Here is a 505,271-nt window from a genome sequence, read left to right on the forward strand (position 1 = left end):
ACATTAATATCCATCTCAGCAAACAATTCCAAAAGTCATGCTAGTATATGGCATGACCTTGTACCACCAAAGTGTAAATACAAGGAAACATAAGAACTTTAATGACAAAAGCAGCACTTGGGAATGTCACCATGTTTATCCTGGTGTCAGCACTTCTATAGGAGATCACTTGCTTTCTTTTTTTTAATTATAATTGGGTTTTAAACACTTCCTCAGTTCTGCATCTTGAAATTTTGGTGCCAGCTCAGCAGAAACTTCCCTTAGAAAAATATCTGGAAAGTCAAATCTGTTCTGAATATTGAGTAAAGCACAGTTATTTAAACCCTTTAAAGCAGTCTTGTTCTGATAAACAATCACGGGACCTCCTTGTTCAAGGAGGCTGCTCTCTGATATGGCCGCTCACTTAAATGCTAAAAGTAAACTTTTGCTTTCCTATACCTCCTGGAATTGATGCATCTAAGAGGATGAAGATTTGTTTCTATTGCTACTTTGTACAACAGCAGAGTTACTCCATTTTCTTTACCTCCATTTGTAGGGTCTCCCTGAAGGCACTGGGGTTGCATAGGTCTAGAGGGCTAAAGAGTCTAGCCTTCAGAAATCTTGTTCTTGCCAACAACATATGAAAATGTATTTGATGTTTTTTCCTGACCTGCCACTTGATAAAAGATATTTTAAGATGTAAAGTGAGTGTATGTGTTATAGAAAATCAGTAGGCTAAGCAAATAAAGCACCAACAATATTAATTTAGAGCAGAATTATTCTTCAAAGGTTTTTTGTTCTGCATCACTGTAACAGTAAAATAAATTAACTGTACATATTAGTGTTAAAATGTTTATATTCTGGGACTGCAGATTTCTCTGCAATATGGCTTAATTTTTTTCAAATTAGAAGTTCAAAATTCCTGGAAATGTATATATCAAACAAAGATAGTGAATTTGCAGAATTTGCAAGAGTTCAGGATGCTGAGAAAAGAGCATTTTTGAAATCTGGCCATTGATGTCACATGAGATCTGAGATTTCAAAAATTAGGCCCTGAATTTTTTGTTTCAGCTTTCAAAGGAATTATTTGCCTAAAGATGAAGAGAAACAGCTAGGGAGATTTATAGAAGCACCTAAACATTGGTTGTTAGTCAATGACAATTAAGCATATATGCTAGTCGGATGCTTCTGCAAATCATACTGGATGTCCAGCTGCATATTTAAAAATAGGAAACATTTATAAATCAATTCATTTGAAGCTACAACCTCTCATAAACCATATCAGCTATCTGGCATCTCAGTATGGAGGGATGGATTGCTTTCAGCCTGGATCCTTATTTTTGAGATGTACTTTACCCGTGTGATGGACCAATGAAACACAGAGGGACAAACCACAACTGAAGCATCAGTTATGATGTCACTAGTTACTAAATTTCTATACCTTTTGGATTGATTCATTCCCCCCCCCCCCCGGACAAATTATATGTTATTTACCATCACATTCTGGAAAACATATGAAAATATATTTCTCCTAAGGGATAGTACATGAGCTACAATAACCTTTCATATGTCACGGAAATATCGTGAAGTATTTTGAGATGTTTTCTCCACCGAGATTTTTATATTCATGTAGAGCCTGGTAAAAATGACAGTGATTTGCAATTAATTTCCCCATAATATAGAAAGGACTTTTTCCTGTTTCACTTACAGCTTACTCATGTGTTGTCTAATATAGACTTGCTAGGAATATACAGGGAGATGGCACATGTTTTGCTTGGAACAGATGAAAACTTGGATCTAAAATGAGAAGTGTGTTTTGTGAGTTGTTAGTGATGACATATGGGCATGACAAATTCAGGACAGATTGTCATTTAACACCACCAAGAACCTTACCCTTCAAAGAAGGCTGGATTTGACCCTGACTGGTTACATCACTGCTTGCACTCATGGCTTTGTGTCCAGGAGGAATTGTTTCAACTTCCTTGGCATTGTGACAAATTCATGAGATCACATATGTCATTTAAAAGAATTATTTTGATGACCTCTATACTGCTGCAAGTGATACTATGTACTTCTTTCTGCTCAATTGTATCTACCTGTGTACAGCACACAGCATGCACACAGAGACAGTGACGAGGAAGAGGAGAGCCCAAGATTCTCATTGCTCTGTGATACTGAGGCTTGCATGAGCAATTCCAACACGGAACACCCTGATGCTGACATCTGATTCCCCAGTATTTCGTTTCCAGTTTTGTGTGGTATAAATCAAGTGAGAGCCACTCTGCCTTGACACTGCCAAATGACGAAAGGAAACCTCCCACAGGCAATGTTACGATCACTCTTATTGGCAGCTTAGAAATGCTGATTAGAAGAAAGGTATTAGGCGTTAGCTGCAAATCTGAAACTTTCTGCTTGATAGACAGTCACCTGTAGGTGACTATGCATTAATAATGGGAGAGATGGCTGCTTTCCATGTAGCTGCTTTCTGGCTTGTAATCAGCTCCTTATTATCTTACCAGCCTAAGCAAACTTCCAGAGACAGCTGTGCTGACCTTTACTCCAGAGTGACATGAAGAAGGGCTATCAAAAGAAAGGGAAAAAAAAAGAGATCGGTAATAAGTCAGTTACTATTCTGCTCCTCAGACAAAGGAGCTTAGAGAGAGATGAGCAGAGTTATGCGAGTCATCCAGCTGCCAGAGAAGGAGACAGAGCAATCATTTGAGTGTCTGAGCATGCATGGGATACCTGACTCCATGCAACGGCGCATTTTGCTTGCACATGAGACTAGTCCTAAGTGATGTTCTCAATTTCCATATTAATTCAAGGACTGCAGCCAAAGGTAAAAAACCCAAAGTCTCCAGGGAAGGGAAACAAATCGCTTTGACTTCTGAAGGAAATCAATATTAGATGGTGCATTGATTAAAGTGTGGAAACCCATGGATCAGTTCCAGATTCTGTGTGAAGAGATCCCTTAGGAATTCTTAGAATAGATCTTCATTATATTCAGTTTAGAAACATTTCAAGCAGGAGACAAAGTTAAGCTGGACAATTCTGCCAGTAGCTTGTCTTTTGGCTTAGAAACCAAAATATATTTTAGTATAATTTAAAACAGTCTGTGAAACCTGTGAACTCTGCCAGCAAAAACACCACTCTGCCTACACCATCTCCTACCTGAGAAAATAATGAGTGAAAGAACAAACCTCAAAAGTGAAAAAGTCCCTTTTCCCAATGAAAGGTTACAAGGCACTTGTATACCAGATGATAGGAGATTTTATATAAAATGAGATACAAGAAGACCATCTTCAATTACATTCTAATTTACAAAGCTGGATCCTAGAAGACCACTCTGGGGCCTTATGAAATAATGTGAAATTAGACACAAATTCACGGGTTACAGGAATATGAACTGTAAGGAGACAGAAGACACTGGATTTTCACAAGGGTGTGTAGTGATAGGACAAGGGGGAATGGCTCTAAACTAAAAGAGGGCAGATTTAGACTAGATATTAGGAAGAAATTCTTCACCATGAGGGTGGTGAAACACTGGAACAGGCTGCCCAGAGAAGCTGTGACTGCCCCCTCCCTGGCAGTGTTCAAGGCCAGGCTGGATGGAGCTCTGAGCAACGTGGTCTGGTGGAAGATGTCCCTGCTCATGGCAGGGAGGTTGGAACCGGATGATCTTTAAGGTCCCTTCCAGCCCTCACCATTCTATGATTCTATGATTGGTTTCACCACTCTTAGTAAAAGGACATTCTTTTCTGGTTCCAGCTGTGCCAGTGCAAGATACTGCCACCCTCAATCTAATCTTCGCTGCAAATCATCAGATTTCCTGTGGTAGAAATTATGCTGCCTCAGGTCTGCTGCCAGAGCTCCTCATGTGACTTTTCCTTAACCTGCATCAGTCTAAATGAGGCACATTAGTTGAGATGGTTCAACAGCACATTTTTCACTAAGCCATCTAAGTGTGAATAAAATGGGTCAGGGAGCACATGCACAAGAAGTCCTGCTGGCAGGTTTGAGGAGACTGTTGCCTTGAGAACGGGAGTGGTACGTAGGTGCTGGGGGCTGCTGGACTTTTGACAGCTTTCCAGAACTGTTTGCAAAGTGAACCTCACATCTCGCCCTTCTTCAGTTACCTCTTGAGTCTTGTGTCTTTCGGTTTCATTGAAATCTTAACGCTTTAGGCAGTCAGGAAAGTTAAGCCTGATGGTGGAGAAAGAAAACCAGAGAAGAGCAAAAAAAAATTAAAGACTGTAATAAAATCTTTCTTTGTCCAGTCCCACACTCAAGGATTGCAGCTGCTCCCATTTAATTAAAAATTAACACTAAAATACCTCTTTTATAAAGATAGTGTTGGTTTCAGAAATCAGTGAACAAACCAAGTTTTCAAGAATGTTCCAAACCTTTAAAGAGCCAGTAAAATCCGTATCATCATCATGACACATGGTTTCATAATTAAACACTTATTAAGTTATTAGGTTTTAACCTAAAAGCACAGATACACACTCACAAAGTCAAAAAGCAGATAGATATCCACGCCACACTCCATTTACACAAAAGTGTGGTTAAAAAAGGAGCAAGTCACCATCTGCTGAACCATCTGCTTCATCCAAGTCCTGTTCTTCATTTATGATCACTGGGATAGGAGCTTCGACAGGAAAAAATGCTCAGCATCATCAGAATCCCCAAATAAATATTTAATACCTTCTAAAACCACTCTCAGTTTAGTCACGATAGTGGTTTCAGGGCAAAATTTTGGCTCAGGACGCAGATTTGACTTAGCTGGCTACACACTTGAGGATTGAGGACGTGTTTTAAACAGCACTTCGAGTGCTATCGAGATGATCTGAGGGGTTCTGCTGTTTCTTCCGTAATACCTGCCGTGGGATGAGTAGACTGTAACCTTGGCAGAGCGCCATTATGTGAAAAAAACGTATTGTTTGAGCCTGGGGGTTTGTGGCCATTTGCAAAAATAGTGAGTCTTTCCTGTTGATCCTGCTGTGTTTTTGGTTTAAAAAGGAAAAGAAGTGAGACTTCAAAGCCAGATATTTCTTTCCATATAACCTTGCAACTACACAATTTTTTGCTACATAATAACAACTTTTTTAATCTAAGCCTGCCTTAATGTTTAGCCTACCAAAGTATTTGGCACTCCAAAATAAGTTACTTTCCCACTCTTCTCCTAAAATAAGCCTTCTGTGGAAGAACTGCCTCTCTGAACGTGATGTGAGCACAGAAGAGTAGAAGTTTCCTTTGACAGTCAAATATTTCTTCATTGGTTCAGTCTTGTCTGTATCTTAGAAGCCTACCAAGGCAGGCAGAAGGCCAGGCTTTGTATTTTTATGGATTGAGAACACCTGCGTGTCTAAGGGATAGCTGTACACCTGTGTGACTTACTGTGCAAGCAGCAGAAGGTGGAGCAGACAGCTATTCCAGGACCTTTCTCTGGAAACAGTTTGGTGGACCTTTAATGCAAAGTAGGCCTGTTTGATGCTGCCCAGCATGGTGCCCTCCCTAATTCCCAGATGTAGATGCTACTACAGTGGTCACATTTTAGTGGAGGTGGGAATAGGCATCATAAAGGGTGTGGGACTGTGGTGGCAGAGAGATGTATTTTTGTTAGTGTCTCTGAAAGTTACCACTCCTAGCTCTGCGCTTCACCTCCGTTGGACTTTACTACAGTAAATTAGCAAAATGGGTCGAATGAGCATTGCATATCTGCTCCAATACAAAGCAGATGCGTTAGTTTAAAAATCCCAGTCCAAACCTCTCTGCTTTGACACCCCATGCTACCTGAGCTGCAATGGGGCACCTGGGCACAGCAGAGACGCTTCCCACTGCCCATAGTTACGATGCTCTGTACAGCCTTTCTTTTCCTGTCCAAACTGTGTTTTCTTCACTGTACAATTTTTCCATTTAGTTTAACTAAACCTATCTTGCCTTCAAACACTGAAGAAGAGAAAACATAAAAAAACCCTAAATAAAAAAAATGTCCCCTTCTCCTCAAACTCTTATTCTTCCTTTTGACCTTTCTTTTTCTGAGTCCATTTGAATGGATGCTCCCAACAGGGATTAACTGCAACAGCCTATCAGCTCAGTTACCATTTTGCCATGTAAATTAGCGTATTTGTTATGGGATTGAAAATGATATTTGAACAAAAGGAAACCTTGGGTGCTTTCACCAGGATCACCAGGTGCAACTCTGCACTCAAGCAGGTGCAGTTTAGGGTAAAGTGGCCATAAAGCTTTCACACTTTGACTTTTGTCTTCAGCTAGTGGCCTGGTTTCATGGCACAAAGCCATCTAACAGAGGTTGCTCTGGTACATCATGGGCTGGCAAAGCACCAAAGGGATATTCTTGCAGAAAAGGATACACTGTGGCGGACAGGCATTTCCCTGAGCATTTTTCGAGGACAGGAGCTAGGGGGCGGCCAGTAATGTGCTGCCTCTTTGTCACTCTCCCACCTCAAATGCCCCCTTTCTAAGAAGAAATTCCCAGGCACAACAGTGTTTTGGTAAGTTTTGTCCCTAGAGTGGCAGAACGGAGCTAGAAAGGGTCATTAACTCAGTGGCCTTTATTTTCCAGTGTTTTGTAAGCTGCTCCCTAGAGCTGCGAGGCAAAGATAATGTGGTTGGAAGCCTTTTATAGTCATATTTCATAAACATAATACATGCTTAAAGCATAAACTAATAGATTTTAAGTTCATGCTAATAATCTTCAGTACAAAAGGAATTAATTTGCATAACTGTGTTAGCCATTGTTTATATAAACGTTGTACAAATTTATCATACACCCCCAGTCTTGAGGAATGAACTATAATAGCGATTACTGCTGAGCAATTCTCAAGGTACTTACTTAGTAGAAAGACAATCAAGACCTAAAATGAGCAAAATGTTGTATTTAGAGGGGGAGCCCAGAGCAGCGTGCTCATTTCAAACAGGAAGGGTGAATGCTGATTGCAGCTAGTAGCCAAAGCCGGCTCACTTGCCACAGCAAAATGATTTAGTGCTTCCATTAGAAGTTCCACAAAGCTTGAAAGCAAGACTGAGAAAACTGGCGTAGAGCTGTGCACTGGTGTAGGAAAAATACAGCTCTGCTTTGAGTGTAGGAACCTGCAGAGGTAATGATAAGTGGATAATGGACAGGATTAGCACAAAAACTCACTGCCCCACTGGTACAGTTCAGAGACATGGTTTATTCCTCTCTTGAAGGAGAGGGAAGGCATCCAGGAAAATATACCTCAGCTGGAGAAGGTACATCCAAAAAGAGATTATGGGGCTTACTATGACTGTCCTTTCTTAAGGGTGAAATTCTGCAGCAGCAAAAATATGTTAACTTACTGTTCACTCCTGTGGTGACTGGGACATTTGGGATCCTTTTCTGCTGAAACATGAATGTGACTGGAAATGGGATATTTACCTTTTCGTGCTGAAACAAAATTCATATATTTTTTGCTTCACAGCACATAGGGTTGCCTGATTCAGCACCATTTTAGTGAAAAAGAGGTAGGACTGTCATAATGAGGGATATTAAGGCCAGAAATATGGACCATACTCCTCTCTGGCTCTTTAAATCCCCAACAGAAAAAGCAAACATGATCCATATTTCCAGATCATTTGGTAACTGTCTCTCTCAGTCTTGGCTTCTTGTGAAAGCGTATTACATTGCCCAGCCAAGAGGGCTGCACATACCCTAGTGTCTGTACTTCATTTATACGGAGGATAAGGATAATAAGGGTATTTGGAGGCAGTAGTTTAGGGGAGCAGCTCTTCTGAAAGCTATGCATTTGGCAGCATTTTCAGAAGAGCATGAATCTGCGTAACTCCATTTTATCCTCCCTCGTGCATATTTCCAAAGACACGGCAATATACAGCTCTCCGGGTAACCAGCGTTTTCACAGGTTCATCACTGCTTGCTTGATACATCACGAAGTGCCCTCATAGTCAAATGCCATCAAAATAAATTAATGCCATTGTACTCTAAAATTAGATATTTAAGAATGTTGACTTTGCACACCAAAGATTTTTTTACTGCTGGTTTTCCAGATTACAGCTCATTTTTGCTAGTCACAAAAACAAAGTTTTGCTGAAGAGTCACAGCTGAAGGACAGGGAGCTGACTGCTGTTCCAATTTTCGCTTTTCCACCAGATTTGCTTCCCGAATTTAAGGCATTTTGTTTTGCATTGGCAATAAAGAGGTCCCAAAGGTATCAGAAGTAGCACTGTCTGGCCTGTAGCATTGCCATTACCTACAATAATGATGAAAAAGTCTGAGTCAGGTTCACTGGCAACACCTAAACACTGCAGCGTAGCTACATTTAGCTGGGGTGAAGGGAAGAAAAAATACATTTAGATGAAGTTCAAATTGCATTCCTTCTGCAAAGTAAGAGGAGATTAAACCTGTTTCTCTAAAGCTTCATCACGTTGTTAGGAATGTAATAAATAATTACTTATCTTTTAACCAATCCCATTTCAGAGCTGATTTCTCCACGAGGAGTCTTAATTTTGAAAAGTAAGGTCCCTTGTGAAGATTAAAATAAACATTTTAACTAAGTCATTAGGAAAAAATTTCTGCTTCCTTTTCACATTTATTCAACTGCTACATTCATTAATTTTTGAAAATTCTGGTTGTAAAGATCATAGGTCTTGGTGGAACTAAAGACTAAAGAACTTTATGGTGTGCTGCACCCCATCATAAATCATGCCAGGCTATGTGGCCAACCTCATTTTCAATCATTAGCAAAAATTATATTGCTTCCTATATGATGAAACTATTTAACAAAATTCAAAATCCTATGCCACCAATCCTGCAAATTTGTCATCATTTGAACTAGGAGGATCCTTACGTAAAAGGCCTGTTTCCTTTACTTTTCAAATATAACCTAGCAGAGGGCTTGAACTGGATGACTCAGGAAGTTCTTACTGTCTCTAACTGCTGTGGTTCTATTTAGCAACTGCCTTACAATGGAAGTATAGACGCAGCCTGTAGAAAGTTTTCAAACTCACAGCAGAAAAGGGAATAAACTCATCATTTTAAAAATCTGAAAATTAAAATTTATTGGGTTGATTTTGCCCGATTTTCTCAAGAACAAATGATTGAATAACATAGCATGAAAGGAATGGATTTTAGGTTTTGTGCTCTCTATGGAAAACGTGTGAATAGCCCTAACGCCTGTCTTCTGCACTGAAAAATCAGGATCAGCTCAGCATTAGAGGTAGAGATGTTAAAAAATATTTTAATAATTTTTTGTTGAAAAATACCTGTTTATCAAAACAGAGATCATATCAATAGAGACCTGCTGGAAGCTGCTGGGCTTTGCAAAAGTTTTTCTGGATGATTTCTTGCAAAGCCCCAGCTTCTCAGATGATGCTGGTGTGAAGGCTATGCTTGCAGGCTACCTTTGCATTCCAGGTAACCTGGGGACTAGGCACATTTCAGCATTTCTCTGGAGTTCCTTAGTTCTGGAGTCCTAATTCAGAAGGTTAGGCTTGGTGATGCCACTGTTGTGAGATTTCCAGTTTCCATCGGACTCCACCCATTTTCAGGATGAGAGCTGCTTGTTACAGATTTCCACAGAATGCAGCTGTACCAGACCCGGAGCTCAGGCAGGATCCACAAACACTACTGGAATAGCTGACTGCAGTTACTTCACTTGTCAGTGAAATGTAGACAGCTGTGGGTGAGATCTAGCAGCACACAACACTGCGTAGCAGATAAAGGAAGAGTTGATCCAAGTGAAACTGCCAAGAGAATTCAAGAAACAGTCCTACTGCACAAGGGATCAGCTTTGTCTATCCTTGCAAGAAATGTTATTGAATCCTTATTGATTTTTAAATAAACTGTGCTTTGGTGTATACTAGGCGTACTAACTTCACTAAGATATCAGAATCCCATACCTGTACCCTTACAGAAAGTTTCTTGGTGTCTTTGCTGGTGATAAACTGTCCAGATCTAGTCTAAGAAAGACAAATTCTTCCTGCACTGATGCAGGATGTATTTTTATTAGTTAACTCCAAAGCTGCAGTTGGCTATGGCCCCAGAATTACTGGTCTGTAAAAGCTGTAATGTAGTTAGGAATTGAGCATTTTTGCTTCCTGCTGCTTCCTTTTTTCATGTTGCAATCAACTGTATGACAGTGGTGCTTTAAGAAATCCTTGCAGAGGCCACTGTTAGAATATTTCAGTTCTGTCAAATGTCATGCTTGTAAAACACTCAAACTCTGTCCTTTCAGTTGATTACACAGTTGCTACCAAGAGATGATTATGGATGTGAAGTCCATAAGTCTCAGTGCAGGCTCTTCAAGTTCTTCAAGTTTTCTTGGAGTTCTCAATCCAAATACTAGCCATGCATGCCACTCTCAATTTGAGAAGGCTCAAAGATTTCACAAATGACAGTGGCATGATTCAGACTACTTTCTTTAAACCTTTCTGCTTATTGACATTATAGTAAATGCCGAGTGTCAGAGGACCTGCCTTTTTCAATCCTGACTTATTGCTGCTGTTATCTATCACTGTTACTGAACTACAGCAGTACCTAGATCCCAACGTGAGATCAGGGTTTTAGAGCTCAAAGTAAAATACACAGAAAGCCAGAGAAAAAGTCTTTACTCTGATAAATAGTTTAAGTAGACAAAACCAAAATGGGATAAAAATCAAATATAGATACCCAGAAATTTGGAGCAACTTGCCTAGGATTACAAAGCAAGAGTGGCAAAGCAGGAAATTGAGCCAGTGCTTCTGAGCAGCTACATTATGCTCCAATAATAATTTTATCACTTTCTTATTATGACATGACTGGCATTTCCCGTTTAACAGACAGTCAAAAGAGACTGTTTAACAGAAACTCCCAATACAGTTGAGAAGTATTTCATAATAGCTGTCTCTAACTGGCAAAAAAGTTTTTTAACGTCCTAATCATTAAATGCACAGAGGAGTTATAGATATAGGAGGTAAAACAGAAAGAAAAGGGAAGGGAAGGCACAAATCTGTTTTGCAGAATTACAGTACATTACAAAGACCATATATGAACTACTCACACAGAAAAATAATAAATCTCACAGCATCTGCCTTCAACTCCTGGATGCTGCTGAACTGCAGTGATAGAGGGGGTTTATCTTTTATATCTTTAATTTCTAGTGATGCTGATCACCTCCTCTCTTCCTTCGTCCCTGGTGATTCTTTCAATTAATAGCTTTGAAATGTTCCTTTCCTGCAGAGACTACATCTTTCCATGAATTTTCCCATAGTATTTACATTGTATGTGACACTAGCAGAGATCACAAGCGAAGCCTGGAATTCCAAGTACGAAGTCTCCTTACGCTAATATCTCTTAACAGTACTCCTGCAACAAAAGGGCCATAAAGAAGGGGAGATTTGCTGAAGTGTCAGCACAAGGACTCCTCTTTTGCCTGCAGAGGACGGGAACAGACTGTTTGCAGTGACACAGGCCATACTGTGGCCATACTCCACTGTGCTGCGTGTTTCCTCCATCTCCTGAGGCCCACAAGGATCCTGGGATAGAGAACGAAATTGCTGCTCCTGCAGATCAGATCAGTACATGCCAGAGACCGAGCAGATTCCCCATTCTTTTCAGAGCAAGGGCATGTAAAGGATGCCTGGATTCCAGGCTTTCCTTCTGCCCTTCGCTTGCATAAGATCTCAGGGGTGAGATCACTTCTGCAACAGTAATTCCACTGACTTCTATGGATTCATTTCTGCTTTCAAGTGAAAACTGGGTCTAAGAACTCAGATTTGATAGAAAAGTGTCCTAAAATATTCTAGTAGGCCAACCCTGCAGTCCCTGGCACTGTTTGTGATATAAATTTGCATGAGCATACAAAAGCGGATTTAGAAGTTATTAGTTAGATTTTGAGCCTAAATGTAAAACATCTGATTTAACATTACACATTCCCATGAGTTTTGTTTGTTTGTTTTTATATGCATAAGCAAAATTCAGTGATTGCCTGTTAACATATTATTCAAAAAACATAAAAATCAATTAAAATAATTTTCTACAATTCACTCATAGCCAAATGCTGACACAGTTTAAACTGGCTTGCTACCTCCCTCAAGAGCAGTGGAAAAATCAAGCTAAACATCAATATGGATTTAGCCACTTTAAGAAAAAACTTCAAGTGTTTTTCCTCCCACATTACAAAGTAACTGAAGAGCAATAAATAATTAAAAAGATTGGTCAGCTTTTAAATAAGCTTTGCTCATGCTTGCTCTAGATCAAACAAAGCTATTGTGATAATTTAAATAAAATCAATTCTATTTTTAGAAGATTTAGTCCAACTGAATGTAGCTGTTAATTAAGGAAATAGCAGTTCTAGCACTTGCTTTTTCTTGTATTTTCTCACGGGCAAAGAATACCCAATTTCTTACAGCCCAGGCTCTGCAGACCTTCCCGGTATGAAAAAAGTATCTGTGGCTTGCAAATTCCTGTCGCTACAGCTGCAAAGGAACCTGCTGGCAGGATAAACCACGGGGTATATCAGAGTCCACACAGGCCTCACATTTTCATGCAGATAACTCTGCATTTCCCAAAGATTCTCATAATTTCTGTAGAATGTGACACTCCCTGGAGTTTGTAGCTTGTGTTACCCCTTCCTTCATGGATTAAGAGCATCCTCTCTCATTCACCTCTTCCCTGATGGACAGGGGATCTATCTGCTCCAGTCACAGCAGAATTGAGGCCTGTGAAGTAGGTGTGATGTGGTAAAGACTAAGCCAGGACTCAGATTTCAAGATTAAGACCTATTTGTTACCGTTGATAGGGCATGCTTTGTTCCCCCTTTTTTTAGGGAGATGTATCCTAAAAAGCACTGAACTTTCCACTGGTCCTACATTCAAAAGCCAGTGAGAGCCTATTATTAAGTTGGAATTAAAATTCAGTAAGGAAATACTTTTCATGACTTGATTGATTATTTTAAGTAGCAAGTAACTTATTTCAACAATCAAGAGAAATTAAAAGGTTAGAACAGAATGGCTGATTTTTAAAGGCATTTTGTTAACAACAGGAGTTAAGCACTTCTGTATCTTTATAAATCTGCCCCACAGTGTACTTCCTACTAATAAATGAACTAAAATAATATTAATTTGTGTTGGAAATGGGGATCGGTGCTATGTTTGCAGGACCAGCAGGTCCCAGGTGGGGAGTCAGGCTGCAACGGAGACAACTTGTTTCCGCAGAGGAGAGCTGCTTCTTCTCCCAGCTGCTGCTCCGCTCAGCTGCACTGTAGACCCATCCTCATCTCAGAGCTGTCTCACTGTTTCCCCCCCTACTTCAAGCACTCCTTAATTTCCACTATTTTTCTGTCTCAGGCTAATGTTTGGGAGAAGGTTTTTATGCAGACATCCTTTATTTATTGCCCTATGTGCCCCACAGGACGTTTGCCTCAGCACACTGTTCTCTTGTACCCGACGTATGTCCCAGTCATTTCCATCTTTCCTGATGAAAGATGAAGTACTACTGAGCAGTGACAAAACTTTGTATGCCTAATAAACTCAGTTAATATCTCAGATTTTTCCAGGTCATTAACTCTTTAGTTGTTTATTTACTTAAAAAAACCCAGTCAAAGAAATTCCACAGCATGATGAAGTTCATTCCCAAAACAGCTTCACATGAGCAGAGGCACTGTTAGAGGATCAGCCATGAGGCAGCTAATGTTCAGCCCTGTAGAATGTCATTAAAAAGTCATAAATATTCCATGCAATTTTCTAACTCAAACTCCACCAGAATTTTACATCAGACCAACTTATACACTGAGACTGTATATTAGTTAGCATGAATTAGTCTTTATGTTTTCTGTTGTCTGCCTGACTATGAGTCTTCCTGTCCCTGGACTGTGATTTGCACCTATATACCCAAGCTGGCAGGGTGCCTCACCCTCGGCTGAGGGCTTTATTGTTACATCTGCAGTACTTCTGACATCTGAAGCTATCATTTCACATTAATGAACAGCGCTGCTTAAGGCTGCTTGAGCAGGATTTACCCCATCTTTAACGCCCATCTGCACCTGCTTGTGCCAGCTCAGGTATTTTTGCAGTTGCACAATAGGGAACCTGTGTGTGGGGAGGTGATTTTTCATTTCCCCGCCGTGTTTCGCCATGTAGCCAAAAATGCGGGGATTCTGATGCTGGTGCAGGAACAAATTGCCAAGGGCAAATCATATCCACTGAAGAAGCACATGTGGGAAGACAGTCTCTGATATTCTGAACTTTCCTACTTGTTTTGTTTGTTGTTTTTTTATCCTGGTTGTTATAGCTAAATGTGATTTCATAGATTGCCAGAGATCCTTGGCAGGTTTTTGATTCCGGCTAAAAACATCATGTTTTTCCCTATGAATTATATTTATCCAGATCCCTACTTGTTATAAATCCTTGTCACTTGCTGCATATCAATGAAGCAATAACAATATGCAACAAGTTAATAAATGCCCCCCTTAATGTCAAAGGCAAGGAGAGATTTAAGCAACAGCTTATCTTTAGCTGCATGCTTATTCATGAAAGGCAATAGGACTGAAGAACATGTGTAGGTGTTTTGCTAAAGCATGGCTCAATGGAAAGTCAGAGCTGAGCTTCCTCTGTCAAAACTATCTGAAGTAAATTATACAGATTAAATTGCAGTACGAGAGCTTAGGCAGAACCTGTAAAAAAAGCAAGCAGCTAAATACCACGTTATGGGTTTTCATCTTTTTTACAGTGTGGAATTAGCTTAACCCATTTCCGTGCTTTTGGTAGAATACTCACTGAACAATCCCATTAGAGAAACAGAAATTGAATGGGCAGCCAATCATAAAAATAATTGCTCAACCTTTATCCTTTCCAGCTGATTTTTGAGAATCTGAACTCAAGAGCCCTCCTTATGCTAAGCATGAATTGATTTGTCTAAAATTGAATTAATTTAATTTGGGAACAGTCATGTTTGAAGGCAAAATGTTGCTTGACCAAAATTTATTATTTTTATCTCTGATTTCTGTGTAAATGCAATCAAAAAATGAAATACCTGTTTTTTGAGAATGATTATGTCTACATATTGGACTGCTACTTTTTTATAACACCAGCAGCAGGAGCAGACTGTTTGCTACAAAGACATTTAGACCAGCAGCTTTAATATGAAAACAAACACAGAAGTCCCGGAGCTCTATTTTCTCCTCAGATACTGGGTAAGATGCATAACCTGTCTGTATTTGATTTTGACAGAATAGGAAGAAATATACTTACAAGCCCAGCTCACAGCTATATTTTCACATATGTTATTAGTTTAGAAGTTTGTAAAAAAGAATTTTACTAAGACCAAAAGCTCTAATTTGAAAGGCTCCAAAATATAAACCACATGCAGATACATTAATAGTATAGAGGCTATTTGTAAGCTGACCCTACACATCAGAAAACATCACAAGATTATCTAGGTCTTTTCTAAGGTGTCCCATTATATAAAACAGCAGTACAAGTGTTAAAAGGAGGAAGCTGATATGAATTTATCTACAAGACCACAGATGTGCCAGTTAGTGTTTTTCTGTTAGGTAAGATTGCTAAACTCTGCAAGATAACAGTGAAATGATATGATTCTAAAGCCACTGTTCGGGCAACTTTTATAGTTAAATTAACAGACCCCAAATCATAGGAGGGCTAAGAACTTGTTGTTTCCACCACTTGCACTAGAAAACTGAGGATGCTTAGCAACTTAGAATTGAAGTCTGAGTCTGGCCAGAGAAGGATTGTAGAACTACACCGCATATTAACATGTAGCTGTAGCATGTAATTTCTTTTTAAATCATAGGCAAACAGAAATATGCAAAGAACTGCATTTCTTGTGCCTTTTAACCTTTCAGTCAGCTGTGATCATTTCCCCCGATTTGCACTACAGCAGCACTGAGGATCCCAATACTGAAGCCCCACTGCCTGATGGTTTGTACAGACACACTCATTTCTGTCCTGCCTGCATCTTCTGTGGTTGTTCGGATGCACAGTAAGTGCATGCAAAGTTGTGTCTTTCTTATTTGATAGCATTGTGAATCTACCTTTCATGTGAAAAGACAGCATGGAAAAGCATTTCTCGCACTGTAGATCACAAACTCTTTGGGTGTCCAGAAAAACATCAAGGTATTGACACTATCCAAAAAGGAATTAACTCTCTTTAATTGCTGACAGCATAGTCTAGCTCACTGCTGGTACAGTTACTAGTGCTAAAGGCAATTAAAGTTAGTCAGCTGGTCAGTGGGTAGTACAAAAAAGACACTTGCCAGATACACAGGAGGAAAGGGTTACATAAAGATTCATGAGCTAAACATTCTGCTTGCAAATCTTTGAGCCATCCTTGTGTAAGCTTTCTCAGCAGCTAGACAGAATGAAGTTTCCAAAGGGAGAGCTGCTCCCAAGGGGATTCACAAAATACTTGTTGTATACATCCTGTATTGATTAATCCTTCCTCTGTAGTAAATGTTTAAACTCCTTGGGCCAATTCTGTCTCTTTATTCATGGTTTGGACAGCATTTTGCAGGAGGTTTGTTCTATTAGAAACAGTAACTGGCACGTCCATTCACTTTTTCTTAGGTCACTGTACACTTGGAAGCCTTAACTATTTTAGTTATTCTTCATTACCATGCAAAGGAAGTAGGCCTTCTTCAAGAAAGAATTGTACCCCGAAGCAGGAATATAAAATGGGTAAAGATTAACAGACAGGTTCTAATTCTTACTGAAATGATCAGACGCAATTAATTCTTGCAACTGTTAATCAAGCCAGCAATAAATAATTATTTAAATCAATGGAACCTATGCACACATTTTGAATACTTTACTGACAGAGGGTGAACTAAGAACCTGGAAAAATATTTTGCTAGTTTGTGGCCTTATTGGATACTAAATAAAACCCCTTAGTACGTGTCTCATTTGTTCAGAATTAGATACAGAAGATTTTAGAATCAGCAAACTCCTTAAGACACAAGAAGAGTTCTCTTTTCAAGTCTAGTTAAAGTACATATGTGTACATCAAGCTCTTTCCTATTCCCTGCTAGCTTTTAGTCTTTTTAATGAACTCTTCACTAATTGGGAAAGGTCCTTTCCAATTTGTGACATGTTTTTGGATTGCTCAACAGATCTAATTATCATTAAGTCACTTTATCTCTGAATCAAGCATTTTTCTGTTCCTGCTATCTTCCAGAATTTAATGAATTAGTGCTTATTAATGCCTCCAGGCCATTATTAAAGTTTGCCCTTTAATCTGGAAGTTTGAATTGATGGTCCTCTGACTCTAAAAACCCATTGTGAACTCAGGGGAGTGAATGGGAGAGAAGGAAGGATGGTGCCCCTGGAAAACTAGTAATAATGCACAGAAAGGAAGCAAATTGCTGAACAGCAATCCCATCACTAAGCTGACCTGCAGACTGATGTAGTGTTTGAGGGGAAGGTGACTTTTACACCTCCCGTTCAAGACTGCAGTAGGTATCTCAGACTCCAGAATGGAAGCCCTGCCCTTCCGAGCATCATTCACAGACCCTAGCCAAAACCACTGAGCCTGCAGCGCTATGTGATCCTGGAAGGAGATTCTGGATCAGCTTTTACAAATACACATAAGTAGCCACAGAACGGAAATCTGCAGTGCAGAACAAGTTGTGCAAAATTCGGTAACTACCATCTCTATGTACAAACTCATAACTTATTTATTAGTTTACTGGCTCACTCTTAGCTAGCTGTTTACAGACAAAACAACCTGTGGCACACACAGGAGGCAGTCTGACGTGGCGCAGAAGATAATCAGATAGCCAGATAAATAATATGTAGAACACTGAGTATCTGAAGACAGGTTCAGTGAACGCTCCTTTGTTGGCCAAGTATGAATGAACAACAAATAATTCAACCCAATGACCCTCACCAAACAACACATGGTGTTTTTTATTTGCAAAACCTGAAAATCATCCTATTCTATTCTCAGTTCACTGGCTCTTGTGTTCCTTTTTGCCTTAGAGAGCACAGAAAACATTATGCTTCTGTCTGAAAAAGCTATAAAGCGGAACTGGGAAAAGAAAGCAATAGTGAATGAGAAGAGGTGTTTTATAGAGACCGTTTCGTCCACCATTTTTTTGTTTTTGCTTTTAGTCACAGTCTGTGTCCCAGCAGATAATAATGCTAAAAGCTGGATGGCACGCACGCACACACAAGTCTGACATACTAAAGACAATTCAAGGAGCAGAGACTCCCTGCTGAGCTCTGAACAGCCACATCTGTCTCACTGTCTCGGTCCTTTGGGCTTTTTCCTTCTCTCTCAGCATTTATTTCCTCCCTTTGTACCCATCACTTTGCATGAACACAGAAAGTCCTTCTCTTCCACAAAATGGCTCAGACAGCTGCCTGGCTAGAGTTGAAAGAAACTTGTATTACAGGAGCCGGAGGAATGACAGAGCTTGCATCAAGAGCAAAACGTGCTACCCAAGTGTAGTCATGGCCACTGGCCTGGGCCAGCCTGAGCCAACATACTACATACTGTGGCCTATTTGAGTCTCAAGTGGGCATGTTAAAATTAAGCTGACTGATATCTTACTTCACCACATACTTCAGCAGATGAACTGGGCTGTTGAAATGGGGCATTTTACCATCCCCTTCAGTCCACAGACTGTGCCCACACTGCCTCGAGGTAAGCAGAGTAAATGCCAATCTGTCCTACGTATTACAAGGTAAAATCTTGATGACAGACAAACTACTTGCTGTGGCTTTTACTGTACATCAGCTACTTCCTAGCTGCTTCTTTTGTTCAAATTTGGCTGAAGCTCCATCCACAAAGAAAGTTTGAAAATGTACTTGGAAAAATGCCTCTCCTCTCCCAGAGCCATGCCGACTGCTGGCAGTTTTTGTGATTTGACTGAAGAACAACCCAAAGCTCACAAAAGTGAAGGCTAAACTCTCAAAGCTGTTATTTTTACATTTCATAATTCTTGCACAATTTTCAGGGTTCCCAAATGGCTGGCAGACATTTTCAACATCTGGTGTTGGCAACACTGCATATTGCTGTAGCTGAGCTCACATGAGCTGGATCCTGCTCAATTTAAAGGAAGCTGATTTCAAAGCACATCCAGTAAAGCGTTCGTCGAGAGATTGACTTTCATGACTTCCCTGATAAAAGACAGTCTTCACAATCAGGCCAAAACTAAACATTTTATTTTAATTGGCTTTGAAAGTGATAGCAACTTACCAAGACTTAATATTCAGAAGGAAAGGGAATTCAATGGGAGAACAGCTGGGGGAAAGTGTGAAAGTGGATGACTGACTAGTTTAGTTTGACTATTTCTCCTTGAGGCAAAGGAATGTGAAGCAAGAGAAAGGATCATTTAGACACATTACAAAATACAAAAAAAGGGCAGTTAAAAATTAATAATCTCTTCAATAGTTCCTATCATTGATTCTAAACTTTTCTGTCTAAACAGAAAAACCTTTGTGAGCTCCCAATCCTTATAGGCTTATGTCTTTTCATATACAGCAAGATATTGGAATTTAAAATGCTGTATTACTTAGGTCCTAAAATCTTGGCTATTTATTCATTTTAATTACTTTCAGAACCAGCTTTTGACTTGCAACAAATGAGATAGCTGGCGTGTTAGAATGACACTGCAATGTTCCATTACTGCCATTTTGTGCTAAAACAGGAGTCAGTCATGGCATGCTGCAATATTCCCACTATTTTTAAAATGAGCAAAAATATATTTCGGCAGTTTTTATAATAGATTGAAAGACTCTTTCCAGCTCTGCTCAATATGATTTTAGATATTTCCTCTGGCTCTGAAGAGACGCTTTTATAAGGAAACAAAAGATAATTTACAGCAAAAGACTTCTTTCTTTGTCTGTACTATTGCTTGGTTTGCTTGATGCATGGGGCAAAATGCAAGTTTTAGACATATTGCGAGGTCTTAATGTCACACAATCAAATATTGGTTAGTATCAAAGAGCTATAGAGCTGAAACCAGCAGAAAAAAGAAGGAAACTAGGCATCCTTTTATAAATTTTCAGAACCCCTTCACACAGACTATATCTGTGGATTAAGCATACAATGCAGACTGCAGGTATCCTTGGTTTGGGGTACTTGGCACTGCTCTGGACATGTAAAGGTGCCCTGTAGTCAGGTTAGCCACCTGCAGCAGAGTCGTTTGTCAGGTGGACTGAACCCATAGCAACTCAGCAACCAACAAAAATTCTTGCAGCTGGTCAAGGGACCTAGCCAAAAACAAGGGGGCATGGGGGAAATTACTATTGCTTTCATGTCTCTGTGTTTCCTGTCTCTCCAGTTGCTGTACCGGCATCTTACAGTCCCTTGCACTTTAAAAAATGACTGCAGCTGTTGTGCTACTATAACTTGTCTACAAGCTCAGACCCCTTTAGATAAGCACACAAGTGACTATTTTCAAGTAACTTTTCCAAATGTGCCTACACATTTTCCATGAATTATAATGACTTTTACAGAAACAGATTCACGGATAGAGTCTGCAACTAAAATAGAACTGTACAAATAATTTACTGTGGTAGTTTAAATGAAGTATTATACTTTTTTATAATTGCGAATCACTTTAGAAGAGATTGTTAGTTTCTTGAACATTCCCCAGACAACTTTCACAAATAATTCTTGATATGCAACTGCACTTTCTTGGGAGATGCTCAATATTCAGTCCAATGTGAATTACTTGGAAATTCCAATCATACAAAATAGATCTTTGTATTCTAATGAATGAAATTCTAAACTAAGGTTTTGGTACCATATTTTATCAATTTAAAACTTACATTCTCTCTAGTCCCTTTTAATATTTGTTTTATACTTGCTGCTTCTGTTAGGGAAATAATTTCTTAGAATATCTATGAAAATGGAGCATAAGAAATATAAGCATTGTTGAAAGAAGTGGATTAACAATTCAATTCTGTATTTATGGTTGCAGTTTCACAATGTTCATTTAATTTAGGATAAATTTTACTAATATGGCACAAATGTGAGGGTTGTCCTAAGTTATTTCTTTATGCAGAACCTAGAATATTGTCCTTGTAGTTATTAATTGTACAACAACATTCACAGGTTCTCAGAAAGCACAGACTTCAAGAAGAGAAGATACAAGAGGACACACATGCAGTATCACAGATGGAAGTCAGTGTTTGCAGTGCTGGGAGGCATAGATGGATTGCCCTGCCCTTGGAGGAAGTCATCTTTTTTGTATAGACACTGCCCGACTTGACTTTTATCGTGTCTCAGCAATCACTCCAAAGGACAGAACTGGCTTTCCTGAAAGGGCATCACCTGGCATTTGCAGTATCTCCCTGGGGCAGAGCACAGCAAGGGCTTACCTCGCAGGACTATTTGAAGAGCCAACAATTCATTAATTATTTAGTACTGTGAAGACAGAACTGTTATGTTAGTGCTTAATGTTTCTTACAACTTTTTTAATGATTATTTGTTCCACCTCCACCTCTGCAGCACCTCATGTCTAGCAGAGGAATGCACCTGTGGGAGAGGCTCCAGGGCACAGGGTTATTAAGAGTCTTACACTGTATTCAGCTTTCAGGGCGTATGACGCAGCTGCCATTTGTGGCTACATTTGGACAGTTTGCCTCTCTCATCATCTGTTTATTATTGCTGCAACTTGACTATAACAGTGTGTAGGCCTCTTGAATTAAAAAAAAAAAAAATTATTTGTGCTCAGATAAACCAAGCACAATAGGCATAAAGAGAATATGCATCTGGATGTTGATGTGGGAAATTGACATTTAGTTTGATTTTGCTATAGCTTTAGTTTAATTTTGTTATATAGCTTTGCAGCTATGTTAAGGTAAGAGTTAACCACTGACATTTAGTTTAGTTCTGTTCTCTGTAACCTTGCTAACAAGGACTGCTGTGAGCTCAAACACTGCTCACCAGGACTGTTGTGAGCTCAAATGTAGCTAACGAGGACTGCTTGCGAGACAAACAAAGAGAAACAAGGACTGATAAGGACTGATAACCAGAACTTTGTTGGCTGTAAGAAGCAACTCTCTAGCTGAAACTGTTTCTGTGGTTTGGGACTCAGCCAACACAGACAACTCAGGAATTTTTGAGCCAAAGGTGAAAGCACACAGCAAGGAAGACTACGAGCCTTCATCCAGAAGACCCCCACAGACGACCACCAGACGACACTGCGCAAACGCTAAAGAGGGTCGGAGTATGATAATGAATTCCTAGAAATAATTATAATAATCACGCCTATTCCTAGAAATAATTACAATAGTCCATCCTACTTAGATAAACTTTGTAATAAATAGGTGCATCCTTTGTGACTTGGTGTGCAAATTAGGAGGAGCAATCCCCCTTGCACTCGGCGCCACAATAAACATACCTGCTTTATAACTCTTTGTGAGTTGTGGAGTTTGTTTCCACATGTCAATGTGAAGTCTTTTCACAGCAAACCCGTTTCTGAAGTCAATGAGCCAGGCTGGAGCTCTTCCTAATTTTCAGAAAAGTCCTGACATGTCCCTAGTGGATGACTATTGAAGAACAAGGCTCAGGAAATGGGCCTGTCTTAACTCCCATGAAGATCCAAGGGAGTGGAATGTGTACAAATCAAGTCCCGTGAGAAAAACCTGTCCTCCTGGACTCATCTTCCCAATCCAACACATACTCCAAGAGCACAGCTATGTCTTCCATCCACATAAAAAGGTTTTACCACCTCATGAAAAAAGGTAAAGCTATCCCTGCCACCCCTCCACCGAGATCTTCCATGGCTCTGACAAGTAGTATCCCAGGAGCACATCTGCCTTGGGAACATACTACCCAGAATGCCAGGAAAGGGGACATAACCTAGAAGGGCATTCTTTTTCCAGGGTACCCTTGGCATTGTTAAAACACAATGTCTCCTTACCTGCTTCTGCTCCCAAAGTTCCTCATTCACCTTCCGTCTAATCTTAAATATTCAAACTGAGATATATAAACTACATTAAATTTAAACCCTGTGCTCTTCTGTGCTGACTAGGTGTTCTGCCCCTCACAGCCCTGTAGGCAGACAGGCGCTGGATGTGGATCCCAGGAAAGGCTTACATGGTTTCAAGATTTTGAGTGCAGGGAACTTTTCCATATTCTGTACTGTGCAAGGGAAGCTGTATGTGGCAGGTCATCTCCGCACCTGAAGACCTGGATACAGAAAGGCATCCAAGAAAAAAAAAGCCTTGGCTAAGGATTTGAGCCATTAGCTTTCAAGTAGCAACAGAATAAGCTGTACGATGGGGCTTTTTAATCATGGTGAAAAGGTCTTCAAGCATTTAGAAACCACTGATAAATGCACTTTCTGGATTTCCATACAGCTTCCATTTTTCACTGACAATGCATCTTAAGCTGGCAAAGCTTTGTGTATTTGGTAGCTTTTTTGCATTTAGTGCATTTATCAGTTGTTTTGAGTTTCAATATGATTAGCTGAACAAATTCCTTAGGCAATCTTACAATTAGGTTATATGAGGATTAAAAAAAATTTATAGGATAACTGAAAAGGACAATCTTCAATATAGAGCAACAATCTTCAATATAGTGCAATAATCTTCAATATAGAGCAATAATCTCCATCAGAAGTATAAATGGAGGAGCCATGGTGACACTGAGGATGAAGTCCAGATGTAGTCCAAGACCATTATTCTGACCAACTTCAACCTAAGCATCACAGTAGAGAGACTTAGGAGAAAGAAAACGAGATCGTAGGGTGGGAGTGGGATAAATCATTCTAACTTAGGAAGCATCAGAGAGGTAGGGCTGATGGAGGGATTGTGCACACCCCTACCAGTTCCATCACAACTCAAAGCAGACCTCACTGGGTGGTGGAACGAGAGGGTTACAGCACTCAGCCTTTCAGTTATTTCTGTAACTTGGGTGGAGTAGCAAGGAATGCTGCTTTAAGGAGGCATAGCTATACAATGCCTCTCTGATGGGTCATATTTCCAAAGCAACTGACTGATACCACCTCTAGCTCATCCCCAGTCTAGGCTCTGTACCAGTAACACGTCTTTCCATCCATTGCCTTTCTCATTCAAAGCCACTAACTAATTCCTTTTCCTTTCTCATTTTTAGCACTTCGTTCCTTGTCCTTTTCCTCCCTTCTTCTCCCTTTTCCATGTCCAAATAGGATCTCTTTTTCCTCCAGTTTCTTCAAAATGTGCTTAAAGTGCTTGCTTGTGCTTCAGTTATTTTAGACTACATTTTTTAACACCAAAACCTATCAATCACAGAATTGCCAGTTCCTGAGTAGATGTGTCCTAGGGTGTGTAAAAATATATGCATAAAATCCCTGTCTGTTCACCAAGCATATGCACCCATGGGCAGGACATCACTGTGTGGTGTGGTATGGCAGATCGATGAGGAGCTGTTTTGTAAAAGAAACCTTTCCACAGCATAGATCTGTATCCAACCTTCCTGCAGACCACCTGCTTTTTCATGCCTGAGGCATCAGAACTATCATCCAATCCAATTTAACTCCAAAACCACTGGACTGTCATACAGGGTGAAGGACATGTTGGCACAGGCCATAGCAGGCCGCAGCCTTTCTAGTGCCAATACCTGTCAATGAGATGACCAGCTGGGGGTCAGGGAGGAGGATGGAGACTGAAGCACTGGTCAGTCAATGAGGGAGCTACAGGAGATGGTGAGCTTGGAGTGGGCAGGAAAGGAACAAAGGACAACAACTCTGCAGTGTGTGAGTCTGATTTCTTCTTTATGCAAACCACAAATCATCACACCATGCTATTCCAGGCCCTTGGTTACAAGAAAAGTGTACTGTTCTATAGCTTAGTTACACCATTTTCATTTAAAGATGGTTTATGGAAATTAGCAATGATTTTGAGACCAATTTCTGCTTCAGCCCCTCTGGCATTCATTGGCAAAGGCCTCTAGTGCTCTCAGAGAGTTTTGCAAATGCAGCATTGAAGCTTTTGTACCTCCTGTCACTGGTTATCACAGCTCTGTGGGATTACTTTTTTGCAAATGGAAAGTAAGGAGCTGGATTCTGTTTACCTCTCCAGTGCTATAATGCCACAAATTCAGAATGGCTTCAGCCTTGAGCATGGCCACAGGCAGCACGTTGGAGACCTCAGTTTTACTGCTTTTCCACAAGCAAAAATTAACCCCATCTTTCTTGAAGAATATTAAGTAAAGAATAGAGAGAACTGACAAATATTTTTTGTAAGGAGCAAGGACTGCAGATAGTATGAAGCCAGAGGACTTAGCTTAAACTAGGGAAGGTGAGGAAATGGTAACAGAGAGAAGGGAAACAGAAAGGAAAGAGGAAAAAAGAGTTTGGGGAATGCAGCCATTGCTATGCTAGCTAGCACAGAACAAGTGTTTCATCTATCTTACACAGCAGATGAAGGCAGTAGAGACAGTAGGGAGCAGCAAGATGAAAGAGGCAGACTTGGCAGGGAGATGTCTGTACACTGAGGTATGGAACTGGCTGAAAAAAGTTGAGCCTGGACCCCTCTGGAGTCGGAGTTGTTGCTCTCTGCTCGTCCTCACACCCTGTTCTTGTACAATGGCAGGGTTGAGTGAATAAAGGGTTAAAACAGGGGCTGCATCATTCAGAGCCCCTGCACATTAAAGGGCTCCTGTGCTCCGTAAGCAGTCTTTCCTGGAAAAGGAAAGCAAGCTAAGCTTTAAATCAAAAGACTTGAAAGAAACTGAATTCTTATATTTTGAAAACAGCAGAACAAAACATTTCAATTATTCTCCAGAAAATAATCCGCTTCTTCTGTTGTCAGTAATTATATTAAAACATAACGATACTAAAAATAAATTTTTTTGTGAGTAAACTTTGTGTAATGTCATCCAGCTTTATCTGGCACCTGTTACTGTAGGGCTCAAGAAATGAGATGTCAGTATATACCAGCAAATACTGAACAGAGAAGATTCAATAAAAAATCTATAACCTCAAATTGTAGTGCATAGAAGAGGAAGCTAAAAAAGACTGCCTATTACTATCTGCACTGGAATTCTCAGAAGAGCCTGAGAAAACACACACACTTCCAGAAAAGTGAGGGTTAAAACTCCCCCTGATTACAGAGGTTTATTAATGGGCCCAGACAGGAGACAAACAGGAAAGTAAAGGAAGATAACCTAATGGTGAATAGAAAGCCCTATTAGCAGACCCCAAAAGAGATTTTCCACACATGGAAGGAGAAGAAACAAAGCCGGAGCTGCATACATGTTAAGCGTGCAGTGGCTGTGGCACATCTGAACACCTTTCTTGGACAGCTACTTTCCGCCATGGGATGAAACCCCACGTAGGGTTCAGTAGCCCCCCAAATGTTTTCTCAGAGTAATACAGTTCATGACAGTCGCTGCGTATCTACCAAACAGACTAGAGCCTATGCTCAGATTTAACAGCTAGCCTTCAAAGGCAGGTAACCAAACTGATGAGAACACAACCGACAAAATTGTACTCCAAAATATGAAGTACAAAACCGATACCTGTAGCAGAACAGTGCCCCGTATCAAAGCAGTCACACCTGGCATATGTAGTTGGTTTAGGGTAAATGAAAATTCATTCTACGCAGCAATGATTCATTAAAAGAATACATGTACACAATATCTCCTAACCACTTGTTATTAATATGTACTTATAGTGATGTTATCAATATGGTTTTGAATTTTATATTCTTCTGGCTAAAACTCTGAAGAAAGATTATGTTCATGAAGAGCTTAACAGAGCTGCAACTTCAAAATAACTTTTTAGGCATTCTTTTTGTGGCACAAGTTTAAAGGCTGCTGGATAAAAAAATACAGAATACAGACAGTTTAGTAAGATACAGCAAATAAATAATAGTTGCTTAGCATAGAAGATGACTGCTTTTCCTCTCTTAAACATGCTGGCCAAATGCAGAAAAGTAAACCCTAAGGAGAGTGGGTCATAGTTAATTTGTCTGTCAATGGAGAATATTAAATGATGAAATCACATTTTCACCTCCATAAAAAAATGCAGGAAGAATATTTACTTTGCATGTATCAATAACACATATTATTGTTCTATTTTAACATTTCTTTTCCTCAGACCACCTCCAGGAAGGTTTCCATAGAAACCTAAGAAGAAAAGCAAAGAGGAACATAATTTTGCTCAGAATATATTGATTTCAAATACCACTGCACCTACACCAGCAATGTGTCTTCTGCACGCAATTTTATCAGCTGAAAATCTAAGTGTTACGGTTGATTAAAATAGCAATTTAGAATTAGCACAGTTATCAAAAACACTGTTTGCAGTTCAGTCTATCACCTACCCAAGTTATAGCACTGTAGAACATCAAAGATGAACAATTTTTTAAGCAACAGTAACGAGCTCTATCAAGATGAAAACTGCTTTGGAACAGCTACAGTACTCCATTCTCTCTCTTCTTCCCTGGTGCTGATTTAAGGTGTTATAGATAATATATTAAATCTTTGAACAGGCTTCAGATATGAATCTCTTCAATTTTTTAAACTGCCTTGTACTGGTGATTAACATAATGATTTCTCCAGAGAGTCTGACCTCTGTTCCTTCAGAGGGATGTGACTTGGCCACTTGCTGAGGATGATGCAAAGTCGCTGATAGCACTGGGCCACATGCTTTTTGCAACTTTAATGTCTTGATTTCTTTCCTTGGGCTTTTATTTACTGCACATTTTTGGGTTTTTTTTTCCCTCTCACATTTTACAATCTTTTCACCAAAGCTAGAAAACAAGGAAAAGTAAAGAAATCACCACATTTTAAACAATTCCCAAAGGCTTCAGGGATGCAGCCTCCTTCCTGCAGGCAGTTACTTATTACTGTTGTTCAACTCTGACTCATTTATCCATGCCTGAAACCATTTCAGAAGAACCAGTCCAACAACAGCTGACTATTGTATTCTGAGAAGAAGCCTCATGCTGAGATGCCTGGAAGATTATACGTCTGAGCTTACAGGAACACATAGGTAGCTTCCCTCAGAGACCTCATTCTCTTTTCTCCGGGAAGCTGCAAATTAGCAAACCCTTTTAGGATTCCAATTTCGGTACAATTTCTTCCTGCTTACAGAGAGCTGAAACTTGATGACCTCTCACACTGTTTATCCTAAATGCCAGTTGTTGGAAGTCAAAGCTGTCTCAGTGGCATGAATGTAGCTTTTACCTTTATGCAGTTCTAGCTTTGCTATTCACAACAACAGAATATGAATAAACCTGTTGCAATACTAGGCTAAAAGAATGAATTACTTGAGTTTTGTTGCCTGGGATCCATTATTTCCGCTGCCTTACTAGTTCTGGATGAGAGAGTACTATGTGTGCAAATACAGCTACACACACTTTACAGACAGATTGGGTGAAGATGAAATTATATGTTCCCTTTTTATTTCAGGGTGATCAGTAAAGATGACCTGTGAAATGAGGCTTTTGCTCTTGGTTTATTTTTTAATTTTTTTAGGGATGGCAGAATTTTTCCCATTCTGCTTTAATAAAAAGCTTTTTTTTTCAGGACATCCGAAGGATGACAGAACCCTCCCTGAAAACCAGTCACAAGGAACTAAACCTTCTCCCCCTTCTGTACTCACAAACAGCAAGATACAGGTAACAATACAGAACAAACAGCAACATAATAAGCCACAGCACCATTTCTTGGGGACTTTGAAGCTTGATTTCTAAACTATAACCCCATTCTAAGATCATATACCACATTGCTTTCATAGTGGACCAGTTTCAGATTTCCTGTGTATGTTTATTTTTAGGTCAGGTCTGCTAATGAGCTCAAAGTAAGTGAAAAAAAATCCCCGTGATGAAATGATGTAACAAGTGTGAGCTCTGAATTTGTGCCCAACAATGGTTAACAATGTTGGCACATGAATGACGGCCAGAGCAGGCCAAATTTCTGTTCCTGCCATTTTAAAAAAAGAAACACATTGGCCTATCTTTCTTCATTCTCCGATAGTGAAATGTAAAAATAGAACTATGCACTCTGGAGGGCTCCAAGGGCTCCTTTCATTAATGTGAAAAATCCATCATTTATAGCTCTGCAGCATGAATAGGTTTGGAAGACATTTAATCACTAGTGAAAATGCCACAACTCCAACCCCACTCCTGCAGTATATATAGCTCACAGCTCTTCATCCAGGCTTGCTGGGAACTGCTGAAGTGTTCCATATATTCCCCATAGTGAATGGCAAAGGAATATGTAGTGAGAACTGCTAGTCCAAAATACAACTTACACTGAAAATACATAAATAATAATCTCAAAGGTTAGGTAAATTCTATTGGTTGCTTTCTAAATATAATATGTTTTGCCTAAGTACTTTCCAATGAGGATCAAATCACATCTTTGATCTCTGTCACACTTCTTGGCATGATACGTGGCAAATGGGAAAGGAGCTATGAGATGATCAATCTTGGTATTACAGACAGAGAGGCTTGTATCCCAGGGACTAATCTGTATTAAACTTCAGACCTTTCCACAACCAGATCTGAAGGTTCTGGGTAGTTTTCTGCTTTCCAGTTACATGCTAAGGAAGATCGGTAAGGTTTTGCTGTGAAAACTGCCTGATTTGAAATGGTCCATATGTTACCAGAGGGAGTATAATTAAAATAATCTACCTTTTTGTCTGGATACACACATACAGGGATTTACTTTTGTTATAACACAGTATAGATTCCTAAAATGTTTCCAAGAGTCTACTGTCTCTTTACAGTGCAATTTAGAGGGAGATCTAGATGCTACTGAGATCTGTGTGATTCTCCTGATTTTCAGTAGTTTCTCAGTTCAAAGCCACAACAGACTCTCAAAACCTGCTTCCTTTTAACAATGTTTTTATTAAAATCAAAGTTCTTTTTTAAAGAACAATATCACTGAAATGGTAGGTATTGATTTAGAAAATCTTACTGGTGATATGAAAGTGTGCTTCTTAAAACTGAAAGAGAGCACAATAGTTAGGGGCAAATATTTAAAGTAATGGGCAACATCTCCTATTCTGTAACTCCACAAGTCTTCAACTGATTGCATAAAGCAAAAGAATGCAGCATAGAGAATGGAAAAAAAAACCCTAAAATGTGTGGCAGGATTGAAAAGGCTATCCTGGATCATTAAATCCAAATCTCACATAACCCCATGCTGTTTTAAAGACAGAGACTCATTTTCCAGGCTTTCCATTTCGACGACACCGAGGAAGGAACATTGTGGTGCCTCATTCAGAGCTTTTTCAGATTTGACAATATATCAACCCACCCTTAGACCCCCAGCACTAAATCAGAAACACTGTCAGCATATGAGAAACAGAGGATGTGGTTTAACCTCTTAATGCCAAAAATCAGTCCAAAAAAAATTGTCTAGCTGCTGTTGCATTGGTAGTCTCCATGTTGGCTCTGGTATTACCTGTCTGTGGCACTCCAGCTTCATGCAGATCAGGTACCAACTGTCTTTTCAGCCACCGGCATGCAAGCAGAAACCCTGCATCAGCTCAATGCGGTGTGCTAGTATTAATTTGGTAGAAAAATGCCTATATATGATTTTGACCTAGTTTGCCCTGTTGCACTGCTCCTTGTATTAATAATTGCCACCTTGATTTCAGATGCAGAAAATGGGCACAGGTACTGGCTGATACACTTTCTGCCCATCTTCTTTCCCCATGTTTATGCAGTGCAGGGAACTTGAGAATGGAAGGTGCCCTTTGCTGGCAGCTCCACACTTGCAAGGTGGAACAACACAATGACCGCAGGTGTGTCTTTACGCACATCCATTTAAAGAAGCACAAATACATCATCTGCAATATACATAATTCAGACCATTTGCAGCTGAGTTTTCACTGACTTCATCAAGGGAGGAAGACAGCATGTTCCACAGGGTGTATTAGAAGTCTGAAAAATCTAGAGGTAAGCATAACGAAGAAAGAATCTCACTGAATCTGACAGTCATTCATCCCTTTGTTGGCCCTTTCCTATCTCCCAGATATGTCAAGGACATTCAGGAAAAGAAGCTGAACTGACCAAAAGATGTCAATTTAAGGCCAATTATGTAGATCAGTGCTCCTAAATGGATGGACTTTCACTCAGAAATAAAGGTGGCATAACTTGGTTTCATTAATTCACTTCAAAGTGAATTAAATGAAAGCAAATTGACGCTATTTAAATTCTGACTGCATGTACATAAAACAATTTAATATGCTTTCAGTAATATATTTCAAATCCAAATTCATTTGGGTTAATTTTATTGAACATCCCTGAGTAGACAAGACAAGATATAATCCAGCTTTAAACATCTGTCCTGGGATTGTTGGATTTGTTCATTCTCTTCTTTTTCATCTGCTTTCTTTTACATATCTGCCATTGCTATTTGAATTTCAAGAGAAGTGTCCCACAGGGTGCTGTGAGTTTTTTGCTTTCAGAAAGAACCATCTGGAGAAAACCAGCAATATTGCCAACACTAGCATTAAAATTGTGAGTCAGGCATTAAAAAAATCAGGAGATTTATTTAAAAGTGTGAATCTTTCCCCCACAAATAATGTATTTACATTTTTTAGCATGTCTCTGATATTTTAGATGTACGCCAGCCACGTTTTCAAACTGCAGTACAGAAAAAGCTGGCTTGCCTACATAACCACCGGACTGCAAAAGCCACAGTTTTAATAAAGCTACCAAATATCAGGGGAGATACAGAGTCCTGAGAATTTAAATTCTAAAATGTCAGGACCTGTGTCAGTACTGGAACTGTTTATGCTATGGATCAATTAAAATGAACCTGTTCAGCAGGAGACAGACAAGATAGAGACTGCTGAGTTTGAACCTTGGCACTTGTTTAGTTCAGATCCCAGTACAGAAATGGCCCATTTTCTCCTTATTGCTTGCATAAAGCTGAAGTCCTACTTGCTAGGAGAGGATGTAAATGAAATGTAATCTTTGGGTTTTTTACTGAAGTCTGATCAAGTAACCTTGACCTACTATGCGCACATACCAAACTTGTCTTTCTGTCTGGTATCTAAATTTTCTCCAAATACCTATTATAAAGAGGTGTTTTGATCAAGTTTTGACTTAGAAGCTTTTACTTGTTAAAACCAGTTCAGAAATACATGTGCTTCTTTTAAGTTACAGACAATGTTAGTGGTGGTAAGCTTATCTTCTTTTAGTCATAGAAACTTCACAGTATCAAGTGTTTTGCAGCTGGGTCAACCAGGCCAGGGATGCCCTAAAGGGACTGTGCAAAAGGTAACAATTGCTGCCTAAAGCTGTAGGATTTTAATCAAAACCAAACTTTAAAAGTTCATGAAAAGAGAAGAATATTTCTAACTTGTAATCTGCTTCCTTCAACAGATGTTAGTTCACTCTGTGCATTCACAGATGATGTAGTTGAAGCTTGAGTAGCGTAGTGGAAATGTCAATTCACAGGACCTAAGCTCAGAGCTAGAGTTACAGACTTGTAGGGTTTGGGTAAAGCAGGGATTCTAGGGATCAAGAATCAAACTGTGACTCTTGGTCCAAAGCACCTGGAAGCGAGGCAGCTCCTACAGGTTTACTGACACAGATGATGAGGATTGATGCAAACCTCCAGAGGAACCTTCCGACAGGGATCTCTCCCAGCCCTCCAGCACAGGACCTGAGCTTTTCCTCAGGTGATGCAGGGGCGGAAGAATGGACAGAAGAGCTCCTTTCTGCACGTCTACATTTTCTGCACATATGACAGCACTGAACCTCAAGCCCCCTCATCAATACAGATGGGATGGAGAGTCAAAGGGATTTTTTTTCTCCAGCCCCACTCAAAATAATTAACTTTTCCTGCCTTGTGCTTGCTGAATGTTTTAGCAGCCGCTCAGTGTTTGGCACTGCATGGGAGCTTTCTACTACATACGACACAAGTTATAAGAATAATTACTGACCTGCATGCTGGGATACTTGATGAAGGACATGTCTACTTCTATTTTTTTTTTTTTGGAGGCATATACCACAGACAAAGAGTATTAATTATGAAGTAGCTCCCTGGAGAAATGGAAATTACTTGAGGAGTAAGAATGTTTCTCTGTCCAGGCCATGTCCCACTGGGATGCAATTTGTTTTCCTTTTACATCACTCACATCTTTTTTCCTACACCATCGCTCCTGTATTTTACTGACTTTTCATAACAACCCTCAGTACATAAGGCTCAGTGAACTCCACATCCGTTCTTCACTGGACAGCTACAAAATGCAGTAAAAATAATTGTGTGGTGTATTTAAAGATATTATCACAGCTGAGGGTTGCAAACATGCTTTATTTACTGTGAGTCAGGTCAGAATTTTAAGCCAGACATATAATCCTTCTTTTCCCCTGAATGATTGAGTATACTGCAAACACAGTAACATCTCTTGTGTTTCTATCAGATTCTTTTTGCAGGAAGGCTTTGATTTCAAGATGAACGTTTCTAATACATTACATAAGGGCAAATGAAGGGAAAGCATGTCAAACTTCATTATAACTACTAAACACAGCTTTACTGAGCAGAGTTCCCTATCTACAAGATTGCTTCATGACTATTATAGGTTGGAGTGATCAGGCAACTATTTGTCCTCCAGGCCAGCAATCCTACATGTACTTTGTTTCTATAATCCAAAATGGCCTGATATCTAGGTAAGCAGTGGGGTGTATTATAAAATTCTGAGGTTTCTTCAAATTCATGGTTCCCATGACCTCCATGACAAAAAAGCAGTGTAAACCTCATACTAAATCAGTATTTACTCAGGGCATCTCAAAGACAGACTAGGTATTGTAAGTACAAGTGCCGGACTTTAGCACATAGCTGTTCACACTTCTCTTTCAGTCATTCCTGGGACACATCCCCTGAGTCGAGGCATTCTACTGAGAATCTTTGCCAATATGAAAATATAGCCATCTGGGAACACATTTAAAAAAAAACAATCAAACAAAAATCCAGCAGTTATAATGGCCATTTACACATAGGACTATATTGTCCTAAGGTCTCAAAAGACAAAATAACTATGTCCTGACAAAAGCACCACATACTACCTCTGTAGCTTTTTCCTCTAGTTTTGAACATACAGTTGAGTTGTTTCCTGTCCTAAACTGCCGTGTGCTATCACAGTGCACACTTCAGCGATTGCTGTGTTCTGCTGCAGCAGAGAATGAAATCATCCCAGATGGTATGCAAGGATATATTTGTTTATGATGTGACTCATATTTTGGAACCAGATAAATATGATTTTTTTTTTAATAGGCCATATATTGATGTGGTACATCAAACAATTGTGGAGCAAGTTCTGCACTCTCTCTTGTGTGGGTTGTAGAAGTAGCACCAGACTGAGGGCTCTACCACTGACACTATTGTACCTCTAAATCCTGCTCTATGGGAAGGTGTAACCTGAGTGGCCAGCTGCTCAGAAGCCTTGCTCCATGCTATTTACTGAAAGCGAGAGCTGAGAAGTCCGTCCCATAAACGCTGTGCCAAAGCACAGAACAAATTATTTGATTCAAGCTTTGGCTTATACCCTACTTAGAACTCAGCCCCAAATTGGTCTAGTCTTTTAGGATCCTTGAAGAGGAAAAGTAAATTATATGCAATGTAATTAAAGTGAATACAGTCTAGTATTTAAGATCAAATATTCAGGAATACATATTAACATGTGTGAGGGAACTGAAGGTGAATTATTCTCCAGAGCTAATTGAAGAGCTTCCTCTAAAGGAAAGGAAACCTGTTTTGATACTTTATTTTGCTAATGAGATGCAACATAAAATGACTTCCTAGTTATTATGCTGAAATATGTCATGCATATTCAAAAACTATCTCTCAGGAACTGAAACAATTTAGACAAGATGAGTTACTGAATACATGAAAGGAATTGACTTCATGATCCAGCTAATGATTAGATAGGCTCAACTGTTAAAAATAATGACTGAACAAAAAAAAAATGTACATTCACATTAACTGTAACCACTAAAAGTTACTGTGGGCTTGCAAGCTGAATAGCAATTTAATTTTATTTCAACTGTTTGCTTTTCATTTGTCTTAAACCCAAGAGTCAATTTACGTTCTTTGCATGTGTGAAAACTCAATATTAGGTTTTCTGGAGTTGTCTTATGACTAAAGTATTGTCAAATATTCTTTAAGGTAGTGCAAAAGTGCTTTAACTGTCCAAGGATTTTGACACTATAAGGGTCAAAATTTAAGCCAAACATCAGAAAAAAATACTGTCCAAATGGCATCTGCTTAACACAACTACACAGTACCTTCCTGCCATTACTAAAGATTTTATCTAGCTCAAAGTAGAGCTGCCCAGTACTATGTTAGGGTACACAGTAGAACAAGCTTTCAAACTAAAATCGGTAAGTTCTTCACAGAGTTGCAATTAATTGTAAACCAGTGGTGACTGTTAACAGTATCTTCACAGCTCTTAATGTTTTTCAGCATCTTTCATGAGCAAAAGGTAAGTTAATGTACCCAGGAAAATCTCCAGAATCTGCACCCAGATATGAACGTTTGATTCCTTACCATTTTCTGTGAAGTAGACTAAAATTTGGTTGAGTCAAAAGAATTTACAATACATCAAACACAGAATGGAAGTAATAACCAGAACCTTGAAAGGCTGGAATCATTGTTCTGTAGAAACAATGCACTGCTGGATCCAAACAGGTTATGAGATCCCGCACCTAACCTAGAGGCAAGTTGTACTTATTCCCTCCTTTATAGTGGCGTTGCAAGACCAGTGCTTGAGAACGACATGATTTCCCCTCACTGGCTCCAGTGAACCCTTTGGACAAAGGGTATGATTGTGTAATATCTTTGTTCAAAGTTTAACTAAAAATGCACAGCACCCACACCATCAGGAAGGTGCCACTGAGCAGAGAGGATGAGACCTGTAGCTGGTCCGTGCTGCTGCACCCTGGGCCAGGCTGAACTTGCTGGTGGCAGAGGAAGTCCTCCATCCCCGAGCACAACCGATTACAATAAACCCTGCACACTCTGGCACCGGCTGAGGAATGGTCTGTCAACAATGTACTCCTGAAGCGGTGGGCAGAAGGCAGGATGTACTCCAAGATGCTCAAAGGCTGTCCAACACAGGACTTTTAACTTCTGCTGCTGACAGATTTTGACCTTCAGAGTAAGACTGCAAGGAAAGGGACAGGGAGTCTGATTCATTTTCAGGCTCTATATTAAATCTGTCTCACCCAGGATATCCAATCCCTCTCTGTTTACAGAATTAATATCTGGTTTATTATCTTCTAATAGAATATTTAGGTAATTGGGAGTTTGTATATTTTTCATGTGATCTCAAGGCTGTGACTAACTCAAGGGCCTGTCACCCACCCTTCCCCTAGCACCCCACCCCCATCCCTTGGAGTCACTGGGGCTGTAAGTGGCCACAGGTTTACTCCTACACAGAATCAGCTGCAGTATTAGGGCCTGAAATTCTATGCATCACAACAAAAAAAACCCACAACAAAACAACAAACAGGGAGGAAAGCAAAGCCTTCATGAAAGCATTTTTGAAAAACTTTTGGTATACTCAGTACACTTCATGCGTACTCACTGTGAGGAGGCAGAGGGAGAGGGTAGCAGTGCTTGACCGGGACAGGGAGAAACAGGCAAGTTGGAGTGAAAGATGTTTTAAGCAAAGTTTAGAAAGGACATTTAGAAGCACCTAGCCCCTAGGTAAAGAACGGCAAAATGCTTTCACTCCAGCTTTCCTAATCAAGTTAGACAGATTTGCTGGGTATATAGTATTTCCTGCTTGAGGAAACTGGTAATTGCCCAGTTTTCAATGGCAGTAACCTGCTACTGTGCTGACTAGGCCAGTTTAAACATAGAATTCACTCACAGCAGCTTCGAGCTCCCAGAAAAGTAGAGAAATTTATTTAGATTCCAATCTGCTTTTGTAAGGAAAGCTTAAAAAAATCTATAATTTAAAATTAAGTTACTAAGCCAACACTCCGTCTCTAAACTGACACTTCACCGTGCTGGGGTATCCTGTGAATTGCAATACCTGGAGCTGATGCAGCTAAAAGGATGTACAAAATGACAGAAACAGCCATTTGAAAGCCTACAGAAATACATGGGGCATCCACAACTTCTCTGGGCAACCTAGCCACACTGGATGGTTTAATGTTTCATAAATACAATGCAGGCTTGTGCTGCTCGTTACTCTGAGGAATGCAAACAACAAAATGAAACTATATGAGAATACAGCTCATTTGTGAAAGATGGTGCAATGAAAGGTGCACAAAATCAACTCCCACATGGAAAGTCTGTGACAGAAACTCTTGTGCTAGGATGGTGCAAGCCAGAACAAATCTGATGGCAATACAGCCGCTTTAGCAGACAAACTTGGTAACTTCAACACCTTTATGTGGCTCTGCTCAAAGTCTGAAATGTGTCACACCGAACTGCAGCATTCAGCTTTATTATCTGATATTCACACTGAATTCTCACTGAGCAGAGATGTTTGTTATGTAATAGAACACTGTCATCCTCAATGTGTAGCATATTTATGGTGTCTCAGAGGCTAAATGAATTTACTGCTAACATGCAAACAAAAATCTAACCCCCTGCATTGTAAGCTCAATGCTGGAGATTCAGAATAGAGCTCATTCACCTGCAGCTGCATCATTATTACCATGATACCACACACACAAAAAATGGGAATGTGTTATTTGGTCAATTAAGTAAATATATCTAATTAACAGCCACAAATAGCTGACCTATTGACTAAAACAATGCTATTATCTCCCTACAGTCAACTCGTCTTTTTCTTTCCTTGCATTTCAGTACTGTCTTTTACATTGAAAATATCTTTTGCTGACAGAAACCTCCATTTTTTTCCCATGAAGAGCCTTTGTAATCAAAAAGAACAAGTAACCACTCAAGAAAAGATATGAGACTTCTAAAATATTAAACCTGTATTTCTCACGTCCGTATGTTTTGAAAGCTAGCTGGTTCTGCATCCTGAAGACGAAATGTTTTAATTGAAAATTTCCTGAGGTTTATAAACAGCTTCTTCATTCAATCCACATATCTCATTACCAGCATTTATTAATATAGGATACAACAGAATATAAGAAGTTTGGAAGTGGTGGCCTTGCTAAAGTTGAACTGAGCAGAAAACTGATATTCTCAGCTGGTAGAGAATGTGCAATAAAAATATAAAACTAGGGGGAATTCATTTTGACAGTGGAAGGAAAGTATATTTATTGAAATACAGTGCTATCAGAATCTGCTTTTTTTCTTTAGAGTTGCTCATAACTCAGACTAGTTCATATTACACCATTAGTGCATAAAAGCTTGTTTGCTCTCAGTAGCAAAAATTGGAAATATTTTTCAAGAACAATTACTGCAAGGCAATCTCTGCGCATTCAACACAACTGGCTGTGCAGACTAAACTGAAACTACTGTCCAGAAAGTTACTCTGATTAGCACAGACTTTTTATTAACAGGTAAATATGATAAATAAATATTAACAGGTTAGTGTAATACAGTTTGAGCAAATAAAGAATCAAAGTATGATCTCATTATCTCTCTCAGTTATTCCCTACTTTTAGCGGAAAACAGTTTTGACTCTTTCCCTAGCAGCTTGCTTTCCTTTTTCTTTTTTTGCTGTGGCTATTCAACAAATACAGAAACATTGGCAAATCCACATAGAAAGATGAAAACTAACACCAAGACTCAGTATTTTTCACATGATTCCTTGCCCACCTTTTGCCCTCCCGCATAGCAGGAGAATAGCAATCTGGTGTTGGCCCCTTTCCCATTTATGAAGATCAAGTAGCCCACATACAGGGAAGTAATGGGGCTTCCTACTGTTCCTTAGTCACTTACATGGAAGAGAAGTGTAAAGGCTCATGGCCGAGTACAGCTCTTACATGACAAAGCACTTTCTCTGTTCATTTGAGTCATTCCTTTCTACTCTGCTCATAACCCTGCTTATTTCTCAGCTACCTCAATGAATAAAATCCATGTCAGTGAGTACCAAGCTCCAGAACACTACCCAGGGAGTACCTTTGCTGGGGACAATCCACCTTCAGCTTCACTAGCACAGAGTTTCAAAGATCAGCAGAGATGGACTTGATTCCAAACTTCAGGAAGAAGCCTTACAGTTTGCTATTTGGGAATGTGGTCCCAAGTCCCTAGGTGCTTTTAAGAAATAGAAAAAAAAATAAAAGCCCAGAGGATTGTATGTCCTGGACAGGTTAGATACTTCCTAGATAGAAAGCCATGAGAAAAGAGGTGAACTATTTCACTCTCAGCATTCTGGAAAAAAGGCTTACTAGCACTGATGCCAAGGTTACAGCCCTGATGGACCTGAAGGTGGTGGGAATTAGAAAGTATACAGTGACTTTCAACTTGAAATGCTGAAAACAGAGAGGCAGATATTCAGTCCGTAGTCCTATGACTTCATGTTAAGTCAACTGAAATCAATCTACGCCATGTAGGATGATTCAAGCAACATCACTAGCAGATCTGATACTTGAGAAGACTATGAGCTTCAAATCACTTCACAAGATAAGTCTGATATGAAAAGCCAGTTAGAGAACTGGATTTAGGATTGTAGCTTAAATGCAGCATTTCTGTAAAGAGACACACACTTATCAACCTAACTATTCGGACATCAGGAAGTGGTACTCTCTGGTTTCAGAAAATATACATAACTTATTATGCAGCTAACCAGCATTGTGGTCACTGGTACTTACGAACACCTCATATCCCAAAAGGTAGTTTAGTTGGTCTGAATTCAGTTCAGAAAGAAGCCAAGGAAGAGAAAATTGACCACAAATAACAGGTATGATATTAGTTATCTCCCCAGACTTGAGAAGATAGTTACATTTAAAAAAAAACTTCTGGAAAATACATTTTGTGGAAATCATACTGGGGACTATTTTAAAGCAATTTATCAGGATGACATAAATGCGTGATACAATTTTAGTTTACTTATTCTGGATGTCCACTTTCATGTGGATTGAACCTTCTAAACATGAAAGCCTTAACTGACTGATCTATAGAAAGTAAAACATAGCAGGCATTCTAAGTCAAAGATTTTGCAGAATTTGGCTACCGATATTAAGATAATTTAATGATATTTCAGAAAAGTGTAAAAAAAAAGGCTTTGACAACATATCAGAATATACTTGAAATATATACTGGGTATTTGACTGAGCTCCATTCACTCCTTAGAACTGTGACAATTTCTACTTCTGATAACTGAGATCTTAAAATAACACTGAGAGATTTGGAAGCCCTCACTGGACTGGGATGGAGGAGGTCTCCAGACTCAGCTGTCCCACTCAATACCTGACTACAATCAGTTATTTGTCCACTCCAACCTTTCTATTTTCTTACACAGTTTTCTCTATACATTTGTCTATCTTGAGGCTCCAGTCTCAGCTCTGGCTTTTAAATCTATTCTAATAAATATATTTAACAAAAATGCAGTAAATCAAAGGAATCAAATGTAGCCAAAGGTGTACATAAACTAAGCAGAAAAGCTATCAGAAACAGACTAATAAACCCATGTAAATATATGATGGTCATCACAGAGCAGGTATTTTATATGTTTGGTGTGTTGCATTTCAAAAGCAGAAATAGGTTTTGTGTCAAGTCATGAAAATTTATATAAAAATACCAGTCAAACCTTTCCTTCCCTTGGATCTATCTATCCTCAAACTGTTCATCCCAGTATTTTCTCTCTGCACATTATGAATAGCTACTACTTTCTGCTGCAATACTAAGTGGAATCTTATTATAGACATATAAACAGAAATTAAAACAGAAGATACACAATCAGACTGCTCATATGTATTTCCCATAGCCCTTTTAGGAAATAAGGACAGAGGATATTCTTGACTGAAATTCATTATCCCAAAAGGCTGGTTTCAAATTTTAGCTTTAAAAGGATCATGAGTTTCTACACCACAACAGCAAGAGCCTTGGTCAAAATCCTCCACATTGTCACTCCACCAACATCAGCGTAGGGACAATAGCGCTGGGTTTGGCTCTGCGCACTGTCACCACCAGAACGGCAGAAACAATACATGTTGCCAGATGGGTGGCACTTTCTAAGTTTTCAGGACCAACCTACCAGAACCCTGAAAAAATTATTACATCTTTAGATTAAAAAAGAAAGATAACACACATTTCCCCTCCCCTGCAATTTCTCTACAGCCCTCTAAATGAATTGGTTTAAAATGTGGATAAATATATCAATGATAAATAAGGTAATTAACTTTGAAAACAGAACTCTACAGAAGCAGCTGAGTTACTGAACACAGTGGATTGGCTGAGTTTTTCGCAACTCTAAAATGAGATGTGCAAGTTGAAAGAATGAAAGACTTTCCCTCCTCCAGATGGTAAGCTGCCTAGGCAGTAATTGATTTTAATCACAGATTCCTGACAATATTCTTTGCCTAGGAAGGGCTCAGTAGCTGCTGATGTCTGAAGCTGAAAGAATATGGTGCCTATTTTCAGTCATTTTATGGTTCAGTTCCCAACAATCACAGTGAACTTTCAGTAGCATAGCTTACAACATTATTATCCTCTCCTGTTCTGTACTTCACTGCTTAGTTTCAATTGTAGGTGCACTTTAAACTGAATTTCCTAGAACGCCATCTATCTTTTCCAAGCCACTGACTGAGCCATCAGTTTATAGATATATATTACCTAATCCACTTGGTTTAGCAGGTTACAGTATCATGTTTTCTATTCACTCATGTGTAAGATGTAACCAAAGCTCCTTGACCCCAATTTTTATAAACTGTCTTCAGTATTCTTGCCAAGAAATGTCACCGAAGTTCAACCCAGTCTATTTAATTCCACTATCAATTTAAAGTGAGCACAGTTAAATGCATTTCTCTCTACACTCCCATCTTTCCCAATTGGCTTGTGGAAGAATCACGTCCAGTAATTTTTAATGATATCAGAACATCTATTTTTCATCTTCATGTAAGTATTCCTGGTCACCCCACAAAGTATGTGAGACAGTCACCCACCCATTTACAATAAATATAGGAGTCTTCATATTTTCTTCCTTTCATGTTGCTTTTAACTGGTTATTGCATCCCATAAAACTTGAAAGCTTTGTGTATTTTTTAATACAGCAATACTGTATTGCCTCTGAAAACAGTAACAGAATTCCAAGGACTTCAGTCAATGCAAGTGCTTGAGTCCCTTGGGTTTCAGATTACTTCCCTAACCATGAAATATTGAAGAGCATTCTCTGATGAAACCCTTCAGAAATTACTAGAAACGAGTCCTAACGATGTCCCTTTTGACAAACTGCTTTAAGAGAGTAAATGATCACAATCAACCCATGATATTCTGCCCTGTTGTATTTCTTACCAGTCAAAAGAGAAACAGATTAAATTCCTTACACTACCTCAGCATCTCAAGTAAGATCATCTGTACTTCAGAAAGAAGAAATCTGAAATAGATTCACTACCAGGCCTTTGTGGAGGGCTTGAACCAGCTCAAATTCAAATAATTTTATTTTTAAAATAGATTCAAGTATTCCCAAGGAAGAAATGCTCAGATGTACACAGGAAACAAAAATACCAGAAGCTTGCTAACCTTCACAGAACAATTTCTCTTGTTTGGGCTTTACAGATGCTACAGCAAAACAGAAGAGTTAAGTACATAATGTACTTGAAACAATCACATACTTTATTATATTTAGCACTAGAAAAAATGTAACTGCACCACAGGCATCTCTGAAATTAAATACCATGTACAGTCCCTTCATTTGGTTGATATACTAATGGCATATTGTATGTAGCCACAGATGTTCTTTATTGGGTTGTGCTGAAACCAATCTAATTTTGTGAGATAAATGAGGTGTTCTGATTTAAGGACTTCATTTCCCAGCATAACAAAAACATCAAAAAAAGTGAAGCCTCTTACCACTCAGAGTTCAGATAGATAAGCTCATTTCTCTGTTGTGGCTTCTTCCTTTTAGACCTGAATTTCAGAAAGGTGTATATGAAGGTAACATCCATCAGCTATTTTGGACATGCCTGGAAAACAGAAAAAGATAAAACAGACTTCTAAGATAGATTAACTTAAATATTAATTATGCAAAATATTGCTTTAATATCAGTGACAAGATATTGGGCGGAGGATCAGCATTAAAGAATGAACAAGGACAGTTACTGACAGAATTTTTTAAACTGAGTCTAAGTAGCTTTGGTACTGTGATATGGGATAGAGTGCAAGATCACGTATGTCCTGACTTGACAAGGTGCTAAATTTCAAAGCCATCTGATGGTGTATTTGACCTGAGCTGGTGGCTTCCATGCAGTTCTCAGTCAGCTGATGTCCTCGTCTTACCCACAGGCACTATCCAGCAGCCTCAGCTGAGGGATAAATATGAGAGAGAACTACAACATCCTGTCCTTATATAGAAGTAGCAGAAAATTTTTCTGCTGTTGAGAAAGAATTGAAAGTTTTGGAGTCCATATTTGGCACCTTTAAATAGCAAGAACACTATTTTGTTGAAGGATATGGAAAGATTCTGTGCTGGTTTTCCAAAGACGTGCCCACACTCTCTGATGCAAGACAGCTCTGAACAAATTTGTTCTAGCACTGGAAACAGCACAGCTCTGTTTGCAGAGGGATCCCTTGGCTCGTTATCCCTACTCAGGAGGAGATTAGAAAAGTTCAGATGGTGTGCTGCTCCCATACATCTACTATTGTCAAGACTACCTCTGTGAGCACTTCTTGCTGAAACACAAAGGCAACCAATTTCACACACCAAATAAACGGGGGTGGAGAGCGGGTACGATATATCTAAGTCATGTAATGTCAGCCTCTCCTTGCTGCTTTAAGGTCTGCAGCATTTCTCAGGTTGCCACAGCACTTTGGCTGTGCCATTACAAGTCACTACTGGCATAGGCTGCATCCTTGCGCACCTCAAACGCCCCAAAGCATCTTTGCCATATCCTGCCTGCTGCCTTTGCAATACCCCTGCTGTAGGGTCTTCCCTACCTGAGCATTTACGGCCCATATATGTCATGATTTTAACATGGAAACAAAGGTCTGGTCAAAGTATCACCCTGGATTATGTTAAATAGGAGCTATTTTTCCTAATGAGTAGCACAAGCTGGCAATATTTCCTATAACGATTATAGTAATTAAATAAGGAGTTTTAACAGTAATGTAAACTAATATTTTTATTAAAACAAATTAGTAAGACAGTGATTAAAAATCTCATGACTACAAGAGCAATACAGACTGTGACTCTAACACAGACTAAAGTATATTCTCCTTTATGATGAGTAATAAAGCACTGAAATGCTCTCACCCTGAAGAGCAGAAAAAGCAGTTCAGATTTTAACATTCTAGAAAGCACGTGAGCTATTAGTCCTTGCAGGCAATTACATACAATACAAAGAACTTTCTCAGACAAAATAACGTTTTCTTTTTTCATGGTGCAAACTATGAAAATTTGCATTTTATTACTACATTTTTTTTGTTGTAGTGCCTGTAGGCACCACACAAACCTGGGGCCCTATTGTGCTGACAATGTGCAAACACATGATGACAGTTACTTCCCCCAAATGCAAAAAAGGGTGAGAAGATCGTACTATTCTTCTAATTTGCTAGTAAGCAGAAGTACAGGGGATAAAAGTGATTTGCTTAAACCATACACAGTTTTTGGCAGAGACAGGAGCCAAGCCCCGCTCTCCCTAGAACCAACTCTAGTACCAGGACTGGAAAAAGCCCCTTTTCCCTCTAAGGGGCTCATCACACCCTGTCTTTGGGAGGAAGCAAATACAAGCGATTCTTTGCCGAACTGGAGCTTAATGGCTTGTCACTGTGGTCAGGAAATTCAATGCCAAATGCCTGTGAGTTTTTAGTGATTCACTGGCATACCCAGATCCCACACACATAAGAGGTGCTTGATTAGTCTGCCGTCTCACTGGAAGTTGGACAAAGTAGAATTCAAACATCCTTCACTACTTCATTAATGAAATAAATGTATCTTCTAACAGAAGAGAAGTCCTTCAGTGTTCTGGATCTACATTTTACAATCATATATACTCTGTAGCTTGTCTGCACTAAAAAGAATCCTTTCGATCAATGCTCTGGCAATGAAATGGCACTCCCCCGAATACAGTTCTCAGCCAGGTTGCAGTATAAATGATACTTATTAGATACTGCATATATTGGGACTAATTGTCTCCAAGGTAGCAAGGAATAAAAGCCTTTCAGATAACACATTACTGTCTAGCCTCCTCTGTAATACATTTCAATATAAGCAACAGGGCTTCTTTCCTCCCCTTCCCTTATTTCCCTTTGCATAAAGACCCTGTTAGGTGAAATGTGAAAACTGTATCACTTACAAACTGGGAGACTGAGACAAAGGAAACCAAGGTATCTGACCAAGATTATGCTTTCTCTTAGTGTCACAGCTGGCACTGGAAATCAGGAATCCACAGATTCTAACTGATTACTGGTTCATCAAGCTATGTCCTTTCTATCGACGTCCAGATGGTATGTCAGTGGTTTATTCTACAAAAAGATTTACTGGAAGCCTTAATGGCATTTCACTCTTCCTCATTAAGATTACCCAGTGAGGAATAAGCCCCTTAGTGTGTGGGTCAGAAATGACCATAGTCACACAGATCCCCCTCCGTCTGTCTGGGTGGCATTCACTTCTGCCCCATTCACTAACAAGAAACAGACAAGATCTACAAAATTAGTAACTGAGTCCTGGGAGCCCTTTTGCAAACACAGCTTAGCGCTGTGGGCTATGCGATACTTCCACACCCTCCTGACCCAGGTTGCTACTGAGGACTGGTTATGTTACTAGCAGAAGAACCTATTTGGAATTACAACATTTTGAGACTTAAAATAAAATATACGGCTCTACCTTTGCTTTTTCCCTATTTCCTGGTCAGCTACAAAGCTTACTGAAATTTTTGACAGTCAATATTTGCAATTTAAATAGAAAGCAATCAAAATATGAACTTTTTTTTTCACCAAGACAAAACACTACCATGGTGTATAAAGAAAAAAATATTTTGGTTGACAAAAAGAAAATTTCAGCCCATGCAAGAACATGGGTCTCTCTCCCTTGCACTGCAAAAGGAGTAGCCATAGGTTACTTGTTTATAGTCATCATAATCAGGACTATGAAGATTCATGAGAAAAAAAGAGCAATATCAATCCAAAGAGAGGAATTTTATGAGATTGGTTAGACAAGACACTGAGGACAAGTGGAGATTTTTTACTTTATCAGACTACTATGAGAACAACATATTTTTTTTGACAACACAAGAAGTAGAAAGCAACAACGCTATTAATAATTGCATCAGTACCCAGACACATTGCAGATGTTCCCAGAAGTTAGGGCACAAAGCACGTCAGCCTGAGAGAAAATTGAATTTGTTTGGGAAGTTCTTATGCAACTACTGACTTTGACCATAGACATTATTTCAAAGCACTGTCTTCATCTCCAGCATTGTTTCCAGCTGTGTTTAAACAAATCTGATTTCATTTGTCATCATCTGCAGCTGTATTTCTCTTCTTTTTTGGTTTCTTTTGAAAGCAGTTCACTATGATAAATTGAAAGAAAATGCAGCTTCATTCCAAGGGTTTTTCATTTTTTTTCCCTGCTTTGATGGTCACTGATGACAGACACATATTATAAAAAAGAAACTGAGACTGCAATTATACTAAAGATGCATTAGTTTAATATATACAAGGACTCATAGATCTGCCCTTAAATCACAGTATATCAATGTCAGGGCACTGATCGACTCTAGTCCTCTCTGCTCATAGGAATGCTGTATTGGTCCAGTGTTGCCTTCTGTAGCATTCATATACAGAATACAAGAAAATCTGTACATCAAAACAAGAAAATTCCCCCCCACACACACCAAAGGCTCCACTAAACAGGCAGGATGAGAGAATAAAAGTACGCCACCGCATGTTAATGATGTTTAGAAAATGTTTGGAGAAGAGAGGAGGGGAGGGGCAAGACAGCAGTTATTCATTGATGTGCCATCTCTGCCATGCCCTCTCGTTCACTCACGTGCATCCACTCATACGCACTCACAGCACTTAGGGAAGAAGTGGGGGGCGGGGAGAAGAAAAATAGGAGGGGCTGCACAGAAAGCTAAGCTAAAAATAAAAATTCTTTATGAACCCAGATTACAATGCCTGTTTTTCCAAGATACGTCAAAATCTTGGAGATAAAAAGAGAAGTGAGAAATTCACCCTCTGTACATCATAACTGCTAGCAGGGGCCTGTAGTGACACAGACCCCAGCTTCATTTGTAGATACCACTGAAAACCTGGATTAAGCTGCATATTGTCCTAGGACATAATGTGACCAGCTTCACAGAGATCAATGTCTTCTCTACAGATGCCTGCTCAACAGTTGCGAAATCAATCAGCTAAGCCCCAACAACTGCCAGAGGAGCAACCAAGGGCGTGCAGTCCTAATACTAAATTTAAACAGAGATTCAGAGATTACAGCACCTATTTCCCCAGCAAAGTGTTTCTGCATCAGACTGTAGGGACTGCCATTCAGAGCTGCTGCCACAAATGCCAGGGAAGAGGAGATCTCACTTGGTTTGTGTGGATTGTCATATCTAAACAGCACAAGGCTTTTCCCTGGTATGTATCCCTCTTTATTTTGTGAAATATCTTCATAGCATCTGACCTAGGCACAGAAGAGCTAAGTGCACTCAGTGCACAGAATGCCTTCATCTCTGGTGAAAACATTTAACACTCGACTTCCTTTTATGCTGGAATATTCCAAAATGCACCAATACACACAGGCTGCACAGTTACTGCTGAAGTCCTTTGATAAATACCCATACATAAAAAAAAATAATATTTTTATAGTTGCTGATGGGCTTTTAGTGAAAGTCAGAACGGAAGGGAAAATACCCAGCTATGTCATGCAGAGGTCTGCTTTGGAGCTGATTTTGCTTTCTGAGAGCTGAGGGAGAAGGAAGGAAGAGAGTAAGGGAAATCCCCACGATTTCAGCTGGGTGAAATTCATTCTTTCAGAAATGCAGAAAACCTTGGTTCTTCCATAAAGCAGCTTTTTGCAAATGCTGTAAAGTCCAGAGCACAGCGTCGAGGAAGGCTGTTACTCAGTCCTTAGCTCCTTCTTTCAGGGCTTGGGAACAGGTGCTGTACTCGTGGGTTTGACCTCGGCAGCTGCCATGCACTGGTTACAGTGAGTGGTAAACCCGTGTCTTCCTAAGGCTTTTTGGATTCTCTGACAGTTGAAGATATGAGATACAGAGATGACCATCTGCACGCTGCACTGCAGGAAGATACATGCAGGGAGGACACCCTTTTTTGTTCTAATACTCTTCAATCTGTTGTGAGAGTTACTTCTGATTAATTGAGTTAAACAATCTGGTGTGATTTTCTGTTCTTATAAGTTAATGAAGTTTTCAGTTATCTTCCTCATCAGCATGCAAATTTAACTCCAACATGATTTAGGGAAGAAAGAAAAACAGGCAGTAAAGAGGGTGCTGGGCTCTCTATGCACCACAATTTCAAGCTCAGTCAGTTACTTCGTGTCCTGTCTTTGCAGAGACATGTCTGGATGCAGCATGTGTGAGATGCTGAGTGCCCATCTGACCTCTCTGCTGAGTCAATGAGTGGGGGAATCTAGGATCAGTGAGGTTCTCTGGATGAGGTATTTGAGAGCTGGGACAAATTCCCAAAGTTCATGTTACAAGGGACTCTGAACACTTTTTATCCACTAATTGCCTGGGTAGAATTCAAATGAGTGATGAAATATGTCTGTGTTTTTAAATCCAATTAGAAATTTATATTCACAGCCTTCAATTTCCCATCAAGAACCTACAATACATTTCAAAGTCGTATGTTTAAGTGCGTCGTTCAAGAAAGCGTACACAGGAAACAAATTAATAACAATATATCCTTATGATATATTGATGCTTATGGGTCCCTTCCAACTTGAGATATTCTATGTTTCTACAATATATGTAGGTCACACTTGTAAATACCAAAGCACATGAGAAAAACAAGCTCTCTGCATATTTCTCCACAAACAAATCCAGTAATCGGAGCTTTTTTGCACCTACCAGAAAATCACAGCACAGAAAAACTGGAACGAACAGAAACAAATGGGTACATGGTAGGTGGTGTCTCCCCACATTAAACAGACGGCTTGGCATTCAGTCCTCTATAAGCAAGAACAGCGTCCCCTGTGTCAGCAGCGGTATGGAAAGAAACACTACAGAATGGGATGTTCTTATGTCTCAAAGAAAAAAAGATGAGAAGAAGCACTAGAAAGGGAAAAACAGCTACTCAAAATGCTCTGCTCCTTTGTAATGTAGTAATTTCTGTTCCTCCTGCATAACCTCTCAGATTGCAGCAGACAGTATTTGAGGAGGTTGGGTTAGTATACAGTGATGCTAAACAGTATTCTCTGCCTTGAGCAAGGATTTTAATAAACAAACAAAATGAGGATAAGAACATCCTGAAGATAAAAAGAAAAAACAAACAACAACACCCATAATACATAACAGAGAGAGAGAGAAAATAGCTAGGGATAAAAGAGAAGGAAGGTATGACTGGATTACAAATTAAAATTAAACATTTTTGGGTTTGGTTGCCTGTTTCTTACTAATTACAAGAAAAAATGTTAGAGGATGAAGGAAATTACTATTTCACAGTGCAGATTTAGGACTTTTTTCCTGAATTTTAAACTCTAGAGGAAAATAAACTAGCAAAACTGATATGAGATAATAAAATCATTCTTCAAATTTCATTCCTTTTATTAGCTTTTCATCAGCAATGTGTGCAAGACTTTTAGATAGTTAATGATCTTTTGCCTGACTGCAAATTCACAATCAACCATAAAAAGGCCACTGTATTTTATATGCTGTATAATCTTTCACTGAGTTTAATATTTTTATGATGTACATTGTACAGATATGTCTACAAGATAGACCTCATTTAGAAAATGGATTAAATAACTGCACAGTCCTAGCATTCAAGGCATGCTATCAGTAAAAAAGTTTAAAGAGGAGATAATATTTACAGTGAACTATTTCTTCGCCTTTGAAGTGGAAAGTGAAGTATTCTGTAACTAAATGAGAAATGACTCATTTTCAGAACACAAATCAGTGTTTTAACTGAATTGAATTAATTGACATTTGGTATCTTAAGGGGTAGACTGTTTGCAATTTTTCAGGAATATCTAAGTCTGAATGCATTGTTCATAAAATGAAAGTTCATAAAAGTGGGGAAAATAATAACAATATTCTTCCTTACTGGTCAATCTTTCTTGCAAAAGTTGCTTCCAAGAAATATATAGCTCCCACGCTAATGAACACGATCATTCACAGTGAAGCTCAGGGGCCTACAGCAACCCTATGTGAACCCAAATCGCGAATAAACCCATCTCATACATGGAAGTAACACAAAGCTCTCTCTACTAAAATAGAGTCATCAATAGAAAGGGAAATAAGTTTTTAGTAAGGAGAACTCTTTTTCTTAGTCCTGAAATGGATGAAGAGTTTGGCTTTGAGTTCCACACTGTAAAGAAACTTGGATCATCTGGGTATTCTGTACACCTCTACAGAAGCAACATGGGACAGGATTCTGATCCAATTAAAAGTACTGGCAAAAATTTCTATAATTTTAATGGAGAAAGGCTTTTACTTAGCATATCCACTTTGTTTTTTTTTTAATGTGTGTTTTTATAGATTAAAAATATACTGTTGCAAATACAGTTCTAATTTACTCCTGTGATTCCAGCAGGATGAGTCTGAAACTGCAGTATTAGAACTTAGATAACATGTTCTATTATATATAATAATGTGTAATATATAATAATAACAATTTCCAAAGCAGGAGAATATTATCTGTTGACTGGGGACAGAGCTAAGAAGTCATACAGGAATATTTTCTCTCACAGCCTCTCTCACGATCAGCTCAAACCAAAAGCTTGATGCTACTGTTCTTACAGAGCAGCCACATCCTTTCCCTCCAGTGAAAGATTTCTGAAATACAAATAGAATTTTCAGGCTTAAAGGACAATACTGTCCTTTGGAATAATCCTCTTCTGAAAACCTTTCACTTTCTGTTAGCACAGTTAACTCCACTAAACAATTTTGCTCTACCAGCTGAAGTCTAAATACTTTGAAGATTATCTTACTGCGCTGTATTTCTACAAGACCTGACTCAGGAAGATACTTAGTCGCATACCTGATTTTACTTGCTAGGGTAATTCCCCTGCAATCAGGTTCCTCATATACTTAAAATATGGCATTGGCTCAAGAATAATTTCATTTTCTTAGTTGATTTTTCAGTGTAAACAGATTTGCATTTTCATGTAGCCCTTTTCTTGTTCTGACACTTTTGAATTTGACTGTGTCCATAATAAACTTCCTGTTCATTTTGACAACATCATTACCAAATTAACTAGTTCATGGGCTGCTTCAGTCTGAATCTGATATATTTTTAATGCATTACATCCCTTCATCTCTTATAAATACCATCTTCTACAGTCATAACTAGTTTTTTAATAAATGCCTCTGGCAAGTAGTATGTTAGAGTCCTCCAGCTAGTGATCAAAATATCCCCTACTGAAAAAATCCCTTGGCCTGGTCTTTACTGAATCCTTTCTCAGGTTTCAGAAATTGAAACTGCGGAGCCTCTCAGAGCTCAACAGGGAGGAAATGAGAGTAGTTTTAAGACTATTCCTGGGCTGTCCTCTGGCTATTATTATTTGGACTTGTCTGAGAGTCTACCTAAAGCTACAGTAAATACTTCGCACAGCATAGCTTGAATCACTGCAACACTGTACTCTGCCTTACCTAGTAGCGATATCTCATCTTAAATCATCACAGAATCTGGCTATTATTAACTAGAGAGTTGTTTCTCCTTTCTGTAACTCAGGACACATACAACATCTTTCCTTTATACCTAAGTCAGGCTTTCTTTCGAATCGTACTTAAATATTTTGTGTACAGGCGTGGCTTCAGTGTATTTATTTTCCTTCACTTATATATTCCAGCTCTCTTTCTTTGTGCCTTTAACTAGTCAATCATTTAATTTAATTTGCAAAAACACCTGGGGACAGAATTTGCAAGAAACAAATTTAGAGTACAAGGAATTACATTCTTCTGGTTTTTATTTTTAGTTTTCACTGTTTTGGAAATTAGTTTGATGTTAATTCACTGGAAGTGAAGCTTGTTTAGTTTATTCATTGGCAATTCTCAGTAGAAACTTCAGGATTTCTGTAGCCAGACCTATTAATCTGGAAGTACCTTCTCTATTTTTAATGATCTGCTTTTGCTTTTAGCACACTGCTATCAGGACCTGAAGATGTTATCTGGGCATGTTTGAAAACATAACTTTCTACTGAAAGGTTCATCTGCTCATTTATTTTTTGCCTTGAAGCTCTCATCAAAGGTAGATGACAGACTGTTTTTCCAGATACCTGTTCTAAATCTTTTGAAGAGGCTTATTTATGTCATTATTACAGTATAAATGATTGTATTGATATTAATTAGGTTTTACCATTTGCATCCTTTCCACCTCTTATGACAGGAATTTAAATGCATGCAACTGTCAATTTTTCTCAGTTCCAAGAACTAAAAGAAGGTTACTTTAAGAACCTTCATAATGGAAATTTCACTGCACTTGAAAGGCATTTAGAAGTCTGGTTTGTGAGTCTGCATTTTTTGAGGATGGCATTGAAATACCTTGAAAGCTGGTGGGCTATAAAATCGGCTTCTCAGCTCCGCTTGTAGGTATATTTCTACCTGAGGCTCTGGAAGCAGCAGGCTGTAAGCAACTGCTGAGTGAAGACAGACGGTGGCTCTCCCACACCTCCCACAATGAGCAGCCTGGGATCATCTTCCTCCATTTGCCTGACCCCTACGCAGCCTTAGGTCCGTTCCAGCAGCTGCCACCTTCCGGTCCTTTGCACATTGGAAGAGCAAGCGTTTCTGTGGTAGCGGGCCCATCTACAGGTACCTCTCCTGTATTCATGCACACTTTTATTGGTTTGCCCCAATAAGTAAGTTTTTAATTCTTTTCATTTAATCTTCTACCCCTAAAATCTACGGCAAAAGATTAGTGACTTACTTTTCATTCCATTCATGTGAAATCCAGAAAAGGCAGATAGCTTTGCCCATTTCTAGCAACAGGGAGAGAGTGCATAGGCACCGCGCACAGTCATCTACCTGATTGCGGCACAGATTATCACAGTTGTAATCACTGAGTCCAGGTTTTAGGAGAAATCAATTACGGCTGAGATCAGTTTTTCAAGTGTTCAGCAATCTTCCAATGTAATATTTTTTACAAAACTACACTAAGAGCTTGGCACACTAAGTACACAAGGTGTTTTAGCCCACTTTCTTTAACCAGAAATATATTTTCTGGTATTAATTACTATTTGCTTATGCTTTGGTATACTAATCCTATCAAGAGTTGAAGATACAATTTAGGGTTTGTTTTCACATTTGTTAGTACCAAGTCTGTGCACTGGTGATCCATTTCCCATGACACAAGGTGCCTGAGGTAGTTATTAGTGTGGAAAAGGAACCCACCATTTCTTTGCATGACAGGGAAAAATGGATGATTAAAATTTAGACAGGTTTGTGGTCCACCCAATTTGAATGGTTTTGTTCTGTGACATGGTAAAGCTTGAAAATATTATACAGCTTGGGGAAGCTATCCACAGTGTAGTAATTGCAGTTCTATGCTTGCTTTATGTTTACACATTATTATCTGACTGCCCATTTAGGAGAAATAATTAGAACTTAACTAACTATAAATAAGACAGATTTGTTCTTTCTGGCAAATTCCTTAATGCAACTGATTACCCTTGGCAGAAAAGCTACCATGGCATGAACCTCTTAAATAAAACCTGCACAATGATCTTTCCATCTGTCTAACTACCATAATTAAAGACATCAGCAGTGAAGAGAATGAGAGCTTTAAGTTTGATTCTCAAGCATGGATAGCATCTATCATTAATTTGACAGACAGGCCTGTTTGCCTTCATTTCACCATTTTTATCTTATTTCCTGCTAGTAAAAGGAGACCCATAAGGGACCAACAAGTCTGACAGAAGCATTCTGCTTTCAGCTACATCAGCAGAACTTTGAATGACTCCATTCAGAAAAGCAAAATTTTATTGCAGGCAAATCTAGAGGTTTTTAGTGAAATATATGCCTGCGGGAGACATGAGGCAAATAAATATATTCTTTTTATATGACATAAGAGTATAAATTAGTTCTGTCTGGTTTCAGACTATATTGGGCCAATGCAGAGAAACCTGCTGGTATAGAAACTTAAAGCAAGTGAAGTTTCTAGGGCTATCACCCCAATTGGGATAATTTGTCACAGGCCTACTGAAATCAAAATTGACCTATGACAACTTGCTCCAGTTGCAGATCTACCCACTCACATATTTCATTGAACAACTTTTGGCCTGGTCATGCTCTTGCTGAAGTTTCAAATCTACTTTCTGAAGTGATTGTGTTCATTCACGTAATATGTTCTCTCCTTGCCCTGCCTTCTCTCTCTTACATGTGTCTTGTCACAGATGAAGCAAAAAGGTAGAGAAACTGTTCTGCTATTGTAATCCATCACATCAGGAAATATTTGATGCCCTGAGTCAAGAGAAGCAAAAAAGATTCTTCTTCGTAACAGAATCCACTGGGTCCTGGCTGAGGTTCAGATTACACAGATCACCTAGTCTCTATTAAAAGCATAAATATAATTGTTTCATAAAATGCCAATACTGCTAAGATACTGGAATTTGAAACTAAAATTATGCATATAAATAACTAATTTAGAAATTTTGTCATTTTTATTCATACACAGCCAGTATTATGAAGATTTAAGTAAACAACTGCCTCAAAATGTGTTTGATTTGATAACTCCAGAGACTAGAATGTGAGATCAGATATTAGTTAATAAAATATCTATGAAGCACATACACTTCTGGAAAGAGAAGTAGTCTGAGGGCAGAAGTTCTGTATTCGAGCATCATGTCAGCAGGTTAGTAAGGAAGGGTCCTATGGGACAGCACTGCCTCCTGGGGTTTGGATCTAACACAGAACAGCCTTTCCCTGTTGGTACGAGTTGGCTTGAAGCAGGCTGTCGCATGCCAGTTTTGCCTACCCTCCTGCAGATGCTCTCAGCCCCTGCTGTCGGTTAGCTCTGCCAACGGCGTACCTCCCACAGCCATGAAGCAGGCGAGTGCAGTCACTGTAAGTGTTATGGGTTGCAAAAGATGGCAGTTCGGATCCTGCTCAAAAACACGCAGCTGAGAACTGGCAAACTGATCTTCAGCCTACAGAAAATCTCACACAGGGAAACCTTTTCTCATTGGATGTGACCTGTCATTTACAGGGAGTTTTTAACCTAAATTACCTCATTCAATGCATAAATGGAAGGAAAGTGAACATGTAGGCATGCAATAAGTGTTTCATTTTTCTTTCCTCGCTCAGGCGGATAGGTAACATCTGCCTCAGAACGACCTTATAGGTAGTGGAGCAAGATATTTATGTGCAATAATATAGACAAAAATTATCTGTGCAGGTGTTCTCAAGTCACAGAGTCTTTGTTCTCAATTTTCTTTCTCTGTCAGATGTATGTTATTCCAGTGAATGAAATGCAGTTGATCTCAACTGGAAAGCAAATAATTAATTTGGAAACAATAACGAACAAATCCATTAAGTACAGAATTCTCATTTATATTTTGTTTCCTTTATATTTTTGGAGGGCTTCAGACTGGATAATACCCAAGTCAAACTGCAATAGTTTCCTTATGTCAGAGATTAAAGATTGGTTTCCTCCTCTCCACCAAACTATTTTTTACTTATCCTTGTGCAGACCACTGAGCCCCTCATACCTGCAACAGTTTCATAAATATAAATTATACTGCAGCATTTTCATCCTAATTAGAGCGCTTCAAAACAGATAAACTGCAAACATGAGGAGAATCAGGGAGAGGGGGGAGTACATAGTAGAAAAAAGTTCCTAAGCAGAGAGCAGAAATATAAAGATAGAACATGCACGTAGCAGAAAACAGAAAGCCAGTCTTCAGGTTCCGTGGGTAAATCCAAAGGAAACTGCAGTGATCCTCCAAACATCTCCATTTGGGTATGTGTCAGCGCTTTCCCACACAAGCCTTGTGCTCCTTTCTCAGTTCTGGCAAAATTGTTCCAAAACCTCCAAGATTTTGTATCTCTGTTCTCCTCCAACTTCCTCCATTCTTTAGCCCAAGCCCAAGCCAAGATGTGTGGCTGAGGCACACCTACCCTGCCCCTCCTGGCTTCTCCATCCGAATAAGCTGCTCAGTGGGATAGAGAAGGGCAGGGAAGTCAGAGAACTTCATCAGGTTCAACCCTTAGTTTCAACAGCAGCATCTGGCAGCTAGAGCTGCACCTCCTCCAAGAACCACAACCAGTTGCTTAGGGAATGCTCCCCGCCACTGCCCCATGCTCAAAGGGGTAAAGTCCAGCAACATCAACAGAAGTCCTTCCTGAAGGCTCCAGCTGCATCATGGTCTCTCCCAGTCTCGGTAACATGCCCAGGGAACAACCTGTCTGCGTAAGCCTAGCATGTCCTCATCATGTCCAGCTTTTTTCTTAATGTACTCTGATCCGTGATTAAAGGCACTCCCTTTCTGAAGTGTTGTTAAGCTTGATTTCCACATGTGAAATGTAGATGGGTTGGCTTGGCCATCGCTACACTGCCTCCTCCTTCCATGTACTGACCCACACAAAGTCAGTCCCTGTGTAGCATCTACGCACACTGCAGAGCCACTTAATGCTGCAACAGTTCCGAAATCCTTAGCCACATCCCAAGAATGTCAAGGCAAAGAATTATGGTTATAATTTTATTCAATTAACTTGTGGTTCTGAGCCGTCAGGTTAGACTGTGTTCACACTCTCAGTGTTTTGAATGATACCATGAAGGCTTCAACTTGTTTCTTTATTAAATGAAAATGGACTGTCTTTGAATCACCTGACATCAGTGTTTGGGGCTTCAACTAAACAAACATCCACTAGGATGTTGAGAAGCTTTTGTTGTTTTCTAATATCAGAATAAAACTGTGATCCCAGCAATGCCTAGCAAGTTTCTCTATGAATAGAAAATAAAGCTGTTAAATACAATATTGCAACTAAAAGTGCAGGTGGGCTAACCACATAAGAAAAGAGGCCCACAGATGCTCAGGTAATTGATGTATACTGGAAATTATTGTAGCAATGCTTATTTTTCAGTTATTAAAGGAAGAAAACTCCTGGGCCATTCTTCTAGTGCTCTGCTAAAAAAACTATTTTTCATTGTAAACAACTCTATCACAAATTCTTTTGAAATGAAACTACATTAACTTCAAAATTAAATGAAGAGTAAAATATGGTATAAGGCATATATTGTCTAGAAGAAGCAAGAAAGGACAAGACTAATCCAAGCAGCCCCTTACTAGAATCTTAGTCTTCCAGTTGCCTATTAAAATTAAAGCTCAACCATAAAGTAGGGCACCAGTCTGTTTTCACACATACAAGTGTACAAATACCTCACACTTTAATAGCCTTCTTAAAAAAACAGCACCATCTTGAGACAGGAATTGATATGTATGGGACCGAAACATGTTTCTAGAAATAAAAAAAAAAGATGTGATAAAACAGTCCAGTTCATGTCTGATGGGAATACGATTTAGAGCCAGGTTTCAGCATGTTGGATAAATTATAACTTTGCTACTCTTTGCTGCAGAGACCAAGCATAGGAAGAATTCTGGTTTTGCAGATAACAATTTACACAGGGCATTAAATTCTCTTTTAACACCCACTGTTATAACATCACCAAGTACAAGTACACATTGGTGTCCTGGGCCTCTTCAGTTAAGCTGGCAATATAGAACAAAGAATATTTAGGATACAGTTTCAATACCAGGAAATAAAGCAGTCAGCGTTGATGCATACATTTCCAAAGCTGAAAGGACAAGACTTCAGTCTAAAGCTATAAATTATTCATAGCATATTCTGACACATTGGGGAAGAAACCTGAATATTCATATGCCACACAACTGGTGAAGTCCCTATAAATTTGGGAAATGACGAGATTGTGGAAACTTTCCTTATTTTCTTTATACAGGCCTTATGGGACAAGCTGTGCCACAGTGGATTTCACTGATACAAGACATGCAATCAGAGCAGATGAATCTGTGGAAGACTTGAGCCCTGAATCAGAGTTCCTGCTTTTTGAAGCAATTTGCCCCAGAACAACTGGGGCAATTTGAGAACTGTATTCTGAAATCACAGACACTCATAAAAGATTACCAATCATACTGCACTAATTTCTAATCAGTTTGGAAGTTGTTTTCACAATGCGTCCATATTCAATAATACAAACATCTGACCTATGATTCTCTGTTGCCACAGATCTTCTTTATAACTAGACACAATGAGTGCAAAGCATAACTACTCAAATTTAGTGTCAAGTTCCATCTATTGTGTATTAATAAAATTGACTACTTAATGTCCTTGATAATAAAGAACGTAAGCGTCCAACGATTACATCTCAATAAAACAAAATAACTACTTCTGTAACATCAGTAAAAATTTTTACAGATGAAGTATGTTACAGCACTGGCCAGGCAGTATGAAATCAAGACTGCAATGTTCTTTCTCCTTTTAAAAAATCATTTGATTTAACCAGTTAGTGTCCTTGTTACCAACACATTCTGGACAGATGCCATATATATACTTATGCCCTGAAGTTTGATGTCCATGACTAGAAAAAAGTCCTCTGCCACTTCCCTTGCCTTTTTTATACTCTTTCTATACAACCAGCAAAAGCTGACTGGCAGCTTTTAATCTGCCTGACACATACTACTATGATCTGGACATAAGTATTCAGGATGCATCCAAAATACAGACACATTGTGCTTTTGTGTTCTTTTTCAGAGATAAGTTGACCCCAAACCAGTTTTGATACAGCTAGAAGAGTGAAAATCAAAATGGACACAGCGTTTAGAGGGCCCAGTTTACTCTGTAGGTTCTTTGGAAGTCCTGTTCTTCCAAGTGTCAGCGGACAGGAGTGGCAGAAAAGCTTCAGAGAATGAAATACCTGAGTGAGGATGCGGTGTCCACGTGGTACAGTGATAAGGGTCTACATAAGCCATATAGAAAAAGAACAGTCTTCTTATTAAAGTACAGCTTGGAGCCTAAGCACCCATGAACTTCTGTCTCTCCCACAAAATTCCTGTGTGATCTTGGGCATCTACTTTAAATTTTGTGCCTCCGTTACCCACTAAAATGGAGTCAGTGCTTCCTTTCCCCATCTTCTCTCCATCTATCTTGAACACTAAATAATTAAGACATTGACTTACAACACCTCATCCAAATGTGCCCTGTTCTTGTCTGGGGTATCTAGGAAGGACAAAATCCTCTGCTATTAATACTTAAATACTAATGATTAATAGTATGAAGAGTGCTTAGATTCTGCCTGCACTTAATCTTCAATTTCCCCACTGCGATAGTATTACTTTTTTATTTCTCATGATGTGTAATGAAGCATAAATTAGCTTTGACAGTCCAGTGCCTCTTGACATACAGTGCCAGGAGAGCAGAAAGGACTATTGATCTAAACAGCTGATAGTGGGCACCCCTCTATAAATCACCTGGGTAAGATTAAATGACGTGAAGAATAAACTGATGTCAGCTGATTGTTGTTGCAAAGAGTTATTTTCAGGAGACTGTTCCCCACAGTGGGATTCACTAATTCAAAACAATGGGGGAGCAAGTTAAAGGGACTGAGTGTATGGCTTAGGTTTATGGTTAAGACAATCAAAGATGCTCTAAAAGTTGAGGCATGTAATTTCTGTGAATGTTAATGGAAAACAACAGTTTAGAGTTTCTAAGTAGCTTTTAAAGAGCTCAGCCCCGTAAAAGATATTGTTTTCTAATGAAAAGATTTTTCAGAGCTCCTATTTTTTGCTTAAACTCCTGAAAGGAGTTGCTGTTTTTTCAGAACTGGCTGTGAGGTTGTGGTCATGCTTTGGGCATATCTGGGTACAACCTCAGCAAGTTGAAACAACAACTCCTGCTGTGCTTCCATACATATTACTACCCGTGTCATCTCTGTAACTTGCCAGTAATTGCAGAACATAAGAATCTTACTCATCTAGCTGCTTATTGGCTTTAGAAGTTGCTGTTCACTCTTTCATAGGAAAAAAATACTATTTTATTTATGTTATAAGGTAAATACCGTTCATCACTAAGGCCATCCAGATTCTGTTGGGGTAAAAGCATAAGAAACAGCTATCACACACACTCTCAGCTGTTGAACTGAACTGTAGCTCTGAATAACAGTGTATGTGTTAAGTAAGGTAATCCTTTGCCCTCAGACAGCACCTTACAGGCTTTATTCACGACTCCAGCTACTCACCGATACAAGAAAGTAAAATTATCTTAAATTAAACATGACAAACTGAGGCACAGAAATCTAAGGCCAGTCTAAGTCTAAGAGCCTGGGTGTGACAACACAATGTCTTTGGCAGCAACAGCAGCATAAAATATTCCTGCCTTGAGTCAGCCAGTGCTGCTTTTTCCTTCCCATTGCAGCCTACCCATCCCCTTATTTGTGCCACTTATCATTAACTGAAGTACTGAGATCAGAGCTAGATGTTTCCTAACAACATTTATCATATATTCATGAGTATTGTTAATGATTTGCAGCAATTTTGCCACATATATTGGTGTCTTTGAATGCAGACCGCCAGAGCTACAAATACATCAGATTCAAACTATGTGAACTGTCTAACTCTGCCGACCATCACCTGTGTCTGACACTGATCATACAGGTTGCGTGAATGTCATATACCTGGTGTGAGCTGAGAGATATGACTCTCCCACATAGCTTGAAACAGCTTTAGACTAGTGCTAAACTACCCTTTTATCACTGTGAAAAATAAGTAGGATTCGGACATCTACTTCAGGGTGAAATTAATTATGCCCTAAACTGCCATGCCTGTACTAGTTCAGTCTTCACTGGGAGTTAGGATCACTGTTTCAGGTGAATGGACTCACTTGAATTTCATGCTGAATGTCTTCTCCGAGATCACACAGCAGCAAATCAGTGACAGAGCTGGGAACGGAACATCAATTTCTTGACCCTTGGCATGATGCCTTTGGTGCTGGATATTACTTCCCTGCTTTCGAAACTCATGCAGAACAAATTTTAACTTAGTGTTATTAGTAATACTTTTTATACTCAATTTGTAAGTCTCTCTCCCTTTTCCTTCTTTGCCCTTCCTCTGTTGGGAGGGTGAGAGTTAATAGAGAGCATCTGTCACTCAGTTTATTGACGCCCTGTTTTTAACCCATGACATCCATGGATACAAAATAAAGCAAAAGTAGTGGAAAAAAAAAAGCCCACACTGAAAAGTCATGTTTGTAACATTGACTTCTCATTACTGCATACATAATTCCCACTGACATGAACCGTAACGTGGCATTTCAGTCTAGTGTACTGGGTATTATGTTGCTTAAGGAGTGGAAGCACATAGTCCCTGTGAACCTGCCTCGGGTGGATTTAAATTACTCTCTGCTCTTTCAAAGTGACAGTTTCTGATCTCTGATTTCCATTAGTTACTAAGCTACTAAAACCAAGCATATTGTACACAGGTAAACAGTTATTGTATACATCTGGGTCACTAGCCAGATTGTAATGCAACCTGCCGTTGATGATAATGCCCACTGTGTTCCTCCACATACATATCTACTGGCTGCAGCAGTTCAGCCTTATTTAGATGTTCTGATATTCAGCTTCAGAAACGCAAAATAGGATATGGACACTGCTCTGGTGAAAGAAATCAATCCTAAAACTCTGCAAGATTTCCCCATACAGAAAAGTTCTTGGAAAGCTTAGAGCTATTCAGCATTTCATAATATTCCCATCCTTTCTTGGACATCTGTCTTTGCTTCAGTGTACACGGTTAGGTATAAGGAAATGCAGGCGGGACATTGCCCAGGAGGAAGTTACAAACAACAGAAAGTCTCTCTGATGACAAAGAAAGATGCATAAAATAGAGTCGGTTTTGACTTGCATTTCTATGCAACTACTATTTCTATTTCAACTACATACATCCATGCCCATTTCACGCTCCTTAAGCCAAGACAGCAGGAGCAATCTTTTTGCCTCGACACCTGAACCGCAGTGTGAACACATCCACAGAGAACGTGTAATAGCTATAAAACAGAGTGAAAGGATAAAAAGTTCATATTCCAGTCGGTTCCCTACAGATCCAGTAACAGATGAAATACACAGACTGACAAAGAGAGCGAAAGCACTAAGCAGTTTCTCCTTGTGTAACAGCATCCTTTCTACAAGTCTGTATAGCAATATAACCTTTTAATTGCTGTAATGATAATCACAACTTGTTTACAAAATAGTGATCCCTCTTTAATCATTCTGTATTTCTCCTACATCGTACTGCATATTGAAATGTTGCAGGCTTTTAAAAATAGATCTTGCTTATATAATACCAGGCACGTGTGAAGCGAACATGAAATAGAAGCCTTAACTCTACAGCAGGTCACACAAAGAAATATCTGTACGATTCCTCCATGGCTGCAAGCAACACTGTCCTCACTGAAAAGTTTTTTTCCAATTCATTCTCAAAGTTCAGTTTATTTAATCTTAATAAAAGTGCATAATGCACTGCTCCAAAGGAATCATCACATACCTTAGCATAGAATACTGTCAGCAAATAGCTCATTTCTTAAGAAGATCATACCTACACCGCTCACTTGAACCAGTTCTTCATCTTGAGATATAAAAAACACTGACATTATGGAAACAATTGCATACATTCATTAGTCTTATGTTACTGAACTGTGACTGAACTAGGCATAGTGAGGGCTCACTGGAAATCCTCGCAAGGTGGAGGCCTGAACTGGGGTGTGACATCTCAGCAGGCATCGGGACTGCAGCCTAGGAAATGCTGGAGAGGCTGTGAGGGTCACAGTCCCTATGGACGTCAATTTTATAAGGAAGACTAATAGACAGGCTCCAGTGGCAAAATGTAAAGTGTTAGGCAGGAAACAGAAGATAAGGAATCTCGATTGTAGGAGTCCCTGAAATGCTCCCAGTACCTCAGGTGGGGACAAACATGAAAGAAAAATCTTTACGTAGAGAGGGGAAAATGGTGGGAAGGAGGACATTTCAGATTCAGCGAGGGAGTTTACACAGGACAAATTTGACATTACCTAAACAAGATGGGAACCAGGCTGCTGGTGACAGAAAACCTTTTAAACTTTGGTATTCTAGAAAGCTGGAGCAAAAGAGCACATGGTTTGCATTGTTCTGCCTTTTGGGATGAAGTCATGGGAACACTGCGTCTTTCAAACACAGCATGGAAAACATTCGGCAAAAGTTTAACAGAAAATTACAAAGACTAGAATGCATATCTTTAAATGAAAATATTGATATAAAAGGCACAGGAGAAACTTGTAGGAGACAATTAGTGAGATACTGTAAAATCAGTAAACTATAATGGAAAACCAAGTAGAAAAAAATTATTGTACCATAACTTAAAGAAAACTCAGTTTCAGATAAGAGTGAAATGTTAACCATATCAAAAAACAAGACAGAATCCCTGTAGATTGAAACTCCAAGGTCAAATGGGAAAAGTACAGCACTAAGACTGTATGCTGAAAGGCTATGAGAGCAGGAAATATTATCTAAATGTAGAACACAATGATAGACATGATGTCACGACTAAATATCTAGACATCACTGACAACCACTTCCTTGATTAGCTCCTCACAATTCTTTGGATGAAAAGCAATTCTTGGCTCGATTCTGAGCACCATATAGCACTGGCTTGTGATGTCCTTGTAGGATCACAGGAATTAAATAGGCAAACTACTCCACCAAGAAAGACGAGCCGTGCACCAATGCCCATGCAACCAAGGCATTCTCAGTCTGTCTGTGTCCAAGCCGGGTGAGGTTTCCTATCAAAGAGGAATTCAAAGAGCCCCCCAAACACAAAGCAACTAGGGCATTGTCATGGATATGCAACTATATGAAGTTAGTTCCCTGAATTTGGTAGCATTTCAGATTATTTTGCCCATGTATAAATAGAGAAGCCACAAGCAGCGAATCCAGGCACACATCCTCCTCCCATAAACTCAAGATGTATCACATCAAAAGCATGGCTTCTAAAAATGGTAATTTTGTGTAAAAGAAACAATAAACTGCACTGTGGCACATTTGCTTGCTAAAAATGACAAAAAGCTACAGGATGCCAACGGAGAGTTTAACTGATTGCCTAACCAGTTCCCCTTGCTGTTCAAGATGTGCTACTTTTTTGCACTAGTACTCATTGAAAACATCACATGATTATTTAATGGCATTGAATATTCCTTTATACATACAGCATGCACACACACAAAGAGACAAACACAAGTACAGACTGTTATTCCACAGTGCGATGCAGCTAATTTGAACTTGTTCTTGGTGAGGCTCAAAAATCTAACATGTTTTCAAATTAGGCTCTTGAGGTTTGAGCATGCTCTCATTAGAGGCATTAACGAAACTCTCGGTGATTTTACCAAGACCCAGGATTTAGTCCTTAGGAAGATAAGAAAACTTAACATTAAGTGTGCAATCTTCTTAAAAGATATTGTCACTATTCATTGATTTTCAGAACCAGAATCTCAAAAGTGGTTGGATCATTTGTTACGATAAGTTCTGCTGATGCCTCAGGCTTTTCTGAGTTTCTTTTTACTTGATTTTCTTGTCTGGTAGAGAGATAAATGCTCAATGAACAAGGCAGTTTTAAAGTAATTTTCTTTCATTTTAATTTACAGGTTTTTGTAAGATTGCAGTTGCTGTGTGTAATTTCTAAAAACACAATAATTTGCATACATTAAGAAGGTATGTGTGTGCAGTATGTCATTACTTCTGTCTCCTGCGTAGCTTTCCTGTATGAAAAGATTCTGGTTCAGAATTATGAAAAATAACATCTATAAATGCTGTAGAGAAATTAAATTAACAATACTTGGCAATTATTTCTTCTCTTGAAACATTAATAACTGGGACTTGTTCAGAACCTGTCTAATTCTGTGTATAAGTGAAGACCCACTGGAGCCAGAAAATATGTTGTAAATTTTAACTCCATTTAACTGACAAAGAAACTAAGAATTGGAAAGTTTAAGAGACTTGCTACAGTTTTTCAAACTTTGCCTGCATTCAGAAAAATTTAGGCTTTTTAGAAGTCCTGAAACCCATGTATCAAGTTCTTTTTGTCACAAAAAAGAGCTAGTGAGTACTGAGGAGTTTTAAAGTCCTGCCAGTGCCGAGTCTCCTAATGCACAGCTATTGCATGTTCCGGACTACATGTGAGAATCTATTTTTTGCATATTAACTTGTGAGAAAAAATAATGAAGTAAATTGGATTTATGCAAGGATTTATTACATCAAATAAAGGGTTGAAGGTAAATCAGAAATTTAGAAGAGAACAGTAATTATAACCAGTGACATATATATCCACTATAAACTGGAAAAAATACTAGCCAAATGCATTTCTGTGTAGCTCACATCTCTGTATATGATGCTTTATGGCTTGGCTGGCAATGCCTCTGAGTTTAGTAGAGGGCAATTCTTTCATGGTGCTTTAACACTGCAACACCAAGATGAACAGCAGTCCAGAGCAGCTTCAGTTATAACCACGGCAATAGTTAACTTTATCTTCATTTTGCAAGCTCTATTCTTTTGGCCCCCCTTATAAACAAAGGTGTCTATTGCCTTGAAGTCATATTTTTTTAACCTGAGCGATGAGAATTATTCAGAATTTTTCAAATTAAATCTCTCTAATGCCTTATAAAAGAACACTGAAACTTTCTTTCACGGTTCCACTGGAAATTTCTTGCCTAACATTCATCTCAGGTTGTTATTTTCATGACTGCATCAGACTGATGGCTCAGAGTAATCGTGCATGTCAAAAATTGCAGTTCGCTGCTTCCTCCTCCTGTCATTTTCAAATAATAACTCTCTGGCTTTAATCGTATATGTTTATATTTAAATAGTTGTAGGCTTCATGCAGGAATTATCAAATGAGGTTCTCTAGCTTGTGTTAAACAGGATGTTGGATTTCTCATGCCTCCTGGCTTGAAAAGCTAATCCTATAAACCCATATAACTCCGGGCCTTAGTCAATCTCTAACAGTTGATTAGGAGGGGACTTGCCTTGATCAAGTTATTCCATAATTAGCCCCAGCAATGTTGCTTGGCCCCTTTGCTAAAGCATCTAGTACAGCATTTTCAGAGTCACTATACTGGATTAATATTAATATTGATAGCAACAACATTTGCACTTTCTTGAATGTCTTGGTCATGACACAGGATGGTTTGAATTTGTATGCTTCTGCAGAAACAAGTAAACACTGAGGCAGACCAGAAAATAGACTTGCTCTTAGGAGCTTAACCATTTAAAGTAACATCTCTGCTATTGTGTTAATCACATCCTTCACAGAGCGAAGGACTATGAAACCTACTGGAATTTTCATACTAATGTGATCCAGACTTAGTTTCTTTCCAGTTTTTGTTTAGTTCAGAGCCTTCATACTATTAGCTGTATTTACTTATGATCGCTTTTCAGCTGTGCTTTCTCGTGTTTCTTTACGTGATTCTGTTTTTCACTCTGGTGCATCTCCAATTCTTTTTCCTGGCTTTCATGGTGGAACTCTTCTTTCATCTCTCTTTGTTCTATTTGCTTGATATAAAAGGTCTAGCACTTAGATTTGTTTTTCTACTTCTCTTACCACAGAGCAGGATCTTCCCATTAATTACATTCACTCTTCTGCAATTTTAGTCTTTGTTTTGGTTTGAACAACTGTCTAACTTTTAGTTACTTAGAAAAGTCCTTTTTACTTTACAATAATAAAAATCTTCTTGTATTTGCTTTTTAGAAAGCGTCTCTATACTACTGTATATCTTAGAGGAATGTATACGAAGCCTTCAAGGTTCAACATTTCAGAAACCTTGCGGACACATGTCATTCCTGATTCCTTCCCCTGATTATGTTCAAGAGAAACCCCCAAAAGAAAGATTTGCTGTTCTATGCAATGGAAAACTAGATCAACTAAAACTATTGGCTTTTATCTTCATTAATTTAACATCTACTTCATATCTATTTTCTGTGCCCCTGCACTGTAAGAAAGAGAGTAATATAAGAACGCTACTAAGCTCCCACATAATTAATTATTGGTTTTTTGGCTAGAGCTGTACCAAAGTCACTTACCTTTTTGATTTAATCTGCCTTTCCCACCCTATTTTTTATTACTTATTTCCTTAGCAGGCCAATTAGAACCCCACCATGCCAAGCCGTGGACTGCGCACTGAGCTATAGCCACGTGCCTACCAGGACTCACCCCTTTGCAGCACAAAATCAGAGAAACAAACAAGACAGCTCCCGATCTCATCACCAAACTCTAATGTACTTTCTGCCTGGAACACACAAAGAGCTATTTCAGATATCAACTCTGAGGCTGTGAGGTATAAAGAGCAAGCTTGCCTATGACTGAAATGGCTGTCATAGAGGTTCTTGATAATTAAGCCTATTACCATTCACCAGCACATCCAGACAGCTCCCTGCAACTTTCCTGCACTCCAAGGCGACCTTCTGTTTCAGCTTTTAGAGTTTCTCGTGCCAGCTTCCCCAACAGCGAGAAGAGCAGTGCCCTGGCTCTGTGTTACGTGGTTGAGATAAAACAGGACAAGCAGCTGTAGGTGAGGACTGGTCTGCAAATCAATCACATCACTTTACAGGCCCATTTCCCTGTACAACACTGCTCATCTCTAACAGTAGCCAACATACACTCAAGAAAACCGCCCTCAAGAACCCTCCCTCCAGTCAGATGGCAGCACCTGCCAAGGGTCTTGTAGGTGCAAGGAGCTGGCTGTTCACAGCTTCAGGTGGGAGACGGTGAAATCTCTAAATGTCTCCCATAATCAAATATTTCAAATGCAGCAAGGACAGAAGAACAACTTTTGCTATGGAATATTCTGAGACATTCTGATGGAAAAATACCTGACTCCTCTCTAAAATGCTGCTCTGCTAAAGGAATGTGGAACACCATTTTCTAGTTCTCTATAGGCAGATGACCTCTTTATTACTTCTTACGCATTGCACCATTAGTCAGCTCTGCTCTTTCTAATTCTAACACTCAGCGAAGAGTTCTGCAGACTCCTGCTAATTGTTGAAAAAAATTTTACAGCGCTGAAAATTATTTCTGGATCATTGCAATTGCCTGTCACTATGAGTAAAGACATTACCTGGAAGTACTTTTCATGGAACAAAGCAGTTAGTATGGTCTTGTATGAGGAAAGAAGTACAGGGAATTTGCTGGCAATATTCTTAAAGCTATTGTTGTAAAACTTGCATAGGGAACTTCTACATGAAAAAGAGCATCTCTCCACTGTTACATGCTTTCAAAATCATCAGATGCTAAGGGGTATGTGCAGTACTTTGTGAGTACCAAACAATTATGGGAAATGCTGCTGGCATATCCTCCTGTCAAGATTTAATAGGGTAGATTTGTCTATAAATAATGTGCTAAAGTTTGTCACAAAAAATATCATTATTTCCAGTGCCAATCACTCTCTTTCTTTCCTTTACCCTTTCTCTCCTCTTTTTATGTACATATATATAGATAGATATACACCCAGAGATGACACTCTGCTACACATGGAATACCTGTCACCAGTCTTTGACGATAAGTATATGAAGTGCCAGTTGGATGTACCAGAATAATAACATGTGCACTGCTAAAAGTTTCTTTCTGGTGCAGAAAATGATAAATAAAAGGATGCATGTGGAGATCACTTGAGTTAACTAAGACAGATAGATTAGACGTTACTGACACAGTAGGCAGCCAAATTCATACTGTTAAGAGCTGGTGTGTTATTTTTCTAAAATACAGAGAAATAAGCAGTGGAGACACAGAAGTGACACATGAAAGACTATCACAGCAGTGTCTCTGCAGCTCTGTGCCTCCTGGGACCACTCACAGGCTGGAACTCAGAGCTGGACTTGGAAGAACAAGCTGGATTTACTATAGTGAAGAGATTATCCAAGTAATCAATGATGTTTTTCTCACAATCGTACTATAACCTCATCTTGAAAATATTTATTACCTGTAGCATTATACAGTAGCATGGGAAGAATAAAGTGGTTAATGTGACTACTCAAAGAAGTAAGTAGTGTAGTTGGTACACATGGGCAGGATCAGGTGCATCCTTAGGTTATATGAAATATTTACAGGATAGGAGTCTCTGAATTTCATTTTGAAGTTGCAATAAAAAATGCCAGTTCCATGGGGAATGTTGGTCTTTGTAAAGAAAAAAGAGAAAATCCTCAGAATACAACATGGTTTTATTTTTGAGACAAAATTTTAAAATTAAAATTCCTGAATTGTATGACTTCATTTGGCCAGACATTGGAACAGGCTGCCCAGGGAAGTTGTGGAGTCACCATCCGTGGAGGGTTCAAAAAAATGTGTAGATGTGGCACTTTTGGGATGTGGTTTAGTAGACAGGGTGGTTTTGGGGTGACAGTTGGACTTGATGATCTTAGAGGTCTTTTCCAACCTATGAATCTATGATTCAATGATTTTGAATACAAATTTCTCATGATTCTGCTCTCACATAAGATTGACCTGTCAGAGATTATTTTATAAAGTTTATTTCTTAGTTTGTAAAATACTACAAAACAAAATCACAAATAAGACTTATAAAAAATATTTGAACTAAACATATTAACTTCTCTTTCTCATCCCCATGTCACCTTAGGATCACCAAACTCTAAATTCCTGGTGGGAATTTTCATTAACAACAGTTCAAAACAATATTTTACTCTCTGGAAAAATGTTTACTCAATGCATTGAATCAGTGAAATGCATTTCATCAAGGCAGCAGTAAAAAGAAAAAAAGTTTTATGACAGTGATACTCAGTACTAGGCAGAAGACCATCACAGAGCATGTGAACTTCCACATCACACAGAAATTCATTAATTTTACTGATAGACTCCAAGTAGACAGAAGCCGAACTTTGTTCTTTGTCAGCTTTTTTTGTATTTTTCTCATTCCCTTCTTTCTAATTGTTTCTAGTTTTTGCCAAATCCTGCCTAACTGTTTGTACCATATTTTTACATTTTTTTGAAACAAATTTTGTAGCAGCTTTTCCTTTAGGAGTTTAGACTCTAAAGTTGAATGACGAATAATGCATTACAGTTCGTTAGGTAATCTTGATCCTGCAGTTGATATTTGTCAATGCATTTCCTGCTCTCTTTTTACAGCATGGTTACTCATGCTTTATTTTTATCATTTATTATTTACAAAGTGCCATGTGTTCCTCACTCTTCACAAAACAGCGAATGTTCCAGATCCCTGCCCAGAAGAGCTTACGATTCATGAACAAACAGATGTGGACTTTTCTGCTTTGAATCCTTCTTGAATGTTACACCACAGAACAACCAGTAGAAATGCTAACAGACCATCCCAGTCCACTGCTGGCCAAATAAGCCCAAGACAACACTGAGGCCTCATTTGTTGTCATAAAGGCCTTTCCATTTCCTTTCCATGATTTCCATTCCATTATTTCGGCACAGTGGAGGTGATGTTTACATCACAATTTAGTACACATGTATAATGTGTGCTTAGATGCTGATCTGTCCTTATAGCTGTTCAGTGAAATCTGAATAAAGAACTTGACAAGTAACTACAACACAAAGCTGCACTGCAGAGCGCGATGTCTAATTTCTCTTGCTCTTTTAAGGTGAAATTCACCAGCACACACTGGATATCCGGTTTAAAGGATATAACTGATAGACCTATAAATGAAACTTGTTCATTCAATCCATGTCTGAGTGCCAGAGACATATCATTAAATTCCCGTCACTGGCCTTTTTTGCTGTTCTCTGGTGTGCCAATGAAATGCCTGAAAAAGTCACTAAGATGCAGAACTGAACTTTGATTTTTCATCATTCTTTTTACATCGGTTGATGAACAGTTCATCCTGTGACAACAGAAGGTAAAACCATTACCGGGTTTCTAAACTGTCCTGTCCTTTGTATAAGCATTTCAGGCTTTCAACAACCTTGAATTTTGTAACTTCTCAGAGATGTTACACTGCTGAGAAAACACAATGTGCTTGAAGTTCTTAACATTAAAACAGACAAACAAGTGATTCTTGTTAAATACTGTTACAGTCATGATCATCTAGGACGATAAGCAGAGCTGGCTTTTTTATCAGACCAAGTAGGATAGCTGTGAAAACTAGAGGGGCTTTCAGGTATGTGAACCTTTCTTCAGGTCTGAAATAGCAGTTAACTCTAAAGCCAAACACCAGTTATGAACGAGTGAATTTGACACACACCAGGTCTTCTGAGAGAGGGAGTTTCTAGTTTATAAAACATGCAGGTGTTACCAGCATGAGGGAAAGTTCCCAATCTTCCTCTGTAAACCATTTATTTCCAGATATCGTGCAATTGTGCCCTTCTTTCTTTCTAAAGAAAGAATTAATCTTCTTTCTAAAACAACCAGTCGTGACCCTCATGATCTGTTCATATCCCTTGTTAAGTTGCACAGTACTCCATGAGGCCACATCACTGACTTACATAACCACATTATTGTATTTTCCTTATTATTCTCAGACTGTATGTATCAGTGTCAGCTTTGCTTTGTGACTGAAGCAGTACATTGTGGCACCTTGTAGCAGAATCCCTTGAAGATGTGAATTTTTTGCAGCACGCTAGTACAATGAATAAAGCTGAAATACAGACAAAAAAAGAAAAAGGAGTTCAGCTATGAGAAGAAATTAACTTTGTGAATGTGTTTTGGCTACAGAGGAGGTCCAAGGTTGGAGGAAAAGTCCTGTTCTGGAAATACAGAAAGTACAGGATATAGTCTCTTCTTCTCAATTCTGTTCTTCCCTTTGCAGCTAAGATTTAAAATGGTGAGGGAAATACAAGCTGGTGGAGGAATAAATGCAATTGACTTGAACCAGCATCTAAATTCAGCTCTGTTCATCCTCTGTTAGGTTTCTGGTTGAACCAAGAAAAGTAACTCTGGTTTGAGGTAAGGCGTATTTCTTCTGCCAGTCCTCAGGCTTTGTATTTGGGGGCATGACAAAGCCAGAAACTTTTCCCTTTAGCTTAGGAGACTTAGTTATAGATCAGAAACCCATTAAGCTAACTAAGTACAAAAAACAAAGGAAAAAAAAAGGCCTCAGGAGGTAATGATCCAGATTCAACCTATTTCTATTCATGTGTTTACAGTAACCAGGAAACAGCTCACCATCATCTATTTCTAATAACAGCTCATTTCCTGGGGATGGTCAAGTGAGAATTGGTTGTAATTACTGACTCAGGAAGTGATTACTCACTGCCCTGGCCTAAAGAAACAGCTTCAGCCATACCCAAGATGTTTAGGTATTTCTGGGCTAAAATAAGCATTCTTCTGACTCCCTTTGGAAATTGCAAATCGTATTTTGAGAGCGCTGTTTTACAGAAATGACAAATGATCTTACATTTTGGAGAGAAGACTTCAAAGTCGGAATTATTAGTACTTCAAAGTTTCGTCTCCAAGTCATTTAACTTTCCTCTGAGATTCAGTACATTCCTCTGTCAAATGAAGATGATGATGATAACCTATATCATCATGATATTTCAAGCCTAAATTCATTACAACTTATAAATTTTTTTGCAGTGCTTAGGAGAAAGACGTTACAGAAACTGAAAGTATTTTTGCTACACTAATTAGCTGAAGAGTGAGACCTTTAAAGAACTGTAGTTCATATTTTGGAGGGATTACAGGTGGTTTTAAACTGTAAATATTTTGAAGTCTGAACACATTTTATTTGATTGACTGCAACTGGAACACATATGAAAGCATACTGAATGCATGGTGCCAATACCGCTCCCAAAATCATTGGCTTAGCTGGCCTTAGTGCTCCACCTTTACCCTTGAAATTATACAGCCATACTGGGAAGGAGTAATTCAGATGTTGCCTTTTGTCCTAAGGGAGTGCTGTGAAAATTAACATGTAGATTATAAATAGGAATCATGACTAGAGCTTCATAGCTTGACAGCTCACAATAACTGCTCAACAGGTTAGAGCAGAAATAAAGGATAAGTAGGGGAGCCGACGGGAGCACTGAGTGCATGGGAAGGAGCTAGAATTAAGGTGGGTAGAACGTAACCATTTAAATTGGAATTTAGACAAGACAGCAGAGCTAACATGCCAGTAATGTCAGAAAACTGAGGTGCAGGTAAAGTAGATATTTTGATCACTATTAACTCACGTCACAGTTCTTGTAGGGTGATAGCAGTGTGTTACCATGCAAAGAATTGTGAAGTTTTAATTGAACATACTAAGGTCTCTATCCATCACTGGAGCAAAGGCTTCAATATTATACAGTCTAAGTGCATTTTCTGAATCCTTAACAGAAACACCACTCAGTTTTGGAACCAAAGTTTGTATAAACAGTGCTGAAGCAGCAATTTGCTTGCTTTGATTTATGAAGAACCCAGACTGGAACACCAGCATCCCAGACTCAGCTGCTGGAAGGACTTACAGCACATCACAAAGAGATACCCTGTGTGTCACCGGCTGAGCAGCTACACGCTAAGCAGTGTTTCGCTGGCAAATGGAAACAGCAGACAAGCAATAATGCAGATTCAGTTGGAAATCACTCCATACTTCAGAGAAGGACCAGAGTTTTGAGAGTTTCCAAGGTAGAGAGAGAAAGACAAGACACAAACTTTTCTCCAAAGTGTCTCCATTTATGAGTTTGGTTATAGAGCAAAGCAGGATGATATGCAGTAAGTCAAATAAAGTGGGTAAAGGGGAATGCATTAAAAAATTAAGCTGTTGCCTCCTCCTTGGCCCTATCAAGTAGTTCTTTTGCCAAAGTACAAATTCTCTGCATGCCCTCCAGCTTCCAAACGTCAGCAATGTTTTTGCTCTTCATCAGCCAGACACTTCCTAAGTTAATTATTTTGCCATGAATTTGTCTAACCAAACTTCCCAGCATGCACTGCATCTTCCTCCTTGTCTCATGAAACAGGGACCTCACATGCTACCTATATTATCCCTTGTATGTACGCAAATGCGTATGTCTACTACACATGATATCTTAATCACTGGTACTTGCTGGAGAAAAGTTTCAACATCTGCTGTATCTTAATTATAGCATCTCAAGGGACACCAGCTGACTTTCACATTAGTTAGCAAAGCCTTTCCTATTAGGAATTCTTTGGAGGCCAAATCATTCATCTTCACGTTGCCACAACACAGCAGGTGAAATACTCCGATGCAGCAAAGCAGCATAAGATCTATTTGCCTTCCAAGCCCTTCATGTAGGATTTACTTACTAAGCCTACGACAGAGGAGGTAAATACCTTGCTGCAAAAAGGCGGATTCCACCTTGAAAGAGGTGGAGTTGTTCAGTAAGGAGAAGGCCTTTGCCAGGTATAAACTATCACAACTCTGTTGTCATGGAGCTATGAGAATTTATCCCTGCTGAGGATCTGCTCCAGGATTTTGCAGCTTTTATTGCTGTGTATGTATTGTAGTAGTGAAAGGTTGTCTATTGTGATGCAAGTAAGTGTAACACAGTGATTTGTTTGTATTTATAATACAGTGGTTTTATACCTGACTGTTACTCACTCTTTATTTTTTCTAATTACATCTGCTCTTGCTACTATCTGAATCTGAAATCCCCCATTAAGATGAATTGTTAGTAACAGCCTTTATCACTGTCTACTGGCCCTGGGACACGTGCACCTAATTATGTGCACACATCTCTGCCCCAGTTCACAGCTGAGAAAACAGAAGTAAGGAGACTGTGTTAGTGACAATTTTAAAGAGAAACGCTGCTAGGACAAGATTAGATGATGCAAGTTCCTGGTCCAAGTCCTGTGTTTCCAGGACCAGATAACACTCCCTGACAAAGCAAGTTTCTTTTTGAAAATGGTGCAAAGATTATTATAGAGAATCGATAATTCACCTTGAAAGAGAACAAAAAGTGAATAATGAAAACTTGTAACGTAACAACAGTTAGGAATAAGACTTTTTAAAGTGTTCTCCTTTAAATATTTATTTTTATGCTGTATTCATTTACACAGCTCCACAGAATCACTTTCATGTAATTGTTTGTCATGAGTAGGCTCATTTTGGGGGATGAGATTTGCAAATGCCCCAAGAGATCTCTGAGCGCAAATCTCATGTCTTTCTGTGAGATTTGTGTTATTGTATCACTCATGTTTACTTTGAAAATCACCTGTCCTGAATCAAGTGGGGGGTTTATACTGCTTTTGGCAATAGGGACAGAGTTAGTCCAACTGGCCCAAAGCCAAAGTAAAAATAATTTTCCTTTCCACCCTGCATTAGAATCTTATACTATCACATGGAGATGAAAGAAACCCTAAAACAAAATTGGACTACCTGATACTGACAAACTAGAAGCCAGCTTTCAAAGAATCAGTTTATCAAAAGATAGACTTCAGAGCCCAGCCGTGCGCTTTAATCTCTTGTTTCACAAGTATGAAAACACAGACATTTTTCACATAGGCGCAAGATGTAATTGATTATTCTTTTCCTATCTCAGCCTGTTAAACTGATGATTACTGCTGATATTCTAGATCACAGGATGTGCATTCTTTAAAGAACTTTAAAATCTACAGTGAACTTTTCATTCTGTCTATGTCAAAGCATCCCAGTTGCTTTTGTCTCTGTTACCATCAACATATCCAAATATTTTAAGACAGCTATTTTGCTACTAACTGAAGAAAAGATAAAATGCATTTTTCCCCTCGGTGCAGTCAAAATGAATACCTCTGTTACGAGTATGCTTAGAACCATTAAACCATGAGCCTGAAACACAGGTTATTTGTGAACGACAGAAAAGCCAAAAGGAAAGATGCAGCAGAAGTTGTTTGTGGCAGACTAGTCTTACATGCTGAGTCTCACATTTAAAAAAATTTCACTATTTAGAAGTTACTTCCTTGCTATTAATCATGTCTAGCTACTTCTATAAGAGCAGAAGAAAAGATGAACTGAAGCTGGTATACTAACAAAACTTGTGACCCTGCAGCTTTTCCCTTGGCAGGTGTCCATCACAGCTTCCCCCCCTGCCTGTGCTGGAATCAAATGGGGATCTGTTCTCTTATCAGCTAGGTGGTGTACATACTTCTCTGCATGGCTGCCTTTCTTGCTGTGAAATGCTGTAAAATACAGAGGTCGTTGTGCTGGCTCTCCACATGACACTATATCAAGCATAAAGAATGTCGAATGACTTAAGCAGTGACATTGAATCACTCAGGGACTGGCCCAGTTGGACTGAAAAATATTCAGGCATCTGAGCAAGGACATAAGGATTTGGCCTACTGAGCTGGTGGGACAGACACATGTTCAGGATCCCACAAAGCCAGGTCTCAGAACAGTCTTTCCTTGTGTGCCCTCTTTTCAGTGGTAAGCATTTTCTATGTATCAGCAACCAATTCCTGATCCATGTGACAGGAACTTTTTAAGCCACACAGATGTTTCAGCCAAAAAAAAACCCCACCAAAACACAAAGAATGAATCATCATTAACAAAAAATATTCTTACAGGTTGAAACTGAGCACGCACTATGAAAAATCAACATCTGAAACACAAAACTCCTGCTCAGCACAAAAAAGTAATGACTTTGGGAGCCAGTGCAGCCTAGGAACGCCAAAAGCTGTAATGAAAAAAGGTTTGATGGCTCTAAGGGCACTGAGCAAAGCAAATTCTCCATCCTATGTGGGGTGTATGTGGGAGATTAGCCCTGACTTCGCAGAAGAGCCCTCCCAGAGTAACATCAACTGTCTAGAGGAAAGGGACTGAGGTTCGGGTTGGCCACATGTAGGTTTTTAATGCTGCTGCTGCTGCGCTCGCACAACAAGTACAGCTTTATAACTGCTTCTGGGCAAGGTGTACAGATGGGGAAAAAAGCTTCCTTTAATCTCCACACTGAGCATGAAAGCAGGATTCACACACACACGTCCGTGTAAAGAAACATATATCTAAGAAATCCCAGCCTTTCTCTTATTTAGTAGGAAGTCGTATGGTATAAAGCATAACACACGGCAGCTTGGGAATCAGTTAAGAGTGGTACTATCCTAACTTCTGCCAGTGTCCTGCTAGGTAGTCTTGAGTAAATAAATTAAGAAATTATAAAACCAGTAATTACAACAATCAATTGTTTGTTCCCATAACACAACTATAGGTCCAATCTAAATCAATTCCTACTTGAAGCAGAATACATTTTTCAGAAGAAAACAAGGAATCTTGATTTTAAAAACTCCAGAGAATCCACAATGACCCTTTAAGAACAATTTCAATGGTTTATTACCTTTAATATAAAAATATGCACCTAGAGTCTACTGTTGCCTAACTTCCAACTTCCCACCATTTTATTTTTTTATAACTGCTATATTGAAAAGTTTTCCAGTATCATATTCTGTGCTTTCTATAGATACAGGCTGGGAGAAATGATCTTTGCTTAAACCAAACAGGTTCAAGCTTCTGAGTATCTTGAGTCTATCTGCACAGAATGTCCAATCCATTAACCATTCTCTAAGCCTTCACCAACTCTTTATTTCTTTTTGAAACATGAATCTGAATCTTCACACGTACTCAGATATTTAGGACGTTATCACATCACTACTGACACAGAAGTAGCATAACTTCATGATTTCTGTTTGAAGGTTCTCTTTAGGCCATCTTTAGGCTGTTGGCCACTGTGTGACAGTGAAATCCTACATTCAGCCAATTATCTGTCACAATCTCCCAAAAACTTTTCAGTCATTATATCTAGGATAGAGTCATTCATCCTGCAAATGTAAGCTAAATTATTTGATCATATATATGAAAAAATACATATATAAAACAAATATATTTATGTATATATTACCTTCAGTTTCACTGAAGCATATATGATTTATGGATCACTTGATGAGCTAACTTTATTTCCAAAGGCTCACACTTTATTCCATCTACATAAATTTACCACTAACAATTTTTCCAATATTGTTTTGGTCATTAAAAGAAATCGGAAATAGAGCATAGTCCAACAATTCCTGAGGGATTCTATTAGATAATGATTTCCACTTTGCATATTAAGACTACCAGATAAGCAGTTTTGGGTCCTTTTAATGTGTAGCCCAGCTGAATTTGCATTATTCTAATTTCTTAATCAAAGGTTGTACGGTACGATGACAAATGCTCTGAGAAACGCCATTGCATCAGCACTACAACACTCATCAGCCAAACCTCATATATCATAAGCAAGCTATTGAGTTAGTCTGACAAGATATATTTTCCATAAACCAAAGAGAACTGCCATAAATTACATTATTGCTGATTATTACTTTACTAATAATGTCCCATATCAGTCTTCCATTATTTTGCCAGGGATTGGCACCAGGCTGAAAGGCCTGTAATTACTAAGCCATGCCATTTAAAAATCTGGCACGGTATTTGCCTTCCCAGTGCTGTATCAATTAATAAAAACCAACATTAACAATCCAGAGACATTCTTAAGCGGTTCCTTGAATACTCCCTGATGAACGTTATTGGAACTGCTGATCATAAAATGTCTTAACTTGAACAGTAGCTGTTTAACAACCTCCACATTTAGTGATGAAATGAAAATAATTTCCCAATCCCTATCTCTGCCCGTACAAAATGCAGATAACAGCACTTACTCCCCAAATCCTTGAGATCAGTAGTTTAAAAACAATTCATAAGAGCCAGGTATTTGAGGTTTTTAACTCCTCTGGATTGCAGTGCCTCTCTAGTGACTAAGAATATTCATACTTCAACAAAAATCCTTCTTTCTTTTGTACTGAATAGGATCTGAGGTACAAAGCATTCTTGTACCTTTTTCATGCTGGCTACCCAGAATTTATGCAGCAACATTAAACCTTTCACTGCCAGAAAATCCCTTATGTAACTCTGTGGAGCCACTCTAAATGGATGCTTCGCTGAATCCAGTAAATTCTCAAGGTCTGTCAAGTCCAACAAATAGTGAAGCAGTTAATACGGTAAGAGGAATATGTGTTGTCTATTTCATCAGTAATCACAAGTGCATAAAATCGGATTAAAATGCAAAAATTTTCACTTTGAGAGCTGTAAAGCACTTTTGTACTCAAGGAAAAATGATCAGAAGAAAACCCCTGCAAATCATCCTTTCATTTGAGGTCCAGCATGTTTTAGGTACTGGTACTATGTAAACATTTTTAGCAATATTAAACCATTTAAACCAGATTTTCATTAACTCTGTAAGCAAGTATTCTACATAAGTGATTTTTCCTAACTTCAAAGTAAACTGATATGTTTACACTGCACTCACTGATGTAATGGCAATGCAGTGCAGACATACCAAAACTAGCTTTAAATCAAAGCCTGCTTGGATACTGGCACCCATCTGGCCACAGACATCAGGAGCTTGGAGTAGGTAAATGCCTGCATATTTATGCAGCTTCTAAAACACATTTTGGAATCCCCAGTGAGCTACATGTTGTTAAAATATTACAAGTATCTGAAAAAAACCCTAGATTTAAATTACCTAAGATGGTCAGCTGTGATCAGAAGTCTAACAGACCTAACACCAGTGACAGGAATACAGAGTCTTGAAAGTATTTAGGCAAGTCAGTTGTTTTTAGAGTAATTACACCTAATTAAATTCACCTTCAAATATTCTGAGCATAAATTGAAGCAGTCTCAGAAGCATTAAACAGGACTTGTGAACAGGTACAAACATAGTGCTTAGCATTAAAAGTAGGGGATAGAAAGGCTAGAAATCTTACTTCTAATTACAGCAGAAATACTATAACAATTAATCAAACAAACAATTTCAGTATCTAGAAGACGATGAGAGGATGAGTAACCAGCAATGCAGACTGTTTTCTCTGTATAATAGGGTAACAGGAATTACAGACAGGCAAAAAAGACTAGGTATTTTTAATAAGAACTTTATGATATTATCATAAACAGCTGGGGGGAACATGGTCTAGAAAATAGTGACACTATTAGATGGCTGCTCAGCTCTACTCAGAAAACAGTTATTGATGATTCATTGTCAAACTAGAGGGTTTTCCCAAGGGGCATTTCATAGAACAGCATATAATTCAGTATTCTGATTAATGATTTGGCTAAAGGAATAGAAGGCGTATTTGTGAAATTTGCAGGCAACGCAAAGCTGGAAAAGTCTGTGAGAACAAGACAAGGATGTGATCAGAATTCAAAAACGTCTAGATAAAGTGGAGAAATGGTTTTGAATAAGTAGAATACAAGTCTGTAAGTACAGTGACAAAAATCTACAGTTACGTAGGACCAATCAACCACAAAAAAACACAGTGGGTAAGTAAATGATTCAGGAATACCACCGAAGGTAACAGCAGATCACAAGCTGAACGTGACTCAACAGCATCATGGTGTTGCAACACCATACGGGGCGACATATGAACAGAAATACCCTGTGTAACATGCATGAAGAAATTCTTCTGCTCTGCTGAAAAAAGTAGACTGGAGTACTTGTCCAGTTTTGGACATTACTGAGGTAAACTGGTCTAAGGAAAATAATAAGAAAGATGCTCAAGATCTGGAAAACTCAACCTATATGACAAGGTTTAAGGAACTGGGGTTGCTTAATCTAGAAAAGTGAAAATTGAGGGAGATGGAATAATTTTCTTGAAATGCATACAAAGCAGCTACAAAGGGAAGGGGAATACATCCTTCTCCACATCAATTTTGTAAAGCAAAAAGAAAAAAGGGCATAAAGTTCAGCAATGCATGTTTAAGTAAGGTCAAAAATAAAAACTTTCAAATACCCGGATAGTTAAAGTGCTACAGCTAATTATCCTGGGGGTTACGGGCTTTCCACCTTCTGAGACTTTCAATAAGAGCTTGCAGAATCAACCCTAATACATTTATTACACACTGCAATGACAGTAACTGCAGTAGAGGTGTACGCTTGGAGATTCTAAACCTTCCATAAAACTTTTTTGTACTTGATAAATGACCAATGGTAAGTTTACAAGTCTGCAACCCTTACGCAGATGAGGCTTTTATCCACACACTTTGGTTCAATGGAGACAGTCAAAAGTTTGTGTTTACTTCAGCAGAAGCATGCCAGGGTCCAAATCCAGGAAAACTTCAGAGCATTGGCCATTTGGCCACTGAAATGTAGTTTTCCCAGAATCTGCAATCAGGTGCATGGGGAAAGTGGAGAGATGTACTTTCTCCTCCTTTCTTTGTCTAAATAGACAGAAGATCCTTTCTGTATAAGGCATTTCTGTGTGGAGAACAGTGTTACTACACATCAAAAACAGCCCCTCTGCAAACAAAGAAAATCTGCTCTGCTAAGAAATTGAATATTTGTCTGGATAAACAACAGTAACTATGGTGCTAACAAATACATCCACAGTGGATGAAGGCAGGACAGATCTCCTAGCAGGCCATTTCCTGTTCTTGTGGCATGGGTGACATGTTAATAGATAACCGTGACTTGTGTCCTCCCTCCAACAGGCCACACGTTGCAGCAGGAGCTGCTGCTGAACTCCACACAAGTGTATGCGAAAAGCCTACTCAGAGCCCACCTTTCCCAAGGAAGTTACAATTTCTCCACAGTGCTTGTTTCAGATACAGGCGTGAGCGGCACAGGCTGTGTAGTAGGAGTACCCTTGCCCCATCGCATACCACCACCTGTACAACGTGTGCGACGGTGCTGACGGGGACGCGGCTGGACTGCTCCCCTCTCTGCCCCTCAAGTCACCATATATATAAAATGGTGGTACCAACAATGGGCGTGCTATACGTAAATTAGGGTAACAACAGAAGCTTCAACTGAAATAGGAGTGCGAGTTTGTAATTGAGCTGGTCGTGATCTGGAATAATGCAGTATTTTTCTTCATTCTGTTGACGAGTTCTAGGCTGGTATTTACTGACAGACACAAAGTTACAGGTGAATAAAACAGGTACAACTCCAACATAACGAAGAATTACCTTGTTAGTATTCTACTCAGGCTATTCACAATCTAATTGCTATTTGTTAATATGACTTGTGGTTTCTATGTTGAGTCTTGTTAATTGTTTTATATGCATCATTAGCAAAACGTTTAGTTTTTTAAAATTAATTTAGGATTGTGTGTTGCTCAAATTTAATATTCATTGAAGTATGTAAAGCACCTCAAATACCTCCTTTACATTCATTCCCTAAACACACATAAATGTTAACATATAAAAGCAATGTGTAAATACACATAATATAATTCGCGCTTTCATTGATGTGTGGTTGTACTGTTTGTACTTTACAACTGCAGCTAGAAAACAAAGCATAATTAGAATCTGTCAGAACTAACAATATTATAAATCCTGAACTGTGTTATTAATAAGATTTAAGACTATTAATACATTAATAACTGAATTTAATTTTCACAGTTTCTGCACCTCACTTGAGTCTAAGAATAAGCTAGGTTATTTTTGGTAGTTAATTTTAATCAGCTCCATGTTTTCACAAATTATGCCGATTATTTTCAGTTAGCAGGAAATATTATTCATGAAAATATTTATTGGTATTTATGTTTGTAAAGATCTTTTTCTTAATAAACTGCAGGTGTTAGGCCTAACTGAGCCCAAAGAGTTCCCATGTATGCAAATTACTTATTATCTCCATGGTTACATGAGCTAATAGACTGATGTTTTATAGAAGGTTTATGCACCAGAACATTCATCTACTACTGAACAAAGCAGCCAGTCTGTGTCCTTATGACCAAGTATATGCTATCATTGAACACTGGCAACACAATCTGTTGTCACTCATGAGAAACACCAAGCAATTCAGAGGGATCTGCGGAGAACAGGAGAGTGCTGGAGACGACAACCTGCCGTGCACGCAGAGGTCCAAGTTCCCCAGGGTCCTCTCTCCAAGTCTTGCTTCTGAAGCTGCGGGAATACGGCGCATCACGCCTGCCTCCGACACCACTAATCACCACCCGCAATTCGCATTTAAAACTTCCGTCGAACACACTGTTTCACACAACTTACAGGCACAGAAACTTATTTTCCTTGAAGTTACCTATTCCTTGAAGTTACCTATTGGCCACCTTCAGAAAAACGTCCCTGTTAAGGAAGAGCACTTAACTACATGTTTCACGTTGAGCATATATTCACTTTGCTGACTTGGAATGTGCAGGTCTGCTTATTGTTGCATGATTTCCCCAGTAAAAATCACGACTTGCCCTTGCTGTGTGATTTCTTGGCATAGAAATCGCAGACTTTGCCATTCCAATCACTTTGTTAATGAAGAACACTGTGATAACTGTTACTAACTTGGAGCCCACGTGGGGTGTTTTGTGCAGTCTCAGAGTCAGTGGTTTAGAACTACGTGTTAAATTCGCAGGATGACGTAAACATCAGTAAGCCTAAAGGAATTAAATATTTACTGCTATTGCAAATCAACAGGCCTCCCAGTGAGAGCTAAATGTCAGGGGTTTGACAGTAACTAGGCAGCTGCCACGTTCTCCAAAAACACCTTGTGCTCTTCCGTATTGCTGAAAATGCCCCTGTGCTCCCATCACTGTCTCCAGGCTTTCCAATAATCCTAACTGCCCCAGAAATGTATTTGAAAACAAATTCTGAGCACTTATTTGTAAAATAAAGGATTTCTATTTGACTTTTGCAAAATTTCCCCTGGCAATTTAATATTAATTAAAATCTGTTGAGCCATATGGTGACTTTTGTTTTTCTTAACAAACATTAAGATTTTCATATTTTCTACCATGATTTTTCCCATTTTTGCCATAACAAACAACAAATCTTAGAGAGCTCACAGCACACAGACTTCACTGGTTCAAACACTAACGCAGCCACACAGTCAGACCAAAAGGGACCACACTGGAAACAATGTTTTTAAAGCATTTTAGGCAAGTGAACCTTGGGCAATTAAACATGCCCTGTAACAAAGCAGACCTTCACATTCACAAATAGAGCAAAGTCACAAACAACATGGGTCCTGGCACTCACCTTTTTCTAAGCTGCAAAGAACTCGCCTTTGTATTTATATTTACATTACAGAATTGCACATTAATGATTTCTGTCTCACCCACCATCGCACATTTTTGAAACTGTACTATAACTAAGCAATAAATATCATGCACGTATTCCAGATTAGAACTAGATGGAGAGAGAAATAATCTTGCTGAAGCTTCTTCCAGTGAAGAGCTAGAGGAAAGGCCCAGTTTGCGCTTGTGGAAGCACAGCACTGCATGTGTATGTGAGTGTGGCTTGCATGGAAAGATATTTAAAGAACAGCTCCTTCAGAAGAAACCGCTGCGATCCATCTATCTGTGCGTACATCTCGCTCCCTCTCTCCACTGCACTGACTGCTGCTTTGCCAGCCTTCTTACTGACTGGTGCCAAGTGATTTACCCCCTGCTAAGGAAAAAGGTAAAAGCTGGATCTACCTGCATTTACTGGAGCTGCCAGATCCTGCCAAAATGTGGCATCAGTATGCCATCACATCAGCAAATAGCAAAACAAATGCACCTGCTTCTGATGCATGAAGAAAAATGCCTATTCCAACACACACTATACTACAACATCTCATATCTAGCATTTGAACTTGCAAATTCTACCAATGGTTGTCCCTCACCCACAAATAACATGGCATGAATAATCATTCCTAATTAACAATTCTACTATAAGCGTAGTTCCTTCTACTCTGTAGGACAAATTTAAATCATAATGCGTATACTTAGATTTAGAAAAAAAAGATACTGCTGCATACTGGTGTTGACAAATTTACCCCAGCTTTGCCCGGGAGAAAAACAAAAGAGCCATGTACTTAAAAATCAACAACAAAAAAGAAATTTTCACGTGCCTTAAAAACATTCAGCTACTATAGAAAACTTGCAGACTAATCCAGGAAAGGATAATCTGGATCTACTGTAGCCAGAGTGAAAAAGCTCACCTTCATGATTACTAAAAGCTTAAGAATCTAATACATCTCTGTTCAACAAACAGCAAATTCACCAAGGCTCCACGTTTAAACAGGACTTGCTTTTTTTCATCTAGACCTTAGTTGTCTTCTAAATTAAACCCAAAGGCAGCCAGATATTTATATCTGCAAAATCCATACTACATATTTTATACTTTAGGTGAAACCATACTAATCCAAATCTGATATTTTTATCTATGTAAGTGCAGTCACCTTTTGTATTACACAGTGGAGTTTTACAGTAAGATACGTCTAACATGTATGGACAATGCCAAAGAAGTATTTTAAGCTCATCAGCTCTTAATTGAGGTTTTCAAAGCGGCTTAAGGGATTTAGACAAAAAAATACTCAATTCTTATTTCCTTTTATCAAAAAAATACATGGCTAAACTCTTAGGCTGTTCTGAAAATCTCAGTGAGCCGGATACATATTCATTGGATATAAGAGAACTGTCACTTTTGCTATCTATCTAAAAGATAACGCTCTCAAGCTTAAGTAAAAAAATAATTGGCTAGATTTTGCTTGTGCCATCACTGACGACATTACGAACTCAAAAAGGACCTGTTTTCTGCAAACCCCTGACATTTTAGCTGAATAGGAACACTTCAAAAGGGCATATTTAGTCAGACGAAACGAGAGCTGTGATAATACGAGTGTGCTGGTTTTAGGAATGAGAAAACTATTTTGCATTGCTCCAGTACTAGAACACGCTTAAGGGTGGATTGCTGTGGTCAATCAAAAGCATCATAAATTATGTTCTGTGTAGTTTAATAGTAAGACCTGAGAGCTCAGAGCCAAGAAATTATACAATCTAGCACATTCCAGGTGCTGGATGTTTTCTGTGCTACTGAATATAGATACACTGGGTGGGACAGAAATTTGCAATGAAATTGAAGCAGCTGCTCTTTTTTGCAGATTAGACGTTCACTGCTTGAGGTAGGGGAGAGGAGAGAAAAGCCCCATCCAAGATGATGCAGGTGTTGCTCGCGGGATTTAGCAGGCCTGTCGTGCCAGTTTACAAGGTCAGAATTTAGCACGTACGGGCTATTGCCAGGTTTTTTCTATATGACGGTATCTTTGCTAGGTGTTGAAAACCGCTACCAAGCAATACTACCGCGCCAGAACGCGAGTCCCCCGATGTTTCCCGTGAGCGGTGGCAGCTCACGATTGCTCACACAGAGCGCAAGGCCGGGCCTGGCCCAAGCATACCCAACACCCAGTCTCATTCCGGCCGCAGCCTGCGCGTCCCTCCCGCTCCGCGGCGCCGAGCGCTCCCAGGGGGCGCGGCCGGGCCGGCGGCCGCAGGGCGCTGGGGCAGGGCAGGGCAGGCGCGGCCCACCCCGGGCTCCGAGCGGACCATCCCGGGAGCGCGGAGGCTCCGCGGGCCGCGGCCGGGTTCTGCCGCGTGCCGGCTCCGGGACGCGTTGCCGTTACGCTTATTAATTTTATTTCTTGATTTATTCTATTTCCCCTGCCCGGTGCCGCGGGCGGGGGAGCGCGGGTGCCCCGGGACGCGGCACGCCCCCGCCCGGCGACCGCGGGGCTCCGCGCGTGCCCGGATGCCGCGCGCTCCCGCTGCGGCCGGAGGGCGGGGGGGGAGGGAGGGAGGAGGGGCAGGGGGAGGGCCGCCGGGGCCGGGGCCGCCGGGCGGGCAGGCCGGGCCGGCTGGCAGCGGGACGAGGCGCGGCCCGGCAGCGGGCGGCCCCGCTCCGCCCCGCGGCGCTCCCCGCCCGGCGGCCCCGCCGCCCGGGTCCGGCCCACCTCCCGCCGGCACCCCGCGAGGGACGGAGCGGCTGCCGTGCGGTCTGCAGCACCGCAGCGAGCGCGGAGAGGGAAAGAGCGGAGGGGAGCGCGCAGCCCGCAGCGCCGGGTTACGGGCGGCAGTAGCGGAGCTTCCAGGACAAACCGCAGCTTTGGCAAAACAAAAAAAAAGCAACGCTCTTTCAGGGTTAGGCTTTTTTCCTTTTTTTTTTTTTTGTTTTTCCCCCCTTTCTTTCTTTCTTGCAGCCGAGCGCCCAGGAGCGGTGCCCCCGCCCAGCGCCCAGGCAGCCCGCCGGCCTGCGGGGCAGCGGGACCGGGCGGGCAGGATGTACCAGGGCCACATGCAGGTAAGCCGGGCAGGGGACGCCCCGCCGCGGCGCGGTCCGGTGGAGTTGGCGGGGTTGAGCGGAGGGGAGGTGGCCCCTTGGCACCGTGCAACAAGTGAGCTGGTGCAGCCTGGTCGTGGCTCGCCAGCTCGAGGCGGAGGGGAACGGCTTGCGTCGGGGCTAGCTCGGCTCGAGGGGGAGGATGGAAAAGGGGTTCTGCCAACTTTGTCACCAGGTGAAGTGTCGGGCGTGTTTATTCATTTGTTATGCCTGCTTGTTCAAACAGATTCGAGGGGGCGTTCCGGGGCAAACGTTGGTATGGCATGCGTTAAGTGACACATGTCTCCTACCATCCTCTTGATGCATCTCTTCCTGTATGTCAAGTGAAGGGCAAACAAAAAGGGAAAAGACAGAGCGCTTGCTTTGCAAAATCTGCCAAGATTTCATGCCCCGCTAAAGCCGTTGATTTGCACAGTGTGGTGTTCAAAGGTGTTGGGCTTCTATTCTTCCCTCCCAACACAGGATGAGGGTTGGTTTTGCTAAGCCCCGGGATGACTTTGTAGAATGAATTCAAACACATGTCTAAGTGACTTCAACATTTTAGGCAGAAATCTTGTCTCGTGATCCTATCGATCCATATCACCAGAGCAGACAGTGCCTCTCCCCGATAAGAACATACTAGTGCCTTGGACGTGATGACTTTAACCTTGACTCCTGCCCTCCTTCACATGGCTCTTCCTTGGAAAGCCAAGTCTGTTTTGAAGGGGGAGGAAATGCCAAAGTGGAGTAAAGGTTTACACTGATCTCCCAAATTAATTTCATTGCGTTTGGACCCAATCTGGGTTTGTGTTCATTGCCAGGAATGATCAAATGCTTTCATCACGTACCGTGGCACCAGCCTTGCGTGCAGTGTTGCTAGTACTAAGGCTGTTCACAGAGAAACTGCAGCTTTACTGAGTGTAAGCTGACCGCTTCTGCTTGGTATGATTCTGCACAGCATTTAAAAATCTCCTGAAGGGTCGTCAGGGACATTAAACTTAAGTCAATGTCAAACACGGGGCTGTGTACAATATAGGTGAGTGAAGTGAGGACTCTGATTCAGCACTCTGTTTTCCAGAACTGAATGATACCAGTTACTCTTCCGTGTTTGCGTTATCTGATCTCAACAATGATAAATAATGTGCCATAATATTGCTTGTGATAGGAGAGGAAACAGGTTTTAACGAGAACTGTAATCAATGGAAGGAGTATACATATTACTACTTATTTCCGCTAATAAGGTTAAAGTATGCATTGTGTTACAGTAACACAAAAACAATTCTGTAACTAATGATATTGAATTAGGCATTGCCAAATAGGTATTTATACCCTTAAGAAAGCAGTTCTTTGCTATGAGAAATAGATTGCAAGGTTTCAGCCAACGTACAACACTTTTTAAAAGGAAATGTAATGCAATATTAAGGTGTCTGGCACCATTGTAAATCTTCTGAGTCCTTAAAAGGTTGAAATCAAATTTGCAATAGAAAAATCAGGTCAAAACATGCAAATATGTTGTTACTGATGTCCTTTAAATTTTTTCTTTCAAAATATGTTTATTTTTCTAGCTCAAATGTAATCAAATTCTCACCACATTATCTTAAAGGGTTTGCTGAATTCAAAATACTGTTCGTACTAAGTACATTTGTCATTGTTAGAAATAAAAACCCACCCGAGTTCATCAACCAAACTTTTTAGTATATTTTTGTCCAAACAGGAAGCCTTAATGTTTTTCATATAACACCTAAAACAGCCTAAAGCATTAGAAGAGATTTTAACGTTTACTATATGCTTAATTACAGCCTTTAAGCGAGTCAGGCAAAGACAATAAAGAGCTCAATTCTTTGCAATGAAATGATCTACTGCAATGTTTATTAAACCATGTTGGAACACTATCTATCAAAGTTGCCATACAAGTACAGTATCAAACCGCATGCTAACAGCACTTCCTAAGCATTACGGGTCCTTGCTAAATATCTCCAAGACTTCTGGTAAGACTTTGACTAACTTAGGAGAAGTATTCGCAATTACCTGCCAGTCTAAGATAACGTGAACCATAAAACCATCCAAACTTGTGTGGATTCAGTCAGGCACCTGAGTCAATACCTGGACTCCAAAACAAAAACAATCTTGTTTTTAAAGACATTGAGCACTCACAGAGCTTCCGCTTCTTTAACTGAAATTGGAGTGTTTAGCTGGTCCCTACCTGGGTACTTAAGCATCCAACTTTATACATCCAAATGCAAAAGGATGTGCCAATATGTAATGCCTGATCCTACAGTCTTTAAGGCAAAATCTCTTCTGAAGTTACTGTGATCAAATGTAGGATCCGATTTAGAATGGCAGTCATCATTTCCCTTTTTCCTAGTGTTTTGCTCTCAGATGTCAATTTAAAATTTGCAGAAATAATAGTCCTTAGCTCAATTACTTTAAAAGGTGTTTATAGAGCCGATGTTTTACTAATAACCTGCTGTAACTCAGCTAATTCTTGGAAGGCTTCTGACAGGTGAGAACATTAACAACTGTAACAGTGTAATAAGGCGTAGTTACAGAGACTGAGAATTTACCTGTCTTCAATAGGCATCAAGCATTATCAGCTTCAGTGGGGAATTTCAGACTAAGGTCAGTAGAGTCTGCAAGCGCAGATGAAATATACTTTGTATTTAAGCACTGCTGAAGTCCAGCAAGCACCTAAAGTCCTTTACTACATCAGTCCATAATATGTGTATCTCTTCTTAATTTTTACTTTGTAGTATAGATTGGTTTTTATTTTTTCTGAATCACAAAAAATCATGTAGTTTATTCCAATGACCTAGGTTTGGATTTCCCTCTTTCTGTTTACACAGAAATACGAGAGAGGTCCTAAGCTAAAATTCTAGAGTCAGTAAAAAAAAAAAAGGGAAAAAAAAATCTGAACAGAAGGTATGTTACTGGTTCAACCACTGTCTTTACATTTCCAGGTACCTTTCTATAGGGCCAGCTTTTGTGTTACTTGTGTACCACATGCTTTCTCGTAAAATACCAGGAGAAAGGCAGAGTGGCCTTCTGCAAAGCCAGCACCACAAACAGAAATAGGATGCAGAGAAGTACAGTGCCACAGGAGCTGTTTCAAAGCTGTTTCACTATCATAATAAGCACAAGCATTTGATTTAGCTGTATTTACCAGCCTGTTCCATTTACACATAACTGTCTGAATCATGACAGGGACTGGCATATGTTCAAATGCACGTAGCTACCTCCTGAAGCCTGGGCCTTTAAGATGGGGCTTTTGCATGAGAAAGAGAACTTCAGGTGAGATGCACAGACTGTTTGCCTACAAACATGCAACTTCAGTTATGTACAAAGTCCTGTTTAATTCATTAAACTTAGGCTCTGACAGGACAAATCTGATGGTTACAGCAGCACACCCTGGGCTCACACAGATATGGCAGAAGAACCGAGTCTAAATGGTGAACTGTACAGGTGTGAGAGAGTATTTCTCTCTTAGGACAATGTGTGCAACCCAGTGTGTGCTGTTTTCCATCTTCTTTAAGGAAACAGTAGCAGGGCAGATGGAAGCAGAACATGAGCTGAGTTCATCCCACAGTCACTGTTCTAAAACGTCTATCATTTTAACAACCAACAAGAAGATGTTTTAAAATTCTTACAGTATATTATATACCTGGTACCGGTCCCTCCCACTGACTTATGAGAGTTCTATAAATGGATAGAGGGTAAATTACAATCATAGAATGGGATTTTCAGTAGCATTTGGCTTCCTAGGAAATTCAAAATAAATGCTTTCAAATGCTATGTATATAGTCAGCTTTCTCCAGCACAAATGCCTGAACAGAAGTGCCTCGCCAAATGTTGCATGGGATTTTATGTATGGCAGTGTTATGTTTTGAGATGGCTTAATTTAGACAAAGCATAAATCTTGACCACACATGGCTATCAGAGTTCCTCTGGCACTTATTCGCAAGAACAGGCTTTTTGGTCGCAATGCCTTGGCCAAGTTCCAGATCAGACTGCCACTCTCCTAAACTTTTAATTGCATAGGCAGTCAACTTCCCACCCTTAATTTTTGCGTTGTGTTCAGTATTATTTAAGATATTTACCATTCTACCATTGTCATTTCATATTTACATGAAATGATTCATATTAATCATTCACATTTCAGTAAGATTTCAGTCGTAAAACACATACCTATGTGATCGTAGCGGGTCTACAGAAAAATAACTATGTACACATGAAAATTCTTGCAAGATGAAACCTCAAGGGCTTCACGTGTTTTACTGGGCCTGAAAAGTGTAGCTAAATATTTTAGAAGTTATAAAAAACGTTTTTGCACTGATTTCCCAGCACTTAAGACACAGCTAACTCACTGGGAGAAGTGAAGCAGAACTGTCACAAGATTAGCTGCAGATGCAAGGACCATCTTTGTTTATTTGGTAACTGTGATAGTGTTGGCTACACTGACACCTAAAATAAATAAAACCCAAGCTATTAATCAATTATTAATAAAAAAGTAATCCTTCAGCTATGCATTTTGTACATGAATAAAACAGCCCACAAAGAATATGCACAACATAAAATTGAATTCAAGGCTAAACTGAATCTTTGCTCAGCTGTTGAGATCAACATAAACTTAATAACTTTGAGCTACAAAATTCTAAAAATCTGGGTGCATAGCTGGAATGCTAACTGATCCCTAGTGATGTTGATGAATCATAACTCCTAGCCTAGCTGAAATTGCGTTATGATAAACTGATAATTTTTCATTATTACAAGCCTTTTCTAAAAGTACTCACAATACTAGGGCAGTGTTTATGGTGGCATGTTTTCCCTTTTGTCTTGATATTTTCCAGTTATTCACTAGGAGCTTTTCAAGTTTTGAACAGCAGATTATGAGCTGCTTATAAATGAAACAAGCTAAAAATAATGAGCTCGCTTTCATTGAAAGAAGTTCATTCAAAGAAAGTAGGTGATAATACTGCTTTTGCCTAAGACGTGTACTGAAACTGTATGAATTGCAAGTATTTGTAATGTCAGTATGGAGAAGCGTTCCTTGAAGCTGTTAGGCAGTTTTACAAGAACCTAGCAGAAAATCTTGCAAAAGCTCAGAAACTCTTGGCACACAGTGTATTTTTGCTGGATGCAAATTAAGAGGAACTCTTACTAACTAAATAAGGATCCATCTCTCTATTCTAGAATTAAATTCATTCAAAACATAGAAAAACAACAGTCCCTAGCACTGCCATTTTTTTATGTAAATATGTTAGTCTAAACCCAGGATATAGCTTTCACAGAAGAGGCACTGTTTACTCGATAAATTATTCTGTATTTTTTTGAAATCTGCCACTATAGTCACAATGTATGACAGCACAATGCAGTTGCTAGTTCTTTAAACTACACATCTAGAAATACGGATTTTACCTCCAGCTTCAGCGCATAGCTTCAGCAAGCCCAGTCACATTTCCATGCATCCATTTTGTCCCACCTACGCTGTCTGCTCCGATTACCTAGCACATACACTAAGCTTGAAGAGCAGTTACTTTTCTTTTTTAAATCATGTTTTCAAATATACTAAAATGCACCTGCACAACTACTAAACCCAAGGATTGATGATCAACAGCAAATACAGAGAGAGTCTCTTTTTGTAGCTCTCCTTAGCCTGTACTTGTTTGAAAGTTTAGGCTTACTCACCTTTCAAAAGTAATTACTTTAATAAGGCCCACTGTTAATATATCAGAAAAAGAAAAAGGCGGGCCAGCAGTCTCAGAATGGAAGAATGTAGATGAAACTTGCAACTGCTATGCAAAGGAGGAGGCCGAAGAGTTGGAAAAAAGTCCACAAGCTAGGTCAGGATGAAATATCCAAGTAGGACAAGGTGCATGAAAAGATAGGAAAGATAAGATAACCATTTACATAAATTTAGAGTCCGCTTTAGAAAATGCAGTCTCATAAACATTCATCTGTAGAAAATAATTCTGAATTTATAATAATCTTGTTTCTAAACAAGCTGATTCTCCAGAAACTTAAAAAAAAAAGGGGGTTGATGTCTAAACAATAGTCTGTTTAAAACCATCTATGTAGTTTGATTTGCTACCCTTTTTGCAATAGTTAGAAATGAAAATGGTCAAAACATTGGAATAGTACTTAGAATGAATCTGACCACCTTTTTTTTCTTACATACTCGGAAATGTAATCAAGATACAGGAAGTATCTACTAGTTGTTTGTATCACAAAATGTAAGTTTGCACAGTCTATTTCAGAAATAGCTGATACTGCAAAACTGTGAGAAATCAGGCATCATGACATGTAAACTTGGAGGTGACTTTCTGTTGTTATACATTTTTATCATTGTCCAGTAACATTACTAACAAAATGCCTAAAGATCATAAAGACCATATTCAGCAAATTCTTCTACCAGGTTACAATTATTATGAACAGTATGATATTTCATTGCTTCCTTCTCAGGCTTTTGAAATTCTGAGTCACTGGGACATGAGTTTCACTTCCAATGGTTTATTTGCATGTAAATAAATTAAATATTAAAATATCAAGTAATTGAAACTTAACTGTACTGGATGGAAAAAAACTCATGTCTCATGAGGTTACCTATCCCCATGAATAGAAAACACAACCCAAAGTTTAACATTAGCCCCTGAATGTGATTTTTCCAGTTTGCACGATTAGTCACATGTCTCAACATTACTGAAGTTCCTCCCAAACATTTTTAACTTCTGTTGGGCTGGCATAATAGATGTGAGCCCCAAGTTTCCTCCTTCCACTTCTCCATGGCCTATCAAAACACTCAGACAGATTTGCCAGTGTTTCTTCTCTCACTCTGTCCTATTTGTTCATTTTCTCCTCCTTATCTGGGTTCAAAGGCTTTCCTGAGATGTTTTTCCTCCTACCACATTTGCACTGCAGTTTCATTTATGCTGCCCATGTCATGACCACATGCTACATGCAGCAGGGTCTGGGTCACCTCTCAGCACACTTGCTCACAAGGCAAAAATGGTCCACAGTGAAATTCACTGCCAGAAGTAGAAAGACGCAAACAGATAGGTGAGGACTTTACTAACAGCAAAACTCACTGCTCACAAACTAAATCTAGAGTAGAAGACAACAGGGGACCACCAAGAAAAGGAAAGTAGCTGGCTTTAAAAGAGTAACTTGAGTTTTTGCCTACAGCCACTACAACACGTATGTAGGGTAAACCAATGTCAGTGAACTGTTTTCTCACGTGCTTATCTGCGTTGGCAATTGCTATAGAAAAATAACCACACTACAGTCTTTGTGACTTTCTCTGTAAAATACGGAAACACTCTACTGCCTCATGTCCCCTTCCTTAGAGCAGTCTACTATCTTCTGGTAACTTACCACTCTCAACTTCATGTCAATTCCTTAAAACATCTCTTGTCCTAATATGGATGCTGAATATAATACAAGTTACATGAATACAAACGTCTTTGGACAGCATTTTTCAATTAAGATACAAAATAACAGCTATACATTTAGAATCTGTCAGTATAATAACAAAAAGATATGTGATAACGAAAGTACTGTGCAATGAATTCAGACAAACAATCTTTCTTGATTCCATTAAGACTTTGTCTTCTGTTGTGAGATACATAAAAGAAATTCAAATACTTTTATCCACTGATGTTTAGAAATGACAACTTCAGAATGATTTTGACATGCGTTTATTTTAGGACCAGTCAAAATTTTCTTTGTTTTTTTTTTTTTTGTGTTTTTTTTTTTCCTTAGATCAATCGTTTGCTTTACAGACTAGTTTTCAAAAGCTGAAGAAACAAATTTTAAAATTTGCCTGACCAACATTAAAGCCAACTGTATCTATCTTTACGTGAATGAATGTAAGTGGAAATTATACTGATGTAAATAAGAGAATAATTTGGCTTCCAAGCCTTTTTCATGTTAATCCCCATCTTCCTAATGTCACCAGTTGGGTTCCAAAGTTACTGTGTAAAGTAGGGAATACAGCACGTCCTGAGTAGGGGCAGAAAAGCTGTTACAAATTGTATTTTCTAAGTCAACATTTTCTAACTGGTACGTGTATCAAGAAAAAGGTTCAGGACCTCTTACTCACTGTTCATTACAAGTCAATTGAGAGATAATGCTTGCCTGTTTAAGCCTATACTGTAATATAGAGATCTGTTTCTCAATAAGTAACACTGAATGTTAGAGTTTAAGTTCACACAATTTATCAAGGTCAAGTTTGCTAATATTAGTGTAGGAATAAGCAAAGACTACAATAAATAGAAGCTTTTTGAGTATTTTTGAGTATCATGTAAAACTGAAAATATCACATTTTGATGGGATAGTAGTCTGTCAGAGCTTTTTAAAATCCAAGGGAACATCCTCTAATAGGAAGACCTGAAAAAAAGTCAGTATCTGGTATTTTACAGAGAAGAACAGATTAATATTATTTATGTAAAGTAGAAGGATGGCCTTAGTCTTCACTAAGGCCTCAGACACTATTGTCATAGAAGTAATGACAGAAATGTCATAGAAGTGATTAATGAAATAATAACAAGTGTAGCTTGTCATGTGTCACATCAAAGTGACAAGTTATTTCTGCTGTCATTTGCTGAAGTTTAACAAGGAATATAATTTTCCAGTTACACGCTTCAGATGTGGACGAGTTTTTCTATCTTTTGCTGATGTCATCTAACACTCCTTCCAAGAACAAGGACAATTTTAAGAAGGCTTTGAAAAAGGCATACAAGGAAGAATGTTAGATAAAAAAAGGAGGAAAATGATGATGCACAACAGAGAAAAATAGGCAAAGGAATGGAAACTAGGAAGGGAGTGCTGTTATTCTTGTGAACAGTAGAAAATATTGTTAATATCACCACTGTACTTAATCCAGGTAATGTAGACAATGTGGCAAGGTAGATAAAAATGGGAGGGATGCATAGGCTTGCCTGAACCTGTGCAACAAACCAAAAGAATCTGAATTATTAGTAAACATCTGGACACAACATGGAAACAGTGAATGAGCACTTATCCCTGGAGCACCCACAAGAAAAGATTATGTGTTGTTCAGGAAAGGCAGAAAACCAAATGTGTTGGTCACATTAGGAACATGGATCCCAAGAAAGCACAGGAAAATTTTGTAAGAAGCTTCAGAGCTAACATTTTCAATTATTTACATGTTAAGACTAAGCCAAGAACACCCAAGGAATGGAGATAAAGTGCTCCTCAAAGGCAGAAGGAAAAAGTGCAAGTTGCCGAAAGTAAAGCTTATTTAGATCTTGGAAGTATAGTAAAAGAAGTCTTGAAAGTTTTTCAGTTACATGATTAAGAAGGGGAGGGGGGGAAGCAAAACGTGCTCAAAGTGGCATTCATATTATGGATAACCTAATTTATGGTGCAAACCTAAAATGGTTATGAGTGTATGAATGCTGCAGTTGTTACAGATGTGTGAAGCAAAAGCTCATGCAGAGATACACTTTATAATCTCTATCCCAAACTGCTGATGGAACTGGTATACAAAATCGAAGACTTGGTAGCAAATATTTAGTAGTCTAGTTATGAATCTGGACCTGGTGTCATATGACAGGACACTACAAAACATGTCAAGATTTAAGATAAGTAAATGAAAAATGGTAATACGACTAACAGATGCACACAAGGCTATCCATAATATGCAAGGTTTTAGGGGACAGACTTTAAGGAAAATTAAACACTCACAGAAAAATGGAAACAGTGCTATTTGAATTTATCAAGAGAAGATAATGTCAGGCTGACTTGACAGCACTTTCTCTTATCATAACTGGGTTTTTAGGCAAGGGAGATGTAACTGACTTGATCTATATGATCTTTGGTAAGCATTTGTTATGGTGCCACAAAAGAAATTATTAGTGAAACTAGAAAAAATAATGTAAAGAGGGCAAGAAACTCATTCATGGGGAAACAATAAATAGAGCATTAAAGGATGGACTGTCAGACTGAGGAAAGTTTAACGGGGAAGGTCTTCGTGGATGGCTGTTGGAACTGATGGCTGATGTTCCATCCATAAATGTACCAGAAACAGGAAGATGTTGATTAGTCAGTGCTGGGAAACATCATCAGTACTGATGAGTTTCAGGTTACTATTGAACTTCAACATACAAATACAACTGAATTTAACAGCACGATATGCTGTTGAACATCAATTAAAAAATGTCTACCCTAAGCTGTAAACTATCATTTAGAAATTATTAAGAAGACAGACTTGCACATACAAGATGACTATAAGCCATCAATATGATACATCCATAAAAAAGACAGATGCAGTTCTAGTTTTAGAAGATTTTTTCCAGAATAGTCAGGAAAATATCGATGCCACTAGCAAATTTTCAACTGACAATCTTGTACAGGTCTGGTCAAGAAGAGAGGCATGGAAACGGGTCCAAAGAAGGATGATCAAGCAGAAGGGAAAGTCTATCTATGAGAAGATACCAAAAGATTTTGGCTTATTTTGTTGAGCAAAGTGACGGCTCAGCAGCAGCATAATCACAACATGTAAATGCATCAGGGAGATAAACACCAGATATGGAAAAACCCAAATTAGCTAAGGACACAACTGGCATGGGAACAAATGGATATTAACCGGCTGTGAATAAATTTGGGTTGGAAATTAGAAGAAGGTTTCTCATCATTAGACCAATGAAGATTTCCAATAGCCTTTCAACTGGAATAGTGGAGGCAAAAAACCCCAATTACTTTAAAGATGAAACACAGTCAATTTATGAAAGACTTTGGATGACATGTTGACTGTGACTGTTCAGAAGACTGAACTTCAGTAATCCAGCAACAACACCCTCCTTGTCTTCTGAAATTTCTCTGACTTAGCAGAAACAAACCCAGACTCTTGGTCAGTAAGACCAAAATCCTCAACTTCAGGAACTCAAAAGTCTTCCTGTTATGGCTGTGGAGGGCTCGATTGTCTTCACAGCTTCAGTAAGCTTCTGCTGAGAGCTACAGAGGCACTGACAAATTAGTCTCACTTCTCCTCCCATTGCCTCGTGCAAAACATCGTTCTGACTACTTATAGAGCTGAGCTTTACAGTTTGAATACTCTGCCAGCTTCCTTATCGAGTCTCCCACTCAGCTGAACTGATAGTTTTGCTACACATAAAACCTTAATAGTCAGAGGAAATGTATTTCCCCCATACAGCTAAACTCAATGGTTCATGCTAGAAACACTGAAGCTTTTCCCCATTTGTATTCACGTTCCCACAAGCAGGCACTGAGGGTTTGAAATCACCAGCTGTGTTAACACTGTGTAACAGTAAGCTTAAATTTATTTTAGTAACGGCTGAAGTGTGTGTGTATGAGGATCTAAACCAGAACCCAGCAGAACCTGTAGGGATATTTTCCCTGACCTCAGCAGAGCCAGGATACAGCTTTTTCTCCATATTACAGCAATCTCACTTTTCTCTCCTGAGCTCCAAAAATAAAAGCAACGGTCATTATTTAGAGCACATGCTCTTAAATAAGAGAACTCAGTGCTCTGTTTTGCAGCCCTAGTCAGGAAAATCTACGGAATTCACTTTGGACTATTCTCTTTGAAGGGTCATAAAGCCTTATGTCTTATGACTTAGACTATGACTTAGAGTCGGTCCTATGTCCCTTCTAGTAGAATGAGTCAGAAAATTATTTCTGGGTTAAGTCAGGCTCATAAAACTACTTCAGGATCCGATTGCTGGTGTTCCTGTCCCATGTCAGGTCATGATGGCTGTGACTTGCATCCCTCAATGTATCGGGCAGGCAGATGTCCACGAACGCTCCCTCACAACTTAATAACATCATTATAAGCCTTAGAGCTCTCTTTTGCTAGCAGTTGCTGTGCTGCAGTTTCCAAATAGGTGAGATCGCTATGCAAAAGCATATTGCTAAGTTTACCGAGCAAGGAAATAGGATGATCATTTGATGAGTTAAGTACTTTTTCCTGCCAGTACACAAAAAATTAATGCTTATTTCCAGCGTGTTTTATAGTTGTCAGAGTAACAAAATTTCACAGTGTTTTCCTCAAGTAGTCACTGACGAGTATCAGAAATAAAATTTCAAATAAAATTCCAAATGATTAACTTAGACTCATTAATCATCACAGAAAAAACTGTACATTCAGGTTGTTACATATATATTCTGTGTATTTGCTAAGCACCAAGCAAAGTAATTTTATGTGAATTTACAAATGAGAGTATTTGCTATTCCTTTTTGCACACAAACTTCGCTGAAGTTCCATCCTGTGTAAGTGTCATTTGCAGAATTAGGGAGCAGAAGGATCACGTTTCTGAAGTGGCCAACCAGACATGATAGACACAGACTGGAAAGACTACATATGGCAAGACAAAGTTTGTAAAATGGCTAAGATGTATGTACATAGGTGTGCCCACTGGACAACTGCAACTGGCTGAAGAATTGCAAATGTAAAACTTGGGAATAATAAGGTTTTTACTGAATTTTGCACAGCTCTTCTAACAAAGAAAGAGTATGCTTGCCTTACACTAATTCAGAATCAATCAACATTTTTTTTCACCTCTGATGAGTTGAATGCCTGCATGGTGCTTTCGATATATCACTGGCGACAGGCATTCTTTGATTTCTAGTCTTTCTTGCTAAATCATCAGTTCTAAAAATTAAAATACTACCTAGCATTCAGCAGACAAGAAAGTAGTTGCTTCAGCTGCATAATCTTTTGGACAGTGGTCAGCAAGGAGTGCAAAAGAAACACATTTATGCTCATCTACAAGTGGAAACTTAGCACTGTTAGTTCTTTCACTATGACATTTATATAACAAATTCTGGTTTATGTTTTAATTTGAAACCACTGAGATGATGGCTGGACTATCATTCCCACTTCAACTGACAGTACATACCTATCTAAGGCCTGCTAATACTTTACAGAATACTCTTAAGTTTACTAGTCAGAGACCATTATGCATCTATATTTTTTCATGGTTTTTTTTTATTCTTTATAACTGACATTTCATGAAAAGCAACAGAATAGCTGTTTAAGAGTTTGTCTACACTTGTCATTTGTTTCTTCTCAAATAATGAAATAATTTTCATAAAGGACAAAATGAATATATTACAGGCATTAAATAAACTCTGCTCTGACTTATATTTACAGGCTCTCACTAAAGAACAGGGGAAACAGTTATTTAGTGTATCTGGTTACCATTTGTTTCCTTCCAGTTTTAGTTTTGGGCATTCCATCAGAATTTGTGTTTATAAGCAGTAAAATAATTTCTGAAATATGAGAAGCGCAATTTCAAACCAGGAAATTCATAGTAGATTTCTGTCCTATGTCACCTTCTTACTGATACTTATTACTGGCAGAGTATCATGGCACCACGTACTCATGTACTGAAAGATTCATTTAAAAAGGTGCTACTCTATGTTCATCTACTCCCCCATCCAGTGAAATCCCGAAATCCTGGTTCCAGTAAAATCAATTACAAAGATACTGTTAATTTCAGTGCAATCAAGATTTGGCTTAGAATCTTTCACAGTAGGACGCATTGTTCCCCGCCTCAAAGTAGTCTTAAAAGGGCTATCTTCTTTCTTTGAACACAGAGAAATAACTATTATAGAAGTAAGCTAAAGTCTGCTTTGGGGATTTGTACCTGTTTTCACTCCATTTGTATCTGGTACATTTCCTACTTTCCGCAGAAACAATTGAAGGATTCAAATACCGATTGTACAATTTGAAGGGTTTTAAATATGATCTATTCTGTCTATAAGAAAGGCAGGTTCCATTATTGTTAGATCTTTTCTTCCAGTAGGTTAGATGAGAAAAGCACTCAATCTACTATGCAATTTTTGTGAAACTTGTTTTCTGACTGGATTTGAAAAAGGCAACACTTGGCTCAGATCCGGGGAGAAAGAGAAGTTCAAAGACCTAGTTTAATCAGCTGTGGGGGGGCACAAAGGGCCTCCCTTACCTGACAGTTCAGTGTGTGGGAAGGGCACTGGCAGGACAGTTACAACAACTGAAGTCCGTTTCCCCAGCAAAGATGAGATTCTCCCAACTGTGCATGTGCCAGGTCTTAAGTCCTTCACTGGAATCGCACAGGATCTTACCTGCTGGTTACAATTCATTCACACTAGACCAAACCCAAATGGACTGTATTTTTATTTAAATGCAAGTTCTGACCGATAACTTTCTGGATCCACATGCACAATGAAGTAACCTCCAATGGTTACAGCAGCACTACAGGGGGATCTGGGGTTAAGTTCCTGCTTTGCTGTTGCCACAGATTTTCTACATGCACTTGGACCAGGCACTTACTGTTTATGTGCCTCTGTTCTCCATCGGTAAGACAGGAATAAAAGCACTTCCATCCTCACAGCGTACTATCCAGGTGTATTAAAATATATACAAGTGCATGTTCACACAGTTATGGAGACCACTTTTGTTTCCAATTCCTAAGCTGATTTTTTTATTCTGATAAAAATGAAAATTCATCTTAAAAGTAACCTTTAGATTTGAATCCAAACTTTTTGTCAGATTTCACACAGAAAGGATAGTGTAACAGCACGCTACAGGATTCAGTGCACTTCACATGACTGAATTGGTAGGGGAGTTAGAAGATACATAGAGATAATGGAATTCCACATGTAAGAGGGCTCACTTCAAAACATGGAAACGTGGCTGAGCAGATTTAACTCTTCCTTCTGGGATATTGCTGATAAGACATGGATAGAACAATGGTTTGTGTAAGAGGAGAGAAGCAGAGGAGTACTACAGTAACTGAGAACCATAAGTGGATAAGTAAAAATAACAAAGGAACTCTGAAGCAGAATCCGGTCAGGAGCATCCTGCCCTGTAACAGCTCACAGCACTGGGCACGCAAGTCACACCATGGAAGTGGGGACAGGAAGGCAGGGTCGAACCCCCAGCCACGGTGGTGAGGAGGAGGAAAATCTCCTTCTGAACCAGGCTCAGTACCCGAGCGAGGTGTCAGAGCTTTAAGAGTGGAGCTGGTTGAACACAGTTTAGCAGATAGCACAGGAAGCCCCTGTGATTTTACCCATTGGTGCTGTGAAACTAGAACAAATTTTTTTCACCAGTGTGTCCCAGTCTAATCCCAGCTATGTCTGGCTAATCGACTGTAATGCGCTTCATTCAATGCATTAGTTCATAATTGTTGTGTACTCAAAATCTGTAATAAACGGTAATAAAAGAGGTATGACAAATGTAATGACGCTATGAGCTCAGTCTTGATTTCCACAAATCAGTTTGGTGCATTGGGACACACTAACAAACGATATAATCTTCAGGAGCAAGCCAACATTGCTGACTTTGGTTAGAAAGTCTTCTTTACCTGTCACTTACAGTGAAACATTATTCGGTTTCTCCATTTTTCACATACAATGCAGAAAAAATAACAATGTAGTGTAATAGATACACCTAGTATTTTTCTAAACCAAGATGATTTGGTCTCAGGGTGGCTTTCTAAGGCTAATAACGCATAATACGATAATTGTAAGAGGACAAGGAACAGACTTGTATTGAGCAATGGGATGCAAAAAAATAACTACTGTACTGATAACATTTTCAAAGTGGCTTTTCAAGATACAGAGTTGTGAAAAGGTATGAGGTGAAAGAGTTTATTAAAAACATTAGAACCATTTTCAATAATTCTCAGAAGAGAGCCATGAACAACAGAGCACACCACCTGGAGCATGGAAGGGTTCCTAACACGGTAATTAGCAGGCTACCTGAAATTTTGAGGCACAGAATGAGATAACGTCTCAAAGACTGTCTGATACCTGATGAAAGAGTTAAGGCCCTCAGAAATAGACATTTTCTAGACAATTACAATATTTTAGTTTCCACAACTAAATCCAGATGAAATACTTCAGTGAACACTGGAATTTAATATTAACACCTGTATAATACCTGGAACACCTCCTTGGCCATGTGATTCTTAGTTTGTTACAGTGTCAAAAAGCAGCCATGAGAGTGGGCCAGCCAGTTAAGACAGCTATGAGACACACAGCCCCAGCCGTTCGATCACTTCTACGGGAGAAGGAACATGCAAAAGGTGTCCTCAATATCACTGTGGTCTTCAGCTGTCTGACATTCTGTCTCTGCAGAATCAGACTGCACCTTCATAACTGGTATGAATCTTAGTCTGCCCCATGGGTAGAGGGCAACATATATGTTCACTTCCACCCTCATTTCTTAAGCTATGCTAGGAAAAACAGTTTCAACAAAAACAGCTGCTAAGGGCCATAGCTTTTGCTTTAAGTAGTTCTGAGGTTTGAATGTAGCTCTTTGTCATAAAATTATGTGAGCTGTAGGCTACTGCTTGTAGAATCCCAGACCAGCTCTCCAGGGAAGATTGCCAACCTCTCAAAAAACTTAATAAGGAGAGATAAGATACTTGGATCTCAATTCCCTGGGGATTCTTGTTTAGGAGGAGGGAGGAGTCCTGAGTCATATTCCCTTTGTACACTGCGCTGCCTTTAGAGCTATTACTACTAATGATCATAACAAAAATTATCTGTAGTGGATCTTAGAGATGGAAAATAAAATAAAATCAGACAGGTCTTGAGTTGAATGGAACAGACCACTGCAAGTTGCTGAGCTATACCCCGCTTCTAACATCGGCAGAGACCCTTTTAATTCAAGGGATGATACAGATGTAATTAGAAGAGAACCTGATGCAAGCTATTAGAAATAACAGCTAAATAACATAATGTCATGGATTAATATTGAGAAGCTATTTAGCAATAAAAGAAAAAATTATTTTTAATCAAATGCTGAAATACAGAACATGCTGAAAACATCCAGAAATCATTAAACCAAATCAATTTAAGAGAAAGCTACATATTTTTTTAGAAAAAAAGAAAGAACAGAGGGCACTGCTGCTGGCTAGGCATTTGTTAATTTTTCATGTGAATTTATTGCATATGTAAGTGATTGAATTAGTAGCACTGACAGGAATCCAGGCACAGTAAAAGCTTCCTGATACTGACACAGCACTGCTCAAGCTGTACAGTCCTGACCATTAGCAATACCGCTATTGAAGCCCGGAGACTTTCTCTCAAGCAGAGTCTGCAGAGCACACTGGAAGTGGACAGAGCGAGAGGTATTGTTTCTGCAATGTAAACTCGCAGATGTTCATAACAAAGACTAGGATGAGACCACTACACTTTTTTAGATTAATGACCTCATTTGGACTCTGATGCCAGGCTCCAGGGAAGAAAGCCCAGTGCAAGCTAGTATCATGCTACCAAAATACTGCAAGGTAAGTTTTGGGGGAAAAAGTGTTAAGAGGATTTTGTATTTTGTGGTAAAGAGACTAAATGCAAAAGGGATTCAGAAACAGCCAGCTTGCAGAAGAGACTATAAGGTACAGAAATCAGAATGATTTCGCACCTTTGAGAAAAGAGGGTTATTTCCAGACGCTCAGAGGCTGAGCAGTGAAATCTGCATCTTCTATCACAGAGCGATAGATTGCTTCAAAACAGTGAGGCTTTGAGAGCAAACTAGGGGAATGTAAATTGCATATCTAATAATTTAAGCATGCAAGTCTATTGCCAGATATTACCATCTAAAAGGAATATAGGTATCATAGCTACTATGAAGTCCTTAGGGAGGCTCATAACTTTTTGGGAACCCTTTCCTCCTTCCCTGCAACGTATTAACCTTTTGACCATGTCGGTGCTTGGAACTATGTAAAATCGTACACATGGACAGTAATAGTTGGGGAGCGGGAGAAACAAAACCGTGCAAAAACATCAGGGATGCAGGATGTTGTGTGAATTCTGTACAAAAACCTCATCTCCAAGAATAGATACAGATCTTAAAAAAAAGTAGTATTTCAAGTAGTATTTCAGATGCATTACGAATGTGCAGATGAGCAGGCATGGGGAAACATTTCACTGCTGTCTTATAAACTTTATAAACTATATTCCTGTAGTGTCAGATTGCGACAACTTGCAAGAATGTAATATGAGCTTTTACTGAAAGTAATGCTGCTGGATTTACTGGTGCTGCTAATGGAGTCAGATTTTTCTTGGAGTGAGGGTGACATAAACCAGCCCTCAGTCACCACTTCCTGTTTACTGCTTGTGGTTTATTCTCTAGAGCAGGCACGTATTTCTCTTGCTTGAAACTTCTGCTTGTTACAAAAACGTAATTGCTTACTATTTTCCTTTTCACACCATTCATCCACATGGAAGGCATTTCTTTTTAACTGAATCATTTTACATGTAGAAGAGTGAAAGAATTACTGTTCTCCAATAGCAGAGTGGTAGAGCTTCATTTAATGCCTTCTTTTTTGGTAGGTCTAGACAGTCTCTTCTAAAATTCTATTTAGATATCATTTGTAATTAATTTGAACAGTTTTAGTCCCTTAGCAAAGTTACTTCAATGTTTTCCTTGTTTACTGAAAGTTACTGCAGTGCTGCAAGCAAGATATTTCGTTTGATGAACTTCCATGTGGGTTGATCTCAAAGTAGAGAGGACAAAACACAAAAGATCCCCAAATTAAGTTCTAATCCAATTTAACAGCAGCTGTGAGGGAAATGAGGAAATATTAGTTACTCTAGAACCTCAGTCCCATGGTAACATGAAAAATGAAGCTAGTCATCCAGAAATTTTAAGTAGTTTAAGTTTTCATCTATATATAACTGTTCCGTGAGCAACTACAGACAAAACCAGGCAGAAGCTGCCATTGCACAATGACATTGTGCCAGTGACAAGATTCATGAGCTAGGACTGAGATACACATTACAAATAAACATACGCTGAGGTGCACGACTAATAGTAAAATTAGCAAATGTTTTTTGACGTTTGGACCACACCTGAAATTACAAAAAGTGTTCTAATACACTGACAGATTTTGAGGCTAGAAGGATCCATTTGTTGTCATCTCATATGAATTGTAACATAATACAGGTGGATGAACTTCACCATTTGTTTGATCTTCAGGATCACAGTTTGAATGAGAACAGCATATACTCTGGAAAAGCATCTGGTTTAAGTTTAAAGACTTACAGCAGTGGGAAATCTTGCTCAAGATACTTCAGCAGTGATCCCTCAGACTGTTCAAAGTATTCCTAGGGATTATTAGCAACATATTATAACATTTCTTTCATACACATCCATTAGAGACTATCCTACAAGAATGCAATAAAGCAAATAATAGTTTTAGAATTCCCAGGTAAGCTAATTACAATGAGAAGGTTTGAAATTATATTTACAGGCATGTACAGTGCACCTAACTCGGTCAGGACCTGCGTAAATAAGGACACAAAAGAATCAGTTAAAAGTCCCTATCTTCTTGTTCTCAAAACAGCATTTCTGTTCACTTACAGTGGACAAAAGTGGCAGTTGTAGCAGTTAGAGGAATAACCCTCAAGGCAGCAGCAGCCTCTTGCTATATATGGCAAAAAATGATCTTACAGTGTAAATGTTTCTGTTGTCTTTGGAGGACTGAGGATTTCACCTCTAGTCTTGTGGGAGGGAATTGTGATCAACTTTTAGAAAATGGCTGGGTCAAGAAAAAGGAAGGCTGCTTTGTAGAATGAACTTAAAATCTACTTGCATGTATATGTCAGGAGTGTGTATTCCTGTATATTATAGTAAGCAAAAAGTAGTCTACCTACTCTGAGGTATTTTAATTATACATCTATTTTAGAATTTTCTCTGAAAGTTCCTGGCAATGAGAGTTTTTACAGTCCAATTGAGAGACTAGGGAGTGACAGTCTCTAAGCCTGAGAACAATTCCCACTAACAATAATCTGGACAAGGCTATAGATAAAGAACTCCTCTCCTCCTTGTACATGGAAAGGAAACAAGGCTATTCAATCAGTTGCAAAAAATGGAAGAAGCATTTTTACCCACACTCAGAATGAAAGCAAAAGACAAAGGAGTTTGAACTTGTCAGTAAAACAAATAGGTTAGCATATGTCCTGATTAGGGAAGAAGAATAATCAATATTTAAAGACACAAAACAGACTACAGTTGGAGACAATCCTCTCATCAAGAGAATGCTAGAAGCCAAGAAAAGACCAGAGGAAAGCTGAAAGGGGAAATTGCATTGTACTGGTAATCAAGGTTAGAATAACACAGGTTGGAATAGCAAATGCATTGACTCTACTACAAACGGCTCACTTCCCTATTCAGTGGAAAGGGGAGCTATAACATGCAGTACCCCCACACGCCCACTGCTTGTCATTTATGAGAACCAAGCCAATACTACCAGCGCTTCCATGTTTTCCAGTTATGTTCACTGGATTCATTTCTGTCCTGTTCAGTCCAGGAAGACACTAATTTCTTGTATTAATTCCCTTCTCCCCATCTATTAACGTAAATAGTAGTAATTTCTCTGCAACTAATACAAAAATGAAGTGCACTGATTTGGAAATGTACTGTGTACAAGTGGAATAGAGGAGTGACCTTGCCTGCAAAACACATTACAGAATCACAGAATCACAGAATAGTAGGGGTTGGAAGGGACCTCTGTGGGTCATCTAGTCCAACCCCCCTGCCGAAGCAGGGTCACCTACAGTAGGCTGCACAGGACCGCGTCCAGGCGGGTCTTGAATATCTCCAGAGAAGGAGACTCCACAACCTCCCTGGGCAGCCTGTTCCAGCGCTCCGTCACCCTCAGAGAGAAGAAGTTCCTCCTCATGTTCAGACGGAACTTCCTGTGCCTCAGTTTGTGCCCATTGCCCCTTGTCCTGTCACTGGGCACCACTGAAAAGAGCTTGGCCCCATCCTCCTGACACCCACCCTTCAGATATTTGTAGGCATTTATAAGGTCCCCTCGCAGCCTTCTCTTCTTCAGGCTGAACAAGCCCAGTTCCCTCAACCTCTCCTCGTAGTGGAGATGCTCCAGTCCCCTCACCATCCTTGTAGCCCTCCGCTGGACTCTCTCCAGTAGCTCTTCATCCTTCTTGAACTGGGGAGCCCAGAACTGGACACAGTACTCCAGATGAGGCCTCACCAGGGCAGTGTAGAGGGGAAGGAGAACCTCCCCTGTCCTGCTGGCCACACTCTTCTTGATGCACCCCAGTCATTACTAACTGTTTGAACATTTACCTGAACGAGTCACTTAGGAAATATTAAATTACAGAAGCTTGTATATTTTGGACAGTCTGATATTTAATTTCTTTCACAGAAATTATTCAATATCATTAATTCAAACCAAAATACATCTACCATGTGTTTTTTAATGCTGGATTAGGACTGAAGGGATGTTTTCACTATTCCCGCATGAGAATACAAAGGCAAAAAATTCCCTCTGTAGGGACTCGGTAGATGAACTACCTTGTTTATGAAGTAAAGCCTACTTGTTTTATTTAGAACAGTCTCGGCAGACCTCAGGTAGTGCAATGAATCTCTACCTAAATGCTGTCAGCCTTACATAGCTAAAGCAGCTCCTTACCTTGAATTTCTAACATTTTGACCAATTATTTTTTTCTCTCCTAAGTACTTTAATTGTATTTATCCAGCTGCAGATGTTGATACGTAATAATTCACTGCCAAGATTACGCGCCTGTACCTTTCCCTTGCAGCTGTATTTACTCAAAACAAAGCTATTGAAATAAGCCTTAATCAAGACACGTCATTCTACCACAGTGTGTGTGTGCAAGCCTGCTCGGATCCCTTCACCTGGGAACACATCCGCGGTGCCTCAGACTAGCAGGGCAGTTAACTGGCAGGGCAAACCGGGTTTATGGTGATGGGCACCAGTGTCCTATTTAGCTGATTTGAAAGTCACCTGGGTCCCCAGGTACTCAGCATTGTTTCTTCCGTGCCTGTTGAGTGGCTGTCTGGCAGCGGAGGGAGGACCTCCTGGCAGCCCGGGCCTCCGCGGGCCTGCTCGCGCAGCCTGTGCCACCCTTTCTCCCAGGTGGTTCCACAGAGGCACCACAAACGCCTCTGATTGGTTCAGAGGGGCCAGATGCTGCCCTGATTGGTTCAGCTGTTGGTAGGGCCACTGGGGAGCCGGCTGGAACTGGCCACGACCAGCACAGGGCGGCTGTGGCCTCCTCCCACAGCAGCCAGCCCCGCGCTGCCAGAGCCTGGCCAGTGACACCCGACGTGTGGAGATGGACGCCGAGCCCTGTGCTTTGGCAGCACAGCTCTTCCCGGCGTAACGTTCTGCCGACCAAGCAATGCAGGCGCAAGTCTGTGTCCTGCACGGCGATTGCTTGGAGCAGACACCGTCACCGCGGGTGGTGGCGAGCGCTTCCCTGGCTGCGGTGCCGTGTAGAGAACAGTGTCAGCTGTGAGCTGGAAATACCCGGGGAAAGACATCGCTTTCTTTTTTAAAGGCTACTTTATTAAAATTAGGGGTTAAATTCCAGTGAAAACTATTGGAAATGGAATTGTTAAAAGATAAAATAATTAAAAGCTTTATCAATAACTAGAGAGCGAAGAGTCTTGCTTACCTGAGGCCGATATCTCCTGAATACTATCCAACAGTATTATTTAAATAACATTTTGGCAATCCAGCATCTGAAGTTATACTGAGGAGTTTTCACAGAAACTGACTGTGATACATTAATAACACAGGATCTGAGGGACTTGCAGTTCCCCCATATGTCAGACGTGTGGGATTCGGCCACGCTACCCCATATAACTCCATTAAAGCTAACTTCATATCAGTGCATAGGAGTTAACAAGCTGCAGTCGTGCTTTCAGAAAAGGAGGAGATCCCTTTACTGAGTAATGGTACATGTTCTTTTAACAACTTTTACGCCCCTTTCACTCCATCACCTCCCACAAAAAATAGCGTTTGAAGTGCTTTCTGCATGAAGAGTGACTATGAGCTGAGGTTAATTCAGTGCCTAAGATTTACCAATACATCAACAGTGACAATGCAGTGGAAAGAAACAACAAAAGTCCAAGGTCTCCAAGAAAATAGCTTGAACATCCTACCATGAGACAGAATCTTTTATCTTTTGACTTGAAATTGTGCATCCTGTATATTTTATGCTCTAAGCACTAAAAATAAAAAAATATAATGGGTAGACGTCAAAAGTAAGACAACCATTTTTAAAAACCTGTGAACACTTAACAGTAAACTTTTTGCCAATACACAGTTGTGGGAACCTTCTGGTAGCCAGCATCGATCCACACATCCGAGTCTGTGACAACAAGCAGGCAAGGCCAATTCTGCAGTTTGTGCTGCAGAGGCTGTACCATTCTGTAAAACTTCTTAAAATAAAGCTCTATATGCTTTATCACTACAGCAATCTGAAGTTCAAGTGTCTTGAACAATTTCTCATTTTATGTAAAGTATGAAATGTACTTAAAAATCAAGCTTTCCTGTAAAACTATCATTTACCACCCAATTACTGCAGAAGATAATACGAGCCTTGTAAGAAATAAAGCTGTTTGTACGAGATTATGCGGGACCTCTTCCAAACAGTATACTTTTGAACATATCCAGCTCTATAGCCATCTTTACTTGAAAAAGCTGGTTTTAACTATGTGACTACTAATCTCAAATGGTAGATTTAAGAATGAACTATATAAATCAATCAAAATCTGATTCCACATGAGTTTTAGATCACTTGTATACACAAGAAATACAGAATTGAACTTTTCTAAATAGGCAACTTGTATAACTTGTACTTCAGGCAGAGAAATTCAGGATAGGACAGAATCATTTGGAAGGTCACGGAAAGAGACTGCAAGAAAATTTCCATTCTGACTTCCTACCAGACTTATAATGAAAAAATATTTTCTGGTATTGTGAAAATTGGTAGAACTGTAACCTCTACATAATAAAAGCACTCTTGTCCCCAGAAAATCGATAGCTATGTCTTCATTAGATCTAATCACTAAGGCTAAAATTCAAAACGCATTTTGGCAAAACAAGATTTTATTTATATATGTATTTTTATACTCATAACCAGAAAAATCAAATTAAAGGAGACATAAGAGTTAAATGCAAAGCTGCCAGTAAACACCAGGATATCACCTCCAAAGGAATTCTAAAAATTCTTGTGCTGTGTGTATGGATGTTCATATTTTCTTATTAACCCCTCTGTCTTGAATATGAACCTTAGTGCCATGCTGGAAATCATCCCGTTACAGACCACAGAGTTAGCAAATCAGCAATAAATATTTCACACCAATAGTTATTGGTATGTTGTCAGCCCTGTACGTACCAAAGACCTTTTGTTAGGATTCCAATGTATTTGAAAATTGCCAGCGCTCTGGACGATATTACTGGACATATGGTTCAATGTGCCTATAGATACAGTACTCTGTTTTCTGAGGTTCTCTGTGCCTCAGTTTCTCTCTTTACAAAAATACTTTAGGGACAGTACCAAACTACCTTACAGAGATCTATCATGTGGTTAAATTCACTGATGATTTTTGAGTGTTTCTATTTGCCTGGATAAAAATGAAACAGGGAAATCGTACTGGAAAAAGTATTGGCAAATAAGGTGTTCTAAACTAAGGTAAAAAACATACTAGCTTCCCAAAAGGCACGCAGGAGAAAAAGGGGCTATCCTTCTCTTATATGCAAAGCACAGATATATTTTCCTTATATATGTTTGTAATTAAAGTTAGAATAAGACTCCACATAGCTGCAAATGAAATCTCTATCACTTTTTCCCATTTTTATGTCATCATTTACAACGATTTTCTGGCCTATCATGAAACCTTTTATCTGAGAATTGCATTTCTCAACTCCATTCTCTGCCTTCCAAACCTACACAAAATGCAGAAGTTACCTGCCGCATTTCTTTATTAGAAGCCTTTCTATCATGACAAGGTTAACTACTACACTTAACACATACATATGAAAATGAGATCAAGACAAAGCCCTAAATAACCTGGTCAGTGTAGAATCATGCTCAGAAAATCATTCAGACCCGCCACCACACATTTTGTCCGTCACGGTCCTATTGTAAATATGTAATCCCTTTAGCATTGCATTTAAATACCATGCCATTTTAATGTACAGCGAAGTTGCAGACTGCTTCATGTCAGGTTTTTGTTTAATATAATCTGGGTCTTGAAACAGTGGGAATTGTTAATTAATATAGCAAGTTATTTATTTTTGAGGCATAGGATAGGAAATACGAAATCCTGCACTGTTGAAAATTATTCTGCACAACCATAGCCCAAGCCCAAGAAGAACATATATACATACACTAAGAAAAATCTATTGTTTCAGCACATCCACAGGGTTGTGTGGGAAAACAGCTCAACCTGTTAAGAAACAGCTCACATCAGCACTTCCCGCAGTATGACCTAGCTACTTCATCTTACTGAGCTTCGGCCTGTTTTACTGGCTGGCAGCAGTGAGCAAAGAGATACTGAGAGAGAAAAACAAAATTAAAGTTGGGGTGAGACATTAGCTTAAAAAAGCTGCAAAGGGAATCTCTTTTATTTAACTCTCTGTTTCTCCCAGACTTGCAGGCACCCACCAGTGAACTGCAAAAACCTGCTCATTTTCCACACATGCACGCAAGAAAAATTAAGTTGCATAGGACATAGTGTCTTTAAAAAAATACACGGGGAATCTAGAATCTAGATTCTAACTAATAAGAAAATTATTGCAAAACTTCACCATAGCTGATAGATTCACAGACACAGAACCTGGATACACGAAAATGTGGTCTCTCCAAGTTTTTTTGGGACTCAGGCCCTTGGATAATGAGAAGAAACCCCTCACTGGTTCTGTTGTATGTGTGTTATAAATATGAGTTTTCAGTGCCTTTAATTCTTCCATTTTTACCAGTATCCCCAAAATGATTTTTAAAAACATGACAAATATGCATTAAATACACATAGCATTTTATTCACATGCAGGCAGAGATGTGCAGGTGTGACAGCGGTCAGAGAGCTCTGCCTTAACATGCTCATTGGAGGGTGAATGGCAGCAGTGGGAGCCCAGTTCTGGTTAGACACTGGTATGCAGTTACCCAACCACACTGAGGCTGCTGTAGAGACAAGTGTTGTACTGTTTCTTACATACATAGTGGCTTTATTGGTATAGTATCTTAAACAATTGTCACGTATTTCCAGAATGTAATTGGAAATGGGGGCAGTAGTTTTACCTGCATCTTCTAAATGGTAAAATGTAAAGAAAGAAGTCATTTTTCAAATGCCTGTGGCAGACTGGAAGTGAAAACAAAGCAGAATTTGTATACCTAAATTTCAGTATCTAAATTAGTTCCCTAGGCACCTTTGAAATCAGCAGGCTCCCCATGAGGGCAAATGCAGTCTGTCCCCCTTACTGAATTAGATAAGTGCCTAATGCTGGATTGTATGAGTAGCCATCCACCGACTCCAGAATCCCACTCAATAATGCCACCTTTTTTCTTCTTTTTGTTCCTCCCCTCTTCCAAGAGTCAGCGCCTGAAGCAAACGTGGCATCTGCAATTCCAGCAAGCCCATGCCATATGTGTATGTAGCTGATCTACAGAAAACTCCTCCTTCTGCAGTCCCCCATGAAGCAACACAATTTGTCTGACACAAATCCGTGCTTATAGAGCACAACTAGAACACAAGCCAACTTGCAGGCAGCAATTTTAATCAAATAAACAAGTTACATTTTCTGTTGCAAATCTGAACTTTGATGCCTCCTTCATTCTGATGCTCCAGCATAATGCAATTGTACCAGATATGTTTATGAAACACGTTGTCTGTCTGCTTTAAAATTGGTTCAAACACACACACAAAAAAAAAGTCATGAAGAATAATCCTGAGCTGTGAGCAGAGGAAGCAGCATAACATGCAGCTTTTTTCCAATTCTCACATCTAGGAATGTAGCCTCAAAGAACTTTCATGTTTCATTTTTCAAAATATAGCTTCTTTTTAAAATAATAACTCATATGTTGCTAACAACCTACAGACACAAAGTCTGAGAAATTAAGCTAAATGCTGTTACCCTACAGGTTATGTTTATGCTAGCAGAAGGCCAGGGAAAGTTCCTGGGCCATGGGCTGTGATCATCTCTACTGTTAGATTGCCGTAACAGTCCCTGACGTGCTTTTGGCCCATGTTAACTTGCAATCTTCAGGAGCTGGCAGAGGACAGTGACCACTTCCAGGGGCAATCGGGTTGCAGAGTGCCTTCACGGGAGGGTGAGAGTTTGGTGGTATGGATGTCAGTTGTTCTATGCCAGTTAGGTTCAACGAGGAATGGACCTGGGTACGTTTAACTTCTTAGTACAGATGTAACCAGAGGAACTAAGGAACCCTCAGTTTCTTCCACTGCAGAGTAAGTCCAAACAACACGTACTCCATGAGAGGAATCACTTTTGGCTCCAAATACTTATACCTCTTTCCTACTTCAAACTGTTCTGCTCTCAGCAGAAACACAGACTTCACACGCTGGTTTTGTATGGACTGATTCCAGCAATACAGCACATACAACTTTTAAGTGTGAAAGAGACCATTATTATCACATAGTCTAATCTCCAGTAATGCAAACCAAAGAATATGACTCTGATTCCTCAGTCGAGTCCAAGAGACTGTGTTCAGAATACATCTTTTAAAAAGCCAATCTTGACAGAAAGACAAGAGACCGACAAGCTACTGCATTCCTCAGTGCATTCACAGTTAAACAGGATGCAGCAGTTCACTTCAAATGCACACAGCTGGTGCATTTTCAGCACTGTTACCTGCTTTCTCTAATTAGTTTTTCCCAATTGAAACCCAGCACTAACTGTGTGGTAATAATGACTTAGGAAGAAGCTAGGCATAGCCAAGAGAGAGATAAGGCATTTTGCTTTAAAATCTCCAAGTTGAAAACATATTAATAGAAATTATAGTATGCTCATCATGCAAAAATATGCAGAATTATCTGAAAATGAGCAGTCAGCAAAGGGCAGGTAGACTGTGCTGATGTCTCTGGGCGATATGTACATTTTGCTATCTTAGCCATTTTCAGCAGTTTCTTTTGTCAAAAAAAAAAAAATGATGCTTTCTGAAAAAAACCATAGGCAATCTAATGCTTGTTGCACATTTGCAGCTAAGAATTTGTCTGGCATACCTGTCCTGCTGACCAGGATACAGTGAGGGTTTATTCCCTACATAATTCTCATCTGGAAAGCACTGATACTATGTGAACATTGGAGGTTTAAGACAATGAATGTTTACAAAAAGAGTATCTGTAGTAGACTATGTTTATAAAGAGTGATTGTACGTGTCTAAATACTTGCCTAAATTACACCAGTCAACTAAAGACACTTGTTCTTACTAGTCAGCATTAGCTTATCCTTTAAAGGCAACTTGGAAACCTGGACTTGGTGCTTTTCTTACTAGTCAGCATTAGCTTACCCTTCCTGTGCCCAAGTCCTGTTCTAAAGGCTTGTAGCAGACAAACACTTTGAGATTGTTTCCTTGCAAGACTGAATCTTACTCTCAATGAATAGATAATCCTAACATCAACCATCATCTTCTAAAATAAAACAACGAACAAAGCAAACAAACAGCTGTACAAGGGGTCCAATCTAATTTAACACTGTAAGGAACATCACTACTTTCAAAGCTATTCCTGCCAAACTGTCTTCCCTACTGATGGAAGTGGTTGGATTCTTTCAGTGCCAGCAGCATGAGGTAATAGAACTACTCTAGCAGGGAGCATGACATCAGATCTGTCATTGCAAGCCAGAAAATCCATCAAATTGAGACTCAAACAGTCATTTACTACAGATTTTTGAGTTGCGTATTTAATATTTGTGCAAACTCTTCATTATATTGTACTGGACCATGTACAAGTGAAAATCTGTGCAAAGACAACATCTCCTAAGCAGCTAAAAAAGTCCTAAATACTTAAAGGAACACTTACGTCGACTTTGGTCATAAGATCAACTTCAGTATACAGCTGCTTTTGAGACCCCCAGGAGCAAAAGGCTGCGTGAACCCAAGGGGCTATCACTCTTGTTACAGTCTAGATGGGCATATAGTGCTCCAGGTCTTCGGAATCACAATCAGTGATCTGCTTGAGGTCCCGAGGAGTACGAGTCCAATACTAGGACACAACCAGTTGTGTAGTCCTAAAACTAGAGGAATCTTTGCATACGAAAAAGGAATTTGGATGGTTCACTGTAGGGAGCACTGCTGTGCAGCAACTCAGTGTGGGCACAAGTAGCTGGGTACAGAGTTTGAAACAAGTGGGTGCTACAAGCTAAGCTCAAAATTTTTCCATTGATTAGAAGCATGTAAGCAAGTTCAGATGCACTGTTTTATAAAGAACAAGAGAAAAGCAAAGGAAAGCCCTTTCCCTGTTTGTTCTCCCCAGTGTCCTTAAGGAAGGTTGGCTAGATACATACAAACGCAATCACCTAACTGCGGTTTCTCAGTTACAGTTTCCTTTCCACCACAATTCACTGGCAGATGTCTAAATTGGAAGAACAGTACAAACCCAATTGCCTTCCAAATTGGTCTGCTTGGCACAGCAATAAAAAATCTCAGATGCCACATTGTTATTCATCCTAGCCCTTACACAAATATTTCCACTGCGAGCTTCACTCTTTTATAAAAGTCACAAATGCCATAATTGGTATCAGCTCATGACATAGGAGTGGATCAAAATCTGTATTATTTGTTCATTTGTTTTTGATCAGAATTCACTTCTGGGAAAGCAAAAAAGAAAGATAAAAGAAAGAAAATTCACTTTGATCAGGACTTACTTTGCATAATTTTGATTACAGGACTGCATTGGTATTTGCAAACTGCAGCAGTGGTATCTGACTTACACCTTACCATCCTAAGTAATACATAAAATAAAATAAGCACAAAATTAAAATCTCCTTAACTCTTGGAGTTTTAAGAGTATTTGGGATATGGGTAATGTTTAACTAACAATTTCTCCATTGGAGGAGTTATTACATTGATTTTATTATTCCTGTCATGTTCTGCCTGTTTAATTGGATAATAACTGCAGTCATATTATTGCCTTGTAAATACGTACAAGCACCTAACAGTGTTTGTGCAAAGAACTCCATACACCTTGCTGGTTAAATGGGAACATTATATTTTGAATGTGCAGCAAACGGTGGCAAGTTGTGTCGTGAGTGCTAATCACAGAGGAATGAGCAGAATAGAAGGTGAATTAATAACTCTAGTATCTGACCATTGAATCAATTCTGCTGATAGCACAAGTGAGGACTAATGCTTTAGTAGCACAAGGTCTCCTCCTGACTTCCCTTACAGTCCCTACTGATGCTCCATCTTTTTCTTTCTTTCCTTGTGCCTGTTGGATTAAAATAATAGGGAACAGAGAGGAACGAGTTATTTGAGTACAGGCATTGATAGTTCAGGCTTTCCCCTCCATACAGTGTGCCTCTATGTATTTCACAACACAACAGGTTTCCAGGTCGCGTGCCAGGGGAGAAAAGGCAAGCGCAGCTTTTTGCTTCCTAAACTGGCAGAATTCACAGAAAACAGGGAGCAAAAGTACAGTGACCTCAGACTTCAGTCCAGTTGCTTATTATGGGTCAGATTCAAATCTGAAATCAGTCAAAATTCTCTACAACTCTACTGATTTATGTAGCTTATGATTAACATCAAGAAGAGTTTATAAACATTTCTTTTCCTGCCATGTCCTAGACTCTGAAGACAAGTGGGTGCAACCCAGGACAGCACTTCATTTACCACTGTTTACAATGAACTTAAGCACAATGTTAGACCAATATCACTGAAAGCTCTCACAGAGGAGTTAGCAGTTATTACCCTTTTTCAGTTATTCATTATCAGTTATTACCCTTTTTCTCATATATATATATATATTTAGGGAAAAATTTCTCCTCCTACTGTACACCGAGGTAGATTTAAAAGAAGAACAGGTGCTGCTGACACCATCTCAACTTATGTTTTTTCCCAGTAAGCTCATTCTACTTCACAAAAGTCTGAATCCTGCCAGAGAAAACTGAAAACTTAGATCAGTCATCAAACACTAATGTAAATGATTGGTTCTGACGCTAGTAAAGGCATGTTGTTTTCCCTCCAGGTTGCCTGCTTTTCACATAGGCAAGCAAGATTAAAGACATAAGACCACTTTTCATGTGGGGAGGCGATAGCCTGCCTGCTCAGAGTGGTTTGATTATCTTAGAACACGTGCAAAGAAAAAAAAGCACAAGCAACTTCCTGAATCAGGTTGTTTTGTAAGAGGTTTTTGTCTTTTAGTTGGAATATTGTTCAGGGAAACAATGTTTCAGTATCTTTTTTAAGGATAAGAGAAGGTATGTCTGTAAATTTATACCAATCAAGTGACTTCAATGGTCAATTCAAAATGAAAATCAGAAACAGTCCTCATTTGTCAATTTAAATCCTGACTACCTACACTCAAGTTGTACCTCCTATAGATACGAGTTCTTAAGTACCAACTAGTGAAGGAAAAGTAAGAATTTCAGAAGCTGGAACACCACTTGTAAGCATGCTAGTCTGTCTGTATCTCACAGTCAACACAAAATCTCTGGAGAACATGACAACCTATAATAAGAAAAATATACTAGAGAGGTTAAACAAAAAAAATCTTCTAACAGATATTTTGCCAATTATCTGACAACATCATTAGATGGGCATCTCTCTCACTTCACCAGGCAATGTACGACCCCAAAGAAATTTCAGGTCTCAGTTCTATGAAGTACTTCACAGTTCCTGGTGGTTAAGAGCATCCTCAGTACCGTACTGGACTCGTATTCACTATGGTATCACAGAAGTACTTTGATTTCAAATAATGGAAACTAAATCAACTGTGGGAGACAAACCATTTCAATGACTGATATCACTTTTGACATTCTATTAGAAGGTTCCACTGAAGTTAAGAAGCTGACTCAGTGAAGAGGAAAAAAAAATTAAAATTGTGAACTCATTATTTCTTTTCCATACAAATTAGAATCAGCAGTAATAAGTTACTTTGCTGCAAGAGAGTCTTGCATTTGTAAGATTATAACCACATCTCAGAATCCTACATCTTCAGATAAGGATTGAAAGGTTAGAGAAATATGAATATTTTCATTACATTGTATTAACAAATTCAAAGGAATAATGCCTTACTAACCACAGGAGTATGAGTGAGTCAACGCATCATTAAGAGATGTTTGCTCAAAACACTCAAGCATACACTAAAGAAGTGTGTTTCTCATCTCTTTACCTGCTGTGCATTTCATTTATTTCTAGCAACACCAAAGTGTCCAGTTCAAATCACGCATAAAAGGAAATACATCTCTGCTATCAGGTGGCGCATGAAATTGTGCTGTTCTAAGCACAAGTTACACTCTTCAGAAAGGAATCACTGAGAAGTAAACAATTTACCGTACCACTTGGCATGGCTCTTGGATTCAATGTCTGTACATAAGTCTTTTATGCAAAATCAGAAAAGTTGCATTCTACAAAAATTTCAGATCCTCATCTGTCACGTAATTTTCTTCCTAGCAGCTGTCTCCCAGGAAAAACACTGCTGAGCACATACTTAGCCAGATTCTTAAGGTGTTTTACATGGTGTGCTTGAGAATCTTCCACAAAAACAACCCAGTTTATTTTTAGATTCCCTTAACTTTATTTATTGATTTAGGAGGATATGAAGAATGGGCATAAGCAAAGAGAGTTTTGTAAAAATGGTATCTTTTATTAGATTAGCTGATACAGCTTGAAAAAGCAAGCATGCTTTTGGGCACAAGATAGCTTCTTCAGCAAAAACCAACTCAATACAGGCAATTTGAATTTAATCTCATATTGATGACAATGCTATTACGAAATAACTGTGGAACTGAGTAAGAAGAGGGAGTATGCTGAAGGTTTCTTTATTTGAAATTTTGAACTTCCACATGAAGCCAAATGAAATGTCTTGGTCAAGATTATGGGGAAAAAACGTACACAATTTCTTCTAACCCCCTCTTCCTTTCCCTCCCATGCTCATCACTGCTCAGAAACCTGGCTCTTACTGTTGCTGCTAATCTTCACTCTTACAAAAGCAATAGTTATTCAAAAGTTTCTGTAAAATGGTAAAGATACTATTGTCAGTAGTGTTCCACACTTACTAGATACATAAAAGAAATGGTGAAATGTCATCGTTTTTACACAGTCTTGTTCATCTCTCAGTTCCTGTTAGAAAAAGGCTATGGAAACAGAATGTGGGAGATATCCAAGCATGGATTGCTAGCACGACTGTGACAGACTGAGAAACAAAGTGCAGTGAATAAAAGGCCATCGTGTAGCTTCGCTAGTTAAGGTTCTAACAATAACAGAGAACTTGCATTAAAAATGAAGAGGAGAGGGAGCCAAACAACACTAGAGAGAAAGCGCTATCGCCAGCAGGTAAATGGTCAGGAAAGAAATAAAGGCAGACTGCCTGAATGCTAAGATGTTTAAGAAAGACCTATAAATTGAGGAGAGTAGAGAAAGTACCAGACAGCAGTCCCACTAATAAGTAGAGACAAGCCTCCGCGGTGATTCCTGGCAAAGCCACTGATAACTTACAATTAGATTTTTCCACAGCAAAACATAACTGCACAACTAAGCAAAATACATGATTTTTTTTATAAGCAGCAGTAAAACAAGTCAGCAGCGTCAGTCAAAATTATCCTAATTAATTTGCAGCTAATTAAATGTGAAAGTCCTGAAGAACCAGGCATTTATTAGATGAACTACACCAAACAAGTCAAGTGCAGCACTGATTATTGCACCAGCACAACATTTTTACTTGTCTCCATCAAGTACAACACTTAGCTTTCTTTTAATTCCTTCTGACTGTTGCTAGAAAACTCCTTCCCGAGAGCAGGACGATGAAAGCAGCATTCAGACAGAAAAAGGTTAGAGGCTTTGCACCCTATCTCAGAAAGATCATCCTAAGCACACAAAGCTGCAGAAAAGAAAATGATGCAGTTGGAAGAAGAAATGGTCCAATGAGGCATCAAAGCTGACATCTGTAGGACTGTGTGGGAGAAATGTGGAGAGTGTCACTGTGTACAGAGGATGACACTGTTTTTCTTTCCATCCTGTCCAGGCTTGAGATTCCATCAATGTTCATTAATAGACAATATTTCTATTCAGTATTCATTAAGCAGCAAATTAATAGGGAGAAAAGTTCTGGCTCGTTTTATTCCTATCTCTTGTATTAGCGAGCTGCAAAAACCTCAGACAAGTTATTTATCACCTTGTAATAAGACACTGCCTAAAACACCGAGGGAGAAGGCAGTGATTTCAAGTGCCTCTAGAGGCTACTAAGGAAAAAAGAATAACATTGCCTCTAGATTGGAATACAGAGGCAGGTTCACTCAGCTCCGACAGAATCAGACATATGTGCAATAAAACAGTATCAGAAATGGATATGGCCACACTTCCTAGACCTCATAGCAGCCTTCCAGTGCCTAAAGGGGACCTACAAGAAAGCTGGAGAGGGACTTTTCACAAGGGCATGTAGTGACAGGACAAGGGGTGATGGCTTTAAATTGAAAGAGGCTAGATTTAGATTAGGTATAAGAAATAAATTCTTCACTATGAGGGTGGTGAGGCACTGGTACAGGTTGCGCAGAGAAGCTGTGGCTGCCCCCTCCCTGGCAGCGTTCAAGGCCAGGTTGGATGGGGCTTCGAGCAACCTGGTCTAGTGGAAGGTGTCCCTGCCCATGGCAGGGGGTTTGGAATGAGATGATCTGTAAGGTCCCTTCCAACCCAAACTGTTCTATGATTCTTTGCCCTCACTGTCATACGCGTACTGGGATTAATTGTATGGGGATTAAAGTTTGCCAGTGAGCTGAAAGAAACAAAGGATATTTCTATACATCCTCTGCTTTTGTACTTTTACTTCTCTATGTTTTGAGTTATCCCATCTGTAAAACAGGACCAAAATAGTTCTTTACTATACCTGCAAGCGTTGCTGTGGCTTTGCAGCTCAAGTACTGTAAAGTGCTGCTTAACAAAGAAGACAGAAGTCATGGCTCTTTATTCACTGCCTTTCATCCTACAGTACTGCACTTTGCTAACCTAGCTGGCATGATCTTCTTTAGTAAGCAGTTTCATTTGTGTTTTGACATATGCTTTTCAAATTGCATCATTAAAAACACAGCTTGTCTTTTCCATGTGCTATTGGCAGACAATTTTATCATTTCAGCAACCATTTTATTTTATTATTGTGAATATTCTGAAAATCCTTGTGAAAACAAAAAATGCTTCAAGCTGAAATACAGACAGAAGAAATGAAATCTTTGCAAAACACTCGCTCATTAGGATTCTTATCTTTCCATCAAGCACCTGGTTAGGGCAGCACAAGCACAGAGGTACCACGGTGATGAATTGGGTATCATCTAACTCACAAGTATTGCACTGTCTCCCGAAAACTATAGCTCAAGCTGGGCCCCAAGCACCTGGGGTGAGCGCGCACCCGAAATCAGCATTCACAGTCATTAGCAGCTGGAGCAGGAGCTGCTAAATAAATCCAAGGCTTGGAAAAGACTGATCTGGCTTATTTCTGGGCTACAGAAACCCATTCATTAGGTCCCTTATCAGGAATCTGATACCCAGCACTTTGCTGTTAAGAAACTGAGACGGCCTAACTCCTCCCTCCCAAAATGCAGAAAATGGAGGAGCAGCAGTGCCCTCTCCAGCATGCAGCACTTACTCTGGCTCCAGAAAAGATGTAATCCGTTCTAGAATATATCTGAGGAATCCAAAACAAGGTCTTCAAGGTGTCCCCAAACCACCAGATGTAGGACAATCTGCTATATTAATGGCATTTTCTTTCCTTCCTGCTGAATTTGCTCCACTGTGCACAGAATTGATTAAATATTCATGCAATAGTAGAAAAGGGATAAAAGCAAACTTGGATATAGCCCAGCAGCCAAAGTAGTCATGGTAGAAAAAAAAAACACCTGAGTTTTAGCCTTTTTTTTTCTGATCACTTGAAAATAAATAATGAAATGTTCACCAGCGCAAGGATCTGAAACTCAGGGTATTCCCCCCTCAGTTTTCCCCACCACTAGGCTTTCTCTACATAGATAAACATAGGCTTTCTCCAGCCCACTGAAAAATATTCATTCCACATAAATTAGAGTTGCTTTGACAAAAAAGTAGTAAGAATGGCTTCCAGCTACCCCAAGATATCCTACAGTTTGACATTTGAATACTCTGATGGGGTGAGAAAGCTTAAATAATTTTGAGAAACAGAAAGAATGGGACACAAGACTATTATTCTAACTGTGGCATTACTGGGTGAAAGCAGAGAAGGATGGTAGAGTTCTGTGGGCTTGGCATGGTCTGAGAAGGCCTGCCAGATTTTGCCGAGCAGGCAAAATGTACATAATAACACTTATTTCATGAATCTTACAGATGCAGGCTGAGACAGTTCAGTACTATCAAGATGGAGATGTCCAGAAGCAAAACTTTAGGTAGTTGACAAACTGCAAGATAATTAATTTTGATGTAAGGACCCCCTTCCCCCACCAAAAAACCCTCCAAAACACACAGAGAGCTTTTTCCTCATTTGGAAATTCTTTGGGCAAGACAGTATTTGATTAGGGTAATTAAATTTAGGAGTTATGTGGCCAGAGTAGAAATTTTGTATCTAAAAATATGCCTGCCTAATGGAAATCATCGCAACAAGAGAAAGGCAGTGCACAGAAAAGGACCTAAAATAACCTCTCCATTGTATCAGACTACGTGAAGCGCCAAGATATAGGGACCATCTTGCTGTAAAGCCATGTAACGGGAGGAGATCTCACAAGCACTGAGTCCTCCTGGGCCTATTCCTCACTTTTCCTCAAGGATGGGATTTTTTTAACCTTCAATTAACAATAAAAGAATTCTGGAGCTTTTTAGCACAAAGAGCGTGTGTCACACGATGTATGACACATACAATACACGTGGGCAAGCACAGAAAAAATAAAAGCCAGGTAACATATATATTCTTGGGGTCTAGGCTGAAATGTTAAGAGGTGGGTACTAACACCTGAGACTAACTGAAATACAGCTGTACTAGGGAGAAGGAAATCACCTCCCTCGGCACTACATGCTATATGTTTTACACTCTGAACTTTACTATAGTATTAATTGCACTCGTTTGTGAGTGTTAACATACAAAATGCAGAATAAAATCACTTAGGCAATTCAGTCCAAGTAATTAGCTATTTTACATCCTTTCTATTGTAAAATAATCCGGTCTCTCATTTTAAGACTTGGAAAACCATTGACTGTCTATTTAGTGATAATACATTAATAATTGTGCAATGTTCCAAACAGTTTCAATAGATGACGTCATGTCCGCAGAAGAGCTTATTAGCAAAAGAACAGATCTGAGAGGCAAATCAGTGAGAATTTAATTATGCTAAAATAGATGCTATGCCATTCACTGAGCTGTCTATTCACAACATTCAATAAAATGTAACTCGAATGCAATTTGTTACACACAAATGTCACTTCCTCGGTCACATAATCTGCGTAAGTTGCCCCTTTCCTGTATACATGCTCCTGGCTGAATAAACAAAAGGACTACATACAATGAATTCCAGTTAACTTCAACCCAAGCGACTGTGTACCACAAAAAGGAGCTTTTCTCCATACATTTCTTTCTCAGTGTTATTGCATGATTTTCCATTTTCACCAATTTGCTTTTGGGTCTCATTCTGCTCTTTTTTAAACAGCTAGCACTTAGAGTCACACGATTATATCTAAAATTCTCTTTTTATTTTGGAAATATGTTTCTAGATTTTATGGCTGTTGAGAGAAACTTTAAAATGTAAAGACTTAACAAGACAGAAAGCAAGTAAAATAATTGCCAATTTTATTTTTACTGTCTCATCATTTTTAATGGATTGGCTCATATTTTCTAAAGGATTCAGAAACTCTTGACTTTCATTGCCACATTAGGACAACACTGAATCTAAACATGACATTTTCTTTTCAGAGAGCAAATCTTCAAAAGGCGTAGACCTGCAAGTAGGACAAGTTCAAGAATTTGAGAGTATAAAACTCCTCAGTCTGGAAGTACTTGTGTGTGCGAAGTGAGCTGTACACATATTCATAGAATGCTGACGTATACATAAAAAACAATTTTTTAGAAGAAAAAAAAGATCAGTCATGTTTTAGCTGATTTGATTTGACTGCTCTTGGAAGTATGGGTAACACACTAAAAAATACAGAACTTATTTTCTTTTGAAAACAAAGGTGCAAATGTCTTTAAATTTAGTGACTGAAGAGAGAGTTGCTAATGCAGCAAAATATTTTGATGATGAGAATATTCATTAAAACCTGACTGGTGCCAAGTAAGTCTAAGTAATAATGAGATGAAAAAATCTCTTCTGGTCTTTTTCACTGTAAGATGGGCTTTTCCACATCCACATCTCTCTCAGCTGAAAATTGCCTCCATACAGGTGAATACAGCTACAGCACCATTTCATTCTTGCCATGACACCACAGGAAAGATTAATCAGGTTGCTTCTTCCCTCCCAAGAATTGCCTAGGTTCATTTTTTTCCTCTGATCTCTCCTAACCCTGAATTCCAACACTGAAAAGCATGTTACAGTAAGCAGCCGTTCTATACTTAACTCAGAAATATTCAGATCTGAATCGCTATTCTAGGCTTTTCTGTGGCTTCTCTCAGCGGTTCCAACAGTATTTGGCTTCGAAAGATGTCTCAGTATACATTGAGCTAGGGAGATGTCTAGGGACTGATTATTACTAGCATGCTATAGATATTTTTTCCTATTCAGCCTGTTGAGTTTATCTTAATAACCTGGAAGACTGTAAAAGATTAGCTACATAAACTAATTAGCTGTTACCAAATCCGCCTTCTAAATAGGGATCTGCTTCTTATTGAAAGCTGAAAGAAGCAGGTGACTTCTGGTTTCTTTAAGCATGCTAATTTATACTGGGCTTTAATCCAGAAAGTTCTTTTAAGGTCTCCCCTCTTTCTTGTGATAGGTGCACATAAGGCAAGACATCCCTTGTTGAAGGGGACAGGAACACTGACAAACACAAATTACTATGCTGGGGAAAGTTGTATCAGATATTGTAATACAGGAAACATGAATGTTCAGATTTTTATTTAATGTACAGAACATCTTTGTCTCCATGACTTCGCACACTGTTTCTTAGTGGAGGCTGAGCACAGATAAGTTGGTATGGGTTTTGGATATTTCTTTTTAAATATTTGTCAGCCTTTAAAGTGTCTTCTCATAATCACCTACTGACTTTCAGCTTCAATCTGTGTTTTCCTGACCCTGCTACTGAACCAGGATCCAAAGCTTCCAGCCTCTACCCTGCTTGAAGTCCCATCCAGCTGCAAACATGTGCATGTGCACAGCAGACATCTCCATCTCCAGGACAAGGGGCAGCGGGCACAAACTGAAGCACAGGAAGTTCCATCTGAACATGAGGAAGAACTTGTTTATTCTGAGGGTGATGGATCACTGGAACAGGCTGCCCAGAGGGGCTGTGAAGTCTCCTTCTCTGGAGATATTCAAAACCCACCTGGACGTGGTCCCGTGCAGCCTGCTGTAGGTGACCCTGCTTTGGCAGGGGGGTTGAACTAGATGACCCACAGAGGTCCCTTCCAACCCCGACCATTCTGTGATTCTGCAATTCCTTTAGGACTGCCTTTTTTGTTCTTCTCTAGTCTTTTGCTGAAATTAATAGCCAGTCTTAATGCGAATGGAAAAGACAATATCAGAGTCAAGCTTTTCTACATCAATTGAGGTCAACAGACAGCTTTAATTAGGATTGGAAATACACACATTTTCTCTTTTGTGGCCAGACTATTCTCTCAGTTTCAATGGAATAACTCCACCAACCTAAGTCCTTGTGGACAATCCTGTATGACCAAAGCTTGCACTATATGCATTAAGAGAATTCACATAATCATTTAGCTGAACATTAATGTAAATTAGAAAGTTGGTGTATTTTTTTTTTTAGCAGAATGGATAGGTTTCAGTATGTAGACTCAGTTGGCTTAGGAGAATAAACTCTGCAACTGTGGAAAATATGTATTCCTGCTATGCTTTCTCCAATTTAATAGTGTGTAGTCTCAGCAATTTCTTGTCCTTTTTGGGAAAAACTGTATAGACTCAGTGTATTGTAATCTACTGTGAATTCAGCATCTGTTTATGATATTATCAACAGGAAAAGTTGTTTCTTTTCATCATCTGCAGATGCAATTATAACAGCAAGGCCTGCAAAAAGAGATGTTTAAGACTACCAAAAAACCTAGAACAAAATGTTACTTTTGTCATAAAAAAGATCCATTGGGTTCTTCTCTTCAGAACATTTTAGCTTGAGCAGAAATATCATGCAACTATAATACTTTGCACCTTTGTCTCACCTTCCATCTGAGCCTCTCAATTCACTTCCAAACATAACTGGATAAAGTATTCCAACAGAGAGAAGCATTCTGCAAAATGCAAAATCAGAAGACCCCAGAGGTCACATGTAGACACTGAGCTCTGCATATCTACCACTATTACACACAGATATGCTAGCACTCTACATACAAAACAGAAGTTGAAACTTTTGAATGCTAACATGCCCATTTTTCAAAGTAAGCATGAGAGTATATGAAGATTTTGACCTGCTAATCACAATAAGATCTAGGAATTTGAGGGGAAGTTTCAATGCACAGTTCAGGGAGGGTTCACAGCCATATTCCCCGCAGAGAAAAAAAGTGCAGTCCCACGCTCAAAGACTTTAGGTAAATTTGTCGAAAGTACCTGTATAATTAAGGACACTATGGGCTTAGATACAGTAAATTGCCATGAGTTAGTTAACCACCAGACGATAAGGATTCACGCTGCTACCTGCACCAAATGAAAGTCAACTCAAGTTATGTTAACCTTCTCCATCAATTTCACAGAATCCCATAGTTGCTGATACTGGCAGGACCCTCTAGAGATCATCAAGTCCAATCCACTGCTCAGAGAATAGTTAACTAAAGCAAGTTGCCAAGGACCACATCCATTGGGATTTTGAAAATCTCCAAGGATGGAGCGTTCACAACCTCTCTAGGCAACCAGTTCCAGTATTCAATCACCCTTTTAGTAAAATTGCTCTTTCTTATGTTTAAATGGTATTTCCTGCATCTGTTTGTGGCTGTTGCCTCTTGTCCTTTCACTAAGAACAATTGAGAAGAGTCTGTCTCGGTCTTCTTTACTTTTCCTATCAGGGATTTATACACATTGACAAAATCCCAGGCTAAATAATCTCAGCTCTCTCAGACCACCCCTCTTAATTTAAGATGCTCCAGACTCTTCATCTTCATTGCCCTTCACTAGACTCGCTCCAGTGCATTGATGTCTGTCTTGTACTGGGGAGCCCAGGACCGGACACAGCACTCCAGGTACAGAGTAGAGGGAAAGAAACACCTTCCTCAATCTGCTGGATATGATTTTCTTAATGCATCACAGGAGGCTGTTGAACTTCTTTACCACAAGTGCACATTGCTGGCTTATGTTCAATTTGGTGTCCACCAGGAACCTCCAGGCCCTTTTCTGCCAAGTTGCTTTCCAGCTGGTTGGCCCCTAGCCTGTACCGGTGCAGCGGATTATTCCTCCTCAGGTGCAGGACTTTGCAGCTCCCTTTGCTGAAGTCATGAGATTCATGTCAGCCCATTTGTCCAGCCTCTTGAGGTCCCGCTGAACGGCAGCACAACCATTTGGCAAACTAGCCACTCTTTCCAATTTTGTATCTGAAATCTTGCTGGGCGCACTGTGGTCCATCAACCAGGTCATTTATGAAGGCGTTTAATACTGATCCAATATTGACCCCTGGGGTAGATGAGCAGACACACAGTATTTTCCTACTGTTGAAGGAATTTATTTCTGTCTGAGCCTTAGTCCCACTTCATTAAGTGCCTAAAGATGACACTTTGCAGGATTTGCAGAGTCACCAAGCAGATTAGGTCCCCAACTTCCTTTAGGATCGGCAACCTAACCTTTGAAGATTCTTTGAAAATACTACTGGACCCCTATCTACATCTTTTGGCAACCAAAAACTTGGCAAAAATCTAACAGGAATCATGTTTTAAATGAAACTCCAGCTCCTAAAAAGAGTGTCACATTTGATATTTTTATTCTTACATTGTAAATGGGCCATTAGTCATCACTGTTCTCTTAGCGGTGACAAATTGAAACAATAAGAATCTGGGCAAAGTTTCACCAAAACATTGTAGCTGAGCCAGGAGCTGAACCTAGTCATGTTGATTTAAGCATCATCCCTTTCATAATTAAGTTGTGGTAGAATGGCTGAAGATATATGAAAGTTATGCAGAAGGAACGTGTATATCCATTCTCATTACAAATAAAGGACAAGTTGGTTTTGATTGAAATAATGTTTCTACTTTATTGTAGGACTCCTCCTTGCTGTTAATCTTCTCCAACTCTGCCCTTCTGCCTCGTGTTTCTCATAACAACATTTATGTCTAGTTCACAAGTCTGCTACAAGCCGGAGTAGGAGGCTGACAGAAGGAGCAATCAGAAGGTGGGCAGCAAAGCAGGAAACATTTGCTTTGTTTTTCACTTGCTTGGTGCTGAGCTGATATGGTTCCAGCTAGGAAGTCCAGATGAAACAAGACATCTGAGGCAGTACAGAGGGCAAGTAACTGAAGGACACACTTTAAAGAAGTGAACTGGTGGAAATTCTTGTGTGCAAGACAGGTGACTGTTGTACACCTCCAGCTTATGCAATCTAAGTAGGTCCTAAGATAGTTTTTCTATCGCTAATTAAAACTACCCAAAATTCTACTGCCAGTTTTCAGTGGGATGATTCTGCAAAGATGAGTAAGTGTGAAGTTACAGGAAGCAGTGTGGTTTCTGATCAGCTGGCGGTTAGTTACTCCCAAAGATAGATGATTTACTGGAGAAGACTTCATCTAATTTCTGGTCTCAGAGTAGTGGTCCAGTTTAGATAACAAACTGTATAAAGGGATTAAATTTTACGTAATGGTAGTAGAGGCTAGGGTTTAAGTAACCATTTATTGCCAAGGAACAAATGAGTCAGGGCCAAAATCTGATCCAGAATGTCCAAGTGACTATAGAGCCATCCAGACAGCAGTAGTAACATACAAAACAGAGAAAAAATACCACCATTACCATTACTTTTTTTTTTGGTCTACTGCATATTGTTGCTTTATTCAGTAAAACTTAGCCCACACCAATGGTTTTCTGCCTGTGGCCCACAGACAGGGAAAATTCACAATTAAGGAAAATTCACAGATAATATCTAGGGAGACTGAGAAATGCAATTAACAAAAGAATTGTCACAGTTGCTAGGCCTAAATTCCCTCTGCAAATGTTCATACCTCCACTGGAAGCATACAAGGGTCTACAAGTGGAAAAGATCCAAAAATAGTGCCCACACAAAGAACAATTTAATCGATTAGAAACTGAGCTTATGAACTGGAGAAAATATTCAAACCCCTGCTCTGTCACGCACTTATGTGGTCCTTAGCAAGTCAATCACTCTGTTCCCAAATCTCTACCTGCAAAACAGGGCACGCACATCCTTTATCTCTTCAGATCCTTGTGAGAATAGCATTAAAGATGTGCACTTCAAAAGGATTACTGTCAATAGGTGTCACTAGGTGTAGGAAAATCTGCCGATTGAATTATTTCGGAAACATTCATAAAAGAAGCTACTTGTAATTATCAGTGGATTAACTGGCTTTACCACACTGTGGAAGAAGGAATGTTAGAAACAGCATCCACTATGTAGTCATTTGTGAGGCAGCTATGAATAAATGGAAGATTTCTTGCGAAAAAAACCCGAAAAACAGAAGTCAAAAGTATCCCTCCACTGTCATATATGAGATTAATCACAGGATAAAATCAGTCACTCTGCATTCCACTGCTCAAACTATTCTATTAAACCAAAGAGCCTACAGGAAGCAAGAGAAAATCAATCAGTAGTTTGAAATGATTTGGGATATGCTCAGTCACAGCATAAAAGAGATTTCATTTTGCACTTGCGAGGAAGAAAGTACTTATATAAGAATTTGTTGTTTCACCTTTTCTAGATACTAAAGAATGACATTAAAATGCCTCCCATAACTATTTAGAAGTTCAAAGACAGTCAAAGCTTCCAGTATTTTAAACAGTACTCCATGGCCATTTCTGGGATAATGCATATTTCCCCCTCCAGCAGAAATACCGATCCACAAAGTATCAAAAGATCTATCCTACTTTGTGAATTTACCTGTCAGTATGGAAATAGATGCTCAAAAGGGGTATAAATTGCAAGATGTTGCTGGTGCGGTTATTACAGCTAGTGACAGCCAAGGATTTTGCCCCTGATGTCCAAGATGAAACATACATCTACCAACCGCACAATAATAAAAAATAAAATAATATTAAAAAAATAATAAATCGAGCCTGAAGAAGTAACAGAAGGTACAAGTGTTTTGCAATGCACTATAAATAGTGCTGCGTATTCTGGGGGCTTTGGTCAGTACAGATGCTTCAGAAATGAAACTAGTCATTGAGTCATTCCAGGCTGCTAAAGACTTAGATATTTGTATTAATCTCTTTGTGCAAGATCTCCTTGCCTCTTGGCTACACTGAGAAGTCAGAAATTCATGTCCGAACAGGCCACTCCAGATTCCAGAGAATGTGTTACATAGTGCAGCCTGGACCATTAAAAATGCACAATTCCCAGTGCACGGGTAGGATGACTTCCAATACCAGCACCCATATGCTGACACAGGCAGGGTTAATGCTGTCTTTTTCAGCGTCAAGACACATCTGGCAGGGGTATGCAAAGACTGAATATATGTGAAGCATTCAGATACTGCAATGATAACCACAAATAACGGGAATGTGTTAATAAAAATAACCTCCCTCCTAAAACATCTTTAGAAGCAATAAAAATCTCACTAGGGATTATCTTGATGTTCTCAAATAAAAATGTGAGTGATATTACATAAAACACGCAAACAAAATTAAAAACATCATTCAAGTCTATAAAATAAAATACTGCAATATATCATATTTAGTCAGCATCTTTTATCTAAAGCCTTCTGTAACAATCTTGTTTGCTTGACAGCTACATTTCTGAAATGGAATCATATGGGTCTTCTGTAGTGAAAGTTTCCTGATGTCTACCTTTGAAAATAGTATGACCTATCACTGATAAATTTTTCAGAAAATGGTCTCTGCAACACTATTAGTTTCCAGTTCTATTTCAAATCACGTAATATATGCTGTCTTCAGTAATATGACAAGCCTTGGAATAACATGATTTTCTTAGTAGAAAAACAGGAAGAATATAAAAAGTCTATAAAAACAGACGGTAATAAAGAACTTCAAATGAAGCATCTGCAAACTCCCAAGGCTTTTATACATAGTTTTGTCATTTTGAAGGGGATGGTGCAATTTTTTATTGTTTAGGTTAGATAGCTCTCATTTTGCCTGCTGAAAAATGGCTGCTTTTAACATTACAAATGCAGATGAACACACATCTAAAAGCTGCATATGTGGTCAGTGAATACTCATATTCAAACCAATGGAAACATTTGCCCGTATTTTTTTCAAAATTCTCAAACTTTAATGCATCTGGAACTCAAAAACTTCTCTGACTAAAAGATTTCAAATGAGTAAGATTGAAGTTTCCTAATAAATTGCTACAAATTGCTTGAATGCTGATCCACTTAGTAACTTTTGTATTGTAATGCAACTTGTAACCCAAACTGCATTACAGTGTGCTACATTTCAGTAATGAATATAGCAATTCCTTCACAACAGGTTTGTGAGAGTAAAGTTCAGCAACTTCGCTAGGAAAAAATGTATAAAGTATTCAATGTAAACAACATTTATTTGTTGCTTATAAGTTTCTTGAAAAAGCATCTGTATCTGATTTCCAATACACGTATTTTTAGAAGAATTCTGCACAACCTGGCTGTGGGCACAAAAATAATCATAGAATCATTTAGGTTGGAAAAGACCTTTAAAATTATCAAGTCCAATGCAAACCTAACACTGGCAAGGCCATCACTAAACCATGTCCTGAAGTGCCGTATCTTCACATTTTTTTAACACCTCCAGGAATGGTGACTCAACCACCTCCCTGGACAGCCTATTCCAATGCCTGACCACTCTTCCAGTAAAGAAATTTTTCCTAATATCCAATCAAAACTTCCCCTGGCATAACTTGAGGCCATTGCCTCTCATCCTATCACTTGCTTCTTGGGGAAAGAGACGGAACACCTACCTTTGTTACAACCTCCTTTCAGGTAGTTGCAGAGAGCAATAAGGTCTCCCCTGAGCCTCCTTTTCTCCAGACTAAACAACCCGAGTTTCCCTCAGCCACTCCTCATAAGTCTTGTTCTCTAGACCCTTCATCAACTTCATTTCCCTTCTCTAGACACGCTCCAGCACCTCAATGTCTTTCTTGTACTGAGGGGCCCAAAACCCAACACAGTATTCAAGGTGTGGCCTCACCAGCGCTGAGTCTGAAAAGTCCTGAAAGTCTTGAGGGAAATAGCTGATCATATGCTCAAAATATACAACTCTGCCAAAATTTCAGTCTACTACAGTTTGGAAAACAACAAATACTCAAGAATGTTACAAGCATGTGAATAAAACAACCCTTAGAAATGGAAAAAGGCATGGTCTTTTTTTAATTAAAAGAGTTCATGTGTTCATATGCAAACAGTTGTACCTAGTCTGAGACCTACTTACCTTTTAAATACAGCTAACCTCAGCACCAATTTAGGAAAGAAAAAAATTGAAAGCTCAGTAGAAATTTGCATTAAGCAAATTAGTAAGCAAATTGTTTCAAAAAGTTACTAAGTAGATAAATTGAAGAAGAGATTAATAGTATACAAGCCCAAGGAGAATTAGTTTCTGGCAATAAATTATAGATTTCATCAAGTACATGCTAGCACATCTATTTCTCTCAAGCTTTGGCAAGATCATCAACCATATCTTATCCTGCTAACTATCTTTTCCCTATGCCCTGTATTTTGTCCCAAGACAGAATAAGGTAACATCTATATCCAAAGTTTCTGGGTACAGATAGCACCAGAACAAAGGCAATGTCTCTGACAGAATATGCAAATTATATCCATGGAGTTACATTTATTTCCTTGGCAAACTCTTTCCTCCTTCATGTATTATCACCTTTAGCTTACAAAATTTGATGATGATTAACACAGCTCTGCAGAGGCTAATGCTTAACAGATTTAACAGAAGGGCTTAAAGAAATGTCCACAATGCCTTAGGCTTAAGTCCTGACACAGAAATGCATACGCATACATATGCTTTAAGTTTCATCACATCAAATATTATACAGGATATTTTCTCCTTGTAACAATGCCTCTAGCAAGGTTCAGCTGAAGAAACCCAGAACAGAATACGTAAAGATCCCTTACTCAGCCAGTCTTGCTCTATCAGCTTTTAAAAAACGTGTTTAGCTCTGATTATTTTTCTCAAGTCTTTGCTAGACCTACAGTCGTCCAACCGAGAAACAGAGTTGATACCACATCCTCAAAATAACAAATCACACAGAAGCCGAGTATTGAAAACACATCTTTAATCCTTCAGTAGACCAAAATAAGTTTACATGAGAATCCACTCAATAATTCCAAATAAATAGCCTACAACTGAGAATCATGAACTGTTCATATGTGATTTCTCAACAGGAGGAAAGGACTGAATACTCAACCCATCTCTAGTACCATTTATGAAGTAGTATAGGATTCGTTATGTACATGAAATACTCGTGGGGGAAAAAGGTTTACTATCGAAGTTGTTTACCTTTCAGGCATGCTTTCTTTCTTTTGAAGATTTATTTTAGCTGAATTGTTAAGTGGGTGACACACTACTAGGTAAAAAGATTATCCAAAATTTGCAGCCTAATACTGAAACCTGGTTCATTTTAGATTATATTTAATCATGGATTTCAAGCAAGGATGCAAATAGTGGCCAGTGCCTATATCACAGTTAATATGATTGGGAAGAACATGATGTTCAACAGAAGAGACAGAGCCTGCCTGCTTCAGGTACACGGGAACTGATTAGTTTCATATGGCAGCAAGAAAATTCAGTGAGCATGGATCTGTCGGAGCATTTGTGCGATGACTTACACTAAATGACATGCACCAACACAAAAAAAATTATTTTCTAAATAAACTACAACACTGGAAGAGATGAACATAAAGAAGGGGAAGCATGTGGCCATTTTTCTTGTTAGAATTTTACGTGCAGAAAATTAAGTTGATGTAGACTTCAGTACTCAAAGGGCTACTTGAAAACAGTGAGTCTGGAGGCATTTTTGTCCTTGTACATGTAATAGAAATTATTTTCTTAGTTCAATGATTCTGTAAAGTACCACGGATTTTCTAGAAAGGTGAAAATGAAGATGATCATTATCTCCTAGGAGACAGTAATCTTCAGTAGGATCATCCTCCTGAACATATTTAGCAACTCTGTAGGGTTCAGTTGTTTTACAGGAAGATTTCAGAGTTTACCTGTGCTTTTAAATGTTTCTCAAGGGAAGACAGCAACTGAAGCTTTTGTACAGTTTTTGAACAGCAAGTGAAATTATTGGAGAGGGACCAATACATTTTGTGATTACTCCTTGTTTATAGTCCCCTGACATAACATAGTAGCAGTATGTATTTCTTCATAAGTCTTATTTCCATTGCCAGTTTTCATGCTTTATTCTCTAGACCCATCCTCTCCATCAACTCCATCAAAAATCATGTGAGAATTTCTCTTTTCAAAGCAAAGGTGCACATTCAAAACTCCCAACAGAAAGCTGAAGGTCATGCATTTACATTTTCACCAGTTAGTGGCTTTCCACGAAGAAAGTCCCATGTGTCTTTTCAGTGCACTCCTCATTATTCTAACCTATTGCACCGTTTAGAAAACAAAGGGTGATATACCCTCTTTTAATGGCAGTATTGGTGGAAATCAGTTATTAAACAGAGCCATTTTATCTTAATATTGAAACAAAGAGTTTTTAATTTTAAAATGATTGCCATATATAACAACGCAGTATGTAACATTTCCTTCCACTGGATGTGCTCTAATAAGCCACTGTCTTCTCTGCACAAAAGGATTGCTCATAGGTATCAATCTCGAAATGTGTCAGAGACTTGTTTCTTTGACCCAAGCTAATCTTAGATCATCAGCTTTGACTCTGGAGAACATCCTTACAAAAATTAATCAAAGTGACAGACCCAGACAGAGGAGCAGATCAAATAGCAATGTTACCAGAGCATTCTCTGAGGCCGCTGCCTCTGACTGGGGTCCCTCCTCCTGCTCCGGACCGAATGGCCCCTGCCTAGAGCAGGAGGGTGGGCAAGGCGAGGGGCAAGCATGACAGTCTGCTGGGGCTTGCACCTCCCTGTGCTGAACAGACTCGGTGTTTGCACTGGAGTTCAGTAAGAGGGATGGGTTTTCATACTCTCCCCTTTCAGATACCTAATTACTCACTCCATCAATTTGAATGTTTTCATATTTCCAGCTCATTTACATTCCTTCACTGCTGTTTTTCCCTGAGTCAGGGTGCAGTATGTGGCAGCTCACTTTTTCAGGATTATCACACAGTACATACTTTATGTGACATACTGGAGATTAAATACTCCCACGATTTGTAAGAAAGTCATTTGCCAGATGGCATCTACAGAACAAGAACCTTGGACAACTTCATGAACACTGTTCCTTGGTGCTTAACCAGGTACTGAATGATTCATAGGCAGAAATGCACCACAGGTGGCTCTGTGCTCCCTCACTTTGGGTCTGTTATTAAAATTTTAATTTTTTTTTTAATGGAAGATTAAATTCAGGATAAGAGAATAGAATCATAGCAAACTTTAGTTTGGAATAGGCCTCTGGAGAACATCTGATGCAAACCCCTTTGCCTGATCAAAGTAGGGGTATTTATATATACAAAAAGAATCTATAAATCTGCAGAAGATAATCTTATACAGAGGCCCATACTATAATACCCTTCAAAGAGCATAGAAATTCATTGAACTTGATAACACATGCAAACAGAATTGACAACCTTTGTTCTTTTGATACCCAGTGGCTGACCTACTCATAGGCTTTAACTGCAAAATGCATGCAGGCTCCCATGATAAGCATTAACAACAATCTGCGCAAACGTGAACAATTTCCTGCCTCACACGTGGTCCGAGTCCCATGTATCCCACAGACAGAAAGTTACAATAAAAGAACAAGTGTTTTACTTTGTCTTCCTTCTTGCAAAAGACAAAGAGGAAGCTTCATTCAGTGACACCATAGCACAGCAAACCCAGAACCTGTGTCAGTAACCCAGAAGCTGTGTCATCCCACTCTTCCACACACAGATAGCAGCAGCCAAATGCAAAAGATATTTAATTAAAAATCTCAAGTTAGTTCTTTAAGTTTGGAGTGCTTCCACTGAAATATATTCTCTCATATAAAAAGAAAATTATAATCAGCCAGTATTGTGGGGCCCACTCACAACAGGATCAACGGGCTTTCTGATGCTGCCTGCAGATTTTATTAGTACTCTACTCTATTAAAAAAAATACTATTTTTAAATTATTATAATGACAGCAATACAGCAAAGTCAAAATACAAAGCAATGGACAAGGGTTTTTTGAAAAGCCCGTAACTCCATCATTTACTGAGAATTTTACTATAGCTAAGAATATACCCTGCCACATTTTTAATTAAATGCTCTGAAACCAATAAGCACAGTATAAAGATCAAATGCCAAGTACAGTCCAGATCATCCATTCCTTCTAGTGCAAATAAGTTAAACCAGACTCAAAACAGAGATAAGGATCAGTTTATAGCCCTTAAGTTAACTGCAAATAGTTTTTGTCATTTGTGCCTACAAACCACAGCTATTACACCACCAGCAACATTCATAAAATTGGTTCTAAACAATTTTAGAGAGAACCCTGTGGAAAGCTGCGCCCAGATAGACCTGTCTGGGCCACCTCTTCAGCTGCATTTTCTGCAGATACACGCAAAGTAAAGCATTTTGAAAAAGATGAAATTCTTCAGATGTATCCAGGGACCAAAGCGCTCTCTGTGGCAAAGCAGATTTAAAACCTCCTTTAAAGAGAGCTCTTGAGGAAGTTAGAGAAGCCACTAGTGTCTTATAAGTAGCACTTCCAGTGACTCAATTCCAGCACCATGCTGTGGTGCCCTTTACTTCCTCCATTTAACACAAAGCCTGAATTACAGTGTTAGCAGGCAGACAATAGTTACATAAAGTGGGCTTAGGCAGGAGGACTAAGTAAAAAGAAACCGATTATCTGTGCTCCCCTTGCTTGCATCACTACCTGGAGTGTTCCTAACTGAGCTCTTCCAGGAAGGGTATGCAGAAGACGAGCTGTACCCAAGATCCATACCAGGCAGCTGGTAACAGAGTGATGAGATTGCCTGGTGACAGCACAGAACTGTCTTTCAGCACGACTCTTGACCACAGGGGCTGCGCACAGCTATGAGGAGCTCTGACTTCAACCTTTCCATCAACAATTAGGCCCCAGTCCTGCTTCTATATGAATGTAGAAGTCCACCTACATTTGCCAAAAGGTGGATATAGAATCATACATACTTCGAACTGGTTTAAGAGGTACTGCAAGAAAATGTATTTTCCTGTATATGTATAAAAGGTACCGCCACAAAAATGTAGTTTCCTGGCAAAGATGTATCAGACACATGGGAGTTGCTAGCTCAAAGCAGGGCATATTAAAAATTACCATGAGAGAATTAGGAGGAATGGGCACCCAGCCTTCTAGGTGGAGCAGATCCGCAGGAAACATCCCTTCACACCTGAACCTTTCAGAAAGACCACGCTGAATTTATAATAAATGTAAGGTTGAAGAACTACACAATATGATGCACCGAGGCACCCAATTATTTTCAGAAGGTGTATAGACATGGATAGGAGGGAAAAAAAAAAAAGGAAGGTAAACTCTTTACAGTTTTATTAGGTTTTTTCCTCCAAAATTTACTTTAATCTTTGTCAATAAATTGTCTTCTTGGGGAAGAAGGGGGGGGGGAAGTTCCTACAGTACATTTTAAAACTTCAGGTTTTTGTCATTCTCCTTCAGGATATTTTCAGCTGCTCGATACCATCATGAACAGCTGCTCCCAGTCAGAGTACACTTACTGCTGCCAGAATGCAAACTGAGAGCTGGAAATCTACTGTAAGAGGATTCTATAGAGTAAAACTCCATGGGCTACTTTTAAGGCTGACTCTGTACTCTAAAGGCTAATAATTTAATTTCAGTTTTTACTGGAATTTTACAATTTTACTGCAAGTTTTACTTCTATGTTTGACTATGTCATAGATCTTTAGTCTCAAAAAGAAAGGTTGTGCACTCTGTCCAACTTGTCACTATTTGGTATTTTACATGTGCAATGGGTAAAATAATATGGCAGCATGAATCCTGCAAGATTTTGCCACTAATGTGACTTCTTAGTCAAAATCTTCATACACATTTACATGCTGGTGTACATTCAGGAAAGCATGATGGATAATGTGATTAATTGCAAATGAGTGCATGTTGTTGAAATATGACCATCCTATAGTCAGAAGCTTTAAAACTCCCATATCCATGTTTCTGCAGTTGCTGAATCTTCTCCCTGACTAGTCTTTGAAAAAGATTTCGCTCAAGAAAAATTAAATGTCTCACTTCACTGATTCTTTTCACTAATTTAAGCCATAAAAGAAGTTCATTATACAAGGTAGAACACACACGTTTAAAAGTTTCATCCTCTAGATCATGACTTTTAACAGGATATATACAAGTTCAGATAATGTATCCCTGCAGAAAAATGCCATGCCCCAGAATACAATTCCTTTGCTGCAGGCAGCAGCTGGAGACAATACTTTCTAACCCCGTGCAGTGCCTGGAGATGCAGGGCTATAGGATTACTGCAGGTCATATTTGTACAATATAGTTCTGGATATTAAGACAATCAGTTTTCACTGCTTACTACCAATGTGAACTTTCTATCTTAACAGGAAGTCTGGGTTCATTTGTAGTCCAAAAGCTGCCAAAGACTGGACACAAGGTGGCTTTGAGCTTAGCAAATCACAGCAAATCTTCTCATTGAAAATGAGCTGATGGGAGAACTTGCAAAGACACTTCTAGCCATTACAATTCTTGGATGGTCCTGAACAGACAGCATCCTTCCTTCCCTGTGAAAAGGTCTAGGGAACTTGGTCCTGATGTAGCATGGGTTCATATAGTTGCATATCTCTCAAAAGACTGCTAAGCATATGAGATCTACCTCCCTTAAGACCCAACAACACGATTAGAAAAAAATATTAGAAAGATTGCAAAAGATGACACAAAGACTGGGAGATAAAATCTAAATTGCACAAGCCTATGTCAATTACTTGCCCACTTTAATAGAACTATTACTTACTAAAAATATATTATTACAAAACAACTCATGCCAGGGCAAGAGAGGCAGTGATGCCAGCTACACGTGTAATAACTCCAGAGCTAGCCAGCTCTATTTCACCTTCCCTCAAAAGAAGTCCATAGGACAAGTTGCAAGTGTAAGATGGTACAGTTTGGGCAGAGTGCTGTGCTGGTAATTGGATTCACAACTGCTGTGAGACTGCTCTAACTTGAGTGGAAGTCTTCTGAAATCCACAGATGTTAATCACTACCTATAAGTGTAAATAATAGTGAAAGTGCACGGCCGTGATGAATTATTTATAATGCAGCTACAGTTCCTGAGCTTCACTTGCTGTAGCTCTTGATTGCTTCCATGTATTTCAAGCTCTCTGTGCTACAAGTTCTGTGGCAGACTCTGGAAAGATGAGGCTGTCAAAGTCCACAAGAGAACTGTTTTTTTATCCTCTGAGCCTTTCAGCACAAACACACTCTAAAAAAAGAAATCAGTGCCACAGATATGTGAAAGTATAAGCAGAGAAACTTTCAGTGTATGGTATATGCTGATAATCTCACTTCATCATGTCTAACACCTTTGCCTCATATAAAGCCTTGGCTGGGATCATCCCATGGCATGCTTCACCAGGGCCAATTGTCTCATCAGTCTTTTCCTTCTCTTTACTTCTGGCATTTTTCATTATCTGTGTTCCCTTTTCTTCTGTCTGACCTCAGCACTTTTCACCTCAACAGCTGTCTCTGTTCTCCTGAAACCAGTATTTCTCTAGAAGTATACTTAATCCCTGATGGTATCTGGAACAAGGATATGTGGTGAAACTGAAAATAGGGTTGTGAATTTTGTTAACAACTTTTTTTTTTTAATTTAATCTGTGAGAACAACTGATAAGGAATATTTACCATCCAGGAGTTCTGTGGCTTGCCTGCAGCTGTGCACACCAACTGGGGCTACCTCCAGGCTCTCCCATTCCTACATATTTAAGATTAATGATCGTATTTCCCTACCATCCATATAATACAATTATGAGCTGCATTGGCCGCTTGGAACCAAGCTTAGTCTAAAGCTAGAAATTTCAAATCAGACATGGTTTTGTGCTGACTGAATATAAAATTTAGGCTGATTTTCCATGTTTATTTTTAAATGGATTCTGAATGCTTCCACTAATTCAGGAACTCAGCTGATTACAACAAGAGAAGGAGAACTTATTTTGCTAAATGTAATTCCCGCTTATGGTATTTACTGAGTAACCCTTATAGCTGGAGAAGGCAATGGGATTGTGAGCATGTAACATCTTACAGGGTCAGGCCACAACCACTGTCTAAATTCCACCACATTAATGCTCTAAGGGCAGAGAACAAATGCTAGCCTGTGTCACAGCCCTAACTACAGAGAGGGCACTATATTTAGTATTTAAACGTATGAGATTTAGTCTTTACACGTGTTAAAATAGATTGTTATATTTAGATCCTAGACAAGCTTTTACCCTTAGACAAGCGTCACATGTAGCTACCACTAGAATTCAGGATGTAGTTTCTGTTTTTATAATTACATTACCCAGACCTTAATAAAAGTGAAGGGGATATGCAATACTACCTATTCCTGCTGTGAGCTACCAGCAGTTCGGCTTTAGAAAATCTGTACAGAACACACTGCATTCATGTTCTCATGGGCTTGTAATATAGTAATACCAACATGGATGGGCAGCATTATAAAACCTCGCAATAAGAGTATTTGTAATATTTTAAACTGGCTTCTAGACATTTTGATAACTGCTAGTTTTACAGTACAAAAGCTAATAACTGTTACAGATTTCTCTAAGCAAAAATGGTATTCTTGTTCAATAGCTTATTTAACAGCACAAATTCCGAGCAACCTAGATGGGACAAAGCACCTGTATGCTTTCTGTTGCTCTTCACTCTTATTTCAAAAGTTTTGTGTGTGAAAGATCTAAAAGACTACAGCCATTACTACTGCAAGAAGTTTAAATACAGTCTCATCTTTGATTTCATATTAATAAACAAAACTAGTTTAGAAAACTGGACTATGGAAAAATATTTTCTCTTTAAAGTGGTGAGAGACAGCTGTGCTTATTCATTACCCCTTGTGCCACATTCCTTTATTTCTTTCGATTTGTCTTTCACACTGGTATCCCCCTAGCCAGTATGCTACTATATAGCCTCTGGCCTTGGTTCACAGATCTGAACAATTTTTAAGAAGTTAATACTCCTTTATAGAAGTGTTTCCTCACATCCACCCACCCACCAGGACCTCAGGGAGAACAACATCAAACTCTCAGAAGCTGTGCTGTTCCAGTAGAGAGATGACAACCGCATTGCAAAGATTTCCTGTCAAGCGCTGAGCCTTACCATAAAATTCAGAAATTACTTTACACCTCTCTAGTCCTGCTGTTTTTATTCCACTTGCTGCTAACTTTAGGTAGTTCTTACAAAATGAACAACTGAGAAAGGAGCTAGGATTTTTTTTTTTCCTTTTGGAATTCATCCATGGAAATAGAAAGACCAAAAAAAAAAAAAAAAAGTCTAATGCAGCGAGCTCTGAAGTAGTATTGTAAAAAAAACTATGAACAAAAAAAAAATTAAAAGTCCTGTTGATTTAACATATATAAGTTGGTTTTAAATGCACACATTTCTTTTCACTGAGCGGGACTGACCGATATAGCAGAGTTGCATGCAATTTTTATAAACGTTCAGGGAATATAGATTTTTCAGGAAAAACATAGCAAATACAGGCTGGTTGGCTGATGTCTGCATTACACATCAAATGAATGTGCAATAAAGGTAAAAGTTCGGATAAGGTCAAGCCTGTCTAGCCGTCTTGTTTTCAGAGACCCCTGTTCATTAACACTAGGAACTCAGGTATACCTCAGCACGAAAGACTGAATTTCATAACTTGGGTAACTGAATCTCAGGCTGGGGCTTGAGGAATAATACAACATTTGCTTTCTGAATAAAAAAATCTTCTCTCTCAAAGAGACTAACGTAGCATAGTTACTCCTGTGTTCAGGTTTCACGAAAAGGAGAGAGAGCATTAGAAATGTCAGCACTCCATTCAAGGAATAGGTCATCTGTCAGGGAACATTTACCTGCTCTGTGAGCTTCACCCAGACACAAACACAATCAACCCATGACGGCTGTTGTATTAGTTTGTCAAAAAACGTTTTGTCACATGATTCATATGTGCCATAACGCAAATTTCCGTATTTTTTTTAACTTCAGTATTATGTCATGGAAACATTTAGAAGATGAATCAATAAGAGACTCTTTTTATAGATTCCTAAATGTAGGAAGCCTGCTGGGTTTACAACATGCAAGTATCCTGCTGAGAGAGAAAAAAACTGCAGAACTAAAGCTGGGACAGAATTTCATAGCCAATGTGTCATTCACTGAAAAAAAAGGAGTCAGTATGGTATATTTACCCAATAAATAAGAAATAAAATTCTTAGTCTGAAAATTTGCTGAGAATTTTGCATCTTCCTTTTGAAATAGCATTCTGTTCAAAACTGACATGCACTTACATTAAAAATAAAGCTAGAAACCCGGGAACATGGACTCACTGAAGGTCTGGTCCCTTTATGTGGGGACAAATAATAGGTCACTGTCCTTTCTGTATGCAGAGATCCATTTCAAAAATATTTTTTCCCCATTACTTCTTTTAGATGGCTTCAGAAACTTTTAATTTCTAACTTAAGTTTACTCACTACTTATCTTTTATTCTGCTAAAAAGACAACCTTTTTTTTTTTTTTAAATAACAGCTTTCCTCTCCCCGACTGGCCCTTTTGTGCATCTCTTAGCGTCAATCAACCCTTCTCAAATGTGACTACTATGGTATTTAGATGAGGACCTAGGAGTGTTTGTACAATAGAAACTTTTCCTGCCTTGAACTGCAATACAAATGATCAAGTCATAGCTGCATAATATCACTAGCTTGCAGTAGTCCTGTGACTGACTGATGCTTTTTCGTATTTGTTATTTCCAAATGATAGACTCCCAGATGACAGCAGAAGATCCTTGTTATTAAAAAGACCTTTCATCCTGGTTCTATTATTCTGATAAGCCTCTGTATTAATCATGCCTTCAAGTCTTGTATCATCCATAGGAATATTAACATCCCCAGCTCTTGGTGCCAGTCTTCTCTGAAAAATATTTGGAGATATCAGTTCCAGATGTTCACCTACTGATTTCCTTCTGACCTATGTTTTTTTTTCCATCATCTCAGTAACTAGAAGACTTAGTAAAACATCCCATTTGATTCAAAGATGAATATTTTCATAATTTTGCATTACATTGACAGTCACTTTAGTTGTGTTTCAAAGAACAACAGTTTTTTCATTGAGATTTTTTCCAGTCAGCCAATGAACCGAAGACAACTACTCACACACCAGCAGAGGCAGATGCAGTCTGGACACAAAAGATAACATTTATAAGGGTATTCCCGTAGTGGGTACACTGCTGCTGGTGCTAACCGAGCAGAGGTCCCAGCAGTTTTCCTGCTAGATCGATGTTTGGACATTGCTGTATTCAGATCATCTTGTAAGGTGCTCAGTATTCCAGACCATTCACATATCTTTTTCTAAATAATGCTATTAAATCAATATATAAACAAGTTAGGAGAAATGTCAACATTGTACCATAGCTACTGCAATATAGTATGTGTTCCTGAGAAGCCACAGCTGTGCTTTATTGGTCCTTAGTGTAATTCTAACTTGGCAGTTTCATTAGAGAATATTTCACATCCTGCTTTACGAACACTACCTATTGTTTCTAGGTATGATTTTCAGTATAAGAAACAGAATAGTGGGCAATATACATCAGGACAAACCTCCTGTCAGTCAAAAAGTGAAACAGAAATACTTGTTTTAGTTCTGTAATAGCATTTCTGACTCACTGAACATGTAATTCCCAGACAATGAATTTCAAGTGTTCATATATTTACTGTAAAATAAAATTAAGGGTCAAAACCTAGCCTTCATTACTATGTTATAGGTTATTTCCTAGAAGGGTTGATAGAAATCATAACTGGAAACAGATAGCAGGTGATTATCTGAAATTCAACCATTACATATAATAGAAAAATACTGTGATAACAAGCTCTCTGCTACATTTTGGGCTGTAGTGTAACGAGTAGGAAAGTAGCAGCAAAAAAAAGAGAAAGGCTATCGGAGAATCCTAAAGCAAACGAAGAGAGATGCAGAATAGAACTGAAAATTCCTTAAATCTTTGCAGAACATCACACCTGACCTGAAGTGTGGACCCAGAAGACGAAAGGTAGCAGTTTTCCAAAATAAAACGTTCTCCTCCTGATCAAGTAATGCCACTTGAACAGGCTGCTGAAGTCCCTGCCCCTGGGGGTGTTCTGTGCCGTCTACTCCCTCTGGAGAAGTGAGGCACAGACAGGATGAAGTGAATAGCAGAATAGTTTTTGTGGATGCATCTCGTGATGCAGGAGTAGGGAGCACATCAGTCTGTCAGTCTGAGCTTGCTTTTTCTCTGAGCTGAGAGGTCAGGTAGTCCACAAACATGCTCCTCTCACTTAAGAACAGCACTAAAGAGCTACACAAACAGAATATTACGAATTCCATGAACTGGCTTTTTTATTATAAATATATATATGACAATATTTCCTGTGAGACACAAGTGATGTACAAAACAAAGAAATTTTTAATAGCATTTATGTATGAGGTCAACTAAGGTGAGCACATGGAATATTATAACCTTAAAAGCTATGAATTACTACATCACATGGTATCACACAGCCCAAAAACTTAAAGCTGTTTTTTTAATGGTACAAAAATCCTTACTGCAAAACCTTGCAAACACAGTCCTCCTTTTCTTAGCTCGTACAGTATTTGTAACAATGGAAAGTCAGCTGTACACTGGTGATATCTGTAACACTTCTTATTAAATAGCTAACTGGAAATGGTGAGAAACAAGTTACACTTGGTAACAGGAGTTCTAAATTAGGCAGCTACAAGACAAACAAAAGCCTGTATTTTGTTCTTAATACTTCTCTCAGGCACGGGAAAGCAATTTTGTACCTAGCCTTTGATTCACAAACAAACAAGGAAACTTCAGACTGAAATTCCAAAATGCAGCACAAAATACAAATGCTTTTATTTACTGTGTGTCTCAGATCTACATTTACCCTCAAAAAGCTCACTTTTGCACAGAAGACAATGTTTCATTTTTATTAACAATTGATTTCCAGCTATCTATATGTATGGAAACTAACAGGCATATTTTTAACATTTACAAGCAGATCTCGAAGAGAGTTTCTAAAAATTCACTTACAGCCTGTGGTGTTGTCAGGGTTCTTACAGAGTGCAAAAATAAATTAAAAAGCCAGTACAAAAAATAATACACGGTTCATAATATTGTTGATTTCTCACTCTTGAAGAGTAAAATTTAAACTATATTGTCACAGGCAATACAGAAATAAAAGGTCAGCATTTGACACAAATACCAAGAGGAAAAAAAAAACACCTTTGGAGAAAATAGCAACAGCCTCAGCAGGCACACAAGGAAATACTCCTCTATTTGTGAGCATGGGGACATGAAAGAAATGGGTTTTTTTCCCAGCACTTTCACGATAACACAGTAACATTTGAAATGAGCTGGTCTTTCATGTACTAGGAAATAAGAACAAGTTCTCGGTCTACCTTAGCCAAACTATCTTCAATTGTTGGCACTGTTACTGACCAAAGAAACTTATTCTATGAAAGAAATCAGACAAAATATGTGGAAAAACTCAAGTGTAGCTGATGAGAGGACAGTGCAATTCAGAAAGGAGTATGTGAAAATAGCTCCAATCTATCCTTTCCACTTCACTGACCATGAATCAGCTGCTTCAATTTTTTATTGGCAGCTGATGACTCCAAGGACACTTTATGTTTAGGAGTGAACAGGAGGAGGAAACAGAAAATCCTGTCCCTGCTCTGTACACTCTTAGCTCAGCCTTTATACATCAACCACAGCTTGGCTTGGCTTCAAACAAGGCAGCTTGTAGGTGGCCCAGGTAACACTCTCCCCAAGAGGAAAACACTGGTATTTTCCTATTCTACCAGGCATTTTACATAATTGTATGTAATTCTCCCTTACCCTGACCATGCAGTAGCTACACCATGCCAATACCACAGGCTGCCTCACTCCTGGAAATCCTTATTCCCTCATCTCTGCCGGATGCTTTCTGGCACTGAGCCCTTGGGACCAAGACACATTTCTCAGTTCACTTTTCTACTCATGAACCTTTCTGAAAAGGAACGATTCAACTCACTCTCTTTACAAATATGCAAGTTTAATTAGTTAATAAGCGTGTTTCTTAGAGCCTGAGATTTGGCAGTTGCTCTGGCATGTTATCCTACCTCACTAACTCCTCTGTAGCAAACTTTGGGTTGAAGCACGCATCACTGGGCCTCTCACTGCTATCACCATCTGTGACAGTTTCTTTTTTCCCTCAATTATGCTCATGCTATCTGAGTTGAAAAAAATCTTACAGTCTTTGCCAGTCTAAGCATATGCCTACATATTTATTCAAGTAATTTTTATTGATCTGGGTTGACAATACCATCTTTCACATCATTTCACTGGGGTTTCATTAATACGAAGTGTTTGAAGCTTAATGGGAAAGAGTCAAGTTTGGATCAAGACTTCCTTATTTACAATTTTTTCAGAGTGAAATGGAGCAGCAGTGTGTTTCAGTGAATACAAAATTCAGAGTGCTGCCTTACAGACTTATTTCAGACAGTCAGAGCATTGGCACTGGAAAAGCTATCTACGGCCACTCTACTCTCTGCCTAAATCCACCAGGAGACAATACAGTGAATTACTACTGGACTACACCAGCAAACCAATATTTCTTTTCATGTGGTGTCTCAGTTGCTCTCCTCAGTGAGTAGAAAGAAAAGTCAAGATACATATAGATACATATATTTAAAAGTCCACCACTTAATCGTCTACATTCAGGCCTAACACCTATCTTACCCATGCTGGGGTGCCAGAAATACCTGTACTGCCCTCCATGTGTGTCAGCTACATCCCCATCTATTACTCAGTACGAATGACAAATACAAGCAAGCTGCTGCACCTCTTTCCCTCAGATACCAGCTTATTAATTCTCTGATAATAAGCACATTTACTGAGGCTGTCTTCAAGCACTTCAGAAAGTGCTTAACTCATCCCTGCTCTTTCACTTGATCAAGACTTATTTTGGTGTTCAAGAACAGTCCCTGCTAAATAAATGTGTGCTTGTGGATGGGGACACAAGCAGCATATAGCACTGGGCTACAAGATTAATACAGACTTTTATTTTTATAGAACCTCTGAGGAGAAATATTTCTGACAATAGCTGCCATGCTACTTAACCTCCACAGCGTTAGGTTACTATGTCCTGAACTACACGGAAGATTTAGTTTAGCTTTAACTACATAGGACAGACTGGTTCTAGATTTGACAGCTCAGTTGAAGAGGCAGAAACCATTAATTAGTGCAACAGTATATCCACGTGATTTTCTATATACCCGGAGCCAATTCTGAAATACATGCAGTATCATTTACATCCCAAGAAAGTAAGTGCTAAAGAAGCTTCACAGCAAGCATAATTGATTTAACAATTCTTTGCATAAAAAATCCTAATTAAGATGTTTTGAGAGTTAAGAACCTCTCTGTAAGAAGCATTTACCACTACCAGCTTCTTTTTACTACCTGGTCAAAGATATCATGCTGTAGGTACTCATAGAGTTTTTATTAAGCAAAACTACTGCCCTACCAGCCAAACTAAGGTGGTTTAAATAGTTGCTATAAAAAGTGTGGACTCACCACATTTTTTGTTATACTGCAAACTTGCGGACATCCCCAAACTGATAGGAAATAACTAACTTTTGAAATACTGTTGAATTACAGAAAAAAATAGAGACCTTACTTCTCTAACGAGGAACCCGACAACCTGAGCATATATGGACTGTATGATGTAGTGTACTTTATAAACACTGTTATTATATAAGGTTAAAATATACCTTTTAAAAGCATGTGTAAAGTGAGTGAATAAGTACCTTTTTTCTTTTTTTCTTTAGTAGATGCTTGTTACTGTATAAGTATGCCAAAGTAAAGAGGTAAAAAATTTATGAAAAATAGCACTTTTGACTGCATGACAATAACTTGATATAGAAGAAGGTGAATGCCTGTTTACACAGAACAGGACAAAGTATATCTGGTATCTGTGCTGTGCTGGCTACAAGTAACAGACATAGTGCTTTCAGCTCCTTGTGGAACAGGCCAAATGCTAATCACTGTCCTGTAAAATGAAATTAAATCCACTGAAGCCATGAAGAATACTTGCAAACATACACAAAAGAGCACATTTATATAAATTTAACTGATATAGTCCATTATGCTAAAAATTATCTTAAACAATAAAGATAGAAGAATGAGCTTTTAGTTGTCCGAGACAACTGAACTTCTGATTAGGTCTAGAAATAGCTATCTACTAGTGCACCCACATTTTTTCATTTTTGTAATTACAACATTTTTGCAGTGTTAGAGAAGTCCATTCTCCACACTAATAGTACACATAACAGAATTAAGAATATCTTTTAAGAGTACACTCATTATACCTCAATTTTAAGAACTTGCTTCCTGAATGTTTCCAAATTGTATGATAAACGGGGGCTAAATGAAGGGACAGTAGCGTAATTCTCTCTAAATGGGCTTATATGATGCTGTTAATGCTGCTTTTGTGGCATTAAGATACTTCAGTACTTCAGATGAGATCATTCCAAAGCTGAAACTGTGTGCAGAGGCCATCTCCAGGTTGGGGATGTTAAGTTATTTTGCAGTCACACTGTTATTCCACTGCCTCATCTACTATTGCTATTGTCTGAAAAATGGTAACCTGCTATTTTTATGGAATAAGAATAAGGGGGTAAACATATTCTACTATACTGTGTTAAAAATAAGAGTTTTATTCTAGCAAGTACACTAAGATGCAGGAAGCTTTGTTACCAAGAACACATAGCACAAGAGACACAGAACTAATTTTGGGTCAAAGATAGAGCATAAAGCCCCTTTATTACCAAAGCGCTATAACACTTCAGCTTTAGTCTCCATTCTCCGTAGAAAGGATGCAGATCTTAAGGTGGTAGCAGAAAAATGATGTAATAAATTGAAGGGTATCAAATGTTTATATTGTGGTGGGAAGCAAACATTAGTATTACAGAAACTGCTAAATCTATCCTGGCAACATTCAGAATGGTGGCTGGACAGAACTCAAATAGGTCAAAAAATAAGTACTAAAATTATTTTTCAATTACAAACCATCCGGATCTGTTGTTTTCCAACCTGCCATCTAGTATGATATGTTTTCATTATTTAACATGCACTAATCACAGGCCTGATGAGAAAGTAGCAATAATCTGCTTCAGAATAAACTAAGATCATAACCCTCCATCTACCCTCTTTAATTTTTTTCGTTCCATTTATTCTCTGCCTCGAGATCTTCCCACCATTTTAGGTAGCAGAATCACATATATTGTTATATTAGGATTAAATATATTTTAGTGTTTCATGTTAATAAATTTTTCCATTCTTTTTGCATAGCATTTAAGCAAGGCGTTTAACAAAAGAGCCAAAGAAAAACAAAAATCCTAAAGAGAATTAAATCTTTTCCTATAATCATTATACACAAATCATGAAAAAGTTTGTCTGAAAGAATAACACTGAAGACATGGATTTTGACCACATAATGTTTAACCCATATTTATAGAACTCAAATCCTGAGATTTTCATCCTAATCTTCAATAAGAGTTAATAATGATGAGACACTACAAACTGTTTTCTCTGTCCAAGCTGTCTTCCTCCGTAAACAAACTCAGAACAATCAAAATAACAGTAATTTTAAAAGCAATACAAGTTTAAAATGGTTCTGAAATTAGGCACCTAGCAAGAGACATATACCTATTCATTTATTTGAATACATACCTCATTATTCAAAACAGTATGCAGAATTTTATCTGACTCTGAAGTAACAGGGTGTCTGAACAGTTGCCCTTATTCAACACAATTTCACCATTCCTAAATAACACCACCTTCCTTAAGGGCTTTCAAAACAAGAGTAAAACCATCTTTACAGTGCCAATAAGCAGTTCTTTTCTCACAGAAAACCAGATTTTCAGGACTTAAATGATCTTTAGACTCTCATAGAATTGTAGCTATCTATGATGGATGTGATCAGATTAGTATGCACGCGGAGCCTTCTCTTTGCTCTATAGTAGATTTTTTGTTCTTTTAAATTACGTTTGTTGCTTTGCCTCTCTTTTTCTCATTCTGAATATCTGATAAGTCTCTGCCCAGCCTAGAGAAAGTATCCACAAACAAGAAGATTGGGCTTATGGGACCTAGTTTCCTTTTTTTCAGCTATATAGGCATACAAATGTGAATGGTTTTATAATGACATCTGGAACAAGAAGAATAAAGCACTTCAGCTTGCGAACACTGGAAAAAATACACTTTTCTTCTATGTTACAGGCAGGGAGAGCACAGATTATACCATTTTAACATCAGAACCTGCATCATTTTTTTAAAAGAACTTGTATCATATTCCAGACACAGTTATACTTCAAGTTGTCTTTTATGCATACTTAAAAGTATTTAAGACTTTTCAGTTTCATTGGTCCCAAGTGAAGAAGTAATAGAAGAGAGAACAACCCACAGACTGATCTCTCTCCAGAGATCATCCACTTTTTTGTCTGCAAAACTGAAGTCTGAGACAGAAGACAGATGGCTATTTGGTACTTGGAGATTGCCTTTTACATGGAGCCAAAATGCTTCTGTGTTGCCACATCGAAGTGCATTTTTTTACTGAGAAATGTTAGTGATATCAAGATGTAACAGTTAAGGCACAACTGCTGGCTCTGCCTTTCTTTTTTTAATAACATGAACACTTAAGCCATGCCATGACTTACTCCACATTTTACTCTGGTCAACATTGTCGTTGCTGTATGAATATTAATAAATTAATGTTTTGACTCCCAGGACACCAAACCTGACAGCACAGGAACCTCTCTCTAACAGCAGCAGAGATAATGCAAAAGCAGATCCAAGCAAAACTGTCACATTCAAGGTTCCCAATATCTATAAACATTTGTGACAATGCATAAAGTTAAATGCTTGTCTCAAGCTTTGTAGCTCAAGCCATTGTCTGAGGTTAAATAAGAACAGCTATTAATTTCACTGAGGACTACCCTATCACTACACTTATAAAGTATTTTATGACAGGCTCAGAAACAGTTGTCTTGTAATCATCAATTAGCTCAGAACAATGTTCTATATTCTAAATTTCATGCGAAGACTATTCTGCATTCCTGCTCTTTGTTAAGCTTGTGATTTTTCTACATAAAAAAAAATCACCTCTCAGTTTATTTTCATTGATTTTCCTAAACATTTCTTTTTTAAAAAAGAACAAGCTATGTATATATTTTTCTAAGTGTCCTGTTTACTCAACTTACCATCACTTCTATGTTTAGTCTAGCTGTGGCATTACATCTTGAACAGCATTAGCACTAATGCAAAAGTTCTACATGTTCACAGATTACTTATATTCAGAATTGATTTCAGTGTATTAAATGGTTTACTCATCATTCTGGATTAAAATCCTCTGTGTCTGGGGGACGGTGTAAAAGAATTGGAATATAATTTCAACTTCTACCCCCAAAAATAACAAATTCTAGATTTTTAAAGATAAAACATTTAATAATTAAATAATTAGTAGATACAGTTTTAAAATCAAAAGCTGAAATCTTTACTGTCAGTTTTAAGTCAAAATTCTCAGTAATTCTTACTGATGATCAAACTTCTAGCCCTCAAATTACTCAGGAAAGGAACTACACTTACCTAAAGTGGGGCAGGCACGACAGTGCAAATGACAGGCCCACACTTCACATCTACATACATCTTTAAGTAATCCTTAAGGCATATTAAGAAGAGTATGTGGAAGAGAGTATACTTCTGTATACTGATAAAAAAATCTTATGGGTTTATCAAAAATTGTTCCATTTGTTATTTATAGTTCACTGACCAACCTGTGTCCGCTGAAACATCTGGGTTTGTGAACTAGCAGAGGCATTCAAGGAAAATTTGCTAGAGCGTGTTCCCATGTCCCCTCTGAAGACAAGCACATGGATTTTTAATAAAAATTATGTCCTGCCCAGTTTCTTATATTCTGAAACTTTGCTAATTATTAAACAGAACGTATGTGCATCAAATGTTATAAGGCACAGATTTCACTGCTTTCTCACTGATGTGAATTTTTGGCAAACTGCCAAAGTTCCAGCAGACACACACAACTCAGGCGGTATTGTTTGTTTATTAGGAAGTGGAATTTAAATTATCATTTGAAAACAACAGATAAAATGTAATGCCCAACTGTTAGTATATGTAAATAAATGTCATCGGAATTAAATTATCTTTGCTCCTGTGACAAGAAAGCAAGATCTACGTGACACATACACATCATGGCAGATCCTGTCTGCCAGACATCTGTTCCAGGAGCTCTCTGTGCTCCTGCCTTTATCCTTAGTGTCTGCTGCTGCTGCTGTAGCCCCTTCATTCAACACCAACCACATCCAGGGAAATTCCACAAAGGATAACATGTGAAGCAGTGCACAGAACTGTAAGTCAGTATTACTGTAACATCAGTAATATTATGTGTATCAAAGGAGCAAGTCAGACTTACTGTATAGCCTTTAATCTCACTATGTTTGCCGCAGACGGTTAGTCTGAGTTCTCTGAACATTTCACAAAACAAAACCATTAAAATTTGTGTAGCAGCTTTCAGAAGTGAGGAACCCCTACCACTTTAGAGAACAAAACATTATGTGCTGGGAGGAAGTGAGTGAGAAAAATACATAGTTTACACATCATGCATGCAGTAAACACACATTTAAACAAAGGACGGTATATTAGTCACCAATCTGTTTATTCTGAAAGGGATCTGAGCTCCTTGAATTTCATTTGAGCTAGTACTAGAGGAATGCCTTATTCTAATTCAGTATATGCATTACCATAGTAATGAACTATTCTGTGTTATTATGTGTATGTAAGGATTGGGGGTCACGATACCAAAGTCCTCATAATATGAACCCCAACTGAGAGAGAGAAAATACTTTAGTATTAATTCTCTGCTGAAGACTACTGAACAAATTTGAAATTGCCAGTTGCTAAATCCAATGATTTCACAATGTTCCTTGACACTGATTAAACACAGATGAAGGATATTCTACAGCTGTTCCCTGAAATTTTTGAAGTCAAATACCATTGTGCAGTCAAAAGACTCACCCCTTTGATAATGCAGCTCGAAATTATCATGAAGTCAATCAAAGAAGTGCTAAAAAAATAGTTTCTGCATACTCACAATGGCCTTATTAAAAGATGATGAGTACATAGAAAGGACTGCAAAATGTCTCATTTAAGCCTATTGCAAGCAGCTATATTATATAACTTGTTCATAAAAGGACCAGAACCTTAAACAACCTTTAAGTAGTTAGTTCGGTCCCAGACCTCACTCTTCTGATGAACCTTGCTCTAGATTCTAGGTTGGATTTACTATTTACAGTTAGGTCAACATTGCTGTTCAAACATTAGAAAGCGTTACCTTGCTCAACACATACACTCCCTATGCATATTCCAAATAAAATTTTTTACTTCAGAGAAAAAAACAACTGAGTTTCACTGCATCTTCCTCCTATTAGCCTGCAGGAATCATACTAGTTTATAGAGAGTGAGTTAAGATTTGACAAAATTGTTTATTAATTTTGAGTCCTAATATGTGTTCAGATGCACTAAGTACAATAAATTTGCATAATTCTTGAGAACAAATTGGGTCTTGCAGAGCTTTCACGGGAGATGCTTTGGAAGCAGTCAAACTTGGCTTTCAGAATGAATCTATATGAAAGTAGAAGACCACTTCTAAAGGGAGCACACCTACTGCACAGTTACTGATGATCAATAAACAGAAAACCCAACAATGCCGTTTCAATGCAAACGCTTCTCAAACTGGAATGCAATATAACCACACTATTAACATTTAAATGGACATAAGATACAACCCAGTGAAGGTAAATGTGAATGTTTGTGCCAATTCCCTTTCATCAGCTATTATCTCTTTGCCAATTTTATTGTATGCAGTAGAGTCTTCCCATATTAATATTGAAATCTGTTATTCCATCAACCTAAGAATGAAAAAAGAAAGGAATGAAAGACAAGTAGTACACTTCGAATTCAGCCAATATGGATTTAGCTGCTTTACTGTAAATTAATTCTTAAGCAAGCCTTCCTATTCCCAGTTCTTTCTCTGTAGCCAACACTATCTTTATTTCATCACAATCTTGTAAGAATGAACTGCTAAAGGTTATGAGTCAAAAGAGGTTGGACCATCACTAACAGAAAGCTTGATAAGAGGTTCCAAAGGATGCAAGTATGATACGGAAATACTAGCTCAGGTCCTGAAAACTGGTCTGCCTTGACAATACTGCTTCCAGTTCAGGACATACAGCTTGTTCATGCCTGCACACCACAGTTAACTGCCCAAAGGAATTACATTCCCATTTACCTTGGATATCTGGATATCTACCTAAATTTGTTAAGCTCATAAGAAAAAAAACTACCAAGAGCTTTGATGAAACAAAATTTTCTGTTAAAATATCCATCTTGTATTGGTTCATAAAACTGCCTCACCATATGGTTTCTCATTATTTTTAATGATATGTAAGATGCAAGATATAACACCACTAGAAAACAGTAGAAAAGCATAGATGATGAAAAGACATACGGAGAACACATGAACAGAAAAGCCTGAGAAGGGAAAAATACAAAGTAATAAACACAGATCCTATGTGAAATCAAGAGCTCAGTCGTCCTGTTGACACTAGAACACTCACGGCACAATTGCATAGCTGCATGTGCTGATTTTGAGAGGTAAAAATGTTAGTGCTGCGTAATTTTAAACAGTAAAGTCAAGTTTGTCTCTTCATGTGTATTTTTAAATTGCACAAAACACAAAGATGTGTGGTGCATAAATCCATTTTGAATAGGCTGCTTAGTTGGTACTGTAAGTCTAATACACCAGCTGCCTGGGGATCTGGACAGCAGCCAAGCATCCCAGGTTCAACACATACACTAAATCTATCTGTTCTTTCTCCTAATGTAGAAGGACTACAGCTATTATAACTTAAAGTTACCACTAATGCATCCTCCACAAAGTTTGCTTTATAAAACCCCTCCCCCACCTTTTAAAAGACCATATCAGTGTTTCAAGATATTCTGGACTGAACAGTACTTGGTGGGTTTTTTGTTGTTTTGGTTTTAAACACAATTCAATTCAATAGCCTCATGTGAAAAGTTCAGGATAGCTGGTCACTTTTTTGGAATTGTATTCATAAATATAGTAAGTTGTTATTCTGTTTCTCCTCAACAAGAAAGGAGAGATGCCACATGAAATCAATAATCGTATCACACGTGTACTAGCACTGTCCACATGTCACTTTTTTCTATCAAATTTCTTTAGAAGAGAAGCTGTGTTAAAACTTCTAGTTTACAAAAGCTTAAATTTAAACATGCCTCTGTTGAGATGATTTCCAATAGCTCGGTGAAGAGCGATGCATTGTAGTGTGTCAAGTAAAGCTGAAACAGCTTGGTAGGATCTTTGGAAAATAAACTGAACAGCACAGGTCGATATAAAGGCAGAATTTCTTTCTCTATGTATAAATACTTTAAAAAAAAAAAAATGAATGTGCTCACTCAAGCCATTTCTTTCTCTTCACTTTCTTACAAGAACAAGTGGTATAAATATTCCTGAAAGGTGAATTTGAGACTCAAGTACCTCAAATATTTGTCAAAAGCAAACTTCTAATTATGTTATGGATTTAGATAGAAACCCTTTATTGCATAGAAGATGACAAAGAATTACTGTAATTAATCATAATAGTGTAAATACTGTTGTCAAAATATTAAATATTGACAAGGCACTGGCCATTGGTTTTTCATATACAAGAACAAATTCGCAAACAACGGTAATGAAGAAAAGAATTACAGAGCTGTATTTCACCAAACATTACTGTTTCAACTATGATCATTCTAACTGACCTGCCCATCATGACTAGAAGGTGATCTATTGGTCCCGTGTGTTTAAAGAAGAAAAGCTTTATCATATGAGAGCAAGGTTACAGAGCTATATGCATCACTGATTTAAAAAAAACAAAACTATATGCTGCCCTAGAAATTTACATTAATATGTTCTTACAGTAGCTTAATTAAATACTCACTACTAAGTACAACATGTAAATAGTGTGACTTGTACAAAATTTAATTAGGAAACATAGAGAAACGTCAGCTGCAAAAAAATAGAGTATTTCCTTACAAAATCCTGCCAAATCAGCATGCTTCTTTCAAAATGTCTGTTACTATCCATTATCTGGTCCCAAAGGATAAATCTAGAGAAACCATTATTAAGTTTTGAACCCAATTCTATTATAAATATTTAGCATCATGGGAATTCTCTGAGCTCTACTCCTTACTTTGCTCTTGAGACATTGCCTGAAGGAACTGTTATAAGTGTATCAAATAAAGAAATACTGGCATGTTTCTCAGTTTTTCTTGAGCAGTATGTTCTATGAAAACAAATGATATATTTTTCCTTCATCAATTCATGTTTGTCTTGATATGTACATAGGCTGTCATGCTCTGTATCACAATTTTTCCCATCTAGATATTGCAGACAAATAAGGAATGATGAAATTAATTTACTAAATTATTAATTTGTTGTTTACATGAGAAAATAACTTACCTTGCAAATCTGTGCTATCAACAAACTGTTCATTTTAAAGACCTAGCAAGTGTAAAATTACCTGTTACAGAATAACAGGGTTTGAGCAGTAAGCTACTGTATCAGATAAATACATACAGCAAGCCAAAATGCTAAGAAACAACACCTAACATTGAAGGAGGCGAAGTAAATAGCAACTGTTTTTTTTTTAAAGAGCAATCCTTCAATATTTATTGTAATGAATGTGCTAGAGATTATCATTCCAGGTTGGCCTGGTCACAGACAAACTACTGTTATTTCTCTTCAGTTCTTCTGCCTAATCACTTCGTAGGCAAGGATTGGATAGCATTCACTACAGTGAATACAGAGACCAAAATTTTCAAGCTTACATACCTTACAGTGGACACCAAAATCCATTTTTAGTCATCAGAACAAAAAAATGGATTTTCCAATGGATTGGTCACCTGTGTATCGCTCCACCAGAATCTGAGAATTTAAGCTACTTCACTGTAGTGTCTCTCCCTTTGGTATCCAGGAAATTGCCTACTAACTTCTAGTTTCAGAATAATGTTTTTCATACCATAGACTGAGTAGCCAGAAATAAATCTACCTGACTTACATGTACTCTTTTAGGAAAGCTAAAAGAAATACCTAATTAAAAAAAAGACAGTAGTAAAGTGGTATCAAACCACTTGTTTTGACTAGTGAATATACAAAGTCTGCTCATAAAAACCAGCGCAGAGGTATTCATCAGGTTACTATTCTACATCATACTATAGCCACTTTAAACTGATGGGACAGGTTATGTATGGTATCAACCACTCCCAGGGTTTTGCAGTTATGTTTATGCAAGGTTAACAGCAGGCACTAATACGAGTATCATGACTCTTTTCAGGCAGTAGGTGAAACCTTGAAGAAAAAGTGGCTCTGTCTTCAAAAAAGTGACCTGACCTTTGCTTTGGTGGGTTTTTACTCTGCAAGAAATAAAAAACACTGCATGCTTTCCAATGCATCCTTTCTAGCTGATAAACTCTTTTGTTCTAGCACTCAGCACAAAAGGACTACATTTTATAAAGATCAAAACAGCATGTTATTAGTGCTAGCTAATGATAGCTCCACGCGTCATACTAGAAACAAGCTTCACAGACCTGGAATATGTCATATGAGTCATGAACAGAGTAAATACCTAATTGGCCAAGAACCTTTGATATGCTTACCAAATAGAAGTAATTTTCATTGAATTAAATATATTTAATATTACAATGACTTTGCAGTTCTTTGGATATCAAAGGCATCACAAATCCAGCATGCTTATCATTTATGACACTTCTGCTCTGAGAATTTCTTGCAGCATGCAAAGAACTCTCTGTAGGTTGACTGCGATGTTTTGCACAAGCAAGCTACACTAACATTGACCTGATGATTAATAAAATCTGTTCAAAAACCACTATAGAATGTAATATTTTTACCTGCAATTGATGAAATGTTTCTGAAACAACCTGTAGTTCAGTATAAGCAACAGTGTTGGGTTTTTATTGTACACAGAATACAGTGCTAGTGAAAGTAATTCTAGTGTATAATGTGGTAGTAAAGAACCCCTTCTGTTAATATCCTTTGAAGTATTTAAATATATTTAAGTCTAGTGTAAAATGTTGCTTTTATGGAGCCAGATCCTTCAGTCTTTGCACAGCTAAAATTTCCACGGAAATCAAAGGGAGCTTTATAAGTATAAAAGTAAGGACATGCTCAGGGTCACTAACATCATACAGCTCTGCTGCTATGCTTTATGTGTATGCTCAGACTTTCTCTGTCACTTGCAAGAGTATGAGGGGTCAAAATACAGTAATCCATGTGAAATCAAGATGATAAATACTCTTTTTAAATGGGGAGTATGGCTTCAAAGAAAGTATGGCACATAATGTTAGTGCATTACTTTCTTTGGCTAAAATGCTAAAATTAAATATTGTTAAAACATTTTAACTTTGTCTTGAATATTTACAATATCCTGAGGGGATTTTAAGAAAAGTGAATTTAAAAAAAAATCCTTACAGTAAGTTCAACAACAGTGACCTTTTCTGGGAGGACTGTAGCGGTGCCTATGATGGCAGAATTTGGCTCCATAAATTCTGTTAGCAAAACCAGACTGTTCATATGATGCAAATTGCTTTTTAAAATGTTACCAGAGCTCTAAACACTGCGGGCCCAGCTGTACAGGTTATACTTTCAAATTTCAGGGAGAGTTTGCCTCAGTGAACTACAAAGATCTAAGGATCTGTGCTTTATTTGCAAAATCAGCTTGCTGTTATTTTTAAGAAAAAACCAGGCATTTCGGAGATAAGCTTTTGGATAGCTAAAATTAAATTATGGGGCTGATCCTGCAGACCTTAGCCCTGTGGAGATCCTATCCCGCAAAAGGTCCAAAGCCTTCTATTCGCATGGGCGTATTTCCAACCAGCCTTGCTCCAGCAAGGCAGTGCCGCATTCCTACTGACTTCAATGGGGCAACTCTAACAGGTCGCGAGGCTACAGCTAGACCCCAACCGCGTTGTTAACTAACGGGTTCGCAGACAATATATTATCATTTTTAAACAGCGTTTGTGTATTCTACTTTCAACCAAGCTTTGCTTCCAGCCGTAAACGCCAGCAGATTAAAGACTGGATGGTTCTGGGGTGTGCTTGTGGGAAGCGGTTGTTGCCAGGCCCGCTGCTGACTCGCGCCATTGTTGATTTCACTGTTGTAGGGGAAAGGCTCTAGGGCGGCAGATAAGGCTGTTGCCATGGTGATGAAGGAGATTCCGAGGGAGGAGTCTGCAGAAGAAAAGCCCCTCCTTACTATGACATCACAGGTGGGCGGAGCGCGGGGCTCTGCGGAGGCTGCGGGAGATGTGAAAGCCCCAGGCGAATGGCGGCACGCGCGGCCCAAGGGGAGCCTCATGCGCATCGGCTTCCCTGCGGCGCCGGTTCGGCTTTGGCCGTGCTGCCGGAGGATCGCACGCCAGCGCCAGCACGTTTCCCCGCTGACACGGGGAAGATGAGCGTGGGGTGAATAACGGAATCGCTTGGTGTGTTAGATGTTTTGGCATGAAAATTTGAACAAAAATGCATTTTTCCCCCAAATAAAAGGATCTGTAGAAAGTACACTGTATGCCAGTCACCAGAAAGTTATTTAAACCAATATAAAGTTTCAATTGTAATTCATGCCATCAATATTCATGCCACAAATATTCATTTACAGTGCACATATAAAATATTTATATTCAACGTGTATATAAGAAACAACCACTTCACAGCAGCGTCATTTTCCATACCTCAGATCCCATCCCTAAGCTCTCACTAGGATTCTACTCCTGGCCCAAGTCAGAGTATGTTATTTTGCACACCTCATTGCTTTCATTTCTACAACTTCTGTCAAAGGAAGGACGTAACATCATCTATCACACTAAACCTTACACCTTGGAGTAGCCATCAAGCCTTAGGTGGTTTCCTTAGTTTCTCGAAGACAGTGACTGAACTCCACCGTAAAACACAGCGCTTCCAACTCACTGCAAGAGCAGATTTTATTCCCTCCTGTCACTCACAGACATGAATTTGTTCCCCAAGCAAGTGCATTTATTTTCTTGTTATTATTTAGTGCACACAAGTTGTTCCTACTCATCAGGAGGTTTAATGGAAGTAATCTCAGCATATAGTCGTTCTCATGTGAGAGCCTTCAACAAAATCCACAATCCTGTTTTATTTCTTTCATGTTTCAGGATAACAGCTACTGTACTTTTTGAGTCTTTAAGACGCACACAAGCCCAGCACAGACTTCTCTTACAGAGCATCACAGATGCGCTGCACTAACACACATGCATTATAGAAATATCACCAGCTACTTTGGAAACCAGGTCTGGCGACCCCCTCCTCCTCAGCCCCTGTTAAACACCCTAGTTTGCTTGTGGTGAATGTCTAATATCTATGAAGTAATTGCACAACGGAAAAGGATGCTCCCTTTAAGGCATCATTTCTAATTTTCTACACAGTGATCAACAAACAATTAGAAACCAATGTAAAATGCTGCCCCCTCTACCTACCCTCCCCCCCAAAAAAGTGCAAAACTGCCATTGGCTTCAACAGGGGCAGGAGCTCAGCCTGGGTTCATTCAATGTTTAATGCACCAGTTGTAGTGGTTGTCTGTCAGTCTACTCAGCAATAGTCTATGATAAATTTATGAGTAAAACGCTTGTGTCTGTTAGTCAGTGTAATTTCTTCCACTAAACACAAATACCTACTTCCCTGCTATGCACCAAAGGGGTGCAGAAGCCAAAAGGAAGCAGAATCAAGTGAAAAAGTGAGTATTTTCCATAGCCATCACTGCATCATGTATGTGTGATGTGCCGTCCTATGACCATATTGCATACATCATTTGCATCCTAATTGTGTGGCTGTAATGCTGTTTTGAGATGCTGTCTCCTTAGTGTGCCTGTGTAAACCTCTCGTTCAGATCATTCATTCAGAATAATGCACTGCTGTATTGCGATATACATTCAGTCATTGCCATCAAAGTGTTTGCTCTTTACGTGGTGAAACAGATGGGTGTGGTTGCTCCTCACAGGGCGACACACGCAAATTCCACATTGGCTGGAAACTTCCCAAGCCAGATTAAAATGGGTGATGAGAATAAGGCCTGGTCCTTCCTAAGTTATCATCACCATCGAACCCCGTACAGGCATGCACATATCTTAGGAAGTAATCACTTACATTGGGTGTCTGTTGCTCCGTCCCTACAGCTAAGAAAGAAACCTACAAGTAAAATGCAAGGACCAAGCCCAGAGAGGGGGGTACTGGCTTTTGCAAAAGTAAAATTAGAAAAAAGTGAAATCTCCCATTTCTAAAATCCTTGATGAATGGAGGATTAATCATGTCTGACTGTGGAAGCAGACTCCACAGGAAGCATAAGTGGAACGTGATACACAAAGAAGAGACTCTAAATCCTTGTTTTGAGATAAATAGTTAGTGGTAATGTATGGAGGCCCCTGAAGTTATATTTTAAGAGATGCCTCTGTGCTCTCTTCCTCTGGAAAACGTGAAAAAAATATGCAACATAGAGCAAGTCAGATAAATATTCATGTTTTATTGTTATGCTCCTAGCAAAGCCCTACTTGTAAAATATGACGCTTATTTGTTGGCATAAATACTATGAATTCAATTTTAATGCAGTTTCCAATTCACAGATTATTTTATATCATCGAGTATTATTTTGTATCATCAGATCTGGAGGCAAATCTTCAAATAACGTGAACCAGAACAAGTCCTGCAGACTCATGTGGGGCTATGCCAATACATGGCAACTGGGAATCTTCACCATCATTCCAGCAGTAATGAGTATACCACAATAAGAAGAGGGGTGTTCTTGCTAACTGAGTAGGCCTTTCAATAACTATTTTTTGTCATTCTATCTCAATTATTGTCACTTAAAGTCACTTTATTGTGTGAGAAAGCATTCAGTACTTGCCAAATTTAATACTTCAAGCATCAACAGAGTAAGCTTTCAGTACTAATGGAATTTTGTAGAACATAACTCTATACTATGTTGCTGTCTTCCTTCATCTTTTTAAAGATAATTTGGAAGAAACTGGAACAAATGAAAAAAAGGTATTTTAACATGAATAAAACCTAGAAAAAGTGAAAGAAATTTTGCTGATGGTTCAAAAACTAAGTGGGATTTAATCTATGAGCAAATATACTGCTAATTGAACAAGATAAATGAGAAAAATCGTGCATACAAGTTTGATTTGAATTCAAAAATAAAATTTTTGTTTAACCTCTTCACAGCTTCTTTGCATTTGACAGGAGGAAAAAAGCTCATTTCAGAATTACTTTCTAATGAGAAATTTAAACCTAAGTATCCCCTGGAGTCAAAGTTTAATTGTACAGTCAGCTATGAAATTCCCAATTTACTACAGGTCAGTGAACTTCAAAAGGATCTCATTCAATAAAGTCCTTCGATCCACACTTATACTTTAAAATATGATTAACTGCTTCACTGAGCAATAAATAAACTGCATGCTTAAATGCCTTGCCAATCTGATTTTAAACTAACAAATCTCACAGTGTCACAAGAGTTATTTGTCCCAGATTCATCACACCTAATTTAGATTCGTCATTAGAGTACATAAATTGGAAAGCTGGTGATGGTAGGATCCCTATAAAGATCATAGAGAGAAATAAGACGTGCTGGAGGCGATTCACGTCCTAGATGATCCTCTGGTAAATATACTCTGGTATTATAAGGAACAGAAATGGCAGTCCATGAAAAACTCACCAACAGGAAAAAGAAACGCAAAGTATACACTGAAAGGTATCCCCACTGCTGTCTGTAACTGAAAAACATGGGAGCTGGCTACTTAGAATTTACATAAACTACACAGGCATTACTCATAGTACAATTTTCATATTGACTGCTTATAATTTAAAAAGTTAACCTACGGAAAACCTAGTTTTAGAATTTGAATTGAAGAAATTTTAGAAGTTGAAATTACAGTATAAGAAACATGCTGAAATTCATCCTATCCCGTGAAAAATGCAGGCTACAACACACAAGTTTTCAAAAAAAGAAAAGAGGTATGTTTCATGACTACACCCCAATTAACTCCACTAGATGCTTAAGATTTTTTTATAGTGTCTCTATGAGGTATTAGTATTCATAGTAGAAACATTTTTGTCTTTTTTTTTTTTTAAAGTGAACTTCATTTGCATGCTATTTGTTGATTCAACATATTCATATTTGCTCAAGAGCTTATAATACTCATTTCCATTGCCTAAATTATGTTGAGGGTTTTTTTTCCCCCTTTCTTTCTTGGTTGGTTAAGCTTTTTGCCTTGTTCTGGGGTTTTTTGGTTTGTTTGGAGGGTTTGTTTTTTATTTTTTTTTAACTCTGATAGGAGATCTTTCAAATGCTTCCTTTCAATTTTATAAAGGAAGCAGAGTAAAGACAGCTAATACTCAGCTCCCAGTGTTGTTAGATTTTCTGATGTGTGCATCAAGGACTCCCTACATAAATTTGATTGCACAATCACAGTTTTCCACATAAAAGTTAGCAGTCCCTTTTGAATAAATCATGTTCATTCTAAGTTTCTTAGAGTTAGACTTGCATTGACTTACAGCCCACTCCCTAAATGTTTACTAAATAACATTATAACAGAATGGCAGAAAGTTAAAGTGAATGTGATTAGCTTCTATTCTCTTTTATAGCAATCAAAACCAGAAATAACTCAATTTTAACTCATTGATATACATGAACATAAAAAAGCAAAAATCATGCCAGTTTTAGATAACGACAATAATTAAGTTTGGCCTACAATAATTCCAATCTGCCCTCTGAGAAAAGAGGCAATTTCCTCAGTGATCTTCGGAGGACTACACCTGAGATCATAATTCTGTATTCTTTATAAAGGATTCATGATAAATTCATTAGCAATATTTTCCACATATCTCAAATCTGTCTTTTTTGATTTATTACAAGAGTTTTGAGTAGTTTAGCAGGTAACAGTTCTTAAGTCCTATTGACAACTGTTTTTCATCTCTTTTAAAATGAGGTAAATACAGGAAGAGTAAAAAAGTAAACACAAAATGCATGCTTAGCAGTACAAATATTAATTGATTCTTTACCTTTAAGTTAAATATTGCTCAACACTAGAATTGCTTTCAGGGCAGTATGCATAATTTCAGTAGAAATATTCTCATGAGCATAATAAAATTGCCTTGACAATATGCTTAAAAGTCATAAATTGGCTGCTTGCCTGAAGTTATAGATTTCTCTGTCACATAAATTAAATACATTTTTACATGAAATAACAGTTTTAATTTGAAATTACCATGGGAATTTATGGTGTAATTTTTTTGTAAAATAAAAAGTTAACTATACTTCTTCAAACATTTTAAAACACCGTACCATTCCAAAAGCACAGAAAAATTCGGACAAACATTTTTTGTAATTAATATATTATAGCAGTTTAACCTTGGCTTTTATAGGAATTATTAATAGGAACTAATTTTCAGAAATTTGTTGGTTCTTCATTCATGAATATTCTAAGTAAAAATATACTATCCTGTTAAAGAGTTGCAAGCCACGTACTACAGCTGTTCCATATTCAATGAACTCAGTGTTTGTACAGTGAAACTGTTCTACTGAATTGCAAGTCCAAAAAAAATTCACAGCTTTCGAGATTCAAGCTCTTCAATCCGCAAAAAACATTTCAAAGTAACCACACACCATGACAGAACCCTACAGAGAAAGGCTGTATAATTTCACAAGAAATTATGACTTGGTTCCTATGACTGCCTACAGTAATACATCCAAAACCACAGCCTTATTCTAGATACACTACTGAACTTCGTTTTAAAAGAAAAATCCACAGAAAGGACAAGACAAATCTGTGTGAATTCAAAGTATTTACAACCTATATGCATACCTATATGTACAGTAAAAGATAAGATTTGTTGCATGGGAAATGAACAAAGGGCATTTTCAATACAGTGGAATATCATCAGGAATGGCACAAGCTTCACAAAAATTAAGTTCTGTGAGAAGCCTGATGTAGTTGATATCGTTAATTCTCTCATCTTCATCTTTACAGTCTTCATGCTGCTATAGCATTAAGATTTGGTCTTTAAAAAAGCAGCGATTGTGCATCTTTAATCTAAACTGACGTTTGATTATGTACCATACTCAGAATAGTGCATGAGGCTGTACATAATCCACTACTGCTGAAACTCTTGAATTTGTCTACGGATCAGCAATAGTTCACAAAGGATTTGTACATCCAGCTCATTTCTATATGCTGTCAGTCATCTTTACTTTCCGCTAATGAAAAACATTATTTTTTAATATTTTGTAAGCAATCATCTTAGTTTCCTCCAGAGATGCTGCAAGACTACAAATGTAATACCTGCAACGTGAGTGAAACAACTCCTCTAGTTTCTGTCCTCAGCACCTTATTTAAAAGCATTTGAGAACTGTGGTTCTCAGAGTCAGAATTCCTCTTCAGCTGGAGTTGCCACACAAAAAGTAATTTCAATGAACGTACAGAAGCCAGAATCTAGCACCACGAGTTATCATTTGTTCCCTTTAGATACTGTCATGAGACGTGTGCCTCTTCCCATGGTATAGGATTCTTCAGGTCTTTCTCAACAGTAACTCTGGATTCTGTAGCCTTCCTGTTCAACAAAACTATTCCAACCTGCATTTACTCAGTTTACCTGTCAAATTTGTTAATTCCTCTGTTAACTAGCAGCCCATTTTAGAAGTACAGACTAAGCACTTCCATAAAGCAACATGACAGAAATAATTTCTTTAAAGGAACATTCTATAAGTTCTTAGTGACTTTATTACTGTTATGGGGAAGGGGAGAGGTTAAAACACAAGTTGCAGGGTAATACCACAAAGACATCGCATAGCCAAGTGAGGGAAAGTAAATAAATAAAATCTTCTAACACCCAGGAAGAGGACGCACTCCATTTTAGTAAACAGCTTCCTTTACTTAAAAAGTGCATAGAGCATGCAGTTATGAATATGACAGGTTTACAGTAAACCTCATTTTTATAGGAGTAGTAAAGGCTAAATTGTCAGTCACAGTGTAAATATGAGAAGAGTAACTTTCCTCCCTTTCCCCCATGCTCTGATCCAGCAAGAGAGTTAAGCCCATGCTTAACCTTGAGTTTTGCAGGACATGCTTAAGTGCTTTGCTGGAGCAAGGCCAAAATGCAGGAGCCAGATACAATTCCCATGTTTAGTCTCCTCTAGCCAGACCAAGCAGCACACAGGGAAGGAGATGGTGAGCTCTGAGGTATTTAATTTTACCTTGCAGCAATACACCATAACTCATACAGGTCAGCACCCGCAAAAACAGATAGGATGCTACTGTGACACAGTGATCACAGCAAGACTTATCACCACGCAATGCAATTGCTGTTTATTAAGACAAAACATAAGCATGCTATTATTTAACGATTTAGACCTCAAGCATAGGTTTTAAACAAACACAGCTGGGATATGAATTTAAATATCCCATATGGTGCCTGTAGCAATCCTCCCCCAGCTCCTCTGGCTTCACACAAGCCCTCTGTCAGTTGTTTGCATTAAGCCCCAGGGGATCCCTTGGCTTGTGTGATTTCAGGTAAGATGTTATCACCCCTGATTCACAGGCCAGTCCACACACTTCTTACTACATAGCAACAGAGCACCCGTTATCAGCTGCTGAGCAAGACTAGTCTTCAGAGAGGCAGCAACACCAAACAGCTCTTTGCAGGAGGGTGAAATGAGTTTGTCTCAGTTTTAGCGCTTCCTGCAATTCTCGTTAGGGGGAGGTCAGTTATGCTGCAATGCCCTGTGAATTGACTCTCTGTTCTTGTGAAAACCAAATATTTGGCTGGCATGTCAGTTTTGTTGGGACATAAATTCACACTAGAGCAACAGAGAAAAAATTAGTAGGACCCTGGCACAAGTATGATGCAATAAGTCAAGTAGCGATCACACTTACTATACAATAGTAAATAAAGTGAGGTGGTAATTCTGATTGTGAAGTATTTATGAACATGCTAGAAAAGTGGGTGAAGAAAACCATAATTCATGCAACTTGAACTTTAGCATGAGACTAGTGATTTTGTCAGGAGTTCCCTTTCCAAACCTCCCTGAGCAAGCAGAAAAGGAGGTCTTCCAGTTCTTACCCAGCCATACAATGCTCTGCAGACACAACTGTCAGGCCAGTACTTCCAGTTGCGCTCTAGAGAACAATAACCTCAATTTCTAGTTGTGGTTCACATTATCAATTTTTAGAAATAGCTAGTTAGTGGGAAGGAATTCACTTGTTTCCTCTTACCCTAGTGAATGCCACTGAAATGTCACAATGTGCCAGACAGGTGCAGAGAACCTATCTATCAAGAAACCATTGCTGTGCATTATACAAATTAATTAGTGATTGCAGTTAATGCCTTAGTAGATGCCTCTGGTTAAGTAAAAAAAATTGTATAACACTTACAAACTGCTCTGATTAATCTAACTTCTTCACCTGTTGTCCAGTGTCACCCACACAGCAGACAAGTTGCTCAGAGTAAAGCTCAAATTACAAATTCTCCAACAGAAAGTCTAAGTTAAAAGGTTCCTGCTTTCTCCCAAGCTCATCACCACACCCTGAGCTTTCTAGGTCAGATCATTTCACTGATGCAGTCAGCAGCCCAGCCACCCTCTCACCAGCACACTGAGTGGGCAGCACAGCAAAAGGTGTAAGTGCCAGGAGCAGCTTTACTGCTGAACCGTACAGGGGATTACCCATCAGTAGTTTGAGGCTTCCTAAATTAGTGCCTTGAGTAATTCAGTCAGCCTCAGATGACCAAATGGGTAGAATCCAATCCAACTAACGTGGATAGCTAATTACATCTAAATTTTAGATGCCTCTTGAACCAGTCCTTCTAAAATAAATTCCATATATAGCCAGTGGGAAAGCTAGGTGCCTTTGAGAGCCTCCTAAGGGACAGCCTAAATTAGGCAGGCAGGATCTCCCTCTGGAGTTGCTTTTCTAGGCATTTATGTCTCCCTATTGAACATGGAGGGAATTTAGGCACGTAATTTAAGAGAACTAGTTCACTATGTGCTCAGAACATAGGTGCTAATTAGCTGCCTATGCCTGACTAGAACCCCCCAATTTAGATTCCAAATAATTTATCTTAAAGACTAGCCTTATGTTATGTCCTACTAACATTTGAAAGAAGAAACAAAACAGCAGGCATTGTGCACTACAAACAGATCAAGATCAGGAACACGGTAAGAGAGCGTATAAAATGGCATGTCAGGACCATACCTTACTGCCGGCCTCGGTGCCCTCCAGCACTCCGATGGAGTACGCCCAGTGCTCTGGGAAGGGAAGGCAGACAAAGCACTTGTAGCCATGAGCAGGGCAGGTTGTGCAGGTGAATGTTATCCACTGCAGATGTGACACCGGGTAAGAAGCTGGTCCTCTCAGCTGCTCCCCCAAGCACAGCTGTGCTCTAGCTCCCACTGCCTTGAGGCCAAACTAAGCTGCTCTGTGGAAACTTTTCACAACAGAGCTCTGGCAACCGCCTGCTCTTTTTTTTTTTTCTTTTTTGCTTTTAAATCAGGATACTCCCTAAGTAATTCATAACTATTTATTACAACATAAGATACAGACTGGGAACAAAGCAAAACCAAAGCCGCAGCGGTCACTGTATACATACACTGCGGTCACATTGCCTCTGGCATAGTAAAACACACCACCATCAACACCAGCATTGCAAGAAGCACCTGCATTAAAACCATAAGCTAAAGGCCCCAGAGATGAACAGAAAACAAGTTCTGATGGGACAGCAGAGCTGCCATCATGGCACTCACACAGGCTCCCCAAGGCAGTGCCAGGCCTGAGGAGAAGCCCTGGCACCGAGGCACCAGGGAGGAGTTTTACCAGGTAGGAAGGTTCTGTGGGGGCCAGGAGAGAAAATTAGGCCTGGGAGGATTTAGGGGTGACCAAAGGGCAGAGGAAAAGATGCTGGGCAGGTGACTGAGGGAAGCTGATACCAGGCTGGGTGCTGGCTAGAAGGAAGAAATCCCTCTCATGGCCACTGCTCCCTCTCAGGGCCCAGCACTGCGCCTCTTCCACAGCAGCATCTCCCCTCCCACCCCAGCACGCCCAGGCCCGCCTAGGGTTTGATATTTTCAACCCCAAACCAGCACCATTCATCGAGCTCCCACCTACCCTTCAGGCCTGAGGAGCACCCAGAGAGGGAACCGCCATGAGCTGCCACTACCTCCTCCTCTCAGAGCAGCTCTAAGGGCAGCACGGAGATGGCTAGCCAAACCCAAGCTCTGAGGAAAGGAAAATTCAGCAGAAAAGGCAGCTGCAGGTAATAAACTACATCAGCTGAATAAATGCAGACAGCTGGCAATGGGGTGGGTGACAGGGCACAGAAAATAGCGACCAGGGGATTCTCCTCAGTGCTCTGGGCTGCAGGACTGCCCAGCCTGTGCTGAGGGGAAACATGGCAGAAGTGGCCTCCCGCCTGGCCCAGCATCTGTGCCTTGGCTCAGACCTCTGCTGGGTTATTCTTCCTCTGAGCAGATTAAAGCAGTGGCGCTGATATCAGCCATCAGACAACACTTTTAACTCTCCGAGTATCTCTCCCAAAGCATCAAAAACCCCCACATATTGCTTTTTTTGAAAAAAATATCCAACAGCAGTCCTGGGATGAGCAAAAGCAGCTTCTGTTGTGCTGTCCAACAGCAGAAGTCAGTCACAGAAAATTTGTTTGAATTTAGGAGTATTTTATACTATGGATGAGTCTTTTCAGACGTATTAGTAGTAGGGAGTATCACCCTCCACAGATTTTAGATAACCTTCAGTTAAAGCAGTGTGGGAGCTTTTTCTTTAGTCAAAATGAACTTTATAAAGCAAAATTAAGTTGTGAGAGGCATTATGAGAATTTATGGCACTCCCTGGCTAAATTAGTACTCAGAAACCAACAGTTTCCCAGGCTGCCTCTGTACTGCCTGGCGTGAGTACAGATATTGCACCAATAAATACTGCGCGGTGGTGCAGCACCAGCTGCCTGGCTCCTGCTCCTGGCGCCGGGCGGTGTGGGGTGGCTTGCTTAATTTCACTTTGCTTCTCTTGTCTGCAATGTAGAGATAATACTTCTCAGCTCTGCGGTGGTGCCAGGCTTGATTCATGAATGTTTCAAAGCATTCTGTGATATTCACCCTGAAAGGTGCTTGAAAACCATAAATTATTACTTTAATATAGATAATAGTTTTCATCTCATGAATGTTTTATAGCACTACTCCAAATTCATGCCTGATATAACTCTAATAACTTGAGCAGAGTTAAACTAGGGATAAATTTGGTACAATATGTGAGGCAGCAAAATGAAATTCAAAGTGTGAGACCAAGGGCTTACCAAGTGGCATTGCATACACAGTAACGGCAGAAACCTATCCCACTGCCCACCTACCTGCAGCAAAAATATCCGATCGTGGCACTTTTTAACTTGTTAAGGTTTGATGCCTCATGAAATGTCTGCTTCACATCAAAAACTTATTTTTCCAGTATGTTCTATTGCTATACCTATGTAGTTTGTATTTATTGAGAATTAGTAGAATTTATCATGTATCTGCTCTCTGTTTGACCCAGAAATTACTGTTGAAAGCAGATAATTTTTCATAGTAACAATCCTTTTAATAAGACACTCGTACAGGTTCCAGTCCTTAGTCATGGGAGCATAGGACACAGGACAGGGAAGGATCCTCTGTGCCACAACCTAATTCTTCAAAGCAACACCATCATAAACAGCCATGTAGAAAGCTTGTCAAAATCCATTTTAAATAGGTAGGCTTTTGTCCCCCTACCCTAAAAAAAATACTGTTCATACACTTCACTGCTGTGATAGTTAGAAAGATTCTTTAATTCCCAGGCCAGATCTATTCATGGCCGGTTTAGATCTCCCTGTTGTCATGCCAGCTTTTCTCTATAGCTGAAATAACTTTCCTTCTCCAATGTCATCTAACCACTCTCCCTTTACGTATGCATGAAGAATAATCATATTCTTACTCAATCTTCATTTTGTTAACCTAAGCAAGTCAAACTCTTTTAGTCTCCCTGTATAACGTGTTCTTTATTCCTTTGATCACTTGGGTGGCCCATCTCTGATGAATTTAGTGTATATGTTCACACAGTAAGAGAGTCAGAGAAGAGGAACCTAATTGTTTTCTAATTAAACAAAAATGCTGCAAATGCAGCAGAAAGAAGACACAAGAGTAGAAATTAAATCTTGGTGTTTGCTGGCAGAATTGATGAAGTGGATATTACCTCCAATCTACTTTCAGTTTGATGGTAGAATTTTACCAAGGGACTTTGAACAATACACTGCTGGTATCATAATATTGAAGGTCTGTTGTGGAGCAGGTCTTCTTTACATAAACAACATAATAAAGAATTTTCTAGGGACGTGATAACCAGCTTTGAAAATAAAAAATATTTGCCAGACATCTGCTACTTCATACTTCAGTCGACCCTTGGATAAATTCAGATCTTTGTTGAGTCCAGTTTTCTTCTTTCCTTCTCCTCTACAACTGTGATCCTTAGCATTATTGCTGGTCTTCCCAGAGTTTATCCTCTTACGCCCACAACAGGTTTGGGCAATAAATTGCCTTTCCAGTTGGTCTTCAGATTTTCTATTCTTCACTGTCTCCAGTGGGTGACCTTGGCTGTCTTGATTCTCATTCTTCATTCCCTTCTTCTCCCATTCTTTCCTACTGAAGAAAATTTCCACGGAATGTGATAATGTACCCTGTTGATACACTGTTATAGATACAGAAACAGAATATTTCCTATGAAGCTTTGACATTTACAGTGATTCCTATAGAACCTCTTCTTTCTTCCCTTCCTGTTCCCCTCCAAACGGTGTAGGACTTTTCAATATACTGTTAGCATATTACAGAATAGATCATTGAAGATCCAGCTGATCCAGAGGCTTTGACAGTCTTTCTGCTGAATGCTGTGTTCACCTGAATATACAACTTGTTGCAAAAGTGCAGCGGCTGTTATTCATGCTAGTTTCTAGAATGGGATGTGTAAATGCAAAAAGAAAAATGTATTCAATCAATTTTTGCTGGTATCTGGATTTGATCATATGGAAACTATTAAAATATTAAAAGTACTTTGGACAAGAATTAACTAGGCATCCACATTCATTTTTTCATCAATAGAAATGATTAAGGACTGTCAACAAATCATAAACAGAAAAATAAGGTCCCCTTAAGTCTCAAATATCAGTATTACATTAAAGTATAGACCTGGACATAATGTGGGTAATGTAGAGCCACCTTTAATGGAAATCAAAGGTGTGCAGCTGGTATAAATGCAATTTCCAATCAAGTGATTAGATTTACCAAATTAAGCAAGTACCTTCTGTGCATTGAATGAGATAGCAACCTGGACAATCAATTCAGAGAGTTAAAAAAACATGTAAATCACCTGTAAGGTGCATCTGCAGTCTGGGTTTAGCATATGCAGAATTAGAGTTCGAGACAGTATCACTGCCAGATTTCTAAACCAAGTGCCCACATTTGCACGTTCTACTACACACAGTTGGGCAGGCAATCACTCATCTGTCTTCCATATTACTTATGTAAATTGGTATTTCAGTGCAAAACTGCACGGTCCTGGGCAAATGAATAAGTGCACATATTACACAGTCAGTCAGTATTAGGTACCGGCTTAAATGGTTGATCCATCAGAATAATGGACTTTTTATTTCAATAGCTCCAGTATTTTCTTGCAACTTTGTGATAGAGAAATCAAGTACCGAACAACAGTGAATCTAAGCTGGTTTGCTGTAATAACTTTAGAGGCAATCCTGCTACACGGGTAGGTAAATGCTGGTAATTAACAAATCTAAAATGAGGATGAGTAAATACCTTTTTTGCCAGTGTTAGTCCATATGAGCATCCTAAATTTAAAAGTTCAAATGTATCTGACAGAAAATTTTGAAAATTCAGCAATGGAAAAAGAGTAAGAACAGAATGGAGAGAAGGAGAGCAGAGAGGATAAAAGTAAAGCTGAAATAGCTCCAGACAAAAGCAACAGACAGAGGGGAAACGTGTTTTCACATTATTGAAGATAAACTAAATGCAGGCCACACCACCAGATATCCATCCAGCTCAGTTTAGGTCTTGAGCCTCCAATCAGGGAGAGATTGCAGAGAGGAGACTTTTATTTCTGAGAGCGTTTTACAGTTTTGTCTTTTTAATCCCTAATACATGAAATAGCCTGTAATACAGAGATTTCTTTTAGGTAGCAGAGACACAATGCATTCATGCAATTACAATAAAAAGGGAAAACTGCTCATAAATAAAAACTGTATTACGAGTCTTCACGCGCTCAAAACTCACACAGGAAGTTCATACATTCATCAGGCTCCATCCACTGTCATTCATTTGTCTTTGTATTGCTGAGTAGTGTTTTCTGTCTCAGCAGGTTATTGTTTAATGGGCTAATGCATATTTGCTTGATGAAACGGTATTGTGGAAGTTCTGTGGGGAGGCATGTTACTTGTGAAAAAAAAAAAGACTACTTCTAAACACTAAAAAAGCCCTGCTTAGTCTCCTGGTGATAGAGAAGGCCAGCTTCACCCATTGATTTGAAGGGAGTTACATCAAGCCTTGTATACTTTAGCCCTATAACCAATAGTATGCAATAATTGCTATGGAAAAATTACCTTGCTGCTTCATTTTTGTGCAATTTGTAAAACTGGAATATAATTTAGCCCCAAAAGAATGACCAGTTCTTTTTTATTTTAAGCCCAGAGCTATTCGTACATCTAATTGCAATATCTTTCTCTCTTACAATCAAAAATAAAGTGCATGATATTGTGAGAATATGTTTTATTTCTGTAACTTCTGCATCCCAACAACACTCTGTGACCCTGGGTTTTTTGTTGCTAGCTAGTGAATGAGCAACAAGAAAGCAGACCCCTCCTGAGCCCCTCCATTGATGACTTTCTCTGCGAAACTAAACCTGAAGCTGTTGCAAGGCCTGTAACATCAAATACTGCAGGTAAACAAAATTCTTTGCTATCCCTCACTAAAGAGAAACAATTTTAGTTTTATCTTAATTATGGTATATTTTTGTCAAGTATATTACTATCTTGATTTCTTGATTTGTTAGTATTTGTACAAAATTACAGGCTGGTATTAAATTATAATTGCCTGATCTATTAGTAGAAAAAACTTTGTTCATTACATTCGAGGGCAGGTCTGATGTGATCAAAATCACGTGTATTCTGGCAGATCTCTGGGGCTGAATTAAAGGGAACTTGTTGAAGTTCAACTGGGAGCACACATCAGTTTGACCAACTCTCAATTTTTGTTTTTGCAAAATTTTAACCTATGTGAAAGCCACATTTAGCTTGGTTTTAACCAAACCCATTTCTTAGCCTACAAAGATTTTCTTTAAAAAAATCTTGGATGGGATGCCAGAGAAAAGAGATATCAAAACAGATTATCCAGGCTGAGTTTGCACACTTTATTAGTGAAAGGATCTAGCATTTCTTAGCTCCTTTGTGTTGCGATGAGATAGTAGAGCAGACAATAAAAAGAAAGAGTGAATCCTGAAAGCCTTCTGAATCCTACTGAATTGTATTTGAAGTATATTGTCCTTTGGAAGTTTTTTTAGAAATTGGCCTCCTCCTGTTCGATATTTATGCAAAGGTAATCAAAGTGGTTGAGCAGATCAACGGAGATACAATAAAATCAGCCTAGCACTACTATGGTCTATTGCTATCTCATAATATGACTTGGCTTGTTAGAAGCCATTTAATTACAATCTATATACATGCAAATTATTAAATGAATAATTGACAGCTGGGTGATTATCTTCACATCTAATTAATATGGGTCTAAAGCAATATGCAAGTTCTAATAACAAAAACTGGAACACTGCATTAAATAACAGTTGTAAATAATATTTTTTCCTTTTATACATAGCTAAAGATATTACAGGGGTGACTAGAAATATTTCAGGTTGTTTAAGAGTGGTGTTTATTGTAAAAAAGTAAGTATCTGTAGATCCTATATCTGCCTTGAATATCTATCAGGTTTGGGGGGCTTAGATTTATTTTATAACAAAATAAAAAATTCTTATTCTGTGAAGACTGGTGAAATTCAGTGATTTATCAGGAACACAGATAAAGCACTGCAAGAGATAATACAAACTGATCTGTCAGAAACACCCACCCTATAAAATGATGATAAAGAGGGGGTTTTTCTATCTTTTATGTGCTAAAAAATTTTGAATGTTACTCTTTAAGCAACTTTTAAATGAAGAACTGAGACTGAACATGCCTTTTTACTGATATAGTCCTTCACAGAAATAACAGTAGAACTTATAATTACACTCCATATTTGTTCCCCAAAATCACAGAATCACAGAATGTTAGGGGTTGGAAGGGACCTCTGTGGGTCATCTAGCAACAGTGGAAACCACTACTAAACATACCATTATTCCTTTATGACCCAAGAAGTGCATCCAAGAAGCTGTCTACTCTTCAGCTTTTTCCATAATGGCATGTGGCAAAACAGCAGTGCCCCAAGCAGCTGTTATCAGTACTTGATAAATCATAAGATTAAACTAAATCTTGTCTAAAAGTGTAATTGTACAGAGAACCCTCACAACAGAAGAAAATCCGTGGAGTAAGGCCACAGCCTTAAAACCGAAGAAGTCTTAAGATTTTCAGAGGAAAAGCCTTTTATGCAAATCAAGCTTTTTTAAACTGCATCCAGTTAAGCACCTGAAATCTCTAGTCATATTTGTATATGCTGGTCGTCATCTTCAGCCAGGACATATACATCTACTCCAGTCACACGTGAACACATTACTGATTTTTTTTTTCCAGTTAAAACAAATTTTGATAAGTAGGCTATTTTAATAAAAACAATATTGAATTCTAACATTTTGTATCTAAGTATTATCAACAGGTCTGGATCTCTTGGATCTTAGTGAACCTGTGTTACAAACCCAAAACAAAGTGAAGAAATTGGAGACTCCATCAAGAAGTGAAGGCTTAAAAGCTTCAACCCACAGAAAGAAGACAGACAATTCTGACCTTATCAGTGTGGATACTGAGCAGAAAGTCCAGACTGTCAGAGTTTCAGACAAGTCTTCACTAGACTTAGGTAAGAGTGTAGCTATTTTATCCTTACTACACAGACTTGCTCAGCACAAGTTTCTCCTTGCTACTGTCACAGAGCAACACCACAATTTTTGTTGCACCACATTTTAGCAGGGACTGTAACCTTTGTTCCACATTATAAACTGCTTGAAACACTTTAAACTTGAAATGCTGTGAACACATTTTGCCTCTGCCTTTGCCGTTATACCTATTGTCACTGCATGTGCAAATAAAGTTTTGAAAGTATTCTTTCAAAAAAGAATTTAGTCGGGGTGAGTAAAATGGTAGAAAAATCTATAGGTTTATCATAAGAAATTGGTAAAGGACACAGATCAGAGCCAGCCCGCACTGGATGTCCTTTTCAGAACTGCATATATCAGAAATACACATTATATTTGGAAATACTGCTTTATCTATGCATACGAGAGAAAAAAAAAAATCCATTCTTGACAAAAGAGCTATATTTATACAGATTGAAAAAAAAAAAGTCCCAAACACAACTCAATATCCTGCCAAGCATGATCTATAGATGAGCTCTGGAAAAGGTGAATTTAATTTAGTTCCATCCAAACTAAATTACTTGCACCGCAACTGAGAAATTTGCAAGGTAAATGTAATTTATACGGAGGTAGCAAATTTTCCATTCATCAGTACGGAAATTCTTTGAGAGATCTTTATCTTCAAACAGGAGCTGAACATCAGATTCTTGCAAAGCAAGTCTGACATATGACTGAATAATATCAGTTGCCTGCACAGCCATTTTCAAATGGTAGTCACTAAATGAAGTTTTATATTTACAATTTGACTACAATTAGTAAATTAAAAATATCCAAAACTATCAAATAGTTAGTATAATTTTACCAACAGATCTAAATTACACAGAAATCACTTATTTTAAATCAAGAGTTCCACTAACATTCTGACCATGAATGCTAACGGATTTAGAAAAATGTGAGTTCCCAAATATTTTCACATTATAGCAGCTAGAAAACGGCACAACATTTCTATATATTGGACCTTAACTAAAATATAGTCTTTGATGGTACCATTTTCTCTATAACCTACATTTAACAGAGGAGATAAAATTGTCTGCAGTAGTTTCTTTAAAAGATTAAAATTTTCTTTTCTATTTTTCAGTTGATATTCAGACACGGCTAGAGAAATGGGATGATGTCAATTTTCATGGAGACAGGAGTACCAAGGCTCACTCTTCTACAGAGCGAACATCATCATCATCTAGAGCCCCATCAAAAGAACTTTTATGGTACAAAGTTTTGCTTTCCTTACAAAACCATTTCCAGGCCAGCTTTCTTAATTCACAAAATGAATGACTTGATGACAAGTCATATTATTAAATCTGTTATGATTACATTGAATGTGTTCAAGAAGACATTTTGGACAACGTACCATAAGCAAGTACACTATAAAATGACATTTTGCAAGCAATTTTTAATGTTGTGAAAAGCAGCAGGTGCAATTACTAAATAAATGGTGGTGAGAATTCAACAGAGGCATGCAGTCATCCAAAACCAACTACAAACATGTGAGTAAAATGAGAAAAAAAAGGATATTTGGCAGTGATTTGACAGTCACTGGATATCCAATGTATTTTTGTTTTGCTACCAAGAGGGCAGAATTTCTGTGCATAACTGGAAGAGGCAAGATAAAATATCCAAGCCAAGTACTACAACTTGCACACAGTTCAACTAAAATCGCAGGGGATGTAAATCAGGGAAGAACTGGACTTTGCCTTTGGGAACAGTTCATGTAGATTAATTCTGTTGCCTTCCTGATATGTAAGCAACACTCATTCACTACATTATGAATAACCATAATTAGCATTTTCATACACTAGAAGCAGTTTTCTGACCAAATGATGCTTATCATGTATCACCTGCCCTTTATCTGGGTGTTTCATTAATTTAGAGCTTTACACAACTTTGCTCAGTTAATTTGATTTTGGTCTACAGGGTTTCATTTTCTAGGAAAAAAAGAATATTAGGATATTGTGGCACAGAAATGCACATATGCCAAGGTGAAGTCCTGTAATGTGGTGGTTCATTCTTAGACACTGACTGCAGGTACAGTCTTGTGTGTCATTGCCTAACCTCATTTTGCTGGGCTATGAAATAGAAGCGTAGTGGTAGAGCCAAAGTCTTCAATCCATTATACTAGTTTCATGCCAGTATACACCCAGGGCTCTGCTGGTGAATCAGGCCTGACTCTGTTCTGTTGTATTAACTGTTGTCTGCATGCAACTGAAAAGCATAAGAGTGGAAACACTGAGAAGGGTCCAGGCACTTTTGATAACTGCATGTTAAACTACTCAGTTATAAGAAATAACCGAATTATCAGTATGTGCTTATGAACCTGAAAGACATAAGGCAGCATGTCTCAGTGTGCAGTGATGAGTAAGTAAATGCATTATTTCTAGGTCCACAGAAAACAGATCACAGTCTGAGCTGACTAACGTCAAGAGTGCCTTGGATGCTGATTCAACGTCAGAATTAGAACTTGCACCTGCAACACAGGTAAGAAGATTTGGTAGACTTATCAACAATAAAAAGGCAAGTAGGAATTGTCCCACTGGCTAACCATTCACATTCTGGAAGAACTATTTAAGGGATATTTTCAGGATCATCAATTAAAAGTTCCATACAACCAAATCTTCACACAGCTTCCAAACTAATGTTATGGAAATAACTGTCAGCATCTCAGACATTCAGAGTTTAATACTGCAGTGAACTGTGACCTTCCTGCACAGAGAGAAAGACTTCAAACTACAATTTACAGCATCATCTTTTTTTCCTTCTTCCATTTCTGAAATTCAAACTTCTCATGATTCCCTCTCCCTTTAAAACATCTATTCTTAAGGTCTCTTGGTCAACCAGGAATCCCAGAATTGGAAATGGCTAAGGAATACAGGAAGGAATCCTTAGACCAACACTCATCAGCAGTTTATCTCCACAGGTGGGAGAGCAGTGTGGTCAAAGGACTTTTTCCCGCTGGAAAAGGAAGTCTAATACAGAGGGCTCTGGGCTGAAGGTTTGAAGATTTGCCCAATTCCACTGTCATATTGTATACTGGAAAGGACCCTGTGGAAATGATTACTTAGAGTTGTATGGTTTTAGATATGTATGTATGCACATATATGTACAAAGATGCATTTATGTGCGCATTCACATAAATCAGGTTGCTTATACACCTTCTTTCCTGCTTCTTACTTTTTAACAGAAAAATTTCAAGTTCAGCCAGAGCCACTGGCAGGGGGGAGAGAGAGTTATCTGGTGGACTAACTTTTAGTTGAAAAGAATTTTCTCCTCTTCCACAGCTACTTTTAGGCCTGGACTTCAAAACCTTTCTGTCAGATGGAAAATCTGGAAATTAATGGAAAATAATAGCCTCATTTGAAAATTGAAAAATTAGACACTAAACAGCCAAATGTCTTTCCTGAGATCATGCACCAGTTTTTGCAGAAAATAGAAATACAACCCAGTTATCAGGATCCATTCCTGTGTTTAGGTTAGGAAAAATTCTCCTTTACTTCCCTGCCATCTCTACATTACAAACAGGACTTTTCTTCCCATTTGTAAAGCCTAACAATAGTTGCAATGCATGATGTCTTTGCTTTCTGTGCAATAGATTTAAACATCTTAGTAATGGAAAAGATCTATTGCATAATATCATCCACTTGAGATGGACAGAATGTTTTCACAGGCTTTGTCCAGCTTATCTTGAAGTACCTCTAACCCCTTTTTAGGAGGCTGTTCCTCAGCCTAACAGATCTAAATGCCAGGAAGTTTGTGCTCAACCAGGATGTGTGTAAACCAAGTAGACAGTCACCAAAGTGCTGCGTCTTTCTGTGAAAGCAGTTACAAATGTAGTATATAACATTTCTACTTTATATAGTCTATTACCTGTTTATCTTCTACTAACTACAGAAGCAAAAATCCGCATTTTTAATTCAGTATAAGTTAAATCAGTCGAGGCTACGTACTATTTTGCAAAATGACTGGTACTTCAAAACAAAACATGTGAAGCTGAATCAGCCAAACTGAACAAGAAGCAGAGTGTAAAATTCTCATCTGTTGATCTGATCTATTTTATGGTTTATTTTGATTTATCATCAGCTGCTTTTTTTCAAATTTGTGATCCATTCAAGTCATGAAATGTTGCTAAACTTGCAATTAGTATTGCAGAGAAATGACCTGAAGTGAGATTGCATTCTTATTCTAGGTAGTTTACTTAGAAATTTAATATTTTCATTCACTGCCTGCTTCGTCCTGCTTATACTTGGACTGTCAAAGTTGTCATTTCCCAACAACTGGGCTGATCTGTCTTGACTGAGTTCGTAATCTGCTTGTAAAAGAAATCACGTTAGAGCTTTTATCAAAGCATATGTTTTCCATATTTTGTCCTCTATAGACCTTGTCTATCTCATTTAAGGGTAACCTTTGCATATGCAACAGATTCTGCCATACCCAAAAGATTTCATCTTGTCAAACTTGCTTCAGTTTTCCATCAGCAGGTTCTCAATCACCTTCATCACTCATCTTTGACATGTTAGATTTCATTCCTCAAAGTGAAATACTAAGTAACTACATCATATTTTCATTAAAATTATGCAATGAAAATCCTGTGTTTACCAGCACTTATGCCAATACAAAATCACAAAGGCAAGCTTTGACTTAATATGGAAGAAATGTGTCTAAAGGCTACACTGGGCAGTAGCATGGTGGCTATCATTGGATGTGGCCATCTTGTTTCTCAGAATTCTACTCACATCACACATTCCCTATATTAAGTCTTAAACTGCATTGGTCAAAAGTATCTTTGTTCTTTCTTTTATCTGCCATTCTGGAAAGTTCCTTGTTATGCTTTTATTAGTACTGAGATATCCTACAGTGTTTGGGTTTTTTTGAAGGTTTATTTTTTCTCATATAATTACAAACTGCAGAGGGAGATAATATGTTCAACTGTATATGCATGAAGTCTGCTCATGTTTTAACTCTCTAAATGCCTCCCTGGGAATTTTAGATATTTTACTGCTCACTTAGAATGCACACACAAAAACCGTGACATGCTAAAAAACTGTACCTTATTCTAATATGTCAGCACTCTTAGACAAAATTATAGCACAAAGCCTGTAAACCTTAGAAATCTGTGGGTTTGGGCGACAACATTTAGAATGCAAAATTTATTCCCCACTTCTCCCAAATAGGTACAGTAAGACTAATGGCCCTAGCTCTCCTTGGATGTGCCAGTTACTCTAACAAAATGAGGAGTTACAAGGGACAGATTTAGTTCATTATTTAAGACCTGCTCAAAAGTCAAGACTATAATTTAAGCCTCTCACCAACAGTTCAGGTCCAACTGCACATAAGCAGACTACAAGCGCAGGAAAGTATGTGCAAATGCATTGGAATGGAAGATTTTGTCCCTGAAGACATCAGCCAGTCATCAGCTACAGCACCTCCTTTGTAGCGTGGTGAGCATACCAAACCGCAGCGTATGCGGAGTGCCCATGCCTCAGACGTACCCATTCTATCCTGAGCCATGCCTTGCCTTGGGTTCCCTTTAAGGGAAGCAGCTGCAGAGTCCCACCCCATCACCAGCTGGAGACAAGACGCTCTCCAGTACTGGCACTCCATTCCCATCCCCTCTCTTCCTGCACTAGCGAAAGGCAGCATGTTTGCTCTACGTGGGGTCTTCCATTCCTGGGTATCGCAACTCAGGACATGACTCTGCATTGTCTATATGCAAATGCAGCTTATATGGGTTTTGTTCATTCCTTCTTTTTTTCCCTCTGGCTGTGCATTTCATGGAGGAGAAAGTCTATTTCTGTGAGCATTATGTGGGGGCAATGTGTGTACTCTGACACATGGCAGAGGAAGGGACTTCTGTGCTTCTTGTCCTCTTCCCTATCACCTCTCCACTGCCCCAACAAGCTCACTCTCCCCTTCTGCAGCACTACTCAGTCTGAACGTCATGATTTACAGGATTGTCCTTGACCTAAGGAAATTGCAGTCACTGGAAACCAAAGATTAAAAAGTGGAAGTAATCACACAGTTTGTAAGAGCCGACTCGTAAATAATGTAAAGGCTAGGAACATAATTAATGTCTAGCAACAGAGTTTTGTGTCAAGAAAACCCAATTTAATTCTTTGATCAGATTACAGGTCAGGTTGATAAATGTTGCTGTGTGATATTCTGCAAGATGTTTAAATTAACATACCATATTCTCATTTTAAAATTAGCACCATATAATATGAATACAGCAGCTGTTAAACAGATTAAAACTGGCTAACCTAAGGTCTCAAGAACAGCAGTTATTTACCAGGTTTGTAATCACATAGTGGTTCTTCTGCGGTTCCAAAGAGAAACCATGTTCTTCAATATTATTGATCTGAAAATAAATAAGCAAGCCATTCTTGATAAAATTTATATATGCAACAGTGGAATGAAAAAAACTGCAAATAAGGGAGTCATAAAAATGAGATGGTGACCAAGACATCTTTATAAATACATATTCCAATACAGTCACTTGAAAAGTCATACATTTCAGAACAAGAATGCAGGCTCTACTTACAACACTATGCTGGAAGGCAATTTGAAAAGAATTTGTGGCTCAGGGTGTACGAGGATGTCAACATGAGTGCTCCCTGTGCAGTTCTGTGGCAAGAAGAGCGCGTAGAAGAAGACGTAATTAGTGGGAGATGGGAGATCACCTGATGGGAGATCACCTGATTTCTGTATAAAAGGCAAGACTAGTGCCAAATATAGGGTTCAGTTTGGCTATCTGTATGGCTATAAAGAAAAATAAAGCTATAAAAAAGTAAAGAGGGAGAATAAAAGAGACACAATAAACATTGAAATGTGAATAAAATGCCACATAATGAGATAATTTAAGATTTCAGTCTCTTTATATCATTTAAAAGACAGTTAAAACCTGATTAAAGTCATCAGTATCCTTCCACAGAGAAAATAAGGGGTACTAAAAAGTGCTATAAACTACTGGAAAAAGAATAAGAAGTGCTGGTTGGAAACTGAAATGAAAATTAATAAGAGATACAAAGAGGGTAATTAAACAAATTTGCAAACAAAGTGATAAGATTAAGGTCTCTTGATAACTTTAAATTAAATCCAAGCACCTTCCTCAAAGACATATTTTCCAGATAACCTCCATTTATACTTTGTAGAACATCAGTTTCATCCTGCAAACACTGAGTGACAAACACTGCCATGTGACTTAGAGACAAACGGACGATTTGAAACAGTTATCTCTTCTGCCCTAAATTCCATTAATCAGTAAAATAACTGGTTTGTGTATAGGATTGGTTTTTAGTATGTTTTCAATGGCAACCTGAAATCTCTTCTTGGCCTCACCAAAGGAAAAAAAAAATTTCCAATCAACATGAACCAGAGGTAGCAGCTGTGAAAACAGAAACAGCAGATCCTCAGTGTAGACCTTCCCTAACATGCTGTGCTTCCTGGCACGTGCAGCGAAGTCCAGAAGCCAACACAGACAAACGCACACAGTGCCCTCCGCCCCGCACTCCTCACAGAAGTTGTGCTGTATCGTGCTTTTCTAACCGTGTGTGTATCATCAACCCAACACACATCTCACTCATCAATCTCTACCTGAGAGATCAAAGACTTGGGAACAAAACCGAAACTTTAGGGCTAGACTGACAAATGAATGTCATTGTTCTAGGTAAAAGCCCATGTGTGTGCGCCCACAGACTTACGTGTTTGAGTACGCGTTGCACATACATGAACGCCCGGGAATGTGTTGGGTGCTTCATCCCAGCAGCACACATTCCAGCACTTGCAGCTACAGCCCAATGAGTCTGACGTGAGCAAAATTAGCCTTTTCGCAATGCGGCTCATTGAAATTGAATATGACAAGTAAAGTCATCAGAAATATAATCACGTAAATTAATGCAATTGGGACCATGGTCAGGCAAATGGCTAATGAGTTTAACCTCTGACAAACACGAGGGAAGGGATTAGCAGTCAGAGCTCTATTTAGTAAGATTAGGCCACTTTGCGCTTTTTTGTACCATCCTTGAATACTGCCTGGTTTTGTACTGTGCCTTTTGTGCAAAAAAAACCATAAATAAAATGCTTTTAATAAAAGAATAGGGAGAAACTTGTTATGCAATTCCTATGGGATTGACTGATACTAAGGCACAGAAGAGAGAGCTGCTGACTGTAAAATGGATTTGTCCTTCCCATGAAATCCAGAGAAAACCTGGCTCTCCAATGCGATCCCAAAGCAAGACCTGAAAGAAGAACACAAAATGTACAGGCAAAATGAGATGCTTTCTTTCTGGAGCATAGCGAGTGCAATGCGTTGACACAGATATAATACAGGAGAAGGAATAATTAAGCTAAAAGTCTTACACGAAGTTGTCAGCTCTTCCCTTTGTAGCCCAACTCCTGCATTGTCGTTTCTTGGCTGTTTCTCTATCTTTCATGCATCTTGAGTGAAAAGAAAAGTCTGGAAAAGATAAATTACTCTGCTTCCCATGAGGAATGATCTGTGGTAGAGTGTAAGAGAATTCAGAGGAATTCATGCAGGAACACAACTAGTTTTGCCCAAGGAAAAGGCCATTTGGGGCTCAAGGCAATTAAGGAAATAACTGAGAAATGTTTCAGACAGTATATCATGCCTTTCTGATTTATTCTTTTATTTTTTAGGCACGATCAACTAGGGAGCAGCGCTGGGGAGGGCCTCTTCTCTCCAGAAATCACTCCTTGGAGGAGGAATTTGAAAGAGCAAAGGCAGCTGTTGAGGTATTAATTCTTTTATTGTTTCCATTTTCAGCTAATGTTCTACGGATTTCTTATTCATCTTGCAGCACAAGAACAGGAGAAAGCTGGAACTGGATTATTTAAAGCAGAGAAAATATATGTTTCCTGGAATTACTCATTTAAAATAGCAGTTTCTCTCTTAAAAAAAAATAACCTTAGCTATAAATGAAGATTAGACAGAACCAACTTTTCAAGATTGATTTTGTATTGCTATAGCAAGTGAGCCAAGAAAAATTCCCCATAAATGTAAGTACTTCCAAACCGAAAGTACAAGAGTGAAACGTATTTTTCCCCAGCAACTGAATGTGTGCAATCAGCTATTTAACCTCAGACACAAACCAGTTCTCCACAGTGAAACTGGCATTCAGAATCACTTACACACAGAATGATTACCTGCTGTAACAGGTACTGCACATATAGCAGTAACAATGCACCAATGCATTTTTATAATTAGTGGCCGAATACTAAACACAGGAGTACTCTCATTTCCTGATAAATCAATTTAGCTTGAAAAGGTGCAGGCAGTCCTATTGCACTTCTGTGTTTTTCACTAACTACAACTTTTCCAAGATGAAAAAAGACTCGGGTGTTGTCCTGTACCACTAGTCCCAGCTGAAATCCTGATCCTGTCCAGAGACAAAATGGCACACGGGTTTTTTACAGAATCCAATAAAAAATTAGATACAAGCATCCACCTTGAGCAACATGTCTTCTCAGGGGTTCTGTCAGTAACCCCTCAAAACCCCATCGCCACGAAGAGCCAAGACAGCTGCATCCCACTGAAGACAGGCTGAATTATGGCTGAATTCAGGCTGAATTATGTAACAGCTACAGAACTGAGTCTTTAGGGTGGAAAGGATGAGGCTGTGAAACCGATTCCTCAGAACTGCTTGTTTTTAGCATGAACTGCAGTCTCATTAGTCTCCAAACAACTAGAACACTTTGGGGATATTTGGGTTTAGATTTAAATTTAACTTGAACTCGGGTTTTATACCAATGTAATCCCAGTGTTGGCAGCTGAACTATTCTAGATCAATATTGGTTGATTACAAACAAAACTAGGCCTAAATCATATGCTGACTTCTAACTAGAAACAGAATTTCATATTTAAGAAATTAATTTGATTTGTAGGGTTTTTTCATGATATGCTAAGTTAAGAAAGCATGGTTTCTACCATGGTTTCTTACGATCTTATTGCACACAAAAAAATTATTGTCTCAGCGTACAAGGCTGAAATGGACACAATCAGTAAGTTATCTGTTTTATAAACTACACACTGAATCCACTTTTCTTGTATTTTCTGAGTGCATTGTTTTTTCACAATCAAATAGATTATTTATAAACAACTGTTGGTGTTGCACAATAGGTTTATGATGTCACCCATCACACATGTTTTCTCCAGGCAGGAGAGATTTGCTTTCAAATTGACACTGCTTAAAATGCTCTAGATGTTCCTAACTGCACTGCAATCTGATCCTTAGGGTGGGACATGTGCTACGAGCTGTGATTGCAACACAGGGAATCTGATGATGAACATCTCTGTGTTACAGTTAGTAGTTAAGCAAATGATGTCAGTAGTCCCGCAATTGCCAGAAACCACGTCTGATGGGGAGTTCCCGGACATTCAGCAGAAAGAAAAATGAGTTGAGGCCAACAACAGATTACAAGACATTAGTGAATTACTTTACAGAGTAAAGTAAGGAGGAGAATATATTGTAAAAATACCCTGCATATTGAAAGGTCATTCTGAGGCAACAGATTATTAAAATACTTTAATATAGACTCAAAAACAGCTATTAAAAAGAATCTAATTAAATGTTTCCATAACTGTGTAGCTTTCAGTCTTAAATTATTCTTTCTGCTTAATATGGGAACTTGTACCAGGTAGTTAAAATGTAAAGGAAAGGATTCTTCAAGATCTTATAGAGCAGTTATTTCTATTTGCATATGAAAAGAGCTCGATTTTCATCCTAGCTAATAAGAAGTGGTAAGAAAGCTAGAGTGATTGAAATAAATTGCAACCCATCTCAGAAAGATTAGCGCTTTCTTAAGCAGAGAATAGATACAGTTCAAAAATTCATCTTTTAGACTTTGGATGTTTCTGTAATGCTCTTCAACTGGGAAAGCTCCAAGTGTTAAGATTAGTCAGAAAACTGATCAAGAAAAGGAAATCTCAGGTTCTTTGTGGCCTAGTTCGAAATGAATTAATTAACAATTCAATAAATGAAGACACCAAACTTTATCCTCCACCCAATATTCACTTTAGAGCTTTGGGAATGGTTTTAAGATGTCAGACTTTGAGATTAATGAAGATCTGTGAGGTAATTCTCTTAAGAAGGTTTAAAAATGTCTGTACCATTGGGGAATCTTTAAAGAGGTAAGCAAATTAGCTTTTTTAACTAGAGAGGGTCCATATTCACTTGCAATGATTGGGTGCTCGCAGACTTGGCTACCTTTTCCATCATTCTGGAAATCGGATTTGTTTTTTGCCTCATCCCTTTGCTATGCACATGAGGGAAGCACAAATAGCCTAAAGTCTTCATGATTTCCAAGTGCCATACCAAAGAATCTTTCTAATAATTAGCTGTTTTACCAAAAATTGAATTTTCTAAACATGCCAGCATGAGGATTCAGATCCATCCTATACCTATATTCTGATAAAGCAATTGTTTTATCATCCACCATCCTATTGGTAATGCGTTAGAATAAATAAAAATTAAATCAAGAATGCACAAAGACTTCCAAGAAATGTCTCAGAGATGGAAAAAAAGCAATTTTTACATTTTCTTATTCCACATTCACCTGATGTAGAGATGAAACTGCAGATGCCACACTGTTTTGTGAGCTTACGCGCAAAAGAAATTCTGAGCTGTCCTTCTCAGCATCATTTTAGTTACGACACCATGTTACGTGAACCATCTGCTGTATAATATACAGTTAGGAAGCATCATAACATATTACAGCTAAATTATGTGACAATAGTAGGAAGAAAATGGGTTCAATTTATTCTAGCCTAGCAAAACATATTCCAGAATCATCAGCTTTGTGGTTCCCATGAATACCAGTTAGAATCCTTTCTTTACCTATGGTCTTAGTATTTTGACATCCCTTGTAGATGTGCCTAAGACTGCCTAAACCACATTTTAAATTGGGATTTAGGAGCTGGAGTCATTCAGATGCATTTTATTTGCTACTCTCTCAAATCACAATGGGAATCTTTGCCTTGATACACATTTTTTCTCTCTAAACTTTACTGAAGAAGCATACTCCACATTTTGTTTTGAGAAGATATCAGCTAAGGAAATCTTATATAGTTAGGACATAAGTTTAATTTACTGTGTCTTTCACATTAAAGAGTATGTTGATGCGGTAATTCAAAGAAAGAACAACGACAGAAACTTTCTTATGTATTGGTCAAGAAGGAACATTGCAAATTAATTTTTGGCAGTACAGGATAGGCAAAATTCTACTCAAAGTTATGAAAATAGGTACGTTTAGAAATTAGCCAGCAATGTTCAGAAAGTACGCCCTACACCCACCCTACTGTATCGTAGGAAGTAAAGAGTTTGGAAATATTTTGCCTCCCATTTGTTTAACTGCTTCAGCATATTTTTAAATACTAAGAGTAAAAATAGCCTCTTTGCAAAAATGCAGAATATTCTGCTTGGAAGTAGTCACATGGTATGTGACTGGTTGTAATTCCACTTCACTGCTGCAGATGCTCTGAAAATGTGTTAAATGTGTTCAACAGGTCTGAAAACTTTTGGTATGTCCAAAGTAATTTGCCAGCATTAAGGTAGCAAAAACATTGAAATGAAGTAATTGGCACCAGTCACACAGCAAATAGAGCTAAAATTAGATCTAAGAGTCTTGATCCAATGCCAGATTTTCAGAAACACTCAGTATTAATTTAACCCTCCTGCCACTGAAGTCAACAAAAAATTGCTACTAATGACAGCTGAGACAGGCCTTTAACAAAGACTGTATAATATTTATGGTCCTCTTCCTCAAGGACATTAAACTGCTCTGCTATTGACATTGTGATTTGTCATGGCAATGACACAGCATTTTATCAGGTTCCATAATGATCCAGTTGCTCAGCGCAGCTTTGCCATACCAGTTTCAGAAACCCCACGTGCTGGATGCGCTTGGAAAGCTGTAGCTGGGACTTAAACACATTTGGCCCAGACAAGCAAATCTTTGCTTATAGTTGCAAAGTAACAGTTGGGTCCTGCCTGTGTCCCAGAAGCATAGGATGAGTTGAGAGACTTTATAGCAAAGCAGGTCTTCTCCCCATTACATTTTTCCTCCACCTTTGACTCACCATAGAGAGACATTAAGCACGGCTACTTGAATGCAGAGTACTTCATTAGCTCTTTAAGTGGAGTATGCACAGAGTGAACTTCTGTGTGAATTCTAAATATGTAATTAAGCAGCAGAATTTGAACTTAAGACCTAAAACCACTTATATGCTTGCTTACAATCTGCAGAAATGTGATTTAATGTGCTTCCAAACCATTGATTTTTGTGGGGAAAATGCAAGCAAAAATTCTGATATAAACATATCATATATATATATATATGTATCTTACATATGCATCTACATGTAGTTAGCTCCATAAGCTAATCTGTTTAAAAAGGTATTAATAATTACTTTTCAGAAGCTTTATTAATAGTAATTTGTAGAAAAGGGAAATTTCCACTCCTTTATCTCATCCTGAATCTCAGAATTACTAGTAAAACATGGTCAGGTAATTCTGTCTTCAATGCAGCGCAGATTTGCACTGAATGCAGAACAGTCGAGAGAGACATCAGTCGAGCAGGAGTGTTGAAGAGATTCAAGTGCCTCTGGTCATGGCTGATAAAAGAGGAAGCGATCTGATTCATTATCCCAGCCTTTCCAAACCCTAAATGCACATTTCAGCACAATCTCACAGCTATTTAAAAGACTATTTCCTTCAAATTTGGAATGAATGCAAATTTTGAAACCTCAGAAGTTGTTGGGTAACAGAGTTGTCATGTTCTGTTCGCTTCTGTTACAAAGAGTGAAATCTCCAACAGCGAATGATTCACGTTTGTTTCCTAGCCCGCTGAGAAATGAGGCAGTTGGCTTCACAGATCCAATAATTGCATAGTTTGGACAATTCCGAGTCTCCTGGAAGAAAGCACTGTATATCAGGAGGCATGTGCCACAGCAAGACCCACAGGGGAACATCTGATTTCTAGAGAGGCAATGCACCTTGTGTTGGTAAAGAGCCTTATGATTTACAGCAACCCACATACTGTTAGCCAGAGCAGGTCCTCCTAATCCTCCACACCTAGTCTAGGATGTTCTTGTTGCTGACTCATTCTAGATCTGTAGCCTGTGCTCTCCTTTTGCCAAATGCCTAAGGAGGGTTGTAGCAAGTCATGCAATCACAGACTAAGCTCTAATTTTGCAAATCATGCAAGGATGAGGAGCAGTAGTGAAGCGGTCAGTCTTGTGATGAAGATTCAGACAAAACTATCTGGACCAGTTTATACTATCTTCAATTAATTTTGATTAGCACCTCACTTGCAAATAGTTCTACCTAAGCCTCGATAGAATTATTTTGCCATTGCCTTTGATGTTAATAAACTGGGAAACTGTGCCCTCAGTAGCGTCCGTTCACTGAAGTTCTGGCCACGACCTTGTAGGAACTGGAGAACTTTGCAAAGGCTCCTAGTACTGAGCATATATTCTGCTATGGAACTGCTTTTCAGGGCCTATGACTAATGTGTGGAGGCTGAAAAAACAGCACCTTAACTTGGATTCTCCCCTCTTTTTTTTTTTTTTTTTTTATCCTATTTCTGGTTTTTGGGATCAGGCATCATTTTCTAGTAGCCACAGTAGTTCCCTCATTCTGGTCATTACACATCCCAAATCTCCTCCTGTTTTCATCATCTCTGTTTCTCTTGTATATGCATTTTTCCCTCTTTGGGCTGAATGTTAATCTTACTGTACAATTTTATAACCTCTTACAGATTCCTCTATAAGAAGGACAGTATATCATGTAATATTAGGATTTCTCCACTATGTCAAAAAGCCCCATTTGCATTAATTCTCTTGTGCAAACACCCTCTGTCTAAGCTTTGCCACTACTCTTTTAGACAGCTGAAAATAACGCTGAATCTACCAAAGGGGGATGCTTCTTCTCTTTTAAACTGTTTTATCTATTCTTATTCTTTAGCATGTATCCTTAGCTGATTTTTTTCTTTTTCTATTTTTTTTTTTTGGCCAGGGACTAGTAGCATTTGTTTCCTTCAAATTTTACATAAAAATTTGTTGTTAGCATCAATAAGATGCAGTGTAAGCTGCTGCAAATCCTCCTTCAAATGAAACACACGCTGCCTCTGAGATAAAGAGTTTTCTGTTGACAAAATGCATTCCAATATGAGAGATGAAATTTAATTATATGGAATTCCAAATTTGTGCTGTAGCATTTCAGTCAATATGATTATTAATAGAATTAATACTGCTTAGCAAAATTGCCAGACTCAGACCACTGGTAGAAAGAAAATAAAAGCTTACAGATTTATTTTAAAGTTTTGTTGTTCATTCTCTTCCCTTTTTGTCCTCTTTTTCTTCCAGTCAGACACAGAGTTTTGGGATAAAATGCAAGCAGAATGGGAAGAAATGGCTCGCAGAAACTGGATTTCAGAGAACCAGGAAGCACCAGGGCAAGTCACCATCTCAACTATTGAGAAGGTACCAAAGTTTGTTATTACAGAACATCCTCCCTGTAAAACTTTGCGATGAGCCTCAGCTATTCAAGGGAACCCATGAAGACTCTGGACGTGAAAGCTAATTTTACCCAAAAGAGCTCATCCTCTTCAAGTGTCTGTGAGCGGGGTAGATTTGAAAGACCTTACCATAGTGAGAACACATTTAGACTTGCACACTGCCTGAATTCAGCTGAAAGGATCACGCAGCAAACTGCTGGGTTACGGGCTCTTTTGAAGATGGGCACTTAAGGAAGAGCATTAGATAAAAAAATCTGGGCTGGCACATTCAAACACTGTTGAGGATAGAAATGACAGATATTGTCTCTCTTCTTCATTCCCTCCATTGTATGTTTTAATTTGATTCATATTATGTAGCTGGTATTAGCATACACCCTTTAGACTGCAGCGGCAGGAAGAGGAAAAGGCAAAATTTAAAGAAATTTTAAAATAAACTCAGGTGCTTGCAACATTGTTCTGTATCTTGAAGGTTAATTGAAGATTTCAGGGTATTAACTGAACAGACATCAGGTTACAAGCACTGCAAGGAGTCAGCTGCTTGATGTGTGCTCTTTACCATCAAATTGGATGCACTGGGCTCATGCTAGGTTCAGTTCTGCTGTTATTGCAGTCAGTGTGAGTTGTTGCCATTATCTTTGATGGGAGCAGGAGAGCCCAACATGAGTACTAGCGAGTAAAACTTCAGAGCTAAGGCAAAAATACAGACAGCAGAAACATAAATGACAAGTAATGCTGACTTTTTACACTTCTTGTCATTGAAATTTCATGGGGGAGCTCATACTGTTTTCATAGAACAAAGGATGTTTACACCCAGTTGGAAAATAGCGAGTCATTTCATTTTATAGAGTTGCCATTCCTTGCTACAGTGTTTCATCATGGATCCATTATCTCTCTTCTCCAGGGTTATTATTTCCATACTGAGAATCCCTTCAAAGACTGGCCTGGTGCTTTTGAGGAAGGACTGAAAAAAATGAAAGAAGGTGACCTGCCAGTTACAATCTTATACCTGGAGGCTGCTATCCTACAAGAACCCAATGATGCAGAGGTATTCACTCGTGTGCCTTTTACTGATAAAGGAAAAGGGGACTCCCTTTAGCATGCAATGATGGAACAGTTTTGGGGCTCAAACCCTTGCTAGTCATGACTGACAAACAGATTGAATGCTAACAGTGGTTTCGGACTTGCGTATGCCTTGAAATAAAGGTGAGCTCTTAATAAGATGAGAATCTATTTTTGAAATTATAGAATTTCCAAGCTGTCATTTAAAAGCATTGAAAAGAGACAATATTTCAAACTTCTTCTTTTCCTGATGTTTTCGAGCTATCTTTTAAAACACTGCTATTGAAAAGGTGAACATTTCTGATTTAACAAGAATATTGACAAGTTTTTAAAAGTTACATCAATTTCTGCAATATTGATGTTTTCAATGAGTATATATTTCAAGTCTCTTTTCTGTGAAACATGAAAAATATTTACAGTGTAAATATCTAGGTCTCTTCTTCACCAAATCCCACAAAATTCTAGCAACATTTAAAATATACAGTAACTCAAATTTAAGCAATCAGCATGTGATCATACACTGACAGAATGCCTTTGCATTCATTGATTATAAATATTATCAGGCCCAAAGATATTCAAAACTGCATTGATCTGCACTGTTGGTATGCACGCTGTAGAAAAATCTGTAGTTACTGCTGGACAGATCTGCTATTTTTATTCACCCCGCTGCTTAACAGTGACATTAGTTGTAACTCTGATTGCGGTTAGGTATATATAACAAAATAACACAATGGTGATTGTTTTTGCAGGCCTGGCAGTTCCTGGGCATAACACAGGCAGAGAATGAAAATGAGCAGGCAGCCATTGTTGCCCTCCAAAGGTAGATGATGATAATTGCTAAATAAGGGGTCTGATGAGTATTAGGTAATGGAGGCCTAGGTATATGTAACGTCATACTTCTCTTGTAACATGATGCATTTATTGAACTAAGTAAAGCATTGACACAGATACAGAAATCTTCCCAGTGACTTCAGAGGGATGACTAGTGATTAATACTTGTTTTTTTAAAAAAGTACAATATTTTATCTAGTAATTTAACTAGTTGCACAACAGAAAAGTTACATGGCCTGATAAACGTGAATTAGGCATAATGTAAATAAAGTGCCTTTTTGATGTTCTAGGCACTTGGCATATTTTCTGTAGTCTGTCCTTTAATGAAGAGGTTTTCTTAAATGGAACAAGTTCCCTTCAGCTGCTGAATACTAAACTGACAACATTTTTATGTGGATAGAGCTTTGAGATCACTGTATGCTTGTATGTAAAATGTCAGTTCCAAAATATTAGCATTATTCTTACATTTCTGTAGTAGGTTTTCAAGTTTCCATTTGAAGCAAATACCCTCTTCATATTAAGGTGCATTAGCAACATTAATCATCAAGCCATTTCACCTAAGGATAACTCTAACTTGTTTATATGCAGCTTATTAGCTTACTTGGATAGAAATCCAAGGGGTTGCCTGATTTAGGGCTTGCTCATCCCTGCAGTTCTGAAACAAGCAACAGTGACGTTGACAAAATAGACTAGATTCTGTTTTCAGTTAAGAGTATATAACCATAGAAAGGCTACTCAAGTTGACTGGCTCCAGTCAGAGAAAAACTGAGAATTCTGAATGACTGGGAAGATTCATAAAGATGGAAGAAATTTTGTCTTCAAAATACTTCTTTCGTAGAACTGCAAACCATATTAAACTGTTCATTTGAATTTACATAAAGCTTCTCTTTGTTTACTAGACAGATACTATAAAAATGAACCTACCTATATGTATTCTTGGCAGATCTTGCATGAGTGATTTTCTTTTTTTTCCCCATGAATTGTGTTTGGCTAAAAAAATACCTCAATATATTTTTATTTTCTGCCTAGGTGCTTGGAACTACAGCCAAACAACCTAAAAGCTCTGATGGCCCTGGCTGTAAGCTATACTAACACTGGCCATCGACAAGAAGCCTATCAAGCTCTAAGAAACTGGATAAAGCAAAATCCAAAATACAAGTATATAGCGAAAAGCAAGAAAGGGTCCCCAGCACTTGCCAGGAGAATGTCTAAGACATCAGATGAAAGGTAAATGCAGAGTAAATCCTGATGGTGGAAATTTTAACGGCATTACTAGGAATGATGGTGCATGCTGCGCCTCCTTACTCTGTAGAAATCCAGTCTGTTCCCTACGATGGAAGACTCAATGTCTCTGCTGGCAGGAGTGGGAAGCCAGCACAGGACATTTGGTTTAGCAACTGAAGGCTGTATCTTATGCCATCCCTGGAAGTTAAAAAAATCAAAAAACAAAAAAACAACCAAAAAACAGCTAAAAAGAAATGCTTTCCCTCAACTTCCATCACTTTCCTCTGTCCCTGTCTGTGCCTCTATATTCCCACCTCCTGCATACTCATTCTTTGGCTGCTGCCAAATCCATACCAGGCCTGCATCCTGCTCTACATGTGTGTTTTCTTTCTACTGTTCATCATATTTCCTATATCCCAACCAAGCCACCAGAATCAAGGAATGATAGCCATTTTGCAGTGGGACACGGCTTCAGTTCACTGAAAATACTGGAAGGTAGTATCCGCTTGTCTAAAAGCCATTCTGGTTCTAACCAAAGAAACAGTGTAGTCATTTTTTCTGACTTCAGTCCAGCATACTGTAATGGGAGCTGGAAGCAATTTTAAATAACAAAATAAATTCATAAGTTGGCAGCCCTTCATCATGAGGTCAATAGATAAGCATCTCTGAATTGTGAGATGCATGATAAAGTCATTAAAAGCATAAACATGATTAATAGAACTAGAACATTAGGGGTATCTCACTACTTGTCATTTTGAAGACAGGCCTTATGCTTTACCCTTATCACTAACAAGCCCTGGGTTGACAAGGTACTTTAGTATAAGCAAAAATGGCAATTAAGCAGAACTTGCGTATTTTAAGTGTGTTATTATCCTACTTTGGCCTCATCCTGCTGACATCTGGTGTCGTCAGCGTCAAGGTTTTATGAAGCCTACAGTGGGTACAGAAGTCCTAAATTTTGGCACCTTCAGGGGTCTTGGCTAGTCACTTAATCTATTCCTCTTAAGAATGACTACTATTTTTCCAGTAAAAAACTCTTTTACGTCCGAGAAATTCATCCATTTGTAATAGTTTTAGTAAGCCTTCATGTTATCTCACTTGGGTTCATAGCTGCACTTTGACGTCATTATATAGGTGAACTTTTTTATTCCAGACATGGGTTTACAACAGCACCTGGAAGTAAATCTTTGCCATGATGAAGTTGAGGAAGCTTATTTAAAATTTCAGAAGTATATCACTTCTAATATATCCACTACAAGGATTTTAATTTCTGGCTATGCAATTAATATTACAATATTTGTAAAGAACTGTAAGATGGAACTTTAAGTTATTTTTCACCCTTGTCTAGCTCATTACTTGAAGAAGTAAAGGATTTGTACCTGGAGGCTGCTCACCAGAATGGTGATATGATAGACCCTGACTTGCAGACGGGACTTGGAGTTCTTTTCCACTTGAATGGAGAATTTAACAGAGCAATAGATGCATTTAGTGCTGCTTTAACTGTTCGGCCAGAGGTACCTTTTATGCTTTTACATTTTTAAGAATTTAGCTTTACAGGCCATTTTTCTTCTCCCCTCTTGTTCAGGCTAATATTAATGAGACGTCGCTTCAGTCATTAAAATTTTAACATCTGAAATAGAAATGTTAATTACAAGACAGTCCCATTTAGAAGCAGATTTATACATGTCCAATTTCTAGCTGTGTGCTGATTGATTGTACTAGTTATATAAAGTCGCCTATAATTATAAGTCAGAATTTAACATTTCGTGTCAATTAAGAGAAGATATGATACTGTTATTTTCTGCAGTTGTCCTTGCTTTGCAAGCAAAAATGAGCTATTATGTCCAGCTTTGACACCTGCAGTAGAAAACGTATTTTCTCACCAGGACTATACATTATGGAACCGTCTTGGAGCAACCTTGGCAAATGGGGATCGAAGCGAAGAAGCTGTCGAGGCCTACACACGTGCTTTAGAAATACAACCTGGCTTCATTAGGTCCAGATACAACTTAGGGATAAGCTGTATCAACCTAGGGGCATATAGGTAAGTTACAAAAATGTGTAAATGTAAGAGTCGGGGATCATAACTACCAAGTGAAAATTCATTTTCTAGCTGGAGCTATCTAAGGAAAAAAAAAATCCGAATATAGCTACATGAGCTCAGCTATTGTAAAATTTTGAAATTATATTTTACAAAGTACTAACAAAGCAATAATACTTTTCTTATATCCACAAATTCTACATGAGAGAACTACTGATCTATTAAAAGAAAATAAATGTCTCGTTCAGCAAGCTGCTGAAGCATTTTTCTAGCTCTAAGTGCAAGTACTCTTATTATAATCAGTGGAATTGTTCTCACGCTTAAGCTTTGTCATGTGCTTAAGAGATTTTTCTAAAAGAAAACATAAGAGTCTGCCTTTAGAAGGGAAACTTCAGTTAAACTGCTTCAAGTAGCTAATGCCGTCAAAAACACTTTCAGTACATCCTTCAGGAATCAAGTGTGATATTCCAGGGTCCCAACTGCCAGCTTAAAACAGTTAAGACAAAAGAGAGCTACACAGCAACGAAGACAATATCCCCAGATGTATGAATTACTCTATTACTGTATGCATTACTACAAGCTACATCCACTTGTTTAAAGAAAATCAAGCAAGAACAACACAAAAAGACTGATGAACTACATCATGAAACAATATGCTCGAGTCTAGCATAGAACTTTAGAAAGTTTTACTCTAGTAGCTCAGCAAATTATATTGCTTGTTTCTTTTTTCTTCTCCCCTACAGAGAGGCTGTCAGCAATTTTCTCACTGCTCTCAGTTTGCAAAGAAAGAGCAGGAATCAACGAGTTCCCCATCCTGCTCTATCAGGCAATATTTGGGCAGCACTTCGAATTGCTCTGTCTATGATGGATCAGCCAGAACTATTTCAAGCTGCCAATGTGGGCGATCTAGACATTCTGTTAAGAGCTTTCAATCTGGAGCCGTAATAAAAAGTAACCACAAATGGATTAAATTGTATTAGGAAAGAGACCTCTTTTATTACTCATCTCAAAACAACCACATTTTCCAAAAGATCATGGCTGTAGATCAATAGGGGAATTCTCCTGGACGTTATTCAAAAAGGAAAAGTTCAAAAGCACAAAATATTGTAAATAAATTCAAACTCAAAGGACTGAAATGAGCTGCCGCTAATCTGACAAAGCCCTGAACTAGATGAACTAGCAATTTCTGAAGAATCTTCACCCCATGCAAGCTATATCTCTCTATGTATACACAGCTATACAAAGAAAAATATATTAAGAACAAACCTAGATAATCATTATTGCACATTAGAACAGCAAGCAATGCATCCAAGGAACCTTAGTAGCTCATCGCACTACACTGACATGACTTTGCCCTACAACGTGGATTCCCTGTCCTCTGGTTTCTTCGTTGAAAAGTCTTCTCAAGGTCCATTTTTAAGATACTAACACCTGAAAATAGATGCATGTAAAGTGGCTGTATTTTGAGTATATTTATTAGCTGGCAATCAAGAAAATATTTGCTTCCAAAGGTACCTTGATTGATTTGAGCCCAATTCTGGAGGCTCATAGAGTTGTAAACCATGTGCAATGTTACGAGGAACATTGTACGTGGAGGTCTATGGGATTAGGCCCATGTACATATGGGAAGGCCAAGTGTTGCCAGCAGAAGTGGCAATTTGCACTAGAATTGTTGCTGTGTAAACCAGCTATCCCCAATCTTGGACAGAGTATGTCTGCTTCAAAGGAGCTCATAGCAGGGTCTGCACCTATCTGGGTACTTATGCACTTTAGTCTTTCTTTCTGTAAAATAGTGTTATGCTTTTATTTTAGTTACTCACAAGAGAATGTACAGGATAGCCTTGTTGGCATAAAGGACCAAATATCATTTCCTGATACGTGATGAGAGGGTTTTCAGTATTCTTGTGTTTAAAAAATGCAAATACAGTATAAACTGCAATATCTATTAGAAAGATTATTCTATTATGCATCCATCAGGTACTACACAGATACATGCATGTGCATGCACATACATGTTGTATGTGAATTATGTCATTTCAGAACATAAGAAGCCACAGATCTTTGTCACAAATAAAGAAAAGTCTTCATAGGAGTCAATGCCTGCAGACCATGCTCAAGGGAAAATTTTCCCTGGAAAAAATTGGTCTATGAAGTGCTTGAAGGATTGAGTCTAAGATTTGATCATGCTGTTATGGCAAGCAGCAGCAAATGTCTCTGTGACCTCCACGATAGCAGACATCAATATCTGTAACTGCTTAAAAATGTATACATACACACCGTCTTAACTTTCCCTGACTGGATGAATGGGGAACAGTACTGGGGGCAGTACACTGCCACGTGATGAAGGGACCGATTCAGCCGAGGTCAAAAAAAATTTAGCTCAAGGTGAATGTGTCAATCAAAGACAGAAACAGAAATTTTTAAGGAGGTAATTTTCAGCTGCTGATATTTTTAAAGTTTTTCTTAAACACTGAAAGATAAAAAGTGTAATTAGACGGCTACTGTGTTGATCTGCAGTCAGGAATTCAATGTGCAGGGTAGCTACTGGAATGTGTTAAAGTGGCAAAAATAGCACATTTCCTATAAACAGCATGAAAACAAAAATCCATCTCGATCAGCTGGATAAAAAGAATCCAACTGCACATATCACAGAGAAAGCAGCTCTGTGGGAACTGGACAGTTTCACCAGTACAAACCTAAAGTTTCTGGCAGCTGTCTTCTTTTGAGCAACCACATACAGGAAAACTCCGTGTAAGACAATGTAATCACTGCATCTAATCAATTATAGCTTGCTAAATAAAAAGAATAATTTCTCATTTAAAAAAAATAAAAGACTTACCTCTCACTCTCTCCCACAGAACAGAGATGCCGAAACAGCTACAGGAAATTTTTTAGTAGAGCTTTATTAATTCATTGTTAACATACAGATGCCCATTTATCTATCAAGCATTTCATAACTGATTCCTGCAACTTTCTCTCAGGACCGATTATCAAGGACTGGCTGAAAATGTCATTTTAGCTAAGTGGGTGGCTGTATGCATATCTGCTGACAACAGTTTGCTCTTTTGCTTTGACAGCGATGTGTGATGACAGCTCTTTATTGATAAGGCTGAGCAGAAGGTGCAGTGCAATTGAATCTGGAAAGTGATAAGAGAGAAGGGAGGCAGCTTTAAGCAGCTTTGAGAAGAGGCTTTAAAGCAAAGGCATATGTGCTTAGATTTTGTTTGATGCCCTGCCATCACATAAGTTCCAGAATATCCTCTGTACTGTGGTGTAGGATAATCAGTGCTTATTCAGAGGAATTAGCTGTTCAGGAGCTTTATTTGTATACCTTTCAAGCTAAAAAACCAACACCTTAACTGCATGACTTCTCAGAGTCAGAATGACAAGGGGCATTTGATACTCATGGCAGTTCACCAAACCCCCTCTTCTCTAACATGTGGACGAGTAACACAGCCACTCTGTTAGGAAAACCTAATGTAACTCCTAGCCTCCCCAAAAAGAACAGACTAAGCAGGCAGCTTTTGATTTATCCTGGATGCAGTGCTCAAAACTGCGTTCACCTGCTGATCCACATACACACCCATGCAACTGGTAGGAGGCAAGTTGTCCGTGTAAACCTAGGGACAAATCACTGGGGCTGAACTTTGCATCTCGAGGGGATACTCAGGCCCCCAGTTCATCCCAAGCACTGCAACTCTGCTGTACAGGACACAGGCTACAAAGTCTATCCACAGAGATTGTGCACACTCTTGGAGATTGTCCCAACTGTTCTCTCCTGGTCTACATAGCCTATGGCCAGTTAACCACGTACCACTGACCGAGACAGTGAGTGAGGGAAAGACTAAAGCAGGCAGATTTACAGGAGACAGTGGCACACCTCCTCACAGCAGACAACAGTTCTGGCCTGGTCTGTGTGGGAGAGCAGCCGGTGACTGAGCTCACCTCACTCAGAATCACAGAATCACAGAATCACAGAATAGTAGGGGTTGGAAGGGACCTCTGTGGGTCATCTAGTCCAACCCTCCTGCCAAAGCAGGGTCAACTACAGCAAGCTGCACAGGACCTTGTTCAGGCGGGTCTTGAATATCTCCAGAGAATATGCTCTTCATACTTCTGGGGACTTCTTCCATATCCTGGGCTTTAGCGTCCTCCTTTAGCCCCCACTGCCAAGCACTGTCAGTGCAGAAGACAGGGTTGGACACTGCTTTGATCTGACCTCCTCATGGTATTTCTTAAATATTCAGTGGCAAGCATGTATATTTGCCTGAAACAGCAAGAGGAAACATGCGAGGAGGCTGCAGCATATTAACACCCTGAAGAGGATACTCATCTACTCGTGCTTCTAACCAAGCACGAGGTAGGATAAATAAGGTGGTTGCTGAACAGTAGCAGATTGAGCCTGAGAGTGAGAGACGGGAAATCTGGATCCTGTTCTCAGTGCTCCCTGGGAGCGTGACCAAGTCAAAACCTTCCCCCATCCCTGACTTGCCCAGGTGTGCAAGGAAGGAAGAGAGGCAAATTACAGAAATTGCAAGAGATGGCACTACTCGAGAGCAAGGGAGTACCGCTGTCTCACAGACTGCCTGGGCAAGGTCACCACTCGGGTAAATTTAAAGGTAACACGCAAACACAAGGCTGCTCAGGTCTAAGTAAGGAAGCAGTTCCATGTAGACACTAGCAATTTCAGCAGAGAAGAGTCTTGGAGACATTTCAGGGCAATAACTGTACAGCATCTAAGGGGTGATTACAAATTAAAGTGCTGCAATGGTTTATCATCATCCCCCACCTGTTTCCCCTGCTTGTTACTCCCTTCTTTCTCCAGATGCTATTTATCACTGCCAGGTAACTGATTCCAAGTTTTTGAGTCTTTCTTCTATTTGTATTTCTCATAATTCAAAAATAGTTTCGTAGCCCCAGCTTGTGACTGTCCCTCTTCTCTGCAAAGCTTTATGAATATTCATGACCTGTAAGTCTGATGCATCAAGTTGCTGAACACTGGAAGTCTGTAGTCTTCACAGGAGGGCTCAGCACTCTGCATGATCAGCTCACGTGCACGTATGCAGTTACCGGCCGAGGGCTGGCCTCTGATACCGCTGTGCATGCAGAACAGGCACTGAAATCAAAGCGATTACTTATGGAGTGAGGCTTTGTGATGAAAGCAATAGGCTCATTCCTTGCTGATCTCTTTAAGCTATAATGACTCTAGAAACCTTGTTCCAATAGACTGGTTTATGTCAGTTTAAAGAATCGATCTGATCTTTAGGTAAACACACATACATATCCGTATCTAATGGTATTTTCTTACAATCTGAGAAATCACAGTACTTGTAAAATTATTGAGGGGGAGGTTCAAATGACACAAAACCTCACATGACAATATTGCACGCGATTACATTAATAACCACACTGAAATATTAACACAAAGCATGCAGCAATGCTACCTGCATACACATTTACAGAATGCATGCAGAAGGCCCACACGTAGGGTATTTTTAAACTATTGATTGGTATCTTCTATGGGATATGTTAAAAGTACTTTGCACCTGCCAAACTCAAAACCAAACTGCTCATATTATTGGATCAGGTTAGACCAAATGCAGAGCCCTTTTTAAATCCCATCCTTAGAAGTCACTTTGAATTCTGGATTTCATGTTTGCTTCAAATTAATGACAGACATGTGTAGCAGCAGTTTTTGCAGACATGTTTTAATATCCTCTGAAGAATTAGAAAACTAAATGCGCGCAGCTTTCACAGTGAAGCCGAGTGTTTGCATTTTCACATTTTCTTCGCTAGCCTAAACCCAATAGCACCAAACCAGAGAAAAAGATTCCTAGAACCAGTGAAACAACTGTTGCCCCAGTCAACACTTACCTACCATGGCCAGGCTTTTCAAACTTACCCACCAGCTCTGAAGGCAGCTCAGTGCCCGACTGTCCTGTTTGATGTACGTAGATGTAAAACTTCATAGGGTCTGAGTATCTGCTGCATCCACCCATTTCAGCTGCAGACACTTCACTCAGCTGAAAGCTCAGAACATCAAGTTAAGCATGAAAAGCTAACAAGCAAATTTAGAAAATCTGGGCCTGTCTGTCAGATGAAAACAGCACCAACACATCAGCCAGGTGATCTGCGAACATCCACAGAGCACATAACACAAAAACCACTGTGACAGAAATAAGAACCAATTACATTACTGGCAGCCACAGAGGCAAAGCCTGAGGCCTAAATCATTTCCTGCTAGGGCCAGTGAGAATTGGAGTGAAACATAAATTGGTTGTAAATCACTTTTACCTAAATGTGCATCTGCAAAATAAGACATATTAGTTACTTCGCGTGAATAACCTGCAGAGGTGAAAACCTGAGATTTCTGGTCACCACTGTTGTCAGCTTATCAGTCTGTACAGTGAATCTATGTAATAAATGTTTATAAAATACTGAGTATTCACAGACAGAAGTGATAGACAAAATGCACTGCACATTGTGAAAAAAGTGGTGGGTATGCAACACAGAATTATCTACTATTCAAACCTCATCTAGGCTAGAAATCAGATTCTTTCACTATGGTTCTGCTATTCTGAGACTGGTGAAACAAATCAGAGAAAAGGAGCGTCATGTGTGAAGAGATCACTGATGCTTTGAACAAAGCTACGAAAAACGAGCATGTCACAGACTCCCCAGAAAGTTCCAGAGCCTCAGGCCACAAAGCAATAGGTATTAGGCATGGGAAAGATACAGAAGGAATCTAAAGTTTCCTAAAACAAGCTCTAACTTTACAAATGCTTGCACAATTGACAGCCCATTGAGCAAGCCTGCATGGTCAAGACTTAATGCGCTTTGATCTTTTTTCCCCTTCCACATTTACAAAATGCCATTGACATTGGTTAAAACTTCAATTTAAATAGCCTTTTTAATATCAGTAATCTATTGTAAATTCAGAAAAATCAAAACATTTATAAATATATTTTATATATCAGAGTATAACATATCTAGAGTAAAATTAACCTATATAGTTTTGAGAGGCATTCTGTGCGGCTTCTTCTATATGCTGTAAACTGTTTGAAAACCTTTGCAATCTTGCATCAGCTTTTTTGGCTTTATTTTTAAGCCAACATACAAGAAAGAAAAGGTTATAGGGTTGGCAGATACTTTCGCCTGGGCCATCTGAAGAGCCCTGCTGCTGCAAAGACTTACATTGCTCACTTAACTTTCTGCGTTGACAGTTAAGTGTAGGTGCAAGGTTTAGCAGTGAGGAGGGCGGTGGATGCGGAGGTGGGAGTTCAGCCCTACACCTGAATGTTTACATTCCGTTACAAAGGTTCATATTGACCCAGACTGAGAATCTGAGTCTGTAAGTACAAAAGGAGTAAGAGATTAGTTTCTTACTACAGGTAACTTTGCCTCAGTATACATAGTGCATTATCTGCTGTGTGTAATATTAAACACAGGCCTGCAGTTTACTGATGCTTTAATTTGATGTTTCCTTGCACTGCTCTTTAAAATAATGAATGACGTGTATACTGGATGTGTTAAATTTATTAAGGTCATAGATGACTATTTGCAGAGCACCACATTTAATGTAGTATTTTTGTACTGTAATGGAAGCATGCCTTCCTTGGGTTCTTTTCCACATATTAAATTGTATTTATTTACCTGTATTTATAACTGTGCAATTTTTAAATATGTTTTAGAAATAAACTTTGTCGCTTCAAATATTTCAAAATCTCTTTTCAATTTGAAAATGGTCTTGACTCCTATTACTTGAACTGAAAGGAGGGACCTACTTCTCCCAGTGAAATAAAGGATTTTTTTTTAATGAGATCTTCTATTCTATTATTCACGATGTGAACATGCTTCTCTGCTTAAAAATTAAGCCCAGAATAGGCGTTTTTCATTACCAAACATTATTCATAAATTCATTGTTACTTTGAGGTAGAGTTATTTTTGTAATTTATTTTTATTCCAACCTGTTGATCAATTATACTTACAACTGGAATTTATACCAGCTGAGGTCTGGCCCAAAGGATTTTGGGCATGCACTCCATATGAGGAAAAAGGGAAAAAAGTAGATCAGAATTTTTCCTGATGATCATGTAACTGCACCCCTCAAAAATAAAACAGAAGCCATAATACCACAACACAATCTTTCTGAGAAAACAAAGCCAACTTTCAGTGACTGAAATCGTTACTCAAGCAACTTCCCATAAACCATAGTGGGAGTTGGCTAGCAGTGTTTCTCCGTTTTGGCTTTCATGTGATGAGGTGAAAGAGCTGACAGAGTAGCAATGACATCATCTTTATGCTTCTGCTGTGGGATACTAACATAAGCACAGACACAAGAGGGACATAAAATTCCTCTACACTGCTGTGGACATAAGGGATGACAACCAGCAGGGGGGCTGCGACATCTAGAGTGGAGGGCTACTGAGAAAGCAGGACAACACTGGCATGGGCCTGAAGGCTGACATACTTAATGGACATATGGGTTGCTGCAGGAAAAAAACAAGACGATACAGCCACAGTTTGCCTGTAGAAGCAAAGCTCTGTCAGAAAAGCCAACTGTCTGCCTATGGCTTTAGCCAGAACCTTCCACTAAAGCAGAAAAGGGAACAGACACTAACAACACACTAACCCTTTGGATGGAAGTAATGCGTGCTCTTGACACTGGTGTGTTTTACCAGGAGATGTTACGGTTGGTTTAGCTCTGCTGCTCAAAGGTACCGACAAAGCAGCAGCAGGAATGCCCAGCAGTTATGTGCTCTGTAGTGAAGACGGACCAGGAACCCAGCACTGCAGTCCTGAGGCCAAAGAGAGTGGCTGGGAGGCCAAATCCTATGTACAAAACCGCTCAAAAAATCACTAGGAAGGATACTCGTAGAGAAGTCTGAAAATATAATCACCTATTCCACACCAGCTGCCAGCCATGCACTGTCTATCCTCAATATTTTTACAGCATTCATCTTTCACCACAGCTGCCAGTGCCTCCCTTGTCCATGTTATCCTTGTAGCACACCTAAGCGACAGAGAGCTGTTACTTCTCATTTTAGTGAGGGGGAACAGAGACCAGGGCTGGTGTCAACTTGTCAGTTATCGAACACTGCCTTCCACAAGCAGTCTGCAAAAGTCAGAAGGCACAAATCCTACACAGGAAATTCTTGTGTGAACTTTGAACAATGCCCTTCAGCTTGCCCAAAGAGCCACAATCTCCTACCTCTTCCAGTTGCTACAAGTGGTGCGAACACAGTGTGGCCTGACTTGCCATGGGCACAAAGGACATCTGTGATAGAAAACAAACCAAAAGAGATCATTAAATTTGGACTTCAGGAGCTGAACCATCTTTACCTTTCATATCATTCAACAGTTCACATAAGGAAATGTCACTTCCAGCCTAGCAGGTTTATATCTGACCTGTCCTCCAGCTCGCAGTCCGATGAGCCTATAAAGAGATGAAAGGGATGCCATCCCTCAGTCTTCTTTTTGGCCTATTCTTGCATCTACCAAAGAGTCCCAGTGGCCATGCTGCTATGCAAAGCCCTTACACGAGGAAAAGAGACTTCTCCTTTACTGAACAGTGGGCGAAATTTCTAAATAAGTAAGAGGAGTTACAGACCAAGTTAAAAACTATGATTGAACAGGAGGAATTTGGGGGTGAAATAACACTTCCACATGAACACTGCGAACTCTTTTGTTCAAAGAACATCAACTGGCTTAAAGACTAAAAACATAAAAATAGTCTTAGTTTAAATCTTATTTTCTATTTTTGCCCTGTTTTATATCCACCCAGGGGTTGGGGATTTTTATTTTATTTTTTTTTCCATCCATAAAAGTGCCACAAGCTGCAAGCTTGCAAACCTTTGTCCCCTATGCATTTTTTTTAAATAAAATACCAAACACAACCACAAAGGGTAACAAAAGAAGGAGCATCAAAACATACTCAGTCTATTCCTCTTCAGATAGGAAAGAAAGAAGCAAGAATCCACACAGTCACAAGATGTGAGAATATTTCTTTTTAATTTAAAACAGTTGCAACAATGTCATTCACAACCTTTCTCATCTCAGACAAATACTCTCAAAAATGTTAACAGTGCTTCAAGCAAACAACTCTGAATGGTGCAAAGTAAACCAGAACAGACACTTCCAGGATACAACAGTAAAACCACTGAAAAGTGAATAGAAACCAGAAACTGATCTCAGCCATTAAGGTAAGAAGGGTGGTGTGGAAAGAATAAAAAGTTATGTCCAGTTACATCTTTTGCATAGTTTTTCAATGCAAAGAAGATTAAAATAGCTGCTGCCAGGATGGAGAACAAAAGGAATGAACTGGAGATGCTTCTAAAATAATCTAACAAGCTCCAGTTACATCCATATTCAGAATGTGTGCTACAACCCAGTGGAGGCTGCCTGATTCAAAGAAAATGGACTGATTCTGGCTTCTGTTATGCCAAAGTCAGTCAGAGATAATGCCACTGAACCCAGTAGAATTATGAGTGACAGTAGTTCAGAGACATCTAGGCTTGTTTTTAAATCATAGTTTTGAATAAATTAAATTTTTATCCTAATTACATTTTATCGAGGAACATTAAATAGGAGTTTGTATCTACATGTGTTTTGGAGACTGGAGATTGTGACTCAGAATGAGGGGTCTACTGCATCCAGCATGCTGCTAGGAATGAGAGGGGAAAAGGAAGACACAGAAAAGTTGTTGAGTTTTTCTTCCTTCCACTCTCCTAATCTAAACGTGTCATATGAAAAAGTAAAAATCCGTCCAAGAAATAAGACCATTATTTGCTGCCAAGTCCTGGCTTGCCATAATTCTCAGGCTAGATTGTCTCAAACAGCTCACAGTGATTTTATTTTCTCCCTCCTTTTTTTGTTAAGAAGCTCTCAGCACACCTAACCCCCAAAAGCTAGTACAGCACCCAGACAGAGTTTCCTCATCAGCCGCTGCCCAGGGTGTGCACTGAGGCCTGGCCCAGCACAATTAAGTGCACACAAATTCTAGCAAGCAAAGCCTGATAAATTAGCCATCTATTCATTACAGTCTGTTTGATTGTGGCTTCTGCATGGTGAAGTTTAAAAAAAAACTAAAACATCACCACCAAAAAACAAAAACCAACCAAGCAAACAAAACAAAGTCCTCTCCCCGACATGAGGATGAACAGTCAGGAGCTTACATCCTGCTCCTCCAGATCCATGATGTTCTTCACACATATCCCATTGCAAAAGTGAGATGACTTCACTGGCCATTTGAAAAAGAAGGGAAGCCACTACTTTGGGAGATAATTCCTCAAACAGCTGAAGAACTTCAACATATCTTCAAGTGCTAAATTTTAGAAGATCCATAAGCCTTTCCCCTAAACTGCTCCCTGCACTTCTGACCCACTTACTAGTTTAGGCAGGCAGTACACAAGTGTGACGAACTGAAAAGAATTTCAGATGCCGAGCTGCTACAGTTCATCTCTCACAGCCAGTGAATGGCTCTCCCCTTCCATTTACCATTTCCAGTTTATCACCTGCCAGCTTTCTAAGCGTGCCTCCTATTATCTGAGATCCATCAGTCCCACAGCCATTCCAGTTTTAGGATGTACCAGACAAATGGTTTGCAAGAGTCCAAGCTGCATCCTCAATCCCACGAGACCAGCCATGTTTCCAGTTTAACAACAAACATGGGAACAACTCTGTTTGCCTTTATTTACCTGAGGTTTCTAAATAAAAAGGTAGCAGCCACCAGATCTTGTCAGTTTATAAATAGCCCTTTAAGTTCATGAGGTAAGAGGGAAGCTCTTGTGTTGAACTTCCTCAGAATCCAACTGGGCACTCAAAAAAAAAAACAAAACACCACAACAACAACAACACCACCAACAAAAAGAGAGAGGTTTTTGTCCTTTTTCTACTGCCAGAATGAAAAAGCACAAATATATATGGAAGTTTTGTTCTTTCACTTTAAATAGAAGATGTATCACTGCATAATTTGCTGATCCCGTTTTCAAGTCTGGCATTTTCTGATGAAATACACAAATACTCAAAATTTGGAAGAATGAAAAAAATTACTGGTAGCTTTTATTTTGTCCAGACCTGATGGCTCAATAAGTACAAGGCAGCTGAATCTCTCAGGAGCCAGTTACTAATGTGCTAGGACGCCATTCTTTCGTGTCAATAAGAGCACTAAGTGCAGGAAGCTTTCCCAGCAATTAGGCACCATTTACACTCTACAGGATTATCACACTAGAGTTTCCCTCATAATCTTTGAAGATCAAAAACTGATTTAAAAAAAGTCAAGTGTTTTTCTGGCTCTGCAGGAGGCCTTGGGACCAGAGGGAGAACTATTTTTCCCCAAGCGCTGGAATAAATAAAATGTCCTACTCATAACCAGATTTTTAATTTGGGTTCTCTTCTGTAGTGTGTAGCTGCCTGAATTTTGCTATTAAACATGCAGGCACTGACTGCAGACAAAATGTAATTACACCTCCCTGCCTCTCTTGCACTCTGAAAGGAGGAATTTTTTATTTTTTTTTTTTGACTGTTCCAATTTATTTTGAGGGCTCAGTGAAATTATATGAGGCAACTCCAGCAACAGTCTCTAAGCAGTGGCCAACACTGAATCTTTGGGGATTTTCTGGAATCATGAAAAGTTTCACACTCGCCATTGTATTTTTTCTAGAATTAGTGTTTTCAAGCACAATTTAAAACCCTACATATATAGACTTGCCTGTGACACAAATTGAAGTAACACCCCAAAAAGAGAGACAGGCAAAGCCTGCCCGTACCTACCCACCGCTATAACCCTGCCAGAGACACAAAACCCCTTTCAGAAGGCGCCTGTTGAAGGGATCAGATTATTGGTGTGTGTGCAAGTTTTAAGAAAGCTGAAACATGATTTCAAGGTGGGTTTTTTTTGTTATTGTTTGGGATATTTTTTGTTGGGTTTTGTGGGGTTTTTGTTTTTAGGGTGTTTTTGTTGTTATTGGTTTTTTTTTTAAGGATGGAGGAGAGAGAGGAAAACCAATAACTCAGCAATTTTACTAATCAATTTCCCTCACTCATGGATGGAACTAAATATTTAAGCAGTCTTTGGCAGAAAGCAGAATTGCACTGTGAGTACTTTGTCAGGGAGTTGATTTCAGCTGGAATGTGAGTGGTCTAGATGCACACTTCCCTGAAATAAATAAAAGGGGCCATTAACCCCTTCTTTACCTCCTTCATAAGAAAATAAAAGTTTAAATAATAGCCTTGCTTTTCCTGAGGGTATGTGTTTAATTTTATAGTCAGAAAATCTGCTTCTTTTAGCCATCTGTAATCCTGAGTCTGTCAGAAGAACTTGCAAAACAAACATTGAAGAGAAGATGAAGAAACCTGCGTCAGCAAAAATAAAATCTACTGTTTCTCTTTCGCAGAAAACATACAGGGCACTGACAGGAGATCACTGCCATCTCCATTAGTTTCTTAGGTCTATGCATCAGAAAGGCAAACCAAAATACCATAAAACTGAATTCCAACAGACATAGCTTTAGTTAACTTTTCTCACTGTACCAAAAATCATCTCTCAAATAAGACACTGTGCTTTGAAGAACACTCACATACGTCGTCCCTCCAACTTCATATGCGATATGATTTCTCTGAGTGGTCTGGACTCTGGTTGAAAACACCGGCTCCCAGTTACCAAAGACGCAAACAGGTATTTGTGGTCTTCAACGGGTGCATGGACAGAACAGGCAGGAGCTGGGCTTAACTGGGCTATTTCTGTTCAACTCCAAAACTTCTGTTTTCTCCATATACTAGCTGCAAACTCCACCAGTAATCTGCATGGTCTTAAGGTATTCTTTAAGGTGTATAAATTTAAAACAACATACTATACATCAGCTAATAGAAATTTTCCCTCTAACATTTAAGGCAGCATCAAATGACTGTTTTTAAATAAACTATAAATATCCCATGTTTTCCTTTGCTTTTCGGCAGTCCAAGGATTAGGGGTCTTTTGTTGGTTTTAGATTTTCTTTTTTATTGTATGCTTTTTTGGGCAGGTTAAAAAGGCTTATGGCTTCTTAAGGCCAGGTAGTAGATTTGAGGCCTAACTTGGTATCCTGTGGTAAAAATACATGTAGCCCAGGTCTTTGGGAGGTCGTTCTGAGGCACAGACTCTAAGGTCATTGTAGATCACCCATCTGAAATGAAAACAAGATTGATTACATTCCATGTATATAAAAATCATCACAACTTTATCAGGGACTTCTTAGACTCAAACTTCAAAGAGCTTAAAATCTAAAATTTGGCTTTGCAACAAAAGATCAGAGAAACAGCCGAAGCAGGTTGACTGGCAGAGTCAGGAACTGAAAAGGAAAAGGGACGTGCAGTGGAATGTGTAGTTACAGTTCAAATGAAGGAACATCACAGATTCCCAATGTCAAATAATAGGAGCACATCAAAATCACACCCAAGATCAGCACTGCAGTACTAGCAATTTTAGTATCAGCCCACAGTTTGATGGGTTTCTGTTGATGGGGAATGAAAGTAAGTCGGGGGAAGCTCAGATAAACATAGCCAGATACAGAACTGATGCCCCAAAATGAACAGAGATTTGGAACAGTATGCACAGGAGCGACGATGGTACGTTTCAGCACAGACCTCAAAGGAATCACAACTGAGTCATAACATCTACAACCTGTAACAATCTTCTTTTCTTTGGTGGGAAATGCACACATGGTAACAACATGTGTGTTTTGTCTGCCATGACTACACACCCTGCTCTGTACAGATGCGTGCTTCAAAGAAAACATTTGCTCCTCCTTGTGTGTATCTCCCAGTTCCACTCACCTTCCTTCTTTTTTGAGATGACAAACATAGTGGCCGCTCATTGTGGATGTTCCCATGTGGCTGATGAACCCAAACAGCTCATATCCTGTTTAAGAAATACAAAAGGTAGCGTAAGTGTTTTATTGCTAATACTGCAATATGACTCCAGGGAAAACTATCTTTCTAACGCTGGAGAAGCAGGTATGCACTCCTAACTCAGACTCTGCATCCCAAAACACAATTTCTGTTAAGACTGCAGCATATTCTCGCTTTAGCTAGCAGTCAGAATCACTGTCAAACTTCAAACCAATCCAAATCGAACCCAGATAGATCTATGCACACACAGCAGGGCTGTGATCACAGCCCCTACCAGGAAAGGGAAAACAGTAGATTCATTCTCAGTTCACAGAGAGTACCACAGAAAGTGCCAGATACAGAGTTCATTCTGCACTTATATAAGTTATGTCTGTAAGTGTGATCACAGATCCCCTATAAATCAAATAAAAACCAGAAGTTTATATTTCAGCAGCCCATAAAAGAGAGGTCAGGAAAGAAACCTCTTCCTTTAATACAAGGACAATTTTTGTGCTTAACGCCTCTGGAGAACTTAGCATTGGTTCTTGCTCCCCACCCATTCATGCCATTCACCCAAATTACCACCAAAAGTAAAAGGGTACCTTCTTTCAGGATATTGCATAAGGACAGGGGCCTGGATTTTGGTGGAGAGGGCTTTCTGGAGCCATTTTACAGTATCATGTTGGTTATCGGGATTTCAGGCACTCAGTAAATGGTCTCAGTCTATAAAGGCTAAGTACCACAAAAAATAATTATTCCAAATCTTTTTTTTTTTTTTTAAACCCAACGATAAACAATGTTTCCCATGTCTCCAAGACACTTAAGATTGGTCTTTATAATGTTAGAAACAAAGAAATGAATGTTCTTATATAACAATACCAACCGCAGAAACAAAAATCAAATTGGCTGTTAATTTTTTTTTTTTATAAGACCATTACAGCCAAGATCAGAGGTACAAGTTTGGAACATACTGCAGTTATTAGAATCAGTCCCTAAAGACCCTTCAAAAAACATTATGTGATATCCTTATGTTAGAACCACCGCTGAGCTTTTGTGCTCCAGTGCTTTTACACTCACAATAGGTTCTTTGCCTACTTCACAATTTTGACTGCTGTACATCAGCCCCATCTCGTGGTTTGTTTAGCAGTAGTCTGACTGAGGATCTCAAAGAAAGAAACAAAAGAAAATAGCATAGCAGTACATGCCAGATACCAACTATACCCATCATGTTTAGAATAAGGAACTTGGTTGAAAGGATTATGAAATCTCCCATCAGACCACAGGAGGACAGAAACTCAGGTGGTCTGTAACAGCAGCATTATCTTTAGGATACTCAACCCCTGAATATTTAAAGATTCTAGTTTTTCTTTGTCTTATCTTTTAGTGAAAAAACAAGTAGTAAAGTTTGGCCAGGATAGATTTATATGCTGTGGCAACAAGAAACTTGAACTCAGGTTACTCAGTGAGTCCAGTGAAAGAGTTTTCTGAGCAAACACAGCTCACATAACTTGGCAGCCCCATAGAGTTTGACTCAGCCCCAGAAGCAAGACTGGAAGTAAATTGTCTGGATCATGTCAAAAACCACACGATAACTACTTTCAAGACAGAAAGGAGCTCTATGAATGGTGTAAGTGTGACACAACAACATGATAGCCAGTTCTAAGCTGAACGAGAACTTACTTCCAGACCCATCTTTGATCCTGGGTCCCTCCGATCCTGTCTCTGCAAGGATATTGGCATTAGCATTGTTCTCCATATCCATCACATCCAAAGCAGGCTCACTTTCTTCCTTGAGTTCAGGGTGGCTGAAGATCCATTCCAGCGCATGCTCCAAATTATTGTTCTGTGAGTCAAACAAGCAAAAAAGCAGCCTTTAATACATTCTCTAGCATCATGCTACCCCTCATCAGTCTTTGAACTGAGTAAGGATCATGATTGACAGCACTTAAAACTTGTAAGATACATACTCCAGCTCCATGGAAAATAGTATTCAACAAGCACTCTGCAGAGGCTTGACAGATGGAAAAGAAATCCTCCCACAACCAATCCCCATGGCCCCCAGGTTCTCATCTTGAAGATGCATAGTCTTTAGGCATCTAGTTTGTTTCTCAACAGATGGTAAAAGAACCTAAGTTTTCCTCACTTTGCTCCACACTTTAACATTCCTTTAAAACACACAAACTACCTTCCCCACTCTAACCCAGACAAGTCAGGCATCCCAGACTTTGCCAGAATAGTTCGATGTGCATCATCCACTAACGGGATTTTCATACACGTGTTTCAAAGGCACGCACATGTACAAAGCAGATAATGTGAAATGAAACCCCAGTGCTACTAACAGCTCATGGAACTCACTGTTGCCTTCAGTGCTTGAATTGCTAGAATCCTTTGGAAGCCCATGGAAATGATAATTGCAACCATCTCTTCGGGAGGTTGGTTATCTAGCCCAACAGCTCCAAACGCAGCTGCCGCACTGGAAGCAACTTCTCCAAATGCAGGTACGACCAGAGGCTCAGCGAAGTCTGGAGCAAACAAACATTCATCAGTTCATACTTTTTCCCCACTGAACTGGAAAGTCAACAACAAACACAAACAAACAACAAACAGGACCTCAAAAGCAGTCCTGAAATCAACGTAAGTTAATTTCACTGGCCCAGTTGGGACTTAGATGGGAGGAAAGCCTTAAAAACAAAATGAACACACACATTACATAATATCTAGGTGGACAAATTCATATTGAGCAGGCTGGAACAACTTGGCACATCACAGAAGGAAACAACTGCAGGAAAGTAGCAAAGATCGGTACAGAAGCAATGATGACACCAGAATAGCAGACAACCCAGCTGATACAGGTATAGGTGTAAAATGAACTGATTCCATAGCTGAAGTATGTCTGTTAAGCCCAAGTGAAATTCATTGCCCATTTACACAAGCAACGCAAAAGCCCATTGTGAAGTGTGAATTCAACCAAATCTGGAGTTTCCTGGCAAAGGAATGCTCAGGTATACTCAGTGCTGAATCATGGCTCCAAACTTGGCATGGGTGAAACACAGAAAGTGGAGAACATCCAGCAGTCCTGTCCATCAGTAGACAGCCCAAGTTCCAAGTACAGCATGAATACTCTAGCCTGAGCCAGAGAAGGCTGACATGGAAGAAGAGCATCTGGACCACAGGATTCTTTGTACTTACATTTGATCACAAGTCAGCTTCCCCCTTAGCAGCACGGACCTAGCCAGAGGGTGGAAAAAGAGAGCTGGCCCACGCCATCAGTGAGGACAGGAAAGTGTACTGCTGGTGTAGCTTAGGTTTGTTGTCATCTTCTACGCAGAGGATGCCACATAATGGTTAAGATCTGCATGTTCCAGAAGCAGCTTAGGAAAATTCACTCACACCTCCAGGTTTCCTGGGGTGGAGAAGTGGGCCATTGTTTCTCTGTCACACATTATAAAAATTCTACTGACTGCCAAAATACACAACCAGGGGTTGAGTTTAACTTACACCTTCCAACCACTGACCTGGTTCTTCCATGTGTGCAATGATCCAGTTGAAAGCAACTTCAGCACCCAGGTTGCCTGTATAGTACACAGCTTTCCGACACGCTTCCAAAGGAAAACCCATCTCTGCCAGCTGCATAACTGAAGACTCATCAATATCTAGAGCTACAAGAAAGGACCTTCTAAAATATAAAAGTCTAATTTCACCAATTGTATGGTATTTCTTATTGTTATTTATGATGCCACATATTACAATACATATCTCTTGGATTTGTTTTAGTACCACAATAAACCCACACCTATTAGAAAACAGCCTTGTACAAAGCATTATAGCATTTGTTACAGACTTACTGGTAATCTTTTGTCTCAGTAATCTACACAGATCCTTAAACCTTGATGAATTCCTACAGGACTTTATTTATTAAAAAAACTCACCACTGGATTTCCAGGGGTGAAGAAGGTAGGTGCTGAGCTCAGCTAGAGATGGCAGCCAAAAGCAATCACCTCTCTTAAAGGCAGGATCTTGCAGGTGAGAAAAACAACAGCTGCTGGATCTAGCAGTCTCCAGTTGAACTTCATCTCTGAATGACAAGGTCCGACAGCTTCAGCTGAGGTCATAGTCCAAAGGGAGCCAGGATCAAGAAGCTGTGACCCCCAGAACTGCAAGATCCTGCTGATAAGCAGCAGATAGAGGAGCAGCTCATATTCTGGCTATGCTGATGCTACTACAGACTCCTAAAGAGTCCTGCACACATGGAAGTAAATGCAGAACAAGTACAAAAACCAGCTGTTACTTAGAAGCATGCAGGGCAATATTTCATGCATCTCTATGAGAAGCCATGAGCTGAGCAAAAGCATGACAACTTTTTAAGCAGCTGAAATACCAGTCTCAGAAAAATGAGATGCATACACTCCACAAAATCGTTTCTCATATGATCTGAAAATTAAGAAAGGAAAAAAAACCAGGGAAAAGGACTTACATGAGGACTAAGTAGATTCATAGGGCAAAAACAATTCCATGTTTTTAAAGTCATAGAAACGTTTGACCTCATACAGATCAGGGATGTTTCTGCCCAGTAATTTCCCTAACTCAACTCAGAGCAAAGTGTCACTGGTACTATAAACCAGTAGGAAATATAGCTGATGACTGTCCTAAGACAACTTAAGCAAGAATCTGTTTTGTTATAGATAAGGTACCGTCACCCATGAATTTACACTAAAATTAGGTCAGTCCATTGAGCAAGAGGATAGAAAAGAATAGGCCTTTGTAAGGAACCTATAGATAACGGACAAAATTAAAACCTTTAGAGAACCTAATTTTGCCATAGCCTTTGCTCTGACACACTATTTCAGGTACTAGCTTCCTTTCACATACATACAGCTTGATATTATATCACCGCTATTACAAATATCCAAGCAAATGTGGCAATCATGTCATGACAGTAGCTGCATTACTGGTTTCCTATTAAGTCCTGAGGCATTCAAACTTCAGTTATCGGGAGGAAATTGCAACAACCTGAGTCTAAGTTCATACTACGAAAACACGATTTTACTTGCTATAAACCATTTCATTCTCCAGAGAAACACAGGGAATGAGGAAGGAGGATGTTCTAATATCCTGGTTTCCAATATTCAGAGTAAAAGAAATAGTATTTTAAAAAGAAAAGCAGCATAGCATGTTCTTCACTCCTCTTTCTGCTCTACAAATATTTTTAGTCAGCAGTTTGACATCAGCTCCTTGAGACAGAGCCTTTTTTAATGGACTGTACAACCCACGTACATCCAGAGAAGGGGACTACGTGTGCACGCACAGCTGCTAGGGCCTTACTGCAACCTAACAATTCTTGTAATTTAAAAATTAATAAGATTTTGAATCTCATCTATGCCTGGAAAACTGTTTTCTTAAATCATGGTCTTCTGTGTATTAGGTATTGTTGTACTGTGAATGAATCGATTCTGCAGACATGGTGTGTTTGTTGTTCTACCTAGAACCAAAGTGCCTCAAGCTACCCAGGTAAACTCTGCGACTGAGCAGAAGACCATCTGCTCAGAACCATAACACTAAAACCTACAGCAAATAATCAGAGCAACTGACAGATTTTAAAATTCCTTCTGACCAGGATGGACCACGTACTGTACACAGGGACTTACACAAGAACTGAGAGATTGATTTAGCTATGGTACTACCCAGACTACTTATCACCAGGTTTTAGACAAGCTTTAGTACAAAAGTGCTCTGAAGATAACAGCAGTTCAGTAACACCTCTTATGCAAATATAAGAAAAGAGCGGACTAATGCTCCACCCCACTTCTGACACCTATCATGAGACTCAGTGTAGGTGTCTGAGACCACATCCTTTGCACCAGGCCCCGGGAAGTGTCTATCTTTGGGCACTGCAATTTCATAAAAATATAAATTATTTGGAGAGAGTCCAAAGCAACACTATCAATCATAAATCCTGAAAACATCAAAGCAAAAAAACTGGAAGAACTAGGGTTGTCTAGCAGGGAGCGGAAAAAAAAAAAAAAGGCTGCGCGGTGTTGTAACAGTCTTCAGTTACAGAAACAGAGAGCTGCTTTTTTGTTCATAGCTCCAAAAGGTGAAGATTAAAGACAATCAGCATGTGCTAGAGGGAAAGGGGAATACAGGAGAGAAGCAGCTAGTACATACCTTTTGGGTCTTCAGGAATGACAATAGGAGGAGCAATGTCTGGAAGTTCCTCTTCTCCCGGCTGGAGACCCCTGGCCCGAAGGTGGTTGATATCTAGGAAATCTGGCATGTCTATAGAAACATCTACAGAAGCAGAGAAACAGATTAAGCTTATGAATCCAGCAAAATGACTTCATGCTGCAATCCACCCCTTCAGAGAAGGGACTCTGGTACTCAAGGTACAAACACAGCCAGGATTCTCCTCCTGAAAACAGTTATTTGAGAAATTTGGAACACTAAAGCTCAATTTAACTAGGAGGTCAGACTACATGAAACTGTATTTTAACTCCGCAGACCTGATGGATTGGTTTAATTTGTCATAAAAGGAAAAAAGATTCAATTACAATCTTCACAATTTAAACTTGAGACTCAAGCCAGGTCCTCATTATAGACCAAAGCATGCATACCTTATAGATTATCTTGGATAAAATGAGAAAAAGGTAAATACAAAAGGCACATACCAAGTTTTTTGGGTATCCAATCAAGGCCAAAGGTGAATTTCTTTATCTGCACCACTAAGTACTCAGGAAACGAAGCAAAACGAGAAGTTCTGGGAAGAACAAGAAATACAATTCATTGAAACGAGGCACCAAAACCGCAAGCAACACAGATTTCAGTACCTCATGCACACTGAGATGAGTAACTTTAGCCCTGAGTGAGATCCATAGTGAGGGATTTTACAAACATAAATTTCACAAAAAAGCTTCCAAGTACGACGGAAAAATATCGTAGTAGCTTTCTATACATTCATAATCTGAACATCAGCCCAAACTCTTGCAGATAATTCAGCTAGTAGAAAGATTATAAAAAACCACTACAAGTAATATTAAACTTGCTTACTCAAGTTCTGAAGTTGAATGTCAGGAAATGTATGAATAGTTTTGAATGACATGTTGGGTAAAATGTCAGGGCATGGGCTTAAACCACATCTTGGACGGAAAGGAGTAACAATTAAATCTGCATTTTATTCACTCCCTTGCTAGTAACAGTAGCATTATCTATGAGGTATCAGTCCACCTATAAAGCACTACATTAAGCAAAGATTAAAAAAGCTGTCTTTTGTAGTTTTTCACATGAGTGTTATATAAAAAAGCTACGTAATATTTGTATTAAGCTACTATAATATTTATCAAATTAGGGGATGGCTATTGGTTTTAAGGGGATCCCTGATATTTGCTCATTTAGTGAAAAGAAAAAGTTTAATCCTGAACACAACACAACATTATATGTACCACCATTCTCCTTCTCTACGCACCCATTTCTCCCACATTTAATCTGCATCCTTCGCTTTATCTTCCATTCATACACACCATCTTTTCTTTTAAATCACCTAACTCTGGGTAAAATACAATAAATGCATCATAAATATTAGGCCTCGCTACCATACTACTGTCTAAATTCTTGTTAGCACCACCTTGCAATTTTAGTAACTTTATCATCTGCAGCACAAAACTTTTGAATTTTAAATAGCAAATTATTCTTCATCTTTCAATGTTTTTAAAGACCTAGGGGATGAAGAACCGCTAAATTAATCCTGGATCTATTTGAAGACTAGAATGTTCTTCCAACATGTTCACAGTTGATAAAAAAACCCTTTAGATTTCTGCTGCATTTTTATCCACCATGTGCACTTGTCTCCAATTTTAAATACAATGTCAGTGAAACTGTATGCCAAGAGAGCAATGAGTCATCGGTATGTTAAGTGATCTAAAAATAGAAGGTACCTATCCATAACAAACAAGTTGCAGAGCCCAATTTTCAAACAATCCTTGCTGCTGACATAAAAGTGGAACTGGGTAAGAGACTAACTCTTGTTCTCAGCAAGAAATACTGCCCCTGAAAATCCCATTGATATCTACTTGCCACCCTATTTCTTCTTAACACTTTTTTTAAGCCCAAGATGTTCTGGGTGCTTTTATCTACCTGGTTATAAACACACAAGACGGGTTCCTTCTTTCTCATGTCCATCTTGTACCCTGGCCCCATCTAAGTGACAGCAAACTTAACAGATGTAACCAAACACTGTAGCATACAAAGGTGATGGGTTGAAATCCAAACACAAACAATAAATGGTATAAAACATAACAACATAATAAAAACAAAGTTTTCAGCATAGCACTTCACAAATGCAAAAATCTCCATCCACAGAACTTTCTCATACGAAACACAACCTTTGTTTGCTTCACCCTGTTTTGTTGCCACACCATGCCGTTCATCATTTTTAGTCAAATGAAGACATCAAGAGATTAAGCACAGAGATCCAGACTATGTCTCCTACCACACAATACAGAGCTCTATCACTAGTCGATACATAGGATCCGATTCTAAAATGTTGTCAGACAATTAAGCTACAAGGCATTTAAAGTTCAAGCTCTTAACAACCAGACTGCATCACCTTTTGGAATTCAGCTGTTAAGAACAATTTATTTCCTGCTCAATTGGTCAATACAACTCTCGTCAGGCTTGATCTGCACATCACATTTTTGAGCCCCGACACTAATATAACACCAGAGACCACTACGCCTTTGTCTGCTTCTCTCTGCATCACATCCAGACAGCAAGACAAGCACAGAGCACTACCATATCATTTTTTCATAGGCAGTCAGATGCACACTTACTTAACTCCTGCAGATTTTGCTTGAAGGGCACTGCTCCAGAAATCCTCTACATTGTTTGGTTCAGAAAAGGCCTGCAGACACGCACTAAATGGGATATTGGCACGGACGAGCTCTGGTGGAGGTCTCCTTGCAGCTTCTGCTTCTCGCCTCTTCAATTCATAGGCAATTAATTCATCTGAGAAATACATATGACATTAACAGCTAAATGAACACTCATGATTATGATGTCCCTCATCAGTCTTCTTTTTGCAAGTTTTAGAAATGCAAAAACCTACTTATTGATAAAACTTTTACATGGCTTTAACTAGACATCAAATCTTTGTCTGTACTGGGGTCAGGAGCCACACTTACAACCACATCTCTTTTTTGAAGGTTTCCGCTCATGGTGAAAACACAGAACTGGAAATACAGGGCAACAGGCAATTAAAACCTTGCCATGACAGCTAGAATCCTGTATTAATGGTAACACCAACTATCCACTTTATCAGCTCAATCTGACTTAGAAAATCATTGCTGTGTATCTGTGTCACCTGACTTTCTAGACAGGACAGGATTATATATGAGCTAGAAAGAGTCCTGACACTGGCAAATTGAGCAGTGTCATATGGTAAATTCATAAACTAATATACCTCTTGAGCCATTACCTGGAAGTAACATGCTCTTTTATAAGCAATAGAATCACCACTGAAACTGATAAACAAAGAACACGAAGTTCTCCAAAACTTAACTTTTTCAAGTCAAAATGGTCTTGATAAAATATATTATCCAGTTCAGGGAGTTGTGGGCTAGGTAAAAAGCAGTAGGTGGAATTCTCTGTCTTGTACTATGTCACAGGAGCTGACCAAATAATCAGAATATTTCCTTCTGGCTTTAAAGTGTCTTAAATTTTGAGATTATGTAGGAAGCCAGAGGCACATCCCCTTCTAGTGCTCCTGTAATGTCCCCTTCAATTCCATCTCAAGCATACATTTATTATGTTAGTCTGCAAGACTCTTCATTACTGCTTGCACGGGCAACCAAGATATTTCAGTACTTCCCTCTTACTTCCAAGTCTTCTAGCCCTCTCAGCAATTATCTCCTTTAAAAACAACTATGCTTTCTCAGGCAGCTCATACACATGAAGCAAACCACTCCTATATATTAAATTCGTGTCCACCACTTCATCCTCCTTCCCTTCTCTCTGAAAGCCCAGGATATCCAAATTGTGTGTTTTGGCTTTATAGACAACAAACTATCTTATACCCCTATTCTCTATTATCACATTAGATCTTACAAACTGCTGCTAATGAGCACAAAGCTGATTTATTTGGTTGGGTTTTATATTATCTAATTTTTCATGACTGGGTGTTTGTTTTTACAAGATATTCATTAGCTAGGATGCTCAGTTCCTTTTTTAGAATTCGGAATTTTTTATACACTGGTTCACTGTCCAAGACAAAGCAAATCCAGTCCTAATAGGGATCTTTAGGCATACACATGCATAAAAAGCAAGGGTAAATAAATTGTACTACAAGTGGTGTGACACATCCCTGGGTCAAATACAGGGCAAAGTTTTAAATCACAAATCTCTGACGCCTTTATCATACAAACTGCTACATTCTTGGTGATACATTTCTGAGTGGTGACACTTAGTGGTCCCACAGTCTGAAAAGAAACCTGTCCGAAAACTTGTCAAGAGTATCCAGGAAGGACTCTTGATCCCTAAAAACATAACCAGGGATGATAAAGCCACAAACTGATGTCTGTTTAAAATCTCCTTTAAAGAAAACCAAACCAAGTAAGTTTCTCCTCATCACTTCATTGGTTTGATATGCCACATGGCCTTGACCCATTCTATCCATATAAAGAGACCACACGCAGGTGAGAACTTCATTCCCTCATGATTGAGGGAGTCACCAGAATGTCTGTCAATAGACCAGTTGGTTTCCTTACCTTTGTTTGTTGCTGCCTCCATGGCCACAGGTAACTGCATGATATAGTCCACCCTCTCTGTGTAGCGGACCTTTCTGGACTGGCAGCACTGTGTGCGTTCTTCCACCAGGAACCGGAAAACGTCGCTAGGGTTTTCTGAACCTACAGGGCTCCTCTGAAAGGAATATTAGATCCAATTGTTTAAGTGACAATCATTAAAATGACTAGAGAACCCAAAGGCTGCTGGCTGGTTTATGGCAAGCACAGAGATACTAATCTTGCACCTAGATCTGGCAGCTCAGCCTGCATTTTATGCATGCAGAATGCTTGCACCCACAGAGAATCCCACTGAAGTCCACAATGTCTGCATATACAGCAGGATCTTTCTACACACCGTAACTTGCAGGGTATGTGCCTCATGAATTTGCCCGAGTCAAGGTGAACAGAAGGAGGTAGAAAGGTGGCAGGTTACAATAAAAATAGAAAGCTCAGGTAAGTAACATGGAGCATCCATTCAGCAAATAGAACGGCTCCTACCACTCCGAATCTGCACTGAAACAGAACAAGCAACTTGTAGTAGTTCATTATCCAGATGGGAATGTCATACAAATAAAATACCTCCTCTTTATTGTTCATATTAATGTCTGTTATCAGGCAAAAAGCAGAAGAATGTCTTCCAACCACCCTATAATCAGTACATGTGTTTTGGGATGTGGAACATTATGCATGCAAATGTGAATAACTTCATCTAGACTGTAACACACGAATAAACACTCTTGATTCTTGGGGAAAATGGGAAAAAGAGGGAGGAAGGATGGACAAGAAAGAAATGCTTTAAATCAAAACTGCATGTATTTGTAAATATCCCTTTCAGAAAGACAGCGTTAAAATTCACAGTATTGATTCTTTTACATGCAACATTGAGCTCGAGCTCAGTGGAACTAACACTTTATACAGAAATATTCAACTGACAAACAGTCACTTTGCTTTCAGCAGGGAAGTCCTTGCTCCCATAATAATTCAATGACGTACAGCTGGTATTTGTAAAAGAACTGGACATGGCAATAAGTTTGCTTCCAATGGTGATGTAAATTTGGAATAATAATAATCATAATACCCAATTCATTAATATTCCAAGACAGACTTCAATATGGTAAACAAACAGATAGCATGTAATCATAAACCGAACAACAATTTGAAAGGACAGTCACGTATGTTTAGAAATCTTATAGCTTGTGCAGTGATGCCTGACATCTCTATATCTCTTGCAGTTGTTATCAGCACCACTGGCCCTATGTGAAGTCATGCAAGAGTCTAAAGTAAAGAGAAGGGAGAGTTCAAGAAAAAAATGTTTCTAAACCAAAATACATTTTTATTAGTGTCATTTTCTACATATCCAAGGCTAAAAGGAGTATAATAAAAAAAATGAGCCACTCATAGAACAGTCTGCCCTCACCGCCTAATACAACCAGGGAAAAGAAGCAGTAATTCAGATTTTTCTCACCTCTACTAGATTTATAAGATGTAGGAAAAATTCCTGTGCGTCTTGTTGTCTATTAGAGGAAAATTCTGCGTGGCCTTTACTTATGAAAGCCTTAAACATTCGGGGAGATATTCCATTGTGTTGAGGCTAAATAAAAGAAAGAGAAACCTTTTAAGGAGGAACTTTTAGTCATTCCTGGACCAAATACCCCAAAGTCACTCCACTAGATCTATCTATGGTCCATTTCTGCCACTAGGGAAATGATAGCTTCAGTTTGATCTTGTTTTCCATTTTACTAAAAATTGAAAGGGTCCTGAAACCTGATTTCAGAGGTTTAGAATATGTTTTATTATATATAACATAGTTCCTAGTTTATTACATATAACATAGTTCCTACAGCGTTCAGTCTTTCTGATTTTTCTATGGCATTTGCAAGTTAAAAGAGATTACTGAAGGTTCACTAAAGATTAGTAGTTATCAGAAAGGCTAAAAGCCTACGCTGTTTTCTAACATTTGACATTCCTTTCAGAACCCTGTTCCACCTAAAAGTACGTGGGCATCAAAGTCTTTTGGTATATCAGCTAGCAGCTTTACTCAGGACAAAACCTCTCCAGAGCTGTCTACAGAATCAAGCAGAGAACAAATAATGTCTGTTAAGAACAGACACGAATTTGCAATTTGCAGATGTTGCTCATGTTGAAGGAACACAGCATACTGTCTTTAGCCATTCAGTTACATCGGTAGGAAACTATCCTAAATCAGAAAATCTCTAGCTTCCAAGAGAGTCCTAGTTTTGACTTTCTCACCCACTATACCACTTTAAGAAGCCTCCCCAACCACCCCAAATCGCTTCCTCAAGACGACACTAGCTATTATGCCTTTTAAATAACACTTTTGAAAGGGTCAGAATCTTCTAATCAGATTTGCCCTCGTCCTCCACCAGACCAAATAATTTCCAAGACAATCCAAGGACACGTGTAGCCTTTAGGATATGCCAGCGGCTGTTAAAAACTCAGCCAATCTCATTCTTTACTACAGTTGCGCTATCATACCAATATAAAAATAGAAAAAAAAAAAGCACATAAGGCACATACTAAAAAAGAAAAATTTGATTCTTGGTTTCACCAGGGTAAGGTATTCCTAGACCCATTGAAATCAGAGGCAGGTTCTCAATTTTAATGCTTTTTCAATTTTTGGCAGTACACCAGCAACCACATTAGGGTAAGACGCTCTCTAAAGGCTCTCAAAGAGACAGAGTCTCAGTATTGCTTGAACAAAGAAATGTTCTAGGAATTTCTGAATCTTGGATTATATCTCACTCCAGTGTCCCCAGCTGCCTTTCATCAAAGCTAGGACTGGGAAGAGAAATGCATAAACCAGCTCAAATTCTTTCTCACAGCCCAGAAAGTCAATCGTCCCCTGGGCTGCATCCCCAGCAGGCAAGGGAGGGGATTCTGCCCCTCTGCTCCGCTCTGCTGAGACCCCGCCAGGAGTCCTGCATCCAGCTCTGCACCCCTCAGCACAGAACAGACCTGGACCTGTTGGAGCAGGGCCAGAGGAGGCCACAGCAATGATCCGAGGGCTGGAACCCCTCTGCTGTGAGGAAAGGCTGAGAGAGCTGGGGCTGTTTAGCCTGGGGAAAAGAAGGCTCTGGGGAGACCTTACTGCGGCCTTTCAGTATTTAAAGGGGGCTTATAAGAAAGATGGAGATAGGCGTTTCAGCAGGGCCTGTAGCAACAAGACAAGGAGTAATGGTATTCAACTGAAAGAGGGTAGATTTAGACTCGATATAAGGACGAAATTTTTTATGAGGGTGGTGAAACCCTGACACAGGTTGCTCAGAGAGGTGGCAGATGCCCCATCTCTGGAAACATGCAAGGTCAGGTTGGACGGGGCTCTGAGCAACTTGACTGAGTTGAAGATCTCCCTGCTCATTGCAGGGGGGTTGGACTAGATGACCCTTAAAGGTCCCTTCCAACCCCAACCATTCTATATGATTCTTTCTATGTCAGGAACATGAATATGGCAAGGTGGCACATTTGCCCGGACGTATAATGCAATGAGTTTGGAATCAAATTTTGTTTCCATCTATACATTTCTTAACCATTTAAGCAGGGAAAAGAGAAACATGCCATGTGTGACAGTCTATAAAAGAGGATCGGATTCTGTCCTTTTAATTCTTTCCACCTCAAGAACAAGAAAAAAACCCACAAGAAAGAGAAAAGCTCCGAACAGAAAAATCAAGTCCTAGCTGATGACCCTTTAGGCTTTCAGCCTGTTTTTAATGTTAAAGCGGGTCCAAGAAAACTGCTGCCATTTCCAGACTAAACTCCTGTGGTGAAAAATTTTACCTCCACAGTACCATGAATATTTATAGAACACCTAGCATACTTTCCCCATCAACAGTTGCAAAACAGTTTAGCTAAATATAGGCTGTGCTGGACCACTGCAGATCTCCTACGAATGCTTTTACAGGCAACAACTCCCCAAAACTTTGGATTAATTCCAAAGACCCAGAAAGCTACAGAACTTCTTCTCATGTAGGAGGGAGGGAAAAAAAAAAAAAAGGTCAAAAGAAAAATGAAATTAATAATTGATTTTATAGGCGCAAAGCAGCAGCACTTGAAAACACTCAAGGCCTAAAATCCTATGCAATTATATTTATTACAAATATCAGTACAACTCTCTGGATGACAAAATACTATCTGTATGTATGCCAATCTTATTGAGGGGGATGGAGGGAAGGCATCGAACAAAAAAGCACCCCCAAACTGACAATACAGATTTGCACGCCCAGAATGAGGGAATGAAGAAAATATCTGTACCTGATTTTTTTTTCCTAAATAAATCTTCAATACAACAAAGAACAAAAGCAGTAAAAGCTGTTCCAAATCCTAAAATAGGCTATGAATTGCTTGGTATAGAAGTCATCTGATGCATGGAATTACAACTTTATCAAACTGAAGTTATGAACAACCCAAGTATTGTTAAATGCCAGTAGACAGCTACTACTACCTGATAGTTTTATACCATTTGCCATTAAAAAGTTCAGTATTTCATTGCTAGTAGTGGCTGCTGTGCTAAACATGGAGGTGTAGCTTTATTTGAAGGGTTCAAGTCCCTGAACTTCCAGCACATCATTCTTCATTCATATTCTGTATGCGTTTATGAAAGCAGGTCAGTCAATACACATAATTTAATGTGATGAGTCTGTTGAAATCTATTCCACTTTTCCTTTCAGTGATGTGTTGACAAGTTTTAGACTTTAAAGGAAACAAGGAGGATTCTATTGGTGTTCCAAAGCAGTGAACAGCTACTGTACAAAGCAATTACCCAGGAGACACAGGACTTCAAGATCATGCAAACTACTCTGTACCAGAGTAGTACCAGATGCTCTATCTTTGTCCAAAATCTCCTTGGCATTTGGATTTCAGAAGGAGAGATTCCTATCTCAGTAACTGATAGATGAAGGTAGATGAAAATCTTTATTTCCATGGAAACTATCACCATGCTTCTGTGACAGAAGCACGCATGATTTCTACTGTTTATAAAACTACAATTTGGTATCACAGATTCTTTCCCCATAAAGACCGCTCTTCTCTACAGGGAGCATTTTCAGTATTGGTTATTAGCTGACCTTTCCTTTCTAAACAGCCCATCTGTGGAGTCTGTGGTTTGACTCCACATGCTGCTTGGAGTCACAATAACAGAGGCTGGCAGGGACAACAATACATTGTAGGTCCAGTTTTCCTAGCATCACTCTGAACAAGATGTTTCAAGGTAGATGGTTTGAATAGTAGAACAAACCTAAAATAACAGATTCGCTTGGGTAGATAACACTGTCCCAATAACTGACATTTTGGTTAAAACGACTGCTAATTGGATAACTCCAGGGGAAACAAAGGCAATTCCAAAAGCAGTGGCATTTGAGCAGAAAGGCAAAAACTGAACTAATCCTCCCACTCTCCAAAGGCTGATGGAAACTTAAACCAACTCACAAACATAGAAGAAACTTTCTCATCTCACCACTAAGCTACTGACAGCTTTTCTTCTTCACAAAAGCAAGCAAGAACAGGTAAAGAGATAATCCAGTGAACCAGGCAGTGCCCATTAACCTTGTTAATACAAATAGATCAACCAGGCCTTCATCAAATATCATCCTTACTGCTAAAACCAAAAGACTCTTGGACAAAGAATATGAAGAGGCTTTCTGACGACTGTGAGAGTGAATGTATTCACTGCTGGATGAGGAGAAAGCACAGACAGGTGAAGACACAGGTCTACGGATGTTACAATGCCAATACACATCTTAATGATTTTGGCAGCATAAGAGAAAGAATAAACTTTCATGTTGCAGAAGAACAACACAAAGGAAATACCAAGACTACAGAACCAACACCATTGTAGTTCTCGAAGCTAGATTCTGGCGAGATATTGTGAGTTAAATATCTGTTTTGCTGCAAAATTACTGCAAATTACAGTAAAAATAAAAGGACAATCTCCCACTGGTAACACTCATTATGACAGAGAAATAAAATTCTGTCTTATACAAAGATGGGGAAAAAAGCTTATTTCATCCTCCAGTTCCTCCCTCCTTTGCGCCTAGCATGTTTGCTATTCAGCACTTGCCGCTCAGTATACCTTTGTTCTGAAATTGCCTATTCTAAGAAAGCCAATTCCAAGGCTTTTTCTATTGTGAATTATTATAAATCAAGACATATACGTTGTTCTCCCCAGGCTGTCCAAAATTGGAGTTTCAATTTATATCCAAAACCACATATACTGCTGTGTTTCCAGGACAGATCCCACTGACATAGACTGTTTCTACATGATTTCTGTACCACAAAATACTTGAATAAACCCCCAGTGGACATGGCTCTGCATGGCCTCTCCTTCACCTAAATGAAAGCCTCCAGCACCACTTAATCTTTCATTACCTAGACAGCTTCTCCTGACATCAGGTGGAATATTGTCAGACACTTCCTGGAAGCAAGTCTTTAGCTCTTTATATTCCTTTCTGAAATTTAAAGAGGGTTTAGAAGTTTGTTTCCAAACACTCAGGACTCTCTAGATAACTTTTATTTTTTGTTCCTCAGAGAAGACAAACATAACTTTATTTATTATAAGTTTCTATGAACTTTTGCACTCATCACTGGAGCAGCAGAATACTTTATTAGCAGAACCAATGGTTGCTTTAATGCTTTGCACAAATAGCCCCTGACTAATATATTCCTGACTAGAATCCTGCACATTCCACCTTGCTAAGCATCCCATGCTGAATCCACACGTGTTCAATGCCCGGCACCTGTTCCCTTTTCTCAGGATATCACTTTTACCTAGTTACCAGGCTGTACAAACTCAGTCAAATACCTTGTGTTCTTCTTTCATCACCTGCTCAATAAGCTCAGATTTCATGGGTGGCTTAGAGTACTGGCCTGAAAGGAGGCCGTGTCCCAGTTTAGCCCTGTAAGGAAGAAAGTGGTAGGGTGGAATCAAATATGTGAAAAAAAAAAAAACCAGAAAAGAAGATTTTTATTCCAAGCATAAAAGAAGTTTACTGTCTTTGACCCCCTGATGAAACACCATTACCTGCAACTAAGCAGGCAAATCTTTCCACTTTACCTTGTGCCATATCTCACTTTCAAGCCCATGCAGAGGGGTTCTTTTGCTCTGCCATTAAATTATTTAGTTTCTATTTAACTTGACCAAGTAAATCGTTGAGAAGTGTCACTTACATCTGAGTGTTGAAATCTTGCGTTGGATCAAGAGGAGAGTAGTCAAATATTCGTGGAAGGTTTCCCACATACCTGGGCAGCAAGAACAAAGCAGAAACATTCAAATATTGCAGCTAGATTTACTCAAGGATATCCTAACAGATCTTCAGCCGTGATACATGAGCAGGCTTCCTTCATGCTAACAAGTCAAATTTTGCATCATTGCAATGACCACAGAGCTGGGTTGTGAACTGATATACTTTCTACTCCTAACCTAGGTTGCCAAATAAATTCCAAATTTGTATCAGGACCAAAACACGTCAAAAGAATGTTTCTACTGAGTTTCTTCAGAGAAACAAAACCTAACTCCTGACAATAAATACTGAGGTATACATTGTTCTAGCCAGATTGTTGGAAAGTGAAGCATTTAGTAGCACACTATCTGAGTACTGCTTGACTACTGTGCTTGAGCACAAGAAAACACAGGCTAGGTAGCTATGGCCATGCTGAGAGAATGTATCTAATTTTTGCCTGGTCCTCCTTTCACCAAAGTTTTCCACTACTTTGTTGACACTAAGTGCTCCAGGTAACTCCAAGGATGATGCTGTCGAAAACAACCTCCCTTAGTAAAGTTTTTTTCGAAAATGAAGGTAGAAAAGCTGGCACTTGGTGAATCTACAGACTGTACTCCATGTGGCTAACAAAGTAAACAAACACAAGTTTTCTCCCTCTTCTTCTCCAGCAGGCAATTGCTACATGAAAATCTGAGAGGCTTTCCAAAAATCTAAAAGCCTTACTTCCAGCACACACACTACGGCTACTGGCTGTGGAATGAAAGAGCACTCCAAATTTTATTGCAAACCATAGACTGTTCTTTACAAAAAGGCTTCTCTCCTTGGAGTGATGTGTTCAGTTTTGATCAGTCACAAATATTTCATGTTCTTCTGTTGTGCTTTTGTCCTTTTACCCTCTTAATTATTCAGTGGAAGAATATGTTCACAATACCCTTTTCATGAAATGGGAAACTTCTTTAATTAGAATTTTAATTAAAAATTGCCTCTGATAGTTTCCCTCTTCTTAGCCAGACCTGCAGGCAAAAGATGCATTGCTTTTCACTAGTACGGACCAACATTAACATGTTTGTGTCCGTACAGTTTTCTGCGCAAATGACACTGGAGCAATAGAATGATTCCTGCAGCTATATGCAAGCATGGACTAGTACAAAAAAACCCTAATGTGATACTGATGATACCCAGATAAATCGAGATATGTACACAGATAAATAAAAAGCAGACAGAGCAATCAAGTTTACAAGGTGGCATGATTTCCCACCAGTGAAACTGAGTAAGTTCTGATTTCAAAGGCATATTGGGTTTTGTGTTCCAAACTTTTCCAGATCAGAACACCACAATCACTAAATCCTCTAGGCAGCCAGTGAACTGACCGAGAGACCTGTTTGCAGGCGAGACAAAAACTAAAAGAACATCTTTCATAGAAAAACAAGAGATTGAGGAATGCAGCATCTAGTGTCAAGAACTAGTTTGAAGCTACTTACGCTCGCTGGAACTCTGGGATGCTGAAAATGGCTTGCATGACAGCATTGAGGTAGCAGCTATTTCCCAGGTTCTTCATGCCAGTGTATCCTGGGCCATACATGGGCTTAAGTTTCACACCAGCTTCCTGAATTACTTCCCATTCAGAGATTCTTGGTTTTATATCATTATCTGTTAGCCCATTCTCTGTCTGAAAGCAACAAGATTTTTTTTAATCTGTTTAACTTCTGCAACAATTATGTTGCTGCTATCGACAACACTAACTTTGTCATCTATACTCAAGAAAAGCCAAACCAATTGGCAAAGGGAGGTAAATCCTGCATGCAGGGGAGATCAGACTCAGAAGACTAGCAGCCTGTTCTTCCAATATACTTCTTAGCTCTTTACCACAGACCACTGGCTCTGTGAGTGCTCCTAGTTGTGACTTCAGTCCCAGCTAGGAGCTTCACTTGTCTCACGGCTGTCACCTCAAGCCTCAGCATCAAAACACTGCATTTTTTCAGGTTTCATATGCCATTTGTTACGGTCAGAATAGCTGCTGCTGCAGAAGCTGGTCCTGGCAAACAAACCAGATGAAAAACTGCAGGTCCAAGAACTCTCCCCTTCTTTCAAATGGGAAAAGCAAAAATTTGTGATGCTGAAGTTTCTCCCCTTTACAGCTCAGCTTTCAGCTTGTAGGCACATAGCTTATCTACAGCTTGTAGGTACAGACCATTACAGTGTCACTTACTGCTAGCACTACTCCACCACCTTCATAAGAATTTTCAGATTGGTCTAAAGATGGGAGGTGAAGCCTTTGCGACAGCTAAGAGTAAGTTGTAAAGGTTGCTGAGTAAAACAGTTTTTCCAGAAAGACCGCTGGATAAAAGAGACTTTTTATTCATGACATTGGCCAGGAAATTAGTATACCTGAAATATTATTAGTACCGTGAAGGCTTTTGGAACTGCAGTTTAACTCTTCTCTATCATTTTAGAGTTATTGGTTTTCTCTCCACTGGGACAATGAAATACACTAAACCAGTATCGGGTTTGTTCATTTTTAAGAGTTTTCATGTTCAGATTCTCAGGCAGTGATACTAGGCTATGTGCCTGAGTAAAAAACCAAAAAACCAAACAAAACCCACCTGCCTTTATAACCATATTCCATTCAGACTTCTTGGATGATTTAAACAGAACTGGAATCAACACCCACTAGGACAAAAATTTTTAAAAGGACTTCTCCACTAATATAGACCAGCAACATGTTCAAGAACAGGACTCTTTTTGCCCCAGTCCCTTTCTAGCATATCACAACACAGACCACACTGTTTTCTAGACTTGAGACGATGTATTTTTTTAATTTTGTAATGTACTTATTAAAAATACCTGAACTTTTTACATAAAGAACATTTGAACCACTTTTTTACTTATCCATTGCTTAGCTTACTTTTGCTTAAGATTTGTATCTGTTTACACAAGCAACAGGCTTTCCTTCACTCACTGTAATTGAATATTCCAGATATTCTTCTCTAATCGAATGAGGTTTTTCACCTTGAAGGAAAATGGTATATAACACACGAGAAGTGAAACATGTAAACTAAAGACTACAAAGGAACTTTTCTGGAAGGCAGCTTTCAGATTTGAGGTTAATTATTTTCTGAGGTCCGAGACGAGTGAATCAAGCATGAACTGGCTGGCTGAACTTTAAAAAACTAAATACTATCATCACAGTCTGAAGAAATCACAGAAATATAAGCTGCAAGTATCATTCTTTCTCCTGTTTCTCTCCCACTCCCAACTAAACAAACAACAAGTAAACAGCAAACTAAATAGAAGATGGATTTCCTACCACTTGCATCTGCAACATATCAATTCCAAAGTGTGCCAAATGTTTTGCTATATGCGGATCTAAAACTGGCTCCTCTTCATCAAAGGAATAGACATCTACAAAAGCAGAGAGAAACAAGTGAGCTGTAGTATCCAATGTCATCCCTTCTCTTTGTTTACCAACCTCGCATTCTCAGTACAGGACTGCCTATACAAGATGCCTTATTCATATTTCCCAAATTTGGTTACAATCAGCAGAAAAATGTGTAGACATCCATATAGCTCAGTAAATATCTTAAATGTTCCAAACACAATCACCTCAGCTATTCTCCTCAAAAGAAATTGCATGCCCTCACAGTATTAAAACCTAAGACTATTTATACTGATAACAGTATACCCCCTCCCCATAAGAAATTTGTAGAGAAAACAAGAAACGGGACATGCAAAATTCTCAGATAAGTGTCCAGTCCACATTTTGAGCATGACAACTTGAGATTCCAATGTTTGTGGAGATACTAGATACAGGCAGACGCATTAAAACTGTGAATATATGGGGCTGACTGCTTGCCAATGGTATTTTAATTTCTAGTACAGTTTAAGGAATCCATTTATGCCATCTTCCCATAGAAATCCAGGGAGAACAGAGAAATTCTTTATTAAGAAATAAAGAGGTGTTTATTGGATTGGACTTGGAAGATTAATGTTGTGGTTAGGGAGAAAGGCCAATTTTGTGACTGAGGTGTCTTGCTTTATTGCATGGGAGACCTTGATTTCAGTTCTAGGTCTATGATAGGTCCTTACATCCTTAAGTAAAAGTCCTTTAATGTTTTGGCAGGGCAAAGGTCAAACTGCAGAGGGAAGCATGAGTATGTCTACTGATGATATTTTCATTATGAAACCAAGTTTAATAAATCCATCAAAAGGATGGACAAAATGGTTAAGACAGAAAACCCCCGTCATTTTTAGTGTTTACCAAGCAAGTCCTGTAACAAATTTGAGTCCAGAGCAGGTTTCACCTACTTGAGCAAATAACAATAAAGCTGGAGGCATCATAAAAAGATATGAATGATCAGACATGCACTAGTAAGACCTGAACAGGTTTTCTATATTGTCTCTTCTCTGGCCTCTTCTTCTGTAGTGAATGACTACTTTCCTGCTTCGGTTTCTACTCACACTAAAATCCAGAATCCCTCTGCCAGTCTGCCTGTGCTTCTCAGCCAAGTTTCCTTCATGCCCAGCAGAGTTTCTCACAGTGACCTTGCCCCATATGACCAGATCTAGGCTGACAGAGAAAACTTAGCCAGGAGAAAGATGAAACAAGCTCAGGAGGAGAGAGCAGGAACGGAGGTGAAGGCTGTTCACAGCCCACATACCACTTCTGAAAGGTCCTTAACCTGCCTTCTCCTGGCAACTATAGACCCTGGCTCCCATAAACCATAGGCTATCACCTATGTAAGACTTTAACAAAAAGGCAGTCTTCTTGAAGTCTGCTAGTAACAAACTCACACTGAAATGATAGGTTGAAGGTTAGCCAAGACCTCAAAGACCTAATGCAACTTTTAAAAATTTACCAGCCCTATGAAAAAAACCATTAATTCTCTCAAACCAAGGAATTGTGCTTTTGAGTCGTGCAGCCAGCTGCTGATTAGCCACCAGACCCTCTATTAACATTGGTCCTGATGACCTCTCTGGCATGTGCGTGGCTGTAGCTCCCCAACTGCTGGAATTCCACTGTGTGATAGCAAGACATGAATGTTCATCCACACAAGAGATCACAACATTCCCATAGTCTTCTGGTGAGGTCACAGTGCAGCCAAAAGATCTTGTAAAGTTCAAACACCTAATGGAGCAAGATTACACATCAACTGATCTTGGGTGACTACTTTCAGGGTGGAAGCTTTGATTTTGTTTTTCCTCAGCTCTGGCACCTGAAGAGAGAGCAGCCATCTGGGACTACTGACCCAGAGCAGCAGAAATGGAATAGATGTCACATTAGTCTTTTCCTCAAGCCCAAGCCCTTGTGTCATATACTTTAGTATTTGTGTATACAGTCTGTAGTACTCAAGTAGTACTCAAGTAGTACTCAACCTATTGAAACAAGGAACTTTTCCAACTCTCATGCATCCTGCTCAAGGTCAAATAGTGGAAGACAGAAGTTTGGTTCATTTTCTCCCCTGATCCCAGATCTGTTTGTTGACAAAATGCTACAAAATGGGGCTAATGCCCCAGAAGTCTTTCATGATGTATACAGCACCAATTTCTCAAGCAAAGACAAGGACCTCTCCTCTGCTCCCTCTGTGTACATGTAGGATAAGTGAAATACTGGCAACACCTCTTTCTCTTTCTTGCTGATGTGAAAAAGGAGTAAGTTACGTCAGCAGAGGGACTAATGCTTATTATTCCTCTACCATCACCTCTTCCTCTCCGGCCCAGGGAAGGAGAAACCAGACAGACTTTGCATCACAATCGGCCATGAAGCCTCTTTCCTGAAGCTCATCTGTCTTGCAGCCCTATCAAAAGGTTATGATTACCACTACAATATAGATCAGAGAGAATTATTACTGAAAAGTAAACAAGGAGGGTTGGGGGAGGGAAGTCTTTTCTACAGGGAAACCAAGTAAACGTCATCCAGAAGAACAAAAGTCTGTGGAGAACAGCTGCTGCCCCTCATTCAGAGGGAAGGATGACAGCCTGTTCTTTTTATCCCAAAGGTCACATAAAAGAGGAAGCAGCTGATCGGTGGGAGGCAGGAGGACAGCAGCCACAAGGAAGCAAGTACCACTGCTAAACATAAGAAAGGGGAAAGAAAAAAAAAAAAAGAGAGAAAAAAACTAAATAAAATTCTGTTTATTTTGTAGATGCAGTTGAAATCTACAGCTGGGCAAATCCTAAACACCTTCAATAATTGAGAGATTCAGAAAGAAATCATCCAAGACCAGGCTTATGCAAGGAAACAATACTCCATCTGGGAGAGAGAAGCATGAATTTTGCTCAGTGTTTCTGTGGCACAGCTGGTTGAATCTGACTACTGTCTCCTTTCCATGACACTGAATAGGACTTGAAGATGAAAAACTCTCAAATGATGCGTGTTAAAAAAGCGGCTGCTCTAAACAGCTATTTTTCATCCATATGGTCATAAGCACTAAAACCAAAATATAATCATGCTACGTGTTCTTGCATTACAGCTGCAGTAAAGGATTTCTTTGCTTACGACTTTTTCAGCTTCTCATGTTTTTAATCCTCACACACCACAATCCCCTCCACAGCAACACTGTACAGCGTCACACTCGGAGAATATGCAAACAAGGATAAATCTGTAGCTTTCTTCCCCTCTCAAGATCATCAGGCATTTTACAAATGAGCATCACAGCAGCCCCATGAAGATGAGCATTCATTAGACTGAACAAAATGCTACCGAAACAATGAGAAAAAATAGCACAGTTTCCAGTATGATTAAAAAAACCCCCATACATGCTGATAAGAATGGACTTTTCTGAATTTAAAAACTATTACCCTGTTATTGTTTCTGTTACATAACATTGAATCACTTGTCCTAGGAAACGTAGCAGAACTGAAAATTGTTGCTTCTCCAGATTCTGCTGTTTCAAAATAATACCATTCTTCTATTCTAAATCTACTATTATACAAATCCAAATAACTATTTACATCAAATATAAAACAGGAGAAGAGCAGCAGATAAAACAAGTAAAGGCTTTCTCTAAATGGATGTGTCATTCCCCTCAACCCTGATCAAGATTCACACAGCCACAGGGTTTTCTTTCCATATCAGTCTCAAACATTTGCCCTGGAAGCACGAAAGCAATTGGTAATAGATACACACTGTAAGTCTCATGCCGAAAAGACATCCCATCTCACAACCTGCCAGGTGGCTGACCTGCTCCATCAGGAGTGATGGTTCCCAACTTCACGGCCAGGGGATAACCCATCTCCTTGTAGTGCTCCACTGCATGTCCGTTCCCCCCACTGCCATCAAAGAACCACTTGCCACACAGCACAGAACCATCTGTCAGGTTTAGCCACAGATTCTCCCGCAGGTCACATTTTGAGCACTTCCAACCGCTGCAAGAGAAAACAGGAAGAAACAACAGAAATAATTAAGGCAGGAACAAGTGCTGTATTTCCAGTTTGGGTGGGTCAAACCAAACACACACACTTAGCCCAGAGTCACACAAGAGAATTGTTGGCTGAGCTGCTGTCTTTAGTTCTGTTAGTCTGGATTGTATTAGAGAGCCTACAATGAACAGACGTTATTACCCTCACCTGGGGGGAATTCTAACACCGTTGTCTAACTGCACAAGTGTCTTGGCATGTTTAGACGCCTGTAGCTCTTCTTCCCAGGAGTCAGGGTCCTGCTTCCTGTAGGGTGATTTTGCACTGAGGAGTGCATCACAAGCTATCGTCACCTGGAAGACAAATGTATGTCAATCAAAACCTAACATGATTTCCGTGACTGGACAGAACTTGGCATTCAGCCCATTGCTAACCACATACAGAACTGGATATCAGTAAGACTATTTATACACTTAAATATGCATGTTTTCTTCTAGATTGCAGTTAGCAGGAGAGTAAGCACATGTACTACGTGAGTTTCCCTACGACAAGCTGGCATCACAAAAAGGGAAAGAATACAGGAGGCAAAAGGAAATCCAAGAAACAAAAGCAGACTTTTAGAAATGACTGTCTGTTATAGATGGTTAAGAAAGATCTTTACGTAGAAACAAGCACCACACATAAGAAAACAAAGCACCATCTTGATAAAAACTGAAGCAGGGGACAACTATCACCACTTGCACAAACTCACTGACCAGTGCTGGTAATTCTTCTATATTGGGTAATGAGATTTCATAGTGATCAGGAAATATAACAAGTTTTGCTTCATCTTCATATTCAAAGTCATCACTGTTGAGATCACCATTTGTCTCTAGATCTGGAAAACAAGATGGGGAACATTAGGAGATTGTCCTAAGATCAAGGTTCCTAAATTGTGGCAGGGGTACCACTATAAAGCATTGCTTGCCTAGCATCAGCCTGCAAGTTGACACTGTCAATAGTTTCTTCTGGTTAGAACTGTTTGTGAAATCCTCATCTAAACTGAAATCTGACCATCCTGCAAGAGGATGTTCTGCAGACCAAAAGTTTCATCTTAATCTGGTCCCCAGTCACAGTCGATTCGGCCACTCTCCAAGCAGTGCACTGTTGCAGACATCACTTTCTGGGAAGCAGGTAAAAAAATTCTGCTCATTTTGGACAAAAATCAGGAAGTAATACTGCTGTGCCTTTTACTCTGGATCTTAAAATGCTATACTATATGGAGACCAGGTCACATGACCTGCGCTGAAATAGAAGAGTGGGAACAATGCACCTCTGCTTCAGCCCCCCATATGTTCCAGATCACAGATCTGCTGAAGCATACTATGGCTCCCATCCTTCTTGAACCTGTGGCCTTTCCTCCCATGAAGATGTCCATGGCTTGAAGTATTCCCGCATCTCATCCACACTCTCAAATAGCTACAGCAAGTACAGTTACACCTGCATTATCCCTCTCTTGCTAACCCTAGTCTGTAACCAGTGTAACTACCTGTTTAAAAAGCACTAATTAACTAATAACGTTAATTGATCTTTGAAGATCAAGGCTTCCATAGCATTTGTATACGCTCTTATGACAGTGAAAGGATGTTTTTTTTACTTAAATATAAGCCTTGGTCATGCAACATCAGCTAAAATGCTTGTCCAGAAACAAGTGGATCCAGAGAGAAGCCAGGAGGGCATATAAGTGACTAAACGGCTAGTGTTTCTATCTCTGGCTTCCCTAAAAACATAACTATTCCATAGTGACAAGACTGAGTTAAAAGCTTGCTCAGTTCTTTCCAGGACAACTGAAGAAGTTAAGACCAAACACTTGCATGTTGTGTCAGACATTTCACGTATTCAGTTGCAAGAATAGCCTGGGCAAGGATGGGATCTTCTGCATCCTTCTCCCATTTGGGGATGCTGGATTTACCGTATGCTGATGTACCAGACAGTCACCGACAGAATAAAGTTCAACCCAGAAAGAAGATGTATTAGCAGCAGCTAAAGCTGGTTCTTCTTTTCACTCCAAGTACATGCATATGCTTAATGAGTCAGTCAATACTAAACCAGCATTGGCAGCAATCACTGCACCCTGGGAACACCTGAAATCTCAAATGCGTATTTGGAAGAGAACTGAGGATGACAGAGGCCAAATTCAGAAAACTAAGCTCTTTCTTTACCCAATGGGCAATAACAGACTGAACATCTTAAGTGATAAAACAAGTATCAAAAGGTATTTTAACTTGACCTGGAAAGACCACCTCTTCAGAGGAACATAATCCACTTTCCATTTAATTCTTGGCTCACCTGCTGCACCAGCCAGTCCTGAGGGGTGACAACACCCACTGTCAGTGACTTCCAGCAGCACAACCTCTTTCTCAGCAGCAACCCACAAAAGCCCCTTCTCATCAGCTGAATATAGACACAAAAGTAAGAACTTTTTCTTATACTGAAAGCATGACATTTATAAAGAAAGTATTAATTCATTACGAATTCCCAAACCACACTATTTTCGTAACAATCCCTTCCCTTACTGCAGCATAGAGGTAACCAGCAATCTCACTTTACTCGGGGCTTCTTTTCCAGCTTGCATTACAATCCTGTGTTTTGATAAAGGATTGGATCTCAACAGATGCAGTCTGCAACAGTAAGCTCTTTTCCTCTATGAAGCAAAGAAACCGAGTATCTCCAAGCTGATAAGTACAGCAACGCATCGGAGAATTTTCACTTAATGCCCAGAAATTTGATGGTGGCCAGCATAGCAAAACCAAAAGCACTAACCATCTCCTAGACATGACAGAGGCTCCTCAGAGAGGATAAAAACTCAGTGTATGTTCAGATGGGTTCGAAGGCAGCAAACGCCTCTCCCAAGGTCTGCAGTCACACATTGGGCTCAGCCACCAGAGGGAACGTGAGGACAGCTGACATCCGCTGCTGTCATCTGCAGGCAGACACCGTAAGACCTGCTGGTATTCTCATTTCCTTATGATACTGACATTGAGTTAATAGTATTTACAGTCCACAATATAGAAACAGCAATGATATGGTTGCCCGGGTTCAAAATTCAGACACACCCTTCAGCTCATCTCACAAGCCAGACAACAGCCAGATAGTAGCAACTTCACTGCTACTTACCTGACCTGCATTTGAACTAGTGATCCAGGGATAAAAACCGGAGTATCCTATTAGCAGTCATCCGCTGCCATCAAAGGACTTCACACATTTAGAGGAGCATCAGCCTTTTGGTGCAATGGGTAGGGAAGGAAAGTTCCCTTTTACCTTCTGAGACTTCATACCATTCACATTACCAGAAAAGCAAAAAACAATGTCCTGTCAGCATGGCACTCTGAATGTCATCTTATTTTTAAGAAAGATACACACAGCTTCATAATAGGTCCAGGAAAAAAAAAAAAACCACCACACCAGGATTTAACTGGCAATTCCACTTTTGAAGGTGACCATATAAAGCTGGTACACTTCCACTTCACACACCTACTCCCTCTGAATAGGAATTAAAAGGGCCACCAGTGCTTTTTGGCAATTATCACTCTGAAGACAGCTTCTCTGGATTCAGATCCAGTACATAAGAGTGAAAAGGACTTCTAAGGTCACTGACTGAAATCCCTTGCTACAGCAGATGACCATATAAACTAATCCCTTTTGTTGACTGTCAGACAGACCCCTTGATGTCCAGTTGAAAACCCCCAAAATCACTACTCACATTTTTAAATCTTGGCTTGTACGTGCTGAGAGCCATAGCTGCTAAGTTCAGTAAGAAGTTCTACCTGCATTGCATTTTCTGTGCCTGTGCAAGGGCCAACATGGCTAAGAAAGCATGAGCATAGGTATAATAAAAACAGACAACTATTACTTTAGAAAGCAATGGAGCCCGCACTAAATGAGGGCAGAGGTAGTCACTGGGCATCAGGTGCAATCTGCAGGCAGTTTTGAACTTGGATTTTAAAACTCATGCAGAATTTGAGAGAGGAACAAGAGTAACTTGGAAAGTTACTCTTTCGATAGAAAGAGTATCCTAGTCTGTGGACAGGAAAGAGGAGCAGGGGGAAATCTCCTTGCAAATGGAGCATATTTGATTAAAAATTACTGTAACACCAAAGGCACTGAAAAATACAAACTTTCAAACACTATACTTCATACAAAGCTGTTTCTTGGACAAGGGTGTTCTTCCAAGATGCACTGTGAGAAGAATCTCTGAGCAAAAAAGGGTTTACTCAGTTCTAAGACTGAGCCACAAGACAACCAACCAGTCTGTAATCTTTTCAAAGAGCTGACAGCTTGGTGGTGAATGTCCATATGACGTCGTTGCCCTTTTAGTGGACTAACAGCTTTATGGTGACTCCTCAGAGCCCCACTTAAACACTGTGGTCACTAAACTGACATGTCTGTAGGTCGCAAGTGTTGTGTTGGGAGGCCAGGATGACAGGCAAAGCAAAATAACAGACACATTAAAAGAGAGGCTCGACTGACGTTGTTATTTTGGGCAAGTGGTCAGTAGAATAAACTTACTCTAGCTCACATGCACCACTTTAGTGACAGTGAGAAACGCATCGCTGCTGAACTGACTGAAAAGAGCAGCTGGAAGCAGAAGACAGAGTACTATAAACCAACCCACTGGAGGGGAAGAAAAGGAGTGGATGTGCCCAGATCAGATTTAGACAAGTTACCAACTGATTGCACTAATAACAGTGGCATAAAGAAACTCCAGGCAGGACCCCCAAACAGGATTTCCTGGGCATATGGATGTGTCTGTGCATATGAAAGGGAATACAAACGTGAAAATTGAATGAGGATGTTGACTAGCAAGCCTACAACTAATTTTGAAACGCTAGAAAGACTTCTTATGAATCTGGGCTTCATCCTGCTCCCACTGAAAGCAATGGACAAATTTGTATTGACTTGGAAGTGGAAGACTGAGTCTTTAAATCAAATCACTTCTGCATGAAGCCTCTAAATAATAATGAATTGCAGCAGCACTTTGCAAACTATAAGCTATTCAGTTCATTTGTCTTCAGGCACATCTGAAACACTGACCTCATTAGATGAGCCAAAAAAAGAAATTAAAAAAACCAAAAGATTCACTTTGCAGTCATACTGTTCTCCTCTGTGGCAAAAGGAAAAGCAAAACTTTCTACTAGGATCATTTGGATCATTCACTACTTGTAAAATAACTTTCAAACTGCTTGCTACATCCAAAACCAAAATTCGCGAGTTCTGCAATAGAGGCTTGGGGACTGGCTACACAATCAGTTGTCAGGCGGTGAGAAAAACTGTATCGTGTATTGCTTGTTTTGCACATTCATTATTATTATTTCCCTTGCTGTCGTATTAAACTGTCTTTATGCCAACCCACGAGTTCTACTTTTTGTCTGTTCTCCTCCCCATCCCACTGCAGGGGTGAGAAGCGAGTGAGCAGCTGCACGGTCCTAGCTGCCGGCTGCCAGGTTAAACCAGGACAATAACAAACTTAAACCACTCAAACCACTCACAGTGAAAATCCCCTTCAGAAGCTTATCAAACAAAAACATCCTTAATGAAAACAGGGTTCTGCTACTGGCTGTTATGAGATCTAGGAGAGTTGAGCTGAGCTGTGTACGGCCACTCTCATGAATAGTCTGTACACTCGTAAACGGTAGCCACAAGTGCATTCACTGCTGTAGGCAGGCAGGTGCCATCCAGGAAAAGCTCAGCAAGTTTACATATCCTCCCAGACTAAGCGGAATTTTTCTTTTCCTTTCCGAGGCTTTCTCCGAGACCAGCTGTGTGTCAGGGATACTGCTCCTCACTGACACTCTGCTCACCAGCAATTACCATCCTCACAGATCTGCTGACAGGGCTGTTCATTTGAGTACTTCAAAACACTTTTAATTGATGGTCTAAGCTAGCCCTGACTTTGCTCTAAACAGAGCTCACACAAGTTACTGCAGTGGCAGATACTGCTATGGTAACTGATCTGGAAGAGGACCTCTGTCTACAGACAAGTTTTATGACAGCGACTCTGCTAGCTCTGTTTAGCCTAGAGTCCAGGCTCTGGCATGGACCAAGAGATGTCCAGGAAGAGGGTACCAGAACAAGGCAAAATGCCGTGATTCCTCCCTCCATGCACAACTCCTAGCTTCCAGGTATCTAGCTGGGGTTTTTTGTTTGCTGGGGGTGGGATGGGTATGTGTGTGTTTGTCTGGTTGGCTTTCGAGAAAGAGAGACAGGGGGAGATACTGCATGCAACTGTGGTTTCTCTGTTCAAAAAGAGAGGTTCACTTCTTATTAATAATGCAAAATAATAGAGAACAAAATAGAAAATGTTGCTCTACTCCTGATATTCCACTTGAGTCTCAGTGCTGCTGACAATTAAGTTGACATATTCAGAGGACCATTTACACCATCTCTCTCTCAGAACTACTTTTCTGAGCAGTAATAGCTAGCTCAGACCCCATCACTGTGCACACACAGTTAAAGCACTTCTCGTCATCTTTGCATTTTTCAACATTTACTTCATCTATTGTTTAGTTACTTAGTAACACATTAAAAATCACTTTTAATCTCTTAGATAATTTTAAATCAACCAGAAAACTCTATTTCCCCATTTTTCAATCCCTTTCCAGACCATTTACAATTGCATTAATTCTTCATAATTAGAACATTATGAAGGACTCTGTTGATAACTCCTGGGAGTATAAGGTCCAGAGGGACTCTGCTGGCAACTACTGCAAGAACTGGGCCTCCAATCCCTTCAATACAAGGATCTTACCTTTTATTCTACTACTCCTTTTGAACAGGATCTTGTAAAGAAGCTCACAGTACACCCTATTAATCGAATTACTCTTACTCACATACTCACTGAATATGTAGGGGGACTACTACCCATAGTCCCAGAGTACCGTAGCAGATCCAGAACCATTATTTCCCTTCGGAAAATCCACAATGGTTCTTTTCTGTTCTGTCATATTTTTACAACTTTCCACCAACTCTGATCCATTCTTTTTCTTCCAGATGGGCTAATATGAAAGTTAAATTTAATGATAATACTTTTCCTGAGCATGTCTTCTTTTTTTTTTGTTTTTCCCCGCAACTGATATCACATGTACCATACTGTGACTGATTTAAACAAGAGGTTGCACAACAAAGACAATAGTGCAGCTCTTTCTTATCCAAGAGCCTTGTGAAGTCACGGTGAACTACCATCTTGTCCCATCAATTAACTCTTTCCATTTTACAGACTGGATCTAAACTTCTTTGTGTGATATCCACATATACTGACAAGTACAAAGGATCTTCAAACTTGCTAGCCTAGACAACAACGCAATGAGGCTACTATTCCATGCACCGTGATGCAGACAATCTGCTTTAAATATCACCCGAAATCCTCTGAAAGCTTGCACTGTCTGAGCTGATGTTACAATGTCCACAGTACCTAGCAACACCTCAACAGGCTAGATTAAAGGCAGTTCATGCATTTCAATGCACAATGTTATTATTCTTCCTGATTACCTAAGAACACTCACAGCTAACACCCTTCAGCCTTCTCCAAAAGAAAAACAAAACTAAACAAAATGAGCCCAAAACCTAATGCACGTGTGCACACGTACACATGCTTTGCTACGGATCTTTAAAGGTTCAGGGAAATAGAAAGCTTCCAGCTGACTGACCCAACTAGCCTGTGTTTCTACTGCATTTGGTGGATAGCAGCAGTGCTAGAAAGTAATCAGTGAGCATCCAAAAGATGTTTTCCTAATACTAAGGAGATTGAAAAGGGCTTAGTATCTTTAATAGCTTTACATCAAAGAGGATTATAAGAAGCAATGTAACAAATGTCCAAACTGGATTGACTTTGTACACAAAGCTTAAATCTCTGGGCCTCCAGTGAATTCAGACACCTAGAAACACAGTGATGTTAGTCACCTATATCATCTATTCCTGACAGGGTAAGCCCTAAATGGCAGGCTACATATATGGGCTGGTAATAGCCAGTTTGGTGCAAACCTTTGCCATAGGTGCCCAAGATCACAATGAAAGACAGAACTAAACCAACCTGTTAAGATGATAAATCCAACAGCTCTGAACCAATCAGGAAGATGTTAGATTAAGAGACAAGATGCCAAATTTTGCTAACCACCTCTGTTGCTGTCACATGCAAAATGATAAAATTAGCTGACCTTCCTGTGCGTTCATTTCCTCAGCTATGAAAAAGGACAGGAACAATTCTTTGTTCTTTTCTTTAAGCATGGCCAAAAAAAAAATAAAATCTGCTGAGCCAAAGAAGTGGATATAAAGTATCTGGATGCACGGAAGTAATGTCTCAAGGATCAGAGCAGGGAGTTGATACCATTTTACTCCCAGCCAGCAGGGGCTGCAAAGAGGACTGCAGTAGAACAACAGACCACATGTGATACATTTTCAAAAGCACATTAGATTCCAAAAATGCTGGATTAAATGGTGATAATTCCATGTGCTAAACCCACCCCAGTGAAACTGCACCACCTTCAGAAGTTCCCTGGACCAGGACACTTGGAACTGCTGCACCAAATCTACTCAGTTGGAACAAAATGCTCATGTGCAAGGATGGAATTTGAGAACTCCAGCACGGCACATCAGAGACACTATGCCAGGTACACTGTGTGCTGGCATACCACAATGACAGGAGTCTCAAAAGGTAGGCAGTAAATCAGCAAGAAAAAAAATCTGACTGTGCTTTTGTACTTGTTTACACCTACATTGCTAACACTGTACGACCACTGCTCCATTGCAGCCAGTTTTGTTTCTGAACCAATTATAACCATCCAGTGACAAACATTATTTTCAATGCAAACTGACAGTAAATGGCACTTAGACCAGCACCTGTGACTTCACAGTCTCTTCTTACAAAAGAAGTTTTATTTCTTTATGACTCACCTTAAGACTTTTTTTTCCTCTCTAAGCACTCCTTGCAAAACTTACTCCAGACATTAACAGAATCACAGAATCACAGAATAGTAGGGGTTGGAAGGGACCTCTGTGGGTCATCTAGTCCAACCCCCCTGCCGAAGCAGGGTCACCTACAGCAGGCTGCACAGGATCTTGTCCAGGCGGGTCTTGAATATCTCCAGAGAAGGAGACTCTACAACCTCCCTGGGTAGCCTGTTCCAGTGCTCCATCACCCTCAGAGAGAAGAAGTTCCTCCTCATGTTCAGACGGAACTTCGTGTGCCTCAGTTTGTGCCCATTGCCCCTTGTCCTGTCACTGGGCACCACTGAAAAGACCTTGGCCCCATCCTCCTGCCACCCACCCTTCAGATATTTGTAGGCATTTATAAGGTCCCCTCGCAGCCTTCTCTTCTTCAGGCTGAACAAGCCCAGTTCCCTCAACCTCTCCTCGTAGGGGAGATGCTCCAGTCCCCTCACCATCCTTGTAGCCCTCCGTTGGACTCTCTCCAGTAGCTCTTCATCCTTCTTGAACTGGGGAGCCCAGAACTGGACTGAGTACTCCAGATGAGGCCTCACCAGGGCAGTGTAGAGGGGAAGGAGAACCTCCCTTGTCCTGCTGGCCACACTCTTCTTGATGCACCCCAGGATCCCATTGGCTTTCTTGGCAGCCAGGGCACACTGCTGGCTCATGGTTAACCTGTCATCCACCAGGACACCCAGGTCCCTCTCCGCAGAGCTGCTCTCCAGCAGGTCCACCCCAAGCCTGTACTGGTGCATGAGGTTGTTCCTCCCCAGGTGCAGGACCCTGCACTTGCCCTTGTTGAACCTCATCAGGTTCCTCTCTGCCCAACTTTCCAGCCTATCCAGGTCACGCTGAATGGCAGCACAGCCTTCTGGTGTATCTACCACACCTCCCAGTTTGGTGTCATCAGCAAACTTGCTGAGGGTACATTCTAACTCTTCATCCAGGTCGTTGATGAAGAAGTTAAACAAGACTGGGCCCAGTACTGACCCCTGAGGGACACCACTTGTCACCAGCCTCCAACTAGACTCAGCGCCGCTGATGACAACCCTCTGAGTTCTGCCATTCAGCCAGTTCTCTATCCACTTCACCGACCACTCATCCAGCCCACACTTCCTCAGCTTCCCCAGGAGGATATCATGGGAGACTGTGTCGAAAGCCTTGCTGAAGTCAAGGTAGATAACATCCACGGCTCTCCCTTCGTCTACCCAGCCAGTCATGCCATCGTAGAAAGCTATCAGATTGGTCAGGCATGATTTCCCCTTGGTGAATCCATGCTGACTACTCCTGATAACCTTCTTTTCTTCCACTTGCTTCATGATGGCCTCCAGGATAAGCTGCTCCATCACCTTTCCCGGGATGGAGGTGAGGCTGACCGGCCTGTAGTTCCCTGGGTCCTCCTTCTTGCCCTTTTTGAAGATTGGAGTGACATTGGCCTTTCTCCAGTCCTCGGGCACCTCTCCTGTCCTCCAGGACCTCTCAAAGATGATGGAGAGTGGCTCAGCAATGACATCCGCCAGCTCCCTCAGCACTCGTGGGTGCATTCCATCGGGGCCCATGGATTTGTGGACGTCCAAACAACAACAATTTCATTGATCACAATCTGCAAAGGCCTCTTAGGGACACATTCCACAGACCAAAGCAATTCCAAAGGGAGGCCATGCTATTGCTTCCCCTTAGCCATTAGAACTGGCAATTGTAAAGAAAACATGTAAGCTCTTCATTACCAGCAGAAAAATTCACTATTCACTATTAATACAGACAGACTAAATAATAGATGAATCAGAGAAATACCACAAGTGGTGGGAAGAGGGAGACGACAGGCATTGCATCAAGTTCCCCTCATCCACATCTATGAGGCCCTCAGGTTTTCTGGGTAATCTGAATCTATGGATATTGAATGAAATGGACATGGTAATAAAACTGCTTTCCACAAAGCAAGGGGACATAATTGCGGACATAACAGAATATGAATTGGTAAGAGATGCTCATGATATAGGTATTGTTGCATTCATTACAGGAGAAACCACAACATCACTTAAGAACATTTACCTGTATAACAAATTTAAAATGGTAACAACCCTTCCTATGACCAGCTGTTGAGCAGAACAGTGCCACATTGTGGCCCTGTTGTATCTAAATATTAAGTATAGATAAACATTTTAATAAAAGGGTGCTTTGTAGATATCACAAAGAAAGAAGCGATAGAATGAGTCAAAAAATGCCTATCAAACCCTAGGTTGTTTGAGAATAGCTGGGGGTCTACTTTAGATTAAAGTGTTCCATGTATACATACACATATCTCTGAATATACACCAAAATCACTAAGTAGTTTCTGGACCAACTTTAAAAACTAGAACCAAAAGTTTAAAAAAACAAGGCAACAGAAAAAGAACACCCACAAGCAGCTCCAAAGCCAGACACAATAGTGGACAGAACCCAAGTACACAAGCAGACAGGGTCAGAAGATGACTGTGTGAAAGCAGCTGTTCACAATACCTAAAAATAGCTTAGCACTCCTCCTTTTTGGTAAAGCTCCACCAGATGCCCCTGGTACCTTCTGGAAAGAGAGAAAGAAACAATTAAAAAAATCCAACAAGCGATACAACAGTAAATCAGCAATAACCCCATACCATCACCATTGCTGACATACATCTATTCACGGTCCTTCTATTAAATCACAGCCTTCCCTGAGCAAGCACGTAAATATTCTTCATTCACTTCTGACAAATTGCTTACTACGCTCATGGAGTGAGAAAGCCACCATTCGAATGCTTCATACGTTGCTCTGTTAGCAGCTAGGCGTGTCTCATGGTCCCTATGGGTGACTGCTGTTCTATCAACAAGACAGGGACATCTGAGGCATCACTCAGACCTCTCACCACTAGATCCCCTACAGTATTTCTTAATGACTAAAGCTGAATTGGAGAGGGGAAGAAAAGGCTACTGCCTGTATAAAAGCTTCAATCTTTCATAACTATAACCATATTCCAGTATGACCACTTTGCTGTTCAGCTGATTTTCTTCTACCCAGAAAAAAAATGCCATTTCTGTCAGGATCCATGCCTGCTTCCATTAAGATCGATGCAAGTTACCACCACGCTCTCTTAACAAAAGAGAGTATCCAGGAAACGTGATAACACCCAAGCAATTGTTTAGGGGGGATTTTATTTTATTTTTTAATTTAAACTCCACAGCAGAGAATAGTAACTTCCACGTGACATTCATTTTCAAGCACTACTTTCCCAGTTCAAAATTCTTCAGACTACTAGGGAAAATGGTAGTAGCTGAGGAAACGTAAAAGTCAATGCACTTGCTTCTTAAGCTGTTTTTAACAGACATCATTAAATCAAATTAAATCAAATAAGCATCTGTGGCTATAATGCCAGCATGATGCATTATATAGTGTACAATGTTAGCGTAACTGGCAAGGTTGTTAGGTGACTTTTTTTTTTAATAATAATATTGGGATACAACAGGTGGAGAGAAACCAGCCAAGACCCTGTCAGCTGAGGGAAAGTTCATGTTTGCCTCCACTCCTTGGTAGGTGAAAGGGTCACATATTTTGGGTGGTTCCCTTCACCATGTAAATAAAACTCTGACCAAAGCTGACTGCTTGAATCATCAGCCAAGTCTTAAACATGACAGGAAAGTTTTCCATTCTTAGAAAGAGTAGATGCCAACTAATGCTCCTTGGCTGAGCTTAAGAACAGAACCTATTATCCATATATACATGCCCAAGGCAAAAGGAGTCAGGGTTGGAATTCTGGCACTTAAAAAAAAATCCTCAGTGAAGTGAAAATAAAAAGCAGAACATTTTTTTCCTTAGTACTACTGGAACTTAACAAGTGGAAAGGAAGTAGCCAAGAATCCAAACGTATTTTAGAAAAGCAGTAGCAAGATACAACATAACCCAGTTTCAAATACATTACGAATAAATTACACATACTCCCATGATTATAGCTTCAGAACTAAAAAAACCCTATGTTTCCAATAATACAAAGCTCTGAGTTCTGTTGTCACCAAAGGAGATATTGTGAAAGTCATTAAGACTAGAGATTTCAAAGAGGAAGGGTTCACATGGAGTGTTTATCACTGCCAGCCTGGCATTAAATATTTCAGCTTGATTTTCCAAGCTGCTGAATATACCTGAACTGGAACTGCAGATGCTCTATACTCATGAAAAACTCAGAAGCTGGCAGAACCTGAAAATGTTCCTCATTCACAAAATAATTTTGGCTTCTAACAGATGTGACACACCCAGCAAACGGGAGTCCACACAATGCATCAGTCGTGGCATTAAATTCCATTTGTGATGCTTCTCGTACAAGGCGTCAGTGTAGCCTATTCTGTGTTCCCTTGAACTGCACCACTGTCACGGTTTTTTATAACAGGGCCGTCACTGAGCAATATCCAGAAACTCATCACTGTAGGAAATTTCATGCTTCGCTGCCCAGCATTTTCAACAAGGCGGAGGTGTCACTATTGCACCAAGCTAAAGCTCTGCCTGGGGCTGAATGCTATCCATGCAGTTGCATACAACAGTCATACACTACAGGAAACCAGCTGATGTAAAAATTCTGAAGAGTGAAATTCTGGGAAAAAGAAAGAATTTTTTTTTTTTTTTTAAGCTAAGAATTTTACCAGAGGGTGCTCCATAACTTGCATTTGCACACATTTCTGATGATTCAGCAGATGCCTCTGGTGCTAATCTGCCACTGGCAGATACTCTAGCTCTACTTAAGCCAATAGGCTGAAGATCTGACCCTTATTTTCTAAATGAATTGTGACAATATACACAACAGATACTTATTCCAAACACCTTCAGAAGCAAACAGGGATTTCTGCAGCAATGCAGTGCATTCTGCAAGGATGATGCCAAGGGAACCACAGGCAAGCATAGCAGCCTCACTAAAAGAATCTTAAGATAGAATAACCAATGCCTTTGGCCTTATTGTATCCCACACCATCAAAAGCTTGGTTTAAAAAACCAAAGACACAATGCAGCATGTGCCAGACACTTCATAAAACTTCTAGTGAAGGCCTGATGTTTCACAATGCTCAAGGGAAAACATGGAGAGCACATAAGCAGCAAAATGTCATGGTAAACAAAATCCACAGCTATTGTATGAGGAATCCTATCTATAAGCCACATTAGATGACACAATCTTCACCTGTATAGTAAAACATGCCACATGACCCAGCGCACCAGTGTGTCACCACCTTCAAACGTAGATGCCAGGCCCCTCTGCTACATCATGACTCCCAAGAAGAAAAATAGGAACCACTGAAATAGTTCAACTGAAGGTGTATGCAATACCAAACAACAGTCGGTATATTCGTTTCTCCCTTTTGGAGTTCTTCAGCCTAATCTTTATCCAGAAAAGGAATTTTTGAGGCCTCATTTTAACCCCAGTTTACCTTAATCTTGAAAATTCCCAGGAAAATTCCACATGCTGGAAAAAAGTTATACACAAGGAAAGGTGACAGGATTTCTGTCTACCTGTCCCTAGTCCTAGATATCATCTTTCAAGAGTGTTAAATTCACTCGGAAGAACTGTTGCTAAAACCAGACCACGCTCTCAAAAAACTGTTAACATGAAGAAAAATGTTGCTCTCACCGTTACAAGGAAAGACAATTCTAAAGTGTAAAAAAACATCATTAACAATCTCAACCTGGGAGACATGCAATCCCCATCACTATAATTCTGATAAAATACGAATAGTCACCTACTGGAAATAAGGGGCCTGGACACTTAACATAGCTCAGGACCTTCACCACCCAAGGGAAACATTGCTGTAGAATGAGAAACATGAAGTATTCTATCCTGCTCCAAGCAGTTATTTTAGGCCCTCTAACTTGCCAAAAGAGATAGAGCTCACGGGAGAGTGAGCCAGAAGCAAACCCTGTGCCTTCCATATAGCTCAGGTCAGAAGCCATTAACAGCCCTTTAAAGATGCCAGACCAACCACACACAAACAGATGTTATGAAGTACAGGTTATAAATTACTGTTGATACGCAGTGCTATTACGGAAGAATAGTGAACATGAAGTTTGTATGTGTACATCCACGGGGGGAGGTGGGGGGGTGGAGCGTAAGACTGAATGAAGGCAGTGTGTTGCTCTAGAATCCAGCATTAGTGTAAGCTAAGCTTTAGATCCCAGTTTGGGTCAGGATTAAGGCTCATGATTGAATTGTTCAGAAATCTTAGGATGAAAAGAAGTCATTTCACCCCGAGATGAATTCTCATATAAAAAAAAAAAAAATCTCAGAAGCTTCTAGCCAAATCTGAGACAAAACCAGTAATTGTACACTTCAAAGGAAGGTTTCAGGAACAGTATTTAGTTACCTACAGCATGCAGGTAATATGTATGTGATACGCAGATGCATGTGGTGAAAAAGCTCAGTGGAAGTCAGGCAACAAGTTGCCATTAAGATCTGACTCCTCAGGGCTTTTGATTCATCTCAGAACTGAAGCTATAGGATTGGCTGGGATCCAAGCATGTGCATTTGACATCCAGCCCCAAATCTGAACACGTTCACTTCTGTCATTCAGAGTTCGGTCTACGTCTGAAACACATTACCTAAATGAGTACATGCAACCCAAGAACTGCCAGGGTAGTTAGCTGGGAAGCCACAAGTCTCACCTCTATCACACGTCGTTTCAGATGCACATATACACACTGTCCTGTTTTCCGGTAATGTCTTTCAATGTGTTCCCTTCCGAATCCCAGAAACGTGTTCATGCACACATAGAGACCTCCTTCTGAATCCTAAAAGGAATGACACAAATAGTTACAGCACAGAAGGAACTGAACAGGACAGAAAGGACTCAGCAAGCAGAAAAAACACAAGGAATTGCAGACCCTGTCTGTTATCAGACAAGCACTTAAAACGTGACTTTCATAACGTATTACAATGTTCACACTATCAGTCCTCTAAGAAACTTCCACATCATATCACAGCCTATAGAAACTCACTGAAATTACAGTTACTCTACAACTACAGATTAGTGAGTGTCCAAATTGGAGGGCTAGAAGTTGGTCTTGAAAAATTCCACTTGAGTGCCCAATCCACAGAGATTTGCAGGTGCAGAAATTTGTGAAGCATAGAAGTAATGCAGTACAGGCATTTGTTTGAAATAGTAGAACTTTTTTTTGGGCCATTTGATTGCAAGAACTACATTCCAAATCAGAACCCAAGGATCCTGCCGCTACTTCTACTGCTGATCACAATCTTGTCCGAGAAAATCAGATCTCAAGTGATCTTCTTGGCAAATATTTTATGAACATTCTTCAGTATCTATCAAGGATTCTCTCTATTCATGCAATTAGAGTGCTTGGAGACAAGGACACTAAACAGGAAATATAAAGATATATATTCCTGGTACTGATCATAAATGCTGACATTTCAGTAACATAATCTGGCAGAAGTCCCATCACTTCTTGCTCTCCCAAAAGCTGGGTGTTGATGCTGACTGATTTTAGGGTCTTGCTCCATTTTAACACCACTACTAGATCTCTCCTACATCATTCAGACTGCCAGGAGGACTTTCCAGTCACCTGGCTCACTGGCGTTTGATCAATTTTTTAAGCCCTCTCTAGCATGTACTGTTCTGAATAGGTGGTGCATAAGAAAGATTGAGCCTTTCAGAAGCACTGAGAGCTTCCTTTTATTGTGAATGTGTTTGTGCTATTGGATAGTACAGAACATCTCATGTTAAACTTCCCAAAGAACAACATGAACTAAACTCATCCATAGGCATCTTAGAAGGAAATTAAACAACAAAAAAAACCCATTCTCTCCAGAAACGTCATTTTAAATGCATATATGTGCATAATCACTTATCAAAATGTTACAGCAACAATTGATTTGACAGGATACCACCTGATAGTGCCACACCTGAAACATACTCAATACAATAAACCAAGGAGCTCTCTCCTGCCCGGCCCACTTCTGTTCAGGGCTCTGCCAGGCAGGAACCTCCGCTCTGCCTCTGAGTCCAGCCAGGCCCCTTCTCCCAGAGCCAGCACAAAGCTGCCCATCCTGCTGTACCAGCCATGGCATGAGTCAGGCGCATTCCAGCACACAGGACTGGAACAAGTAACAGGGGGCAAGTCTGACAGAGATCACAGCTCATCTCCAGTACTTTCCAAAACAGCACCAGGTTAATACACTTTATTCTCTTTTGGAAAAGAAAGCTGAAGGGCTAATAGCGTCAAGCAGTTGTTGCTCATCTGATACCTGGCACAGATCAACTACTGCCTGACAAGTCTCTCCCCTCCCACCACTGCCTCAAAACCAAGCTTGAATATGCCACTCTAAATCCAGTTAATTCTCCCCAACCCAATTCAAAGGCTGGCACTGAGTATTTCTGCAGGACTTGAAGGAATCTAAACTTCCAGCTTACCTGAAATGGCCATCCATACCTGTATGCTACTCTTTCAAGCATGCACGTTTGTATCAGCATAACCAAAAGCAGAACTGAAGAACTGCCTCAAACACCAGTAAACACTGGTACTTCCACAGTGGCCAGCAGAGCCATGGAGCTGAGGAACAGAACATGCAGAGAGACCAGAAAATGATGTTTTATCCCAAGACTTCAAAATATCTGTCTCTTCTGCTTTGCTTAAGGAAAACCAACACATACAAGCTTTAGCTTTTCAGATTTAGCTGAAAGATGAACACGTGATGAACTCTACAGCTGTTGCTTTACCTACCTCAGAAGGACAAAAAATGGCATTGAGCACTCTGGGATTCAAATATGCAATCTGAAGCAAGGGATTAGACTATCTGCCATTCACACTTAACATATACCATGAAGTAATTCTTTCAGCATCTAGATGTCACAATGCTTGTCTCTGCAGAGTAAATAGTAAACTATTTAGCCATCTCATTTCTAAACCACATAAGCCCTGTCCAAGATTCTATTTAAAAAAACCACCATTGCTCCTTCGAATCTGAAATATTCACAGCCTTGAAAACAGGGCCGGTATCTATAGTTGTGCTCAAAAGTAATAAAGTGGTGAAAAGAAAACTCCACATCTGGTATTCAAAATATTCATAAAATACAATTGTATTTAAAAAGTACTACATTTACTTTAATTTCCACTACTCTTTTGCAGGCTTATCTACTTTAAGACCCGTTATACCTTTGCTGTCTGCTCTTATGTGTTGTATTTCAAATCTTTTTGCATTATCTCCTTCTGCGAAAAAGTCATGGATGTGTCCTCTACAAGGGAATCCCATAGGTACCTAGCCTAAATAAAAATATATAGCGTTGTCACTTTTGGGTCTCAGGAACTTTGTTTACAATTTCGTTTCCTTGGAGACCATTCTCTCTTTTTCTGGAGGGAACCCAAGAGACCACTGAACCCTTTCTGATAAGCAGCCTATGGCAACAATCTGACACTTTCAGCATACGAGCTAAATGTAGAACCTGAGTAAGTTGGTTGTGGTTACTAACAAAACAGTTATTTCTCTTGGAGAAGGCAGGCAGACTATTCGCTCCTGCAACTTGGAAAGGCTGTTCAACAGCCTAAAAGGTCACAGCAAAACAGGGGCACAGGTGAAAGCCACCATTGCAGAAGGCTGCATAAAGGATTAGGCCCCTGTTTGGTGCTCAAAGAACACTGGGATCTAAGACAGGCGTTGTGCTGGTGAATTTAACCCCACTGAGCACACAACCAGTTCTGGAAGGAACAATATTCTACATAGGCTGTGGCATGTAAATCTTTGCAATCAACACTCATTTTAGATATGTGTGAAAGTTTAAGCTGGAGGAAGGCAACATCTAAAGTACTGAAGACACTATTTTACACCAGAAAAATATAGCCTGTCCTGAAAGACAAAACCAGGAATTTTAGGTGGATTTTTTTCCCTCCTCACTCATGCCTCTGCATGTAGTGGGCATGCAGTGTGAAGTTTAGGATAAAGTGTTGTATGAATATTGCCTTCCCTTATTACTCCAATCTAAAGACCTTATTGGGGCAGAAGCTTGTACTTGCTCAGGCCTTGATCACTATCCAGAAGGCCACTTGAGAGTAGGCTAGTCTTCTTACCTTCTAAGCAGAAGGAAAACTGATTGCTCTTCACTGTGTTTCTTCCTGTTCTTTGCTGCTAAGATGATCACAGTATGCCAGGTGCTTTACTGATAGAGAGGGAGACACACAGTTCACACCAGTGAGCAAAGTATTAAAAAAAAAAAAAAAAGCTCTTCCTACTTATTTAGATAATAAATAAGTTTAGATAATAAATAAGGTGGGTGAGAGGTCTAGCAAACACAAATGCCAATCCACAATGAAACAGAGGGCTCACCACCTCACTTCACACACGCTCATGGCACCAGATACTAACGGCTTTCAAGCACTTCTAATCTGATGAGGACCTGAACTAATGATCTGTATCCCATTACCAAAACCCCCGAACCATTTAGATCCCTCAGAGAAATCTAGGGTTTAGCAATTTCAGCTCCTGAGGTGGCTCAGACAATAATGTATTTATAAAAACACAATTGCTGTGGTGATCTACTAACACAGCAAACAGTTACAGACTTCGGCACAATGTCTACTAGACGGGTATTTGCTTTAGGTCCACTAGAACAATAGTAAAACTTGCTGTTATAGGTATCAGAGAAGAGAGCAAAATGTACCTAGAGTCTTCACAAGTCTCCAGACCCAAATCTTGAGAATGAAAAGTTTGTTCATCCTATCACACACAAAGTAAAAAGTGCCAGTTATGACACAGGGTCACTGGCTTCTCTCTGCATTCTGCCATGGTTTCCATGAGTGTGTTTCCCTGCAAAAACCACGATCATACAGAACTGTTACAGGCTCTATGCAGAGTGTCTGTTCATCAGGAATCACCATAATTAATCTGGCTGTGGTCAAATGACTCTTGTTGTACAACTACAATTCAATCTTTAATATATCTGGAAAAGTTACAGGACCATCCCTAACAGACATATTGCACTGCATCCCACAAAAGTGTAACTAAATGACAGCTATTTTATTTCAGGACAGCCTTAAAAAGTATAACAGACATTTCAGCACTTTAATATTATTCTCAACAATACATAATGATTTACAATGAAGAATAAATAGAAACCCTGCCACTCTGTCATGCACCACTACTACCTACAATGAAACGAAGGAAAAAAAAAAAACTCAAAGCAAACCACAGCCAACCAACTGAAGACAACAGCACATAGAGATGGCTCCAGCAAAACAGAAAGTTCACTTCCAAATTTCCACTGCAATAAATATGGTAACTTCCTTGGGCTGGGAGAGAAGAGGGGGTGGGAATCAATCCCCAAAATGTGTGGCAAAGGCCAGGAATGTATCTAGTCGCATTCAAAAGGAACATAGGGTACGAACTCTGGCATAAGTCTGCTTTTTAGACAACTGTCCTCTGTCACCCAAAAGTGACAAGAAAGCAATGGTGACAAAAGGAAAGCAGAAATAGAATAATGAGAAGGTAAAATTTGGCATCTGGTAAAAAGCAGGAGAGGGAGAAGCAACAGAATCAGAAAAAGGAATGGAAAGACACAGACATACACAAGCATTGATGTGAAAATATAGACAAGGAGTGAGGAGGAGCCATGTACTACTGGAACTGGTGAAAGAGATGGGAAAAGAAGAGCTGTGCTGGTCAGAAAAAGAAAGGGCAAATGACCTGGCAGTAGGAAATAAAGTACAGGCCTTCAAACAACTGGACTGTTAGCTTGAAGTGCAAAAGAAATCCTTCCCCTGCCCTCCCTTAAAAGAGAAAGAAAAACAAAAAGAGAGGAACAAGTATCAAAGTTACTATTTTATCACACTTCGTGACAGCAACATGCAAAATACTGAACAGCTTGAAGAACGCACACATTACTGAAATCACAAATGTATCAGGACTCTGGGGTTGTGATGTTACATGGACATCCAGATGAAGTTATACCAGCAAATATGTTACAGTTTTGAAAGGTTTAAAATCCTCCACGTTCTCGGCTAAGTGTCAGCTACTAAGGATGGCACTGGATATTTCCCTGCGAGCAGATTATTTCACAATTGCTCAACAAAGATGTCCAGTATCTTCCTTGTAGCTTCTAGATGGGCACAGGGACAAGGCCAATCCAGTACAGCACTTACAACATTTCCTGGGAAGAAAAAGAGCTGTGTGGGCCCATCAGTCACTAAAATGAAACCTAACTACCATTCCAAGAGGTGGATTGACTGCTCACTCACATGCATAAGTCATAGGCAGACTCCAGAGCAGGGCATACATAATTCCGAAGCAGTCACATCCACAGGCAGGATCAAGGCTTCACGGTAAGTGAGCAGATACAGTGGCAAAACTAACATTACGTCATGAGTACTTCTAACCTGCAACCAGGAATGCAGAACTTCCATCCACCCATCAACACTGTTCAGGGTCAGACTGTGTGGGCCACTGATGAAGATGTCTCAGATACATCACGGCTTACTTCCTAGCTCAGGTCCAGTACCACCTGTTCTGCTTCCATAGCGGCTTAGATTTAGATAGAGCCTGATGATTTTTGCTTTGTGCAGAACCCTCGCCATACAATTCTGTTAGTCACACAACGACAGTGCTGTGCTTCCCGAGCAGGAAATCTGGGGAGAAGAATTGAGAGGAAACCTAATGGGTCCACAGCGATTCAGCAGAGCTCCAGGGTTGCCTGTTCATCTACATATCTGTATTTATCTTCTAGCACTCCGGGTACCTTACAGCCAAAGTCTGTCTGCTATCCAAAATATTCCAGCCCATCTAATGATGGGCAGAGTTACCCTCTGGATAAGAGAGTAACTAAAGTTTGGTCAGTCACGGATACAGAGGGAAAGGCTAGCAAGACCCAATTTTAATCAAACCCAAAGAAATGCACAATGCATATACACACTGGTTGTTCTGCAAAGCTGCATAGTTCATAGTTTCTCATCTGTGAGCTACTGCAGGAAAAACCTCTTACTGATTCTACCATTCTCCAACTTCGTAAGACCATTTAATCAACCTTAGTGTCCTGGTGCACTCCCAGCCACCAAAACACTCGCCCATGGGACAGCTTTGGTACCTCCCTGTGATGCAACAGCACAACACTGCTCTGACTTTTCAGGTGATCACCCACCACCAAGCAATTCACTGCCTCAATAACTCGGAGGGCATTTTGCAGCTAGGCCAAAATCCTTTGTCTAGAGTATTCGATTTGTCTTGCTGTATTCAGTCCTCTCATTTGTTTCCTCACTGTTGCTCCCATCCCACCAATAGAAACAAAACACCAGCCTACCCCTTCCACACAGTGACCCCAGTGACTTTCTAATTTTCTTCAAGGAATACTGACCAAAGGAACAGTCAGATAGTGTGTACTTCTTTCTAGAAATGTTTATGCAGCATGGTTGCTGATATCTATTACGTAACGCAGGCTCTCAAGGATTTCAGTCTCAGCTGGACTCTAATAAAACAGCTGAGCATCAGCACAGTTTAGCCTTTGGGAATTGTCCTAACATAACCATTACAGAGTCCTCGAGCCACAGAAATTAAGTCAGCAGGATTCACAAAGGAAGCTGTTGTCAGCAGCAAGGTTTTGCAGCAAAGCGAAGCCAAGCTCGAAGCTGCTCAAACACACACAGTCCTGCAGTCTACAGAACCAGACTGGTCCTGTCACTGTGTCGGGCCCATGACCCGTTGTGGTTGTAACTACTGTGCTTCGTGGGGAAGGTTTTGGAGCACATCCATCTACAACACACATAGCCTGCGCGTAAGCCTTTCTAATACTCTAGTTTGTATGCTTTTTCTAGCAGTTCCCTCTCCCTCAGATCCATCTGGTCTAAAACAATCAGAGGTCTCCAAGACAAGGATCCCACTAAAAGGTGGAATTTCCAGCTGAGTACTATACTTTTATATAGATGATAATAAGATAACAAAAGATTCTATAAATGCAACCTTTTTGCCTCCCGTATTCTACTGAACACAAAGTCACGCTCACCCACCAAAAGAGGGAAAGGCCAAAAAGGACAAAATAGGAGCGACGAAACCTACATCACAGCGGCACAGACACAGAAAAACAGTCACCAGGAGGGACTGTGCATCAGATCTGAAAAATGAGAGCTACAGAATTCCACCCGTCACACCGCAGGGAAGTGACAGGCTACCACAGCAGCTGGGCCAGTCACTAGACGGAGCGACAGGACACTACACCGAGCTGGTGTTTTGTAGACAGCTTTCCTTCCCTCCTCAGTTCCTGGATAAAGATTCAGTGGTGAACGACAATAGAAGCCCTCATCAGAGAAACACAGTTTTTCTAGAAACCACCAAAAGTCATTAAAAATCAAGTAATATAGGTTTATTTTTCTAACCTTATGAGACAAGCAAACTGAACAGTGTTACTAGGGCTCTTCAGTGCACAGAAATTTGCCTCCTGTTTCTGCCGGCTTTCCTGGAAATCAACCCTAGTATGTTCTGTTGGAAATAGGCCAAGTCTAAGGACATGAATTTCTCATGTTTAGTGGTCTTTCTAACAGTACTACCCTTCCGACAAGATCATGATGTTACGGTTAATCCACATGGAAAAAATACACTGAATATCCACTTGTACCTCTCCTACCGCTCACACTTCTAAAACCTCTCAACTAATGACTCTCTTTGTAGCACAAAGGTGCCACTGGTCTCAGATCTTCAGTCAAGGAAGCAAGATTTAAAACTCACGGAAAGGGAACATCAACCAATTTTGAGAACCATTAGCGAAGCTGCCTGTATCCACTGGAAGACGGATCTTCAGCAACACTACACCGCTGAAATCCAGACAAGCAGACACAACTGACAGAGTTACAAACAGGTCTGCAAAAGCCAGGTCTCTCAGCCATGTTAAGCTTTGCACAATTCGACGTGAAAGATGGAGCCACTCACACCCAGTACCTCATTTCCTTTGGCATCCCCTGACATGAATAGCTTTGTTTTTAACCATCCCACTCTTCTTGGTCCTTTTCAAAATTGCTGCAGAATTGTTCTCTATAATAATAATACTTCCTACCCTAATACTGACAGGTCTGATGGTTTTTAGTGTATTTTAAAGATCACAACACATCATTGTAGGGAAAGTAATAATGCACAATTAGCAATTAGTATAGCTAAAGAAACTTGAGTACAGAGCTGATGAGTGACCAGGTGTGTCGCTTTAAAAGATACAAACACTCAGGAAATTCACTTCTCTGTGAGGAAATTCACTTCTCTGGAGAAGAAGCAAAAAAAAAAGGCAAAGCTTGAGAAACAGTCTTACAGTGTTAATGAAAGAAACTACTGGAATAAGAGCTGGTATTGAAGAAAAGTGACAGAACAGAATATCTTCCATTGAGTTGACTACCTACAGAGACATGCTGAGTTAAACTGTATCAAGGCGCATGTTTAAAATGGCAAAATGAGAATATGTGAGGAAATACTGAGAAATAAGCTTACAAGACAAAACACCTCCCCCACTAAAAATGTAATATGGAATTTTACCATGGGTATTAAAAACAAGAGCATGTTCTTAACACTGATCATTTGCTTTATTATTGTAACAAAACTAACAAACAGTGTATCTTCTTTCGAAAAGAGGCACACACCTCAATAGGAAGAGGCTCACTTAGGTTATACATAGCTAACCTAAGAAAATGAGTCACTAAACCAACCTAATACAAAGCATAGAGATAAACATCTCCCTTTAGCCAAAAGCAACAACGTGTCTGTATCCTTTCGCTTTCCTTCTGAGTGAAAGCCTATAAAAACACAGATTTGCTATTTTCAGTTTGTAAACGACAGCATTTTACTCAAGCAAGCACACATTTGCCCTTTAGAATCATCATCCTAGAAACAATATACAAGTATCTATTAGATTATGTGGGAATAAAAAATAAAATCTGAGACAAGTCTTTCGCTCAACTAAACTGAGGAGTGGTATGGGCTGAAAAGCCATGAAAAACAATAGAAACTGAGACCAGATTTCTTTTACTGGTACTTCATGGGTTCAGCCAAGCCTTTTGCCCAGTGAATGCCTATAATGCAATTTAAACAAAAAGCTTTAACAACGGAGATTTCCAAAATCTGAAATCGCTTCCCAGCAAAATCAAAAGCATGAAACACACTTTTGGGGAAAAAAACCAAAACACCCACACATGGCAATTCCAACTCCTTCTGCTACTTTTATAGTTTTTGTTAATTCAAGTTTTGCTCAAAAGTTTCATGTTTTGTTCAAACACACTGTTTTGCCAAACACAGATTTTGCCGTGTTTAGTTGAGGTCTGTTTGGGGTGATGGTGATTGGTAGTTTTTTAATCTGTAGCAGTATTTAACATCCCTTCCTACTTGTTAACAGAAACTACTTATAAACCAAAACGTTGAGGAAACCCAGAAGTGCTACTAAAACCATCGACCATGTGTTCACCTGAGAAGAAATTTGAAGGAAAGATTGTGGTACATTGATTTTTTTCCCCAAAAAACCCCCTTATTAAGTATATAATGCAATTAGCGGCTCTGCAGTAGAGTTCAATTTGGCAGTTCTAGTCAGATCGCCTCCCAGTACAGTCAGGGCTGCTGGGTGACACTTGAGATCTGAAGAGTGCGGGTAAAAATAACCTCTGTTCAACAAGACATGATGAACACCAGACAGCTGAGTCACCTTTAAAACCAATTTTGATTTTCTGTAATAGAAGGAATTAGCAAAGAGAGGGGGATAAAGGCTTCAAAAAATCTGTCTGAAATATTATCTTCCATCAAATATTCTGTAATGCAGACCCTGAGCTCCCTTTTGATTGTTGCCATTGACTTTAACATCAACATACAGCACTCAGTCACCTGTGGGAAACCTCAGCTTCCTGTAGAGAAGCAACTTTTAAGAAAATTTCAGCTCTATTTAAAAAGTGTAATTTCTAAGCACCTGTTTCTTACAAAGCATCTACCATTACCATTTATGAAGGCTCCCAGTATTACCAGTGAAGTAAAAAATGAGTTAGGCCCCAAATCTGCCACAAACACATGCAGTCTGTGGAGCCTGTGGATGTTTTGCAAGACGGCTATAATACCATAGAAAGTTTACTGTACCTCAAACAGTCATTCAAACTAAACGAGCTAGTAGTGGGGAACTACTGCGGTTTGCTGAAGGCCGGCAACATCACCGAAACCCTGGGAGAGAAAGCGTTTTGGAAGGGGTTTCACACTGATTTTCAGGCTGAGCCTTTGGTAACTTTCAGTTAAGGATTTGAAAACGAGAATAAGCACCGAGACTGTCGGAAAGCAAAACGACTGCCGTCTGCTCGTCAAACACGCACCGGAGAACGCCCGCCACTGCCCCTTTTCACCACCTCGGCGCGGAAGCAGACACAAGGGCTGCAGCGGGGAGCGGGCAGCGCTCGGCCAGCCAGAGCCCGCTCGCTAGCAGGCAGCAAACTTGCCCGCAAAATCCCCGCGTCCAAGCAACCGCTTCAGACCGCCTTGAGGAGAAAAACAAATCAAAGAACCAACGGACGCGGCGACCCGCCGCCGGGAGCCGCGGGAGGAGGCCACGGCAGGTGGAGGCGGGCGGGGGGAGAGAGGCAGCGGCCCGCGGAGAGGGCGAGGGGCTGCCGCGGGGCTGCGGCCGCGGGAGGGGTGGGTTTGCCGCAGGGCGCCGGCCGAGGGCGGCCCGCGGCGGGGAGGGGGAGCGGAGGCAGCCGGGGGCGGCTTCGCTGCACTCACGGGCGAGTCGAAGGAGAAGGCACACTCCGTCTTGTAGACCCGGTCCCCTGACTTGGGCACCCGGATCGTGGGCATGTAGGGGACGAGCAGCTCGCCCAGGTCCCCGGCGGCCATCTGCGCGTCGCCGCCGCTGAAGAGCGCGGCCCCCTGCATGTCCCCTCCCTCCGGCCGGCCGACGGCGAGCGGGCGAGTGCGAGGGCAATGGAGGCGGAGGGCAGCCGGGCCCGGGGCAGGGCGCGGCGGCAGGAGCCGGGCCCCAGGGAGGGCGGGGGGAGGGAAGATGCTATTTTTAATCCAATGGCCGCGGCACCAGCTGCGGCGGCGGCACTCGGGGGGTCCCGGCGAGGGCGGGAGGGAGGAGCAGGGCGGCGGCGGCGGGCGCCGCGCGGGGCTGCGGGGGCGACGGGGCCGCGCTCCTGAGGCGATTCCCGCCCCGCGCGCGTGCCGCGGGCGGCCGTTAGGCGGCAGCCGGCTTCACGCCGCCGTTAGCTGAAAATGACTTTATTATTATTATTATTAATAATAATATTATTATTATCGGCGTTTGCTTGCGTTTCTCTTTGGTTCTCACTTAGAAAAAATACCGTTAGGGGAAGGAGTGACAGAGCGAAGTAACTTTGTAGGAAAAAATACTGAAATAATACTGAAATAATTTTTTTTTTCCCAAGCAATGTCTAATAACTGCTGTATGTGCCTGACAGCAGCGGGATTAAAGAAGCGTCAGATCTGCTTAAACTGCAGATGTAAAATGCATTCGCTAAGCCCTCCGCCCATCGCCCACGTTAGACCCAGGGGTTCATCGATCGCGCCTGCGCAGGTGATGCGACCTTTGCTGGCACCCCCTTTTGCCTCAAGAATTAAAGGTTCGAAAGGCCGTTCTAGTGGAATCTCAGCTGAGGGCAGAACTGAAAAATAAGTTTGTCTCCAGCTACGAGGAAACGGTCTGCGAGAGCGAGCTGCCCAGCACAGTCTGCTCTTAGCAGTTTTTCTAGCACAAAATCTGGCGTTGGGAACCACATGAAATACCGAGGGCAGAATGTGACGCCAGCGGAAGGGCTTTACACTCGCTCGAGAGCAGACATTACATCAAAGATTTGTGAGCACCGTTGGATGCTGGATAAAAAAATACAAATTAATACAGGGTGACCAGACAGATTTATTTTACCTGAGAAGACTTTGTAGGTTTTTTAATGGCTTCTCTTATGATTAACTCAGCATTTATAAACAATGGGAGCCATGATAAGACATATAAGCCATCTAACCTGACAGATGGACTCCAACAAAAAGGACAGGTCAAAGCGCTGGTACAGAACCAGTGAGTCTTTCTAATGTTTGGCAGCGCTAGGAAAGAGCAAATGAGGCAGTCTTTGCTTAAAATAGGCTGTGCAATGTTGCTTAATGCAGAGAAGGAAATTTATGTGTTTGAAACCACAAGATGATCAGGGGTTACTGATCAAGGGAGTACCCCCTCCATTCCTTATATCATTCTCAGAAGTGGTGTAGAAAAATAGCTGTATGGTTCTGAAAATGCATGGCAGGTGTGTGTGTGGACATCCTCAGGTGCAACTTGCCTTATTCACCTTATGCATTCCTTAATTTGTTCCTGGTTAATCACGGTTGCATGGCACATTTCTACTTGAGTTTATATAAAAACTCTTTTGGTTTGTCTTTAATTCCAGTTCACCCTGGAAAAGAAGCCTTTGAGTTATCCTAAATGTTACCAGAAAGGTTTACCCTTTTCATCTCCAAAATCGCTTATGTGGCTGCTCTATGCTAAATATACCGGGAATATAAAGTTTGAAGTTTTCACCTTGAGATTTTGCTGCCAAGACTTACATTTTTATGTACTAAAAGTTGTGTAATCACATAGCAGAAGACGGTATCTGTTCACCCAGCAGGGATAAGATGATCCATAAAACCCATTAACTAATGGCAACTCGAGCCATTCTCCCTGGCTTGATCCTTGCTCTTCAGACACCTAGCAATCCTCTCATAGCAACCTGCGTTAAGCAGTTTCCTATTTTTCCCCTGTTCATCTTACTAAGTGTGTTACGGGAAGTAGAAAGCTCTCTAACAACAGTATCAACAACTTGCATATATTGCTAAAAATGTTAAGACACTGTCCTGCTTTTGGTTGGGACAGAGTTAATTTTCCTCCCAGTAGCTGCTGGGGTTTGGATTTAGTAGGAGAATAATGTTGGTAACAAACTGGTGTTTTTAGATGTTGCCAAGTAATAAAGCAATTTTTTGAGTTTCCCATGCTCAGCTGATGAGGTGTGCAGGAGCTGGGAGGGAACACAGCAGGCAGCTGGCCCAAGCTGGCCAGTGGAAATATTCCATACCGTAGGCAACATGCTCTGTTTGTAAACAGGGGTTGGCAATGGGGGCAGGAATTTTCTTTTTTCCGTGAGCCCAATCTTTTCCTTGAGTTCACACCTTCCCAGGAGTTTCAGAAAATCCCCGAGTTCTACATTCCACGATCACTGCTTGGGGACTGCCTGCACAATCAGCTGTCAGGCGGTGAGAAAAATTATATTGGGTTATCGGTTGTTTTGCATATTTTTTATATTATTATTATTTCCTTTGTTTTCTTATAAAACTGTCTTATCTCAACCCACGAGTTTTACTTTTTTGTCTATTCTCCTCCCCATCCCACTGCAGGGGTGGCAGGAGGAGCGAGTAAGCAGCTACCAGGTTAAACCACAACAGATACACAGCAGTTACTAAGCAAATAGTTAGTTTAATATTTGTCCACTGAGATTCTTCCTTCTCATGAGAAGTTTTACACAACAGAGCATAGACTTTAGCCTAGGAACTGTGTGTTTGGGGGTATTTTCAAGAGTACATGAAACACCTAGGCTTATAAAAATCCCCTAAAAACCGCTAAAACGTGAATTTATATGCACCACACACATTTTAATGTTTAAGAACCTTTCATTTGCTTTCTGCTCCTACATCTGACAGTGTAGATAGGTCTAGCAAGCACTTCTGCCTTAATTCTGCCCTCTGAAAACACAGGAGATAGCTGAAGTAATAAAACCAAAGCCTTGTTAAAATTAATTTTAAAGACTATCCTCCCCACAACTACTTGTCATGCGATTCTCCATGTCACTAGATGTGTATTTAAACCATGAAAGTTATGTGACAGTGGTAGGTACCCCTCACTGAAATATTACCATATTACTGAGCACTGACTGTTCTCATCAATGAAGATCCTTTCTGCCACAAAGAGTACGTGGCTCTGTTTTCCATCTGTTACCATTTAGAATAGGAAGCATATATTATCGCCAAAGTGCCTGTTATTAAACCTCATTTAAAACCAAACCATAAAAAAACCCAAACAAAAAAAGCCAGAACAAGATGTTCCAGAGAGACCACTTTGTGGAAGATTACACAGAATTGTCCAGTTCAGAAGATTCAAAAAGCTGGTCATCTTTGGGGGTGTTTGGGGGTTTGGTTTTTTGTTGTTTTCTTTCAAGAGCTTCTTTCAGGAGCCTTTTACAGACCCAGCCTGCATAGGAGGTGAGACTGGAGAAAATTAAAGAGCAGAGAAGCATAAATTATCCATACACAAGAAGAAAAAAGTTTAAAACTGGTGACAAAAGTAATAAAGAGCAGCATGGCTGACACTATCAGGGATGAAGGGTGTTAAGATATTTAAAGAGAGAAACTTTTGAGATAATGCAGAGAAAATGACAGCAGATACTGAAGAACATGCAAGTTGGGAATAAATAGTGAAAGATGAGTTTGACTACAAGTAATGAGAGAGAAAGTATTTGTCTAAAGTGGTAGATATAATCCTCATATTCCAAAGATCTGAAGGTATTTTTCTTACTCAGTTCATATTCTACAAATTATCTGACACAAGGAAGGCACTGTGAAAGAAAGAAGCCTTACAGTTTCCTGTACCTTAAAGTTTTAAATACTAGCAATCACACCATGAAGACTAATACTACCAACTTGTTCTACATATATTAGGTCACAAAACCCACTCTACATTGATGTTCTGGAGAAAAGGAGTGATTGCTGGCAACTGACATAAGGCATTTTCTCTGATTAACAACTGTAACAGCTATATGAGCTCAAATGCCACACAGTTTCCTTCAAATTATCAGAATCAACACAAACATTGTTTGTTTTTATTAATTTCTGCCAGTAAACAGCAGGATGTATATTAAACATAGCTCAGTCACAATTTGTTAGTCTGCATTTAAGACCATGCATACTGTCTTAAAACTGTTTAGTTGTCAGGTGTGGATTTCATAGAATTGTCAACAAGATTTTTATCAGGTGTTTCATAATGATACCATGGTCCATCTCCCCTGTGTCTCATCAGCCTGCGTGCCTCCAGCTCCATCAGCCTGAAAAAAAAAGAGCAACAGACACACTCAACATGAAGTTTATTGGCTTTGATCACACATACATCGATGTTTAACATCAGGGCATTACAGACAACAGCAATGAGTTTAGCATCTATGGTTTATAAATACTACTGAAACATAGGTAATAACAAAATACAAAGGGTTCAACTAAAACATGAGCTATTACATCCTTCGATTTAATTTTTTTTTTCAGCAAGTCATCTCACAAAAGAGTAATAAAAATACTTGCAGGAGTTCTGTCACCAGTTCTTGCCTAGTAAGGGGCTAGAGAGTTTTGATACAGCTTTCAACTAAAATAGGAGCGAGAAAATCACCAGTAAATGTGATAGTAGGAGCTACGTTGCCTCGGTCCCAACAGCAAGTTTGTGGAACTCGGGCTTTCTTCTACCACCACAGTTTACTCTGACTCGGTATAGCATAAACTTGGTACAACGACATCGTTGCTGCCTGCAAAATTCTCAGCAGCAACAAGGAACACGATCAGTCCTGTAAACTGCCACTTAGCTACTCAATTAAGCTACGGGCAGTAGCAGAGGCAAAAAGAGCTGTCCATTTCAAGACTCACGAGGACAGAGCTATACCTTTATAAATATGAGCTGTTTTGAAGAGACGCTCTTGCTTTGCAAGACTGCCTTTGGATCGTTCCAGTTCTGGGAATCTTAATACTGAGAAGGCAGGGACTACAGATACCGTAACTTCCACTTTGGCACCAGCCAGTGCAGCAAGCACCCGGGGTCAAGGGACACATGAATAGGCCCGCTGTGTCAGCATCCAACTCAGTATGTTAAGCAAAATAAAAGCCAACTACAACATATATCAGTATTTTAAAATACTTCAACTGTGTAACATACCTCAGTTCAGTTTTCTTCGCTTCAATATCAAGCAAAGCCATCTGCTTCTCATAGTCCTTTTCAGGGGGGTCAAGGAGGTAACGGGCTATCCAGCGACTTATAGGGTGCTGAAAAATATAAAAAGCAGAGATTTTTGATGCCATTTCCAAGTAGAAATGTCATCATAACTACATCATTTTGTGCGTTCCCAGTCCTGAAAACATGTCATCAACACTACGGGTGCTGCCATTCAAACCGTAATAGTAAAGTTAAAAACATGCTCAACTATTTCTAAGACCAGAACCCTAAAAAGCTGTATTTCTTTTGCCATTTTTAATGCCAAGATAACCTGCAGATGACTATTCTGTAGCAAAATGGAAAGTTGATGGAAGACATGATTTATTTTCTTTCTGTTGAAGTAAAGTTCCTTAAACTGCCATTGTAATCACAGAAATGGACTCCAAACCTCTCACCGTAACCAGTAACATTTCAAAGTTTTACTTCCACACAGAGGTCACTTCACTAGGAACAAAAGCCTAAATGAGTTGAAACAGTCATAATAGTATTGCTGAATTCAATTACTTCCTATCAAAACCAAAAAAATGTTTGCAGCAAGAAGCCAAGGACTAGTTTTAAGAAAATACAATGAAACGAAAGAAGTATAACCTTGAGTTTCTGACTCTTAAAAATTTTAAATTTTAGATGTAAAAGCATGTGAGATGTTGGACTTTGAAACAACGCTAGCAAACAATACAAGAGAAAGTAACGTCACTTTAAACTCCAGTATCTTAAGATGTTGTAGTTTCAGAGCAAGAAATAAAGACAAAAACTGCGTGCCAGGAATAATGAGAACAGAAGACTGTTCTTACTATTTAGGAATACTACAAAGGAATTCCTGGCATATAGCTTCAGCAGTTTACCTGCATAAAGTTACAGATCATTTGCATCTACTTGTGTCGATAAACACATTTCCTACAGCAACACGCATATTCCATAAAGCTGAGAAAAGCAGGTTTACCAAAATCGTAACTGCACAATTCAAGTTCTTCTACACCGATACCCAATGGCAGGGATACGGCCATCCTCATTACCATACTCCACACATTTTACTCCCAAAAGTATCATCAAGAGGAAGGCTGTCCATTAACATGCCACCCTTTTATATGTTACACTCACTTTGTAGTATTCCCAGTACTCTGGAATATAACCTTCGGGAATCTCTGCAAGTTCAGCTTCACCTGACAAGGAAAGGAGGGGAGGAACATTTAATTCAGGTATTTCTTTTTTAAAGTACCTTATATTCTGTATTTCACATTAGGAAAAGATCATTATTTCACATGGACAGTACTTAATCCCTCAGTCTGAGCTCTATTCAGGAAAACTGGACTTCCAGTTTTTCCAGACACTTTGCACTGCATGTATCTAGCTCAGAGACTTTAAGCCACACAACAAAAGGGTGAAATTCGCAGCTAGCTATACAGAAGAAATACATACGACGAAGTCCACAGAAATGCCCTTAGAAGTATATGGGGTGAAAGCATGGATTTTTCCCAATTCCTCTATTAAGTTAATTCCATATTATTACAGTAGTAGATTTAAAACATCTATTGCCAAGCAGAATTTTGGCTTTTTTGCTAGATAAAAAGCAACAGCTGCAGTGCATGCAGCCTTCTTAAAGAAGTATGTAAAACAAGGTAATACAGACTCTTCATTTGAATACAGGAGAACTGTTCACTAAACCTCACTGATGTTTGAAAGACTGTCAAAAGATGCATTTTTTCCATTTTTAAAAATGTGGAAAGCTTTTTTGAAAAAAAATCAACAACTGCAGAAAAAGAAAAAAATACTGGGAACATCTTCTATGTACTTATACAATCTTACCATAACTCTCAGGCCTATTTCATGGTCTTCCAAAGAGCAAGCCTTTAAACATCTTTTTCTGTCTAGCACGTTTAGTTTCCACTTAATAATTCTGACTGCAGTCTTAGCTCAGTCATGACAGAGCACTCACCAATGAAGATGTTGACATATGTTATGAATAGTGCCACTGGTATTCCCGTCAGAAACACATAGAATCTCTGTATAGGGGATAAGAAGAAAAAGATACAGGATGGGAAACTCAGAAGCCTGACAAAATTTAGATGGAGTTAGTCTGAAATGATGTAACAGCCAATAATTCCTAGATTTGCATTCGTAGGTTAGAAAGGGATGTTGCACGTAAAGACATACTGCTGCTTAAAATGAGTTAATTAACAAACCAGAACACAGAAACAGTGATGCTGTGTCAGTGCCTGAGCCCGTTCAGCTCTCCATCTCCCAGAGAGGTCAGGCTCTGCTGCAGCAGACAGTCAGGCTTTCCCCGATTGCCACCTCCGCATCTTGTGATGACCGGCTTCAGCATTCAGCTGTGCTCAGGCACTAACACTGACACGATATAATCCAACATAAACACAGCCACTGCTGTCTTTGTAACTGTGGAAGACAGATGAAGGAAGCCTGATCACACAAGGGCAGTTGTATCAGGTTGGCTGTTACCCACCAGAATAGGCTTTAGCCAAAACCCAGCTTCTTAGGGGTCAAACTCAGGTCAGGCACCCTAAGTCCAAATATCTGGTATCAGTGGTTTAGGTAACCGAAGGCAAACCCTGCAGAACGGTAACCCAATACATTTTACAAGGGGGATGGAGTGGAGGGCATTTGTAGGTTACGCACATAGGAACACAGACATATAATTTAAGAATGCTACTCCAGCATTAATTTAATTATCTATCACAATCTTTCCCATTTAGCCAATCTTTTTACTTCATCTGGAACTGATTTGACAACATATGACAAAAAATTCTTTAGGAGGAAGACTGGAAATTCACGTTTATATGAACAGTGCCAGTGACACTTTAGATGCTGTCACACAAACAACAGAGCAAATTGTACTTCAGACACTCTTACGCCATTTGCAAAGGATGTGTTATACTGACCATTACGAATTTGTTTTTAACTCACCAACAAGTTCAGAAATCGAGTATCGTAAAAACTCGTTGCCTTGATAATAAACATTCTCTTCCCATGGCTGCTGCTGTGTCGCACAGGAGCTGAAAATTGAATGACAGCGTGATGGTTTTTTCTCCCTTTGGTGTCTGTGCCAGGAAGGTCAGCAACGCGGGGGGCGGGCACTACAGTTACGAGCTGGCTGTCTGGAGATCAGCGTTCCTACAAGCCTGCCCAAACTACTTTCCCATTTTGCTAGAATGAACCTATTTTGTCTTCTAGCCTTTCACGTAGGTCCATTTCTACCTGCAAGCCCGCCAGATCAATCACACTGTCACCAGGCAGCGCGAGCGAGCTCACAGAGCGGTCCGTCGGGAAGCCGGGCCGCTTCCGAGCCGCGTCCTACCCCAGAAACCCGGTTTCCCGCAGCAACGCGTCGCAGAGCCCTCGCGGGACGCCCCCGCACCCCGAGCGGGCTCCCCGCAGCTCCCCAGCCGAGGACGAGGCGCCCCGCTCCGCCCTCCCGCCCCGGCGCCCAGGCAGCAGGCGAAGGCCCGAGCCCGGCAGCCCACACGGAGGCCCCCGCCTCGCAGCGGGCGCCCTGAGGCGGCGGCGGGCGAACCGCCCTGAGGCAGCGGCCCCGCGGCCTCCCGCGCCCCTCTCCTCAGGGGTCCCCGCTCCACCGCGCCCCAAGGTCACCGCGCCCCCGGCGCCCACCCCCGCGCATTCCCGCCGGCGAGGCCCTACCGACAGTGCTGGGGTAGCGGGCGGCCCCGGCGAGCCGGGGGAGGCAAGAGCCGCCCGCCGCGCCGCTCGCCGCCCGCCGCGCTCCCCAGGCAGCGGCTGCCCGGAGCAGCAGGCTCATGGCCGCCATAGCTGGAACTGGCGCGGGGGCGGGACCGGTGGCGCCGCTCTCGGCGGCGCGGGGTGAAGCTAGGCCGCCGCCATCTTGGAAAAGGGCAGATCCTTCCCTCTCCTTCCGGCGCCGGGCCCGGCGGGCGGGGCGTGATGGCGGCCGCCATGGCGATGGCTGCCCTGAGGCGGCGGCTGGCGGGCGCGCTGCGGCCAGCGGGAGCGCGGCTGGGCTCGGCGGCTGCTGGCCTCCCCGGGTAGGCACCGGGGCGCGGGAGGCCGAGCCTGGGGAGCCGCCCTTGGCGGCCTGCGCACTCCGGCTCGGCGGGGCCGGGCTGTCCCGGCGGCCGAGGCCTCGGCTGGGGGCCGCGGCGGAGCCGGGCTCGTCGGGCGCCGCGGGAGCGGGGCGGGGGGGGCATGTGTGTGCCGACTGCTCTGGGCATCCCGTTAAAGTCAGCGCAGGGGGACGGGGCCGTGCGCTTACTCGTTCTTCTCGCTTCAAATCGTTGTTGATCACCGAGTGCAGAGCAGCGATAACGGTGAGCCGAGGGGCAGAGGAGAAAACGGCACCGAGGTGGCGGTTTTGTGAAGGATCGAATCCGCGCCTTTTCCCCCCAGACTGTGGCGTTCATCGGGCTGTAGGACTCGTGCCTTTGAGAAAGAAATAAATTCTCATTTAGCTGAATGTTATTTTCCCTATCATACGTAGTCTCCCCTTTAATCTTTACGCAGACTGACGCAGAACCCACTGCACAAGAACCCTGTGAAAGTTGAGCCCCTCCATCCGCTGAAGTTTCTGCACACTACTTCGTCTCGGAAGGGCCTGGAGGAGTTTTTTGATGATCCAAGAAACTGGGGAGAAAAGACAGTGAAGTCTGGTGAGTTGTATTTAGCATTTCTGGTAGTGATCTGTGAGCCACTTGTGCTCAGCGGGCATCTGACCTGTTCTTTTGCACCATAGGAAGTATTCATAGCTACATAAAACTTAGTGTTTATATGCACATAAATATACTCATTCATGTTACACCTGTTAATTTCAATTTTTCTGTGTATTTCATGTTTCTGAAAGCAAATAGCTATTACACAGCAAAATATTCTGCCGTAAATCCTCTGCCTTGCTCTTAAGTGAGAATGTATCGCAGAAGAGATGTTCTTTGATGAAATACACAGTACCATAGAAGAAGATATTTTAATGTAAAGATTCATCTTTCATCTTTCCCTGTTCCCAGACTTTTGCAAACACAAATAAACGGCGCATGTCATTGCCTTTTTAATGTATTTGTGTATTCAAAGCAAAGCTGAATATCCCCAAGGATAGCTTTCCAAGAGGTAATATTCTTTTAAAAAGTGGACCTTGTTCTATTGAGTCAGCTGAGTCTGCTAATACAGCACTTTTTTTTTTTTTTTTCAGAATAAAAGAACTTTGTTCTATGAAATTGATTTTGGTTTGGGGTTTTTTTTGTTGTTTTTTTTTTTTTTCTCTTTTTACAGGGGATGCATGGAATATAAAGCAGCTAAGGGGCAAGGGCAGCGAAGACTTGCACAAACTTTGGTAAGTAAGAAGAGTCTAGCTCTGTCTTTGTCAGGCAGAGGAAGACTGCTTAGTGTTAACCACTGCCCTCCTTAGCCTTCTTTAATCCAGGCTAAGTAAGCCTGTCTGCCTGCACCTCTCCTGTAGGCCTTGTGCACAGCCCTCCCTGCCCGCCTCTGCTGGGCTCTCTCCAGTTCGTCGGTATCTGTTCACTGCTTCGTATGAAGCTGGTGGGTACAGGGTATGGGGTCGAGTGTGCTCTGTCCAGTGGGGTGGTGAGTGAGCAATTGCCAACGTGTCTAGAAATTATTTTTGAAGTACTGTGCTTTCTGATCCAGGTATGTCCTACTGAAGGAAAAAAACATGCTTTTAACTTTAGAGCAAGAATCAAAGCGACAACTCAGGCCTATGCCAAGTCCAGAACGATTAGATAAGGTAACTTTTTCATACTAGCTAAAAACATAACTCTAAGTAAAATTGCTGAATTGGAAGGTGAAGTGTTTCTTTGTGTAACTTTGTTAAAGACCATTTTTAAAACTATTTCCCTGATTTTAGTATAAACACAAACACTGTGCTCAAGCAACACAGTGGGAAAGGCCTCTCCACTTGTTACGTAACGTTAAGAAATATTTTGCCATCTTCAAGCCCAGAAACTTCCTGGTAAAACTTCAACATTGTCTGTATTCTTACCCTTCATAAACTGTTTTTAGCTACTTAATCGTTGCCAACTTCTTGCCTCAGACATTGTCTTCTCCAGCCTTGTGCCCTTTGGTTCCTTGCTGTCCTCACTTTTGTCATCACTTCCTTTTGCATTATTGTGATTCTGCCACTAATTTATTAAATCCTTTCCTCAGTATCTTTACTATTGAAAACTTCATTTATTTATAAATCGTCTGCCATCTCTACACTTACGTTTCCTAGATGGAAATCTACACCTTCACTGGCCAGTTAAACAATTAGCTGCTTGACGTATGAGAGATTCTCAGATATCCCTCTCTTTATCCAAATTAATTTGGGAAAGGTCTGACCTTTACTTTGTTCATCTGACTTTCTTTGTATGGTTAATCATTTAACTGCTATTTACCATCACATGCATCTGCAACTGCATTACAGTCTCTTTTTGTGTCAGACATGGATTTATTTGGTCTCCTACTCTTGTCATTTCATGACTTAGGGAGGATCCAACATAAAACTTTTTCATGGATGTCCTAGTGTATCTTGTTCTAATGTATCATAATACAGTTTCTCAGCTGTGTGTTGTGACGCCCATTCTGAATGGCATTTTCTGCTTAGTCCCACCTACATGTCCATATTCAGCAACTCTGAGTCACAGCAGAACTTGTTTTGAGAGGGAACTTGTTAAGTGGCCCAAACACTTCAGAAGCAAAATCTTGCTAATTGCCTCTTTGGTTTTGGCTGAACCCCAAGGAAAGTAAAAGCCAAGCAGCAGTTCAGTACTATGATTGCACTGAAACAAAAATGTAGCAATCTGCTTATTAAAATTAGCTCTAGCTGCTTCCCAGAGCATTTAACATGCTGCCATACGTAGCGTGTGTTACAGTAATATCACAAGACAGACCTGACTACAGACCTTCACGTGTCGTAGTTTGGTGAGGGCAGCTTTCTAATCAGCCAGCAGGCGTTACTGAGGCTGTGCCCCGACTCCAGAACGAAAACCGGAGTAACAGCCAGCCCGCCCAAACCGTCTGACAGAAATGCCTACAGCCTACCTTCTACTTGCTGCTCCTGCTTCCTTCCCGCCCCTGCCTCCGAGCTTTCTGTACTTCCAGCAGCAGGTCTGGCTTTATGTGTCAGCCAGCTAGCTCTTAATGAATATTCACTGTCAGTTATTTCATCTTGCTTCCATTTGTTAGTGTTTTTAAGCACCTGTTCTTTACTGTTCAAGTACACTGGGCCAGTTTAAGCTGTTTCACTCAGTCCACAACTGTGAGGTTAGTCACGATGGAACTCCTAGTGTGTTTTACCTTGGCTTTTCCTTTAAATTCTGTCTTAGAACTTCATTTGAGATCTTTTAAATCGTCAGCATTGTTTTTTTGGCCCATCCTGAAACTATTTCCTATTTCCAGGTAAAAAAATCTATGAAAAATATAGACTTGGTTGTCAGAGAAAGAGAAATTGCTTTGAGGCTTTTACAAACTGGCCATGAAAAACCAGTACCTGGCGAGTGGAGACATGACTTCTTAGGACGCACCTACTGGTATGGAAAAGAGAATTTTTGTTTCATATGTGTGAATTTTTCTTGTGGTATCTTTCTTTGCCAGAAAATGCTTACCTAATCAAGAAAGGATGCATGTACTCTATAGAAACAAACATGTTTTCTAGTCAGTATTTGGGTGCTTCTTGAGTTTTGGGGTTTTTTTTAATATGCTTATAATTGTTGCTTAATAATTCAGTGGCAAACTCAACCAGTAATTATAACAAAATTGGTTCCATGTAACTAATATTATTTCTGTGCTTGAGGATGTCTGTTACTGTAGCGATTCTGTAACACATGAATGAACTAGGGAGTACTGTTTAAGCTGAACCATCTTGGACTGCCCCAGTTACAACGCAAGAGCCACATACTGGGGGACAACCGCCCCAAGTATTGCATGAGACCACATAAACATCCCTTGGAATTCCGTACTAGTCTTGGCAAATACTTAACTTACTTAGAAGCTTCTACCTTTATAATTATTTACTGTCCACATACTTTCAATAATCTGTAATTTCAGGTGATGGTGCTGAAGGCTCTGGCAGGACCTGCTATTTCATTAACCAGTAGTTCATCATACTGGCATTTGAAGCACTAATTACAGTATTCAGCTCTGCAGTAACAATGTAGATAACAGAAGGTCACACGTTATAATAATGGTGAATTTTCCATTGTTATCCGTTTGTTTACCCATCGAATATAAATCAGTAGAGTACTAAACACACTAACCACTAGACTGGTATCTCCAGGGTAAGGCTTCTGTACGCCTCCTTCTGCTTGGAGACACAGTCCACAAAGCAGGGTTTGCCCATACATTTGGAAGTCCAGTCTCCAGTTAAAGCAGGCGGAAAGGGGCAGATGACATGAAATGGCCTTTAAGCACATGCAGAAGCTCTGCAATACACATAATGGTAGGTCTGACACAGTCTGGATGCACTGGAGTCTGTAGGTAAGTGCACAAGCCATCTGTGCAGCCCGTATGCAAGAGAAACCCCAAACAGAAACAACAGAGTCTATATTTAGAGGGAAGAGCTTATGTTCAGGCAGATTTGCACTTCACATGACACTCAAACATTGGCATTTAAAAGAAAATTGTAGTAGAAACAATACTGTCTTCACACACAGTTTGTTCACAGCAGCTTTTGAAGGTTTTCTTATGAAGGAGTAACTTTAAAATACAAATGCAAAGAATCACTATGTATAGTCCTCTCTTCGGACATCTACAGGTTTTAAAGCAAGACCACTTTCTACAGAAAGACGCTGAGCTACGTACAAAACGTAGTTACAAACCAAGCCAGTAACAGAGCTGAAAGTAAATACCCGTGTACAGATTCTGTGATCTACTGGCCAGACCGCTTTATCACTGTACTGCAACCAAGTGCAACTGGTAGAATCCAAGAATGAAGACAAAAAGGATACGTTCTAAAATGACTTTTATCTCTTTAACAGGTACACTTACAAGGAATGGCCAATACCATGGTACTTGAATAAAAAATACAAAAAGAGGAGGTTCTATTACTTACCTCATGTGAATCACTTCATCAGGTAAAAAGATTTTTTTGACATTGAAAATCATTTTCTTATCTGTTCCTCAGTGCTCCTTGCTCCACTTTGTAAGGAAAAAATAGTAGTAATCTTATTTTGTGGTTTGGTTTTTGGTGCATTTTGAGTTTTTTTTAAAGCTAGTAGACTTAAAATAAGACTTTTTAAAATTACAGCTTGCTCTGTTTCTTTTTGCTGTTCCCATCTTAGTTATTAAGGGATTTGGTTCTCTATGAAGTTGCCCTGTAAAAGTCATTTTACATGCAGATTACCTAAGATCCTCCCAGAGGCTGAATTTCTGCAGAATTGAAAAGCAGAAGAATAGTTTGCTTTGCAGGCATTTTTGCTTATTGAAACCGAATTAATACTAAAGTTGTTAATAACTGGGAGCCCTCTATCTGATTAGGGAGCTGAGCTAATTAAGGATGATACAAGCTGTCTAGAAATTAACCACACTGACTTCTTTATTTCAGACTCAGACTTGAACAATCTTTACGTAGAAGGGCAAGAAGGCAAAACCTTGAGAAGACAAGGCAGAAGGTCTTGGAAAGGAAGTTCCCTCACCTTGCTGTAAAATCTCAGAGCCAGTAACGTGCTGGAAGAGCGCTGCAAGCAACTGGTTGAGGGTCTTTGTGACTGGAACATGGAACAAGTTCTGAAACCAGCGAACAACTTGACTGAGCATTCCTGAGACTCAACATTTTTTTTTTTTATTAATCCCACATTTGACCTAAATTAAACCTGTGATCTGGAATTAAAAAGCAGCTTTGGTGCATGACTTACATTAATCCCGAGTTGTTTCTAGAAACATTTGAAAAATGACGTATTAATCAGCTATGATGAAAGTGAGACATACGTCATTACCAATGAAAAGCAGCAATTAACTGCCAGATGAAAGCATACAGTGTAGGGATAATATTTACCTGGTTTAGTTTAACAAATATGCGTTAAAACCAGACAGAAACATGAAAGCCTCTGAAGCTTGCATACTGGCCTTTGTTCCCTGATCATCTGCGTCACCAGTACGTCACCCAAGTTACGTGTTCTTTCTACATAAAAGCATGGTAATATGCGCTCTTCAGTCTGCTGCGAAGAACTTCTTCCCCGCTTTAAGTCTGGCTTGTTAGAAAGTATGAAATATTTAGCATGCGAATTTTTAACAGAGCAGTCTTTACATCTAGATTTCTAGATACCTATGACAAATTTAAAAATTTGTGCCATGCTTTTTTGCAGCATGCAAAATGTTTGTAGGAAGACTGGTAATAGTCTTCTGTGAAACTAAAGTAGAAGAGTACTGCTGCTGCACTCAGTAGATGGTAACCAACACCCACTTCATGAAAGCTGTTAACCTTCAGATGAGGTTGCATAGAAATTTAGAATATTGTAGAAATTTAGAGAAAAGTCAAATACTAGTCTTTCAGGAAGCAAATGTGCTGTGATCTGATAAACCAGGGGAAACTCCAGGGGACCTGAAACTGTAGGAGACAGACATACCTATCATCTCCATCATCTCGAACTTCAGTTACTCCTCTGCATCGCACAAAACACCCACTTCTTAAACACAAACTCCTCACAGTGGTGAGAAAACCCAGGAAGTGTTTTGCTCTCCATGTCGAGCTAGAGCATTCACAGATATTACAGTTGTACTGTAATTATTTTTAAGAAGATACACAGAAGGCAGAAGTTGATTAGGCATAATGAGACTTCAGCATGTGACACAGAAGAAAGCTTAAAGTGCATAGTCAATTCATTAAGAGAAACAAAAAAGCTTATGTGGTATCTTCACTGGGTAGGTACAAGCTGCCCAGTCAATCTTGGTACTCCTCCGATGCCACGGTAACTTTGTAAAGCACTACTAGTTGCGCTGTGCTAAGATACCAGTTCAGCTGACGTTCCCCATGCCACTTGAATGCAAACTAGACTGACGTCTTTTTCTTCCAGTATGACAACAACAGCTGGTGATTTATAGCGCCTGTTGTAGCTGGTTTAAGTTTGCCTCATTTTGTGAGAGAAATACGGTTTGTCAATAGCTTTGAAAATCTGGAGCAAGCAACTTGGTCTCAAGAGCAACTAATGGTTATCACGATAAGACAAAAGCAGGTTGTTTTGACAAATTACTTTATTGTTTGGAGGTAACGTGAAACTGTTTTCAGCTACAGGCCTCATCATTATTTACCCACAAGATCTTTCAGGATACTAAAAATGTAGCAGTACTGTTTATGTTTTGTTTTTTTTTTTTTACATCAGTTAAATGCTGTTTGGTTTTCCACAGCTTTTAAGATAAGGAGCAAAACTTCACCGTGTCCCAGTACAGACCATCACACAGCTGTAAATTAGAGTAAGCTTAACAGCAACAGAGCTGCAGCGTGACAGCCAGTGCCTGCTGGAAAAAAAACAAAAAAAATCATCCTGCTTGCCCTGACCCTGAGTGCACACTCCCCCTGCAAAACACAGGTGCTTACTGACCCTGCCGTGAGTCAGCCGCGGGAGCTAAACCAGCCATGAACAGCTACTGACCGCCCCTTTGAGGTTGCAGCTCCCTGCCACATGTCAAGCCACATCCTGAGGTCTTCTATGACTATTGCCCTCATCTTGGAGAGACAATTCTTTGCCTTCACTTCCCTGGCTCAGACAAGTTTTGCTTCTCACCTACATGACAAAGGCATTATATACATTCTTAGAAATCAGGTGGAAAGCACTGATTGTTTACTGGAATGAAATTGCTCCATAATAGAAAATTACCAAACCAGTGCTTAATATAACTTCACTACATGGAATGTAACATTTCCACTACAGAGTAAAAGGTTACGCTGAGCTGAGTCGCCTACAGTAGATCACCAAATACAAAATTTCAATTTAGAAGAGTAACTTTCTCTGCAAGTACTCACAAAGTTGCTCAAATAAAAAAAAACAAATTTTATTTTTTTAAGAGCATTTTAAGGCCAAAGTACCAGCAAGGAAGACTAATATGTGAAAGTAGACAAGAGATTTTTAATAAATTTGCATGGGCATTTGCAAGGTTATGCCTCTATTAGCTAATCTGTAAAGCTGTTCCCAGGAAAAGATACTAGAGAAAATAGATATTTATATAAAATTATAAAATGCTTGTTACATGAATTATTGCTTTACAAAGGACATAAACATCCTTTTTCTATGATAGTAACCAATTAGGTCTCTCAAAATTGCTAAGGCTTGTTAAAATGGAACTTGAATTATGCAAAAAATCCAATATAAATTTCTACAAAAAGAGTCCTTCCCATTCCTGAGTATGCTAAAGCTATAAAACAGAAGGAGCACTGAGCAGGCCGCAGTTTTCACAGTAAGAGGTTTAAGGACATTTTCTTTCTACACACTGTTTCCCTCCTTCTTCATATTCTTGTTTAGAAATCCACATCTGTTGAAAAGTACCCTACAAAAAAAAAACAACCGACACAAAAATAAACCAGAAAACAAATGAAGGTTAAGTGAAATATGATTAGCTTTTCCTAGGAGGAAAATCAGGCAAGTGTTCACACTAAATGATAGAAGACTTGATCTGCTTAACTGTCTTTTCCTTTGAATTTTATACTGCTAGCGATTAAACTGAAGACAGGAAGCAGCAGTATTGAAAGCTGATTTCAGTCTGCCTTTCCCATACTGCTAAATTAATCCCCACAAGCCATTTTGGTACTCAGTAAATTGCAGTATTAAGCTCACGAATATGATGCAGAAACTGGTTTGCTACTTCCATGGTGCACTATACATGTCATTTCTAGGTACTGTATTTCAAGCCTGCACCTTGCCATTAAAAATAGGAGAATGTGGCAAAACATTTTTTGACTGGAAATGCTCACGTTGTCTTATTTTCTAAATAGATTCTCCTCACCTTACCACAAGGATAGCCAAGATTATGATTGCTATGGTAGCACAAACTCTGCAATGCAACTCAAACTTACGCGGAATTAGATTTTTGGCTGACAGTGCTGCTCAGCACATAGTGATACAGGTTTACTAACCAAAGAAGCCAAAATCGAACCACCAATCCACGAGCTGAACCTCCGTTCCACTGTTGTGTTGTTCGCGATCAACTTCAGGCGCATGCTCTGAATAGAAAGGGAGGCAAAATGAAATAACAATCAGACAAATTATAGGCTGGTGACTTTTAGGGACAAGAGCAGCACAACACAAAGAATTCTGTGTGTATAACAACATGCAGGTGAAAAAGGTCAATTTTATTAAACTTGCAATAATGCTCATCTGCCCTGTTCTTAGGATTCAAGAATAGCCATAGTGGAACAGAACATCTGTGGCTTTTATCTTGTCTCCCAATAGGGAGCAGCAGCAAACGCCTAAGGCTAGAAACAGGGCAGCTAGAGAGCAACAACACTCACGGCATACATGCTCACCTCTAACACAGGGCCGTTTAAAATGTGCACTGGGACCAAAATGTCTAACATTGCTGAACTTAATTTATCTAGCCCTTTTTGGACCCATTCATTCCTTTACTTTTCAAAGTGCCCTGTAGAAGTAACATCTTTGAATTTCAATGAGTTCCTCTTCAGCTATTATAGAAGCAGTGAGTGGCTACCTTTCATTCACGATATCACAGTTGCTACAAGTGGAACTTTTTTTCTTGAATATGAATATTCAAGAAATATCATAAGCTATGCGTGCTCTCAAGAACACAGGTGTAAGGTATTAATACTTTCTTTGACATCAAATAATTAAAAAAAAATACAAGCATGTTAAATCACCAGGTTTTATCTATGAGTAGGCTGGACTGTCTGTAGAATCTACAAAGACCAATTCCCATGACAAAGTGAGAAGACCTCGGGCAGAATGACTGACTGTGCCTCAAGTTACTCAGCAACACTTCAGAAGAGAGGCCACCAAGGGAAATAGTGACTGTTGCTTAGGGACAATTACAGAACTTAGAATCACAATCTGAAAGCAGGAATGGAGAAGTAAAATATTCAGGAAGCATCTGCTGGAATTCATTTCATGTAAAAACTTTTCAAGACTTCTTTCTTTTCTTTAGAGAAGGAGGAGATTTCTTACCCCACAGAAACCTCTTCAGCTCTTGGGTTCCCAACAAAGTCAAAACTATGATACATGCTTGCGCATTTATGCAGCAGATAAGCAAAACGATAAGTAACTCAACGCAGTAATCTAACGAGTTGTTTTACCGGTGGAGTTTTCTGAGACAGCTCTCTGTTCAATCTGTCTGTGAAACTCTGTATTAGAGTGTTTCCTCCTGCTACAATCACGCTGCCATAGAGGCCCTAAAAAGAGAATAAGCAACCTACAATGTTAACTCTGAAATCATTCTGAAAACAACTGTTTCACAGAATAGAGAGGAATGGCACACAAGTACATATAATAAACAGCAAGAATACATCACCTGATGGCAACAATATTACCTCTCCCAATCCAATTGATTTTTTGATCACTTGAAAAATATTTAAAGACAGCTTAATATTAAACTATACAAGGAAGACAGAAGCTATGTGATTAATGATTCTAAATGATTTCACGGAATATGTTCTGCTATAGAGAACCCTACGCCTACAGGTATCTCCTGTATCCAAACTGTTGGTTTCCTTACAGCTGGATGTTCCAGCCACAAAGGAAAACCTCACAGCACTGCAACAGTTTTGAATGTCACTGATGCTGCAGCTGGTGAACACAAATCGTGGCCTGGCCTACTAAGTCAGACTGACAGGCAAGTGAAGAGGAAAGATTCTGGAACAATCCCCATGTAGTCCATAACAAACTTAAATATTTTCAAACTGACACCTAAGAAAGTTAGAGCAGAGTTTTTAAAACCTCTTTTCTTCATTTTACTCTCTAGAAAAGTTCCATATGATTAGTTATGTTTAAAAAGTGTATCTGCCATGCTCAAAAATCTGAAGATAACACTCAAAGTTATGAACATAAAAGGCTCATCTGAAGCCAATCCCATGAACATTATGCAGTGCCAGCCACAAAATCTGGACATCAGCTATTTAAGTACAGGTAAAAACACCGAGTAAAAGTAACAAAATGCTAAATCAGGATTTTTAAAACAAAACTGTAGTTGTACACATTCCTATATACAAATACACAATATTTCAGAGAATTATTCTAATGTGTTTATCATTATCCTAGGAAATCCACATTTCTTCTTCAACAGTGTTCTGGTCCGCAAAAAATTGTATCAGCACAGAAATATCTATGCCTTAAAATAATACGTCTGACTAACACTTACCGGCCTGATGTCTATATCACACATTCCAACGCTTGTTGTGACAACGTGGCTCACACCCAGCATCGTGTTACCAGATAAACCCTAGAATTAAAATTAGTAATCTAAACATCATCGCTTCAAAAGAGCAAGGCGTATAGAAGCCCTGAATGCACTGAACTTACAAGTATTACTAGACAGGGAGCTAAGCATTTTTTAGGGAAGGAAAAAAGAAAAAAAATCCTATTTTCCCACTCAGCTCATCACCACCCATTTTGAACTACATTTCATCCTTTGCTAGCCCAACCCTAGAACAACACAGGCAAATCGTACCCCGAGGAGAACCACACCGTGTAAATACACACATACAAATCAGGAAATTAAGAACATCATACAAAAGGAAGCCATGTGATAATCTAGCAGTTTAAAGCCTTCCAATTACCCCATATCATAGTTGTTTCACCTTTACGTTGGAAGGGTCAAACAATCCCTCAGGAATTTTTAGACGCTCAGCACCAAAGTCACAGTTATAGCCGTTGGGGAACTCATAATGAACTGTTGGCATCTGCGCCGCTACCCTAGAGCATTAGTCAGAAAGTGACATATCAAAGCGCAACGTAAACAGGATGTTAAGTTATCTAAGTAGCATCATAAACGAAGGTTTTAACTGGAATATTGTGACTGATATGACTTACACTGTCAATAATACTTATTATGAGATCATGCATCTTGGAATATTAAATAAAAAACTATCACCTGGATGTACACTGTATTTCTACTTCTAGAAATAAACAGATTCTATCTAAAAACTTATTCTGTAATAAAACCAGCCAACAGCAATGAGCAGGCTAAGCACCCCATGCACAACTGATAATTAATTTTACAAGAAGGAAAACAGTGACGTACTGTTCATCATAGGTTGAATCTGATACTTGGAGGACAGAAGCCTGGAAGTCCTGAATGACACACTATGGAGTTAAGAATAATACGGTTACAAGAATTTCAGTCTTCAATTTGATAGAATTTATAGAATTGATACTGACTTTTTACAGCTTTTCTACTTCTTCAAGAAAACCTGATATACTCGCAAACCAAACCTCTTTATGGGAGTCCTAGGGGAGTTTGAGACTGGGAGAAGTGACCTACTTACATTACACATGTAGTTGTGCCAGGACCGAGTGACTTGCGGTAACTTCTCTTTTCTCTTCCAATTTGCTGGCGAGCCCTCCCGAACTGCTTCCTGAGATTGTAGGAAATATGACCATCAGTTAACCATTTAACCCTCTCCCCAAGCAAAGACTTACTAAATACAGTTACTTTCCCACCTTTGAAGCAATCATGTATGGAGGAATTATCTCTATGTTCATTTCCTGAAACAATTCCCGGCACTGCATAGTAATAAAGTCTCCTGCAAGTGGTGATTTTACAATACCTAAAAGACAAAAAAAAAGAAAAAAGACAAAAAAAAAGCAGAGCAAGAACCAAAAACCAAACCCACCCTCACCAACCTATACAGCACTGAAATCACAAATAACCTCTCCCAACAAACTATTTGTCAGTGAACATTAGAGATTTTTTTACATATTTAAGGGGATACAGTTTTGTTGTTTTTAAATCTGTTGAAAAGCAGAAAGAAAGCTAATTTGACCTTGATACTGCAATGGTGTTCAATTTTTACCTTGCTGAAGTACATATCCATCATGCACTGGAATAGCAGTGGTGTGTGTTGCTCCGCTATCCAAAATGAGACCTGTAGATCTCCCATTAGCAAAACTAGCCAAAATGATTAAGGAAAATATTGCAATTTTCACTTTAGAAAGATGTTGCCATACAATTAGAGCATAACTAGGAATGAGGGCCCCAACGTGTTATCTCTTGGCTTTATAAAAGGATTTGCCGTTTTCCAGTGTATATCTTCTTTCTATGAAGTGCACAACCTCATAGAGAACAGCATTTAACTTCTATCTGTAAACTAACTGGAGCTTTGGACGCACAAAGGTGAGACTTCACGACAATACTACACAGCAAGCTCTAGGTACATCCAGCTCATTTAGAAGCTGAAGCTGAAAACATGTTATTAGTTTAAAATAATTACAAATATTCATCTTAAGGCTATGGGAACTTCAAGCTCCAATTACTGTATTTAGTAGTCTGGACAACAGCATTTGAGGTCTGTAATATTCTTACCCATGGTACACAATGGAGAAAAAAAAATTTAAAAAAGACCAAAAAAAAAAAAAAAAAAGACATTGCCTCCAAGGAAAACAGTTATATTGGGAGAACTTCAAAACTGAGCTCTAATGCTTTAAAGTTCAGAAACGGAATTTGTCTACTTCCTCCTTAGATGTTTATGGAAAAATTAATTTGAAACAAGATGTCAGACATGCTGCTATACTAGGAATTGCCTAGAATAAGTTTACTGTAATTTCCTGGCAGCAGTGAAACATCCTAAAGGATACGCTGTTAGAACAGCAGTTTTACACAAGAAAAAAGCAGGGATGTTGTAGTGTTCAAACATCAATTCAGTCAGTTTTTCACGCTTCGCTCTAGTATTCCACTGGAAGAAAAGAAACAAAACAAACCACACATAAGTGACCAAAAGGAAGATATATTTATCTTGAGGATCATTAGAGCATGCTAAAAGAATGCTAACATAATAAAGAATTAGAATTATTATAGTCATGTATTCAAGTCACGTTAAAATTCTAGAGACAAATTTATAGTAATTTACGTCTTTAGAACCTATTTTATTCCAATTCTACACAATACGTTAATGCTTATCTAGCACACAAAATTAAGGAAGTATCAACTTCAAAATACAGAGTGAATTCTGAAAATCAAGGGCCGCAGTAATACATGCTTTTACTATTATAACAGAAATTTCTTTACACTTCTATAGCTCTTCCAATATCAGTCTCTCAAAGAACTCCCTAAAACAAGTAACATGCCCATTTTACAAGGGGAAAGATACACGAAATAACTTACCCAGCTGGAAAAAAAATAAATTCAGATTTTCCTCTTTCCAAGGTATCTTCCTACCATCCTCTGTACTTGTGACTAAACCACCATATATATCAAATATTCTACACATTACTGAAAAAGTGAGGTTTTATCCAAGCCAAATATGTTAATGTAAGATTAGTACTGTAAGGAGAACGTTAATGGAAGCCTCTATTCAGACACCCATTGAGCCGTCAAACATGAAATAACCATTGCAAATTCGTCCATACTCCACAAGCTACAATTCAACACAAGGGAATAATGAAAAAGAAAATCCTTTGCATAAGATTTTATTAAAGATAGGCATAACTTTTATATGGCATGTCTATCTTTTGTATTCTGACTTTAAGATCTGCCCTTCAAATGCTGAGCATTATTAAGTGACAGAAACCTTGTCCACACTTTTTCCCAGAAATTTGTGTCCATCCACTTCACTTACCTTACAGGGCCATTTACAGAAATGAAGACAGAAAACTTAAAACTTCTCCATTATAAATACTATTCGCTGCCATATAATATTAGTTGTAAGGCTGAATGAAGCAACAGATTTTTAATGGCATTTTATAAAGTATAACATAATACATAAAAAGACATCCAAACATCTTTTTGCTTTTATCCTAGGCAGTAAAGTGAGTTTTTTTAAAATGTTTACTTCTTTTTGGTAAGTGAAAACAGCAGCACATAGTAAATAGTGTCGAATAAAACTCATGCTAACTATTCCAAACTGATTTATTTTTTAGATATTTTTCTTAAACAAATTACCTTACAGAACCTGGCAAAGTATTTTAAAATTGTTATTTCTGTAGCTAAGTTTTAACACTCGTAACCTACAAGCCAGTGTCAGACTTGTCCAAGACTAGTGTTTGTAGAGTCATCAAGAAGATACAGTTGAGACTTTTAAAAATGCAAAGCTGCTTTTACTCACTGGTGCTTCGGACATAAGGACAGGATGCAAACTTGCTTCCGATTTAATGTGCATCTTGTAAGTGTGGTCCAAAATTGCCTGGAAACTATCCCAGTCTTCAACTGTAAACACATTGAAGCAAGCAGATTAGTTACTTCTGTAAGTTTTGTTTTATTTCATAAACACATAAAGGTTTTCCAATTCTTTTTGTGTGTAGAACTTTTCAGTCAAAAGCTGTCCTCAGCAGACGTACACCTCCTTTAACAGCTTTGCAGAATTCTCGTCCTCTGCAAGCATCACAATCATAACATTTCAAGAATTATGCTGAAAGTGCATAACATTGTAAACCAACTATACTTTATGCATACTTATGTATGTAAATCAGGTATCCATTCTTATGGCTTCTGTTGCCATATACAGCATCTGTTTACACGAAAGCTATGGCTATTCTACAATGCTATTTTAACAACAGGTAGAAAAAGACAGAGCACCATACTCATTCCATTTTTCAAAGGTGAAATGGCCTCCATATTTTCCCTTGGAACTCTCAGGGCATTGGTGTCTATATAGTAAGTTGGGCCCCCTTGTTTGCCTTTGTCACCATCTATCTCCATCAGAGTGCTGCCATTGTCCCTTTCTAGCACCACACCAATGGCTGTTGGAAAATCAACCTGTAAGGCAAAAGGTAAGTATATGAGAATTATCAATGTTTTGGGTGGCTTTTGCTCATAAATTCAGAGCTTTCCTTTTACAATCCAGTCAGAACAAAGCCCAGATTATTCTGAAGTTTCATAACTAACAAACATGCCGTAAGGCATAAATTCATGTGGCATTTCCATTGAGTCACACAGATTCTCACCTTCGGACAGTCCTCGCCTGCATAGCCTGCTCTCACTGTGTACGAGCCAATGTCAAAAACAAGAGCCCCAACTTCATCTGAAAAGATTGTTAATAAAGAGAAGTAGTGAATTATTGTGACGGTCTGCTACAGCCATGACTTTTCCCTGCCCACTGTCTGCTCTGCTTGCACAAGAAGAAAAGCAAGTCAAGGCATCTTTTTCCAGGCAAGGAGAAACTTCTCTACTGAGAACTCCAGTTACCAGCGAGCCATTAGAAGCCTGCAGACAGGCTTTAAATGGGACACTGCAATACTTTCCCTTGGCATAAGGGGAATTTTAACAGGAGATGAAAAACGTAGTTGCGTCTAAACAGATGACAACACAAAGCTGTCAAACAGCGCTGAGTTAACGGCCATGCAAACCCAGGTGAGCCCAGACCTCCCGGGGTGATCAGAATCAGAAAGGCAGGCCCGAAAACTGTCAGCGGAGGCTGCCGCACCGCCAAGCGCCCTCACCCTGGCGGACCCTGATCCCCACCGAGCTGCTCCGCACACCCCTCAGCAAGCCACAGCCGGCAGTGAAACCCCCGGGCCCCTCAGCCCTAACGGGAGAACGAGGAAATCGCACCCCGGGTTCCGCAGCGTGGGGTCTCCCCGGGCCGGCCGGCACCCGATCAGCGCTGACCCAGCCCAAGGCTTGGCCGGTCTCCGGGGGAAGCACCTCAGGGGAACGGCACCGGGAAGGACATAAACAAGGCCCGCCGCCGCCTCCTCCTCCTCCTCAGGCATGCCGGCCCCCGGCGCCTGAGAAACGGAGGGGCCAGGGGGGCTGCGGGACGGCCGGGCCGCGGCCCCCCCCGCTCGGGGCCTGAGGTAGCGGCGGGGAGGCGGGAAGCGCGCGGCGGAGGCTCGCACGCGCCGCCTGACGGGACGGCGCCGAGCTCAACGGTCGCGGGGCGAACGGGGGGGGGCGCAGGGAGGGCGACGGGGCTCCGGACTCACCTCCCCCATACACGCCGCCGCTCATGGCTGCCACTGGGCCCGCGCCGCGCCGCCCGGCCCCGGTGCCCGCCGGCTCCTCTCCTCGGCGATCCTGCAACAATAGCGCCCGCGCCCCGCTCTCCGCCGGCCGCTCAGCCTAACCTGCAGGCCGCCGCCTTCCCGCCAATAGCAGCGCCGCTGGCCGCTCGCCCTCCCACCGCGCCGCTCCCCGCTGAACAGCCGCTCGCCGCTGAACAGCCGCTCGCCAATCGCGACGGGCGGGAGGCGGGGCCGTGCCGCGGACAGCCAATCATGAGGCAGGAAGCGGAGGGCGGGCAGGCCAGGCAGCAGGAGTAGGTGCGGTGTGCGGGAGTGGCGGTGTGAGGAGCGAGGCGAGGCAGGAGGTGTGGGCAGCGGGCCGGGGTGGCCTGGGAGAGTGGGTAGGGCTGAGGGGAAGGCTGCTGGGCTTGGCGGGGTGGGGAGAAGTAGCCTGGGAGTCCCGAGGGGTGGGCTGGCTGCCGCGCCGAGGAGCGGGGTGAGCGGGGCCGGCTGTAGAGAGGAGCGGCAGTGACCGCAGCTGGGCCGTGCCTCAGACCTTCCCCTGCTGCGGTCACTGCTCTCTGTGGGCTCCTCCGCCGAGAATAAAACGCGTTTGAAGTGCTTCTCGGCATCCTAGCCTTGCGGTGTTTCCTTTTCGCTCGGGGCACTGCTCTGCGCCTCAGACCTGGGTTCCTGGGGTGGCTGGTCCGGGTGGTTGGGCAGTTTTGACCTGCCAGCTCAGCTGCCTGCTCAGCAGGTGAGCTTGTCCTTAGGATTTCAGATAGCCTTGCTTGGGGTCCAGAGTTCTCAGCCAAACCGGGCGTTCAGTCAGAGACGGGAAACCATATGAAGCGGTAGGCATTACAGGGAGCAAAAGAAAGAGACCTTGGGCATAGCTGGAGGTTAGCATTAGAGAAGACTAAAATTCTAACTGCAGAATGCAGGAATTGGCTTCAAGTGCAAGCATTCCCACTGTGCATCTTTTTGAATTCCTGTATGAGGGGTGGTTTATTTTGAGAGGATGGGGGGCTGGTTTGGTGGGGTTTTTTTGTGCGTGGCCTACTTTAATCAGTCTTCTTTTCAAGTTCATATAAAATGTATAGCTTATTTCTGTAATACTATAGTAATGATCTCCAAGTGATTAGGTTTAGACAGCACAATAGAATGACATTTTATTTATTACCTTTACGTTTACCTATAAAGTGTTATGTAGCATAATGAATGATCTTAATAGCAATTAATTATATATATTAATTATTTACTGGACTGTAAATAATAAAAAAGTATTTCTTACATTTTCATTGAAAGGCAAAAATTAGTGTTACGAATTTCACTGTCTTATTTTGATGCGAAGTTCTGAACTTCCTACAAAGCTTTATTTTTTCTGAAGTTGTGACATAAGTTTCAATTTTATCTCCTTATTTACACCAAATTTAATCAGTGAGGCAAGAAGAGAGATAAAATTTACATTTGGTGTACCCAGTAGTTTTATTCAGGAGGTTTGTAAAGCTGTTGTGAATCGAACAAATCATTATAAATTTGAGCAAACTTTATGCCAGTGAAGGAGAAAAGCAGCCTAGACGTGTGTGTTTGGACTACAGCTCCTAAGATGCTGCAGTAAACGTTAGGCTGGTGACCAGCAGTCCCCCTTCAAGTCTCATTCTGAATCAAAACATAGGAAAAATAGTAAAATCCAACAGTAAGGGATAACCAGTTGGGTGGGGCGTTGTAAGGGGAATTACGAGAATATCAGGAGGTGATTGGACTTACTGACTCTCAAAGGCAAGGAATTTAGTTTGACACACAGTTTGATTCTCTGTTTCTTTAATGAGCAAACTTCATAATTTTATCATGCAATTTAAAAAAAATGAAGCTTTTACATAAGTTATAACTACAAAATATAGATGCTCGCATTAGGAAGGTACATATAAATACTGCTGTTTCACTAACTGTATCTCATAAAGTCAGTGCGCCTTGATTTTATATTATGAAATCTTTTAATGTGTTATCATGATTTCCAGTATGTGGCACCAATACTCAAGGTAGAGTTGTTTGAGGAGGAGGAATTAATTGCAGATGGGAAAAGCAGTTCAGAAAATTTGGAATTACAGTGCCAGAGGATCTTCATTTAGCTCCTGCTTGTAATTTATTTTGTAGTAATTGTTCATTGTATTCAGATGATAATTGACACTGAGCCAGATCCTGCTCTCAGCACAAGAGCTGCTTAGGATTGATCTGCAAGGCAGGAACAAACATGGCATTCTGTTGCTTTATTTTTCTGCAGTATTTCTTCAACACAGAAGAATTCCTGGTGATGCCATCAGAAAATGTGTGCCTGGGTGAACAGGCTTGTGGCTGTGTGAGGCATGGAGAGAGGGCGTGCCTACGCTTGACTCATCTTTACTGCTTCAGTGGCTGATCGGGACTGATACTAGGAACTGCAAGGTAATGTGCACTGGAAATAATGCTGATATCTAGAAACCTCGGGATTTGACAAGCATAAGGCAATAAAGCCAAATCTGTGTAATCCTCAAGAAGCCTGTAGAACATCATCACTGTGGGTTGATAACATTTTACAGTAAGTTTGCTTTACAGCAGTGAGGATAACCCTACAAAGCTCAATCTACATGGGAAATAGACTTCAGGTATCTTTTTACCGCAGAGTCCAACCTTGCTTAGAGATGCAAATCTAGGATTATTTCAGTGAATTCCTGCACATTATCCTATGTTTGCATAAGAGCAGGTGAAATCTAGGGTTTGCCAACACTGTCCATAACATACCCAAATACTTTTTGGGTTTTTTTTAAGTGTTTTTGCTTAGTTTCCTCAGAAGCAAGGATTATAAAATCAAAGTAGATAGAATGAATGTATTTTATCTAGGTTCCCACATGGGTAAAAATGGCCACTACCTCAGCAGGATTTGCCGGTGTAGGTATAATGCGAACTATGTGCTTTTCATGGGAATATGTATGTGACATTGTGTATCATAACTCTAGAGTCAAGCACTAACATGAATTGTCCACAGGAATAAGTGGAAGAATAATTCTAAAAGTGAGGCATAAATCAAAACTCCAAATGATGATGCTTACTAGTGACCAAAAGTTAATTTCATCAGTGATAGTCTGGAGGATCTGAAGCTTCCTGATTATTGCTTTGAGGTTTTTAAAACTTCATTAAGATGTAATTGTTTCAAGCAGGTGCATTCTGGGCCCAGTCTTGTTTAACTTCTTCATCAACAACCTGGATGAAGAGTTAGAATGTACCCTCAGCAAGTGTGCTGATGACACCAAACTTGGAGGTGTGGTAGACACACCGGAAGGCTGTGCTGCCATTCAGCGTGACCTGGACAGGCTGGAAATTTGGGCAGAGAGGAACCTGATGAGGTTCAACAAGGGCAAGTGCAGGGTCCTGCACCTGGGGAGGAACAACCCCATGCATCAGTACAGGCTTGGGGTGGACCTGCTGGAGAGCAGCTCTGCGGAGAGGGACCTGGGTGTCCTGGTGGACAACAGGTTGACCATGAGCCAGCAGTGTGCCCTGGCTGCCAAGAAGGCCAATGGCATCCTGGGGTGCATTAGGAAGAGTGTGGCCAGCAGGTCAAGGGAGGTTCTCCTTCCCCTCTACACTGCCCTAGTGAGGCCTCATCTGGAGTACTCAGTCCAGTTCTGGGCTCCCCAGTTCAAGAAAGATGAAGAGCTACTGGAGAGAGTCCAGCGGAGGGCTACGAGGATGGTGAGGGGACTGGAGCATCTCCCCTATGAGGAAAGGCTGAGGGAGCTGGACTTGTTCAGCCTGAAGAAGAGAAGGCTGCAAGGGGACCTAATATAAGCTTATAAATATCTGAAGGGTGGGTGTCAGGAGGATGGGGCCAAACTCTTTTCAGTGATGCCCAGTGACAGGACAAGGGGCAACGGGCACAAACTGAAGCAGAGGAAGTTCCATCTGAACATGAGGAAGAACTTCTTCACTCTGAGGGTGACAGAGCCCTGGAACAGGCTGCCCAGGGAGGTTGTGGAGTCTCCTTCTCTGGAGATATTCAAGACCCGCCTGGACAAGGTCCTGTGCAGCCTGCTGTAGGTGACCCTGCTTCGGCAGGGGGTTTGGACTAGATGACCCACAGAGGTCCCTTCCAACCCCTACCATTCTGTGATTCTGTGATTCACCTTTCTGGTAATACAAAGCAACATAGGAATTGATGTATATGTCAAGCCAAAACTGAACAGAATGATTTTTTGTTTCTCAACAAGCTGCATTTCCCAATTAGGTGGCTGATGGCCTGTTGTTTTTGAACAGTGCTATACAACTGCCAGTCAGTCTCCCAGACTGCAATACCAGCTCTTAGATGTGGCAGCAGACTGGCTGTGACAATGGGTTATTCATAAAGTCTGTGTTCCTCCTTGTTTCTTGATTGAAAAATGTATGTTAAAGGTTTTATTTTTCTTATTTTCAGATGAGGTCTTAAACATTTATGTGCACTAAAAAAGCATCTGTAGATGAAAAAGCAAAACAATCATTAATACTCATTCACTCAAGAACTTTGTATGACCTCTCAACTTGCCACTTTCTTTAGTAAACTACTTGGGTATTTTGTCAATTTTTATACTTCCCTTCCCTACAATGATGTTGTGAGAATAAACATACTGTCATCCTCCTTCTGCAGAGAGGGAGCTAGAACACAAACTAAATGCTAAACCTCACTGAAGAGCCTCAACATTGCCATGCCTGACCTTTAGGTTCTTAGCTCAGACTGGAACCTAAGCGCTGAGTTATGTTTCATATAAAATGTACTAAAGACAGACACCTTAAAACTGCATTTGTGACAGAGTAACCACTGTACAGGATGTTTGGGCTTAGGGATTGAAAATGCTGAGGAGAGGAGATATGTCTGAAATGTGTCTGTAACTCCAGCAAGGCAGTCACAGGGACATGTCACAGAATCTTCTTTGGGAGCTGGTGTGTTTACTTGTCCTTTTGTAGAAGACCCATGACTCACTCTTATTTTAGAACGTGATTGAAGGAAGAGGTGATGGTGCTTGCTGTTAATATACAGTCAAATTTTCATCACCAATAGATGGCCTGACTAGTTTTTTGTGGGAGGGAAGGGAATGCATGCTGAGATTCCAGCTGACTCTGGCTGGAATAACAGCACCTAGGATACACTGGAGAATGGAGAAAAGCCCCACATAGTATTAGTGCTGCTTTATGGTTCTTAACCGTACGTGATTCCTGTGAAACCAAATTGGAGGACTCTGGACCACTTTCCTTGTTTTGCTCAGCTATGTTATGAATTCACAGAGCCAGATTAGGTGTGATGGTGGTACAGCAACATTTGCCTGGAACTGGTTCTGAGCTAATAGGTCTGCTGGGCTAAGCCAGCCCTGGCCAGAACTTAAGTGTGCATGTACTGCTCTTCTCAGATGAGTCCCTTGCATACATATGTCTCCGTTGGCTCAGATCTGGCAGCACTTGCTGTTTCAGGCTTAGTGCTTGGTCTGTAGTTACTCTGGATCCTTGCAGGGCTGATCAGCTTGGCAGCTGGGCCAAACCTGACCTTACTCAGTACCTCTCATCGGTAGAAATAAAGCTGCTTACAGTTGGGAAGCCAGCTTAGCCTGATAAACAGAGGATCTTTGTGTCAGCCAGTCCTTACCCTTATATGAGGCATTCGGATCCCCTGCGCTTCCCACTGCTAGAATGGAAACTTGGCTAGAGTAGTTGAGCAGGTAGCATGGAGTATAGATTTCCTGTTTCTTGGTCAGGTGCTCTGTCTTCAGCCTCTCAAGGTTCAAATTCCTATTCCCAACTTCCCAGGAGAGTGCTGTGTTGCCTCACTAGCAGTTTCAAACTATGATACCGTGCAGCTAAGAGTCGTGGCTTTGTGCAGCCAGAGGTAAGGAATCCAGAAGGAGAACGTGCTGATTAACCTACTCCTCTGAGAGAAGAGCCCCAAGTCCCTGTTCCTGCATATGCATTCTTTATTGGGTGAAATAAAGCAGCCTTGGGAGTAGAGCTGTAAGGGTGTGCTAATCAATGATCTGATTGGAGTCATGACACATTTTATGCTACCTTTTGAAACTCCGTGAGGGTTGGAGTCTTGGCCTGTTTTACTATAGAAAGCTATTTTCACTTGACATCTGGAAATGTTTCTTGTGAAGGGGAGGTTTTGGTGTAACCATGTCTATTCTGTGCAATGTTTGCTCTTCCACCAGGAGAGGGCATAGGCAAAGCAGGGGCAGAGACTTCCGCAATCAACGTCAATGCAGCCAGTTTTGGAATACAAACTAGAGTAGCATTATTTCTACCGGTTTTAAAAAAAACAAGGTATTAACTTGATTTGCTAGATTTATGCATTATTGTATCCCCCCCAAAATAGTTATAAACTTAATTATCAAATGGTAGGTCAGTGAGGAAAAATAATAGCTGGATGGGCATGTTTGCAAAGAGATTGTCACTTTTTTCCTGAGTTCGTTTAGGTCGTTACTGTGACAAGTATGTACAGTATCATCCAAAATGAGTATGTAGAGCAATGCAAGTGCACTGCAGTAAGAAGTCTGATGCAGAAAAGGGTGTGCTTTTATTCAGGAGACACCGATTTATACAGGGAAGCTTAAGATTGCAGTGCTTTATCTTAATATTTATTCACAGAAAATCTGTATTCTAGGGCAGCCACGCTACTACTGTTCAAAAGTATCAGCTGCTAAATTACAGCATCAGCACACATCTGTATTAATATGCTCCATTTTACAAAGTTATTGAGGTGATAGATAAGATCTTTGCATTATTTGATGATCATTGAAATTGCTGTAACAGATAAGTTCATGGCATTTTTAATAACTATTATAAGAATTCTGTTTTTTATATCCCATGCAACTTTGTAACCCCTTTTTCTTCCACTTATGTGGTTATCTTGGAGTCTGATTCTTCTCTCTCACCACTTTTAGACTGGCACAGTGTCTTTTATTTCAGTGCAGCAGAGCTGTAGGCAAGAGGTGCATTGGCCCAAGATATCTTCCTTGCAAGTGAAATTGAGAGGAACTGGTGTTTCCAAATGTTGTCAGGAAAAGATGTGGTACAGTGCAGAACTTGACAAGATCAGCAGATGATGAGCTTTGCTTGAGTCCTGATATGTCAGCTTACATGTGTGGGTAGTCTTCGTTATTTATTTCTTCATTTGAAAATGAGCTGTGGCTTAGGGCGTGCTGGCTAGGAGGGTGGTCAGGGATGTTATGTCTCATGGGAAATAAACAGCATATAAGAGCACCACTCGATGACAGTCTTGGTTCTTTGTATTTATTAATTTCTTGAAACTTTTAAATATAGAAGACTTTCAGAGAGAGAGTTTTATTATCATTTATGCTATTTGTTTTCTTTGAACAATCAACAAAACAGAAACAGAAAACTGTCTAGCACTATGGGATGCTTGTGGTAGAGGAGAGCTAATTTGGACAAGTCTCAGGTATTTTTAAACTAGTGTTTTTAGGAAACTGGGCTTATGCTACCTTTTTGATTGCTTCCACAGATGATAAGGTTTCAGCATAAGCTATGTTACATTAGCTGACAACAGATAATCCATCTAGAACACAGACTGTTTGAATATCTTCTTACGAGGAGCGGCTGGAGGAACTGGGGCTGTTTAGTCTAGAGAAGACGAGGCTGAGGGGGACTTTACTGCTCTCTACAAATACCTGAAAGGAGGTTGTAGTGAGGCAAGTGTTGGTCTCTTCTCCCAGGTAACTAGCGATAGGACAAGAAGCAGTGGCCTCAAGCTGTGTCAGGGGAGGTTTAGATTGGATATTAGGAAAAATGTCTTTACTGAAAGAGTGGTCAGGCATTGGAACAGGCTGCCCAGGGAGGTGGTAGAGTCCCCATCCCTGAGGGTGTTTAAAAAATGTGTAGATGTGACACTTTGGGATATGGTTTAGCAGGCATGTTGGTGTTGGGTGGACGGTTGGACTCGATGATCTTAGAGGTCTTTTCCAACCTATGATTCTATGATTCTATCTTTATCCTAGTAAGACCTTTGATCCAAAATTACTGCTTTTTGAGACGCACAAATGAATGCAAACATGAAACGCAACTGAAGGAAACCAGGGCTTTTAAGCTATATTGCTTAGAAGCTGCTTATTTCAATGGCTTGTTTAGATTTACCTTAAACATAGTTGTAAACACAGTTTCTTTAAGTGTGTACTAGTGCTTTCATGCTCGCTGGTGCTAGCACAGGGATAGCTAATCCTAGGCACTGAAGAGCTATGTTCCTCACTAGAAGTTCTAGTGTTGTATGGATCCTGAGGCTGTCACCTACCAGAAGCGTGGTTTGGTTGACTTGGTAGCTGATGGTTAATCTGAACTACCAGCTCTGCAAGTAAGTCAGCAGAGACTGCAGGTATCACCATCACTGGTGGCCCTGTATGACCTTGCCCTGTCTTGTGTTGGAATGAGTTGAAATGGTTGGACTTGCTACTGTCCTTTCTCCTCAGAACTACTCCCGTTTTCCCGCTCCAACGTTCCTCAGCTAAGGTGGTTGTCACCTATTGGAATATTTTGGCACATAGTTTATGGGGTCAGGAGAGACTAATCTGCGTCACAAAGATGCTAGATGAAAAATGCTGGAACTGGAAGAAAGATGGAGTGAAAGTAATGAATTGCTGGTTTTGGATGCATCTGTGTTAAAGGGCAGACTGTGTCTATGAATTTGATTAAAACTGAGTACTAAAGGATTCTACCAGCAGTGTATTCATATGCAGATGTTTGCATTTTCTGAATGTTAGTACTTTCTGTTCCTTTATCTCACTGAATTTCACTGTAATAATGTTGGCAGTTAAAGACAAATCATGGGAAAGCCAGTGAATGCTGAAAGCCTGTAGTTTCTGCTACTAAGGAATGTCTAGAAGGACAGAGAAAGAAAAAAAATATTTTGCTTACTCAACAATGTATTGTTCAGAATCATATTCATAGCTTAGGAAACAAAAATCATCATTCACCTCTTTCTGATGTTTACACGACATGACAGTGTAAAAGCCTTCACAGAAGTAATATGTTCTGATAGTGTTTTTTTATTTTCTATAACTTTCTGGCATATAATGCATTTGGCCTGCTAAAACCTGAGCTCATTTTCTCCACCTAAAAACCAGATTGGAGTAGACACACATAAGAGGAAGGACAGAACTTGGAAAGTATGGAGAAGGCCCTGTGTGATAGTCTTTTATGACAGGTGACTACAGGCATGTTTAAGGGGTGGATTCTGCAAGCAATGCATTTCATCAGCATTTAAATGGTTCATCCAGAAAAATACTGCAGACTTTTAACTCTCACTGACTTGAGTGAGCTGATCCTTTCCTGGGATGAATCACTTAGAATAAAATCAGTAATAACTTACTTATTGGATGATTTCTGTCTCCAATCTTTTTTTAATGTACTGACTAATTTTTAATTTCATTTTTTAATGTATTGGCAAATTTTATCAGCATATGGAAAGGATTCTTTAAGGATTGGGAACCCAGTTTTCCATCAGGCACTGCATATGTTAGACTCAGCGGCATGGCTGACACAATGTCATGAAATGGGTGTTAGATTCTGTCATTGTGCCTCTTCCTAAGACTCCACTAGAAGCCTTGTTCCCTGACTGCAGCTCTGCACCAATGTCATCCTCTTCTCCTCATTGATTGGATTTGTCCCTGTTGTGCTGCCCAGAACATTCACATGAGTCAACCTCACATGCTGAGACAAAAGCAAGTTGGTGGGGTTGGATATGATAAAAAAAGATGAAGGTTTTGTTAAGACCATCTATTTGCAAAAATACAAACATTTTTTGTGTATTTAAAAATACTTTTTCTTACAAAAGATGTTCATGACAGACCTTATTTGTTCTTAAAAAGTAAGTTTGGGAACACTCATGGAAAGATTTTTGTTCAGTTGTGGTAATGAGTGGAATGTAGGTGGAAAGTTTGTAGCTGGATCTAAATTTCTGCAAAGGGTAATTGTGGAAAAAAACAGAAGCTTAGATTTGGACTGTCAAAGAGAAGATGTACAGGAAGCATAGAGCATGCACTGGCCATCTACATATTGGTGAACTTTTCATTCTGTGGTTTCTAAACACAAAATAGTGCTTGCTGTCCCCCCATCAGGAAAAACGTAGTATCGGAGGTAATGTTATACTATGGTTTCACTTTGCTCAGATCAAGATATTTCTGTCAATTATAACCCAGAAGAACATTTGCTAGTGTGATGATGCCAGAGTTTAAATAATTAAAAATGAGTTGTCTTCAGCAAATAAGTAAAATACACCTAATGGAGCATTGTCTTTTGAATATCCTTTCTGTTCATTACTTGTTTTGTCATAAAATGCAGTCACTTCCAATGGCTCGTTCAGCCTTTTTGGAAAATGGTGATGATGCAAGTGTACTGCCATCTTCCTCATTGCTGGGGGGATAGTACATTTTGAAAATACTAAAAACGAAGCCCTTTTTTATATAAAACTTTTCAGTGATAGCACTGAAAGCCCTTTTTGAAGGAGTTAGAATCTTTATTCACATTGGAAATATTTTATGAGAATTTATCCAGCAAGCTAGTAGTATAGCGGAGTTAAATAACTTGGTTGTCCTTAAATCTCAGCTCACTGTCCTAGTCAGGAGGACAATCAGGGGCCCTGCTGCTAAGGTAGTTGCATTTTCTCTCGGGTAGACGGTGATTTGGTATAGATCTAACACTCTGACTGGAAATGAGTGGAAAAAGAATGAGTGAAGATACTTGCCTTCCCCCTTGTTACTCTGCTTTCAAATTGTGGGGCTGGAGAAGATTCAGTCAAATCTCCAGTCTGCAACCAGAGGGTAAGGCTAGTTCATGCTTAGTGTCAGTAGGCTCTGTCCAGGTGCAGAGCAGTGGTGCAGCAGTGTCCCGTCTTTGCCACACCCTGAAACTGAGGGTTTTAAGCGTTGCTACGTCCATAAGGAAATCTTACCATTCTAGAGCAACTGTTCTGATAAAGATTTTTTTCTTTTACATTAACCTCATTATTTGGTGTAGTAGTGCATGTACTTCTCTCTACAATTATCGGTTCAGTCTTCCTTCTGTTGCACTTAGAAAATCATATTTTTAACAGGAGGTAGAAATGTGTACACTGTGCTTAGTGTGCTGATTCTTCCCACCTTGAGAGTTTGTTTGCTCTTGAAGGACCTGGATGTAATTTTTTTAATTAGGTGTTGGCAAAGTTTCTTGCCTTTTTTTCTTGTGTGAACAAGCTGGGCTTCTAAAGCCTGTCTGTCCTCTTCTTCAAGGACACCTAAATTTGAATACATCAAAATTTCAAGGAGTGCTAAATTTTATTCCAAAAAGTTTTTACTAATTGAATTTAGGCAGCTAGGTACAGAAATCCTGGTTGCAGCTGCTGGTTACTTCTGTTTCTTTTCAGGTTTGAAGTGGGGCAGAGTTCAAATACATCTAACGTGTTTTCATCAGGAGTTCAGCACAAAACTCAGTTGTCATGGTAGAGCCGTTCCCATCCAACTTTTACATAATAGCTAAGTGGTTAGAGCAGCTGCCTCAGTTCATCTCTGAGAATTGTGCCCTTTCCTTCAGGTTATAAAAAGATCTAACTGCTCATGCTTTCCAGTATGCTCTTTGAAAGGTGACTTATGTGCATTTAGGAATCCAGAAATCCAATGAAGAGCAAGTAAAAGGATGCCTGATCCTGAATTGTAATTGGTAACATGTGCAAGCAGGGGTGGAAGATGCTTTTCTTGGGTTTCGTACTCAGAATTCCTTCAGTTTTACTTAATGGTATAAAGAGTGGTGCAGATGCTAAAGAATCTCAAAGCAGGTTTCCTTGTTATCTTACATGTGGGGTTTTTTTTTTCTGTGTAACTGTGGAAGAATTAACCACACCCACATTTCTCTAGCTCTATGATGTACATATCATAGTGCAGTCAAATTCACTGTGATCATGCTGTGCAAAAATAACAAAATGCTTTTTAGATGTTTGGTTAGAATCATGTCATCTTGAGGCAGAGTATAGTTGTCAGTAACACTAAATACAATTGCTAATGTGTTGATTTCTACTGGCATAAACACAAGAACTCTTGTACAATTTGTACAAATGCATTGTTAGGGAAAAATGAGCGTGTGAGAGCTAATGTGGATAAATACAGCAACAAGTAACTTTACGTAACAATAAAAAAGGTGAAAAGGAATAATGAAAAATACATCCATTCTTTTCTGAATACTAGTGTGAGCTATTTTAACGGGAAATTTTAACAGAATGGAAAAAAGAGAATAAAAACAGTGACTGAATTATTAAAATAATCAGAAACCAATTTACTTCAGTTAAAGACTTAAAGATGCTCCCAATGCTTTGGTTCAGAAAAAAATTAGAAAGTTTCTTATTCACCTCGGCAGGCATCTCTGCAAAATGGAAGGTCCCTTGTGCTCCTCTGAAGCCATTTAATGCATATATGAGCATGGATTCTCAGAACTATCTATAATGCATATAGTGCTTTCTGCTCTCAGTGGCTTTTTTCCCACTCTCTTTACGTCATTTGCCATTTGTGAGGGTTGCCAGGGTAATGACCAATCATCCCTGGAGAGATGCCTGCTAGTAAGGACAACATAGGCTTTCTCTTTTTTGGTATTCTGCAGTATGTATTTGAGAGCTATTCTAGCATCAAGATTGCAGAACTTTTGTTTAGTTTGTAGGGAGTGAAAGTTCACAGAGTATGAAATAACAGCTTACAACTATTGAGGTAAGTGAGGATTTTTCTTTTCTGTTTTATTAACAGCTCTGTCTGGATTTATTCAAAATGTTGAGCTTCATTACCAATTTTTTTTTGCTATACGTGTAGCTGACCTTGAAATTAGTAATAGCAGAGAGGTTTTTCCTAATTCGAATAATGAAATCTTAGTAGTGCTGCATATACAGCAAGTTAGGATTTTATTCTCTTTGTAATTACAAATCCCACAGCCTTTCTCACTGCTACATTCACTGTATACATCCACTCATCCCAAAAATATTTTCAGAAGAATAAATTAAAAGCAAAAAAAACCACAGTGTGTTGTAATGCAGATTACAGAGCATTAACTGTGGTTGCCTCTAAGGCAAACGGGAAGTTCTGAATAGTCTGCATTGTACTGTTGTATGTATATAACAGGCCACATCAGCTGGAAACTGAAAATCCAGACCTGACCCGCATCCTATAAGATGTTGATGATGTTGAACTCCTTTTCTTTTTAAATTTTGTCTATTAAGTGGACACTTGCAGGCTCGTAGGCTAACTCTTTGCTCACTTGTGGGCAATAAGAAAATAGAGCCTCCAGACTGCAGAATTTTTTCTGGAACTGATCCTATCAGTGGAAGCTTGTGACAAGTGCCTCGCAGAATGGGCTCAAATTTTGTTCTTTTGCATGTGAGGGCACATAAATAATGCATAGGAAGGAAGGCAAAAAAAAATCAACTCAGAAGTTCCCCATGACCTCAGAAGTTTCTGTGAAGTATTTATGTGTAATCTGGATTATGACATATATGACTGAGGTTGTTGGTTTGGGATGGTGCTTTTTTTGTTGTTGTTGTTTTAAATGAACTACACTGGAATTATTTTGAGTCAAGAGCGTGTTTGTCGGTACAGTCCCCTGTTTGTGTGCTGGCTTCCTGGGAGAAAGGGACAATTGAAGAGGTTGTTGTATTGTTTTTCTGTAGAATTGCTAAGGTATCAAAGTTCAAAATAGTAACTGTCTCATCAAAATTGCTATTTGCTGCTTAATATATTTGCACCTATGCGTAGCTTCCGTGTGCTTCACATACTGGCAAGCTTACATGTTGTGTTGGGCACAACATATATTAACCAGAATAAACCACATATATTTATTTCACTCTATTTCCTGTTTATTGCAAAATACATACAGTGTGAGTTTGACTCACGCTTTTCCCCAGTGGAAATACACATTTGGGGCATTTAATTTAGCATGGTAAATTCCAGTTGCTAAATTTTAGATGTTACTGTATTCAGATGTTTTTATGATAGCTTTGCTGATATCAAAACAACTGGAGCACAGCAGTGAGTCTGGATGCGTATAAATGAGAGAGAAGAAATTTGAGAGTGACAATTGTAGTCTGAGGTGAAAATGATCTTTTCGTCAGGCTGTTGAGAAAATATGTTTGTTCAGAAAGTAGACCTGTTTCCTCTTTCTAAAAATTGTTACTGTTTTTTTGACATCTCTGTTCTGAATATCACTTTTAAGCAGTTTAAGATATGCATAAGAGTTAAATGGTTACACGGGAGGAAAAAAAAAATCAGTAAGCTCAAAGAAAATGTTATCATTATCTAATGTTCGTAGTTTTATCAGCATTCCATGTGATTCCACCATTTTTAGTAATCTGGGAAGCAAAACCACTAAAAGGTCATTTTGTATTATTCTAGGTGGTGTCTTATGACAGAAAAATAACATGATGGCAGCTAGATATGGCATGTTAATTAGTAAAGTAGATTTTCAAATGAGAGATTCAGAGGTAAAGACTTCTGGAGAAGATGGTGGGTAGCAAGCCTCAGTCTTTGTCTTTCTGTTCACCTTCTTCCTGTCTCTTTGCTTCCCCTCTCCCTTTCCAACTTGAAAATGCTCTGTGACTGTGTTATGCAGAGAATAGCATTTAGCTGCAGACACTGGGACAGAGAGATAGCAGCTTAAAGGAGAAGGGAGTGAAGTCTGCATGGTGAGTTGTTCACAGTATAATGCCTGCCAACAATTAGGGCAAGGTATTTGTGGCTCTGAGGAGTGATGCAGAAGATAGGCAATTCTGCAGCAACAAGTCAGAGAAATGAGGAGGCAAACAGACTGGGAGTAATGGAGGAAAGCTGTAAAGTTAGGTGGAATTAGGTGGTTTTAGCGGTGCTTGTACTGGGAGTGCAGTAAACTAACCAAGTAGTAGAGAGCTCCAGGGAGCAGGATACAAAGATTGCTGAAGCATCTCGATGAAGCTGGTATGGGTGGTAAGCTGGGGAGGATAGGTTGGATAGAGACAGACACTAAAGTCTAGGTTACAGTATTCACCCACGACACAGTATAAGTGCTGTTGAGCAATTTAATATGGTAATTTATTGCTGGAAACGTTGAAGTAGTGAATTCCAGTTGTTTCTTTATCTTCTGCTTTTGAATACGTAGAAAAGAAGAGGAAGAATTAACAGCACAAGTTGATCCACTGATGAAAAGTCAGGCTTCGGACCAGGATGGAAAAGTATGGCACAGGCTGGAAAACGAGGACATACGCATGAATAGGAAGAGAAGTTAGGATGACAAAAGAGAAGCAGTGCTTATCCTGGAAAGATGGGGACATGCTGGATAAGTGCAAAAATATATAAAAACATTCAGTAACCCAAACTCCTCATCCCTTGAGAAACAGAAGGCAAAAAATAAATTAAGATTAATAATTGTCGAGTGAACAATAGTTTCTAAACATAGTGTATGACAAAGCAAATAAGAGTATTAGTACTACCACTGCACTGGACAGCTCAGCCTAAACCATGGCCTTTGCTGTTAGAGGTTAATTCTCCTGAGACCTGATAGATTATTTTATCTGATAGACGTCATCTATCCATGATCTGGCATTACATTTTTTGTGGTTTGGTTGTCTGGGTTTGTTTTAAATAAACGGTATCTCTCTTAAAGGAATACTGTGAGTTTTAATTCATGACTGTAGTGATTAATGAGACCATCTGATGAAAAATTTATTAATTCATTTTTACCTATCCAAAGCCCTATGGTTCTGTATTTTGTTGCTGCTGTTTGGAATCCAAGCTGTTATTGCATTACCTGGGCCTGACTGTCCACTGCTATGAATAAGCATAGCTCTATTACTTCTGGGATCTGGTGACATAACTCCAAAACTCTGATGTGAAATCATGAAATGCGTGTATTCAGGGCATTAGAGAAATAATTTAATTGCATGAACTTAGTTAAAGTGGCACCAGAAGGCACGGGAATACTTACAATATAAATGTCTGATTTTAAATTGCCACTTCCTGGCATTTTTGAAAAAGAGTAGTGAAAATGTGCTTTGTCATCTGAAGCTGCAATCCAGTAACACAATAAAGGCATGCAGAAAGAAAGTTACTGTTAGTTGACCAGAAATATGAATAGTTAGGAAAGTTTGAAATTGAGTATGTATTACAGTACTGTTCAACATCTCTTTTAAAGTGCATTTTAAGGTTCACTTTGAACAAGAAATTAGAGAGAAAGTGTCTTGTGGTTGAAAACAGAAGTGGTTGTCAGAAGATGGGCATTTTAAATCGCTTTACTAAATGCTTCCAATTTTAGTCCTATTTTCAAAGGATTTAACTTGAGTTTCATTACTCGTCTGTAGGCTCCAAGTTTCAAAGAGACAGAGATGCTTTTAAACATTGGATCACTTATTCCTGAATTGTTACCTGTGTACTGTATGATGTTGGGCAAGTCCATGAAACATTTTAGGGCTTGCTTCTTCCCGTATGTGAGCTGGGAATAAGTAGTATTTACCTTATAGGACTATGGACATATCTGTTATTCTTTGTGTAGTGTTTTGAGTAGTCATGCTGTTCAGGGCCCAGTTACTCAGATATGCAAAGTACTACAACACACAGCCCTCTCAGATCCCCCAGTTCATCTTCTTTTTCTGTTGTAGCTACAAGGTCAAGTTGAAATAATCCGTATGATTATAAGAGCTTGTATGAAAAACTTTCCTGGAGAGCAACATCTGTTATCGGGTGGTAATAGTGATTCAAAGGAGCTCTCTGGGAAGCGAATACAGTCTGTCTCACATGAACAGGATGACTCAGTAGCTCGCATTTGGAAAGAGAAACATTCTCCAGGCCTCACAAATGTGATTCTGGAGACTCATTACAGGTGTTATTACATGCTTTTGTGAAGCTCTCTGACATGGCGCAATGCAAATGGTTTTTGGCAACCATGATCCTCCTGTCTTGTCCGGAAGCAGAAGTGATACCAAACCATGTGCAGTGCCAGTGCTGCAGACGGGCTCTCGTTCCTCTCCGATTCCTCGGTGGCAACACAGGCGGCTCTCATTTCACATGCTTGGTGATAAGGCTCAATAAGCGGTGTAACAACGGTGGATTCAAACAAATGCTGAAGTCCCAAAGCTTTGTAGGTCTTGACACAAGTTTACCTTGTATAAACTGTCCTGCAACGTGATAGGTCTGTGCCACACAAGTACCTGTCTATTTGTAAGTGTTTAACAGCTGAAACTATAGCTTGGATTAGCTTGTTTAGAGAACTTGTATTACTCTGATGAGTATTATGGGCTATGGACATGCACATCAAATTTCACAAGGATTTGATTTATCTTCCATTTTATCTAAAATTTGAGTTAAATTCAGCCCCCCTATATCATAACTGATCTTGCTGTTTCAGGCCTACAAATCAAAGTAGCCTTAGAGCTTCACCTAGATAACTGAACAGGCATTCTGTCGTAACGTGATGTTGATTGATGACTGCAGCTTGGTTCAACTGAAACTGCACAGCTCAACTACATATGGGCATTCCAGTCCTTTCTACTTTCACAGAGGCTTGCATCTTGCAAGCATTGCCCTATACAAATAAAACTACTCGTGGGTGCTATATAGTAACAGCATGTAAAATGCTATGGACCTGAAATACAGTACAGCTTAATTGAGTGCAATTTCTATTGACTTCTATGGGTGTTTTATTCAATTAGGGACTGCAGAATTTAGATCATTGCCTTTGGCTTACATCATTGCAAATATTATTGATGCTTATAAAGCTTTCAGGGATCTTTGAGGCTTTTAGTCCACAAATTGACTGCAATGTGAAAGTCTTGCTCGGGGGTAAGAGGAGTACTTATATCCATCTCATCTTTCATTTACTTATTCCTGAGCCTTTCTGTGCTATTCCTTTGGGAGTGCTCATATAAAATACGCAATTTAACAAGAGGGGGAAAGCAGAGTTGTCTCAATATAGCAAGATTCAAGTTTCATTTTTGCACATTAGAAGTATGCCTTTCTTATTTTCTTGCCTAAAATGTAGAAGTGAATCTGATTAATTTTAATTGTCATAAAATGATGAAATTAAGGCACAGTAAATTTAGAATGAATATTGAGGAAAATTAACAGTTTCCCAGGAGTGAGCATGGATACTGTGTTTGAAACTTTATGCTGGATGGAGCACTAGAAATTTTAACGAAAAGAACTAAGCTGATCAACAGTAGCAATATGGACGAGATAGATATCCTTGTGCTGGCTCTGTGTTAGGCCCAGAAAGAAAAAGGATACAGTTTCTATACTTTTCCATTCAGTGCTTTGGGGAAAAGCAGTGAGTAAACCATTTCATGTATAGTGCATGTAATTGCATTTAATACTACTTCTTGTCTATAATCAGCAATGAAACATGTAGGAATAATGTTTTTATATATATATATCTTCTATAGGAAAGTACGAAAGTAAAAGAAAACGAAAGAGATTGGGCGGGATGGGCACAAGCACTTTTAGGATATGTATTGCAGAAAACTGATTGCACTTCAAGCAATATATTCTTACTGTAGATCCTCCTGGAAAAATCGCTGACAGAGCTAGGTAAAGCCACACATATATACATGCACGTTTTTAGGTCTGTTTAATAAGATTTGAGAAATGTATCTACGAGAAAATCAATACACATCCTGGCTAGAACACTGACTCTATTTAATTCTGTTGTCTTAAGTGAAGTGAAATTGGACTTAAAAAAAAAAAAGGCAGCCTCCTCATAGAAGGCATTTTTTTGCAGCAGCAGAGAGCACAATAAATGTTATCTGTCAGGGAAAGAAACAGGCTATTTAAATTCAGGCAGCATAGCATCTTCAGGCAGAAGGGCTATTTTTAACTTCAGATGTAGCTTAATTTAGAAACTGAGCAGTTGAAGTCCCTTTTTTTTCCCCACTCCTCCGACTGGAGATTTTTTATAATGATTGTAGATATCCTTGTGTGAAGGTACTGAATAAAATAAAAAATACATTATCCTGAGCTTCAAGGTCATGAAAATACACAGCTAAACAAAGCAGCTTTGCAACACTATTGTCATACCTGTGTACACACAGAGATTAGATTAGATTAGATTAGATTGATGCGCTATTTGGTAAGCATAAGGGCCACTTTGGCAACTTGCCAGAAGGTTGCATATAGTTCTTATATCCATTTCTGCAAGATCTTACTCAGATCTGTATTATTTTGTTCAGGAAGTGCTGTAATTGCATATAGCTCTATACAACACATGATAAAGAGAGCGTAAATTTCTGTGGTTTCTAAGGGAGAAATATTTATGAGAAAAATGGCAATGATTCCATGCAATGATTTTTTTCTGAACCAGCTTCTTGTATTTGGCTTTGTTTGTAAGTTAATCACAAGAATTGAGAAGCTCATCTCGTTACAGAAGAAATTCAGAATTAAGCATTGCAGATTTGACTCTATTAACTGATTACAGGCTTTTTAATGTATTCAGATTTGGAATGTGAAAAAATCCTCTCACAAATGGAAGTACTTCCAAGATGGCTTGTTGCAAACAGTCTTCTTGTATAATTGCATACTCTATGTCACTCAACATTCATCTATTGAATTGCAATAGCATTTCAGCATAAAACTCGATTCTAGCTGAATTTTATAGTTTACCTGTTCAAGCTCAGTCAAAAGTGATTCTGAAAGCTATTCTAGTTACATAACAATAACATAAAGCAGAGAGAGACATGTGCCATTGCAACAGAAGTAATTGGGGTTATTAATAAGCTGAATATGACATGGAAAAGTCGGCTCTATTTCTGAGCATAGTGACACCTTCACCATTAACTCTTAAGCTCACACAACTTCTTACAGTTTCTGCAATTTTGCATAAATGGTTGAGCATTTGCTCACATAAAGAAAAGATAACTTTTTCTGTAGCTACCTAAAATCCTGCAATTATAAGTGAAAGCTTCTGCTGCCATTTATCCTTTAGCTTATGACAGCTAAAATTAGAGGCTTTCATTCCATTGTTTTTACACACAGGGTAGCATGATGTAATGTAGTAAGAACATCATAAAACAAGTTAGAAATTTAGAGTTATCATTAATGTTCAATGGAGGTTAAAAAAAAATATCATCTAGAGCTGGACTACCCCTGAATAGCCCACTTTGGATGGGGATTCTTTCACCTCCTCGTAAACATTTATTTAAGAGGAATGCTCCTTTTCCCGGCTACCTTCTGTGTGGCGCGAATGTGGGAGTTAGCGTGGAAACTGTTAGAGCCATTAGGCTCTGCTGTGCAGTTTCCTTCATTCTCAGCTGGCCAGACAAACCTGAATTAAAGCTGAATTTAGTCTCTGGGAGGCATTTCAGTAGTGCTGTCAGACCAGGAAATTCAGACTGTGACGCACAGTTTGGATTGGGAATTTGAATTAGAGCCCTTTCTTCAAGAGGATTTTCTTTATAAGGAAACAAATACATTGCACCAATATTTGCTGAAGTGTTTCAGCTTTAGAAAGAGAATGTGTTTTTCTCATTAAAGTCTTGATCTGAAGCTTGTAGCAAAAGAAACATTCAGCACATGTACTTTCTTGTTTTAGGTATGTTGGTATGCTGTCAGGAGGCAGCATTCAGTTTGCCTCTTAAAGAGGTTTTAAAAAAGATGAAAAACCATCCAAAAGGAGCAGTGGGGTTGTCAAGAAAAAGCTGAAATCTTATGGAATCAAGGGTAATATTCTTGGTCTTACAGAAACACAGGATATACTTTAAATAATTTTCTGAATGGCTTTATAAAATCTAATTGGCTTGAAATTATAACTGTCCTTTTGTATCTGGTTTGTTTTCATTCATACTGTAGTAAAGAGGAAAACAACTGTTTTGAGAGCAAATAGTAATTCTGTTTTCAGGCATTCTAACTCTTAAGTAGCAAAATGCAGCTATGAAGATTTATGGTGACATACAGATGACGAGGCTTAGGTAAGGCTAGACTTTGAGACTTGAGTTTCAAGTAAAGCTAGGGCTTCTCATAGAACAGCACTAAAATACTCTGAATTATCCTTAGGAGATTTCTGCCATTTTAGGCCAAGCTCTTCTGATGAGATTATAATTATAGTCACAAGAAAGGCTGAACTAGAAAACTGACAAGTTTTGGTGCTGGATCCAACCTAATGATAATAATTAGTTCTTATTTAGTAGTTTTCATCCACAGATCTCAAAGTGTTTTATAATGAAGGTCAGGATCATGGCCTTATTTTACAGAAATTGAAGCATGAAGAAAGGAATTGAGTACCTAAGATCAATAAGCACCTGGGTAACAGACCTAGGAACAGACCCAGATCTTGTAACCCAGGTGCGGATCTCATGTTCTCCCCATCAATCAGACCAAAGCAGTATTTATACTTTCATCTGTGCATCTGAAACCAGCTTCATCATGGAGTGGACTTGAACTTCTAGTAGTGTTTCAGATGGTCGTGATATAATCCAGAAAGGAAATTCAAAAAACCAAACCAAACAATCCCAATCTTGGATTTTCCTGCCTTGTGGTTTCCTACAAAATTCCTGCCTAAATGTCCAGATAGATTTGTGTTCCAGAAGCATGAGTAATCCGAGCAGACATTCAGCTGCTGCGCTGCTACGAATGACAGAAATTCCTACGTAGGACAATGGCTGGATAGAGTACCCCCAGGGTTTCAAGAGCAGCCCCCCAAGACCTGCTCAATACTGTGCCAGTTCTTCACTTTGTCCCCAGAGGGACTGAGATATGGATATTCCTGAATATACGGTACTCTGCTGTATTTTGTGTGTCTTTACCCTTTTATAAATTCTTACCATGACAGATTCCACGTTTCTACTTTTAAAGTGACTGCTGTGGAGATGGGAATATTTTCTGCATCCATTTATATCTCTGTGACCTCCCTGAGAGATGCTGACATCTGCTCCGTAACGAAGTGAGCCTGGTTTTCCTCAGCTTTATGCTTTTCCTCCTCTGGGTAGCTACCAGCTATTGTGGCTGGGTCACTTTTAAAAGACTTGGTAGTGGTCCGTACTGTGTAACCTGCAGGCTGGGTCCAGACCCAATGTGTTCAGTAGGGTCTCTCAGAGAGATGGAAGCAAGCTGCTGTAGCCTCCTGACTTGGATCTCTGTCTGATCCCAAAAGTCATTACAGTCGTGGTCTCCACTCTTTGCTGTCTATCTAGTCTGTGTAGACGGTTTCCATTGGCAGGGAATCACATGCTTAATGTACTGGTTCTTCCATAAGAATTTTATTATATTTTTCAGTTCAAAAAGCTTAAGCCTTCTCTTCTGTGTCACTTGTTAAATAGTTTTTTCACTCAGCAAAGAAAATGTATCAGTGTTTTCTGTGCCCACAAATCACAGGAGGGAGGACATGCTGTAGACAGGAGTTTTTATTAATCAGTATGCTGTCTTCTCAGAAATGGGAAATTGATTTTATTGAAGTGTGACAAATTACAAGAATTAAATAAATTGATATTTGGGTGAAATACAGGAGACTATAACAGTCATACTGTGTATCTGATTAATTAGGAAAATATAATATGCCATGCCTGTACAGGAATTTTCACACATCAGTATGTCAGCAGTTCACAAACCGACATTAGGCATCATCTACCCATGTTATATAGGTAGGGGCACAGAATCATAGAATCATTTAGGTTGGAAAAGACCTTTAAGATCATCGAGTCCAATCACAAACCCAATGCTGGCAAGGCCACCGCTAAACAGTGCTCCTAAGTACCACATCTACACATACGTCCAGGGATGGTGACTCAGCTACTCCCCTAGGCAGCCTGTTCCAATGCTTGATAACCCTTTCAGTAACACATTTTTTCCTCTTTCATCTTGGAGAAGATGGTCATAGATGTACTAAAAATAGCCAGATTTAAGAGCGCGTGCTCCCTAGAGGGGATCAAAGACTGAGGTGCTGTTTAGACATGCAAACAACCAGAAGTATCAGAGCAGGAAAGAGTGTGGTTGAACCAGTTAGTGCACTGATAAAATCTGCTACTTCTAGCTTCGGCAAAATTTGTGAAAGTGATAGAAATGGAGTGCAGAAACACAGGGAAAGAGATGTGTAAGGCAGCTCCTATTGCCTATTCTTACATTTCTAACATAGGTGCCTAAAGGAGGCAGACAATTTTACCTGGTCTATTGAAAGAGATTGAAAGCAGGGGATGTTCTTTCAGAAAGTAATTCAGAATCTACAAGTACGGCTTCTGCTCTGAAGCACCTCTGTAGGAGCCTGACACTCTTCACTGATTATGTAGGAGACTGAGGTAAAGTAACGGCGTACCTTAAACCCCAGAGTTTGGTATTAAACTTAAGCAGTGGTAAAAACCCACTCCACGTAGGGTGACTGCAAAGGCAACTTTGTACCTAGGACTACAAAACTAATATCGATAATGTTCTTTCCCTGTATGCCATCACCTTGGGAAACTTCCATTTTTCTCCTCAGACTTCTCTTTCTGTTCTTTATATGACATTCAGATCTCATGTGCAGAGGTTGAATAGTTTGTCTGAAAGACAGTCAATGAAAGAGAGTACCTTGGATCTGCGCGTTGCATTTTTAACCGAATCTAAAGTCGGACAGACTCAAGGACTTTCCTCTTCTATGTTCCTTCCTAGAAATGGGAGGTTATTTCTCTAATCAGGATTGGCTTTTGTAAAAGTCCCTGGCAAAATCGTAAATAGTGCTGCTTAGTTCAACAAGATCTCTGAAGAATAGAGAAAAATTCATAATCAAAAGAAGAGCAATAGTTTTTGTGCCATATCTGATTTAATAAGAAAGCAGTATTTACTTGAAAGGGAATATAAGTAAAATCTGGCTTTTCATTAAAATGGATGAAAAATTTTTAACTCAAGATTAAAATTTTTTATTTATGGTTAATAATACTTCTATTCAGATGTTGTTACTCAGAAATTTGCATCCAAGGCCTAGCTTCAGATCTGTTGATTTCTCTGTCCCTTGCATCTAACTTGCAAAACTATTAACACTTTTCATGTTTCTCTGTTGCACTTGTCTTGTTTAATACAAGAAAAGAAGCCGGCAGATGCTACGATTCGATCCTGATACTCACTGTATGTTTTACTTACTACTGCAACTGGGACTTAAAAATATAAGCACCAGCTTTTTTTCCTGTATATATCTCCATAAAAAAGCCTGCTTTAATGTAATATTAATAGGAAACTATTTTTAACCTAAAGGAAGCAGGGGGACAATGACATTAATATGTTTCATGGTGCAAGATACTCATCACCAATTCTTGCATAAGCATTCACCATACCTAAATAAAGTGGTAAGAAGAAACTTCCTGCTCCTATTAAGTGGCCCTTTATACAGAGAAGATCAGATTAGCTGATAATGTCATCAGGAAGTATGTGCAATATTTAAAATCAGGTTGACAATGTAAATACTGCTGTAGAAGAAAAAGTGACTGTTTGCCTCAGAAATGGTGTTACGGATTTTAGGTTGGTCCTATGACACAACTAAGGACAGAGTCATTGGTAAGAGTTTTTACCACTGTATGATCAGTGTTAGATTTAGGGGTTATGGGAGGGAATCTGAAAAGGAATTTTGTGTGCTGCATGCCACAAAACCATTCTGAAACCCTGTTGCTAGACTGACTCGCTAAAATGGCCTAGTGAAAGGCCAGTTACTGGACTTATAATCATAGAATCATAGGTTGGAAAAGACCTCTAAGATCATCAAGTCCAACTATCCACCCAACACCACCATGCCTACTAAACCATATCCTGAAGTGCCACATCTACGTGTTTTTTGAACACCTCCAGGGGTGGTGACTCAACCACCTCCCTAGGCAGCCTGTTCCAATGTCTGACCCCTCTTTCAGTAAAGACATTTTTCCTAATATCCCATATAAACTTTCCCTGACGCCTCTCGTCCTATTGCTAGTTGCCTGGGAGAAGAGACCAAGACCTGCCTCACTACAGCCTCTTTTCAGGTGGTGCTAGAGACCAATAAGGTCTCCCCTCAGCCTCGTCTTCTCTAGACTAAACAGCCCCAGCTCCATCAGCCGCTTCTCGTAAGACTTGTTCTCCAGACCCCTCATTAGCCTCGTTGCCCTTCTCTGGACACGCTCCAGCACCTCAGTGTCCTTCTTGTAGTGAGGGGCCCAAAACTCAACACAGTATTCAAGGTGCAACCACACCAATGCCAAGTACAGGGGCACAATCACCTCCCTACTCCTGCAGGCCACACGATTCCTGATACAAGCCAGGGTGCTGTTGGCCTTCTTGGCCACCTGGATACATTGCTGGCTCATGTTCAGCCAGCTGTCGACCAACACCCCAAGACCTTTTTCCGCTGGGCAGCTTTCCAGACACTCCTCCCCAAGCCTGGAGCATTGCATGGGGTTGTTGTGACCCAAGTGCAGGACCCGGCATTTGGCCTTGTTGAAACTCATACAGTTGGCCTCGGCCCATCAATCCAGGCTGTCCAGATCCCTCTGCAGAGCCTTCCTACCCTCAAGCAGATCGACACTCCCACCCAGCTTGGTGTCATCTGCAAACTTAGTGAGGGAGCGCTCAATCCCCTCATCCAGATTGTTGATAAAGATGTTAAACAAGACTTATATGCCTCGACAGAAAATACTACATATTATATGTTAAGGAACAATTTCACCTTAGCCAAAGGATGAAATAGGAGTATGTTAATTCTTTTCCATAATTTTGTTTGATTTGTTTGATTGGATGTTTAGTTTTTGTGTGAACAGGTCCTTTTTCATTGTCAGCTTTGGTTGTAAGGTTGGTTGATTAACCAGACCATTGGTGGTCCTACAGTACGCCATAATACAGAGGAGTGAGAAATAATTTAAATTAAAATAAAAATTAGAAACACTGAGCAGAGGTGCCCTCAGCCAGAAAATTAGGAAATTAAATCCCTCATACTTAGCATGGAATAGCAAAGTCATAGTGGGTGTATTCCTCCAAAACTGAAAAATTAGGAATTGGGCAAGGAAACAGATGTTTATACAGTATGGTAATTCAGTCTTGGAGATGACAAAAGAATGAAGCCAATTATTTATTTAGGAATCTGAGTATTATTTTCTTGCATATGTAAATAAGGGTAAATATGTGTAAAAAAAATTGGACTAAAAGAAAATCTCAAGGGAAAGAGCACAAGGACAAAGAAGGTGGTTTAAATGTATAAAGCAAGACTTGTTCAGTGAATCACTCAAACATTTGTAAAAAGTGAGCAAAGTGGTAGCACAGATAGCTGAAGGGAAATGCATTTTAAAATTCTAGCAAGTAGACTTTAACTTCTAAATATAACTACTATACTAAATGACTTTGGAAAGTTATACATAGAGACACAAAATATCCCCAGCCCTGTGTTTGAGAAATGTCGTGAATTCAATGGAAAAATACACTAACACTATTCATGGGTGCGTGTTTTGTGGAGAGAAAATTTCTGTTTCCCTGGTATGTATTCATAAGCAATGAATTAATCCAAGCCCTTAAAATGCATGCAACCTGTATCTGTGTTGGGGCTAAACTCTTCTAGCGCCAAAGAAGATACACGCACATGTAAACCTACTCATTGCACCATTGTTAAACTTTACAATTCTTTTCAGTCTTTCTTTGGTGTACTTTTTGACTGTGAGGAGAGAATAAGCAATCATAGTTCCAGCCATGTTCTTCTCTGGGCAGAGCCCCTGGTGAGCAGCATGCCTCCACATCCCTAGACCGCCGCTGTGCCAGACCGTTGTTTCTGGTGCCAGCAGTTTCTCTGTCCTTGTCTGATGTGGGTGCTCCTACACTGTGGCTTATAGCAAGCCTTCCAGCTGCCTTCAGACAGAGCCTTTTATTGTCCCTCTTTGACGTCAGCTCAGCTTTGGGGACTAGTTGGTCTTTTTCATGTGACTGATAACAGGAGATTTCCTGATACAGCTTTTCAAAGGAATGAGCAAAAGAAGCACAGCATGATTCTCCAGGGGACATCATCTTTGATACTTGAAAGGGACCTTTTTATCTTGGGCTTTGAGAGACCGTGCGCCCAACATGCTAAGGAGATTTAAAACATCCTTGTTTAGATTTTTGCCTCAGGAGACTACTGCTTGGTAGTTAAGAATGAACAAAATACAAGGTAAATTCTAAGTGTTTAATTGTTCATGCAGAAAAAAACATTTTACGTGAAATTCAGCCACGTGCATGAGATTCCAGGTGCTCAAGGTGTCAAGTGCATTTAGGGAGAAAAAGGAAATAATAAGATAAAGGTAAGATAATAAGAGGATATTCCTGAATGAAAATATCACACACCATTTCTTCAGTAATTGGTTACATCACTGTATTGATACTTGTCATTCACATAAGCAACTGTTACAACTTGTGTGCACATCCAGAACAAAGTGTATTGTACTGCATATAAAGTTTCTATTTGGTGTAAAATAAGAAAGCAGTGGGATGCCTCATACAAAGGCTAGGATACAGATTAACAGTGTGGTAGCTGTGACCCACGTATCAAAGGAGTGTTTAGTCTCAGTTACCAGTATAGTTGATGACAGCAGTGGTAACTCAACCATGCGAATTACAGTGATGCACTAGAAACTACAGCTGCTGGTATGGAAGCAAAGCTTACTGGTACGACAAATTTAGGTGATGCAGATAATTTCCAGAATGCTGAAGAAACTGCAGTAATGTGAGTTTGTAGTGAGTCTGACTTTTGTTTAGTTTTGTTGGGGTTTTTTAGGAAGTTGGGTTTTTTTGTTTGGTGGTTGTTTTTTTTCCCCCACGACTGGAAAAATAGCAAGTGTGGACCTATTTTGGAATAAATTACAACATTGTTTTATCAAAGGTAGATCATAATGCTCAATAGATTTCGATATGAGAACTGATTTCTTAGGAATCATAAAAATGGGCTTCATCCAGTTAGATTCTAGTAACTGATATCCCACAGGAAATTGTTCTGGAATTTGGAGATGATGGTGGTGATCACAAGAATTGTGGGCTGGCTAAAGTGCTGACTGAAGGTAATATTAAAAAAAAAAGTGATAAGGCTGAAGAGACGTTACTTACTGGTGTTTCTCTGGGGTTAGTCTTGGGACCTCATGTATTTAATATATTTGCTGATGTGTTGAAGTTAAATACCTAGATAAGACAAAGTTGGGAGGCAACTGCCAATGCTGAGAAAGTCTGGTTGTCATCCAAAAAGAATTAGACTAACTTTTTTACTAGTTTGCTGGTAATGTCATGTAAGTAAGTAGCATGCTGTACAAAGCCATGCGCTTTGAGTTCAATAATAACTTCATCTATGTCCTGCAGGTTTGTGAGCTGCAGGTAACAGAGGTGGAGAAAAACTGGAGTGTACTTGTCAGTGGAAGGTTGAATATGATTAGACAATGGAATATAATTATCATAGAAAAGATAATGTAATCCTGGAAGGTGAGAGTCTTTTAACAGAGAGAGGGAAATACTGGTACCGTCTTCAAGGAGCGTTAACTCCTTTTAAGTATTTCTACAGTTGTGTTTAGCTATTTTCAGACAAATGAACTTAAACTGTGAGAGGAGCAAAGAAGAGTAGCAGGATAAGCAAGGGAATGAAGCTCCATCTTTTGAAGGGAAATTAGAAATGCCTCATATCCCCAACCAAATGGAGGTTTCTAGGGTGATGAATCATTGAATATACAGGGAATGAATACTGGTAAATGGATAGGTTCAGTGTCCATGATCAATTAGTCCTTAGCTGAGATTGCTAACAAAGCTGCCAACTGCTGCCTGTTCAGTAGTTTTGTTTCGTGGTGTGGATAGTTGACCGGTGTTAATTCCAAAAGCCCACAAAACTTTTGCCTGTGACACTGACAAGAGGATTGCCAGTAAGACTGTGTTTTTGTTAGTACTTTAGGTAGTATTCAGCAGCCTTAAAAAATGCATTACCATTTTTCAAATCTTGGCTGCAGATTACTTACAAAAGAAAGAACTATTCTTTATTCAAGATCTTAGTGAACTTCCTCCTGTTTGGTCTTTTGAACTCGGCTCTCGTGGTGTCACTCCCTTACCCTTGCCTAATGAGCCAGTGCACCATGATGACAGCTGCTGCTGTCTGGTTTTGACTTTCGAGAGCTCCATAAGTGCGAAGAGTGATGACATAATGCTCCCTAGGGTGTCAGTTATTAGCTGCTAAAAATAGTTACAGGCAAACACAGAATAGAAAAATCAAATGTCTGTTTAAACCGCTAGTGAATGGGAGGGCAAAGGGAGAGAGCTCAGCTGAAGAGCTTTTTATTTAAATGCAAGGGCAACAACGTTGGACTGCAGTCCTGGCAAATGGTGCAGATGATGCTTTAGGACTCGTGAGCTGCGAGAGCCCACAGAGGCAAGTTTGTCCCTGGTGCAATTCCAAAACTGCCATGGTAAGTGAGCTTTTTGTGTTTCTTTTCCACAGGTTAGGTTATCTCATCTGAGTAATCTCTGTTTTGCAGTTCTTCATGTAAGTGTAGCTATGAGATTCACAGCACGAGAATGATGTCAGTGTTACTGCCAGTATAATCACTGTTCTGTTAAAAAATAAAACAAAGCAATATTCATATTGTAAAATGAAGTGTTCAAAGGTTAAGAAATAATGTACAGTAAAAACTATACGCAGGCGTAAATAGTCCCTCCAGTCTCCAAGTTCAGGAAGGTATCCTGCTCAGCATGTGCTTTGGGGCTGTTCAGTGCAGTTCTTCTGACACCGCTTACGACCTTAAGGCCTTGATTACACGTCTGCGAGCTAAAACAGGCTTGAAGACAGAGCTCACATTTTCAGTCTTTAACTTAATTCCAGTTTCTTAATGTAGACTTCTGTTTAATGTTTCTGTGGTACTAGCAAGGTGTTTCAGATATTCAGCTGCTCCAAATTAAAGCTGCTCTAATAAAGAAAACACATACAAATGCAGAAGCAATATAATGTGAAAGTTAAGATTAACAATAGGACTGGGGGTCTTACAACCGTTGAAAATCTCTTGGATTTTTTTATACTGTTTAGGCCATGGACACAAATGTTCAACTAGGCCTATCAGTGCTGTTACAAGATTTTCTAACCTGAGCTACTCTTAACAGTCTTTTCTACACTTCTTAAATTACTGTCTAAGGGCAAGCAGGGCTAGAAATATGAAGCTCTGACTCTTCCAGGAAAACGCCAGAAATTCTCATTCCAAGTTACAAATGCTAACCCGTAGGCCCGAAACTCCCTTGGCCAAAGTATAATCTTTTTCTCACTTGTTCGGAGTCACCTACAGCAGCTTTATGGTGATCCAAAACCATCAGAAGTCACTTGTAACTAGCACCGGCCCCCTAGCAGGGAGGGCAACCTCTTCTCCATGCTGCTTTTGCACCCTGGCCCCAAACTGCTTGGTCTCCTGTTTGCAGCCAGTACACGAGCTGAACACCAGTCTGCTGATCCTCCGGAGCCTGACTCACATCTCTGTCAACCACTTGCAGCAGCCTTCCCCAGAGGGACTGAAGAGCTTGATGGATGTTGTACTGCAGGTTATCAGAGTGCGTGCTAATGCAGCAACAGATCCATTACAGTATTTATCCATTTTGCAGGATCCAGTTACAGGAACTTTGCGAAGTATAAAATAGTTTGATTTTACCTTGTATTCATCCTGTAAAAGATGATGTCTCTGAAAGATATTCCCATACTATCATTATTTCCTTGTGCTGATTCATCTATGTTGAGGATTGTTTAGAGCCAGGATTTGATTCTGCCTTGTTGATAATGTTTTTTGTAAATCTGTTAGATAATTGTCATGGATAAAGCTGAAGAATCCCTGGGTCTTTTGCTTGCGCAGTGTGACATGTAAAGTAGAAGTTTCTCTTGCTGTTACAGATCAGAAGCCAGGGGACTGATGTAGGAATTATTGTGTGAAATTACATTGTCTCTGTTATGTAGGAATTCAGACAGTGATTGTGATAGTCCCTTTTGTCCTTTAAAAATGGGAATTTATGACTCAAAGGTGCTCCTCTGTCAGTCTCAGAATTTTTACCATTATACTGAATCTTATTTTAATGGTATAATATCCTGTCCTTTTAGTTGCGAGTGTGGTGTTTTGAAAGCAAACTGATTTACAGTCATTTTCTTCAGTCTGCAAAACAGGCACCCAAAAAAAAAAAAAAAAAAAGATGGAAGAACTTCTGTATTCAGTGGTGGTGGCTGGAGGGGCAAAATAGAATAATAATAAAAAACCCTTATTGAAGAATTTTTCCTCTTTGCAAGGGTTTGTGAGATTTTTTTTTTTAGGAAGAGGGCTATTTATAGGTGACTCCTTAAAACTACCTGAAGGAGTAGCATCTGAAGTAGAGTAATAATAAGAAATAGAAATGCAGGGAAGTTTTTTACAACATAAAAAGCATACAGTTTTTAGCAGGTGCCCAACTTCTTGTTTAGAAAGATTTCCTGCTGCATTGAATTTTCCTTGCTGTATCCCCTAGCAGGCTGAATGTTGCTATCTCTCCTGCAGACAAAGCAGCAACGCCCTTATTTTGTACTAGCGAATGATTTTTCCATTCACAAGCTATTTCAGTATTCCAGAGCATCGCACTGCTCTAGCATGCATTTATCTGAATTTAAAGTAATTTATTCATCAGAAGATTATTCTTTCTTGGTTTCGGGGATACCATGAGAGATAAAGGCACATGCAGTAGCACAGACAACTGAGGTCTTCTGGCAGACTTTTTGTCTGCTTAACGCTTTCACTGATGGTCTTGGCAGTGATTATAATGCCAATAGAATAAAATAAGCTCTACAAAATATAATTTCCTGTTGGCATGCTGGCAAAGTAGTGCTGGTGAGGCATACACTTATTGCGTCATCTATAAGCGGTGGCACTACCTTGCATGCTCTGTTTTCAAGGTTAAACAAAGAAGTGTAAAAAATACTCTCAGCAAGAGGTAGAATTACCTGAGCCTTAGGTCTGACTTTAGCTGAGCATTCAAACCCTTGTGCTATGCTTTTTGTGTGCAAATTGACCTGCTGTGTGTGAAAATTATCCCAGTTTAAATAGAAGCAATGTGGGAAATTGAACTGTGTTAATGACTGTGGGTGGTGGACCTAAATAATCCATAAAATTGGGGTAAAAGTCTTTGTAAAACACCTGTGGAAGTACACATTTATCAGTTTTACATATCCCAAGCTAGATCACACTGAAATGAGGGACAATTCAACTAAAGAGATGCCTGGAATGTATTTAGATCCAATAGCAGGAAGGTGAGTCCAGATAGATTCAGACTGGAACTGAGGCGTATGTGTCTGTTAGTGTGGGTCATTAAACATTAGCATATCTAGACAAGAAACGTGATATTTCACATGCACAGTAAATTGAGGGTTTGTCTACAGTAAATTGAGGGTTTGTCTACATAAGACTACACACTTGTAATCCAAATTAACATCGACAAGTTAAAGGATCTGATGTAGGACGTATTTAGGGAATACGGTTGACTGTTGCTGTAAAATGTCAGACTAAAAGATTAGAATAATCTCTCTGGATGGAAAATATGTGAGTCTATTACAATAGCTCTGTCCTGTATGTGCATAGCAGACAGAACAAGAAAAGGTTTTCATTCTGCTGCATAAGAAGATATTAATGGCACTGTCTCAGTAACAGTTTTCACACAATTAGATAGATCGTGTCAAATCTTGGCTTATCACCAAGACTACTTGCCATAAAATTTCTGACATCAGAAGAGGGACATCTGCATTAAAGTGAAATTTGAAGATTGTCTAATATGTGAGTTTGTGAGACAGAGTCCTCATCCACAGAAACAGTGTTGTCAGCAGCGCTGTTTGTTTGAATTAAAGCTGCAGATTGGATCTAGTCATTGATGCTGATCTCAACTTTTATGTAGGACATAAATTGAATACATTACATTTTCTAACATGCCAGGCCAGCATTCCGTGACGCAGACACCAAAGCTGAAGTAAATGGGAGCAGGCAGTGTTTTCCAGCCTGAGGTGTCAGGCCATTAGAAATTTCAGGTGCCTAAATGTAAATGTAGTATAGATACCCAAGTTGAAAGATGTCTCGAAAATATATCCAAAGATACATCTTATTCTGACAACACCCTGGAATCAGCTGGTACTGCTGACACTGTGCCAACCCAGCGAAGGAGTGTTTTGATGTATTTCAAGAAACGTGTAAGTTCAGTGTCCTGTAACTGCATCTGTAACCACCAGCCTCTCAGGAAAAAAAAACTTGAGAAGGCTGGTTTTTGTTTTTTAATCGTTAACTTTGCACTCTTGTGCCTTCCTTCCTCTCTAAGCTTCCTTTTTGTGAAGATGAAACCTAGTGATGCTGTGTTTGCCTATAGGCGTCCTTTTTCCTGTGAACACAGAGAACCCTGAAGAACAAATAAACTTTTTAAGCTGCTGATCCTGCATGTTTGCAAATTCATTGGGAGATTTGGCTCACATGTAAGGACACAAGGATCCTAGGGAATAAACGTCAAAGAAAATGAAAAGAAAAGCCTTGGTAGGCACTGGGACTATAAGAACAAAGAGTACTTCCAAACTGCAGTAGTGAAAACCACTGGGAAATGTGGAATAGTCTGACAGAAGCAAGAAGAATGATGGTTGTGAGTCAGGCACTGAATCAGGAAAAAAAAAGGAGAAAAAAAAAAAAAAGAGGCTTGATTCAAGTGAATTAAAGCCACTTATATTCCTGGAAATTAATTATTTCCTCTTTATCAAAAAGGAAAAAAAGACAAAGAGTTTAAGAATGTAATTATATGTTACAGAAAGAATTATATGGCAATTTCTGTCTCCCAAGCTTACGCTCAGGGTACTAACCAAAACTCTGACACACTGACTGACTTTCTGTACTGGGTCTCAGCAGCGCTGCCTGCACTGCCTATTTACTTCTCAGTACTTCCTCTTAGAGGCTTTCCTTAGTCTATCAGCAGGCTTTTAGAGGAAGCTCTGGGTATTAATTTGCGTCCAGAATAAACAGAAAGCACAGTCCTGTCTTCTGTGCATAAACTCTCTCCTTCCCTTGTGAATTTACAAATATTGTAGAAAAATAAAGTGATCACAGAACGAGTGTTTTGTTAAATGATCGCTCAAAACTAGTGCTGAGGACTTGGCTCCTTGCTTTGCCAATGAGTTCAAGTGTATCAGTTCCATAATCTACTATTTATGTCACAAAGCCCTCAAGGAAGTGCTGAAGCCTATGAACCATCTCCCCCCTTTTCTATCTTAGGCTGAGAATATTTTCATTCCATTCATCTCTGCTTAGATGCAGAGTGTCTGAAGACTGCTGCAGAGTATCTTGTTTGCAATGCACACTGATGGTTTGCCAGTCATATGCCATGAGGGAGCGTCCTCCCACTGGTATGAACAATATGACCATGAAAGAAGGCAAACAGTAACTGCATTATGTCCTCCAGAAGACGGATAGGAGTTAGAGGGAATATATTTTCATGCAACTGTATTTCAGGGCCTTGCTCATCAGTTGCACAACACTGCTAAATTTGTTTCCTAGTGCTTACAGATGAAATTAAATCAAGGTTGTAAAACAGAAAATTGTATTCATATGCTTTGGAGATTGATGATGACAGGCATACCGTAAAATCCTAAAAAAGATCAGCTGCAATTAGTCTATAAAGAACATAATCACCAACATGAATTTAACAACCAGGATTTCAAATAGTTAACTTCATTCTGTCCTATATACTCATTAACAATGTCTTTTCGTGGTGATTTTGTTGATAGATGGAAGTTGGTTGGAAATAATTATATTAAGATTCAGTTATTCATAAAACTATCATTTAATAACAAAAATCCATTTGTTTATGAATGCATTTAGGTTGCTGTACTGAACATACCCAGACTTCTATCCTCCAGGCATTGAAGAGGGTCTCTGTCATTCTCCATTGGCAGAAGAGCAGAAAAGGACTGGGGCAACTTCCTACAGCCTTTTTTCTGGCTCTCCTGGCACAATACCCTGAAGTAGATGAGATGCTCCTTCATCACAGAGACCACTGGGTTAGATTAACCAGGATATAATTAAGATTACAAAAACAACCCCCAAAGTTCTCTGGGCTTGCAAGCAGCATTCTCTCTCATTATCCTAAAGAAAGTTTATTTCTCGCTACTTCCCTTGAGAGAAGAGTTAAAAATTGCCGTATTATGGGATGAGGACTGCCCAATAGATAGCCAGAAAAAGCAACTGGAGAACTAGCGTGGCCAGCTGGAGCCCAGCCAGTATGACTGTGACTGGTGATCCCCTGAAACAAAACTGTGCTGCAGAAGCTGCTGCTGCTGCAGAAAGCATCCCCCAGCAGGTGCCACCTAGAGAAGCCAGTGACAGCCTGGCCTGTGAGAGTCAAAGACAAAGCAAGGAGAATGGGAACGAAAGAAAAACAGAGAGGGGAACAGTGGGAAAAGAAATTCATCTTTATTTGTGTGCTGGAAAGATCAATCTGCATTGCACTGTTGCAGTGTTTTGAAGTATGTTTTGACTTAGGACCTGACTCTCCTTATGTCAATTTAAGTCACCAGTTTAATACAGAGTGATGTAAATAAGCATCAACCCCTTGCTTGCCTACTCGTACAGACACACATTTATGTTGGATGCTTGCTTTTGAGCACAGCAGTGAACCAACAATTGTAAAACACTGTATGTTTTGCTGTGTCAAGGGAACCAGCTGTCACTGTAGCCACATCACTAAATCACATTACAACCCTTGGTCTAACAACATTCGTATAGATCTCCAGCTCTCTACTATTTGTCACTAATCAGAGTAGTCTGAAGATAATCATGCAGGGACATTATCCCATTTGATGTTCTTTCTCTCTACCTTAGCTAATCATTTCTGCAATGCACACACAAGCCAGCATATCCTGACTTCTCCAATTGCTTGTGCTGTCTTCATTTTTCTTTCTTTTAGCAGAAAGAATTGAGAGATCAATGAGGTTCTTGTGCCATGTCTATTGCTCAACTCCCCAGTTTCCTGTTGCGGTGGGATCTAGCAGGAAACTTGAAGAAATCCAAAGAACAGCCAAACTTCTTCTCACAGTTGCTCCGAGAGGCCTACCCTGCCTGTGTAACAGGGGTAGTTGAACATGATTTAGTCTTAAAAGATTAAATACCTTTTCATTACATGAGTATGCCTCATCCCAATGGAGACAATGTTGGGGTTCAGATTAGCACTGCTGAGTGCTCTTGTTTTCTTCTGTTTCAGCAATGCAAAAAAGGTAAATTCTCTTCCCTGTGACAGGTGCTTGAAACTGCCATGAATTTCATGAAGTGAACAGAATTGTTTAGGATTTTAATCAATGTAGCTGCAGAATTTGACCAGCCATCTTAAAAACACTGTATTTCTTTTTAAGATTCAAAACGTTGTACTAATAATTTAAACAGTTGTAAGGAACATCCTGTTATATTGACCTTAAAAATGTTACTAAACATAGTAAATACAACATTTACTTGCTGAAATGGAAAGATGAAATGCTCAGTCACTTAGAACTCCCTACGGTAATCATCAGGAAAACAACTCCTTTCTAAAATATAGCTGTCAAACTGACAGGTTGCAAAAGAAACAGATTCCCAGCTATTCAGTAGTTAACAAAAGATCAAGATGATCCAGTTTCATCAGACCACCAAAGAGGGAGACTTGAATTTGTTCAATTCAAATAATTTTTTTCTGTTTGCTCACTTAGGCTGGTCCTAACCACAGGTTCAGAAGAAATTTGTAATAAACTTCTGAGCTGTTACTCATTCCAAGATGGCACTGAACATCGAATAGCTGTCAATTATAAGGTGGCAGAGACTTGAATAAAAATGCAACTGCCTTTTTTGAGAAATGCTTTCGGTTGATCACAACCGCTTTGACATAAGATGCAATCCTTTGCCAGTGCAGATAGCAACTGATTCTGGCAATTTCCTTTTGGGAATTTTTCCAAAGGTACTTGATATAAGCAAATGTCTCTGAAAATAAGCTGTGGACACGCTACAAGGTTCACTTAGAAGTCTTTTCTGAAAAAGACACCTCTGTGTCTGCTATAGTTTATACAAGACTGTATAACTTTATCAATTCCTGACCCTTTGTCCCTGTCTGCCACTCAGCTCCACGACTCTAAACCAGCCTTTTATTCTTTGGAGTAGTGGAAACCTTGGGGTTTTTTCACGTTTGTTAATGTATTTGCCAAGATACTCGGGACTTCTTTGCAAAGTTGCTACTGCTCTGCTGATTGACATTCAGCATGGGCAGGCAGAGCAGGCCAAGGAAAGAAGCAAGAAGCCAGAAAGGAAAAAAAACCTTCAAATTTTGAGCTGTTGTTCCAAATGTCTTTGAATCAGCAGCTCTGGGCTCTTCCCAGCACTTGAAGGAATGCCAGTTCAGTACAGGGAGTGAATAAGGTGTGTGCGGGGGCGACTGCTTTTCTGTCAGTTGTGAGAAGCGTTATTTTTAAAAGTGCCTTTTTTTTTGCTAGCATTACAGAGGTTTGCATGGTTCAGAGGAGCTAGTCATGGTTTACGGAGGCTTTCTTGTTTATGGCCTGTTGCCCAGTCAAATCCAGCCCAGGTCATTAGTGATTAGAAACTGTTACCATGTTAACATAGTCTAATGGATGATGTGAACTGTGCCCGAGTCCAGTTTCTAGCAGAAAAAGCATCACAGAAACCAGTATTGCCGTTGTCCCTAACTGACTCTCTCGCAAGCAGAGGGGGACGGAGCAGTGCCAGCGGGTTCATTCGGGGCAGAGCTGAGCTGAGGCATGCAGCTGAGCGCTGTTGTAGCAAGCTTCCTCCGCTGCTGCACATCCTTCCCTTCTCTGCAAAGAGAGAACATTAGCCTGCGAAGCTGTCAAGCTGATGCGTTCCCCGGCATTGAAATGACACGCAGTGAAAACAGGCAAGCAAAATGAACAAAAATAAGGAGCACCTTGGCTGAGGAGCACTGATATCTTCGGGTAAAAGATACACAGAAGAGCGTGAATGGTTTCATTCAGAGTTTTGGACCAAAGCCCCATGTATATGTGGAAAATCATTAACACACCATTAGCAAGCATGTGTTAAAATGGAAATTACTTTTTTATTGTAATCTCTGATTTTGTAATGGTTTTACTGCTTCTTTTTTGCATTTTGCTTATTTGGACTCCCGTACTGGTCATTTTCACTTTGCTTATATTTAATTTCACTCCTTTGTTTGCTCATTTGTTCTTCTGAAAAGCTCTCATGTTGAGTGACTTGCGCAGCAGCAAGGGTAGAGGGCAGGCAGGTGGGCAGGCAATCTGAATTCTGAGATTTGGCTCTGCCACTGGCTGCTTGGCAAGCTGTTTACACCACTCCGTGCCTTACTTTCCCACAGAACGAGACTCATAGTTGGAAGAACAGTTTAAAATCTTTCACAAAAAAGAACTGTACATCTACTAGTGCTATTTACTGAAGGAAAACACAAATGAAACCAAGTATTTTATTCCATGCGCTCCTTAAAGCGTATGAGTTGATTTAGCCCAGTAAGCCTCTGTTCTTCATTTTCCTTTCCTGAATTAGATCTAAATGTTGAGTCATTATTGATGTACACATCCAAACCACTGTAGACGTCTCAGCTAAAAACTCCAAAATGTTCTAGATTCTTCAGCCCATTTAACAGATGTGATATGCAAGTAGCAAATCCTAATAACTAGTGAAACACAGTTATAGTACAGATCTGAACTGGCACTGCAGCGAGTATGTATTGCTCTCTCCTTAAACTTCCATGTTCTCTTTATTCCCTCCTCCCTTTTTAATTTGGATAAAGTGTCCACCAACAGGGCACAGTAGTTTGTTAAGGGCACAGATGCTGTATAATTTTATATTATTTAGTGTCTTACAAAACAGTTGCAGATAACAATAGAAATAGTCTTGTTTTTCTGCCTAGGCCATGGTGCCATTTCCAGTATCGTTAATTCACTATAACTGAAACCCTTTTCCCTGGGGAATGGCTGGGGTCATAGCAACAATGTTGATGCAGATACAGGTGAAGAGCCAGCAGCAGCCGTAAGCCGAACAGCTGACTAAAAATGGTCTCTGTCTCTCTGTAGGCCTGGAAACCCAGCCTCTTGTATCAGATTTCCTCATTCATGACCATGAAACTCTTCAGGTACTAAAAATCCTGTAAGTTAAATGGCAAAACTTAAAAATGGCAAGCTTGAGTAATATGCCTGACAACTCAGTGTAAGCTCAGACTCAAAGTACAGAGGAAGGTGAAATATATCTGTAATTAGTCTAATATGCAACACTTCAGTGAAAATTTCTTGCTGCACTGCACCTGGAGGTTAGCTTAGATTCCAAAACTGAAGAATAAATAATCTTTGCCATCTTTACCGTAATGCAACTGCAACTCACTGAGTTAAATCCTTAGTTCACTTGCTGATCTTCATCAAAGCGTTTTCCAGGGTGACACCCGGTAGCTCGGTAGTCTGCAGTCTGCAATTAGCAACGTTGAACTGTGTTCAGTGGGACAGAATTGTGGTTGTGTCCAGTGGGGTTTGGCTCTGTAAACGCATTCATTTGCTGGTAGCACTATGAGAATACATATAGTAAAAAATATTACACCTATTATTTTCTACGGTATTGGGTAGCAGTGGAGTGGAAGAATCTTTCCTGAAAAATGTGAAAAGTAGTTTGATTTTTTTGTGCTTGGAAACTAGCTTATATTTGTAAGAATTTCTAAAGCTACTTAATGGACCTGGTCATGCTTTTTCAGTTGGCTTTCTGTCTTGTTCCATGAAAGGGCCAAACAATCTTTGAACAGACCGAATAAAATATTTCTTGTATATAATACTTCTTTAATACTTTTTTCTTCCAAATTCCACACTCTTCTACTACCCATGTCAATTACTGAATGCTTTGTTAAGCTCCTTTCATGACTATTCACATTTTCTCTTTCGTCTCCGCTCATTCCACTTTATACCTGGAACACAACTTTAATGTACATTACACTCTCTATTTGTTGGAGAAGTAACTGAAAACTCACAAAAAATGATCACTTGCTGTTTTGTGCACAGCTAACCAATCCTTGTTTGCTCCCTGTTGCACGCACGGTAAAATTCTTGGGTTTAGGATTAGGTTAGGTATACGGTAAAGTAATTGTAATTTCCAGAGCGGGATCTAGAAAATACCATTCATAATAGTTAGGAGAAGAGCTATTTGGCTGAAAAGGGTTGGGAGATTTTTCAAACTGAGAGTTAAAAAGGGATCTTCATTGTTTCTGCCCCTCCCATCTGCTGTTCTCTGCAGCTGAAAATGGGGCAGAAAGCCAACATCATGACATTTGAACAGACAGCAGTTTATGGAAGCGTCTATTACAATTCCACACCCACACCCTTGGTAGAAAGGAGCCTTCTCCCTGGGCATTTCAAGCAAAGCTGCTGCCAGAGAGTTACAGCTGATGTGAGGCTTCGTCCCCTGAGTCTGGGATTTGTAGGCAGACTCTTAATTTTTTCTATGTAGGTTTTAAATACAGATTCCCCTTCCTCTGCTTGCTTATTGCTCTCTCCCTCCAGAAGAAATCAAAAGAATTTCCAAAACACGCTGTAGAGTCTTCTCAGCTCTCGTGTGCCATTATTACAAGTGGGTTGGACTGCGGCATCTGAGAACGTGCAGAAGCACAGTGATTAATATGAGCATTGCCTTTTACCTCACTTAGTGATCTTAAACATTAGTGAAATACCTTGCAAATTACAGTAAGCACGTGAAACCCACTACTGATCTCACAGGGTTGCATCTGGTCTTAGAAGGGACCAGTACAGATCAAATGGCGTTTTCAGCCCGTTTGATTTTTGTTGCTGTTCTTTTATGATAAGCACTTTTAGGGTTCCATGAGTGTCCTTCATCATTTTGTCTGAAAGAAATATTAATATATATTATTCATAAAGACATGCATACATATAGGCCATGCATAAAGCATCTATGCATATATATCCACTCCCCTTTCTTCTATTTAAATAGTGTTCAGTGATTGTTCTGTTCTTTTTAAAGGATGAGTCACCTGGCTCACTCTGGAGTTGGGAATGGAGACTCAAAACCGTAGGTGCACAACGACCCAACTGGGTAGCTTGATCAGTTGTTTTACTGGACCGCAAAAAGTAAATGCACTCTCTGACATCCACTGTTTCTTCAGTCTCCTAAACAACAAGAAAAATATTACTACTGTTTTATTTCTGTTACCTTCTTTTTCCTTGATTTTTATTTGAGTTAAATAGTAGAGAATAAGCGTGTAGATATAAAAGGAACTGAATTATGCTGGATTGGCAGCCCTAGAAACTGAAGTTCACTGTTTCCTGGTCGAACACTAGGAAAACACAGCAAGGACACTCCATTCCACCTGCCCAGTTACCCAGTGATCCAAAGACCAGAGCCAGTGGTGAGCAGCTACCACAGTCACCATATCCATTCTTTCCTGGACTTCTGGAGAGACCCATACCCACCATACCCAGTGTGAACTGAACTGCCACCTTAGATGCATTTCATGTCGAGCATCAGCTGGTGTGCAGGGCGATCACTGCTCCTTGGTGCTGTGAAAGGTCACCCATACGTAAGCAGAGCCACTGACAGACTGACAAAAGATGATCTGTCATGCTTCGGTTGCGCGGCTGAGCAAGTGGAGGGTTCTTGAAATGAATGAATGTTAGACTTCAGTAAGAACAAAACCAGGAGTTTGAAGGTAGAGCAGTAAATAGTCCTAAATATTTAGGAATTGAGGAAGGGATATATGAAGGTGGACATGTTTTCCCATCATGTATATAGAATATAAAGAAAATATGTGTAATCCCGCTTAACAGAGCAATTAAAATAGATCAGTAAATTAGGCGAGCTTTTAAGTCTCTGGCTCTTCATAAGGCTTGAATAAAGAATGCTGTGAGATTGCTCACTTATTAGTAAGGGGTTAATCACCATTTTAATTTCTAGATCTGAAGAGAAAGATGGAAATGTAAGGGGAAAAAGATGTAGATTAGCATATCTCACCTGAATAGCTACGTGGATTGCAGCAGCAGAAATGCTGTCAGACATAAACAAAGAATGAAGACAAAACAAAAGGGAAGGGTGCATACTGCGGGAGCGGTCTGATTTAACCAACGGCAAAAGCAACGATGAAAGGAAACCAGCATTGCCATTATAGAGGTGTCAAGAAAGTGGATTGCTACATCGATAAATTAATTCTTAAGTCTGAAGGCGCAATTTATTTTTTTTTCTTTTGTTTTCCAAAAGTCAGTCAAAGGGGTGGTGTGACTGAGTCATCCCAGTGGAGGGGATTCCCTCTGGATCTTTGTCTCTTAGTTATCTGGGGTTTCTGGTTTTTTTGATTATTTGTTTTCTTCTTTAACTCGTCTCCTGAACAAACATGATCACTTCATGTATATCCTGAAGTGTTTTGGGAAGGAATTAGATAATGAAATTTGGGGGCTTTCTGGAACACAGAAAGTACCAGGCTGACAATGAACTCTGCATTTCTCTGAAACCAAGAAAAGACACGGAGAGACTTTAGCGGTATTTTTAGCCATTTAGATTATACGTGTGCCTGTCCATCTTTATGCCTTTTGGTCTCGGACCCTGCCAAGACTGGGGAGGTTTTTAGAAAATGTCTCATTGCTTCCTAGTACCCGTTCACTGTACTAACACGCAGAGTTTCACAAAATTTCCATCAAAAGGGTGTTCAGGGTGCTGCTGGGCTGAGGTATTTGGTTGCAGCTGAATCAGCACAATCTCCAGACAGGTTCCCTTCCTCTGCCTTCCCTTCCGAGATGTTTCAGACTCATCGGGCAGGAATCCAAGCACTGGGGGCGTCCAGTAGCATTTAATCTATCAGAAACCAAAGTTGCTGTGTTGGCCGTGGTAACTCATAACTCAAAGTGAACATGTTAGACAAACTGATCTAGATATTGATTTTAAAACTCAGCTGGCACTGTATCTCAACATTGCTCTTTCACTGCGGAACAAATTGATTCCTTATATAAATTCTAAAAGAATACGAAGCATATTGCGTAAGACTGGCTCCATTAGGGGTAGCTCTGATTTTGCATATGAAACCAGTGATCAGAAGCAGAACTGGATAAAAACTGGTTGTGAAATGTTGCCACTAGCAGGACTGGGGATTTTTTGTTTCACGAGGCATTCCTAACTTCTTCATATAATAAATGACTAAACAGACTACACAACAGGTGAGATGAGTTTTATAAAGAGGGGCAATTTCTTTAATTTCTATCGGTTGGTCTAAGAAAAGCTATTCCTCCATGCAAACTTTGCTTTGCTGTTAGCCTTGGACCACCACAGCCGCAGCAACGGCACTCCGGCAAGGCGAGTTCCCCTGCTGAGCACCGTGTCTGCAGGCTTCATTTTCCCAGTCTGCAACTGAAGAAACAAATTCCCTGTCTCCCAGATAAGCAGTGAGGATAAATCATGTAATTTTTATAAAATGTTTTAATTTGCTCCACTGGAAGGACAAAGACTGATAATGTCATAGTATGTACCTCCCTAAATACCATCCGAACTTCTCTGGGGCTTTGCTTACTGCCTGTGATTTTCCAGAGCTTTTCAGAACAGAAGATGAGAAACGATGTGCTCATTCTGGGACCGCGTCTTGTCAGAAATCACTACTCAGAGGTCTGGAGATTGATTTAAGAAAACTGTAAGGGAGCAAGCATAGTTTAAGGGAGAACCATCCTTCTGCCAATTTCTCCCTTTTTATAAAAAGCTAAGCTACTTACACAGTGATACAGTGACTCTGAGAACAGGTTTTTTCCTCTTCAAGCACAGTCCAACGAACTCAAACCCACACCTTGTTGATTTTTGCTGCGTGATCACTCATTAAATGCAAAGCAAACACACTGCCGAATGCCATCTGTCCTTTGGGTAGACGGAGGACAGATGTATTGCAGCGCAGGAAAGCACAATGTAGACTTTGCAACCAGGACGAAGCTATTAAAATAGTAGGTTTGAGTCAGTTGAGGGAAGTGCACAAATGTTTTTTAAAACGGATTTAAGGTAAGCAATGAGCTGTTTCATTACAGCGCGTACTGAATGTTCCAGTTACGTACTATCATTGACACTGAGCCATTCATCAGTAATACACCAGTGGCTCAAAGGTCGCTTTACCCACAGTAGTCACGATACTCCTGAAGTTCTACAAAAATCTTGAGCCTCCGGTGTGGCAGACGCATGCTGAGAAGATGGACGATGCACGCGTCTCATCTTCAGTGTTGGAGCCCTGACCGGGGCTGCCGTGCGCTGGCTGCGCGGAGGCAGTGGCTTCTGCAGAGGTGTCCCTGCGGCACCAAGGTCAGTGGGGCTGGCGGGACGCGGGGACAGGGTGGCCGGAGCACCCCACGAGTTAGCTGCTCCGTGTTACCGTCACGTCTCGCCTGGGCTGCCATGGTGGTTTGGCAGTTGGATGGCAATTTGAGCATCGGGCATGGAAGGGCAGCCGGCTGCGCCCGGAGACCGATGCACCCTGGACAGGCAGTCCCTGAGGGTCGTCCCGCTTGGCGGGGTGAGGACGGGCGCGCCGGTAAGGGACGGGATGCCGGGTGGCAGCTCTGTGGGGAACAGCCAGCCAGAGCTGCGCGTCCCTTCCACCGCATCGCTTCCACCTCGCTCGAAGGCGATACCCGTCACGCCTCGGTCCTTCCTCTGCAAAGTTCGGCGGAGTCGTCGGACGGCAGCGCCGCAGCCCGCGGGGCGCCCAGGGCGCGATGCCACTTGTACCGACCCGGTCCGCGAAGGCCAGGGCTGCCCCGCGGAGCAGCCGAACGCGGGCCCTGCCCCGACACCTCTGAGCGGCTCGGCGGGCTCCCCGCAGCCCCGGCCGGGCCAGCCCCTGCCGCCCCAGGCCCTGACACCAGGCTTCCGCTCCCCGGCACCGAGCGGGGCCGCCCTGCTGCGGCCGAGGGGCCCGGCCCGGCCTCGCCCCGCCGCCGCCGGCCACGGGCAGGGCTGGGCGGGCCCGGGCGCCGGGACCTCGGCGGCGCTGTCGCTTTAAGCGCTCTGACGTCAGCGCGGCGCAGCCATGGCAACGGCCCGTCACGTTGGCTGGGGCCATGCGGGAGGGGGAGGAGTTTCTCCCGCCGCGACCGAACGCCATGGAGGCGGCTTGGTGACACCCGCGCGGACCGGACCGTTACCCGGCGGCGAGCCGGCAGGTATTTCCCGCCCGGGCCGCAGGACGGCCGCGGAGCCGGGCCCCCGCCGGCGGGGGGGGTCGAATCCTGCCCGGCGGGCGGCTCTGCCCGGCGCCCGGGGCTCGGCGGGGCCGCCCGGGGGCGGCGGCTGGTCCCGCGGGGCGGCCGGCGGCGCCCCCTCCTCTCCTCTCCCCTCCCCGGTGCCGGGGAGCTCCGGCCGGGCTGCGGGGGGCCGCGGGCCTCCCTTCCCCGTCCGGCGGCGGCGCCGCCCGCCCCCGCGCCGCGCTGGCTCGGCCGCAGGCGGGGCGAGTAGCGGGGCTGCGGGCGGGCGGGCGGCAGCCGCTCGGGGCCGGGCGGAAGGTTCCAGCGCGCTTCCCGCCTGCGGCGGCGCTGCTCGGGCCGCGGAGCCTGGGCGCGGGCTCGGCCAGGCGGCGCCTCAGCGCAGGCCGGGCGGGCGCGGAGCCCCCCGCGCACGGGCGCAGGGCCGCTCCGGCGGGAAGCCCCGGCGTCCCCTCCGCTGCCGCCCGCCCCGCCGGACCCCGCCCCGCCCCTGGCGGGCGGCCCCTTCCCGCGGCGGAGGGGGGCGGTGAGCATGGGCGGCACCACCGTGCCGCAGCGCCGGGGGGAGGGGGCGGCGCTCGGCGGGGAGAGCCCAGCCGCAGCGGGGGGTGAGGGCGGAGGCGGCCGCGGGCGTCGCCGCCAGCAGCGGCTCCGGCCCGGGCGGCAGCGCCGCTGCGATCCCGGCGGCAGGTAAAGTCCCGCCGCGGGGGCTGCGCTTCCAGCCGGGCGGGGGGGGGGGGGTCCGCTCTGAGGCGGCAGCCGGGTGAGGGGCGCGGTCCCGCCTCGGGGTTGCGGGCGCCAGGGTCCGCCGGGGCGGGGGGGTATCGCCGGCTTTCCGTCCCGTTCCCCCCGCAGCGCGGGCAGCCCGCCGCGCCCAGCCTCCGCGGGAAGGGAGGTGCCGGGGCCGGGCTGGGCCGCCGCGGCCTCGGGGGAGCTCCCCGGAGGTGGGGGCGGGCGGGGGAGGCTCATCAGCCCGGCCTTTTCCCGGGCCGGGGGGCGAGGAGCGGGGCGGGGGGGACCGTGGGGCCCGCAGCCCTGGCGCTGCGCTTTGCGGGAGCGGCCGGAGGCGTTGGCCGCGGGGAGCTCGCCTCGGGCCGAGGGGCCCCTGCGCGGCGGGGCGGCGCCTCCGGGTTGCCGGGGGGCGGCGAGGACGGGCCCGGGGCTGGGGATGAGCGGGCGGGCGGCGGGGGGGTGCCGCTGCCTTCACCGCGGCGTCGGCGGGGCCTGCGGCCTGGCTTTGAGCCTCTGTGCGGCTGGCGGCAACAGGCGGTGTCCAGGTTTGTGGAATGTGTTTTCTTTTTTTTTTTTTTAATTTCTGGATCTATCTAGAAGGTGTTTGGGTTTCAGCATTCCATAAATCTGTCTTGCGGCAAGGGGCCGTGACCCGGGCGCGTTGCCTGAGCGCTGTGACAAGGGTGCATCTGAAGTACCCCCGTCTTTAGGAAAAACGCGGAGTCATCAGGTGCTTTCTGTGTCGTGCTTGGTGGGTGTTGCTGGTTTCCACATCCAGGTTTTTTTTACAAAATCTTTTTTCATTTGCACTCATTGCTGAGGTTATCAGCTGCTTTAATTTTTAGTTTGGTCTCTGCTGGAAATTGTGCAAAGCATTCAAATTGCTTAGGTCTGGTAGAAAACAAGTTTAGTTTATGGTGCAGTATTATCTGAATTAGTGCAAAATAAGCCTCCAATCTGTTCCCTTCTTTTGATTATACTGTATACATACGTAATTACACATACAGTTATGTATGTTGCCTTTTATTAGACTCATTATTGTAGCTTGGAAAACACAGGATTTTCCAGGCCAGTTTTCAGTTCTGAAATAAGAGCATCATACGTTTCAAAACTAAGTATGAGTTGAGGTAAAAATCGCTTAGAGCTTAATTTGATTATATATAATCAATTTCTGAAACAACAGACTAGTAGCTGTTCTCTGCTAGATGGGGGTATTAGGAAAGAAGAGAAAAGATTGGCAAAGTGGTCTAGAGAGAGGGAACAGGTAACCAATCTCTAAAACCCCCTATAAAAGCATTGGGAGAGACGAAAACTGTGGGTTTTTGAGTCTGGTAGGTTTGATGTGTTCGGTGGAGTTCTGTGTGTTAGTTTGGTCTCTGCTTTGAAAAATGTTTTGTCCATTTTCTGCCGAGAGAATGAACCGAGAGAGCAGCTCGATGGCTCGGTGAGAGGCGGTTCCCGTGGTAGCTGGGTGCTTTTCCTCTTTTGGCAGTTGTCAGTGCAGACTCGTTCTCGTTAACAGGGGTTGCCGTGCTTCACCTACAGAGTTAACTGCGAGAGCAGGTGATGTGCTTTCCACAATTTCATGTACTTCCCTAAGTATGAATAGAGGATCCAAAGATTTTTCATAGTTCTTGTTGGGAGTAAGTGGCCTTTGGAGTTGTAGTGGGAGTACTGGGGGACGTGGGCCTGCAAAGTCCTAAAGCTAAAAAAATTAGAGCTGCTCTCTCACTTCTACTAGAAGTAGTGGAAGTGATGCAAAAGATTATCACTAAGCCAACAATTAAGTGACAGATTGAGTAGATGTAATTACTGGTTAAAGTTGGGGAAAGTCTGAAGTAATGTTAACAGGGACAATAAGTGATAAATGAAAACGAAACAAACCACATGACAAACCCTTACAATCCTGAAAGTCTTTTAATGGGAATCTTCAGTGGGTTTTTGCAATGTTTGTGTGTGATTCTTAAGCACGATAGCTGTGGTGAAGTTAATTTGTGCTTCCAAAGAATAGACTGATTTTATCTTGAAAGAAGGGGGCTAGGAAAAAGAGGGAGACCATAAATATATCCGTATGTCACACTGTGTGTCTAATGTGCAAAATGTAGGCATTACTGACTTATGTATTATTTGTTTACAATTAGCAGTTTTTATAGTGGATAACATAGGTAAGATTTAACAATATCTTTCACCTGTTAATCATGAAAAATGTGAGTTTCAGGGTACAGGGCTGTCTCTTTCTGTAGTGTTGAAGTGGTACAGCAAACAGCAGGTGTGCAATCTCTTGTTCAGCCCTTTCCTGAGCGCTTGAAAAGTTGGTCTCGATAGACTGCTCAGGTCATTTAAATCTTAAGTGGAAGACTGTTGGTTATGAACAGCATCTGTTATGTTGGATAATGAAAGTTTCAACTATGTCTTCATGTTGCTTAGTTGAGTACTAATATATCCAGTATTTAATTTGTCTGAGTATTTTAGTTTTCCAAACAGTTTCTGAAGAAAAACCTGGGACTCAAACCTCATCAAAAAACCTTGCAAAAATTTTCTCGAATGCAGAACTGTGCATATTTCTCTCCTAGAACATTATGCAGCTTCTAAAAATGCCACAAAATTTATGAATGTAAGATTTTGAAGGTGAAGTAAGATACAAAAAAAAAACTCCCACAGTATGCAGTGCATTGTAAATCTTCCTCAGTTACTGTCTTCTCTGCCACAGGTGTAAATTAAGACTGTTGCATCACTGAAGACAGGGTCATTTGATTGATTGTTTTTTATCTCAGGTGTCACTGTAAAAAGTCTCATGAAACTAGTAAGAAATTCAGAATCTCTGAGCTTGATGTGCAGTGCTTGCTCATGGAATGTAAGTACTTAGGAACAACGATAATGTGGTGATTGTGTTTTGTAATTAATACTGACTGAAAATATCAGTGCTCAGTTTAATGTAATTCCTAAGTGCCTGGAACTTGGTTTTTAGAAAGTATGCATAGTATTGCTAATCAAGAAAATATTTTTTAACTTCCAGCAAAATTTTTCTCTCCTTTAATTGGATGCAGATCTGTCACTTATTTCATCTTCTGAAGTGTATAATTAAATTTGGTTGTTATTGTTTTGTTCTTGTTTGAAACCTCTGTGTTTTGCAACCCACTTTTGTAATAGAATTTGTGTGAAAGATGCTAAACAGAACTGAAGCAAACGATCACGACAAACATGAACGTGCGCTCTTCTCTTAAGGTTGTGGTTTGATGTCTGATACTAGAGCAGCGAGCTTCATATAGCACTGCCTCGTGTTATCTAGAAGGCTCTATAAAGCTGCAGCTTTAATTTAAAAAAAAATCTGCACTGTTTAGGATTGTGTTAATGTGTTCAGCAGTGTGTGAACCACGAAACAATCCACCTTTGCGGAGAGCCTGAAGCAGAAGACTGAGGGGTGAACTTCTTAATGTTCTGAATGCATGTCAGCTTGGATGCCGTCAATGATACTTGAGGTTCTTGAGTATTATGAATTGCTGTAGTTAGTGTGGGGAAATCCCAGAATGAGAAGATGAATGAGAACTTCTCTGAAGGTTTTTAAAAAACAGAATTAAAACAAATATGGATGGACATCGACTAGCAATGAGTTATGCTATTGAGTGGAGGCAGTTTCATTTCCTTTAAGTCAGCTTCCAAAAGTCTGTGAAATGCTGACATGCAGTAAAATAAAGTCTGATTCAGTTACTGTAACTCTTGCAGTTTTGCCTTCTGAAAGAACTTGAACTGGAAAGGAGGGGAAATATAGAAGAATCTGATCATAATATAGAGCAAAAGGCACTTTCAAGTTCCACGTGTTACGTAGAACATTAGTTGTTTGGAGGCAAAATAGGTTTGCCAGTTTGCAAAATCTGTAGTTTTCACCTCCTCATATTAGATCTCAGACCAATATTAATCATACGGATTTTCAGTGTAAGCCAAATGTTTCAGTCATTGTGAATCCTACTGTTTTGAAACGTTAAAAAAGCTGAGTAATGTGAAGATTCAAATTATGGTATAAGATTTTAATTTTCAAAGGGGGCAGGGGAACAAAATGAAATAATCAGATCAATCTCAGGATTGAATGTGTTTATTAAATGGGACTGAAGGCCTTGGAGCTGCGCTCGATGACTGGTTTGACGCCTCTGCCAAACAAATAACCTCCTCGCAGTTAGTGGTGGGAGCTCCTGGACCTGTTCAGTTGGTTTTCATAGGGCAGTTTCTCGTTCAGGTGTTCAGCATGTGGTCTAGCACAGAGCACCCAAGCAGTTTCAGGATAACTTGATGATTTGATTCTTGTTGGGTTGATTTTTTTATAAATTTTTGCTACCCTATGTATTTTTTTTTTACTGTCATGATTGTATCTAACATAAATTGCACTCGTCATTTTCTGTGTATATATTAAAATGCAATTAATGTGGTATTTGTACACGTTTAAAGTCTTGCATTAAAATTAAAGATGCTTGTTCACAATCTATTGTTACAGCACAGGTGGTATATGAAATTGATCCGATTTAAAAATATTTCATCTGAGTGTTTTTCTGGCGATCCTTTCTGTCATGACTGCTTGCTGTAAGTGATCGTTCATGTAAACCAATTTTATCCCTAGTTTGGAAAAGGAAGACATTTTCCTTCCTGCAGATTCTTCATTTAAGTTGAGCTTCATTGTTATTGAGCTGGAAAAAAATATTCAGATTGCATATATATATATGCAATGTTTGTCAAAATCTGATTTAACACACTGTAAATTTAGAGCCTCAGTGTATATCTAGGGACTTTGATCAGTTTTGGTGATTGGAGTTAAAGATTTTGACAGTGCAGTGTAATGTCAGAATACTAAAAAATTAATAAATCTGTGATATATTAGGTTGTAGATAGGCTTATTCTATAAAAAGCCCCCGCCTTCCCACTAAAATTATAAATGAGGTTTAAGCAAACATATTTATCTTGTGTTGCTATGTGAGAATGTAAACTGGAATCCTTTCCTTTATATGTGCGTGTTGGTGGTGGGAAGGAAAGAAAAGTAAAAGAGCTGATCATGTTTTGTAGCAATCTCAACGTTAGGTACACTAGGCAGGCTTCACAAAATGGCACAGCAAAGTTTCCAAGAACACATTAAGTCCAGATGCCCTAGGATTTCAAGAAACTAACAGTGATGTTAGTACCGTTCTCTTTCCATTGGGTCAGTAGGAAGGACATAGCAGGGATGTTGGGTGCTCCTAAGAATCTTGGGGGAGAAGAGCAGTGGTCCACAAGGAAGTGTTGCAGCATTTTATAGGATAATAGATGTCTCTCTTTAATCTTACCAACACTTGTGGGGCAAGAAACTTCTCTATTGTTGTTGCTCTTTCTAGTAGTTTGGAGTCAAGGTCTCTAAATAAAAGACAAAGTATGGAGATGGAGGTGGCCAGGAAGTAAAACTACTGTTTTGGGTGCTACAAACACAAGCTTAATCTCTATGATACTCAACAAAAAAGGGGAAACTCATCTTTTGTTTTAGAAGCAGCCCAAAACGGGGAGCTGGATTATTTTTTCTTGTACAGCAGGATACAAATGTAGTGCAAGTCTAAAGTAGAAGTGCTGTAAATGAGTATGTAACGATGTCATCGCTTCGTTGCTGTTCCCCAGACTTTAGGAAAAGCAACTGATTGGGAAGGTCGGGAAGCAGGAAGTCATTAAGGCTTCCCCCCCCCCCATCTATTATCGTTTGTTACAAATGCAAATAGTTAGGCATCAAAATCCAAACACACGCTTTGAAAAGGAATGAAATGAAGAAAATAGACTTTTCCTAGTGGTATTGCGATTTTCTATTCTCAGATCTCTACAGAAACCTTGTGGCCCTGAATCGTAGACTTCATAGTAACTTTGGTAAGATGACAGCCGAAAGGCCAACATCCTAAGCAAACAGTTAAATTGGTTGAGAGTTTCATTGGTATGGCTGATGTTTGCTTTTTCATTGAGTCAGGTATCGTTTTGCTTTGCACTCAGCTTCTGGAAGCAGGAATTTAAGAACATTTATCTGTTTTTACTAATCTTTCAGTCACGATTGCTGAGGAAAACTCCAAAATGGTAATACGCGAATCCCACATATTAAAACCAAAAGACTTACACAAACAGCGTCTGCTCTTTGGTGAAGGCTAGAAGCAGAGACGATGTACTTCGCTCGGCTGCCGCTGACCCAGTTGGCTTTGCCTGGGATGTATTTAGAAGAACAGAAGTTTCAGTGGATTGGAAAGATCACCTCCAGCAAAGCAGGTTGTGGAGCCCTGGGCTCTCTTGTGGCCGCGATGCCTGGCAAATCCATTCCTGTCTATAACCGTAGGCTTCGTCTCCGCAGGGGAATTCTGCTATTTCTAACCTAGCGAGTGTCATGTGTTCAGAGAAAAGTTCTCATGTTAGAAAAAGCGACACTTTGGGGAAGACTGCTTTTAATGGGATTATTGTACTGCTTTGCTTCAGCATTTTGTTTCTCTTCCATCCTGTTCTGTTGGAAACTTAATCTAGGGCCATTTTCCTTCCAGTAGCCAGGTAGGTAATTTCTGACTTTTGGCCAATATACTGGGTATGTTTATGTGACCTGAATGTTTCTTTTTTTTGGAGGGGTTTGGGGTGTGCTCTGGTCCAAAGGAGGGCTACAAAAATGATCCGAGGGCTGGAGCACCTCTCCTATGAGGACAGGCTGAGAGAGCTGGGCTTGTTCAGCCTGGAGAAGAGAAGGCTGTGGGGAGACCTGATTGCAGCCTTTCAGTACTTAAAGGGAGCCTATAGGAAAGATGGGGACAATCTTTTTAGTAGAGACAGCGGTGACAGGATGAGGGGTAATGGTTTTAAACTAAAACAGGGTAGGTTTAGGCTAGATATAAGGAAGAAATTCTTTACAATGAGGGTTGTGAAACACTGGAACGGGTTGCCCAGAGAGGTAGTGGAGGCCCCATCCCTGGAGACATTCGAGACCAGGTTGGACAGGGCTCTGAGCAACCTGATCTAGTTAGTGGTGTCCCTGCTCGCTGCTGGGGGGTTGGACTAGGTGACCTCTAGGGGTCCCTTCCAACCCAAAACTTTCTATGATTTCTATGATTTGTATATTAATACATTGCAAGGGCATGAAAAATAATTAATCATAAGTTTAATTTACAACTTCCTTTTAACATAATGCCAGCTTTATCTAGATAGGTCTTATAAAACCTTTTATAAGAAAGGTTTTTATCTTACATAAAAGTTTTCTGCTAGATATAGTCAGTATGTTAAAAATACTTCTAATATAAAGACAGCCTTTGTTTTGAGAACCTTGCAAGTGTGAGGATAGTTAGAAGCACAGCGATATATATTGCTTTAACATAACATCTTCGCTAGGTATTTGATGTAGTGTCTTTTTTAAAAAATGACCATTTTAAAAAAGGTAATACTGCATGAGAAACATCAGAAGACTATAGATGAGATATATCAATCTCATCACAAGTGCTACCTGAAGTAGTTACACGGCGTATCTACTTTTAATCCCATACTTGCATTAGTAGGAGTGAAAAAACAGTACTTAGGGTTTTCACTTTCTAGTATGGGATTTCTAATCATTCAGTGGCTCTCTGTAAAGTGAGGTTTTTGATAGATTTTTAAAGGCCTATCATAATATGCATCTAAAAAAAAAATACAAACCAGAAAAAGCTGCTAAGGTAGCCTGAACTCTAACATGGAAGAGAACTTAATTTTTGTGGCTTAGAATCACAAATAATTGACCAGAAATGTATTGTGAACCAAAAGTAAAATTAAAATCAGACCTGAGGGCAATAGTTTTATCTGATCTTTGCATAATCAGTATAAAAAAGCAAATGTTTATATTCTCTTGTTTTCTTATGAAAGGGTACAGCTGTATGCTAAATGTTACAGCTGCGTAATTATGTGAGCTGCATAATGCCTCGCTGTAACTTTGGTACCAGGGAGTATGTGTGTGGTGCTGAATGGTGAGGAGGAGGGAAGGCTGCTGAAGACTATGTATAGATCAAATGCAGTTTTTTCCCCAAGCTGGTGATACATTTGAAAGGATGCAATGTGTATGTGTGACTGGTACTGCTGGGCTTTCTGCTCCTGAAGTGTGTAAGAACGCTCCACTTACAAAACCTGTCAGCCAGAAATTATTTCAGTCAAGTGAACAGTCATAGTAGTTGAATCGAGGCACTTCTCCTGTAGACAGTATTCGTTTCTCTTCATGTGTATCTTCTCCACTGACTTGAAACCTGACATTTGCTGTGTACTTAGTGCCTTTTGTGCATATTGTGCAGTCTGCACACTCTTAGGAAACAGGAGGCTGCTGAAGTAATCCTTTGTGCATGTAGGTGCCAGGCCTGGTTTTATATGCGTAACGCTGGCCCTACAAATGCGAGGGTACTGTGCTGCTTCAGTGAATGTCAATGTACTAGCCCCTTAAAAAATTCAAACTCATTTAGAGATGGATTTAGATGTAAGTGGTCTTTCAAAATTACTTTGAATTGTCACACTCTCCAGTACACTTCTCGTAGTGAAACTGGTTAGAATAGTTTCTGGGTGTGGTGTAGTGAGGAGGTAAATAACATTGTGAGTTGGCTCGCTCGGTGTCCGTGTCTACCTGTCTGCCCCCAAGAAGAAATTGGACTGGAACCACATCTGTCTGTCTTGTTGCTTAGGGTTCTATCTTTTTGCTTCATTAAGGCCTTTCTTGCCACGTTTTACGCTTTTTGAATTGCAAAACCAATAATAATTTGTTCAGTGATGGAGTGTCCTGTCAGTGAACCAAATTTTCACTAGAGAATCATTATTACAGTCACGAAAGACAACACAACTGAAATTTCACATGAAGTTCTGTTTGCAGGGAGTGTGATAAAAATAAATCTGTGCTTACGTACCAAAACATTTTGACCTGGAAACGAACATAATGAATGTAAGATGTTACTTTTGGAAAAAAACACTTTTTTGGACTGTGAAATATTCATGACTTTTAAAAATTCTTTCCTTCCTGTGCTTTTTTCAGCCTTGTGCTTAACACTGAATTTCTTTGTTTTTTTCTAGAATCTCATGTGTGTGGGCAAAGAAGAGTAGGGGCTTGCTGTACGTGTTTTCTGAATGTAGTTGGCTTAGACTTTAAGTTGCTTTTTAGAAATAAACTCTCATATCTCTGAGCTTAAGACACCGGTCTAGCGAACTGTCAACTTACTGTATAAAGAAGGGTGAAAGTCTAAAGTCACTGATCATTTTTTATTATTAAAATTCATAAGAGTTATTTCACTCTGATTTCTAAACTGCAGTTTCCTTTGTCTTATTTTGTGACTGCTGTTAACAAGCTCGTTATTTGTTGGTCTGTTTGTCTTCTGTGGAAACTGTAATCAAACCAGTGATCAAACGCAGAGATGCGTGGTGATCTGTTGACAACGGGTCGCCGTGCGGGTTTGCTCTCGCGTTCGCAAGCTGTGCCTGTGCCGTGCCGGCAGCGCTGGGGAGATGGCATTGACTTCTCGACCCAGCAGCGCTACTGCAAGACGCCTTCCAGCTGCTGCTGCCTCTGCTCTCCGCTGTTGGGGAACAACACTAAAGGTTGACCCAGTACTCAAGTCTGAAGGTGACCACGGATACTTGTATTTGTCTGACTTGAATTACTTCTGTTCGTACCTCCAAGTAGCTAGTGCAGTAAATACAGACATTTTTATGTGGCAGGCTGTATTTCAAAGTTACACCAAAATCACGGGCAGGCTGTATCTCAAAGTTACACTAAAATCACAAGCTGGTGACTGTGTGTGTATAAAGTGGCACGTATTTCTGTTCTTTCTGCTGTGCAGGGCTGTGCGAGGTGTTCTGGTGGAGGAAGGAAGGAGCAGTGTTGTTGGTGTGAAACTGCTTCTGCCACACAGTTCGTGGGTGGGGTTGTATTCGTGATGTAACTGCGTGGGGCATGGTGGCACACGAAGAGGCAGGACTACTTTCCTATACCCCTGATCTGCTGTTTGCTCCTGGCTCTCTGCTGTGACCTCTCCTTTCCAGCTGTACATGCAGTTTTGAGCACATCCATTCGTTGATTCCTTAAAACTGGGGATGGTGTGTCTGTTAGAGAAATGGGTGTTTAAATAAGTTCTGCTAATGCCCTTCCTCTCGAGAGGCGTTGGTTGATTATTTCCTGTTTTTGTACCGAAGCTATGATGGAGACGTATCGCTTTAAAACACTTCCAGAACGCGCAGAAGTGCAACAATAGCGCTGACCTCAGCGAGCGAGGTCGCACCCAGGCTGCTTCCTGTTTTCTGCCTGGGGAGACCGGGGGCCCTGGGTGTGGGGGAGCGCTCCCTCGTCCCCCCCTCTGCCTGGGGGCTCAGATGTCCCGGTCACAACACAATGAAAAATTAAAAATCCTAAGGAAAAGATTCAGCTGGGTTTTCCAAGTTTGTTTTCTGAATGGGAACCGTTTGTTTTTAACCGTTATTCTCTTTCTTTGCTGAAAGATGCCTGAGATGTTCTGCAGCTAATGCCCCCCTCAAGAATGTATGTTAAGAATACGGAAGGGAAGGAGATACACTGAAGAGGTGGAGAGAGAGAGAAAGAAAGACTAGGGTACACAGTGGCACAATTACAGCCCTTATATACTGTTATTTCAACTTAGGCCTCTCTCTGCTCCGGTTGAAGTGTTAGTTGACCAGTATAAAAGCTCCTTGCGTCGTTGTCTTTGTTTATTGATGCAGCACAGCTACAAATGGGAACAAAGGATTCTTGGGGAGGTGAATAGCTCTAAGGTCTCTCTGAGAAACAGAGGAGAGGCAACATAGGGCCAAGGTACAGTAAAAAATGGCATTAAATGTTTAATTTTCCTCAGTGGAGAGCTGGTGTGTGTGTGTGGTCCTCAGACATCTCTACTGTAGTAAATATATTATGTAAAATTCCAACTAAAATACTTTTTACATATGAAGATATGCAACTACAGTATAGTATAAATGCATTTATTTTAAATAGCTGTTGTGCAGGCAGAGATTTCACTTTATGTAGGGCTTTGTCCACTATATCAAAGTTTGTAGATTTTTGAATCATTGAATATGTCAAATCTGTTCCCTTCAGGCTGTAAGAAATAAAAGCTTGCTCTGTTTTTCTTCTCTGTTCATGGCTTTGAGGAAACATAAATGAGTGGGCAAAGCTGCTGAGGTCTTGATTAGTGTCACTAAATGAGGAAATATTTTATCAACATCTTCTCTGGCTCATCCTGAATATATGAAGTATTAGTCTGTGTGTGCTGCTGGAGCTCAGCTTCAGAGCCAGAACCCCAGGCCACCGCTGCTGAGACAGCAAAGCCTGCGTGCGCTGTCACCACTTACAGCAGACAAGCAGGTAACTTGACACAAGCAATTTCAGCATATAAGGGTTTTGTTGACTGAAGCCTGAATGTGTGTGAGTTACCAGTATAGCTCCCTTGAGAGAGATCTGGAGCCTTTCTTGGTGTCGTTTTCCTATAATTAGCAAAGTGCTATAGTTAGCATTCCTTATGTTTAGCCACCTGTGTGATCACTAGTAGGGATGATCACATGAAAGCTGTGTGAAACCTCTCTTACTTTCTGCTGTGAGATCTTGGTGCATAGGAGTTGAAAAACTGAGGTTGATAGGTATAGGTAAGTATTTAAATTCTGAAGGCCTGGTGTTTTGTATCAAAAAAAGATACAAATATCAAAAACTTGTATCAAAAAATTGATACAAAAATACAAAATTTGTATTTTTTTATGCAAATAATTTTTTTTATGCAAAACACCAGGCCTTCAGAATTGAAATACTTACCTTTACGTATCAACCTCAATTTTTCATAAAATTCTTGCCTAAATAATTCTTTAGTCAACAGCTCTTGAGAATCCAGTAAGGCAGACTGTTCTTTCTGCAGTCCCTTTAATCTCCATATATTTGGCACAAAAATAGCAGCACTTTGTTGTGGGGAGGGGCGTATTTACACTTCTCTGTCATTTTTTTTCCTCCTGTCTATATGGTGATTTTACATGGGAATAAGCTAAGCTTGCCGAGGCAAGTGAAAATGTTTTTTTTTTTTTTTTTCTTTTAAAGAAACCAAATTACTTACAGTCTTAGTTTGTAAACTGCAGTCTTTGCTGAGACAGAAATAGTTCTGCACTAAAGGTCTCTATCACTACATGCCTCACTATTCTGTTTCACGTAATCTGCCAAATATCAGCCCATTTCCTGGCTTTCCAGAGCTGCGTTGGCTCCCGCTCAGTGCTGTGGGGCTGAACACCCGGCGTCCCAGCTCGTGGAGGTGCGGTGGGCTGCCCTGCCGCCGGCCGGTGTGTCACACAGGGTCTGGGTGCCGTGAAGCTTCTTACGGCGTGTCCTCAAGTGCTTTCAGAGTGAGATTTTGCAGAGAAAAGGGTGTTTTTCCAGCCACAATGTCTGAGTCCACAGGTTGTAGAGAAAGTACTTCCGAGACGAGAACCTGTGGTAATTTGTTACTGCCTGCCTGTGTAATGAAGAATTAAACTCTTAGCAAGTGATGCTGCTACTGAGTCAGGAGTAGTGTAAGGGGTAATTTATCTGTGGAGCGCTCAAGCCTGCCAGTGGCATTCTTGTCACTGGATAACGCCGTGGAATCTGACTTCGTTAATTATTTTGCCTCGGGAGGCACTTTATTTTGGAATCAGTAAATTCGCTTGTACAATTCCACCGAGGAGAAAATTGTGCTGAGGCGCAGTTCAGCCTACAAACGATACTGCTTTTGTGAGGGCAGAGATGTGCCACCTTGGTTACACCATAGCTGTCGCTCGCAGCGAGCTCCCTGGGTTGTTGCCTCGGATGGGAAGCGTCTGCCGTCCTTGACCCCGTTTCCTCATCGCTGGGTGTCCTGCAGCGGTACACCCCCTGGCTACCAGTGCTATTAAAACGTCCTTCCCCTTCCTGTTGCTTGTCCCCTCGAGGCCCCTTTGCCTGATACTATTCGTAGTAACTCAGGCACATCGTGAGTTGCGTTTGAAGAGAAGCATCTGGCTGCTCCATCAGGGTTTCTACCTGTGAATGTTGAAAAGCAGATACCACTAGTATGCTGCACCTAAGGTAACTCAGAGTATTTTTTTTTTCTCTGATTAATTGTCTGTTAAAGTATTAATAAGTCAGGGAGGCAGGCATTATGTTACCTCCAGTCTCGTGAGATGGCGGGAGGAATCCTGACTATGTCTACGCATAGAGGTGCGAGAGCTGATGGCTTCGCTGTGTGCGTGGCCGAGTACGATACAGCTGGGCTCCTGGGGAAGTTCGTGTTTGGAATGAAGTATTTTCCAGGCTGTGGAGCAGGCTCCTTCCTGACTGTAGTATTTTGATCTTCCTGGAGAAGAGAACGGAACAGGCTTGTGTCCTTTGTAACCTAGTACAGGTTGGAGTTATCCACTGAGGTTTTCAGTATTTTCAGTATATTTTTCTGTTGTGTGAGGGAAAATGTGCAATACAGAGATCACCTCTGTTTATTTGCAATCCCTGTGAGCCAGCATTTAGTGTGATTATCCACTGGTAGCGTTGGGGAATAGCAGGGCTGCGGTGATGGCCTGCTTCTCTGCGCTGAGGACAGGTTTATAGGATGCAGCCTCTGCTTTGCCATTGCTGCCAGCCATCTCGGTTCTGGGTTCTAGGTGTGCTTCGCTGATCGTCTTGGGGATACACTTGTATTATGCATATATAATACACTTATAAGATTACAGCAAGTATATCTAGTCTGGATGATTGTCTGTGCACAGAACTACATGTTGACTATGGCTTCCTCTCTTTTCATCTCTTTTGACCATATCACTGTAGCATCAGAAACATTAAAAGAGACACAGATGCGTCTGCGTGTGCAGGTTCCAAGCACGTGCTTATCTTCCTGCATTGCTGTCGTGAGTATGGCATCAGTAAGGTGTTCACCCAGCAACTTGACAGGAGTTCAGAGGTGCTGCTTGCAGAGTTTGTGTGAATCTGGAAAAGCATTCATGAGAACTTCCTCCCTACCCACTCAATCTCTGTAATTTTCTGTGAGCACCTTGAAATAGTGCTTAAAAAAAATTAAAAATTCCAAGTGGAAGCATCTTGCTCGCGGTTCTGCTAAATACTTTATGGTGGATGATTACCTGAACACATGAGCAATTGTAGTGGGAGCTGCAGCCAGTCAGTACAACAGAGAGCATTGGATACGCTTTAGTTTAATGGTTAAACTGTGCACTTAGTTTGTTTGCTGTAGTGTCCTGGTGTTTATATATAGTTTAAAAATATCTCAGAGTTTGCCGTTTAGCTGCTGCATACTGAAAAGGAACTTTAATGCCTAAAGCTAGAATAATCTAGCTCTAAAATGAATCTAGATTTTGTAGAAATGTGTACGGGCTTGGAGACCGTTACATTCATTGAGGCATAGCTTGGCCTTGAACCACTGATACATTTCTGCTGAGCAGTAATGCTAATAAGCTTTCAAATTTAGAACATACTGATGTTGGGCTTTTAAACTAAAAAAAAAAATTATTTCCTTAAAAAAAGTAAGGAATGTCATTGTCCTGTAATTTGTTTAGGAACTGATTTTTAAGCTAAAGATGGGTAGGTGAGAAGGCTGCTGAAGCTGGGTTATGTCGGTGTAGGAACTTGCACAGGTATAACATGATTCAAAGCTGTTAACAGCTGTTTAGCTGCTGGCACTGCGTGACTCAGAAATGGCCTTAATGATCATCAGTACTGATATGAATGACAGTAAAGTCATTAACACTGACTTTATGGCTGAAGTGCAGCATGGTCATTGATGGTGTTTGAGTGCAGTGCTACAGCTAATTTTCTAATATATTCATAGTTTTACCTATCAATAAAAAAAAATGCCCTGACTTTAGCTACTTGTGACCAGCCATGTGTGCTTCCAGGTGAATAGTAATGGCGCTTTCTTTATGATCAATTATTCTCTGTGTTGGACTTTACAGAGCACTGAAGTGTGTGGCACATCACAGGGCAGAAGCTGACTTCCCTTCTCAGAAAGTTAGAGATACATCAACTTCTCTGTTAGGAATCTTTATCTTCTGTTAAAAATAGCATGCAAGACTGCTGAAACTTTGGCAGATACCACGGCTGGCTTGCTGTAGGCATTTGAGCCCCTGGTTTTGTCTGTATTACCTTTGTGTAGGTTCTAGAGCAAAAAAAGGCAAAACATTTTAGAAAGGGTATTTGGACACTGTCAGAACTGAAAGTGGGGCTATATTTCATAGAGGTATAGTATTCCAATCAAATATAATAAAATTGTAATTAAACTTCAAAGACTATAAAGGTATGTGATTAGCATGTATGCTAAAGTGATTACAGTTTTTAATGTGTGATTTTTGAAATCAGACATGAGTGTGGGTGACTTCTGTTTTATGCGTGCTGTGCGTTCAGCAGTGCGAAATTCTTCAGAAATAGGAAGATGATAGTAAATGAAGTAGTCTCGCAGAATACTCACATATGGATTGCGGTTGAACAGAGCGTAGGTTTAAGGAAGAGAAGGGTGTGAACTTCATACTGTGCTTATGTGTCGCTGAAAATGTTGGTTAGACCTTCTAAGTGACCACTGCGCTCTTACTGATCAGGGTGTGTTTTGGTTTGAAGATGATCCAATTTGTGTATATTTGTGGGTGTGTTCTGAAATGGCCTTTGCAGTGATACCAGTGGAAAGCATGGAGGTTCAGATTAGAAGGAAAGAAAGAGTAGATGGATAATTAATGAAGATACTTTTTTCTTCCTCAGTAGCGAGAAGTTTCGTAGCTCTCAAACGAGTGTGTAAGGTGTTAGTCCAAGGGTGGTTATCTTACTAGTAAGTTACTTTGAACCAAAACCTTGCACTTTACACCTGTGGAGTGTTGCATTTTATAGATGGAGAAAAGCCTTCCAGAGTCTGTCTTTTAGAGCACATCACTACTGAACTGCAAAGAACCAGTAGCTAGACCAAAGAAAAGGGCTTTCCCTAGAGGTCTGCAACTTACCAGACACACTCCGACCTTTCTTCCTCTGTTTTTTTCCACCATTCCTTTGTGGACTAAATTGGGGGGAAACTACTGTGTTGTGTCTCATGCTTAAAACAAAAAGCTGAGAATAATGTCTTGAACAGATTCTTCTCACCACTTCTTCTCCTTCCTCCCTTGAATTTTCATTTTGTGAGTAGTAGTCTGACTTTTGTCTCTTCTTCTGTAAGCCAGAAGTGTTTTGGGCTTTTTAGATAATGTGGTGGGACCACCACCATCACCTTTCTGGTATGCTTTTTCTACCATCAAAAGAATACAATCAAGTGCCTGTCTTCTTCCTGAACAAATTACTAGCTTATTTTACTTTCACTACAAGGATATTGAAGTCTACACCTATGTGAATAGACTTGAAGAGGTCTCTGTAGCGGTGTTTGGCTGCACGGCTGTACTGGGGATAAAGAGGAAAATTGATCTGACAAAACCGTTCAACACACTGAAAAAATCAGATGCAAAATCTGATTGGAAAAGAATTACTAACCTGAAAGTGCGCTTACATGTGGTCTTGCTGTGTATGGGTCTTTTTAGTAAGATTGCTTTGAGTCCTTGCTCAGATGAGAACCACTTTAGATTGCTGAGTGCTGTAGCAACATGAGGGTGCTTTTAGGGATGGTTTGGTCTTTGCTATCCCTTCTCACTGTGTGGGTGCTTTTGAAATGAAAACGTCATTGTGCCTTGCCCAAGGAAAATATGGAAAAAAAATGTAGAAAACCTGTGATTTCAGCTGTAGCCTAGATTCAACATTTTCATCTTTAATTAAAACAAAACCCGCCTTGGGTGTCCTGTGCAGAGGTGCTTGTGTGGTAGCAGGGATGAGCTCCAAGGTGGGTGTCCAAGGCGACCTCTGCAGCCTCTGCTCTCTGTTGCCATCTTGGGGTGGAGGCTGAGTGTCTTGGTGGCTGCAGGGCGGGTGAGGAGGGTGGTGCGACAAATGCGTTCAGTAACAGCGGTTTTGAAGTACGGTGGGTGGTTCTGGTGACAGTTGCTTCTGTATTCAAAATAGGCTTCATTTAATTCTGCTTTTCATGGTGATTCGGGAATTGAAATAACTTCGGTCTTGCCAAATCTATTAGATAGTGTGCTAAAGGGAATGTCTATTTGGATGATCTAAAGGCAGAGTAAATATATATAGGTTGGGGGGGTGTTTTTTAAAGAGGAGAAAGTGATACTGAAACTTATTTTTCTTCCCTCTTATTGGCAGGTTTTCTTCAGCGGTGGAGTGTGAGAAATAGGGACTGGAGAAGATGAGTGAGCTGGAACAGTTGCGGCAGGAGGCAGAGCAGCTGCGAAATCAAATCAGAGTAAGAATTGCTAATTGCTGATTTTTCATGATAAAGTTCCTCCTTTAGAGGAAGAAAGTTTAAAGATTGCATCTATTACTTGCCTCTGATTAAATTGTGCAGTGCTTAAAATATTTTCAGAATATTTGTTTAAAAATCAGAAAAGCAAGCCATTGGTATACTGAAATGCATTCATAATAGTTCTTGAACAAAACATTTTATTTCCTATTGCAGTTTGCTATGCTTTGTACCTAGGGGTGTACATGAGTCTGCAAATTTTTTATCTTGCATATAAAAAAAAAAAAAGCGTTAAACTTCTAGAACCTAGGCACATCAAGATGGGGTTAAGGGCATTAGAAAAGCTTGTTTCTGGGCTCAAAGTGACCGCTGCGCTGCCGCTCTGGATAAGCATTCAGGTCAAAGCATGGTGTTTGAGAGCGAACCTTCCGGGGTGGATGTCATTTCTACAAGCCCTGTTTCTTTGCTTCCTGTTGAATTTATTTTTTTGAAAATGCGGATCCCCCCATATGTGCTAATTTTTTGTTGAAATCACTCAGTGAAGTATGAGCTGTCATGCCCAAAGTCAGTTTACCAGGAATCTGTTGCAACATGCCCATCTATTTCAGCGATGCAGTTTTCAGTAGAGAGAAAAGTACAAAGTATAAGAAGGATCTTCAAAGTCTGTTTATTCTTCATCAAAATCTCCTTTTCCTAAACGTGAAGCATTCATAAATCTGACTGAGATGGGAATGCCTTATTTGCAAACATCCCTATCAGCTGAGACTGCAGGTTTCGCAGAATATGTTGCGTGCGCCCGGACCTGTTTAGCATGACGTCCACTGCTTAGCGTGTGGGCCTTGGGCTGCTTGTTAGTGTCCGCCATGTGGGAAACACACTTCTTGCATTAGTAGTTGTGTTGGGGGCAAATGTTGCTCTCATGGCTGCTCGTTCAGTATTATCCAAGGATTCTTACAGTTTTCACTTAATACACTGATGAAACACAAGGCAGGGATCAGTCGGTGCTGTGACACTGGGGTACCCCTTCTAGCAGCTCTGCTGAGGAGTGCAAATAAATTTTAGTTTTAAATATGTTTTCTTCAGCTTCATTACGGCATTGCGCAGATAGAAGGTATACATAATTTTTCAGTTCTTCCTCTGCTTGATGTGTAAAGCCTTTCTCATTACATCATGTTGGGGTGAGGCAGTTAGTTTGAACTCACCCTTAGCAATCAATCAGTCTGGTTTTATGCAAAATTGGGTTGTGTGAAGAAAGAGATACCAGGCAAGTAAGAGAGCTAGACTCTGTTGCAGGAATGTTTGCTTTTTTAATTTTGGAGCATAAAAATCTGCTTGGCCTTTTGTATAAGGACTCCATTTTGTGCCTTTAGGTCAATTTAACGCTTTCCTTGTAACTCCATCACCCAAACTTGCAACTAGATCTACACAGATGTAGCTATTGCCATCAGAATCTTTTGGCTCAGCATTGGCAATTAGTGTTTGCCTCTCTGGATCTGAGTGCAGGGTTGGATACCTTATGCTGAATTTTAACTTCAGATTAATATGCAATTAACAATGCTCCTGATGACTTAATATTCAAGAAACTTTCTGACCAAATAATTTAGTTTCACATTTGTATATGTGGCTATTTGTCTTGCTTATTAAATCATTGCAGTTTTCGTTCTAATTAGGCGTTTTTTTTGGGGTGGGTGAGAGGATAGATACACCATCTGAAGAAAAAAAGGTTTTTTTTTAAAACGTCTAGAATATCTAGCGGGCTGGTAATTTTCAGGAATTATTTTTGATGCACTCCTAGAAAGAGGTGAGGTCACGTCAGACAGCATTGTATGTAGTTAGCAGTTTGCTATGTTAGTTATGTACAACTCTTGGAGTTTGCCTGATATTTTCTCTAACAATGTAACGATGAAAAATCAGCTTTGTGCTAATAAAGTGAGTTCCAGAGAAGATTGTACCTAGCAGGTTCCTGAAGTAGAATAAACTGTGATGCATAGCTGTCAATTTCCCGATAGACTCTTTGTAGTCTGCAATGTTTTAGAAAAGTTTAATGATTTTTTTTGCAGTGTCTAGGTGATGTGAGTACCTTTGCTTCCCTGTGCAGTTACCACAGCTGTAGCTCTGTTCTCTACACAGATAGGCTGTGCTGGAGGGATAAAATAAGACTGCATGAATTTTTAGTACAGGAAGCTTGAAACATCAGTGATCAACGAACGCTCAGATAGCAGGACGGCTTTATGGTCAAAGTTGATCCCTGGTTCTGTCTGTACGAAAGTTCCCACGTGGTGCATGTCCTCTCTTTGAGAATTGAAATTAAGGATATGAGTTTTGGAGGTTTTTGCATACTTCGCACAGTGTCATTTGAAATTGAGTGACATTTTGAGTGAATAAGACAGTGTATTTTAAAAAATGCATATAGTTTGGGGAAAAAAATGAAATCTTAGCTGTGTGTGCTAGGAAATCATGGGGGCTGCACATTGATCAAGCAGATAGGTTTTTCTCACAAATTCTGCATTTTATACTGCATGAACTGAGAAAAGTCTACAATTATGTAGAGGAGCTTTTTATGTTATGACACTAATGATTCTGTTACGATGATACATATGTAGAAATGACAGTTAAAATGTGAGGATTAAAATAACCAGGTGAAACTTTGCTTCTTCTGCAACTTTGCCAGTTGTATGGCAAGTATTAGACAGCCTCAAGTATAGGTGTTGCTAATAGCTCTTTCTTTAAGAAAAATTGCTTTATTTCGTTCAGACTGCATTCAGAATTCATTTTATGTTGAACATCTTCAAGTATTTCAGCTAAACTAAACAATTAAAGTTGTTTAAATCCGGAGTGTTTTTTCCTGTGGATGAAATAAGTCCTGAGTGCTGGGGGATTTGCTGCTCTGGTATTTTAAACCCCTCCTGATTCCAGACGTCAACATTTTGTAAATATTTCTACGGTTCAGAGATTTTAAAAATAAGCTGAGATGACTTAATCCACTCTCAGGCTGGCTTTCTGGGAGGAAAGTTATAAAGGGTGGTGAAAATAAACACACACAAAAAATTGTTAAAGTTGCAATGTGAAGTAACTCTCAAGCAAGAGCCTGAAAAATCTTAGGATCCTAGTCTGAATGCTTTGATGCAGTTCCAAAACGTGTGAGTAAATGTTTCCCTTCCTCCTCTCAAAGAGGACAGTGCCGTTAGTGTACAGATTGAATGCTTTCTTGGGGTGGGGGGACACACAGATTAGCAGTGGAGAAGGCCATCCGTCGTCTGTGGGGTGCCCGCTTCGCTGGCTACAGAAGCTGGAAGGTATTTGGAGAAATTGCAGTGAGTTAGAGAGGGTCTTGTGGCTGGTCCTGCAGTACTGCGGCTGAGAACTTTAACTTGTGCTATAGAGGTCCTGTGTAATTTGAAGGCAATTATTTTAAACCATACTTCTCAGAAGCGGTTGCTGACTGTGTGCCTATTTTTGTTTTTCAAAGATGGGAGCCTGGGTTGCAGGAGTGCAGTGCGATCGCATTTGTAACTGAAACCAAGTTTCGCAAAATCGGAGTGTTGCAAACTAGGCCCAGTGGAGCTTGCCCGTGTCAGGTGTCCAGACTGTTACTCTGATTATACAAGCGAAAGTAAAGTCTGTTTTCTAGGTAGGGTTGAATGATACACAGAAAATAAGTCGTATGCTCATAGAGTCTGAAATAATGAAGACAGAGCATCTGTATGGAGACCTGCGCACTGTCCATCCATTCCATGCAGTGAATGACTGGGTTAGTTCACTACTTTTTTCCCTCTTTTTGTACAAAGTGCATCAGCAGCCTCAGCTTTGCTAAGCCTGCGTGTTCTGTCCTGCGCTCCAGACCCTGCCTGTTAGTTTTCATCCAGCCCCTCGTCACTAAGCGTCACCACGCCTGCGGTGGCAAGGGGGTTGGTGCAAGAGCCTCATGTAGCACAACACTGGCTGATCGTGTATAACGTGCGGTTGCTTTTTCAGGTGGGTCCGTTCCTCCCTCGGTGCTCAGCACACCCTGAGCAAGCGCATCCACGCCAGGGAGGGAGGGCGGGGAGGAGGGCAGGTGCTGGGACTGCAGGGTGGCTCCACATGCCTTTGAATCACGTGTTCTGTAGGTTCAAAGGTTGCCAGGGCATGGGACTTCGTCAGTCCCTCTTCCTCTGCTACCCCTCAGCTTGTGTGCCAGTGCTTTAGATTCCTCAGACAATAAAATCTATTAGGGTGACAGAAGGCATAGTGGCTTGTAAGTTGTTGGCTTGTGGCCTTTTGAGTGTGGTGAAGTCTAGCTTGAGTTGTTTTTCCTTTAGATGCTTTCTCGCAGTTGATGCTCAATGCTGCCTTCTAGGTTCAAATTGTTCCATTCTTTTGTTTCAGGATGCACGGAAAGCATGTAGTGACACAACTCTTGCTCAGGTATGTTCTTAATTCTGTGTGTAGGCTGTTACTTGATATATTAAAAAAAATTAAAATCCCTACAGTTTATGTCTGTAGCATGTTCCTGTTTAGTAACTGAAAGAATAAAGTGAAAGAAGGCTTGGAAATGTACTGTGTATTTATGCAGTTATTTAAAACAAAATAACCTCACCAAAAAACCAAACAAATAAACAAAACAGCAAAAAAAGCCAACCCTCACCGTCTTAATGGCTCCTGCTTCCAGTTTACCTTTTAAATAGAGTGTATTGTATTTAGTATGTTTAGAAAGACTAAAATAAATGCCTTTTAGCTGTATTTTGCATTAAAATTTTTACCATGGTTTAAAAAGTGACAGTGCCGTAAATATTGGAGGATTTTCTCCTATCGGTTTTAATCGAAAACTTTCAGATTTGATAATCTGAAATAGCCTCAGTATTACATAGTACTTTAAAAATACTTTCTGAAGTTTCAGGAATAGCCATTGTGAAATGTGTTGGTGTATCTTCTGTAAAATCTGTTTTCCTCAGTGTATTCAGTGTGGCATGGACCTGATCCTGGGTTGTACATTAGTATCCTTTTTTTCTTTTTTTCATGTTGCATGCCAGGATAGGTTATTTGCTATCAAAGCTCAAAAGTATGTAGTTATCTTGTATGTTAGAAGTAGTTCTCAGTATCTCAGAGGTTTGTTTTATTTATTTTTAGATCACAACAAGTCTGGACTCAGTGGGTCGAATTCAAATGCGAACAAGGCGTACGCTGAGAGGTCACTTAGCCAAAATCTACGCTATGCACTGGGGATCTGACTCAAGGTTTGTACGAGTGGTCCTTAAACCCACTGTGTAAGGATGAGAAATCAGATTGTGGACTTCGGAATTAATATCAGGTGTTGGGAGCCGTATGGTATGGGGTTGGTGTCCTTGCAGCGGGATCACAGACCACAGCTGTGTGGTGGGTTTTTTGTCTTTGGTTATAGTTTGCCTTTTTAAAACCAGTGAGGATTGCATAGTGGTAATGGAGAAGACTTGATTGGAAGGAGAGGTGCTCTGCTTGTTCCTACCACAGACATTTTGCCTTTTCCTTCTTTTAGTTTCAGTTAAGTTCTTCGAGTCCGTTTAAGCAGACGAGGGTATGTGGTGAGGCATATTTCTGGAATGATGCATCTTGTATTTTCCAAGATGTTGAATCATTATGTAACTTCTGTGATAACAAGAGATTTAAGAACTTTATGTGCAAATTCTATTTCATTGAAAAAAAGATTGTTTTGTACATAGCAGGAAAAGTTGCTTAACTTCTAGGAAGGAGTTTTGTTCTATTGCCCTTAGAGCAGCCAACGGTCAGATGCCCAGACTGCCTCGTGGTCTGCTCTCTGTCTTACAGTCCAGAAGGACATCCAGAATCTGCTCTCAAAATCAGATTTATTTTCCCCGAAATTTCTTGTTTATTTTTGTGTAGCTATATAGTTGAAATATTAGTATATGAAAAAGAGAAGCAGCTGTGGAGAGAAATGTGTTTTCAGTAAGTTGTGTGGTTTTGTCCGTTGTTAATCCTGACTCCCTGTGGGCACGTGATTCTTCGGTCAGGTAACATACAGATCTTTGCAGACATTTTTCCCAACAAATGCCCCTCTGCCTCGTAAGAAATTACGAAATTTCTGAATCACTTGGTAGTCATGCATGATGTATGTCTATTTTGAGATTTTTTTGTTTGTTTTATATTAACATTCTGTTTTGTGTTTATGTTTAGGCTACTAGTCAGTGCTTCTCAAGATGGAAAATTAATTATTTGGGATAGTTATACAACAAATAAGGTAGAGTTATTTATAATCCATATCAATAATTCATGCCTAATTTGTGTGTTTGAGGGGGCTTGTGTCTATTTTTTCTGTGGTTGCAAGGCACACAGAAAAAATAGACACAAGCCCCCTCAAATGAAAAGAAGCAGTCTCTTTCTAACTCAGTCATAATCTTTTTTTCCTTTCGTGACTAGCTGATCACTAGTGCTACGCTGTAGGCTGTGTGTCGGAATCAGGAGTTCTACGTAATACGTAACGGTTGCACTCTAGTGCAGTAGCTCGTAGCTATTGCTCTCTGCCTGTGTAGTGTGGCTTCTGTAACTAATCTGGTTTTGTATTGTAGAAATACACAACCTGAGAATTTACAAGAGTGCTTTGCTTTTGAGGGGAGAGAAAGGAGGAGGGCGGGTGGAAAAAAGAGCTGTGAAATGAGAAAAGCTTAGGTAGAGTGTGGAGTGGTGATCTGCTTCTATAAACTGTCCAGTCTCCATGGGTACAGCTAGCCTGTTTTATAACCTGTAGTTCAGAGATGTAGAAGAATTGGACAAAGAAATCTAAGCAGAATAAACAAATGTTGTAAATGTTTAAGATTAGAATAGCTTTACTGTTAAATAAGGTTGTACTGAAGGTCTGTGTATCTACCCCGGAGACTACTGGTATTTTTCATCCTAGTATGTATGTATAAATACAGGTTGTAATACGTTGTAATATCAAAATACTGAAACTTATGGTACACGATCTGCTCGGTGTGTTTAATCTGCTGTAGTTCATTAACTGGTAGGAATGACCTCAGTGAAAAACAAAAAAGCTAAGGTGTGCTGTAGCATTCACGAGCTCTGTCTTTCTGAAGATGCACGCCATTCCTTTGCGATCCTCCTGGGTGATGACTTGCGCGTACGCACCGTCTGGGAACTACGTTGCCTGTGGTGGATTGGACAACATCTGCTCCATATACAACTTAAAAACCAGAGAGGGCAATGTGCGAGTGAGCCGGGAGTTGCCAGGACACACAGGTCAGCCGCATTCTTGCTTCAGCGCAGGTTTTTGGTTGCATGAAATGGAACGCTCTGGCTTTGGGGCGCAGTGTGAACTGCGGCACAGTTTTGCTGGGTTACAGACACGCTGTGGGAGAACTGCAGTCACTGCTCTTGTATTTTAAATGCCAGTTATTACTCCTGGGTGTGAAACTAACATAATTGTTTTGTTTTTAGGATACTTGTCCTGTTGTCGCTTTCTAGATGACAACCAAATTGTCACTAGCTCAGGAGACACCACTTGGTGAGTTTTTGAGCTCTGCTGGCCTTTTTTCCCCCTTTTTCCCTTTTTTTTTTTTTTTCTTTTCTTTTTTTCTCTGCAATGCCTTTAATTTGTATTTAAAACTTAAACTCTCAAATAACCACATGCATTGTGTTAATGTTGTCGCTTTATCTGCAGCGCTTTGTGGGATATTGAAACTGGTCAACAGACCACCACATTCACTGGGCATACTGGCGATGTGATGAGTCTCTCTCTAAGTCCAGATATGAGGACTTTTGTTTCGGGTGCCTGTGATGCCTCCTCGAAGCTTTGGGATATTCGAGATGGAATGTGCAGGCAGTCGTTCACAGGGCATGTGTCAGATATTAATGCAGTTTGTGTAAGTGATCATTTGTATTTCCACATGGGAAGAAAGGGGGAGGATAAAAGCTGTCACTGCATGAATTCAGCTTGTAGTCTGCTGGGTTACCTTGACTGAAAATCAGTTGCTTTGGGGGGTTAGAGACTGTTAAATTGTGTATAACGAAGAAGGTTGTCTAATAACTTCTGATGTTGTTTATAACTGCATTATTATTACCATTATCTGTGATACATTGAAGTGTTCTTGGAATAGTTTCAGCTATGTTTTTGTCCAGTAACTGAGACCTTACTCTTTTTAAGAAGCCAAGAATGGAGGTGGGGAACTTTTTGCAGTGTGGCAATGTGCTAAAAAATTGAAAACTGTAGTTAAATGTGATCCACAGAGAGGGTGCAAAATAGCCAGGCATCCTCATTGTAAAGTTTTTTGTTGAAGGAAAGTGTACTTGGTATTTTCTGTTGAAAAGAGCTTTCAGTGAAATATTCTGGAAGGCAAAGTTAAAATCAGGACTTACGTTGAATATTCATCCCTGGAATCATTTTGTAATATTTATAAACTGGATTATATTTCCTCTCTGTCATAGTAACACTATGTTCTGATCTGTAAGATACGAGCTCTGATAAATAGGGAATGAAATCTAAGTCTAAGCTGCATCTGTTTTTGATAAATGAAAAATTACGAAGGCTGAGAAAATACCAAACGCATGACCAGCAGAAAAATGCAGTTCCTATACTTAGACCGGAGTCCTGAGATGTGTCGAGCTCTTGTGCTTCCCGTTTCAGTCAGTCTGGCTGTCGTAAGAATGACTCTGATTGTGAGCAGATTTTTTGGAAATAGCAGATTGCATGCAAGCAGTTGAGTCTCGGCTGAGCCAAACCTGGCCGACCAGCTCAAGGTGGAACAGCGCGTACCACCTCACCCAGGTCTCCCTGGCCACGGCCAGCACACACGGAGCTCCGTTTTGTAGGAGTTCGTTGCATCCCCTTTGACTCCTGTTGTACTGCGTGCAGGAACTGTCTGGGTGCAATTGCAGTCATTCGGGTGTTACCAATAATATTCCAGAAGTGTTTCATTGCACAGCCATGTGTGTGCATTTTTTTTAACATGCAGATTTGTTTTTTTAAATAAATAAATCGTTCTGCCTTTATCTGGTCACGCTGGCAAAACCACCCTGTGATGTTTTTGAAACAACGCGTGAACAATGTATTTTTCTGGTGTCAAACTCCTGTCTCTTAATTAAAACTTCCAGTTTTTCCCTAATGGACACGCGTTTGCCACTGGATCTGATGATGCCACTTGCCGGCTCTTTGACCTGCGTGCGGATCAGGAATTAATGATGTATTCTCACGACAATATAATCTGCGGGATCACTTCTGTAGCCTTCTCAAAAAGCGGCCGCCTCTTGCTAGCAGGTTATGACGACTTCAACTGCAACGTGTGGGATACTCTGAAAGGGGAGAGAGCAGGTGAGTGCAGCAGCTGCCATCAGCTGAAGGTTTCCATTGCCTTAGCGGAAGATAGATGTTCAAAATCTGTGCAAAACACAGAGCCAGTGCATTTCCAGTGCTGTTGCCGGTGTGACAGAACCTGCTTGCTTCCTTTTAACGCCGGCGTCGTTGGGAAGGGCTCCTTTTATTTGATTGCATTTGGTTCTGTCTTCCAGTTGTTTCACTGCATTACGGTTTCAACTACACGATGCGTGGAGTAAATGCTCCAGCGGGTGAAATACTCCTGTGTTGGCCATTATTTGGCTGTGTGCTGGAAGGTAGCAGCTCTGGAGGCTAAGGAACAGCCTCCAAAATTACATTGTGTCTGCAGAAAGTTTATTTCAGTTGAAATGTATGAAATTAAGTAATAGAAAATGATACATTTGTATTGACTTCTGCACCCATCAGAGGAAGTAATTCAGATGGTAGTAAGTCACAGCAGTCTGTCTGCTTTGGGGACCATGATTTCCTGCCGTTGGGAGGGAGGGGAGTGAATGCTTTCAGTCCTCGAATCACTCGTTCCTGTCAGGATAGACAGCATGTTTGTAGCGTAGCAACATCTTTCTCGCTTCGTACAGTAATTTAAGTGGTGGGGCCGGGCTCAGTTCCGAACCTTGATTCTGCTGTTCAGACTGGGAACAGATCCTTTTCCGTGAGGGGCACGGAGAGGCAGAGTTTCAGTGGAGCTGGATGTGGTACCTTGGGAGGGCAGGCAAGTGCAGGGTGGGTTAGCAAAAACAAAGTGGGAAGAGGCGGGGTACAGCGCTGCTTTTCTAACGGTCTGACGCGGTACGTGGGGGATTGTAATCCTTCGGGTTTGCAAATCATGGGAAACTCAGGGTAGTTCCTGTATCCAGAGACTGTCAGAAGACACCGCATTTGATTTTGGAAGTATTTGGTGGCTGAAATTGTGGTCAGTGTTGCTGAAAATGGGGAAAAAACAGTAGTGAGCCTGATTAGGGCTGAGGAGGTCTTTGGGGCAGAAAGGAGGAGGAGTCGTAAGAGCAAAACAGAGGCAATGCTGTGTGTTCGTATTTTTAAAAACCTCATTGTTGAGTTTCTTGATACGGCTGCTGTGATGTCTCTAGATCTTCAGAGTAAAGCCAAAGACGATGATTAGGTCTCGCACTGCATCTTTTTTTTTTAGCAATTTTGAAGACCTACCTGGGAGAGCAGAGCACCTGCTGAAGGCCTTGACATCCTGTGAACATTAACTGTCGTTGCTTCTTCTTTTCCAGGTGTCCTTGCTGGCCATGACAACCGTGTCAGCTGTTTAGGTGTTACCGATGACGGCATGGCTGTAGCTACAGGGTCTTGGGACAGTTTTCTCAGAATCTGGAATTAACTGGGAGCCAAACATGTACATTCTCCATTTGAGATCTGGAGAGATCAATGCTGCAGCCTATAGCTGTGAAATAACATTTCTACCTTGTATTTGCAGGTGAAGTTTTTCTATTCACTGATTATTACACAAAAAGGCTTTCTGTAAACTAGAAAAAAAATCAAGTGAAGAAATAAGGGGAGGGGGGAAGAAATCACTGACTTTTTAAAAGGGGCCAGCACACATAATCATGGTGACCGACAAACGAAGAGCCAGTCTTTTTGTTTTTGGTGGTTTGGTTAGATTGTCCTTGAAGGGTTTTTGCTTGTGCTCAGTCTGCTAATCCTGTACTTTTTTTTTTTTTGTACATAACAGAATATACACATTATAGCAGCCAATCATGTAACATTTGTCTGTATGTAAAGAAATACGTTTGCATTTTTTAAGGAACTACATTTATAGCTTTGCTTTTAACCTGAGATGTCACTTCTGAGTTTTGTAGTGGATGAACTAGATTGCTGTTTTAAATGTTTTTGTGAATTTACTGTAGATAAAGTGAAGCCAATGGTATGTATGTGTTTTTATAATGGAAGGCATTTGAATTTTTTTTAAAGGCCCTGGAGACTCCCAGTTAAAACCTGCCGCCTTATTCACTCACTTCTTGGCCTGCTTGCCTATTTTTAATCGTGGGGGTTCTTCCTTCAAGCCAATGGTTCCTGGTTCATCCATTGGCAGTCGTGGCCTCCAGACACCAAGGAGTTAATGCCAGGCAGACTTGCAACAGCAGCAAAAATAGTTAAAAAAAATACCTGATTCCAGAAGTATTAGCTTCCTTACTGCAGCTTTTTGCATCCGCTGTTCCACGCAGCCCTTGACTGTGGAAGCCGAGCGACCTGCGTTGCTGTCATTAAGCGGCTGAGTGCTTTTCCTGCTGACGATGCGGCTCCAGCTAAATGAGGCGGTCTTGGCCCGTCACAAACTCTGGCTGATGGGCACCAACAAAATGATTTGGTGCGATGCTCAGTGGGTGGAAAGCAGCGTATCTGCAAAGCTTGCTCCGTTACCATGCTGAACTGAGACGTTCAGGAGGACTTTGCGTGGATTCTTAGAGAAGATGTAAATGTGCAGTTAATCGCCTGTAATCCCCCTCCAAATTAGGGGCTTGCCAAAGCGTGCCACAACCGAAAGCGCTGCTCGTCAGTTACGTGCAGTGTGAACTGTAAAGGAGTTCTGTCACTTACAACAAACCCAATAACCTCACTTACCTGTGTGACCCTTTAAAACTCCGTACTATACGCTCGGCGACTTGCTTGTTCTCCTGCGGTCACGGAGGTCTGTACCGCGGTGGCTTGCTAGGCGCTAATTGTTCTGCAGCTCTGGCACTGTGCATATCCATTGCACCTCCTGCCTCTGATCTTATTCTGATCTTTGATGTCAGTGGCTTATAAACGACAGGTTCTGATCCAGTACCGCTGAGTGTAGAGACAGGACAATCCCGTGGCTGACGCCCATTTGAAACCACCCGGGAGGACTGTGTAACTCTCTGGTGCCTGGCAGCCTGCTGCAGTGGGTGTTTTCTGGGGAACCCGGACGGCTGTGGCCTTTTTCAAAAGGGGAATTAAGTCTATTGGCTTCTCTTAAGTGACTTATTTTAAAGATAACGTGAATTTTAAATCATCAGGTTGGAAGGTAATGTTAATCTGCCCTCAGCTGAAGTTGCGGGGAGTCTGGGTATCTCTGGGTCCGGCAGTAAATACAAGTGCCCGGTATTTTGTAATATACCAAACCAGATTTGTGGCCGAGATGACTCTTTGTCAAGTTTCTGACATTTGTAATCCTAAATTTCAGTACTTCCAGACTGTGCCTGTAAACTTGCCATGTCTCTAATGGTGAAGGTGCCAATAAACCTAACAGTCCATCACAGTAAATTCACTTTTAAAACATGAAAAAGGCGCATCTTGTGCAGGAGAAGCATACGCTGATGAACAGCAGGCTGGGGCGTAGGACCAAAATCACACAGTAGATATAGTGCGTCCCAGGAATGCCTCAGCCGTTTGCTTTATGATCTGTCTGCATTAACAGAACTATTACGGAATTCTTGTTACTCTCTTAAGTGAGCAACTCTTTGGGATCTTGCAGACTTGATTTATTTTTTAGTGGTGCACTTGATTATTGTTTTATAACTCACAGCTGCCTTGAGTGAATCATTCTGGAAACTTGTTACTAAGGAATTTTAAGAAAATATTCTTTTTCTAAAAAATTTTTTTCCATAGAAGTGTGTTTTGAACCAATTTCCTAGTCAACACCGTTGCGAAGACAGCTGCCATTTTTACGTTCTGGTATTAGAACTAGTTTCTACTTGCGAAACTCAAAAACAATTTTACAAATGTATATAACTTTTCTTAAAAGTTCAGGTAGACTGTAAACATGGTAATGGCTCTCATACAGGTATTACTGCAAACAATCTCATTGTGTGATGGGCAACTGCCTGCTGGATTCAGCCGCTTTTACAGCAAATAACAAGGAGTGCCAGCTGCTTGCTGATGAGGTTTCCAGAAGCGTGGTGCAGCTCTGCCAGCTGTGGCTGTTGGGGCAGGCAGTGTCTGCAGTGCGGCAGGTCCTGCGGCGGCTCCCGTTGGGGCCGTGCACAGCCAAACCTGGAAGAAGCCTGAGCGCAGCGGTGGAGTGGTGCCTGGTGCTCCCTGGGAACTGGTAGAAAGCTTGTGGTAGATCCTGCCAAGGTGATGTGTGCTGTTTAATCACTGTCCTGGATAGAGTGGTTTGGGTTTTTTTTGAAGCCTGCAGATCTAGTGTAACACACTGGTGTTACAGGAGGCCACATCATGAACCTGCGCAGGCTGGGGTATTTGGTTTTTGTAAAGAGCAATCAGTTACCTTTCAAGATTGATGCCCTTACTAAAATGGGTGTAGTTTTAATGCTAAAGGCTCAAACCCCTCCTAGTGCGAGGGAGGTAATAAAATGACTCTTCATGGGTTTTACTGAAAGGGTTTTATTCCCAGCTTTGAGTCTCAAAGACAATGGTCCATGCCTGTAGCTTACTGTGGGCTCGAGCATGCAGCCTGTCTGACTCCTCACGTGCACCCTGACAGCACGCTCACTCGCTGCATGGCGGGTTTTGCAGCGCTGGTGGGTACATCTTAACCTCTCTTTGAAAGTTTGCCACCAGCTACATTGTTATCTGCATTTCTGACAACTTCTGTAATTGCCAAAAGGGAGCAACTACGTTCATCGTGCCAAAACAGTGGCAAGGCAGCTCCTTCCCAGCCTCTGAAACAGTTAGTCATGGCTTGGGAAGTGCAACTGTGTGCTGTGTGTAACAAGAGGGATTTTATATAGGTACAGGGTTTCTTTGTCAGCATTTTCCAGTGTGGATTTAACTTTGCAATACAGAATAACAATCAGGCAAGCACCCAGCTTGGACTTGTTCCCCTGCAGCCTCGGACATCCCGATACTGGTAGAGATGTTGGCTGAGATTCTGGAAACCACAAGCAGCTTGTACGTGGCACCCTGCGGCTGTATACTGGCTGACTCCGGCGAGGTGGGCCTGTTCCCAGCCATCTCCGGACCTTTTCCCCTCCAAACCCCTATCCGCTGCCTTGCTCGGTTGCAGATACGTCGCGGTGTCTGGCAGAACTGCAGGCGCGGCGGCGTGATGACAAGACGTGCCCTTTGAAATGGAGCCTGGATTAAATCCTTGAGGCTTTCCCCCTGCCTAAGGAGAGGGCCTGACCTCGGCGAAGCCGAACTGGTGTGACAGCTGGTCCCAGCGCGCTTGCTGTGCTGCATGGGTCGGAAAAAGTCACCTCCTCTTCAATTCAGCTAGCGTAACCGCTCGTCCCACGATGAAGTTGCCATCATGACTTCAAGGTGGAATGCAAACATTGTGAAAACATTCCAAGAGTGCTCAGTGGTTCCTCTCCGGGGACGCCGTCACCTCCACTAGGTTTAGTGCTGTGCTTTAAGGTGTTGGTGAGAGTATTGGCTAATCCCACTAGTTGGTATCCATGGTTGTGTAGCAGAATGACTGATTTTTGAGATAGCATTTCCTGTAAAAGTAATTAAGCATGGGTTGATGGTGCACTTTGTATACAGTAACCTGGCATGCATGCTGGTCAAAACGACTTCCTACACTTCAGAGGCACCGCGCGCCTTTTTATCCAATTGCTGGTCCTGTAAAATACATGCAGAATGTTAATGCAGTGTTGTTATGGTAAATGTGTGAACAGTGTTACTAATTGATATAACTGATAACCGATTACATGTGCCTGACATTCTTATACCACACAGTATGTTTAGGTTTTAACTAATATGGACTTCGGTGGAATAGTCTTAGGTATCTATTTCAAGCCTTTGTTTTACTTACACAATGGTGCTCTATTTGTGTTTTTTCTCCTTTTTTTAAAATAAAAGCATCTGAACACTTGTAGTACATATTACATCCAAAGGAGTCCAAAACAAAACGCTTCTGAACATGCTCGATTTTAATTTGCCTTCAGTTCCCAGCATTTCTCATCAGCTAGGGTTTGGTTTGGTTTGGTTCTGTTTTTTTTAAAAGTTGTTGCTGACTACTTTGGAAAACTTCGGTAATGTTACCAATTATGAAGTGATTCTGCACTGCCTTTGGATTGTGTATGTATTCAGAAACAGTCTTAAAGCTTTTATTTAAGCTACTAAAAAACCAGGGACTTGTGCCATTTGTTCTTTAACAGTGCTGTTGTAAAAAGACTTCCCTGTGAAAAAAAAAAATCACTTGCTATGAACTCTGTTTATAGCTTTTTTTTTTTCCACGATGGATCTTTTTCTTTGTATTTGTACAGTGGCTCAGTGAAAGATGTTGCCATGAGTTGATATTGTAACCAATAAACAAGTGCTTTTAACCAGACCGTGTCACCTGGGAGAGCTGAGGGGAGCCGTCAGGCACTGCACAGGCGCGCTGCCCTCCTGCCCCCGCGGAGCCGATTCCCCAGCAGCCAGGCCTCGGCCGCGCGCTGCGGCAGTGCTGCCGGAGCGGGGCTGCGACTGGAGAAAATCTGTTTCAGAACACGCCTTGGTCTTTGGTACCAGAGCTCCTGCTGCACAACACCACTGCCCTCAGCGCAGACACCTTGATGGCCTCTTCTAAGCCTGCAGCATTCGTTGTCTCCTCCAAACCCCAAACATTTCATTGCTCAGGGGCTGCTGGGCCGCACACACACACTGCGCCTCAGCAGTCGGGCCCCAGGCCGGCCGTGCGTCACAGGTAAGAGCTGGGGGGAGGTCTTCACCTTCAACACAACTGCCAAATAACTTACTGCAGCAAAGGGGTACTATTTTGTTTTTTAATAAATAACTGAGGAACACATGCATGTAACGTTTCATCTTCATACAATGTCCACAAAAACGCTCTAAAAGAGCAGCACTAATACAGGTCCGTACCCTCACACAGACGAGGGCTGGGCTGTTGCCCACTTTGAGTTTCAGTTGTCCTCGAACACCAGGCGACTCCTCCCGATACCGCGGATGCCGGTTCCAGGAGAGCCGCGCTCCTGCTGGCACAGCTGCACACACACACCAGAATACAGCGCGGCAAGCACGGCAGCTTTTGTTTTTAAATAATGAACCACCTCCACCATCAGATTTTAAATCCATTTCCCTTTTACCTAGTCCTTATTTATTGGAAAATAGCAAATCCCCACATCTCAGTTTTAAAATTATTTCATTTAGTCATGTTCACACTTCCATAAAAATATATAAATATTCTGAAAAGGCTTTCTCTTTCAAAGTTATTTTTAAAAAGTCTAGTTAGAAAAAAGTAGGTGTTAAATGACCGCAGATGGCAACAGCAAAAACTTTGATTTTCTTTTTTTTTTTTTTTTTTTTTTTTTTAATAAGGGCTTTGCCTTGCCGGAGATGAGCAAAGCCACACTGCCCCCGACCCCCTGCCAGGCTCCCCTATAGCAGGGACCCGCGCTGCAGCAGCGCCGAGGGCTGGCTCCACACCCTGCGCCAGGGAGACCCCGCACAGCCCGCAGCCGACCCCCCACCCGGCTGCTGGCTCCAGCAGGCCCCCGTCCCTGTGAGCAGGGTGACCGGCTTGGACATCATTGTTTATTTTTACTTCCCCCGTGCCACCCTGTCCCCGGGTGGTCGCCAGCGGGGAAACCAAAGCCGACTGCGTTTCGCCAGAAAACGCTCTGCCATTCGCCATCCTCTTTCGCTTCCATCTGAGGGAGAGGAACTGCGGCCCAGCACCACTGCGCTTGCTTTCCCGCAGTGCCCGCGCTGGAGTCTGTGCGTCCCCTCGTTACACACCCACGGCAAGGCCCCCTCCTGCAGCCCCGGCTCCTTCCCAGGTGACTGAGAAGGGGAGCTAGCGGGACCTGCGATACGCTCGCTCTCCCTCCATCAGCTCCTGGATGCCAGGAAGCAAGACTTGCCACGTCTAAATACTAGTGAAAACCAGTCAGGATGGGTGGTTTTATTGCCAAGTGCCCAAGAAATTTAGTGTTTAAAGAGAATTTTTAACTCAGAATCTGCAAAGCAAACATAACAGAGTACCGCAGCTCTTCAGTTCGGTTCCCCATCAGAGCCCAAACCAAGTTTCATAATCATTAACAAGTGTAATCAAAATAACATTTTAAATACAAATCATTTCATGTGACTCCACAGAGAAGTGTCATCTGTAAAATGTCTACTTTGTCCTACAAAGGATCACCGGAAAAGTTAGCAATGAAGTTTTATTTACTCTTTTGAAGAAAACGTTTTGTAAAGCGATCTAGTTCATTCTCAAGGTGAATGGCTTTATTTCTGTAAAACAAACAAAAGCAGTGGCTTTACTTCAGCGCTGTCGCATCACAAAGGCGGCAGAACCAACATCAGTGTTTCACTTCCATTCCCGACACCCACAGCCCTAAGGAAGCCCGCACGCGTGGCCTCGGGAGCGGAAGGTGGCGGCGCCAGCACACATCTCCTCTCCCCGCGCTCTGCCAGCTCCACCCAAGACCTCCCTGGCTGTGGCCTCTGAGCCTCCAGCTGGGCAGGGGGCCCGCGGCAGCTCTGAGCACCCCAGACCAAGAGGCAGCTTACAGCAGGGGAAAGCACGCGGAACTACAGCTGAGGCTGCTCCCCGGCCCCTAAACCGCCAGCTGCCGGAAGGTTCTCTGCCGTAAACACCTGCTGCTGGTACTAGAACAGTCCCGCACTGAGAGACCCAGCCCAGTACAGCCGCCCTCGTGTTCTCCTCTGGGGAGGGCTCTTTGGGCAGGTGCCACCCTGATTTACCTGGGGAGGGCTAATGTCCCTCCAGAAGCCATCTCTCCCATACCACAAAGAGACACTTGCAAGGGGAAGGCGATCTAAGAAAGAATATTTTTGGAGCTTTGCTCAGTCACCCAGGTAGAACCATACATTTATTTCACTTCACCAGAGCCGTTCAGTTACAAGTAAAGAAAGCAGGTACCGCTGCACCCCGTCTGCACCCGCCCCCACCTCACTTCAATCGAAGTCACAGCAAGTGCCAAAGCGGGCAGGGCGAGGGCTTCGCTCCTCACACCCAGACTCACCTCAGCTGCCGGGAGTGGCTCTGTATGCTCTCCAGCTGATCGATCTCTTTGGAAAGCCGAGCAATTTCTTTCTCCAGGTTGTTCTGGGTAATATCCACCTGCTGACAGAGCCGAGCAAAGGTGGTGGCCATTTCCCTAAAGGGAAAAAACAAGTTTGTGATCATGGTTTGCAGAAGTCTGCGCTACAAAAAAAACTTACTACAATAGACAAGTACATAAGTCAATAAAAATCACATGGCATTGCAGCATGCAGTAGAACACAGCAATCACAGTCTCCAGCTGTAAAGGGATTACAGAATAGCAGAAAGCAGGAGAATTGTGTTTTGGGGTTTTTTTAATTAAAAAAATTTAAAAAAGAGACCTTAAACATACAAAAAGCACCTCAGTCTACGCCAGCATCATGTCTGGCAACGTTTCACTGAGGATCAACAGGTACAAACCTGCAATGGGGGAGCGGCAGCCGCGTGTGCCGGAGCAGCCAAGTGTCCCCTCGCACAGCGCTCCGTGCGAGCCCTGGGCCTTGCAGGGTGCGGAGAGCCCCAGGCGTGCCGCGGCACCTGACCCTACCTGCCGCCGCAGCCCAACCCGAGCGCCACGACTCCTTCTGACAGCGCTAAACCCCCAGTCACCGCCGCGGGCCAGCGACCGGGCTCTCCCTAGCAGAGGGGACGCTTCCTCTCCTCCGCTCTCTACATCACCTCACTGAAGCACTGGTTTGAGTCCAGCTCCTCCATGTCCTCACAGAGACACACGGCTGCTGGACACGGGGATGATGCTCTGTCCTCGGCTGAAGCTGAACTCTGTGCTAGGAAAGCATTCCCTGGGCTACACGGGAGAGGTGTTCTGCACCCCGGTGGTTAGAGGTCTCACTTAGCAGGCCTCATTTTCTGAAATAATTTAATCCAAACAAACTGTTTCAACAGGAGAGGCTGAGGGAGACAATCACCCAGACATTACGTTGCAGAGACAAGGGGAAAATTATCTGGGAAAGAGTCACAAAAAAAAAATAATAAGGAACAGTTCGTAAAGGCTGTTAATTTCCCGCCGTGCAGAAGAGCCAGGACCGGTGGCTCAGAACTCGCCCGGGCCAGGCCTGGAGGCAGAACAAATGCTGGCAATGGAACTGACCCAACACTGACCCAAAAGCCGACCAATTCAGGCTCTGCCAGAACTAAGCCAACTCCCATGCCTTCCCCCGGCGCTGGACAACAGGAGCCTGCATCCTGAGACTCGCCCTCGCACACACACCCAGAGACGGAGGCATTCACCTGTTCAGGTGAGGATTCCAAACTCCTTTAGAACTCCCTCATAACGCCACAAGACACTGCAGCTGCCTTCCTGCATCACGCGCCGCCGGCCCCGGCCCCGCTCCCGGGACACCTCCCACATGGATTTCCCACCCCAGCGAGGGGCAATACCAGTGCTGAGGGGCAACACCAGTGCCATACTTACTGCTGCACCTGATGGCTGCAATTAGCACTCGTAAGACTGACGATCATCCGCAGCTTTTCAGTAGCGTAGTTTACAAACTGCTGCTTAAAGGCTCTCTCTTTTGCTTTAGTGGTCCAGGTGAGTCTCTCGTAAAGATACAACAGCCCATACATACTTAAGGAAAGGGAGATGAGTTTCCAGCCTACTGTTCTCCAAACCTGAAAGAAGAGGACTCTTCATTAGTTTAAGTAAGGTGCCCTACAGAATAAAATCTAATTCCAGCCATTTTTTAAAATCATCTTCATCGTCCTTTCACCAGACTACTTTAAGAAAACATATGATTTCCACACTATTACTGCAGAGCAATACAGCTGCATTCAAAGGAGCTGGTACCCTGGCGGCATGGAGAAAATGCAGGTTACAGAAGTCTTGCTGCTTTTTAAGGAAGGAGAAAGGGAAGCTCCCACTAAATCCAAACCGAATGAGGCAGCATCAAATCATCCTTCAGTTCAGAAACTGCACACAGGCACATGGCATACGGAGCACATCCAGCTGTGCTCAGAGCAGTCAGACCGATTCCCTCCCCACACACCGACTGCGCGTATCCAGCGTACTACACGCGCTCATCCAGCCCAGCGTTAGTAAGTGCCTGACATGCTGTAATTACACGTTCCAGGTACAAAAAGCCATGTCCATTACATGTTGCACCCCAAAGAGGGGAGACCAGCTTAATCTCTGCCATCACTCCTCATACAGTGAATGTTGCTAACGCTACTTGCCACTCCGCCAACAACGATGATGCTCATAGAGGTCCGTGATGTCAGTGAAGCTAAACTCATTACCAAAGGCACCATAAAATCCTCGTGTGGTACGGTCTCTGGAGTTACGGCAGGAAGGCTGGCAGTGGACGGGGTGGCAGCTAAAGGACGAGGGATCTAGAAGAGTGGAATATGGCAGCCTGAGTAAAAAGCATTAAGGAACTACACAGCAGACAGATTTTATTTTATTTTGATATATTCAGGGTTTGATTTACTTAAAGGACACTTTTCAGCACAGGAGTCTGAACAACGCTCCTGGATAGGCAGTGGAGGTTTTGACAGTTCCTTGCCCGATGGGGACTGGGTTAGAATATGGGTTCTACGTAGGACCGGCTCTGCCGTAAGGATCTGACAGTTACAAATGAAAAGGTTACCCACAGGGTTCAATCCAAAGGAAAACAAAGCTCAGGTAACAGCTGCAGAAAGTTTAGGAAAAGTTTTTTGTTCCATTCTCACCCTGAATATATATCCAATAAAAACAACTCTCACCAAAAATACTTCACACAAAGGGACTAGGGGAAAGCAGCAGCAAGCATGTAAACAGTAGAGGCAAATACAGTAAAAATGAATATATTCTCATAAAGTTAAAACAAGGCACTGAAAATGTCAGCCTGATCAGGCACTCACTTGTAAGTTTGGATCTGCTAGTCCCAACAGTACTCTCTGAGCTTGTTTCGGACCCAAGAAACGGTTTACAAGCGAAGTCCATCCCAAGGAAAAGCGAAACATGATATCCTCTTGAAAATCCGCACACAGACTATGACAGTTCAGATCATAGCTAAGGTCAAACCTCCTGCAAGGAATTAGCAAGTGGAGCTGATTCTGAGCACCAGAAGGCAACAATGGTTTCAGATTTTCTAGAAATAAAACGGAATAGAAAAGATGAGTTAACATTAAAAGCTTTACAGCATACTCACAAGTCGCATCCTTGTACTGCTGAGCAGCTTTGTTAACTACAGGAACCTAAACGGACCAGTATTTTTATTTATTTGTACAATCAACGGGCATTTCAGCAGTATTGATCCTAACAGAGCAGGCAATTTACTGCTCTGCTAAAAGGAAACAGCCACACAAAATCAACTCATAGAGAAAGCACCGCTCAAAGTAACTGTAAGACCTCTATCACTGGTCAAAAGAGAAGGGTGGACTAAGAAAAAGTTGCTTTATCCAGCAGTTCTGTGGTGCCGTACAGAAAAGGTAACATTACTGCGCCAGATGACAGAAGGCTTCACACAATTCCATGATCTTGCTCTGAATCGTTTATTACCAGAAACAGATCAGAAGAGAGAGATGGATATGCAGTGAAGTTATGACATATATAAAAAAAAAAAAAAAAAAAAGAAAAGAAAAAAAGAGTGCATAAATATTTTGTGAAACCATCCTGTTTTGCACTCAGAATCTGGAGGGACCTAGGGAGATGGTTATACTGCAGAAACATTAAAACATTATCTAACAATTAGTGTATTTCACATGTCTGTCATGGAAGCCAAAAGTTTAAATGGGTTTCTAAAAGGATTAAGACAAGTTCCCAGAGGACAGGTCCATTACCACTTGCTTAAGCCACTAATCCAGATGCAGTATCTTGGCTCAGAAGTCCCCAAGTTGGGGATGGATCACTGTAGTCTGTATTTACCCTGGTTCATTATTCTTCTCCCAAGCATCTGCTGTTGCTGGTTACTATCAGAGACAGGCTACTGAGCAGAACAGACACTCAGTCTTCATCTAGGACGGCTTCTCCTCTATCCTTCTGTACTGTTAACATTAAACCACGATCAGAAAGAAAATTCTTTTAAAAGCAAGTTTTCTTAAATTGTCTTCCTCTAAACAGAAAGTCCTAACATTCCTCCTTCCTCATCTTACCAATTATCTCCTGCTGTGACTGATGCATTGACTGATTGACTTCACTGGAGCAACGATCAGCCAGGTTCCTTCCCAAACCATCTTCTATATGTTTGTTCAGTTCCTGAAGTTTTATAAAGAATATATGCTCATCACTTCATCTTTAACTAATCAATTACATTATGCAGTGCACAGATATGTTAAACACTAAGCATTGTTATTTACAGTGGGAAGAAAAGCATGTTACCATAGAAATACCAAGCTTTTAAATTGCACACTGTGACTGAAAACCTAATTAAAGTGACACAGGAAAGATCTCTCTAGGACTGTAATCATTAAAGACATGTAGAAAACTCTGTATTTTCAATAAACCGTGACACTGAAAAGCATACCACTACCACACCGCCCTGCAAATCCTCTACTGTTGTCATTTGATGGAAGCTGATTTCACCGCTCTGTACCAGGCTAAACGGAACCCACCAGGTCCCAGGGAGGTCTGCGCCGGACATCCTGCAGAGCCAGGGCAGCACAGACTGTCCGGGAAATGCAGCGCTCCCAGCTGATAAACCAGGCTGAAACAGGCGGGAGTCACGGCCCTCGCTCATTAGAGGCAAAGTCTGAGTGTGAGGCACACGCTTACAGGTGTATGCTCCTTTAAAATACTAAGTTTGAGGAGGAATTTATAGAAGTTTAATAAAAATTGCCTTTTTTCTTAAAAAAAAAATAATTAAAACCCAATAAAGCATTGGGTATTTGTAAGCTCATTTTATTTTTGGATCAATTTCATTTAGGAGTAGTGAAAATTGTTTATGTAAGGTCTTTATTTACTAGAAGAAGTGACTGCAAATCAGAATGTCAGTGAATTAAAGCTTCAGTAACCACTCTAGTAAAGAGACAGTTGAAACAAAAATCACTTTCTTTCCAAAAAACACAGCAGAAAATATTTTCAACCTTTTCCAGTTTTAGGTAGACAGAGATATGCATATGTCAGAAAGTAAAAATCCTGCAATGCTTAAACAGTGTCACATAAAATGCCACATAAATGATGAAAATAAAGAAGTAGAAATTAAAAGACAATGAACCTGGCTTCAAACCATGCAAGAAAACTTACTGTCTTATAGAGCTTCAATACTTGAGGAGCAGGGTGAAAATCTGAATAAAATTCATCAACTAAAACTGAAAGTCGGCAAATCTCATCGGTCATGGCAGAGGAGACCTGAAAAGATGCAGTAAAAACACAAAATGTTTCTCCTAACTTTTTCAGCCAGAGTGAAAACAGACCACTGCACTAATGGTTACGACAAACAATTCAATTACCTGACAGCCAGGAAGGATTGCCACTTTGAGGGTTTTTTTTGTTTTGCTTTGTTTTTTACATTGGAAAAGGAACACACTAGGTATTTCAAATGTAATTTGTAAGGCGGGCGGGCACCTAAAGGAGCTGCCTTACAGAAGGGACAGCACGTGAATCTGGGAGATTGTGCACACTGCCATGACTTACCTTATTTTCTACTTCCTCAGTAACGCGTTTGATTTTTTCCTTAGTATCTTCCGTCAAAATGTTCAGCTGATTTCGAACAAAGTCCAATCTATCCTTCTGATCTTCTCGCTCCTCCATTGAATGGACCCTAACACAGCAGAAAGGCAACCACCATCACCAGCAGGTATTCTCCCAGTGATGAAACCAAACCCGTGACTGGGCACGGACCACCCAGCTGACGGTTTACTGAGCAGCCAGAAAGAATCCAAAGTGAACAAAGCAGAGGCACTGCTTCAGAAAGACTGCAATACCGTATTAAATTTACAGGTGCATTTAAAGGCTGCACTGATTGGACATGACTAATTACTGGGTTTTGGTAAATTTACAAAAACAGCATTTGGAATTGTTACCATTGTACATAATTACAAGTAAAAAAGGTGGGGGGAATCAGGGGCCTTTAACACTTAGTCTACCCCAGCTTAAAAATTAAAAAAAAAAAAAAGGATAAATCTGATGAAATTGTCCTACTGCTGCTCACCAGCACCACTCAGCTATTCCTTAACAAGGGCATGGTCTGGTGACCCTGCAAAGCAAAGGAGGCAGCAGAAACTAACCTCGTCACAAACAGCTCTCTTCAGAAACCCTCGACCTATCATTTATTTAAAAATTGCCTAAAACCTAAAGCAGTTGTGTCATGAAGGGCCAGCAGAAACATCAAGCAGCAATTCAGATTAAGAGGGGTCACTACACAGGTTTCGGCAGGTTGACTGACAAAAAGGAGCAGAATATCAGAATATTTTCAAACACTTCACAGCATGTTTTCATGGGATCTGACAAGGGGAGACACGTTAGTATGTAAACATGCAGCTTGTGAAAGCTGATATATTCAGGCAGATGAGAGTGTCTGACAGGCACAGTGGAGTCTGTGTAAACATAAAGACACACTATTAACAGACACGGAAAGGAGACGGATGGCAAGGACAAAACACGACAGCAAGTTCACCATGTACAAGAGAGACAAGAGGCAGCAAAAAAAGTGAGGACCCCCCCCCCCTTCACATGTCAATCTCACAGAATACATGAAACTATCAGACAGAGCGGATGAGCTGCCCTCATTAGCACTAAAAGGACTACGTGAGTAATGAGAGAACAAAGATATTTAAGGATACAATCTGGAAAGGGCCAGAGGCCAAGCCTCTGTTAGCCTGGGCTCTTCCCATACCTTATTCTAACCACTTGCAAATTAAAGTTCATCCTCCCATTTATTTTCTCAGTACTACTGTTAATAAAAAAGCCCCCAAAATCCCCCAAAAAACCCACTTACGCAAAGCTGGCCCCAACACCACTTCTGTTGGATACAGCTAGAAAAACTTAAAATTTCAAACAGTTTTGAAAAAAAAAATAAATCTGAAAATCCACAGACTGCCTTTGTAACTGTAAATCAGTAATGAAGAGTAACAAAATAAACCAAGATCCCGATACAGAAGTCATAGACCAAGGACCAGCTGAGCAGTGTAAGCGAACAGCAGTAAGACTGACACACCAGAGAAATTCTCTATTTCTTACCGAGTGAGAAAAGTGAATTTCTCAGTCCGTAACGGCCCAGGAAAATCACCACCATAGAATAGCTCCTCAGAGGATCTGGATAAACCAAAGCCAACCAGCCTTCCAACCAACCTACCTTTTCTCTGCTGCTGCTACGTTTATGGCGTCCATAATGTCTTTCACAGTATCTATTATCTGTTTAGCTCTGATAGTGTGCTGTTCAAACTTGGTTTTCACAGCTGACTGCGAGATACACTCCTGCGAGGGGCCCAAGCCACAACACATTACTGCAATTCCATGCCAACACATTCAGGAATTTCACTGTCAGAAAGCACATGCTGCTAATTTTACCACGAACTTAAACCAACAGGAAATAAAAAGGAAGAAAGTACATAGAAATTAAAAGACAACAGAACTGAAATCTCAAATTCGTTTATAGCAGCAAATCCGTACCTTCACTTTCACTCACAGTAATGTGCATGGGTTTTTATTCTTTTAAAATAAATTCATAGTGTAAAGAAAAAAAGAAAACTCAGATGAATATGCAAGATAAACCTAGCTCTTTAGAAAATTATCCACACTATCTCTTCAAAATTGTAAATGTCTAACATGAATGCTGGCAATATTGCCTAGCTTGAGTTTTCTTTCTTGCAATAAACATACTCAGTTTCAAGAAGCAGTTCTGTCAATAAAATTTGACATGCTCATGTCAAAACTGACCACCCAGGAACAAAATATACAATTAGGAACAAGAAACAAGGATTCTCTCACAGGATAAAAAAAAAGTTGTTAAGTAGTCATTAAAATATTAGCTTATTTGCAGATTATTGAAGTGTTAAATGAATGAGTAGAGAATGCTCTAAAGATACAATTTCTAATCAATCTGCAATCTTGAATATTGTGCAGTGATTCAGAAACTACAGGACACTGACTGAAAACATACACAAATATTCAATTTGGGCAAAAGCAAATCAATTGTGATGAGCCACAAATTAAGACTTTGGCTTTTTTCCAGCAACTGCCTATCCTGAGTTTTGTTGCCAATTAAATGCTGTTGGAGCTCGACCTGCAGTCACCACAAAGTGGCAACATCTTCCACGTTTGAGGGGAAGAACGCAAGAGGCTAGTTTCCTTCTACCGGATCTGTGGGTTTTTTACATTGTTCTCAACCTATGGATGTGCCTTTCATAGCACAAACAAGTTTAGGTTGCTTTTAAAAGACTTGCCTACGACCTTAGCATACGCTGCAATAACAAATTTCAGCTATCTAAAAATAATAGGTCAAAACAAAATAAAGAAAATGGGTAAAATCTATTCCCCGTTCCTCGATGAAGCAGATCTAGAAATCAGCAATGAAAGGCCAAGAGTTTCATAAATATCAGCACATTGTAAGAGCTAGACTAGACACAGAGGAAAGAGTCTTCCCAACATTAGTGTGCGGTAGATAAAAGGATGACAGTCACTCACAACACAACCAGAAAATCCAAGTTAGAGCACTAGGAAAAAGACAAAGGTTAGTTAAGCAACCACGAAAGATATGAGGGGGAACAGCAGCAGTTCTGCTGTTCGTCTGTAAATAAGTATTTATCAAAACAAAGAGGAGAGGAATGTTTCAACCAGCGTAACCAAAACCAGTTACCTTCCAGCCCACTTCCAGTATAGCAAAGCAGCCTGTAAGCACACAGCTGCTTCTGTTCCCGTGCAGTTAGGGAATGACTTGATAGTAGTGTAATAATTCGGGCTGTGTTATTCATTCCAATTTACAGCCAGAATTACTATTCCACCCTGTCTCCCTCTTCCACTCCTCCCCACACCATTTCTGCTACAAGTTTTTTAAAGAAACTTGGCAAACACTACAACCTGAGGCCTACGGGGTTTGGTTTTACGTAGCATATCCACTAAGGACTACTCACACAGTGCACCATGTATGCACTTCTTTGCCATTTTGATAAGGCATTTCCATGTATCTCATTGTAAAATTACATAAGTTACACAGAATACATTCTGTTATTCCACAATACAAAAATTCAGAATTGATCCACTAATCCAGCCCTTTCCTTTCAGACTGCTTATCTTTTTTTCTTTGTTGCAATGAAGCTAACATACATAGTAACATCACTTTTTAAAGCTACTACACGAATCTCCAAAACCTTCATTTCACCAGTGCTTACAAGTGTTTCTAGTAATGCCTAGACCAGTTTTTCTGATAGCAACTTTCACTACCCTGTGCTTTGCAGAAAAACATGTTCTATCCATTTTTGGAATGCCTTTTGCCCTCACACAGTGTACATCAATGTAGTTACAAACCTTTCAAAAATGATCCAAATTTTTCCCATACCACAACAACTAGCACGGGTGGGTTGTTTCCACATTTATTTTTAATTCTAGCTATACTGAGCTCATATCAGTCCTGGGATGAACAGTCTTTCCCACTGCGGAACTGATACTAAAACCAGGAATGTGGAAGTACTGGAGAAGTAACAGTTCCTCTTCTCAACCCATGTGAAAAAAGAGGAAGAAGCTGCCCAATTCTAGTGAAGACAGAAGCTGGGTGAGAGAATCCAGCAGGAGCAAAACCAGCAGATATAGCCAGTGGGAACAGGGAACATGTGGACGGGTTTATAAGTGAGGTCAGAAGATAGCTTAGAGACGTGAACTGGACGAAAGAGCGCAAGAGATGTTTGGGAAGTCTGAGCGGGGCGCCTGGACAGGGACAAGGAGCTAAAGGCAAGACAGACAGATAGAGGGAGAGCAGGGGTCCGTGTTCGACGAGGACAGACAGAAGCATCTGTGCTCTCGTCCCCTCCCTTTCACAGCCTGGAGTTTAACCCAAGGGTCTCAGGACTTGCAGCTCCTCTGCCAGGAAACAGCGTCAATGCAAAGCTTTAGCCAGAAGTGCTCAGGCTGTACTCGTGGTCACACAGCACCTGAATTTGGTCTAGCAGTGCATGAAGCATGCTATCCAGCAGGATTTCACTCCTAGATCGAACACAAAAAATTCTACCTGGTGCACGCTATTCTTCATTAATATATGAGCTGGTATAGCCCAGTGCTGGTAAACCTAACTGACACCAGCATACTATTGTCTTCAGTCACTTTATCAGCTCAAGTGACAAGTAATTTGAGCACTAGGTCTGAAGATTTCAGACCTGGTGAACCATTTAAGTATCAGCCTTGCTTTAAAAGCAGATAAAATGCCATTATAACTTAGGAAATTGCCCACAAAACCTGAACGTGAAAGAGGCTGCAACATCAGACACTCAAAATCCAAATTGCTTTGGCAATTCTAATTTAGCACTTGTTGTCATGCTCTTTAAGTGATGTGCTCACACTCCTACTCAAAGCCATTCATTATGATTTCAGGATGAAACATGGCTGAGCAGGGAAAAATATTACAGAATCCACTCTCACTGTTGGAGCTGGAAGGTGTGCAACAAATGGAAAAGGTAATGTGAAAGAAGAAAAAAGGTGTTTTAATGCCATTCTGTGCTGTCACAGAATTGGTTTTTGTCCCCGCCTCTGCCAAAGAAACTTGTCATCGTTGTGACCTTGTGACAGATGCTTCTCATTCTGGTGGCCAATTTGAGACTGTGACACCTGATTGACAGATGTGTCGAGCACTTACAGCATCACGTCATTTAATAAGTCATAGATCCATCTTAATCTTGAAATATCCCAAGTGTTGAGCGCTTAACGGTACTTGTAGGGGATTCTGTCAAAAAAGCTACGCGTACAGCACATGGCAAAATATGTTAAAGAACAATAATCGATTTAGAAACTTCATTTTCACTTTTTTCCTACTAGTTCAAAGCTTCCTACTCTAATTCTAAGGACCACAATTACAAACAAAGATGCACATTTGGCTACGACTAGTGACACAAGCCAGAAATCTCATATCTCATGGACTCAGGCGCTGCCAGTATTCTGAACCAATCATTTCAACAATTCAGTCATGTATCACAGGAGTGTGGATAAGGACTAAATTTAAACTTTAGTCTGACATTTTCTTGCTTTTGCAAGACTGAATCAAGCTGTTCTTTTAACACCTTTTTGATAAACACACGTCATTGCATAACTCTGTTTTGCTAAGGTCAAATGGGTTTGTTAAGATGAGAGAAGAGACACTTCTCGGAGGCAGTTTGATTTTTTTTTTTAAATATACCAAACAAGGAATTACTGGTTGAAGCATGCAAGAGCAGTCTTGAGCATTTGCTGTATACAAACTATAGTCATACTGTTCAGGCTCATGTTGCACGAAATATACTGATACATACCACACAAAACCATCAAGGCATAGCCAAAATGCCTCCTTAAGATATCCAAGAATGCCTTTAATTAGAGTTATCAAATTCAGCAAGAGACATGGATCCTATCACAAAGAAATTACTCAATTCTCTAGCCCATCCAACTTCTGAAGAAACTGCAAACTCCAGGTACGAATATAGGTAAACTGAGGGTGAAGGAGGGATTCTGTACAGCAACAAGGATGCAGAAATAGTGTTAGTGTTAAGAGTATCAGAGCTAAGAGGTAGATGATGGTGATAATTTCAAAACTCTGGCTTTAAAAAAATGCAACTAAATACTTAGATTTACATTGCTGAAAAAGAATTTACTATTCGTGTCCTGAATTACAATGATTAATTACAAAGTTACAACTTCAGAGTAAAATAAGGCTTCTTATACAACAAATATTTCACCACCTCATGGTTATAAGCGACACACTCCTTTCTACGAGCAGTCTCTTTTTATATAAACTATATTAAGATCTCAAAACACGAGCTAAAAGTCCAGTTTTAGACCCTCCCTCACTGAAAAATCACAGAATCACAGAATAGTAGGGGTTGGAAGGGACCTCTGTGGGTCATCTAGTCCAACCCTCCTGCTGAAGCAGGGTCGCCTACAGCAGGCTGCACAGGACCTTGTTACTTCTAACAACTATCTGCAATTCAACATGAGAACAGATGAAACAGAGCCCACAGATAAGGTAAAGTTGTCACATGGTTTGAATACCTTATACTCCTCTACTTGTTAACATGGGTTATGTTCAGTAAAATTAAGCTAAGCATAAGCAAGCACTACCTTTGCATTAAAAAACAAGCAGTCTAAAAAGCCCATCACTAATACCTCAAATATCTGCTCAAAATGTTGAAATTCCTGGAATCTTCTTTGAAATCCTTCAGCCAGTGCTCCACCTGTGAAACGTAACAGATTGTTAAGGGAGAGATATACCTCACAGCAGTGACTATCTTAAATAGTTATGTTTATCATAACTTTTTTAAGTTTTACAGTATTTTTCCATATTTGAGGAAAAGCTAGAGTTCCTACACACCACCCTCTGGCATTCCTTGGGCCTTCTGTCTCCTGGCACTCAGAACTTCTTTCGCTGAAACAAAAAAGATGCGATTCCTCGCTTCTACAGGATCAATAACTTTGAGCTCATCAACTAGAAAAGTCAGACAGCGTTCCATGTGCTGCCTCCGCACCTGAGGAAAAGGTAAAAAGCTCATGAGAAAAATGCAAAAATTGAATGGTCATCAAATCAGAACATCAGGGTCAGAAACAGATGCTGGACAACCCCTTAGACACAGATGCCTTCTAATCCTGCTGATGCAGCAGCTGCTTTTAACCCTTTAAACAGCCCTGAAGAAACAATGCTTTCTTCTACAACCGTCTGTATTTGTGTAAGTCAGATACCTCAGTCAGTTACTGGAATAACCACTTCATTCCCCACATACAGAGAAAAAAGTATCACTGCAAGCTAGCTGGAAAGATCTGAAGGGCACACCGAACTGTTACCATCCAACACTGTACTTTGTCAGCACTCTATGCATGTATAATCAGGCTGCACTACGATTACAGAAATAAAAGGTAATACAATATGATTACAGAAACAAAAGGTAATACAAAGAAGATTTAAAACAAGCTTAACTGTGGAAGAAAAAGGTTCTGAACAAGCTTCCCATTGTATTACCTGTCTTCATATATTGTAGTTTGAATTGCAGGTTGCTTTTTGCTCTGAATGAGGAATAAGATATTTCCATTTTCTGACCAAATAACTTACTGTTTTATCTATAAGGCAAAGCTGGTGTCTTCATATTAATAGCTATATTACCTAGGCAATTTAGCATGCTTTTATGCATGTGGAGGTCTTTTCTTTATATAGATGTATTTAAAAACAAACAAAAAAATCAACCCAAATAAGAGCCATCAAGTCACTCACATCTTCCATATATTCTGGTTCTGATGCGGAGGCATCCCATCGATTATTCAAGATGAAGATGTTTGGCTTGGAAAGTCGTTCATTCACTTTATGGAAAAAATGTTTTTCCTAAGAATTAAAGCACAAACAGAAAATTCCCCAGACATCCACACCAGAGTCACGCATTCTTCTGTAACAGATTCTGAAGTTAACACAGTTTTTTAAAAGTTTATTAAAAAGAATTCATTAGCATTAAAACCCACAGATATCCAACACAAAAAAAAGCTTATGATAGTTCAAAAGTCATCAAATGTCTTAAAACCGATGCCAATGCTAAAAGTAAAAGATACTTACTGCAAGCTTCTCTAAAAATAGATACAAATACAAATTAAGTAAACTTCTGAAACAAATAGTTTAGAACTAAACACGAAAATAAAGTCTATTTTTCTATAAATCTATCACATCATTCACTCTTTTTCCCTCCTTTCACTCTTATGATCACAAAACTTCATATCCTTTGATACTTCTAGCCCTCTATTAAATTTGTTTGCAATTGTGTGACACCCAAAATATTGTTGGGGAAGAGAGGACGGGAAAAAGAACACACAAGACACAGCTGTATCTGCTCATCTTGTTTTTTAAGTAAGATACCTGGCTAAAACTGTGAAGTCTTCCTTATTTGAAGTACCAAGATGCTCCTCTTCACCCTGCCAAATCTGGTTTCCATATCCAGAAAATCATCCTCTAACTGTATTCTACAGCTAGGCAACATCAGCTGGAACTACAGACAAGTTACATTTCCTATACGAGGATGTTCGGCTTGAGCCACAGGAAAGTAGTCGTTGCTGAATTTTTTACTTTCAGAAATAAGACACACAGATACCTGAAAATGTATTTAGGTCCCTTGCCTGTACCTATTACCCGCCACTGCTGTTTTCATAGTTACAATGGGCAAGTCATGACGGAGTGAATCCCCACCCAGCACTGCCATAAGCTTTTTGAACCTGCAGCAAGACACCACCACATATTCTAGACACAACCCTGGAGATATCTTAGCCTCCACTAGCCGGGGAGTAAGTACGTGTCCACAAGATTACTGCTGCAGAAATAACTACTTTGCCTGAAGATAAATTATGAGGCAATATTAGAAAAATCACGTTTACGCAAAAAATCTGTAGTTGAGTATCAGCCACCAAGTATTCTCAAACCTGTTATGGTGAGAGGCAAAAATAATACCCAAGGAGGTTGAGAACACAGTAATCACATGCTTTACCTTAAGGATAAACTTGTGTAGATTAATAAAGAAATTACCATTTGCCACAATGCAAAGCAAAACACAAATGCTTTAGAGCAGTTACGCAACTGTTAACGGCAACTTCATTTGTGTCTACCAGGCTGAAAGAACTAAAAAGGAGAAAGAGTAAGAGAGCTGCTTACTGAGCCAAAACCTCAATCTCAACTAAGATCTACTTCCTTCCCCTCCAATATACACCCTGGACAATGGTCCAGCTTCTAAGAACTACAAGGTGCGCAGTGTTGTGAGGATTTATAGCCTTGACAACCAAAAAAACTCAGCAAGACTTTCATGCTTCAAACAAATTGCAAGACTAACCTATTTCTATTTAGCAGCTTTCAGCTGGGCCCGACAAGGAGTAAAGATTGGCCAAAAATGACATTAAAAAGCAGAGTAGCACTTCTGTGGCTGGGTGTTAAAGATCAGACAAATACAAAATTAACAGAATCTTCCAGCACATGTATAGCCTACAGGTCTTTCCTGTACATTTACGATCTCAGGCAGACTGTTTTTAATGGTTCGTTTCTCTCAACCATATGAGAGAACCAAATCAAATTTGGCCTTTTCTCTGTTACTTCATTACACCAAACCGAAATCTGGCCCACAGGTCCCTATTGTGTCCATGTTTCTATATTAGATGTTCATTAAAACTCAATCTTTTTTAGTTCTTCCTTTTTTTAATTAAAAAACCAAACTATGGTATGCACATAATGCAAACAATTTCTAGACTTCCTCCATATTAAAAGCCAAAAAGCAACCTTCACATGAGATAATGGAGAAGATAAAGCCACTGTTGTGCCAGATCCTCTCTTTGCCTTGGATGTTGTCTGAATCTTCTTTCTTTGCCTTTTAGATCATATCTCTTGTACTTGAGTCTTTGTAGATTTGGGTCAGAAGAATGAATGCAATGTTTTTAAAATCATTTTATGTTCTTCTCCAATTTCTACCAAAGTATTCCAATTTGCTGGAACGCAAGGAAATACTATCATTGTACAGTCCGTTCTTTATTGTATTAAAAAGTGCCTCAATAATTAGAAAGTTCAAACACTGCATGTCAGAACTATGCTCAGAACAAGCAGAGTATTTGACTTGTCTACAGTAGGCTTAATGAAACTCTTCAAGAGATTTCTCAGTAGAATGAATTGCATTATACTGCATTCTGGCAGTCCCACTTCCAATAACTTAGAAACCTTCTATTGATATTGTCTGCATTCACAATACTTAGTTTAGTCAACACTGGAGTTCACCACAAAACTAACGCAAGTCTCTGGTCTTGTATTCTGAGTATCACAACAGCTCCTCTGGCCACCTTGTATGCTGTCTTCTACGAGTCGTACAGTCTTCTGGCTGCAAGGTATACAGAAGTTGCCTTCCTCTTGAAACAAGGCTTTATAGAATAAAGGCATTAAAACATCTTCAGCTCTCCACATTGCACAAAATCATGCAACATGAACGCTTATGGCTAGCATGTTCAGAAGAAGAAACACAGTCCAACAAGGGCAATCTGTAGCACTTGTCCTCAACACAAGGTGCGTCAAGGGAACTCACTCTCTTCTGACACAAGAATACATGAGGAAAAAGACAGAAAACTCAACTTCCTTCACCTACTTTGCGTATTTTACTGAACTTCTGGGTATGAAATACTGCACAATTTATCTCTTTGATAATCCAAGTGTCTTCAGCTGATAAATACTGACAAACTTAAAAGTGAGACAAGCACTACATCACCCATTTATCAAAACAGAAATGGAAATAGAAAGGACAAACGTGATGCTCAAGTCAGAGAAAGCACAGCTGGTAAGAAACCTGGTTCTCCTTTCCCTTGGGAGGGATATACACTGTTTCCTGACTCCCACCCCAAAACCCTGTTCAAAAAATCCAAGTGTAGTGATTCATGGGAGCTTCTGTGAAGGTCTAAGAGAAGCTCTTTCAGTTACAGAACTGCTGAGTATTTAAATGAAGAAGTAACGTAAAATCATTGCACATCATACCGTGTTCATGAGAGTTGATTCAGAATTGGCGACCAAGACAAACACGTCAGCATCTAAGCAGAATTTGTCAATCCAGCTGTCCAGTTCTGTAGTGACATCTGTGCCAGGGCTGTTAAAATAAATAAATAAAATGAAAAAACACAAACTCATATTTATCCAGCAAAGGAGCATTTGATTTCTAGGAACTGATAAAAACAGAGTGGGATTGCCTAAGGGCCTGTAAGAAGGTACAAAGCTCTGTATCTTTAGACTGATGCTTAACTCAAACTTAATGCAAACCTACCAACAGCAAATTACCATTTAGCATTTATCAGTCACTCATGAACTAGACCACCTACTCATTCCAAAATGCGATTTCTAATGAATAAATATGCAGAGCATAATAGCCACGAGAAGTGACAGGCAGTCTGTCAGAAATCCAGATGGTCTGACAGAATGGTCCCCCTCCCATATTCCAAGTTTTAGATTTTAATCAAAAAGAACAGTTGTTCATAAAATATTTCTTCCATTAATCAAGGCCTTCTTTAAAATGATATACTATACAAGCTGTGCATAGATTTAATAACAAATCAAAATGAAGCTAAAACTACAGTGCTGTCAGTTTTTCAAAAATAAGTGGAATATGAGCATTAGGTCATGTTTGCAACATGTCATTATTGCTGGTTCTAATTTGCTCTATTTAATAGTAAAAAGACTACTTTCTCCGTACAAGTACCTGTTCTCTTGGGTTCCAGGCTGTTTTCTTTTCCCTTTACATTTCACCTTTAGCAACCGAGACTGTGCACATCAAATCGTGCCTTTTATCGTGCCTATCTATGCTTAGGATCCTTTCTGGGCTTCCAGCATACCTGTGCTATGCACGTGCCCCCAAGGAGACAGCACGACTGCGTAAGGTCAGAAGCCCAGCAGTGCACCAAACCAGCCAGCTCCCTGTGTCAGCTGAGCTGGCTTCTGTGACAAACAGGAACTGAGCTTGCACCCAAGAAAGTAACAACAAACTCCCAGTGACTTCAAAGGTGTAAAATTAGACATGCAACCAAAAGCACTACAATTTATCAAAATACACTCTGGATGTCATTTTGCTGGGTAAGAAGAAATCTTACTTACAAATTCAATCTATATAGATTCACACATTAGGTATAGATCACCTAGCTTGAAAAAAAGTACTACCAGGTCACACCTCAAAATGGCCAGGAATATGGGCATTTGACATAGGCAAACAAACAGCTCTCAGAATCTTTAAATACAGAAACTGTAGGAAACATTAGCCCAACACACAGGCACACACAGGGGACAGTCACAACTACGTTCTGAGGTCACCCATTACTTCGATACACAGGCACTACAACTCTTATCACAAGCTTTTAAAAATGAAATTCAGATTGCTTACACTTCACATGATCTATTTGAAGCAGGAAACGGGCAAAAGGTTGTTGCTGCAACAACCCTATTCACACTTCCATACCGCTTGTTTTAAAGGTGGAAGTATCCTCAACCAAAAGCTAGTCCCTTATTCAGCTCAATCACAAGACACTATTTTGTTCCAACCGGGCTAAAATCAGTGGGGTGATGACAGGCAGCAGTATACACAAAAGAACAAACTCTTTACTCTCAAAATAAAAAAGGCAAAAAAAAAAAAAGGCTTTTCAATAATTCAGCAACCCAACAACCAAAACACTATCATGAGTAAACCAGTCTCTTTCCTAAACATTACAATGACTAATTTATTTAAGAAAATATGTACTAAAACAGAAAGCATACCTGTCCACTAAAACCAAATCATCTCTCAGCAGGGCACACTTTGACTTGGGCCAAAAGACATGCACGAGACAACCAGCTTGCAAATCCTTATCCATGTGAAGTGCGTGGGCAAGCTGATTTACAGTCTATAAAGAGCATAAAGAGAAGACAAACATGAATATGCACCACAAACTAGCCTGTATACCAGCCTAATTTGCTTCTCAAACAAATCTAGACAGGGCCTATCTTGAACAGGATAGCAGAGTTGATACTTCCTTTTGGTGAATACTTGTGATTTTTTATTATTTTTTTTAACCTCTTAAATTCACCACCATCTAAAGAACTAGTTGTGCCTTGAAACTCGGACAGGAGTTTCTTTGGAGCCACGAAGTGGTATTCCTTACAGGGCTAGAGTGCGTGCTACTGAGCATCATCATGAGCTTGTCTTAGAGATTTAACATCTCAATATGAGCAGCTAAATAAACTGAGCACCATAAGGCCAAATGAGAGGCACATTCCAAATCTTTAACAAGAAACAGAACTTACACTCAGTCCTATAAAAACAGATCACTCAACAAATGCTATGCTACGATCAGACACACATTAGTTGTTTCTCTGAAACGTCCAAGAAAAACTGTGAAGTTAACCATCTCAGTTTGTTAGTTATTCCCTCCTAAATAAGAGCTTAACAATGCAGAATGACTTAGCATTATATGTTTGTTAAGACTCGAAATCCTGGTTAAAAGATAGATCTTCTGGGAAACAAATACTGTGAAAAGTAGCATTAATTATTCAAAAACCGTACCTTGACACTCTTCTTTTCATCGGATCCTTCTGTCATAAGATAGGCCTTATCTCCATCTGTCCCTTCCACACTGAGAAAGCAATTAGTTGTATGGCCAATCCCACTAGGAAGGACCTTATCCCACAGCATTGCATTAATGACTGAACTTTTCCCGCTGCTCGTTCTAGAGGCACAGAAAATAAAAGCACTCAGCACGATATAGCAGCATCACACATACCTTAGTCTTGAACTGAAGGCACCCCCAGTTAATTGCATTGGACCCACATACTGCAGGCTGTTTCAGGTGACAGAGCTTCAAGCCAGTACAGCACGGCTTGCCAGAAAATACTAGGGGGTGCGTGAAAAGTTCATCTGAATAGCAATTCCAAAAATCTTTCTTGGTATCATCATTGCCTACCCAACCAAGAAAATCAATTTTCATTTGCATAACACATACTGGCTCAACAAGCCCAACCTGTACTGGGAAGCACAGTTTACCTGGTATACCTCAATCTGTGTAAGGAATGTGTAAAAGATATTGGTTCAACTTTGCTACACCAGTAAAAGCACCTAGCATAAAAAGATGCCTTAGATCAACTTAAAGCAATAGCCAAATCACAGCACGCTGTCCCACACACTGTGGCAGCCTGCCCTCTTCTTTGTGCCAGCCCTAGCATTCCTGTAGGGAAGAACTGACTGAAAATATATGTAATATTTTGGGCAGAATTATGTTCTGATCAGACCACAATTCCACACTCCCGCTTACAGCAAGGCTAAAGAAATTCCAGGGATGCTGGAGGAGAACAAAAGGAGAACGCTGCATGACAGGGGTAGGGAAGGACTATGGTGGCAGTCAGCAGTGACTCCTTAACGGTTGTGGAATTACCACCTCAGCAACTTAACCTGTCTTTACAGAAACATCTGGAACTGCTGCTTCTGACAGAGTCTTCTAGGCATGAGAGGAGGTACAAAAGGAGCATCGCTGTACTACTGCCTTCAGACAGGTTTCGAAGCATTGCTGTCTGGGAATTCTTATCACAGTCAGGCAATGACAGAAGAATTTAACAGATGATAATCTCAACTGAATAAAGATTCCTATAGCAAGATGTGAAACAACATGCAAAGAAAAACCTCAAATTTATTTATTGTGCATAATCCTTATAATGCAAATGCTGTCTTTAACAACAGAACTTAACCTTGTCCTTATATCAGAAGCAAAAGTAGCTAAATTAACCAAAACACAGTTGATTAAAAGGAACTGTTCACTAACTCAAGATTCTGCAAGAACTTGAAGTTCTCAGTAATGTCCTACTTCACACTAACTGTCTACCCCTCACCTGTAAAAATCTGAGGTTTAACTATTACACAACAGTATGAAGTAAGTTACACAGACTGTAACTCATTTTTGAGCCACCACTTCTGGAAAAACAGTTCAGTGCTCACTGTACAACAGCTTACAAATTTATTCAAAATGTCAGAGGGAGAGCTAAATTCTCTTTTTCCTGCACTGAAATTCTGCCCTTTGCAAAAGCAACTTTCACCACACATCGCATTTGGTAAATGTACTCAACTTATAACTTTATGAAATATCAAGTCTGAGACATATCCAATTTTTTATCCCAGATCCCTCTATTCTTTTTCTTTAAACAGTTAAACTATTTTTAGCAAAGTGAAGGTAAGACCACTACTGTACACATTTTTTCCAATACTATTACAGAATTTTTAGAACTAAAACGTGAAGATTCATACTTCAGAAAAAATATGTAATCACATACTTGAATTTAAACACAGAAAAATCAATTTTCCTGAAGCAAAGTGGACTAACAGACACCAGACTAATCAGGTACATAAAAGCATCTGAAAGCATTGGAGCCACAGTCTTTTAGCAGGACTTGACTATTTTATATCTGACTCCACGTTCGGTACGGCAAATTTTCATCATCTTTCTACACCCTCCAAATTTCATCAGAACAGAATGGCACAATGTTTGGAAGACAGACATTTATTGGAAGCAGTAAGACCCAATTGAAATTTCTCACTGGAAACATAAGATTTTTCCACTAAGACGAGACTGAAATCCAAAACACAATATATACAAGCAGAGACACACAAAATCTCATTGCTTTGGGTCTGAACACCTGACAGCACCTCTGCAGAATATTTCTTATTTAGTAACACATTTTGAGTGCAACAAATAACTTTCTTTTTAATTCTCCTTTTTCCTGCCACAAAAAAAAAAAAAAAGCTGAGATGATCCCAACCTGACCAAAGGTGAAAATTTCTGAATAGGGAAAACGTAAGATTTTTTTTTTTAGAATTGGAGTGAATTTAAATCACTCATAACTTTGGAAATACTATCTAACTATGCAAAAGTTTTGACACTTGGTCTGTAATAATACCACCAAGGACAGTGAACTAGAACTTATCCTAATTAGCAACTCAGGAAAGCAGAAATCTGTAGATTCATTCCGGTTGATCTGTAAGCCGTACAGTACACTGTCACTGTTATCCCTCATGATCACGGCACAGATCTATCAGACTAATGACACAACCAGCAAGGCAACAGTCTCTATTTTCCTTCAGCTGCTCAAAACACAAGCAGCTCAAAGTTTAGTTGTCAGTGCTTGTGACCAAACACAAACAAAAGTTCTTAACAGTAACATTCCAGTAAAACAAAGATACTGAACAAACAAAACCACCACAACATAAAAAGAAAAGCCATTCTAGAGAAGATGACAACAAACTCAGGACTTCCCAAGTCAAATAATGAATCCATACAGGGTAATTATTTGACAAAGTTTATCAATGAAAAACATGTAATAAGACATACATATTTACTCTACAGTCATGAAGCAAGATGGCATCAAAGAACTACTGAGCATCAATCAAAGAGTGAATGTGATTTTATGTATTGTATTTTAAATAATAATTGTACGATGAAGCACTAATTCCACTGCATTTAATTTAGACTACGACCTGCAAGAGAAAAAAAAAAAAAAATCAAATTAAGTTCTGGTAATTCTGTTCATTACCTGCCAAAAAACGCCACTTTCATGTGTCTCCGTGAAAGCACCTCACCGATGACTGCTAACTTCTTTTTATAAGCCTGTATTTTTGCTAGTTCGTTTTCTGTTGCTACATGTTCAAGCTCTGGGTTCCTGTACGTTGCTACACATAGAAAAAGAACAACATAAAAGTGATCACGTACAGCGTGCATGCTCCAGGATACAAAACACAGATTATCAGTACTATGCAAATGCCAAGAAAGATCTGTGTAAATTTGAATTATACAGCGGCAAGAAAACAAAACAAACAAGACCCTACTACAGACGCTGATATTAGCCCCTGTCATTTGACAGCTCCACCACAAGCATCTGTGAAATCATGACAATAATCACTTCAGATTAATCAACAGTCTAGCCGCAGGACTTGCTCAGCCTGTGAAGGCAGCCTGCTGGGCTGATCAGCCCTGCTCTCCGCCACCCCTGCCTCCTCCAGAACGGGCAGCGGCACCGCTCATCGACGCGTCAACTGGGCTGGGCCGGCTTCTCCTGCAGAGCTCCCTGGGGTGACGAGCAGCCAGCTCCACGTGGTGATACGCGCGCCTCTGCGTCACTAAAACTTCCGAGGGTGTAACCGGCGGTGCTTCGCATTACATCACATTGATCTACTTTCCTACTGAGTAATGGGAGAACCTGTTTGTCCTTTCTTCTATGCAAAAGAAACAGCGGCAGGACCGTAAACGCTAGGGTGGTTAAGCTTTCGCCCTCGCGGAAAGGAGGTCAGGCGACCAGCCAAAGCGACACCGTCAGCTGTTCACGTGCGTAACCATCCTGCTAGCCGAAGTTGAAAAAAACCAATGTCAAATGAAAACCACGGCTATTCCTGAAGGTGTTCGTCTAACCAACTGACGTGTATCGTAACGCACACCGCGCTGCCATAAAACATCTTCAAAGCCATGGACAAGGCCCCTGTGTTTAAGCCGACAGCTCACCTTCCACAAAAGCTGCTCCCTCGGTGACATAGTCCAGCAGCTGGTCGAAGATGGCCGTGATGGTCTTTTTCGCCAGCACGAAGTGCTTCAGCGGGGAGACGGCAGCTTCGGCCATTCTGCAGCTGCGAGGAAAGTGACACCCAGTCACCAGGACACCCCGTGCAGGTGAGGGCCCCGCGCCTCTCAGCCAGCCACCGAAAACACCAAATCACCCCCAAACCCCGAGCAAAGCCAAACCCCGCACCCCAGCGAGCTGAGGTGACGCTGGCTGTGTCACCCTGACGAGCCCCCCGCACCTCCCCTCGGCGCCGCACGAAGCTCGCGGACCGGCCTGAACCGGCGCGGCGGGGTCTGCTCCCGAAATACGAGACTTTCTCCTCACGACAGGCGGCTCGCGACCTCCCCGCGCCTCAGAGGGCAGCGCTGTCCCTCGGCCCCGGCAGGCCCGGTCCCCACCGCCGAGGGGACCCCGCGCAGGGCGAGGGCTCGGGCCGTAGGGGCAGCGAGCAGCCCGCGGCCCCGCCGCCCCCGGCCACTTACCGAGCCCCGGCGCGCTCCGCCGTTATCCAGCAGCCGCCTCGCCGCCGCCGGGCCCTTCCCCGCCGCCTCCGCCGCTCCTGGCCCGCCGCCGCCGGACGGGGCGGACATCACTTCCGCTTCGCGCCGCTCCGCCACCGGCCGGCGGGAAGGGGTGGGGCGGCAGGCAGCCGCCATTTTTACTGAGGGCTCACGCGGGCGGGGCGGCCGCCATCTTCAGCGAGGGCAGAGACGGCGCGGCTGCTTCTGAAATGGAGCCGGGCCGGACTGGTACGGGAAATCCCCACGGCCCCGGGAAGAGAAGGAGCTGGGTACGGCCCCCAGGGACGGCTCGCAGTAGCTCTGCACACGCCTGGGAGGCTTCTGGGAGGCCCCGTGAGGTGGAAGCGCCTGAGCCTGCCCCGGTGCTTCGGCCTCCGAGCCCTCAGGGCGGCCGGGGAGAGCCGGGATGGGGACAGGGCAGCGGGACTGTGGGCTCCTGCGGGCTGTCAGCACCGCAGTTTAATTTAGGCAGCTAAAATGACAAACGCTAGGCAGGCTGAAGCGTTCAAAAGCACTGATAATTTATACATCTGATACATCGCCACAGAAGTGCGTAATGGGAACAACCACAAACAATGAATATATGACAATAAGGATTATAGAGAACACTTTATTTGGCAATTACTAATTTGCTGTATTTTAAGTTCTTGCAATAATTAGTGAGATTTAAATTTTTTTTTGAAGCCAACAGAATCTTTCATATAAAAACAACTTTTGCTCAGTAACAAACATGATCCGGGAAGCTGAAATACTTGACACACACCTAGCCTAAAGGCTGGAGAGTCTGAAAGCGAAGAATCAAATACAAGTTACTCCCAACTGCAAAACACTTCCCAAACCAAACTCGTGGTTTTGTACAGCTTCTAGTTAGAATGCTGTTCCCGAAGCAGATGAACCTCGCAGATATCCATGTAATGAACAACTGAATCCGATAGAGAGAAAAAAAAAAAATACCAGCATGCTTCTGATAACTACCATCAATTTCTCTCCTTCAAGGCTGAGATGAGATGAATTGCTCCAGCTTCAGGGTTACAGAGGACTGAAGTCTCATGGCACACCAGCTGCGTTCACATGCTCTCAGTTCACCTCGGCGCAGCAATGTCAGAGCACTGACCTTCCACTTACGCACTTCACGTCAATAAACCAAACACTTCCCTTCAATGGGAACAACACGCTGTCCTTGACATGTGCAGTCATTCCTTTCGGCCTTCCAACTTCTAAACAGACTCCATGTATTACCTATTTATTCTGTGACTTGGTATCTTTGTTTTAGCATGCTGATCATGTGGAAGCTGATACCCTACTTGTGTTCCTGCTAAGATAAAGTGAGACAAACTACTCCTGTACATTTCTATTTACTTTCTGGTAGATATTAAAAAGAAAATAATAACATCAGTGCCCTATTTATAAAATCCAACCCAAACCAAACTTGAATATATTCCTAATTAAGACACTGTGGGGTGCATTGTAGTGAGGAATGATTCCGCTTTACAGCATTCCTATGGGGTATCCTTTTTATTCCCAGTTTAGCAGAAATAACACAAGTCAAAGTGAGACGAAGTCATTCAGGAGTCAACAAGCAAGGTTTCTGTTATCACAGGGTTCTGTGTTCTTAGAAGAGACCACCTTTCCTGTATGGGACACAGTGCTGGTCTATACGAACATGCATACTTCTTAAGCCCACTTCTTTATTTTGGGGGTTCAAATGCCTTTTCTCCACCTCTTGTCACTGTCCCCTGGAGCAGCTTTCTCTCCAGAGCTCAGCTGTGCCAATCCACCTGTGTGTCGTCACCAAGAGCAGGGTTTTAAGAGAACCAGTGATCCCTCCCTCCCCCTCAGTTATACCCATATGAACAAAATTAAGTTTCCATATATAAAATAATTCTTATTAGTGCTTTGTTAACTATATTACTGCTACCATTTTAAGCCAGCCAGGATGCATGTTGTTCAAAATAGGAAATTAGAAATTCTGCTACCAACATTGTCATTCTTTATACAACAGAAACATAATACTGTCAGGACAGCATCAGGTTGCCCTTTTCAATGACTGCACAGAAGATTTAGTAGCAAATCAGCATTTCAAAAGGACAAAATGGTCTTGCCTCCTACAAAGAAATATACACTAACTGGTTCATAGCAGACTTCGCAGAAATACTTCTCTAGAAATCAGAACTTCCATAAACTGACCATTTTCAGACAATTTTTATCCTTAGCTTTAAAAATCAAATGTGAAGACCCCATGCATACCTTGAAGCTGACAACACCGGATCTCACTGATCAAGAAATGTTTTATACATTCATTATATCTATACAAAGCTTGCATTAGACAATCTTACAATACAAATTTACAATTAATGCAGAAAGAAATGTAAAATCCACCACAAATTTACTGGGTAATTTCACCCTGACAACTAGCACAATCTAAATGGCCTCCCCCTTATTTTCATCTGTCCAAGTAGCCACTCAAATACAGCTACAGATGAACTGTAAAAACTCACTTCTAAAGATTATAAAGCCAGGACAGCACTATCTAATCTGAACAGATGTGTGAAATCATTTCAAGTGACTAAAGTTAATAAATTTTTTGTACTGTACAAGTGTTTTAAGACAGTATACAGAAGTTTAAAATTTACAAAATTAAAATAACTATCCTCAAATTACTTGTGGAAAGCTAACTATAAATATACAGAATTATAATAATATAAACTAAGAGGCTTGCTCTAAATGAGGTTTGTGACATACATCATTTCAGCAAGAACTAAATTAGGAATTTAGACATGAAAATCACACTCTGTACATTCTCAACTGGATTATTTTGCAAATGCCCTTACAATTACTCCTTAAAACATGACCCAACCTACACACAAGTAATGCTGGTCTCCATGGTGCATTAGAAGATAGGAACTGAAGGTAAATAAAGGAAACAAAAACCATGCAGGAGGCCTGCAGTAAATGTGTAGAAGAGAGTGCTGTTGGGTAGTCCCACAGACAGGAGTGGAAATTAAACACTGAATAAAGAAAGTGAACAATGAGCTTAGGTACCCCAAGAGACAAACAGAATAATTTTTAAAACTTATGAAGAGTATGAGGTGGGAAATGCAAGCTGGTATGTGGATTTGGAGACGTCCATGCCTGGAAATTTTTAGAACACCCTTATCTTGGGTGCAATTTGGTTAACATCAGCACAATGACCTGCTGCCACAGAGGGTAACACGACCTGGATATGCAGCCGAGATCAGTATGGCTTCACTTCAGCATGGAACTAGATGTTGTCTTTCTCTTTGTCCCTTTTTTACCTCAAGAGAGCTGGTCTTGTACGTGAGAAAGTACGTGTGAAAGTGCGGGATGACCATCAGAACTGCTACCACAACATGCAACTACTCCCGCTGTCCCTGCCCCCAAAATCTGATCCATCACACTGTGAATGTGATTATTCCTACAGCAACCCCTAGGAAAGGAAATTCGCGACACCAAGTTGTTATACATGCTTTGCTGATACAAAGATGAAAACATTAGAATTGTACAATTGCTGTTAAAATTGTATTTAATACCACATTTCAGAGACTGGAAATTAATTCCAATTCTAACAAATCGATTACAGGGAAAGAAAGTAATCATGCTGTCTCATGTATCTGAAGATGACTTAGAAGATCTTTTTCATTTCCAAACCTCATTAAACAATCGGTACATTTATGAGGCAAATCTGCTGAATGTCTGAAATCCAAATGCGTTTTAAGGTCTTCAATCTGTCCTGTTGAATATTCACAGTATTGACACAAATAAATCCCTTCAGATAAATGAGAGCTTAAATGCTTGCAATATTCCAACATACCTGAAAAGCCCTTCCCACAGTCATCACAAACATGAGGGAATATTTTGGTGTGTTCAATAGCTACGTGCCTGTTGACATTCGTATGCAGCCTGCTCCTGAAGCCACACACCTGGCACACAAAGAAGTTTTTGCATTTGTCAAAGCTGATTTTGTTTATGAGACTGTACTGTCCACGCTCCTTGCTGTTATAGCTGTCGCTTAACTCTATCAGCCGACATGCATGTTCGTTCACCACATGGCTATGCAGATCTTCCGGATCATTCGTTTCATGCTCGCAGAACTGACACAAATACTGCTCATCACAGCTGTGTTCCTGGAAGTGCAGGTACAACTCGCTGCTTGAGGAGAACTGCATATCGCACTGCTCACACCAGTACAGGTGGTCATTGAAGTGAGTGTCTGCTATGTGCTGACTCAGATTCTCAAATATCACTGTTTTATAATCGCAGTATTTACAGATGTACGGGTCCTCCTCATGTAGTTTTACGTGTTCAATCAGCTGCACTTTGCTGGAGAAGCTTTCTTTACAGACTTTACAGACATGAGTGTCTGTACACGTCTTGTGCTTCAGGATCATGTGCTGCTTTAAATCGGAAAAGTACTTGCTGTTAAAGTCACAGAGCTCACACTTGTATAAGCCACTGCTGTTGGCTCTCAGCAAAGGCCATTTCTGTTGAGCTGTAATATTCAAAGCCTGGTTCTTCTCAAAGATTTTACAGGTTTCCAGAGGGATTTCCTCTAGGTCCTCAGCTTCTAGCTTCTCAGGTGATACAGTTTGCGTTTCTATATCGTGAACTTCTACAGCATTCACTTCTGTTGTAGAAATTTCTACAGTTTGAATATCTAGAGGTTTCTCTTCTTCTGTAGGGCTGTCACTGAATATAGGTGAATCACATAAGTCTCTGCACATTCCATTATTAGTACCTTTATCTGCAGGAGGAAATAGGTAATAAAAGCAAAAGGTTAAAACACCCTGCAAAACAGCTGGGTCCATATTTAACTTTTCATTTAGTTGTAGCAGCTTACAACTCCAAAACACAGGTTTTTTTCCCCCCAGCCAGATTATGTTTTATGTTTAACTAACAAATAAGTAACATAAACTACAAATCCTTCACCTCTTCTGTCAAAGCAAAACATTACATTAAAAGCCAGCAGCCGTGCTCTCCAGCTTCTCAGCACCTAAGCTCCAAATACACCTTGACCTTTACCTTTATCCTTCTTTTTAGGGTCTGTGTAATGCAACCCCACAACGTTTGAATGTGACCCACTCCACTGAGAAGTCCCAGCATGCACCGGACTCCCATCATCATCTGTGTCCAGGCTCTGCGCAGGACTGTGGAATCTACCTGCAAAGGTAAAGGAAGAATTTTCTTGTCATCGTGTGTCTATACTAGTGTCACCATGATCCTTCAACCATAGATCTTATTTACTATTTACTTATTCTAGTTTCATGAATTTATCTTTATATACCAATTCATCATAATCTACATTAAAGAAAGTAACAATAAATACCTCAAATTATTTCCATACGTACAGAAATCAACAAAAAAAAAATTCAGAAGGTGGCAACTCTGTCTTTAAAATTTCAGCAAAAAATAGTCAATTGACTATACTGGAGAAAACTTTAAATCCTTAAATGAAACTATGTTTGAAAGACACAATTTTAAGAAATATTCTTAAATATTTTTGGACATCACATTTTAAAAGATAATACTTTGGAAGACTTCTGGAGACTTGTTGGCTAATTTATGAGTGAAAAGAAAAATAAATATAATAAAAATCCATCCTCACATTTGCTCTGCTAAACTTTATGTCCGTTAGTGGGTATTGTATGAAAACACTTCCGTAAGTACAGCTCATTGCAACTGCTGGTAAATTCCATCTGAACTCTTATTACGTCAACTTTACATGACCTACCTAGTGGACATTTAAATAAGTAAGTCTTATGCTGTAAATGGAAGGAACCTTTTGGCATCACTGCTTCTACTTTGGAAATTATATTTCAATTACAATGATTAAACCAGTCTAAGGCATATCAGATCACGACGATGTTCAGAAGTCCCCCACTACGTATTTTGTATTCTGTTTACTTTTATGAATAGGACCATGATACACTTAGTAACGAATTGCAGAACAAGACCCCAAAATGTACTCTTACCTCTGTTTTCAGAAAACTTTATATCCGGCTGTTTCATAGAACAGACGCTGTAGCAGTGGTCAGAAAAAATTCCACTGTTGTCTATATATTTGCTTGCACCTGAAGAATCTTTAAAAAAAATGGTTTTATACTAACATGTTAATGTAGCTACATATCTAGGCATTTCATGTTCACCAAAATTCTCCTTGCCAGCTGCATTTTTACTTCTTGTGTTGTGAGAATTCAGTTCTGGCCTGATAACATTACTGTTGCAATTTACAACTTTCAGCTGCTCTCCTGATGTTCAGAGTATCAGAAACAGTCATTATCAAACTCTGCTCCCACTGAAGACAGTGACTGGAGCACAGTTCATTCAGTGCTGAACACTTCTGGACACCCCCATCCCAACTTCTACAAAATTCCTCCCCTTGTGTGTTAGTAGAATCATCTTCAGTCCGTAGCTTGAGCAAGTTTCCCCACTTGCAGGAAGTACAGAACAAAACCGTTCAGATGCACTGACTGAAAGTGGCTTAACAATGCAGCATGCCAAGCAGGTACTCAATGCACGTGGACCAAGGCTTCTTATTCCACCCTTTATGTTACAGATTTTCCATGTATTAGCACACGTGGTCCCTTCTCACAAAGTAAATATTCCAAGTGTACACAACTCAAGCTCTAGACTTACCTGAATATCGAGAAGGATGTAGAGTCTTCCTTTTCCTCTTTTTAGGATGTTCATTCATTTTGAATAGTCTAATTGTAAAGTGAAAACATTCAAGAATTAGACTTGTTAGCATCTAGTTCATCTTTCATGACTCCATGAAACAGTACAAATGTTTATAAAACTCACATATTGAATATGAGAGGTTTTTTCCTACTCCCTTTTCTTGCCCCCCAGTCCATTCTGTTACAGTTAAGAACACATTAAATTCACACAACTACTGAAGCCTAGTTTCATCTTCCTGCCCTGGAACAAAAGAAGGTTCCCCACAGTGACAGGCAGGTCAGGACTTCAGGCACTCAAGTGCTCAGTGCAACCTGTGAAGCAGGTCTCCAGCACTGCGTTGGCTTTTGTCAGAGACCAGACAGTCTGAGAAGAGTCCTTCAGGTAAAGTTTTAGCATTGAAAACACTAACACAAGTCACGCTCTCTTACCAAAAATCCCAGACTCTCAGTATCAGCAAACAGAGCAGCTAAGCAGCTGATGGCTGTACAGCTTCCGAATGTAGTGAATTCATCAGCTTGAGAAGATGGTCATCTACGGAGTGACAGCATTTTAAAACTTTAAAACTTGAGCACAAAATAAAAAAAAAAACAGAATCAGACACACAAGTATTGAAAAGAATGAAGCTATGAATATTTAAGTCAGAAAACACAATAAAAAGCTGGTATTAATTTTGGTTTAGAGTATCAAAATTAATAAGGCAGATGCATTATTTATTCTCCTTTCATCCCAGGTTAGTTGGCTTTCACTGCACTTGGCAGCTCCTGACAACAAAAAAATATTTGGAGACGACACCAAAAATACTTGAGCTATGTATTGGCTGACAGAGTTCTGCAGAAGCAAGGGCTACAGACATGGAATCTGACATGGTTTATGGTAACACCAGAGCACTCAGGGGCCCAGGATCTTCTGGAGCCAACGCCATGCACCAGAGGTGAGTGCAGGAAAACAAGGCCCCTCAGCAAGCAAATTCTTTTCACGTGAGATGAAATAATTTGTCTGAATCAGAATTTTAAGGGGTGGATAACACGGAAAAAACTGTTTTTAACATTCTGTCGTAGCCTGTAAGTATCGAATACCCTCACTCATTTTTCGGGATTGGGAGGGAAGAACCGACGTCAGCCTGAGACAGCAGGTCCTGCCCCAGCTAGGGCGGCCTCGGCCTCTTCCCCGCGGCCCGGCCTGGGGACAGCACCGCCCGCTGCCCTCCGCCAGCGGCCTCCCCGGTACGCGCTCCCCGCTGCTCGGCGCCGTTACGGGAAGGGCTCACAGAGGCCCTCAAACGGAGATTCACAGCCCCCCGGGGCCGGCCGCGGCCTGCGCGGAGGCCGGAGCCGGGGCCGCAGCGGGGGAACCGGGGGCGGGAGCGCGGCAAGCGCACGGCTCGGCTCCGCTCCGCCCCGCAGGCAGCGGCGAGACGCGGAGCCGGCGGCAGGGGCGAGGCGGAGGCCACGCTCCGGCGGCGGGGAGAGGGAGGGCCCCGCCCGGGGCCGCCGCCGGGGAGCGCCGCCAGCCCGGCCCCGCCTCAGCGCGGGGGGACGCGCGGGCCCGGCGCGCCGCGGAGCGTGAGTCGCCCTTCGCGGGGGACGCGGGGCGGCGGGCGGGCGCGCGCCTCGCCTCAGGGCGGCGGGTTCGCGCTTCAAATGGCGCCGGGGCGAGGGGCAAGATGGGGGCGGACGCGGGGCGACGGTCAGCGGCGGGCAGGCCGCGCCCGGCGGGGCGAGAGACTGGAGGGAGGCGGGCGGCGGCACCGCGGGCCTCCCCGGGGCTGCGGGGGACGCCGCGGCCCTCCCGCCCGGACTCACCTCCGCTCCGCGCCCGGCCGCGGGCCCCACCGCCTCCGGACGCCGCGCGCCCCGCGGGGGAAGGGGCGGGGCGGGGCGCGCCGGCCGCCCACGTAGCGCCCCCTGGCGGCCGCGGGGGCAGGCGCCTCCTGGCCCCCGCCCGTCGCCGTACCACGGGGGTGGGGGCGGGGGGACAGCCTCACCCTTTCGGGCATCCTTTGTTGAGCTGGAACGTTATGGTACACGAGAGAGCTGCTGATGTGAAAGCAAGAGCCTCGAAGCACAAGTTTACTTTTTCTGTCTATGCAGCAGCTGTCCCTTAAAGCAGCTGCATAGGAGAATCAACATAAAGTAAGGGTTAGAGAACTAAAATAAGCAATTTTCTCCATTTTAATATTGTCCAAATTTATAATCCCCATTTTTGCTCACTTCATCTTCACTTTTTTATGCAACAGTGAAGAGCAGTAAGTTATACTGCCCCACAAAACAGTATTTCAAACAGCATCTTCTTATTTTGAAAAACAAGTCATTTATTTTGGAGGCATAAGGGAGACCATTACAGTTACTTAATTTGATGACTCAGAACAGATGACGGAATTTTACCAAGCATTTCATTCATTGAGCTATTCTGCTCTGGCTTAGCCTGAAGTTACCTCATTTCAAGATCAAGCTTTCAATTAGCAGAGAATCCACCAACACCCCTAATATGTTGTTGCTCCAGTGATTAGTAAAAAATTTTACCCTTCTTCTAGGCTCAGCTTTGAAAGGTGAAACTGGACTGACCCTGTTTATGAAATCCTACCTTTAGCCTTTGTCCTGAAAGTTGGAAACATGTCTTTGGGGTGAGGTGACTTTGGTTAGAGCCACGCAGAGCGAGCTTCGTCCCACGATCGCACAAAAAGTCTGATGGTAAGCAGCATGAAGATAAGTAGAGGTATCCCCTTCTGAAGACACACTGCTGAATAAATGGGGTGTATCTGTTATCTCCTGAGCCAGATTCCCAATCAAACCAGATCCTGGCATCCCAATTTACTTTGTTCTCTGCTCTTTATTCCAGCTGTGGGAGCTGAGGTTTTTCCAGCACAGCTCATGTTAGGATTCTCATAAATTGTCTATAGCCACCCAAATGGGTGGATGCCCACATATTTCTCCCTCTATTCACCAAAAATATTTCCATGTAAATATTAAAAACACAAAACAACTTTCCCCAGTTCCCAGTGGAGGGCAGTAATGGGAACTTAGTCTGTGATTTGCCAGGGGAAAAACAAAAACCAAAACACCCCCAAAAAACTCACAAAAACCCAAAACCACCCCAAAACCAAACCCTTGCCTTTTAATTCAGTCCTGCTCGGCGAGACAGACTGAGGATAGCCAAGTCATTTCCACATAAAGCACAACACATCTTCTGTACCTTTGATCGATTTCTTCTTCACACAAAGCAGCACAGCCCAACACCACCTGTGTCAGATAAAAAGACACAACTGAGTGAAAGGGAAACACCTGAGGAGGATCCCCTCTGAAGCTGCAGATCCAGTTCAAAGTCACAGGCATCAAACAGTGTCACCAATGCTTTAGACAGAGAAGTCTAAATGAGTCTTGTTTTCTAAACCACCGCATGCTTGGGATGTTCAGAAAGCTCTGGGTCAGGTTTTAATCATGCAGAACCCATTCCAACTGGAAATACAGAAAAGCCTGTGTGATAGTCACCTTGTTGTTTAAATGGGCAACACAGATGATGCTCGTTTCAATCAGCAGGGATATATCCTTTCCAAAGTAAGAATGGAGTAAAGCCTTTCTTCAATGAAAGCAGTAAGTGTAGCCCATGATAATAACCTTCGCTGAAGGCAGATTTGTTAGTGTTTAAAAGGACGTATAGGAGGTTACCTGAGATATCTTGTCTAACATCATTTTTCCTGCATTTTTGTTACATGGGTTCAGATTTTTCACATCCTTCCAATGCAGGCTGGAAACCAGACTGATTTCCAAGCATAAAATCAAGAGGGCTCATTGAGATTCCCATGCTAAAGCAAACTGCTCACAGGGCAAATCATTCTTCTGTTTCACCAGCATTATTTTGCAAGTTTTCTGTAATTTTTTGATGCTTTAGGGCTTGAGACTTAGAACTACCACAAAAATCACACCATAGTAATGGCAGTAAATTCTAATATGAACCCCCTTCCCTGAACCATCCTGTGCATTTAAAACAAGGTAGTAACCACTCATAACCACTTCATAGTTACTAGAAAAGGCAAAACTCACCTTGAAGTGTAACAACAGAGGTTTAATCTGCTAGTTCAGGTTACTGAACTAGCTACTTCAAAATCACTAGCCATACTTTGATTTGCTGTCTCCAGAACAGAGCTCAGCTTGAGCTTTGGAATAAAAACAAGGATAATGATGTCCACCTTCTATTACAGAGTTCTACTCCAGTGCAGACTGAGCACGTGCTGGAACAGAGCCCTATTCAAACCCAGGCAGCGGGGATCTGAAACAGAACTGACCAGCATACAAAGTTTAAAGCTTACTGGGGACAAAGATGTGTAGAAGTGACCTGATTAGAAACCCTGTCACTTCCCTCATCCCTCCAAAAAAGTGAAATTCTCAGCAAGAGAGCTCAAATCCCTCCCACAATAACAGCGTGTTAGCAACGGAAATCCAAGGTGACCAACATGTCCACAGAAGCAATTCCATTGCAACCCCCGCTCTTACACTTGCCAGCAAGTCATTTCCCAAATATGTTCCTCATTCTTTCAAAACTAGTATTGGATACAAAAACACAACCTGGTTTGTTTGTTTAAAATATAATTTTGGTAGCGAAAGCATGAAATATTTTTCAGAAACAAACCAGACTGATTTAGCAGAGGCTTTAAAACCATCCAACTGAAACACTTGAGTAACACCTGCTCTCTTATCACAAGTTTTACAGCCTACATTTTAAAGTTACTTATTTTGAAGATCGACGTATACAAGAATGAATGCCATGTGCATTTAGGACTTCCCACCTATAAAGAATGCAAATTCTATTTCTGTTCCTCTCACACAAATTCAACGTACGCAATTTCTATCTTTCTTCTAGCCTTTTTTGAAAGCAGAGCTGCAACACCAAATCACACTTCCAATACTGAAGATGCCTTAAATTCTCACTTAGGAATTCACAAGTGTACCAACCATATTGTTTTAATTTAGTCATTAGTATATACATTAACACTCAAAAGTGTGATAAAAACCAAACAAAAGTAGTTTTTTTTAATAAACAGCATGTGATACAGACCGCAAAGATAAATAAAAAGCAAGACTTTTTACAGTTTCCCATGAACATGAACTACAATAAGTATCATAGGCCGAACTTTTGTTACTTGAGTAGCACAGCAGAAGGGGGGAAAAGGGGAAAAATGTTTGTGTTTTTTTTTTTTTTTTAAGTAAAAAGTACTGCAAGACTATTCTCAGTATGACAACACATGCATCTTGCTGCATCTTAAATATTGTTTTGGCCCATTATTACTAAAAATGTCTTGCTGTCTAACTACTTTACCACAGGACCTTTATTACAGAATGACACACACACGGCAACATCCCTCCCACCCCCCCCATAGTGGTTATTTAAAAGATAATTGTCTCATTTTTAAAAGACATTTCAAGCACTGGTGGGTGTTTATACTCTCCTTTTGATGAAGATGTGTAACTGCTACCAGCTTCACCACAGTTACGCAAAAGCATCAAGAGCGTACACCCTCCTGGGCTCTATTTATCCAAAATGCCAAGGGGATCATGGGCTGCCTCAGGAAGAGCACAGCCAGCAGGTCGAGGGAGGTGAGCCTTCCTCCTCCTGCCCTCTGCTCAGGTCCAGTGCTGGGCTCCCCAGGGCTGAGCCAGGCATGGACGTACTGGAGTGGGTCCACCAAGGGGCCACGAAGATGAAGGGATAGGAGGCAAGGCTGAGAGCACTGGGATTGTTTAGCCTGGTGAAGGGAAAGCTCAAGGGGCATCTTGTCAATGTATGTAAATGCTTGATGGAGAGGAATAAAGACAACAGTCAAGGCTTTTCTCAGTCCTGCCCACTGAAAGGATATTAGGCAATGAAACAGAAGAAATTTCATATAAACATTAAGAAAAAACTTTTACTGTGGACACTCTTAGATAGGCTCTAAACCCAACTGGACGATGTCCTGGGCAACCTGCTCTAGCTGACCCTGCTTCAAACAAGGCAGCTGGACTAGCCGATTGCCACAGCTCCCTGCCAATCTCAACGGTTCTGTGCAAGTCTGTGAAAGTTCTTGCAATTGTGTTGCCAGTTGCAATTACATCCATACTGTCAAAATTTCAAGCCTGAGAATCCAGGACATCACACTGCAGCTGTATCTATTTTAAATCCTTTTCTCCACCAGGGAAGTGGATTTTGATAGCGTATGTTGATATTCATGGTTAAAACTTGCAGAGGTGCAAGAGGAAAGGATGATACTTCCAGATGATGAATTACACATTTATCTTCACAAGAGAAGATGAAGAATTTGGACCACAGTGGCTGTAAGACAAGAAAGAATAGGATTCATCTCTGCCTCCCTTCCTCTTCTTTCCTCTGCCCCAAATGAAACAGTAAGACAACCTTGGACAGCCTAGGGCAGTTGATAACTCAGGATACAGAACACTTAATAAGGCTTGGGAATAGATTAAATGCACTTAAACCAAAGAAACAAACCAGAATGAGATTGCAGCTCTGTATATCCATGTTTTGGCTCTTACGGATTAACTAAACTGCAGCAGACGTAAGATTCTTATGAGAAACAGCTTCTGCTTGAATCAGGCTTTCTATAACTTCAGCAATATAATTAGGTCAGGTTTAACTGTGATTAATTTAATACTGGAACAAATTCCTAACAAAATTGATGCAGTTACACGGAACTAAGTGGTTCCTAAACCAGTTTTATAGCTACTGGGGAACTGGCACTAGAATTTCAGAAAAAGTCATGACAGAATAAGTGTATTTTAGCCTTCTTTATGCTGAAGGAATATTGCAGCACATACAGAAGTGACAGTAAGGACACTTAAGACATTTATGCAAACCAATGGGGATGCTAGCTTCAAAGAACAGGCAGAGTATTTCTTCAGTTGATCTCTTACCAATATTTTATGTTGTTAGGCTATGGGCATGTCCCTTTTTTAGGAGAGGTGCTGGAGAGAGAATGACAGAGGGATCCACCTCTGGCTTAGAGTCAGGAGTGCTAACACAGTAAGACCTCATACTTTTAAAAAAGTCTATGCCATAAAGCTCAGAAATCAAGAACACTGCACTGCAAATTAAGAACAGCTATTTTTCCTGAGTGTGGGTTCAATGAGTCTTTACGAAAGAGTAGGAAGATGAAACATTTAAGTTAGTGAGCAACAAAAATCCTGGAAGTCTCAAGAATGAAAGTAACTATAGACAATGTGACAGTAGTGATGGAGAGCTGAAAAGGCTAGTTAATAAAGACTATTTCAAAGTAAAATTGTGAAGTGTTTAACTGGGCTGTAGTAAACGTTCCTCTCATTAAGAGAACACCTTTCATACCGAATCATAAGTAATCTGGAACTTTAATATACATATAGTCTAATTCTGATTTCATATGCTGTTGTAAATCCAGAGTGATTCTGATAAAGTCAGTGTTATATCAGCATAAAGTGAAATCAGAATTTCTCAAAGACCAGAGCACCTATAGATTTGATTAGCGTATGCAAATAGAGAACTTCTATATTCAGTTTCCAGTTGGCTTCCCTTCATTAACACAGATGTCAAAAATAAAACAAAACCACCACCCCACCCCCAAAACCCACATCAACTGCAGGGGTGGTGAGCTACACATCATTTTGGACAGATAGAGCCTTACCTAAATGTGCTTTCAGCACAAAAAAACCATACAAATTCATTATGTGTATGAAACATATATTGCAAAATTAAATTGGGATGCAATAATCTGCAACAACATCCACAACTATATAGTATTTAAAAAAAAAACCCAAGTGTGGTTCTTCTTCCATTCAAGTAAAACTAAAACAAGTTAAAAATAATCTTCGAAGCAGCAAGTTACAATTCTTGCTGTAATACCACACCATTTTCATTAACTTGAAGCATTTTCAAGATGTCAAAGACATCAACAAAATAGTGATTTCAAGTGGCCTTTCTGATAATTGTTTTTTTGAATGGGTCCAGCCCAGGTCTGCAACCTGTACAGACATGCAAAACAGGAGGAATTCACAATTATTAAGAACAGATGCTGGAACATGGCAGTTACAAAGTGACAAAGCAAAGAAAATACCTTAAAATTGTCACCAAACATGGGCTACTGACCACTAACGGGCATTTAATATTTTACATAAACAGGAAAGTTGGAAAAAACCCAAAACAGCTCTCCAAACCACCAACAGCAGGGTCATCACATACAAAGTTCTCTATAGCTTGGTAATTTCTATATTGCCTTTAATATGTAGGCTTATATCTTCTTCACAAGATGCCAAACCACTAACAATTTTGGTTTTGTTTAAATGCTTTTTTAAATTTTAAAAGTTACACTGAAAGTCTGTTTCACCTATGAAAAAAGCTACTAATGCACCCCTTCAGAATAGAAAAGTGTGCATATGTAAGTCAGTACAGGTGCTTTTTCTGCTACCTTTAGGAAAGTAAAGAATATATTTTTATGGCAAACTAATCATCAGCAGCCTGCTCTGTCATTAAATCAAACATAGTTTCACAGTTGAAAATGTTACTGTTTTTAAACTTCTGTTTCACTAAATCACCATTTCCTAATGCTTTGCAATAAAACATATGGCCCAGTCCTGGGCTCCTTGCTCCGGTAGTATTACTACAACGTTTTGCAGGAGCAAGGTGTTCAGATTCAACTCAAGCTCTCAATAAGCTACTTAGTGTTTTGTGCAGCTGACTCAGAACAAAGGGAACGTTTTCAAATGTCCATGAAGTGGGAACAGTTAAAGAAAAATCCAAATTCCAAGTGATCTCTAAAAATCTAGAGCTCAGTTACAGGTGCTTTCACAGTCTGTAAGCAGATCTTATTTCCGATACTGAGGACAGATAACATCCTCTCATTTACAACAATGTAAGTCAATAGTACTTCCACTATTTTCAGTGACGTTACATCAGCACAAAACTGGCATAACAGGATAAGGTAATTAGGGCTGAATGCTTTGAAGCTTAGAAAATGATTTTTTTTTTTTCCTGAAACACTGACAAATGTTTTTCAAATGCCCATCCTGGCTATGGTAAGAACAACTGCTTAAAGCCCATGAGCTTCTCCTACTTTAAAAAAAATTATTTAAATGCTATAATTATCCCAAATCATATTATGCCTGTATCACTATGAAGTTTCCTTTCTTTTACTATTTGATGTTCATAACAACTTCTACAGCTTGTGCACAGCATTTAGTTGCAGTAACTTTTGGAAACAGAGCCTGATTCCTCATACCTTTCTGTTTGTGCAAAAAGGGTGAAGAACACTGTATGCTTGAACTGAAAGACGTTTATACTCATATTTGCAGAAGTAAATGGCTAGGAAGGGGCAAAGCACAAAAGAAGTTGGGCTCATAACATCCCATCAGTTTGAGCTGATCTTTTCGTCCAGGCTGGAAAAGGCTGACCATCTCTTACATAAACGAGGTAAAGCATTGTTTCAATACCAGATAAATAAGGATAATATAGCACCTGATGTGGCATTTGTGCAAGTTTTACCCACTTAAATTAAGAGTTACAGCCAACAGGTTTCAGATTTTGTGAACTAAATTTAAATTGAAACTAAGCCTTATTTTAAAAGAGCTAAGCCATTAGAGTGCATTGACTGCAAAGTAATACATACAAGGGTAATTTTGCTCTAGAAAATATGACCGTGGTTAGGAAGAATCAAAATATTCATATGAACAAAGAGGAATATGTAACAGTCAATAAAGAGTAATGGGAAATCTATTGGACTACTCAAAAATATTTAGTAGAACTAAGGAAATAAAACTTCACATTCCCATACTATTCTTGGAACTTCTGTACTTTTCATAAAAACAGGTTTCCACCCACAACATCAAGTATTCCTGTGTGCAGTAATCAACTGCAGGATCTTGACTATGAAAGTGTCTTGAAAGACCAAAGTCTTGGCTTTACAATCCCCAAAGTCTTTCATCTTGTAATTGATTGCACATTTTTAATATACTACAATTTGCTAAATGAAGCCAACCACTCATTACCTCATCAGTACAGCCTGCACAAAGTACAGTTTATTTATATACTTATATTCTAATCTAACACCAGCTGTCAGCATATTTTATATTACATGTGGTATTGCACTTTCTGAGTGGCACCTCGGTGCGTGTTTGCAAGTGAACGAGCTGAACCCCCAAAAGCCCCAAACCTTTGGAATTCACTCCAAGTGCTGCAAATCTAGCAAGTGTAAAATGTTAGGGTGAACATCACCCTCAATCATGGGCTTCACTAATTAAAAAATCCTGTTTAAGAATTAGAAAAACAGTCCTACCTGAAGTTGTGCATAAGGGCATTCCGAAATCCTCGGCACTTTGAACAGTTTCAAAAAGTGGTGCCGATTTAGTTGATTGCACACATCGTAATCGTGTTAGAGGACAACAACTAGATTTACAAATATATATTACACACGCACACACACAAAACAGACAAAGCTATAAAATGTTTGGTAACTCCACATGCTTTGAGCTAGCCAGCATATCCTGCTGTATGTTGAACTTCTTATTATTGATCATACTGAAAATCTAAATTGCCGTTTCTGATGTATCTGTTATTGGATTAAACCACTTCCAAAGGAGGAAGAAAGAAGAGAAATGGTGGACCCAAAGATTGAGGGTTTACATGTACGTTCCTTGAATAGCCAGCGTATCACTTTAGTAATGTGAAGAGCGATGCCCAAAAATTTTTGAAGAGACTTAGGCCAAGTTCACCTCTGGCATTAGTGGGTGTATCTCCCACTACTTCAGTGGTACTTGTGTCCTCTTTCACCAGGGTTGAATTTGGTCCTAGGAGTATATCTGGTCACCTTCAGTGACATTAATGGAAACTGAAGTCTTGGACAGATAGAACTGGGCTGCAAAATTAAAAGAGTGAATATTGGACAAATCATGTAAATAAAGAATATATATTAATAATAGTTCCTATTATATAAATAGCCTTTATAAAAAAATAATCTTTCAATAATTTTAATAACTCACCTTTCTTTAGGTTCTGGAAAACATGTATGAAAAAAATCTATTCAGTTCAAGTTAGATTAAAGCAAACCTAAGATGAACACTACAACTCTCTGTTGCACTAAACCCAATTCTGACCATTCAACTTCCAGGTTAGTCAGTTTTTGGGGATGATAGGGAGTTTCTTTGTGAAGGTATGAATTGCACCCCTAGAAATACTGAGCAGAAGAAACACCATACTGAATGGGCCTATTTCCTGCTGCTTTCAGAAACTGTGCAGATGACGGACCCAGAAACCAAAGGGTCATCTAAATCCCATAAATGTTAATGCCTCTGAGCACATTTAAAAGGCACTGTCCTCTCAATTGTTTTTAGATCTTTGAGTTTAAAACTCCTTCCCTTCAAACTATGCTGCATTTAAATATTCGCTATCACTTGAACTCTCTTTCTACTCTTCTCAATCCAGCATAGTCTCCACCGGCTGTACCAGATCTAAGGTAATATCTGATGGACTCTATGTTCATGCTAGCACTATCTTCTTTTTCCTTCTAATTTATCCTATCAAATGAAAAAAGGAAACATTCTTCCAAGTTTACCTTTTTGGGCTTAAGGCATAACATGAAACCACATATCATACTAAAGCTTAATTTTTTGAAGTGTACAACTTCAGTGCTATCTGAAACCCTGTTTTACATTATTTTTTGACAGTTGTCTGAACAGTTCGTCTCCTTTCTCGCCATAAATTCTAACGTTTTTTGTTGTTTGTGCAATTCCTATGCAACCAGTCTTTGCTGCTAACGGGTATGAACAGTGCAGTACCCACAAAGCGGGCTATCAGTTCTTGTTTTCTTTGCTTTCATTTCAGTTCAAAGCATGCTGTTTTATTGTGTGGAAGATCCAGTCCATTTTTGTTGTCCAGCCACCATGGTGAGCATCATTCATTTGCTTCATGAAATACTCAAGAGCTTCCTGTTCTGTTTTGTCCAATGCAAGGGTCTTGCGAATGTATGCAATATCGTCAAAGGACTGCAGTTCTGGCATTCCTGAGCCAAGCATCATGGAGAAAAGATTTATGAAGAGATTGGCATGCTGCCGAATTGCTAGATAAGCCTTATAACACATCTCCTGAAACCTGAAAAAGACAGGTGAAAAAAGCTCAGTGTATTTCCCTAGTAGACGCATGTTACTACTTCACCTCCAAAACAGTTTTCAGGTAATTGGACACTAAAAAAGTAGATAGTCTTAGTCTAGTAAGAACACCATAATGTTGCTGACGAAATATCCTCATCTTCCTGCTTAGGTTATCTTCATTTCTCTACGAATTAGTAGCAGTCAGACTAACACAACAGCCAAACTGCAGACAGGCTTTCTAACCTTAAACCTCGTTTGCAATTCCACAAGCGTTCCACATGAGTTTATGCGAGTTCAGAGCCATTTTAAGTCATTGCTACTGACATTTCAGATTTCAAAGCACATTTCCTGATATACTGCTGCAAACAGCTCTTTCTTGGCTATCATCAGAGACCCACTTCTCCCCTCTAGTTTTATGGGGGCAGTAGCTGTTGCCTCTCAGACTCTGGAGAACGCATTGAAGACAGGGGCATTTGCTGTATCACAACATTTGGTGAGAAATGCCCATTTATGCTGAAATCACCAGTTTAAGTCAGGTTAAGAAAAAAAAAACGCAAGTGCTTCACTGCAGCATTCAGACACTGTAACTTAAAATCTGTCTTCCCTGCCCCAAACATAATGCAATTAAGAATAAAATTGAAAGCTGTCAAAGACTGGATCTCTGGAAACACAGATGTTAGGAATGGCTACAGCAACAGTACTTATTTACTTAATTATTCTTTTAAAGTTCTCCTTTCTTAGTAGGTTCTGCAGAATGTCACAAACTACACAGGCCAGCTGAAGAGCTGATATCACAGCAGCTATAGGAGAGAGATGTATTGCTGAGTAACCAGCAAGGCTCTTAACGTGCCCTATACCTGTCATTTAAGGATCCTTTAAGGATTCTCAGGTTTTGCAGTCAAAACAAATCCTCTTGGGATTGCGTAAGTGTTCAAAAAAATCAGATATTTAAAAATTTATCATTATTAACATGTGTGCTGACACTGCAAAGCTAAAGTGACACTTCATGAACTGAATGCCATGTAAGCACTAAGATCACCTACTGATTTACAACTGGATGGCTGATCTTCAACTAAAGAATTAGAACATACTCACTGCAAGCCAAGTAAAATACTACTTTTCAATTTAAAAAGCTAATTATTAAAGGTCACTGGTATTAAGGTGCATTTTAGGTACAAAATACTCTGGAAGTTAAATGTTTAAAAAGGCTCACCTCTCAAATTCCCTTGTTTTGGTACATTCTTGGGCTCCTTTACTAATCACTATTAAAAAGTCTTGTGTTAAGACAAATGGCACACGCTCTCTTTTATAACCAAATTTTTTCTTCTTGTGATCGAGGAAGTGCCCAAAGTCAATGTGAAACAGCTTGGAAAGACAGAAAGGTATTTTAAGATTAGTAATTCCTTGTTTAAATGATGTCATAGTAAAATTGATCATTTGCTTATAGTTCAGGTGGATTTTTTTAAAAATAAACTCATATCAAAGTGAGAGATGACATTAGGCTATGTTTTTAGAAAAACAGATCTTACTTGTCCATCATCTTTTACCATGATGTTACTATTGTGGCGATCACCAATGCCCAGTATAAAGGTAGCAACACAGTAGCCAGCACAAGAACGTGTAAACAAGTCAATAGCCGCATCATACCTATTGAAAACAAAGGAGACATTTTCCTATAGATCTTCTAATACAAAAGTGCAGATTTCCCACCCCCATTAAGGAAGAACCAACTTCTGTCTTCTCTCAATGAAGCAGAGTTCCTGAACTTTATCACTTTATCAGAGTAAAGAAGAAATTCAGCATACTCTGAGAACAGAAGTACTTAGTTAGATCACAGAACAGTAAACTAGCTATTAAAATGACTGTCCCTCTTTTGAAGGCTAGCAGTTTTCACTTTGCTGAGCTACTGTTAAAGACTTAAGCCACATCTTCATAGTTCTACCTCCAACTTAGCTTTATTGCTGAGAAGTCACACAACCACCTCAACTCATTAAAAGAGAGACAAGCACAAATACTAGGCAAAAGAGGGCAAAGAAAAAAAGCAAATCAGAAGGACATAATTTTCCACTTGATGAACTTTAATTCTCTTGAAGTTTCATCAAAAAGAGCACGTGAACAAGAAAAACAAGCAACAGGAAATCTCACATTTCTCCTTTGTTCTTGTCCTTGAGCCACTGATGCAATGTATGGCTGTTAAACTGCAACGCTCCTTTTAAGCCTCCTTTGCACTGAATCTGCATGATTGTATGAGAGCTCCTGACTACCTCGATGAGTCCCACACAGTCACCAATAGACAAACAACCATAAGGCAACATCCTGAAAGACAAAGGTTTTTACAGAGTTAAGTTTTAAGATAGCAAGCAACAGGTTAAAAGCCCAGAGAAAACAATCTATCATGGCTTCCTATTAGACCTAAGAATCTATGGAACATCAGTGCAATGTGAGGCCAGTGGCAGAGACGACCGCTGGCATTGCTGTGGAGGTGGGCTTCTCCTCTCTGGATTAACAGCACTTTATTTGCAGGTAATAAAAGTATACTTACATTTGTCTATCTACATGTGCATTTTTAGATAAAAGTCTGATTTAGGTGAAAGAAAAACAGTGAGACTCACCTATTTTCTTACAGATGCGGCATAAACTTTGGACTGTTATACTTTCTGTACCATAGAGACATACAGTTTAGTGACCTTAGCGGGATGAGTTGCAGTTTCTAGATCCTCAGAAAATTTCTTTTTCGTCCCCTAGTGTTATGTGTAGCTTGCTTTTTTATGCAGAGTCCATCAGCTGCCTCATCTTGCATGCTCATTTCAGTCTTTCACTACAGCAGATGGACTGCTAGGTGTTATTTGATTTTTTTTTTTTTTTTTTTTTTTTTTAAATCAGGCTGTCACACCATACTTACTCAACTTCTCTTCTAAAGCTCAATGCTGCCTCTAAGAAGAATGGTGGGAAGAGGTGGAAGAGGATGTATTTTTGCAGATTTCCATAGCTGGCTACTGTTCAAGACATGAGTACTGTGAACCGCAGCTCTACAAACAGAGCCGTAATTCTGTCACACATTACAATACGAGAGACAAAACAGTTGTCCAGACACATGAGAGACGATGGAGACCAACAGGTCCTTTCATCTAGATGGTGAGGAAATGAGAACTGGGGGTGCAAAGAACATACTTGGCTTGACAGTGCAGAGGCAGCTCTGTGACGCCACCACCTAAGTCTACCACACAGTAAACGCGTATTTGGAAGCGTAACCTGTGTAGCATCAGTGTTCCAGAAGAATAGTTTATACTGAATGGCGTTCTGCAGAAGCTACTGTAGCCACAAACTATTTAGAGGTGGAGAAGCTGCACACGTAACACTGGGTAATACCCACTTGGTGTACTGAAATGAAGATACCAACTACAAAGAGTCATCGCTCAATAGGGCTGCGAGTTTGGCAACTTGTTCAAAGCAAATCCTACAGATACCATCAGTAGACCATAGCGTGGCTAGCGTGTGCCAGCTCTCGTAGCCGTTCCCGATATGTAGATCCCTCATACCCTTGATTTAGACTAAAGTATTTTTCAAACACAATCTTATCTTTACAGAATCTAGCAGTTTAGCTAACTGAAGGTTATTAAAGAACATTAAAAATCACTCCAACAGGTAAGAATGTGCCTATTTATAGCATTTCATTTATTACCCTTGGGAGAACAGAAGCAATCTCTGGTAACACACCAATGCAAAAACCATTAAGAACAGTATTGCTTGAGAATGACCTCTAATGCTTACCGAAGATCAAGACCCTGATTTTGCCAGATGTTTTCCATAATTCTGATTATCTGAAGTGTCAGCATGTCCTGTCGCAAGTCTGGAATGTCAAATACACAGACATCTCAAATTTCCTAACACCAGAACATTTTGTTACATCTTATTTTACTTTTCCCTCAAAAAGTATGTCTAAAAGAAATGAGGCTTGCATAGTTTGGTGTAGGTTTTGTTCTCTCAGAGAAAAGCAGATTTTAAATAGCTAAGAATGAATACAAGTTTATGATGGCAATTTCAAAACTGTTTAAAAATATATAAAAAAATATGACAAAAGAATTACAGATCACACATCTGTAGTATCCTGAAGATATTTTCAAGTAAAAAGCCACAGAAGTATTAAATAGTATGTTCCACCTCAGACTGAGCATCTTAGAACATACAAAATTTGTACATGACAGACAAATGCTTATTTGTGCATGCCTTATTTTTCTGGAAGAGAAAATTGCTTTGCTCAGATGATTTTTTTTTTTGTAGATTTTTTAAAGATATGTATTTTATATGCTTAGAAAAAATATGAAACAGTAGATTAGGAAAACAAACAGATAAGTAGCTTTTGGTTACTTATTTTTCCTTACCATCTCCATTTTTAAAGATTATCTCATTGTTCTGAAATAACAACTCAGACATAATATCTGGGTTTTCCCAGTTCAACCAAAGGGGCCTTTTTGCAGATGACATTATCCTGCACTCCTCAAGCCTAAAAAAGAGATATGAAATAGGCACAATTTGATTCTCATATCTTGTTTCTGTAATACTACTAAGTTCTCGCTGTTTTCTTCAAATTCTTTGAATTATTATCAAATTAAATATGCATGGTTAACCGATAATCAACCACTTTTACTTTCAGCCTCAAACTTTAATTAGAAAGTGAAATGTTAACCATTTGCTAAGACCAACAGAAAAGCTGGCTACATTGTAAGCTTTCTTTTAGCAGCGTGTGTTCCTTACAAACAGAAAAAAGGACTCCAGTTCCTGTCACCTTAAAGGAACAGCTAACTGCCATGTTATTCCCTAATCTGTTAAACCATTAGACTGAAATCACTTCACTATGAATTACTGTGCCACAAGTTTTATTCAGATAACTTTGAGATACCAACATTCAGTATGTTAACATTTAACCTTAACATTGTTAAGGTTAACATTACTAAGCATTTACTTAAATATCCAGACAAACTTCAAAACTGAAGACAATACCGAAGATTTCCCAGTTGATGGGCAGGATTAAGAGGAGAGATAAAACCTTGTAAAGCATCCATAAAATCTGGCCGTCTCATTTGTTCAACAAGAAACTTCATCTGTACCTGATAAATAATGACATTCAGGTTTTGAGAACACATGTAAATGAAGGTAAGTATCAGATTTTAGCTTTGGTTTTAAAGCATGGTTTTGCATAGTTCCAACGTAAGCAACTCCACATAGCCACATATTACACAAATCGAAACCCTTAACTTTAGTTCTACTGCCTTAAGAGGTAGACAACAGCAATGCACACAGAAAATATTACAGCTTCTAGGAAAACATGCTATCTACTGAAGTTACCATTAATAGTTTTCTAGTTAATAAAATTAAACACAGTTCTAAGTAATTCCTGTGACTGAACAGCAACAGTTTTGGTATGTGGACAGCTTATAATACCTTCTGGGTCTCATCTTTTTTTTCCTGCTTGAGAATATCTGTGAGGTTAATCAACTTCTCCATAGCCTCCACCTGCCTGCTGAGATGCTTTAGATACATTCCACACGCTCGACAATAGGACTCCAGAAGTAAACCAAACCTCTGACTTACAGTTTTATTGTGCATTTCAGACCTACAGAGAGAAGAAGAACAGTTATAGCTTAAAGAGAAGACCATTTCAAGGTGCCAAAAATGAAGCTATACCTGTAACATCTTCCTGAGGGCTGCTTATGGATCCTTCTTTTCAGGTAGGTAACTTGTATTGACCTCCCAAAACTCATCTAATTTTGACTGGACTGATCAGACTTCAACACCCTTCACAAGTAATCCAGCAGAGTTTATAGGCTTTTTCCTCGTTCCTTCTTGCTCCATCCTGTCCTTTTCCATCCCTTGCCTTTATTCAAAATCCACGCTTCCCAGAAACTCTGTAGTAAACCTCAAGCTTACACAATTCAAGTTCCACCTTTCCTTGCCAAGAGCAAAGCTAACCTGTTTCATTTTCTCCTTGTCTCATTTAGCCAATCCCAGGCTGTGGCTCCTCTAGTTTCTTAGTTTGTTCTTACTCTCAGTCTTCAGAGAGTCCTAAAATATATCCCCTCAAACAAGTTAATGAGGCAACTTATTCCATTATCCTTGATGATTACCAAGGGAAGGAGAAAACTGAAAGCACAGCAAAGATTCCTTGATCCTATTTCTGTGTCTGATCACACTATTTTAGAACAGCACTTTTAGGCAAGACTTAGCTACAATCCAGTGTGCTGTAGGCCGAATTACGCTCAGCCTTCTCAACACCAGGAATTACAAAGCCCATGTTATACTTGGTAAGGAAGAACACAGAGATATTTTGGTTATCAAGCTCTTAAAGTCTTTAATAAGCATGTATGAAAAGTTATTTTTCAAAGCCTTATCTGGTCAAATTGGGTGGCTTTCTTTAGGCCTGAAATATTTGTAAAATGTTCTGGAAAAGACTGGTGGTGGATCTGGTATACAAAATAAAGTTCAAACAGCAGAAATCTGTTGAAGTTGTAAACAGCTAACAATATGGGAGGATTCCAGCAATCAGACTACCTTGCTTTTAGAATAATCATCATTAGATAAAAAGTACAAGACTACATATCTATTACTACCTAGCTTTTGAAACTACAAGGGATGACTTCTGTTACCAAACTATGCATTCTAACCCTTAACCAATATAAAGCAAACTTTAAGTGGTAATATTTTCCTAAAAAGGGACATTTAGTATGCCAAGCATACAACTAATTGTTTACAGCTAATAGGAATCCCACCACCCCTTAATATGATATTAAGCTTACTTTAAATGCCAAAAGAAGAAGTGTCCTATCCTTTGATTAGTCAGTGCCTTCTTGAGTAAAAATCTCACAAGCTGATTATCTAAATACTGTTCATATTTCAGAACCTAGTTAAGGATAAAGAAAAAATAAAAAATCAGCTGCAGTTATTATTTCTATGAACAATATACAGATTAAAGGCAGTTAAATAAAAAGCAATCTATTTTTTTACATTAAATTTTGTAGAATGACTGACCTTGGTATTAACACCTGCATGTGTTTGGGTTTGAACAGTATCTGCTAACAGTGCATGGCTGCCTCTATTTCAGGAACTTACCATCTGATGCTTCCTTTACTATTACCATATATTTTAGCCTCAACTTCCTAAAAATTTTAAGATGCTTCTGCTTGTACGTTCCCATATGTTAGGACAGCTGAAATAGCTGCCTGTTCCAGTTCGTAGAACAGTTCCGCATCTCTGCAAAATTTTGGCATTTAGTATCAACAAGCAAAACCACAGCATTACAGAAAGTGAACTACATTTCATCTCCTCCTACTAAATACTCCACAATGCAAACAGATACTTTTGATGACCTCTTTTTCACATGGTCTTAACTTTTTCTGTATTTGAAGCCTCTGTGATTATCAAATAGACATAAGACACCAAATATACAAAAATATGTTACATACCTGTACTAGCTGGATTAAGTACTGAGACAGTTTGTCATCTGTCAGGTACTTCTCTAGACACCGAACTGCAAAAGCTCGCACCATTGGATCTGGATAATTACAGTCCAAAAGCTCCATTGCTTGTTCTGGCTTGATTGGAGGCCAATCTTTTACCAAACAGTACATCTGTGGACAAGAAGTCCAAGCACATTACACAGTTGCATTGATTAAGAAGAAAGGGTAATACACAGCAATGAAAAGTTATCATCAGACACAAACTGTGTCTGGGTAGAAGCTGTTTACTTGCCAGCCCCCTCTCAGTAAACAATTTGATATTAGTTGCCAGCTGACTTTTATTTTATCCGCTATAAGAATGCCACTATAAAAAGAATGAAAACAAAGCCTCATATTTAACTATAATTGACAAATCAGCAACATAGCACGGATTCAAATAATGCCACCAACAGGAAATCTTAAGACTCAGACTGAGCTAAAGAACATGAACAATGGACCAGACTGATCAGTCAATTATCGTGGCAACTTGAATCATCTAAGTTTTCATTCAATGTATCATGCACACATAACTTCCATAAGTTTCCTTTAAAATAGCATATTTTAAAGGTTCTTCAAAACTTAATTCAGTGCTATATGTTACCTGGGCCACTTCATCTCTAGAATTCCATTTAACGGACAAAAGTAATTTGGGCAGAATTTCTGGAGTATTCACACAATAGTGTCTGCGAAAGAGAAAAAAGTTGTGTGTATAAAACGTCATCGTTGTTTCAATAACCATCTAACTGTGCCCTCTCAGTCCTGCACCTTTTTCTTCCTTTGTCAGCAGAATCCAAATCGATGCCCTAAGGTGGTGTCAGGATCCATGCATGAAGGCAAGATGGCAGCAATGGGAAAAATGTAAACTAGTTCAACAACTAACTTTTCTCCACAGGCTTATGAACAAAGACATACAATGCAGAATGCTTTAAAAGCATTTTCTAAATACTAACCCCAACAATACAGAATAAAGAAAATGGACCAAAACCCAAGACTGTCATGACAAATTTGGAGTGAACGGGGTGAATTCTGACTGCGACACATAGGTTTTTCTTCGTTTAGGTTTTTGTTTTCAAATACCTGTGGCTCCAGAGGAAGTCCTTCTCCTGCTCAGTGATTTCAGACAAAGGATCTCGTGTACATATGGCTCGCAGCTGCTCCTTGTCACTTTCTCTTAATTCATTATCTCTAGCTATTCTATTGCTCTGCAGAGAGAAAGCAATCCATTAACCCGCCACACATTTCCTTCTGTTCTCACACAATATACATGAAGTATTTTAACAGCACAGCAACACTTATAGCCTATATCATGCAATACTATCTTGTTGTTTCCTTTTGTTATAACCAAGGACTTACAATTTAAGAACAGAGAGAGATGAAAGACCAGGCCTTCAATTTCTACAACTGCTTTTAGTCACTACTGGGACAAGAAGAGGTACATTTCAACTAGATCAGCTGTGTGGAGAAACAGCAGCAGTTGACACCTGATGAACACCGTAATGCAACACAAAATGAAACTGGTCATTTCTGTCACCAGTTTTGAAATTGCTGAGAGCTGCTGAATGGAGTCAAAAGGAATCGGAACTGAAAAGGCAGAATATGGAGGATGAAGCTAAGTAAATAAGAAGCAGAACACTGCAGGAAAGCCCGAGTAACAGGAAGACTGGAAAACATTAACCAGAATTAGTACAAGATATTCCCAAAGAGCACAGAAAACCAAACTGGTACACACTGAAATCAGTTTTATCTAAGACTTTATTTATTAGAAAAAGCTTAGACCAATGGTAGGGGTATTGAAATTACTACTACTTGATTTTTCACAACTCATACGCCAAGTTCAATTTTTCTCCTACACTTTCCATTTCTCAGTTCATTTAATGCGTTCTTTGCAAAGCAACATATGAAATGATGCAGTCTGAGGTTTCAACTACAGAATCAATTGTACTGCAAAAAAGAGAACTCTTCAGAGGCTTATATTATTGCCTTTGGTATAAAATACAACTGTAATAAACAAGTTTGACACCCAAGATGAAGCCATCCCAAAAATTCTACAAGAGTTCAACAGTGTTTTTATACTGAACTCACATTTTCGTACGTGTATGATACCTACTACTACAAAAGAGTAAGATCAACTCTTTTCCAAGTTCAAATTGTTTAAACTGTAGAACCACAGTATTTGACCTCTTGTTCTGCTCTTTCCCCAGGCAATGTCTACTGAGCACATTAAACAAGACAATAAGCAAGACTGAACTGCACTCTGTCTGCCAGTTCTGTTGATGGAAATTTTCAAATGGTTGAACTAGTAGGTATTTCTGTTTTGAAGTACATGTCTTTTAAAGAAAGTCTTTCCAATGCATCTAGCTTTAAAAAAAAAAAAAAAAAAAAAAAGATGAAGAAAAGAACAATCTGAAATTTCCAAGTAGGAGATCAAGGCATCCTTTAAAAGGTGTTATTTCTGAGAATACGCAGAAATACAGGAACAGTTGTCAGATTATACCACGTGATATCTACTTCAGATTGGAAGTTCTCTGCTTTACATTTATCTTTAATTACATAAATTAGGTGTTCTCATGACGGGTCCGCTACTGTTATATGGAAGAAGAATATTCTGGCCTTCAAGCTTACTACATCTGCCAACATTAAGGCACGAATCAACCAACTCACAGGTTTTTTAGTATCTTGCCCTGTTAGTAGAGGGACAGTGTGAGACCTTAGCACACCAACACGTTTCTTTTATTACTGTTCTGAAGCACATGGACTGGACTTAGAAGTGGGGGGAAATTACTCAGGACAACCCTATGTGGCACAGCAAAATTTCTAGAACCCATTCTTAAATATTATCATAACAGACACAGTGCAAGTAACAAAACCGGAGTCTTTCTGTAAGTTAATGGATAAATGACTTTATAATGACCCTACTCCTGACACAAGATCAAATAGTTGATATTGAACAAGTGACTAATTGTACATATTCATCTTGATTCTGAAAGAATCATCTTAAGTACTACGTGAAAGTCAAAAGAAGCATAAGATGTACCTGCACAGTGGGTCAGAAAGATCATAGTTTAGGTCAAGCCCAGAAGGAAAATGCATTTATCCTGTTGCAGTCAACACCAAAAACTTGAAATTCTATGAATTGTGGGACAGTAAGTTAGATTTAATATTTGAAAATTATTGCGTATTCGAGATATTAATGGACCTACAAGTGTTCTCTTATAAGTATGTATTTACTGATTTTTAAGTGCAGCATAATGAATTTCAAGGTCAAAAGTTACACACTTTGTATCACAGCAAAAACATTTATACAGGAATCATACCTCAGTGACTGCTTTGCTGCTTTTGACCACTTCAGGCAAACATTTTTTACCTCTTTCAGATACGGCCAATGCTACACAGTAATCTAGTATCTGATTTTTGAATGAGTAACAATACATTGCCTTTCAACTCCTTAAATATAGTTAATGTTAGAGACAGCTAACAATATACACAGTACCTGAATACAGAAAGTTTGGCTTCAGTCCTAAAGGTAACACACATTAAAACATAAGAGGGACAAATACAACACTAAGAGGTAACTAGCGATGTTCAAACTTACCAAGCATTTAATGAAAGGATGTAAGAATAACTAATAAGAGGATTGATTTTGGCAGACAACAAGGAGAGTTAACAAAAAAGTGGCATGAATAATGGGAAAGAGACCAAAGCAGCGATATATAGTTTGTTTCCCTGTCAACTGAGTCATTGATACAAACATGCTTTCTCCATATTTAACCACTATGACCCTTTTTCTACAGTATTGTAAAGATTATCACAAAAAAGAAAAGGCAATAATTTGAGACTTTACCTCACAATGTTGGAGTTTAATTGTAAAGTGCAAGTTGATTTTTACTTTGTCACTGAAATGAGAGCTTATTCTCCTCACCATTTTCTATTTTTGTCAACAGATGGAACAGAAGAACCAGTCCAGCACATATACACCCAGGTAACAGGCTGTGTTATAGCAAAGGAATGTTATTTACCAAGAAGCCAGCTGCCCTTCAACCCTTAAAAGCCTTGCAGCACTGTTCAGTCACAATATATACCACAAGCAGATACGCCACTATGATGGACTTCCTGTAGCGTATCAAGAGAAATCAAATGCCTACAACCCTTTGTTCAAGATATGTTGAGATGGGACTGTTATAAATATCACCAGAATTCCCAAACTGGAAGCTTACTGACACCTACGCACTTTCTGGCACAGCGAAACTTTCCACCCTGAGACTCTTCCTCACACAGACCACAAAGCTCTCTTAGGGAAACTCAACTCTTTGAAGCAGCCTCCAGAAGAAAAACACACCAACTAACGCCACAGCCTTGTCTTTAAATAGGTATCATTTTTAGCTTAGCTGCTTTTCTTATTTTTCTCCTTTTAATCATCCAAAATGTGCTTTTAAGAAAGCTCCAAACCTCACCAAAAAGCCAATTGTCAACACACTGATTTTCTTCACACAAGAGAAGACAAAAAGGACTACACTCATCTGTATGTCAATCAATTCCCTTGAAATTCCCTGTACTTGTGGTTATAACTAGCCCATTAAGCAGCAAGTAGAGAGTTAGGTTACAACAGAAAGCCTACCTATACACATGAAATAGCAACAAAATAAAACAGTATCATCGAAGGAGAATTACAACTTTTGAAAAGTTAAATTAAGTAGTTTAGACATCTGAATTAGTGATATAAAAATGTCAAAAAGGCCCTAACCATTTGCATAGTAAGACAGTTTCTCTTTAAAGTATTTTGTTTGGTCAGTAAAGCATTAGGTCAGTTTACTGGTAATATAACGAGAGGAGAATAGATTACTCACTCTGCTAAGCACAAAAAAAACAAGATTTCTTGCTTTTACAATAGATCAGTATACATTAAAAAAATGTTTTATTTATCACTAATATACGGAGTAAAGCAAGTAATACAATTCGTATTTTAGTAGCTGAACTTGGAAGGGGAGTTTGCCTTACCAGCCCCGCATAGCTGTAGTTAAACCCCAGTTCACGTGATATCGTCCAATTGGCATGCTCTTCGATCACAGTCATATCTGGAAACTTTACAGGATTGCTAAACCAATCAAATTCCAGCTCTAAACATGGAGTTTCCTAAGTAAAGGGAATTTAAATTACTTCTTCCATTGAATGATACTAATTATAATATAGCATATTTTGAAAATGTACTCCTAAAGATGAAACTAGCATGCAAATACTTACCTTATTTGGATTCGATCCAGTAACACCGATAGGATTCAACAAATCCTCCAGCCCATGAGGTACTGCCCAAAGATTCAAAGCCATTTTCCCAGATACAAGAGTGTCTGTGTAATCAAACATGTTTATATTTCCCCAAGCCAACGGACAATGCTCCTTAAACAGATTAGAAGATGATTTTTCAGTGTCATCTATTAATTACTGCAGAGTGAGTCAGGAGAAATAACATTTTCACCCCAGAGCAAGTTGTTACATTCCCAGATCAGCAGAAGCAGGCTGTGGAAGCTGCTTTTTTTCTATGAATGACTTTTGTACTGTATTTTCCTATGAATGACTATGGCAGTTATTTTGCAGAATAATATCAAAACACTTGCAAACACATGCTAACATCTTCCCCACATCAAAAGAACTCACGGTGATAGTCAGGTTTTTTGACAGATGGAGACTTTTTACCAAGTCCTGTAGTAACAGAACAAGGGGCAACAGTTTTAAACTGAAAACCAATAGGTTTAGAGTGGACATAAGAAAGAAATTTTTTTATAATGGTGCTCTCACACCAGACCAGGTTGCCCAGAGAAGCTGTGGATGCCCCATCACTGGAAGCATTCAAGGTCAGGTTGGGTGGTGAAACCTGGTCTAGTGGAAGGTGTCCCTGCCCATGGCAGGGGGATTGGGCTAAATCATCTTTAAAAGTCCCTTCCAACCCAAACCATGTTATGATTCTGTAAGATTCGTAAACCTGGCTGTAGACAAAAAACTATATAGTACCTGTGACACATGCTCAAACACAGAATATAATGATGCTGGTAGCTAGAATTAGATGCCATACACAGATTCTTAAAAATTACTATTTAGGATCTTGCATCAAATGCTAGAATTTAAAATTAGATTAGATTTAAAAATCAACTCTAAAGTAGAGTTGAGTATAAACACTGCCCTTTTTTAATAAATAGGTAAGTTACACATAGGTTTAGAAACTTCACTTTAAAGGCACTTGCATCTCAATGCTAACACTGATCTTTGTGTCTAGCAATACAGTATAGACGCTATTTAGAGTGTTGAATGGATAAGCTTTTTTCTGTGTTAATTTCTGACCACAAAAAAGTGGCAGTCTGAGTAAGACACAAGAAAAGAAAAACCTCTATTTTAATCAGATTAAAATAAAAAGTTGCACTAAGACTCATTGCCAGGACAGCATTTACCAAATACCTTCCCAAATTTGACTTAACTGAGTTTTGTTTAGTAGTGTACTGAAGCCATGAACTATTTTACCTCTTTAGCACCCTTCCGGCCTTTAACAGAACAGATAGAAAGGCAGAGCCGAGCAGCACGTGGAAGATCAGGAATGTACATGTCATACAATAGCCATTCATTCCATCTGTAACATTTAAAAAGCAGAATAAAACCAGCTTAAAGACAGCATGGAAGACAACTGCATTTAATCAGCAGTTATACTAAAAAGTATTTGTTACATTCCTACCTAAGCGGCATATGTGCATCAAGAGTACACTTTCTTAGTGAAGAAGGGCCCTCCTACACACATTTGACCACAACTACTGCTTTTGGGAAGGGAAGCTTGCCCAGTTAGCCCTCTAGCACCAACACCATTTAAAAAGTCATGCTAGGTTCAATTCCTGCAACTAACAGGTTCATTCACACTTTCACTCTCGCAAACCTACTGACTGCAACTGTCAGCACAGGTACAACCTAAAGATAATGGAGCTGCATATGTGCTACACTAATGTAAGGCTTAGCTTGTGAAATATTTTTCCCTTTGGGAAAAACAAAAAACAAGTGGAAAAAAGTGTGGCATAGCTTTCAGAACTCCACTAAATTTGAACTGCTAGAAAACAAAAAGGTAACTGAAAGATGGGAATATAACACAGAAATACAATGTAGAAATTCAAAGCAATATTGCTAACTCAAATATTATTCTATTTATCTTAGTTATAAGAGCACAGATTGGTTCTACAGGAACATACATTTTTTTTGTCATTAACTTCTCTAAATAGACTTTATCTCACTTGGTAGACCTCAACTTCTGAATATAGTTTCTTTTCCTACGCTGACTGCCATGCTGGATTTTCTCAGTTGGAAGAAGCAGCAGCAGCTTCCAAGGATAGCATTAATTTTACAGCGTGCCTGTAGCTACTAAAACCAGAGTTTTACAAAGAAATAACTGTCCAAACCCTTCTCAAAGAATGAAGAAATTGGCAGATAAACTTTAATTCACTTTTCTTATGTGTACATTTCATAATACAGCTCTCTGATTACATCCGTGTTTTCAAGCTATACCCTTCACCACCTTTCAAAGAAGATTTTCTCTTGAAAAGAGTTAAACTATCAGTTTAAGTATAGCTATATTTGGTGCAACTCACAGGGAGAGTCTATTTTTCAACAACTACCTATATTATTAGGCCCTCTAATTATAAAAGTTAATCACATTAACAGAAAAGGTACAGACAAAATTAAAAGTTTCAAAATGCATTAATAAAGACATCAAGCAAAATAGAAAATTCAAGAAATACTTCTGAACACATACTTTGCATCCAATCCTAGGAGATACTGAAATTTCACACCTCCTCATTAGTCAAAGTTACAGGAACATCTTTGAGATACTTCTCAATACATTTAAATATGCTCATATAAAACTTCTTTTTGCACTTTTAAGTTCATATGATTTATTTTTCCAGATAATATTGATGGTAGGTCAAATCTCCTGAAAATAATGAGCCCAGATCTGGCAGTCCCTTCCACGTTAGCCACGATACCCATCTCTCCACACTCAGTGGTTTTGCCTTAGCACACAGTATACAACTTCACCAAAACAAATCTGCAGGTTACATTACATCACATTGCCTCATGCCGAAAGTGAAATATGAACCTGCAACTGGAACACCTGCTATTGATCCACAGGCAAAACCAGAGCTCAGTTGCCCAGAGCTATGCTGATTTCACAGTATTTACGAGTAATGATACTGGAGTTTCAGAGGCAACTGTTAATGCACATGTAAAACAGATCTGTTCGGTAACAAAACCATATTATTATATGCGAGACAAAATACTTATGTTTGAATTAATTCTATCTATTAGTATAGGGATATGTAATACTATTTTGACAAGACTTATGGCAAGGAATTCCCAGCAAGGAGCTCTACCAGAATAATGGCTAAGTCGAGCCTTTACTCCTTCAGTGCTATCATTTATGACACCCTGGAAGTCAGGCTCTCTATAGTCATTCAAGTATTTAGCATACCTGGGATTAGAACAAGGTACCCTTTGAGTATTCACATTGTCACACAAAGGTTCTCCTCCATGGTAGATACCTGTTCTAACATAGATCTGAAAAAATGTCGATATTAGTACTACCTTTGAAATGTTACCATGAACAAATTTTTTCACTGCTATCAACATATACTATGATTACAACACATTACTCTTTCATTTTCATCAAGTAAAAAACAAATTTGAAAACCAAACAGCCCCACCACACCCCAACTCAAATTCATTCATGCTCTGAAAGCAGTGAAGCACAGTCTACAAGCATACCCTTCTAGAAAACACGTTTTAGTCTTTTTCCTCATTAATTGCAAAACTAGTTCTTAAGAAATACCATAATAACCTTGAAATGAACACTCAAAAACCCTGGAATTTATTCTCAATTCTTCCTGTGCCACAGTATAGTGAAAGAAAAGACCTAACAAATTCCAAGAAAGTTTGCGAGCCAGGCTCGTAATATGTCTTCAGTGGGATTGAACCCTACCTGCCTTTTCTCCTTGATCTCCCCATACTTGCCTTTTCAAAAATAAAGATAGAAATCCAGCATCCTCTCATCAAAAGTATTGCCAATTACTTTAATGCATCTTAAACACAACAGAATACAGGTAACAACACGGGGTTTTTTATATCCATTACATACTTGGCTGAAGTGAACTATGCAAACTGACTCCTGCTCCCGTCAGCCTGAATATTTAGCTAAATACCACAACTCATGATTTTTAAGTAGTGTACAAAAGTTTTTAGATGCTTAAACATGGCTGTACTTTTTAGAATTGAATACTTACATAACAAAGTGGTCTAATTTTCTAACATGTTAAATAACACCTCTTTTCCAATGTAAACACAGAACAGAAAACCCGAGAGAAACCCTAAGTTGCTGAAAACCACGTGATGCCACACACCATTTGCCTTACCTTGTCAATGTCTCTAATGTTCACATTTACATAAGTTGCACAGAGGATTCTTATTCTGAGAGCACTATTTATAGTCCAGAGGGATTTGGCTGTAGCTTCTCCATTCATGTAGGGTGTAGCTGTAGAGATACGCCTGGAATAAGACGGCATCGTAAAGGTGTCCAGTGGCAGCTGGGTGTACAGGCTTTCCTTAGCCATCAGCATCAGATTGGGCATGCGACCAAGCATTATACAGCTTCTTATATACTGCAAGAAAACAAAACCAAAATTCAGTATGTTTTCAAAGTATACGCTCTTGGTAATCTATACCTAAAAGCATTCAGGAAAATAGATAAGAGCTTATCACTGTCCTTGTATGTACACTCTTTACAGTGTTTATAGTTATAACATCCAACGGTCTCAATACGTCGTTGGGTAAGATTGCACAGTAACACTTCACACAGATTTTAAGATAAGAACATCATCTACACTAGTGGAAGGCTGAACTGTAGATAGAAAACAGAGCTTAAAAAATTACTAGTCAGGTTTCTTGTATTGCTCCTTGGCTCCGGCGTAGTGCACCACAAACAAAAGCGACTGCTTCCAGATTCAAGCTGCTCCTGGAAGCAGTTTAGTCGCTGTTGCATAGCAGGCTGCTGTACTAGTCTGCTGTGCAGACCTGGCAGCACAGGTGGCTCCGATACTCCTAGTCACAGGCAGACAGCACAACGCAAACAACAGACCGACCTATTTTTGGTTCAGTTGTGCTTGTTACCTTCAGCTCAGCACTGATCCCGACAGACACGAGCTGCAAGTCCTGAACAGACACGGTACAGCCCAAGTGCTGAGAGCATTTAGTCTGGCTAAAGCACCACAAAATACAATGCGTTAAGACAGGTCCAGCCCTGGAGTGTAATTAGTAAGCTTTTTTTGCGGCACAGTAAATGCATACCAGATACTTCAGAAGAAACCACGTTAGATCAAACGGGTTTAGTGTTTGAACTCAAGATGACTGTGCAAAATCATTCATGTATGCCTGCACTTGTTCCCCAGCTCCTGCAGAATAGAGCTGCTTTTCCCATTATTCAGGAGCCCCCACCCTCCTCCTCTCCCGCATTGCTCTCGAGAGTAGATAGTCAACCATTTTAGATGAAGGAATGGAAGCTGTTTATTACAACAATTCATTCCTCAAAGAGGAAGCAGCAGCAGTCTGTCAGGAAATCTACAGGGTGACATTGTTGTCTGCTCCAGAGAGGGCTGCTCAGATGCTCTTCTGTCAGCAGTTCTCACTCTCACAGCAGAAACGAAGCCCAGACAATGAAGGACAGCCAGGCACAAGGAAGATTTAACAATGATATATGCAGTGCTGGAAGTTTATCTCTCCTTTAATAAGATGGGAACATCTAAAGATTTAAGTAATAGGAAAACAAATAGTTTGTTCAGATTTTTTCCGTCTCTAAAAGGGGAAGGGACAAGATTCATAGTAGAAATGGCTACTTAATAATTTAACATCTGACCAAATTTCCTTTTATATTACATCAGCCCCACTCAATCATAACTCATCTCTTGCCATCAGAAACCTAGGACATTTCTGAAAGTACCTACCACTGCTTTATCACCAATGTTGGAGGTAAACTGCTTCATTCATAGAAGAAAAATTACACTAGTGATTAAAAATCTAGTTTAAATTACCTTTTCTCCCTTCGTCTCTTTTGAAGCACATACAGCAACAAATATGTACACTACACATATGCATTAGCCAATTAGTTTAAAGACAAATAACACTTTTACTTCCTATGTTTTGGATTAATTTAATGAAAAAGCAAGCCAGTCATAGAACTGACCACTTTCCTCCCTCACAAAACTGCATTATTTTAGTGTACTTCAAAATAAATCCATTATGTTACTCACCTTATACTGGCTCAGTGGATATTTTTCTAGCAAGTATTCATCACAGCCACACACTTTTAAAATATATTTGCCCTGGTACTCCAAGACACAAAGTTTCAGTTGTTCAGATGACAGCAACATACTTCGTGTTTTCTTCCTAATTGCTTCAGCAATAACTTGTTCAGGCACACAGTCGTGATTGATTTTTAAGGTATATTTCTGCTTATCATTGTTTGGTGAGACTATTACCCATATCACCACTATAATTTGCCCTAGAATAAGTGTAAAATAACATTACACAATCATTTTCAATACAGTTTTAAAGCAAACAAAAACCACAAACCCAAAAAGACCCAAACCAAACAAGTCCTCCCCTTCCCAAACAGAGAACTGCTTGCAGTACTACTGAAGATGTAGACAAGATTCATAGTCCAAATTGACAGAGGGTTTGTAACTTCTGCAAGGAACTACATGCGCTCAGTTTACTTTTGACTCTAGCGTAAGTTCAAACTTTTACTCCTTGAGGTTAAGAATATTTTTATTAACCAAATACTACTGACTATTCAGCCTTTCAGAAAACAGCAGTAACTGTTTCATATTTGAGGATTGCAAGACAACCCGGTGATTCAGCATCATTAATTCCAGATTTCTGAATGTCAAAGAAAAATGCAAAGTTAACAAGTTGCTTCTGTCCGTTACCAAAAAAAAAAAAAAAAAAAAAATCACCTATTTACCAAGTTATATTTCAAGGTATAGTTATTAGAATAGCAAAAAATTGTATTTAAAAGTTGTTGTCCTGCTTTTAAATCTACACTTCATCAATAAAGTTATTCTGAATAACTTAAGGTGTAAGATACTGCTAGTGTACTAAATACAGAACATAAAACAGTGATTTACCTAAGTCACCAGCTGTATTCTTTGATTTCAATTGCTGGAAAAACCCATTGTTTCTACTGTAAATATTTATCTTACCTTTATCTAGCTTATTGTATATGTGTTTGGGTAGCTCAGGTGAAGACTCTACATTTGGAGGACAGACATATAATGCTCTACTATGTGGTGCATTGGCATCTCGAAGATCCACTGCTTCTTTACAAACATTAAGAATATTTCTTCTGAAGTCTTGTACTTCTGGATCCTTAACCATGTCAAATTCACAGACAGGCATGCCAATAGCAAAACCTACAGCATTGAAGAAGTATGAGGAAACAATTATAACTGGTAATTAAAGCCAAAGATCCCTTCTATTAGTGACAGAAAAAACATACTTTAAGCAAAACACAATCTAAAATATTTGTGTTAACCACCGGCTTTTACTTGCATACATAATTGTTTTATTTCATTTAAGACCAATGCAGTTCTAAAGTTAAGTGCACTCAGCAGTCACAAAAAAGATTAGAAAACAGGTGTACATTCATTGAATATCTTGGAAGCCTTAAATCACCACTCTCACAGTTAACACTCCTCCTGAAGGAAAAGGACCAGTAATAAACCTCCTCTGAAGTCAGCACAAAATTTCCTAAGTGGACCAGAGGAGCTGTGGTGTGACTTTTCTTCTGAAACCCTGGCAGGATCATTGGTAGCTATTAGGACCATAATCAACTTTGCTTACAACTGAGTGTCAGCTATTCAATTTTTTTGAGTAACTACACTATTTAAAGATGTGAGAAGCACTCAAAGAGATACTGAACTTAACTCTTTGGCATAGATTCATGTAATAGCAGTCTATTTCTCTCAGGTCCTTTGTCCCAGATGTAATTCCATTTACTTTAATGATATTACTTGCATAATTATTTATGCATGAATGTTCAGATGGAAACTTCTAACTGTCCTGTTGCATGGTTAGCTAAGCACTGTTCTCCCTAAGCCCCGAATAGGTTAAGTTTTGTAAAACAGAAGTAGTTTACTTATGATGCTTTCGTAACAACTAAATAATTTAACAATTGGGAGCACCCCTGAACAAGTATTTCCAGTTGACAAGCCCCTACCACTGCAATGTACATCTGTTAGCAACTAAACGAGAGTGGGTATGTTTGTACTGCCTGAATTTAGACACTTAACCTAGATGCTGAAACACATGCTAGTCTTCCTGTGCTTTCTCAATGTATGATGAAAAATGATAAACTACTCCAGAGATGATTCAAAACATCACAATTTGTCTCCCTTCTCCTCCTCCAACCTCAAGATTTTTTTTGTTTGCTTCCCCATGCTCTTTTTTTTGGAAAGAGGGAGCAAAAAACACCTCACTTCTGAAATTTTACTTTCTAGGCAAGCTAGAGCAGTATTAAAATGTGTGCTATCGCAAATGTGGTTCAAGATTCACAGTTAAATCCAGAATTTACAATTCCATAAACTTCCAAACCAACTGACTTCCTGAACAATAGAACAGGCTTCACTGTAATAGCATCAAATCCTGCTAGTAAGAGACAAGCAAAAAATATCCTCTAACCCACATACAACTGTAAATATCTACAAAGGAAAGACTTTATGTGTGAATGAAACAGAACAGCAAAAAAGTTTAATTCACAGTTTATGAACGTCAGCTTTACTATGATCAGCATCTTTGGACATCTGATGCAACAGCTGACAGTTACGAAATGCAAACTTTTGACAGACACAGGTGATAAAAAACCCATTTCAATTTTGTTTTGTATTTTGAAGAGAAGCCAGTTAAACAGATTAGCTATGTTTAAATAAAGATAATCTCACCTATTTCTCTATTAAGAATCTTTTCTTCTCTGTTACCTACTGGTTCAATGACTTTTAGAAAAGGCTGAAATAGTCGCAGGTCACAAAGTCTCCGTGTTTCATCAAAAAACTCTTCTCTCTCTGCTTCTTGCGTAACACTTACAAAAATGTAAGAAGATTCATCCTGAAGGAGCTGATAGAGAGGGTATTTTCTTGCTTCTTTGAAGAGTTCATGTTTAATAGTCAGTAAGGTGGCCTCACGGAGGCATTCTAGAGTCACTATCATTCCATTTGGGAGAAGACACTCCACAAGGATCCTCGGTGGCATCAAGTGGATGCCCCATAGTTCACCAGATGATGGTCGTGGAGGCATTGTAAAGTCTTTAGATAACTTTGTACTGGAAGTTTTTCAAGCAGTGATTTGTACAAGTAAACCTATGTAAAAATCAGAAATTTAAAAATTTCAAATACAAATATCGTAACGAATTTCAGATAATATTGTTCAAACATGCTTATAACTGTAAATGAATATTCACAGCTCTATTTTACATTCATAAAGAGACTTGACAGAACTGATGTCTAAAGAACTTGCAATTGATGTAAATATATACTCCAATAAGAGTTAATAGCAGAACCACATTAGTTTAGGAAAAAATGCCAATATGCATATGGTCTTGAAATGGAGGATTACTTTTTTTTACCTGAAGTTTATAATTTAGAACACTTAAATAGCATGGAGGATGAAAATATCTAATATTCAAATTATTATTACAGCAATTTTTAAGGAATCTCAAACCCAGTTCTTCACATTTTTAATTTGGAAAGAGAAATATTTATTATCATTTGGATAAGATACAGACCATCAGCTCTGCCCAGTTTAGCCAAACCAATGCCTCAATTATTAAAAAAAAAAACAAACAACCCTATTTCTCATCCCAAACCTCCTAAGTATTCAAACACCACTAATATAAGTAGTATTTACCAAAACCTCTAAACCTGATTTTAAGAATGCACATATACACAAAACTTGGCCTTAGCTTTTTTAGATCAGTATACTCTATTTACACAAGCAAACCACCCTTTTTTCCATGAATGAGACAGAAGAACTGAGCTTCATTAAAACTTACTGGTTGGGCTTGTTTCATTTAGGATCAATTCCCTGTTCTAGTCCCCTCTGGCAGCCACATGCATGTCTCTGCCAAGTCAAAGGAAAGAAGCAGAACACATCTCACCTAGCAGCGCTGCCTTGAGCCAGCTAAGAGCAGGTCCAAGAAAAACCGTACCTGGACAGAGCAGAGATGCCTTATAGCCCAGTGGCCAAGAACAGATCCTAAACGCAGAGCAGAAGAACTAGGCACGCTCACAGTGATACTTCATCAATAAACTCTCCTAATCGCTGCCTATTTTTAATTTCCTTAACCAGAAGCAATATTTATGTCTTTGTGAAAGAAATCCATGAACAACCATTGAGTTTGTCCAGGAAGTTTTCACACGCAAACTGTTGGCATCCTGTGTCAATAGTGAAGAATATTCCATGTTACAAAATATTTGCTTTTCTTTGTTTGTTCTGAAGCCTGCTACTTGCACCTGACATCCTAAATTTCTTGTAATGAAACAAAGTTCCTTATCTTTGCATTCAGCCGCTCTTAACTCTACAGAGATCCATGAAGTCTTCCCCACTAGTTCTTTTCTATAATGGCCCCGGTTATTTAGCACTTCTCCACCCAAAAGTAATTCCGTATTTTTGTAAATCCTTGCCAACTTCTTTGTATCTCTTTCACCTTCACCATACCTTATTTGCAACGTACAGGGGGAACAACCTTATCTGCACACCACACTCAAGGTCCAAACTGAGTGCGCGTTTACATAGTGACATAATTTTTTTTATCACTTTCCTAGTAAGTTGCTTTTCTGACCGAGCAGCACTACACTACATACCACAGATCTAAGCTCTCATCGCAGAATAGTAAGTCACTGCAATGGCCATCACACATTACGCAGATCTCAAATACTGCGTTACTTCTACTTGGCCCGTAATTTCATTAACAAGCATACACATTATGAGATGGTAATATCAACAGATATCTAAAGAGCAGTCCATCGTCTGTCGTGCCTCCTCCATCAACCAAGTGTCCTGAAAGCACAGGGTTAGGATAACTACTAGGCTACTATTCTAAAGCCACTCCTAGTCATCTTTTAAGTCAAGAACCTTCCTAGGAATTCCCCTCTACCTTAGTGTCTTAATAACAGAAAGGAGGGAAAAAACCCAAACCAATAGCTTCACAGCTCTTCTGTTTCATCAGCTTTCTGAAAGCTAGAACTGTGAAAAAGCAATGAATGCTATGCTTGCCCTTTGTACAGAAAAATTTTCAACACATTTATATGTATAAATATATATAAATTTTATGCATTTATATAAAATTAAAAATCTATTAAAATTATATATACATGAAAAATAAAATCCTTATAGTAATTTCAGTACTTCTATGTCTTGGTATTTAATTTTCTCAAAAGTTTTTCGTCCAAGTACATCCAGTATCTGCATTTGCCACAATTCATTCTTAAAAAGCAGCATTAGAATGAAAATGATGTTTTCCTGAATCCACCACATCCTAAGCAACTCTGAGTAACAGTAGGGTTGTCTTTTTTTATCCCTCCTTTGTAGTTGTAGTTTGGGTTTTTAAAAACATCAACAAAAGTACTGAAGTGCCACTGCATGTTTAGAAAAATGCTTTTCCACTAACACCTCATGCATATTTAGAAGGTCTTTGCAACTGACTTCTTTTTAAAAAAAGAGCTTGAAGAAGCTATTTTATTTTCCTCATCATTGTAACAGCCTCAGTAAGCGGATGCTAAAATGGAAAGTTCCAAGCACACTCACAGTGTTTTTAAAGAGCCAGACTTGGAAAACTTACAATTACAAAACATTGCAAATGAACCCAAATAAGACTATCTGCAGCAACCTGGAGAATTCTGAATTACTGATAACTATCCCCTGTTCACAGCTAAAGAGAAATACACAGAAGGTTAAACAGCATGTTTTTGATCAGGCAAAGCATGAACATGATTCCCTCTCCATACCAGTGAATCACATGCTTGTTTACATTTTGCATAGGCAGAAACACATTACTGTTAAGGTATATAGCAGCACGAAAAAAGCCAAAACAAGAACATGCAGTCATAAGAACTTTCTGTCCATACATACAAACAATGACAATACAGATGGACCACAATCTAACTAAATGTTCACAACACAGACTGAGTTTCTACCAGCAGTCTTTTAAGTTCAGTTCCACAACCTTCCTGAGGCTTCTCTGAACTGAGGTTGTTAGGAGCCCATCTTCTCCCTGCCCAAGGCATGCGTTCTCATTCTTCATCATCCTGGCACCCGTGCTCCCTGAGCCACCTTGTTACAGGGTCAGACGGATTAAAGTGGCAGAGAACTACTCACTTTTCCTTTCCCGGGATAGCCTCTGCTATTTTAGCTGCCTTATTGAGACCACCATGCAGTCAGACGAACACCAGGGTCTACACAGGGGAGTGATGACAACTGCAGCAGTGCTTACCAAGTTCTGCTTCAAGAAAGGTGGTTCTGCTGCAAATTTTTCCTCCCTCCCCACCAAAACTTGCTAACCAAGAAACAGAGGCAGGGCTGGGACACACACATACATATTAAATCCCTTGAAAGAAGTATCTTAAAAATAAATGTCAACTCTGGCTTTTTAAAAGAACCTTTCAAACATTAAACACCAACTCAATACCATTTCTCTAGAGACCTGCAAACAGTCCAAAAGGGAAACCCCAAAATCTACCCTCCTTTTAGAACAACTGCACCAAAACAGCAGCTTTTGTTTTAAACTGGGATACAGACATGTGCTGGAACGGCACAGACTCATTCAGTGTGCACATTCATTTTACTTGCACATGTAAGCCCACCTCCAGGGTTTGTATTTGGAAAGCACAAATGTAAACAGAAACAGTTTTGAAGTATAGTTGGCAGCTTGTGTTTCTGTGTACACTTTCAAATCTGGAAGTCTGCCTGGAATAAATAGAATCAATTACGTTCTTTGACAGTAAAAGGACTATAATTGAGAGAAATCTAGAGACATGTTATTTAAATCCAACTAAGTGTATATGCAAACACTTCAAACAAACACTACACCACACCTGCAATCCCTGACCTTCCAAAAACACCTTAACCTTTTTTTCCCCCTGCCAAAAGCTTTGGGATACCACAGATGGTCAGGAAGGCGAGACTCAAAGACACGTACTGATCAAATTGCATCCTTTTCAACTCCTTACAGCCTTCCTGACCCATTCAGCACATTCCCCATCACTAACCATCTGAGCACCCAACCTAGTAGTGACCAAACTTTGAAACTCCATTGAAAAATAATGAATACACACAGAGGAAGAAATAGGGAAGTTGATCAACATACTTCCCAAAATACCGATTCCTACTTGCTTCCAGATATGCTTGTCATACTAATGCTAATTTATATAATTATTTACTTATAGCATAGAAATCAGCTGTAGTCTGATATAACTGGTATATTCCCTTATTTAGAATAAGATATTCACGTTTAGAAAATTTGGTTTTGGTAAACTGTAACAGTTTTATCACCTCACAGCACTGAATCATGCAGAACTACAGCAGCATGGTTAACTCAGCTTCATTCCATTCCAGGGCTATGAGGATGGTGAGGGGACTGGAGCATCTCTCCTACGAGGAAAGGCTGAGGGAGCTGGGCTTGTTCAGCCTGAAGAAGAGAAGGCTGCGAGGGGACCTAATATAAGCTTATAAATATCTCAAGGGTGGGTGTCAGGAGGATGGGGCCAAACTCTTTTCAGTGGTGCCCAGCGACAGGACAAGGGGCAACGGGCACAAATTGAAGCACAGGAAGTTCCATCTGAACATGAGGAAGAACTTCTTCCCTCTGAGGGTGACGGAGCCCTGGAACAGGCTGCCCAGGGAGGCTGTGGAGTCTCCTTCTCTGGAGATATTCAAGACCCACCTGGACAAGGTCCTCTGCAGCCTGCTGTAGGTGACCCTGCTTCGGCAGGAGGGTTGGACTAGATGACCCACAGAGGTCCCTTCCAACCCCGACCATGCTGGGATTCTGTGATTCTACTGAACATTTTATTACAAGTGACAGCCTACAATTATTTTTCTAATGCCTTCTTGATGACATACAAATCTGTTAATTCTGAAAAGGTTTACAGGACACCATCGCAAAGTTTACTGCTACTTCATCTGGAAAGAATTCTTTCCCCTTCAGGAAAAAACTCAGTGAGAAATTCATTAAGAATTGTACTGCAGGACAGTTAATATTGGTTCCTAATATTAGTACTCAAAGTAGTACTTTCTGTGTTCATAATTTAAGCAAGCTAAGCTTGGGACAAACCTCATATATATTTTTCCTAAAGATATCTGAGGCTACTGCAGCTGTTTTCACCACATTTTTACACATAAAAGCCCTGTGCATCTACAGCTCAGCAGGACACCCTGGCAGTAATTTTTCCACTGTAAGTAGTTTTTTTTGTACATTAACATTTTACCAGAAGAATCTTGAACAGGAGTGTCACTGATCACTTTGTGTCTTGCTAAAAGTAAGGACTGTTGCTCTTTAGTACAGATGGAATCTACATTGCACCAACAAAAAACGACCTTTCGTGAGCTCTATCAACAAGGAAGGGTTCTCCACGCTTTCCAAAAGACGACTCATTTTTGCAGACTACCTGTTTACAGATTAGATGAAGCGAATTGATTTTCACTGTTTAAAGATTACTCACAAGCATTCTACCAACTCCACAGACATAAATATTTGGCAATTATGTTATATACAGATAATTTCACTGAAGTCCATTAGTTTTTCCAGTCATAAGACAAATCCCATTACATTGCTTTCACAGACAGCAGCATTGTCTTATAATAATTTATGGCATCTTTCATATCAAAGAGCTGCTCATTAAGGTTTGTGTCTGGATTTGATCTCTTTTCCAGGTAGAAGTTTCCTCTAGACTCCTAGCTTTGCCTTAAGAAAAACTCTTCTACTAATTAAACAATCCAATTATGTTTATACATTCAGATTTACTGCGCATTCCTGTGTAGGTTATATGCTTTTCTTGATTCTGTATCAAACTGACAGAAGTATCAACTACAGGTATGTTCCCAAATAAGCTTTTTTTAAACTTCCATGGAATCCACAAAACAAAATGGGTGGAATAAAATAAAAAAATCCTGGGACAAAGTAACACTTTTCAGAACACAGAACCTATATTCCGTTTTGTTCCAGACATTTCAAACTTTCTAAAGACCAAAATGTTTTATTCTCATCTTCAGAGACATCGGGTACTCCAAAACTCACCATGAGGAAAACTGGGCAGAGTTGTCTAATTTTGCTGCTGTCCGAACTCGCTGTGTGGTGACAGTAAGACTGTCCCACACTAGATATTTTCAGTACCATGCTTTTGTTCTTCCTGCTTGCCAAGCTGGCATTTTTCCAAAATCCAGGAAGACTAGTAGAAAGCTGTCTGAAATGGTCCTCTAGGAAAACATTGTTACACACAGATTTAAACAGTAGCAATATTGCTTTATTTAGAATAGAAGTCAGGAGACTGCTGCACTGCAGTTAAGTCTTCCCGTTTCTTGCGTATTACTTTCATCCTTATTATTTCACAGAAAAGGCAGAGATACACAGAATTGCTTATCTGATCACAAACAGCAGCTCAAGAGAAACAAACAGAAGGATTTAACAGTTGAAAACATGCCTTCTTAGCTCTTCGCTCCCTTCTGAAATAGGCAAGTATTTCGTAACACTACCAGTTTTATTTGTAGTTATCTACTTCTTCCCCCCTGTAAAAAACAGTGCTGATTACCTTTGCCCTGTTCTAGACAGAGCTAAAAAACCCTAATGTTAACCGTAGCACCTGTACAATTACAGTACAGCAGAAATACAAGGTCATTCTTTCCTGTGAATGTAATATCTCACTGGAAGTTAGTGAAAAGAAGTTTCAGTTCAGTTACATACGAGAACAGGGGCTGACTACATTTCAAAGCTGTTTTCTTTAAAGTTGTCTTACACGCAGATTTTTTTATGTTTCAGAAGATAATATTATTGGATTATAGTTGTAGCGACTTTCAGACACCATGAATAAAATTAATGCTGAGGTCATCTTGAAAACACCTCACGGTAAAGTATTGCCCAAGAGGTTATATATATATATAATGTTATACGCCACTTTGAAAAAAATAGGATCAAACAGCTGAAATGAAAACGATGAACAGTTTAAAAAGAGTTTTAAAAGAGTTTAAAAAGAGTTTTAAAAAGAGTTTTAAACTATTGCTGGAGTCTTCCCCCCCCAAGAAAACCAAGAGACCTTTGTAAATCTTTATTTTCAAATCTCCTTGCTCGCCCTCTCCCATTCATGCAGGCATATTGTTTATAGCTGCACTCACTATCCAGGAGCTATGAAAACAGGATCACGAGAAAGAAACATTTGCAAGTTGCTGGTGACCTCTACAGCTCCCAGTATGATGGTGCTTTTTCCCTAGGGATCCCACGACGTACCAACAGTAGCATATCTGTCCTAGAACGTTTTCTTCCAGTTAAAGGCAGACTTCTTTCTCTTTGTTAAACAAAGAAATTCCTGGAACTAAATCTTCCTTCTTCATCCGAACTAATTCAGTAATTCCATTTCTAGCTTCACCTCAGAGAAAAGGATTTTGTTATTTATAGAAGACTACTAGTCACAAAGCACAACAAAGAATTAGAAAAGCAATGCATCTTCTCTTTACATTTCACATATCTGCTTACTCATGACTCCAACAATTAGCTTGGCTTGCTACATAGCAGGATGAGAATTACTCTCCCACCTGGCCCTGTTCTGGTTGGAGCTGTTCCTCCACAGCTAGGTGTGCACTCTGAAGCTCAGTGAGCGGCATCCAAATTCTTTCAAGCTCTTTAAATCAAAAACCTTGAAGTTCAGCAACAACATCAGAACAACATGCCATTTTGCACCAACAGAAGTAAGGTTTTCCTCTGATTACATATTTTTCTTTAACACTCTGTTTTATAGGGATGACAAACATTTTTACGTGAACATCAAAGAACATGAAATAAAAGCACACCACAAACCATATTCTACTCTTTGCTAAGGGCTTCAATGCCACTTTTTGTACACAGAGATGTTCTGGTTCTGGAAATTAGCACAAGATGATGTAAACAAAAGATTACTCTAGAATGTCTTTCATGGCACTGGACTAGATAGGTAACAAATGCTGAATATACATGTAAAAATATAAAACTCCACCTTAAATAATGCTGTTTACTTTTCTTTCCGTGTTTCTTCCCATCCTCCCACCTTCCTGGGATATTTGGAACCCAGATGGTAAACAGGATCTTTAAAAACAGGAAGCGCTGGCACACAGACAAGGAGCCGGAGCAGAGTGAATCCAGGTGTTCTGCACTCCAGTCTAGTCTGAATCCTCACCTAACATGAACAGCTGTGTAGCAGGGCTGTAATTGGGATACTGGGCCTTTCCTGGTGCTGATTCCCCAGGCACATCACCTTGGCTTTTAGAAGTAACTCCCTCTGCTGCACCAAGACGAGCCTCCACTTACAATGAAAAAGAGGAAAGATTTCCTCTCCCCCAGTCCACACCTATACAGGCAGGGAAAGAATGGCAATAAAACACCAATCCTCACACCGCTACACCTGCATCTCTACCACAAGCAACAATATCAAGAGGGTTCAGTATCCAACATTCACCCGGTCAGCTTCTCTGCAGGGAAGGCACAGAGAAATACGTGCTCATAAGAAAATCTGACTGAGATGAGGCCCACTTTTATCTATTAGTTCATATCCATCTTTACTCAAGAGATACACCCTGTGAGCCCGTCCTTTACTAAGAAGCAGCTCAAAAAGACATCAAACTCAGACCAAATTACAGCATACTGCATACTTCCCACATAACATTTCCCAGGATGGAATCCGACAGCAACTTTAAATTGAGATAAAGGGTTTCTTCCATACTAAATTACTCCAGACCTGAGAGCAACTAATGTGTAAAAAAAAAAGTTTTGGAGTGGCAGCTAATAGCAATATCTTTACAGCTTTGCAGATTTTTCATATGAAGCATAAAACAGTCAACTGGAAGACAGAAGTTTCTGTTCTCTAATCCAAACATAAACTAGCTTTACATTTATTCTATCTTAACAGAGTTCTGCAGCCAAACAGCACTTACACATGTATGGGTTTAGTCTGCATGGACTTTGCGAATTCCATTAGCAACAATCATTGTCTTTTCTGGCAAACAGAGGATGGAATGCAACTTCACTTTCGACAGAGCATTTGTAAGGAGCCATGTGCCTCAGCAAAAGCCATGGAAGTACTTTTTTTTCTTTAAGCTCCTAAACTGAAAAAAACCACAAAATAACACATTCTCCACTGAGGTATTTCTTAACTCCCTTTTCAAAACTATTTGTTGAGAAAAGGAAGTTTGTAGCAGAATTAACACAAACGCACAGCCACATTACTGAAAAATTTCAATTCTGCAGCTAAATACTCTTGCCCTATGAACAGCTGAAATTAATATAATTCTTCACAAATTGTCCTATACAAAGACATGTGGAACAAGACAGCAGGCAAACAAATCCAGTTCTTTGTAAACCCTGCCCTGTAGAAGTAGCTGCCTACTTCTACACGAGCTATAATCACAACAGGAAAATACTATATCTTTTCAAGAGTCATTTAGGAATAATGACGTACTACTCCCCAGTAGACTTGTTTGTGATACAAAGTCAATGGCGATTGACTAAATATTTATTTAGCAGCAGATGATAACCCTGCTGAAAGGTAAGCACCAACAGTTTTCCATAAAAGATCATCAACAGACCTTTATTTACTATAGCAGCAGAGTGAGACTGGCCTGAGGATCCCACATACCAAGTGTGAGCAGCACAGTGGAGTACTAGTCGGCTGCAAAGCATTTAGCATCACTACGTGCCCCAGCAGGTTTTGTCTCCCTGAAGGTCACACATCACTTCAGTGCATTGCACCTAAACCCATCAGAAAACTGGGCCTTCTATGTGAAGCAATCTGTGGATCGAATTACTGATTTTTGTAAGCATATTTAACTGCTTTACGTAAGTTACAAAGAAACCAAAATTTATCCAAAACCTTTAAGAGTGTAGATTTATTCTTGTTCTAGCTGTTGACTCTGGTTGAATCGGACTCCTCCCTGCATTTACAGGTTGAATGCCAAAGCAAGAATCATGACTCAAGATACTAAGATATTTGCATTCGTGTTCAAGAAATGCAAACAAACATGATTCATTGTGTCTATGTATGTCATTAGGTCCTGCATGCTTCAGCCTGAAGTATAAAAACAGCTATGGCAAACAGTGACAAATGGTTCTTCAGAGTGTTTAATCAAATGTTTATCACTTCTGTACGTATCCGTTTGAAGCATCTGCTTTGCAAACCCTATGTTATGCAAACACAAAGGCATGATTTCAAGTGTGGGGCTACTGAGACATTAAGCATGTTGTCACTGCATCTCTTTTTTCCCATACTTCAAGCTGTTACCCAAATTGTTTCTCTAACAAGGTCAGGTTATCACCAATTTATGTTTACCACATCTGAAAGAAACAGCTAATACTTGCCTGAACAGATAATGTTTGCAATTAACATGAACTTCCCTAAGAAGAAAGTGACACACGCTCATAGGTATTTAAACAGTGAACACCAGCAATATCTCCACAATAGTTTAAAGATTTCTCAACTTCCCAACTTGGAAAGTCACTTTCACATCCAGATTAAATGCTTTGTGACTAAGGCACATGCTGCCTACTACTACAATCCGAGCTCTGTAAAGACCTTTATTTAAGAAAAGCCCAAAAGATACTGGCAGTAGTCAGTCACTGCTATTAAGAGAACTTTACACATCTGCACAAACAAGGAAGTGTTTTTAATACATGGTTCTTTGGAAACATTTTGCTAATGTTTTTGTAGGTGTGCATATTCAAAAAGACTGAAAGCAGTTTTCAGCCTGGTGAAGTTTAACCCTGGGATAGAACAGGACTCCACAAAAGCTTACATGTTCTGGGTTTAATTTCAACCCATAAAAACCATCAATTAGGGAAGGGTGACTATACTGCAAATCTTTTATGTTTAAATAACCTGTTCACGTACCAGGACAGCAAGAGATTAGAAGCTATACTAGTAATGGTTACACTTCTCCTACTGCCTTCAAAAAGAGGTGATGAAATAAGAGTTGAAGAGCTGGACTGCAAAGTAATTTGACAACACATTTAAGAAGAGTTTCCACAATCAGGAATAGGTTTTGCTATCCCTTTCTTCATGCACCAACTCTGCCATTTCATTGCTCACTGGCTTCTGTTTTCATCCTTTATCTCTTGGTGGTAGTTATGCCATCTTCCCCTACACGTCAAAACATTCCAAGTTGGAGGTATCTAAGATCAAGGGAGTGCTGCTGAGCAGTGATAACGACATCAGTGCTCTGTCCTCCATGTCAGAGCAAGTTGAAGAGGAAAACAAGTTATTAGAATTTTACTAACCACAACCTTGGTAAGCAGTTCAACATGAGAAAAACAGTTTAATTTTTAACATTTTACTTGCGAAGATAAATCAACTTCAAGTGCTTTCTTTTAGCTAGCAACCACTATAAAAAAAAAAATCACGTAACTGGTTAAGTTCATCATCTACAATGACAGCATTTCAATTTCACATGTTACTGTTTTACACCAAAACACAAACAATTTACTATAAATCATTCTTTGTAACCAGCTTGCTAGACTAAGAGTGGCACTCACAGGCACCCTATTTGGACACACCTTCAAATATACACCGCAATTAAGGCTATTCAACATGTCTGGATGTTGCTGAAAAATTAGCTCTTTCACTTAGACACTATAGGTTTTCTCAGGCCAAGTGCTCTTCTACAGTACTATGAAGGAGACTTCAGAAGTGACAGCGTGAAATTGCAAGAAGATAAAATACAACGTATTAATGACTTTCCTTCCACCCATGCAGACTGCTTTGATAAACTGGTCAGTGGAACTGATTGTTCAACATCCACATAAACTTTTCAGAAGGCAGCAGAAGAGCAATTTTCAGTTTTAGTGGTATCACTTCCGCTTTTACAATCCAGCCACAACATTTGCTGATTATTCTGTTAAGAGCTGTGAATATAAATACACAAATGAAGAATAAGTGGTATGTTTCATAATCTAAGCAGTTTAATGACCAAAACAAGCATATGTTAGAGTACTATCTGGAATGGAAGTTTTTACTTCCCTTCTCCCAAAGTTTGAGAAAGAAGCAATTCATCTCCACTCTGCTCACTTGGTAAACCAGTCTTTACTCTGCTCATTCTTACATTTTTTTCTTTTTACTTGTATTTTCAAGTGTTCAGTGTTTAATTTGCCTACATCTTTGCAGAGATAGGTCTCACTTTTCTAGCAAGTCAGATGTAAAGTCCCAAGGTACAGAAAATTTTGTTCTAATAGATTCAGATCACAGAACAGGCAGGTATTTCTACTTCTGGTTGATTAGTCTCAGATGAAATACCGGATTTTGAATACTTTCTCTTCAGTAACATTCAAGATTTCTTGCATTCAAGAACTTGTTTCTTTGTTGACTGCTAATAGTTAAAAGGTGTAATAAGGCTGCAACAAGGAGTAATTTTTTTTGCTCACAGATTTAGTGTCTTCTGCAAGGATCCACGGCTAAACAGCTGATAGTTTAAGACACTTCTCCAAGACAACAAACGCAATCTCAGCAGAAAATCCATGCTTCTGGAAGGACCATGACCCAAGTTAACAGCAAGAGTTAAAAATCGGGAACAGCCTTGGAACACACTGGCCAAGAGTCATTCATCACCATTAATTGCCACATTAAGTATTGGCAAAAGACTGACTAATTAGTAAGGAAATAGAAAAAATAGTTAATTCTCAATGAAAGATAAGTTGACATATTGTACAATCTAGGAGGTAACCTTCCAGTTTTCTTTCTTCTCTGTTTGGAGTTTGAGAGAAAACACCCAAGGGATGTTTCTCTATGTTTCTTTGCCTTAGAAGACGGTCATAATGTACAGCCAATATATGACTCAGCCATCTCAAAATTTCAGGGAACTTTACAGTAAGTCTTAGTCAATTCAATAAGTCTCCTGTATTCGACAAATGCATGTTGTGGTTCATAATCCTCAAAAGCTACATTTGCAAATGTAAGCAGAAGCTGTAAGCAAAACTGCCAAAGTCTTCCTACATAAAATCCAGGAGAAGTTAGTTTAAGGAAATGTGTTACTAGATAGACAAAAAACCCCAAAAACCCCTATCTCTTCATGGTATACCTAACCTTCTACTGGTAAAAGGCAAAGGGGCATGAAACAAGAGATCACTGAACCTCAAGTTCTATGTTTGACCCAACTGTTCTTAAACCAGACTGACGCACTCATTTACGTCCATCTATTGCTGCAAGCTAGCAACATGCCAGGGAGGCGAAAGCTTCAACAGTACTTCATCATTCTCTCCTCCTCAATACCACAAACGTAAGCTAGTTTCTTTGAATTTTGGTTTTACATTTCTACAGTTCAGGTCTTTGAGCGTAGTTTTTCAAAAACAGACTATAAACATTCCCAGCAAGTATATTTGATCAATTATGCCTCCTAAGTGCTTTTATTCCCCGCTTTACTGCTTTAAGAACACTTTTTACTAGAGAACAAGTGATGATGTCCACTGTCCCTCACATTTCTTATTTAAAATATGTAAGCTTCTCAGACTGCCTTTCATTAAATCTGCATCCAGAATTAACCAGAAAAATACTTAACTGGAATTGAAGTGTAAATGCACGCTATATAAAATAAAACAATATACTAGCTGCTGCAAAACCATTAAGCACTGCTTAGATTGAGAAGACAGATCCAGAACTACGCAGACTGTACTCACTCTGCTTCATTTCCATTTGATCACAAGTTAACTTACGTGATTTGTAAAAATCCCCCTTCCCGCCCCCCCCCCCCCCCCCCTTTTTTTTTTTTTTTTTTTTTTAAAAGAGTTTAGGAAGGTTGTGGAGTCTCCTTCTCTGGAGATATTCAAGACCCGCCTGGACAAGGTCCTGTGCAGCCTGCTGTAGGTGACCCTGCTTCAGCAGGAGGGCTGGACTAGATGACCCACAGAGGTCCCTTCCAACCCCTACTATTCTGTGATTTCATTTCTGTGATTAATTCCCTCTGCCCCCCAGTTGGGCTTGGTTTTGTGCTGTGAGAGTGGGGGTTTTCTGTTGGGTTTTTTTTGGGGGGGTGGGTGGTTTGTTAATACTTCAGAGTATTATTTCTAGTTCATTTAACACTTCATTAACCATTCAGAAATAGATTTATAGAATAAATTCAGTTGGAAGGAACCTCTGGAGGTGATCTGGACCAACCCTGTACTCAAAACAATTCACATATGTTTGGTTTCCAAATACGTATCAAGAGAAAGAAATCTATTTTCTCTCTCTGCTGCTCACATTTGGATTAGGATACTACAAAGAGAAACTTGTAATAGAATTCTTTGCCATGACACATTCAATTTAAAGGGCAAAAGAAAATTCCCATTCAGTTTTAGCATAAATATTTTTATGGCCTCTTCTAGCCATAGCTACAACTTCAGACAGGCATTCTCACTTGGAGCAGCTGGATATCTGGCTTTTTAAATGGATAAGACAAAACTCCTACAAACATGGAATGCAATGCATAAAAGGCTGCAAAACCCAACAAACCCTACCTTAGCTTATGCTACAAGCCATAAGTCTATTTCTTCAGCTAGCCAAAGTACAAACTCATTTCTTCCCTAATGCTCCCCCTCCAAATCAATCACACACACAAAAAATGCAGATATGGCACATTTTTTCTCAACTAGGAGATTTACTGCATCTCACACATTTTTCAGTAATTACAAAACAGTAAGAAATAAGACAAAACTTAGTTTCATAATGGTATTGCAAGACTAAACTGGTAAGACTAATTTTGCAGTATTATTCCCATTCTACTTCTAAATCATAAAAATCAGTTTCCTCATCGGTATCAAAGTTTCAAAAAAAATAATCTTAGCTTTCCCTCACTCAAACACAACATTTTTCAAATGCCATATTAACTACAACCTTTGTTAACCTTCATTAGGGTACTTAACCAGGCAAAGTAAACCTACATACAATATCTATCTAGGAGATGCTAGTATTTCTTGCGTGATTTAGAATTAACATATCATCATCGCAGCTTCCTTTCCTCCAGAACAGTCAACAAAAGCAAGAGCAGTAGTTTTCTGCTTGGAAGTAACTGATGTTTGCAAGGTGTTCTGATATCCGAGTATTCCTGGTACCCAAAGAATCTGTACAAGAAGGCTAGAAGCCTACATAAGGAACTGACATTTTTATGTACAAAATAATTAAGAAAGCAGTTTTTGCAGACTAAATGTCAGCCTTAGGCTTGTTGTCTAGCCATTTAAAGATAATGTTCATCTCTTCCCGAGTTAAAACTATGATGATCATCAAGATTGTTTATTATTGGTTGTTCAAAATTGCATTACACACCACCAAGCCATTAAAAAGCACACTACACATCTGAATCTGAGGAACAACTATGATCAGGAAGCCCATTTTTTACCCAATAAGACCTTTTAAAGATGTAATTTTCTTTCAATAACTGGAAATATCTTATGATCTATTTGGTCTTGTGAGACGGCATGATAGTGAAGCACAAAACTCTTGCTTGCTGTAGAAATTCCTATTCTAAAGTTTCCAACGACTTTTAAAAAGCGAACTATCCAGGAAGAACTATCTCCCATTTTGCTTACAAAAAGCAGAAATAGCTTGATTGTCAGTGAAAGAGTTAAATAAGTATTGAACTACTTTATGGCTTCCAATAAAGCACAATCACTTTGTCAACAGCTCAGCTACACCACCTTTCTGAAAGAATATTCCAGAAAAAAAACCCCACTCAGTTTCATTATTCATGTACGTAAACTGCAACAAAAAAACCAAAACAATATTGCCATTAAGAGAAAATGACAGTTTGAAGAGGCCCAACAACTAAAACACCTTGGCATGAATCTGTAGGCTGGGCTTACCACACTTTGAAAAAACCACAAAACACTGTCTCCAGGTTGCTGAGAACGGCATCTAATCCAGTCAAACTCCAACTGCAGCTCTGGAGCTGCCGTATTTATTGTCTTAATGAGAAAGCAGAATATTTCACGGATCACAAAAGGAATTGTGCAGTTTCACAAATTCCTCTGTGAACACCATGAGCTTGGTTGAGGTGTGGTTTGTCCATGTGATGACTAAACTACAGTTCCAAATAGCTGACTAGCTAAAAATATGCTTCCAAATAACTAGCCACTCTAGAAAAACTTGCCAATGTTACTGTTTCAGAATAAAGTTATTTACTGTGAAACTTTAAGTTCACATGGGGCTTTATTTCAGAACAGCTGAAATGGCTCTGTTCCCCACAGCATACAAACCATTAAATACCATCATCTTGAGTACTGGAATATTCCTAGGAACTAACGATATTTACGTACAACAAGAGGTAGACTTTGTTACACTGCACTACAGAACAGCAGCATGGAAGCAACAAGTACGAGAACATTTCTATAAATAAATTGCGAGGTGGAAGAAAGCAAAGAGTGATCCAGATCATAACTTTATCCATTGTGATGAACTGGAAAACTACAGCTCAAAGCTGGGATGCGAGGGTACAAGCAACTAAGAAACAGAGTCCAGACTTCTACTAAGCACTACAAAATCCAGATTCAGAATCCACTGCAGAATGCTCATACCTACAGAATTAACTCAAGCAAAGCATTATAGTCCACGCTGTCTGCTTTTCAACATACACTTTCTTTGTGGCTGTTCTGAATATGCCCTGTTTACAGAGCAGCCCCCGTTTAACCACATTTTAAAAGTCTACAAGAAAAAGTTACAATAAAAAGCAATTTACAGAGACACACCACTAACAGCTGAAGTCACAGTCACCTTAATAACCTCAGAAATACCAAACACGGCAACAAAACTCCCAAAGAAAAACAAACGTGCAGCTTGCATCAGTTTGGTCAAAGTTTTGTTAACACTCAGCCTACCAGAAAATACACCAGCACTGGTAAGAAACGGCGGTTCCACGCTGGCCGTCCATAAACACAGATCTCTGGACAGCGCGAAAGAAGAGAGAGGTTTTCACGGGTCGCGCAGAGGCGACGCTACCAGGGCGGCCCGACCGCAGCCAGGAAGGCGACACCGCACACCTCCGACCCCCGCACCCGCCCGCCGAGCAGCGGCTCCGCTCCCGGGGCCCCTCACCAGCCCACCCGTGAGCCTAGGGCTGCTGAAACCCATCCAGCGAAAACACAGCGACGATTCGGGGGCGCGGGGAGCCCCGCCGGGAAAGCAACAACCCACCGCGGCTCCTTCTCACGAGCGAGCCCCTCCTCCCCCCCGGCGCCGCCGACCCCCGCCTCACTCACCTCACGGGCGCGGCCTCCCCGCCGGCCCGCGGCCACCGCCCCAACGGGCAGGGCCGGGCAGGGCAGCGCCCTGCAGCGCTCGCAGCCCCCCGATCCGCCCCGCAGCCACCACCGCTCCCACTCGGTGGGTGACCGTCCCCCCGGGCGCTGGCAAGAACGGCAGCGGCAGCCCCCACACCACTCCCCCCCGAGCCACCGCCTCCCGCACGGGCAATAACAGGAAGAGACCGGGGCCCTGACCCCGGATGGGGATGGCACCGCCCGCCGGAAGTGGAACAGCGGCGCGCGGCGGGGCCGCGCCCTCGCGGACCCCCCGGCTTCCGTGTCCTGCTGCCCCCTAGCGGCGGCGGGGCCTGCGGCGCCCTCCCCGGCTCCGGGCTGTCGCCTTTCCCTCGGCGGGAGCCGCCCCGGGCCGGGAGGGCGGGCTCGGTTCTCCGAGGGACACCGGGCCCGCCCCACCCCAACCCTCCGTCCCGGTTGTTGTCGTGTGAACGCGGCGCCCGCGGGAGTTCTTTGAACACCTCACAAACGTCAGCAGCGAGGCGGGGAGCTGGCTGCTGGCCTCCCGGTGCGGGAAGCCGAGGGGAGCGCGGCCGGCTGCTGGCTTCTCCTCCCGGCGCAACCACCGGGCGAGGCGCGGAGCAGCAAACCCTGCCGGCGCCTCCGGTCCCCGACGCCCCGCGCTGCCGGGCGCCGCAGGCCCCGCCCCGCCGCGCTGCGGTCACTTCCTGCAGCTGGTGCCGGCCGTGCCTGACGGCCGCGGTCCCGGTTCTCCTGCGGCCTCGGGGACCGGCTGAAGTAACGCGGGGGGAAGCGGCGCGGGGCCGGCGCTCGCAGCCCCCGCCGGCGCGGTAGGTGCCGGCGCGGGGCCGGGGGTGTGCGCGGCGGGGACGCGGCCCGGCCTCGCTCGGTGCTTGTTGGGGGGGAGGCGCCGGGCTCTCAGCAGGGCCCGGTGCTGCGCGGGGGGGGGGGGGGGGGGGGGGGGGGGGGGGCTGGCGGCGGCGGCGGCTCTGCCGCGTTCGGTAGTGCGGGTGGCGGCGCCCGCCTCTGCTGTGCGGTGGTGTGCGGGTGCCCGCCCGCAGCGCTGGCTCGGGCGGCCGTCGCTGCGAGGCGGGAGACAGCCGGGCTTTGTGCCTCTCGGGCTCCGAGGTGAGATGTCTGCGGGGGTGCCGAGCTGCACCCCGCGGTTCCCCCGCCGGGGCAGGAGGCGGTGGGTGCCCGCCGCTGCGGGAGGTGCGGCCTCGGCAGAGGGTCGGTGGGCCCTGCTCGCTCGGGCGGGGCTGCGCGCGGCGCGGGTCTGTTTTAGTGCGCTGCCTCCCATCCCCGCAGCGTTACGGAATGCCCCTGCCTGTGGGGTGCAAGTCTGCGGCCAAAGGGAGACTCCTGGCAGAGTTAAGTGGTGTCACCGCTTCGAGATAAAAGCGGACTTGTGTAGGCTGCTGTAGGTGACCCTGCTTCGGCAGGGGGGTTGGACTGGGTGACCCACAGAGGTCCCTTCCAACCCCGAACATTCTGTCTGATTCTGTGACTTGAGAAGAAACGCTTCCTGTCTTGCAAAAAAAAAGCCCCAAACAATCCCACGACGTGTTCATCGTTTGTATAGATTTCTGTCGCTGTTGTTAGTTGCCTCAACTGTGTTTAGAGACCAATTCTGGTGGGAACACGTGGCATGTAGATGTCTTGTTGTGGTTTACACTCACGGCCAAGGAAGGTCCCGTTGTGTCCGTGCCTTCCCGACTGAACAGTGCTCTGATTTGAGGCCACACCAGTTCCTTTCTAGAGCTGTGCTGTTGGCAGCTGGGGAGGTTGCTCCCGGCTGCCTGTGCCACCAGCAGTGCCTGGGTGCTACCAGACTGTGGTACTCGGGGCACGGAGACTGGGTCTCCTCCTTCAGAGGTGCCCTTGGGACGCCCCAACTTGAGAGAAGCAAGGAGGGCTGCGTGCCGGTCTCCCTTGCATCCACCTGAGGACAACTGGCACCGAGTGTGTGGGAGGAGGTATGGCTGAGATCTGAGAGAGGCTGTCTTCAGGCACAACATCTCCTCAGCTAGACCTGGAGGGCTGCAGGTCCTTGCCCTGCCCCAGGCTGTACCGTTAGGAGCCCGTGGTGACGGAGGTTCCTCATTCCTTTGCTGTTTTGTGGTGTAAAGATCTTGCATCTTCTCATGTGAAGGGGAGGGAGGAGTCAAAGATGTCCTGTTGCCCTGTCCAGGAGAAGGTATCTGTAGCGGCCAGCAGTGGAAGGTTAAAGGGACATGTAAATAAGCTGAATTTGAGTGATTCTCTTTTTATTATTACTTTTTAAAATAGCATCCGTGAGAAAGAAATCGACATAATTTGAGCAATTTCAGTGTTGAAAGATCACCATCAGAAGAAAATCAGAGTTGCCTATTCCAGGTCAGGAAGTTCTGATTTAAAAATTGCCCATGAAGCCTTAAATTTATCTTCAGACTACTGCTGACTTCAAAAAACAGTAAATGACCTTACAATTAAAGATTTTCTAAGAATATTGTTACACCTTTGTGATGCAGAACCTGTAAGCACCGTGCCCTGTCTTGTACATGACAAATCCCATCCGTGACAGCTGCGTATGTAAGACTCGATGCAACAAATGGGCAAAATTAAGCAGATAGAGCCCGATTGCAATTTACTGTAGATCTCTTTATGTCGCTCTATGAAGTATTTCGTGGTAGTTTAGTCCTGTTTTAAGGTAAGAGGCTCGTTACGGTGATGTAATAAGACTCTGAAATTGCGTGGCGTGCTGATCTGCTTGCATAGTTGATCTGAACTGCCTTGATAGGCCCGCGTTATGATATATTTAACCATCATGAATATGAACTTGTTTCATCTGTAGCCCCACTGAAATTAATTGGACTGTCTGCTGAGTACTGCTTGAGGAAACTGAAGATAGCAAAGTCTTTTTCCATAGTTCATTTTAACCAGGAACATGTGTGCTGAAAGGTGCAGAGAAGCTGGGTAGTGCTACAGAACCTACACTGCTGATGGATGATTTGTACCACGCCATTCCTGTGTTTCTGCTTCCTTCTTTGTGGTGGATTCCGTTTTATCTTGTTTCAGTTATTGTCATACCGATTTTGATTTTGTTTTTATGGTGACATTGTGTTAGGTATAGTTCTCCTGGAATTTCTCAGAGCTGTGGTGGTGGAGGGCTATTTGAAAACACAAAAACTCCTGGTGGCTCTATTAGTGTCTTGAAAGCTTGTCTCCAAGGCAATGTGTGCTCTTCTTTTTTTTTTTTCTTTTTCTTTTCTTTTTTTCTTTACCTTTGGTTACTAGTAATAACTAAACTGCTTCTAATCTTGTGTTATTTGGAAGTCTGTTTTCAGAGGTAGACGTTTCAGAAATGCTTGTGTCACTTGAGCACTTTGGTCCCACTGATTTTCTTTTTTTTCTTTGTTAATTATATTTTATTTTTCCTAATAGAACATAGACCTCTCTGGGGCCAGCCTTTCAAAGGTAATACAGTACCTAAAAATGCAGGCATCAACTGGGATTTTCCAGAGCTTGAGTGCAGCAAGGTATTTATCTCCTGCTAATTTTAGCAGATCGAAAATCCTGAAAGTTATCCCAGATGAATGCTGTCTGCTTCTCCAGGTTCCTAAATGCCTTTGAAATGAAATTCTACTTTCAAAGGTGACTTAGGAACAAAGTTCCTATGTGGCATTTAATATGTCTTTCCCTAATTTTCCAGAAGTGTTATTTTAAACTGTAGATGTGGCTCACTATTTGCTCAAACAAACGAACAAACCCCATAGCATAAACATGGTTGCTACCAATGCAGCCTTGGCTGGAAGTGATCTGTAAAGGCCAAGATATGCTTCTCTCAATCCCAGTGTGGCAGTGAACAGGATTTGGTATGATAAGAAGCTAATAAGACATTAACAAAAGTAGCTATGCCTTGATTCATAATATCACTGCCCTGCATTATTCTAGGAATGTTCATCCCGGGCTTTAGATGTGATTTATAAACTTTAATTAAATAAGCCTCTCGGAACCCCTTGTTGGAAATGTAGAGTTGGTTCTAAAAAACTTGAATTAACTGAGAAATAATTGAATAAAGGTTCATATGGGATAAGCTCTCCATTTTGCAGCAGAAGACACAGCTTTAAATGTTGCCTGGATTGTAGTTAGTAAAGGAAACATGAGAAATAGCTCAAGGTCATTCAACAAGACCATGGAAGAAAACCCTTGGGAGCTGACTGCGTACAGCAGGGTGTGCTCATGTTGCTTCTCACTCTTTGCTTTTTGTTGACTTATTGGAGATAAGTTAACTGTAGAATGTCTTTCCTCAGGAAGGTCTTTGAGAATATTTGAGGGATGTATTTGTGTGTATTTTATATCTACCTATATATTAAAAAAATTTGCTTTGAAATATTTGGGTTCTTCTTAAGTCATCAGTAGCAGTAATACATTGTAATATCTGTTTAGGTCTTGGAGTGTGAGCTTGTTCTTAGGCTGTCAGAAGAGGATGGGGCTAACGGCTGTATCCGTCCCGTTCCCATGAACGCAGCTGTGTGTGCTGTGCGTGTCGTATGTCACATCTACTAGTGGTTGTGGAGCAGTGGGGCACGCGTGCTGCGGGTCAGGTACTCTGAGTGGTCAGGAATCGTCACCTGTCCGGGAGGGTGCTGTGGAGTACTGACAACTACAGTTCGGACATCAATACCCTGCTTATATACACATCTTTTAATCTGGCCCTGGCTGTCTGGGATGCTGCTGTTCCTGTGAGGTAAAGTGTTATAAACTGACTTTATCTTGCTTGGCGTTGTGAAAAGGCATAAAGTAGAGGCAGTGAAGTTATGGAAGTTGTGCCCTGGATTGCCGGTGTTCCTGTTAGCGCTGCTTGTTTCAGCATTTGTGTCTCTCTGATCCAGATCTGAAGAAGACTCCTCATCCTTCAGAAGTAGCATGCTCACAGTCTTCCTGGCCAATGATTCTTCTACAACAAGCAGGACTTCTTCCTCATCCTGAGAAGCCTTCATCTCTTCCTATGTCAGTGGCTACAAGGCCAAGACCCAGCTCACCACTGTCCCCACCAAAATCTCTCGGACTGGGGCCATCCTTTCATCACACACAAGAAGAAGAGCTTGCAAAGGTGGTGGAGCAGGACCCTATGCTGGAAGAACTATGTAAGCCTCTGTGCTGTAAGCTTTGCAATGTCACTCTGAATTCAGCACAACAAGCCCAGGCTCATTACCAGGTAAGGAGAGGAGCAGGAGGCATGGCTTCCAGGGCTGCTGCATCTGCAGCTTGTGTAGAGATACCTGTGCCGGTGTGTGCGCTGCCGGTAGCATTGCTCTGGTAGCACAGAGCAAAGTGTGGGCTAATGAGGAAGAACTTCTTCCCTCTGAGAGTGACGGAGCACTGGAACAGGCTGCCCAGGGAGGTTGTGGAGTCTCCCTCTCTGGAGATATTCAAGACCCACCTGGACAAGGTCCTGTGCAGCCTGCTGTAGGTGACCCTGCTTCGGCAGGAGGATTGGACTAGATGACCCACAGAGGTCCCTTCCAACCCCGAACATGCTGGGATTCTGGGATTCTGTGATTCTAATGCACGAGGACTAACTTAGCTTCGCAAGGGGGTTTTTGAGTGCTTTGGTGAGGTGGCTGCACACCAGCAGCAGCATTTGAGTTAGTTCGTCTGAAGCTACCTCTACACCACCTAATGGACTGGAAGGTGTGGATAAAAGTGCTCTGTAGACATATCTTCACCCTGCTTGAATTTGCTGTTCTTCCAGACATGCTGCAGTGCCTTTACTTAAGGTGTCACTACTGAAGCATGTTTTGAAAGCTTTGTCTACAGGCACAGAGAAGTAGTGCCAAGATGGCATGGGTGAAAAGGCAGACGCTCATTATTTTCCTTTGTTTTGTGCAATCTGTTTTCTGTCTGTATACTCATCCAACAAAACAGAACTTCTGATTCCACAAACATCATTTTGTAAGGCCCAGACAGATGTTTTCTGCTGGATCCAGCAGTGCAGTGAGGAAAGGGAGCTGCTGCCAGGCGCTCATCACTACCTCCTTCTTGAGGTTATGCACGCAACTGATCTGCTGGTGTGGCCATCTATGCAGACTTTTTCATCTGCTTTGGACAGCATCATCTGAGCCAGCTCAGACCAAATTAATTTTGTTCAAGCTAGTCTGGTTGACTTGTCTGAAATAGGTTAGGGACTGTTTGTGTATGATTCTTTGCTGAGAGATCACATATGTCATAGTCTTATGTTACCCTGTTTTACTAGTATCCTCTCTTACTAATGCTATATTTGTGTGAGATATGGAAATAGTAACTTTTGCCACCAATAAATCCAAAAGGGGGGTTGTTCACCTCCTCAGGGCACCAGACCCAGATGTCAGATTTGCTGTTGGCCCTGGAAAAGTGGTATCATGCCAGTCAAGGGGTAGGTTGAATTAGTGTTACAACATCTGATTTCTGCAGTATTTCTGCCATGAGGGGACAGCAGTGCATTTATAGTACGTAACTTGCATTTATGCGTACGCCTTATTGTATATCCACCATGCATATGCATACTGTCATGTAGCTGTATCAGATTTTCAGAACACCAAAAAGTATAAGTTTTCCAAGAGAAAATAAAATATGAAGCAGGGTTTTTTAGATTCAATCTCATGTTTTAACTCATGCTTGCAACCTCATGATAAGAAGTGTGTGTCCAGTCTTATCAAAAAGCTATGCAAAGCAGTTTATATTTCGTGTTTAAAATACAAATTACTAGTTTTAAGTGAAATGGAAACAGATTGAGGGGCTAATTGTAATCTTACTGATTTAAGAAAATCAGTTGAAAATGAGGCCCAATGGTGCTAGGTGACGAGCATTTTAGAGAAAAGGGGGGATGCCAGCATCTCTCAAGTCCAGAGCTGTTATTTTCTGAGTGACAGCTCCTTTACCTGAGATGCCATCTTCACAGCCATTTTCTCATTTCGGTCTCTGGATCCTTTTTCTTTCAGTGTAAGATGCTGTTATTAGGACAGCAATTAATTTGGGTTCTCTTTCTAGGGTAAAAACCACAGTAAGAAACTCCGAAATTACTATGCTGCCAATAGCTGTCCGGCACCTGCCAGAATGAGTAATTCGGTTGAGGCTGCCCCACCTCAGGTTGTCTCCCTTCCAGCTCAGGTAAGGCACAGGAAGGTGACTGAGATCATGCTGCTTACTTGTCACCTAACCCCCGATGAGAGTAACTAGATCTCACGCTCTGAGTGCTGCGGGAGCTGGCAAAGGATTTTCCTTGTGATGGCACAGAGTGGTGGAAACGGCTTGTTGTGAGCTATTTGCTTACCTTTGAAGATACAGGTATTGATCTGTCCTTGCAGCAGAACGTTTGGCGTGAAATGTTCTGTTTCTGCATGGCGAGTACTTTGATGCTTAAGTAAGTTCGATATGCTGCTGATTATGGTTGTTTAAGGGCAGGTATAAAACAGCATTCTTGGAGCTGGATTTGGACATGAGGGTGTGGCATCCTCTCTGCACAGTCATCCCTCCATTGTGCGGAGGGAAGCCTACATGGAAAAAGTGCTTTGGTGCTCCTACACCCATTGCCCAGGGCTGTTATCTAATCCCTTTTTTGTTGTGCCTTTTGCAGTGCTCATTCCTGTGTGTAGGGCGAATGGATGATTCCCTCGGTGATCCAGTAGAATTTATCACTTCTGATTGTCATGGGACTCAACAGCTAACCCGGCTCTTGCATGTGACTGTGCAGGGAACCACAGCTGGGCTGCAGGGATCGAAGCTGTGCCTGTCATTTCCAAAAACATAAGCCTCTGTTGTCCGTACAAAAGCAAAGAGCATTTGCCATAACTGGCAGCCTGCTGTACATGCTGTCAGAGCTGCCAGAGGGAGGGTCAGTCCCACCTGAAATAACTGCATCTCACAGAGCTGAATTGGGAGGGCGTGGGGTCCAGTCCTAGGTAGTGGGATGTGGGTGCTGTACCTGCTAGGGTATCTGGTGTGTTTTTTAATAGAGAAAGTGGTCCATGGCAATAAAAAGATCACTGGATTCATGTTGTAATGTAGAAGTCAGAATTGTGTGCATGTGTCTATAAGCTGGAAGAGTTTCAGAGGAGATGTGAAAGAAACTGGACTTGGCAGGTGCTGCAGTGACATGGCTGTATGAATCACTGCTGCTGCACTGTTTACTTTTCTCTGGATGATATACACTGAGGAAACGTGGTTGCTACCCCAATCAGTGTCTGGTCGCACTAGACAGGCAAGGTAGTGTTCATACGGCAGGAGCTACTCGTGTGAGACTGGATCCTTCCTCTGAAGTCTTGATCCAGATATCCTCCTACCTGAAGTGTAAGGATCAGAGGTTTGGCAGCTCTGCTATTGTTTGGTTTTGGTTTTATCTCTTAGCGTGGTCAGGGAGCTGTGTAGAGACACGCTACTGTGGAGACATTAGGTACACTGTAAGTAGGAGAGAGGAGCACCTTTACCTTTCAGTGGGTCTTCCTCAGTGTGAAGGTCACTGTTCATCAGCTCCCAGCAGTCAGGACTAGAGGAGTTAAACCACTGCTGTGAAGTAAACAAGCCTCTGTAGCTGTTGCAGAGGTACAGGGTGTTTGTTCAAATTGCTTTCCTTTCCATCTGAGGCCAGGGATTTGCCTAGATCTCAAGGAACTGGCAGATTCTCCTGGAGACTGAGGCAGGGAAAGTGCAATTCATGTAAGAACAGTCTGGGGAGTGCTTGAGAGCGTCCTAATCTGTATGCTCTAATTCCAGCTCTCTTGTTGCTTGCTGAAGATGATACTGATCATCTGTGATTCAAGTATTTCAGCAATTTAACCTTCTTATGTTTCACATGCTGTCTCTCCCTTTGCTGCTAGATGGGATCCAGTAAGCCAGGTGGCCGAGTGATCTTGGCCACAGAGAATGATTACTGCAAGCTTTGTGATGCCTCATTTAGTTCTCCGGCTGTGGCGCAGGCTCACTACCAAGGGAAAAACCATGCCAAACGGCTGCGTCTTGCAGAAGCACAGAATAACTCATTCTCGTAGGTATTGTTCGACTTCGTGCTCAGGCTGAAAGCATGTGGCAGTGTCTCTGGCAGTCCTTTTCTCATAAAACTCTAAATTGCAGCTGTTCGTATTTGTTTAATCTTCAGGGATGCATCAGAACTAGGCAAACGGAGGGCAAGGAAAGAAGGGAATGACTATAAAATGATGCAGAACAGAAGAAATATGTATACAGTTCAAAACAACACAGGTAACCGGGAGCTTGCATCTGTTCTATGGTTGGAATAATAATAAATAAAAAACAGACTTGTTTTTCTTCTGTTTCTGAGGTCTGTTTTAGCAGAGACAGGTTGTGAAAGGAGCTGGTCTTAGCTCTGCTGATCCTTCATGTCTGCATGTTTTCTCCCAGCTGCTAAAGTTGCTTTGTTTTGTCAGTCTGCTCGTTAGTTTGGTTTCTCAGTTTGTAACTTAATTTACCATCTGCCTGTCTCTAAGGCTGCTCTAAGTGGTGACAATTTTCCTGCTTTATTTCCTTGGCAAGTGGCCAGCTGCTTTGACTCCTACTGTAGCACATCAACCTGTACTTGCACTCCTATGACCAGAATGAGAGAGTTTGTTAGCCTCCCTCTAAGACCATCTGTTCCTAGAGTCCTTCCTCAGATGTTAAATACTAACTTTGCCTCTTTACTATGATTTAAAGTGTCTTTTATAGTGTCCAGCCCAGTGTCTATTTCTCTTTTTTTAATTTTAAGTTGTGTTGTGAGCACTTATTAGCTGAAACCCTGATTCCTGGTGAAGCTTGGTTTAATCATGTCATTCTAACCACTGTCATGTGGATAAGAGAAATCTTTTACAGTTCTATTAAATACGATTTTGTGATCATTTTCAACTGAGGCAGCTTATTCCAGTCAAAAGACTGTTCTAATTATGGAATTGGAGGTTTAAGAAAAAAAAAAAAAGTCTTGACTGATCACTTACATGATTAGGCTCCTAATTTTCAAAACCCTATTGATTCTTAATAAGACCAGGGCACTAAGCCCACTCTACTGCTTTAGAAAATACCGGCAAGTACTGCTCCCCTATGTGCTACACACTTGGATCTCAGTGGAGAGGTTGTGTGGGAGAATATGGTTCAGACTCTAAACAGTTAAAGAAGCTAATCTTTGGCTGCTTTTTGTAAAAATTGTTGGACTTAGAGGCAGCTCAGTGACAACTTCTAGCTTTTCTTTGTTATAGGTAAAATCAGTTTTTCTGTTGTCTCCTCAGGTCCCTACTTCAATCCCCGCTCACGCCAGAGGATTCCTCGGGATCTGGCCATGTGCGTCACCCCCAGTGGCCAGTTCTACTGCTCCATGTGCAACACCGGGGCCAGCGAGGAGATGGAGTTCAGGCAGCACTTAGAAAGCAAGCAGCATAAAAGCAAGGTGTCCGAACAGCGGTATAGGAATGAGATGGAGAACCTAGGCTATGTACAATGATGCGCCACCCTTGGTAGTAGTTTGCAAATAGAGCAGCTTGTCTCTCGCCTGCTGTTTGCCACATGCCCTGCTTTGTGCTCCATTTGATAGGAGTATGCTCTCGAGCTATACATGTAACACCTGCAAACTTAATGGTATGGTTAGATTTTTTTTCTATCATAGTTGGCAGGATGACGCTGTGCAGGACATGAAGTGTTTTTGATGTTTGTTTGCTAATTATCTAAGGCTCTTCATTGTATTGAGTGGTGGGGAGGACTTTATGTCTTCTCCCCAGCCTTCTGCATGAATATGCAAAGCCCAAGAAGTGCTGGGAACTTCTGTGGTTCTACCACACAGGTGGACCATGTGCAAAGCCCACTCCCCTCTTTGCACACCACAGAGCAGTGCTCCAGAATGCCTCCCTACAGCAAACTGAGTCTCTGGGCAGCTTGTAAAGAAGAGGCAGGAACGGGGCCTGTGAGTGTGTGAGTTAGGTGATGTACTTGTCCACAAATTGCTGCTTTGGCCCCTGTTAGAGCCCAGAGTAAGTTCTTTACACATCCCTGTAGAAAGACTGTGCATACCTCTCCTCCTTGGAGGGCCGTGGCTCTTACCACTTCCTGTGTGATGCAGATTTTGTTCTGAAGATCTGACATTGGATACCAGCTGATTAGCCACATCCAGAAATACTCTCTTCTACCAGTTAACAATGAAAAAAGATTCTCAGTGCTGTTGGCTGGGCACTTTAGTGCACCATGGGTATAGCTCATCTCCATGAAGAGAGTCTGCAGGGGTCTCGGTGGCTTAATGAAGTGAATTGGAAAGCAGACCTGCTCAGATGAGATATGCTCTGCTCTAATTCTGCCTTAAGACTGGGTGATGTTGAGAATAGGTTGGAAGGAGCTGTCAGCTGTAATTTCGTTGCGTACTGATGTAGAAGAGAGCAAGTGTTGGTCTCCGGCCTGCAGCTCTGTTCCTCTGGGAGAACAGGGCTCCCTGGACCTTGGGGAGCAGACAACGGTATGTCCCGCTTCCCTGCCATTCCCTGGACAAAACCCAGTGGGTTATACAGGAGAGGTGAAATGCTGTTTTGGACTAAAGCTACCAATATTGGATAAATTTTTTCCCCTATTTGTTTTCCCATCTCAGAATGGATTTTAATTCCATTCTTTGATGTGGACTTCATTGTTTTAGGGACCATCAAAAATCAAAAGTTAGATAGGATGTAAACATCAGAGGTGATGCTTGTTTGAGTAACACCTTTTTGGCCACGTGGAAGTATTCATGACACTTTGTAGTATTCAAACAACTTCGTAAGTGTAGACAAACCCAAAGGGTGGGTGTCTATTTTGATCTTCCTTAGCAAAAGTAGAAAGGAGAAGTAGGGCTAGCATTTATTTTTCTGCTCATTTGGGTAGATGTGCAGAGCTGTGATTGGAATCCAGGTCACAGTGTTTCTAAAACATTGGCTCCAGTGGCAAGCGCAGCACGTAGGCAACCTCTGTTGGACCTGATTCACCACTGTGCTGCTACGGCTGTACGCTGGTATAGCTTCATTGACTGCAGTGGCAGGTGCAGAGAGGGGGTAAAGGAAGCACCGTGGCTTGTCTCTTGCTCCTCTTTAGGCAGTAGGTTGAATTAGATGCAGCTCCACTGGTTTCGGTAGTATTTTACTAGGGATAAATTTTACCTCGTGAGTAAAGCTGAAGGTAGCTCCCCCATCTCCTTTTTTTGCCATTCTGATCCTGTCTCTTGCATTCCAGAAGGATTTTCTGCTTGCCTTAAAAAATAAAAAATGAGTAAACTAACAAAAAATCCAGGTAGTTTTTATTCATATCTTTCTAGTCTGCCTCAAAAAGGTTTGTTGCACTTTGCGGCTCCTCAGAAGCCAAGTATGGTTATCTTTAGCTACCTGAGCATCAGGTAGCCATACAACCTTGACGCAGCCTTCCTAAATCCAGCCAAGGTGAGCTCTTGCACAGTAGTTGAAAGCAACCCCCTACATCATTCTGTGCTGATCCTTGCCCTGCAGATACAGGCAGAGCAATGGACATCCTCTTGAATGGGATTCTCTCCCCTCCTTTATGCAAAGCCCAATTAAATAGGGTTTGTGCACTGGAGCAGGTTAAAAGGTAGGAGGACAGGTGCCCAGGTTGCAAGCACTAACTGAGCAGTTTTGACAGCCTGTAAGTCAGTTTCTTCTGTGCTTTTCCTGCCCCTGGCTCACCCTCTGAGTGGCCTTGAAGAACATTCCCCTTGCAAAAAATCCCATCGGCCTTTTCCCCTCATCTTTTGCGGTCAAAGAAGTCTGGTTTTCTCTTTGTATTCTCTCTTTTGTTTTGCTAGTCAGACACCACTGTGCAGGGACAGAGGGAGCTGGATGAGCCTTACCATAGCGTGTTTCAGCAGAGTGATCCCTGCATGATGGTTAAACATCCCTTCTGCCTTAAAGAGTGGCATTTCCCACAGGCTGCAATTAGTAGCAGAAGAACAACACTGGGTAAGAGAAGAGCTGGATGAGCCGTAGGTACTGGTGTTGTCTAATTTATTGCTAGGACCAAGAAGGCATTTTTGTCTGCATTCATCTGTCCCAAAAATCAACTGCTCACCATTTCGCTTTGGTTGCTGCCCCCGCTCCCAGCCCAGCAATCTGCTCCTGATTTGGCTTTTCCAGTGATTGCTGGAGGTATCAAAACTCAGTTTGCTCCATGTGCTGTTACCTCCCGGTAACAGCCAGTGCAAACGTGCTGCAGTGTGCTGGTGCATTTGGGAGGGTGTGTGAGGGGCATGCCGGGGGCTGTCGCTGCCAGCTCCTCTGTGCCTGGGGCTGAGTCTGGTTGTATGGGATGGCTGGAGTCTGCCCTGAGCAGAAAGGCCCGTAGCTGCTTTGTTTTATTCAAGGGGATATAAGAAGTGCATATCACCCTGAGAATTTCAAAGTGGTGGGTTATGTAGCAGATATAAAGCAGACAGTGGGACTCAAGCAACAAGAGTAGACAGGTTTCCTACACGGAAGGAAGGATATATCTTGCTGGGAGGAGCGGCTGAGACTTGCTTTGCACCAGTGCTCTGTTGCGGCCCTTGCCTACAACTGACCAAAGCTTGCCTCTCCCCCTTCAGCATCGCTTAAGGGTTTGTGATCTTAGCACTCTCCCTCCAGCACAGAAGATTGTTGACTGCAAAGAGAAAACATCCCACCTCACTAATATTAGGGTTCAGGCCTATCCAAACTCATACCTGTCAGCATGAGAAACTGTGTAGATCCTGATTTTATTTTTTGTGTGAAAGCTGTTCTCCAAATGAGTGTTCAAAACACATATTGAAAACACGTTTTGGCCAAACCCTATTTGACGTAGGTGGGCTAGGGAGAGTACTGTACAGCTGTAGTACCAGTTTCCAGACCCATTGAATCTTTTTTTCATGTTAAAGTACCAAACCCAAGAAACAGGACTTCTGTGAAGCTGTCACATTGGCCAGTAGGTTAATGACCTTTGCTGCTAGAAACAAAATATAAATCAATGTGTTCGTATTTATTTGACTGTGCTGACCGCTAATTGATTTGTTAATATTTAAGGCATTAGTCTGTAGGTTGTTTTTGTTTTAATAGAAAACTCTACATTGCACTTTGCTTTTGGATCAGAACAGGTATTTATTATGTTTGGAAAATGTTTTCCATCCCACATATGTATTGTTTGCTTTCCCTTGATGAAAAAAAACACGAACAACAAAGCCCCAAATCCAACCAGTGGGTCGTCTTTGTTTCTTTTCATGCTGAACAAAACGGGGATTTCCTTGCAACTCGCTCTTAAATGTCCATTTTTAATTTTTTTTTTTTTTCTCCAATGATTGTTTTGGTAACCTGGGATGATATTTTTAGAGACATGTGAAGTTCATACTACATTTAAGCATTTCTTTGAAGGCAAGGAAGTAAACTATGTGGAATCTATGAATTTATGAGGAGAATGGAAGTGATATTATTTTGTTTGTTTTAAGCATTATTTGCTATTTTGCATTCTGGACTAATGAGTAAATGTGTTATAATCTTGCCTAACATTGGTCTATTTTTGACTTTTGCTTTCATCATGTACATCAGAAGAGGAACCCTGAAAACTTCTGTGGAGTTGTTTAGGATGGTCATCAGTGTAACAAAATGCAGATTTTTTTCTGTAAAGCTTCTTGTATTTTTTCCTTTTCTAGGTGCCCATTATAGGGCATTAGAAGGGAAAGCTGTTCCCATAAGCACGGATTCATATTTTAGCTTACTAATGCATAACGTCCTTTCGCCACATTACTTTGGTAATGCGCTCAGTGTAACCAATAGGAATCTTGCCCAAGTCAGGAGTGAATAAAATACTCTAGCTAAATACATTATTTTGGCTAGGGCTAGGCAAGGTACTGTGCTAAAATTTGTCTTTTACTCCTATGTTTGGGTTACGACATTCTTACGGTTTTGCTTTTTGAGGAATGTGTATCTGGTTCTGTAGGGATTTGGTCCTGCTCCGGTTAAAATAGTTTGAAGTACATTGGATTTAGTTGAGTAGGAGCAAGCCTTTAAACCCTTCAGGAATTTCACACTGCTGATGTTTTCTCATATATGTGTTTTTTGTTTTGTGTTTTTTTTATAAATTTTACAACCATATATACAAGAATGCTCTGGATGAGATGGATATCTGTTGCCAATTCAAATGCTGTGGTTGCCAAAGGATTAACAGAAAATGGAGAAGTATGGATTGGTTGCTTTGAAGTTAGTGGCTAAGCTCCTATTGTTTTGAGCTGGGCTGGCTTCTTTGCCATCTGCATAAAGTTAGAAGTGAGAATAAAATCCACTTTCAAATAAACAGGATTGAACGGTAGTTTTGGGAATCTCTCTTTTGAACAATATCTTTTTATCTGAAGTATCTGCTGGTAAAGGTAGGACTGTGGATTTTTAAAAATAAAATCAGTTCTTCAGTCTGTTTGGCAGGGGAAAAATTACTTGATTTAATTTCATTCTGCATCTGTCCAGCAACATCATTTGCAAGTGCTTTGAACGTGTTTCATCTAGAGCCTTCTTGTCAGGTTGGTTTTGTACATTTGTCCTTATTTTCTTTATATTGTACTGACCCCTGTGAGGGAATAGTTGATGAAAATGATTTTTCTTTTTCTTTTTTTCTTCTTCAGTATATAATAAATCATCTTGCTCTTATCATTGTACAGCCTTAGTGTTTGGTATTGCTACTGCTCATGATATGGCTGGACTGTGCCTGACTGAGTTGATTTTAGCCTAACATTGAATGTGACTCCATGAGTAATATGTTTTAATGCACTGATAAAGGAGTATAGTCCAGTGTAGAATTTGTTCCTCTGGGGGTGGGGGGGGGAATCAGTGCACTTTCAGCTATTACCGAAAGCCAGCTGAGTTTTCCCTCTGAGCTGTCTTGGCTTCAGGAGGGATTGGGAGTGCTCAGCATTTGACAGGATGGGAACCAGAAGGCATGGGAAGGGCTCTGTTTCTAGCTGTGCTTTCCCCTTGAGTAGGCATCACAAGCTCTGGAACAGCCCCAGGCTAACCACAGGCTGACTTTCACCTCTTAACTGTAGAAAGGTGGGGACAAGCTGAGCCTGATACTTACATTTGCACATCTTTTGCCAGTGCACTCTTTCCCTCTTTCATTTCTTGAGGGCTTCAGAAGAGCATATGCTTATGCAGCATAAATGACTTTCCAAACAGAAAGGACATTCTGAACTGGAGCCTTGAAGCAGAGATCTGGGATGTGCGGAGTTCAGCTCGGGTAAGAGGAAAACTTTGCCCACCCTTGGTGCTGCTGCTGTGCTGTTGATCTCAAGGGCAGTATCCCAGTGGCACACATAAGCTGTTCGGGGTGCGTGACTGCCACTGGGGCACAGCTTTGCGTGTGTTAGCAGCTGCCAACAGGGATGAGTCCCTGCACTCCCCTGTCCTCTGTTATTCAAGGCTTTGGGCCACTACAGGGAATAGTGATGCCATGGTGGAATTAGCCTGATTTACCATTTTGTTGGGCTGGGAGCTGCTTAAGTGCTTAAGTGACTTCTTCTGCACTAGTGATGAAATGCAGGAGTTTATAGTAAATAGGGTCATAAAGACTTGTAAGTGGAGCTTAATGTTAGATCTGACCCCAGCCCTACTTTATCTTATGCCCAAGCAGACTGTGTTACTTTCAGTCACCCTAGGAACCAAAGAGGAGCAAACCTCTACAGAGCAGCGTCTCCCTGTCACCAGCTGTTAAAGCACTGCGTTTTTAATACTTTCATGTGGTACTTGTATTCTATATTAATTCTATTGCAATTTGGTCAGTCAAACCACAGTGACACACAGAGATACCTGGGCAACCTAATTCAGAGTCACAGGCATTTGTTACATTAGGCAGCAAATAAAATAATACAAAAATGGATGAAAATCTAAGACTAACTGTATGATTTGAAAGCATAAATAGCCCTCCTTCCACTTCTCTAATTAACCTGGTGTCTAAGGATCGCATTTACCTGTCTTACAACATTTTACAGCTGAGGAAATAAAGTTTGGAAAAATCAGTCATCCGCCCAGAAGGTCTGTAGCTGAAACAGAAGATTGAACCCAAGGCCTTTAAATACCAGGCTGCTGACCCTGCCACATCTCCATTCAGCTTCTCAGTTCACAGACTGATGAAAATGACTGGATTTTAAAAACAGTTTGATTAACAATGGTTTGGGGTTTTTTTGTTGTTTCTATAATGACTTTACAATGCATTAGGAAATGGACTTTAGCATATGGTTTAAAAGTAAAGAAACTTGGTTGAGAGAACTCTCAATACTGCTTCTGCCATTAAATCTTAGTGGAGAGGTGGAAAAACAACAGCTCTTAGGAGAATTGTAGAGGGTGCATGTTTGAAAAGTGCAGGTTCCAGAGGTTCTTCTGTATTCATTTATCTCCACTTCACATAAATTCTCTCTATTTGTACTTCTGGTTCTCCTAAAGCACTTGGGTTGAATGCTGCTTCTCTGTTTTGGAACAGTAATGAGCTGCTGTAGCAGATAATACCTGGAGTTCGTTGGCCTAATCCTTCAGTGAGTGACACGCTTTCAACTGGGCTTTATCCACTGGACTTGCTTCACCTCTCTACCTGCATGAAACAAGGGCAGATCCATTTAAAGTCAGTGGAATTGCACAAGTGTGAAGAGAGATAGGAAGATTATCCACAGTGTATTATCTGAGACCAGAGAGTATCTTTGGCAGGTGTTTGCTGTGCACATAAAGATGTTAAAAATGCATTAATCCAACACTTGTTTCTCAGTATCAAGGTAGAAAGAGGTACTGTGAATGAAAGAACAAGGTGTACGGTTGTAAAAAGACATGAACACAGTTGCATCATAAACTAGGTGTGCTGCATTCGATGTGTCTGTAGAATTTTATGCAGGAATGCATTATTTACCTGAAGAAGCCAGACTATGGACTTAACTACATGCAAGGAGGCCAACAGTGTGAGAAACACTGTGTGAGCCCATGTATTACCCTGGGCTTTAAAAGATGAGATGTAGGTATGAAATAACCTGTGAAAAGTCAAATAGGAAAATCCCCACGCACCAGAAGAGATGACGACGTGTGAGTTAACACCAGATATTTCGGGGAGTTTGTAAAGAATCCTTCAGACTTATGGGACTTGTAAAGCACAGCAGCGTGATGCCAAAAATCTTTGATTGCAGCTGACTAGAGAGCTTGGGAGCTAACTGAGATCTCATTCATGGCCATGGCTCGTTTTTGCTTTCTGTGAGCTTGTATGGGTGGGGATTGTTTCAGCAAAGAGCGGAAGCTTTTGTGCGAGGCAGGGCTGGCTGCAGTCTCAGTAGCCTGGAGCGATTCATCCTTCTCCGCTTTGACCTACCATGTATGCGAGTGCATGTGAAGCAGTCCCTTCAAGGACTCTTCCTCCTTGGTATTACCTCCTATTTATAGGAGATCATTTTCCAGTCGCTCCTAATTGCAGCTACCCCTAATGCTGTTTGCGGTATCTCAGCAGCAGCATGTTGGGCTTAATTAGGAAATGGCCAAACTACCAAATATGTGGGAGTCTTAGATGAGTAGTTTCTGCTTGTAAAAGCTGGTGAGCACCTGCTACTCATGTAACAGTGATACTCAGAGCATATTTGGATTAGCAGGTCCAAATTCAGACAGAGGAACAATGCAATTCATCTCCGGGGTATTGCATTTATTTACGTCAGGTGGGATTATGGGCTGCTGTACATTCTGCGGGTCTGTCTGGTAGCTGGCACCGAGGTACCCAGGCACAAGGGGTGGGTGCTTCTCATGCCTTCCCTTATGACTGGTCTTGGTCACTATGTCTTTGGGGGTCTGTTTTTGACTAGTCTATCTTTGGTTTACCTTGTCACACAGTCACGGAAAGTTAATTAATAAGACAGCTTTTATAATGTTTGTTTAACAACTTTGATTTAAAGTTTGTTTACTTGTGTGCAGCACAGATTTTTATTACACAAAACCCAAGTAATTTCTAATGAATGTTATTGAAAAATACAAACAAAAGTGACAACAGAAGAATATAAATAAAAACAAGACAGATGTTTCAAGGTTGCAGTGACCCCAGGCACACAGAACTGAGGAGACAGAGGTGGGAGGCAGCAGTGGATAGTACCAGTCTGTCTTTCGCTGATTCCACAGTCCCAAGACACATACTGGATGCTCAGCTGCCACATTTGCAATTACACCCTTGAAATAATGTCTGATAAAATCCGAGCTATAGTGCTGACCATTTGTACTATCCTTCCCTTGAGGCTGAGCTGCTGCAGTCCTGGACAACAGGCAGGATGCAGAAGGCTTGGGGGTCGTTACACACGGCTGAACAGACTGCACCTTCCCCTGAACTTTCTTCCCACAAAGGCAAAATGCAGCAGGGCAGGGTTAAGCCCTTGTCCTTAGGGTGAGCCATGTGTTAGCCCGATATCAGCACAGAAGACCTGACAACAGTTGTTGAAATGTAAGATGTAGCCACATACCTGAAGCTTTGAAGGAAGCATCGGAGGTTGTGGGTGAATGGAGTGTGAAGGGAGGCACTGGAAGTTCAGGGTGGATGCGGACGTGTGGAGCAGTACTGCTCCTCTTAACAGGTTTCTCGATAGAGAGACGGTTACATCAGCCTGGAGTCCTTTCATGCATTGCCTAGTCTATAGCACATGGGACAGATTTCTGAAGACAGATTGTTAATCTAGATTAGCATTGATCTTCACACAGCTCCTCACAGCTGCTAAGAAATTCAAGGATCGGTCAGACCGCAGCTATATGTATATATGCACTGGGTATATATTAGGACATAATAAGCTTCCAAGGGAGTTCTTAATTTGGGTACAGACTATAGATGCTAATTATATAGCAACAGTTTTGATAATTAGCATGCATACTTTTAACTTGCATTTCTGACTGCAGTAACAAAGCCAGCATTGCCTTCTCCTCTCACTAGCTTCAAAGGCATTGTCTCAAGTTGAGGAATGATGTCCTAAAGCTGTTGTGAGAAAGTGAAGCTGCGTTACTGCAACTGTCAGCCTGCCCTGTTAACAAACTGCATGGCAAACGAATGGGCAGCCAAGCTCTCGGAAATGGTTCATGAGAGCTTTGAGGTTACAAAATGCCAGCCAGCATTTATTGTCAGTGGCATACAACGTAGTATTCCCAAGGTGAATACAGCAGAGGTCTTCCAAATCAGAGCATGTCTCCCTAAAATATCAGGACCCAAAGACATACCTTGGGTCTGGATTGTAGGCTGTAATACTTAAAGGAGAATATAATGTACACATTCCAGAGGGAAAAGTAATAATCAGTGGAAGAAATGAGAACAGAGACAAAGAGACAGAAAATTTGAAGTTCCCTTGGGTGATCCTGCCAACCCTTGGACACAAAGCTGGTATAGGTCGTGAGTAACACTTCAAAACATTGGCACCGTAATCTGTTTGGGTCTTTTCATAAATCTCAACAGACATTTTAAATTGCTGTAGCATTTTTGTAACTCTGATTGCAAGTCATCTTTGAAAGCAAGGCTTAGAAACCCAAGTGACTTAGTCTTTTACGGAATTTACCCCTATGAGAAGAGCCCTTAGCGTGTGGTTGTGCGACTGCAGTGGGTGCAGTTGCAGTCTCTGAGCCTAGCTAGAGTTCTCCAGGACAATTCCCTGCACAGAGCTGGGGTTGCCTGAAATGCCCACATCAAAATTAAAGACTACAGTCCTCCGTCTCTGCTGGGGTGCCATATTGGTTACCAGTCTCAAGGTACATGTTCCGTATAGAAACCCATCATCTCAGTACTGCAGTGCCACAGTCAGATCGTAAACATTTGAATGTCTTCCTAGAGACTGGTTGAGGTGACCCTGTTCTCAGCAGGTGCTGCTGAAGATGATCTAGATTTCCTCCAGGAGGAAATGAAGCTGTGTCACATCATGCAGGGGCATCACTTACGTTTGGCATTTGGGATAAAACTTAATGTTCTACAATTACAGTGTCGGATGGCTGGCAGCAGTTTTGCCAGACAAATACCACGTGTCTTTCCCAGAGGGATTCAATCTTTAATATTGTTTTGACACTGGGAAGCTTCTCCAATTTCTGTTTATTAGAGATGACTTATCTTTGTTGGAAGTGCTGCCTTTAACCCGACACAGCTGGTGCCAACTACAGCACTGTGGAAAAATCATGGCTGCAGCGTTTTGCTTCTGTGGAGTTGCTGTACGACCAAAGAAAACTGTCACCTTGCAGAAATGAAGCCTTTGAAGGGCTAAGTGTGTGTTAGCTCTTCATCTGCTTTGTGTGCTTTGAGGCTGTTTCCAAACAGTTTCCCTTTAACACGCTGAAAGCGTGGAAACCTGTTTCTGAGGCTGCAGGGAAAAGTTGAAAGTCAAGCAGTGCACGTGGAAGGGAAAGCAGAACAGAGGCTGGGGGATGCTACGGCTGCGCTGGTCTGGAGCCAAGCTGAGGAGGGGTGCGTCTGCCTAGCTTCACTCCCCTCTTCCCTACCTTTATGTTACTACATTTTTTAAACCCAAATCAGCAGCTGCAGTGGACGTTCTCGTTCTGAAGTTAAAGTGGTGATGAAATGTAGCGTTTTGGGAGGGGCAATCTTGTTCATTTGCGGCACATGTACAAAGCTAGGTGCCCTGAGTCCAGGCAGGCTCTATTACTTGGGAAAGAGATCCGCATACACAGCAAGAGGCTGGTTTTAATCAGCATCCTCGTGCCCAGTCTTCCTCCAGAGCAGAGAATGGGGGTGGCTGTTTGCTCCGTCTTCACCTATTTGAGCCACCACTTTTTCTTTAATGGGAGCTTGGTGAAGCCAAGATGTTTCTCTGACTCAGGGGAATCTTGCCTGTCCTTCTGGGGAAAGAGCAAGCGTAGGGTGACTGGATTCATTGCTATTTTATACAATATAAATAATATGCAAGGTGTAACAGGAGTGGCAAATGTGACTGTGCTGAATATTCATGTAAATGCAGTGATGCGCTTGATCTTTCTTCTAAGGGCTTTTACTGGGCATTTTGTGGGGCAGAGGAGACACGTGAGCGATCATGTTGTGAGATCACATCACCCTCCTGAAATGCTCTAACACGTGTTGAATCTTTATTCCCTAGAGGAATGGCTGTAGTAACTGAAAAATTGAGATCAATACATAACTGAGGCCAGTTCTGGAGGAAATGGATCATAGTAATCCATAATTCCAAAATAACTTGTATTAGTTGGTGTCTACCTCCCTGGGCTGTGTTTTTCCCACCTACCTGCTGGTCTGGTCCAGCAGCTTTGCTAAGGGCTGTGATGTGCAGCTTGGGAAGCACCGACCAGCCTCGCACCCGTTGCAGATTCAGGCCATAGTTCCCTAATTGACTACCAAAAAATCATGAGTGAAATTTTCAGAGGTCTTGTAGCCCCTTAGAAGATGACGTGTTTTCATGTGTTTGAGCCATCTGGATGCAGAAGTCCCATCAGTCTTCAGCTGGGTCGAGGCTCTGAAGTCACAGCCACAGCCGGAGACGTGGTTGCAGAGGTGGCCGTATCGTGTGGTGGCTCTCATGGGTACCTGGAGCCGTCAAAATGCAGTTGTCCCTTCAGAGATGGGTGCGGAATGCCCGTCCCCATGTCCATGCGCCAGCATCAGTCTGTCCTGATGGCTGTACTGCCGAACGGAGCTGGCTCAGCCTCAGCCCAGGCGAGCTTTCAGATGCTGTGATCGCACCTCCTGATGGCACTGCAGACATGCTTATAGAAATCCCAAACAATTCCCTCCTTAAACCCATATTTCAAGCTTTTATTTAATATTGCCCCATTCTCAGAGGTTTTCAGAAAGGTGGCAGTGCTTTATTGATATTGGTTTGTTGTTCTGAGGCAGGCGAAGTGATGGTATTTTATTTTGATTTCAACAGCACACACATTGGTATTTCGAGAAGTGGTAATGTCCCGGGGAGACGGAAGAGGGCAGCTGTTTTTTGAGAAATGAAGTGCGCATTGACTATTTTTGAGAATGAAGTAGCAGTCACTCGCATCTAGTTGAAAGTTTCGGGGTTTTTTTGCATGAATGAATAAAAATAGCACAGTATTCCAGGGCCTGTGATGGTGTAATTAGTGTATAAAATAGCTGGACCCCCATCACCTTCCACAGAGTCCCTGGGCTTCATCTGGCTAAATTAGATACCTTGCAATTTTATTGCAGTGTAATTAAAAAGTAACCAAGGGAATACAGAACTCGGTCTTCAGAGATGTTCAGCATCAGACAGAATAAGAAGCATTCGGCTGCTCACTGGGTTAATAGCCAGTTTCTTTGTTTACTGCCCAAACAGAAAAAAAATAATTGTTGTGAATTGTCACTCTGTATGTATGGAAAAATCAGATTTAGTAAAACCTTATTCAACCCTCCAAATGTATATTTTTTAAATGGAAAGATGTTTTCAAATTGTGTTTAACAACTAATGCATGAATTCCAAAGCAAAACGTCCTGAGTGAAATCTTTTTTCAAATCCGAAATAAGGCATTTTGTGACTTCTTAATTTTTCAAGCTTCAATTTCCAATGAAAACAATTACACAAGTTTGACAGGAGTTTGCCATGAGGTTAAGTCCACCTGAATCTTTATTTCCTGGCAAATATTTAGCTGAAAACGTCACGGCTGCTATGTGAGCAGCCCTGAGCCCGGAGTTCAGCCGCAGAGGAGCCGCGCTGGGGCAGCAGTACCATCCTGCCTCCCTAAGCCCGTATACCTATTTTTTTAATGTATGCAGACTGCATATAGACAGTGTAGCCTGGTAGCACAAGGTGGCCAGTTCTTTGCATAAAAAATTCCCCACTTCTGGTTTGCCACGTGATGCCTGCTCCCTGTCCCAAACTAACAACTCCTCGTCCCCAGCTCCCCATGGCTGCAGCTGTGCTGGAGTCATGGTTAGATCCAGAGTCGGGAACCTGGGTGTAATTTTAAAGCTAAATAATCATACTGGTTCACATGGCAACATACATCCTTGTATGGGGTTCTTAATGAGAGGGACAGTTAATCCCCATTCCCCGTCGGACTGAACTGTGCCTGGAGGGAGGGTGGGAAGCGGTGCCTGGGTGTTGCTAGCTCTGCTAGCAGGGTGACAAGCAAGTGATGGTGCAGTCAGCTGCTGAAGTCGAGGAAGGCTAAATATCCATGTGGGAATTACACCTCCCGGTGCCTTCGTTCGTCCAGTCAGGAGGTTATTCGGAAAACTCAACAGTGACTCCTTCCAGCACTTTCCCAGTGTCACTGTGCCTTTCTGGCTCTGAAAACAAATGGGAATTTTTACATTTGGCTTCAGGGAGGAGCATGTGAAAAGCAAATTGTCTTTTTTTTCTAAATAGCTCCGAGGCAGGAACAATTAGAGACCCTCTGTAATGAAACAGTACTGACTGAAAGCATAACCCAAGAAGACTACTCTTCTGATGCAGAAAATACTGAGGGCTGCCCTAAACTTTTAATCAGGATCTCGACTTGTATTTGCAGATCCTGACAAGGATAGCATCCTTTAATAACACTTCTGACAGTTCCAAGCTCCTGAAATTAATATGAGAGCAACGAGAATTTAATGGAACTGCTAATTACAGATGCTGGAATTATTCTCCTGCAATTCAAAACCTCTGATGTGGAGAAACTCTTAGCATGGATGGGCTGTCATCTAATTTCTGTGAAGTTTTGCTGTGAAAGGTGACCCTGGCTTTACGCACCTTCATTCTGCAAGATGTGGGCATCCTTCCCTCCCATTGACTTCCACACCTTGCAAAGAATTATGTTGCAAGCAATTAATTCCTCTTACTCTGGAGACTGTACTACTCATACCCCTAATGTGCCGTTCCCTCTATTTCCCCTCTCGTGATCAGTCATGAAGTCCTGGACTGGCAGGCTTGCATCCAGGCTCTTTCCAAAAATGCGGACTGATTATGCAGGTGGATTAAACCCAGAAGGCTGTAGCAGTTTGTACCTAGGTCGTCACCTCTGCAGGAGAAACAGCCGAACCACGCATGAAACAGCTCCTGCTCCCCTGTGCTTTCTGGTCTGGTTTATTAGGACAAACTGATGCAAACAATTTGGTGCTGCTTCACGCGGTTATTCAGGTATCAGTGGTGTGAATGGTGGAGGTGAAGGCCAGGCAGCCTCCAGGAGATATGAGAGAAGAAAGACTCATGAGCAGGAGCCACCTCAGTCTTTAATCCACTTGAGTGAGCATCCCAAAAAATCACAGATCTTTGGAAAAGCAATTTGTCATTATTGGTGGACTTACTCATGCCTTGCTCCAGAGCTGCGTTTCACCCTGGGCTTCCTCGAAAACTCACAGAGGTGCACAGAGACCCTGCCAGGTCCCTGGGTCCCGGTGGGCTGTGGGAAGTGGCCCCACAGAGCAGGCGACCAGCCCCGCTGCATGCTGTGCTGGTGGGCTGCCCCCTTGGCATGCGTCCTGGCTCTTTGCAGCCTTCCTAGCAATGCTGCGAGACTGCTGCTGGCCCGACAAGATGCTCTAGACACCCAGAAGAAGCCTGTCATCATCCTTCCAAAGGTTGTGTTGGGTTTCTGGAGGCTGCCTACATGGCAGCAAGCCCACGCTGCCCTCCTTGTGTGTCCTGAAATGCTCTACCTGGCTGCCTATAGCTTAGGAGAACGAGAATTAAGTTTGAAGCCTTTAAAGGGAGAGCTTTGCTTTCATACTGTTAGTTGGAGATCGGGGGAAGTCACAGACCGAGGGGCTGGATGCGAATCTTCCCCAAAACATGAACAACTTCTGATCTGTACAACTTTTTTCCTGTCTCTTTTACTGCCAGCTGTGAAACCTGAACCTTGATATTAGTTCCAGCTGCTGAATGGCGTTACATGATTCATCTCTTCTATTAATACAAAAAGTAATACCATTTTCTGCTTTGCACATAATGCCTTTTGAGAAATAGATGAAGACGTAAGGGACATTGAAGAATTATTTAATCTAAGCTTTTTTTCTTCAGTCCTGTATTTTGTTGCTTTATTGAGTTACTCTGGAGATGGTGCACAAAGGCAGGAGCCGTCTCATCCCGCTTCAGTGCCCCTCTCCTAAGGGAGGGTTGTGCATCTTTCATCAAAAAGTAATAAATGTCCCTTGGTATAACAGAGTGAAGAAAAGGAGGGGAAAAACAACAAGGTGGTTTCACTATGCTCTGTTAATAAGCCACAGCCACTATCGTAAAAAAGCCAACATGAGCACTGAAAATCGAAGTATAGTCTCAATGATTTGGCCACAGAGGTGGCTTGGAGATTTTCCACCCTGTCTGGTCAATGTTCACAGAGTCATGTAGATAAATACAAATGTTCCTGGGAAATATTGCAACGAATCAATATGCTTTGTGGCGATAAATATGGAGATGCTTTTATTGTCGTGGTAATACTTAGCATGTGACCTGGATTTTGTAGCTGAAAGACAATGGCCAATTTTATGGATTTTTTAGTTCTATTACATTTTGAGGACCTTAATAAAGTGGAATTTGAACACCCCTTTCATCCTCCCCTTCCCATCTGCTATTAAGAAAGGAAGCAGTAGATCAAAGACTAATTGATAGAAGTAAAAACGAGAGTCAGGAGAAATCTTACGGCATTAAATTTTAGGGGGGGATATTTGTAAACCCAATACTTAGTTCCAAATATCTCTGTAAAATAACGTTCCCCCTACAGTTCCCTGAAATCATGGACCACATGCTGACTGCGAATGCTCTCGACCAGACTTAGAGAACAAGCTTCCCATGCCGTCAGAAATAATGTGCTGCAGACCCCTGCGCTGATCGAGGGCTGAACCTACCCAGAGCAGGGAGGGGTGGTGATGCCCGCCTGGGACCAGCGAGCAGCGGAGTGGAGGAGGCTGCTTGGAACGTTACATCCTTTGCAGCACGCCGGCTGCCTCCAGCTCCAAATTACAAAACTGGTTTCCGAGGGAGAGACAGCGCTCCTCCACATCTCCTCACCCTGCTCCTCTAATCGAACAAGGAGCTCTGCCAGGCTGGTGGGGCTGGCTGGTGCTTGGGTTGAACTGTCCCAGAATCCTGTCTCTGTGTCTGTATGTGGGTTCTGTGGATAAGTACATCCTTGCTCCCCTCTTTCTTCTTTCTGGCTACATCTGACAGTAGTTTCATGTTCTGTGTTGAGTCCAGGTTCACCGGGCTGTGACCTTCTATGTCATATCTGCACAGCAGCTGCTGTGGTGGTCCCCATCCCCAAAAGAGATGGGGGGAAAGGCTGACCCTGTGATTTCACTTCATGGCAGCTTGGTCTTTTCCTTTTTATTTTGCTGGGTGTTGGGGCATTAGGAAGTACTATCAGAGGAGGGCTGACCCCAGCCCTAAAGCTACTAAAAGTGAAGAAGTTTTTACTAAAAATAAAGAATTTCAGGTGCTGTGTGTGTGAGGAGAATGACATCTTACATAAGCATCTTAAAAGTGCCAGTTACCCATAGAACTTAGTAGTAGGTGGCCTCCTAGCAAATCCATACTTGTTTTTATAACAACGGTAAATTATACAGAAAGAAATGAGTTAACCTCCCGGGAAAGTCCTTTTTCCTCTAGTGAAATTCTCTCTGCTGTTAAAGGTTTACCAAGAGGAAGCTGCATTGTTCTCGACACGTTATTATTGTGATTATTACCCCAGTGCTGACAGCACCCTCAGTAATTTCTCATTGTTTAGTAGATGTGCAAGAGCCTGGTCTGTCTCCCATTAAAGTCAATAACTCTCTCCCTTAATTAGCGTTCAAATTACAATCAATCTCTTAACATTACTATCAATTAGGTGCAGTGTGACCATGCTCTGTTGTTCATTTGAATTCTTCAAGGTGAGCCAGGTGGCAGGGGCCGGGCGGGATCCTGAGTGGGAGCCAAACCCCAGGGATTTGGATTCCATCCATTGACCATCACAGGCTCTCTGAAATGCTGGAGAAGGAGGAAGAGGAAGAGGAGGAGGAAGAGGCTCTCCTGAAGCAATGGACCCAGCACAGGTAGTTTATTTGCCCTATTCCAATCAGATGAATAACTTGAAAATGTCAGAAATGTAATTGTATCCTCAGAAAAGGGAGCCTTTCTTCCTGTTCCCTCTGTGCTGGATCGCCGAGGGCTGTGGTGACCTTGGCACACAGTGAACTTTCGCCAAGAGCTGGGCTGGGGCCCAGGAATTAAGGCATGCGGGTTTCTCAGGCCGATTACAGCACATGGCAGTGAATGATAACTGGCTCAGATGCTGCAGCTCGGAAAGCCGGTGCGTAATAGCGCCGGGTTTGCTCTGCCGTGAGCACAGTAGGCCAAGGAATTGATGTAGTTGTTGAGGAGGTACAAAGGGAGTTTGTGATGATTGATGTGTCATCATGACTCCTCCAAAGTACCCGACAAGTGGGGCGCGGGACGGTGCAATGCAGGTACCGGCGACTGCAGCTGGTGTTTGCTGTGCAGGATTATTTATTCAGATTTGGATCAGAAGTATTTGCTGTACTTCAGTCAAAAAAGAAAAAAGGAAAGAAAGAATGTGCTTTGATGAAGTTAAAGCGCAGCAGCTCCCTGCTGACCGTACCAAGATTTGCTGAAATTTAGCTTATCAGCACATGGTGATATTTGCTAGCAAAACAGACTAAATGATCTACACCAAAGCACATGGGGCTTTTATAAACCTCCTGTGCCTTACAATAGAAAATTGCCTAGCACTGGCAATTTTCTCATAACATCCCTCGTCAATCTAATAGAGATTATCCTCTGCAAATGTCTGTTTTCGTCTATGAAAACTCAGGCTGCCACCTATTTTTCTGTGACCCCAAAGCCTGTGTTACATTTATGCTATTTAAACTCCTGCCATTTTTTTAGACTACTGCATTTCACAACCACGTGGTACATTTGAATTAATTCTGTGTATGGGAAGCCAAGGCAGGCAGAAACCTGTGCCTTGCCCTGGGTCCTGTAGGTTTGAATGAAGACTACTTCCACTTGGATCCCAGACCTTTATACTTCACCCCCTCTCTTCCTTTCCGTTTTTTGAGTTGATAGAAGACCCTCCTGGCAAGGATAGCAGTTGTCCATGTGGAAAAGTGACGTTCTAATCTGTATTTTTTCTTGCTGCGATGCAGTGAGCATCTGGAAGAAGGAGTGCAGTGGAATAGGCTGCCCAGGGAGGTGGCGGAGTCCCCATCCCTGGAGGTGTTCAAAAAACGTGTAGATGTGGCACTTCAGGGTTATGGTTTAGCAGGCATGGTGGTGTTGGGCAGATGGTTGGACTCGATGATCTCAGAGGTCTTTTCCAACCTATGATTCTATGATTCTAGTGCCACGCTGGCAGAGGGTTTTCGAGGACTGTCCGCAGCTGGTCCATGGAGGTAAGACAGGCAACTCCAGACCAGAATGAAACTATGAGCATTAATTTAGAGACAGAAGTGTCTAAAGGAGATGGAGGGTGCTCCTGGAGAGGGTTCTCTCTCTTACTGATTAACCTCTTTGCTGCATATTGAAGGACAAGCCTCAGTCAACCCAGCACTATCCAGTGTGGAAAACATCAGTAAGTATTGACAGAACCAGGACTCTTCCCGCAGGATGGAGAACATGAGCTGCCACAAAATACTAGCATGGTGCCCAGGCACCTCTTCACCAGGACATTTTGCCGGGAGTGCCTATGGAAGCAGGAGACGGGTATTTGGGGCAGAAGGGGGAGCAGGGCCCCCCCATCTCCACCTCTCTGCCATCTTCTTTATTTATTTACATCTCACAACCGGATTGAATTTATCTAGATGTCCCAGCTCATTGAAACTTCAGTTTCTTCTCTTAACTGCTTTGATAATCTCACCTCTGCCGGCTTATGAAAATAGAAAAAGCTGTGCAGTATAACTGAACCGTTTTGATGATCATCTTTGTGCTTTTTCAGCTCTTTCTTTGCTTCACATCAGAGAAAACTTCAGAACTTCAGCTCAGCACCTGAAGCGCCGATTTCAATTTGCATTAATTGCTGCCACCACAAAGTGATTCCCTAGTAGCTGAGAGCATTGTTAATGCTTCTCTTTTTTTGAGGTAAAGAATGGAGAAAAGGGTCTGAAAGAAATCCATATATTTATTGTACGTAATAACAACTTGCAGTGAAGCAAATACCCTTAATGTCCCAATGAAAGTTCCTGCAATAAAATATATACAGTTCCCTCTTTGGCTGTTAATTCTTATTTCACACTTTTTATCTGCTGAGCTTTTCCATTTTCGGAGCAAGATGAGAAAAATGAAATCTCGGTGTTCAGGAGCAGGAGCAGTCCCATCAAAAAGATAGGAGATTCCTCTCTAACCTTGGGAAATTCACCCGCCTGCTGCAGGTAAACTGGGGGAGAGGGGAAATCCCCACCCTGAACAGGGTTTTCCAGTTACATCACAAGGTCTGGTGGGCAGTCTGCAGGGGAGAACTTCCAAGAGTGGTCACTTAAAAACTAGAATTGTGATATATATTCTGACAAAAAGGTCATAACTTTTTTTTTTTTTTTTAAGAAAAAAAAAGAGGAAAACTGAAAAATGGCTTTTTTTAAGAGCAATGTACTTATCCCTCTTGGAATGCAAATGAAGATAATTCCCCCATCACACTGCGAAAGACTTAGCTTTGAAATCACTATTACAGTAATTTTAAATTAACATATACAGCATGCAGAGTGAATTCTTTCCGTCTGAGTGTGTCCACTCTGGGCACTTTTTACCACAATTTAATTGACTGCCAATTAATGTAAAGTAGTCACACATTTTTAAGACTAGTGTAGATACTTTCCCACATTAATCTCTGAGTTGGCTGATAATTAATCTGAGATATTTAGCCCCATCAACCACAGAGATAGTTTTACCTACCAAATATGAGGGACTGGTTCTTAAAAAAAAAAATATATCTTCATTTAAAACAGCTTAGGAGCAATTTTTAATTATAGTTACATGTTTATATTCTGGATAACGAACTTCCACATAGATAGGGATTTGAGTGGTCTGAGTTATATATTTAGCTTTGCTGTCAGGTTTGCAGATCATCTCAGGAAATCATTTGGTCCTTTGTGTTTCTCTTTTGACCTCCTCCCTACACAAACAAAAGAGAATGAAAAATGCCATATCAAAGTTAAGCAGCATTTTTTTTTTGAATACTGAATTTATGGGTGTTTTTTTCTAGCGAAGGAAATCTCAAAAAATGAAGTAAAATATTTCTCTCCAAATATTTATTCAAGCTGAATTTATTTGTGACTTTCTGTGAAAAAAATGAAAGCATTTTGAGAAGAGCCAGTCTTCTGCAAAGCACACCGCTATTCTTGCCTGCATCTGATTCATGTGTCATCATTTGAAGCTCGATGAAGTGAATATCCATGTGGTTTTGCATTTACATGACATTTTCCATTTGCTCTGTACACAGACACATGCTAATGTCAGGCTCACGACAAGCAAAGACTCTGTTCCTTACTTTCACTATTTTCTTCTCTTGTCTTGGAGAGATACCCGACCACCCACAGAAAAAACATGATCTCGCCGTACAATTGTTCTTCATCTTCACATAGCACAGTGCTTTACGAGGAGCCACGCTGTGTATGGTGGTATGTACAGGGGTAAGAGCAGCTTCATATAGACGCCATAAACACCCATTTCGTGTCTTATCTCATTTCCCAGTGAGAACAGCCACCTGCTTACAGCTGCCTAACAATGAAAACCATCCACTCTGCTAGCTAATAACTGGTTGAGCTAAGCTAGTCCTTAAAAGAGATAAAAAGGAGCTGGCAGAGCCGCCTTCTTTCTGCTGGTATCCACCCCACCTCCCAAAGCTCTGGTGACTCATGCTTAGATCTTGAACGACAGACTTGTTGCCCAGTGTTGTTGTGACAGATGCTGCGGAACCATTGGGGCCTCTTTTCTTTGCCTAATGAAAGCAAAATGGTTAAGCAAGAGAGACCAAGTGGATTATTCTGCTCCCAGGACCTTTGCTGAATTCATTGCCTCAGGACTTTCAGTACTTAAAAGGGGCTTATAAGAAAGATGTGGACAAACTTTTTAGCAGGGCCTGTTGCGATAGGACAAGGAGTAACAGTTTTAAACTAAAAGAGGGGAGATTTAGAACAGATATAAGGAAGAAATGTTTTCCGATGAGGGTGGTGAAACACTGGCACAGGTTGCCCAGAGAGATGGTAGATGCCCCATCCCTGGAAACATTCAAGGTCAGATTGGACGGGGCTCTGAGCAACCTGGTCTAGTGGTAGATGTCCCTGGTCATTGCAGGGGGGTTGGACTAAATGACGTTTAAAGGCCATTTCAACGCAATCCATTCTATGATTCTATGACTCACACCAACACTTCAATGACTAGGTCTGCTGGGCCCACAGAGCCCCCAGATCCTAGCAAATGTCTCAAAATTGGGGTGTTGCAGGTATGCTCAGCAGGGTCTGGCAACTACAGGCTGGACTGAGCTGGCCCATCTTCCCAATTCAGCCACACCAAATATATGTTGATCATACTGGCGGGGAATGCAGCATCTGGAGCTGGTGCTGCAATTCAGAAAAAAGGGACATTCACATCCCACTCCCCAAAGAACAGCAACAAAAAAGCTGTCACCCTTCACTTGCAAAGATGAGCCTCATCTTTGTGACGTATCCTGGCTAAAGTCCCTCCAAGCCTGTAGATATCCCTGTGGCTTACAGAATAGAAACTCCTACCAGGCCGACCGAAGAAAAACCCCTATACAAACATTGAAAGTGTCTTATTCAAGGTCAGTAAGTGCCAGAGCAAAATGAATTGAACTTTAGGGGAAAAATGGCTTTTCTTTTTAAGAAAGGTGGACATTTTCTATCGATTCTTTTTGTCCTTTACTCAGGACTTTGCAGTGAATCTGTAAAGTAACTTTCACTGCAACATTCTTGGAAATAAATGGACCACATATTATGCACATTCATTTAAACCCAGCACATCTATTTAAAAAGAATGGGAGCTGATTGAGTTAGCTTTCTGTAGTTGAAAAGGAGTTTGGCTGTACCAGTCTTTTTGCAAAGTAATTTGTCTGCTTGAAAGTTGGATCATCAGCTGTAGTTAAGCCTCATTCTTCTTTCAAGATGCTTGTTTTGTGTCTCCAGTCTAGGTTTTTCCTAAACCATCCTGAGCTTAACTTTTAGCTTAAGCTTGCACAGACTTCAGTAAATAGCATCAGAACCAGGGCTGGGCCCTGCTGCTAGTCCAACCTAACCATGACCTCAACCCTGACCTGTGGCAGTGGATGGGGCTGTAAGCAGGGCAGCTCCTGGAAAATTGGTCCGTGGTAAACAAGTGACACCAACACAAAGCATAAGCTGTGAGGAATTCTGCTTTTTTAGTGGAGATTCTTATTTAATATTCCATGTGAAGTCCTGGTATTCTTCTTGAACCTGAAGGCTTCCACATCTGATTGCCCTTTTTGTCTCCCGTCTAGGCAGCCACACAAACTATGCAAAGAAGTTTGCTTTTGGACCTGTAAAACCACTCTCTCCTTTTTCCATTATATTCTCACAGAGAGTGCAGCACCCCTAAATCTTTCACTACCACTAGTCATCTCTGTCTCCTTGCTGACCTTTTTCCTCCACCACCACAGGTCTTGGATGTTAGCTTTCCTACTGCCCACTGGCTTGCCTTTGATATCCTCTCTCTCAGATAGAGGTTAATCCTGAGGAACACCCTCCCAAAGGATCCTCTTTCCACCTACCCACATGAGTCAGTGAGTTGTTCCCATGAGTGGGGCTGTGAAGAGCAGGTCAGGGCTCAGGTCACATCCCCAAGCCCCCATGCAATGGTAACGGGGGGGAGCTGGGAGCTCAGTACCCCAGAGACGCTTTGATCTCAGGAGAGCATCAGCTTTTTATTTTCGCTCACATGAGCTTGGGCTGGCTCTGAGGGATGTGGCACTCCCTTGGTGAGAGCAAAGCTCAGGGGTGCTGTAATGCCAGAGGAAGGTCAGAGTACCCCGAGAACACAGCAGTTTGCAGGCACAGCTTGAAACAAGGTGGCACCAGCAAACACCTGGGAGGTGGATCCCACCCCCCTGAGCAAGGAGCTGAGATGTGCGTGCCCTCAAAAGCCTGAGCAGCAACATCATTTTGCAAGTGGGGAAGCAGGAAAAACAATCTGGTCTAACATCGTCAGCCCCAGTGAGTTACAGCAGTCCTTTAACTTTGAGTGAAGCTGATACAGTCCATGATATCTATGGACCAGGACAAACAGAGCCAAACCAGCAGCTGCTTTGCTGGTTGTCCCCTTACCTGTCGAGATGGCTGCAAAGCATGGGTGGGAGGTGCAGGAGAGCTGCCCAGCCCACAGGAGCCACACTGGTTGCACAGGCTCTCCCCAGAGCTGCCAGATCCTGGCTCAGGTCTGGAAGAGATGCTGGTGACGTGGGTGTGCTGCCAGACCTTGACAGCATCTTTCCCGATTTATACTCTTGGGTGAAGAAAAGCATCCAGAAATCAATATTAGTGGATTTTAAATGGAGTACTAAATTATCTCACCTTCAGTCACAGTGGATTTACTCCAGAATGATTCCTACAAAAAAATACACTGGTTTTCCATGCAAAGAAATAAGTGGTAAGCACAGCATTACGTATCCCATTTCCTGAGCAGGAAAAAATATACGAAACGGTAACAATAAAGACTTCCAGATTTACCTCTCGGAGAGCTACTGGTGAAAATATCATGACATAACATTATTTGCAGAATAAAACTCTCTGCATTACTGCTGCATGTGGCATAGATACAATAATGATATCGTACATCAACTGTGGTGAGTTTATAAATAGGTGAACAGAGAATGAATTGCAAGTTGGTTTTTAGTTTTGGCTGTAGAAGCAGGTGCCAGTAGATTTGATCAAGTACACTTACATATTAGTGTAATGCAAGTAAATTTTTTTATATTAGGAGAGAAACACCTGTGACAGAAAAACAGCAATATAAATACTTTGTCACTTCAGCCACAGCTGCTCTCTGGCTTTTGTGCTGAATTCAAAGAGACAGTAAAACCCATAATCACTCTCTTCTGCAGCTTGTAGCCAAAACATAATTACAGTAAAGCACCAAGTTTTCCAAAGAGAAAGAGGTGAAATCAAAAAGTTGAGATCATGACCCCCTACCACCATCCTCAGAGTAGGGTGGGGACAGGGATGAGCTTGAGAATGGCACTACCTCCCTGTGGACCTGAATGCCCCAGAAAGAACAGCACCTGGACTATGGATGAATAACATTATGCTCTAGCAGAAGGTCTATAGTGGGGTCATAAAGTCCCATCCACTCACCAGGACCAGAAAAAACACACATAGACTGAAGGACAGAGCTTAAGTGCAGCAGCTGGCCAATGGTCTGAGGCGTGTGGGTGGGATCCCAGGTGAGGATGACTAGGGTGATTAAAGCCCATTTGTGCACTGAGGGTCCCACACTTTGAAACTACCAGAGGTAGCAGAAGCCCTTCATTTTGAAGGTTTTAGCCTTGTCTGCAGTGCATGTTTATTTTCCTGGTTCCTAGGAGTGGTCCTCAGGTATGTACCAAGATATGGCAAGCCTGAGCAATCTTAGAGTCCTAAATGTGCTTTATCTGATGCTCTTAATGCTGTTATGCTATGACTGCAGTCAGAGGGGGCTGCTAGTGGAAAGGGTCTTCTGACAGAGCTTTAAGAAAAGTATGAATTTCTTCATAGGTTGCTGTGGCTATAGGCCATTGGTTTGACTCAGTCAGCAGCTGCTAAAGGGTCCAGATAAGGGTGGCCCAGCAGGTCTGGCAGGTGGTTGGACAGTCTAGAGGTGCTCCTTGGAAAGTCAGATCTGCTTACTGATGAAGGTTGGGGATGGGTCACAACCTGTCTGTCTCCTGCCTTTCATTAGGTGCGTTTGGCTATATCCATCTGTTATGAGAGGGATGTGGCCATGCTAGAGCTGTGTGGGTGAACTCGCAGCCCTGGGTGTGAAGGGAGCAGCTCTTGTCTCTGGATGACACCAAAGGTGTAGGTGAAGTTTGTGAAGAATGGGGAGCTTTAGGTGCATGGAGGTGCTAATGGATGGCGAGGCTGTCCTAGAGGAAGTGTCTGTGACACTGGAGATACTGCCTCAGTGTTGGACTCATTCTTTGCATTTGCACGTGGGTCTGGATGGTGTGGACATAGCCAGGTTTGCACTTGGAGAACTATGAGCTCTTTCCCAAATCTGTCTGTGAACTGGGTCCTCTGGTCAATAGTACTGGGAGGCCACGGCATCAGTAAACATTCTGTGGTGAACGCCGGGCTGTGGGCAGCTGCCTGTGGGAAGTCACTGGCCCTATTCCAGCTTGGTCTTGGCCAGATGCTCAGCCCTTGGGCCTGCTCTCTTCCACTCCCTCCCCCTTCTGTGAGGGAAATGGCTCCCACCAGTGAAGGTCAGAAATTGTTGGTCATGAGCACAGTTATACACCAGTGCATTCTTCCTTGAAGAAGCTTAAAAGGAGTCAAACTCCATACCCTGAAGCACACATTTTATCTAGTAATTAAAGGCTCTTATCACACCAAGCTGTGGTTTAAAAATGGTTCACAATTACCCCTGGACTACAGAGGAAAAAAGTAATTCTTAAGCAACATAGGATAGAGAATCTTATGCATTTCCTATTGCTTCTGAAACCTGGGTGTTCCCTTCCCAAGGAGGGCTGGAGGAAGGAGTCTGGAGAGACAAAGTCAGTGGGAGAAAGGAGAGAGGAAGAGAGAATCACAGCAATGAAATACCCATCCCTTTCTAAAAAGAAAAAATGTCTAAACCCATTTATCTTCCCAGCTGGATGGATGTGGAAAGACACCCCTAGTGAGGAGAAATGTGGAAGGGTAGAAGGAACAGGGGATGAACTTTCACTCTGGCTTGAAGCAACCCACTGTGAAGGGTGCAGGAAAGCCAGCAGTGCCACCAGGGCTTGTCCCTGTCCCTCTGGGCTTGGGGCTGGTGTTTCTGGACCTCTTTGCTACATGGGCCACCAGCTTCCTCTGCTACTGTTTTTAGCTCAAATAAAGAAAAAAAAAAAAAAGAAGAGCCAAGGAAATAAGGGTGGCTTTTGCAGCAAGAGAAACTTGCTTTCCACCTTACCCATCACAGCCCAGGACATCCTTCGAGGGCTCTCTGCATGGTCTCTTGCCCAATGTCTGAAAAATACCAGCATCTCTGTGGAGTATCTGTAACACTCTGGTGAGAAGCCTGATCTGAGAAGATAATCAAAGAATAGAAATGGGCATTTATTTCTTTACTTTTCTATTAATTCATCTTGACAACGTAATAAGGGGAAGGTCACCCCTTGTGCTGGTGGTGTGAGGGTGATGCACAGCTGGGCTGGCCCACAAGTGAGGACGCAGCGTGCCTCCAGCCCTGGCATGAAGCCCCCTCCTCCCCGCCGTGCCGCACGAGCCTGTGACACACGCTGCACGCATCACCCAAATTACACGCACAGCTGTTCCAGCACCAATTAGTCATGTGATATTTGAAACATCAAATATTCTTTCCCTGCTTATCAACACTGTAATTATGGCCTGTCAGGGCTTTATGCTCTTCTTAAAATAAACACCCAAACGTTCGCCTTAACCCTTCAGTGCTCTGCTGCTGCGCGGTTTCACAGCAGCTCGTGGGGTGAGTGGGGACCATGGGGCTCCCGTCGTGGGGCAAAATGGGGGAGAAGGGCAGCAACTTGCACAGGACACGTGGTGCCAAGGCCAGGATTTGCACCTAAGCTCTCAACGGTCTACTCAAAGGCTTTCATGATCTGTCACCTTTTTTGGTGTACATGTGAGTTTGTGAATATACTAAAGCTACCTTGGCTATGGCAAAGTTTTGGAGCATCATGGGCAGAATCGATAAGTTTTTTGGGAGACCCTTTTTTCCCATGAGACTTTTTTTTTTTTTTCTGTATAATCAAAGTTTTACAGGAAAGAACCACATTTTAATGGAGTTTGTTTTCATTTTGCTTAGGAAAAGCCAGTTTACTTTTGATCTGTCAGCCAAAGATGTTTTTGCTTTCGGTTTACAAAAAGAGGATGAAAACCAAAAGGCTTGTTTTAAGTATTTTTCTGAGAAAAAGAAAATTTCTTTCTGCAATTTCACACAGGAAAACAGAGGTTTGCTTTGTTTTCTCAGCTGCCTGCAGCCTGAGCCCTCATGAGTGCTAGCTGGCGTTGGGCATGCAACACTGGGCACACTGCATCATCTTCTGCCTGGGCAGGGGCTGTGGAGACTTTGCAGGCTTCAGCTGGGTGGCCAGACCAAATGGCTGCTGCTGCCCTCCTCAAGCTGTTACCCTGCTGTGATGGGTGCTGTGAAGGCAAGGAGGCCTCACGGGGCTTTGGGGATGCAGCAGGGAGAGGCCAGGCTTTGCTGAAGTACGTGCAGCAAGGACGTGCACTAGCTTACTGCTGCTGCAGGCTGAATCTTTCAGATACAAACGATCGGAGTCGTCTCTCCCAGGCTACCTCTGCATTTCTGTGAGATGAGCTTGGCAGCCTGTGCTCAGGAAAGACCCTGGCTGTGTTGAGTTGGGAGTAAGGGGCACTGGCACAGCCAGCCCTGGGAAAACCTGCCCTGCTCCCACCTTGGGGGTTGCTGGAGTCTCCGGCTGCTGCTTGGGCTTTGAGTTCCCCAGCACTAAATTCACCCCAAACAGCTGATTAAGTAAATGAGCAGAGAGGCTGCAGGAGAGGTCATGTACTTGCATTGACTCTGAGTGACAGACCTGGCTCTCTTCTCACCTTCTCAGTGACCTTAGTCTCTCCACTTTTCATGCCTCCGTTGGCTTTGCTATGCAGCATTTTGTTTGGAAACTTGAAACTATACAGCGCACTGCAGTTAATAGTAATGACGTGCAAGCTTTTTTTTTCATTACTCTGTTGCTGCTTAATGACCTAAACATCTTGAACACTTTTGATAAGTTGGCTGAGGGGGATAGATTAAATTCCTGGAGTTTCTGCTGTGAAGGTCTCTTAGTGATGAGCAATGACACAGCTAATCCTCAGCTGTCTGGGCCTGGGACATGCTGCAGCAATGTGGGGGACCACAGCCCAGCTCATGTAGAAGTCCTGCCTTAGATGTCCAGCTCCAACATCTGCTTCTGCAGCAAATGTGAATGTAAAGCAGAGAAGAAAGGTGGTGAGACTGGCTTGGACTAAGAGAAGATCAGCCGTGTCCCAGCCTGTTCTTTATGGGTGTCTCATAGACATTTCGTTACCCAAATTTATCTCAGCCTGTGGTTACTTATTTCTTGAAGGACAGAGCTTGCTGCGGGTTTTCATCTTGAATGGCAGCACTAATCCATTGCAACTGAGTAGGGACAGTCACCCAACCTGGGCTTTTGCATCCTTTTTTTTTTTTTTTTAAAAAAAAAAAGCAGTAGTTTCATTATTTATAAGAAAATTTTAAGCATTTATATTTTCACACAAACCTTTCACTATCTAGTACATTGCTGTTAGAGGATGATGTTTTGAAACCCTGCTTTTCCTCCAGCAGCTGCGTTGGGTGCTGCCTTGCACTGGTTGTTGATCAGAACTGAAAGTGGAATTCTTGAACAGGTCTTGGTGCTGCACTGGCCAGGTTGGCCAAGTGGAAATCTCCTTTACAGGTCCCTCACAGCCTGCCCTGCTCTGCTCGGTGTCTCCCTGGCAGCAACGTGGCAGCTGCAGGCACAGCTGGAATCCAGAGGCTGGGGGGAGAGGCTGCTGCTGAGGGGTATCAGCCCAGCACAGCGCCTAGGTGCAGGCTGGCAGGTGCAGCCCAAACAACTCGGCTGTTTAGCAAATGTTTCTCTGCTTCTCAAGGGCTGTCGGCCATTCGGGGCCCGAATTTGCAAAAAGGCTTTAGCACAGCTTCTAAAAACGCTAGCTGTATCGTGTCCCTGCTCTTCTGGACTCCTCATAAAAATCGAGTTTTGCATGTGTATGTTATTTCAAAGGCAGTTCAGTAGGGCAGAATGGGCCCACAGCTGTCCAGTTACCTAAGTCTACACTGTAGTATGAGCTGGGCATGGCAGCCTGTGCTTTGAAATATTCACAAAAGTTGCATCTTCAAAAAGACACGGGCAAAATGTGGCTCCAAGGACACAAGCTCAGCATCTGGCTTTGAAAATGGGCCTCTAAGAAAGGCCTGTTACCCACTGACTGAGGATGGTGTGCCTCGGTTTCCCCTCTTGCATGGGCCACCTCAGCCCTCTGGAAGGCCCTGGGACAGGCTGCTCAGCCCCCCTGCATCCTCACAGCACCCAGCTCCAGACCTTTGTTGGCTCCCTGGGACCCACAAGCAGCAGAAACAGCCCATCTCAGCTTTGACTTTCAAACCCAAAACATCACCCAGCCTTCTCGCACATTCCCTGCTGAGCTGCTGTTGCTGCAGGCTTTGCTCCATGCCAGAACTGATTGCCCTTGACAAAGCCCAGTACAAGTTTTCAGGTCTCCAAGTCCCCTGGGCTGAATACAGAGGGCATTTCCCTGGTCTCTCCACTGTGTTTTTGCTCTGTAATTCCCACATCCACATAGGCTACAACTTTCCAAATTCTTCCCTTGTGCCTGATAGCAGAGTTTTGTGTGGTGGAGTGTTCAGAGCATGAAATACCTGCTCTGAGTGTAGTAGCTGGAGCCTGGAATCGATTGCTCTGTGCAACAGTCTGGTTTGTGGTTTCTCTCAACATGACAATTCAGGTTAGTGTAACTCCACACTTGGGTGATGTCTTGTTTAGATACCAAAATGACATTTGATTTGTCTATAATAGAAAATAAAGGAAAGTCAGAAATACGTTACTTTGAACTACAAACAGAAAATCCTCATCTGAAGAGGTCAAATGCCCTTTTTTGTATGTTTTAAGGTAAAATGTTATTGATACTGTCACAATCCCCTTTGGAAATTTTAGGATAAGAAATACTGTTCTCTGATAGAAAAATACTTTGCTGAAAAATCAGTTATCCTGCTTCTGTGAGTAAAATCTCAGATACCTGTGGAAAGGCAGGCTAAGGGGGAAGACTTTCAGTGGGTGCACGAGGAGGACACAGCTCCTTCTGACCTGCCCCGAATGGTCCAGGCCAGGGGGAAGGGTGCGATCCTGCACAAGCAGCCTGTGGCACCTGGAGGAGACAGAGGCCAGCATCTCTGGGTCTCTTGCTGCCATGCTCTGGCAGCAGCTGCTGTCACCTTGCTCATTCTTTGGATGCAATCAAACCTTTCTCTGGGCCTGAGGTTTTATAACCCTGTGATTTGATACAGGAAAACTCCCCCTGCCAAATCCCTGCTCAGAACACTAAATTTTGGCAGATTTTTTTTTTTGTAACCGTGCAAGAAACATGTATGTATCAATATGCAGAAACTTGGCTTCACCTAGTATAAACCACTCAACCCCTTCACGCTCAGCAGCACTGTCCTCACTGGTGCCCAGGGCAGAAGCAACATGCTGGCAGCAGCTGTGGGAGGCACTGGTGTGGCTCAGCTATGAACCGAGTTGCCTGAACTCAACTCCAGATCTGCTTGTTCACAAATTCCCAGTCCAGTGGCAGAGCTGGAGCTATAGCTGCTGGCATGTGCTTAGATACCCAAGGAGAGTGAGGATGCTGTTATCAGTGCTTGTCCCTTACAAGGCATAGGCAACCTCATGCTGACTGCTGTTGGCAGGTATGCAATTAACCTTGCTAATCAGCAGCTCTCCAAGGGAGGAACTGTACTGCTCCTCTAGGGAATTCATTTTTTACTTCAGGTTGATTGAGATTCATGTACTTCAATATTTTAGCATTTCCCTCCTGCGAGTATTGGGTCTGGCTGGAGCAGCAGCAATTTTTGCTCCACCAGAACAAGGCAGAATTGCTCTGTGGAAGCTCCTATCTCCCTGCAAATCTGATCTGGGCTGGCAGCTGCTGGGTGCTTAATACCACTTAAGGAAATACAGGGAAATGAAGAGAAGGGATCAAAAGCTACAGGGAAAAGCACCGAGTGAACTAAAGTAGCAGAGAGAAAAAAATGATTCAAAGTGGGGTTTTGTAGAATCCTGGAGGCTTGTTGTGTTGCGCTGTCAGCTGGTCCCACGGGCCCCAGTCTACCCACATAGTAAAACTCAAACTAAGTTGGAGAGTGTTAGGGTCTGTCGCACATGCACAGAGCAGGCTTGGTTGGCAGAGCAGGCTGGAAAATCCTGGATTTCAGATATTCACTGCCAAAGATAACATATGAAGTAATGGATGCTGCCTGGTGAACCCCTCGGGGACCCAGCGCTGGGGTGCACCCACTGGCAGCAGGAGAGTGCCTGGACTTTGATGGATGTGGTAGCAGGCTTTAAAAGCAAAACTTGGCCCAAACCATGGATGCGTTGAACTTGGAGCTTCTCATTATTCATTTTTCCCGAAAACACCCTGTAGAAGGAACTTTTTTTAGCTGCATCATGATTAGTGGCAAACCCCCCTCCAGAATCAAAAGTGAGTCCCCAAACTTGTGCTAGAATGACATCCCAACCATAAGCACAAGCATATGCATTTATAGGCTATATTTATGCAATGAAATTCACTATAATTTTTAAAGGCTGTCCTTGTGCCAGCCTGTCTTATAAAAGACCATCTGAACATGCAGATGTGGTGCCCTGTCTCTTCAGAGCACTGGTTCAAGGCATCACTGGTGCCCTCATTACTTTTGCTCACCACCCTTAGCACTGCAGAAATGCAGTCAGAGAGGAGAGCGTCTCTGCGTTCCAGTGCTCACTCCTTCAGATTGGTTGTGGCCTGAGAAATCTGCTCTATTTAATAAAATCATCGCTCTTTCCAAGGTATTTTTCCCTAGCTGAACTTAGCAGTTTGAACAGCTCAATTAAAAGGCTAGCCAGAAGTCCTTAAGGGTGCTGCCTTTCATCTGAGAAGATGAATGCTGTACAAACAGATTGCAGAGATAATGACAAACAGCATTGAAAATAGACCCCAAGAATAAAAAGGAAAGGAAAAATTTCCCAAGCAACTGTCTACCTCTTCTCTACATGTTACCCCAACCAAGCGTGGCACAACAGCACGGCCTGGTGTACCCTGGATGTGTCCTTGCCTGATGGGTTAAAATCTCTTTCGTGTGGCTGGTGGATCATAAAGAGGTTTTGTGGTTGTACCCTGTGCAATTCACACCCTGCAGGGGTTCATCCCTGGGAAAAAGTGTTCAGAGACCCAACCAGCCCTATGCTTCAGGCTGAAGAAGGGTTTTTTCACTAGAAAATCAGCCATAAAGTTGTGTCTGGGGTTTGTGCTTATGTTGGTAGCTGTAAGGTGGTTTCAGCTGCGTATATCAAGACTCAGCTGTACTCGGCACTGTAAAACCAGAGCAGAAGATGCCTTTGTGCACAAAGAACTTGCCATCTGCAGTGTGAGATCCCAGATGGACACCACTAGGCATGGGGAGCAAACAGCTGATACTGGTCAGTGTGGGAGACACAAAAATTTTCCTGTAGAATTTTCTGTATCATTGGCCTGTTCTGTGGAAGGGAGGTCCTAGGCTGCCATGAAGTTTTGCTGGTTTTAGCCTTTTCAGTCTCCTGTTTCCTTCTCTTTGCAACATCCCCTAAACTATGAAGCTCTCAGCAGGGTTTGTACTTCTGAGGCATCCCAAGCCCAACTGCAGTTATGTGTGGAAGGTGAGGCTCAGGTGCAGCTTGAAGCCCGCAGTCAGGAGGACACATAGAAAAGTCTTGAACTGCTACGTGGTCCTTGTCTTGGTGCACTGCTAGACTGTCTCATCTGCTACAGAACCGTGTAATATTGAGCACGTAAATGTAATTTATTATTTTTTTCAATTCAAAAAGCTTAATGTTTTGCAACTTGCGTGTGCTTATTTACTTCTCAAGAAACAGGAGATGCCACAGAGTGCGAATGTGTTACGCACTGAAATTGCATTAATTCCTAATATTTCGTATGCTGGAGATACCCTGGAGTCGCTGAACAAGAACTCTGCAAGATTCAAACTAAATGTTTAAAAAAAGAAAAGGTGGAGACACTGCAGGCAAAGACCAGTGAGAAAAGAGTCTGTTAACGCTGTTTCCGCTGTCTGTGAAGCAGCAGCCACCAGGGGAAAAAAAGTTTTGAAACAATTCAGGTAAATCAATTAGTTTTGCTTCATTTCTTCCTGATTGTTGCTTTGCCTTATCTTGTTTCACCACATTTTGCTAAAATATGGTGACGTGCGCCACGGCTGCTGCCGGTTGACGACTGATGGTAAATCCACGTGGGCCCTCATGGCTTCTTGTGAGGATCATCTGGGAAGAATCCTCTGTGAGGGGGAGAGGACTTCACCTGTCTGTGGGGCTGGTGGCTGTTTTAGACCAGTTGTTGATTTTTCAAGAGCACAAATACCCTGATCTTTGGCCTGGCATACAGGTAAGGCCAGGATGAACTGGAGGAACATGGTATCTGGTGGCTGTAAAGTCTCTGTGTCAATAGATTTTTATTTTATTTGGGGAATGGCCAGAGACAGGAGCAGAGCCCAGTGGTTGCATTGCACCAGCCCAGCAGTTTCACCAATGTTTGGCAGAATCAAGCAGAAAAAGGATTGACAGAATTTTGGGGAAAAAAAGGCTCTCCATCCGCCTCCCTTAACTTCATCGTCACCACCCTCACAGGCATCAAAGCAGTGTCCCCCTCTGAAGGACGTCAGGCATGTCTCCCTCTTCCAGCCTTGCTCTGACTGTATGGTACCTTGGCTGCAACCCTACCCTGGGTACCAGAGCCTCATAGCTAACTTTGCACAATGCTCTGCTGTGTAAAACTGGCTTAATCTGAGTGTCTGCTGGTGTCCATCCCTGCGCTGGGCTGCTCTGGGGTTGTGTGGCTACTTCTGGACAGAGCCGCTTTGTGCTGTGGAGAGGGAGCCAAACAGTTCTGCTGGAAGAGCAGCGTTTGGCAGCGGCACAATAAGGCGTTGAGGGCACACACTGAACAATGAGGGTTAAAAAAAGATGTTGAAGAATAACTCATTAAGTAACCATCATTTTTCTGGGGCAGGGCCAGGAGTCCTGTGGAAAATGGTGTGTCCCTGTATAGTTAGAGCCTGTATCATGATGCGTATATGCAAGCAGCGCTGCACAGAGGCTAACCAGGCAGCTCTATTTCTGGCATTTTGTAACTTCTGAGTGCTTGCTTTTGCAAACTGAATAATGTTCTTTTAAGTGTAGAGTTTGGGTTTTGTTTTTTTTTAGGATGTAATTATAATCCTGTTGTACATGATTTAACAACATCGGGGCAGGAGATTTTTATTCAAGGCTGGAAGTAATTGTGGGGCTAGCTTGTTAAACAGCTGAGGCGACGCGAGGGAAGGACAGAAGTGTGTATTTCCAGTCACGTAATGGAGAAGAGGACAAGCCCACCCATGAGTGTGCATGCACAGCCTCTGCAGTGGGCAGGATGGGATGTGAGCTCGGGGCAAGGGTTAGAGTGTTGCCATGCTCTAGGCAGCTCCCACAAACCACTGTACATGAGAGATGAAGATTACCACTGAGATATCTGCACAGATGCAGAAGAAACGAAGTGGCTATTTGGGACTTACTCAGTGTTGCATGCCTGATGGCGTGCCCAGGGTGGGTTGCCGCCTCCTGTCCTGCTCTTGGTGTGAGGTGTGAGAGCTTTGAGGATTATCTTAGGCATGGGGCAGCAGGATTTGGGGGCCACGGATGTGGTTCAGCCCAGCAGAAGGTTTTGTGGCCAAAGGCTGCATGAGAGGGCCCTAGATGCTCCTTCCTCACAGTCCCCTTTGGGGACCCTTGAGTCATTTGTGGTGATGGCCAGCACCAAAGTCAAAGGGCTGGTGACAACAAAACCTCCTTGCCCACGCACCTAGATTTGGTGAAGTGCTGATTGTGTAAATGGCTCCAATGATGGGAAGTGGATGGTTTTTTGGCTTTGCTTCTACAGCTTTCCTGCATGTGTTGACCAGCATGGCCAGGTTCTCATCTGGAGACAGGCCAGAAGGCGTGGGAGGGGACTCTGAAAGGGTACAAGCGAAAAACAGATTTCCTAGATCATTAATTTGCTATTTGCGGCCAGAATGTTATTGGCTTGAGATGAAGGACTGCCAGAGACAGCAGCAGAAATCTGGGACTGCAGATGTTTTCTCTTCTTAAGGTGACTGCTCAGCAGCACAGAGCTAATGGCAGGACACCGGAAAATCAGGAGCAGCGAGTGCCTCCCAAATTCCTACACACGGACCTGGGGGGACTCAGGAGCAGGCACCATTTGCTGTTGGGGCAGGGATGCTCGAAGCTGCCCAGGCTCCCCTGTGCCCCTCTACGACATGGGCTGCAGTTCCTCACTCCTGGCTCAGATTAACCTGCTGGTTGGAGATATCATTGTAAAGCCCTCCTGGTTTTGACAGGAGAGGATCTGAATTCCCTCTAACGATGATTCTAATTTTGGTGCTCCTTAGCATGGGGAAAGCCTTGCAGATACCTTTGCCCAGTGTCTGCCATAGGACACTGAGTTAAAAGAATGAAAAATGGAGTGTGGTGGAGTCTTAGCAGAATATCAGGTTTTCAAATGAGGTTGATCACAATCTCCACTCTCAGCCAACTCTATCACAGCTTCTGACTCGGCTCCTGTTCATTCGACCACCCCCGTACTTAGGGCACTTGCCTACCAGGTGTTAGGGATGTCCTCTCCCTGATGCCACCGGGTGCTGCTGTCCCCAGTGCCCAGCCCAGCATTTCTGCTGCCCTCCACATGGGTTTTGCAGCATTTGCAGTCCCTACTTGCCTGATGCCCAGCAGGTGGGACCCAGGTCTGCTGGTTTATCATGGTCCTCTGTTGATTGCCGTGGAGATGTACTGCGAGGGGACCTGAGCAGCTGAATATCTCAGTGCTTGGTACTACAGCGTGTCTCAAAGACAGCTGATCCCATATGTCCACTCTGTGCCATGGAGGAGGAGGTCTGTCTTCAAATTCTTGTTTTTGATAAACAGAGGAGAAAAAATCACCAGTGACTTGGGAGAAGGTGGAACCTTCGGGTCAGTAGAGTCACCCTGGAAAAGCTTCCATTGCAGCTTTCTGCAACAGCTTTTTTTTTATTTTTTTGAAGTTTGGCTGACACAAAATCCTTTGACACAGAAGTTGCTGGTAACTTAATGATGCTGTCCACGAGATGGTGTGAGCGAATGCGACCGGTGAGCACCTACGGAGAACACAAGTGCAGACAGCTTTGCCGCTGGAGAAAGTACTTGCTTTCCACATTGATTCACTTGTTGGGCTGCTCTTGAATCCTGATTTACTTGAAATCAGTGGAGGTTTGGCTGCAGATCTCAGTGGACCAAGGTCAGATGTCCAGACTAGATGTCCTCTTTCCTTGGAAATTTCTCTTTGTTCTTTGTTTTTGACACTGAATTATTCAAAAATTTTAGCATCTGTTTCAGTGGAACTAACAAACAGCTGCTCCTTGGGAAGCAGAGATTTGTGCAGGGCCAAGAAATGAAGTTCTGGACGTCATTTCCAAACAAGACATGCCACCTGAACAAGAGTTCTATAGCCTCGGGATTGCCTTTGGCCGTACCTCCAGGGACAGGTCCGTTGGTGGGAGACAGACCGAGGGCTGTGTCTGGCGTGTCCTGGCCACTCAGAGCACAACACCCAGTGCTGCCCTGGGAAACTCTCGCGTGGAAGCAGGTGATCCTCCTTTCTCCTGGGCAATGCAGAGCATCTCATTTATTCACTCTTGCTATTTGTCTTTTTTTCCCTGCCTGCTTTCCCACTCCTTCCTGGAGGCTGTTTAACAGAAACCTTGGACTAATCGTACTTTCCCGTGGTAGTTTACATTCTATGAAATAACACATTCTGCAACAGATTTCCTGGCCTGTGTTTCGCTGTCGGGTGGGAGATGACATCAGATACTCGGAGGCTGAGACCCAGAAGCTCCTCTGTGCAGGGCTGGGACCCAGCATGTGCTGGAGAGGAAAGAGAGTGCCCGGCGGTGGGAAACATGCTGCTGCCGATACTGACTCGCTTTCCCTTCCATCTTTACACATATGGTAAAGTGGTGCAGAGGAAGAGGCAAATAATTACACCAGGACTCCCTCCATGTTGGGTTTTGCAGCCTTCAGCAGTTTTAGCAAACTCCCGTTGTATTCAGCTGTCTGGTTGTATTAATGGCTTTGAACTCTTGCTTGTAAGGGGAGTGATGAAGGTGTTGCCACTTAGTCATCAAACTTAGCTTCCTACTTCTGACTTGTAATTACAAGAAATGAAGCTAGTTTGGGGTAAACTGAATGGCAAAAACAGTGTTTCAGCAGTTTCCCAACTTTTTTTTCCCTGAAATGCATTGGAAGCGGAGGACTTCCCTGAAAAAAATAGCCATGCATTTTTTTGCAGTGTATAGCAGGGGCTGCTCCTGCTGTGCTGTACCAGAGGGGGTGCATGTACCTGCTCCCAGAAACCTGACCTGCCTGACTCCTTCTGGAGACGCTGCTACTTCTCACCTCTTTTTTTCTCGAACTTCGAAGGTAAACAAACCTTTTCTGTGCTCTGGATGAGAAAACTGATTCCCCATCTCTGCTTATCTTTTCTTTGAGTCATTGGCTGCTCTTCTGCCTAGAAATGACGGTGGTTTAGTATTGCTGGACACATAGAATTTGCAAAGCATTTTAGAATGAGCATCTCTTACTTTCTATATTACAATAAAATCACTAGGCAATGAAATACATTAAATTGTCACCTGAATAAATGTAGCTCAGTTAAATATTCAGCTACCGCCTTTCTGTATGAAAATGGAGAACGATAAGTAGTGGATGGGCTTGTATGGAGGGTGCTGCTAATGTTAACACATTTGTCAGTGTTCAGAGAAATTTCATTTAAAAGCCTGGTGTGACTTCACCTGGCAGCATTTCCAATTTTTTTTCAGATCATTTCTGAAGGACAAAGAAGTCCTTTGTGTGAAATGAGGTTTGTTTTACACTCAGCGACTGCAGGTCTGAGCTGAAAAATGGCTTGTTGGGGGACCGGCACGTGGCCGGAGGCAGCATGGCTGTGCCAGGCAGCGTGTGAGGTATCCACGCATCCTGGGTCACTGTGATTTCTCAAAACATACGAGGGAACACAGCCTGGGACAGCCATCTCGTAATGAGCTCAAGTGCTGTGCTGGCTGTGCTCCAGAGCCTAAAACCCACCCAGGTATAGCGGCCATGGGCTCTGCCTGCAGGGTCCTCCCTGATCTGCAACAGCTCAAACAATGAATCACATGGCCTGACACTCCATTTTGTGTAAAGGGGAAAAAAAAAAAAAAAGGAAAAAGAATTAAGCTAATTTGGTTTTAAGTATATGGGATGCATGCACACAAATGGCTCCCTGGCACAGCAGCATCTTCTGCAGGGACATCTACACCTGGGCAAGGAGCTGACGCCCAGCAGCCGCTGCCCCGCACGGGTAGCGATAACGGATAAATGCTCCTTTCGTCCTTCCCGGTGTCTCCTAATTTAGTAGCTTTCATCCTCTTTGAGGGAGGTGCTTTGCTTTACTCATAATAACGATCAGTGATGTTCTCTGAGATGATGATCATCGGATCCTGGCTGAGACTGATGGTGGTCGCATCTCTGTGACTGATTCTGCACTTTGCTGGTGATTGAGCAAAATGGAAGGAAGGAAATCTGTCCCAGTCAGAGTAAAAAAACATAAAATGTTCAAAATATTCGGCGAACCGAGCAGTTGCTGGTAGTTTTGTTTCATGTCAGAGGACCAATTATTTTTCAGGGTTTCCTGATAAAAAACCCAAGGCCACCCTCCTCCCCCAGCTTTTAGAAGGCAAAATCAGTTCAGACTGAAAAATGGAAACATCTTGTTTTCAAAACACTTTTCACTTTTTCCTACACAACAAAACCAATTTGGCAAGTTTGTATCCAGTTGCCAGACGTTTGGGTACACAGCAAACTGTGCTGGTTTCTTTCTGAAAACTTGAGTGCTGGGAAGTGCCAAGTGTTCAGTGAAGCAGAAAAGTGAGGGTTTTTTCCCTGAAATCTTTGATAGATGGTGAGCAGTACAGCGGCTAATGGAAAGCTGATGCTACTCAGATTTTGAGCCCATGCAAAAAGCTGTATTGCTGCAAAGATATTGGTTCAACCCGCTTGACTGGCTACAGCTATTTTAATAAGGGCATGACTGTATGAGAAGGGAAATCAGCTGACCAGTTTTGGAGGTGCTATTACCCTGAAATTGCAATTCCCTCTAGAGGTTACACCCATACAGCTGTATTGCTGTAAGGTCACAGCTTTTGTAGTCAAACAGGTTCAGGACTCTCTTGGACCAGGCTCACACCAGCCTGTCCTTGCTCGGCAGCCTCTTCCATTGAACTCCTCTTCTGTGGCTGGTGATGAGGACACAGATGAGAGGGTGAAGCCAGCAGCACCCCTACCCTTGCCTGGGGCCTTTGGGACTTCATTCTGGTTTTGTCTGTCAGGTTTGAAATCAGATCATTTGCATCTTCTTGAGACCTGTAGGCACTTGTGTTTCCTAAGCCCTCTCTCCTTTCTGTATTCACCTCAAACTCGCACTGGAGTTGGGTACGCTTGCACTCTGGGTACATTTTGTGAGATAAAGTGACTTCTCAATTAGAAAAGCTGAACCAAAATAAGCTCTCTGTTGTTCTAGCTGGTGACATTTAGTAAGTCTGCTGCAAGGTGCCAAGTTTCAGAGTATTACAGCAGGGATGATCACACTTCAGCTTCAGATTTAGAT

At 40.7% G+C, this 505,271-nt stretch overlaps 10 protein-coding genes and 1 long non-coding RNA gene across 28 annotated transcripts; 5 read left to right on the forward strand and 6 right to left on the reverse strand.

The window, feature by feature from the left end:
- The first annotated feature begins 86,699 nt into the window (after positions 1-86,699).
- PEX5L (peroxisomal biogenesis factor 5 like) lies at positions 86,700-206,392 on the forward strand. 4 transcript variants are annotated; one of them, XM_075418277.1, is made up of 15 exons: positions 86,700-87,076; positions 94,847-94,953; positions 160,948-161,052; positions 175,695-175,806; positions 177,714-177,923; positions 179,057-179,183; positions 180,354-180,450; positions 186,622-186,717; positions 193,346-193,462; positions 194,399-194,542; positions 195,306-195,376; positions 196,417-196,614; positions 197,960-198,125; positions 198,498-198,655; positions 199,396-206,392. In XM_075418277.1, the coding sequence occupies exons 2-15, from the start codon at positions 94,948-94,950 to the stop codon at positions 199,595-199,597; spliced, it is 1,809 nt and encodes a 602-aa protein (XP_075274392.1). In that variant the 5' UTR covers positions 86,700-87,076; positions 94,847-94,947; the 3' UTR covers positions 199,598-206,392. The 4 variants fall into 4 exon arrangements, with proteins under 4 accessions (XP_075274392.1, XP_075274390.1, XP_075274391.1 ...); XM_075418275.1 differs by lacking the exon at positions 94,847-94,953 and adding an exon at positions 159,102-159,167; XM_075418276.1 differs by lacking the exon at positions 94,847-94,953.
- A 2,252-nt stretch (positions 206,393-208,644) lies between these two features.
- On the reverse strand, positions 208,645-265,796 carry USP13 (ubiquitin specific peptidase 13). Its single transcript, XM_075418280.1, has 21 exons — positions 265,541-265,796; positions 254,488-254,613; positions 250,338-250,398; positions 239,633-239,754; positions 239,088-239,230; positions 238,702-238,886; positions 234,829-234,923; positions 233,003-233,190; positions 231,469-231,540; positions 231,104-231,197; positions 225,755-225,880; positions 224,272-224,425; positions 222,340-222,514; positions 220,183-220,271; positions 219,683-219,805; positions 217,922-217,948; positions 217,033-217,176; positions 215,873-216,039; positions 215,198-215,360; positions 213,464-213,548; positions 208,645-212,814 (listed from the first exon to the last, which is right to left on the reverse strand). The coding sequence occupies exons 1-21, from the start codon at positions 265,691-265,693 to the stop codon at positions 212,721-212,723; spliced, it is 2,586 nt and encodes an 861-aa protein (XP_075274395.1). The 5' UTR covers positions 265,694-265,796; the 3' UTR covers positions 208,645-212,720.
- A 3,852-nt stretch (positions 265,797-269,648) lies between these two features.
- Positions 269,649-274,642, reverse strand: NDUFB5 (NADH:ubiquinone oxidoreductase subunit B5). Its single transcript, XM_075418282.1, has 6 exons — positions 274,485-274,642; positions 273,753-273,841; positions 272,764-272,830; positions 271,929-271,990; positions 270,774-270,880; positions 269,649-269,901 (listed from the first exon to the last, which is right to left on the reverse strand). The coding sequence occupies exons 1-6, from the start codon at positions 274,609-274,611 to the stop codon at positions 269,781-269,783; spliced, it is 573 nt and encodes a 190-aa protein (XP_075274397.1). The 5' UTR covers positions 274,612-274,642; the 3' UTR covers positions 269,649-269,780.
- An 87-nt stretch (positions 274,643-274,729) lies between these two features.
- Positions 274,730-280,665, forward strand: MRPL47 (mitochondrial ribosomal protein L47). Its single transcript, XM_075418281.1, has 7 exons — positions 274,730-274,846; positions 275,322-275,467; positions 276,081-276,141; positions 276,459-276,555; positions 278,208-278,338; positions 279,785-279,880; positions 280,351-280,665. The coding sequence occupies exons 1-7, from the start codon at positions 274,746-274,748 to the stop codon at positions 280,466-280,468; spliced, it is 750 nt and encodes a 249-aa protein (XP_075274396.1). The 5' UTR covers positions 274,730-274,745; the 3' UTR covers positions 280,469-280,665.
- A 1,434-nt stretch (positions 280,666-282,099) lies between these two features.
- On the reverse strand, positions 282,100-292,001 carry ACTL6A (actin like 6A). Of its 2 annotated transcripts, XM_075418283.1 has the most exons (14): positions 291,824-292,001; positions 290,843-290,919; positions 290,480-290,654; positions 290,005-290,105; positions 288,539-288,636; positions 287,758-287,852; positions 287,405-287,511; positions 287,230-287,319; positions 286,986-287,047; positions 286,543-286,657; positions 286,104-286,184; positions 285,043-285,138; positions 283,873-283,959; positions 282,100-283,286 (listed from the first exon to the last, which is right to left on the reverse strand). In XM_075418283.1, the coding sequence occupies exons 1-14, from the start codon at positions 291,846-291,848 to the stop codon at positions 283,206-283,208; spliced, it is 1,290 nt and encodes a 429-aa protein (XP_075274398.1). In that variant the 5' UTR covers positions 291,849-292,001; the 3' UTR covers positions 282,100-283,205. The 2 variants fall into 2 exon arrangements, with proteins under 2 accessions (XP_075274398.1, XP_075274399.1); XM_075418284.1 differs by lacking the exon at positions 290,843-290,919.
- Positions 292,002-292,159: 158 nt separating this feature from the next.
- Positions 292,160-370,518, forward strand: GNB4 (G protein subunit beta 4). Of its 6 annotated transcripts, XM_075418292.1 has the most exons (11): positions 292,160-292,206; positions 294,126-294,286; positions 354,897-354,996; positions 359,362-359,400; positions 360,103-360,209; positions 361,144-361,207; positions 362,043-362,205; positions 362,404-362,470; positions 362,627-362,828; positions 364,057-364,273; positions 365,533-370,518. In XM_075418292.1, the coding sequence occupies exons 3-11, from the start codon at positions 354,940-354,942 to the stop codon at positions 365,637-365,639; spliced, it is 1,023 nt and encodes a 340-aa protein (XP_075274407.1). In that variant the 5' UTR covers positions 292,160-292,206; positions 294,126-294,286; positions 354,897-354,939; the 3' UTR covers positions 365,640-370,518. The 6 variants fall into 6 exon arrangements, with proteins under 6 accessions (XP_075274407.1, XP_075274408.1, XP_075274409.1 ...); XM_075418293.1 differs by lacking the exons at positions 292,160-292,206; positions 294,126-294,286 and adding an exon at positions 304,471-304,575; XM_075418294.1 differs by lacking the exons at positions 292,160-292,206; positions 294,126-294,286 and adding an exon at positions 336,055-336,077.
- A 424-nt stretch (positions 370,519-370,942) lies between these two features.
- MFN1 (mitofusin 1) lies at positions 370,943-396,948 on the reverse strand. The gene is made up of 18 exons (XM_075418286.1): positions 396,835-396,948; positions 396,295-396,416; positions 395,333-395,468; positions 392,322-392,484; positions 391,538-391,662; positions 389,777-389,885; positions 386,513-386,620; positions 385,622-385,775; positions 385,417-385,484; positions 380,429-380,550; positions 378,769-378,895; positions 378,379-378,483; positions 377,289-377,391; positions 376,056-376,285; positions 375,390-375,545; positions 374,632-374,828; positions 373,180-373,314; positions 370,943-372,424 (listed from the first exon to the last, which is right to left on the reverse strand). The coding sequence occupies exons 2-18, from the start codon at positions 396,407-396,409 to the stop codon at positions 372,355-372,357; spliced, it is 2,223 nt and encodes a 740-aa protein (XP_075274401.1). The 5' UTR covers positions 396,410-396,416; positions 396,835-396,948; the 3' UTR covers positions 370,943-372,354.
- A 519-nt stretch (positions 396,949-397,467) lies between these two features.
- Positions 397,468-404,082, reverse strand: ZNF639 (zinc finger protein 639). 2 transcript variants are annotated; one of them, XM_009940044.2, is made up of 5 exons: positions 403,998-404,082; positions 403,528-403,595; positions 402,864-402,971; positions 401,914-402,051; positions 397,468-401,635 (listed from the first exon to the last, which is right to left on the reverse strand). In XM_009940044.2, exons 2-5 carry the CDS (start codon positions 403,583-403,585, stop codon positions 400,488-400,490), a joined length of 1,452 nt encoding a protein of 483 aa, XP_009938346.1. In that variant the 5' UTR covers positions 403,586-403,595; positions 403,998-404,082; the 3' UTR covers positions 397,468-400,487. The 2 variants fall into 2 exon arrangements, with proteins under 2 accessions (XP_009938346.1, XP_075274402.1); XM_075418287.1 differs by having other exon boundaries at positions 402,864-402,993.
- Positions 404,083-405,059: 977 nt separating this feature from the next.
- Positions 405,060-428,159, forward strand: LOC142361134 (uncharacterized). Of its 4 annotated transcripts, XR_012763669.1 has the most exons (7): positions 406,178-406,259; positions 412,822-412,992; positions 415,399-415,460; positions 420,640-420,818; positions 421,277-421,393; positions 425,359-425,456; positions 427,099-428,159. It is a non-coding gene; the product is annotated as an uncharacterized LOC142361134 (long non-coding RNA). The 4 variants fall into 4 exon arrangements; XR_012763670.1 differs by lacking the exons at positions 406,178-406,259; positions 420,640-420,818 and adding an exon at positions 405,060-405,131; XR_012763668.1 differs by lacking the exon at positions 420,640-420,818.
- On the reverse strand, positions 414,345-455,328 carry PIK3CA (phosphatidylinositol-4,5-bisphosphate 3-kinase catalytic subunit alpha). Of its 3 annotated transcripts, none has more exons than XR_012763666.1 (22): positions 454,665-454,780; positions 437,164-437,577; positions 435,427-435,636; positions 434,476-434,726; positions 432,586-432,831; positions 431,649-431,734; positions 429,665-429,770; positions 428,396-428,548; positions 428,153-428,287; positions 424,235-424,359; positions 423,759-423,840; positions 423,125-423,289; positions 422,459-422,562; positions 421,107-421,278; positions 420,666-420,772; positions 420,047-420,168; positions 419,436-419,514; positions 417,810-417,980; positions 417,194-417,311; positions 416,878-417,029; positions 414,558-415,665; positions 414,345-414,433 (listed from the first exon to the last, which is right to left on the reverse strand). XR_012763666.1 is itself a non-coding variant. In XM_075418285.1 (21 exons), exons 2-21 carry the CDS (start codon positions 437,513-437,515, stop codon positions 415,395-415,397), a joined length of 3,207 nt encoding a protein of 1,068 aa, XP_075274400.1. In that variant the 5' UTR covers positions 437,516-437,577; positions 455,186-455,328; the 3' UTR covers positions 414,624-415,394. The 3 variants fall into 3 exon arrangements, 1 of the variants encoding a protein (XP_075274400.1); XR_012763667.1 differs by having other exon boundaries at positions 414,348-414,433; positions 415,130-415,665; XM_075418285.1 differs by lacking the exons at positions 414,345-414,433; positions 454,665-454,780 and adding an exon at positions 455,186-455,328 and having other exon boundaries at positions 414,624-415,665.
- A 53-nt stretch (positions 455,329-455,381) lies between these two features.
- ZMAT3 (zinc finger matrin-type 3) lies at positions 455,382-470,298 on the forward strand. 3 transcript variants are annotated; one of them, XM_075418296.1, is made up of 7 exons: positions 456,818-458,203; positions 459,114-459,414; positions 459,560-459,885; positions 461,697-461,816; positions 463,523-463,689; positions 463,801-463,901; positions 464,918-470,298. In XM_075418296.1, the coding sequence occupies exons 3-7, from the start codon at positions 459,616-459,618 to the stop codon at positions 465,127-465,129; spliced, it is 870 nt and encodes a 289-aa protein (XP_075274411.1). In that variant the 5' UTR covers positions 456,818-458,203; positions 459,114-459,414; positions 459,560-459,615; the 3' UTR covers positions 465,130-470,298. The 3 variants fall into 3 exon arrangements, with proteins under 3 accessions (XP_075274410.1, XP_075274413.1, XP_075274411.1); XM_075418295.1 differs by lacking the exons at positions 456,818-458,203; positions 459,114-459,414 and adding an exon at positions 455,382-455,515; XM_075418298.1 differs by lacking the exons at positions 456,818-458,203; positions 459,114-459,414 and adding an exon at positions 455,736-455,813.
- Positions 470,299-505,271: the final 34,973 nt, after the last annotated feature.

This window comes from Opisthocomus hoazin, chromosome 4 (assembly GCF_030867145.1).
Source record: "Opisthocomus hoazin isolate bOpiHoa1 chromosome 4, bOpiHoa1.hap1, whole genome shotgun sequence".
Lineage (NCBI taxonomy): Eukaryota > Metazoa > Chordata > Aves > Opisthocomiformes > Opisthocomidae > Opisthocomus > Opisthocomus hoazin.

What these genes read in the sequence shown, in the direction of transcription:
- PEX5L (XM_075418275.1), top strand. Translation starts at nt 87,056, where the DNA reads ATGTACCAGGGCCACATGCAG. An exon ending in CAAGTCTTCACTAGACTTAG is followed by an intron (nt 177,924 to 179,056) that starts GTAAGAGTGTAG and finishes TCTATTTTTCAG; the next exon opens with TTGATATTCAGACACGGCTA. An exon ending in CTTTAACTGTTCGGCCAGAG is followed by an intron (nt 198,126 to 198,497) that starts GTACCTTTTATG and finishes TTTTCTCACCAG; the next exon opens with GACTATACATTATGGAACCG.
- USP13 (XM_075418280.1), bottom strand. Translation starts at nt 265,693, where the DNA reads ATGCAGGGGGCCGCGCTCTTCAGCGGCGGCGACGCGCAGATGGCCGCC. An exon ending in GAGTGCTAAGCTATTTTTAG is followed by an intron (nt 239,755 to 250,337) that starts GTATTGTGAACA and finishes CTTGTTTTCCAG; the next exon opens with ATCTAGAGACAAATGGTGAT. An exon ending in CAAGATTTCAACACTCAGAT is followed by an intron (nt 231,198 to 231,468) that starts GTAAGTGACACT and finishes TCTTCCTTACAG; the next exon opens with GGCTAAACTGGGACACGGCC.
- NDUFB5 (XM_075418282.1), bottom strand. Translation starts at nt 274,611, where the DNA reads ATGGCGGCCATGAGCCTGCTGCTCCGGGCAGCCGCTGCCTGGGGAGCG. An exon ending in ATATGTCAACATCTTCATTG is followed by an intron (nt 271,991 to 272,763) that starts GTGAGTGCTCTG and finishes TTTCCTTGTCAG; the next exon opens with GTGAAGCTGAACTTGCAGAG. An exon ending in AGTACTGGGAATACTACAAA is followed by an intron (nt 270,881 to 271,928) that starts GTGAGTGTAACA and finishes TATATTTTTCAG; the next exon opens with CACCCTATAAGTCGCTGGAT.
- MRPL47 (XM_075418281.1), top strand. Translation starts at nt 274,746, where the DNA reads ATGGCGGCCGCCATGGCGATGGCTGCCCTGAGGCGGCGGCTGGCGGGC. An exon ending in AGAAAAGACAGTGAAGTCTG is followed by an intron (nt 275,468 to 276,080) that starts GTGAGTTGTATT and finishes CTCTTTTTACAG; the next exon opens with GGGATGCATGGAATATAAAG. An exon ending in CATGTGAATCACTTCATCAG is followed by an intron (nt 279,881 to 280,350) that starts GTAAAAAGATTT and finishes TCTTTATTTCAG; the next exon opens with ACTCAGACTTGAACAATCTT.
- ACTL6A (XM_075418283.1), bottom strand. Translation starts at nt 291,848, where the DNA reads ATGAGCGGCGGCGTGTATGGGGGAG. An exon ending in CGGCGGCGTGTATGGGGGAG is followed by an intron (nt 290,920 to 291,823) that starts GTGAGTCCGGAG and finishes CAATCTTTTCAG; the next exon opens with ATGAAGTTGGGGCTCTTGTT. An exon ending in TGTCTCAGAAAACTCCACCG is followed by an intron (nt 283,960 to 285,042) that starts GTAAAACAACTC and finishes CTTTCTATTCAG; the next exon opens with AGCATGCGCCTGAAGTTGAT.
- GNB4 (XM_075418288.1), top strand. Translation starts at nt 358,658, where the DNA reads ATGCTCATAGAGTCTGAAATAATGAAGACAGAGCATCTGTATGGAGAC. An exon ending in ATAGTTATACAACAAATAAG is followed by an intron (nt 361,208 to 362,042) that starts GTAGAGTTATTT and finishes GTCTTTCTGAAG; the next exon opens with ATGCACGCCATTCCTTTGCG. An exon ending in CAGATATTAATGCAGTTTGT is followed by an intron (nt 362,829 to 364,056) that starts GTAAGTGATCAT and finishes TAAAACTTCCAG; the next exon opens with TTTTTCCCTAATGGACACGC.
- MFN1 (XM_075418286.1), bottom strand. Translation starts at nt 396,409, where the DNA reads ATGGCCGAAGCTGCCGTCTCCCCGCTGAAGCACTTCGTGCTGGCGAAA. An exon ending in GGGAGCAGCTTTTGTGGAAG is followed by an intron (nt 395,469 to 396,294) that starts GTGAGCTGTCGG and finishes TTCTATGTGTAG; the next exon opens with CAACGTACAGGAACCCAGAG. An exon ending in TAGCAGATCCAAACTTACAA is followed by an intron (nt 375,546 to 376,055) that starts GTGAGTGCCTGA and finishes CCACTCTTCTAG; the next exon opens with ATCCCTCGTCCTTTAGCTGC.
- ZNF639 (XM_075418287.1), bottom strand. Translation starts at nt 403,581, where the DNA reads ATGAACATCCTAAAAAGAGGAAAAGGAAGACTCTACATCCTTCTCGAT. An exon ending in ACATCCTTCTCGATATTCAG is followed by an intron (nt 402,994 to 403,527) that starts GTAAGTCTAGAG and finishes TTAACATGTTAG; the next exon opens with TATAAAACCATTTTTTTTAA. An exon ending in CCCTAAAAAGAAGGATAAAG is followed by an intron (nt 401,636 to 401,913) that starts GTAAAGGTCAAG and finishes TTCCTCCTGCAG; the next exon opens with ATAAAGGTACTAATAATGGA.
- PIK3CA (XM_075418285.1), bottom strand. Translation starts at nt 437,515, where the DNA reads ATGCCTCCACGACCATCATCTGGTGAACTATGGGGCATCCACTTGATG. An exon ending in ACATTAGAGACATTGACAAG is followed by an intron (nt 431,735 to 432,585) that starts GTAAGGCAAATG and finishes ACATTTTTTCAG; the next exon opens with ATCTATGTTAGAACAGGTAT. An exon ending in ACTTAATCCAGCTAGTACAG is followed by an intron (nt 422,563 to 423,124) that starts GTATGTAACATA and finishes ATCCTTAACTAG; the next exon opens with GTTCTGAAATATGAACAGTA.
- ZMAT3 (XM_075418295.1), top strand. Translation starts at nt 459,616, where the DNA reads ATGATTCTTCTACAACAAGCAGGACTTCTTCCTCATCCTGAGAAGCCT. An exon ending in AAGCCCAGGCTCATTACCAG is followed by an intron (nt 459,886 to 461,696) that starts GTAAGGAGAGGA and finishes TTCTCTTTCTAG; the next exon opens with GGTAAAAACCACAGTAAGAA. An exon ending in TTGTCTCCCTTCCAGCTCAG is followed by an intron (nt 461,817 to 463,522) that starts GTAAGGCACAGG and finishes CTTTGCTGCTAG; the next exon opens with ATGGGATCCAGTAAGCCAGG.